Source organism: Caloenas nicobarica, chromosome 6, assembly GCF_036013445.1.
Source record: "Caloenas nicobarica isolate bCalNic1 chromosome 6, bCalNic1.hap1, whole genome shotgun sequence".
Lineage (NCBI taxonomy): Eukaryota > Metazoa > Chordata > Aves > Columbiformes > Columbidae > Caloenas > Caloenas nicobarica.
In genome coordinates, this window is record NC_088250.1 from 9277199 (window position 1) to 9796191 (window position 518993).

The 518993-nt window shown below is 39.8% G+C and overlaps 2 protein-coding genes across 2 annotated transcripts; both read right to left on the minus strand.

Annotated features, from left to right (window-relative positions):
• Positions 1 to 18915: 18915 nt before the first annotated feature.
• VWC2L (von Willebrand factor C domain containing 2 like) lies at positions 18916 to 63448 on the minus strand. Its single transcript, XM_065638214.1, has 3 exons — positions 63038 to 63448; positions 45542 to 45671; positions 18916 to 19064 (listed from the first exon to the last, which is right to left on the minus strand). Exons 1-3 carry the CDS (start codon positions 63446 to 63448, stop codon positions 18916 to 18918), a joined length of 690 nt encoding a protein of 229 aa, XP_065494286.1.
• A 2847-nt stretch (positions 63449 to 66295) lies between these two features.
• SPAG16 (sperm associated antigen 16) lies at positions 66296 to 467379 on the minus strand. The gene is made up of 17 exons (XM_065637592.1): positions 467337 to 467379; positions 463473 to 463519; positions 462981 to 463079; positions 457813 to 457940; positions 451675 to 451812; positions 445747 to 445854; positions 444162 to 444279; positions 442747 to 442816; positions 437449 to 437600; positions 407031 to 407161; positions 271296 to 271439; positions 246865 to 247050; positions 223260 to 223386; positions 190031 to 190096; positions 173895 to 174021; positions 66850 to 67045; positions 66296 to 66461 (listed from the first exon to the last, which is right to left on the minus strand). Exons 1-17 carry the CDS (start codon positions 467377 to 467379, stop codon positions 66296 to 66298), a joined length of 2046 nt encoding a protein of 681 aa, XP_065493664.1.
• Between the last annotated feature and the right edge of the window lie 51614 nt (positions 467380 to 518993).

A 518993-nucleotide genomic window follows, 5' to 3' on the forward strand; every position in this document is an offset into this window, starting at 1 on the left:
TATCAATTTAAAAACTACAGAAAGAGGTAGTATTGGCTAGGAAATGGGCAGTAGTGTCTCGGATGGAACAAATGAAGATTCAGTGGGTTTTAATAGCAGTGCAGCATGTTCTATCTTTTCAGACTTGTTTGATTTAAATTAACGGTAGTTTAACTAGTGTTAAATTGCCCTTAAAAGCAGAAGAACATTTGGTGTGTAATCAGATGGGGGAAGGGGAGGAAGGTTCCCACCTTTTTTTTTTTTTTTCCTCCTGTGGAGATGATGCATTTTCTGTGCCGCAATTTAATTCCTGGCAGGAGGTCTGGTCTGACGAAATAGCAGAGATCCGTCATCCCCCGCTGCGTGTTTGAGACGCCGGTGTCATTCACCATGCGGAGATGCGGTGACGGGACGGCCGGTACCCGCGGTTCTGTCCTGCGGCGCTGGTTGCTGTGCCTTGCTCCGATGGATGCTGGAAGCGTCGTGCTCTGCAGCCAGGAGAACTGAACCATGCAGTGCCACAGTTTAGCTGCATTATAATAATCTTCTCTGGGCGCCAAGGTGTGTTTAAGAAGCAGAGAGTTTTCTTCCCCGATGGGCACAGCAGCGCTTTCTCACGTCTGAGTTGATTTTGGGGCTGTGTCTGTTGGGCTGCAGGGCTGTGGCGTGATGAGGGGTGCGCCAGCACACGCGATGCTTTCCTGCCCGAGCCCACAGGCTGCAGAGATACGCCGTGAGAAAGGAGTTAAAAATGGGCATTAGAATGGGATGCGAAGCCACAGCTGAGCTGGATGTCTTGCTCAGCTTTCTGAACTGATAAAAACTTACTTATTTTTTCAGTTAATATGGGGCTGGGTTAGTTTCCTGCTAGTTTAGCAAAGTGTGCTGATTCTCAGAGAAGTCAAAAAGGCATCTGGTGGGGGGAGCCGGTGCGCGATGCCTGTTTTGGCAGCGATCAGCTGGGGCTCAGTTGTGATACAAGGACCTCCAAGGTGAGGTTTTCCCTTTGCCCTACACACTTGTGCAATGGCATCCCCCAGTCTCGCTGTGGAGTTTGTACTGGGTGCTACTGGCAGCCTGACCAGAGAAATGGTTCTCTCCTGCTCTGAACAGCTGAGAAATCCAGATCAGCTATAGTTTGGGTCCAGCTGGAACTCAGGTCTGTAGCAAAATTTAACATTTTTCTTCAGTGTAAAAGATCTGGAAGAACATTAGAAATATATAAATTGGGGGGCTCTTAATTGAATTAAATATTAATATGGATAATGCAATCAATGCTCTATTGATTGCGTTAGCCACAATAATATTTAATTCAATAAGTCTGCAGTGCTTGATCTTTTTCTTCCCCTGTATTTATTTTATGCTGTGCAGCAATGTAATGCCGGGCTGTGCTCTGGGCTGAACTCCTTCATGTGCCCTCAGGCTGACTGTGTAAAATCAGGGTCACTTGCATGGCTGATATAAACCTGAATTCAAAACTGCTACTCTTTGAAGCACGCATGGTTTTTAAAGCTCTGTCACAAACAATATTGCTGTTAATGTAAATATTGCCCATGACGTCTGTGTGTTCTGCTTCTGCAGCCTGGGCATGATGCAACACTTCATTCCTTCTCCCAGTAGTTGAGTCCCAGCAGCTGCGTGTGTCCAAATGGGAAGATTTTCTGCCCTAAGATCTCTAATGTGCTTCTGAAGAGGTGCCATGTTCTGGTTTCAAACTCAGCCAAGCTTGAATGACTTTATTTGTGGTTGTAGGCTGGAGATGCGTATTAAATTAAATTTAATTAATTTAATTAATTTAATTAATTTATTATTATTACTTTTTCCATTTTCTGGATGGAATTATAGTAATTATTATTATTATTATACAAATTTTATTATATATAATATATATCATTGTATATTCTTAATAATAATAATTAATTTAAATTTTAAAAAGTTAAATTAAATTCAAATTCACCATTTTGTTTAACTGAAAAATTGGAGGCAGATGTTCTCCCCAGCTCAATCCACTCACAGCACAAGTTTTGTGGTCTCTGGTTCTTTGTTTGCTGTGTACCTGTTGGACAAGGCATGGTAAAAATATCCAGGAAAAGCCTCGAATAAGCATTTGCTTTTTTTTCCAGGGAAGTCTTCTTGTGGACTCTTGAAAGAGTTTGTACGGACTATTGGCTTCTGGTTTTAGAAAAGATACTTCTTGATGAAATCAACCTTGACTCAATAATGAGAGATGGAGAAACTGCTTGCACCTGATTAGCCATTGCTGTGGTCTGTGCAGCAGCATATGTCTGTGGCTCGGAAGTGCGGTGTTCCCGGCTAGCTCAGGTCTTGTGAGCTACGGCCTCGCTCTCTCACCCCGCACAGGACACCAGGCTCGCCCGGAGAGCTGAGCCTGCCCTGCGCCCTGGCTTCACGGAGGACACTTGTCGGCAAGGCAAGCTTTCGCCAGCCCCTGCGGACACTGGGGATGCTCTCCTCCACAGGCACGGACAGCAGGGGGAGAAAAGGGGCCACGATTTGATTTGTTCTTGTGTTCCACCTGCATCTCTCAAATGCAAGGAAAATCCCATAACCTTGCTTCTCTTTCCTCCTTACAGGGCTTGTGAGTTTTAGCAAGAAGCCTTATTAATGTGCAGGGAAGCAGGTAGGTCCGAACAGTATCTGGGTGCAAAAGGGTCAGGCACAGCGAGCTCAGCTGGAGCCAGCATCAGCAGGGACCGGGTTTGAAGCAAGCCATACATTTTCATCTGTTTTTGAGAACTTGCGATTAGGTACTTTGAACCGGATTTTGACTCTAAAGACAGATTGTGAATGCAAAATGGAGCTCCAGGCTTGGAAACGGAAGGCCTCAAATTCAGGCACAAAGGAAGAAGCGATCGGATGCAGCAGCTCCTGCGTTAAGATGCCATGGTTGTGGCACACGCCATTCACAGGGCAAGTTGTACAAGATCCACAAGCCAGAAGGAGCCGCAGCTCCTGCTGAAGGTCAGGCAACGTAGAACCGGCTCTGGATCGATCTCTGGATGGCACCGTGGCGATCTGTTAAATGGGACGTGGCACCTGCACGATGGGCACGAGCAAAGGAGTGACAAAGCGTGAGCAGGAAAGTCTTCACAACCACACAAAGGTGCGAAGTCCTCGCCTCCTCCCTGCAAACAGCATGCCGTAATCCTATAAAGACAAAGCAATGTGCACCCCGGTGAGGCAGGAGGAGAACCGGCTCTGTGTTTCAGCAGACAGCGCTCAAGATAGCACAAGAGGGCTGTAGGTGGACAACAACCCCACTTAGCTTGTGCTCACCCCAGGCGCTGTGCTCTTTGGCACCCTAGAAAAAGCCCCAAGGCCAAGAGGCTGCAAAGGTGGTGTAAAGAATCTCATTCTGATCCCATTCGAGGTGCAAGCTGCCTTCGAGGTGATGGTATATGCCCCGTCGTACCTACACTTAGTCCTTTGAGGACTTAACGATGGCTGGAGGAAAGGACAGAGATGACAGCCAGAGACTTGAAGAGGTTTCATGGGGAGCTAAGAGATGAACCAAGTACTGGGAGCTCCAGCACCCGGAGAGAAAAAGTTTTTGTCCAGGTCCAAGCTCCTGTCCTGGTGGCCTTAGGGAGCCCCAGCTTGGCACTTACGGCTCCTGGCCGGCTGCAGATGCTAAATGAAACTGGGCCACGGCCTCTTCTCTTTTAGGAAGATGGCTGTTAACTGTGACTGCCAAGGAGGCTAAATCACAGTTTTCTTCCGTGCCATGCAGGTGATAAATCTTTGTACATTTTAAAATATTTGATCATGGCAGCGAAACATGCCTGAGTGCAGCAGGGAGAGAGGCTATAACCAGCCCTTGGGATGTGTTGCATATTCCCACACCTAATTAGTGCACATTAAGGTAAGTATTGAAACTGTCTTTGCGTATTAAATTATAATACTCACTTCTCCTGGTCTCATTCTTTCCCCTTTCTCTTCATATCCCTGAAAGAAAAGCACTTAAATGTTACAATTTCAAAGCAGAGCACCCAGCAAATGAAGAAATCCTCAAATGTAGGCATTTGAGGCTGTTTTGTGTCTTCAGTGTCATGGTCACCTTCCCCCCACCCCCCTCTTTTGTTCCTGCTTCGCACCGTGCCCAGGCTGCTCCCAGTATTTCTTTCATCTTCAAAATGATGATCTTAAAAAGAAAAAGATTGTTTTGTACCTGCCTGGAGAGCTGAACGGTTGATTTCTCCCAGCATCTCTTTCTGGGGTGACGCCCCCCAGAAGGATGCCTGTGTTTCACTAGGAAAAACACCTTCTTGTGGTATTTCTGCAAGCGATGAGGGGTTATTTTTCCCATGACGGGCAGGAGCTCAGGCACCCAGAACATGGAAAAAAATCATCATTTTGGTGCTGCCCAGGCCAGCACAAGAACTTGGGAAGGAGCTCATGTTGGTACGGGGTGGTGCTGTGGTGCCCATCAGCCAGGCAGCCATGGGGAAAGGATGTGTTGGAACCAGCAAAGCCGCTTTGTCTCCCTCGCCGCAGGCTCCACCAGCACGCTGGGCAATGCTTGCACAGGCAGGCAAGCGAAGGAAGACAAAGATGCAAGAAAAAGCATGTGTGTGGCAATGGAAGAGGTTCATGCAAGTGCTTCGAAGCTCTGCCCTTGGGGTGAGCAAGAAAATTCTCCTGCAAAAGGGGCAGCTGCCAAGTTCAGTTTCCAAATCTCCACCTTTCCAGCCCCTTTTTATTGCAGATTTTCTCCATCTGAAGCAAATCAGAGAGCTCTCTTTAATCATCTTGCACTTGCAACCACTTTTGCATGGGTCTCTGTCCCTGGCATGCCTGCTTCGGATTTTTACAGACTTATTGCATTATAACATTTACGCACCATGGTTCCCAGACACTTCCTTCTAATGGATTTTGCATTAGTAGCTACTATCGGGAAATCTAGTACCAAAAGGTTAATGTACATCCATTAGTCCTTTTTTTGCCCCCTTCTTCTTTATGTGCTAGTAGAAGACAACCAATTTCAGTAAATACATTAGGTCTGGAAAGGGTCTGGAAGCACTTGAAATTCTGTACGTGCAAAGCTGTGGGGCTATTAATATTGTCCTGTCTAAGCACTGCGGATAAAGTTGGATTTGCAGATGTTGAATGATACCTTTCAGGTGTTGTCCAGCCTCCACGACCTTTCTTTTCCTCAGAAAAAGAGTTGGGGTTTTTGAGACCTGCTCTTTTTGTCAAGTGGCCTTACTTGCTCTGTGTATCTTCCATCATGAAGGAAGCTGTGCTTTCACCCATGTGTTCTCTCAGCTGTAGGCAAGCTAAGGAGGAATCATGTCAGGGTAGTTCAGGCTGTTGTGTGGGCAGCTGAGCTGGATTTCACAGTTAGACTATTCCTCGACCTGCAGCAAATGGTTTTCTCCCTCCTTCCCCTGAAGCCAGCGTGACAATTTCTGTCCTGCTAATCGGAGCGAAGATGAACCCTAAGTGTATCTCACTGTGTTCTCTGACCTGCGCTTTACACAAGGTCAAGCTTTTCACTGAAAAAATCTATTACTCTAATGACCACAAATAGCAAGAAGGAGGGGTAGGCAGGGCTCCTGATGTATTTACGATTTGCAGAACTTGCCATGTTCTTTAGCTGAAACCTTATGTTTTAGCACCGCAGACCTTTGAAAATTAACAGTTTGGGTCGTGATGCGCTCATGCTGGCTGCCTTTGTGTTCAGCACTCTGTCAGCATCGGCTGAACCTCCTCGCCCTTGGAGTCACCTATCAAGACCTTAATGGTGAGGACACCATCACCCTCAGCCTTCCCATGCTCTCATGTTCACTCCAAACCAGGACTCAATCCTCAGGTCTCCAGTTTCCCCAAGGTCCTAATCTCTATGTCCACCATGTCTAACCTGTTGCTCCATGGTATCCCGCTTTCCACCCCTGGCAGATCTGGGGGGCTGGACAGCAGAGCAGACACGGTACGTGCAAGCTGAGGCATGACCAACTCACTGCTCCGTGAACCAGCAGCTCCTGATTTCTGCATCTTGTCGCTGTTATTTCCCAGTACCATGTAGTTGTTCAGACTGAGGATTTGTGTTTGGCACTAAAATCTGTGGCTCACGACGAACATCTGCACTGGTCTTACCTGAGCCCTAATCTGGACACCTCTGCGATGAGCATTACAGGCTGAGCTGCTCCACCACCACGTGTGGGGTCAGTTCTGCAACCTACAACATCCTGACTTGAAGGTATTTATGTGAAATGGGGATACACAAAGCTGAGTGCATGAGCAGCTCTGGGTATGCGAGTTCAAAATGTTGCAGAATCAAGGCCAAAAGAAAAGAAAAAAATCCCATGTGCTTTAATTTTGCTTAATGAGAAACGATTCACAGCTTTCCATTCCTGATCCGTATCTTTCCATTTCTATTCTAATGGTAATTACTGTAGCAGTTTATTAACAAAGAAATCATTTAATAGCTTTCACATATTCCCATACTTCAAGTATCTAACAACTTATTGATTCGATAGCTTGGCAGCGTTCCTGATTGAGGAGCTAGGGTTTGAATTTTTTTTTAAGCACTTTGATCAATTCACATGCAAAGGATCATTATTTTTCTGGTTGAAACAAGGGATGGATTGCAGATCGATGTAGTCTACAGTATGTTCTTGTGTGTGATCCCTGCCGCACCCATAGCTGGAGCAAGCAGTGTCTGCGTTTTCTTATGCAAGGACCTTGAAAAATTGTCTTTGGGTTGGATTTCTCGTCCCTGAGTTACTACAGTCAGCACTGAAAAGGTATGGAATGCATGTGCAGAGAGGTAATTTCAATATTTGACACCACTGAGCACGTCTTTATGAAGCATTTTTGTATTTGCAGCTGTATGCCCTGCTTTCCACAGGGCCCCAGCAAGGTGCTGCATAGAACAAGCTTTGCAATGGCATCTTCATAGCCCTCACTCCTGCTGCAGACTCGTGATGCTGCTCATCGCTTCACCACCGCTGCTTTCGCCTTCTGGATGGGTCCTCACTTCTTCCAGGTAGCTGGAGAAATTTTCCCTGACACCAGTTCATGCTGGTGCAGAAGGTCAGGACACTGCAAGTGCTCCCGGAGGGCTACGCAACACGTGATGGGTGAGTCTGCAACAGCTCATAAACCCAACTATGGTCCAGCCATGGTCCAGCCTCTCAGAGACAACCAGTAGCCAGTCTGGCACTGCGCTGGGATGGCTGGTGTGTGAGCGATGTAGAGGAGGCTTATGGGAGTGAAAAATAAGGTGATGTTTTCTGGAAACAGTGTGTGTCATAGACGGCACGTGCAGATTGTTGTCATGCTTTTTTGTGGATTTCTAGCAAAATGTTCCCAATTATTTTGGAGGTCTACATGGGAATTGTACCTGTGCTATTAAGTAACAGGGAAAGCTGCTTAGAGGCCCCAGGTACTTCAGTAAATGTCCAAATGCCTTTGGTTGCATCATGAGCTCTCTTAGAAGGAGTGAGGGAAGCAAAATGGATGAAGGTGATTTGCTGTAAGTTTTCTCACACAGGTTTGGCAAGAACAGATACATTTGACCTCTATGAGGAGAAGCTGCTACCTGTGTCCCTGCAGGCTTTTTTATGCACATGACCCTAATGGGCTTCCTGACTGGTTTGTTAATAATTCATGTACTTCTGAAATGGCCCAGTTTGTTCATGCAATGCCTAGGTGACCCTACAACCTATTGGGAATAAGGCACCGGGGGAACTTGAATTACAGGTTAGTCATTTTCCCATCTAATATATCACAGACTGAAAGCTTTATGACTTCAGAGCTTACTGTATTAATTTTATGCATGAGTGCTTTATTTTTGCCATACGAGATATATCACTGGCTTACTAGAGCAAAATATCATTAGACCTCGAAAGGGATTTGGTCACTTACACTTTGTCACCAAGGATCATTGCACATAGATTATGTAGGGCTGTACTGTGCCATTTCTCATGTGTTTATTAAGTGATTATAAATATCGAACAGTGTGCCTTTAGGGGACACTTGAGATCTGTTATTGTAGCAACATTTCATTCAGAAAGATGGCACACATGCTGTGATTTGTGCCTTGGGAGGGTCTGTCAAAGAGTTTGTCTGATGGGAAGGCAGAGGTAGCCTGTTCTGCCTTGAAGCGGCTCTCCTTCATTGTTTTCAGTCTTAGCCATTATCGTTGTGTATCTTCTCTCATCCTGGTGGCACATCCTGGTGGCTGGAGTCAAGGACAGGATCATGAGACACCCAGAGCCCAGCCTTGTGTGTGCTGGAGACCTTGACTAAATCACATCAAACTACTTCGGGTCCTTTGGGTTTTTCTTTCTCACTTCAGAATGCCAATCATGAAAATACCACAAACTTGATTTTTCAGAAGTGCTATGCCCTCAGAGTCTTTACTGTTTCAGTGATAATGAATGGGTTTTGTATATGAACGCATAAAATACACCTGTTTTCCCTGAGCATCCAATCTGCTTCTGCACAAGCCAAGGGAAAAGAGCCATTTGACGTACCAGTGGCTGAGGGACACCTGGGTCCCACCTCCTTGAGACCTTGGTGCCATTTCCCACAGCCCAAAGCCACGTAGGAGTCCACCAGGGAGCTCGTCCACTCCTCAACTACAGAGATCAAAGAGCAGCCCCATTTCCAGGCTTCGCTTCCCATTTTTTGCTGAGATTGCTGCTGAGCTGACATCTCAATTCAAGTTTTCAGAAGAGCTCTGCTCCTCTTTGGTCACTGCAGTAGGTTTGATTTTTCCACAAAAAAATAAATTGTAAAGCATCTGCAGGAGGGTTGGTGAAGGCTTGGCCTTTTTCTGGAAACTGATGCTTCTTTAGGTCTCTGCTTTTAATTTAATATTTTACATTAAAATGTTTCCTGCTGGGTATGTAAAGCACAATCTGAAGATGAAGCTGTTCTCCACTTCTGGATTTCCACTTATAACTGAACAACACAGGCCCACCTTTGATTAAGTGATCCACAGAAGAAAAAAAAACATTGCTATCTGCCTCTTAAGCGTTAATTAATGCTTCCGTGATTCATTAATTTAAAAGACCGAGATGAGAAGATGTAGGTGAGCAGCAAAGAGCCACATAAATTCACCAACAAAACTGACAGAGGTCTGCAATTGTGTTCTCAGACTGAGAACATGGGGAAATAGGGTAAAAATGATTTGTGACCAGAAAAAAAAGGGAATTTCCTTGTGTTACATGACTGCATGCTTTTATTAGTTTGATGATGTACAGCGGGACTATTTCTCTTGGAAATGGCTTTTTGGTTAACATTTCATTTTCCTTCCCAAAGTTAGCTCTTGCTAGCAGTAATATAAAACAGCTCCCTGCAATTGGCTATCCCCAAACTTTATTAATACCACTTGTTGTTGTTGTAAATGATCTATTTCAGAACAAGTAATAAAGCTCTTGTGTTGCAGGTGAGCAAGCCCTCCTTGCCCTTTATCACATGCTATTGCCACAGCAGGGGAAGAATGAAAAATTTTTTAATAAAAAAATAATAAGAATAAAACTCATAGTACATTGCATTGATAGTTATATCACTTTTATACCAGCTGCTTCTCTTTAGGAATTTGAGGCTGTGCACTAATTTAATATAACTAAATTGGTACAGTTTTTTATGAGATCTGTCCTAGTGATACTACATTTCCAGACGTTGTCACTTTGCTATTACATGGTGCATCCAAATAACAGTGTCTGGAAAACTACCAAGTCCACTTTTACCCGTGAAGGGCACAAGTTTCCAGGGTGCTGCATATTAGCTGGCATAGGATTAACATATGATTATCACTAAAAAGATATGAGAAATTTTTGCTGAGGGGCCTGTTACTCATACCCCTGGGAATAATTTCAGCACGGTGAATGGAGCTACTAATATCAGGGCTGGGGAATGGCAAGAGACTTCTGATGCTGGATGTAGCATCTTTGCCATTTTTTTTCTCCTGCATCTTCTCCAGGAGCAGCCTCTGGTCCAAATTTGTGCTTGTTTAAAGGGAATGTGGCTCAGCTGTTTTCATGTTTCCTTCTTTTCATGTTTCCTAATCTTCTTGATTTGTCATTTCTCTTTACTGGTAACAGAAAGGCGGTTGAGACCTCAAGATTTCCCTGGGACAAGGCTCCAGAACTGTTGCCAATCAGCTGCCCCTGCTCATGGAGGTATCAAAATCTTTGCTATATGTTATATTCCTACGGGTACTTATATTCTGTCTCAAAAACTAAGAGCAAATGCCACTTGTTGGGTAATACCTGCTGAAAAGCATTTGACAAAATGACAGAACAAGTCTGTGGTGCACATGCATTTCTCTAAATCTCTTCTCCACCCTGCTCAGGGTTGGTGGTGCAATGGGCCAGGCCTGGCTGGTGAAACTTTCCTTGCTCAGTAACTCCTTCAAAGGACTTGTGTCTGCTTCACTGGTCAAAAATTCAGACATGCATCCACCTAAATTTCTATTTCTACACTGACCTAGTCCTCAGGACCTTGTTTCCCACTCAGCAAATTCTTGTTTCTGCCCTTAACAGATTTTGCAGGAGGAAACTCCTGTAGTTACACTACAAGGCATCACAGTCACTGGTAGCATACAAACGTTGGACAAATTTGGCCCTGGAAATGTTGGTCTTGGTTTGTGATTCACCGTCTCAGATCCAGAGGAATGGAGCCCAGGCTGATGTTAGCAGTTTTGGTGAGAGATGGGACTACAAATTAGACACTGGTCCCCAAGCTCTGGCTGGTTGGAGACCAGCCTTGTATCTTCTCAGAAGCACCCGAGAGGAGCAGGCAAACCCCATCATCTCATGGCGTTTGTGGTATCTCCACCTCACAGGCTTTACGATATCTCTACTTTTCCCGCACTGCCCACTTCCCCAGGGAGCCTATTCCACCATGAGGGTAATCCGTAGCGGTTGCAAAGGGTTGTCTTTCCCTATGTGCCTCCTGCTCCCCGCCCAAGGCACCTGTGCCTCCTTCCATTCGTTGTTTCTCACACTGCTGACAAAACCAGTGGGATTCAGGACGTTTTAAGTAAAACCATGAGGGCTAAAATATCCCATGGGGCTTCACAGCATGATCACAAACACACTTTATTTTCCAGGCGTGTCTCCCTTCGTTTTCTTTTAATGCTGGTGGGGCGAGGACGGGCAATGCTACTACTTGTTTAGAGATGCCTGCAGTAAGCCAAGAGGATAACCTTGAATCCAGAGAAAATTAGGAAAAATGTAAAACCAGCTGCAGCTCCGATGGGTCCCTGCACACCCCTTTTGCTCGCAGTTTCTATTCATGCCGATAAAGTACCAGAAGATATGCAATACAATGGGAAATTGCTTCTTTGGGTATCGTAGCATCTTGACTTAGAAGTGCTTTAACCTTGGCCTCATGCTTCCTCCGGGACCTGTTGCCTTTGCTGCGGAAATACCGACACCAGCCAGGAACAGGCAGGATTTTCCATCTGAGTAAAATTAAAACCCGAAGCCTTTACCATCCTCTCGATGCCAGACGTGCTCTACCTGCATTAACTTGAGCTTAATGGACTGCAAAACGAGCGTTTCAGTACGTATGGGAGTGGAGTATTTGTGGGAGAGCAAGTTCCTGACGTTTCTATCTCTTCCCTTCCCCACCGTATCCCAGCTCCCCCTGGCAGTGCAGACATCCAACCATGATCAGCACAGCATGAATCCAGGACAGCTCCATTTCAGAACGTTAAGGATAATCTTTTCTGGGGAAGCTGTTTGCTGCCCCCTCAAAAAATAAATTAATTGATACATTAAAATCAACAGAGCTTTTCGTCCTTTTTAAAAAAAGGCAAATACAGCTTTAGGAACACAGCCAGGCTCCAGAAAATCCAGAAAACTGTTCGAGCAAGGCAGAGGTTGCAGCCATCAAGCCAGGTAAGTAATGGAAAGAGCAAAGATGACCGATCCCTATCTATTAAACTGAAATGATTTTTATTAAGCTAGTGCTTGAGGGTGGTGTTGAGGATGATGTAAACACTGAAGATGACACTTTTCAACAGGCCAGCGGAACACCTCACTCTGGCTTTATTACAGCTTCTTCTGAAGTCCTTTGATGTAGGACCCCAGGAGCCGAAAGCTGGAGCCCGCTGGCCCCAGCCACCCCAGCACACTGGCTGCGCTGCTGGTGGTAGGACGCTCCAAGGCATGGTCTGCAGTTTCCACCCTCATCATCATACATCATACAGAGGGACAACATAAAACCTGCTTCCTTGGAGTTCTGTCTTCCAGATTTATAGGATTTTTCCAAAACTCCCCAGGCTGGGATTTGGCTGTTTCTCCAAACATAGAGCCTAGCCCATGCTGAAATACCTGAAGGGATCATCTGTATGGTAACAGGATCATCCCTTGGGGTAACCAGGTGGGAGAGTGGCCCAATGGTTTCTCTTCAAGTTTTCATGGGTTATCACCATAAAGAGAACAGCAGCATGAAACTGTATATGTGTGTATGTTGTAATGACCAAAAATACCTTGACTAGGTCCTTCCCAGTGCCAGATGCCTTACAGTCTAAATGAGCATCTTTAATAGTGGCATTAACTAGTATCAAAATCCTGTTCTGTCCCATTGAAACAGGTCTAACAGCTCAGGCTCACTCATTCTCTCATTCCCTTCTTTCTGCAGATCTACGTCTCTTGTGCCTGAAGCAAACACCGGAAAGTCACACGGCAAAGGGTCCTTTCGCCTGACTGCTTGGGCCACCGAAGTGGGGAGACCATGGGACTCTGCGGAGCCCCGTGCTGGCCAGGTGAGCAGAAAGCACTCTGCTTTGCATGGAGAACACAACTCTGAGCATGCAGATGGGGATGGCCACGGGTGCCAGCACCAGGAATGCTGCAAGAGCCGTGGATCAGAAAGGTTGTGGTGGGAAAGATGCCCTGAAATTGTCAGATAATGTCTCTTGGTGCTACTCTATCCACCCTCTTACTGCCTTCTGTGAAAAGCCCAGTGCCAAGAAAATATCCACTGGCAGTTCCCGGGGATGCAAATAACTAATTAATTAGTGAGCTCAGGGGAATCAGCATGGTCAGAGGACACGCACCCCCTGAGAAAGAAGAGGCTTTGTCCGTCTGTTGCCAAACAGACCTTGATAACGACAACTGGCTGCCTGCCCAAAAGCTGAGGCTGTCTGTGCACAAGGGCGCAACTATCCCCAGATGGGTGCAACCATCCCCAGATGGGTGCAACCATTGCCGGTCCCCCAGCCCCGGCAGGGAGGACACCAGCTAGTGCTGGCGGGGACACGGTCTAGCTCTGCACCATCCCAGAGGAGCCCGATTTAGCTTTCTAAGTGGTTTTGTCTTTCCTACCAGTTTCCTGGTACATAATTATCTCTTCGTCTGGGCTTGCACATCCTTTATTCAGAAGCATGACATGTCTTGGGAATGGCTTAGTCTTCCCTGCCTCAGGCTGGTTATGGACATAAAGCAAAGTAAAGCCCCAAATAGTATTTTATGTGGCTTAATGTGGATCCCTTGGCTACATCAGGGCCCCTGGTTGCTGTTTACTTCTGGGATATTAGTCCTGGCCTGCCCGCTCCCCATTCATGGACTGTTGGCACCTATATCCAAGGATACAGGGAAGGGAATTGCCAAAACGAGCAATTTAGTAACTGAGGACAGTTACCTGGGTTAAGATGATATGTTGTAAGGGTTTCTGTGAATCTCAGGTGCTTTTTTTTTTTTTTCCTGTGTGGAGCTGCTGGGAAAAAACCACCAAACACCTACTCTGTGCTCCTCAGCTGTTTATTCAAATGCCAATCTGTGGCCATGGTGGCTACAGGGTTTCCAAGGCAGAGTCGGCTTTTGTCTAGGTGGCTTGGAGGGTGAACAAAGTTCATGGTTGCCCTACAAAGTTCTGTGCACTGAGAAAACCTTTAAAGAGAATTTGGAGAATCTCCATCATTTAGTATGCAAACTGGAATAGTCATGTTCACAGAGCTCTTATGTCAACAGGGAAGTACATGTCACCATGTCATGTTGAATAGAGTCCCATGTTGGGCATATTTGGATGCAAAGCTCCCACTGCAGCTGTGGCACTGGGGTGTTACTGGCTCTTCTGGGAGCACACAGAGTGCAGCTAAGTGGAGGCATGAATTGGCATCTTCTGAGGGCAGAACTCTTATAGATAGCGAAGTTAGGGTGGAAAGAAATGTTCTCTAAAAGAAATCACTTCTGAAAATGTAGAAAGTATACCTGCAAATATAAATATATACATATTGTATGAAATATATAAATACAGGCACTCTTGTCATTTCCATGTGTTCTACTCCTTGTGTATTAAAAGCTAACCTTCCATGCTGCAAACAAAGGTGGTTTTTTTGATAAATTTTTCATTTTCTGTATTGTTTTGCTATCGCAAAACCATGTAATTTTGCTGTATAAAAGGCATTCATTTGCTCTACATTCACGCGGGCCCTCTTTTCCCTCTAACGGTCACCAAAGAGAAACACATCATTGCTCATGCTGTGCTGGAAGATGAGGATTTCCTCTTTGTCTTTACATTTAGCAGAACAGGGGTTGCTGCAGCGGATCCGTCATCCCTGTTGGCTGGGACAGCCGAGTCAGGAGATGGTCACATCAGGTGGACCTTGACTCATTACGTGCCATTGAATGCTGCTGACTCAGGAGTGCCAGGGCTCAGTATCCCGGCACCCAATGGCTGGGTGGGACAGCAGGATGGAGATTACCCAAAGTCCAGTTTTTTCCCAGCCTTAGTCTGGTTTGGAGCGTGTCTTGCAGGCTCCTGGAGGAGGATGACATTGCCCAGTTGATGCTTTGCAGGTGATCTGGAGCTGAGACAGCTCTCTCTGGGGTGTGTGGGACATAATCACGTAATAAGAAAATAATCTTAGGTCACGGCATATTATATGAGGATGGGGAAAAGGTGACGCTCTCAGCATGGGTTTTTCTATTGCTTGGAGCAGGAGGGAGGCTGTACACAGCTGCTGCACTTTGGGGGTAAAAAATAGCATCAAAGTGAGATGTGGATGCGAAACACCCCAGGTCGACAGACCACCTTTGTGGATCTGGGTATGTTTTTTCTGTAAAACTCAATGTTACTTATGCTGATGGTGTTGCCTCTAAGACAGCTGCTCTCTCAGTTGTTCCTCTGCTCCAGTTCAGGAGCTTTTAGCTCCCTTTTCTATCCACATCTCCCAGGCTGTATCATTTCTATCTCCCCTCATGCTGCCATCTTTATCGCTCATCTTTCCAACCATCAACTCCACCTTCCCCTCCTTTCTGCCCTATCAAGCCCCCTGCTCTTCTCTCCAACCCTCAGCATCTTCTCCATGTCCCGCCAACGCTTCCTGCATTTTCATGAGTGTCAGCCTGGGGAGTTGGGAAGGACAGTGCCTGTGGAGGAGGTTGTGCTCCCCCATCTAATAACACATGTACCAGACACCTTTCCCTTGAGATGGCAGCCTCTGGAAGCCAAAGACGAACCTTTCAACAAGATTAAAGAGATTGTATTAATTGCTATCGATCATGGGTCAACAAATTAAATTGCTTCTGCAACTGCATCTCAGAAAGGTCTAAAAGGAAAGAGTAGTTAATGGGTCTGGCTGGCCCAGAGCAGTGATTAATTAAAGGGAGAAATGAACGAAAAAATTAAAAAAAAATAATTAAAGGCAGAAGGAAAGGAGATTGAGATAAGGTTGAAACCCTTTGGTCCAGAAGTGACATAGCACATCTGGAGAGAGCTCGACAGGATTTCAGTTCTGGATCTGCCCTTTCTGGCCTGATCTGGGCTGCTGTGAAGCAAAGCCGGTGGTGATGATTTTTGGGAGCTATGGCTCCGAGCACCCCAGCTGCTGTGGAAACACTGGCCACCCGTGACTGCCAACTCTTCCACCCCAGATAATCCGATCTGTGCCCATCACTCCTCCCTTTGACCCCAGACCTTGCCCTGCCACTGCCTTGGTGCTTGGGGAATTCTGCGAGATCCCCCAGCGGGACATGTGCCTAGTGCTGCTGGGTTCGGGTGGAACGGATCCCTTCTCCAGTCTGAGCTGGCATCTCATGGAGACCTCACAGAAATGTCTGCGATGGGATCTGCAGGGCTTCACCCAAGCGCACGCTCCAGCTCACTATATGTGGTCCTTGGGGCGTCCCCCTGCCAGCAGCTTTGTGGTTTTTTTTTTTTCCTTCTGTTTTTAGAATCAATGTCCTGGAAGGATAATGGAGAAAAAAATCGAGCATCCTTATGTCACTTAGCAGTCCTCCTCACTGTAGATACTGCTCTTCCCGCTCCCAGCCAGCCCCACAGCATCCTGGTGGGAGCCGGGAGTAAAGTACTCCTGGGTGGGAATAAGGGTGCTACCACCACCCCTTGGGAAATAATAAATTAGCACAGTATGGAGTGGAAATGGTGCTTAATTAATAATGAAGAAAATAATAATATGTGGCATGTATAGTGCTGTACTTGTTCCAAGCACTGTACAAACATTAACTACAGTAATTAAGCTGTAATTAATTAGAGTAACTACTAATCAGTGTAAATAATGATGCATCTGGAGGTACCAAATGGAATTTGTGAACTGAAAGCAAATTTCTATGTTCAGGAAAATGGCATGAAATATAAAATGGCACCAGTAAAAGGCAAAACCAGATGGAGGTTAAAGTGAGAGCCTGAGAGCTGTGTTGGTCCATGATGGCTCCCCAGAAGGGAATCCCGGTTTGGCAGGTTATCTTGTGACACAGCAAAGCTGATTTACTGATTTACTCCCTGGGCAACCCATCCCTTCCGTAGCACTTTTCACGATTCTTTCCAGGCTCCTCCTGCCTCAGCGGCATTGTTGCTGAGAGCCAGGGGCTGGCACAAGGGACGAGATGGAGAATTGGGAGCTTGCAGGGGGTGAGATCAGCAGAGGAAAATACACAACAGATAGAATTTTTCTTTTTTTTTTTTTTTTTGCTGGTTCACACACTTCATATTTAACAAAATAATTTTTTAATAATATAGTCTTTTACACATCAAATATTGTTTCTAGACACTCCCCTTCCCCCCCAGTTTTTACAGAATAGGTTGTTATTTTGTTTTGTTTTTTGTTTTTTGTTTTTTTTTTTTTCCTCACTAGTTTCAGGCACACTATTGTTTGAAAATTTTGAAACTGGATAGTCATTGACAGGCAACAGCTTACAGAGAAATGTGGCGATGACTTCTTTAATGGTACCAGTTCAACTCGCAGGAAGCCAATGCTCAGCTGAAGTACAGCAATCACTGTGCTAGTGCTCGTCCTACCCCCTGCCCTCCAGTAAAATGCAAAATCGGGGAAGAAATGAAAAATATAAAGGCAACAGTGTGCATAAACCAAGACGAATTGTGCTGATCTGCTTCGGTGAAGGATTTGCTGGCGTCGCTGTTACGAGCAGGTGCTGGACTGAAGTCTGAACAAAATAAGCACCATCGCCCTAATAGCCATGACCAAAAAGCAGCAAACCAAGCATGGACAGCGATGGGTGAAGGCTCCTGCACTCACCTGGGAAGGGCAGAGCAGGGAAATGACATTGGTGGCTTTTCTCTCACAGTATCGCTTGGAACCCGCAGCCTGAGAAAGCAAGACGAGCTGAAAAGCCCAAAGGGGACTCTTGGAGTGATGGGGGCTGCTGGCGGTGATCTCTCCTCCTGGCAGGCAGGCACGTCGCTGCTTTCTGGAGAGACCCTTCACCAGGAGCTGATTCCCATGGACGTGGCCAGCGCATCCCCAGCCCCTCGTGCACCCTGGCTTGCTTTATCCCTGGCAGTACGGATGCTCCCAGGACCCGGGCAGAGCCGGGGCACCTCCCTGGCGCTGCAGCAGGGGGTCAGACCCGCCAGCTGAGCCAGTTTAGTGGCGGCCCAGCAATGGGACATTTCTGGAAACCTCCCAAAGGGTTATGGGCAGAGGGGAGGATTGAATTATTTTAATTTTGTCTTGCAGTAGCAGACTCCCACTGTCGCTGAAGTCAATGAAACGGTGCCTTTGGCTCCAGCAAGAGCAGCCTCAGTGCCAGCAGAACACGATGGGGCTCTGCTGGAGGCAGCAGAGCTGCAGCACAGCTGGGGCACATCTGGGACCCTCTTCTCTTCCACCACTGATGCCCCAGCTGGGCATCGCACAGAGACAACCCAGGTAAGACGTTGCTTTCTTGGTGCCTTTCCAAGGCTTTCTGGCTCACTGCCCCGCCTGCCCATGCAGCGGGTCTTGGCTCTTGCTCCGATCAAGGTCACGGTGACTGTGTAGGTGTCTTTGATTTTATTGTCCCCACTCAGTGGAGAAAGTGTAACACAGATACAGCTTCTGTCTTGGGTGTCCGGTTGTATACTTGTGCATCTAATTTGGCCCTTCTGCAGGTTACATTCCAGTTGGGGTATTTTAACCCTTCTTCCCCTTGTAATTTCTACTTCCCTCCTGGCCTTACCAGCCCTCCCCTTATAGACACGATAAAAATGATCCATAGTTGTATTGCCCTGACAATCCCAGGTTAGGAAGAGGCTTTAAAAAAAATAAATCACAATAGCAAAAAAAACCTTAAATAAATAAATGTGAAAAACCCCATGATCCACACTGGAGAAAGTTAGAGCGATGAATCAATCAGCATCTTGGAGGTGTCACCAGTTCAGGAACTTGTGTGGGCCCCCTTTTTTTTTTTTTTTTTATTCCTCCCCAAATCTGACCACTGCACCCCTACCAAGCACTGATAATTACAAGAGTTGATACTGGATACATAGTGTGTAAAGTGAGAGAAAAGCAGGACATTGTGGAGTGGGAACCCCTTCCCAATGAGTAAAATCTCTGCTTGTGTGAAACCCTCGCAGGTTTTGCTGGTGACCCTGTTGAAGCTGGCGGGACATTGGTCGCGTGTGCAGTGTTGAAGCTGTTTCTTCGTCATTGTTGTCATCCTCATTGGCGGGTTGTTTGGCCGGCGGTGCCGCTGGCGGGGAGTTTTGCCGCTACAGAGCCTGCTTGCCCTGGCACTCGCGCTTGGAGCACTGCGCCGGCTTCCACCAGTCCCCGTTGTGGCAGTGGCAGATGTTGCAGTCATCCACCTTCACTTCGATGCCAGCGGGAATTATCGTGGTTCCTGCAAAGCAGTTCGGACCTGCAAAAACACACGGGAGTAATAGAAATAAATACTTTTTTTTTCTTTCTTTTTTTTTTTTTTTTTAATTGGGTGTAGTAGCTCTGCTATAAGCGCCCAGGAGCAGGCAGGTGCTCAGTCTCAGCCCCTCACTGCTCTCCAGCTGCAATGTCAGCACTGCTGAAATCAGTAGCGGCTCTCCCAGCTTTGCCCAATGTGGATCACTCGTCTCAGGCTTTTTTTCTTTTTTCTGTGCTCTCAGGCATTGAAGAAAAGAAAAAAAAGGCTTGAAACTTTCCTTCTTCTGTTGCTGTACCCAGCCACTAGTACAAATAGCACCAGTTGCATCATGGATGCACATGGCTTTTTCTACTCAGTTGCCCACTAATTTATTATCGCTTTTTCCTAAGATTTGGCTGCCAGATGGACAAGACCATGAGGACGAGCATCAGGACACAGACCAGCCTTTACTGTTCTAGCCTGGTGAGTGTGCGCTGCAGGGACCAGAGCAAATTCATCCCCCAGGACCGTAATCGAACGCCCAGTAAGCCCAGGGTTTCCCAGCAGCGTGGGGCTATTAACCAAAAATTATTTATAGTATCAAATTAACAAAAATAATTCACCTCCCAAATAAGCTTTATGATGAAATCTGGTTTTTCTCAAGGGCAATTCCTTTAATCTGCTCATTATTAGCAATATTTTTTTGGGGTTTCTTTATTGCACAATCTCAAAGCTGAGCAGCAAATCAGCAAGAATGCTATTTTCCTCTTTTTTTTGTAAAAGCCTAGTGAATACCCATTGCTCAGTGGTCCCTCTGCAAGCCCTCTCCTCCTCCCCTCTTGCTCCCACATCAGTTAGCACTGGGAATTAATGTCAGAGCCAGCAGCACATGGAAAAAAAATTGGGGCGGTGGCATTCATGGCATCAGGGAAGCGTGAAGACATTTGAAATGTGTCTCATGGCTCCAGTGCTGCTCCGAAATGTCACCCCTCGCCTGGCCACCGCTTTTAATCTATGCCTCCGGTACACAAGGTGCATTTGAAATATGAGAGCATGTACAGACATGAAATTACAAGCAAGTTGTTAGTTTTTAATATAAGACTTAAGACTGTTTGAAAGGGAAAATATGGTCCCCATGTGGCTAGAAACAGGCTGAGCTGTAGACAGAGTCTCATGTTTTATCATCTCAGAGAACTATTCACTTCATCTTGCTGATTTATTAGTGTCCTGACTTTATTAAGATGCTCCTCAGGACCCTATGTTTAAGCTTAATAGGCCACCAGTTTAGCAGGGCTTGACTTAACCAGATGTAGCCAATTCAGGTTGCTACCAAGCCAAATGGTGCCTGCATGCTGTTTGTGCTTAAGCACCCTCTCCCCTTTACTAAAGGCCTCTTCAAATGCAGCTCAGCTCTACAGCAACTTTTAACATCAGTCTTAATGAAGCTGCAGCAGAAGGGCCTGAGACAGGTGCCCCTGATGGCTCCTATACCAGTCTGGGGTGACTGGGTGTACCCCAGGGCTGCTGCTTCCTTCCACGGGCAGGACTTGGGAAGACAGGCTGTGGTGCTGGGAAGGTCTGTGTTTCTCCATGAAACAGGGATGATGCCTCCTCCTTGGTCTGGCCAGCATCTGAATCCATCAGGATGCCAGGAAGAAACAAGCTTGTGCTCCCAGCAAGGGAATCCTGCATCACTTGTTGAGCCGGAGTCGAGGCTACGCAGGTCTGCTGGCTGTTGAAGACCAGTGCGCTGGGCGTGGGGATGTTTTAAGCCTGCTTTGAGCTGGGCTTTGGGCTGGACAACCTCCAAAGGTTCCCTCCAACCTCAGTCATGCTACAGTGCAAAGAACTTCAAAGCCAGGAGTTACCAGCCAAGGACACGCAGCAATACAGAAAAGCCAAACTCTATCTATGCCCACATATATACACTATGTGCGTCTTTTCTTTACATGCATTTGGTTGAAAAAGTCATGACCCATTTTGGTCACGAGCTGAAGATTTTTGAAGGTGGCGTCCCTCTGGAAGACATGATCCTGGTTGGAAAGGCCGTGATCCCACCTGCGGTATTTCTCTGGCCACCCACTGAAGTTGTCTCTTCTTCCTACAGCTTTTGGGTCCCTGCGTGGGCCAAGCTGCTGCCTGTGCTCTGCATTGCATTCTCTACTTCATCAAGCCTGGTGGGTGTTGTGTGATGATACCCAGTGAGGACTTAGTTGTCAGGCCAGCTCATCTGCTGCTGTTAAATGTCTGGGGCTGTGATGCAATGAAAATGCCAAGCATTGTAGCTGGTCGTACTTAAAGCAGAAGTCAGCGCCTGTCAATCTGTAAGAGGATGCTCTGATTGCCTGCTGATGTCGGGGACACCCAGAATGAGCAGCCTCCACACAACAGCCTGCTCTGTGCTCCCAGAGCGAAAAAAACCCCTTTTAATTAATATTTAAACAAAAAGCTTCCTCTGGAGATCAGGGTGGCAAGGAGAGGGGAAGATTGTTTTCTCTCTTGCTGCCCTGCGGCTGCTTGTTAATCATCTCATTTGAGAAGCCAATACTGCCTCGACACCCACACACGGCTCCAGACACAGACAGTGGATTTACAGCACCGTTCAACGTGGCTGAAAACGTGCAGGAGGCCGGTGGCGAGGGGAGCCGGCGTGTTTTTCTCAGTGAGCTGGGACTGGCTGAAGGTGAACTGCAAACTGGGGAAAAGCTTGCTCTTCCTCGCGTCCCGCTTATCTGTCCATCCCACAGCTGCTCCATCACGGCCACAGCTGCCCTTCCTCCTCCTCCTGGCAGCCCTGGGTCCCTTCTCCCTCTTGAGCTTCCCTAGCGGGGGTCATTTGGGAAAAAAAATCATTAAACATCTCTCATTAATGTCCCTATCCCAGAGCTGAGAAAGCAGACACCATGATGTAAAGAGGAGGTATGTGCTAAAAGCATCGCCCGTGCCTTTGAGGTCCCCAGTGGGGAGGGGATCACTCATTTTGGGGATAGCACCAGAGCAACAACATCCCTGCCCCAGCCAAGGACATAGTGCAGGTCTGCAAAAGAGTAATTAAACACTAATCATCTGCCTCTCTGATCTCTGGCATCTATCGAGCCAGGAAGAACCTGGCAAGCGCCTTCATGACTAACGGAAAATCCTTGGGATGCAGCCATGTGCCCCACAAATAGGCTGGGTGAAGGTAAGAGGAAAAATTGCAGCTATTTTGGATAAATTGCAGTGACAAGGCTGGGAGGAACATCAGGGGGTGGCCAAACCAGCCCTTGCTGAAGCAGCACTGAGCATCTCTGGCTGGCTGAGCATCACCTGAGCACACCTAAGGAAGGAGCTGTAGAGACTGAACCAAGGCAAAAATTACAGCTAGTGGGTTTGTTTTCCTTTTCCTGGACTTTCAGCAAAATGCCTGAAACCCTGGCTTTGGGCTCTACTACATCATCTGCCCTCTTATGAGATGTTGTGCTGCTGTTTTGGGACACCCTTCTCTTGTGCCAGATTTTTAATTTAGGCAAACACTACCACGGCTCTGGACCATTTCTGCCTCGTTGCCCCCAGCACTCTCTCAAAATAGTCACTTCTGCATTCCTAGAGTGAAATGTTTTGTTTTGCACACCACAGCAAGCTTTTTTTTGTTTTGCACACCAATGCAATTTCTGCATCCTCTCTCCTCCCCCACTATCTCTACCCATATAGAAATGTGGATTTCTAACGGAAAGGAAAATTTCCACACTCCATTTCCATTAAATCAACTTAAATTCCCACTATCTGGAACCAATGAAATCCAATTTTCCAGCACAGTCACTGTCAGCCAGCTCCTTTGTTTTCCCTATCTAAACTTCTCCCACCTTGAAGAGTGGATTGTGTTGGTCCAAAATGGGATGCAGTGAGTATCACACCTGCAGCTGAGGCATGAGAAAGAAGCAGTCAGAGAGTGACACTGCACTGCTGAAAATACACTCCAGACAATTGGCATTTTCTACGCAATGGCAGAAGTCACCAGCGAGTTTTCCAGAGACCTCGGGTTTTATAGGGCCGACAGCTAATGTGTTCCTGGAGACAACATGCTGCACCTGGGGATGCTACGTGGCTTTGGGATGTGCCTCAGAGAAGCTGCAGGTTGTGAGGCCACTACCGGATCACACAGCAAGAAAAAAAGTTCTCTTTTTGCTCTGCAGCAGAGATGACTTGCCTCCTTTAAGTTCTCTGATATTTTTTTTTCCTCCCTTAGATCAGCCTCCCAACGTTTCAAAACCTGAGTGCCCTAAACCCATCCTGCTGGGAACTGTCCTGAGCTTTTCTCACTGTGGCTTTGTGCTGCACAAAGGAGCGGGCTGAGACCAGGATCTGCCAAATTGATGTAAAAAAAAAAATCACAAAGAATGGGACAGAACAGCACAGCAACAGGGTTTTATTATCATTATTCAAAGGATGACACTGCTCAGAAACACTTGATGACATGTCAAGCATATCAAGAAAGTTACGTATGATAATAGCAGTAGGAACAAGAAGCTGCTTTGAGCAAGGGCTGTTCTCCTGGTTTTTGTAAAAGCATCTTAAACCATGACTGCGATGCAAACAGGTCAGTAATCACTCTCTTTTCCTTGCTCAGAGAGACTGATGGGGGAAATTTGCTGCTCCCACAGAAAATATAATTGTGAGATTTGCTTTGCTTAACATAATTAATACTCATGAAAGACCACAGCACTCCGGGCTGTTTGCTAGAATAACAGTGAAGATTTTTATGGAGATATATTAGGGCTGATCAGATGCTGTTTTGATGGGAGAGATGTAGTGCAAAGAGAAAAATCATACCTGCTTTGTTGTCTGGGAAGAGTGATAGCAAATTTTGCAACCATACGCATAAGACCAGATCCCTGGGTGATGACCCACGTTGCGCTGCTGGTATGGAGAGGATACATCTAATCCCATGCATGGGCATTAACGTGCTCCTGCTACACCATGCAATGCCACCCAGGGGTGTGCAATTAATTCCTCCTGGGACTCAGTGGCACCGTGGTGCTTCAAAGCAACCCAAACCCCCCAGATGAGACACTACCACGCTGGAAAAAACTCACGTCCCAAACGCAAGAGGAGCAGCCATTCCAGCTCGCAAGCAAACTCCATCTGTGTGGTCCCCACCACAGGGATGTGGAGGAAAACATCTGAATTCAAGAGCACCCTGCAAGAAAGGAGCTCAACTTGTGGCTTTAATTAACAAGCTGAGAAGGGAAGAAGTCTTGGTTTTGCTGTCTGGTACCACAACTGCCTGCCGCCCCCTCTCCCCGGAGGGAGGGGAAGGCAGCGGATGAAGCTGGAGGCGAGACATAAAGAACTCAGTTGCCGATGCTGAGCTTTGCCTTACTGAAAATTAAATTTGGCGATGCTCTGCAGGCAGGGCTGAAAACCCCACCAAAATATAACATCCTTGGACTTTTTTTTTTTTTTTTTTTTTTCCGGGGGGTGTGTGTGTTAGAGGCAGAAGCCGAAGGTCTCAGCTCGAAGCACCACTGAAGCCTGAAGGTGCATCGGAAATGGGGCTGCCATGATCACGGCATGTCAGGGAGGTGAGTTCACACTCCAATAATGCCCACATCTAATCCCTGGTCTGTGACTAGTGGCAGGAGGGAAGGGAGCGCGCTGTGGCTCTGCCTCCTCCCTGCCTCTGGAGGTGATGTCCATGTCCCCCAGGCTACGCAGGACACAGCTTCATCCCACATGTTCCCAATACACACACCAGGTAAAAATACCTACCCACCTGGGCTCCCATACAGCCCAAGTTCATCACCACCCAACCTGCATGAAGGCTCCTGCAGGGCTGGAAACCAGACTGTCTCAGGTCAGTGCCCCCACCAAGATCACCAGCAAGACTTCGAAAGCCCCTTTCTGGCACATCCAATAAATGTCCCGGAGTTCCCTCTTTTGTCTAAAGTGTTGCAAAATGAGAGCCTTCTCTTTGTTTGTGGACAAGCCCCACTATCTCTGACTAAAAGCTCTCTGGAATCAACTGGTGGTATCTCCTAGACATCCAAGAGCTTTCAATCTTGCGCACCATTGCCTCAAAGAAATAATCTCCTCTGAAGCTGATTTGCAGCGCTTTGCCATCGTTCCTGCATATTTCACTCCTCACAAGATGATGCTAACAGCTCTTCTCAAGCACTGCCTGTTTACGCGAGAGATTTTTCCAGCCATAATTCACATTGCTGGGTGCCTGAAGATGCCTTAAAGTTATTTAATCTTTGCATTAAAATATAAACATATATATATCTGCAGTATCCTTCTCCAATCTATATTCAAGTTGCTCACTCTAAGCAAGCCCTACATCATTAAAAAGAGTGTATTAAAAAGGCGAGACTGAGATAAAAAGCTAAATTCAGGGCAACAGGAGCCTTTCCACTGACTATTGCCAGGGATGAAGCCAGCACAAGATGTGAGATAAAACACACCTGCAGCTCTCGGCCAGCCCAGCGCGATGGTGATGTCCTGGTGGCCCCATCTCACCTTCTGGGTCTCCTCAAATGGAGACGTTCACATCATCTGGGCTTTGCTCATCCACTGCCTTGGAGTCTAATGAATGCAGGGGACCCAGTCAAGTTCCCTAAATTATGACCTGGTTCCCAGTGACACAGACTGATTTAATCCTCCCTGCTTTGCACCATGGTTAGAAAATTACCGACAGCTCATGATCCATCTTAATCAGGAGCAACAAACAAATGAGGGACAGGGAGACATCCAGAAGGGAATACACTGCATTACTCCTCCTTATTGATAGCACAGTTACTTAATTTGATGTGGAGACATAACTTCAGGCATCACTAAATACTGGAGCAGGAATGTTTTGGTGCAAGGAAGATCTATGGGTGCAATTTAAAAGCAGTCTGTTTAGGAGCGGTGACATCTACCAGTGCCAATACAGATCTGAGCTGTGCAGACAGACTTGAGGTTATCGTTCAGCAAGTTAAATAAAGATGGCAGCTCTTGGACACTTAAAAAGCACCGGCCAAAAATTGCAGCCCCACTTCTCTCTTCATACACTGCCCTTGTCGGGTGAGCATGATGATGGGGGAACAAGCGCAAGGCTGATGCTGGTTCAGCACAAGCATCTGCAGAAGACGGATCACAAGCGGTGCCAATGATTGACAGCTGCTGCCGGCGGGTATGAGGGGATGCCGAACGGGGCAGCTCCAGGGCTAAAGCCCAGAAGGAACAGAACTTTTCCTCCAGCAGGAACAGCGTGGATTGAGATACGATAACAAACTACTAGGAGTCTCAACTGTGAGAATGAATCTTTAAAATCAGGGTTTTTTTTAACAATCAAAGACTAGTTTAGATAATCTAAGAAACATGATCCGAGCACACTAAAGAAAACAGGGTAGGCAGTACGTTTCCTACTGCTTTAGATTAAGGGTGTTTGCCTCATCGTACAGGCATTTACCCCCAGCCTGTTTCTGATCCCAAGTGAAACCAAAGCTGGGAGCATATCTGAGTGCACTTCATACTCCACTTGCCCCATTTTACTGGGTTTCTAACCCAGTGGTGGGGGGTTGTGGACTGTTGACCAGCAGTGTCAGGCATTGCTGCAGTGCAAATTAATAGGCAATAGCAAATTTATAATAATTTACCAAGGCTGGTATCATAATAATAATTATAAATATAAATAATAATTTACCAAGTAAATTTACCAATTTACTCTGGTGATGGAATCACACACCCGAATTGAGGGCAGCATTGAAGGCAAACCACCGTCACCAAAGTCAAGGAGGAGCCAACACACGGTGTGTCTCAGGATCAGCTCTCAGACAGCAAAAGAGCAAATCACAGGGCTACATACCTACCCTTAAATACAAGGTTTTTCCCCCTCCTCTTTTAATATAAAATGCAGGTTGGCATTTTCAAAGTCACCTATGGGATTTGCACACCAAATTCCTCTTCATTTTAAAAGGATCTACGTGTGCAAATACCTTAATCAGCACTGAAAAGTTTAGCTTATGGTTAAAAAAAAAAAAAAAGCACAGGCAAGGCACTCAGCTTTGCAAAAGCAGATACTCTGCATACAAAACAGCTTTTCTGAATCCCATTTTTACTGTGTACATTCAAGGTTGAAGAAGGAAAACAGTAACACCTCAAAGACAGCAATAACCACCTATTAAGTGAGAAAAGCATGTTTCAACATTTACTTGACCAAACAAAAACGATTAGCTCTTAAAAATCTCTTTGCAGACAGCATAAAGCTTCAGGAGAATACCATAGTTGTTTTTTTTTTAAAAATAGGTAGATTTTAATTGCAGGCAATGAAAGCTGTTCCTAGGTCATAATAACCTTTCAGGTAAGTAATAGGCTTTTAAAAACTTGTCTAAATAGATATTTCCCAAAATGAACTCCAACAGTGCTGAAGGTACATTAATTCTTTTAATGGTTCAAACGTGGCAAATAAGGGAGGATGGTTTTTTTGGACCAGGTATAAAATAGAACTACAATTAAAATACTGCATCGGTTAACAAAGTTACTGGTAAAATCAACAGTCTAAGGGAGGAAAAGCTGAACCTTCCAGACACTAAACCTTTAACTGAAGAAATATATATCCAAAGGGTATATATTAATATATAACATGCTGTTGCATTTCTGCTGCCTTCCCCTTGCCAGCTGGGGTCCCTTACAGCTGCTGTTTCCCAGGTGACCCCAAAAAAAGGAGCAAACTTGGCTGGACGTTCATCCTGCCCCATCAGCCTCCCAAGGCACCGTCCTCGGACACTGTCAGAGAGCAGCAGCTCCGGCAACAGCTTCGTCCATGAAGACGTGAGGGAAAACCCTTATCTAGGGAAGTGGACAAATCACTCTTGCTTGCCAAAGTACCAGGTCTTTGCTCTCTGCCTGGGTGTCTCCATTCAAAGGCAAAGGTTAACAATGAAAGAATAACAACCGGGACTTTTTCTCTGGGTCTTCTGAGCTTTTAGCCAACTTATTCACCTCTTGGTTGTACTCGGTGTGAAAATTTGATGATTTTTATGGCCCATTTAAACCTTTTAATGTCTTTTTTCTTCGGAAAAAAACCCCACATTTGGTGTAAGAATTAAAACAGTATTTCATCCTTAACTGCAATCAGAGATGATGTATGGAATAGAGCTGGCTGCATGTCAAATCAGTATAAAGCCAGAACCGAATCTCACTTGGTCACTACAGCTGCGCATGATGTTTTACGGCATGTTTTTTTTTCCATATCAGTCATAAATGAAGTGAGAACCATGACTATGCTAATTTTCTATAAAACAGGAGGAAAAAAAATGCAAACCAGGAATAAGACAAGGAACCCGGATTACTATATATTCATCTGAGTTGTGCATTTACATGCGCAGTCTACTGAAAACCCAACCCACTGTTGGACAATGAAACTGCAGTGGTTAATTCAGGGTGATGGCTGCACCACAACACACATTAGTCGTGGCAATGGTTGCCTATTGGTATGAGTAAACTTCTGTGCAAACCTCTTATCAAGGGGCAGAAGGGTTTCTTTAGCACACTCAGGATGAACTTTCATCTCCCACCCAGACCTTCATTATTACTGTGGGAATGAGTAAATTGCTAGAAAAATGCCTCTATGCCTTTCTGCCGGTTTGAGATGAAATGTGAAGCTTTGAGAGCAACAGAACAGTCCCCCTTTTTTTTTTCTCCACCTGGCGACAGCTTTTTCCTATGAGGGTTTTGAACATGGGATCATGTTAAAAATGGAACTTCAAAGCAAAGCAATAACTTTTCATGTAAGAAGAGAGCTGCTGCTGAAACCATTTCTTTCTGCTCCCAGCTCCTGTTTGAGTTGTCAGGTTTTCTGTTGCTGGCTTTGAGCAGAACCCAATTTTGACATTTTGTGTGACGCAGCAAGCCCATCTCCTGCTGTCTTCTCCATCATTCCCACCCTTCTGGCCTCCAGGGTCTTCACCTCCGTTCTACACCCTCCTGGCCTCCATGACGACGAACACAGAAATGACTGGCCACGGGCTGGCAAGACCCAAGTGAAAGGTGAATTTAATGAACATGTGCGTGGATAAAAGCTAGACATCTAAGTCAGGAACCACAGGTTCCCTTTCCAGCTAAAGGATGGACTCTTCTGGAAAGCATTTAACAGAGCCAAGTGCCATCAGCCTTTGGATTTGCCTTTTTGTCATCCTTCTAAGTCTGCTGAATGTCATCCCACCCCAACCTCCAGGCCAGGCTGCCGTAGCGGAGCTCCCACTTTCATGCAAATCCCTACAAATGATTGATTACCCGGAGAAAGGGAACAACCACAATGGCAGAAACGTCATTTCTTAATTTGTTTAGGGAATTTAATTTCCTGCCTAGGACATGGAAAAACGAAGCTCCAGAACACATCTCCCGTCTGACCCCAGCCCACGCAACTGATAAGCCTGATGTTAGAGACAAGTTGCTGTGCCAAGATCTGCAGCTCCTGGTGGAACAGGAGGAAGGGGCAGGGCAGGATGGATGGGACCTCGAAGGGACATACGGGGAGAGCAAACCACTGCAAGGACAGGCACACCTTGGGCTGATGGACAGATCGAGACACCCAGAGGTTGGTGCTTCTGGAACAAACAGGCTCCTAAACCCCCCCTTCTGCAACCTACCCTGATTTCTCCAACAGCTGCAAAAGCAGCTTTAATCCATGTTTTGTCCCCAGATTTTGGTCTTCCCAGGGCCCATTATGCTACCTGAATTTAATGGTATCCATGGCATTTGCACAATGCTTTCGGATGGCACCACGCAAAGAGTCAGGTTGCTAATAAAACTAAAATGAATGGCGCTGGTTTTGCATGTGAATAGTTGCATTTAACAAAATCATCAAATGGAAAAGGATCGTCCTTTCCTTTGCTAATAATTCTGGGTGTCACTACAAAATGCATTGCGACAATCTATGTGGGCTTTTATACTTGAGCAGGTGCCATGTGATATTATGCTGATGTGCCAGGACAGGATAGATTTTGCACTGTAAGGTAGCAGCTAGGAATGATGAAAGGCTGGGGAAAATCTGTGGTGAATAGACGTGGTTCTGCATCCCTCCCCCACAAAATTTCAGAATGCTTCGTTACCCCTCTTTCTGCCAGTCTGTTTTAATTACTTAATTACTGGATAAAGCTATTACTCTCTGATCTCGGTGGCACCACAGTATCCAAATGGCTTGCAACTGAGAGCCTGTTATCATCTCATCATTCCTGTGGGGTAGGGAAGTGCAGAGGGGAAACCGAGGCACAGAAATAGTGCCCTGCTCAAGAGGAGGTGGGTCATTAAAACTAAACCCAGCAGACAGCTATTTTTAACAAAACTTGTAGGAACATGACAGGACTGAAGCTGCAAACTGTGTCCTCGAATGTGACGGAAATTGCCTGGCTGGTTCAGACCTTATTGGCCTGGAGAAGGGACTGTGGGACCGAGCGACAAAGTGATGGACAATGACTTCCAAACAAAACACCCCATTTCTGAGCATTTCCACGCTCTCTAGCAAGTATTCCCTGCTGCCTTGTTTTTCCTGTGTTCATTTTGTCCTTTAGAATTGTTTTTAAAACCAGAAGGGGGATTTAGACATGAGAATAGCTACTGACCTGATACAAGTTAATGATTTTATAAAGCACCTAAAAAATTGCTTTACTTTAAAAGATTGATGTTTCCTATTGTATTTTTTCAATGCCAATTAATTACTTAATTCATTAGCAATGTAACACAAGAATAGTCTTTGAAAATCTGGTGCTCTGTGTAGATGCCTTTAATTATGGATAATTAAATACTGTGGAAGGACCTGATTATACCTCTGAGCATTTTCTAATCTGGAAAATGAAACAAGCTCTTGTGCTCTTGAACGCCTGTAACAAAAGCTGAGCTCAACGACTACATGCAGTAAAAAAAAAGATGGGGAAAAAAAAAAGGCACCCCAAAATCCAGACCAGCCCAAAACCCCACAACTAAAGGAGGGTAGAAATTGTGGGGGAAGCTTGAGGGCTTTGCGCACACCCTGCCTGGTTGACTTCTCCGCAGGTACACAGTCCCGGCCTCGTCAGGGATGCGAGCGGGAGCCCAACAAGCTCAACATGGAGCCGCTGCGGCCAGCAAGCAAACCGGGGCTCAGGGCAGCTCGATGATAACGCCTGCTAAAGATGGGAACAGGTTTCCAGATGCTCCTTTGTACCTACAGCTACAATAGCCAAAACTGCGACAAAGAGCAAAGCACTCTTCAAATGAAATCAGGGCTGACCTTGGAAGATGAAAACTTGCCAGCACCAGAAGTTATTTTATTAGCTTGGCTTTGCATTCCTTTACCTTCCTTTTTTTATTCCCTTTTCTCCTCTTTATTCCTCTGCAGCGATCGCAGTGAGAAAGTCAGCATCCAGAGGGCTACAATAACAAGTGTCACTGTCTCGGAAAGGGTTTTAATCTCAGAAGAAAGCCAGGGAAATGCTTGTTTTGAAGACAGCATTGCCCCAGTGCTTTCACGACAGATCCCTCCCTACCACAACTGAAATCCTGCAGTAGGCCAAAGGAGGTTTATTTTGGGATATGCTGGAAAAAAGCAGGGGGAAAGGAGGGGCATCAGTGTCTAAATAAGGTCAATTTGTGCTGTCACGCCAGGCACCCTCGCTGTGTACAACCTCCTATCCTCCTCCCTCCAGTATCTTATATACACTGTGGCCAATTCCTCCCAGCATCCCTGCCCCTCCTGTGCCCTCCCCGACCGACTGCCTTCTGCCTTAATTAAAAGCCACCAATTACGATGGTGAGTGATAAAACAAGGCCAGGGGCTTTCTGCTGCCAGCGGCCAGTCCCGCTTGGCTGGCTGGGAGCTGACTTTTGCTGCTGGGCAGCCCGGCCCAGCTCCCTAATGAATGGCAGGTTATCGATGCACCAAGCACATATGCTACAGAACGGGGCCATTAAGCACCATATCGCGGGCAGGCTATCAGCCAGCGAGACTAAAATATTTAAGTATTTAGCACAGGCCAGGGCTCGGTAAACCCCCAGTGTACGCTTTTGAGAGCAAACAGCATCTATTTATAACCCCCAGACTCTTTATTTTGCGTCCTTCTTTCCTGGGCCATGAAGCGATTGCCAAACCCAGTGAATAAACTCTGTTGTCTCTATTGAAGGTATTTCTCCACTGGAAAATTTTGGGAGAAAAGTCAGGATGGGTTCTGTGAAACATGAGGGGCAGGATGACATGAGGGTGACATATAAATGGGCTTCACGCTGACACTGATGGATCAGGAGCACCGAAAAAGAGGGAAACTGTCACCTGTAATACACGAGCTGCCTGTCTGTGTTAAAGAGTCCAAGTATCAACTGTGACTTTGTGGGTCCTCATGTCCAAGTGTGGGGTGTTCCTCTGCCCAAGAGATTTCCTCCTGGGGTGTACCACCAAAATCCTCAGCCGAGGCAGCTGATTTCATCTGAGAAATGCCGAAATTCAGCGACTGCGGGGTGAAATGCACAACTAGACGCTACAGGCTATTGGACACGTTAGCGATGCCTCCCAGGAACCCGGTGGCTATGGTCATTTGTTGGGATTTTCTGCTTGATGCTGCCAAAAAAGGCTCCCTCCTATAGACAAGGGGTCAGAGACTCGCTGCTGCCCCTCACTCAGAGGCTGCCTCCTCCCAATGTGATGACAGTGGGGGTAACGCTGAAAGACAGGGGTGCAGCAGAGCCCACTGAGACAGCAATAACGCTTCATTAAAAGGAGCCGTTAGTAAAAGGGCATTAGAAGGTGCCATGCCTGCAAACATCAGATTCACAGCCACTTTGACCTTACCCATTGGGAAAGCTTTGGACATATGAGTTTATGGCGGGGGGGGGGCCTGAATTTATTTATTTATTTCTCTATTTATCCCAAGAGATAAATGGAAAACAGAAAAGGCAATGATATGTAGCCCTTTTGCTGACCCCCTGCCTATTAATACATACAGCAAAGGAGAACTATCGAGATCGCCCCATCTTGAAGTCTATTCCCCACAAAACTGCAATTCAACCAGCGCATGCAATACTTGATTTACTGCAGACTTCACTGTGTCAACGTTTTGCGCACCAGAGCAAGCCAAGCCTAGAAAGCCCAATCCTCAGTCGGGAAGACAAAATGCACCAATTTCCTCGACGCACCTTGAGCATCACCTACACATCTGGCAGATCGTATTCCAACAAGGAAAAGCTTTCACGCCCCGCTTTGAAACTGCAAAAACCACTACTGCATGCAACAGAGGAGTAAGGGAGGGCGTGCAGACCCACCTGGCCCAGACAAGCAAGCCCCCTGCGCAGATAAATGCACCCCGGGATGATGGCTGGCTGCAACTTCATCATTCATCCTGAGGGGCAGCAGCGTCCCCTGACTCAAAGGGCACAGGGCCAGCTTACATGGGCATGGGAACTGGCCCTGGCTATTTGTTGCTCTTAACAACTTAATTATCAAGCTGCTAGGACCAATAAGAGAGGGGGGCAAATCCTCAGCTGCTCAGAAAGCACAGGTGTTGCCCTTGGAGTAAGGCAGACAGGCCAATTTACATCAGTCTTAGGAACTGCACCGCAGCGTATTTGCTCTTAGGGAGGTACGAATGCACGCATACCAAATATATCTAATTGTTACTATTGTGGACAGCTTTTGACTTTTCATCACAATTCTCTAAGTCCTTAATAATTACCATTTGACATTTCCTGTAATACATTCCTTTTTTTGTTTGACACAGCTTGAAAAGTAACCAAAAATCCTCTGGTGCTGCTTTCCCTGTAGCACGGCGAAGGTACCAGAGCCTCATACGCATCAACCGCAGTGTGTTGAACAAAAGCAAGCTAAATTCATTCATTAACAGCTGGCAGCCACTGCCCTGATCCATAACCCGGCGAGCAGGTCTGCGGGACTGCCGTGTCGCCACGAAGGGGCCGGTGCCCACGCCACCCACGCGACTGCCGGCCCCTGCGTGCCGGCAGATAAGGGATGACGCATCGGATGCTGCTGCAGACCCGGTTCAGATGAATAATCCTCATGCAGAAGGAGTCCCTTGGACGTCAGCGGTGGCCGCGATGAGTCAGAGATCAGAGAGCGAGGCTTTTCTGGAAAGAACACCCAAGATTGGCTCAGACCTCGTGAAATCAGAGCCTTTGACTTGTAATCTGAGCTGGCTCGGCACCGAAACGCAAACGCTGCGTGTCAGCTGCAGTACGTTCCTCAGCCTCTGCTCAGACGCAGCCCAAGGAGCTGATGGGGGATTATTTACTCCCCCATTTTTTGTAGTCCCTCCTGTACGCAGTGAGAGCTGAGAGGGGACGGCACAAAAGCACACTGGTATTTCAGTTCACAAGCCAGAAACCAGGCAAGCGCACTGACCTGTGCTAATGAGACTCAGGAGTACCGAAGCGATATTGAACGAGGGCTCTTCCACCCGCGCCTCCTGACATTTCCCATGCATTTCAATCAGACAAGCAAGTGCGATTCTGCAATCCAAGGTGCTATTTTGCAAACAGTAAAGCCTGCGGGCCTGATCCTGTAAGGTGTGGAGGGTTTCCAAGAAGCGCTGGGTACCAGCAGCGTTTTCCAGCCAGGAGTGGAAGGTGGTGGCCCCAAAGGCATCTAACCCCAGGGGAGTATTTTAACCCCATCCTGGGCCAGAATACTTACCCAGGGCGAGAGCTGAGCAGGAAGGACATTTCCCGTCACAGTTGGAGCGATCTCTGCTTTCCTTTCCCACTCAAAGGGGAGGAAAAGTTAAAGTCGCAAGCACTTTTTTGTTTTAATAAAAAACAGAGCAAGTAGTCTGAAGTAATTCATTGAGCAAAAACCCCCTTCATTTTTGTCTTCCCTGTCGGAAATGCTCCAAATTATCAAATAAAGATCTACATCCAAAACCACGTCAGCCCTTCCATTCTCCCAGATTTGAGTCAGTTCATTTTGAAAGCATTAAAATGGGCCCCCTGATAATTTCAAGGGTTTTTCCCAACTTTTTTTTTTTTTTTTTTTTTTTTTTTTTACATATAAACAGTGAGCTTGCTTTAACTGGCCTTTTTTTCTGGAGACGTTTCAGTGAGTCAGCATTTTCTGACCAACGCATTTCCAGCTTCTCCAAATACTCCCAACCGGCTGCAGTGAAAAAAGTCTGAGCTTTGAAAGGTCGGGGAGAACTTGGTGTCACACAGACCCATTTCTCCCAACAGGACATCAGTAATTTTTGGTAAGCCAGCTCCTGCTCTGTTTATTCTAACAAACAGGAGCTGCCTCAGCAGCACTAAACTCCTGCAACAAAATGTTTTTAACTGAGACAAAAATGTGGCTTAGTTGTTGTAATATGAGTTACACCAGTTTACATCGGTTGTGGGACTGCTTCATATTTAGGTTTTTTAATTAAATCTACTTACTGAATTCCTTGTGGCAATTACGATTTCAGAAATGGGTGCAAGAGGAATACACATGTCCTAGAGTCTACCTGAAAAGAAGAAACCTGGGGAGCCTCCATGACAGAGTGCTGACAATTGGGGTCCCATGGGTAGGTTCCCCGCCCAACCCTCTTTTATTTAGCTGTACCATTATGGCCAGAGATGTGAGGAACTGAACCACACCAACCCAAGCAGTCAAAGCAAAGAAAGCAACGTCCTCTCCTCTTTCCCACTGGGCTTTTATTTGCTGATGACCACGCCTAAGCTCTTCAGTCTCAGGTATGAATTCAGATCAACACTGCAGAAGGATTTTCTAAACAGAAACACAGCAAGAAATTACCCCCGACCGGCTAAACTCTTTGCAGCCTGTGCTGCAGGAACTGAGGCAAGAAAAGCTTCATGGTGCAGGAGCAAAGCCCTGGCGCTGAGCTCGGAGACCTGCACTGGGAGCTGAAAGCACCCGTGGAAAGCCAGAGCATGAAGACAACTAACCGAGAGGGAGACGGGTGGAAGGAACGCTGATGTTTATGGGCAGAAGAGCATCTCTGGACAATAGGGACCCGCGATATTCGATGGCAGTCCCGGCACTGCACCAGCCTCCAGCCCATCCTACAGGAACCTTCTCCAGGCAGCACAGCTCAACCACTCTCACAAGGCAGTATTTGCCACCACGTGTAAGGAATGTTCTTTCACCCTCACCTGGACGTGCTGTAACAAATTGTGAGTCCCTCTGGCAAACGGTTCCACCAAACTTGCACTTATTTTCATCCTGCGCAGGAGATGCACTCCATCAGCAAATCAGGGATAAAGAAAAACACACCTTAAAAATACTTGTTAGTCTCTCCAGACAAACTGATTGGTGAGCTGGCAAGCATAACAGGCTAGGATGATGTGCAAACATACAGTAATACCCAGAATGAGATTATTGCACTGATTTCTTTCGCAGAGGTGTGTAGGTGTAGAAGAGACGGAAGGCTGAGGCTGAAATCCAGGATCAACCAGAGAAGCAGAGAGGATGGAGACTTAGAAAAGGCAGAGGGAAGAAAAGGAAGCGGGAGGAGAAAACTCCTAAGTGCCTTTTTTAATTCTAAGTCTTCTCAGACTTGCTTAGCTCTAATCTTTAATTCATATTTTCATTACAGTCTCTTTGCTCTGTAAAGTCTGCATTTCATGTAAAAGGAGCAGCTCAAACATCAATTATTTGACATAAGTCAACCCCTTGTTAAAGTCCTCTACTCTACATATATGTAGGCTCCAATAAAAGAAGCATTAAACATTCATTAAATTAGAAATACATGAAGACAGTGTCTGCCACTCTTCGCATACAGATATGCTTAATAATCCCAGCCTTCTAGAGCATCAAAAGCAAACCCATCTCTAATCCTTTTAGAAAGCCTGACCATGCAAAACACCCCAACCTCCTGCAATTTGCCTGTGAGTCACCCAGAGATATTCACTCTTGCAGGTCAGATCCTCAGGTGGAGTAAATCAGAGTAAAACAACACTGCCGGCATTATACCAAGAGACACAGACTCTGGATTTGGCTTTAGGCTTCTCTTCCAGCAAAGTGGTTTACAGCAATGTAATTGGATAACAATGTCACTTCTGGTCTCTTAAGTTACACCAAGAATCCGATCAGGCAGGGAATCGCAACACCACACCTGCTAATTTCAGTACTGCCCAGGCTGCTTGTGTTCTGCAAAAGGAAATGTGGTTTCCAAACTTGATCCTGGGAAATTTTTCCCCCAAAAAACCCCACACCTACTCCCTCTTCTACAATACACTATCATGATGATAGTGGATTTTGAACTAACACTGCCGTAGACTTGTGCACACAAATTTCAGCAACATTTTCCCAAGGGGAAATAATCACTGATGAGCAGATGCTCCTTCATAAATATTTCTGAGTTTAAAGAGCAACACAGACCTCGTAACGTGTTTCCAACACCTCTGTGAGCTGTGTCCGCTTAATGAGAGCTTTGGAGCAAGTCCCGTCCAACAAACGGCTTCTCATAATCCTCCCCAGCCCTCCTCTTTAGGCTGTCTGTAGACATTCATTTTGAACTCTGCTGGGGTGGGAGCACGGAAAGATGGTTAGAACCTGGGGTACAAATTCAAAAGAGCGGCTTTCAGCTCCTCCCTGGCCTTAACGGTGTCTGGCAGAGTCTTCTCCTGCCTTGTTTAATATGTGAATTATCCTGTTCTTGTTTCCTGGGCAGATGAAGAGAGCACAAAGGCTCGGGAAGCATCAGCGGACCTGTAAGCGTGCAGATGAACACGTCGGGTCAAAAGGGGCTGCTGTCCCGCTGGCTCCCAACCGCAGCACTCTGTGAATGGAGCTTTTCCCGGCAGCGTCCCTGTCACTCTGACACTACACAGTTCAGCAGCCACCGCTTTGTGTGAGCACTGAGCTGTGTGATAGAGTTAATCACATTAAGCGCTGTTCAGTTCATGTCTTTTTTGTTCTCTAAAGGCTTTTCCTCTCCCTTGCCTCTTTTAGCCTCTCCTTCTTTTAAACTTCAGGAGGTGGCAGATGCAAATCAGCACGCCTTGATGCTATCCAGGGCCAGGATGGATAGTTTTGGAAGGTTTAATCTCTATATACCTTTCCAAAGCTTTTCACCATTATTAGATGACTCTTCCAACAGCCGTGTCCACAGGGAGCAAGTCATAGTCTTGAGTCAGCAGGGCATTTAAGCATCTGGATAATCCAACTGTGGGAGATTTCCAAAAGCACTGGAGGGGCTAGCCCTTGACAGATGCTTACAAGCCTAATTCTCAGCAAGTTCGGCATCTTCATGCCTTTAACCATGTGGCCCAAAGTAATGGAAGTGAACGACCTCCACTGAAAGTCAATTTCAGTGAAATGACTTCTTTTTGCAAGGAACAGTAAAGCAAGTACTGAAGTATTTTGTCAGGTCGATGACTGCCTGGCCCAAACATACCACCTTGTTTTCAGTCTTGATCTTCTACCAGCTTTTAAATCAATCCTTTTTTTCCTCTGTTGCGAATCAAATCACTCCTTTAATTGAGCTAACAGGCCACCACAGTTGACATTCCTGCTGGTAAACACAAAGAACATTAGCCGACAAACAATCAAAACCACGTCCTTTGTAGTCTCAAGAATTTACTTTTGCATTCAGTCTTCCAAAAACATTTATTTTCATAGCTGGCCATGAAGACTCAGTGCACTGGGCTCTGCCATCACAATGTTAAGGCGACTTCTACAGGTTCTTGCAAAAATGGAAGATGACTCCTGATTTGGGGCGGCATCTCTGCATCAGCACAGCGGCACTAAGGAGTTGGCTGTGAAACAACCAGCAGCCCCCAGGTGCTGGGCAAGCGCTGCCCGAAGGGGACCAGGTCCTTCCCGTGAGCCCTCAGCCTGACATCTGAATGGGGAGGTGGTGGGTGGGTCGACTGAGTACCCAACAAGCTGGCTGGCTGCCACGAATGCTTCATCCATCAAGAACGAAGGGTGATGCGGCTAACGCTACGCTATCGACTTCGGTCTCCGGGACCTATGAAGAGGATCGTGGAGTCCAGCAAAGTCCAGCATGGCGGATACATCTTCTTGGCTGGTCGCTCTCAACTTGCATCTGCACAATCAATCAGCATATTGCATAGATTTTGACTGAAGGGGTTTTAACTGCAATCTTAAAATCTGGCCATTTCAGGAATTCCTGAAATAAATTAGAAGAGGAATTTTATTTAGTAGTTCTTTTCTAAAGGAATCTCCCCATGGCTCCAAACCACTGTTTTCCATAAAATAAATGAATATGAAGTCTTCTCTCATCCTCTTGCCACATTTCCTGTGTGATCTTTACCCTGCAACAGTTGTATACAATCAAGTGGCAGATAAAACATCCTCTCCCCAAAAACCTTCCTTTTTTTCCTCAAATTTTTAGTATTTTTTTTTCCACACATCATTGATTTTTTTTTTGTCACTGATCATGTTAGCAGCAGATGCTTTCCAAAATGACCTGGAGATTCAGTGATCCACATCTTGCAGATAAATAACAAGCTACAGGTATGCAATAAAGCACAGGTAACTTGATATCCAGGCACTGGATTATTCGATATTAAAATCTTAGCTTTTTTCAAGATAGCTGATAATTTGGAACAATAGATGCCACGTGGGAAAGTTCTTTTTGTCAATATCGGTTGACAACTTGCACTGTTAACCCATTACCTTCACTTAAAATACATTTATACGAAGCCTTTTGTTTCCCAAAATCCCAAAGAATTTCGCAAAATAAACACATTGCCCCCCTAAGACAATATCTGGGCATTAATTTGCTTGTCTCCCTGACCGAGAAGAAAGAGCCTTGGTCATTGACTGTATCGCCAACACCTCTTTGGGTGGCATCTAGATTTTCCTGGGAGGCCTACACACCTGAGTGCTAATCAGTATTCACCCTGCTTAATTTATGAATGTAAACAAAGTTCCTGAACCAATTTTCACCCGGCGTGTGGCTGGGCAGGACGGGAACAGCCTGGTCTGGGGGCTGCCTGCCCATGGCCCGGCACCAACTCCCCTCATTGTCCACTGCGGAGCTTTTCCGAAGGGATGCCCCTTTGTCCCCGGGGGACTCCCAAAAAATCTCCTGCTTAGAAAAAAGGCATTTCTAGATACCGCTTGCTAGGAAAAGGCAGCCTCAAAGGTCAGCCCCCTGTGCGTTGCTCTACACAGCGGCATGCAAAATTCACTTGGGGACGAGCGCTGCGGCTGTTTGTTTGCTGAACGAAAGGCTGCCCTCGGCTGCGACGGGCTGGGGAAATCCTTGGGGGGTTTCTGGGCAAAACGTGCTATGTTACAGAAGGAACAGGCTGGGGTGCAGAATGCTTATTTCAAATTAACTCGAACTGAGAAATAACGAGCAGCAAGTTTATATTCCCAGTAAATAAAGAGAGAAACTTGGGTAAAATGTGGCTTTATATGCAAGGAAATAAATCATTATTTACTCACTTTTGTGCTCATGCCCTCAAAGATGAAGACATTTCTATGGAATTATTAATATTTATAGCATATTACAATAAATACCCATAAGAGCTTTGCCCAAATACACGCTATTTTAGCAAGGTAAAAACAGCTGAAGGTCAAAGGGACCCTTTATTTCTGTGTGGAGGGCAGGAACATGCTCTTTACTTTGGAATCTGTATCAACTGTGAGAATTTAAAACTTTAATTAAAGATTCAGTGACAGATTATCTACAAAACGTCTTCCTGCTGCCCAGTATTTCATCACGAATGTCTCCAGAAGCCCACGCTGAAGTGAGTAAGCACACTTGCCAGGAAGTATTTCACTGTGGACATGTTAGCTTTTATCTGCCTTGTTGGGTAACAAATTCTTTTGTTGAGGATTGGTGGCAACAAAAATTAAATTAAAAGCAAAACCAGACCCTAAAACAGAAATTTATAATGCTTATTCTGTTCATCTCTCAAGAAAATGAAAGTGCCAAGGCAAAGTCTATTTTAGCAATTGCATTAATGTATGTGTAAATGGGTGAAAGTGCCTTTGAAATGCTCTGAAAAGAATTTCACACTTTAGAGAGGAGAAGAAGTTAACAATTCTATTGTGGCATTTATTGGAATTTCTAAATTAATTTCCCTGACACAGCTGTGCCATAAAATCCTCCATGATGATGAATTTTTGCTAATGTCGAGATTATTTTTGGATGCCATTCTGAAGGAGTGCTAAGTAAAATCAGGAGAACACGGGTCACTGGGAGCCCTGCACTGCCCTGTCCTTGCCTCCCCTCACCTCCAGCCTTTCCCCGAGCAGCTGCGAGGTTGCTCATGGGAAATTGCAACTAGTTTTTCTCCCACAAAGCAGAAAACATGGGACGGATGCATAAATGGCATGAAGCTGAGCCCCCTTAGAGCAGCGTGTTGCTAACTCAGCACAGCGGTGGAGGAAGGATCTCCAAGGCCACCCGGGGACTCTCTGCTGGAGAACATCTACTCGCTCCCCCCGAAAGGGCATGTGGGGAGTGGGTGGTTTTGGCTCTGAACAAACAGCACCAGGCAAGGTGAAATGCAATTAATTTCTCCCTTTGCACACAGTTGAGGTGGGAGTTGTTTTGGGCTGGCAAAGAAGAGGAACCCATTTAATCCGGATCACAGATTAAATCAGGTTAACGGATGTGAGTGATGATACACTGGCAATCCCCCCTCCCATCCCTGCATCCTTGACAGACCATGTCCAAAGGCTTGCAGGAAACATAAAGAGCAACCTCACAGCGATGCGTAAGGAAGGGCTTCAAAAACCACACATCCCACCAATAATGAGGCTCAACCTGCAGCAGCGGGTGGACTTATGGGAAGGTATGGAAATGCAGAGTTCAGGGTCAGATAAGAAGACCCAGGGGAGGTCTGAGTAACACCACACAGGCATGTCTGCAGCCCTGGACATGGGACGATGAGGACCTTGGGGGCGGATTTTTGCTCAGAAAGGCTTCATCATAGCAGCATGGATGGATGTTCTTGCTGGGGGGCAGGAGGGATAGCACAGATGGTGGCAGCCACGAGCTTGATTTTAACAGTGATGGGCAAGTTTTAGATCCCACAGAGGAGAGAGTTAACAACAGCTGACACACTTTTGTCCGGAGAAGTCACAACGACTAGAAATAACAACTCGGGGCCATAATTCTGCGGTCTGTCACTACCAGGAAACGTGAAATCCAGTGACCTTTCATCTCCACAACAGAAATACTGCGTAGCACCTGGAGCCATCGCCCTTAAAATCCACTCTGACAAATTGGATGATGGGACACGAAGGAGAAAATGTCCTCTCCCCGCCTCGCCCCCAAATTTTAGCCTCCCAGTGAACTCTGCCTGCTCCGCGTGTAATGCGGCATCCCCTGCTGAGCAGAGCCAGCTTTGCGCAAGCTACACCGCATTTAGCAAAGCACAAGATAACAATTCTATTTCTTTTGACAACAAGGAATAAATCTCCAAAGCCACTTGTTCAAACTGCTCTTAAATGATGGTAGAGGGAGGGAAATTGATATTGGCTTTTTATGAATCTTCAGGTCAGGTACGTTAGAATCAACAGATTTTTGCATTAACCTCACTGCTTCACAGCACTTTTGCCCTTGGCAAGACATAATTAAGAAAGGCATGAAAATCCATCTGAATGTATTGAGAGGAAATTATTCTCCCGTTAATGGCAGCAACAGCTAAACAAGCTGCAAGCCATGCTGCTAACGGAGTGCAGCAAATGATGCAGTGCTGTGTTTTATCCTAAAATGAGGATTTTCCATACCAAAATTTTAAGGAGTAGCTTTTGAAATGAGGATTTGCACTACATGTTGTCCTGGAGATTAACTTTCCCCCTGCAACAGCTGTATCCCTCGAGCTCCTCTGTTTGCCAGTCTAAAATGATGACCACAGGGATTGAGACTAAGCTAAAATCTTTTCATCGCATGGAAACATGGCACTGTAACTGTCTTCACCACCTTGGTAGAAAGTGAAAGCTACTGGATGGAAGTAAAAAACCCTAGTAAATTAAAAAAAAAAAAAAAAAAAAGAGGGGGTTTCAGACACTCGGGGGGGTCTGTCAGCTTGTGTTATCTTCATGCATTTGTGAAACTGAGCTTTAACTGACTGGCTCCAGTGGAGAGCTGAAGGATAAAACTGGGTGTCAAGAAGAGCAAACAGCTTAAAGTGTTTTGATCCTCTTTCATTAGGATGTGTCGGAGGGATTCAGAGGGGGAAGAGACACGACAATGTCTCTTACTCTTTCACATGAAGTTCCCAAAATGTAAGAGGGAGGGAAGGGCGTGCGCCGCGCTCGGAGCCGCATCCAAGAGCAGTAACAAAATTTGCTCATCAGATTCTCTGTGACAACAGAGACTATCTTGGTGCCAACTGATTTCCATCACTGTGTGAATTATTTCATTTGCGAAGGATAAAGCCAAAACTACAATCATTGGCCAACCATTGGCTAGCCAGCCCCAGGAGCAGAAAGCCTTGCCAGCTGGGGGGTCTCACAGCTCGTCCCTACAGCCAGGCTGGGACGCGAGGAGGGGTTCGGCTCCCCTCCACAGCACCCCCATGCAGATACGCTCCTCGATCCCAAGGAACTGCCACACCACCGCACCGCCTCTCTCCTTCACCCACGGCTCAGAGCTGTGCTGCAAGCCCCGGTCTCCCTGGCCCCAAAGACCAGGATCCCCAAGGCATGCAGGCTGCTTGTAAGAGGACAGGGAGAAGCACCTCCCTGCCTAAAACGTGTTTCGGAGAACTTTACGGCTGTATCTCCAACAGATGAGCGAAGAGAGGAGTGGAGAAATTTGGCAAAACCATGAAGCCTCCTGGCTGCTAGTTGAGGGCTCCGATCAACACGCTGTGCCCTGGAGCCCCTTCAGCGGGTGGCTGATTTTCCTTCTGTCCTCATTCCCACCAGCAGGAGCTGCTTCTCTCCCTTTCCTCCTGGTTATCTGGGCACTCTGTTTTGGAAGAAAGATGCTAGCCACTCCTGGTCACCAGGGATGTTGGGGACAGCAACACAGAAAGCCACCGACCCCCAAAGTGGAGGAGTCTGGTTACTGAGGGAAACGTTCATGGTGGTGAGGGGCTGGTAGGGAAATCCAGCAGCTCCTGGACCTGTGTGAAGCCACCTTTGAGTCTGCACACTTGAGAAGCCTTGATGGGTGCTCACAGTTTGGATTCACGTGACGTGAACCAGATGGGAAGGAATCAGCAAGTGCTCCCACTGTCAGTGACGGGGATTCAGCACGGTACCCTACACGCGATGGGAACACAGAGGCCAAACACACGAGTGGCGTTTCTTTGGGTGTAAATGAGTCTGAGCTACGGTGACAGGTACGGCAATGGCCAGTGTTACCCTCCCAGTCACCAACCCAAGACATTACTCTTGTTGAGTGTGATGGGAAACCTCACACGCAAGCACAGCGGGCTGTAGGCAAAGGTGGTGCAGAGAGCTGTTTAACACACTTTTCTCTGAAGTTCATCAACAACAAACCGATGAAATTTCCTATGAATATTTTCTGCTTCTCAACAGAAACATAAAACTCCAAATGAAAACCTTTAAAAATACTTTTTTGAGTAAAAATCATGGTTTAATATAAACCTCAGGATTTCAAGTAGTATTTTTGGTATAATGTTCCAGACCAGTCTTAATGTTGCCAGTTCCTTCAGTAAAAATATTCTGCATTTCCAACTCTTTGCTTTTTCTCTGTCTTAAAGAGCAGAAAATGTATTGAAAATGTTATTTCTTTGTAAACATTTTCATTTAGATACAAAAGCAACCATTACTCTCATCCAGCAGTGGTGATGTATATAAGAGGAAATATATGTGGAAGGTGAATTCTAAACACGAGAAGATGAGTCTAAGTAGCTATTTCTTGTATGTTAAGAAAGCCATGAAGAGGTTTATGTGAAGCTAGTTTACTTTTTAATCTGTCTTCACATCTACATTAGGAGTAAGGTGCTTTTCCAGAGAGATAATGTGCATACAGGCTATGGTACAAGACTGGGGAGACCTTCTTGGAAAGAGATTTATTTGCCAAAGAGGTGCTTTCGGTCATCCCAAAAACTTTCTTGAAAGTGTTGCTGAATCCAGCTCCAATTAATGAAATAGTTCCACCAGGACAATGTGGGCCAACACTACGCACACAGACTCCAGCACACAACTGATGACATTACAGGCTTGGTGGGCGTCTTACTGGTCCCAGTGGGAGTTGCGCCATTGGTTTCGGTGAGTTTTCCCCTTGCCTTAGGCAATAACCATTGGTTTCTTAATTTAGTGATGAAGACCGTCTCTTTTCTCATATACTTGATTTCAAGTTAGACTAATTATGAGAAAAAAGCAAAGAGACACGAAACAACTATCACCGATATCAGGACTCAATCCTGTGAAGCCTTACTCAAGTCAGTGACCACATAACCTCCAGGTGAAGACACAGGAGCCTTAATTTTCACAGTTGCCACCTCATAACTGAAGCCCACACAGAAGGAAAAGCAGTAGCCCCAACACCAGCCTGTGCTGACAGAAGCAAACCTCCTGGCGATGCTTCGATAACAACACTTTAAATAAAATGTTTCCCATATATGACTTTGTTAAAGCCAATACAGTACTTTCTTACCATTTTTGCAGACAGGACAACACTGTTCTGGTTCATAGACTGGGTTGACACACTCGGGAACTGCGCAGTCTGCTACAACACAGTGAACTTCATTGCTGGGCTCGCAGCGACACCATTCGCATGGCGAGGGCTAGGAACAAATCTAAAATTAGCCCATTTCTTCCCGTAACTCACAAGTTTGCAACATTTCTATCTTGCCATAAGATAAACACATCAGCATTTAATACTTTTTGACTGCATTCATTCATTGTGGAGAATACAAATTAACCTACAGGACAAAATAGCAACACCTGAAATAGGCAACCAGAACATTAAAAAAACAATGAGCAGGATACTTGTTTTCCCAGAGAGGGTGTGGGTCTTTTTAGCTTTCATGAGACTTTAGTTCCCTTTGTCAAAAAAATCTGAGCCGAAGCCGCTAGGTCGTACCTCTGCTCTACCCATTTAAGAGCAGGATTTTTGGAAGATCACAAGTGGTGGTTCCTCCCGGGAAGGGATGGATTTGGAAGGACAGGGTGATTTTCCAGGTCATACTCATATCTCCTGCGGAACAGCACCACCAGCAAACCCCAAGCTGTCGGAAGGGTGTTGCTGGGTGGCCTGTGCATCCACTAGCCCCTTGATGAGCTTTCACTCCTGCTTTTCAGAGCAGAGGAGAACAGTGTTGCTCTTGGAAGGGCAAAACCATTCTATTCTGTGTTCGTGCAGCACCTGCATCAGGCGGCTGTGAGCGCTCCCGTAATGGAACCACTAGATCTGGTCCTGACCCCACTCCTGCCTGTTTCAACAAGGTTTGTGAGCAACTGTCTCACACAGAATATGTAAATAATTAAAAGCCTGAATAATTCTGCTGAAGTCAGGGAGTTCTGGGTTAAAGCATCCAGATAAATGGTTTTGTTTCAGCTCTGTCAATGCAAATGGGAATCTCTATCTACCTCCAAATAGTAGAGAGTTGTCACTGTCTCACCCTTTGAAAAGCTGTGGAAATCTATTGAAAAATAGGTCAGTGTTTTAAGGTTCCTGGTGTCCTTATGTGTGTGCAAGTCTGACGAAAGGATGACAACAAAGCTAAGAAAGAAGAATAAGAGGAGAATTTGAAAGGTAAATAACTTCCTTTCAGTACCTGTAGGTTCAATACATAACTCCCAATCCCTCAGCGACAGTTAAGTCCATCACTAACACTTGAACAAATAAATACGGCTATTGGAAAATATTCTGCTTTCTGTTGCATTGGTGGGAATCTGCAGCCACGGGAATTCCTCCATATTAAAAAACAAAAACAAAAAACTGAGATGCAAAGGAACAGAGGATTCATCCCCATGTGTTTCAGACCCCAGTGATGTGTCACTCATTTCTACAAGACAGATACAACCTGTGAGCCCTGGTTCTGGCAGGTAAAAAGTTTTTCAGTTCACCTCTAAGAGGCTCCATATGTCTTGAGTCAAATAATTTGTTCCCAGGAAATTCATTCCTGCCTTAAAATGCACTAATTAAAGCTTCCCCTGCTTTGTCTCAGCGTCTGCAGTCTATAATTCCCATCACCTCTCATTTGCTCAGGGCTTTGGCAATTTAGACAAAATCAGCACTCCTTGAGCAAGGGAAGAAGTCTGTGGAGGTGGAATTCCTCTCTCTAATTATCTTCCCTCATTCAACCCTGCTTTGATTTCTGTCTGAAGCACCAGGAATCTAAATCCATTTGACTGGCATTTCTTATTCAAGGCTATTTAATAAAAAGAAACAATACGAAAGAAAATAGACAGAACTATTTGCTAAGGGATCAATAAGAAAATTGCTGCTTTGTTTTACTCATTTTAATGGCTAATTATATGGAGCAGTAGAATTAGATCTTGTGATTTGTGGAGGCTTTCACTGATGTATCCTTCAGGACTTGTCTCCATCTTCACTACTCTAGTGGCTGCAATGCTAAGAAATACGTGATGCATTCCCAGGTCTGCAGCCCAATCTACTGCTTGAAGATGATCAGCACAAGTAGAAGTTGACCCTGAACGACTCTGCAACTGAGTAAATGAGACATGACATACACAGCTTTTGCTTTTGCATTGTTGGTGTAACCTGAAAATGACACTGCAATAAACCATGATGTGGTTTGACATTGAAAGCAGCTTTTCAAGAGGGAAGAACCACACATAATTAGAAGGAAAGCACACCTCGGTGGTACATGGAATGAGCAGCCAGCAAATGAAAAGGCTGCTTTGGCATGAACAACAAAACTTGTCTCAGCTGCCTCCTCTTCCCCATCTTACGAAGTTCTAGCTACTTAGTCTTGCCTCCAGGATCTTCCTCCATCTGACCATTTTGTTCACTTGCCAGTGCCCCTTACCATGGTTCTTACCCAGCTCCTCTCCTCCACAGGTGACTCTGGCCTTCCTGCCCACTTCTTTCATGAATGTCTAGGTATTTTCTCCCGTAAGATGTGCTTTGGGATCTGATTTGTAAACCTCTGCCATTTCAGAAAGGACTTTGCCCCAAGCACATTGATTGAGCATCTTTTTGCTGTTGTCCGTGAGCTCTGCATCCCAGCTATTAATTTCCCTGGAGGTACCCTTCTTGTAGAACAACTATAGGACACTGGCCAAAAAAAGTCTTCTATTTATCTACACCGGCAGTATGTAGATGAAGTGGTGAAATTAAGAATTTGGAATCAGTGAAGAAGAGGAAACTAGTGAAAGATGTCCCACAGTTTTGTTTCCTGATTCCCAGTTTAAAGATTCATCCCCCATAGAAGTGGGGTGGTTTACTCTTTTGTAGCCACTGAAGTTCAAACACCAGCTAGCACCAGTTCCTGAAAAGAAACTCTCACCCCTACTGAAAAACAAGGTTGAAAAAATACAAAGGGTTTCTGAAGTCTGAAGGAGAGTGGACACAAATCAGAGGCTGCGCCATTCCCACATGGACAGTGCAAATGCTTTATTGGTGTCCCTTAAAGTGATGCTCTGGAAAAAGTGTCAAGATTAAAGGACCATAAAAGACTTGGGCCTGAAAACGATTTATTCACTCCACCTGTCCAAGGCAGAATAATCTCTAGAAGACTCTCTAGCAAAGGATTTGTTAGGAAGGATTTCAACAGATGTTGGTGCAGAAACATTTTTCTCACCATTGTCCAAAAGGAAAGGATGTTCATGGTGCCCAGCCACAACACAGATGTACACCCACCTAAGAACCACGTGGTTCCTTACTGTTCAAGGGTACGGCCCTGTCCCACACAGCGGGGTGGCTGGAGGAAGGAGTCAGCGCTCAGCTGGTTGAGTGGCTGGAAAGCCTTAGTCTCAGGTGCTGTCAAACGGGAAACATCTGCAATCAGCAGAGTTTGTTAACAAAGAAAGAAGGAAGGAAAATTAAACAAGAGAATAGAGAATTCACATGGCTAATAAAGATTTTATGTGCATGAGCACATAATGATAAACTTGATAGATGATATAAACAAACAAATGAAAAAGACAGCAAAGGAAACAGAATGAGAAACAAGGTACACCGTAGGCAGGAGAAATGAGGAAGCCAAACCAGATGTGAATACCGTATCTTCTAACCTTCACTCTCGCTCCCGTACACACAGCAGGTCCCACTATTTTCACCCTCTCTTTGCACGTGTAGGAATTATGTTGCTAACATCATCCAGCTACTCCTCACAGTGATAAGGGGCTCCCTCTCTTGTGGGGCTGGGCAACTGGTGAGTCCTTTTTTAGGTTTCATAAACCCACAGAAATTTCACACCGCTGACAGGTCTACACTTGGAGGGCTCCAGCAGCCCCTCAAGTCATCCAGAAGGACTTGGGGATAGACAGACAGACTGTGTGATCAAACAGTTATTCAAGAAAATAGCCTGATTCTTCCCAAACTTAAAGCGGAAGTGGAGAAAAGAAAATGGAAAATTGATTTCAAACTTCAGTGTCTAAATCTACTCTTTTATGCTTTTCTACAGCTGAAAAAATCTGAATCAATCATTTTCTTAGACCAGGGCAGCCAGCACAATCACAAAAATAAGTGACACACAAAACTTGAAGTTTTTAGGCAAGATCTTGCAAGATCTTGCTTTACCGCATCTGAGACATCTCATTTAATCATAGAAATTCTCTTGTTCCAAATACCTACTGAACTTCACCTGTATTTCACGCTCTGCTCAAGCATTGTCCCCAATTACAGCACACCAAAACACCTCTCTGCTGTCCCAAACACGTGAAAGGTTTTTCTGTCACATGCAGATTGCCCTGCAAGAGCGTATTACTGAGCAGTAAGTATTCTCCTTGAGTGAATGGAGGAAGTATATATATATATATGAAACATTATACTGCAGCCCTCCTTTTCCCTGCCTGCAACAACGATTTCTCTGTCTACGTGTCTGCTTGTCAATCACTCTAAGCTGCTTCTACATAAATATCTCTAGAGAGGTGGAAAGAAAGTGATTTACCTAAGACAAACTAAAAACTTCGAAGATGACATCTGATTGATACTTTTTCTTTACCTGTTTGTTCTGTCAATCAGAAGCGTTTTTCCTCAGTGATTTCGCTCTGCTGTCACATTCGCCAGGCTAAGTGTGGTTTCCAAGGACACTCATTTCAGTGCTGAACGTGGGCTGTCACACAGCTCAGGGTAGGTCTCAGACCAAGTTTTAAGGCTGCAGTCTCCTGTGATCAGCTGTGATTAACCCCTGCTGGCTTCATTCAGCCTGGGGGTTTGCAGCTCACGCTCCTCTGGGAGCTGGGAAAACAGTGCCTGTTCTCCGAGCCACCGTCTGAGAGCAAAGTGTTATTTGGCACCTAAGTACTTCAAGAGTCAGTGAATCTTGTACCATTAGAACAGACTATACACAGACCTGTTCCTCCTTGAGACTTCCCGCTCTGTGAATTTAGATGACAGCTCCTGATTTCCTCCAGGCGTGTTTAGCACAGTCATTTCGCGAGACTTTGGATCTCTCCTTACCTTTTCAAGAAAAGACTTGGTGGTGCTTTCTTCGTACCTGGGTTTTCAGCCTCATGGAAGAAGGTTTACACCTTTGCTGGAGCTAGCGTACAGGTTTGCTCAGAGCTACTGCAGATTCTTGCAATTGCCTTCTACTCATCTGTTCTGAGATCCATTTATCAGGATTTATTTGGCTGCTCTCTTCCCCCTCCTTCCTACACTCTCCAGCTAAGACTGAAGAGGGTACTTGTGCCAAGAATATCCCATAATCTCAGACTTCATCTCATTGACTAGGTCCCATGAAGTGGTCACATAAGGACCACGTCCTCGTGCTGTCTGACTACTGCACAACAGCCCTTCGTCAATTATACACAGCTACTAGCAAACAACTACAGAGCAATACAGACTTCACAACTATTATATCACAAATACTTGACATTTCTTTTGAGGAAGGAAATAGGAAAGTTTAATCTAAGTGTTTACAACCATCTAATCATGGTACAATAGACACATACTGATCATCATGCAGGGGCTGTTCAAGCTAGCAGAAGACAATTCAGGTACTTCCACTGAATTGAATAGACCTGCTATTGGGGCTAGTGATGCTTTTCACAGACAAATAGGTGTATTTACAAAATGGGCTGAATGACTGGAAAAATCTGCTTGGTTGACTGGAATCTGAAGCGGTGCACAACCAAGAAATTAAGCCAGTGGGCTTTCTTTCTGAGCCCCACGAAACCCAAGGATCCATCACACCAGAGCAAATGCAGAGCAGATGCCAGGACTCCTGATTACCACTGCAAACCTTAATCAGGCCTGTTAGCTCCCACCTCCTTTAAACGCCGAAAAGGAAATGGTGCATAACTACATGCCCTTTCTAGATTATATTGCAAAGGGAAAAAATGCTTTTCATGGTAGTTTCACTGAATATGGAGTTGCAATGCTTTCTCCCCCTTTGAGAACATGTTAGAAAAGAGGTGCAAATGCCTTAAAAAGGAGATAAAATCATCTCCATTTCTACTGATGTCAAGGCGGCTTTGGATGCAATAGTTCCAACCTGGTACTTCTGCACACATTTGTCAGTGCCTTGCCTTAGGTTCGGCTCCATTAGCTGTACTGACATGCACCTCCTGCCTACGTGTCCCCGGGAAGGACTGGGTGTCCCATCCCCTGTAAGTGCTGGACTCCAAGGGAAGGATAGCTGAAAACCACTGCTGCTGCCAATTTCTCCATCTTTTCATTTACAAGAGACTGTGTGCCAGCACTCATATGGATAATCACATTCCGTCTCCCTCCTCAGACAGGCTCGACTGATGGCATCCTGCTCTATGCAGATAAAACAGCAGGAAAAGCAGAGCGATGTAAAGTGAAGTCTGTCAAATTGGGCACTTATATCTTAAGAGTAGCTGTAACTTTTAATGACGCTAAGGACAATGGCAATTCTGATGGAAATGATTTTTGTAGCTACAGTTTCAGGTGGTGAATTTATTGGCAGGAAGCAAGAAAGGGAAGAAAGTTAAAAAGGACCTGATGAATAAAATCAGAGGCAAAAACGGTTTCTGCATTACGGCTGAGGTGGGAAGTCATAAACCAGGGGAGACGAATAAAAAAGAAACTGGGATAGCATTCATCGAAAATACTCCTGGAGTCGAAATTAGAATAATTTTCATTGTTATTGAAATTGCCTGTGATCTCAGGCAGATTAGCAGGAGATTGCAGGAAAGCTCAGAGAAAGCTTTCAACAGAGGAATTTTGCAGGTGCCAAACTGGGGAGAGCAGGCTCGCTCGCTCGCTGGTCCCACCTAAAGGCAAGACTGAAACAATCTTCTCTTCTGGGCTGCTCACTTTGCCTTTACTAACAGCAGCCCATACATAACCATCTAAATCGTGTTAAAAGTTTGGTCAATGGCTCTTTTGTGTGTGTGCATGCATGTGTGCCAACACATGAACTTGCACAGGGCAAAAATTTTACTCATTTTTACCACTTACTTAAAAAAGTGAAACTCATCCATCCAGTTAGTGGAGACACAGTATCAACTATGACGCAGAAACCGTAATGACTTGGGTTTTCCACAGGTGAAAAGTTGCTCAAATAAACAATCTGGCAAGTGATTATAGAGGAGTACAATCACTGAAAACACCATCAGGTTGCAAATGATTTTGTGACAGGAATAAACCACTAAGTCATTAGATAATTTATTCACAGTGAAAAACTGGAGCTGTATCCTGCTTATTGGAGCACTAGCAATACAAATGAACTGTGCCATCCAAAAATTGAAAAATGCTTGCACCATACTGCAGATCAGGTAAAACAAGGAGCTGGCTTCCAAGAAGAGGCAGAAGTGGATGCTGAGATCTTGTATTTCTAAGGGAGCCCCCAACACACACACAAACATCACTAATGTAAGACTTAAATGAAACGACAAATTTTTCACTCAGCAGAAAGGACAGGAGAGACATAAATACATTACCAAAAACGTTTTCTACAAATGGTGACCCCCATCCTACACTCAAAGTAGCCCCATCACAAGGAGGTTGAAGATGACTTGCCTATTTTCTTAGCATACAGATGCTGCAGCTCTTCAACCAAAGCTCGATTTTAGTTACTCCTAAGCGCTCCTTGTCTATTCATAGCTACAAGAGTCTTTCCAGCAGGCTGGTGACCAGGCTTGGATTCTGGAGATGGAAAGGCAGAAAGATGCTGTAATCCCCCCGGGTCACGCATACCTCTCCTCCCGTCAGCCCCAGACTATGCCTATCTACACCTGGAAACAACATCAACCTTGCCACTCTTTTGTAAAAATTCCTGGGGAACTGCTACAGATCAGTAAGCCAGATGAGGGAGAGAAGCACAGAAGACATGCCTCACTGTGGGCATCCTGGGCCCACATCTGATGATTCAGGATTGCGATAGCATCAGGACATTTGTACTCATATATATGCTACGTACCATACAACTTGATGGGTTTAAAAGGCTCCTGGAACCACGTCTGGGGCTGGAGAGTGACTCCTCCATTAGCTGATGAGAGACAACCTTGAGCTGAGCCCTGGCCCTTTTTCCCCCAGGAGCCACCTATCTGCAGTCTCGTGGTTGTTGTTCTCCCCCGAGAGCAGCAGTGGAGCTTTCTGTAACAACATGACTTTGCACTTCTTCCATAAGAACACTCTCTTTGTTTTGATATATGTCTCATTATATTCCTGACAAGAGTTGCACCTCACCTACCCCCAGGCCTGAGGGGACTGGAGGTCTCTATTACTTTGGTGATAATTTTTATGACTCTATTACAATAGTTTTTTTGGTTCAGACATGCCCAGTGCACAGGGAACGGGACTCCTTTCGAAAGGTTACAGATATGACAGATGGGACTGTGGCTCCAACGTGCAACGCGCAGTCCTGTTCGCACACAGACAAAATGTTCCTGCGTGCTCCACATTTGTTAAGCTCCTTTTAATACCAACAGGGAAAACGAGCCCAGCTGGCGGCTTCCTGCTCTCCCCTCTATGTCTGCTCTTGCCTTTACCAATGAAGGAGCCACATCTAGAAGAAAGCCTCCTGGGGCAGGGAGAAAGGAACCAAGGACCTGGTCAGAGAGCTGATCCCTTTTACGTGTGCTTTCCCTACACCTGAATCTGCTGTTTCCTTCTTCATTCACGCCAAAAGATGGGAGAAAGCGGCGAGATCAGCTCTATGTACTGCCAAAACACTGAATTTGTATTAAGGAGGTAGGTATAACATAACCAGCCATCACTGCGAAGGAGATTTGGATCGTGGTCCCATTCCTGCTCCTGCAGTTTTCTTGTCTGGATCGTCATATGCACTTTCCACAGCCACAGCACAGGGCAGGTAGATTTATGCCACTGATGGATTTGGCCTCGTGACTCTTTACTTACAAGATACCCAGACGACGGGTGTTTCGCCAAACTGAATGCAATCTTTGCGGTGAGTCTGCTTTTTCTGAAGACAAGCTCCGCGTCCTCACGGAGCTCAGGCAGCTGGGAAGAATCACCGCATGGGTGACCCCTGGCTGGGTCGTGGCAGCCAAGGGAAGACGTGAGCTCCTCTTGCTGTAGCCCCCACACTGCAGATTTCAGTGCTGAAACAAAGTCTACGTCCAAGCAGTGGTAAGGAGCTGACTTGATTTTATCCTTTACATTGCTGAGGGTAAAGGAGCTCAAGGGTGCTGAGCACCCACCGCTACATCTACACGCACATCCCCTTCTCCTTCGTTGTCTCCAGGACCCGCTTCAAAGCCCTGTCCTGCCAAGCAGTGAGTTGTGGTTGTACCGGTGGGTTAACATCGTGTGTCTGCCACGGTTTGCTGTGGGTTTGGTTTCCTTTGCTCCTGGGCTTTGACACCAGTCCTGTTTTGCTTGCATGTTGAGAGGTGGGAGTGGGGCAAACACATCATATCAAATACTGACTTGTTCCTGATTGCGCCTTCTCTCTCATTCTCTACTATCTGTACTTTTCTGATAGCCTTTTTACCTTCTGGCAGCTGGCAAGGTGGATTAGGCTTCACGGGAGCTCCCTCAGGCAAATCCTTATCTCAGGTCAGCATCGTGAAAACTCCACAGAGGAGTATCTAACTGGTACTGAACTTGACATGGGTGTAACATCCCAATGGGCCATCTGTGATCCGTGGAGATGCAGCAGTTCATAGCAGCAGAGAACCTGCCCCACGGAGTAAAGCAGCTCTTTACCAGCTGGTTACTAGGGAGAAGGTGTTTTCCGAATTCTCCCTCCTGCCACTTGTATCCGGTTGCCATTGCTTAAACCCTCAGGAGAGAAGCCACCAGGGTCCGGGAGGTTTCTGACCCTTGAGGAATGTTATCACACTCAGTTATGAGCACAAGCTGGGAAGGATGTGAATGAAAATGGGCTTGAATAAGTTATCTGTGATGAGAGAACACGCTGGGGTCTGCTACCACTGGGAGCACACTGGGTCAACCCTCAGTCAGAAAGGTTTTCCTGCCTGGGATGACCACAGTTAACGAACTGAGAGATTCCCTGCTCCAAGGAGCTGCTTCAAACCCTACTGCTCCTCCAAGCACACCAATTGCATTATAATGCCCGAAGAATTACCTCTGAACTGTATCACAGAACTAAGAGTAAGAAAGCCTGATGCTACATGTATTTTTATTTTGCAACTCAACCAAGCGTTGTGACTACATAACTTACCTAATTATAGCCTTAAAAACAATAACAAGGATAATTAGCTAATTGAGCATTATTTTTAATGAACACAATTCTGCACAAAGCACATTCCAGTAGCAACAAACACACACCTGCCCTTCCCCTTGCTCTGGTAGGAAACAGTTGTCTAAAAAACTTCTTGCCAACAATCTGTCAACATTTCTACAGATGACATCCTTCTTCACAAGCTGACGACCTGAGGACCTCGCACTCACCATCCCTACAGAAACATCTTGGGTGACAGAGAAGGACATAGTGTGGGAGAGCCAAGGGATGAGCGCTTCTCTCCTTGGCCCCGCTGAGCATTGTCTGGCATGATAATAAAGCCTCAGACTTGATTTCCCCACTCTTGGAAAGAGCTAGTAACAATTGCACGCACTACACATCCCATTTTCTTAACAGCACGGCTCCGGCAGCAGTGGAGAGAAGTGCCAGAGCCTCTTCTCCGGCTGTGCAGAGATATCTCCTCTCTCTCAGTAGCTCTCTGGACAGCCCCCAAATCTGGAAGCAAGCAGAGCCAATGGGCTATTTCCTTGAGCGAATATCTGAAAGCCCAGCCACAGCTTTGGCAGAAAAAACGCTGGGCACATGTTAATTCCTGTGTCATATTCACTGAAATAACAACAACCCCTCGGGGCTTTGCACATACAGGCCAAATTTTGCACCGTGCTCCTGCACCAGTGCACTGTGATTAAAACATAGGGGCTTATGCTTAATTCCTGGTGATTTTGAAACAGGCTGATGCTTGAGTTCTGGGTCTCATCTATTTCAATGGGGAGCTTTGAAAAGGTATGTGTGTAGCGCAGCTGGTGCTGCTGAGCTCTGAGCTTTTGGGGCCTCCATCTATTACTGTGATGTGGGGAAAACAAGAGCATGGATTTTTTGTAGCCAAATTCTGATTACAGCCCATCTTCTTTCACCTATTGTAATAATATACTTGTGCATAATGTAATATATACGTTACAGAATCAGCAGCTAAGTACATAACATAATTTAAAAAATAGGTATCACTATAGATCAACATGTGACATGCCTATCTATTTTAGTATGTTTTCTCAGCACAAATTATGACAGAAATACAGTAAGTCAGTAATTTCAGATTCCTTTGCATAGACATTGTCACTGTAATTTTGCCAGGAGGGAGATAATAAATCATACTTTTCCATCTGACTGATGTTCTGTTTCCCCTGTCTGATTTCAATGGCTGTATGCTATCTTCAGAGCTGGCATTGTTCATGGCTCCTTTTATTAAAGCACAGGCACGTTATTGAAATTTCTTTTGTATTATGATTTTCTAGCCGTACGTGAAATTGCAGAACACACAAGGAAAAAAAAAAAAGCCCCATTCATTTGAATCATAGTAGGAGAAAAAACTGCTGCACATATCTTGGAGAGAAAAATGCCAATATTAAAATTGGGGCCCCATGCTGGCTTGGGTCAGTAATCAGTTTCTTGTAATTCATGGGCAAAGATCTACAAACCACTAGTGATTTGGATGACTGTTTAGTATACTACCAAACGGTTTTAATAACGCTAGTTCTTATGATGATCAGCTTGCCATGATTTGAACACTTTCCAAGATTCACCAAGAAACTGAACACTCATAGAGGAGAAGCTCAGTAAAGAACCTTCCTTTTCTCCCCACTTCGTTTTTCTTCTGGCCTAATGAAGCTCGTCAGGCTTAAGGTGTCATATCTCTGTTCTCTCACGCTGATATAAAGCCCAGCGTCCACAGCCCAAACCTGCAGCTGGACAGTTCGATCTGCCTGGGCAGGGCTGAGGGACCCTTGGAGCATCTCCCCGCACCACCCCAGGCACCGCAGGGTTGGACACGTCTCCCTCACTTTCCCTTGTGACCCAGGGCTGCAACAAACTCTTCACCTGACAGCATCATCCCGTCAGTAACGCTCCGGGAGTGTCCCAAGTGTTTCATTCATATTTGATGAGGTTGCACTCCCAGGCTGGGTAACCAGTGGTCAGAGCAAAGCTGCAGTTTGCACCACTTAATTTCTATTTCTGGCATGGTTCTGGGGGTAGGGAAACACTTTTTGCTTTCATTGTCTCCTTTTCTCCAGTGACAGAATGGACACACTGCATTTCAGGGACTGAGAGATGCTGGAATAGCGGCTGAATACACTCTCGCATGTGCTAATGCCTTTTGATGAGAAGTCTTATTTTGTTAAGTTACATTGAGATAATTGCATTAATAAAACATTTTTAAAGAGCATTAACGAAGGAGAAGGAGGTGCCACTGTTCTGAAGTAAAGGTTTCCATAATGAGCTGAGAATGAGTATATGATAATGCTATGCTTATATAGTCCCTCATTTATTTTGGATTCTGATTACACCCGAAGATCACTGGTAAAGCTGCAAGCCCCACTGTGCAAAGTGCTGCTCAAGAAGACATAAAGTCAGCAAGATACAGAAGCCCTAGCTGAAGGATTACAGATTATTTGTGGACAAAACAATGCAATAAACTTAAGATCTAGTGGCAGGAAACATGGGAATGAACAGCAATGAACTCCTGGCTATATTCAAGTGAGTGGAGATTTTGACCAAAAATAAAACGAAAATTTCTCCTTTCCTGGTTTTTTTGTTGTTGTTGTTATTCTTTGTTTGGTTTTGTTTTTTTTTTTCCCCACAGTACGAAGGCCTGCCCAGGGGCAGGGTTTGTTCTCCAATCCCTCTACACTTGTGCTTGCTGCAAGGGCCAAACATTTGGGCATCATCCAGGGACTTTTTGAGCAAGGATGGGTTTGGGATGGGAGCAGTGAAGGTGGAAGGGGAGAGAACAAGGAGGTGAAGTCACTGGAAAGGGGAGGCAGATGAAAGGCAGCAGCAGAGAGGTTAAGCCTTAACAGAGCCAATGGCTGGAAGAAATTGCAGCTCTGTGCTTGGCAGAAAGAATGGGGCCACTGAAGAGCACCCAAGAAATACCTTTGATGTTCAGAGTTATTTCCAAGCCCAAGTTCACCACTGTGGGTTGAAGCTGCTCTCCTGACATGAATATTAGCTGGAAGGCCAAGTTGTGATGCCAAAACCTCTCGTGTTCCTACCCAAAGCAGAACTCACCCAACGTCCTGCCAGGCAAATGGAGATATTTTGATGTGTGCAGCTAGAAAAATTCTGCTACTGACTTTGAGAAGGATGGGACCATGTTACCAAAAACCACGTCCCTGGGACTCACTCTCCTGCAGAGACAGGGAGCAGTTCCTGCCTACAGGGTCTAAAATGAAGAGAATTCTTCAAGCTGTCGGCTTGACGGTCTCTGTGAACCCATCGTCCATTTCCCAGCAAGGGTATTTTGCTACATATTCATATAGGTCCATGGAAGGTGGTTCTGGATATGCCTGTATTGGGTGCTGAGAGATTTGGGAAGTTCAGAAGTGGTTATGGACTTTTCAAACTGACAACCCAGTCCTCTTCAAACGGTTCTAACTGTGGCTACAAATATACCTTAACCACATTGTGGACTGCATTTCTCAAATGTGGGTAGGCACGTGCTTCTCTGTCAGCAAGTTATGCGGGAGAGTAAAAACTAATCAGCACTTCAGAAAACTGTTGTCTCACTGACATTTGCACGATTTCTCCATAAGCTGCCAAATGAACATCCATCACGCTGGCAGAACACTGTCTCCTCAAGTCTACATAAGCTGTTGTCTGGGAACATTCATTTAAAACACAACCATGTGTACTTACAGTAACTGAGACTGCTCTCCGAATTGTTATTTGCTTGTTTTCTGTCTCTGGGAAGATAGGGGAGTGGTAACCACCTCTCTGAAAGATCTCTGCTAGTACAGGCGAGCACGGAGCACTTGGGACTCAGACCTTAACCTCCAGGACTGAAATCAAAACACAGCTGATGTGTGGGAGTAAAAGCAAGCTGCTAAGTGACCCCAAGAGCCCCTGCCAGATCTCGCTGGAGAAAACAGAGAGACTGCCTGAGACTTGGAGCATTCTTCACACCTTCCCTGCAGACACCACAGCTGCCTGACACCCCACGTGTACCTCTGCAAGGGACCAGAGGAGACACCAGAGACCAGATTCAAGGCCAACAAGAAGAGAAGTGGAAAATGAAATAGGACAGAGATAGATGGATCCCAGTAAAAGCCACCAGACCTCCCCTTTTTCCTGCGTACTGCTCCACAGGAACCAAAATCCTGAACACTGGGCAGCAACCTATATATTAGACATACTTGAGTCAGATCCTGATTTGCATTAGAAAAGAACATGCTGACCTTTTCTGCAGAGGTTTCCAGGTGGAACTGCAGGCTCAGCCCAAGTTGGGGATCAGCCCCAGGCAAACCAGGCTCCGTACGGACAGCTGGGGCCTCAAACCCACAAAGATGTCCCAGAACCCATAACAGAGCTATGAAGATGCTACACAGGGTTACTGAACCATCTGTCAGGGATACAAGGTTTTACGAAGGGATACAAGAAAAACTACTAATGGGTTTAGATTTACAACTGAACTTCAGTTCGGCATTTCATTTGTACGTGTTAATTGCTGTGGGGCACAAGCATAAACATTTGGACAGCTGTCTAAGCTAGATGGCTTGTTGGCATGTTTGTATTTTGCACTTTGAGTTTAAAAAAATCAGAGATACAAGATCAGCTCACTAGAAGAAAGCTAAATATCCAATAAATGGGTCTTTAACAATTACTCCTTTCCCCTGAGATAGTCACAGTTACTGCCAGTGGTGAGAAAAAGACTAAATCACATTTGGATTACTCACCTCAAACCTAAACAGAAACCTAGAAATGAGACAGGAGAATTTCGCCAAATGGAAACCTCTCACGGATTTTGATATCCTAGAGAAAAAAATTCCCTAGAGAAAAAAAAATTCTAATTTGTGAAAGACCGGGCAGTTGAAATTTCTACAAGATGAATCGGTCCTGATAATACTAGTAGAGCAAGTATGGATCTTTGTGCACATACACTCACAGACACACTTGAAAAAGATTTTTAAATGGAGGCTAATTTCAGCTGTAACCAAGCAGTGATGAGCGCTTCTACAAATGATGATGATTTGGAACCAACATATTAGCAAAAGTAAATCAAGTGGGTAAAAAGGTTATGAGCCCATATAAAACAGTGCCTTTGTTTTCATTGAAAGCAGCCTGGTTTTGAGTCAGAACAGCTGGAGCGAGCCTCTTCCTCTGGCAAAGACAGACTTAAATGTGTGTGGAATGGACTTGAGAAAGTCTTCAGACCTTATCAGTTCAACAGGACAAGGGAAAAGCAGAGCTCAGAGCCTAGAAATCCTATGGACTGCTCCGAATTTCTTCTGTGGAGATAGCAGGCAAAACCTTCGTTAGGTCCAAGTTAACAGTAAAACGCTTGGATGATTCGATGAAGTCAAGATCTCACTTCATGGCAGCAGTTTACTGGATCCTGAAGTTGTGTTTCTCCTATAGCATTTATAAACTCATACTTATGGGTGCTCCTTTTTTTATTTCCCCTCCCCAAAACACCCCTGGAAGTGCACAGTAATCTTCTAATGCCTGAATCTCCTCCACTACTTAGAGGGGGAAAAAAAGAGTTTCACTATTTATTCTAGGCAAACACATAGATTTCAAATAAAAAAAACCAAAACTACTTTTTACTCTATTCCACAAGGTATCAAGCTCTCAGCAAAACACAGCTCCAGATCAAAAGCTTGACTGTCAACTAAATTAAGTCTGAAGGACCTCACATTAGTTCTGGACTGAAGGTTACCATGTGCGAGAGTGGCGTGCCACCATCTCCTTTGTATTTCTCAGAGGATACTGGAACTTCACCTTCTACACAACACGCCACAGTTTCTGAACACAGCAAACGATGAACCAGATTGCCTTAACTCTCTCTAATAGCCTTTCTCCCCTAAATTATGTTTCTCTATTCTTTAATCTGTTATCAGGGTGCAATTATTTCTTTCGGGAAAAGTGATTAGTACTTTTGTACTTCATTCACATGCAAAATATACTTTAATGAGAAGATCCATCTCATTATTCTCCTTCCTAAAATCACTCCAAAAAGAGTCCTTATAACTCTCACATAAGAACCTGACCATGTGTCAGAATGACATCTAGGTGGGACACTTCACCACCTCACAACACAGCACTCAAAACTGGACCTCTGAAGCGCGATTGTGGGATAAAGTTTGGCGAGGCCTTCCTAGGGCAAGAAGAAACTGTTATTTAAGCAGTTCGCAAGATCAGCATCTTCGCTGTTACTTAAGCAGTTCGCAAGATCAGCATCAGCATCATCAGCAAAGCAAGGCAGAGAACAGGCTGGTTGGGATGGCCCTCAAGGAGATGTTCCTCATGTGTTTGTTTTGCCTGGTGTCTATGACATTAAACTGAGTGATTGCAGTTACAGATGGAGAGAAAAAGATTAACATAAACACAGATAGAAGAAAGGAACTAAATACTGCAGTCACTGAAAAGCACAATATCTGGGAAAAAGGAAATTGTGATCTATGTTACTGAGAACTTGTGAAGTACGCAGACCTATATGGAAGTATTTCCATTGTTCAGAAAAGAGAATAAATTGGCAAGTGTATAATGAGATCAGGTACAGAGCCATGAAGAGTTATAGGCTTCTGTTAATTGTGGAGGTAAGAATCTCAAAGCTATGTGACCTGAGAGAATAAACTTGTGTGTACCTATTGCCTTTGCAGACTCTGTTCTTCATAGTAAAATGCTATTTTCCTTAGCAGAAGTGAAAACATACAATCAAACTCATTAGAATGAGAGATGCAGGTTGCGTAAAGGGTAATGGATTTTGAAAATCTGGTCTTACTTTTAAGATACATTCCAGAAGGATTTCTTTACAACATTCCTAATAGGAATTACAATTAAACCTCATATTTCTCATTACATGAGATGGTCATCTGCCTAGAAATTAATCTTCTGCCATTCTAGACAGCCTTATCACAGTTGAAATATAAGTATTAAATACAGCTTGCAGTCTACTTACTTGCATTCTCATACAGTCATGAGTAACAACTCTCAGTACTATGCCATCAATTTTTGCTATCCAAATTGGAAAAGGGGTTCATAAAAAGCACTCAGTATTGATTTATCAGCATTTTTACAGACACTGTTGGTAGTCTGACCTGACTGATGCTATCAGTAAAGAAGGATGTTGTCCGGAGCAGCACATTCAGAGGGCTGGCATTTCACATGCGGACTTTGGACACATCATTGGTCCTCACTGAGTGCACATAAGGGGTGAGGTGGCAGCTTTTACACGAGCCAGACCTGCATCACAGCTAAAAAGGGCTTCAGCTTTGGCATTAATTAATAGCAGTAAGCAAATACTGAGTGCCTTTGAGAGTCCCCAACAGAAATACAACTCCTATAGCATTCTAATATTAAATACTGAAGAAAGAGTTTCATACCTTAAATTCCTCCAAGATTTTGTAATTTTTCCCATGATATTCACAAAAGTTTTTCACTTCTTTGCATTCTGGACAGCATCCATTGTGTTCCACTTTTGTACACTTTGGGTGGATTTTAGGGCATTCTGGTTGGTCGCAAACAGGTCCATCCTCAGTACAGACACAGGGACAGTTGGAATGTCCCGGGAAAAAACGTTCTCCCAGTTTGTACACAAAGCCACTGTCATCCACACAGCCCTTCCCTCGATAGTCATCGAAGATCAGATTGTCATTACTGGAGGTCTGGTCCCCTTCATCAGCGGGGTAGTCTTCATGATTGATGGCAGCTGGAGTGACCAAAGCAGGGATTACAACCAGAAGTATCCAGGCTTCATGGATATGAAGAGCCATCCCCCTCCTCAGTTTCTCCATGGGATCTCAATGCCAGATAGAAACAGCTGCTTCCATAGGGAGACCAGTGTGGTAGTCTGAAAACAAATATTTTTAAGTGAGAACAAACTCAAAATTCTAGGGAATATTGGCTTACAACGGCCATACTTTCAACCAGCACCCAAGAATAAATCAGTGCTTTCAAACTGCACAGGTAACTATCACTTCATTTGAATTAAGCCTCTTCACAATTAAAGAGAATAAAGTGTATGGAATACATAAATTAGACATACGTGCCTGAAAGCATATGCCCACAAAGCATCTCTATAGAAATGGTGGTTCACAGAATCAGCTAATTTTTTACTTTCCTCATTCGTGCAGTTGAGTTTTCTGATGCACCAGAAGTTAAACTAGCTGCCTGAAAATGCATGGTGATGGGCAGTGCAGAGTGACTTGAACCCAGGTTTAAGCATGGTCTTAAGCTCTTGCTATAGCCACCATCCCTCTGTGCTATGTATGGTGAACAGCCCACTTCATTATACTGAGGTGCGAAACCTGAGTTGAAAAATGAGATAAGCATAATCTGTAGGTAGATCTGCGTCCAATACAAACAGTGGTGCTGGGTTATACTTGGTCTGTGAGAGGTGGAATAGTCCAGAAGTTTATTTACAGCATTTCTGGAGATGGAAAGGGACTACCTGGGCTACTTACACAGCCCAGCCTGCAGCAGGTCTGTATAATCCCGACAGAAGCAAAGATATAATTCACCTTCTCCATTATTCAGCATTTCAGTAATTCCCAGAGAGAATCGCAGAGAGCAGGATGTCAAATGCCTCTGTAATGCACGGAGCCGCTGAAATGGGTTTGTCTTACTAAGCTGGAGCCTTTCTAAAACTTCAGGAGCGATGTAGCACAGCCCGACCTTTGGAGAGCTCTGCTTACATGGCCGAGCCAAGGACTGACCCAGAGAGGGAGAGGAGGTTTGCAGTGCTGCCGGGGAGAGCCAGCTGCAGCCCAAGGCTCCCTGTGTGTCTTGGGCGTGCTACGGGCTGCCGGCACTGCCACACCACTGCCACCAGTGCCACCCCACTGCCACCAGTGCCACCGACACACCATCCTGCCTGCGCACCAGCCAATGGCCCGTGCAACCCCAGCAGCAAAAGGGTTTCTGGCCTCTCTTAAGAGAACTGGGCAAACTATTCCAGGAAACTTTTGAATTAGACGAAATATTAGCATTACCTGGATAGAGGAACAATGGAGGTAGTTGCCTGTTTGGATGTATGTGTCATTCCTTCTCTTGCTGTGTTCCCGGAGTGTGCATACACAGATACACACAGTGTATACAAACATGCATTAACCCCCACACAGACAAACACATACTCCCCCTCCACCCCTGTGAGGGATATTTTTTATGTATCGGGATTTTTGGTGGACTGCAGATGTTCAGCAATTAATTCTCCCTTAATCGAAGCAAAAAAGCAGGAACGGGAGAAAGCTTTAATCCTAGAGAAGCAGCTAAAGGATCCTGTTGACAAAGCAGTTTTTCCAAAGCCACAACAGAGGGGGACACCGGATATTACACAAGCTTTATCAAATTCAAAAGATATCTTCTTAATTGAAGTACTAGTTACGTTTCCATCACAAGGACTATGTAGCCTGTTACTACTATCAGCAATATCTGTTGGAATATGTGGAATCAGGTGACTCATGCAGATACAGCTACTTTATGTATTTACAGAGCAGAAAATCTTGCCCACCTAAATGCTACAGGTAGGTTGCAATATTGCAGATTAGCGAACACTTAGGAGGGAAAAAAAAGGCAGAAGCAAATTAATTCATGTCTTAGGAAATTTGACATAATCAAGAGCATTTTTTAAAGTTTGATGAGGAAGCTGTCAAAATTTTAAAAAAAAAAGTTATCTGAAGATCATAAATAAGACCACTATATTTTGCTACAGCATCTGAGATGTCCCACAGCAACTCACGAGCACTCGGCTCAGCGATGATCCTGGAAATCGGACAGACTGCAGACGTCTTGCACGGAGAGATTTCAACAAGTAAACAAATGCTGCTCAGCTCAGAATTAGTTTACAGCTGAACTTTCTCATCATTTCTCATCACAAGAGAGGCCAGGATCATAGGTAAGTCTCTAAGTAAAACATTTCTATCTGCCTTCCCTCACCCGAAGTGAATAATTCACACTTACCTAATCAGGCTTGATCTGAAAGCTGAAAGGGGTCACAGGCCAACATGGACTAAAAGGTCAGAAACAGATTAGTGAAAGCAGTTCCTCCCAATCACATTTTCAGCGTTGACTCACGGACAATCCCTTTTCCTCCACCTCCCATCGCAAAAACACGGGAAAGCAGCAGCCCAGCAAGCACAACATGAGAATTAAGCTTTAACCCAGCGTTCAGGATTCAAAGCCAGCAGCGGCGAGGCGGTCCAGAGGCAGGGATGCCGCGGAGAAACCCCGATGCCAGCAGCACAGTCATCGCGGCGAACTTGGGCTGGATTTCCTCAGGTCGTGAGGCGTGGGGGGGGGGGAAGAGAAAAAAACCCCGAACATCTCTATCCCCTCCCTATGCCCAGCGGATCTCCTGCGATTCAAGATTTGCCACGGCGGGGGAAGGAGGGGAGCGGGGGCTGGTGGCGGGCGGAGAGGGAGGGCGGGCGGGCGGCGGAGCCCCGCGGCCGGCGGGCGGGCAGCCCCCGCGGCGGGCCCGGCTCCCCTGCGGGGACTCCCCGGCCCGGGGACCGCGCATGCCTGCGCTGGGCCGCGCAGCTCCGCGCTCTCTCCTATTATTATTATAATTAATTATTGGGGGGGGGCGGGGAGGGAAGGGAAGGTGGAAATATCCAGCTGCGGAGCGCTCCGTCCCGCGGGTGTCAGCGCGGGCGCGCCATGGCGCGGAGCCGCGCGCTTTCCCCGCGGGCGGCGGCCGTTCCGCGGGGTCCCGGGCAGCGCCGCTCCCCGCCCGGCCGGGGCGGCCGGTCCCTCAGCGCCGCGCTGCCCAACTCATCCCCGCTGCCCTGGCGGCGTCCGGAGCCTTTGCTGCAGGGAAAAAATCCCCCATTGCTGCGTTATTAAAACTTCACGTCCTCGCCCAGGCTGGCGCTGGGGAAGGGGCGCCCGGCTCTGGTGTCTCGTGCTGTGTTACATTAAAAATCAATCTCCTTGCAATTCGTCTGCTCTGTCATTAGGCGTCATTGTAAAGCTATTTCTCCAGAAACCACCAAAAGAGAGATTCTTGATGTTCGGAAAAACAGTGTCAACAGAAAGAGGGAGAAAGCGGGGATTTTATTTGGATAAAATGCGGAATGATATTCTTTTAGGGAGATTATTCCCACTGCAAACATTAACTACGAAAACACTACGCTGCTATATTGTCACACCTTTTTTTTTTTTTTTTTTGAGAGAGAGAGCGCGGGATTAAGGTTACATTAAGCAGCGTGCAGGTCCTGAGGTCCAGAGACAAACCGTACCGTCGGCAGCCCCGGAGAGCAGCTGCTCTGCTTTGTGAGCGAAGAGAACGCTGCGCGCTTGGCCGCCGCGGCCCCGCAGGCTGGAGAGATGCGCAGCCTCGAGTCGCAGAACCTTAACGCGCCCATCGCCGCTCGCCAGAGCCACGATGCGACCTGGAATTCAAAGGAAAGTTACCGAGGTTTTGCAAAGGCCAAGCGAGAGAGCGGCGCTGGAAGTTCCGAGAGCGTCGCTTTAAAGACGCGCATGCATACTCCTGTTTACTGAGATAAATTAGCAGAAAGTTGGACAGGTCAGTAATAATAAAGTTGGATTTTGGAATGATTAAGTGAATCTAGAGACCCTAACATGCTACTCCGTAGGAGCACAGCTGTTTTACTTACATTTTGGATACAATTATTCAGGGCCATATTCTGACACACAGAGCAGGCACTGGAGAAGTACATGCTGTTCTGATACCTGGAGGTATCAGCATAAGACTATGCTCTTAACACTGCTTTTCTTGTACAGCTCTGTGAGAAATGAAGATGTGAGTTTTCAACTGAATTTCAAGGAGGTCAGGCATCTAACAGAACCAAGTGCCTTGCTCCCTTCTATCACTATGGAAAAAACAACCATCATTAAATTGTTAGTATAGAACTGGGTCTAACAGCAGAAAAAATAAAACCTAAAAAAGGTTCTAAGGAGTTCCCAGTTTCCATGTGTTTATTTATGAACCAAATGGACTGAGTTTTCACCACTCTCAAGGAGGCAGAATGTGTTTATAAGTTTATTATCTTCCTGCTTAAATAAAAGCAGAGGTAACAGCTGGTAAGTGATACATTTAAAGCACCTTTTACTTATTCAGACACCACATAAAAACTCTCTCCTTTTAGAAATTAACTACAATAATAATCCGTTTCATGTACCAAAAAAAAAAAAAAAAATCAATACATTCATTTCAACGCTGATGTGGTCCTCCCAACACTGGGATCATTGTAGTGCCACTCATGATCTTGGTCAAACACTTTTTTTCTATTAGGAGCAAGTTCAATATACCCTCCAAATTATTACAGCTCTTTTTGTGTGTGTCACGATTTTCTCTCTCAAAGCAGAGGCATCACCAGCAGAAGAATAATTAATATTGACACTGACAAAGTCAATCTGGCACTGAGGTCATAATTTTGGGGAAGATTATGAAAAACAGGAGATATTCTGCTATTTTTAGTCTTCTGGGTTATTTGCCAAGTAGCCAATGGGAACATATTGCCCAACAGAAGTTACTATGGAGGAATCTTTCCCAGTTTCAAGAATGTGCAAGCCATAGGGCCTTAGCTGTGCCTTTGTGATGTATAGTTTATGCAAGGAATATATTGTCCCTCCATTCAAACTATTTAATGACAATGTTCTCCACTCTGCTCATCAAGATCCAGTGGCTTCATTTGACAGCCCAGAAAGTAAACAACTGCCATTTTCTCCAATTATCACAATAACACATAGTCTAAAACATCTTATAAATGCATTGAGAATATTTAATCACAAGTTATGCTTAGCGTGGTCATGGATATTTGTGCAAGAAAGGGAACTAGAAAGTAGAGCTAACCGTGATAAATATGCCCTATTTGCAAACCTTTATAACTACCCAGCTTCTTCATCTAGAACAAAGCCTGACACAGCAAAGATCTGTAGGATGGATTAGAGTGTCCAAAGCAGCAGATGTGAATATTTATTATAAACTCTCTTCCAGCAAGTCTTTGCTGACAGAAGCATTGCATATGGATTTCACTTGCAGCCAGGCTCTCCAGGCAGTCGGTGGGATGACTTCTCCAGGAGCCAAACAAATGCCATTTTGCCTGGAGCCCTGACGCCGCAACAGCTGGGGAGGGCCTTAATGTCACTTTGAGCTTCTTAAAAACAACAACGAACCCACTCGTTACAAAGAGAGAGGGATGGGAAGGAGAAAAGATTTGGACAACTGCAGTTCACTTGCAGAAAGTAAGGGCAGGACAGACTGATACCTGAAACAACAGCTTCAATGTCGAATTCATGCCCGCCCGCCCCCCCTCCCCGGTTTGGCAGCAGGGCAGGAACAGACCCCAATGGTGCGTTTTCCAAAACTCTTTGCTAGGTAAGTCATATACCTGAAGCAAAACGATAGCACTCTCATCTGGCTAGTCCATGCCAATATTCCGACAGTATTGGGAAATGACAAAACCAATAGGAAAACAGGTACGATAAAAATCAACTAGCTAGGAGATGCAATAGTAAACTGCACGTGCCTTCATCGCTATTACTTGCTGGGGACAGGGTTTAGGTTTACGAGGCAGCCCTAGTGAAGAATGGTTCACTTCATATGAATTTTTGTGAGCCGAGTTCTGATATGTTACTATTGTTGACTGCGAGTACAGCCACTTCTTTGCTTGGCAGAAGCAGGATGCACGGGCAAATGCGTGTATGAGGGAAAGAAAGGGGAGGGGAACACACAAAATGAGAACATCTCATTTCCGTCACCCTTTATGTCAACACTGATCTACACACTCATAACAATTTGCTCATTATAATGCAAATTTACTCCCTCCTTCCTTCTGAAAGGAGATGTTTCGTTTTTGAAAGAGGGAACAAATTGTGTTTTATTGCTCTTTCAGAATGTTCTCTAATTAGGAAAGCAAACAAAAACTATTACATAATTGTCATACGAAGCTCCTTTTTAATGAAGCATACTTACTTGTGCACTAACAAAGGCGCTTTGATACAACACTCAGAGGAAGATAAAAGCCTGGAGATAAATTTTTCTCGATACCTGAGGCTGAACTGTCAGATGGGGCAGGTCTGTGCAAACTCAACTGAACTCAGCAGTTGTGCTGATTTGCATCGAAGTGAACAGTTTCTGCTTAGAAGATGGAAAGCCTCAAAGAGTCAGACCTCTAGATCTCACAGCCTCTAGATCTCCAGCTCACGAGGCTTCCAGAGAACCTGCTCGGGATCTGCAGATGGGCAACATGGGCAAGTAAAATGAAGCTTTGCTCTGGCTGGCCCCACGCTAGTCCTGAGCTCATCCTTCTTCCTCAAACAGGCAGATAGGAGTGATGACAAAGCACGCTGCTGCCACAAAGAGACCTTACAGTAACAGTCTTTGTACTAATTACAGCTAATTTGCTGCTGCCCATTGCTAGAACATAGGCACTAATTTTTCTGATGTACCCCTATTATGTCATTAGAATAACATAAGTTCTGACCACCTGGTCACTTGCTTCAAAAAAGGATGCAATGAGTTAGAAAAGGTAGAGAGAGAAAGGCAGCAAAGGCAATGAAAGGTATAAACAACTTCTGTGCAAGAAATCGCTAAGAGGGGTGATGACTTATGCCAGAAAAAAAAATTTGTACGCTAAAAGGTACTTGGGCTGATGGCGCTTTGTCCCCATGCAAACGTCAAACTTCAGTTGGCCCATGATATCACTGCTGTTTTCCCCCCTGCAACTCGCAGAGGAATCCAGAGCTGAGCCAGACCCTCAACTACCACCCAGGTGGTGTGGTTGAAACACAGAATTTCCGCCAAAACACTAGTGTGAATCCCAGCTAACCTGCGAGCTGTGAGGTTGCCGGAGAAGCTGTCAGAAGCAGCACAGCATGGGATGTGGTATTTCCGAACAGTCACTTTTCTTTTTGGATGTAACTGAATTTTCTTCTGAGCGATCAACACAACCTCAGGTCCCTTTTTCTCCCCAGCATTTGGTTAAGCTACCGCGGCAGGTTTCCAGTCCCGGCATCCTACAGAGAAAAATACTCTGTTCCTGATCTCGTGAACACAACCTGGCCGGGCTGCCATCTCTAGACTGGCAATGCTCTTGGTTTTAGGCATTGATTAATTACAAATGCAGTGCTGTTGTCTGGGCTGGAAATATATTTGTACTTAACAAAACAATAAAAATTACTCATGTTCTGCTAGAAAAACTATTCTTGATACTAAAACCAAAGTCCTACATTGTTTTGAGACCAGAACTGAACCCTAAAATCAATTAGTACCTCAAAAGATAAGATTACTTTTAAGAAATATACCCCACTTTGGAGAATGGGGTAATTAAAATCTTGTATGGAAATCTGGCCCTGTAAATCTTCCAAATGTACATAAAGTTATGGGCCTAAGAAAGGCCATAGCCATAAAGCGTCAAAAGCAAGAAACTGACAAAAAAGTAATTTTACTGGAGTCTCCACACTGACCTAAACATGTGAGCTTAAAATCAAAGTTATTGCATTCAGAGAAATTCAGTTACGTTACATATAAGTAAGCAACATGCTTTTACTCATCTGCAGGGAACTTTGCATATGTATACTGCTACATAAATGCTAACAAAACCAAAGCCACACATACGAATACAATATGAAATCCATCTCCTGATTTGAACTGGAGGATAAATTTAAAATAGTGCTGGTACGTTGAAGCAATTTAATTTGTTACTGCATCTCTTCGGAAGACAAAACTAGACAGGAGTCATTGGCTGGGTTGATAGAACTGAATTATTCAGGGTAGAGGGAACAAAACCTGTACTTGTCAAAAGACAGTTTGACAATTTATAAAATCATCATAGAATCATTTTGGTTGTAAAAGACCCTCAAGATCAGCAAGTCCAACCATAACCCAACACTGTCACTAAACCATGTCCCTAAGAACCTCATCTATGCATCTTTTAAACACCTCCAGGGATGGTGACTCCACCACTTCCCTGGGCAGCCTGAAAACCCTTTCCATGAATATTCTATAAGAGCCTAAAAGAAATCACATATTTTAAATAGTCTATAAATATTCCATAATAATAATAATCACCATCACGTATTTTAAAATATTCCATAAGATCCTAACAGAAATCACATATGAGAAATCGTAAGAGCCTAACAGAAATCACAGTCATGATTACCATCTTCTTTGTAAAATGAATTTTGAGTGAAACCTTGCCAAGACCACATTAAGTACTGCTTTACTGGTTTGTGCATTCAAACAGCTGGAAACAGTGACATCTTTGGACTGGGAGAGCCTAGAAAGCAGACCAGTTTAGGCTCAGACAGTCAGTAAATGACATTGCCCAAAGCCTTGAGATTTCACCTGAAAAGAAGTCACAACTGTAAAGGCAGCTGATTTCTCACAGGGTTGGAAACGGAGCCCTCTTCAGAGCAAACGCCCCAGCACACCCAACCTGCCCGCTCGGTCCCAGCACATCTCACCTTGCACAGACTGTCACGTACGCACAGCGCAGCGTCCAACAGCCACCGCCTGTCCTCATCGGCCAGCCCTTTATAGACACCCGAAGCGCTAAACTTCAGGAAAATTAATTTACAAAATATGTAACGTTCAATTATTGAATACTCTGAAAATTCCTGGTTTAGCAGACAAGTACTTAATGTTTCTAGAGCAGTCTAGCAGCTTAAATGTTAGTAGTATTGTAACAAAAGTCTCAAACTCCACAACTTACTGTTGCATTATTAGGCTGATAACTAGCACTGTTTGCTACCTTAGAATACTTTTAGGTTTTTTTTTTTTTCATAGACTCACCAGCTAACATTAACTCTTTTGCTTTGATGCAAGGCAGAACAAGGACAGTGAAACATCAAAAACTCTCCCGTCTGTTCCAGCAGCTCTTGTTCTCAGAATGAATGGACTAGTCGGGGTGCTGGGTTTGGACAATTGCTTCTAATAAAAGTACAGCAGTTATTTTAGACTTCCTTGTAAATAATTCAGATGTAGTAACTTTCCCAATTTAAAAATACTTGCACTGCCTAACCGTAAGCAAAGAATTAATCTTCAAAGACAAAAACCCAGTTATTTCTTGTTTCATTAAAATTATAATCTTGCATGGATTTAAAAAATTGTGTTTATCATAGCTGCATAGAGAAGCCTGAGACCATTACTGATGGCAGAGGTGAAATAACATATCAAAGAAAGAAAGGAAGAAAAGCTTTGATCAATAGGGAAATGATTTTTATACACATCAGAACCAATTTAAAGAATTCTCTAGGATCAATTTAGATAGACAGAAATGCTTCTCAGCATTTATTACCTGTGGAGGGAATATTGATCCCATTCATTGATTCTCCTATGTACATAGAGCAGCATCTGGTTTTGTTGTGTGGTGGGGGTTTTTTTTGTTTCTTTTTTTTTTTTTTTTTTTTTTTTTTTTAAAAAGATGCCCCAAAGTGTAAAGTATCAAGCAACTACTTATATTTGAAGGACTTCCATTAATGGTTCTACCAATGCCATTCCTCAGAACTTTTAAACTCTCTTCCAGAACAGGCTAAATGTAATTTAGCTTATTTTTGGCACATGATTGTTAGTCAATAAAGTATATTTTAAGATAAGGGGTTTTTTTTGAAACCTTACTTACCAAAGGCTAGTAATTCCTTACATAACACATTGCACCAAACAGATTTTCTTTCCTCTTCCCCATTTTAAAGGAATCTCTCTTCAAGATAATATTATGAATCCCACAGCCCTACTGGATTACATTCCCTCCAAATTAAGATCTTTTGTCATTATTGGAGCTGCAACCATTTGCATCATCATGACGATCATTCAACCTAGAGGGTCTCCTAGGAACAGGGCACCTCTCGGGCCACGTGTAAAAGGCAAAAATAGCCAGTTCCTGCCTTGAATCATCTGCAGCCTAATTAAAAAAACAACCAGCCACAACAAGGAATACAGCAAATAGATCAGGGAGGACAAGGCTATAGGTAATTATAAACTTAATTAGCCATGATCACGCTGCCTTGCCATAGTTAGATGTTTTATGGGCATCCTGACAGCAAGAGAGGACTTGGGGTCCGAAGTCATGTCCGTGCACTGCCCCATGTACAGGTACCAGGCGCTGCTCCCCGTACAAAGGCAGTTGAGGTACACAGAGCACATCTAGGGCAGTAGGGATGTTCTGGGGCACCCCCAGGCCAATGCCACCTGCTTTTCAGCCTGGGCATGGCATGGCATGACAGTGGTTGTATGACCTCCAGCTTCTGAGTTGGCATCACCTGCGTGGCAAAGAAACGCGAACTGGATGGGCTTGGACCTTACCTGGGAAATGGGAGGAAGGTGCTGTGTTGGTTTACAGCAGCTCGTGCTCTGGCCCACAGTTGCTACTTGGTATGAAATTAGACGAAACCTGAGTTTTGAGGAACCTTTCAGAGCGGGGTAGGAAGGCAGATGGAAAGGTTGCCAGACACTACAATCTGAGGTTCTTCATGCAAATGTTAGTGTGTTTGCCTAAATAAAAGTAAATAAAATGCTTAACAGATGCTGCAAACTATGATTGCAGTGGCTGTAGATAAAAATCTTCATTACTGTCACACCAAGCAGAATGTTATTTACCAAGAAACTGATTTCACCATATGATAGATGTTGTGCCTTTTTTTTGTTGTTGTTCTATGAAGAGATTTCAACAAATAAAGCAGTTATTTCTCGTCTTCCAAATGTACACTACATTTTGCTTAGGAACACATTTTTTGACGTTGTTGTAAGTCCTCCATTCTCAAATGTGAATAAAACATCCTAAATACTCTTGTCTTGGAAATAATGGCAACTCCCTCCTCCCTTTGCCTTCCCACTGTGTTTGTTTAGATCTTTCATGGGAGAGGGCATAGAAGAATAATCTTGAGCAGGTTGCAGTTCACTTGCAGCAATCTACTAAATATTCTCTGTAATGGAGACCAAAAGGCAAGCTGAGGAGAGGTCCAACAGTCTGCGGATAGACTTTTTTAATATATTGGTACAAAAATAAAATCCTTTTGTCATTCTCTAATGTAATGACTTTCTTTTTTTTTTTTTTTTTCCCCTTTCTCAGAAGTATTTAAATAGACAGAGATTTGGCAAAGTATATTAGGGAAAATTAGCTCATCTCAGCATGCACTTAAACTCGTGACTCACCTTATGCATGTGAAGTCATTCAATTCAGTGTAATCACATGCTTAAATGATGGCAGGATCAGGGCATCACAAACAGATTCATTATTGCTATAATGAGTTACAGCACAAGGTCTTAAAATGGACAAATTCACTTTTATTTGGCTTTTAGCAGTACACTAAAAGTTAGACCTTTAACAGAGAAAGGCAGCTGAGTAGGGGCATGTAATGCAAGTTTCCTAGACCCAAGTATTAGAAGAAGATAATAACAGCAAAGTGAGTGTAGAAAAGTTTCTTAGACAAATGGTTCAATAGACATTTACAAAGGTGTTAAGTCATTCTCCTAGAACACAGAAAAACTCAAATTACCCAGGCAGGGTGTTAATAGAAATCCAGTTATTATCTGCAAAAATCAGCATATAGAGATTTGTCCTGGGTGAGGAATGCATTTCCCTCAAAAGGGTAGAGGGTCTGCAGTAATGTTTGGCCAACAGAAAAAGAGGACTTAACTTCCAACTGTGTGGAAAATGTGACCTAGATGAAGGGGCATTTTTTCCAGAGCTTAAACAGATCTCAGAACTGAACGAATCCTTTTCAATCAAAAAATCACCAGAAAGTTACTCAGAGCAAAGAAAGCATTTATCTGATAGAAGAAAATCCATTATAAAATAAAAGAACTTAAAGCCTTTTTATAAGGATTTCTAGGCCAAGACCATTAGTGTAAAGCTACCTTTCAGCTGGACTTGAGCTTGTTTATATTTGATTTTAGCTGGCTTTTTGGCGATTTTCAAAATAGTTTCAAAACAAACCTTAAACTATTAAAGCAGAAATTTTTGGAGCAGAGTCTTCAAGATGTCAAGCCTTTCTGGACATGTTAATGAAGCACGCTTGAATATATTCAGAATATACTAAAAAATAATACATTGAGAATAAAAAAAAAAGACAATCTCCCTCTTCTAGTCAAGACTGGAGATTTTTTCATGAAAATTTCTACCAAAGATGACTATTTTTTGTGCATATAATAGAAACACATTTGCCAACCTTTCGGTGTTACCTAGAATATCTATACGTGGGCACATGTAGGTTTATGTTTCCAAGTTAATCTACCTGAAGGAAAAAAAAAAAAAAAAGGTGAGGAACAAGGCAGAGGCCATTCTGGCAAAAACCCTTGGACTGTACCGAGTGTGAGACCTTAGTCCCACTGAGCTCTTCTGAAACCTGAAACCCCAAAAGGCAGCATTTGGTTTTCATGTCACCATTAAAGGGGAATGTGTTTGGCAATGCTGCATCAACGGGGAGCTGCCCGGAGCCTCAGCAGAGCAACAACCTACTCAAGACTTACTGGCTGGGACACTCCAGAGAAGGCGACATCAGTAAGGTTGTTGCTGTAGTTGTGCTTGTGCTGCCGAGGGCAGCAAGATGACAAAAATACCAAGTTTTAAAATGCTGCATTAGGGAAAAGCAATGGAAGAAAAGAGTAAAGATCAGTATCAGCTGATGATCTTCAAAAAGAAATAAATCACCATAAAATTATCTGCAGAAGTTGCCAAGCTGGAGCTCTGCTTACAAAGAAACTTTCTGAAGGAGTTTTTAGGTGATGGCAAATGCTCCAGAGGATGGTTAGGGTTCACACTAAAATCTTATTCTGAAGAACAAGCTTTTCTCTTCTGTTAAACTTATATATTGGAAGCAGTATATCCAGTACCATACTGCATGTAATACTATCTCCATAATACATTAGCTGGTGTTTCAAGAGTTAGAGAGGAAAAAAAGTGGAACTTCTGTTAAATAAAAACTTTCAATAAGAAAAATAAAACTTACTGATTGGTTAACTTAGAAAAATTAAGTCACAGCAAAACTGCTGTCACCACAAATTGAAATTTATTCTAGTTTCTGCTACTAGTAAGGTCCCTGAATATAGATTTGGGTGCAAAAACATGCTTTCCTCTGAACTTTCTACTTCACTGCAGCTGTATGTTATTTTAGTTATCAGTATGTCTCATTTTTAAGAATTCAGTAAATTGAGCAATGTATGAAGACAGGAAAAATTCCAGGTATGCAGGAACATAGCCCTGACTAATGGAAACACCATTTTAAAAGCATTCAGAAAACAGCATATAACCTTTTTATTAATATCCTATTCTTTCTCTTTTCCTCACTCCTTATTTTCTGATGCCTGCAGTCATTCAGTTAAAGCCTTTTTGATCCTCCTTCCTTTCTCAAACACCAAGATGGATATGCTTGTGTTACGGAAGATGAGACCAAGATGTGAACGATGATTTATTTTTCCCTTGGACAGCATATGCATCATCCTTTCCATTAACTCTAAAGGAATGACCAGACGCGTAATTGTTTTTTGACACAGAGTGGGATTCATCTCATCTAACCTTGCCAGCCCGAGACGAGTAGTTAGTTCATCGGGGCTCCTTCTGCAGTGACCGGTGAGAAAAACTTGCTTTTCAAAGGAACTCACCCTGCTGCTTTCAGACAGCTGTCGCAGGTGATTGTCTGTGTGCACTGACTGCGAAGGTACTCGACACAGCTCATCTTCAGACAGCTGAGGCAGGCTCAGATTAAATCCCACTCAAAACTTGCAAACAGGCACCTCAAAGAAATTTTCAAAAGAAATTCCCTAATTTGCACTGCTGGCAGACTTGTGTATACCATGGCTTCTGAAAATGTAACTAGGCGCCTGTATGCATCTCCAAGTACTTAAATACCAGTGTAAGTCAGACTTACACAGGCAATGATCTCTACTAAACCCAAGTATTAATCATTTGGTGCAACTCTCATGCTGTGGCAACTATCCGTCATTTAAGTAGCATTTGGTAACAAAGCAAAATGTGTGCATCATCAACATCTTGTAATCCTAACAACTCTGAGGTAATGGACTTGTCTCTGCCATATTTCTGAGCTTATTGAAACAGACTTTTAAATCCAAATCTCTTGATCCCAAGAGCCAGCTCTTACACCACAGCTAATAACCCCTGCAAATGATCAAAGCCTGACATGAAGGTGGACTCGGACAAAAGGGTTTTCCCATGGTTCTGCAGACCTGGAAGCCAAACTTCAGTTTACTTCTGGAGTTCAAGCAGGAGTCATGAAAACTACTACTTCGGAGAAAAAGCACTTTTGAGGAAAGATAATATTTACCTTGCTTTACTTCACAATGTTCTGCCTAAATGTTTTATCTCCGAACATGCTCCTTGAAGAGAAGTTCAGTGTCCTTATGAGCCCAGATCAGAGCAGAAGCTCTGGGTAAACACTGTTGATTCCTAATGCTCCTTGTCCTCATCAGTCCTTTCTAGCAAATAAGATCAGGAAACGCTTCTGTTTTGTCCTTAAAGCTGGTTTTTTGTCATCATTATTATTTCAAGCTTAGAGGATGATCTAATGTATATGGATTCTGGTTTTTGTCAAGCAAAATCCTTCCCTAGGCAGCGCTCCCTGGAGAGGGAGGCTGGTGCAGAGCTGGTTCAGGCACGGCTGAGGTGGCTGGGAAAGCTGAGCCTGGCTGGGAAAGCTGAGCTTGGCTGGTGCTGCGTGTGCCTCCAGCTTTGCCTGAGGCTGCCCTCCTGACTTTGCCATGCCCAGTCTGTCATACCTGTCTGGGCATTTTCTGTCATGCCTGGAAAGAAATGAACAGAATAAAACGTGCTCAGCAGGTCCCCAACTCCCATTCACCCCAGCGGTAGCCCCATGGCTAGCTTGAACAAATTACCTCATTTTTAGGTAGCCAAATAGAAGGGTTCAATGCCATCCTTAATATTTTCAAACTTCAGCTCTCTCAACTCCTAATTTGGTTTCTTTTGACTGTTTATAAAATTTTCAAGATTAAAAAAAAGGTGATTTTTAATCCTAATCAATGCAGCCTTCAGATGCTGCCTACATTATCACGATAATTTAAGTGAAACAGAGCATTACAGAATGACTTGCACCTTCCACATTACAACTAAATAGTATTTTACCATGGTAGTAAAAACACACAGACACACAGGAAAACTCTGAAAACAAAACAAAAAAACAGAAGTAGAAAAACAGGCTTAATGAAATCTTCTCCAAGGAAAACCTTAAAGAGTCTACTTTTAACATAAGCATGTTATTGTCAACAGCAGCATCTCTATTAGGCTTTTTTCCTTACCTAAACATTCCTATTACTGTCATTTCTCAGGGCTGTCATATTCACTGCCTTGACAGCACAAACACTATGCTGTAAAATCTGTCAAAGAGGCCAGTTGATTTCCTACATCTTCTGACACTTGCAGGTCTTTAATATCAGGCTGTCAGAACACCTAAGAGAAAGGCGGGTGCTCCCCTGTTCGGTGCTGTTACTGTGACTACCATCGCACACACTTCAATCATTAGCCTTATACTACTATGAAATCCTGACTTTTATGCCCGTGCTAGAAAATGCTGCTGGCATAAATCTATCGGAGAGGTTAGCTGGCTCACCCATGGAGTTACTTTTGTAAAATGAAGCCTTATATAGCTTTTTCTGAAACTTTCTTCTGTGTTTTCTTTTGTTTGTTTGTTGTTGTTTTTTTGTTTGTTTGTTTGTTTTTGGGTTTTTTTTTTTTGAGAGGGGAGCTGTAATAGGTGTGACAATTATTCAGTGACAGGCATAGGTTAAACTCAACTGCTTAAAATAAACCTCCACCTGGACCATTCTGTCTTTAAGCATGCTAATGTAGCAGATCAGCTCGGTGGGCAGTGAGTTTTCCATAATGCAAAACTCCTTTGATTCAATATTGAAGTGAAACTGAGAGAAGAACAAATCAGACCAGAAGAATCAATGGCTTTCCATGTTCATGGCACTTACTTCACAGGTAGGAGGGTATCTGGATTCCTGCTCCTGCTCTGCTCTTGCCCCCAAGTGATGCCAAACAAACTACTTCCTGAGCCAATATAATTAACCTGGAATAGGCCTTTTTGAATCTCTTCTGTTTTGGCATTCCGTTTTGTATTAAGAAAAAAATTAAAAGCTGGGAAAAAAGATTTTAGAGCCCCCAGATCAGGGCACTGCCCTGAGATGTAGCAGTCTCTTCTATTACTAACAGTCCAATTAATCACACAGTGTGCCTGGCTTCACAGAAGCCACACAGTCGATGGATTTCAGAAGCCTCGCCTGCAAGAACTAAGAGTGTGATGAGCAAAACACATACTTTCAGGTGGTGTTAGGTAAACTGCCAGAAACCATAGGAGGATGTTTATGTAGCTTTAAGCATCTGTATTGGTGCTCCAAGAGTTGCTATTCACAGAGAAAAAGGGAAAAAAATATAGGTCTTTAGTACTTTAATTACCAAAGAACATTTGCTGTAGGAACGTAGTAACTTTTATACGCACAAATCCGTGAACACCCCGCAAGAGCATTAGTGGAGAATCAACGGAGTTGTGGCTGCAGCAGATGCAGGACAAGTTTGGAGATCAGTACCAATACCTGCCTTTGTCCCTGACCGTGCACGTCATTTAATTTCCCCATGCCCCAGCTCCCCATCTGCAATAGAAAGCGCTAACACTTATTTTGCTCAGCTTAGCTCCTCAGACTGACTGGGGCAGAAACTCTTCAGCTTGCCCAGTGGCTCCTCTAGGCATTATTAAAAAAAATCATAAATAATAACAGAAGTGTTTACTGCTGTATGTTGACAGCAGATCTCCTGGCTACGTGTGCACACAAGGCTTCAGTCGAACCACGGGAGAACCACAGTGTCACTTCCTCGGGCTGCTCCGCTCCCACCGCCTGCCAAATTACTCTCACCTCTTGTCAAATAATGGCTAAATACTGTAAGCGAATGTAGTCTGGCTGCTATTGCTTACAGTAATGAATGCTACTGTTGAGTATAACAAATGTCATATGTCATAACGGCATTTATGGCACTAATACGGAATCACTGGATAGCATCCAATAAAAATCTATGGTGAGGTAATGGGATGTAGCTAGAGCGCGTTGAAAAGGAATCCTGAGCTAATATAGTTCTTATGGTTTCAGGTATACACCAAATATCTGTAGTACTACAGCTAAGTGACAGTTAAAAACAAAATGCTCACTGTAGGATACATTAGACGTTTTGCAGATTTATGGTACTTCAAATGCAGCTCCTTGCAGTGCTCCCTGCCAAGGTTTTAAGTGGGGTTAACGCTTTTGACTGTTTTGTGGCATCTCCTATGCTTTAAGTGTCTGAAAGACAGGAAGTGTTTTTCACCTGTTGTCCTGGACTGACTGGTACATTACTGCTTTTGTTAACAGCTAAATATTTTTAATTCTTTATGGATTATTCATCCTTTGCCTGAGAAACCAGCATAGGTCAAGTCTGAATGAGTTTGTCTCAGACCCCGCAAACTGGCTGCTCTTTCAAGCCTTAGTCCATGACGTCTAACAGTTTCCAAAATGAAAATGTCCTGCTAGACCCAAGTACTCTCGTATATCAGGTTAAGATATAAAATATGCCTTGAACTGTATTCCTTTTCCTTGAACTTGCCATTTGCAATACTACTGATTGCTTAGAGATGTTAGTTGCTCTTTCCTGTGCTCGCAGAGCCAGTTACACACTAAAATTATGGAGGTAGGGCTTTGTAAGTCCAATCCATCCCTTTCCTAGGACTGCATAAGCACTGGTAGTTTAAATTATTTTCATTTAAATCCAGGTTTCCAAAGCAACCCTGTCAAATAGAGGCATCCACCTTTCATTTGCTGTATGGCTTCAGCTAATATTTAGGCTGTCATGGTCCCCAAAAGAGGGAAGACTGCAATCTTCTCCACCATTGTATTATCTTTTCTCACTGCTTTCTCTACTTTTATATTCTGGCAAACCCACAGTGATAGGAGGTAATTCTAGCTTGCAAGACCTCAGAAGAATAGAATGCATGTCCCAATGTGTATCTTTCATATCTAATTATGTAATTTTCTGCAACTTTCCTGTCTCCTTCCAGCTCACCCAGAAGCGCTCCTGGTGAATACCTCGCTGTTCTCCCTTTCTTTGGAAATACACACTGTGCTCTAACAGGTCCTTTTTCTTCTCCATCGATCATTTTCCTTCTCCTTGTACTGAAGCTCTACATCTACCTGCACGTGTTGTTCTCAGTGTATCTTTCTTGATTCTTCCATGGCCTCCTTCATTTTCTATATCAGTCCGGTTCTTTGCTCCACACTCCTTATTCTTAGTTTTCTCACCTACACTTAAACAGGTCCCCTTGCAAGCCATCGTTTCCAGTTACCCACCCATCATTTCATTCATCAGGCTAAAACATACCTTTTCCCCAAATCCAGACCCCATACAAAATCTACTCTTTTCCTGACCATTTCCCACCTGAACCATTGGCTTGCATTATTTTGCAAGTTACATGTTCTTTTGATGATTTATAAAAAAATATTTTTCATTTAGCTTTCTGACCAGCATGTTAACACAAATGGGCTTCTGTAGCCTCATGGATTACTAAATCACCTAAACGACTATTCAGATAGGATGAAAATTGATCATACGGAAAATCACTTGTAAATTCCATTGCTCCGTGCAAATTTTGAATGCTGTTTTAAATGCCTTCTATACTATTCCTAATTAGGAAGTTGTTTATTAATATTGTACTGACATATTCCTGTGTGGAACCGGAGGTATTACAGTGTCCAATTTTCATTGTCAAAACACAAGTCTTTTTCTTGCAGTGCCATGTGTTTTTGGGACAGCACACAGACCCAGGTACCGTTCCAAGCAAAGCTCAGGCTGTACGGTGGGACAGAGTTATCAGTAATGCCAAACAAAAATGCCTTTTTTCTCCATTTATATATTAGGCTTCTAAACATTCTCCCCTGGTAAACAAGAAAGAATGATCTTTGGGCAGAACTCCAGGAACACATTTTCTGTACAAGGAAACTGTGGGTTAGGTTCTGTTCCTCCACCTTGGGAGAACTTTTGTTTTAAACACTCCACTGTAGTCCCGTGATTCCATTCCCAGGGATGCAGATCTCTTTCATCTGGATTCTCCAGGTGAATAGATGATTCCATAATGCAGTTAACATTTGCTATGAACTTCTAATAACCTCTATGATTAAATTTATCTGACATTTCCATTAGATGATACTTTTATTATGACTATTCTTCCTCCCCACTGTAAGTGAGCCTTCAGATCTGCCTTACAGTTAAAGCCGCAAATTAATCTAGCTTCATGAAATTATATTTGTTCTAAAACAGTGTTCAAATCTGGTTCTAGATTTTCTCAAAAGCTTGAGATGCTCAGGATTGAGGTTTATATTGCAGCAACTACTGAAAGGAAAAAAACAGCCTCCACATTCATATCCAAACTGTCTCTGAGTCCCTTTTATATATATATTTTTATATATATATATATATATATATATATATATATATATATATGTATCTCCAAAGGTTTGATTCAGATTCAGCTCCTATTTTCCTTATAGAGTACTAATAAGTTTGCCAGGGAGTTTGTTTGGTTTTAGCAACATAACCAAAGCAACCATGCCAGGCTGCATAAATGGAATTTCAACAAGTATTTTTGAACAGAACCTCTTCCCAAAATTGTTTTTCTGTAATTGAAAAATGTCTTTCAAATGGAACCACTTAGCGTAGCTCTGAACTGTATCCAGAATGGTCATAAGCTGCTGCTCACAGGCTAAGGGCCAAGATTTTAACTTCAGATATAAATACCGTAGCAGATGCCAGTACTGCTACCACTGAAATCTGGCCTGATAAGCTTGATTTTAAAGGGTTTGTTTCTTTGTTCTCATTTCAGCTTGTAAAATCAAGGACTGTGTTTAAAGCATAGCTCAGATAAAATATTCTTTGGGAACACTCATCACGAAAACTCTATCCAACCTAGGCTTCTGGTCTGCCTCAATCTTATTATAAACCAAAGAGCTTGTACAGGAGCCTTCTCCAGACTCCCTTATTCTTTATGAGCAATAAACAGGTCAAGAGCCTGAACATTAGCTTCAATTCTTTCCATCCAAACATCCCAGCTATTTACAATTTCACCACTTCTTCCCTGATGTCTCCAGTGAAACCTCTTCAGCTCTTTTTTATCATGTTCCCCCTAAGACATCTCTCTCATTCTGCCTTCCCCACAGCAAAACCCTGCTACTGAGACCATCATTAACCATTCTCACCACACCACTTCCAATGGCCTCAACTCAGCTGCACCAATTCAAACTTCTTTCTCCAAAGACGTCTCGTTCATTTAGGGGTTTTTTCAACTCCTTCCATTCCACTTGTTTAGCTTTCAATGTCTCATTTGCCTAATTCACCCAGAAGTCTTTATGCCAAGAAGTTCCACGACTCAACTTATCGACACTTTCTTCAAAACATAGAAAACTTGATTAACATCAATTGAAGCCACTGATGTCAAATTACCTCGATCAGAAAGCTGTTCAGCAGAGTTCCTTCTGCTTCAGCAAAGGTGCCTGTTCTTTAATGTTCTTTGTGCTTTTGGCAATGGCTGTTGGGAAAACAGCCTTCCATGGGACTTACTGCAAATTCAGAAGTCTGAACAGAGGCAGACACTGTAGATGGCTTAACTGGTAGAAATGTGTCAGCAATAAACCAGGAAGGCAGAAGAGAGAGAAAAAATGCCTTTTACAATCTATCAACCTGTTTATTCATGTTTTACCCCAATGTCAGGGACACATCTCTATAGGCAGCAACCATGCCACCTCTTTCACCTTTACTCCATCCTAATTATCAGTGTTTGACAAAGGTTTTCAGAATGACTTATGGCACCAAAGACTCAGCTTGTGCTGAAAGTTATTTTGATTTGGCATCTGACCCTCAGTTATATTTCTGGTGAATACTTGTGGTGCACCAAGAAAGAACTGCCCCGATTCCATTCCAAGGGCAGTGCTTTCTCTGAAAGATGTACCACTAGCCTGCCTATAGACAACAAACAAAATAAGGACTTTGGTGCTCTGCAGCTAGTAATCACGTAGGAAAGAAGGAAAAGTTTCAAAAAGGGATGCAGCCTAAGGAAAAATCTAGTTTCTGTAACTACTGCAGCTCTTTCTGAGCTGATATGTCTGGGATAACAAGGATGAGAATTCCAGCAGACATACGATAATGACTAGAAGTAATTTGATATTATCTGTTTCTCTATCCCTACTGGTGGAATATTTTGTTCCTTGCAATTTTGGTCTTTTTGCACCACAACAAATCGTGGGAGAATTACTGATTAAATCTGAGGGACTAAAGACATCAAGTAATTGCAATAATTCATATTAGAAAATCATTTAACTCTTACAATCTACTGATTAACATATAATTAATGTGATTCTTTTAGTTGTTATAAATATAGTTTAATTTAAAGATAATCTTCTAATCCACGGTATTAAAAAGCAATTATGGCAAGAATGCATTAACTAAGAATCAGTTGCACATCCCAGAGACATAACAGATCCAGGACTTTATTAGAACACATTCATGTGGAGGTGACTGAACAACTGCGGGGGTGCATCAGTTAATCCACTTAATTATTTAATGCAATAGGATTTGATTTGCTAATGAAATTCTCAAAGTTGTTGGATACTGAGCACCAGCTACACTTCTCACAATCACAGATGCTCTTCCCCTCATTTGCAGACAGGGCGTTGCAGTGGCGAATTGGTTATGTGCAGCAGCAATATTGAGAAAGGCTTTTCAGATCACCTTTCAGTGGAATTTAGAAACGGAGATGCATGAAGAAGAAACAGCATCTGTAATCAAGGTATCCTGTGCATAACACCAACAAAGCTTCTGCAGGTGTCTCCTGGCCTCTATGAGATACACTGATACTTTCCAGGGAATCTGGAACCATTAAGCCTAAAGGTTTAAACAGAAGTGTAGAATCTTCTCTAATTTAAATAAATCAGGGAAAAAAGAGAAGCACATAGACGGAACTCCATTGTTTTGGATGTTAAAGAGAAAGTTTGCTTAAAAATTAAAATTGCATTTTCTCTTGGTACCTGAATATCCATAATTAAAATACTTTAGTCAGTGAAAACTGATGCGTATTGGATCTGAACGAACAGAAGTCAATGCCAAATTCAGGATTAAAACCTGAATCTGTTTCTCAGAACATTAAATCATGTCAGAAACCTTCCTCCTGAAATACTCTTAGCGCTACACGACTCAGTTCTCATCACATTGGCTGCCTCAATAGGACGCATGGAGTACAACTTTAATTCCTCTGAAAGGCACCAGCATATTACAAATGGTTAGCATCCTCCATCGCCTGTATACGCATTTCGTACACCCATTTGTCTTCTGCACAACTATATTTCAATCTCAGTCTCATTAGTAACTTGTACTCTATTTGGATTAATTCTTAAATGAAAAAGAATATCATTATATATGGCAAAGATGAAAAGCTTTCAAATGGGGAAGCATAATTCCCTCATTGAAGGTATTATACTAACTGCCTCTCAGAGTGTATTATCAATCCACACATGCTCAAGCACTGAAATTCTTCACCTTTATCTCAGTCAGGTAAAACAACGTCCCCCTTCAAGCTGCAAAGCTCTAGGTGGTCTAAAATCAGCATGTGGCCCCAGTAGCGTTATATTATTTATTGATACCAGCTGTATCTCACTCATCAACCCTATGGAAAGAGTGAAGCTTCCTTATTTCAAAGTCAGATTTATCTGGAGAGCTGACTTTTTGTTGCTTAAAGGCCTGGCCTAAGTTTGAAGTATGACAATAATTAAAAGAAGTCAAGTCTGAGTAGAGATTTGTTGATGTATACTAATGATTATTTCTTAAACTCCAGCTCACTGTGATTTTATAGTAAAGGCAAGCATAGAAACCTGTAACCATTTCGAATTAATCTGGTTTTATCTGAACTGCTAAATTATTTAAGTGTTTGGTATCAATTAAAAGGTATAAGTGGCTCAAATGGTTTCTGGCAGAAAAGTTCTCATTGGAGGCCACAGGCATAAAAGATGAAGAAGTATATCAAATTAAGGAAGAGGTCACTTGTGAAAGAACAAAATCCAGGCAACGTTAAAAGAAAAAACAAACTACGTTTAAGTAAGTTGAGGCTACAGAGGAGCTAGGCTCTGAACAGCAACAACGGTGCCAGGAATGAGATAGGAGAAATCCCATACTGAAAGAAATCCAAGTTAATGTTTTCTTGATTAATGCCCCATAAGATTGTGGCTATGAACACTGTTGACACCAACGGGATGAAAGAGCAGTTCAGAATTATCATTTTTATGTGGGTTAAAAGGAGATGGGATGGCAATGAGAGGCAGCTGTGAGGCACAGAGCACTGCAGAGGGGTGTGCAGATAACAGGAGCTGCCTTCTAATTGGCACTGCTGGCTGGACGTAGGTAGAAAGGCAACGTGAAGAAAAAACATCCAGAGAGACATCTATGTACAAGTGTGTTCTGAGACCACTGGTTCTACCAGAATTCAAAACTATTACCTGGTTGATACAGAGGTTTTGGAGAGCATATCGTTTGGTTAAGGGAGCAAAGACAAACTAGAGATATCTCTATTTGTGGCTGGGACATGCCACAGAGAAAGAAAGGATCTAAAAGGACAGTCAGCCAGGGTCACCCACAGGGGACAGTGGGGTGGGCTGCGTTCCCGCCAGAGACAATGGATAATTGCCACTGCATTAGATTTCTAGAGTGGAATGAGAAACCACATTTTTTCTAATTGATACTAGTCATTACAAAAGCAGCTAAGTAGAATCAGGAAAGATCAGGAAAGAGTTAGGAAAAACAGCTTCCCAAGCAAGTGCAATGATCTCCTGAGATGAACCATGAGCCGGTTTGCCCATATGTTCTTGCCATCACTTCACGATTCAGCATTCCCATTTCCCTGCCATCTATTCTGCGATTTCAAGACAAACCAAAACTAAGACAATCTTGCGAATACAAATGATTTGCTTAAAAACCAAAAGATTTTTGTTGTTGTTGATCTTGTTTGTATGTGGCTGAACTTTATAAGCTGCATTTATATTGCCTAGTTTGCACAGTCTGGGGCCAATCTGGGTGTTTTTAAGTAAGAGTTCTTCATTTAGCAGGTAAAACAGGTAATTCACTATCTGAATTGTTTAGGTAAATTCCCTGCACTATCAAAGCTTTTGCTTCTTATATGCTATGCAGCTTATCTATTACTCTTTGAAATGCAATCCTAGAATCTTTTACTGCATTCTCACAGCTAGAAAACTACAGCTGGATTCAAAAATTACGACATCAGAGGCAAAATACCAGTTTCATCAAGTCCTGAAAGTCATCTCTCTTGGTTCCCACTGCTGCTAAGCTCCAGACTTCTGATCTTAGGGACCTGATGGAGAATAAATACATGTTTTGTATTTGATTTATTTCTGTGTAATTAAATCTTGTTTATGCTTCACCCAGATACATATAACAACATGAACTTATTTCACGCCACAATGGATCATGTCATCGAAAGTCATTACTCTCACTGGAAATACTACAGTTGCTTGCAGGCTTGGGAGCATATGATATTCCCGACTCAAGATCCTGTGATGGGAATGAAATTCATAGTAAGTTGGTAATTACATCTGGTCCTATACTGTGAAGATACAGGCACTCGGAGACAAGCGTGTCAATACTCTGTGTTTGTATTTTTGCAAGATAGGAGAAATTCAATTTTATTCAGCTATCTCCCAGTGACTTTCTGCAACTATGTATCAGCAGAACTTTTTTCACTTTTTATTTTAAGGATAAATTGCTTGGTGCACTATCAAGGATACTTAGAATTTAAGAATAGAACCTATTAGTCTGTCACTCTTCCAGAGACACAGACCTTGAAGAGTCTGAAGAAGTAGTCTTCATGTGACAGCATAATAAGGATGTCAGGCCCCCTCCCTCCTCCCCCAATCTTCTTGAACGGCATTTTCCCCAGCAGGGAAAATTAATACACTTCAAAAGTTATAACGTGCCGGAAAACATATATCAGCCATCAGCATGATTTTCTCAAATGAAGCAGTGTGGAAACCACATTCTTAATCAACTTTCATAAACCATCTCTCTTCCTTTTTCTAAGAAAAAAAAAAAAAAGCAAGCTTCATAATGCTTTTACTGTGTACTATTAGATTTCCTAGTGAAGTGTGGAATATTTTTCTTCTTATGTTATTAAATTTCAAAGACAGACTCCTTAGGGCTTGTCTTAAGTCTGTCATCTGTGCTGCTCGTAAAGACTCTTAACACTTGGACAGCTCCATCCGTCCCCGTGGATCCCACCAGCACATCAACCAAAACGGCACCGCCTCCCTTTGATGGAGGCTTTCAGCAGCATGCCAGAAAATGTTTATATTTCATCACCGCTTAGCTGGCTTTTGTCATCACTTGAGAGTCGTCTGTATCACTTAGCAAGAAAGGGATGTGCACAAAGGGGTTACCTCCGTAGTGTCAGAGGAGGCACGATTACGTTATTTGATCACAGCGAAGAGAGTGGCTGGTATCTTGCGAAGGATGGGAAACAGAGAAAAGGTTAGGGAATTTAACTAAGGCAAAATAATAAGAGCAGGAAAGAAAAGGGAACAAAGAAAAAATGGAGATGAATATAAATAAGAGGAAACTGATAAAGGATTAAGGAATATGAATCAAGAAAATATTATGTCAATATGAAAAGTAAACATGCTAGAAAAAATAAGTTGACATAAAAGGAAACAATATAAAATAAAGCCAACAGATTCAACTTTAAAATAAGAAGCAAGGTATCATTATTGATGTTCTCCTCCCCGCCAGTACCTTCTATACTGTTTTCTAGGTGTGTACAGAGAGGTATATATAAATTATTGCTCACCAGTGGAATGTCTGACAACAAAAGACAAACATCAGTTCAGGGAGAAAGTAATTTTCTGACTTGCTGACAATGGGAAGCTTTACTTTCTGGTATTTCTAAGGACCTCAGAAGAAGTTCGAGCTAAGGAGCTTGACAATGTTTGTCCTTGACAATGTTTGTCCTTGACAATGATCCATGTCAACAAAAAGGGAAAATATTCAAAGCCCTTTGTGTCACTGACCTGCTCCCTGTTCAGGGAAATTCTAAGGCTCTGCATAACAAACCAATTCTCCTATTAGCATCAAGCATATGATGAAGAATGAGAAACTAATTAAGAAAACTGTGAGCAATCCACAAGTCCAGAACTATATCAGAGATTTGCCATGAAAGGGCTGAGCCCAAGTTAGGAGCCTTGCAAGTGAAATGGGAAGGTCTAGACTGGTATTAAACCAAATCGATCAAATCTGAGCTTACAGTGTTTCAGTGCCAACACAGCAGAACAGCTAAGGACTTTAAAATCCCACAGAACACAGCTCAATTAGAGTGAGTAGATTTGGAAGCATCTTTGGGGGAAAACTTAAGAATATCAAGTGGTGGATCCCACTGACCGAATGCAGAGATACGGCTTATGTGTATTTCGGAAGAACCGATCAGTCACAGGAGAAACAAACACTGGCTTTGCATGGTGTTTGAAGCTGAGAAGGCGACTGGTGGTTGGTAGCAGTTTAAAGCACTGCCAGTTTCATGATTAGCTCCCTTAAAAATAAAACAAAGAAAGATGACAGATGATGATGTCCCTATCACTGAGCAACAGTTTTTGCTACACAAATCATGTTATTTTCTGTTTAGAGGAGGCAGCATGGTTATATCATTAGAAGAATTGCTGACAGCTTCTGTTATTAACGGTCCCAAATGTGCCTCCTGCCATCTGTGATGGGCAAAAGATAGTAGCAGGCAATGATCCCCATTGAAGTTAGTTTTCCTGAGTACTACTTAATGAAAAGGCAGAATTTTTTGAAGAACAGATTTGTTTCTTAGTGGCCCTTAGGAATGCTCTTGATGTGAGTCATCTGCTTTGTAAAGTATGGTAATTTCACAGGGAAGAGACACCGTTCTAAGAATTAAAGAAAAAGTTCACCTTTATGAATGTATTTTCACTACAAGCAAGTTTGATGAGAATTGACTTTGATATCAGTACAGCAAACCAGAACTGAGAGGTTTTGCAACCTTCAGAGTAGTAGCCTGACTTTGAGGTATATTCTGTCTGCTTGCAACAGGCTACAGCCCCTGTTCATCTCAACCAAGTGTTTGTCCAGAACATGGGGCATCTGTGAATCCCCAAACAGACGCGCCAGGAAATTGTAGGGCTGCTTCCCCTCAACCTGCACTTGTCATCAAATAGCTTTTGCTATAACTACAGTTTGGGCAGTGCTGGGCTTACATGTTCTCGTTAATTTTCTTTTATTTTGCAATTTCGGTATGCTTTTTCTTCTTTCTAGAAGAATATGTTAGTCGGCCAAGTTGGGGCTAAGATGGCAGCATCAGATTTCTTGCATCAGCTGCCTAAAAATTTCAAAGAATCAACTTGAGAAATGATCAAAAAACAGAGCGAGCTGCAAAATGGCCTTTAAAAAAAAAAATAAATCAATAGAACCCAACAGACCCAGTGCTTGATGATTGCTCAGAGCATTTCTGCAAGCACAATGGGAAAGAAAAGCACGTACAGGACTGAATTTCACTGACAGGTCAAGTGCCAGAAAAGGTGGCTTTGCTGGCAGGCTAGTCAGATCTCCAATTTATCCAACATAATGAACACATATTCTCTTTCCATTCTAAACTGAAATTATAATTTATCTCTGAATAGAAAAGTTTCTCAATCCTCTAATTTACAATCCGCTAAATGCACAAAACGTATTAAGCTTTATAACGTTTGTAATGAGGTTCTAATCATGTTAAAAACTGTGTCTTTATAGAAATTTTCAGGTGCGCCATTGCAAGCTGATGACTGGATCTGCATCTGCTTTGGCTGTTCTCAGAACTAACATTAAATAAACTTGCTTTGGAATAGAAAGAGATGAATGCAAAACTTTTCTTAAATAAAAGGAAGGGCCAATTTTTTCCCCTTCTCAAGTAAACAAAGCAACTAAAAATATTTTCCACTTTTTGTTTATGATGGAAGGATAAAAATATCACTTTAGGGTCAAGTACAGTACACGAAAGTGAATTTCTTACAGTACAGGAAATCCAGCCACCAGTTGCAGCAGACTGCACTCAAAAGATGAACCTTTTATTGAATTACATTATGATATTAATTTTCAATGAAAAATTAAGGTGGTGAAACTTACTATGAAAAAAATACCTCTAAGCTGTAAACAGTTTCTGTACTGAGGTATGTGTGACCCTGGAAAGAGCACAAAATGAAGGTGGTGAGGTGTGAGGCAGGAAACACAGCATAGCTTTAAACATTGTCTTAAACAAGCGCAAGCTAACGGCTCTACTACAGCATTTGCATACCATGTTATTTTAATAATGAGTAATTACTGAGAAGAAAAAGCAACTCATGGCAGGATAAGAACTGCAATAAAGAAATCATTAAAAACATCAGGGGATCTCTATTAAGAGCAGATTTAAGAGGGTCATTCTTTTAATATTGCTAGCATAAACCATAATTCAACGCAACAGAGCTCAGCTTTTATTTAGGCAGTTATCCTAGCAGATTAATATAATGGGGGGGAAAAAAAAAAGAAAAAAAAAAAGGTCAATATTTGTTTTTTTCTAGTGCCAAATTAATTTAACAGTGCTCGTGCTGAGTCCATCTTAGGGGGGACGGATCTTTGGTTTCAGGATCTAGTCCCATGGCAGCGTGACAAGACGTCTCATATTGTACCAGAAGGATCCCTGAGCTTAGAACCTCACCTAAGGATTTCAGTGATTAAAAGATATCAGCCCATCCCACGACTATATGCAGATATGTCCAGTTCTTATATCAGTATACTTCTGCTGATTTTCAGCACCAGTGTAATACGGAGAATCAAGGCCTTATCCCTCTCTCTTATACGTGTCCCAGCTTTCATCTAGAACCTCACAGACATGAAACAGAAGGCCAAGGGTTTCCTCCCAGGAGAAAAAAGGTGAACTGCTGCTGCATAGCTAGTGCTTTGCCATTAGGTTCTCCTTACAGCCACAAGAAGTAGAGGAGATAAGAAAAAAGAAGAGATCAAACTAGAGCATATTCTCTTTCATTTACATTAAGCAACTTTGAGCATAAAGCTGGTTGCAGAATACTTGGCGAAAAAAAAAATCACTGGAAGGCAGATTTGTTCACAATTCTCATCTCATGGTCCTTTTGCATGCAAAATTCCTATTAACTTGTGCATTTGAAACACGGACAGCGTTCTACACAAATCTGCCCGGGAATCCTCGATGTATATTCATTCAGATACCAGAAAAAAACCCCAGTTGTCAGGCACTACATACTTGTCTGCAAAGACACTTCAAAAATACAATCCAAATTATCTTTTAAAGATGATATTTGAAATTTCAAGACCACATGGGGAGAACGGGAGGTTTTCCAGGCAATTTAGAACTACTGCTATTTCCAGGTAGATAGGAATCAACCCATCCAGCCATCCATCCAAATATTAAAGAACGGCCTTTGTCCGAAGCTGGGTTTCTGATAGCCGCGGATTGGAGAGGCTGTGGAAGAGCTGTCATTACCAACAGATTTATGCTCTGTAGTATCCTGGCAGCAGATGCTGCTGTTGCTGACAGGATCTACAGCACCGAGGAGGGATGAGAATGCTTTTCTGCTGTGGCACCGGAGAGACTTGTCAAGCACTCAAAAGCATCTGCAGGAAGCTGCAAGACAGAAGATCGTTTCTTATTCAAATGGGCAGGAACTCCCCACATGGAGAGAGAGAGAGAGAAAAACACGGGCTGGAAAGAGGTGTACAGGGTAAATAATTAAGAGAGAACAATGCTGGGAAAATGAAGCTTCGGCGAAAGCAACGGAAATCTGCGTGCTCGTTGGAATGAGAAATGTGACATTTAAATGACCCAGTAAGTTTCTACGAGCAGTCATGGTAGGTGTATTTTTATAGTGTTTAAGGGATTCAACCCTCATACTTCAGGACATAAGGCAGTTGCTACCTGCTTGAGGTTGGCCAGAAGCACCCCTATCCCCCTGCATGTTATTGCTGAATTATCCGTTATAGCAGTTTTAAACCATTTTCTGAAGCAGCTGGTCTTGGCTCCTGTCAAAGGCCAGACACTTTAGCAACTGCAGATGAACCATTGCTCTGATGTGTTATGACAATTTTTGTGCTCCTACAAAGGTCTAGATCAAACTCAATTTTGATTTCAGCTAAATGGTTCACTTTACAAAAACAGCTCGCAGAAATACTCAGTGGAAAAGAGAGGATAGTAACCTGTCCAGAATATTTTGCAACTATGATAATTAAAATATAGTATCAAGGGCTTTGCCTAGAAACGATTTTAATAAGAATTGTTTTGTACCGTACAATGTAATGTCAGGCAATAGGTACTCCCAGTCAACTGACAACCCATTACACTGGATTGAGGAGATTAGTTTGATGCCTATTTAGTTGCTCTGATGGTGCATTGTGACAAACCTTCTGAAAGGTTAACCTGGATTGCAACGCTTCTTGATAGTAAAGAAAACATTAACAAGAAAGCCTGCAGGAATGCTAACTTAGCAAGGCTGACAGTGCCAAAAGAGTTCCTATCAAGAACAATGAAAAATGATCCCTGGGGTTTAAGCTAAAAAAGGGCACTGAATGATTTTGGAAAAAGTGAAAACTCTTTTGATTTTAAATCCTTGTAAAGCAAAGTCAAGTTGAAGCTGTCACCATAATTTGAATGGAAGTTTCATTTCAAATCCCTCACAGCCTATAATGTTCTAATTTTAAAGGTTAAACAAGCAGTACAAATACGAGTTGATTAACTCTTTCCTTCCCCTCTCCTTAACCCCAAACCAACTAAACCTAAACTGGTTAAACTAGTTGGAGGTCAAATTTAACGTGATAACTGACAGATGGTGTCAAAATTGATAGAGGATGAGGAAGATCAAGAAACAGGAACTCTACCAAACTTGAAAATGATGTCTTTGAAGACTTCAGTCATGTTAAACTTCTTGCACCTGTCACTGCATAAAAGAGAAAGACAGAGAGGAAAGAGTGTTCTTGGAGAACTCTTTAACATACATGAACACATGAAGAAAATGTCTTGTTGCTCTTCGCTGGTCTGGTCTGTTAAAATTAACAACTCCCAATCCAAAGCAATTTCCTCTTCCTACTTTATCAAAACGCTGTCTTACAACATGCTGGATAAGATCATTTACAGATCTCTCAAGTCCTTTTTTTTTTTTTTTTCTCCCTGCAAAGCCTGCAAGATATAACAATGTTCCCTCCAGAAAAGGGAGGGAACGTTTGCTAATTAACTTCACTTATGCTAGTTAACTTCACTTCTCTTTGGGAAGGGGGAAACCTTCTGTACTGGTGTTGTCATTACAGCGTTATGAGCTCTCCTCTTCTTCACAAAGCAAGAAACACAAATAACCTTTTCTGTTTATGTGTGAATTGCCAGACAGCAGGGAGAAAGACCCACAGGTTCGGAAAGACACATAGGACATATATATAGAGAGAAGGAAATATTTCTCTGTAACATAACTAACAGTATATAAATTGTCAGTATGCGAATATTTTCACCAGCTTCAAGTGAAGAGAAGGCTTCCAAGAAGCTATCCATATGTGAACAGTTAAACATGTACCTCGCTGTACTGAGACAGATCAGAACGAATGATTACTTATTATTGCTCTGGTTCTTTTATTAATTACTTCCCTGACAGGCTGCCACTCTCTTTTATCACTGGCATACAACCTATCTCTTGATTTATGTCATCTCTAAATTTGCATCACATGCAGCTAATGACTAAGTGACAAAGTTCTGGAGATGTGATGACTTCACATCTATCATCGACTTAACCTGTTTTCCTCTTCTGCAGAGGAAAGGCCATGCAGTAAGCGGAATGACACAAAATTACCGTCTTTCCGCCCTAAGAAGGGAATGAAGCTTTTTCCAAAGAGCTTAGGTTCAACGTGGCATTAGTCCAAAGAAGATCTCCAACTCAAAGAGATTCATGGTTTTGCCATCAATAAAGGAAGACAAATTGACTTGCTCTTGTCTGAATTTTTCCCCCAGATGCTCTCCCTATTGAATACATCAGGAATCACAAGCCCCTGCTGCATAAAAATGAATGACCTCTGCAATATACCTCTAAATTTGAGCAAGAAAGTGCTGGGTGGTTACGCATGACCCAGTTTGATGCAGTTTCTTATCTAAAGCTCTAAGGACCTTCAGCGTCAAAGTCTAACAACTAATTTATTAATAACCACAGCCACAACAGAAGCGCCAACAGCATAGGAATGCTTCTCAGAAGACTTCAATACCCTCCATTCCAGCTGAGAACTATAAGAAATATTTTATTTTAAGCTGGCTAACACTGGAAAATCAAATCTGAAGGGCCAAAAGTGTCAATGCCCGATATCTCAGTAAGGTTTCAGGCTCAGAACTAAACTTCTGAGTAGATTTGCATGGGACTGGGAAACCCCATGATATATGGGACAGTTAAGCATTCCACCTTTGTTGCGGACACCCAGCAAGAGGCAAGAGACATAATTATAAACACCGTCTTGGTAATTAGGGGAAAAAAAACTCTAAAGGAATCCATGTCTTTTAAGCTCCACTAAGAATATGTTGGAAATCTCATCACATCAAGCCTTTAAGATCCTGTAGTATGTCTGTAGTTAAGCCCCGTGCTTGTCATTGGGGAAACACAGCTACAGCGTTAAAGGTTTCTTGTGTCTGTAACGATTTGTAATTAAGGAGTTTTCATATAGAAGATTTGCTGGATTTTGTAACCAAGCTGACTAGAACAGCAATGTGGGTAAGAGAAGGGAGTACAATTTCCACCAATTGAGGAGGAAGAAAAACAATGTCAACCTGAACAAAAGGAGAAATCATATGGCCGTCGAGGCAAGAAAGATGTTTCGGTGTGTATCAAGAAATCAGCCCAACTGCCCCATGAGCATGATGCCTTTGCATCTATCCAACACACTCCTCTCACATGAATCTCCTTTCAAAAAATGTCCTTCTGCCAAAGTAACTTATCTGTCACTGAGAACACACCTTCACTCTTATTGCTGAAAAAACATTTCCATTAGAAAAGCAAAGCCACCAGGCAAATGTTAAAAAAGGGCTATTTACATCACATGAAGCAATTCCACATCATTTTAAATTTTCTGTCTGCATTATGTCTTATGTCCTGCTATTAAAGCCATTAAATTAGTTTAGAATCCTGTCCATTGACTGTAGAACTACTTGTAATTTAATCTTTCTAACAACATTAAGAGTACAGTAGGATCTTCCCAAACTAAGGGTAGGATGATCTATTATCATTTCAAGTGTGTTTTCATGCAGAGTTACTGATCACAATATAAACAAATTCTATAATGTATGAGCAGTTTCAATACATTATTTACTGAAACCTGCAAATAGAACCACTGCCTCATCAAAGGTATAGTTTAGGCTTTTTAGGAGACATCTGCAGAATTTATTACAGATGAAATAAAAAGTGTTCTGTAAAAGAATAATGGTCTTCTGTAGAAATGATTCAGAAGTCCTGCTGTGGTGAGCAGAGAATACTTTTTACTCTGTGTAACTGTAAAAACAGTGAAACGGAGAATTAAGGGGCAGATACTTGGCACTGGCTCAGTGAATGTAGGATTAGTCTACCTGCTGTGGATAAGGAGCTGCAGGTTTCTGCGCATGCATTTACAAACTCCACAGAAAAATGAACAGATGTTTACCTTCCTTGCATTCATTCTGGGGTGATCTATTAAATGGAAATGGAATGAAGTATACAGAGAAGTGTTTACAGTCCAACAAAGACTACATATTGAATATCCCCGTCTCCTACTCTATCTTCAATTACTTGCCCTTTTGTGTATTCACCCCCACTACACACAAACTCTTTAAAGTATATTGTATAGGCAAATACAAACTCTTATGAACATACTTTTCTGAAATACAACTCTTCCAAAGTAAGTTTGAAGTGCTTTTTTTTGGTACACTGCTTGTAAAGATCTTGCATAAATAATAGAAACAGAACACATTTTTCTGCCTTTTAAGAGGTTTCTATGCCAGATTAACTCCAAGGGTGAAGCCACATGCATTTAAAAGGCTACTGTATGTTGGAATCACTATGCACAAGTAAATACTAAAAAATAGTGAAACTGATCCAGGAGTTAGGATGAGATATAGGTAGAAATTTCTAAATTAGTTGGGTGTAAGAGTTATGACATATCAAGAAAAAAATAGGCAGAAGAGCATAATATAGTTAGATTTGGGATAAGGACTAGAGCACAGGTTTTATTTTCATGTGGTGTCAAACACTCACATGTACTCATAAAGTACACTAAAAAGTACTAGTTACCATTTCTAATGGCCACGTCTATTTCTTGTCCCTTACAACAGAAAACATAAACCACTGTATCACTTCAAGATAGAAATTACATATGTGCAAATGTATTTTTCTATAAATGACTCCAAGCAAGTTTGAAAGAGTAAATCATCTCCTTTTTTTCATCTATTTCTATCTCCTTTTAAAGTCTTATTTAGTTATCTTAGCAATACTTTTTTTTTTTTTTTCCCCTCTTCCAAGCACAGGCTAAGAAACAGTCCAGGATTCATGAATTTAAAAAGCTTTTTTGGCTTCGCTGACAGCCCTAAGGGACCCCACTGTGGATAGCAGGAGATGAGCACGCAGTCAGGAATGATATCCCTTCTCTTATGACCTCCGGTTTTCTTGACAGACAAAACACCTCACAGAGTTGTAAGATGAAGGTCTGGGCTGATTTTTGAGGCCACAAAGATTCTGAAAGTCATTTTTATATTCTTTTTAACGGTATAAAAAAGGGACAGCAGCAATACTAGTGCTATAAATGACTTTGTGAAGAATCTCTCCTGATCGTCACACCCCAGACTCTCTGTCACAGGCACAGTCTAATGTTTTCATTCATCATCTCAGCGCAGATAAAAATGATCCATTTTTGAGGAGCCTATTGTCTTTGGATTACTTCTTCTAAACACATAACCTTATCTGTTCAAGGTGGATGCCTGGCTCAACCGTGACCTTGTCAATCTCATTAAGCCTTGAATGAATTTTCTCAAATTTTCTTATCAATCAAGGTAATTGCTTCTTGCAGGAAATCCAATCTTCTGTTAACCACATCATTACCTGGTGATCGAAGTCCTCAAACTCTGTGTAAGCTGGAATCACTCAAATCACCCAAGAGAATAGAGAAGCCTAAATTTATAAACAAATCTCCACAGGTCATTTCCATTTCAGCAGCTATTCCCTAGTTTGTCAGATACCTTGAACTATTTTTAAGAATTAAAAATACTTCAACATCATAGTTTTACATCAGGCTTTAGAGACATAAAAGATGACAGTAATCTTGCAAATGCTGTGTAAGATGAGAAGAACGTGAAAAGAAGAAAAACACCACTCTCTGGAAGAAGTGGATTTCAAGCAGGGATCTGAATAGTGTAGTAGATAAAAAACTAAGAAATAAGAAAATGCATACAGATGGGGTGACAGGTCCATTTAATCTAAATCCTTCCTGCCTGGGAAAGAGTATAAGAACGGAGCAGGAATGTAGTGATACCTCCTCAGAGTAGTTTCCTGGCTGTCAGAAACCTGCAGGTTTCCTGAGCTGGGGCAGTTTGGTTATATTGAACAGCCCACACAGGAGTTTTTTCTGTGTGGTGTTGGTTTTTTGTGTGTGTGGTGTTTGGGTTTTTTGTTTGTTTGTTTGGGGTGGGTTTTTTTTTTGGTTGGTTTGTTTGTTTGTTTTTGTTTGTGTTTTTTGTTGGGTTTTTTTGGTCGTCGTCGTTGGTTTTTTCCCCTTTTTTTGTGTGTGTGTGGGTTTTTTTGGTGATTCCATCCAGCTGATTTGAACGTACACAAGCTTTTAGCACATATAAGATCTCCATCTCTATTTTACCCATGAGTGGCTTGGATGTCATGGTAATTCAAGCCAGAGAGAAAATGCTTAACTTTTAAATACAGGAATGTAATAAAGATGATTGTGAAGAACGATTTGGAGAGGGCTGGGAGCAAGTAAGGAAACTTGCTGCTCTGTTTATACAGATCATAGTCAGATAGATTTACCAAAAGCTGCCCTACTTTCAGAGAGACTACATGTGTTCTACCAACACAGCAGCTCTCATGCTGTGGAGACAGGTGTTGTAGCTAATAATTCTAAGCGTTTCTGAATCAAAAATAATTATTTCACGCACAAAAATAAATTAGCATTTCCAATATTAATTAATACTTTTACCAACGTATAGTTCTGATGTTTATTTTCAACATTTGAGAAGAAAATGTATTAACACAGAGCTCTGCCTTATCCTCTCTCCTAAGGATCTAGGCAGAAGTCCTTGTCCCATTAACTTGGTAGGAACGCTATCACTGACTTCAGTGCAGCCAAGATTTTTGCTGCTGTTGTGTTGTAATGAAACTGGTGGGAAATCTAACCAGGTCCCTCAACAAAATCAGCAAATTCCTACTCACATACAAATCTGAGGTGACAATGCACACAAACAGGTGTGCACATTAAATAAATCCCCTAACTATTTAGCTTTGTGTATATATGGACTTCATACAAACATTAATATAAGAAAATATGGAATCCATCCAGTGAGATATCTATATGCTTTCTGATTCACCTTAACTAACAGTTACACAAATGCCGGGTCTGTTGATGTTCTCTGCAAAGGAGGGACTCCGGAGGATGACATTAAATGAACTCAAGTCAAACTCTGCTCTCTCAGGAAAATCATGTTTAAATTTTCTCTCATCTCATGTCCTGTTCCACACAACACAAGTAATCCATCATACTGCAAACCTTATTTTGCACTACGGTAAGTATTTCTCAGTCTGTTAAACTGCAGATTAATTTTCCGCCCATCTCAAGTCTGTTATGTTATTGGAATGGTTACTTTCCTTCTGTTTCCAAACTTATTAGCTTAATAGCATTGAATGCATGAGATGGAAAGATGCCTCCCAGTGGTTACAGTATCTTTGGTTAGAGTTTGATTAACACCAGCACTTCTCCTGATCACAACTAATTCATACTCATTCATAAAACTCACTGGGCAATACCAAGTTACGATGCACGACTGCAACAGCGAAAGTTCCAGAGGACGGCGTGAACTCACTGCCTTGAGCCGTCTCTGATGCTGCACAGCCAGCCAAAAGGACCAGACATTCACATGCTGAGCAAAGATATCCACAGCTTGAAGATAACATGGGGTTTTTGCTTGTTTGGAAGAATTACAACTTGAAGACTTCTGGAGAAGACTCGGGAAAGACCTAAGGCAGATCTAGGAGCTAAAACAGATCAAGGACCTAAGACAGACTCAGCTCTGTGTGAAGCAGGAAGGTGTTTCACCTCTTGGCAAGGACTATCTGGCACTTCACTTCTCAAGTGATCGTGGCCACTCCGCATCGCGGTAGGCTTTGGCACACCCAGATACAGCCCCCATGTCCATTCTGGAAACTGCCACATATCGCAAAGCTAATGATTTATAATTACAGTCAGATTTCTGTGATTTCGTTCCCCTTCCCCCACAAGAAAGCTACCACTATGACTGAAAGAGAATAATCACTTTTATGGAGGCTTTTGTAAAAAGATCACTAAGGAGAACAGAAAATATGTTATCACCAGAGAATTGCGGCTATCTGCCAGAGGACCGAAGAACAAGAAAATGACTGTGATTGTACTTTACAGTTCACCTCTTAGACAAACACAAGGAACACAACGAACCCAAGGACAAGGGCAGCACAGAAAAGGAGACGCACGAGTGAGCCACACAAAGTCACCAGCCACTTCATTTTCCCTTTTACGTGACCTAAATCTTTCCCTTTTATCTCTTGCTCTGGTCTCATAAGGAAAATAAACGCTGGATTTCCGGATAGCCTGTACTTGCACAATGACTATATTTAAGCCTGAAAAAGATTTTTGGCTGACTGCAAAATTTCCAGAGACATGTTTTGCATTTAAAATAAGACAAAGGCAACCACAAGTTTTTCATCTTTTCAGAAGTGGAATTCTCCACAGTCGATGCCCATCCAAGGCAGGAAACAGCTTTTCACTTGCAAACTCCTAGGTAGCTCTGGAGAACCTGGGGAGTCTTCAATATGCATTTCAGTACTACTAACTAGGAGGAGTCAGTCAGTAGCAATAAACTTAACCTGAGATAAACAGCAAACGGAAAAATCAGGATAAAGTAAGACCCCCAAATGTAATAAAGCAGCAGCTTCTGTTAAGTGGAACGTAAAGATGTTGTGGATGCAGTAGTGCCATGAAGAAGACTGCAGAAGATGAGTATGTCCAGACTTAAAACTATCTATCCAGAAAAATATTCACAAATTTCTATTACTTACAGAGAATATATTCACAAAATGAGCTTCAGTCTTCTCTCTCTCTCTCTCTCTCCTTTCTATAGCTGAAGGTGAAAAATTGGCCCCTCTAGAGAACACGCCAGAGAAGTCTAACCGCGGGGCTTTGAATGGCCTCCAGCAAAATCGATCTCTCTCCACCAGCCTAAAAGAGGATTGAAGGGAGTTTGTCCTTCCAAATCTGAGCTTATCTTATGTAACCTCATGCAGTGGAAGCCTAAAAAAGCTCCTTCTAGGGATGTTTAATCCATTCTGATAGGCATCTCACATACCTACAGTAATGGCAGGATCTCATGAAATGACATTATTATACAGTGAGAGCTTTATTTTATCATTTTTATTAGCCTAGTCTATGTGCTGGTATCCCCCTAGGGACCTCAATCAATGCTCAGGGCTCTATTCAGCACCAAAATGTATTCTTATATAATCAGAGTAGGCTCCCAATAAATTGTCACATCATTGCTATATGCTAAGAAGATACTGCTGACATTTAAGACTGGTAAATTAATATCTTAATTTTTTAAATGACTATAGCAATGTGTTTACAGATGCAGAATTAAGCCTTTGCTCTACTGTTCACGAACACTGTTGCTACTGATGTGAATGTTTCATGTACTAATTGAGTTTAAAGGTTATGGTGCACCCCTCCAGAGGTAGTGGCCCTTTTAATCAGCAAAACAAATAATGCAGCTCACTCATTAACAAGATTTTAGAAGTATTTTTGGACAATAGACAGAAGTCAAGCATTAAAAATATTCACTTGAAATTTCCTTTTTCTAATGCTTAATGCTCCTTCCCTATAGGTATGGAATTATCTGTAAAACTAATTCAAAGGTAAAAACAAATATAAAATTATTGCTAAATAAATGATTGCTTCTTTCTTGCTCATGCATCATATAATTAATACCATGACGCGATCTAACATGTTAAGGAAATAAGAATTTGCCATCAGCAGGCTGAAAGAAATTTGTTTATTAGTTTACTGTGATTCAATTTACGAGAATGTGCTTCATTGATCTTTGCAAAAGAACTTTAATTGGAAATGAATATCACAATCTATTTACCACACCACTAAACCCAGTCTGCTACAGTTCATTAAAACCACACCTGCTACTTAATTTTCCAATAAGAGAAAAACTTTGAATTAATACAATAAGAAGCAGTTAGAAAGTAGGCTCAGTAGACCGCTGTTTAATCAAGGTGTTCCTTGCACGCCTCTACGAAATTCTGCTAGAAGCTGATTGGGATTTTGTGTAGCGTTTACATCAGAGCTCGAATTCAGACACTGCGCATTTTGATTACTACTTTCAACATGCAAAGTCATTCCTCCTTTGCCTGAAAGATCTAAAATCTATATCCAGCCTGCAGATTCGGAAGAAATATTTGAACGCTTTGGACAATTGATGCTCCTGCCCTAAAGCAAGGGCAAAAAGACCAAAATGAACCTTTTACGTCTCTTGTGTGATCACTGGAGATTTAACCTGGGGTCAGTCCCATGTGTACCTATAGAAGTGAAATCGAGGAAGAAAAGAACAGGGTATAATACCGTCATGTTCTCCTCCCTATATTTAAGCAAGAGACAGAGCAATCCTAAAGGTGTTGGTGTCTCTAGAAACTGTATTATTTGTGGGCCTTTCCAAGGACATCTCTCACATCTGCCACCTCTATTACTAAGCAAAGGGTCCCTTTTAGCTGGCTAACTAGGGATGCAGAATCACAGGAGTCCGTGTTTTGTGCTAAAACTGTCACAGAATCCAGAATAGAGGCTCCTCCGCCAAAAGACAGAGTGAAAATAAAGCAAAACCATTACCAGGTTCAGCTGGCTTGATGCACACCACTCCTCTGGGCCACAGCACACCCTCATGGCTCAGTTCAGATTTATAAGCAGTTTGTCAGAAAGGCTAAATTCTTCGCAATGTCACATGGCAGCCAACGACTAAGGACAAAGTCAGGGCTGTTATCCTGAGCATTTAGTACAACAGGACAGCAGGAAGCATGCAGGATGAGCTGGAGGAAGAGAAAGGCTGAGCCCCGGTGACTGGGAACTGCCATAAGCAGCTGCCGCTATGACCTGCTGCAATGAGCATCCCACCTCCCTGAAGAATCCGCAGGGGCCACCGGCACGGCTTGCATCCCGTCAGGCAGCAGCGGTACCAGTTACTCCAGTGAGCACCTGCCCACGTGAAGTTACACGCTCGGACTGGGAAATTTTTCCCCCAAATAATCATCACGCTCACAAGTAGCCCCCTGCCCCCTTCTCCCCACTGGCCAGTCAATTCTGTGCTTAACTGTGGGGTCAAGATTTACCCTCAACAGTGAGCTTACTAAAAATATATAGCTCTTCCTGATGTAGTATGTTTATCCTGATTAAAAACCAAAACCACAGTGAAACACTAGTCTCCATGATAAAGCCTTTTTCATTTTACCAAAGTGTCTAATTAATAGGATTCTTTTAACATGATTACTCTTTGTGTAATATTTTAAGAGATTCTGTAATACTAATTCTTATACAGGGTATACTCAGATCGTTATAATTTTTCATTAAGGATGGTTTGCAGGGTCAACTTCTGACCCTGCATTTTGCAAAAATGGAAGGCACTAACCACTGCAGAGTTGTCATAGATTTATCACATCAAGAAAACATGGTAGTGTAAAACCTCATTGGGAACTTTGCCTTCTGGCTAGTAAGATCGTCTCTGACAGGATCATTTTTTTTCCCCTAGAAACACTGATTTGTCAAAATTGAAACTGCTCTCCTGAATGAAGAGGCTTCAGGTGATTCTACAGACCTGGAAAAATGTTGGAAAAACTTTGGTAATGACCAGAATGCCCATTCTGATGTCTCTGAGATGAGAAATCTCAAAGGGAGCTTTAGTTTAGAACTGCTTTTAATTTTGAAATTTAATTTTACATCTATTTCCAAACAGCTGAAATATAAAATGAAAAAGAATGAAGCCTGTAATTAAATATTTTGATATCAACAGCAAACATTTTTAAAATATCCAAAGTAAATATTTTCACTGGCCACATGATTTTTCCCCTGTATGTTAACGTATGAGACTGTCAGATCACTTTTTATCTCCAGTGGGAATATTCTTATAGGAAGGGATGAATGGTTGCCATCTAGGTCTGTTCTCCATCCTGTGAAGAGAAGGCTTTTCAGTGAGTATCGATGCAGAAAACGCAAGAGGAGTGCTGACAACATGGCCAGACACTTTGGAAGATCTGCTGAGGACAGAGGCAGCTCAGTGGTCCATGTGACGAGTTGTGCTAATGCTTCACCGCATCAGAGATGAAGGAAAGCCTGTTAGCAGGCACCCATTTTTTCCGAATTTCTGCATGGGCCTCTGAGTTGGACTGTTACATTAATTTTCCTGGACTTAAATTGCTCCCTACTGGCTTGTGAAAGTATGATTAATATCCTTCAGGAATCTGTTATTAATTCTTCATTACAGTGTAGTCGCAAAAAAGGCAAGGGGAATATTATGTCTGGCTTGTTGCACCTCACCAACCATTTCCATAAATATCTTAAAGAACAGAGGGTGTGCAGAGAATGAAGAGTACCGAAGACTGCTTACATTCCATGCACTGCAAAATAGATCACCGGTCTGTCTGATTTAATAATAAAATAGTACAGAGCAGAGTTAAATCATAGAGTTGGATGTTGAAAAGTACAGTACTATGAATGCGCCTTAATATATTCAGCACTGAGATGGAAATGTATTATATATGTTATTTATTTTAGCTTCACAAAGGCAAAAAGGTGGCTTTTACATGCTATACTGTTCTAATAAATATCATGGTTCCAAAACAAAATTATGAATGGTATTAAAAATGAAGTACACCCAAAACACGCGACCTGTAAATAAAGAATATCCTATGGGGGAAAAAGAGCTAAAAGAATCCACCAGTGAATAAATACAACACAACATAATTACAGGCTTTTGTGTTTTTCAGCCAGGGTACAATCATACAGTTTACTCAAAAGTCTTCTAATATCCTCTGGGTACACACTGCATTTACAAGAAAGCTTGCTACTGTGAGCTCTCTCTCTTCCCTGCCTGGCCCTCCACACTCTTTAAATGTACTTTTGGGAAAAAGTCTGCACTTGAAAATCTTTTTTTGAATTGGCTTTTTGAAGTTCTAATTTTGACTATTCTCCCTTTCTCAGATCCTCCAAAGTCCAAATTCCACTGATGTTCATAGCTATTTTTCACTTGACTCTCACTGGCTTTGGACCACATCTTTTTCTTCTAGGTCCTAAATTTATTTACTTATTATATTTTTCTGGCTATTAAAGAGAGGAAAAATATTAATAATTCATTTATGCTAAGTTATCACATTATTTTTAGTTAAGACAATTTAGCAAATAAATAATCATAAAGATACTGTACTACTGTACTACGATGGTAATCCAAGCATGTGTGATCACACATATTTAGTGCCACCTCTGCCCACTTCCCCCCATTACGTATCTCCTGGCAGCATGAAAATAGTAAAGACAGAAAGAGCCAATTTTGCAGAGTCCCAATAATTATGCAGAACTTGAAGGGAGCAATAATTCTGAAGTAACGTGACATTGCGAGCGGACTGCAGCACTATGCGTTAATGCCAACTAATTAGGGTTTCAGCTATTCTACCATCAAGTCAGATGAGATCTGGTACTGTTATTTTGTTCCCTGCAGGTCACAGATATTCAACAAAACCACTGTGAGTTTCAGGGGATATGCAAGTATTTACATATGGTACTTTGACTCCTCCTTTATTTTGAGACTTCTACAACACAGGGAAAATTCATATTGAAAATCTAGTTAAAACCAAAGCCAGAGAGTTTTTTTATAGAGATTATTTCATTTTAAAGGACCCAAATATAGCATCTTAAATCCATTTGTCATTGGTACAAATGGAATTGCCTCCTCCTTGTTTTGATCAATGGGAATTTGGTAGTTTGTGAGGGAGTTAAGCTTTCCAAAGGCAAACAAAGGCTGCTACAGGTTGTGTTTGTGGAAGTACCAACTAGCGACAATGATAAAATTTGACTCATTTGCTAAACCATGAAATAAAAGCTTGCTTTCTTCAGAGCATTAGTGCATTTTCTTTTGACTGTGTATTTATTAGAGAAGACGCACTTTAAAAAAGAAATAGAATAAAGCCATTGGGATAGAGATCACAGGGATATTGAATCAAAACCAGGTTTACTCAGTTAACTATGAACAGAAGCTTGTATGGAGATACATTTTAAAGCAGTCTTGGGATCCAAAAATAAACTGTCTAGATAGGAATCTGAATCAGCTCAAGAATGCTGCTATTATTACAGAGAAAGCCGAAGCTTTATGAATGAAGGTAGACCAGCTGATTCAAGGTACAGGACTGGATACAGCACCAGTCAGAGTGAGAAGGATAAAACCAGCTTGCTTCCCCAACACAAATTGCTTGTGTTGCAGTAGATTACAGGAGACAGATTCCAATGAGAAGTACTGCAGAGATGACAATGAGTTTTCCAAACCTCGCTCTCCAAACCTCTCCTCCTCCCAGCACCTCGGCACTCTTAAGAGCTCTCAAATCACTCCTTTCTGTTAAGTACTTGCTGTCTCATTTCCCTCCTGCTCATCATTTACCAGCTTCAGCTCCTCTTTGTTCCCTTAACAGCAGATTAAGCTTTATTTCTGCCTCCCTCAATAACTAACCTCATCTTCAAACACAACCTCCAGCCTTTGCCATCCTTGCAGTGGGAACCTTGCAAGTATAAGTACCATGTTGAGGAGTTCCACTGAAGCTTTTATTGACGCATACTTCCCAAAGCACACCACACAGTGCCCAGAGAAGCAGAAAGGCCAGATTGGACCAGGACAAGGTGAAAGTTTCTTCTAAGAAGTGACAAGACACCCTGTCATTTCCTTCCAGGTTCTTGCCTGTGGAAGGTAAAAGTTCAGGACTAAACTGTGTCAACAAGAATGCCCTGAAAGATGGACATTCATGGCATGCAAGAAACATAACCTGGTCTTTATTACGTGTCACTTTAAACAAATCTTCAATATTCATAAACACAAATGAAAAATCCTACAGTGTCACATATCAAAGGTAAGGTACATCTCACCCCACTTGGGCTATCTACATGTTATATGTCTAGATTATACTTGTGATTTATTTACACTGTTTTTGGATGAGATGAATCATCATTCAGAAAATAGCTCTTTATCTCTCCAGAGACCACAGAGGGAGCAAATCCTAGATGATTAGTCAGCTGAGCTGGAGTCTTTCACATAGAGATGAAAAAATTGTGCAAACTGGGGAGATGTAATGGAATATTTTGCTTGATTCTCAACTGAAACATGTTAATTGGCTATTATTTGCAAACTACTGACTTTGTTTAAACATATTTAAACAACAGAATCAACTTTTATTGTTACTTTGAACCACTGATGTTAATTTGGTAAATTTTGGAGAAGTCAGATATCAGTTGGAATTGCCTCTAAACATAAAATCACACCTTTAATACCACTTTCCCTCACAGGATGCATGGTTCACAGGACAAATTTCTTTCATAATCAGTAACCTGTTCAGTCTTAAATGACTGATCTTTGTACTACAAAATAATCTGTTCGTATTCAATGTAACAGCCAAACCTGGCAGAGAAAAAATATGAGGAAATGTAGTTACAGCTGACATCAAATATAAAAGAGATCCAACAACACAAAATAAGCAATAGAGCTTTGATAAAAGAGTATGGTGAACACCATTCAGAAATATTCATTCATCAGGTAGGTCTGTAGAAGTCTGCACTGACATTCTGAATTTGGATAAACTGTCTCTGGAAAGACCGAGGAATTGCCACTCAATCCAGGATATATACTAGAGAAGGCTTTTCATATAATTCCAATGAGCACATAATATAGAGAATGGACAAGAAAATTCTGATTCAAAATAAAATCTGAATAGATATAGGGACTGTGAAAATTTGGATTGATATGGCATAGTCTGGGTCTGAAAAGATGTAGCTTAAAGATTCAAAGCAACTCCAATTACAGCTAATCAACAGGAATATGTTGAATTTGTAAGGGCCAGATGCCAGTTACTTTACTTATATTGAATGAACTGTCTTCCTTTACAAAAAGCCCCTCTTAAATCAATGAGTCTGCTTTTGAAGTAACAACATCACATCCAGTGTTCCTTCTGAGTTGATATAAACAAATCACAGATGTCTGGTAAAGATAGTCCCTACTATCTGCAGCTGCACAGTACTGAGTAGTTCTCACCCTAATATTGATTATTGGTTAGATTACAGATTGCAGATTACAGATGCACGTGAGAGAGAGATTCCCACAACATGCCAAAGTGGAATTAGTTTTCTCATGCAATCAAAATAATTTAAAAACCTTTTTTTTGCTTTGGTTAAGCAAACTCCTAACACAAACAGAGATGAGTTTTAAATGAGTTGCAATCTCTTACAAAGAGATCTAGGGAGCCATCACAGACAACTCAGTAACTCACACAGCAACACTCACACCAGCAAATCAGACCACAGACTCCATGATACACGAGTTCCTATATGAAATACGTATTAAAGGGTGGCATTTCATAGTCTTAAAGGACACAATGAGGTGTGGTTGCTCTCGTTTTGAAAAGGTCATACTAGAAGCAAAGATGCCTCGAGGAAAGGCAAAGCAGTGGGCACAGGCGTGAGAGACGGTGTTCCCAATGAAAAATCACATTAGGATGAGGTGAACATGATGGAGCACACTCAGCTCCAGTCCCAGGGGAAGGACTGCAGCATGGTCCTGTTTCACCGACAGCACATTCAGCCCATGGGCATGCTGGTAGGGGCACAGACAGACAGACAACTATGGATAACCCTGTCAGAGTAAGAAACAACTGCTTCATGCAGGAAACTGGAGGCAGTTTGGCATGGAGAAAGGCGGGATATAGAAGAAACAGCATAGGGTAAGAGGTTTCCTTTGCCACATTTTGCTTGTTGGAAAATAAGATTGCTGCAAAATCCTGTTAAACTTGCAGTGCCCAATGACACTTCACCTTTCTGAATATCAGAATCCTGTTTATCAACTTCAGAGTATTTCCCAAGACTCACAACTCATTTGTTTTGCACTGACCATTACAATCCCCTACTAACGGAACCGCTATTCTCCTCGTTTTGGGGGACACAACCTTAAACACAGAAGAAATTCTCTGTAGAAACTGGGAATGGTCTACAGAGTGACACACAGCTCATCAACGGTTTCACAGCAACCCAATCCACTGATCACAGAGAGCACTCGCTGACCATGCCTGCTACTTCTCCTGCTTCCAACACGTCAGGCCCCAGAAAGTTGCATTTGATCACAGGATAAATGGGGATACGCAACACAAGCGCCCTTTTCAAAGTTCCTCATGCCGCTTCACCGGGAACACTGTTTAAACTGTAGTTTCACAGCTTAGTCTGAAGCGGGACAGCTGGCAAGCCCAAGGAGAAGATCAATGAAATGAAGAGCCTAAAAGATGTAAATGTAGCAGATCAAAAATGGGGTCTGAGTGAGGATAAGTCTGATGTGACAACGTAAGCTACAAGAGTAAATATGATGTTTTAAGTGAAAGAAAAACATACATGAAGTTAATTCAATCTGAATTAAACAAATATGAATAAATGTAACCTAGAAATGAAAATAATTAGAAATGCAAGATCCTAAAACAGTCTTACAGTAGAATTAGGGGGGAGCAAAACAAAAAAAAGCTTAAATTATTTTTAAAAAGAGCTTGAAACTTTATGTATGAGAAAGAAAACCATTCGTGATTACTACACTAAGTAAGAATGACACTACAGCATCTGTAGTTTAGGACAAAAATTGATCTTCAACAGGAGTCGAGGTGAAACCAGTACACTATACATACCTCCACAGAGTATGGAATAATGGACGACAGGAAAAGTCAGTCTGCTTCAATAAGGTAAGAAGTATACCAGCCTCTTTCACAAACTAGCTAAAAGCAGGGGTTTCCCAGTACCTCCAGTGGAATATTAAACATATAACATACATGCATCCTCTGCATTTCATTAAGTTTTTTCACTTACACATGTTTAGTTAGCTTTCAACAACTGAAAATTACACTAGGCATACCAAGATTCACTTGCCATCCAACCTTTTTAAAGGTTGCTAAGTTAATAGATCTAACATTTAGAGACATATTTTACCCTTTGTACATTCCTATTAACTTCCACAGAGCAGGAACGGGAAAGATTGCTGCAAAGTTCCCTCATGTGGTTAATTCATCTGTAGAAAGACTCAGAAAAACATGCAATACAAGAAGCATTTCAGCTTGGGAGGGAGAGGGAATGGACACAGACATTATATGCACAGAAGATGGAAAGGCAAATAGGAAGGGAAAGACTTGAAATAGTAATGTCTTGGCAATAAATGCCAGCCTACCTGAATTTGAAGGCAATGAAGAGAAAAAACAGATTAAAAAAGGTGCAAATAACAATATTTTGAATTGCTAAAGAGATTGTTTTCTCTTTGGAATAACTGTTTTATCATACATATTAAAATGTACGATTTGCTTCATTAATCACACTCATTTGCCTTCCAGAGGTACGGATATGATCACAACTTATTTTGCAGGACCAATATAAAAAAGGTTGAGCTTTTATTTTCTTTCATTTAAGTGTTCAGTCTGATTACTGTGAAAAACATTTCCAACCTGAAAAGTTTAAATGTTTTGTATCTGAATGTACTGGCTGCAATGGCCAACAGCATCTTTTGCCTACCTGTAGTTTCAATTCCAAATTCCCTTTCCTGACTCAAGAGACAGATCAGTGATTTATTTCTAAACAGGTTACCAAGAATAAAAGATCTGGTTCAGGATTTTTGGACTCGGAGAGAGCAAAACCATCTGCAGCATGAGTTACAAGGGAAAAAAAGATGAGAAAAACACGCAGGTACACAAGTACACTTTTGGAGTTACGTGGTACTTAGTTAAAACACATACTAACAGAGGGATTAATAAGGACTGAAAAGGAAACATTCTGGAGAATCTAAATGGAGCCAAACACTAATGGTTAGAAATACACAGGGAAACTACTTATTGAATCATGAAAAGAAACAAATCATGGGTCATTCTGACAAAGAAACTCAGAAAGGCAAAGTTCAGCAATACCACAGTTTAAATGCTGCCCCCCTAAGATGTATTAAATGAAATTCATTTAATATGAAGAAAGCTGCTCCTGAATTTATGGGCGGAATTTGTCTTTGTGCAGCTACCAAGGAGAAAAGGCAAGGGAGATTGCACTGAATAACAATCAGGAGAAGAAGTGGAAAATTTTCAAGACGAAATATGTCAGTGGAGGGCTGCCTGGAAAAGGGGGCTATTTTCTTCACAAAAAAAGAACTCTGGCTGAACAACAAGCATGTCTTCAAAGTATTTTTTCAGTCAATATGCTAGTCAATCTGGCCAGAACTGTTCTTCCAAAGGGAAACTAGTACACAGATATTTATCATTGAAAGTATTGTTTTAGTATGAAATTACAGAGCATTCATTAAAAAAATGCTCTTGGGCAGGTGTTTTTCCTGGAAACTGAAAGAAACCAAGAAAAATCTTTAATAAAAAAAAAAAGTAACAAATAGAAGTCAGATTCACAGCTGGTATCAACTAGCAGGAATTCTTTGTCTTCCCAGTGAGGACACGCTTGTTTGAAGCAGCTGCTCAATGAGAGCGGTGTCCTTCTCTTTTACCACCCATTCATCATTTCTACTCTTTCCCTCAGTCCTTGGTTCATTCCACTACAAAAATGAGCAGAAGAGAAAGGGAGTAAGAGGTACTTGTCCCTGTTGGGTTTTCCCATTGTTCCCTTCCCATCATGCAAAAAGTCAACGTGACTGGACTTTTTTTTTTTTAAATTTTACTTTTTCCACAAATTATATCCTGGTAGCAAAATCACCATTTTTTGACATGTGAAATGTTTGTTAAGAGCACGTGCAGGACCTGCAGTTGGGACATAACTCCCTCCTCAGTACAGGAGTTAACTCGACTTGGGCAGCTGCGAGTCACATCCTGCGTCTGCACAGAGTGGTACTGGTGTTGAATAAATATTTGTTTCTCCACATGTGCAAAAATTCATGAAACAGATCTTCAGCCATTACACAACAGCAGACATGCTTTACAGTTACACAAATGTCAAACCCCTAGCAAAGAAAATGGCCCAGAAAAACAGAGCCCAACTTTTCAGCCTGAGAATATGAGAATTAACATCTCAAAGTCAAGTGACCTCAGCTGTGCTTCTGCTTTAAATGCCTTTTTCACCTTGAAAGATCAAGTCTGCATGTACCTGAGGTCTTCAGTATCAGCTACAGCATCCCTTGGGTTAATGTCTTTAAACCTGCAAAGCAGAGGTGACAGCATCTTTGCCACTTATTTCTAGAAGTCAGATGAGCTCCCTGGTTAACTGTGAACTCTAGAGCTCCTAAATCAAGAGGAAGTGTTCATATTAACAATTGGTTGTAATGAATCTGCATCTTAGTAAACTCCAGCTGAGCTTAATATTCATTTTATTTTACCGAATTTCTTTTCTTCCCTCTGATAATATGTGTGTGTGTCTCCTTCGCTAAAAGCTCTAGATATTACATTTTTATTTGTACGCTAATTTAAATTGCTGCTAAAACAAAAAGGACAGGATTGGAATGATCACAAATGCGAACAGAGTCTACTCAAATATCTTCATCCTCTGTGCCACAATGGTATGTGTGCACTTAACGCATTTTCCTCATTAAACACAAAGTGTTGGAGCAATATAAAATGCTGCCAACATTCTTCTAATGCATCGTTGGTTTGGAATAAAGCTTTTTATTCCATTTGAGCTCAAGTGGCTAGGTTGCATGTAAATAATTTAAAAAGTACCAACAAAACAAATCTACCTATGTGCACTGGGGGGAAAAAAAAAAGTAGCAGGCGGAGGGTAAAGAGAATCATCACCATCCAATCTCAAGGCAACTCTGAGGTAGTAACTGCATCACAACAATATCAAATTGTATCTGATAACATATTATCCTGTTTGGGATAGTTCCCATCTGCATCTACGAACACACGGTGGCACTGACTGTCAGTATCTTTACCCAGCATCCCGAGGCTGCGGCAGGCTCACCTCATCGCCTTTTGTGAATTTTCATTCATTCTGCAAACATGTGATCCCATCAGCCTGAAGTAAAGCTTGTTCCCTCCATTAGAAAGAGTGTTTCTCTGTCCAGTTGGTGTTACACAATATATCGGGATGAAAGGCAGAAAACCAGCCTCAGTCCCTTCATCTCTCTCTCAAAAGCTGGTGTGTCCTCTCTACCTTTCTCTGGAACTAAATTCAGGTTCTTAAAATAGCTAAGTAATGTCTCCTGTGTTACAAGGGAAAAACACTTAAGTTCTTATGCAATATGAATAATATCCAGTAACCCAGAGTTAGAACAAATAACCTAAGACTTTTAACATAAGAATCTGAAGAGCTTTTCAGAATTCATTTTGGTGAAAAAATGGTTTTTGTCATCTAGGAATGGCCACATTGAGTTCTTATGGTCAGCATATATGAAAAGCAGTGCAAAGTCCATGGAAACCAGAAGTTCAGGAGTATTCCTGCCAGAAATACCTGTTTGTGTTGATCCATCAGATACAGAAGCCTGGGGGTCCCTGAGCCCCGAGCACCATGACCGGTCACACTCAGTTCAAACCCACACCTCTCACAGGTTTCTCTTTACTGAGAAACACACTGGGCTGAAAGAGTGGTTCTCTGAAAGAAATGAAGATATAAACTCAGAATGATAACACGGAAAAATAATCAATATTCTCTGTACCAGGCAGCCACACTAAATGCAGATGATATGCACTATATGATCCCATTTACTGACTGTGAACCGCTTGAAGGCATGGTGGATTCACTCCTCTGAATGGTCAGACATGGATTATTGTTATTGCCGCTTATTTTATGGCACACGAATAGTGAGCTAAGCACTTCAGAGAAGTGGAAAGATATAGTCCCCTTATCCCAGTAGCCGTGTTAAATTCATGGGAACCCTCCTTACTCTCCCACACATTGACCGAGTACAGCTTTCACAATTTCTAAGGCCCTCAAACTAGAGAACTGAAGAGGAATATGAAAGAATAATTCAGGTTGTTACAGCGTGAAGGCCTAAGGCAATTAATGCTTCTATCGACAGAAGAAGTACTGCATGCATTTCCCTAACAACCTGAGATATGCTAATTTAGGAACGAAAAAAAACCTCAAACACACACACAATGACTTCTAAAATTTGAACCCGAGAAGTTCAAGCGCAAAAATATTAAAACTTTTGAAATGCACATTTATTTGCAGGCACAGCAAGATGTTTGTCTCCATTTGCATACAGACGTCTAATAGAGATGGACACAGCCTACCAACTTAGATCTGGCTCTAAGATGCACCTAGCCTTTCCTAAATCGGCTTTCTCCACACAGAAGCAGAGGTGCACAATAATTTCCTGTTGCACTTCAGAGGCCAAATCATAGCTCTGGCAAGAGAGTGGCTCCTTGATGGTAGCAAGAGTTGAGGGAACTGGGGCTGTTCAGCCTGGAGAACAGGAGGCTGAGGGGAGACCTTATCGCTGTCTGCAACTGCCTGAAAGGAGGTTGGAGCATGGAGGAGGTTGGGCTCTTCTCCCAGGCAGCAAGTGATAGGATGAGAGGAAATGGCCTCAAGTTGCACCAGGGGAGGTTTAGATTGGATATTAGGAAAAAATTCTTCAGGGAGAGGGTTGTCAGGATTTGGAACCGGCTGCCCAGGGAAGTGGTGGAGTCGCCATCCCTGGAGGGGTTTAAAAGGCATTTAGACGAGGTTCTTAGGGACATGGTTTAGTGCCAGAGTTAGGTGAGGTTATGGTTGAACTCGATGATCCTGAGAGTCCCTTCGAACCAAAACGATTCTATGATATAGCTAGAGACGAGACCTTTTATCCCTTTCCACAGAGGATTTAACTTCACATTCAGGAGATCTTCCTGAAGAACAGCAGGAAGGCATCTGGAGTAACTCATATTCACCTGTCAGTTTTACTGGTTTTAACTATCTTCCTAAACATCTCTTAGGTCAGCAAGTATGTCTGAGTAAATGTACTACTTTTTTTTTCCCCATAAGTCTAGTTATTGTCTATCTGATTCTGGAAGGACTTTCTGGATGTGCAGCTTCATAGCTACCCATTTAACATCTCCTCTAGGAAAGAATATACTGTTAGACTATTAAACTAACTGAAATTATGTCTGTAGTTATCTGTGAGTGCTCGATACCAGCATCTGCTCCAACTAGCTCCAGAGCTGCACGTAGCATAAGTCTCACTTGCACCGTGTTTGCACAAAGCACAGGTTGTTAGTACTGGTAGAGCAACATCACAACAAGTTCAGATACTCATATTCCCAGATTTATTGTGCATCACATACATATCTGCAAGGCTGCTATGTGGGAATAGCATTCAGAGTCACAATGCTGAGAGTATTACCTTTAAAGAGAGTCTTTTTTTCATTTGTTGTGCAAACACACCCTTCATAATGCCAAGGGGGAATTTATGAGGGACTCTACAATGCTTCTCCAATAGATGATGTATGATCCAGACCCAGTAACTTCTCTGCTCAGTGCCAGTGGCAGGGCAACTGTCCAACTAAACACAGAAAAAAGCAAAACATGACATGCACATTCAATGCATGTCACCAGAATGAAGAAAATGTGACACTTCTGATGGGGTTTTCACATTGCAGCCACAATTTATAGCTGTGACAGAGCAGACAGAGGGTTGGCTTGACTAGCCTGATTTTGCACATGTCCTCTGTAAAATCACAGCAGCTTATCAGCTTCTCACACAAATGTCTTTGTTCCTCCTTCCTTGCAATCTGTACACACAGCACAGCCTTCCTCAATTACTTTGTTAACCACCACATTGCCTTTTTCATACTTCTTTTAGACCTACCTATTTCAAAATGACTATAAGAAAACAATTAATAGTAACATTTACAATATCAGGGAAAAAAAAAGGGATATATTTGCTTGATTTAAACCAGCATGTTTAAACAGCTGCTTTTCTGAAGAAGTAGCAGCAACACAACAGGATTTAATTTACTTGGAGTCTAGAGCTACCTGCAATACCCACAAAATAAAGACCCACCAACAGACAAATCATTTAAGGCATCTAGAAGAAGCATAAAACATAACACGCTAACAACAATATCCTGAACATATGGTTTTCTTGAGTTTCATTCCTGTGAACAGGTTATAGATGACTTTTCAGAATTAAAAGCAATAACTGAGCTTCTCAATAAATCACAATACAGAAGTTGCTAGTAAACACATTACGGCAAAGATCTATCTTGATTCCAGCAAAATAACTTCTAGTAATTCTTGCACTGAGCCTCTCTTTTATGGATATATATATATATATATAACCTCTTACTATACTTTATCCCAGTGGTATATATTAGATGGTACTTCTTCCACTGCTATACTTCACATGTCACTCATATAGGCTTATATAAAATCTTGGGGCTTATAAAAGTTCTTGGAGGAAACAAACCACGTCTACATGGATGAAGATAAGACCAGTACAATGCTATGCCAATTCTGATTACAGCCTGGAGATGTTGCTGGATGACACAAAGAGCAGCTGCCCAGCTGTGTGGGGGTACCCGGAGGAGGGACACAGCAGTTCACAGCTGCTGCGCCGCCCCTCCAAGACGCTTTCAGCTCTTGGACCGCTCTGCTCTAACCTTTGCTGGGTCTGGATCAAAACGTCCCTGCTGCCTCTGGTTAGCGCACAGATAGGCTGGAAATTAAAACTGCAGTTCTCTGTCGTCAGATCCCCTCTGAGTCAATATGAATCCAAGATTTGGATTTCTTAAATTGCGTCACTCTTCCTGAAAAACTGCCTGACTGTGGCTCTAAGAAGAAAAATGTATTTTCCACCACGCGGTGCCACATTTCTCTTCATATTAATCCCTTCTTGGTCTTAATAATACAAAAGTTAGAACATCCATACCAAAACTATAAAGAACAGCACTGTAGTGTCAGAATGCCTGACAACTTCCACAACTTTGGCATTGATGTTGCTCAGATGATGAAAGGCATGTCCGGTGGCAATGCCTGAAAGGTTCAATATATTGTATTTCCACAAATTCTGCAGACTTTGCGCAAAGCCCGCTGTCCGCGGTGTAACCAGACCTCCCGTTAAATCTCACAGACTCTTCCGATTTCTCAGGAACCACAATTTTCAGAAGTTGTCACACGTGTTTCAACGTTTAGCAGAGAATAAACTAGCCTCAATGCTTCTTTTGCTACTTTAATTAAGCTCAAGCTTCCACCTACTTACATTTTCTTTAAAAATGCAAAAAAACATGAATTAAATATATGCATCATTACTCATCAAATTGTTTATCTCTGTAGTAATTTCATATATATACACAGATTAAATATTAATGTGTTCCTTCTCCCTTTCAGAGCACAGTAACTCCTAGTTCCTTATTCTCCCAGAGCGGTGTTTCCAGTTGCATTGTATGAGTTGAACATCATTTAGGTGAAAGCATCCTTAGGGACTTCTGCCTAAAAATTCCAAATTAAATGAGTTTTTTCCTACATTAGTAGTGGAGAGCTGCCCATATGCTTACGTTAAGCCTGACAGATCTTTGATTACTCCTTAGCTTGTAGTTATGCAGCTATAATGCAGTTCAGATACATTCCATAGTTGTTAATGGCTCAACACACTGAGACCTTGAAGAATAACAACCAAGGTTATTTAGTAATGTAATGCAATAAAATAAAATAGTCTTCACCATTTATGCAAAAGTAGTAAATGCTTTGCTGATTTTAAGGCATATGTTTCTTTAAAGTTCTCAGAACATAAATGATTTAACTGCTACACACACGCACAAACACAAAGTCACAAGCCAAATTTACTGCAAACTTTGCAAGCTGCAATAAATAGGTAAAGACATAAATTGCTGGCAATTAGGAATTTACTGAAGAGGGTAGTTAGGGGAATTGCGCTGATTCAGAGAGATGAAATGCAAATAGATCGTGCTTACACGTACGGGGCCACTGCACCTGTGCCCTAGCTAAAGCACTAAATCAGCAAGCCCGATCCACCACGCAGATCCCGAGGACGCAGATCACAAGGCAGCAGTGAAATCCCAGAGATACCGTATTTCCACCCATGTGAACTGGAGCTGTGTTTGCTCGGCACCTCTGAAGACCACATCAAGGCTGTTATTTATAAAATAAAAACATACAAGCAAGCACTGATTGCCACCACCACTGTTTTCAGTTACAGACTTGAGGCATTTTGAAACTGGTAATGGCAGCGAGAGTCCGGCAGTCCTTCTCTCACTGCCGCCACGCGTCCTGCTTTTCTGTCACGCTGGAGGGAGATGGTTGTTGCCATAAGAAATCACTAGCACTGCAACAAGTGCCTGGCTATAGCCGAATTATCATTAGCAGAAGCACCATTTCAGTTCCTGGAGATTACACGGCTGAGTGAGGCTATTCATGGATAAGCATGGATCGAAATGTCTCCGCTGCCTGTGGTGAGCAAACCTCCACGTACCGAGTTACTTCTCTACTGATGTATTCGGCTTGCAACAAATCACCATGGAGCACGGAGTGTTTCAAAGAGATGGAACCGATTTGAAGCTCTTACCACTTGAAATTGGGTCCACCTTTCTGAAACACCCTGTAGTCTAAACTGTGGAAAAAGGGTTGGGGGTAGGTGAGACACCTCTCCTGGGAATACTCAGCATGGGCACGCCACCTCTATAGGGACTCCGGCAGCAGGCTGAAGCAGAGGGGTGATGATTTATAATCCAAAGGAAATAGAGGCAGGAAGGAGTGTACTTGAACCTCTACAACAGGCGGCAACTGTGCACAGACTCAGGGAAGCAAACAGCACAATGAAACAGCATTGCAGCTGTCGCCAAGCCTTGGTGGGCAGGACCGTCCCCCCCTTCCCTGCCAGCCCCTTTAGCAGTCCTGGCCCCAGGACGGGCATAACCCAAATCCCCAAACCGCTGCACAGGTGGCAGATGAACTTCCTTGCAGAAGTTGATCTTAGGTAAAATCTATGTCATGAAAACTCTCTTCTTTCCATTCCAAGTACATGGTTCAACGACCCAGGATTGCACTCAGCATCCAGTTGTTGGTGTTCACGATTGCTGGAGTCTCTGTGCTGGTACCTGCGACGTCCTCTGCCCTCAGATCGAGCAGGGTATGGCACCTGGTGGAGGCAGCTGTTGGCAGGACTAATAACTATTGTTCGGATTCAGTCTATAGCTAAAATAAGCTGTAACACAAGCCAGGCACGAGGGAAATCCATTCAATGAGCAGCCTGAACAAATCTATGTTCAATTAATGTAGCTTTTCAAACACTGTGACAGTGTTTGTGCTCTAAGAAGATGGTTAAGACATTGCTGCCACCAATCATTACGGCAGTTCTCCTTCCTCTCGGGAAGCAGTGTCAGTCCAGGAAGGGAGCACAATTAGCAGGAACAAGAGAGTATGTGGGGGAGTGTAGGATGAAAGGCAAGACCGAAATTACTATTGAGGCATTCCTTCGGAGAAAAGGAACTTATGAAGAGAGGATGAGGACACAGAGGTGAAAGATGGAAAAAGAAGGAAAGAGGAAAACTTCAGAGACAAGAACGGGTGGAGAGGGGAAAAGATAGGGGAAAAAATCTGGAGGAAAAAAATCAAACAGAACAAGGAGCTTGAAGAAGAAAAAACATTATTTTGCAATACATCATATTAATTTTGGGTAGATTTGTATCTTCTGGGTAGATTAATTTTGGTCTAACTTTGGGTAGATTTCTATCTTTTGTTGCCTCACCCCTGCCCTCCTTGCCACAATTGCCCCGTTAACCTCACCTATTCCATTTGGTCAGTGCAGACAATAAATAGCGCCAAGCTACAGAACGGATATTACTGGACAGCCATTTTCTGCCAGATGTATAAGGGCTGAACTCTCCTATATGTTCCTCCATCCGCTCCTCACAGTCTCTGTCCTCGCCCCAGTCACTCGTTTTCATGAAACTTTAGGGAGAGTTTGCCACCTCATGCCGTGCTGCCCCTCCTTCTGGTTTAGCTGCAATTAGCAAACAGGTTCCAAGTTATTAAAGGAGGATTGACAAACACGTAGAGGGCCTGACAGATGGACCAATTATATAAACCTTATTTCCTTAGGCATCCAGGCTGAAAAGAGGACAAACCATGAGGAACATGAATCATGCTGAGAGTAAAGAGAAAGTGCGTGGGTAGGCAGCTGAAGGGATGGGGGAGCAAGGGAATACAAGACAAAAGCGGTTGCTGTAAGGGCGCTGAAAGGGAAGGGAATGAGCAACAGAATGTGGTGGTGCTACTGGAAGGGGTCTGGAGTTACGTGTCAGAAAAGACAGCTGGCTTTGAGAGGACAGAGTGTGACCTGGAGCTGTAAGATGCTCTGTAATGACAGGAGTGCCCTGGAAGAGAGTTTTCTGGGACTATGATCCAGGAAGTAATACAGGGAGCACAAAAAGTTAGGGGATGAGGTGAAGGACAGAGAAGCTGTGAATAACTGTTGAAGTCTTCCAGGCATGAAGGAAAAATGAAGAATAGAATAGATCTCTCGTTTGTGCAAAGTGTAATTCACCGAATTCAAGGTAGCTATGGTGATTTACACCACCTGAGGACCCAGGTTCAACTGTTTAAGGCAATGCATATAATTATTCTTTTTATTTTCCCAAATAAGCACTTGCAGCCTCTTGCTTATATACAGTGTGTTTCATAATTCAGAATTCTGCCACAGTTTGACAGATGATTGATGTACTCCCATTACCAAAGCCAGTAGCAGTCTTAACTGGGAAGGTGCAATTAAGAAGTATGTTATGAAACAAATGCCCTCTACAACTTAAATAAAACGTATTTCTTCAGCTATTATTTAACAGATATGCACAAAAGAGAAAAGAATCAAAATTCAGTCTTCAGAGGATTTGTTTCATTTAAAAAGTAAAGAAAGGACAATAACAAAGGATTGTGTTCAAGGGTGTTACAGAGAAAGCTGTGTTATCCTGCGGAGACAGCACAGATCCAAGAATCCAGTTCAGCGTTACTACAGACTTCGCCTACAACTTTTGGCAAGTTATTTAAACCACTATGCTGCTGTTTCTCAAGCTGAATAACTGCTGGAACTAAACTTGCCCTAAGGGTGTATTTTGAGACTTCAGTAATAATTCCTAAGTGCTTTGAAAAGCGCTACATCATGTAAGTGAAGAATGTCATTATTAAAATTGTGCTTCAGAAATCATCACTAACAAGGATTTGTTCTATAGCTAAAACTGCGCCAAAAACATTATTAGCCTGCAAATCACATAGAGGAGAGAGGCACAGACGAGAGCTGTGCCTGTACTGCAAGGGTAGGATACGCACACCCAGCATCACCGCATGTTCTAACACTCAGCTGCTACTACGAGTTAACCTGGAGCAGCGCAAAGCTCACTGCAGACCCATGGGCACAGTCCCTTCTCACCTGCAGACATCCGACCGGCAGCAGATTGGCTAAGTAGTAGAAACGCTGAAGTTATATCTGCTGGCAGATGCTGCAGTCCCAGCTGCAGCACAGGGGCAGCCTAGCAAGCACAAGTCATGGCTGGGGTGAGCTGCAAAGGGGTAGATGGCCATGCTGAGGCGTCACAGGCTTGATTCCTGTTCTGGGCTCTAATGGTCACAGTTACTCTGTTCCTCAGTGGTGTTTTGAGAAGATGAATTTGTATCTGTTCAGGGTTCTACGATACCTTTGGATGGATGTTGGTTTGGTACAGATACTGGCTTCATATTGAAAAATGATAATTCAAGATAGATTTTGGAAAGAAGTCTGATTGAATAGAATATAAGGAGGGTGTGTTACTTAGGAACAGTGAGGAGCATATACAAGGTTTAACAGAAACATTAATTATTTGAAAAGCGACCTATCTCCTCACACTGCACAAAAAAATTAATAAGTTAAAGCTATTAGAAAAGCTCCTAAACGTTTTCTGGGAGAACACACTTTTCCCTGTAAACTCTTCAATCCTCTGAAATTTCAGGAAAGCTACTTGTGATTTGGAATTGCTCTACATAAGTTATTTCTCTCTAATATGCTTGTCTTGCACGTGGGACTAATGTTCATATACCCTGATATCGTTTCTTTGTAAACACCGAGATGACTGACTGATTGTGTAATACAACAAGGTTACCTGATGCTGTGACTGCCTGCTAATGTGAAAAGCTTGTTAGCTGTCTAGTGGTCTGGCAATGCTTAGCCAGCTTTGTCTATGAATTCAGATGGAAAAATTATCACCTTTCTTAAAAAAAATTCAGAAGAAGAGGCAGTGCCTTTTGCAATAGATACGTAATTATCCTCTTTCAAGATTTCATTCAAAACCCAAGTATTCTGAAGTATCCAAGGCACATTATACAAAGGTAAGCTTTTGAACGTGTTTCAGTCTCTTTCACACTTTTAAATTTCACCTTCTTTTATATCCATGTAGGGCAAAAAGAGTATTTCGGAAAATAAGAATAAAAGGAAGATTTAAAATCCTTCCTCTGGTCTGCAAGTTTCACGCAGCAAGAACAGATGCAAACAAGACTCTGTTATATTTGTAGCACACAGATTATGTATGCATGAACTGAAAGGCTTACCAAGGCGCATGACAATGCTGAGTCAACTGAAGGGTAAAAGTTAATTTTGAATCCAGATGTACTTGAAAAACCTAAGTTTTTCCACCTTCTATGAAATGGTGAGGAAAAAGGTCTTGTGAACATTCTTCAAATCAAATGTTGAAATTGTTCATTCAGCACTTTTTCTGCAATACAGCATGTGCCTGACTTCTATAGCTGGGATGCCTCCCAAGGGAGATGTGTCTCCCCAGCTGAGAACTAATGGCTTAAACCACATATTCCTGTAGATGGAAAATGGTTATATCCTTGATTTACCTGTTCCAGGACACCACCTTACACAGCTTTTTTGGAGCAAATGACAAATACTTGTCCCGTGTTCCTAAATCTTATCTAAATTAATTCCAATTGGCTACAATGGAACTAAAGAAACTGCTTCATTTAAGTGTGGCACATCAAACACAAAGTCAGGATTCGAAGCCAGTTTTGTGTTGATTTGCAAACTACTTATTTATTTGTGGTATATATAAAGATGGGACACTGTACTGGAACTCATTGCTAGTTTTGAGGTACTCACCAGCCCTTCAAGAACAAATCTACTGACTAAGGTGAAGCATAAACTAAAGAGGTAATACAGAAGGGACTGCAAACAAAGTGACTGCAATTAGATTACAGGTTTACATCGAATGCTTCCTTTCTTAAATAAGCCAGCAGCCATTCCTCATTACTGCTGCTTTTTTGGTGGTGATATCCCTTATCAAGTTGCAAAGAAGATCAACCACTTCTGCACCACCAGCAAGAACATGAATCCTGTATTTGCTTGTGTAGAGACAACCCTGGAGGCTTAGTCTGAAGAAACAAACGCAAGACTTCCTGCAGTTTTCTGGGTGTACTTTAGATAAAATATATCAATATTCAACAACTCAGAATAGCTCTTCTTACCTCACTCCAGGCCACAAGAATCACCGATGGGACTCTATCCTGCCCGGGTTCTGCACTCACATTGCTCCAGGCAGCCATCAATGCCTCCTTTGCACCTCATCTCCACTTATGTGGCACCTCCCTACATGCCCCAGCTGCTCCTCATTAGCCTTTTCAAGCAAGCACATAGCATACGGGGACATCAGCATTGGTTGGGGCTATTAATTGCTGCTCCAATATTTAATAAGAACTAATGAAGGTGAATAAATATTTGGCAAGCTTACACAAATGCTCTCCCACAGGCCCCCTTCCTAGCACCTTTCAAGATGTGATAGCACACCTTTAAAGCTGGAAAGTTTAAAAAAAAATTAATTGTTTTCTGGAAAAAAAAGGTAAACGAAAGTCACTGCAATCAATCTGAATTTCTTCCTGTTAAAATCTAACTCTGTCTTATAGCTTTGTTTTGTTATTTTTGCCAGATCCCCAGATTCAACTTGTAATAAAGTGCTCTCTCCCCAGAGACCTAGCCAGTGCCTTTCATCAGCAACAGCCTTCCAGAAGTTCCACTTAGCTCACAAAGCAAACACAGTGTTTGGCCTAATATTTCAAAAAGGTCATACTGTGCTTCCTAACTTAATGGCCATTTATGTTGCTTTAGAACATTTAAATTCACACTCTGCTATCAAGTGGAGCCATGCCATCTAAAAATAAAAGCTTAAAAGCTAAATAAAAAAAAAATGCCCCAGATACCTGCATTTGGAAATGTTTTCTGCTTATCTGAAGACGAATTCTGATGCCCTTCTTCACAAGTCCTTTAACTCAAGGGTAGGTCCACTGAAAATAGCAGGAGAAGTGCTGAGGCCATTACTCCCAGCTATTAGATAGCGCCGCAGGTTCCAAAATACCCACAATCTACCTCACATGGCCAGCAGCCCAGCATCCAAGTATCTTGAGTTTAGTATTTAGTTTTGCGCATCACCTTTGAAAGAAAGAAAGGGTATTAATCCCCCAGGACAATGATGCACAGAGAAATTCAAAGCACACGTATGCCGTGTGCTGCAGCCACAGACCTGCTCTACACACACATGAACTGGCATCAATCCAGAAGCGCGGAAACCACAGCAGCCTGATGCTGAGCCCAGCCTGGAGTCCCGCTCATAGGCATGGCCTGTGAATTTCAGCTCAGCACTCCGCTCTCCCCCTCGCTCAGCCCCTGGCTCACATCTGATTTCCGATTAGCGAAAAGGAATTTCACTACGGCTGACAGTGCCATTTCAGAACGTGGCTGCTGAAAAGTCAAGAAAGATGCATTTGCCCATAGGTAACCACTTAAACTAAAAAGCTGACCGTAACTCTTCTTTTGCTGAAACGGAAAAGTTTAAACCTACACTATTGCTTCTTTGAGGCAGTACAATCTGATTAACCAGCACAACAAAGCCTTGCCAGAATTTAAAGTAAGCACAGCTTGAAAATACAGCCACTATCATTTGAGTAAATTATCCTTTACCACTCCTATACACATCCATAAAGACATATTCTATTCATTCATACATTTAGATACACAATCGGCTGAAGGGCACAGGGCATTTATTTAATAATAAGACTTTACTACTTATTTCTACTTGGACCACGGCATCCCTACTCTTTTTACCAGCACAAGTGAAGTAGCTCTACGTGGAGCAAACTTATGTACAAGCTCTAAAGCCGCAAAGTTGAAACAGCTGGTGTCCTGCAGGTACAGGTACATGGAGCACAAACCATTAAAAACGTTGACATTTCCAACATCACAATGTTTACCTTACCTGTAGTATTTGCAGTGATTCCCTAAGCTTTGAGGGGGAATCACTGCAAATGCCACTGACCCAATTTTTGCTTTCTAATTTGCATTTGCTTGTACGTATTTCATTTTATTGTCTTTCAAGCTACACCAAATCTTCTAAAATTACAGTGTGCCAAAATTGCAGGCAATCCACACTGACAATTTCACAGGTCTGGGAATCCTCCCTCATTCATTCATTCCCACTTATTCAAACCACAGGTTTCACTCACTTGCATATCAAGATAGAGCAATGCAAGTATTTCCAATGTTCACATTCATGTTTTCCAGACTATGTTAATTAAAAAACAAACCACCTATTCTATGAAGAAGTACTATATCAAGCTATGAATTGGCACATCAATATCACAGTAGATCAGAAAAAGATATCCAAAATAAAAAGCATAACTTTGCTCTTTCTACATTACTTTTCAAGTAACTACGCTCTGTAATTCTCTGTTGTTTTAAAAATCTCCATTTCCTATCAAAAGATGACAAAGGCTAGATTAATCTGAAAAAGTGCGTTCATATTGTAATCAATAATGTCCAAATTTACTATACCATACGGTTACATCTGTGTTTCTCATCTCTTGTGAAGCCTGAATCTTGCTTATACTGATATCATGATGGATTATGTACATTGTGTCTTAAATTTAACGCATATTTTACACTGATTTCAAGTCTCCATGATTCTTCCTTTAGGATAATTATCAAATGGTGATTAAGATATGTATACAAAAGGCTATGAGAACACTTATTCTAAATCCGGATGCCGCAAAAGCCACGTATAATTTCTCAAACAGAGGTGGACTCATCAACATTATACCAAGCCCTGGCAGCTCTCTTCACCATTTTCCCCTTAGTGTCACTATTCAGAATTCCTTTAATTTCTGTTACCTTGATCTCTCCTCAAAATATGGGCTGAATTTAATGATAGCTAAATATTCCGGGTGGATTTTCATTGACTTCCAAGGACTTCAGGTGAAAAAATCAGTACGTATTTCTGTAGGTCTCACAGGCGGTAGCTCTTTCCCCACGCTACATCACTAACTTGATCCACATAGCACTGGGGTGGGAGATAAAACTGGAACTATTCTTCCTTTCCCTAGACAACAGCAGTAGAAACAACCCTCAGATTTCTCCAATAGTTGCTACATTTAGATAGAAAAGTGACAGCAGTCATCTACAACATCGCCTCCTACAGATCTAATACTCGGCAGACCTGCTGTCCTGACCTGGGTAGGATGGGAGGTGACCAAAGATGAAAGTAACACATTCCTTTCCATTTGCAGAGATTCTGGAACTGATATGGCTAGTGTCCAGTCTGCCCTAAAACCAGGAAAAGCCAGGCAACCATGAGATGAGCGAAATTCTGCCCGAAAGAGGATCTCTGCAGCTCAGGTTCCCCGAGATCACACCAAACGGCAGAGGCTGTCTGACTGACAGGACCCCTGAAGAACTGCCGCAGCCCACACAGCAGCTGCCACGGCTTAACATCGGGGTGCGCTTCGGCCTCTAACGTCTAACAGGGGCTTTTAATGCTAAGGATGTTATTTTCTAACAGCTGTTTATATCCCCACACAGCCTCACCGCTGGCTGTGCGGTTACTTGGTGATATTCCACAAGTGTATAAAGCAGGAACTCTCTGCCATGAGACACAGCAAACTAATATTTTCAAAAGAAACAACCTTTTTCTTGCTTCAAAAGAGACAAATACTACAATATTCTTATGTTAGCTGCACAAGTCAGGAAAGTAACACTTCTGGTAAATTACTTCATCTCATAAACTTTCTTCCTTTGGGCACAAACTACTTTCCATATTTACAATTTAAATAACTAAATGATATTCTTCCATAACCAAGAGAATAAACTAGAAATCAGATGCGTGGTCACCTCCCATCACATTTTTGTGGATCTATAATGAAACATTCGAGAAACGGTATATGCCGCCTCTGATCATGATTGTTCTGTTCATTAGTAACACTTTTGCAAGTAAATTTTCAGCCACAGTACCAATTAAAGCTACTTAGTGGTGTTTGGAAGTTAATTAACAGTAAATTAAAGTTCTGAATTTCATGCAAATTTTTCATCCATACATTAAATTCATCTCATGGCTAGCATTTCAGAAGAATATTTTGTCAAATTATTTTCATCTAGCAAAGAAGCTACTAAAATGGCCTTTGTGCTTCATTTCTTGGTGTCATTGAAAGACATGCTTCAGGATATTTTACCAAATATTTTCAAGGAACTCTTTCTCTTTCTTTGCATTTGTAGTAGCTGCCTATGTTGCCTATGTAGAACTTCTGTCAAAAACTGGAAAAAGAAATCCTTCAAGCTCCTAGTCAACTTCACCTTGTTCACTCACAGTCATGGGACAGTGTTACACCTTTCCAGCTAGCAGGCTACTGGGTGTGCTAAAAGGAAGCCAAATGAAATCATCTATTCATCAGATAAGTAGGCATATCTAAGACAGATTTTTGTGTGTATGTGTCACATTAAGACATATATATGGTAAAAATGAACTAAACCGGACATTCAAGTGTAGAAAAAAGCTGAAGAAGAGCTGAGGAAAAAAGAAAAAAGGGTCATAATTATTTGTCAGGCTTTCGTGCTAATTAAATGATACACAATTTGTTCCATAAGCTATCACCGTATTTTTCGCAGAGAATTAGCTAGTTCTTTCATCAGTTCACTTCTCTATATGCTATGGGCTATATAATATTTACAGTTCCAGACCAGAGTTGGGGTTCCACCCTGGCCAAGGGTCACCGAGACATCTCACGAAGGGGCACATGGTGAACCCCCTTTGCAAGAGGAAATAACTGCAGCAGGCCCAAGCTAAAGCAGCTGTTTCCTTTGCCCAGGAAAAGCAAGGATCACGCAGGACCTGTCTGCTGGGAATAGGGACAGTCCCAAGTCAGGGGCTTGGTGAAACTATAGGGAATGGTGAAAGGGACTTCCCTGACTTTATGCTGTATTGAACACCAGAGCAGTGACTGGGCTACAGACCCAAAGCATAACGATGGCAAAACAGCCTTGTTAGCTTGCTTAGCTCTGGGAATCCCTCAAGGTCAGGGCCAAATTCTGCATTGTTAATTTTTCTGCGTCAACAATATACAAGGAAGGATGACTGCAATCCTCCAGATTAAACTGGTACAGCTGTGGTGACTCTACTTGCATTAACTTTCTTGTGCATCTTGACTGGATCAAGAGTCAACAGCACAAATCTGCGTCACTGGATCTCTGGGGCCACTGACTTGAGCGGAGTTGTAGGAGACATGAAACCTCCAATGACCACAACATCCGATTCAAGACCGCAAATTGCTGTTCAGGACCCCATCACGATTGCAGAAGTCAGCAGGAAAAATAAGGAGCCACTAGAAATGGAATATAATCAATTCATTTTGATAACAGCTATTTGAAAGAACAGTTGAGGTCGGCTGTAAAATACAACTGTAATTGCACGGCTTAGCTTGTAAAATTACTCCTCGCTAATACAGCTATGCCAGCTTACACTAAGCAATCTGTGCTATGGAGCTTATGGAAACATTAAATTTGCTTAAAATTCCATTCTGTTTCAACAGGATGACACTCAGAAGGATGTCTGGAGGGAGCGTTAGTTTATACATAATGCACAGTTCTGAGTCACCAGTTATGTGATATAATTGTCTATGTAATTCTAATGGTGACCTACTGAAAATAAGCTAAAACCAGACAAGAACCATTGAATTACTAGTTATTCTGAAATAAAATGTCTTTGAAGTGCATTTGTGATGGCCAGATTCTTTCTGTATGCTCTGTATGCTCCACTGCATGTTACCATGCCATGACAAATAAAGAGAGAGCAAATCTTTGTAGTTCTGGTATCACTTTAAAATAATGCTTCATCTGACCTTCTAACTATATTTAAATTAATTAAAAGCCATTTATCACTAGAAGTTCTCTGAAGTACTTGAGGATTTGAAGTCAGTTTTTCTTGCTCTATCAAATATCCTAGTTTTCTGAGTGGCTAGGATGTGACCTATAAATTGCCATGATGAATAACTCCATGAGTAAGAACATGGGTCAGTTTTTCATTAAAATTAAAGGTCCTGATTCTCTGTTGTCAAATTATCAAGTGCTGCTGCAAAGGGAAACCAAGCGTTGTCAAAGCAGAGTGATAATATTCTACATCCAGTTTGCCCTGGTGTAAGGAACACGTCATGTTATAGGACACTGCATAGGCAGAACCATTACACTCTCTTTCAAGGACAGCAAGTAAATTCTGATTTATTCACAGAGAAGAAATTTCTTGCTGGTTGAAACTTGCTTCCATGAACACACAGGGTCAATGTACCACTTAATTCCTATATAAATCTTCTGAAGATGGACAAATTTCAAGTAGCACAATGGTGTATCTTTTCTGCCAATCTAAGGGAAAGATGGTGTTACTGGTAATTCCTTCTTCTGATCCAAGGGTTTTGAAAGTCAGAGAAATGTGAGCAGGTTGCCAAGTTATAGAGACTGCTGGTGAAAGAGAGATTTTAGCGTATTTTTTAAAATGCAGGAATGAAGCCTCCTGGCATTATTGTGCATTTTACACAGCCAGAAACTAAGAACAGCACAAGATGCAGCTGAGAATCCTTAAAGAAACAGTTGAAGGCAAACTAATAGCAAGTTCAAAAGCAGCTTGAATACTCACAGGACATGACTTTGCAACTTGAAATTATACCTTTTCTTGATGGGGACAGCAGCTCTCAAGTGAAAACCTGGCAGATGCCATGTAGAAACAGTGAAACTGCTTATAAACAAAATACTAGGTGCACCAAGGAACTTGCACAGAGAACTGAAATACATTTCTCTAAATTATCAGCATGGCCATTTGTAAGACTCAGAAAGGAGAAAAGCTCAGCTAGAAATGTGATGTTTTTCCATCAATGTGCCACCTGTTTGCTTTGCACATGACCTCGCTCTTAGCCAGTGGGAGGCACTGGATGAAACTCTACATCATATTAATGCTCAAAGGCTGACAGCTGTTTTTAGGCACAGTGAGGCTCCGCTCTTACCATTCCTGTCAAAGAAAGGAGGCACCTTTGCGTCTCCATCCAACCTGCTGCTTCTCCAAACCAGTCAATTTCCAGACGAAAAGGGAACACATCGGACAGGGCTGGCACTTCCCATCTAAGACAGGACGGGGAGGATTGGCAGAGAAACAGCAACCTCTTACCCTAACAGGAGGGTTGTCACCTACCAAATGCCTCCTGAACTCCGCAGGTACGGAGGGAACCACAGGTGAGCCTCTCTGGCTCAGCTCTGCAGTCTGTTGTGCCAAAAGATTCTTTGCAAATTTGGTGGTTATTTCCTGATTTATAACAGTGTCCTTCACAGAGATTTACAAGATTATATAAAGCAGAACAAAGAAATGCTCCAAGTATCTTATCTCAAGTGAGCAGAGAGAAGGAATTTTTAATGTTTGACCTTAAACATATCGAAAGTATAATACGGTTTCATCTGTTTTCTCAAATGAGAGAAACATCTATACCAAGAAACTGCACAGGACATAAACAGCACATGAAGTGAATTACCTGACCTGAAAAATAAGGCTTTGGGCAAAGACGTGAGCGTTAATCAGCATACAAAGTTAAGGAAGAGCCAAGGAATGAGGATTTTTCAATAGAAATAATGAAGATCTACCTTTTAATCATGATTTTGTGCTAAAAGGGAGCTAAGGAAGCTGCCTGAATAAAGATGTGAGAAAGACAGAAGGCAGAGAAGTATATTAGATATGTAATGAAACTCTGCATAGATCAAAATAGGTAATGAGCAAGACAAAAACATAATACAGAAACACTGTAAATAATAAAAAATATCACATATAAGCTCATATAAAATGCTATCTTATGTAACATACACTATGACAAAAATCATAATTGGATATGTGAAGGCAAAAATGTGAATCAATTTCCTAAAGGTTTAACTCATTTGGCTTGGAACAGGAAATTAGTTAGAAGGACGTCATCATGATTTTCTGATGTTCTTCCTGAAAACAAAACGTTCAAAACAGTATTGTCAATCACATCCCAGCTTTAGCACCCAATACGATTTACAAAGGTGCATTCTGTGTGCTGATGCGCGAGATACAGATTGACTGCCTGCCCAACCTGTCCCCAGATTGTCTCTGCATTCCCCAAGCCACTGTCTAAGGTCACACAGCATCGCTGTTTCCCCACAGTGTGGGAAAGAATCGGGACAAAACCAGCTCACCCAAGGAAAGGCAATGCTCTGCGTTACTGGAGGGAACCACTGAGCTTTAGAGAGGCTGCTGAGAAGGGGAGATGTGTTCAGACTCTGATTTATTGAAGATGGATATAGGTGTCCCTGGAGAGCCTGGCTTAAGGTATTTCCCTGAGCCAGCACGGGGGACGCATGCTAACCGGTATGAAGTACACGGCTTGGCATTTCCAGGAGCTCAGCATACGAACAAAGACAAATGAACACGTAGCTGCCTTTTTTATCTTTTAAAGAAAAAGGGAGCAACCTCGCTCATCCAGGACAGATGTCAGCCTTCTAAGTGCACAAATATCAGCTAGTTCTGTGGATTTCATTGACCTGAAATACAAGTTCTCGGAGTCGCAGTGTGAATCTTTTGAACCTGCAGGCTCAATCTTACTACAAAGATATGTTTTTAAAGAGAGGATTTTATAGTGACCAGCAAAGCATAGTAATGATTAATACCCCAATTGCCAGCGAGTGCTCTGAACAGCTCTTACTCTGCAGACACTGACATTCTCTCGCCAAAGAAAAAACACAGTGGCATTTCACGTTAAAAAAACCAATGTTCATTGAAATAGAAAAAGCACTATTTGGCACTGAGAGTAACAAATGAGAAGGTCAGCTGAACAGACACAAACAGGACAGAACATACATGCAGCATTTTCTACAAAACTGGAATTTAATTTATCCTACGCAGTCATAATTTTAGCAGTATTAATAAAGCTTACATCAGTTTAACAAAAAGGTATTACATTAGATTTTCTGATTAAATGCAATTATAACTCTTAATCAGCACCTTTTAGCAGGATTACTAATGGAAATGCATCAATTAATGCTGGACATCTATAATTTTATTCTGGTTTTAAGAGTCACTGTTATTTACAATTCTGTTATCCAGAAAAACACCTGTAATGTTCAGAAAACCCAGACAGATTTTTAGATAGATTTTTAGATAGATTTTTAGACTGTGATTTAGCAAAGGCTCATGTGCTTAAAGTCCTATTAAAAAAAATCTGAAGTAAGCACCTATTAACTCTTTTTACAGGGATGGAACAGAAAAAAAAGTATTCCTACTTTTCCTTTAACTGATGCATCTAACTATCTGAAATCAAGGAGAGTCAATACTTCCCCTGTGCACTCCCAGAGGGCTTATGGCACTCTGAAAAGGAAAGTCAAGCTCAGACTAACATATAAGGTAGCTCTAGAGCTTTGCTTAGCTTGCATGCATTCCTCTGTGTTAGGAAGCTCATCGATAAGGCAACAGTGACATGGCTCTAAATGCCAAAATCCAAATCAAAATATATAATCAACATTTGGAGCAAAAAAGACTGGGGAGGAGCAAAAACTACACATACGCAAAATTTGTGTACACAGAGGCACACATGCGCAAGAGTTTTAAGTAACGAAAAGAAGAAAAAGAATGAACAAATGAAATATTTCCTCTCGACTGGAGTATTAACCCTTAGCCACAATTCTATTTTGATGATGACCCGATAGAGATACTAGTTAAACTTGTATCAAAACAGTTACTGTTTAAACAACGCTTTTACAGTCAGGCTGTAATATCTTGTAAAGAGAATATGTAAATGACAAGAAATATGGTAGCTTGATCAAACTCCTATCATAGAATAGTTTGGGTTGGAAGGGACCTTTAAAACTCACCTAGTCCAACCCCTGCCATAAGCAGGGACACCTTCACTCAGCTCAGGTTGCTCAGAGCCCCGTCCAGCCCGGCCTTGTTCCCTACACCAAGCTCATTTTGTGTAGATAAAAAGCAGCAGCATAAAACATGAGCAATGAAATGGGAAATGCTTTGGATTCCTGTCAAATAAATGAAACTTCCAAATATTCCTCGACGTTTTGGTTTTTTAAAAGGAAAAACACTATGGGAGACACTGTCGGAGAGAACAATGATGGTATTTATGCAATAGGAATCTAACAAAGGTGTTAGTAAGATCTACAGGTTTTAAAATGACTCTCAAGAGATAAACTAAGACTGGTCAAACGCAACCCTGACTAGGAAGCAAACCCTAACACAAGTAGTATTTTTTTATTCATTGAATTTGAAAAGCTACTAGAAAAAGACATCACCAAATTTTAGAGATGGAAAAAGCAAATGAAATTTGTATATTTGATTATTTATTCTCAATGAAATAAGATCAGATAATTATAATATTTAAACAAATTCCATATTAACTGTTCCATCTTGATGCATTAACTGGATGCATCGAAGTGAAAGAATCTTGCATAACATGCAAGCTTACCAGCTGGAGTCTCATGTGTGGTACTATCAACATGATCCTGAAAGAGCAAGTCCATCCTGAACAGCAAGTGGACACTGAAGGGGTTCCTCTGATGCATCCTCCAGGTTCACAAACTGGGGTGCTGGAGTTTACACACATTGCAGAGATGCTATGAAGAAATCACTATCAGAATTTTACTAGGCATAAGCGAACACTCAATTGGAAAACAGGTAGAACAAATACAAGTGATGGTAAAGGCTTTTTCACTCTCTCCAGAGAAACACTTTAGATACAGCCACCCACCTATACAACACCTATCCCATCAGGGAATATTTTATAATACAGTGGACATTGCTGCTTCTTCTTCCTACATGTTTTTAGAGAGCCTAACGGACTGCATGGATTTTGGAAGGCTTCTGCCCTTGCAGGACTAAGCAAAGAGATCCCGTCTGCTCTAAGCAACAGTAATTGATAGCCTGCGTTAGCATGGAGCACGGACACTGGATTTCCTGACGTCTGCCCCAAGGATGCCAGCAGCCTCTGGGTCCTTGGTACACCAGCACGTCTCCCAGTGCAAAGGGAGTGAGAGAACAGCAGGTTGTAGCGTATACGTGTTTTGTTAACCTAGCCAGCACGGGTAGCAATGGCAGCCAAAAAAATAGCTCGGGCTTCAGCTCATCCAGAGGTGAAGATCACGTCTTTTGGAATGCGTGTATTCAGGACACCAGCCTCCATCATTGCTTCTTCACCAGGAGCTCTTACCATCATCACACCCGTGTTCTCCTGTGCAGATGTATTCTCAGAAACAATTCCTTGTCGCTTATATGTAAAGGATATATTAACAATTAAGGGTTTATCATAAAGAGCTTTGATACATCTTAAGGAAATCGGAATTTATCAGTATTAAATAGGTGAGACAAGCTGGTTAACACTTTCAAAAGTGTATTTGGAACAGAAAAAGTTTGTATTAAGGCCAGCGCTATCACATAATGAGGGGCTCTGCCATATTGCCATAGGAACAACAGTGAACAAAATATTTTAAAGCAGAGATTTCTGGGCTTTTTTTTTGTTTGTTAAAAAAAAAAAAAAGCACGGACCTTGGAAATAATATTTTCACCCACGTACTTGACATTACCTAAAATGAAAAATGAAGACCAATGAATTAGCCTCTCATCACACATTATATAGGTTCAAAAAAGCTGAGAAGATGCGGTACATGGAAAACTGAGCACTGTATGGAGTGGGTTTACATCACAGCAAGAGAGACTCAACCCTTTTGTGAAAAGACAATTTTTTTTTTTCATCAAAAGAAAAGTAAAAACTTCATCTGGATTCCTGTAAACTGCCAAATTAACTGCTACATGGGAAAATTATTAAGCTGAAAAATACAGGAATTAGCACCAAAACATGCTTTAAAAACACGGAGCTGAAGGGAATGAAGTAAGATGTGGTAAAAGCAAAACTATCAAAGGGGGAGTCTATTAACGCAAAACCTCCAGGATTGGTCCAGAGACTCATTTTATTTAGCATTTTAATCAGTTATCTTGGCACAAAATAGAAGAATCAAACTAATTAAACATTAATGGCACAAAGTTAGAAGTCAGTGACCATACTGATGAGGATTAAAATCATACAAGAAGAGCTGGATGACATTAAGGACTGGAGTAACAAAAATGAAATAAATGATGATAGTAAGACATGCAAGGTCTTGCCCTGGAGATTAATATGGATTTCTGCTATAAACTGAGGGCACAGGAGGAATATTGGCTGGTCACAGGAAGATGATGCTCCTGCAGAGTGATACAGCCATATGCATCAGTGGGATGCAACCTGAGGAGATATCACATTAAGGTGGAAGATGGGGTATGTTAGTGCAAGGGTCACCAGGAAACAGGAGAGACGATCCTATTAAAGAGTACTCTAAGGCCCCAGTTATCTATCTCCGCAGAACAAAGGCTGGCAGAGGGTATGATTGCTCAGTGAAATTCTGCTGAAGATTAAATACCAAGGGCCAATATGCACAGCAGAATAAAAGGGGGCTGGAACTCAGAAAAAAGTTTTTAACTCTCCGGAGAGTAAGGTTCTGAAACAGCCTTTTAAAGGCTAACAATTTTTAAGGCCAATTTTTATGAGAAAGGACTATCTGACGTGTTTGCCTGCTACTACAGAGTAAACATGCTCACCCAGGAGAGTTGCCTTTTACTTCTACAATCTCTGTTCCTAATGGCCAAAACCAGCTCAGTAAGACAGATGGAGCTTCATTTCTTCTGCCAAGCCTTGGTCTGAACCTACAGATCTCAGAGACTAAGACAGTCAGAGACAAAAAAGAATTGCAGTCCATATCCCATCCTACTGTGCTCTACTATTTCATCTCCAATAGCACTGTGGATATAACCCTCTTTGGAGACCGCTGCAATCTCTCAGCAAACTGCCTAAAATGAGGCAAATTTTTTCTATTTAATTCTGAGTTTGGCAGTTGTTTTCATGTGATTTCCCATATTATTTGAGTGAGGTTTTTTAAAACCTTCATAAAATCCAAGCATGCATTACAAGAAATGACTAAGTTTATGATCTGACATTATGTCAAATAATTACATATTAATGTAATTTTTAAAATGACTGTTTTTCTTCCGATTGCAGCAGAAATGCTGCAAATTCTGCCACACACATAAATCCAGCAATACTGTGTCTTGCTTTGGAACATACTAGTGCACGAGAGTGGATTTTTTCTGTCTGACTTTGAAAAGTGAGCACTCACTCGATATACACTGTTCTCACAGAGGCTGTTCTACATTCTGGGCAGCAGAGAGGGTTATCCCATGTCACCAGAAAACGTTACACGACATTCTGTGAGACATTTCCGACTCCACAGGTTCATCGACAGTTTAGTGACAGGAATCCAACAGTAGTTTTACTGTATGACTTGGAAAAAAATCTACTTGAGTGCAGAGCTTTTCAATGAAGATTTCAGATGCAGAGTGTTTAAAATATATATTTTGGTGGTGTAACCACTAATTTTATGTCATCTAGTTTTAGCCTCTTAAGGAGAGCTTAGTTTTCACCTTTCAGTCTTCTTGGTGTTCATAATCAAAATGCAAGACAAGGAATAGCATTTAATAATAAACATCATAACCTTAGGTTTTCTCTTCTCTCAATTTATTAGCAAGAACTTTTGCTTTACTCACCATTGGGCAAAGAGCGATCACCGATTTGTTATGGAGACAGAATTATGAAAATTGTCCTGACCTATTTTATTTCCCTACTTATGAGATTATATCCTCTAAAATTACACTAAAATACTCCAAACTCTGCTTTCATAAATCAGAAGCCTTAGAGAGCAAGGCAGCATTGAGACAAGCAAATCTTCGAAATGCTGAGCAATGCCTTTACTCTATCGATCTTTTACTCTGTCAAAATATTAGCTTTTTACTCTATACCACATTTTTGGTGCCACGTACAGCAATTACGATGTGACTGAGAAGAAAGGAAGCCTGACAGGTTATGCACTTGTGCAGTCTCCAGATTTTAATGGGGCTGACAGGTCTCAAGGACTCTCTGACTGCAGCGGAGGTGCTGTTCTGCACAGTATCTCCCGCAGCTGTGACACAATGAGATAATCAAGTTCACATATTGCTTAAAAAAAATAAAGCAGCAGCAGCAAGGAGAAAAGGTAGAAAGCTCTATATAGGTTAAGAACAAACCATGGTGTAAATCTCGCTGGATATTTTCCAGTGTTCATGTATTTGAACTGGGATGTGCTGAATCGTATAAGTGCTTCCTTAGGTACATAAGGAAACAAAATTAAAACTGTCTTGCCATTGCAGGGGAATGATGGCTATTGCAATTATACTGGGCCCGGCATTATGTCACTGAACTCAAGTACAGCTTCAGCCCTGACCTCTCCCTGTTGGGAAATGGGTCTAATGCACTGCTGGACTGTGTTCGCTTGGTGCTGGAGTTCATGCGGTAACTCTGATGTCACTCCAAGGAAAATTGATTGCAAAAGGCTTGGACAACAAGCACTGTTGCAACTGCTCGCTGATGTGAGCATAGGAGGGAAGCCTCTGCTTTTCTCACCTCGGCCTCTGCTTTTTTCTTCTTTGGAATTTTTCTATTCCTGTTCCACCCCACAAGCAGTGTTGCAACTGCAGAACTTGCAGAAATCTGTGTGCATTCAGTGTAAGACACAACTGTGTTTGGCAGCTTCTCTCTGAAAGCAGCAGCTCCAGGAGCCCTGAAGCCACCTGCAGGCCCTGCTTTAATTCTCGGCTTTCAAGAAATGCTGGCCTGGGAACACTGGACTAATGGGCTGGCCTCCTCATCCACTCCTGAGCAAACAGCATCACCCTGCACTGCGGTCATGCTTGCACCCCAAGCCAGCGCATTTTGCTTTTTCCATAATTTTGGGGAAGATGACATGAACAAGAACTGTTCATTTCAGTGGCTTCATTTGCCATTTCTTCAACAGCAAGAGAACTAATGCAGCATACTCCATCTGTTTTAATGAATTATGAGCTTCCATTAGATACGAAAGTATGAATAGTTTGGGGCCAGTCATCATTAACACAATGCAGCAGCCCTCCAGCCAGAGGTCTGGGAGCCGCTGTGGTTTACCTGCTCAAGATGTTGTTTCTATAGCTCCCAGAAATCCAGTGGGCATTTCAGAATCTCAGAAATCAGGGCTGGAGGGATGCTTAAGAGGTCATTACTCCTTCTGCCATCTCAAGGCAAGATAACTTTACCACAATTCTTTGTGATAGATCTTTGTTCTTAGAGCTGGAAAATGCTGGAGCTCTCACAGTTCTTCTCAGCACTCCATTTTTCAGCAATAGTTAAGTGACTTCCCTTACAAATTCACTTACGTGAAGAAGTTTGCACCTCGAAGACTTAAAAGAATAGGTATTTCATTCAGGGCAACACAATTACTGCAGTCAATGTTGATGAGGGGGACTTGAGCTTGAGATGTGTGGGGGCCATTACTCTCCTGACCCTTACAGCTATAATTCCCAATCTTTCTGATGGCAAAAAGCCTCATGTGGGTCTTTCATTCATGGCCTTTCTGCTTCTTAAACTCTTAGAAAGCAAGAAGGTCTCTGATAAACTCAAATCAATATCTAACATGAGAATCCCTGGAAACATTTTTCTGTATTGCAGAAGGTTACAATGCAGGCTGGAATAATTTACATTACAATTACCTGTACTATTCTTATAGAAAAGATCTGCAGAAAGCATAAGAAGGAAAACGTTTCACTCTGCTTGCTGAGTTTGAGCAACCAATAAAGTTATTCTGTGAAGACTCGGAGAGCCCAGCTACTGTAATGTGTGCAGGCACTATGCATGACCTCTAAAAAACGGGTACTGTGGAACAGGGTGGAAAAAAAGGAGAAAGCCAGCAACAAAAATTCATCCCCAAATTTTCCATTTTTTCTATCTTAGCTGAAAAGGTATCTTGTAGAAAAAAAAAAAAAACAACAAAAAACCAAGGGAAGATGTGATTTCACACCCTCAGACCCCTGACAGCAGGTGGAGTGACACCCAACTTGTTTGTTAGCTCTGTTATGGCTGTTGCCATATAACCTTGGACAAGTCACCTTTACCTGTTTCTCTGCCTGTCTTCCTTTGTATTGTCTGCTTAGATTATGCAGGTTAGATCCCTGAAGGTACTGAGGCACCTAATGCCTCTGTGGACACGTCTCTAAGTCCTCCAGGTCAGGCACTGTCTCTTACACTGTGTATATACCAGCTTTGATCTTACCTGCCATACTTCATCGCTACTGATACAAAAATTATCGTCACAGCTTAGCTCCGAGCTCTTCTGTTCTGCAATATGAACAACAACCACAATGCCCCGTGGGAGTTAACAAGTGAAAATCACTTCTTTTATATATTCGCAAAAGTCAGGAGAAGAATTCAAACAGAAGGAAAAGCATATTGAGAATCCATGTCATAAAACCACCGTATAAAATCATATCCACAATAATTACAGCTTGACTTTAACTGTAAAATTCGTACAGAAGAAAAGTATGGAAACAGCAGTTATTTTGAGAACAGAAACTTCCCCCAGTATTTGCTTCTCAGCAGACAGCTCAGGTTGACTTGGCTTTCCTGAGGTTTAGCAGCCTCGTGTGACCATGTCCAGAGCAAGGGGATCAGGGGGAGGTTACAGCAGTTTAAAACACGCTCCAACTTGGAGCAGGAGCTGGGCAGATGCAAACCCACTCAGATTCACAAAATGTTACTCTTGCTTATGAAAAAGAAGGCTGAAAGGTGACCTTACTATATGTGTGAGCTTACATGCAGCAGCCTAAGGGACTGATCACAGGGAACTGTCAGTCTTATTAGATAAAGGAATAATAAAATACATTCTCTGGAAGCTAGAGAAACTTGGTTCAAAAAAAGACGCAATCTTGTGGCAGTGTGTACTTAAATGCTGAGATGGTTGCTAAAAGTGGTGGTTCATCACTTGAATTTTTTAGATGCTTTGCAGAAGAGCTACTGTGAAAAAGCCTAGTGTCTGTATATACTAATCTGGTCAGATGTTTGTAGCCTGGGCACAAGATGCTCTGTCTCCTGACGCCTCCAGATCTCTTTCAAAATGTGAATATTTCTTATTATTTCTGTATTTCTATAGTGGCTCCTTCTGGCCTCAGAAGATGGATTTTGCCCTCGCTGAGCACTACTGTGGTGTTCTTATCCAGTCCCTGAATAGAGGCCAACGAATAACACGCCCCATTTGGCAAGTGCTTTCTCAAGTGTAAGCAAGTGCATTTTTAAAATGTCCCCCCCACCTTACAAAAATAAACCATATTCACCATTTTGACTAATAAAATGTGTACTAAAGTACTGACACAAACCAGTAATAAATAATAAAAGCCCAATTCTGCATTTTGAAAGAAGCCTTAGAACAGAAAGGGAGGTTATGACTTTAGCTCCCAGTAAGAACAGGGATAAAACTGCAGTAAAAATGTGTACTGTGTTTTAAAAAAGATCAGGAGGAAAGCCACTGTAAGATTCCAAATGATTATACGGTATAGTATATGTTCTATAGGGATAGAAATGCCCATGTCTTTTTAAACATTTAGATGCTTCAGGTAGTATTTCTATTACATGCAACAAAGTAAAAAGTACCCAGAAGTATCTTTTCCTTAAGAAACCTGATGAACAATGAATTTAAGGAAAAACAAAGCCTGTATCCTATTTTTTTATATATATACATACTGTACATATAGGAAAACCCACATCATAACAAGCTATAAATGTAGGAATTAAAAGCACATATTTGAAATAAAAAATTTGAATGCTGAACTAGTAAAAATTAATGTGCCCTGTTGGTTGATAATGTTTTAATATTTTCTATTTTTTGACTCTTTAATATTTGGCTTTTTGCCAATTTGATACATATTTTGATACTATTGAAAATTGTTTTTAAAAAATCAGGCATATCACATGCAGAGCCTTCTTTTCAATAGTAAACAACTACTAGTAGTCTACAACTACCTGAAAGGAGGTCATAGCATGGAGGGTGTTGGTCTCTTCTCCCACGTAACAAGTGATAGAACAAGACGAAATGGCCTCAGGTTGTGCCAGGGGAGGTTTAGATTGGATATTAGGAAAAAATTCTTCAGGTTGTCAGGCATTGGAACAGGCTGCCCAGGGAAGTGGTGGAGTCACCATCCCTGGAGGTGTTTAAAAGGCATTTAGATGAGGTTCTTAGGGACATGGTTTAGTGCTAGAGTTGTTTAGGTTATGGTTAAACTCAATGGTCTCTTCCAACTGAAATGATTCTATGATTCTATGAAACTGAGTAGGTGAGAGAAAGGTTACCAGGTTACTAGTCACTGCGTGATTTTTTTGAAAAACCTTATAGACCCAAACCCACATACTCAGACTGATTCAAGTTGGAAGGGACTTCAGGAAGTTATCAGTCCAAGCTTCAGGTTGAAATACTCTCTGAGTACTTTGGGAACTCCTTAGAAACAAAGTCCTTCCTAAGAACCAAAGCCCAGAACTGAACAGTCACTGAAATTCTGCCTACTGGCAGCAAAGTCATCTTACATGATCCAGGGCTGTACTACCAGCAGCATAGCTAGTTGATCCATCTGTAACTAAGCACTCATTAGACCATATCTAGATATTGCATTCAGTTTTGGGTCTCCAATACAAGAAAGACGTTGATAAACTGGAGTGAGTTCAGTGGAGGGCCACCAAGACACTCAAGGGCTGGAGTGCTTGCTCTGTGAGGTGGTGGATGGTGGGAGACTGAGAGACAACAAACATGAACCAAAACAAAAGAGGTTCGGCTTGGACAAAAGGAAACTGCCCAGAGATGTGGTGCACTCTCCATCCCTGGACGTTTTCAAGAGCAGACTGGATAAAGCCCTCAAGAAGCCCAGTCTGATATCATATCTGACTGTGCTTTGGGCAGAAGGTTGGACTAGAGACCTCCTGCAGTTCCTTACAACCTGGGTTGTCTTATGATCCTGCTTTCCCCAGGACACTTAAGGAAAGTAAACTTCAAGAAAAATGGGACAGCCACCAGAGATACGAGCTGGGAGAGGAGCAGAGAAAGCAATGAGAAATCTTTCTCTGTCCTTCTTTAAGGTTACCCTTATACACTTTCATATGTAAAATTCTGTACATTGCCTGCTGAAAAAGCAGACAACTTACAGTGTACTTGGGGGAAAAGGATGACAAAATTTCTTTCTCAAAGCAAACACCTCATATAAATATTAACAGATGCTATCATCAAAAGGGACATAGAAAGAGGTGGATGAAACTTTAGATCTCTAATCATCAGGTAAACGAGCAGACATTTTCTGGTGTTGGCCTTCTAGTGTTATCTCTGAGAAGAGCTAAACAGAAAACAAGATGCTCCAAAGCCTCAGCCACTGTATCCCAAGAGCTGTTCCAGTAAGACACTAATATCTTCCTGAGCAGGATGAAATGAATAAAGAAAACATCAAGAATTTTAAAGTGGGCTGATAGTCAAACCCTCCACAAACAGATGTGTACCATTCTGATGGTGAAGGTATTGTCCCAATGCCTTATTTGATAGAACCTATACTGTCCCCAAGAAGCTCAATTTTAGAAGGTAATCCATGTTTAATTCAGAGAATTAAACAGCACATAGAAACCTGTCCAACACACAGAGCTTTTCTTCATTTTCTGTAACTGACAGATTTGCTGATGTAGAGACAATTTATGATTCTCTTATACTTGTCTTTGAGAGCAGGGAAAACATTAAGTCAAAATGCAGCTTTGGATTCAAGAAAAAAAATTATCATCACTTGGAGAAATCTCTTCAAATTGAGGTTTCTCTAGTGTTAAGGCAGACTCCCATCTTGTACAAAACCCCACCAATAATACAAAATACTAGAGACACTGACATCAAACAGGCACAGCAAGTGAATCAATTGATGGAACTAGTCCCGCAACCACTAAAATGATGCTGTGGCTGGATCCTCTAATTACTGCAAACTGATCAGTGCAATCCTCCCATCAAAACTTCCTTTTCTCCCTCACTTCAGAGGCTTCCAAAGTCCACCAGAGCTTATGCTTTGCCCTACATATAGCATGGGCCTTCACCAGGAGGAAATCTCAGGTTCAGGCACAGAGATTTCAAAATAAATGGAAGCTTAAGAGTTCAGTATGCCCTTCCTCGTTTGGAGAAATAGCCTTTTGTGAGATATATTAAGCCACAGAAAGAGTACTCCACTCTGGGAAGATGCAGTGCTGAGAAGGACTGTGACCAATTCAGGTCTCAGGGAGAACGAATGTAGAATTTATAAAGTGGAAACGCACTAAAGCTGCGCAGTCCCCTACACAGTACAAACCTCTGGTAGTTTGGCGGTTTCCATCCCTGATGCATTCCATAATCTGCATCTGAACAATGTGTCGAAGAAGTCTGATGTATAAAAGCAGTAGCAAAGAAGAAAAAATTCTTAACACACAAAAAACCACCCCAGTCCTCTGCACTTGGTACAGAGATCACTAATACCAGCTGAGTGTGGAAAGGGGAAGCCAGATTGCAGAACAAAATCTATCTGTATTAATAAATACCTGAACGGAAGTCTGCCTTCAGGACTGTTATATAAACTTGAGGATGCAAAGCCTTATTCACAGTTCCTGAGATGATTTTCCACTTTTCTTTCTATTAAGGTACACATTTGTAGCATGCAAAATTATAGTTATGAAAGAATATAGTGGGAATTCAAAATGTATTCCAGTTTAAATAGAGAAAAATGGTTAACAGAGCATTTAAGAACCATGCTTGTATCATATTCCACAGATTAGGATTCGCCGATATCTCTAGACGAATTACATGAGGAGCCAGCATTTCTGTCAGAAATGAGAAGTCACAGAAATTATTTGCCTTCAGAGACTGATTCTGGTGTTTTTCTTATATTAAAGTCAGGTTCCTATTAAGTCTTTGGATTTACTGTGACTGTGTCCTAAATCTTAGGAAATGCCAATATTTTCCTCACTTACTTTCCCATTTACTGCAGCATACTTCTTCTCCTTCTTTCTGTCAGCCTCCATAATTGGTGGAAAGTAAGAGAAAAGCCCAGCATGGTGCTGAATCAATCTAATAGTGAGTTACAATGATTGCTGGTGGATCTGAACTCCTGGAGGGAACGGGCTGTATTTTCTCAAAAGGTAGTAATCTTTTTATTTTGCTTTCAGGTGCTTGGGAGGAACAAGTAGGCCAAGCAAATGGTGTATCACTTAGCACAGCTCAGTGCAGAACACAAGGGTGTTCAATGTCACATCCAGGGTCTACCATGACACACAAGGTAAGCGGGGTTTTTTGAGGAATTTTTCCCCCTTCCTCCTTTTTATATATAGCGGAACTTTTAATCCTTTGCTTTTAGCCAGGTAACTCCCATGTTACCTTCCCAAAAAAGGAACTACAGGCGGTAACCTGCTCAGAATAAGGTTCTGCTATGTACTGTTAATGGAGCACAGGTATAACTTTGAGCTGTAAAGAATTCTGAGAGTTCAGAGCCTGAGTCCACTCTGATGCTAGAACCAGCTTAGAGAATATTTAAACTTTTCTGGGTGCAAACATACATTAAACATCAAGGCTAAGATAAAAGAAACCATCTGAAAGGTTTCCCTTTGCAATTACTATTCAGCTACCAATAAGGATGTCTGCCTCTTTTTTTTCTCCTGTTGGTGCTCTTTTTTGTGCTTTTTTTACTAGCATTTCTCCATTTTGCTACCTATTTTTATCCATTCATATTTCAGAGGAGGAAAACTAAGCCAATTATAGAGTGAACCAAAAGAAAAAGATAACAGCTTGAGGTTTTTAGCAAGAAAGGACATAATTTCATCCAGTAAGATGCACTTAGAGTTTAAAAGCAAATTAAACCCAATTTATAGCTATATAGATATACATCAGCTAAATAAAACATAACAGTTCGGATATTCTTGCTGAATTTCAATTACCATGAGACCCCGCACATTTTAGAAATAACATTAAACAATGCTTATTAAGCCATGTGATATTCTGAAACATATCTTTGGACGTGTATTTAAACTTTTAAAGCACTTCATATAAAATTCATATTTTGATTCCCTCAGGAAAATACATTAACGATTTTTATGCTCATTTAAGATAGATTCTTTCTTCCTGATGGATTCAAGTGCTAAACAGAAAATTGTTTAGATGATTTCAAACATTATTGCTCTCTGATATTAATGCAGCAGTATACGAATAAATAAAATGAAGCAAATCCTTCCTTTGGAACTCAAACTGCAATGCTCTAAAGTCGCCCTGAATTCTGCTTAAAAAGTGGAGTGGGTTTGTTGGGGTTTTTTTTGAAGCACAGCAAAAAGTTACATATCCAAAAGATGCAAATCAACCAGGAGCCCCTGGCGGCGCCTGTATTTTCTTTCATACTTGCATGAGTATGTAATAGAAAAGTTTTGCCTTGCTCTCCCTGGTCAGCCGTTGTTGGGACGACTTGCCCTCTCCCTGTTTGTCAGAGCAAAGAGGGACCCGACTCCAGCAGTGACTGCACAGGAACTGCCGCGGGAGGCGGAGAAGCTGGTAGCTCCCCACGCACCCCATTCACTGAGCTTGAAACGATCCAACTTGACCTCCCTCGCCTGAATAAAACTAGGCTTTCCTTATTTCTAAACATAATCGGGCATTTTGCTCCAGTCACTTCTACTCCCCAAACTTTGACAACCTAAGAAAAGGGTATTGTATTTGATGACCATTTGTCAGACCGTCTACAACTCTCCCTTTCAGCAAAGAGGTCTGTGAATATAAACAGCCATTTGATGCAAAAGCCTCCCATTCAACCAAACACACAAACACATACAAGCTCATTATTTTCAGCATAAAATAAATCTATTCCCTCCACCTGGAACCAGAGAGCAGCCCACTTATGCTTTAAGAACAGAATCTGACAGGGAAGGAAGAAAAGAGCTGATGTATTATTCTTTGCTCAGTCCAAATTGGAAAGCTACACGCCCTAATGGCGTTTTGGTTTCCAAATGAGTTCTTTGAATAATATTCCCTTCCCCTCTTTCCATTAGAATCTCCAGAAATTAATAATTTAGTCTAGTCATACTGTAGGCCACACGAGTAGTAACTTTTGAATAAAACAATAACCATTCATATCCACATTTAAATTGCTGGAAGGCTTTTGCGGTTCAGCGCCAAATAACTAACCCATCTCGAGCATCTGTAGTAACTGGGACTTATGAAAAGCGGCTGCAGCTCAGTCAGCATTAAGTTCAGTTTAGCAGTTTGGTTTTAATTTGTTACGTTGATTTGCGTGGGGCTCGATATCCAGAGGGAAGGGAACGCACAGAGTTCCAGTTGCAGTAACAACATAGCTGAGCCCCCTACAGCTAAACACAGCTCCCGGGGCTGCCATTCGCCCCGGTGACTTTTTGTATTGCCAGGTTGCAGAAATAGTTTCTAGACTGGGACCCTTCTGTCGGCCTCGTATGAAGATCTATGATCATGAGGCTAATGTCAGGCAATGCAGTGGGCATGCACATAAATTGAACCTATCTCAAGCTCGCTATGTTTGGAAATTCTGCATTTCAGGAGATTCAAACCAAGTCTGTGACAGGATTCAACATTTACAAGATTACAGGGTTCACCAGTATGTCTTTTAAGTGCAATCAAGGTAGGGAGTAGGTGAAAGAAAAAAAAAATGAAAGAAAGAAAAAACATTTCTGTACCCCACATCACTGTAGAAAACTTGATCCATATATTGCCAGGTAAATCCCCTAAGTGCTGAGGTTGAAAGGTCGAAAACCGCTGTGTTTTGTCACAAGGGAGCACAATGACAATTGCAGAGGCTCGACCCGCACAACCCCGGAGGGTTTAATCCTCAGCGGTGCAGGAGCCGTGTTCCCGAGCCAGGGAAATCTGCTCAGCACTGATCGCACTCACCTCCGCCTGCAGACTCGCCTCTGCTGCCGCCTCCGTTTCTCAACATTTATAATGAATTCAATTCTCCACTTTAGCACGTTGGCTTGAAATACAGGCAGGACTTAGTGGATATAATTCCAGACTCCAACTGTGATATGAACACTGAAACACGCACAGAGCATGTTCAGAATTAAAAAGTCTCCTTCTCCCTCTTTTAAATGATGAGACAACAAGGATTCAGATGTCTCAGACACAAGTGTATCAGAAGCAGGGTCTTATGTCAGTGAGAAAGAGTCTGTTACATGCCTGTTATGTGCTTCCAGATTCTCAAAAGCATTACTTTAATTTTGCCACTTATTTCCATTATTCTCTTCCTGCTTATTCCCAAAGCCAATTAAAATGCAAACAGGAGATTTTAAAGGCTTTAGGTTGATAACAGGCAGCAAGACAAGCGAGGCATGGGACAGCACTGAAATATGGCTCTTTAATGCAAGCATATTAATAGAAATAATTGGATTTCTAAAGTCTCACAATTGCAAGCGTTACCTCTTATCGTCCATTAAATCAATTGACATCCCGCACTTGTTATTTCAAAAGTGTTGTTCTTATTTCACGAGAGTGCTAAACATATTCGGTTTGCTCTAATGAAAGTTGTGGAGTTTTCTTCTGAAGTACATACTAGCCTCATAGCATGTAATATACCCAATGGATTCATTAAAGCTAGGATGGTAAATGCTGGCCTTGGAGAAGCTAAACTCTCGATTTTGTTTTTAGTGAGGCCAGAGTTTCATCCAAAATACATAATGTTTTATTAAGCTTTTAGTAATTATAATAAAAGAGTTAAAGAATTTAATCTCAACTTTTCAAAAGAGCCTATGGGAAGTAGATGCTGGAACTCTTCTGAATTTCAATGGGAGGCTTAACCTTCAACATCCTCGGGAAAACCCTGCCTTATCCTGCTGTTGATTTCTGAATTTAACATCATCCTTGTTTTCCATTTTATATGTCCAACTCAAATTATTCCCCGGGCTATGACTGCTGTCAAGCGATACTGCTAACACAACCTTTAACCCCATCTAACAAGGCAGTGGCCAGTCCACCTCACGCCCCTCTGTTCCTGCCCTTTTTCTTACACCTCATTCATGCTAAAGAGCCAAAACCAAAGGAATACAACCACCACCCCCACACACACACTCTTTTGTTCGCAGGGTTAGTTTTCTGTAGGTTTAACTCTCTGAACTGGCTCATTCAGATGTCAGGTAAGGCCAGAAGCAGCTCAAGGAAGCGGGAGGAGAGCAAGGCAAGGGACAAGGGACAAGGAGAGACAAGCAAAGAGGAGGGCAGAATCACCTCTTATAGTTACAATTAGCCATTAAACTGGTTTCACTTTCTTGTCAGACCATATGCTGCACAGGATTAAGATTTCCCCCTGCCTCTGACGGTGTAACTTCAAGTTTATTTATCCCAGCAGCCAGCGTGTTGCTGACACAAATGGTGGTTCTGCTCTCCAGCCCACTCCCAGGAACGCATTTCTGCTCCTCTCCTTTTTGCCAGCACGAACATCCTTATGACTGTACTGTGAACTGAAGTGGGAAAGAAATACAGCTGAAAAGTAACTTCCATTTTTCGGAGTGGATTTTATGTGAAGCGGTTCCCTGCTTTGGCTCACAGGGCAGCTACACAGCACCAGTGCCAGAAGAAGGGAAGGGGAGAGAGAAGCAGCGTCCGTCCCTGCGAGCAGCACTGCGAACTTGTGCCAGAACTGTTTGTGGAGCTACAGCTGCGATCCAAGAGCTGGAAGCCAACCCTTCAAAACTGGGAAATGAAAGCGAGCCTTCTAATTTTGTTTACAGCACATACCGCAATATGTATGTAAGCTCTTGAATAGCTTAGGAGCAAAGTTCCGCTGATGTTGAAATAGAATTATGCCCCTGTTAGGTATGGTTATATGCCCACATCCAGAGTTTAAGCACCCATTTAAAACATAAATTAATATTACAAAAATCTAATTTTTTTACACTTATTCATTTTTCTATTACTTATTCCAACATGAATATTTCCCTATTTATAGCATGATAAATGATCTTCTACTTTTAAGTCTTCCTACAAGCAAGATTTCAGTTTTCCTTTCAGCTCCATATATTGTAGAGAAGTGTTTAAGTACCATGTTTTTATTACCACTAATGCAGAATAAGTCATTTTGCCAGTTGAAATTATGACAACTATGTCACAAAGAGAGAAGTAAGAGCAAAAATGTGTCTATGTTTCTCTTTTTAATGGTTAAAAAAGAAAAAGAAGGACCGATTTTGTTGTATTTCCTGGAAGAACTGTCAGCGGAAGTTGAAGAGCACTTAACATACACCTTGTGGCCTTGACCACTAATAACTTCAACATAGGGCTGATTGGAAAATTGTTTCTCACTTCGAGGTAAAAATGCTAAAATCTATGTAGGGGATTAAGGGTTTCCCCAACAGAAAACAAAGTATTTCAGTTGAAAAGTTAGGGTTTTTTGGGGGGCTTTTTTTTAAGCAAATAAAGGGAGAAAATAGTCACGTGGTTCAGTTCTAACAGTTCTGTCCTTAGTTCTGGATCTCTTTAGTCACATACCTAAACATATTGCATTGAGTATTTTACACTCAAACATGGACAAAATAATGAAATACAAAAGGTTAGAAAAAAGAAACAGCAGCAAAAATTTTCGGCCATCAAATAATGAGCAAAATAATCCATTAAGAAAAAGGCAGAGACTAAATGCACCAACATAATTCTTCTGCTTTACACCACTCCTGAGAAGTTATAAATGCAGACGGAACATCTCGCTTCCTTTGCTGAAGTGGCATCACGCAGAGAAAAAGCATCTTTAAAAATTAAACTAATTTGGGGCCACAAACAGGAAAATGCCTTAATCATAATTTTATAGCAGAATTTTATGTCAGCACATAGTTTTTTAGATGTCTTAAACTGCTAATTTCCATAAATTAACATGCCTGGGTCTCTTTTAATAGTAATCATAACTTTGCATTTCCTGCTTGTAATGCTTGGTTTTAACATAATTACAGTATGTTCCTTCTTTTCAGTCCCATACAGAATCCCCTCACTGCTCTCTCCCCAGTCAAGCTCTGCTCAACATAGTTTTGTATTAACAGAGACGCAAAATGAACCTGCAAAATTTACTCAGAGATTTATTGCACACATAACACTTGCACATGTATATGCAAACTCACATTTGCATATTCAAAATGTCTGTCTGCTGTTGCCAGCGAACATGTTTTATTTTTGCAATGCTATGGCTGTACATGCAAATTCTCTTCTTCTAGCATCAATTATCTACTCCCCCACGATCAATATGTTCCCTTTCCTAAAACAATCCGTTTCAGACCCAGTATTACTTTGCTTTCCCAGAAGCCAGTAAATGCCCCCGTGCCCCCATACGCCAATGTCTTTGCGCTATTCTTTTTACCGATTCTGCCCATTACGAGCCTGTCCCTGTTTTCCTTCCTGAATGTTCATCTTCCTCTTCTTTTGCCCAGACCCTGCTTTTGCTCACTTTGTGCAGGAGGAAGAGCAGCAGTTCCACCGCTTCAGCTGCCCTGCTTCTCTTTCTCGCCTGTCTGACACAGAGGCACCTTCTGCTCCCTTTGCTAAAGAAACAGCATCCCCAAAAGGCAGCGTTCATTAGAACCCCTGTAAGGGCCTGTGACCAGAAACACCTGCCAAGGACAGGAACGAAGCAAGTTCTGCAGAGGAAAGGGGAGATAAACGCTGCATGCATACAGCTCCTTAATGCCTACAACAAAATGCCATTTTTAAATTTTATTTTTTTAAGGGAAGCACCAGTCTCGGGAGCTAAATGTTGCAGTCTCCATAGCCACATGAATAAGGGCCAGGACAAGGCTGCTAAACGCTCTGCCCAAGCGTGCTGACAAAGGACACTCTGCCCTGTGGTTCCTCTGCATCGGGGCGACTGCATTAACCAGTTCATGATCGGAATGCACATCACCCCTGTCCCCTATCAGTCAGGGGCCAGCAGGTCCCAGCCCACCTCATTTGAAGGCTTCTGCCTGGCAACATTTCAACTAGCGGCAATTTTGCACGAACACATGTCCCACTCGTCACCTCTCTCCTGCAAAAAGCATGTCATGCGCTTGTCTTAAGATGATCTGTGCTGCCCTAATCACCACTGCACGCAGACACACAAAACCTCCATGTGAAACAACAGTGCTATGGTGAATTGCTTCCTAAAAGTTCTTTTTACTAACCCTCAACCTGCAGCTGTGTCAGCCTGCACACTGGAGTCAAAACCTGGGGGAAAAGCTGTCGGCTGGAGCCTTCGTAACAGAGAAGCTCATAACAGCTCTCTCAGCTTTACCCTCGTGGGGCTGGCTCACAGTCCTCAGCTTTGTCCTACTTACAGAGCATTTCACACCTGAATGAAGAAAAGTTTTGTTCTCTGAAAGAATCAAGTTCATTATAGTTAGAAGAACGGGGCTAGCTACACTACAAAAATGTAACTATTGATCATGACCACTAAACCACTTTAAAATATGAAAATAAATTCAAATTGGACTTGGTAGGCTAAATTTACTTTCAATTTTTTCCCATGTAGAAGGCTTATTTGCCTAATTTAATGTTTTACAGCTATCTTTAATGTGCACGTACTTTCTACAGTGAATATGCAACATAAAAAAAAAAATCAGAAACTCTCATTCTGAGGTTATGCTGTTTATTTCCTTCCTGAAAACTCAGCTGAGTGAAGTCAGGTTAATTGCCTCTAAGTCTGCACGAATAATGTTGCAAAGCCTTCCACTGACAGTCACACCATTCTTCTGCTAGTTGTGTGTCCCAGAGCTATTTCACTGTATAACCGTAATTCATTTTGGCTGCTAGATCTGCATGTAAAGATAAAAGCCAATAGCAAACTTCCGTCGTCTGCCTCCGGTTTTCATCAACTTTCTATCCAGTGGGTGTAATTTTTGAGATGTTACTTGATATAACATGCTCCAAAATAATACAAGTCTTTGCTCCCTTTAATAGATTCTCTGCACATTGTCATCATTCATGGTGGTAGCAGCAGCACGTTGGCTCATTATGTTGTACTAATCTTGCTACCCAATATTCTTTTCACCAATTAATCTGTTGATTACGGCCAGTTTAAATCTTAGCAATAAACAGGATTCTGAGATTTTTCAAAGGACAACCAAATCTGAATTAACTAGCATTCATCAGAGGAAAAACATAACAAATAGAACTGAGCACCGTAACAGCCCACAAGGACAACGTTTATGGAGCAGAGGATGGGCTTTTACACACCTGCAGTGCCCGAGAGCATCGCGGCCTCGGCTTAGCAATCAGGCTATGGAGAAGTTAATTCTCGCACAGAAATCTATTAATTACGCCTTGAAAGTCTACCAAGTTAGTCCGTTATTGACAGCAGATCTCAAACTGTTCTGATTCATAACTCATCTCTAAAACCCGCAAACATGAAGCTTCTGTCAAAGTATTTCCAGTTTACGCTTGCTATTCTAGCAACGACACATCTCACAGAGCCCAAACCCTCCCAGTCTAACATTTGCACGGATAACCAGGGGAAATTCATATTAAAAAGGGGGAAAAAAAACCCCTGTTTTCTTCAAACTAGGTTTCTAGTATGTTCCACAGTTGGCAATTTGATAATGTTACTGACATTAACAAATTCTCACAATATAATTTCTTTTCAAAGAACAGTAAAATACTTCAAAACATGGCCTTTGAAAAAGAGGTAAAAAAAAGGAGAGACATTATTTACATGGCTGGCATTTAAGGAAGTAACAAAAATCATTCTTGCTTTTATGGACAACAGTAACATTTGCAATCCAAAAAAATCATAAATGTCCTGTAACAGATGATGATAGCCTCACTGACATGACGAATAAGAGGCATTTAGTTTTTAATGGCTTTTGTAATTTTTTTTTTTCCTTATGAGAGCAGCACACTGTGTAAAATGTATTTTAGTCTTCAGTACTCGGAAGCAACTTTGCACATTATTATTCTACATTAGCTCCGTTTGTCGATTTGATGACTAAAGACCTATTGGCCAGATGCAAACGCTGCTTTCTAATCTTGATCTATAAAGCAGAACAGACGTGGGTTTGTCATTGCCCACAAAGGAGAATTAATCAGGAGAATCATTCCATAAGGTTTGGTCTAAAGATAAGCTAGATGCATTAATTACCTGACGGAAGGTCCTGCTTATTTGTGAGAAAATATTTAGTTGCATTAAAAAAAAAAAAACAACAAAAACAAACAGAAAATGAGCCCGGGTGTAAAGATAAGCCTTGTCAAAAGTGAAGTCCTTCCCAGTCAAAAGATTCTGGCACTGGCCTTGACTCTGGATGTTGCAGAGCTCTTTGCCCTTGATCAGCCACATGTGAATAGTCTAGAGAAGTCAACAGGAATTTTGATGCTTTACTGGATCCAAGCCAGGAAATCTAATGCACTTTATTTCTCATTTCCATCATACGTGCATAAGATGATATCCTCAAATTCAGACATACATAAAATAATTATCTTCTTTTATTCTTCAAGTAAGCATCAGGTGAAAATAGTGAGATGTGTTAAGCGTTTGCTAATTGATGATATATTGCCTTAAATTAATTTTCTACTATTAATGTTACTTAATGGAATTTCATATTATTTGAAAAATGAGGGTCAAAGGAAGCAATGATGAGAGACAATTACAATTACCACTTAGGACCATTAATATGTTAATATATGGGTAAGTTAAAATTGCTAATTTAAGTTGCATAGTTGCTGGATATTTTTGAAGTCAGAGCCTAATAGGTTCTGCCATTACTTGTGTCTATTTTATGCATACAATGTCAATGATTTTTATTCTTAAAATACCATGAATTCTAGCATCATATTTATTTTATTCACTGATATGGGCATTAATGTCACATTATGCCATTCAATCACTTTCTTTCTAAAAATACAACAAATTAAAAAACTGTATCACACACCATCATGCATCAGCTCCTGAGTCAATCACAAGTAGCTGGGGTAGACAAGCAGCTTTATGTACTGGGTAGATTTTTGCCCAGTGGTTTACGGTGATTTGTTTTGTTTTGTTTTTTTACTTTCCTTTGCCACATCTGATATTACAAACTTTAAAGCAGAAATATTTTTAAAAGGTCAAGGTAGAGAATGGATTTGATCCAAGGATCCCCAGCTTAGCAATCCAAAAGTCAAGAGAACTCTATCAAATGTCAAGAGAAACTGGAAAAGACTCCAACAAATTATTTCTGCAGTACTTCTCATTTATGCAATGTGTACGCACAAGAAATATTTTAACCAGTTCTAATTCAAAGATATTTTAGAAATCTCATCTTATTTCAAACATGTAAAGTATGGCTGATGAGAATTATCTCGGTTATGATTTTTTTTCATAAATTTTCCACTATTACCTAAAACTTTGAAATCAAGACTCTCCTTCAAAAAATATAATCCTAAAACATGGCCTGTATTACATGGACCATGAAAATAAAGTCAGAAATAAACCACTGCAGACCACTTATAATCCCAGCACATTCTTCATTTTAATTTAGAGTATGTGTTCTCAGAAGAATTCTGCATAGACTGTCATGCGTTCTCCTCACAGAAGTGTGAAAGAGTGATGACGGCTGTAGGAAATCTTATATGATTTTAAGAAATTTTTGAAAATACATGGGTTTTTTTTTCCTGAGATATATCTAGAGCAAATATTCAGGTGTCTCACAGTAAAAGAAAATCTTTCAGTTTCCAGAAGTGCAAGGAATTTTCAGTTCTAAGCAAATCAGATAAGATATAACCAAACTAAATTCATTAAGATCTTCTTTCTCTTTACCTTTCGTGACTTAAACTAATGCCTGATAATTTTAGGCGTAAAATCAGATCAAACACTATCACCAGGTGAAATAACTTTCTTCAGTATGTACAAAAGACATTTACATAAACTACCTCCAAGCACATCCTAAGTACAAACAAATGTGCTGTTAACTTGTTGCAACAACCTAAAAAGTATCTTGTTTTGCTTCTGCCTTCTCCATTCCACTGAAAATGGAAGCAGTGATTTGGGCCCAGGAAGAACCTTTGCTATTTGCCCTTTATGCTGTAATAAGTTTGATGTGGCCTTTCTGTAGACCAGGGGTGTCACAACAGCCTTGTGCTTGCCTTCAAAGGGACAAATGTAATTTTAGGACTGTATAAACGTAGGAGTAGCTACATTTATGCAGCCCCTGGTGAAAATGAGTGTGACACCCCTGCTGTAGGCAATTCACTCATGTCACTACAGAAGATATAAAGAATAAATCAAGCCCAATATCTGAGCCATCCGTAATAAAGTTTTAACTACTGATTCAAGAGATATTTTTCCCATAAATTGACTCACCGTACAACTGAGATTGTTCCAAGCCTTTAAGACTTTATCTGCTAACCCTTTGGAAATAGTAGATGATAAGTCCCCCATAGCCGACAGAGCCAAGTAGTTAAAAAGTGTTTTAGACAATATCTTCAAAGGCCTTGATAGAGAATCCCATAATACTCTAAATTTCTTCAGCTGTGATCTATTCTTAAATATAAACCTCTCCTTTAATCCCTGCTTTGGACTGCTGGAATCACTGGATGGATTGGGACACTTGAAGAATACTACATCCAGATTCCTCAAAAGATACAGAGATATCTATTTTAAAATAATCTAAAAAATACATTACAATAAACAAAGCAACAAAGAGGTGGATGTTATTTATGAGAAATATCTACTAAAGAAGAAGTTAATACAGTAAAAAAATAGTCAAAAACCAGCTCGAACAGCACCTACTAACACAATGATAACTCCAATACAGTCCGATGGAAAATCAGTTCTCGTAGGTTACTAAGGAAAAAAACCCAGGGCAGTCTGTGCATGGTTCACTTTTCTAAATTCACTTCTTTCTATGATTCAGATGTCATCTGCACACTCTCAGGTACCACTTACCGATGAACCAGCAACATATAGCCCACTTTATGTACAGGCAAGAAGATCTCCATGGAAAAGTGCACCGGTGGGGTCAGGGGAATCAAGGACAGTCGCTTCAAGCACCAGGAAAAACCCTTCAGCATGCTGCTGTTAGCACGAAGAAATCAAGCATGAACCCGCACTGTCTAAGGCTTGTTGTCTCCATTGCAGGGAAGAGACCCTAGATACAGCCTCTAGGTACAGAGATAAATGTCTATAAACTCACTGCTCTTAAATATCTGATCTACTTCTGTCTAACCTTTCTTTTTTGCCTTTCGTGGGGGAAAAAAAAAAAAAGAAAAAAGTATTAACACCTCCCAACCCCAAGAAGGTTTTAAATTCGAGAATCAATTGGTCCACCAATCCACTTGATCTTCCACACAAATATCAAACCCTGCAAAAACACTGGATGATGGGGCCTTTGCACACTACATCCTACGCCAAGCACTTTCACAGAGGTGGCACCAGGAACACATGCTTGAACATACTCTTCCGTCTCCAAGGCACCCAAGGCCACAAACAGGTTACAGTGGAATAATTTACTGACCTAAAACACAGTTAGCCTCCATTTACAACAGAGAGAACAAATATGAGGTAAAAAATTATTCCCCGCAAGTGATGAATAAACCCTAGCATCAACATGGCAATGAAGAATGGAAGTTCATGGAAAATCTCTGCTAGGAAAGGCTGGGGAGCACAAATGTGTACACACTGGGAAAGGACGCCAGGGCCTCCTTTCTGCAAGAGATATGTGTCATCACCCAGACCCACAAATGGGTAGCAGCAGCCTGTCAGCAAGCAGAAAGCATGGGACAGAAGAAAGACATTTCAAGAACAAGTCAATGCTCAGACAACGCTAATAAAACTGAAAGCAATAACTGATACTTTAGAGCTACAACTTACTACTATGACCTTCCTTTACGTGCTTCATTCACTTCCCACCAGAGCAAAAGGCATTTTGCTAGGAAATGCATCTGGTTCTAGACAACTTCAATTGTGCAAAAGCATTAATTAATCAGCGCAACACATTGCGCTGACCTAAGTCAGCCCAACGCCTCGGTGAGGACAGGCTGCGGGACTCCTGCTGAAGCGACGGGGCGCGATTCAAAGTGCTGCAGCTGGCAGCAAGGAACAGTCGGGTCTTCCCAAAATACACCCCTCTGAATAAAACATGGGCAGAGCACAGCGCTGCACCTCCTGCCTTCAGCGGCTGGGAAGCCCAAAATATAAGGAATATTTTGGTGGTCAGAATGGAATTACCTACCTGGGAAGACAGCGGTATTTCTGAGTTAACAACCTGCCAAGAACTGAACCACTGAAGAGGCTGGGAACTTACTCTTAGAAGTGAGATGAATTAACTTATTTCAGTTCTGCAAAAGCTGGCAAGAGAAAGCCCCACACTTATTCTAAATCTGCAATTCAAAACTTGAAATCAAGGCAAGATTTCTTTGAAGGGGCTAATTGAATTTTTGACCTGACCTCATTTTATTTTGTATTTGCTGTGTCACTGAAGTTCATGTAAAGAATTTACACTTCAATAATTAAATCAGAAGTTAGAACTCTCCGATTTTTTTTTTTTGTTCTAAGGACCCTAACAATTTACAGAAGGTTCAATAAAGTAGGAAGAAGATTAGGCCACCAAATGAAAGAAATCAAATGAGCTTCAAAAGCTGAGCTCCTCTCATCTTATCTTTGAGAATGGATAAATCCACTTTTTTGACACTAGGATTTAATAAAAACATCAAAAAAAGTCCACATGCTTATAACCGATGTTATTCAGGTAATTTTGTTGTTGAAGTAGTTCTAGGGATGAAACCTGAGCCAGGGAATGTACATCTGCTGTTTCTCAGCAGTAAAACATGAGGTCTACATTTGCAGAACTCCTATGACTGGGGGATACAGGGAAACCCAAAGTTTGGAGCTGGTGAATACCTTTTTTTTTAAAAAAAAAAAAAGAACTTTCATAATCTGTCACTGACCAGACATCATGTAAACAGCAAACAGCTTTTCCACATGATCAATTAGATATAAAATAACCTACATCTTAGGTCTAACAAGAGAAGCTCTGAGGGATTCAAGGTGAGAATAAAGAAGTGGGAGGGGAAAGGTAAATAGAAAACAAGCCTATGAGCCACTGTAAGACACAAGTATCCGTAAATGGTTTGCAACCATTTTTGTTCATTATGGAATCAGAAGATAATAAACTAATTTAATTTTGTATGCTAAGTCCAGTATTTGTCTTGCAAATGTTCCAAGAGACAGCACAGAAAACACTAAGTCTATAGTTTCTTATAAAGGAAAGAGAGAGAACAAACTGCAAGAATACTCTTGAATGATAAAATGTCTGAGGGATCTGGTGGGAATTCTTCACATAAGACGTATTCTTCTTTAGGGAACAGGCGTAGATGTAAACAGATGGGCTTATATAAGTAGAACTGGCAGCTCCATAGATAGCTGCTTTCTTTTATATATGATTTTTCAGACTCACCAGGGTATTCAGGACTACTCTGTTTAATTATTCTTAACATTTTGCCCATTTCATATGCTTGCAATATAACGGCCAAATACAAAAATAATTTAAGCAAATTGTAGTTTAAATCTCAGTGGAAGCAATACATTTTATTCAAACAAACCACTTACAAAGGAAACTGTCTGTTTTATGAATGTTAGTCCATCTGTTCACAATAGCTCCTTTGGAAGTATTTGTTTTGCTTAGAAATACCAAAACTGATTAAGTATGTGGTGGTATAATAGATGGGCTGAGGTGTGTCTGCTGCTTTTAAATCACTGAGAATATAAAGACGTTTTTACTTTTGGTCTAGCACAGCCAAAGAAAGGAAAGCATCAGAGTTGGCTGCTAATATACACAAATACGTTAAGAAAAATCTAGAATAAATGTGTGAATTCATAATTAAAAATTACAAGAACATTACGTCCGTCACAATACATGTATCCTACGGCTCAGCAGTCCCAGATGCAAACGTTCCACATCAGATGTGGAAGCTGTAGCGGGAAGGCTGTGTGTTTCTAAAGCCAGGAGCTCACTCAGTCCTGGCATCTGGAGCTGCTCAGGGAAGAAGGTGGAGGCGCCCGCTCGGCCACCACGCCGAGCCAGGCCAGCGCTGGCACAGCTCTGCCCTCCCTACTGTGACTCACAGGGTACATCTGCTTAAACGAAGCCTATTATTTTGCCGGTCCATCAGCCAATGACTCTAGGCAACTTCTTATTTTGCCAGTGCCTAAACTTAGCTTTTAAGTACAGCTAAAATATTAATAATTAATTACGGTCACTGCTATAAATGCCCATTAGACTATCAGAGACATTCCCAATGTCATTCAGGCCAACTGGCTAGGGTATGAAGTTGAAAGAAAAAAGAGTACACAACAAAAATTTAAAAAAAAACCCCAAGTACTGGACACCAAATGGAGTGGGCTAATTCCACTGACGTAAGGAAAGACCTGTTTAGCCAAATACACATAATTGTATATTAGAGTTTTAAGTAGACAGCTGTGACTGCAGTCTGGAATACAGAGAGGGATGATCCTGAATAAAAGGCTGTTCTCAACTACTCCTACAGCTCTGGCAAGGAAGCCAGGAAAGGCAATGAATTTGACAGACTATGTTTTATGTTCTGGGTTTATGGAATGCACAATGAAATTCTCAGATTCAATGAATCTTGCACTCCAAGGACAGTGTTAACAATTTAACCCCTGATCTTAACATCCAACTTTAATGTTACAATCCAACTTCAGACGTACATCCAGCTGAGAAAACAAACCACCTTATATTATATAGATAGATTTCTTTGGTTGAAGGAATTGCTGACACATTCCTTTACTGGGAATAGTCATCCATTCCTTTAAAGATGAGGTCATGCAAAGAAAACTAGGTGCCCTAAGTACCAATAGCCTAAATCCCTCTCCTCTGTGATGGATTTCAAAGCCACCTATGCATTATTTGACCATAACCAACAAGCTTCAATCACACCAGCAAGCAGAACTATTCAGTGAGCTCACTGCTTTTGTAACTCCTGAGACATACCCTGGTCAGGCTGATGGTTTTTTGGTTTGTGTTTTTTTTTTTTTTTTTTTTTTTTTTTTTTAACAGGGAACAGAAGTCCAAAATCTTAGAATAAAGTAATTAAATATTTGCCAGAATCAGAGAGTATTCAAATAGGAGTTTTAAAAAACCTTAAATATGAAATTAACTGAAATGGTTACTGAAGTACGAGACCTATTGCATAACTTGCTTCAAGGAGCAGAGGAATGGAAGGAGGCAAACACTACAGCAACTTCTGAGAAGAGCTTGAGAAATGGTAAACTGGCACATCTGATTTCTTTACAGGTCTAACAAATTCAATTGTATAATAAAGAATGGATTTAGTTGATGCATGAAGAAATGTAACACCATAGTGAAGAGTTACTATAGCTTTTATAGCAGGAAACCACAGGTCAGAAATCTGCTCCAGTTCTTTGACAGTGTTGAGAAGCACAGGAGTCAGCACATTAATAAATATTTTTTTAAAGGGTGGGAAGGTGAATACTGAGATGACATTCACTGATAGTATAAAATTATTCATGTTTTTCAAGATGACAGCACACTTCATAGACTCATTGAAGAATCCTAAGATGCTACTGGATTAAGTAATAAAGTGGCAGACGAAACTGAACTCTGAGAAACACAAAATGATTCAAATGAACAGAAATATCCTTAATTATTCAAATCCAACAACGGATCGTAAACTATCCTTTGTCATTCCAGAGAGACAGATCTCACGGCCACTGTGGATACTTCCTTGAAAACATCAGATTGACATAATGTCAAGATTTATTGGGGGGGGAGCGAACCTAGAGAACAAAACCAGAAAACCTCATTAGACCTCTATTTAAAACCATGATTTAAGGACATCATTAAAAGATCATACAGGCCTTGTCCATCTCCTCTGTTTCTAAAAGAATGCACCTGAACTAAGATTTACCGAAGGGCAACAAATGAATAAAGATGACGAATGGCTTATGCATCTGGGAGATTAAATAGACACAGACTCCTCAGCTCTGCAAAGAGAGTAGGGGATGATGTGTCAGCATGAAGAGGTTGAACGAGGAACAATTATTCAATAATCTCTGCAGTATGAGACTCAGAATTTATCATTAAGAGACTGAAAGCAAAGGCAGGGAAGTACTTTATCATAGGTACAGGATCTGTTGGAAGCTGAAATATAAAGAAGTTCCAAAGAACCAAATCAGAAAAGTTTAACAGAAGAGACATCCATGAACACCAGACAAGTCCATGAGGTCCCCAGCTCTGGGCAGTCTTAAGCCACAGGGCACTGGAGAAGAGTAACAGAGAAACCTCAGTGTTCACTCCCTCTGGTTTTATCTATTTTCCCTCAGCATCACCTCCTGCCCACTGCCAGGGATGGGATAATGCCAAAGCAGATCTTTGCTATGACCCAGAAACAATTCATTTATGCTCTTCTGTGTTTCCAGGCAGGATCACTGAGATATCCATGCATATTCATGTACAATATAAAACATGAAAAGGGAATCATGTTTGACATGAATTCAACATTAAAGATGTCTCTGTCATCACCACCACTCCCTCTTTTGTTTTATTCTTAAAAAGGATTAAGACTTTTTTTTTTCACTCAATTTAATTTAGAGAAGAAAGACTACAGATAACTTGATTTTGCCCTACTCCCCAGGACCATGTGATAGTCAGAGAGATAACAGCTCTACATAAAATATATTTTTCACAAGTTGAAAGACAGGCAAAGAAATAGAGAAAATTCACTCCAGAGGTGGGGGGGGTGGGGAAAGCCAAACAAACCATTCAAACACCCAAGTCAGGTTTTGGAGGCTGTTTATAGAATTTCTTTTCTTCTTTATTTTCCCATTCACGATCACATCTATTATTTTGCCACAGAAAGAGAAAGGGAACTAAAATACTTTATTTTGTTGCCCAAAAGTCTCAGTACAAAACCTATCTCTCTGCCCAGGAAATAGTGATGCGCTTGCTGGTGTGATGCTTTACAAAAAGATAGGCAACATTTATGAGCAGTTTGAAGGCTTCCTAAGGAAGATCCATCTGGAAAAAGCGGATATGCAAACTTCACGCTCTCCCTGACGTCAGTTATCCAATCCTAAAATTGCATCCAATTTTCTCTGAGGAACAGTTCGCCATAAGCATAAGTTAAATGCCTCAAAGGCATCTAAATCATGATTTTCTTAGTAGTGGAACGGCATTAAAAACAAATAAATGAAAATCATGCTTTCATGACAAAGGGGATTTTGTCTCAGGCCTCAAATTCATTTCAAGCCAATGGATTTGTTTTGTTGGCATGCAGGCTTGAAAAAAAGAGGCTGGCAGATACCAGGATACCAGATACCAGTAGGAGCAAATTTCTGGTCTTTTTTCCTTTTCAGGAACCACGATGCCTTTCTTTGTACATTAGACCACTGTTTTAGCCAGTTCTGACTGCGAGCAGCCATGGAATGACTGCAGAGATGCCCTGAACTTTGTCTCGCTCACCTTTTTCCACCTGGCCCATGAAAAGCGAGCGAGACTCCCAGATTGGTTCATAAAAAAATAACAAGCACTCCTAGGACATTCGTATGGAGATTATATCGTTAATCAATTTATTTTGCATAGCCCCATGGATCATTTGCTATGGATGATTATGCATTGTAGCTCCTGTGACAATCCGTCAATAAAATAAGAAAAGGCGAAGGACAACATACTTTTAATTTAAAGATGATCACTTTCTTGAAAAGTGATGCCACTCTCCAAGCTCTGGAAAGAACTAGCTCATGAATACATTTCATTTACCAAGTGGAAGAGCTGATCAAGGAATCAAAACTTTGTTGGCAACCACAATCCAGGAATACAGAGGTGAATAACCTTCTTTTAGAGTTCCATTACTCTTAAAAATGAATATTGGGAAAATAGCAAGTTTGATAAAAATGTAGGTTTTGAGTTACTGAAAGCGAGTTATTCAAACTCAAGGTAGACTGGCATAGTTTTTACTCCCCAAAAAAGTGGAAAGCTAAATACTGTTTATAGATTGTTTTAAAGACTTTTTTTGCATCAAAGCATCTGAGATTTAATTTCAAAGTTTTCATTCAAAATACAAACTTTGCTTCTTAAAAGGGAAAACAATGATGGGTAAATAGACCAAATTACCTAAATTATCCTTAAGTTGGAAATAACATCCTTGAGTTACTTAGGTTGCCACAAGCATTTCTGTTTTCTTCAAAGCACTCAATCCCAATGGACTCTGTCTCCTAAGTATTTGCTTCCCTTAAACAAAACCACTCAATTTCTTCTTTTCATAAGCTTATGTTCTACACTCTCCATGCAATTCAGGGTTGGTCCACAAAGCTACCAGCTAACTAATGACTCCTGGTTAGTTATGAAAATATATTTAATTTCAACAGTGACAATGATGCAAATCACTGTCCCATACAGATTCCCTGACCTATCTGGTCCTCGGCAGAGAACGCCATAGCTGTTTAATACATAGAAAGTACATGCAAACACTAGATCAATATAACGTCTTATTTCAAAAACCCCTTTTATTACAGAATATGAATGATGAATGCAGTATCGATTCATTTCTTTACATGCAATATAGATGCTTTACTCAAAACACAAGATCTGGAAAGCTGTCGATATTTAAGAGGAGCTTTCATGGAAGAAAGGCTGTGATGACCTTCAGAGGTCCTCACTCTGACTGTCTGCAGGAAGAAGTTAATCAGGAGATGCAGCTCTTGTATCTAAGCCAGGCTTGAGATGGAGCTGTGCAGTTTAAGTGGAAGAAAGTTCTCATTCAGTCACTGTAAATACATTCGAAGTGGGAATTTGCTAATTGCAGCACTCTGTAAACTGGAAAGAATATAAACAAAACATATAAAATAAAACACATGGACCTAGTGAAGTTGCAAAAGCAGTAAATGCTAGAGATGAGATGTTGAATACATTATTATTTTAAGACTTGCGCCTAGTTTAAATGGGAGTAGAAAAAAAACCAACCTGTTGCAAACCATTTCAATTCCGTTTGTGGAGAGCTGCTGGAGAATCAAAATTTTGATCAGTTATGCCCCACTTGGGACGCATAAACCTCCAGTTTTCAGCTTCTGTTAGTTTAATACAAGGATGGCAAAAATCATGTGGACATTCCCTTCATTTACTTTCGGAACAAACAATTTGCTCATCACCATGTTTTGGCTGACTGCCTGGACAGCTGAAACTGTTGCTCTTCCTTGAAGAATAACATTTAACCAGTCAGATAATAACCCATTCAACCTGGGGTCCTCCAAAAAACCCTAAACGGGTCAATCTATTGCTCTAATGAGGTACAATCCTGGCTTCTGGAAAATTGTTTTTATACTGGGTATGCGCAGGCAAGTGAGATGGGAATATTTAGTACTACGGTATCTACTTGAAAAAGGCTGGCTCTATTAAATAGCTGTCCATCTTCCTGCACTCCAGGGAAGGAAGCATTCCTCTCTAACAAAGATGAAGGGAATATCAATGGGGCTAACCTCTTCAAAGTGCTCAGCGCTCAAAGCAATTGCCTGCAGTAGTACACAGTCCCCACCCTCATTAACTCAGTGAAGAAAACACCCAGAGACAAAATACTATCCTGCAACCAGGGAAAAAAAGTAAAATAAGGTTTTTCCAAGCCACCTCCCTTTCCTTTCCAAAGGACAAATATTTCATACAATTTAAATCATGTGTGTACTGAAAAGAAAGCCCATATATTTTAAGAATTCCTCCTCTTTTCTTTCTAGCATATTTAAATATTGTGGTGTTTGCTCATATTGAAAAATAGTCATGACACCACAGAACAGTGTGTGGTACAACTCTTCTCCTGATCAACAAAGGGGAAAAATTAATTGCCAGCTTTTTCCCTCTTGAAAAACTGCAACAGTCGGAAATAAGGAAAGTGATAATTTCAAACCCCCATGAAACAAGGATACAAGATGATCTGTCAATCAGCTTGTATTTGTGTAAGTTCCAATCTACCCACTGCCCCTAAATTAGAGAATTTTATGGTCAGGAAAACAAATGTTGAGAACGAGAAAAATGAAATACAGCAGCACTGAGAGGAGAAGTGAGAATTACGAGGTAAGGAATTACTACTGAATAATGTAGCTCTCCAGCACATCCTTTTATTCCCATGCTGACCGTAGGAATAATTAAGGATGGTCAACAGACGTTGCAAGCACTCCTCAGAGTCCAAGGGCTGACACGGATGTGTTGCCAATCTGACTTCTAAGACTAAACAGTACGATCGGGACTAAAAAATAGGCCATTGGGTTGTGTAAACCAACTCAGACCACATGGGAATGTCTCCGGGGAGTCCACTAATGGATTCACCAGTTCCAGCATGTGGGCTGGGCAGGATACCTAGGGACAAAACATCAATATTGGTGCATTGTCTAAGGGCACACAGTTGCGGCAAGAGCATTTGCTTATTGCAAAGTTCTGCCAAAGCAGGGATTTCAGCTTGAAGGACAAAGCACAAAGCCTTTCTACTAGTGTGGGTGAGATGAACCAGCCCACGACCAATCTCTCTATCTGAGGTATAACTTTTAAAATCTTTTGCTTGTATGGAAACAGCTTTGTCAACAAAGAGCAGACCTGGAAGTTTACTTCCCACAGATCAGTTTAAAGTAGGGATGCACATTCAGACATGGAGCAAACACATATCACAGACTTTAAAAGTGTCTTTCATTTTCCCTGTAACCCTTCTCTGACTGTTGATTGATGGTTCCTTTGTTATGAAGTTTTATAAAGAGATACTCAAATGTGGAGGAATGAGAAGAAGAGAGTCGGACAAGACAAAGGAGAAGTGGAGACCCACCACTGCTTGCAACTTGCCAGTGTGAAGTAAAAGGCCTGAATTCGGTGTTTAGCCCCATCCCCTTTTGGAAGGAAGGAAGAAGAGGTTTTTTGTGACTGATTGTTGCTTGGCCCGGTTTCTGCAGAAGCGTCCCCTGTGCTGGCCTGGCAGAGGAGGCAGCACGACAGCAGCGCTCAGCAGAGTACTGACACAGCACTTGGAGATGAGCTGAAGCCAAGAAAGTGAAGACGAAATAAAAATGCTGATCACCAAATAAAGAACAGAGAACTAAGAGGTGCCAAGTGGCTGCATTTGTGCTCATCAAACAAAACTTGTAATAATGTGGATCAATTATATTTAAAAGAAAAAGAGCATGTGAATCCTTAGCTTGTCTAGCAAGAAGTGTATAAGGGTGCAGTGAAAACACACAGATCTTGCAGTGCTGAACCCATAGTGAAGAAAAGGGTTCTGATGGGACAGACATTAAACAACTCATGACGGGAGAAAGGAGAGGAACATGTGATGTTCGAGAGTGTAGCTTATGCTTTTCAAATAGACTCAACAAAAGCCTGAATGAGAAGCAAAGCAGGCTAATTCCACACATCACACCAAGTCCTAAGTGTGACGCAGAGTGGTGAGATAGGAGCATGATGAACGAAGGAAGGAAAGGAGGTGAATTAAGGGAAAAGAGGCAAAACAAGAAAGAACTAGTCTCAATTTTCTAAGTAAAGACCAAATGCTTCCAAAAAATGGGAAAGTTCTTCTAAAAGCACAGCTTGGTCACCTTGCTGCCCTGTTAGGTGGAGCTATAGCACTGTAGCAAGTCCAAACTGATTAATAACCAGAACTGGGAGTTATCTGAGCTCTGTATAAAAAAGCAAGTGCCAGGAGAAATCCAAAGAATGATACCTATATCTGTTTCAATTTATCTATATACCAAGGTCTTTTTGCATATTGGGCATCAATTTGCAGAGTTTACTACATTCATGCATGAGCGCCCAATTAATGCATGCACAAGCACCCAATTAGTTCATGCATGTACGCCCAATTATCTTATACATAAATCGCCCACCAGTTCATGCATGGGTACCCAATCAGTTTATGCATTGACACCCAATTAATTTACACTTAAATCCCCAATTAATTTACAGGAGTGCCCCATCAGTCCATGCATGGATATGCACCCACGCTGGGGCAGGGCCACCTGTGGGTGACCTACAGTGAAGCAGCGACAGCCTGGAGCAGTGGAGGAAGGAGCACGGAGGAGCAGCAAGCAGAAGCCATGACACACACAACCCCAACCTCCCACATCACCCGTTCCTGCACCAAAGGAATTGGGATGATGGAGCATAGCCCGCAGCGAAAACAAGGCAAGCAGAGACTAGGAAGGGGGGAGGACAGATGCTTGGCTTAAGCTGAGAGTGGGAAAGGGGGAGGAAAAAGCATTTACTTAAGCGCTTGTTTAATTCTTCATGTTTTCCTTTTTTCTCGATACACAGAACCAGTGATCAGAAGTTTGTGTTAATGGGTAGATACTTAAATTAAGTAAAATTTCCTAAGTTGAGACTGTATTCCCTGTGACAGCATATACATAGCTAGAATTGAGGTAGGGACTCAGGCGTTGAACCACAAGGGGCAAAGCACCCTAAGGAATCAATTGATCAAGTAATCTGCCTTGGAGATTAAAGAACACAGAGCAATAAAATGTTGTAATGAAAAAAGCTTTTTAGTCAAAAATGGAGGTCATAGGGAAAAACACACATTAATGTCAGCACATAATTGCACTATATGGACAAAATCAGATGCCACTAAAAAGATTACTGTGGTAAATTCTGCACTAGAGCATTTTTCTCCCATCAAGCATGACTTTAACTGTAAGCAAGAGAGAGAAATACAAAAAGCAAACTTCAAAAACTGCAGCAGATGTGAGATAGAGAATCAAGATCTTGTCCTGCTCCCGTTCTCTTGACACAGTCCCCTCCTGTGGCCTGAGAGGTGCAGGTGCATCCTCTGCTCTCCCCACATCCAGTCGCCAGTTGCAAAATCCACTGTACAGCTTCCCAGCAAAGGAGAGCTCCTTGCATCCTTGAAAAATCCCCCAACCTGCCAAGATGAAGCTTTATCTACTCAGTGCCACTTAAGCAGTATCAATTAAGCAAATATGCGAAGGAAAGAAGGAGAAAAGACAGACACCTGGCATCTCAATACCAGCTTGTCTTTGCAGTCAATATATCAACTGAATTTGAGGATATCAAAGATAAAACTGAGTGGGCGCTTCACTGAAAGATCAAACCTCTTAATAAATGACACTGCCATATAATAAATCAATATTATTAATGTTTCCTTTAAGAAACAGAATATACACTCAACTAGGCAGACATGAATTCAAAAATACAATTAATACTTCTGAATTTTTCCCCCCAATTAACAAGGACTATTTCTGCCAGTTCTGTTCTGAGTACAGAGATTTTCACCAGATAAGAAATCTGAAAACTGTAAATCTGGAACTTTACCTGAAGACTCAATATCAGCAGAAATTATTGGGTTCAAGGTGCCTCCAACCCTCATGAGGCTTGTACAGATCACCCATGCCTTTAATATTATCAGTAATAGCCCAAATAATGTTAAGTGCAAATACTGAAAATGCTTCAGCAGTGGTATTTCAGAAAATCCTGTTAATAATTCTGTATTGAGTGATGGGTGGGTAATATAGAGAAACAAATACTTTAGACCACTATTTCACAGCAAAACCAACTCCTGACTGAACAGCAAACAACTGTCACCTGTTGGACTAATGGTTGTCTCGTGATAAAGGTCCTGTGTAATGCCATGTGATGTATAATTAAGCAAATTAAACTTGCTTTTCAATAGCAACAATGAGAAGTTACCCTGACCCCACCATGGTTGACAGTGGTATCACTTGTTAGACTTCCTAAAACAATGTGTCTCTGGCACTCTCGGAATTCCCATCTCCTAAAACAAACCACTTCTATTACAAGGTCATCTTCATCCTGGCATTTCTCAATTTTCACATTAGTTTACAACGCTTACATTGTTTTAATATACTCTCCTGCTAAATAAAATAGGTACATTTTGCCCTTCGAGATTTTCAGAGGCATTGCAAGGCTATTTATTTGTGCTCTGGCAGAAGAATCATATGCCCTTCACACCCCTTCAACACGGACAGCACCGCTGCCCAGCTTGCATGGAAGCAGGTTAAAAGATAACACCACACTGTATTTCCAGATCTCAAAATATAGCAGTATCTTTTTCCAAATATTGTTTGGTTTCCCCTGGCCTTACTGTAGCTGGTATTGACTTTGGACTGTAGTAGTGAGGTTTGTTTGGTTTGTTTTAATATGTTATGACAATAATAAATACATCATAACATATAAAGTAGAATATTCTACAGCTTCTCTAATTTAGCTATGCAGCAGTGTGTTGTGATTAATCGTTATTACGTAAATTTTCTAAACAGCAACTGGAAACACAAAAGATGACAACAAGAGGGTGGTTAAGGGATTCAGGAATGCTACACAACAATATAAGCACATGCACATGCTGGTTAACTTGCATATGAAAAAAAAAAGTTAATGTAGTTTTTTTAAACAGTTACATTGTGGTCCATCTTGCACAGTAACCACAATTAGTGCCCTTTCTGAGACCATTCATAGCACATGGAATTCAAAGGACTTGTTCCTTTGTATTTCTGATATTAAACACAATATTGAAGATCATTTGCCCCAGTGGGCTGAGTCTCAGCCAGCTCCATCACCACCTCTCATTGCAGGACCATGAGGTAGTTTCAGGAAGACTGGGGGAAAGAAGGACATCCACATGAAGTGCAATGGCAATTAACCATGTAATTAATTTATCCTTATTTGCAAATATGCCATATTGAAAAATCCACCTCTAAGCTGAGTTAAAGGTAAGGAAGAGCATAGCTAAAGCAGAAAGATTTATAAACAACTTTTTAATTATCTTGTAAAGATCTGAGTACGGCTCTGATAAAGCAGAGAATAGCTTTATGGTCAAGCATTTATGCCATGAATAGCATTCGAATCCCTCGAGTTAGTAAGAACCATCCCCCATAAAGCCATCAGGAGAATCCCAGTAGCTTACAAACTCATTCCTGGTACTAGCTCTTTGTTAAGCAACTCCCGTTCAGTGTATGTCCTACTGACAAAAGATAGTACCACTTAAAAGCTAAGATTTGTTTGTCTGCATTGCATTTGTGATTATATTTGAAAACAATGCAAAGGAAAACCAAACTAAGATCTTCCATTAGTTGAGGCCTTATTATCTCTAATCTCAATCTCATTTGCTGATATGCCAAACTTTTCATAAACCCCTTCTATCATTATTAGCTATAATTTAAATAATTACTAAGCAGAAGAAAAGAACTGCTCAGCCATGGCTCTCTAATCTACTAATTAAATCCACCTGTAAGAGGCTGAACAATTTGTTTCCAGTGCCTATGACTATTAATGCAGTCAAGTATTTTTCGTGAGGTGGTATAACGTCACCACAGGAGACTGAGTGATAGAGCTGGAAATTAAGTCACACTTTGTTAAGGTCAGAAAAATCCATCCAAGCTTTTCCACAGGCAGAGGCCTCAAATGAGATGGATGACCAATGCCCAATAGGCTGTTAGTTAAACACACGATATTCTCCCATCACCATTTATTTTTGGAGTATTCTGGCTGTTTGATCTGTTTCAATGTGGTTATTACTTTTAGTTAACTCCACTCAAATGACTGACTGAATAGTTTAGATTGATCAAATCCACGAATTACTGTTTAGACAAACAACACAGGACCAGCCCTCTGCTATTGCAGACATGCACATCATGCAGCCTCTCTCGCTGGTCTATCAAGAGCCATTTTAAGATTACGGAGGCAGATTCTGGTTTAGCTAGCTTGGCAACTCTGGTATTAGCCAAGAAAAGCTATGACAACGTGGTGTCAGCATGAGTTAAACACCTGCAAACCCAGAGTCTTGGAGATACTCACCTCAGACTGGGTCTTGCACGGCATCGCTGGCAACAACAAAACCAGCTGCACCTAAGCCAGGCCAGGCTTGCCAAACAAGACCCCGTCAGTCCCCTGGATGCAGAGCAGAAAACACATTCCTTCCAGCCATTCATCAAGTAAATTAAATACTGCTTCATAACCAATAGGTATTAGTGTGCTTGTACTCCTACACGGTACCTATTCAGAACAGGCACTGCCCTTGCCAGGCTGCATGTGTGGACAGCGCCCAGAATTCCTCACCCCCCAGCCCCTGTTGGGCGACACCAACACCTTCTCTCACCAAACAACAGGAACTGCAACAGTGTCTTTTAACTAAATATTTTCCTATCCTCAGCTAGGTGCGCTTGCATCCTGTTGCATTTTGCCTTGTTGTGGTCATTCATCCCAATTTAATATCTCTGTTGTGTGGTTGCTCCTGCAGAGAAAACTTCAGATTTTATCCATATAGTGGAAAAATTTGACCATTTAGATCACCTGAAGCTCATAATCTTTCTACTGGAAAGCTCTCATCTGGCTACAAATAGTGCTACTGAATTTTTCAGGGATGCAATTCCTTTGCAACAGACCCAACATTATACTACAGAAACAAAAATGTAAAACTTCTTCAAATCCTCCTGAACAAAAAATGAGCTCTTATTCCAAATTACACACATAAATAGAGAATAGTGGCTAAATTCGTCTTTGGGAAGCTGTCAAAAATGGACAGGGTCAACACATTTTTTTCCCTTGGAAATGAAAATACCTTATTTAATGGCACAGCAGAGAGATCTGTGAAATCACTATACAAATAAGATAGAATTTGACGGCAAAGTTTTCTGCCAAGTCATTCGATATATTGATATTATGTGTTCCACAGTATGTGGGTCATTATGTCAAAGTATCGTACTATTGTTTTTGTTTAATGATTCCTTAATTATCTCTCCTATTCTATTAAAGCATTACTTTAATGAACATATCATGCAAATGTATACATTTTTTCAAGATACCTAAATATATTACGTTGTCTATTATTGTATCATATCATATCGTATTACCTTTGAGTAAGAATGACGTCCTAAGCTAGGACTTAATTCTGTGCTGCAACGTGAATGTTTGCCTGTGCTTTGGAATTTAGAATTCATATTGGTTTTAAAACAAAAAATATGTTTTACAACAGCCCTTCCTCAAATGAAAACGCATGTCCACTCACAATATTGCTGACATGGCAATACACGGATGATGATGAAAAATACCTGGTTACTTCAGTTCTTTGTACATAGTAAGCAGCCCTGTCAACACAAAGATCTGAGGCAATTATAAGAGGAACTAGATTGGCTATGAAATGGAGCTACAGAATTAGCAAATAAAACGACACACAGTAATGGAGAATAAACACCACTAGAACACAGGTAATCTCACTAAGTTTTTTACCCCCCTGATCAGTTCTGTATTTTATGTAATATTTTTATAATTAATAGCACTTCTTGTTGTTGCACATTTTTCATTTTATATAAATAGACCATTAGTCTAATTTGCCAATCTAGTCCATAGAAAACAAGTATATCGATCATTGGCCCAATCAACCATCTCTTCTTTAAAATTAACACATCTCTGCTGTTTCACACATGCTATCTGGCTTCAAAACCTCAGAGAGATTTGAGAGATTTCAAAATAAACCACATCTTAGGTAGAAAAAGTTGTTTCAGAGTCCTACCAGAGTGATCAAAGGTGACCTGCTTGGCAGGATGGGGGCCTGCATCTATGGATAGAATAGGGACCGACTTCCGAATGTCCCAGAGCTTCATCGTGCCAGAGGAGTCACAGGAAGCAATCGTATCACCCTGTCAATGTTGGAAACAAAACAAAGACATCACTTTTGTACTTCTGCAAAGAAGAAAGCATATGACATGGGGCTGGATGCCCACTGATGCCAGACCTAGTAACTGTATGTATTTAAATAAATGTTTTTATGTGTGAGGTTATCACAGCCTATTAATAACTACTTGACTTGAACAGCAACAATACAATATAATTTTTAAAGAGAAGAGTTCAGGAGAAACTGTAAGTAAAAAAGAGAAAACAAGTTATTTTGAATTCTAATACCAGCATCCTCTAAGAAAATGGCTTGTGATTATACCTTTACTTCTCACAGAGACACAGGAATGGCCCTTTAGTCCTGATTTTTAACTTGTCTAATTGTGTTTTCAATGTGAAACGTAAAATTAGAGCAGAACAGACACTTCTTCATTGTTGTACATTCATTAACAGCTGTGCTAAGGACTATCTCACTCATTCCAGTGACCATGCAGAGACTATCTATGCAAGCAAAGATAGCAGGACCATGTCCCACATGCCTCTCCTCAATGTTAATTAAAAACAAACAAAACAAAACTAAAAAAGTGGCAGAAGTATTTTGAATATGTAGCATATGAACAAACGCAAAAATAAAAGAAGGCAGGGTAAAGAATTCCCAAACATAACTTTGTTTAGCTACTTCCTGCCACCATAAACCCCTAGCTACCAATGTAGAAACATTTACTGTTCATTTTAACATCCTAGATGAAGATTTAAAATCCCTAAACCAGCTCAGCTGGTGTGCACTCAGAGATACCAAAGTCAATGTCTTTTCCATTTTATGCAAGAGTGTAATATTAGACTAAAGGATAATGTTTTGAAGGAGAATCACAATGGTATGGAACTGAGAATCAGGTAAAACATAGGTCAGATGCTGCATCCGTGACCTTTTTTATATTCAGTTAATTTTTACATCTTTCACGTAAAAAATACCTGCAAGAGAATGTGTGTAGTTATCTAGCAAATAGAGGAATTAAGATCTGAAAACATCCATTGCCTTCTCAAGTAGAAAGTAATGGCCTGCGAAACACTATCATGGTATAACGAGATCTTTAGGTTCATTTGGAGGAGATCTAAAATGTCAAAACTCCATTCGGGCTTATTACAGGGACTAATACAGAATAAAACACAGAAAGAAAGTAATCATTGCTTGGAGAATTCAGCCAGCAACGGGTACGCTCTGGGTAAGCTCTCAGCACTCACTGTTGTGCAAAAAAGCTCAGTATCCATAACTACATCACACCTCAGCATAGTGGCGCTGAGCATTACAGAAAAGCTATTTGTTTAACTACCTCGCCAACTGTACCTGCCTAATTCTCTTCCATTTCGTCTGGCTGCTTTCACGAGGTTCAGCCTGTAAAAATAAAAAGGTCAAGCAGGCCATTTGGGAAACAAATAATAAAATCCCCAAATACAACAGCTGTACTCCAAATTGTTGCATGGCTTGAACTGGATCTCAATAATGCAAATATTGAATGGGAAAAATACCTATCATCACTTGTATGAGACTAGAAGAGTCATCAAATCTAGTCTCCTACAATTACAAGTGATTCTTTCATATGATTGCCTTGATAAAAGCACTGAATTCCAGATGAGCAGCAGTTTCCCTATCCACCCACCGCTGCTGACCTAGAACCTGCCTGTCCTTGCATTTATACATCTTTCAGCACGTAAATACAAAGCAAGAGTTTAAAAGTTCTTGTTCATATGCAATCTATACCCTTTAGGATAAGTACAAGGGGTTTTTTGCAGAAATACTCTTCCCTTCCTCCCTGTCCCCGATGCATTTCACCTACAGTATCATTCACATGCCCCCTTGGATGATATTTTCTGGGCTAAGCAGCTGAAGCTCTTCCTTCTCTCCTCCCCACCCTTTTCAGATAGCACGGTGTCTGGATTAACTACAAATGTACCTATCACCGATTTTTATAAAGTAACTCTTGCAAAAGTGATCACTAATTTTGGAAGCCCATTCCAGGATCCCTGTAACACAACTTTCAGAGAGGGTGACGATGCCTGTCTCAGCTGTGTAGAGGTTTTGGTGAAGCTGGCACACAGCAGCTACTATGAAGTGGAAGAGTGGGACATGCATGATCAAGTGCCACATCTCTCTTCCTTAGGTCACTATCTATCACACCAGTAAGAGGAAGAACTGGGTGTGTGCATGAGGGTTGATCCCTACATTCCTCCATGTAATTACTTGGTTTCTGGACCAACTCTCCACACCTCACCATCCTCTCTCTTTTCACCTTCTTCTGCAAAGGTTGTGTCCACCATTACCAACAGTCCACTCAGGAAATCACTGGTATCCCTCATACCCATTATTTCATAATTTGTAATATGACTTTGACATATTCTTGCATTTTACTCCTGTTTTTTGTTTCTGTTTTGGTTTATGCTGTTGTTGTTTGTTTTGTTTTGTTTTAATATCCATAGAGGCATTTTAGTAAATAATACCTTTTTTGTTTTGTTTTGGTGGTTTTTGTTGTTGTTGTTTTAGAATATGCTTGTCTTCAGACTTGTTTTACATATGTCCAATGTACTTCACATCAATTCAACAAACACTCCTTAATTACAGCTTTGGTAACAGCAATTTTGAACTTATCCAGCCCATCTGGATAAGGCTGCACATAACGCAGTCAGTGTAGTTACAGAAGACATTCCAGTGGGTGCTCTGTGACCCCTCCCTATGTCATCAACCGTTGCGTCCATGGATTTTCAATATGACATTTCTCTCTCAAGTAACAGCACGGTCCAACAATAGATCATAATAGCACCAAGAATGCTTCACTGAGACAGATATTATGCAAACATTGATCAGAGACAGTCCTTGCCGCAAAGCGACTGCAACTGAAGAGCTGTCTTTGACCTTCAGACTGGCCCTGATAAAGGTATTGTTACTAGCTGCATAATTACGAGGAAAACAATCTGATCTACTTATACTACAGATTCTTCCTGCAACTAATTAATTTTGCTGCAGTAACTAGCACACCACAAGAGAAGATCCATACCCCATCCTCTTTCCATCTTGCCATCCTGTTGTCCGCCACATTAATTTTCTTTCATTTCTACTACAGGTGCCTAAGAAATACAAGGGTAAATAAACCTTCCCGCGCCCCCTCACAGGAATTCACACAGTCAAATCGTTAGTCAGTACCAGATACCTTGAACCACCCTAACTTGTTATTTAAATTCTCTTTCACAAGGTGTTTTGTGGCCACATCAGAAAGGACAAGCTCTCCTGATCCTTGCAGATGCTATTTGAACAGAAGGCATGCTGGAGAAACCTCTGGGATCACCACCCCACCACGCCAGGTGCTGTGTAAACAAGCTAGAGAAGGTGGTCCTGCTCTGAAGGGTTTACAATCTATCTCAGTAGCAAGATCAACCAGTTCTTGCTGCCAAATTCTGCAGACTTTTTAATCAATTTCCTCCCAGATGCCTGGTATAAATAAATTGTGCGTAACATGCAACACCCAGTAGCACATTTTGCCTGACTTCCATGGAAAGACAGGAGACCTCATCTGCAAACAGAAGTAAGAGAACACAGGGTTCTGACCGTAACACATCAACACGTCTTAACAGGCATTTTATCAGCCTCGCCAAACTCCTGCCCACAGACTTATTATTAAATGCATTAATTATTACTGATACCTAGGCGGCTGCTACACTACTACCATACCAAAACCATTTTGTTAATCAGCCAGATATTACATTTCACCGCTTCTTCCCTTGATGTCATCTCGATTACATATCTTTTCTAAATCAAGTGAGCTGGAGATATGGGATAACAACTTTTCAATAGGAAGTGATAAACCAGGAATGTAATCAAGCTGAAGGATAGTTTGAAGCCACATGTCATTCAAAGAAAAAGAAAAGGGATAAGTCATATGTTAAACAAACCCATTTGTCTCTGGGCATGGGTCATTTTCAAAAGCTTTAAAGTGGAATTGCTTTGAATTCTCCTGTGAGCTTTTGGCTTTTTCATTCCTTTTACAGTTATTATTTTAGTTATTCATGGAAGAGCCCTTTGCCTTGCTCTTCATTTTCTTCTTTTTGTTTTGGGCCATACTCAAGTCTTTTTTATTATGTCTTTTTGATGACATATTTTGCTGTACAGCAAGCTGGACCACCACGCATTGACTGATTTTCCTACATGTAAAAGGAGGAGACAATGAGATCCAAGGAGAAAATGTGCAAAAGCAGATTCCCATTGTACTGATTTTCATTTACACCACATTTTATGCTGTAGCAGCCACAGCTCCATTCTATTACTTCCTCTAGTCAAAGAGCAGGTAGAATGATTCATAAAACTTGTAAGACTTGCTTCCTATTCTATACAATCAAGTTGGTACTTTTTTTGTGTGTGCACGCTGAAGTAATTAAAGAATTTATACAAGGATTCAATTAGTCTGGATTCAAAGACTGGTTCTGTTCCAGGCTTCACGTAAAGGACTTTGCAAGTCCTTTAATTACCTTTGCAGCTCCACCCTCCACTCTTTACGTTCCCTGCCGACTTAATGAACATCTTTGTATTACAGACAATCTCCCATTAAAATGGGTTTGGCTCAGCCCCACATACAACTTCATCTCAATGGGAAATTGCAAACAATTGTAATACAAATAATTATAACCTCTGGAATTAACAGATTTAAATCATTTCCAGGAAATTTTAAAAATCTATTTCCTACTTTCCTTTTTTTAAAAAAAAATATACATTTTCCTTGTGAATATTAATAATGATTAACAATGGGACTAATCACCAGGCACACTTTAGGCAAGCGTTTTCTGAAAATTTCTGTTTCACACTAGCAATAAGGATAAAACTCTAAATAATTATGTCTCTTTTCTTATGAGCACACCTCTAGATTTATTGCTGAAAGATCAATAATATATGAACTGCAACAAGTGGCTTTATCTAATTTAGACTGCAATAAACTCCTCCCAGGAGTATCCTCATCGAAGTCTAATTCTGAAGGGAGGTCAGTAGTTGTTTCACGACCTTTTGCAAATATTTTAAAAATGCAAAATAGTGAGTGAACAGGCAATTCATTTTCACTATGACAAGTTCATAGTCAAATCAGTCAAGTTCACTGAAGTGCAAGTCCTTTGTTTTCAAAACAGATGTAGTAGTATGAAGTGTATATTAAGGGACTAGAGTCTTACCAATCTGGTTACCAGTCTGTGAACTAAGCAAAAGGAGTTTATTCTTTGTACAGAAAGTGTGGTAGAAGCTCCTTGCCATTAAATGCCAGCAGAGAAAGTGGCCACATGAGGAATAGCTTCAGCTACCTCAAACTGAGACAGACTCCAATAACCTGCATTTCTGAAATGCTCCTCGTGGGACACATCCCAAGTCACTTAACTCTACCACCATTTTATATGCATTAAAGTGAATATTTTTAAGAGAAGGAATCATTACCTCCCACATTTACACCATGAAGCACATCAGAAACCTGATGAGAGTTACTACCTCAGGCCTTGTTGCAACACAAAAACTAACTACACTCAGAAAAAATAAAAGGGGGCAAGAATGACAGAGAGAGTCCCATCCCTCTGCCACCTCATCCCACGGGGTGGAATTGGGCTCCTTGAGCAGCATCGAGCAAGGGCAGACGGATCTCAAGAGAATCCAAGCAGGAGTGGGTGAATCTACTGTAGTCATTACAGGGAAAAAGACTTTAATGTCCAATTAAGCCAAATGAATTATGTAAAATATGATAAAGATGGAGGAAAAAATGCAGATGTAGTCCATTATTAGACTGATGACTAATCAATCACCACCCATTTTTGAAATATCAGGCTTAAATCATCCCAGTTTCAAATTAAAATAGCATCTTCTTAGAAAGACATGGAACTACTTAGCCTGGCAAAAATACAGAGCTGTACTGATGACCATTTTGAAAGTGTAGTGGTCTATTTTTAATAATTATTTTCAGCAAGAGTTGGGGAAAGTGGGTGACTAAGGGTTATTTACAGGCAGCACCAGTGTTTTCCCACCTGCTTTTTTACTAGCTTTTTCCTTTTATAGATTCAACTTTGCATCACGATCGAAGTGACAAAGGACCATTTATGTTTCAAAGCAAATGAACACCCAGAGCTCAACCAACTGAGGTCTGGTCTTTACTCCATGTGACACTTTTTACAGCTTTGAATAGACACGAACTGGTGAGACATCAGCTCTTCTGGAGGTGAGGTGAATCCAAGATACAGATGCAGAAAGAATCATCTCTCAGAGCCTCACTGTTGGTTCCTGCAGAAGAACCCTCCAGCTTCACACGCAGCTGTCAACGAACAACTCCTAATTTTTCACTGTGTAGAATTGGTACAACTTCCTGTAAGAATTTGGCTATTTTTGCCATATCTATTTTGATTACTCCTCTGCTGTAATCCCTTGATATTATGGTTCAATGTGCAGGTTTTGGGAGTGTAATGAGTATGCATGCTCTGGGCCCAAAGTATCCTTCTCCTCTAGTCCAGCTCTATGTGCACTGCGAGCATTTGAACAATTAGACAATATAATATATCTATTACTAAAAAAAAACTTTACGGATTCAAAATTACAAGAATCCGTTCCAAACTCTCTCTTAATCCCACTTACATGGCAATATCAGCACCTACCGCACCAGCCCAAAGGAGATGTCTCAGGACAACTGATGTTTTATGCCTGTGGGAAGCAAGGATCATTCCTGTCCCGGCTCCAATCCTTTTGCCAGCTCTTTTTCCCTCAGGTGCCTCAGCAGCTGAGGTTCATAACGAATGTGGTAAGACAAAACATGCTTTACAAACGTAACGGGAATTCCGTGTCAATGCTTTCCTTTCACATGATGTTGCAGTCCAGAGCACAGACATGCCAGTCATATATTGTGAAAGAACATTAGCTCAACAGAAGTGCTGTAAAAATACAGCGTTCTTCAAATTAGCCACTCTAAATTATGGTCCAAGATAAAATACTTTGCAATCAGTGCTGGCACATGTTGGGACCCGACCAGCTTCAGGTATAACATGAGGAACAGGGCTGTGTGCAGGGACTCAGAAACAGTGTGTAGCTGGAGATGACAATTCCTGGTGGGAAATGCAAAGGAGAGAGCAGCATATGGAGAAGCTCCAGCTGAGGGGCAAGTGCTGTTAATGCAAACAACACAGCAAAGGGACACAAACACCCAGACAGTCCTCAGGAGCAGTTTGGAGCAGAAGGGAAATTTATGACAGAGCAGAGGCACACAGATGACTCTTTTATATTAGTCAGCAGTGACCAAAAGTCTATTGCTATTAGAAAATTGAGGAGAAACAAAAATATTGGAAAGTGGAAAAAAGATGTGGATGGATGCCTGTGCTGATAATTGAACAGGTATGCAGACCATTGCATACTAAGAAACTTGAAGATATCAAGATAGAATTTTTTTATGTCTTATCCTCATTTTCTCACTGATGATTTTGATCAAGATGAAGTGTATCTCAAAATGGTATTACTTCTAGGTTATTAATTTTATCCTTTCAGAGCATACAGAGACTCATAAAGAACACCCCTTGTGTCCTCCAAAGGAGGAGCTCCATTAAAAATAATCAATGGAAATGGCAGAACTTTGCTGTAGCAGAATCTCCACTTCTAGTGACTTTCAAAAATAATGATGGATCATGGCTCTCTTGTTTGTTTACATGCACTCCGCAGGCTTTCCTCTTGCTGTGTGAAACAGAGAGAATCTCTCTTCCCTTTGCCACATCAAGTAGCATGAAGTGCCTTGTGGTGTGTGAGGAGAACAACACATGCCAGGCTTGCAAAGCCCTTTGCATAAATTTGCATATGAAACCCAAGATCACTGCACTCCCTGCAGAGTCACTGCTAGCCATAGTTGACATTGCACTTGAAACAGTACTGCAAAGAGAGCAATATATTTTGCTGAGAGTTTTAAAATAATCAATTTTGTTTTCTCCTTTCTAAACCACCAAAGAAATGCCTTTAAATTCTGGGAGCTGTGCAGTGAGAGGAGGAGGTGAATGATAATTGCCATTACTGGCTTTTCTCAGTATTTTGTGAGATACCACAGCTAAAGTGCAGTTATGTGCCATCATTACCTGATTACACACTCCTGAGAGCAATAAGTGTAACAAATTCCTATGGTACACCATGTTTGTGTACAGGGATTTTAGTGTCATTCAGTGCCTTAAAGTCTAAATAAGTTTTTAAAATCTGGGTAGTATCCATTACAATAATGTTAAAATATAGATGTTGTACATACTTTCATAAATTCATAAATTAGTATTTAGTGGCAATAAATCTATTGCTGAAATGTGGAATTGTCCATTTGAAAATGCAGAACATCTAAGTCACTGAGAGAAAATAAGTATCAGTAAACTACTTTTTTTAAACAGAAGCTATCAAAGGAACATGTAAAATGAAAATGTTAAACTTAATATTTGAATCTTTATCTTGTCTTTGGGCATTTTTTAAGGGAAGCTAAATGCATAAAGAAGAAATATCAACAATATATAAAATGTACTCAAAGAAGCTTGCCCAGTTCTGAATTCTGGTAAGTGTCTGAATGTTTCTCCCAGTTTCAAAGTATTTCAGGTGAAAGAATGATCAGTTCAACAAATCTCATGCCAGTATTTCAAGAACTTTCTCACAAAAAACCAGCTAAATATCGAAATAGAATAATCTGCATTCCTATCCCTGATGGACTTCAGCTGTGCATTTTCAATTATTTTCAGATTAAATCATTCTGATATTAAAGTACCTTCTAACAGTGATATTTACCCAAACGCAGATTAATTGCACTTTCACAACAGAGAGAACTTTCCAAATTTGGCCCTAATTTCACTCTTCCACAAACTGACATTAAATTCAACTTTGTGTTATATAAAACCACATATACAGCCCTGTTTCAAGCACCCTGCTTAATTTGGCCTTGATTTGATAAGTGGCAAACAGTTCAAGAGTCCTCTTACCAAACACGAATCACTGGTCTAAACAAAACCCACCTCTCTAACCCAGACTTCATTTAAGCCCTCCTGAAGAGTTAACTTTGCACAAACATGCTTTTTGTTGGAAGAGCTGTTACCTCTTTGCTTATAACCAATGCAAACCCAAACCGATGGCATCTATTTCAACAGGTAACCTGGCTGATGTAACGCGAGCCCCCATCCACACCTGACCACAGCAAACTGGGAGTGCTGGGGGAACTGGAGATGGGCAGATCCAGCGTGAGCAGCCACATCTGGAGCCCTGGCCTCACACCTCAGCACCGAGCGTCTGCAATCATTCCCGTTCAAGTCAGCGCTAACAGCGGCACCGAGGATAAAAGTCTCACAATTCACCGAGAAAATGACCGTCACACGCGAGTGTCGCAGGACAGAAGGCAGGGATGGTATGCTGCTTTCTCATGTATTTTAAAACATAATTTCCTGTGAAATATCACATAGAGAGGTAAGTTTGACTGTACTGCAGGTGGGAAATTCACTTCTAAATAATCTGGACAGATCTTTGTATTCTGATTTTGTTTTGCAAAACAAGTTTAAAAAACAGCTGTTAAAATGAAAAATGAATTATGCTGGGGCCTGGACCCCCAGTGCACATCTGCCACAGGAAAGCCTGGCATGTTTGGCCAGGAGATGCAATTTTAAAAAATCTTTATTCCTTAGGATACATAAATTAATTCTTCTCCTCTAAGAAAGAAGGGTGAAGTCTTCAACATTGCTAGCAGTTTCACATGCTAAGCAGCACTCCCTTCGTGCCTTGTATACACACAGGGTCACATTCCCTGCAGAACACACAACTAAGCAAACAAAATCACATTAAAAGGAGATAATCTCGTCTTCTTTCAGCTATACTTATGAGCAAATGGACATAACAATCTGCTTGTATTTGTAAATATAAAGTCTGAAAACATAAAATACTGTATGGTCAGCTAAGATCAGTTTCTGCTGCGGATCTTTCAAGGGTTAGTAGGCACCACGTTAACCTGAGGTATGTCTGGCACTCTCGGCCCCGAGACCATGCAGGACTACGGGGATCCAGCAAAGAGGGGACTGAAAGGAAGGACCAGCAGGAACACAGCACCTCTGACAGAACACGAGCCCTCAAGGTGATACCTGCACTCTGGCAGATGTCCATCTTGTAAGTGCCTGGTGACAGAGAAGGCTGAAACTGATGTCTCTACCAATATCATTTTTGGGAAAATCTACATTCCCTTTTATCCGTGGCAAAGCAAGAAAAGGGAATGGGAGGCAGCAGCTTTTTCAGCAATGATCAATGTTACACTAAGATTCCATGCTTTCAAGTTCTTGACGGGTTTGAAATGTTTTCTTAGATCCGACCATCAGTAAGATGAACAAAAGAAGGTCTTCTCGAGTCTAAGCTTTTGCGTATTTGTTTGGGTGATCGTTACAGGATACTTTGTGATGTACTGAGAGTATCCTGCATGGTGACAACAAAGAGCACCAGAAGAGATTCCTGGGTTTAAAAAAAAATTCAAAAATCAACTCTGCAGTAAATGAAAGATATAAACCCTGAGGCTGGAGGACAGAGGTCCTGTGACAGAATGAGCTTTTACCTCACCTCTCATAATACAAAGTGTCAAAGGCATAAAACAAAAGGTGGATTTCCTTGACCTGTGATTATTTTCAGAGTTAGTAATGTTGACAAAGAAAGAAATTACACTGGGAGGAACAGAAAGGCTGGTTAATTCCAAGTCTCCAAAGGCAATTTGGGACTTGATTAAACAAACTGCAACACTAACAGAAAACTTTTTTTTTTTTCCCCCAGAAGAAATTGTAACTGGGAAATTGATCCAAAAATAATCCAGGAAGCCAAATGTCTTTCAAACTAAGTGAATAAACTGCATTTTGCATATTTTAGAAGTGCAGAGGCAAACTCTAGTGGCAGTCAGTGCATTTAAACATAGACACTGAAGGTTTCTCAGTCACCATCATCCACTATGCATGAAAGAAAAAGGATTTTTCTCTGTCATTGACCTACCAAGGTGTATGACACCTATTACTAAGTTTTTCTTTGCAAGTGATCTCTGATAAGAAGCAGGCAATGATGATGGGAAAGTGAATGACACAAACAAGGTGCGACGCTTAAAATCAGGCTTGGATTTTTATTCCATCCCATTGAAGTGCCTTTGCTAAGAAACTGTCTCTTTTCTCAAGGACACAGGAATACAGCACCTCAGGAGAGCCACCCCATACAACCAATGCATCACAAATTTCCTTCGCCTTCTGAACATGGTCAGGTAACTCCATAAATATTTGAGCTTCTTCACAGAAAGAGCCGGAGGAAATTTTTTTTTTTGCTTCTAAGATACCCAGCAGACATATTCTTACTTGATTATCCAGCTTGGTGTATTAAGACTCTGATATCAGAGTCGGATAGCAAGAATATTTAAACTGATCAAAATAAAGATGGATCTAACCCATTCTTCTAGAGTGCTTTCAGAATATCTTATCTGGTCTATATGCGTAGAACAGGCACACACTCGCTAAATGTAGGGGTCTGTGAATGCCAAAAGCATCAGAGATGATGAGAAGCGATTAAACAGCGTGCCTGGCCAAGGCGAGTGAGCATTCCAGGAAAATTACTTCCAAAAATAGGGAATAACATTAATATTTCAGAGAATGGATGTGGAAGTGGATTCTAGCACGGTTTTCTGAGAATTTCACTATTATCAGAGAGAGCTTTTGGCCAACAAGTGAAATGAGGGTATTTTGATGCAGATTTTGTTCTTTGCCATGACACAGAGACAGAATAAATTTATTTTTTTACTTCTAACAACGTTCGATGGCCTGAAAATGGTTAACTTACCATACTAAAGTCTGTATGTAAAATGTAATTCAGTTCTGTAATTATATTTCTTATGCATGGAGACAGAAATAAACTAGAGGAAGAACCTATTAGCCCTTTTGCATGTATAATTGAACACGTTTGATATTACTAGGTAACCTTTGTAAGTAACTGGCTTTGAGTTATGCAAAGAGGTGAACACTTTGAATACATAAATAACAATAAGAGCAGATAGGTTTTTGATTTTGTATTCTGTTCTTTTCTTGTTTGTGTCTGTAAGATGCAGTCAGACATCCCTGGCTTTCTTTGGCCATCATAGAAACATCTGAAAGATCTGACTTTTGCATCATTTGGGTGCAGTAATGAATAAGAACTGACATCAAATATCAATATTATTGGCCCAGCTAAATGGTAGCTGACATGCAACTGGACTGCTGAGGAGGTAAACAAAATTGAAATTTTGTTTTTGCTTAAAAACTGTCTGACGTTATTTGTCCTTCAGTAAATCAATGGAAGAATGACCTAAATGCTGTTTGCATTTTGGCTTGGGGATGTAAAATTGGGCGGTTGCTCTCAAGCATATTTTTGTAGTCTTTCAGGTTTTCCTAATAGAAACTGTAATTCCAAACCCACTTTTTTGTTTTAAGGAAACTTGGTAACCTCTGTAATGACTTCTTAACCTGCAGACATGATACAAACACAGCATGGCAGATACAAACACAGGTAAATGATGATCTTAATCTTATTTGCATGCGAGCGCATCTATACACACACATAAGGGAGCAAATTTCGTTCTACTTTATACTTAATTAGCATAGGTGATTTGCCAAGCAGTGAAAATGCTGTGCAAAGTATGTGCAAAACTTATTTCAAATGCTACTTAGGCCATGCTTAGATTTCCTATTACATGCCAACATTCGAGAACAGGTCACCATTCCTGGTGTGAATTCTACTGTATGAAATGGCATTGCTTTGCCCTAATTGCTGATGAAAAACATGAACTACTGGAAAAATTTTAGTGGTTTGATTTTTCATCTTTACACTAATTATGCAGATGCATAATATCTTCTCCATGATTATCCACAAGACAGAGGGAAAGGGCCAGGCTGACTTAGACAGCCCTGCCCTGATGACCAGATGGAGGCACTTTGGTTGCAATGGGGCTCCCTCCACCACTTTTTGCCCACCCCAAGCCTAGATCTGTATGGCCATTAGGAATCCAACAATTCAGCAGGGTCACCACAAATCCTGGTAACATTCAAAAACTGGGGAAAGTACTTTGCCTCTTCGGTGCAGTCTCACCTGGGTTTCCCTTGAATCTGCTTTCCCAGATGTTCACATGTATCTTTTACTGCACTCAGAGACTTTGAAGAGAATTGGAAGACACACAGTAGCCTGTAAAAAAACATCCTTACAAGCACAGGCACATGTTTTGACTTGAAAGTTTAGCTCTCAGTGGAAAAGAAACATTTGAAACATTTTTCTCTACAATGTTAGTTGTGTTATGGGGACATGGGAGTAAAAGGGCTGGTAACATTAAATTTTAGGAGGAAAGATGGATTTTTCTAAGTCTTCAGTTCAAAAGCAGCTATATGGATCTTCCTCAAACCTTCTCAAACTTCCCATAGGCAGAGAACCAATTTGGAAAACCGCACAATTTATACACTGTTGAAAGCGTTCTCTTTTAAGTCCTGACATGACCACAACTGCAGAAGTTTCTATCAGGGCAATGTGACTATCTGCCAAATTCTCCAGAGAGCTGGTGTCCCAGTACAGCAGCCTCCAACAAATGGCCACGTTTTGGGTGCCAAACTGGCAGTGATGTTCCATAGAAAAACTGCTAATCATGGCCTCTGAACTCTATCAAAATAGAGTTCTGGCTTTAAACGTTGCCCGCTTAACAAAAAACTATTAACTACAGTTTCGGAAGCATGGCATAGTAAATAACTCAGATTTAATCAGTTTCACAGAGCTTAATGAGGATTTATGCAATTTGTATAAATGTATTACTCTTTTTTTTTTTTTTTTTTTTCCCTTCTTGCTCATACAATACTCTTTCCCTAAAATACCTGTTAATTTTTGGACACACTGCCTGGACGGCTCTCTGATCTAACAGGAAAATTTGTTCTGTATTTTCTCTACACGACATTGCGTAACTGGAATTTCATGTTCTTTCAAAACTCCTTTGGGCACCAAGCAGCCTGAGACATGACTGTCACAAACCCACTGAAGTGACTTGGGAGCCTACTTGAACTGACCTATACCCTAAGCAGAAAAAGGAATGAATATCTCGGGATCTTTCACCATTACAGCACTGCACCCACAGAGTCCGACCCTATAGACAAGTCTTCTGACAAAGAATGGGATCTGCACGCCTTTGACCTTAGGACATTATGTATACATATACACATAAATAAGTATATAATCCATGTAGGATTCTGTCAGCAATCAGTCTTCCATTTGGCCATTTCAGACTTAAGAAACCAGACTTTTCCAACAAATCTTCGCCTGGCTGCAAAGCATCTCTGGCCAGGTGTAACCATCAGGCTGACTGCTGGCCACTCTGGAACTGATGTTGCACTTTTGTCCAAACACTCCATGCTCAATCTCCAAAATCTTTCCAAGGAAAATACTGTAGAGAATTCTAATGTTTCTATAAAAACCTTTCTTCCCCTCAAAAAACATGCAACTTTTAACAAAAAGATTTAACAAAAAAAATGTCACTCAAAACACCTTAATTAGCTAGCTTAGGATGGAATAGTTTCATTTCTTAGTGTGCAGACACTAAGAAAACAGTTATTTGGTGCTACATTTGGCTGAAATACAGCATTTCTTTGCCAGCCAGCCAATGTGGTAACTGTAACTTGTAGAATTCAGCACCAACTACTCAGTCTTTTCAGTAGTTTTCCAGTACATACAGGGTTAAATTATATAATTGCAATTACAGCTTCTGAAATTATATTCCTCACTCGGTTTAATCAATGCTGCACTGGATGTTTCCATTTTTACTAATTCAATCATTGAGAATGTCAACCAATTATTTTAGTCTAGAGTTTAATGCCAACTATAATACTCTTTATCAAAATAACATGCTTATCTGGAAGATTATCAGCACACAGTCTTTCAGCTTCCTGTTAATCATTATAGGTCACAATAGAGCATGAGGCTCTTTGTAAATACTCATGTAAAGACAGTGTTATAGTATTGCTATAGTATTTCCCTCACAATTCTTGTTACTGTTAAATATTCTTTGTTCTACACCACAGTGTTTCAAAATACTGAGAGGCAGGTTATGCCTGTCAAATATACAGATACACACATGTGGCTGAGAAAGAATTAGGACACCTTGAGAATTCCTGTGTTCCTCCTTGACATAAGATGGTCCCACGCTTTCTGCTACCTCAGCCTCTAGGGTTTGTCTAACGAACACACAGGAACGACATAAGCAGATGGTATAGCAGTAGCTGATACTGAACAAGAGAAGAATATTCAGGATTTCCCACAGTAAAAACTGAGACAGGGAGCAGGAACGCTGTTGAGATACTCTTTCAGGAAAGATGGAAGGAAGCTGATCCGTGAGAGAAGAGAGTGCCAGTGGTGGCAGAACCCAGCACATTCCCCACCACTTCCACACCGGTTTTCAAGAGCAGTGTGGCCAGGAGAGCTAGAGGAGCCACACATCATAAATGTTTTGATCATTTCAGGATCATTGCTATCACCTCAAAGAAATATTTTGGAAAAATTAATTCTCTTCCAAAGTTAACAGGGATTCAGATCACAGTCTGTCACCAATCCCAAACAAAATGATGCGTTTCAGACAACAACTATAAAATTAACCATCCAGGCAAAAAAACTAACAGCAAACTTCATTTAAGCAAAATAGCTAAATGATCATGACTGATGAGAATGGCTTAGATATCATGCACTGATCAAAAGAGAAAGGAGGCAGGTGCAAAGTGCAAGGTGGGCAGCTTTATTCTAACAGTGTCTGGGACTCTGCTCTGGCTGGCAGGTGTTGCCACAGTGAACTGCTCTAGAAGTCACTATTAATACTGAATTCAGCCACAGAGGTATCTGTTTCACCAAAGCGCATGACAGTATTTGCCAGAGGAAGGTACACAATGATTTAAAAAACAAACAAACAACAACAAAACAAATCAAACCCCAACAAACAAGAAAAACCCCAAACATAATTCATAGACAGAACTTACCTTCATATTGAATGTAGCATAATTACAGGAATGCAGGTGACCATAGAATGTGTAAACACGGAGACCCTATGAATTAAACATAAAAAGAGAGCAATTAAATAAGTTATAGTGATATAAATAATTCTATACCCTTGCAAACAGAAAGACCTTGATTTTATGGCTGTGGGCACACCAAGGCACTTTGTGTGCTAAAGAACGGCTCCTGGTTGCTAGAAGAGCAACACATTTCTCACAATTACTAAGGATATATATCCTTACTTCACATAAAAGCTAGCAGAAAAGCTGCATTCAAATATCACTAAAAAAGTTACTTCCCTTGCTGGAGGGTTTGAATTACTAGGTGTAATCACTGCTTCCAAAAGACTGAGCTCTTGTTCTTGGGCAGTGATTCAGTACATGTCTCTTGATCTTACACACACACAATTAAAGTCTTCCTTAAAGAATCGCAAGCATGAATGAAATCAAAATTAATTATCTTTTGTCATCTTCCACATTAGGTCCTAAGTGACCTACATAGTGCAGTAGCATATGTCAGATGTCATCACTGATATCTGACTTGTTCTCCCACTGCACCAGGCATCCAACCACAGCATCTCCTGCTATAAATAAATAAATAGATAGATAGATAAATAAATAAATGAAGTCTTCAGGATGGGAAGACAGAGGTCTTAAAAATAGATGCACTTCTCTGATTTCATAAAAAACGCTAGTTTTGTGGGTAACAATAACAAGAATACTTTCTATTAAAAGTGAAACCCAGCTTTGTACAGTGTAATCGTATCCTGAAGAACAAGTTTTCACTCTGAGAAAACATTTTATTGACACTGGAATTCAAGGACAATTTGTTGTATTTTTATGGAGAGAAGAAAAAACCCCAAACCAAGATCTGAAATTCCTCGACATATCCTAGTGGTCCTTCTTTGTGGTCTTCTTTATTTCAGCTCAAATCTGTCTCTCAGGAGAAGGCGTAACATAGCTTAATCATACCTCCATTACTCTGTTATGCTTTAGAGTTTATACCATCAGCTTAATTCCATTTTTATTTTCCCCATCCAGGAAGACGAAAAATCACTCCTCCTCTGACGTAATATATTTAAATTCTCTTTTTCACAGACAAAACCTCCTACACTTTTATCATCAGCATGCTTATCAGTATATGCTCACCATTTGCAACAAGTCCTTTTCAGGAAAGCAGTTAATGAGGTTTGACCACAAAGTAATTCTGGAGGGCTGCTACTTGATAATACTCTGTAGTTCACATTACATCTCTGAACCATTTAGGAGAACTGAGTCCAACAAAACAGCAGTTAAAGGGGATTAGATTGCTGTTGTAAATATCTCAGGGGTTAAGGGCACAGAGGGAAAAGAGCTATTGAAGCTGAAGAGCAGTGTTGACGCAGGAACATATGGGTATTCATTATCTGCAGATAAATTTCAGTTGGAAATGAGGAGTCAGTTCTCAAACAGTGAGATATGAAAACTTCCTTCCACTCCAAGTACTGGGGATAAAAAATTCTCATTAATTGTAAGATGCTGATTGAAAAGTCTCGAAATAAATTACCTTTTCCTGCATGTGATCTTTTGCCTGAACTTGGAGACCAAGAAGATTCTTTCCATTCTTGTTTATATGTCATTAAAATACAAATTTCTGATAAAGCCCAGCATTTAATGCTTCACTGAATTCCTTCTGTTTAAAATACATCACCAAAACACACAGTAGGCTACTTTGGCAAGTGCCATTCTGTATCTTATTGTATTTTTCATTTACCTGTCTGTCGTGAAGTAGTCTCTGCTTCAAGGCCACATGTACTATTTGAGATCAAACTAGGAAATTAGTATTATTCCCATGGAAGGATTGCAACACATAACCAGAAAAAAAGGCTCTGGACTATTAGAATCAATCCACTATCTTTAAAGAGCAAGCACACTTTAAGCATAAAAAGGTTGCCAGAGTGGAGTTCTTGAGTTCTCCATAGTTTTCAATATACTTATGGGGGGGAGAGTGCTAAAAAAAGCACATCCAAAAAACTTGTGTATTTACATGATTTCAAAATAATAAAACATGAACCGATAAATCCTGATAAAAAGAAAATTTAAACAATTATTATCCAATTACAAATTCAGTCTTGGAATAGAAACGTGATATTACACAAAATTCCCAAGACACTGATAGCCAAATTAAATTTGATAAAGATAAGGTAATAGGAGACAAAGATAACCAAACACATAGGAGCAGTCTAGCAAGAAAAGATTTCAAAGACATAAAATCTACCTTGTGGCCTAGCAGCAATATCAATTGTACCCACTCTATGGTAACAACGCAAATGTTGGTACATGTTTTGCATGCTAAAAACAGCCCTTGTAAAATAACTGCTGTTCCTCAGCAGGGCATAGTATTTCCTTCAGACATTTTCAAATACCAAAATATACACAGCAACCTTTCCACAAATGCAGAAAAGGCACGCTAGCACAAACAAACAAACAAAAAGAAAACCACATGGATGTTGTGCCACAAAATGAATGTGAACTTTCTGATTTCCCTTCCAAAATTCAATTCAGTATAAACCATCTGAAAAGGATTTTAATAGTAATAATAACAACAAAAGCTAGACAAAGGCAATGGTTCTGTAAAGTGTTTCTCAATACTGTTGCTGAAACTTAATTTCCAAAGAGCCACTTCATTTTTATTCAACGTACAACTAGTGTTTTCTTTACCAACAGCAGGAAATCTGAGTTTTGCAGACACAGTTGCCATAAAAAAGAAAACTGGAAAGCTTACTATTTAGCTGTAATGTCTCAGCAAAATCAAACAGTAATCAATATTCTCTGGATCAGAGTTCATGTTAAGATAGCACTAAGCTTACAGCATCAAGAGCTCAGCACTAAGGTAATGATACCCCTTTCGCACATTCATTCTGCTTTTCAGTCTTTAGTTATAAATTAATCTACTACAACACCACTAGGACTCCCGTTGCATTCAATGTGGAACTGAACCAGGTGTGAACCAGCTGCCCAAGTCCCAGGCTTCATCTCCCTTGGAGCAAAGGTTGGAGCATCTCTCTTTTGGGGGAATTTCACTGGAGCACCTTGCAAACTGGTCCTTGGCTGACTAACAGCTTCTTGTCACCCAGGACCCAGCTGCATCTGCCATTTAGACAAATTTCTTTAAGGTTCAAGATGAGCAGGTGGAAACATCTGGGACTTGTATCATGAGAAAAAGAGCAAAGGAAAAAGGAAGAGCTTGCTTTAATATTAATATTAGGGAAATTGTCAGGGAAAATCACGTTCCTTTGCTGCTGCCTTCCAAGTCTCACTGACCATTATGCACTGACAGAGATAACATTATCACAAATCCAGAGCGGGAGAAACAACAAAACACCAGAGCAGAACTCTGCAGCTGTAAAAAGGCCCATTTTCTCCACATTTAACCCACGGGGTCTATAGAGTCTCCTTGCCTATGACATCCTAGCAGTATAAAGGGCAGTAAATTATGGAGAATACGTTATTATTGTTAACTGAGTCATCAAGTCCTGATTGAAATATTAATGGAGGAAATCTCAGTTATATTCACTCCTTGAGCTATTGCCCATTTATGTTAATAATGATACATTCTCCCTCCATGGAGAATGCACATATAATAGCAACATTCAGAAAACTTTCCCAAATTTGAAGTGTCCTCTATTTGTTTTTAAAATGATCATTCACATGTGTTCGCACACATATAGATTTCCAGTTTGAAACCCAAAAATTAACATTAGAGACATTAATTGCCTGCCTTGGACCGGGGCTATCTAAAAGACCTGAGATAGAGAAAACATTTGTATTTTTAAAATGCAATCCAGTATTGCAGAAAAGCAGCCTGACCTTTGGATCTATGGATCTGTGAACAGTCATCCTGCTGCAAATTTATTTAAACAAGGAGCCTACACTCAAATGATTTTTTGTTCTTTCTTTCACAGGATAAAAGCCTAAGATTTCTGAATCAATAGTGGAATTCTGCTGTAAATTCTCCCTGTTGTGTCCATATAGATACATAAATATCAGGACAAGACAAGACAGGCTGAAGACATTCATAATTAATATACTACAGCTTCTTTGCCTCTCTAGAATTAAGTTCAACCATTAACTACATAATACAGCAGTTGAATCTTCCTATCGTTATTTTAATTATTTGTTTTACAACAACACCAACAAGCCCTGTAACCTAACATGCCATAATTCAAGTTCCTCTGGAAAAAACAAAGCACCGCCAAAACCTGTTGATCCTCATTTAAAAATTACTCATATTTTTTAAACTCTGCTGTTTTGATTATTTTTCTGGATTTTGAATGCCCTGCTACACACTGAAGTCTGACATGAACAAACTTGCTTTGCCAAGTTCAAAATTCAAGATGAATCCATTAGACCAAGCTGAGTGTAACATACCAGGTGCAATATGTAATGATCTTTAGTAGTCTGATATTACATGAGCTTTTAGATAAAATCTGAGTATGAGATTTATCTAAACAGTGTTCAGAGATTTGTTTGTATTTTCTTATTTCATTTAGAAATTAACTCAAAGAAATGTGTTCATTTAGAAGGACTGAACTAAAAAGAAGTGTTCAAACCATGAAGCACTCAACAGTGGAACTGTTAATCTCATCCTCTTTATTAGAAACAAACAAAATGCCTCAACATTTTTTCATGAAAGGTTTAATTTTATTTGGGGGAAAAACTAGTATCTTGCATGACACTTCTGAAAGTCAAAGAATCTAACGTTTAGGAAGTTCACTTTGCTAGACTTGAACATTTCCCAAAGCAGGTGTCACGTTAAGTGTACCGTGGTTACTGGTTGTTGACTCACTGGGGAAGATCCAACCTTTCTCTCAATCTCCCCTGCTGAATGTGGCCAAGGGCTTTGCTTTTTACAGCAAAGTGCAAAATTAAAAGCCTGACTCCTACTCCTTATTCACGGCACGGTCTGTTTGCTTGCTCTCCCAGCAAGGCACTAGCAGGCTCGGAAGGAAACGTGTGACACCTCCAGCAGAACCGCGGGCTCTGAAGTCGCTCCGTGCCGCGGGGGAATTGCCTGCATTGTCGCCTTGAAGCAGGTGCGCTGGAAACATCAAAAGGGCTTTGGATCTCTTTATTAGAGCACAAGCTATAACAAGGTAACTTCTAAAAGAGAGAAAAGTCTTTTTCATGGGATGTGACAGCTAATCACAAAAACTGGAGGAAAGAGTCTAAAAACACCTACTCCCCCCTCTACTTTCCACAAGACAGCTCCTGTCTCTTGCTCTCTCCTTTCAGCCCAGCTGCAGTAACTCACTTCAGCAGTTCCTGCACCACACACGGTCTGTTCGCGTCCCCGCAAGCCCAGCCCATTTGCTCCCAGCAAGAGCCACTTTCTTCTCCATCTGCCCCGTCCTCTCTCATCCAGAGGGCACCACTCAAAGCAAAGCAAAACCACATCCACCTCCCAGCTGCTCTCTTTTACGAGCACATGATGTACAGTATCTGCACAGTAAGCAGTGAACAAATTTGGAAAACAGTTTTACCATCTGTCACCACAGGTTTTATTCGATAAACTTCAAGCACGGAACCTTCAAGCACAGAGTTTGCTTCTCTCTTCCTTGCTTGGAATAAACCCTGGGGGAAAAAATCATGCGCATAAGATTGTTGCTTGTTGTTAGACCAAGGGTAAGGCCAGGGCACTACTCAGATGTTTTGTAATCCTGTATTTGGGGAACAAAATTAACTTCCAATGGTCTTTAGTGTGTGTTATTACACAAGGATTCACAGAGGCAGGTAGGCACACCAAGGCTGAAGCACATCAGCTCTTTGTTCTTACGGTGATCTCCCTTTCTCACAGATAGACTAAACCTGCTTTTATTTTTGCCTGTTTTTTTTAATTGTTAAACTTTATTAACTACATATGCCTAAAGAAATAAGAGAGAATTTTGCATTTCTGTAAAATACATGAACTTACAACAACTTCCATTCTGGGAAGCACTAAAAATTGAGAAACGGCATTTGTCTAAAGCTGGTAGGTAACAGAAACTAGAAATAGAGATCTGCCTGTCAGCTAAGCCTAACACTGTGCTTTTCATCACAGCCTTCCTTTCACTTCAGAGTTAGTAACACCTGCTAATAGAAATATGGAAAAAACTAAAGTAACCTTGCTCTGGGACTTTCCTGAATTATCTCATTTTTCTGCATCCGAACTGTCACCTGAACGTAGCATTAATATGTCTTTTGCACTGAATATGCAGTCATATTCATTTTTCTTAATTGGGAAGAAAAGTATGTTTCTAGGCCAAAACCTTGCATGCTAAATCTGTTCAAAGTGAACCTCTAAGGCTCTCCTAAAAAACACTAAAAACCAGGAGTTTACAGTAGAAATGCTGACAGCTTATGCTCTTGCCAGCATAATATAACCTGACTCTAAGATAAATGTTTCATGAATTTAAAAAGTTGAAAAAATCTTCTCTGTTCAGCTTTGTTCTTGAGATGAAAGTGAATTATCTTTTTTCTTCTACTGACACTTGGATTTCTGTACTGCAGTCTGTGGAAGCCTGTATCCACAGGCAGTATTTAAACAGACATGACCGCGTGGGATTCTCTCCTCACTAAACTCCTGTAAGAGACATCAAACTTCTAACTATATAAGGAGGAAAAAAGGTTTTATAGTAAGCAGATACCTTCCTGTATCTACTTCTGTGAAGAGAGAGAAAAGTCATTTCTGCTTGGAGAGATCACACATGAGCACAGTTCCACCTGCACGGCCGTGACCAACCATCCAGGGAGTGGGAGGGAGAAATTTATTTGCTGGACCCATCATTCCTTTAAAAGAAAATAAATAGGAAAAAAAATCCCTCAAAAATATTGAAATCCTTTCACTAAAAGCAGACCTGTATATTATTCCCCCTGTTGATATTGGCAGATGGCTTCCGTAACAGAAGCTACTGCATCTTAACAAGGATTCGTAAGGCAGGTGAACATACATCACCCTGTCAGCACCAAAAGAGCCAATTTCGGTAATTGCATTCCTCCCGTCCACCACAACTCCTGGAGTTTAAACGTTCCTGAGAGGGAAGGATCGGGGTGCAAGAGCAGGGACAACCAGGGAAATCCCGTACGCTGGAGTCCATCAACTGTGGACTTTGGAGCGGCAGATACGGCTTTGTCCCCCACAGAATTAAGTGGCCCATTTTTACCATAACTAGAGTTTACTTGAAATTAACTTGCTATTCCACTACTTTGCAAAACATAACAACCATTTTCAGGAGACTAATGTGTGAATGACAGAAACCTAGTAGGACTGTCCAACATTAAACATTATGAGCTCTATTGCTTTAATGTAAAAAAGATCAAAAAGATGAATTATAAATGAGCAGAACTTGCTGGTGGAATATAACTGGAAAAGTTATGAGTGCAGTGAAAGCAAAAAAAAAAAAAGAAATATGGGAGAATTTCTGTTGGCTTTGAAAATGAAATTACATGAACGCAGAATAAAACAATGAATATGTAATTTAATTATATATCAGAAAAAGTGAGAGGGCTACATGGGAAACCCTTCCTTCCTACTTTTAAAGGCAGAGGGTTTGGAATTTAAGTTTCATGCTTGAAAAGTTTTTACTTTTCCTCTGTTCAGAAGTGAAAAGCATCTGGCCTGCAAGAGAACTAACTCCAGAAGGCATGGGAAGTTATTCAGTTGTATATAGTTCAACTCCTACATCTGAATCTACCACTCCTGTGCATTGTCCTTAGTGTCTAGACTCAATAATTTTATTTCTGCATCTGCTAATCTGACTCTGCTCCTATAACAACAGTCTTAAGAAATTACCAACTGGGCAAAGCAACATGATGCGCTATCTTCTGATCTTATCTGGAGATGAGAAGTTGAGTATCAGTCTGAAGGATTTTAGTCCTCTTAAAACTAGAAGCTCAGCTTTGGCTCAAATGCCAAACTGCTGCCTTATGTGAATTCATACCAGAACTCCAGTTATTTTTGCTAACAAAAGAAAAAAAAAAAAGACAGTATAGAGGCAAAAGCAGGTATACGCACATCTTCTGCAATTTCAAATTCAGAATTTTGTAAGTCTTCAAAATCAAATCCACATCAATATTTTCAAAAGTGAGATAGTTTCTAGAGAAAAGAGAAAGTAAAGCAGGAAGGTCTGGGTAGCAATGGAAATGTAATAGTCATAGTTTCTAGTATGTCTGACAAACGTTTACGTTTTATTTAGCATTCAAAGCACAAATACTTAATTACTGTCTCAGTGTCCCAACAATATGATGGTTAACTTACATTATGTCTAGAAACAGGCAAACTTGGTCTCATAAACTTGCACATTTTATATGTTAGGGGCCTTACATATTTTTGGTCTCTTGTTTAGCCAAAATACTGATGTCATGAAAAGGCATCATCTTTTTTGATACTGCCTTACACTATCGTGAGGATGTATCACAAAATGAAGCAGACCTGGGGTTTACTAAAGCTAATGACAAAATTATTTCCAGTTTCACTCACAGAATGAGCGTCCGCGGTAATGTCTTTGCTAGAAAAACAACTTCCACCTGATGTCATGTTTCGTTCCATATTAAATTATCTATGCCAATAAATATGTTCATGCTCAGACCAAAAGATGTGTAAACACGTCCTTTTGACTTCCATCATATTGTACAAAGCATCCCCATTGGAAGTACCTTGTGAAGCTCAGTCTAAGGATTACCAATATTACTTTCATTACAGCACTGCTCCCAGTAGAAACCTGTATTCAGTCTTGGCGGGAAAGGAATTAAACAAAAGACCAATTCTGAAATTCCCATCTGCTTTATAGAGCTTATTGATCACTTCACAGAATAATTATTTTAATCATTTAAATCACACTCTAGTGGTTTAGCTTTGTTAAGCTTATTAATATTTCCCAATAAACTTAATGACTTAAATGAAACGGGAATAAATATTATTTTTAATCCATCAATACTGGCACTGTATCTGGTGACTGGACTTACAGTACTATAGAGTTTGCAACTATTTATGTCACCTTTAAAGAAACTGGGGTTGAAGCCAGAAAATCTTCTACTGGGAACATCCCACAACAGAACAAATGTCATAGTAAGTTATAAATACATACATATATACATAAATATATAGTTCTTCATGTGCAAGAAGATAAGTCAAATAGTAAAAACATTGGAAAAATTTATTCCAAAGCAATATAAACACTTTCCCCAAAATGCTTTTGTCTGGTGCTAACAAGGTTATTGCGGGCAGGAGGGACAAAAACATTTGGCATTTGAGAAGCAAGAGCTTTTAATCTGTTTTAGCACCATTTTCCCAAGGTGCTCACACCATGGCACAAGACCACAGCGATACTGAATCATAGAATCATTTTGGTTGGAAAGAAGTAAAATTCCTGGAAGACTTTTCAGAGACCTCTTACAACATTACAGCACAATTACATTACCTCTTAAATTAAAGCAAGTTTCTTACAAAGTTCAGCCTAACTGTCAGAGTTGCCAGGATTAGATCTGGGACCAAATGTATTATGACTAAGCTCAGTGCTGTATATATATTAGATCCATTATTCAAACAGCTCAAAGGACACCATGAGCTTGATTTTACATTGACAAAAACTCCCCATGAAATATCTTTCCTGGGATTTTTCTCTAGTAAGGCTTGTGGCATGGGCCCCTATTTGAGCGGAAAGAAAATGGAAACAGCAAGTTCCCATTAATGGAGTTATATCATGTATGTAGCTTCAGACAAAGGAATTCCAGCATTCGGGTTTTGTGAGTTATTAACAGCAGTCTGCTCTGTAATTGTCGGTGAAATAATCTCATTGACATATACAAGTTAGGAAATAGAGGTCTCATTAACAAAGCCTCTAGCCTTTATTAGATCATATAAATAACCAAGAGAGCCTGCGAAAGATCGATTACAGCCTTTAAACGTTTACAGAACCAGTGTTTAATTAAGACCATTTTAATATGCAAATCAAGCCTAATTATCATCATTTGTTAATGTTAGTCTGCCTGAGCTCTAAACAGCCTCAGCTGCAAATATGGTAACAGTATCATTTTTTTTTTTTTTTTTCCATAGGAGGAACTGCAGAGGCAACAATCAAGTTGTGCTACCAGGATGTACAAAGGCTTTCAAAACTGCATTTCCATTTACCATTGGGAGATGAAGGTCAAAAAAGTGCTCAGCCTAGCATAAAATCTAGCTGAAATGTTATGCATTTCTTCACCCACTATTTTGTAGAGTGCTTTAATTAATGTATTTCCTTCAAAGTAAGTAACCCTTCTGGGAGCTTCTTTTGATGAAAATCTGCCCTTGTTCAATGCAGCGATTGAATAGATGGGTTTCTAACACAGGCCATTGTCACTCAGAAGATGATATTGGGACTTTTTTTTCTTCCTACCTCCTCTGCCCCAGGAATGGCAACTCTCCTACACTGAGAAGCCACATTATGGCAAAACCCCCGGAAATTAAAGCGTGAAGCAAACAAGAGAAGTACACAGCCTTCAGCAACGTGATGGGAGGAGCAGCCGGTGAGGAATACAAAGCAGCACGGGAGAAAACAAATGCCCGTGTTCTGACTCCTCGAGTACTAAAATTAAAGCCTTGAGGTCCCTTTTGTTTTGGGAAAGAGGGTGGGGCAGCTGCAACACAATCCGGGTAAAAATCATTCCCTTTTCCCTCCACTGCTGCTCTCCTGCCACCATGATGAGCTGCACAGATTAAAATGAAGAAAGAGAACTGCTCACCATTGGGAGGTACTGATTAGCTGTTGAATGCTTACACATTGACAGTGGGGGAAATACAAAATGTTTCTCTTTGCAACATTTTACAACACAGAAGCTAACTTTACTTTTCTTCACCATTATATTTTCTTTCCTTACATTCCTGAGTCTTTGGACCCTGGGGCTGCCAAAGCCTCAGGTGGTTGAGGGTAAAAGAAAAGCCTTCTGCTTTTACTTATTCTATATTATACTGGGTATTTCTAAGTAATTTAAATCCTCACAGAAAAAAAAAAAAAAAAAAAAAAAGGACATGCAGTTACAACAGGCAATGAGTCTTTTAAGACAGAATGAATAAAAATGTAATAATCAGAGTAGCAATAAAATGCAGGAGACAACTTGAAAAGCTGCCAGCTGGAATGGGAGCAGAGTGACTTTCACCCAGAGTCTTGATTGAGCAGCGGATGGAAGGACTTCAGACAGAAACCCCACCTGGGTGCAGTGCGGAGACTTGGTCGCGTAAAGATCTATCAGGCGATCACTTCCCAGCTCTATGAAAGGTCCTCTCTGGAGATGGTCTTGGAGAATGGAGCATACTGAATAAAACCTGTGCGTGCTATAGCTGACAGAGCAGGTCTGCACAGAAATTGATCTAGGCTAGGGGACAAATTCAGGCGAGGGGACAAGCCCTGACAGAGCAGGAGCACCGAACACTTGTGAACCTGCAGGCAATGAAGAATCAAGCCACGGAACACGAAGGTGTTGAAGGGGCTGCCGAGAGAGCTGGCAGGTGCCGATCCTGGATTTACAGTGTGTTCCACTGAGAGCTGTGTGTAAAGGCAGGCGGGTTCTGCACAGAGTGACTGTGGGAGCTGCTACCATTTCTGAACACCTGAACCTGAGAAAACCACAAGAATTTAACCTAATGATAGACGGAAGGGAGCACCTACCAAGTCCAGTTTTCTAAAGCTCTCTGTTAAGTGTAACAAAAAATGTTGATGCTTTCTTACTAATCCTTCATTATATAAAATGCCCAGGATTTTGACAAATCCTATAGAAGCCTGAATTCCTGGGGAACTTTATATAATGCATGAAACAAGTACATTTTCAGGAAATATCTGCAAACACAAGAGCAGGGAAGAAAGACTTGAAAATAAATGGAAACTAGGGCACATCTAGTAGGCTTAGTGGTGAAATTTTGTGTTCAGATGCAGTATACACACAGTTACACCACCGAGCTCTAAGCTACACTCTCAGGACTAGGACAGAGAAGGAGAGAAGGTATGAGCACTTCAAAGAGCAGTTCATTCAGTCATTTATTACAGCATTGCAATGCTGCCTTGGCTGGTTTTGCCCAGCGGACTTTTTCCTAAAAGGAGAACTCAACGGTGCTGATTCACTTCACACAGCCAGTAAACTGACAGCAAAGTGAAATGACCAAGACAATACTAAGCTAAGGGTTCACACTCATTTTCCAGGTCACCTCCAGGCTATTTACTAACACTGGATAACAGACAGCCCTTCCTATCCCGGCTGAAACTTCCCAGACCGCGGGAACCACTCTGCCCCAGTATACCTGCTCCAGTTTTCCAGTCCAGCTGCACACAAATCCAGCTACTTCTGAGAAAGGTTCTCTTATGGAACAGGTGGTTATGCTGTCCACAAATATTATTTCGTGTTCTCAAGTCTAAACTTGCTATCCGTATTAAAAATAAATCAAACACATTTTATGTTTGACATATTGTATGGTCTCATTATGCATACAAATGTCTATTCGCTTCTGTATCCTGCTGAAGTCTTGGCCTTAGTGTCTCAAACCTGCCTGCAGCTCCGGTGATGGAAAGTTAAAAACATTCCCAAACTCCCTTCTATCTCTTTGAGTGTTGTCATGTGCACTCAACAAGATGAAAGAGTACCTGAGCCAGACAAAGATCTGATAACTTCCTAAGATATACAGCCACATCCCGGGAAGCAGATATTACCGTCAAAAAACAGGCTTTTAAAAATTAATTCAGAAAAAAAATTATCTGCATTAGACATGCACATCAACAATCCTGCTCCAAAACAATGTTCAGGCATCTACCAAATTAAATGCTACTTCTTATGTAATGATCATCTCAGTATTCAATCATTTGAACATCCAAGTTTCAAGAACATTATTATAAGAACTGTCATAAATAAAAAGTACTACCTACACAGCATTTTATACCCTGCAATAGACCGAGCCTCTGTTGAAATTTTACTCTCTAATGAGAATGGAATTAGTGCCCATTGTAAAATGTAGAAAAAAAGAAGTACAGTGGCACACATGGCTGAGAGCTGTGAGAGGAATCCTGATACCATGTTCAAGCAGAGCAAGGCAAAAGCAAATTCCATTCCATTACTCAGATACAGCGAGCACTCAGCATGACTCTTGGCCTATTATGTATGTTTTCCAGGTCGAAATTTTCAGCCACATGATTTTCATTAGTAAAGAATGAAATACAACGGAAAGGTTGTCTTTTCGGAAGACGCCATTATATTCTTTTTTAAATGAGAAAGGCTACTTTATTTTTTTTCTATGCTTTCAATGTGATTTGATTATAAAGCCCCAACAAAAATAAACCACTGTTCTATATTTTTCTCTTTCTCCTTTCCTTTCTCCTTCATCACTACGGACAGTATAAGTAGTTATTCCTAGATCTGAGAAGTAGAGCTCTTTCTTTAATTTTATTGGGTTTGTAATTTTTCAATTTAAATCAGATCTTTCACAGAATCGCAGACTGGTTGGGGTTGGAAGGGACCTCTGGAGATCATCCAGTCCAACTCACCTGCTAAAGTAGGTTCACCCAGAGCAGATCACACAGAAATGTGTCCAGGCGGGTTTGAATGTCTCCAGAGAAGGAGACTCCACAACCTCTCTGGGCAGCCTGTTCCTCTGGCACCCCAAAGTAATTAAGTTTCTCCTCATATGGAGATGGAACCTCCTGTGTTTCAGTCTGTGCCCATTGACCCTCATCCTATCGTTGCGCACCACTGAAAGGACTCTGGTCCATCCTCTTGACACCCACCCTTGAGATACAAACATTTCCTGATTGTTGAAACAGAGACACAGTAAGGGCTTTATTTTAATTAGAAAAAAATGCATTTAACAAAGAGAAAACTCAAAAGGAAAACATATGAAGTGCTTTACATGCAAACGACCTACTACTCGCATTCCATTTCTGCAAATCTTCAAACAAAATTTTTACATTTCAGCCAAAACACTTTGGCTTTGCTTTTGCAGCTAGCTCCACCGGGCTTGTGTCCTTCTCACCCTGATTCCGCGCAGGGAATGGGCAGGGAGCAGGATGCCCTGCACTCCCCCTCCAGCCAGTGGACACTCCACGGCAGCACAGGCTGGGCTGGCTTGGTCACCTCGATGTGTCAGGGCTCTGCCCTTTGTGCCAGCTGTGCTGCCGTACAACAGGGTCACCGTGATGACATGGCAGAGCTCAAGAATAAATTCATGTCCTTGCATGTCTTCAAGACACGCACAGGGCACCTCTTATCCATGGTAAGAATACATGGGCAGAATAGCCTCTCGGGTCTCGTCGGGATGTCTGTCTACCCACTGTACGAGGCAAGATGGCACAAGCAGCATTACATTTTGAGATATCATGTTATGTTCATTTTCTCTTCAGTGAACGGAACTGCAAATAAATGACTCAGAAACCAGCATGAAATGAGGACGTATCACCAACAGGGTTTGCTAAACATTATTTGTTCGAAGAAGTAACTCTCTTAACAATATATGACCTATGACTAATTTCAGAGGTCAAAGTGATCTTTGCCCTCCACTGTGTAGAGTATTATTCTTCTCTAAAGAAGTCCAGAGGTTAATGAATAAAGTGTCAGCAAAGAAATGGGACTAAGCAAGAAAATGCTTGTTCTTGGGCTCTGCTATAAATAATGCTCTCATTAAAATTCTGCCTTGGAAGAAAGGCAAGTCCATTAGTCTAGGAGCTAATTTTTACTGGCTCCTTAGATGTATGCATATTAAAAATTCAGCTTTTATAATTGCCAGCCATCAACCACCTAGTCAGTGCTGTTCTTGGAGTTTTTAATTATTTACTTCATTTGCATAGACACTCCAATTTATGATCAACCATTTAGTTATCAAGGGACAGTTTTAGTAATTCCTCTTTTACATTTTTATTTATTCCTTTTGTAGCCCCAGCAGGAGCGCTGAGAGGGCCTTGCCCAAGTTATGCTGCGGTGGGACATGCCCACGCCGGCACCAGCAGCCTGTCACCGCCACGTGTGCCCGTGCTTCCTGCATCCTCTCTGCTGGGGCCAGGGCAGCACACACGGTACGGCCACGCAGCGTCTGCTGAACGCCCATATCTCCCCTCAGAAAGCCACAGCAGGGTGGCAAGGACGGTGCTCCTACCCCATAACTTAACCTCCTCCTCCTCAGCTGCTGAAGGTCCCTGCCTGGCATCATGGCCACAAGAGAAGGGAAGAGCTCACACTCAGGAACGTGCCACCTCTTTGCTACGGGTGCTCTGGCCCAAAGCTGGTTCTCCTCTGGAGCTGTTTCCTCCTCCTCCCACAACCTTGCTCTGTTGTCTGAGGATACAGTTGCTGCAAAACCTCCTCCAGTACCATCCTTCCTCATCACAGACAGGTCCCAGCCTTTTTCTGTTCATACCTCTAAGCAGACAGTACAAATTTCTCCTCAACATCCTGTCTGCCCAGCTCTTTGGATGCACAAGAAGAAGAGAAAACATAGGAGGACGCAGGCTTTGAATAGAATGAGCTCTGTAGTGGCACGGGAGCACGCCTGACCCCCCTGCCCCGGGCAGACAGGCTGCGCTACCACCACTAACACACCCTTCAGCTGGACATCGAGTCCCTGGGCACCACCAGCCCAGAGACAGCTGCGAATCTTGAAAAGCCACCATTTTTTTTTTTTTTTGTTCGTCCTTAAAAACAACTAAATTATCGAACAAAAGATGTGTTATCTGTCTTCAGCGTTAACGACAGGCTCCAGCAACAATGGGAATGATTGATTTGTAATCCCTGGTATCATTGTGCTCCTCCCTGGGTACCACCTCTGACGGCATTTTGCAGACAGGATACCAGACAGCAAACGCGAAGGGAGCAAAGCAGCCTTGCCTGGCAGGAAGGGACTTGATTACCAATCCCTCTTTCTGCCAGGCAGAATTTCTTTGCTGCAATTCATACTTTTCAATGGGCTGTCTACAGACAGCCTCCAGATGGCTTTGGGGGGAAGTGAGGGCAATGACACTAGAGATTACAAATCAATCACTATTATAGAGCCTTTTATTTGGTAGAAGCTTCCGAGCAGAAAACAGATACCAAAAATATATAACGCATCCTGATTTTTTGTTTGCTGTTTCCTTTCCTTAAGCTTTTTTATGCCCTCTTTTCTCCTGACACCACTGCTTTCTCTTCTTTCACTGCTTTTTACTTCCACCTTCTGTGGTACATATTTCTCATTTATACTTGATTTTATCCTTCTATCATCTTTCTCACTGCTAACTTGCACCATCCATAGTTACCTGATATGGAAGTAATCCATGATCTTTCTACTCTATTCTGTTGTCTCCCCTTTCTTTCACATCCAGATCTTTCTTCTCAAAAAATGGGGCAGTAATGATGACAGAGAACAAAGCAAGGTCTACCTAATTTTTATTGTCTTGAAGCCATCTCATGTATCATTCTGACTGCTTTTGCTCATAGCAGTATGTCGGGTTTAGTATGATATGATCCACACAATAAGGAGAGAAGGTGACAACTGGGTCTGGCAAAAGATGATTGTAGCCCCTCAGCCGCAACATAAGCCACACAAAGCTCCCCATCCGTCAGGGCGCACCCACGCTGCTGGGCACTGCAGGTGACACAAGTGACGCTTCTCACCAGCGCATTAATTTTATAAGGGAGGTCACGGATGGAGTCCAATCCAGCTAGAAGAAACATATATTTATTCCAGAGCCTTCATATGAGAATAGTCCTGAACACCGAGCACACAGACCTGATTTTAATGCTTGCTTTATTGCTCTAACTCGTCCTCTTATCAACAGAAGTGTTGTCAACTGGAATAAGAGAGATAGGTATTTGACAAAACTTTTGCTGAGGGAAATAAAGACTTTTTAAACAATAAACCTGATCAAGATACAGGTCAGTTTAAATACATCAACTGACATGCATTTGGTAAAATAAGTATCAGAAGTGTTGCAAATCACCTTTTAAAAAGCTTTGGTTTACTAAGTCAAACCAAGTTTGTCAAAGTTGTCAAAGGAGAATATTTCAAAATTCTGGTGACACTACAGTTTGGTTTTTCAGAACAGATATTTTATCCATGTATTGATGCACAAAGTTTTTGAACTATTGCCTTTTCATCCTAATCCAAGCAGGAAGTTTTTTCCACAATCTAAGAAATATGTTTATTAAAAAAACACTTCCTCCCAGGACTGGTGTCCCTTTATTGTTCAGAGATCCAAAACTAGGGTAGAAAACTTGGATACAGTTCTCTCAGAAGCAGATTTTTGCCTGCATGGAACATCCACTATGAATTTTCAAGTACACCCGCTACCGCAAGCGACACTTCCGAGTTATGACGCCACTACCACAAGGTAGGATACACAAATCGGTTCACGTCCATCCTGTTCTACCACCAGACGAAATACCACAAGCAGATAGTAGCAATTTTGTAGTAAGACGAGAGCACAAAGCAGTGGGCTAAAGACTGCAGAGGAAACACTTCCCAGCGAGGGATGAGAGAACTGTGAAACCAGCACGGCTCATCCAGCTAAGAGTGAAGCTGAGATCCAATGTGTCTTGCTAAAGAAATCAATGCCCTTCACATCTCATTCAAACTCTTGAGAAACACAGTGAGATGCTGGAGGATGTGGTTTTTTACTTAAATTTGTTCCATTTTGGTATATCTCCAGTTGTACAGTATTAAGCTGAAGTCAAGTGAAAAGAAAGCAGCTCTTTTGGGGGCGCTGGCACTGAAACCCCTCTGCTCCCTGCCAGAGGATGAAGACAATGTCCACTGGGATGCTGCCTAGCATATAAGAGAAGTTTTTAAAATAAAGATGTTTCCACAGAAATATTTGGGGCAACCAGCATTTTATAATGAAATTCCCTTCCATTAGATAATTCCCAAACAACTTTAAGAGAGATTTTGTGTTTAGGTTTCTAACACATCCTTAATGTCTATCATTATTTGGAAAACTATGAACAACAGTAATTGTGTTTATTGATTCAACTCTTGGAAATCTTGAAGTTTTGACAAAATATTGCTCCTTATTATGCCATTTCTGACAGTTGAATATTGCTGAAAATAAATAGCAGGCGATTATTTTAATACACTCTTACTGCACATTACTTTAGAAGATTGTTCTAAATTGCTAAAGACAGAACTGATTTATCCAAACAGAATTATTTAATACCAGTATGGATTAGCATTATATAGTCAGGTAGGCAGAAACTATGGACAGAAACTATAACCCTTTTTCCATTGCTTGTCTTAAATTAAGAAAAAGAGGGCTGGCTCTAGAACAAGTCAACACATTGAATTTTATACCAGAAAGAACACATCCTCCTTCAAAAATCTCTGTTAATTTGGTGATTCTCATAGAGCAATTTGATGATATTCAAAAAGCTTATATTATTAGACACTATCTGAAATCTATGTCACTTGCACCTGAAGGCATGATCAGTTGTTCTAAGCTCATATACACAAGGGAAGTAGATTTACAGAAGAGGAAAACTTTTTGTGTGTGTGTGTCTGCAAATGCTGGCAGTAAGCCACTGCTTTTTGGAATCTGGAATTTTATGCCTCTATGTTAGGCAGATGTTTATCTAAATCATTTAAATCTCTGTCTTTTCTGTTTTAAACACATTTAGTATTACAGGATGCTCCCTGAGTAACATCATACATTAAAAGTTAATTAAGAGGAAGTTAAAGGAGACGGAAAGTAATTACTTTTTTCATACCCCCAACAGACATTTATTTCATTTTGGCAGGTTAAAAATGAGAAAATTTTGAATAAAGGTGTGAAAATCAGCAATACGTATTTTTAGGGAAAAGCTTTATTATACATTTCCTTGCATGCTAATTAGGAAATGCAATCCACTTGCTAATGTTGAGTGAGACTAGTAAGAAATATAAGTTGCTTCATGAATATGTTTAATAACCAAACTTTTCAAAAGTGGCATGTCTAAGTCAAACAGCAGGCAGTTATGGGCTGTCATCACAAAACCAACCCACTTCTGAACATTACACTAGAAGACACTATTTACGGTTTCTTAAGTTATTATACAATGTCAAATAATAACATCATTATCATTTTAGGTTTAATACAACTATTTATTCTTGAATACTACTTAACATGTCTGAGAAAGCAAAATATATTTAGAAAAATGCATGCACACATACTCTCCCACACTCATACACGCGCACTTGTTAACTTGCAGGTATGTATTCAACAAGTGTTTAACTCTCATTTATAGCAAAGTCCCACTGCACTGGAAGCACTAGGATCTAGATTAAAAATAAAATGTTGATATCAAGATGTGCATTTTTCCTCCAGAGAAAGAGTAGTTTCTGGATTAAAAAAATAAAAAATCTCACAAAAGGAAAAAAAACCACATCAGTCTTGGCCACAGCAAAGCTGCTCTATTTAAAGTAGGACAGTTACTCTTCTAAAATAAAGCCCTAAAGCTCCAAAGATGTTCCGTGCCCTGATGTCAGGAGTGCACGCGTGCCCTCATGCCCGGCAGCCTGATCAGCCGCGGGGTGGCCTCAGCCAGCCCAGCACGGCAGGCGCCCATGGGGGAATGTCAGCCCTGGCCACGCTCCATTGAGTCCCGCTGAACCTCATCATCACGGGTCACGTCTGCTGCTCTCGGTGGCTGGGGGGATTTGAGACACGAGGCTCCATGTTTTTCAGAGAGGAACTGACACAGGGCTGATTTTTAATAACGTGATTAAAAGGGAACAAAAAAATCAGAATACTCTGCAAATCCATGGCAGATCTCGCGAAATCAATTTTTCAGATTTGGAAAGATTTTAGATGGAACAAAATTCACAAGAAAATCTGCCCTTAAACCAAAATTATTCAAATACGTTACACAGTTTTTCCCAGGATAAAACTGCGGCTTCCTCATTTTTTTCCCCTCAAAGCATCTTGCATTTCTTGTCCTACTTCCTACGAACCTGACATTTTTTGAAATTCGGATTATACTCATTTCAAATATGACTGAAACCTAACAACACTTTAAGCGTGGAAAATAAAATACTTAGGCCCCAAGTTTCTTATGTGAAAAAATCTGACTTTAAGTTACCCCACAGCCCTTCTCTGTGATGGTGGCACTGCAGGAGAGCCACAGAGACAATCATAGAATAGTTTGGGTTGGAAGGGACCTTCAAAGCCCATCTAGTCCAACCTCTCTGCCATGAGCAGGGACATCTTCACCCAGATCAGGTTGCTGAGAGCCCCGTCCAGCCTGGCCTGGGATGTCGCCACAGATGGGGCATCCACCACCTGTCTGGACAACCTTTTCCAGTATTTCACCACCCTCGTTGTAAAAATTTTTTTCCTCATGTCTAACCGGAACCTCCCCTCTTTTAGTTTAAAACCTTTACCCTTTGTCTTGATGCAACAGGCCCCACTAAATATGGGGGGTGGTGGGAGAACATGCTTGATGAGGTATGTTCATGAGGTGTCCCAAATGCTGCAGAGCCAGCGAGAGCAGATCTTTCCATTTCTTATTCGACCATAGGAGAGAGCACGATGGCCAGGACCAACACGGTTAAGAATGTGGTTAAAATATGATGTGTGTGACTGTATGCAAATCTTCACTAAACACAGAAGGAAAACAAAAAAAACCTATAAAAGTCCGTAATTTTTGCCATTATAAAGATAAACTTCAAAATAAGTAGCAAGTAGCTTTAACACAAGGGCATTTGTCACGAGGCTGCCCATGTCCCGAGGCACGGGCTCTGAGACAAGTGGACATTCTACCTGCATTCCCAAAAATCATCGAGTCTCAGACTCAACTTCTTAGGGTTCCATCTCAACTAGTAAAACCAGTTGCAGGCCATTACTGAATGGGGCTGGAAAGGAGGGTCGGAGGGGTTGGCAGCAGGAGTGGGGTAAATCTGAGAGTGCGATGGGCAGGGGGTCACACCCGGCCTTGCTCTAGTCCTGACCGCTCCTGCTCTTTTGTGGCTTCTTGCTAAAGCCACTCTTTGTTGCTTTCGCAGAAACCAAATATAAAATAGAAGATATTTAAACAAAAGGATGACTGTGGCACAGTCTTATCAGCATACATCACCAAGTACCTCTTTTCCTTGTTCACAGTGGAAAATCGGACCATTGATATTTATTCTAGTCACTGACAAGGGATGATTATGTACAAAAGGTTTGTCACATTGCTAAATTTTGCATCTCGCCTATCAGTTTTGTCCCAGTGTTTCCAATCTGTGTGTGATAAATGTCTTCTTTTTGAAAGGCTATTGCCCTCTATAAAACATTTTTGAGGACAGAGGAAAGAAACAATCAGCTGAGTAAGGGACTGGCATGTAAAATACTATAATTTGCAAAACACTGGCCTGAAACCCACTTGGAGGCAGAGAAGCTGGGCTTGAGCCACAGAAGAGGGAAAACTGGAATGCAATAATTACATATTTATTTTTAGAGAAAATGAAAAGCTAAATAAACGATAAAAGCAGTGTTTACCAGTAAATCCTTTCTGTCCTGAAAACCAGGCTGAGCGATGCAGGAACAGTCAGTTCTCGGGGAATCAACTGGTGGTACCTTTTTGGCAGCACCTTGTTCCTCCTGTGTTGGTGCCAGGACACTTTAAGTCCTGAAACAATTAATTTTAGTAGTACTGCAGCAAACTGTTGCCAGAAATCTGAACTTGAGAGACAAGGAAGCTGCTGCTGAAGCTTGTTCTTCTGCCCGCGCTCTGAGATCACCCCACAATCAAGACGGGCTCTGAGATTGAGCTCCTGAAAAGAAGCTGATGGAACTCAGAGCCTCCAAACACAGCATTTGTGAAGGGATTAGCGCACTCACGACTGGATTTGGCATGGCAGAGTGTGCGTGACTGGGATTTATGGTAGGGATGAGGAATTGCGTGCTGACTGCTTTGATAAATGTGAATCCTTGAGGTATGGCTAATTGCTCTGAGAAAACAAAGGAGATACCATTAAACACAGGAGGAGAAAACACGCAGAGGGAATTCTGTAAGCGATGCCACGGCACTCTGAGGAGCAGCTTTGCCTCCAGATGAAGAATCTGGGCAAATGTTACAACGCAAGAAAACCTGGCTGTTAACTAGAATGACACAGCAATTCACACCACTGATTGGAACACCGTCCTGGTGTTAGGGAAGTCCAGACCAGCACGGTGGCAGAGACAGATCTCTTTTAGTCGCTTCACATAAATTACAGCATGTAATCAGCACCGCCTTGTATTTGTTGCTGCAATGAGGGGACACGTGGGGTTTTCAGGCTACCAGCACAGACTGTTCTCCTCAAAATGAGTCACTACTAGTTTTGATCATTTCACAATTACAGTGCTGTCACATTATCTCATCTGCAAGACAACAAAAGAACGTGCACTCTCCTATTTCTATAGGCAATACTAAATCCCACCAGGGCAGTCTACTGAAGCAATTTTAAGTAAAATTGTACAACACAAATTAGGTGCTGCCTCATTGCTTCTCCTTCCAATAGCCCGTGCAACGTCTCCCCATGTCCGTATCAGTAGTATACAACACCTGAAGCTCCTCAGGACAACAATTTTTCATTCCACCTCCACCATTTTAGCAACCAGGTCTATCTCTCATTTGCATCAATTTAATCCCTTCTAGCAAATAACCCAAAAGACATGAGTGGAGAAAAAGAATTCCAGAAAGAGAAAATTGAATTTGTATTTTAGGACCTCAGCTGAATCAGCTTTAGATTATTATTATAGCACACCATGAGACGGCAAGACCCTTCCTTTTTAATGTCTTCTTTTTTCACACCCTGTGCTGCAGTCTACATCAATAAGAAAGGGTAGAAGGGTAGATGGAAAAGAGGTGAATCACAGAACAGTTTGGGTTGGAAGTGACCTTTAAAGGTCATCTGGTCCACACCCCTTGCAATGAACAGGGACATCTTCAACTAGATCAGGTTGCCCAGAGCCCCATGAAGTGACATGCCTGCCACGCGTAAGCAAATTTCTGGCTGTGTGAGAAAGAAGTATCTCTCAAATTTCATATCAGTTTCATAGCAGACCAGCCATGCTGCCTCTTGAAATAACATGTCCTCAACTATTTATCATGCTTATAAATGTGGAAGCTGAATTTAATTATAATCGAAGAGCTGGATTTTGGCCTTAGATCATAAAATGTGAACAACACCTCTCTGTGCTGTTGCCTTGGGGGCATCAGAGCATAAAAGTGTTTTAAACCTGTGTCTACCTGGAAGTTCTCTGTACATTAAATATGTACTACAAAAATTCTGTCATCTGGGAAATGTTTAAAGTATGAATTACCACTGCAAACTTTCACTATCCATCAACATTGCATGAGGCATCCTTCTCAAAACCGATTTGACAGCCTGCAGCTTTTCCAGGACCCTCAACTACTTTGCAGGTGACACTCAGAATTGACTGGTTAAGCTTTCTTTAAGCAGCAAGACAATATATTTTTTTTAAGCAAATATCTTTCAAGCTCTGAAGTTCCAGTTTTTTGAACACACAGCTGAAGTCATCCCAAAGGCCTGCCTGGTTTCCAGTTCAAGCCGTTTCCCAGACAGTATCTCTCTTGCTATTACGACAAGGACGTGTGAATGCAAAGTCTGAAGAAGCCACCTGCTGAGGCTGTGGGGAACCAGAGTGGGAATAAATCTATACACAAGCAGTGACGGTTAGAAGGAAGTAATCTATACAGAGCAACAGACTGATTCATCGCCAACGTTTTGACTCAGTATTTACCAAACTGGATAGCTATTTTAAAAAAAATATATTACTTACTTCACGATGTTATTGTTAGTAGAAAGGAATGTTATTGTTAATAGAACAGAAACTGATTTGTAAGTTTTGTTTTGGTTTGTTTGTTTTTTTCTTTAACAGATGTTTTTGAGAATGCACAGCCACAGTCATCATGTCATCAGACTTCTGAAACTGAAGTTCTTACATCTATGTCTGGGAAGGGACAGTGGAATACGTGGTTTGATACATAACAGCTCATGCTTGGAGTAGAGAATCTAGTGTAATCATTGAATTTGAAAAGTAAAAACCCATCATAGCATATTCTGTGTAGACAAGTGTGTCCAGACGTCTTATTTCAACCTGACAGAACAGCAGCTCTGTACTTAGTAGCCCATGAAAACAGCTCATGGGGAATCCAGATAAAAGGCAAGATAACAAACCACCCACTCTTTTTCTTCAGCATCACATGGCAGAGCATTGTAGGCGTGCAGGTGGAAAGGCAGACATGCTAATCCACTAAGAGGACCTTTCATAAAAAGTTCACGTCTATAATCTGCTTTCCTCAATTAATATGTCAGGAAAGAAGATTCCACAATTAATTGTGAAAAGGAAAAAGAGCATTTAAGAGGCAATGCCTTTAACTTAACAGACTAAGAGATTTATCTATGTCTCACACAACCTGAACAGCACAGTAATTTTTCCCACCACTGCCTTGTCAAGAGCAGGATTTGGTTCCGAGCAAATGTGTTGAAGCAGAAGCTAACTGTAGCAAGCAAGACAATTACTATCTAGAGAAAGCGTTTAGAGTTGCTGTGCACAGTAACTATTCATGAGAGCTGAGTTCCCCAAACGTCTACAAAGCTCATAATATTAGACAACTCATAGATACGCTAGACCTGTATTTCTTTGAGGTACGTGCTTAGGTGAATTCTGTCTCCCGTGATTTAATGGATTTCCCTGTGCACAGGAACGCACATGTTCTACAAGCACAGGAGGTACTGAATACAGCAGGTGTTTTCTTAGCAAATCCCCACACCCATGCCTCAAAGTTTGGCTTAGTTTCCGATTACCTTGTGTGTACAAGCGGTAGGGTGATACTGAACTACATTTATAACGGGCTCCAGAACAGGCTGTCTTCATTCCTATGAACTATTGCACCAATGAGCTACTTTTGCAGTGATATGTAAGACAGACATTTTATACTGAAAGATCTGTGGCAGAGAGTAAAGTATTTGTAATAGAGCTTGCATCTCAAATGTGTTTCCTTCTCTGGCTTGTCAGGACATGATAGCTAAATTTCAGAGATGATGCAAAAGCTGTGACTGATTTTACTTCATATAACATTATGAGCACCTTGTAAAAGGCCCACAGTACAGAAGACAATCAGCGCGAAACTCAGTAGTTCTCCATTCAGGGGAAGGCAAACAGTGCCTGGCTGTGCACCTTGCTTATAAGTGCCTATTTTTTGCTGGTGGATTCCAAACTTTCCATCAGTTCTTAAATCCTTGAGTGTCGCCTCTCACATCTGTGCTGTCAAAAGCAACAGTGTTAAGTGGTCTTCTGGAAATTTTCTGGCAAACACCTTTGTGTTTTCCTCTCTGAGACCTTCACATCTATAAACATCCATGTACCAACTTGATTGTCCTCTAAAAATTTCCCCTTCTCATGCCTATAAAAATGCTCCTAATAAATGATCTTTGTAGTTTCTGATGTTAAACGCTAACATAATATTTTCACCGAAATTTTGCACTCTCTTTGGCTGAAGCTTCTGGCTTCTGCCTTTTTTATCAGCTGTCCGGAGCAGACGCATGCTAATGGTTATGTACCTTCTACTGCATGTCACACAATGGAAGCCTGGTCTGGGAAGAGAGGTGTTAATATAATATCAACTAAGAACATTTAGCTATTATTTTAAAGTAATTTTGGTATTGCGTGGCCAGTGGTAATCTGGTAGGAACATTATTACACACACACACACACTAAATTGCTTTTTTACTAATGACTCATTTGTTTTATTCTTTCCTCTTTCAAAAAAGCGATTAAGTTGAAAATGACTTTTCAAATATTGTACCTATGGACCGATCTTTCCATTTTTAATTACTTACTTTGCTTTAATTGTTACATTAGAAACTATTAAGAAAGCAGCCAGCTTCATAATCAATAATTTAATTAGAGTTTTAGGACCAAGAAGTCAATGCAAATGTTATTCTGCAGCCAGGCCTTTCCCAAACCCTTTGAAAGAACTTTATTCCCATTTTGTTTAAAAGTGACATTGGTGACATAAAAATTAAATTCATACTTACTGCAATATATCACGCACACACATTATAGATATACACAGGGAGCTGGTAAGAAGTTCAGATTCGGGTCAATCTATTTGCTGCCCAGACAGGAACAGAGCCTGCCTCTCTCGCTTCATTTCTAAATAATCAGCGACACAGCCAAATGCCGTTACACTGCACGCTCCGACAGAACCCACTCCTGGCACAGCACGCCAGGAGCCATGCTATCTAAGTGTTTACTGGAATCTATAGCCAGACCTTTCCTCTGGCTAGAGCTTCAACTATTTAAATTTATCTATTTATAGGTCTCTAATTACTACTAATATTCTAAGATAAGCAGCAGCAACTGAAAACCGATCCACTCTAGCTTTACAACTGCTGAAATCTGATTCAATCAGCATTGAATTAATGCCCTCCTCCATTCCGCTGCTGCCTCTCTGCCTGTCCTTGCAAGTTTACAACAGTCAGTGATACATCACAGGGAACTGTCAGCGGAGCTGTGAACTGGACGACCTGCTGCCTGGAATATGGATGTCCCTCATTTGGAATTACAGGCATGTGTTTCACATGACAACATCACTCCAAAACGCTTTGCCCAGAAGCAAACCCCTAGCTGGTAAGGCAGGCTGCAGAGGACCCTGTTCCTCGATTCGCAGGTAGCAGCTGAAATGACTGTGAACACCGCAATGAAAGGCGTTACTTTAATCTAAATAAATAACTACATCACTGCCAATATGAAGTCCTTCAAACATTTCACGTGAATCAGAAGTCAAGCTGGATATCAAGCTTTAACAAACAGAACTTTCTTGACTTCTCAAAGACCTGTCCTTGAAATGAAGAACGTAGCTTTCCTCCGTTGTTGAGACAAGGCAGAGGAAGACAACGTTGTAAAAGGTGCTGCCTTCCCACCAGCAAAAGGACTCTGAATTCCAACAAACAGGCCCAGGCATGTCAATGAACAGGAACAGCTTAATAAAACAGTAATTATAACCTCTTAAGAGTCACTAATTCACCTGGAGCTTTGCAGAACAAGGTAACTTGTCTGAACTAAAATGTTTAGAGTCTAATTTAAACCTAGTTTAACAGGGAAAAAAGCCCATGAGATCAACTGATTATACAGTTTGTTAAACTTCGGATTTAATGGTTTGATTTGTGAGCAGTCAAGAAGGCAAGAAAAAGGAGGGACAAGTCAGTACGGGTAGGCCAAATCGAAGACAGTCATAGTTCCAGCCCGAGGGTTATTCCAGGGACAGCAGCAAAACACAGTTTGAAGGGCAATACTTTTCCTACCTCCCAGGAATTAAAAACCAACCAAACAAAACCAAAAAAATGCAAGAAGACAAACCAAAACACAGCAAAACAACAACACAGGATACTTAGGATACTTTCTTGCTTGCATCTGGGTCAGCTGATCCAAATATGCAGAGTTATATGTTCGTTATTTGAAATATTTTATCTTAACCCACCTTTTCCCACAGAAGTTGTTTTGGAGAAAGTTGGAATGTAGCATTTTAAAAAATGATAGTGACCATATCAAGGTTTTTTCTCAATTATTTTTCAAGATTAGAAAGAAATCAAGACTTTTTCCTCAGCCATATTTTTGGTTTTGGAAACATTGGAAGTAAGTCTCTAGGAAAGCATCCCAAACAGATTTAACACAAAATTCTTCAAGTTTTACTTTGTCTTTCCTGATGTTACTTCTTGGAGAAAACATAATCTGTATTCACAGCTAGCAGTTCTTGATTTCACATTTTACTATGACTCAAATTCCTCTTTGTATTAGTACAGAGAGTTTTAAAATACAACCCCATTATTTACAAATATATCGAACAGACCCAGGAACACAAAATTTGTTACATTTCATGCCAGGAACTGGACTTATCCTTGCATGTCCCTTATTCAAAGTGAAATAATTCAATTACACTGGGAGATTCAAAGTTTGCTTGGAAGAGCTCTTCATCTCCAATACTGATGACTTCAATCTTTGACCTACTTTTGAAGAGGATTGACTTGAACCATAAACTGCCTGTCAAAGAATTTTTAAACGATCCATCCTGTCTGTCCACTCTGCTCTTGAATTCATTTCTCAGGAGTTCAAAAGGGTTCAAATAAAACTGACAAATCCTATGCCTCGAGGGTATTCTGACTGATAATTTTGTGTCTAAGGTGTTTACTTGGGGATAAATCAACTGGACTAGGACAAAAAATGTAAAGATAAGCAGATTGGCTTTCAAAGTAACTCCCTATGTGCCTGTCTCATATGTCTGATTCTTTAACACTCTGACATTTTTCTTGAATTTGCCTCATGAATGCCCACTCCAAATGAACATAAAATCTCCCACCACAGATAGGCAGCATCCTCATAAAGAACTGGGGGTTCCCACATACTTTAAAACTACTGACAAGAGTTCTGACAAAATCCATGTTGAAAAACAAGTAGTCTAAAAGATAATTTATATTTCACTTGAAGAAACAAAAATTAAAAAGCTTATTTTCGGGGATTACTAATTTGAAAATTACTATATTGTGACAAAATCAACACTGAAAAACAAGCAGTGTAAAAGGAAATTCCATTAGAAGAAAAAAAAAGGTCATCTAAGGAAATTACTAGTTTGGAACAATTTCACCCAATTTAATCAAGTAAAAGATAACTAGCTTTCAGGCACAATCCAGCTGTAGCAGGAACCACAGCAGGGTTGTCCCATGCCATAGACATCACCCAGTGGGGAATGATGGGCTGTACTGTGAAGGAAAAAACTGCAAGACTGGTGCTTAGATCAGCATCGTTGTAATTATTCTACATCCATATGAAAAACATAAGCAGCTAAGCTGTCATCATTAAAATGCTGCACCACAGCTGGCAACCTTAGCAGAGAGCTCAAAAACTGGTGTACGTAAGTATTTATTCTCTGATAGGACACAGTGTGAAAAGCCCTTTATATAGCAACTGTCCTTAAATGACCTGTGTGCCTTTTGCAAGACCATAAAAATGCAAATTCCACCACCCCAAATTCTTGGGTATTTACTCTGCCATTTTTTTGAACTCGCAGACAGATCACTTCAGGATCTAAAAGTCTGTGGGGTAGATCATGAAAAGCCAAAAAAGAGAAGTCCCAGGCAGTATCTTGCCCCCCCCACCTGTCACCACTCTGTAGAACGAGGGTGGTGGGGTCATTGGGGACCCCAGGAATGGCGGTGCTGGATGTCAGGGCTGAGCACCCACTGCCATTTCTCCAACCAGACGGGGCCCAGAGACCTGATCGCATGGAAACTTCAACACTATCAAACCTTGGCTAACATTCGAAAGCCATCAGCAGAAAATGATAGGCAGACACCGTGAGTACAGAAGCCTCACTGTATTAGGAAATAATGCTTTTATAAGGGCTGTACATAACACCCTTTTTATCCAATGCCACATTTAAAGAAAAAAAATCCGGCCCTAAAATTACATTCATCTGCCTCTCCTACTTTTCACTGACTACTTCTTCTTAAGACCTTTCTGCCAGTGTAATGTACCGCTGCTCTACTCTACAGTGGCTGTACCACACTCACAAGCCATTTCCAGGGCTTAAGAGAGAAGCAGTTTCTTCACACCCATGAAGAGATACCCCTGCACAAGCCTGAACAGAGGCTCTGCCTGGATTCCCACTGCCCTCCCTCGCTTTGTGGCCAGGGGGAAATTTACACTGGTCTTTGAAGGAGTCCGATGGCCACAGCCAGATTCTGGCTTGATGAGAGTAAGTTATTGCTGGGAGGTACTGGCTGCTAGTAAGGCAGGATTGTGGACAATCTCATTCTGCTTTTCCTTTTTTTCTTCAGATTGGTGTCTGCATTACTCATCAAAGACCACACTACCCCAGAGCTTCTAACTTTTGATTGTGCTCTTCAGCCCACAAATTACTGTTAAGGATAAAATTTGATGCACAGAGCTAGAATTTGCATCCGGTCGCTGTTCTGATGCACTGCCTTACCCCTATTTAAGTCATCTTTGACCCAAATAGTAATAAGCTGACATGCCTGATGCCTTCCTGTGTGGTTGTCAGGGATATGAGTTTGATAGTGGGGTGGGGATGGATCCTTTCATTTGTGTTATATGCCTGCAGTCTAAGTCAACAATATAACCTGGATAATTAAAAAATGAAACTACAAGCACTTGAATACCAGTGATCCCTAGAGACCAAAATGGACAGTTACCAAACAATATCTCGAATGTTTAGTATTTCACAAAATCAAGTAGAAAAATAGAGCATTGTATGAATCTAAGTTTTTGCAGAGCTGTGCATGTGCTCAACTTTATTGACAAGAATAGCATCAGTGATGTGAACAGGACTGCCCAGTTAAGTACACAGACAAGTCTTCCAAAATCCTTGTTGGACACATTCCTTAGGGCGTTACTAGTGAATGCTGACTTCTAAATGACAGTCACCACACAACTTTTTCAAAAAAGAAATATCCAGTTATAGAAACTGACATTTCAAAAATCAGAAAGCAGATGAGATAGTTACTAAATCAATAAATTTCAAACATGTAGAATGAAAAATGTGAGTACTTTTTTTCCCATCTATTTAATTATTTAAGTGTATAAATATTTGGCATTTTAACTGTCTGGAAAAGAGCAAAGATTCAGCTTGGCTCAAATGTTATCCAGACAAATCTGACTAGCCCCAAGAAATTACTCCTCAGAATGTGGGAGACACAGATGAGTGGCAGACCTCTTATCATGAGAAGAATTAACCCAGGGAGGTGAACTTGTACTCTTGGGGTCTCATGTTCTTTTGCACCTCTCACATTTATCATTGGACACACTTTGCAATTCATGAGTAGAGATGCTCACTCTGATGTGTCAGCAAGAAAATATTCTGGTGAAAAGCCAAAATACGCTTGTCTTTCTCTGAAACTGGCATAAAGAAAACTAAATTCTGCAGCTTATCTTGGCACGAGAGCCATCAGCTTTACTGGCAAGAAATTCCTACCAATGAATTGCAGCCTCGGTCTCATACATCTTAACTACTGGGAATCTGGCACAGTATGAGGATGGTTCCCATCCAAATCCAACACCAACTCCATATTTTCTCGGAGAATGTTTGGAAAGAGCCAAAATCATCTAAATACTATTCATCCTTCTGTGTTCTCGTTTCCCTACAGGCAACATATATCTTAGGTTTAAAATTACAGTTAATGTGCTGTAGATTTTTCTGAACCACTAGCTCTGATCCTATGTGATTCAGGGGGGAAAAAAAAAAAAAAAGGTAATAGTATATGTTTCAAAAGTCTGAAGGTTGCATTATGGCTTAGTAATTACAAAGATTTATGTTCCATTCTGCCCCAAATCCAGAGCTCATTGTCCATTCAACTTGCACCGCTTTGACTTACAGTTCTCTGCATCCATTATCTTTAACAATAAAGAGCTCACTAAATTTAATGATTGAAGAGCAAGATGTGATTAATAATATGAATCTAATTTATGAGAAAACAAACTGGAGTATGATTTTCATGTTTCATTAAAATTATCTTAAATGTACTCCTTAATGCTAATTGATCTCACAGAGGTGAGAAAATACTCTGTTCCAAATTAATGGGAGAAAATCATTCATCTTCTTTCTGGAGGGAACATTTAATATCATACAGTATTTAGAGGGAGATAGCATCTTCACAGTGATTTCACCACTTAAAGTGATGCAAGATTTCCCACTGAATAGGGAAACAATTCAACAGAATAAATATACAACAAGATGCCATACACAATGTTTTCTTTTCACAAAAGCTTTTCGTATCTTAGCAAAATTACCCGAAGCTGAAAAACAGTGCTGGTGAATGAAAATTGAGCAGGATTTTTCCATAAATTTATCAAAGAAAAACTCTTTATAATTCTGTTAATTTGCTATGAACAGGAGATTATGGAGACATTTGCAATATAAAGTTCCTTGCAGGATTTACTGAAAACAAAACAAAGAAGAAATCTGTTTTTCCACTGAGTTGCTCGCTTTGTTTCTATTTCAATATATTTTTTTCTCTTTTTGAATTATTCATACTTGGATGTCAAATATTCTTACAAACCAATGCATTTAAGAATAATGAGCCTTGACTGGCTTCATTTTAACTTGTTGTGCTCTATGCCCAGGATTATTATTAAAGGACCATCTATTCAGTCTGTTTCTATGATCCATAAATAGAAATTGCCTAATGAGCATCTCAAATATTCCACTGTCATTTTCATGTCAGTTTTTCTTATCCTACATTTGTATAGCTCTGATGACAACACCTATTAATACACAGCAATAGCTCTTTGGCTCCTTCCTCTCAAATCCCTTCCATGAATACAACCTTTGCTATTCTGGGCTGGATTCTTGTATCTTTACACTGTTTGAGAAATGCAAAATGACCATAATACCAACTGAATTAGCAAAATGAGAATTTCAAGACTTGGTCTATGAGAAATACGACAACAGAAGCAATAATTATTGAATATTCTGATGAAAGAAAAATAATCCTATTGCCTTGTTCTCATATTCTACTTGAACAGGATTTACATATTCGGTCTGCAAAGCAGCAGGGACAAATACACTCTCCAATGTACTAAATCAATTTAAACTCATACCAAAGAATGAAGGTAGAGAAGAATAAAGGAAGAGATGCAGAGTTTCTGACACTACCTGCAGTGATATATGATGGAGAAAATAATACATATTCCATGAGAAATCAGTAGCGAGTTCTGAGGGGGGCGGAGAGCAATCTCTTCTAGAGGAAGAATAAATATATTAAAGTTCTACACAGCTTGTGTTTCTCCTTTGGCATTTCCCCCATTTCCTTTGTACGTAACTTCAAGCACACATCAGCACTTAGAAAAGAAGCCCGGCAAAACTGACCTTCAGCTGCTCTATCTCTCGAACTGATACAGCGCAGTGTGCAGCAATGCCGTTTGCCAGACCCGGACCATCAGCTCCTAAAACCACCATCAGCTGCTAAAACCATCACCACCTAATAAAGTCTACCCCTTTATTCAGTGATCTTGGCACATGCCCATTTGTTGCACTGTGAGGACTCAGTCACTTCAGATGTCAAGGAAATGTTACATGGTGATATTTTTGGTCAGAAGATAATAGCTGTGTTAGTGAATATTCTATTGCCATATCAACCTCACTTTCTATTTTAATTTTACACTGGCTTTCATTTTACTCAGACCATACATGTCATCACTTTGCTTGAATTCAAGAAAGACCAAGAAAGACTGCTCACCGTTCTGGCGTCCCAGAGAGATAAAGTCTTGTCAGCAGAGCTAGTGAGAATTGTGTTGGAGAACGGAAGAAACTCAATGCTGTTGACTGAATCTTCATGGCCACACATTGAATATCTGCATGTCTCACTGCAAAAGAAAATAACAGAAATATAGCACTTGCTATTCAGGGTAGTAAGAGACAAGTTTAGGTAAATTAGTAACATATTTCATGTAGCTTTCCTAGCTACTCTTTAGAAAAAATGAACATTGACAGCTATTCATCACCCAAGCACTACACCACACAGAAAATTAAAACAAAACAAAACACAAACCAACCAAAACAGTTCGTGTTTGCTTCCCAGTAATGAAGGCTATAGCAGGCAAGTCAAAAGAAATTGAGAAGTGGATTTTAAAGGATTGAATCGTAAGGAGCAACAATGAAAGCACCACTTCACATTTCCTGGGTTCATCCTCGAATACCTTGTTGAGGTAGAATTTAAAAGGAACATGGATGAAAAGGTAGGATAGGGACAGTTTCCTTTTTAAAGATACTTTATTCCTTCTTGCTTACAAAGGATCTTAGAAATCTATAGCATCATGCCAACACGCACCCTGAAGAAAGCCAGAGTGCTGGCAGCCTGACTTTCTTCTCAAGATCTGCAGAAAGTCTTCGAGAAACTAAGTGATGTCTGGGAGATCTTCACTGAGGGTAAGACCTTGTCACAGTGGACACTTGGGAGACCTTCTCGCGAAAGAAGAGGTCTCTTACTATAGATGGGCCCCATCAGTAGCTATTATAAGCTGTAACTTCTTAGAGCAGATGTGAGGAAACGGAGGTAAACCCCAAGCACTGAGGTCTTTACCATGAACTACCCGCAGCTCAGATGGAATTACTCTGTGACATGGTTCTGGAAGTTCTTTCAAGGCTGAAGACTTCCAACTATCCCACCTTCTCCCAGATGATCAGCTATGAAGTAACACCCTCGAGGTTTTTGGTTTGCTTTCCTTTTTTTTTTCAAATTTTTTGTTTTCTTATCTTTTAAGGAGTTAATTTCTGAGACAACATTATTGAACCTTCTCAGTTCAGGGTATGAACCTGATACAGATGGAACACAAGATGGGAAGCTTTTCCTAGTGTAAGGAGTAGAGATACCAACCACTATGACACTACTGCAGAGAATTACTTCTCTCACAAAACAGCCTGAAGTTGGCTACATAGCGATGATCTTACAAAAGCTTTTTGGCTTCTGTTTTCTGCATGCACACCAGAAAAGAACGTTCCTTAAACCATAGTCCAGGAGAAGAGAAGGAACAGTACAAGCATGCCTCACCAGGACAAGACACAAGGTAACAAAAAAATCTGGGATTATTCAAACTGAACCAAACAGCAAAGGCTTGTCAAGTACGTTGAGATGGGAGACAACCAAAATGAACTGGCATTCACCACTCGTTATGGCTGTACACAGGAGCCGCCTGTGCTTCAGTCTGTGATTTCTTTAGATATATGTGAAGCTTCATTAATTAGCAGTGTTTGTGTTCTTGTATCCTGTGAAAACATACATAGGTGAGCATACTATGGAAAAACCTAATCAATGTAATTCAGTGGCAGTTCCATCCTCTTTGTTCATCTGAGTCAAAAATAGTATGAAAAAATAAAAGTCAACAAGTCATAAGAAATTATTACAGCTTTCAGTGAGAGCTCAAAATTTTATTCCCTGCTCATGTGATTCGGACAGTAGAAACACACCTCCCCTGAGCTGGCTGCTGAATATATCATTTGGACTTGCAAATTATATTACTGGGTGGCTCTTAACTGAGAAATTTCTTACAATATTTATTAAGGAAGCTGTCAGTAGGAGGAATTAAATACGGTTTGTTTTTATTTTTTTTCCTTCCTGCCTATATGTCACCAGAAGACTCTTGGAGCTGTTGCAGGCTTTGTATCAACAGCACAGGAGATCAGAATCTGCAGATCAGATACAGGCCAGAAGAGCTAATGGGTTTTGATGGACACTACCCCTGATCTAACAAAGTGACTTCTCAGACCTGTTTTAATGCCTTTCCATTTGCCAGACTGAATTGCATATACTGCGCTGAGCTAAACACCAAGCCTGTCCCCACAGAAGGGATAGCAGAAGGGAGATAAGTTGTTTCTGAGTAGAAATATTATCCAGGAAATATATTTCAAAGGAATGTTAGATTCCACTGGTATAATTTTACAGAATCTATGTTTTTCTGTTACAGATAATACATTCTACTATTCAGTATTATCTGTTATATAGACTACATGTGATATTTTATCACAAGGACTCATTTTAAATTAGTCATAAAGTATTATGGCTGTTAGAGCTCAGTGCACAAGATATCTGATATGATCACTTGTTTTACGTCAATAAAATAACTTTAATAAAATATTTTTTTTGTTTCACAGTCTCATGATGTTTTAGACCACAGAACATGCCTTTTTCATCTCAGATCACATACTTTTATTTCTGTGTAGTATGCCATTTTTTAAAAGTGAACAATGATCTCCTGCTTGCCTGTTACAATGTAAGGACTTTGAGATGCTGAGCAGTTTCTGACAAGTAAAATCCTGCTGTGTATTTTGGTGGGCATTTATTAGTTTTGAAAACATGGACAACTTTACAAAACATATGTGATGTTGTTCCACTAGAAGAAAACAGGGATATTTTCCTGAAATAACAGGATATATGTATGTCATTTTCAAAGGCAGTAGAAAAGCATCTTCAACCTGCTTGAGAGACCTTGGAGTGAAAGAACACAGGAAAAGGAAGGAAAGTAAAGAAAAAAAATTTGTTTGAGAGTCATTGACTTAAGATATGGACCATCCCATGCAGACAGGCTGCAAGAACAGGCTTGTGAGAAGTTAATTAGGTGCCAAAAGCAGGAAGGCCCATTGAGAATCCCTTAGCAAGGTGAAAATGGACTAAAGTGATGGACCATGACAGCAGCAGAAGGGAAGGAAATGATTTGTACTTTTCCATCAAGAACATAAACACCCAGACCTGATGCAGTTGTCTGTCTCTCTCCTTGCCACTTCCATATCACTGCGTACTGACGAGCGAGCTCTGGCTCTCAAGATTTAATTTACCACTCTGGTAACTGACTGATATTTCTAAGAACCTCCAACTGCTACATAAAATAAACTCATCTTTCCTTCCAACTGAGATATAATTTCAGCAAGACTGTCCTGTATACAAGCTATCTTTCGGTCAGAAAGGAGAACATTTTATTTACATGTTCTTTTTCCACAAAAAGAAAAAAAAGTAGTTGATAGGAAAGGTAGAGCAGCACCCTGTTTTTCATGGAAGCTCATATTTGTATCCAATGGTTCAAGTTTATCTACATTAGAATGAATCCGCAGCAACATTCATTATCTAATTTTTTTTTTCCTCATTATGAACACATGGCCTTACGGATATAAGTTTCACCATCTCTGAAGATTTTAGTTCAGAAGAGAGGGAGGATCATCTATGAATAGCAGGTTAGGCATTTGCAGCACTCTTGTTACTTACATCCAGAGACAGAGGTCCTGAATAAACAATGCCACTGTACAAATACTGCTCAGTAGTTCAGCATTTTGCAGATTGCATTCTAAATCTCATCGCAGACAGTGATTCCAACCATCATCCTTTACCTGTGTTATTACTACTTTTTCAATGTAAAACATCAGTTAACGTATTTTCTTGACTCATGACTAATTATCCTCAGTGTTCTCTTTTTCTCTGCAAAGTCAATTTCCCTTCCCTTAAATCCAGGAAAGGTAATGACATCCATCAATAAATCAGCCTTTATTCTACCTCACCGGGTTTCGATTTTTCTTAACAGGTTCAAATAAACATGGACAGGCTGTTACAAGAAGCACACCTATACCATGAATGTTGGCATTTACATTAATCATACCATTATCGCTATCACTAGCTCAATGGTGACGGGAAAATTTTACTTGTTCTATTCCTAGAGACTTTGAGAATCACATTCCAGAATGGTTCATTCAAATTCAAAAGGCCTTTCAGTAAATCTGCATTGAAAACAGAAGATACAAAACTTTTCCACTCACGTAACTCTTCATTGAGTATTAACAGGCTGCTGTCTCTACACTAACATACAAAAGCAGCCAAATAATGCACTAGTTAGATATTTCATCAACTGTACAATAATTAAAAAGAAAATACAGATAGTTGGGTAGATTTCTCTTACTCTGTGTACTTTCTTGTCTTCACAGATGGAGTTAAAACACAGTAAAGACAACAAGCCAGCATGCCCTGATGGGAACATTTTACAGTTGCCTGGTACATATTTATTGCTAAAGGCTATATAGGGCACAAAGCATTGGAGAACCTGCGGTGCTCCACACCAGCTTAGTACTCATTTCCAAAGACATACAGCAAACCAGAGCAACAACTGAGATTACATGTTGCCAATTCTTTTGCTATTTAAAACTGTTTTTTAAAACCTACCCCAACACACAACACATGCTTACTAGCAATCCTACAAAAACAGGACAAGCTCTGCCATCTTTCTTGATTTTTTTTTCTAAAAGCATGTGCTTTCTTTGTTCAGCCCCAGTTACCTATTTGATTGCTATGCCATATTAAATGTCATTTCAAGCATAGTAATTAAAAGCACCTATATAGCAAATCAAAATCAATAAGATTTTACACATGTACTTTTGAGACAGTGCCTCTACCAACCATCTTTTTACGTGCTTTCCAAAGGACTATATTAAATGCACACACACTCTCAGACTGCACTATCTTTCCTGATGACTACTCTCTCAAATGGAACAAACACTAAACTAAATCCTTTATCATGTCTATTGAATAATATTCTTCTATGTAACCTGCAATCACCAGCAGGTTAAACGTCAAGGTAAATGACACCAGAAAGTCACCTGCTATGAAGGTGGACACATTTGTGAGGAAGTCTTGTAAGGTCACACAACCATCAGCCTCCAATCCTGTTATAGTGGTACAATTGTAACAGTTAAAGGGAAAATACTTTTAACAAAACTAAATCCTATCACTTTCCCATTATATGGCTTTATCTGCACAATGTGTTTAAATTAGGCATAGAACTTTTCCAGCCAAAATCAATGGGCAAGTATAGCAAATGGCTTTGGCTTAAGACATTAAAATGCCAGTTTGGTTTATGCTGTTATAAATGCATCCTATCATGTCTTTACATTTTATGACCTCTATTTTATTTCTAGGTAGCTTCACATATGACATATCCAATTATTCATGTCAAGAATGTAAAACTACCAGTATTTCAGCAAAAAAGTGCCTACCATCATTTATGACAATGATATTTTTTTCCTGACCCATTATATCACTAAAAGTAACACATTTTAAAAGACATTGACATATGAGGACACTTTCTCTATAAAGTACATTTGTGTCTGAAAAGATATATGCCAGTATGATGCTGTCAATATGAACCACTTTGTTCAATTGTTACTTCTCTTCAATAAAATGAAACTCTTGAAATTGTGAACATTCATTTCTGCCCTCTTTCAAACTAGTGTTTGATGCCTTGAAAATACAGTGCTAAGGTATGTGCTCCTACTACTTTGGTGAAAATGTAAAGATTTCTTCTCTAGTATTTATAAACATTTAGAAAGAAAATATAAATTAAATCCCTCTCTGTGTAACTTATCTTCATACTCAGCACTCATGGAACGTTTTGATCTTCGTAATCTAAGTGCTCTGCAAAACAAAGAGCAATCCTCCAATTTAAAAGAAGCTGTAAGTCAGGTTTTCTATAGCAAGGGTCAGTTTGCAGAGCTACTCCTGAGTTATCAAAACACATGAAATTTCATTATATTGTTGATTTCAGATAATTTCAATTGTTAGACATTCAAATTCACAGCAAGCAGAAGCAGGATTAAGTATTAAACCTTCCTGTCATCACTCACATCAGAGGCCAGGTAAGACTGGCTGAATCAAGGAGCATGGGGTGTAAGTCCTGCTCCCACTGAAAGCACCACAAGGTTTGCCACTGATGTCAGCAGGAGCAGGATTAGATCCAGGTTTATCACCACAGGAGCCTGACAGCTCGTACTTTTGGTCTAGTGCACAGTAAATTGAGCATGTAAAACAAACCTGATCGCTGAAGCAGGATGGACTTAACCGGTAAGTTCAAGGGCGCAATTCTTTCCCCTCCTCTGTCCTTTCCCCCTTCTGCCAAAAGTAAAGCAAAGCCCTAGCAAGTAGGAAGGCTTCGCCAAGCATGAAAGAATCCCAAACATATATTTTTAAAAAATATTTTCTAGGTATATAAACAAGCATTACTCACCTGACTCAGCAAGTTTACAAGTCTGCAACAAACTACTCTTACGTCCTTTTCTTAGACCTCCTTGAGAAACAGAAGAACTTGGAAGTCATACTCTTAAAACATGGAGGTTCTGAAGTAGAACAAATTGCTTCTTTCAGTTAAAAGGACAAAAGTCAATATTAATAGTTACATTTTCACCTTGCTTGAAGTTTTGAAAGGCTGCAGCACTTTATTTTTCAGAGCGCAGATTTTGCAAAGTTCTCGTCCCCTTACTTTTCAGGAGCTGAACTGAGCACGGCAGTTTTCCTTAAACGTCAACTTAAAAAGACTCAACAAAACCATCACCAGCCCTGCTTCAGCTCCTGCTACAAGTGGGAATTGTGGTCACAATCCTCTCCTGGCCCTGCTTGCACAAGAACACCTTGCACACACAGGACTGGCTTCCCTGCTCATACAGGATGCAACTACACCTTCAGGTAAGCCTGAAGTCCAGACCGAATTTGTGTAACATGTATTGCAAGCCTTGCCCTTTAGCAAAACTCTGAGGAAAACTAAAGGCAACATCTGAGCATGACCGGCCCTTAACTTTGGATTTTGTTTTATGAGGACTGAGCACGCTGGGTGCTCCCCAGCCCAATCTACTCCCAGATATTTTGGGGTTCAATCTTGCAAGCATCATGGAAGTGTTAAAATCTACCTATAGCTTACAGAAGCTTGTCTGTAAACCTTTCCTCCAACTTAAAATACAAACATGGGCTTCTCAAATTTTGTGCTGCCACCTCCACCAGTGGTGCACAGCTTTGCTACATTTACGCATTTGTGTGCTGTTAACAAGCTACTCAGTCAACAGCAACATCCAAACAGAACAGGAAAGCTATTTTGTTGTGTTGTGTTGGAAATTTATTTCATCTCCAGGGACCTTGCCTCCTTACATATTTTGCTGTTCTAAAAATTACTTTGTCCTATTTCTGTAACTTGAAAGAGCCTCTTTGGCAATGCCCAGAGAGGGAAAATTGAACGTACCTGAGAACACAACAAACACAAAAAAGCCCATGCAGAACAGAAAAATAGGGCAATGCATCACACTAAATGAAGTCTAATAGCTTGAACTTCAGATTCAGCAACGTCTAATAGTGAGGGACATTTGGTCAAAACTCCTCTAATAAATTTATAATTAACCAGCAGAAAGCAATGCTCCGGTCAGATTTCTATTCTGCAGTGAAATTAGATAACAGCCAAATAATCAGTGTTCTATAAATGCAAGAAAAAAGGTGGCAAAACTTCATGTCTTATCTTTGGGACTAAAATGCTTATTTGTCTCAATTCCTTGTAATTTATGTAACAGAACATTACCAGCAAAGTAGCCAATTACAACACCGTATTTCTTTTCTGGAAGAGCTCTACTATATGTATTTTAGTATTAATAGAAGCTGTGTATTTATTGAGTGTGTGGAAACTTCCACTACTGGAGAGATACTGATCAGCTTACTAAGATATATCACTTAGTAAAAAATACTCTCAAAAAAAGCACACAAAGGCAAAGTTTTAAGGACACACTGGTTGCTATGGTGTTGAACACAGACTCGCCTGCCTGATGCCAGCCGGAGAAATAATAAGAACCCTTATTTTCTACCATTGATTATTGAGCATGTTTGTGCATAGAGCGCACACAGGTTGTGGTTGGTTGGCTTTTACCGAACAAAAGACTTTCACGGGTACCATGTTTGGTTACTGCGATTTAGTAAAAACAGATTTAAAAAAAAAAAGAAACATAAAACAATTACATTACATTCTTCGAGTGATTTGAATACTACTCAAAATCAGGATCTATTTTGATAAACACTGAGAATAATAAATATGATTGACAATAGCATTATATGCTTTTTATGAGTGAAAAGCGCAAATTACTGAATTAATAATGTTCCACTTAGGGTTTCACTAGAAGGTGTGAAAAACTAACAGTGTTTGCCAATAATCCATCTCCTTTTTTATTGGCTTGAAACATGAATAATGAATCTGCTCATTATTATACTGAAGATTTAGCCTCTTAAAGTCTTACACCTCTTTGAACAAGTGAAGCATTGTGTAAGAAGTATTATTATTTGTATTATTTTCTGCTTCAAGATAAAGGGGTTTTGGTGTGAAGCTTAATTTTTTAAAAAGGAAATATAAAGCAATAAGGCATAAGATATCTACTTAAGAATGGTTTAGTCTTTTCGTTCTAACTTTCCCTGTTAACAATATGATTTTGTAACAACATAATTTAACTTATATAATCACAGTGCCCATCCAAAATGTTACTGTATGAAAAAAACCCAGTATCCACAATTACGAGATCAGGCTAATTTCTAAAGCAATACAGTGATGCTGTAGAATCCTTTACAGATGCAATCTACAACACTAAGTGCATCTTAAATTTAAGTATTTTCTTAAATGTTCGCACACATCACTTTGCCCAACTTAGCCTAAAAATACCAACAGAAATAACGTACATTTTCATACCAGATTGCAATTTGTTCTTCATTACCTTTTACTATGTAGGCTCAGTTGAACTCTGTACCTTGTCAAGGTATCTTTAAAACCTCACTAGTCAACACTTAATCGCTGGCAGTGCTAAGCATTTTTCAGCTTATGGCAACAGCTGTTGCAAAACTCACTTTCCATTGAAATTGTGTCCAAATCAACTTTGACAATTTATTTCAGCTACTTTAATTTGAATAGAAGCATGTTACTTAAAATCCAATTTTTTCATAAGTAGGGTGCCTTTTTATATGCATCAACTTTGGATTATTTGCGTTTGAAAAGGGCCATATTTTCCCAAGTTTAGAATCAGGTCAATAACAATGACTCAAAAGTCATGATACAGGAACGGGATTTAGGCAATTGTACCCAAAATCTAGATCTTAATAAGCATCCTTTTCAAGGACCGTCTTGGTCATATACAGAACCTTGATCTTGCCTGCAAAAATCAGTAAGAGACCAATGTCTGGGAATGGTCCAGAGTATTTGTAGCCTGTCAATATTTAGCAATTTGTAATCTATCTCACCCCCAACTCAGTTAGAAACAATAAATTTGTTAACACTAAGAAACTCATCTGAGTAGGCATTTCCAGAGCACCTGTAACACATACCTATGGTATCTGGACCCCACATAAGCTGCATTGGTACCACTCCTAATATGATGCAGGAGCGCACACCCTAGATTCCTCGATCAGATTTCAAAATCTAGGTTCAGTTCTTCCCTCTGCCTGAGAAAAGTCAACACGCAGGTAAGAAACCATACATTCATGGCTATAACTTTCTAACTTCTTCATCGAGTGTGACTATGTGCAGAAAATAAATTCAGTCAGCTGAAGAAAAAGATTTTGGCAGAGCAATGGTCCCAGTACTCAGAGTGACAAGATCTGAAGCGGTCCCCTCCAAGGTCAGCTCTTGTGTTTCATCGTTATTGAATAAAATGCCATTTCAGTCCTTAGAACAGGAACTAGAACACAATCTTCTCTTCCTCTGAGAAGCCTGAGTCTCCCTTGCACTATACAGAAAGCATAATCATCTGTCCCATGATTATTGACATCAATCCAGGGACAAGGTGCACTTGGGTTCAGAAAGGTACATGTTGATGCTTATATCATTTTTTTACTCTAATCCTTGCTCAGCACTTTCTGCAAATCAGCCTTCCTTAAGGGATTTTTTTGTTGGACAGTTAAAAGACAGGAACACCAGAAATCACATATTGAAAACCATAGCCTTATTTTATTAAACAATTGTCTCTTATTCCCTCAAGGCATATGGGTACTAGATAATTAGATAAGCACAATCTCTGTAATAATAAAATAGATCTAAACCATTTAAGCCGACATTAAACACTGCCGAACTAGTACAAGCATGTTTTCTGCTCAGCAGTTCTGCAGCCGAATAAGCAAAGTCTCACTCCCTGGTGACAGTGGGTTATCCTCAATTACCATTCAGCTGACATCAGCACTGAACCAGTGTCCTGTTTTCACAGTCAATATGAAAGCTGCCATGGTTTTATTATTTTTGCCTTTAAAAAAAAATACAAAAACTTCACAGGTAAAACTTCTGCTTTAAGATATATCTTAATTAAACCATGAACTTGCTGCTGTTGATTTTGAAAGATAACAGCATACATGTGTTTTGATGGATCACTGTCAAGTGATTTAATTCTGTACGTGCATATATATTAATGCTTATGTTAGAACTGTTCTATTCAAACAGGTTATTGTACAGTTTTAGGCTTCTGCTGTTTAAATAAAATATTGGGCAAAAGGTCAGCCATCTAGACTCAATATTCAGATCTCCTTTCCTGTGCATTACAAGCACCTTGAAGAATTTGTCATTTCTTTAATTCTTTTCCATCTCATCATTTATTTCCCTCTTCTGCTTGATTGTGTCAGTAGATAAAGAATATGGTATTATATACACAGCTACTGACCGGTCACACATAACACAGAAAATGAGAAATGTAACAATGAAAAATAAAATTTGAAATATTTGTATATCAGAAGACCAGATTAACTATGCCGTATCAGAACACGAATTCTCTGTTCAGTCCTGGTATCTTACTGCGAGGCTGATCTGATCTATTTCTTCTGAGAAGTCACTGACAAATGTAACAAATAATTGCTTTTTATAGGGTTTTAAGTGTGTAACAGTGTATAACAGCACATTTTTTAAAAAATGCTAGTCCTGTAACCCTAAAGTTGAAAATACCTTGCCAAAGCCTACCGAGTTCATCCCCTAGAGATCTATCATACCACAGTCTCTATAACTTCGTCCATTTAGGATGAGATTTCCAAACTTGCCTGACAATGCAGAGTCTCAGATTCATACAGCTTTTAAGTGCCTAAATAATCAGTTAGACCCTTAAAGGGCTTTTCAAAAGTGACGAGGTGCCTGCTCCAACAGATTTTCAACCAACGCTTCAGGCACTTCTAAAGATGCAACTCTTCATGGATATTAAGTGAAGGGAGCCCACCCTCTAATATCTGCTTAGGTGAGAACTTTGTTACGTGACTTTACCACAATTAGGCAGAAGCTGACAAGGAGAAAACTTGTCTCACTGAAGAACAAGAAGTGACTCTCTCAGAGCTTCTATTTCTAAGACTCGACATTAAACTGCCTGAAGGATGACCTAGGTCTTCACTGTTCCTAAAACAAAATTCTTGCCTGCCTTCCAAAAAAAAAAAAAAAATCAGCTGTTGTAAAAGTATTGACAAAAGGGAAAAACTGAAAGAAGAACTATATAGGAGACCAGCAGAATAACCTAGAAAACTCAACCACATCCACAGTTTTTATAAAACTGACTTAATTCATCTGTCAGCCCTCAAAAACAAAGAAACAAAAAACCCACACCAAAAACACCACCCAAAAACCAACCAAAACCAAACCAACTAAAACCAAAAAACAAAACAACAACAAGAAATCCACAAAAACCATTAACGCACCTCAGAATCCATTTGCTTTACAGTGATGAAATTCTATATAGGATAGAGAAAGCAGTACCAACACTTCATCATTTAATTTCGCCAGTTTCTTCATATATTTTTCAATATGAGATTAGACTGACATCTCTATACCTTAATCACAACCCATAGTCAGGAAGACTCATGTAAGCAACATGGGCAATTTACAGTGTTCAGTGCACACACAAGGGGACTTCTGCAAGCTGTGCTCACTGAACTTTGCATTCAAATGCATTAGGCACCAAAACTATATGCACACCATGAATGATTCTGCCAGAACCTGTCTTACTCTTTTCTGATATATAAAAGAAAATGCCTTTATCAAAAAAGTCAGATAAAGAAAACCCTACAGTCTCAAATCCAAAAATGCAATGACAAGTGAACGTTAGAGGCCTCTCTTTATTTATTACTATATTGCAAACCGGGAACTTTACTCCTTTGCATTTTTCAAGTAAAAAACTATTTTATTAACAAAAACAAAAAAGTCAGTAACAATAGTGCAGACAACCATGACAGGCTGGGCCAGTACTTTGGTATTGTAAATTAGTATCCAGTTACACAGAATATTAATAGGTGTGTTTAATCCACAGAATGTAGATTTCCTGCATAGAAAGCAGTGTTACTCTTGTCATATTTTTGTTTTTTTTCTTCCATATTTTAAATTTACTGAAATTCCTTCAGACCTATTAAATGAGCAAATCCTTTTTGAAAACAGTACAACATGGCTGAAATGCAATAAATATAAGCACTTTAATATTTAAGTGAGGAAAATGAATTTCAGTGTGTTTTCAAATTGGTTTTCTTCAGTGCAGAGTTTCTTTATTTGTCCAAATAAAATGGATTTGAGTGGGTGGCAGCTTTAAGGAGATATGCAGCACTGTTCAATGGCTTTGCGAAACTGGGAAGACATTATGAATAATGGATTTGCTGTGCTCTTAGACACGGAGCCACAACAAAAACAATATCATTCTAGGTTCTCTAATAAGCAGCTGCTGGAGTAAGGAATCAAAAGCCTGGCCTACTGATTTCAGCTACAGGTGCTAGCATTTTTTTCAGATCGTAGCAAACTATGGGACTGGCTCCGTGTTTTCAGCAGGAAAACTACTCAAACACAGAGTGTGAAGGGCTAAATTCCCAGGGCTACCTCCTCCCACCACCCCAATTCACCGCTTTCTTCTTACAAGCCTGTTTTTATATTATACACCAGCCCCACTACCTCCAAATAGAGCTGGAAAAGGGCTGGATTTCACTCTGTCAACAGCTGAAGGAAAATGTTAACTTGAAACACATGCACAAAATAGAAGAACACTGGTTTAGCTTCCCCCTTTTACAGATCTGAACATGTATCTCTCTTCTCAACAGAAGAGAGTCCTTTGCTTTATTTAGTAATTAACTTAAAATACTTAAATTTCATCAGCAAATTACTCACTCTTAAGCATGAATGGAAACAACATCCAGTTTTCATTATAGACAGATTCGACCAAAATAAATTTGAGAAGTGTACATCTGATTCCTGAAAATAATCCGGCCTCAGTCTGATCCAAAATCAGAACAGTTTGGGACATCTCCTCCATTCCTAACAGCGTGTAAATTTTCAATGCTTGACACCACAGGACTGGAAAATGTAGCAACTTCTGTGAGAACTGGTCACTTCAGAGAAAGAGGAGGTAGGATTAGCTACATATTGAGGTGGGCTGATCTTCATTTTCTGCCCAAACTTGGAAATGCAAGAACAGTTTACACGCAAAGGCACATAAAGTAGTTCCTTATACGAGTATGTCTAAATGTGTATTGAAGAGAAGCTCGGTGATTAGGATCTCAAACTCTGCTTCCAAAAGCTCAACTGGTGTATTTGATACTTGCCAAGATTTTAATACTGGCATTGTACTTCTAAAGGTTGTGACGTCATCTTATCCTGTTGGTAAATACACCTCCAGTAAGACAGTACTAAAATCTTCAGCTGCAGATAGCAAAGTTTAGTTTATACTATTATTGTAGGTACTGAATATGTAATCAAAGTTGTCAAGTCATGAATGACATATTTAGAATTCAGTTTTTGTCAACCCACAGGGCTAGCTGCTAACTTCACAACTGCGTCCTCAAGCCTTTCTTTTCACCTTAACCCTCCAAACACAGCTCAGGTCTAGATTACTTATGAAACAAACTCTGAAAAAAAAAAAAAATCTATGAAAAGGGTTTTTTAATCATCAGAACATAACTGCAGAAGGTCATGTATTTTTTTAAAAAATTATTTTAGATTAGAGGTATAACTTCAGAGGAGAGATACAAGTATAACTTCAACTTTGTTCACACTGTGCCGCTAACCAGTATGCCCTTTATGCAACAGAAATGGCCCATGACTATCTGCTCTGTATTAAATAATTCACAAATTCTGTTGACATTTTACTGCAGTCTCAATATTATCTAGTCTCTATTATCTAGAATTTTTGTTTTTCTGACAGCAGAAATATGTCTGAAAGAGATACTAAAATATAAAGAAATTCATTGGTTTTGCATCATCTGGATAATTCCAATACATATTTAATAGGTTTCCCACAGATACACATGCCTTTGCAGGCACTGAGTTCAGTAAAAAGATGCATAAAAATTGTCTTTCAGATGGTGAAGTGCTTCCTACCTGGGAAAGATATTGGCCAGTCGAGAAAACGATTTGTCTAAATTCACATCAGAAAACTTGCTCTGAATATTCAAAGTGCAGAAAGTGCCAATATCTCTGTTTTCCTCATCCTGATCTTCACCTCCACTAAGGCAAAAACCGAAACAAAAAACCAAAACCAACAACAACAAACCCAACATATTTTCATGAGAAGCATCAGATTGGCTATGTAAACAGTTCAAAGACTTAACCACTTGTATCATGTAGATATAAACTTCACGTCTTTCAAAGTATCCTCTGAAGGTTTTGAGATCTAGCTCAAAGTATATTCTGCACATGATACCAAATAAATTGTATTATACGTATGTGGTCCTACCATTTAGGGAAATCTAAGATTCAGGACAGAACAGAGCCCCGAGGTTTTTAAAAACTGTCACTGAGAAAACAAACAAACAAACACTGCTGCTCTGAAAATAATATTCATTCACATTTTGAGAAGGTCCAAACACAATTCAATGTCTTCCAACTTCAATAGCAGACCCAGGAGTCCCTTTTTGTATGTGAGAAGTCATTGTCTCAGGATTAAGATGCGACTTGCATTCATATTGCAGGTAAAGCTAATCAAAGATGAATGCAGTTTGCTTTAACAGTACACATGTGTTAGATGACTAGAGTTGTAGCATCTGGGAGAGAAAATAATCTGGCAATGCAAGATTTTGTGTAAAGCCCGAACCCTTTTAAAATAAAAAAAAAAAGGAAGACGAAAGAAGAAAAATAAAATAAAATAAAAAGTCCCCAAAGCATCTCACACACACATCTCTGAAGACTGCCTGGAACCAGAGGCCAAGAACTCAAACAATAATTTATAAGTATAAAAGCATCCATTACCACAGACTTTCATTTTGAAATCAAATGACCAACTCATCTAATTTCAAACTAGAAGACATTATCAGCTAAAAATAGTTTAATATTCAGGCGGATATGCCTATCAAAGTACTGCTGCTTATGAATAGTAAAATGTATTCCTGTTCTTGTTAATTCACTGGAGATACAAGCAGGGAAACAATCTACTATTACTCGTGTTACGGCACATTTTGGGTAACAGTACTCCACTTTACAGGTATCACAGACTATACGTGTAATATTTGCACTAACTGGTACCAACAGGATATGGTTGTGATGATTGAAATACATCATTTTAATGAACTGTTGTCTCCACTGAATTCTGTAATAATATCTGACAGCTTTCACTGTGGTATGAATTACTCTCGGTTGGTACAATACATTTTTGTTTTGGTTGAGATACTGTGAGACAATATTTCTAGAAAAAATAGGTTAGGTAAAGAAAAGACTGCCAGTAATGAGCAAATGTAACATGAAGGAGAAAGAAAACAACGGAATAATGAGCCTGAATACATAGTGAAAAACTATTCTATGACTTAAAATGTGCTGAATGTCTGCAGTGCTGACCCTTCGCATTTGAATACTGAACGTAGGACAGTAAAAAGACTCTGTCAAGATCTGAACAGTATTTTGCAGAAGCCATAGTTATAATACCTGCACACTTGCAAATAAGACAAGGAATTCAACTTGCATTGTCAAAAAGAGAAAAACAACCAACCAACAAAAAAAAAAACCTAAACAAAGAAACAACGCACAACAAAAAAACCCAAACACCAGAGCCTACTACAGTACACACAAAGCGGACTAAGTTTTCCGGAGCTGCCAGCTGGTTTGGGTAGGATTTGATGGAAGGAAGCCTCAGTATCACCTTCATAATTCATTCTGCTCTTGAACCATCTGTCAGGGAATCTAGGAAGCATTTTGACAAGCAAGGTAAACCAAGTAGAAAGGTGTCCAACTCACACAAGATCACATTACCTTAGCAGTTCAAACTAATAAAGCATTCTGCTGTCCAACGGGAATCTCGCAGGCAACTATACATAATTTAGGAAATTTGTGCATCCCTGGGCTGACAGACAGCAACTGCAACATAAGAAACTCCAACCGCATCTAGTAAGTTTTTCAAAGCCACATTGGATGTTGAAATAATGGAAGCAAGGGAAGTGTTGAGATAAGAAAAGGATACAGCCTTTTAGACAAATGAAGCGCAACTTGCTCTCCTATCCTTCCATAAAAGAAGATGGAAATTTTACATAGGCAACTGATTGTAGAGTTCCCATAAGTCTACTACAAATATTTGCAGGGATGAGAACTCAGACGTTTCAGAAAGCAGCTCCATTTGCCACACCCTAGTTTAAAAAAAAAAAACCAACTTGATTTTCTTCCCCTCCCTCAATCAAAAACTGTGCTGTACATCTCAAGACCAGTAGCAGACAACAGAAAGCAAAGCTCTTACATTTCTGACATTTCAAAACTTCAGAAAAAAACTCCAAAATATTTTTGGTATTTAAAAAAAATACTGTCATTTTAACTAAGAAATTCAAATATACTTATGTACGAGCTAAATTGCCATAGATAGTTCCAGTAAAGAGCCCAGAGATCGTTGATTTATCTAGATCTACAGCCAACAACCACCAATACAAACATTTCAGTGGAAGGTACACAATCCTGTCATGCTTAACAGTGTAATTCCTTGGAGACATGTTTCTACTGTGTCCCAAGCGGTGATTAGTTTATGCCCAAATGTGAAAGCTGACAGCCTCTGTAATATCGCTGACAGCTTATGCTTTTAATTTCTCTGTTAGTGTGCTTTGAACATTGCTATGCAACCACAAACTGGTCCAGCATTGCTTTATCACTGCATCCTTGCGACAGAGAAGTAATAAACATATGTTTCTCATTAATCTATGTTACTGCTAAAAATCCAATTCTGCTTTTCTTTCTTCTTACCCTGTAGGAAAGTTTGAAGACAATTCATTCTGATGTCATTTTTTTTTAATGTTACCAAGGAATGGAAAGTTAGTTTTTTATGACGACTTCAGTAGTAACTCACTATATGGCCTCAACTAAAGCAGTTCACCTCTTTGCTTAGTTTCACCAAATGTAAATAATGGTATCACTTGCCCAGTTTAGGCATTCCATGGGAATTAGGTAGCAGTCATCTGTTCTTCTGGATTTGCAAATATGCAACCATATTGAACATTTTTCATTATTTATGCCTGTTGTCTTGTACTAACTTTGTAACATGATCAAGTGACGCTTCTTGATTAAGTTTTGTACTTCAAGATTCATCTTTTTCAGTATTATGAAGATTAAGCCATATTTTCCCCTTAGCTGAACAGCTATGCTTTGGATATCATTTTTTCCCTGGTAATTCACATCTTCAAATTGATTTTTACAATTGTCTCTCTGGGAATTGTAACGACTAGGTTTGAGACTTTTCTGGTCCTGAAAAATGTGTTATGGAACTCTACCATAATTATAAATTTGGAGACTTGGGCACAGGCCTCATTTTGATTTGAGGGATTAACAGCAGGTTGTCTCTCTAGTACTCCTCAGAGGATTCCAAAGGGAATTCTCCTTTATCAAAATGGCAAGTATTTCCTGATGTGCTGTCAGGACAGACATTACAAACTACCCAAAGATGGTTCTTCCACAGTTCCTCCGAGTTCTTCTACTGGTCTTCTCATTTCCTGGAGGACATTTGTCTTTTCTGAAAATAGATTAGCTTCACTTTTACTGGAATCAATTAAACATGGTATCTGGCCAGAACAGCTTGTGGCTCCTGTCCCACTGAAAAGTGAGTCAGATAAGTGTCATCTGAAAGGGGGTATTTTGACAAGGCCCGGTTCCGCACCCTCATTCTGATTCAAGATGTGAAAGTATGGCTCCATTTTGAAACTAGACAATCTTTATGAGTTTCTTCAAAGGACATTTTATAGAGTTCAGATACAGACACGCTTGGTGTCGTGAAAAATAACTACAAATCTGGCAGTAAATATTTCATTTAAAAGCTGTCCATTGCCTAAGGGAAAAGGAAGAAAAAGAAACAAGTGTATGAATGTAAAAGATGCCAGGAGAATTTAGGCAAAACTCTGTGCCTTTTCATATTGCTCTAACAGTACAAAGCAACTAGTTTGACTAGTCAACTTGACAATTTAAGCAACATTAACTAACTTCTTTATTGATACTAACGCAAAATAAAAAGCCCAACCGAAACTATAACAGGAGTTTAAAATCAACTCAGTCATGTCTTGCACTGCACCCTGCAAGGTATGTTAATAATAAAAAATGTGCAGTGTCATCATTGCATGGTGTCATTACTAGGAAAGCTTTAGTTGATTAGGGGCCTCTAATTAAACAAAATCCATCCCTGCTTAATTTCTTTAGAATGTATACTAACTCTACATTTCCTAAAATTAAAATGCTTCTTAGGAGAAGAAGTAAAACTATAATCAGCAGTTATCAAGTGTAGAGAAGTTATAACAGAAGGTAGGAATCTTCAAGTAGGCTTAAGAACCAAAGAAGGAATTATTTAAATAACTATGAATTAATTCATGTCGTATACATGTGACACTAAGTAAGGAAGTCAAAATTCTCAGACTTGTTGTAGAAAAGCAAAAGGTGTCAATTATTTTAGTGTATATTCAGAAATCAGTGAAAAAATGTATTAATACCTTAGTAACAAGATACTGTATTGGTGGTTTTATAGGATAATTAACAGTGATCATGATAGATTAGATACTCTTAATTTTCATCTGAACAAACGCACCAGAGGATACTAGTAATGACTGAGGACCGATATAAATGGGTTTTTTTAGAATTTAAAACCAAATTGATTATGGGAGAAATTTCAGGGAGCTAGAAAAAAGTTACTGTGCTAAATGAAAAGAAAAAAAAAAAAGATGGATTAAAAAAATCAGCAAACAGAGAGCAGCAATGGCTCTGACTCATAGACGTGTATTTACCCTGAGGTCTGCTGCAGGACAGTACAGAATTGCATTTCTCTGTGGCCTAATTCCAACATATTTTGCACTACTGAAAGAAACCAGACAAAAACGGAGAACTGGTCTAATGACTATATAATGAATAAACTGAAAAAAAAAACCCCTGAATGCTCTGACTTTGGCGAAAATAATTTCTCAAGTTTAAAACATAAATAACAATATTTGCATTTAACATGCAGTCTACAGCATATGTTTGCAAAACTAAATAATCATCTGTGTTTACATGAGATATATGATGTTCAGTTTGATTTGCATATCAGAGATCAAGCTGTAAATCTGTGACGATATTTACAGTCGGATAATTGAAATTAATCCTGCCAAAATGACTTCGACAGCCCTGAATTTATGGTCTGAGAAAACAATCCTGGAACTGTTTGCCAAGCTATTAACATGGCTGGCTATATATTTTCAATCTGAGCTATGCGCTGAATAAAAACCTGTTCACAAATTATAAGTCTCTTCTTTCCCCACTTTGTGTTCAGGCTGCCTTGTACAATCATTAGGAAGATGGGATAACCTTGAAGAATGGCAGATATGCATGTGTTTTATTGCCTTTTTTCTTTTTTTTTTTTTTAATTTTTCTAACCATGGCAGGTATGTTAGTTATCTTTCTCCCCCTATCCCTCCTCCAATGTTATACCATCTTCTTTTTTATTTCCTTTAAAAGCAGCCAATTGTCCCAGCAGAAAGCATCAAGAAGTTCCAAAACCAGAACTCAGACTCCCTCGGATCCTTCAGTAACTTGGATCATGGTTGTATCTCAGCATGTGTCTATGTCTTCAGAGAAGAAGAAAGGTGCTTGGATTTTTGTTTGTTTGTTTTCTATTTTGTTTTTTAAGCTCAGATCGCTTCTTTCAATAGAAGGCACATAAGTTATCAAGGAGAAGAACATTGTTAACTACAACGCCAGTTGTGGCCAAATATACAACAGAAACTTCCAACATATACAAAAGAAAAATGCTTGTGAATAAAATCCATTGCAAAAATAAATAAATTCAGCAGTAGTTTCACCTTCCAATAAACGTAAATTCAAACAATTAACAGGCTGAATTTTCATATTATTGGCAAAGAATTACATGAATTTATGAAAACTGTTGGCAACTTCTTCCTATCTAAGAGATGCTGCACCTCGTGTTCTTTAGAGTCCAATAATGGATTTGATAATTGTGAAAGTTGCATCTTGGGTTTTGGTGCTAAAAGACAACAGCCTCCCCGCTTTCTTGATACCAAGTTTTCAAACACAGAGAACTCTGTTGTAGGTATTTCAAAAGCTATGTTTATAGATAAAAAGTTCATTTCTAATACATAAAAGCAGCTTTTTGAAGTCTGGAAATAAAAACATGGCTGCCACTCGTTACAGAAATATATGTATTTATATTTGTAGCATTTATTTACAACATGTCTCTTTTAGAAGGGTGGCAGCGATAGCTTTGATATTCATCTTGCTTTCTTTCCCCCACCTCCAATATGCTGCTTTCCAGGACCATTCAATTTGAAAGCAGGCACCCATCCAAATACGTAATATTAAAGAAGAAAGACAGCTCTTATTTATAAAATGTTAATTCCTTATTAGTGGAAAGAATAAATCACTTGATTCAGCAGAATAACTGTGATCACTGATTATTATCCTACCACGAGTAAGTTATCTCGTGTGCTGTCCCTTGTTCAGAGCTTGTGTCAACCAGCAGACATCTGGGGAATGAGAAGTCTGAAGATGACAACTAGCTAAGTACATGTTCTGTGAGGATGGGAAGAAAAAAAAAAATTCTAAGCATGGAGAACCCTGCTCCACTTCCCCATTCTGCTGCACATACCCAGGCTGTAAAGGAGTCTAAAGAACATTACACTACATTATTGCAATTAGCTTGGCAATTAGTACTGCCAAGCCAAAACACACTGCAGGTTCTTTTGTGTAGCATTACTGTAGACAAACACCGGCAAATTAACAATCCAGACTGGAAAATTCCAGCCTGATTAATCTGTTAATAGCTTTCCCTTATTTCCGTATCTTGCCATATATACTGCATGGGTTGATTTTTCACTTGAATTTGTCCACATGGTCACAAAGATCAACTGCAGCTGACTGTTCTGCAGAGTTAGGTCTTCAGGCAGGAGGCTTTAAGCTTGGAACAGCCATGCCTTGTTGTCGTCAAACCCCTTTTTACAGAGGCTCTTCACGAGCATCTATTTTTTCCACTGTCTTCATTTTATCCCAAGCGCATAGACCACACACGCTTTTACAGCACATCTTACAAATTCATCTAAACAGACTTGCTAAACAGAACTCAATTGTCTTTTAGACTTAGCTAATGTAACGTAAATGAACACCTGGGCTTTTATTGTGAACAGACTGGAAGTCCACCAGTAAGGTCTCCAAATGAGGCTTTTTAATTTCATACTCTGAATTCTCCTATTATAAGCATGCTGCACCACTTTTTTGTGGCATATCCTGCTCCATTTAGCCACTGAGATTTTTGCACAACTTAAAGTTTCAATAATTATACACTGATAACTAGCCTTTCACAATGCTGTGCTCCTTATTCTTTTGTTTTTCAAATGCAAAAGCACCTGGGATACACTAGAGGTAGAAATGAGAGTTGGTAATGAGTGGGAGTGGGAGGCACGGGTTGGTGATGAGGATTTGCTTTGATTCCTCTGACTACAAAAGCTTTCTTGGTAGAGAAGGTATTTTAAAGTGTCTAAAAAAACCCTTTGTCTATGAAAATTCGAAACCATTCTGACATAAAATTAAGACTATTCTTAGTATTATTTCTTAAAGCCATGAATATGCCATAAAAATTGATCAAAGTATAAAAATCCTACAACCGGTTAAGAAAAGAGGCAACAATACAATAGATTCCAGTGTTTTCATTTCTAAGCAAAATACTGACCATTAATTCTTATTACTGATAGTAACTGTGGAAACATCATCTGTTACCAGAACTGGCTGACAATTCCTGTGATAAAACCCACTTCTCAATTGTCTTGAACTTTGCCAAACTTTAACTGCTTTGTCTATGATTTTATAAAAATTGAATATTTGATTGAAGCTTTCGTTTTAAGTGGCTGCACTCAGCTTAGGCAAAATAATTTGGAATAATTCATGAAAGGATACATTGCTTATTTTGAAAACAATGTTTTCATTATTATTTAATGCTTCCTCAATTCATGACTTGAAAGCAAGACTAAAAATCTGATACTGACAGGGTTTTAATTAGCTCTCCAAAAAATCTGGTAGAAGTACAACATTTTGAAAAATCTTAACTCATACACGCTTATCAGAGAAGTACTTCACTTTTACAAGACAACCCCTCGACACTCCTAAAATAGGTCTCTAAGTCTCCACTGCAGGGCTCGCTGCAACAGCCACAGACTGGGAATGATTGAGGCAAAAGGAACAAAAGGAGAAAGTCTCCCTCGCTTTTTCAGTGAAGCTTCTTTCCCTGCAGCGGCCAAGCTTGAAGGAACATTTTGCCTCGTTCAAATGCAAAGGAAGAAAAAGACTGAGAGGAAGTGGAAAAATCCATTAGGACTGGACAATACAGAACCAGGGAAAACATAAATGAGAGTGGACACTTGTCTGTGGACTGATGATATGCAGGTGACAAAAATCAGACCTAGTACAGTGGTGTCAGTAACACTATTCCTAAGTTATTCCAAAAATCTGGAAGGACCAGTTTGGAAAAAAAAAATCCCTTCCTTTAAGGTGTAAATTAGTCGAACTATGTCACATCAAATATAACTGAAGAAAATTGAGAAACTAATAATGAATTGGTAAGTAGAAATATAGTAATATTCTAGAAACACCTTCATAAAAATGCATTTACCTGGATAATAAAGAAAATGAAGAGGTATACATTGATTTATTAATCAAGGGTCACCTTGCCAAAACATATATAATGAATAAAATAAATTTTCGCTTCTCCAACCTTAAATTAAAGTGTGTTGTATACTCATGAGCTAGAAATACTATACAGAAAACTTACTTAAATTTTTGTTCAGTTGCTTATTTAAATTACGTACTGAAGTTCCACAAAGCTCTGACCTTAAAAAACAACAGAGTAGCAGATGCTAAATGAAAACAAATATTTTTGGGGGCACTATCTTAAATTAAGTCATTCCCAGCTTCCTATTCAGTAAAGCCTTTAGCCAGTAAATCACATCAAAGCCTGTTTTTGCACCACTCCTGTTAATTTATCTATGTTCTAAAGTGAAGTCCACGAGTTGATGCTAGACATCTCTCACTGGGCTAAAACATAAGGCAGTGGTTATTAAGTAAAGCTATAAATCAGCTAAAGAATCTCCAGTAACTCCATACCTGTTAACATCCCATATTTTGCTGGTGTTGTCCACGGAGGCAGAAGCCACGAAATCACCACACGAATGCCACGAGCAGTCCTGTACAGCGTGGGCATGTCCTTCCAAACTCAGAACGCACCCATGTTTTGAAAAGTCCCATATCCGCACGGTGGTGTCCCCACTTGAAGTGACCAGCTGGGTGCCACTGTTACGAGGAATAAAAATAAAGAGTAGCTTTTGGCAAGGATATAGGTGAACATTTTTCAAAGTACACAGCAAAATAATTTAACTATGCTGACAAAGATGGGTTAAGTAGCAATTGTTGATTCTACAGTAAAACACATCAAGAAAAAATGATGTTTCAAAACATACATCTTTTTACTCTACACAGTTTTCTGGCACATCACAGATGAAGCGGCCATGTATTAAATACGCTATCAAAAGAAAAGGAGATACGAAGTAGCTATCTTCCATGGGAAAGTAAATATGGGTTACAAAAATCACATTCTTACTTTTTGTAGTCTATTTATGAGTTTACCAGTGAAATAACTTAAGCTCAGAAAACTGCTTTCAAAATACAACAAAATCATTCAGAGAAGAATATTTTCTTATTTCGCAAATCCATACCTGTTTCTTCATCACAATTTTGTCTCTTTTGATGCAGTATAAGCACTTTAACACATTCACTATCTCTTGGGGTCATTGATATGTTATATAAACAAAAAAACCCAGAGTTTAACTCGGATATTTTTTGACCAAATATTCAGATATAATCTAGTATAGTTCTATTTCATTCAAGCATGGACATAAATCTTCAGACTAAAAGTCCATCTAGTTCAGTTACATGTTACACAACAACAACTAGTAGGAGATTCTTAATAAAAACAAAATAAGTATGCAGAGTGATTCTCCTATTAAACTCTCCCATACCCAGCCTGTGACTCAGGATTTCTTTGAGACAGAAACTTTGTGCTTAACAAGCATCCATGGAGAGTTTTTTTGCATGACTAATTAAGTTATGAACATGTGCAAACCTTTGGCACTCACATTCTCTCGTGTCAATGAATTCCAAAATTTAATTACGCATTGTGTGAAAAACTGTTTTGGGGTCTTAAATACCTTACTTCACTTCATTTGATGCTTTTAATTCTGTGACTAAAAGTAAACACGGAGTACACTTTTACCACCTCTAAACCAATTGCGATATTATAGGTCCCTATCATATATTACCCACAAAGCTGAAGATTCCTGCTCCGTTGACTCATTCATCAGATTGACATCATTCCAACTCTGATCTCATTTACCGTTTTTCTCAGCACCTTTTGAGCTGACACTGAAGAAACAGGTACCCAAAGAAGATACACAATGGCACAGTAGTGTTTTCCAGTTTATTCTGTATTGTTTTGATTAGCATTTTTGGCACTACTACAAATAAATTTTCAGAAAAGTGACCACAGTGACTCCAAGATGTCTTTCCTGAGTACTAATAACTAGTTGAGACTCATTCTTATCTATCTACAATTAGGACCATTTTTTTGTGTATGTATTACTTTGCATTCACCTGCATTGATTTTCATCTGCCACTTCACTGTCGAGTCAGCTATTGCAACTGGAATTATTTTCCTGTAATTCTTCACATGCAATCTTCATTTTTTCTGCCCTAATTAGCAAACTCATCCACCTCATTCTGTTCCTCAGTTCATCTTAATAAATCAGGTCCCAGCACAGACCCCTGTGAGAATCTAATGATACCTTCTCCATTCTGAAAGTGACATTTTATTCCTATCATTTCAGTAGTTTTTAAACTCATAAGTTTCCTTTTTATTCAGGAGAGTTTTGCTTCATTGAGGGTTTTTGTTAAATGACCTTAAGAAGAATTTACTGAAAATCCAAGTATACTGAATTTACAAATGTCCCTTGATAAAGCACTCAGCAAGCCCTTCAGAGAACTCTGACAGATTTCTGAGATTTAATTTCCAAAGCCATGCTGGCACCTCTCAATGCTTCACTATAACAAATGCATCCATGTATCCTGTGATTTTGCTTCTTAATACAATTTCCACCAGTCTTCCCAGTATAAAAGTTAGATAATTGATCTACAGTCTCTTCATCCTAAACTCCTTTAAAATATTGGAAAAAAAATTAATGCAGCCTTCCCAAATTATACCAGGAATAATGGAGGTTTTCTATTGTGTTTACTAAAACAAATAGGAAAAGTGTTTGGGGATAATACATAAAAATACAGGCCAAAAATATATTAACCCTGGAATTTAAGACCAATTCCTGATGTTATCTCAACAATATCAGTAAGAAGACCTTGCCTTTAGGTTCCAGTAAACTCTGCTTTTATTTGAATAATGGAAAATATTGTTATCACAGGTGGTAGAAAACCTTCTTCCAGATCTCTGGATATAAAACTATGGGAACTGAAAACAGCTGAAGGGTTGATCCTAAGCACTACTGTAAAACTTCATCCTAAGAATATAAGAATATACTCAAAGATATTTAGGTCACTGTTGCAGTGTTTAAAAAAAAAAAAAAAAAAAAAGGAAAAAAAGGTCTGGGAGGGGTGGTGTCAAACTTTTTAAATATTCTTCCTTTCCTCCTTTTCCAATTGAGGTCCACTAGATTGTTCTGTAAAAGTACCTACTAAGACAGCTTGAAATATGTGCATCATTTACATGATAGATCTTAAGGGGGAGCTTGCCATTATGAAATATTACCTACCTAAACTTTTGACTCTTTTTAACACTTGTGGTTTAGATTGCCATTTTTTGTGAAAATATCATTATAATCCTCATTAAGGCAGTTACACCCCCATGCCTAAAACAAAGCTTTGAGAGATTAATCTCTCAAAAATTCTAACACTGCACAGTAATAATTCTGAAGCTTTTTTTCACATAAAGCAAATCATAAAGGCTTCAAGTCTGAGTGAGGGTTCGGGGGAGACCCTAATTTTGTCAGGCTACTAGGAATAAATGTGCTTTTGTTAATGAAACACTTGTACTTTTAATAACTCAAGCTAGATCTCACTTCTGGAGGCAGATTAAATTAGCAAAATGACAAATTATCATACTCTTTTACATTTATGAAATAAGAGCTATTTTAAAACAAATTCAGAAGCAGGTAGAAAGTGAAACTGATGAAATCTATAATTGATTCAGAGGACAGCGTGCACTGCCGCTGTTGTGAGTCACAAAGAGAGATTTATTGCTTGTGCATTTTTTAATATCTAATCCCCAAAATGCTACACGAAGAACTGCTTCCTTGGGCTGAATGTTAAGAATACACCATCCAGGCAGTGATGAAAATTTTTCAGAAAACAGATATGAGCAGGAAGGTAGTTCAAATGGATTCAATTTGGCAATCTGTGGCAGGGGAAAGAGTTACAAATGAGGTTTAGCACTCCTTACAGATCAAAGGAGAAAAAAGTGGAGATGGAAAACAAAAGCGTAGCTTGTGCAGGAAAAGTTTTGAGGGACAGACTGACCATGGCAGAAAGAGCAAAAATATCAGGAGCAGATGGACTCAATGCCCCAGTCCCCTGCAACAGAAGCTCCCTAATATTCCCTGGGCATAATAAAAAAGGCATCACTTCACTGAAAAAAGGGGAGTCGCATCAGCTGAGGATCTCCAGTTATGCAGCTTAATGTCAGCATTTCTGGGAAGCACAAACTGCTCCTTACGGGAGTGACGGCTGTCAGAGCTGTTCCAGCACTGGGCCTGCACTTCAGACTCATGAAATCTTTGCCACACACTAGTATTCCATCCAGACACACACATAATGAAAAACAGTGCTATGTCAAGCATCTAAATCAAAACACTGCTCTTAGAAAACAATCCTATCTACTTAATAGCTGATCAATAATGACGTACTTTTTCTAATTTGCAGCATTTTTTGGTCGTGGGAGATAAAAGAAACACCCTTAATTCTGATGGAATGTTTTGTTACCCACAGCTTTAACTTTTTTTTTTTTTTTTTTTACTTCACTATTGCTCTATATATACAATAGAAGATAATCCAGGGGGGAAAAAAATATCAGGAAAAGCAGATGGTTTTAATGATTTAGGCTGTCAGTTTAACAGTCTATGATACCCACACAGTCCTCTACCGTATGACTGATTTTCAAACAAAATGCATACTGATTTTTATGTTAAAAACATATGGAAATATGACATCAGATGCTCAGCCTTAATCATCAGCAGCTGTATACATAATCTCCATTTGAATTAGAGACTAACTAACAGAGAAAGCTCCAAGTAAACCTGTGCAGTGTGTATACTTTTAATTCAGAGGATAATAAAACACTTTAATTCTTTTTTACCAACCAAATCAAAGAACAAGACAACAAATTAGGAGACAAGAGCAACATAAATCCTATCTTTTTCAGTCACTTGAGACACATTCACATATACACAAATAACTTTGTGAACTTTTAGAAATTTGGTGCGAGTAATATTTTCTAAAGAAAGTAGCAGTACATTTGTGGATGGTGTTATATGGACGTGATCAGTTGGGCTTATATGGTCGTCTTGATCTGTTTTGGGGGGTTTCTGTTTAGACTTTCTAGCAGACCAAAGCACTATATGGGATGAAACATGCCTGTATAGTTTAGAACAAAGTATTTGTGTAGAAAAAAAAACTTTCAAAAGTTCCAGGCAAAGGACAGTCCATGGCACCTGTAACTCCTGTATTGTCTCTATGGATAGATGTTTTTTCTTAATACTGAATATGCATACAGTTCTACCTTTATTTCAGGTATTCCTAATTAATGCTATAAACCTGCCCTTCCAAAAACAATTAGAGTTGAAAAAACCTTTGGAGATGTTAATTCCACATTCCACAAAAGCAAATGAAAAATTAACTTCTTAAGCTTTAACAAATCTTTCCTCCCTCGTATTTTAAACATACATATTTCCTTTCATTATACATTCCTCCTTCTTCAAGCTTCACTGTTCTCACTACAATATGCCTCTCCATTAATACTTACTGAGTTGTAGACATATCAATAATTAAGGGTCATACTCAGCAACAACATGAGCCTTTGGCACAGAGTTATTCTACATTTCAGGTGACTAATGACCTTTCTGGAATACCAGTCAAATGAAGACAACAGCTACACTGATAGCATTGCCCTATCAAATGTAATATCAACAGTCAAAGCAGCTTCAGATATCGCATCTTGTTCAAATATTTCTGCACGATGGACTCGGATCTGAACCTTGAGTTACCCCAGGGGAATTACTGAGGTTACCTCTGAAGATGCTGTGGAATGTAGAGTTAGCAAGTTATTCTGCTTCACATTAGCTGCCAAGCAAGACCACATATCCCATCCTTCAAAATGCACATGGGTTGTCATTTTGCATCAGCCAAAATAAATGATAAAGCCATTTGTATCATTAGATCGAGCTGCATAGGACATCCCTCCTTGGACCTCTCATATAACTGACTGGAGCAATTCCTCCTCATAACCACTGAGCACTCTTGGTCAGCTTTATTCTGAGTAGTGGTGGAGAGAGAGAACATCTTGCTCTACCGTTCATTTGGTAAATACTAGTAAGGTAGGCTTCTCTGCCCAGCATATGTCATCTTAAGAGTTAATTGCAGGAATATTATTTTTAGCAGTCACCAGGGACAGTATTGTGAATCAGACAACAATTTTATTATTGCATTCTACGTGGCATTAATTGAACATAGCAACATCTGTGCTACTAGCATTTGTATGTATTATTTATGTAGCACTGTGGACGTGCCCAGTGTTCTGCAGACAAACTAAGACACGGCTCCTTTCCTGAGACAATTACAGCCTAAATCAAGAGGCGGTGAGCAAAGCCTCAGACACAGCGCTGGCAAGTAATGGTTCTCAAAGCAATGCAGTACAGCAAACACAACTTGTGTTAAAGTTTTGTGTCCTAAGAGAGCTGCAGCAACAGCTAGCATCTGACTGGCACTTAACCGTACAACACAAACATCAGCAACTCACTGAGAAGTTTTAAATATACAGTCTAAAACATTAGAGGATTAACAGTCTTTTACCATGGCAATTGGAAACCACTTTAAAATCGATCCTAAACAATTGGAAAAATGATGTCTCTCTTATTTACCTCTATTCATGCAATTATTCTAAAGCAAAATTCTAACAGGCGCTGTACTATTTCCAGTATCAGTGCAGGTAGACCCTAAGCACAGCAAAGCCCAAGGGGAGAACTGCAAATCCTGTTAAAGATTACTTTAAATTTGCTGACATTTTATGCTAAGCCAAAGAGGGAAGTTAAAGCAAGGAAATGTCCAGCGTACAGTTGTTTCCTCCACAACTCTCGTTAGAAAAACTGACTTATTCCACAAAAAACAGAACTAATGAAGCACAAATACCTATGGAAGTATCTTTTGCCACTCTCTCCCAACATATTAGCTGTTGACTAAATACATATATTAGGAATTGATTGATCCTGTAGACTTCTGTCTTCCAGGTTTTGTCAGAATTAGGCTGCAGGTTAAAACTTACTGGAGAGCATGGGAGAGGGTGTAAGGAACACGTGCCGAAGCAGCACAGGGATGGAAGGCGGGGGATTATAGCCTTGTAAGCTTCATTTCCCCTGGAAACAAGGTTAAAAACAGTGATCCAGACAGTTACACTTCGGAAAGCGTATACCTACCAACGGGGTCTCAGGTTATGAGAGCTGTATTTAAATGCTCTCTTATCCATTTGATACTAATAACTATGTAAGGGATGGAAACACGAAACATCAGTTCAGCTGTGCAGTCATCGTAATTCTTTATTGTCTTACTTTGCCATGGTGTGTTTTTATTGTAGCCCCCTCATTTTCTTCTCACCTGAGAAGGTGAGAAAGTGAAAAGAAGGTGAGAAGGTGATATCTGAGAAGGTGAAAATCAGGCTGAATTTTAAAAAGGTTGGGGTCAACAAATTATTTTAAAAGTACCCATTAAAACAGGTGATTTTTGCCACACCAGGCAAGAGACATGCACAGTTCCTTCATAAAAGATGATGTGGATACAACTCTTTGTGGGTACAAAGGAAAATGGGACCAAGTCCTGGAAGAGGAATATATGGAAATATATGGATTATATGGAAACTGCATCTGGCTCAAGAACCTTTGAAATATTAAGTAGAGTCCAGGAGGGTACTGAGACAAAGCCTCACAAAAGCCTTTAGTATTCTCATCCGTTCCTGGGCATCCGCTGGTACTCACTGCTGGGGACGGGATGATGGTCCAGAAGAATTCAGCATGTGCAGCCGCCCTTGTGTTCTTAGTCTGTATTTAAACAAATCACTCAGTAGCAAATATTTTGTTTCTAAGAGATTTTGTAACCTTGAAACAGACTTGGAACTTCACCTTTTTTTGTTACTGGAACTCTGAGTCACATTAATTATTCACAGTGACATTTCTTATTAAAACCCCTAGGTTTTTTTTGTATCTGTGGTTTGTTTTGGGTGTTGCTTTCATTATCCTCATGGACTATGTGTCTAAGACACATCTTATGTAGTAATTGTAATATGTTTCATCCTTCAGAATAATCTTAAGACCAATTTTACTCCTGTTTTATTAATAGACATAAAATGTCATTTATACAGAAGGTGAACGCCAGAATATTCAGAAGTAGAAATATGAAAATACCTTTTCTTTTCCTCATTTATCATCAAAGTTGAGGGAAAAAAAAAAAAAATTTACATTTTTAAAATGCAAGATCAATTGTAAACTGACATTCTATAAACCAGTGAAGACGCTTCAAAGCCAGGAAGCACGGCAGTAACCAGCAGAGGCTGGACAGTACATACACACATCTTTTTTGTCTGAGAAGCAAAATACAACCATCCTGCAAAAACCCATGACACAGGGCTACCGGCTGGAAATCTTCAGAAAACTGTCAATGCGTAGTATGCCCTGTGCAAACTCAAGGTAATTTTTCATTCTACATTACCTAATTGCTAGATCTTTTTACCATTTTTCATGATTATATATTGACCCAAGACAGGGTAAGTGTGTTTTCCCCTGCCATTCTCCCTGGCTGACAGCTGGGTGTGACATCAAGAGGGAAAATATAAATCAGTCTTTTGGCACAGCACTACTTGTCAGTGCTTCTAGGTATGCCAGACACTGGGACTAGACATCATAAAAGTAGCAATCTTTTGTTTTAATGAAGTTCAACTCATTGATTAAAACCTCCTTGAGGTCACAATACACTTCAAAGTGACACTTTCGCACCTGCAGTAATTTAAGTATAACCAAAAAGAGTCCCAGTATGGTACAGGTGAATTTTCAGACAATGGGTTAAAGTCATTTATAAACAAGTTTCAACCTAACAAGTCCTCCACAGTTTAAAGCATTTTCCCTTTTTGGTCTGAGTATTGATGACAGCAGCTGGCATATCTAACCACACAAACACAGAAATCCCGTTTCCCCTGGCGTCTGTCTCACCAGCTTGTCTGCCCCAGTGCACAACCGTTCCTTTATTTCAAGGTTTTGGCCTCTTCTAAACACAGCCTACAGTTCTCCATTCAGGAGCATTATGATGATTTTTTTGTTACGTCCACAAGGTAGCAGATCGCTCCAATTCCAGTTACAATCTATACAGACCAGAGTCAGGCCTGCCACCTTCAAATCCATCAGCTTGCTAAGATTAGCTTAGTACCCCCTCCCAAAATATTGAGACTGTTACCATTTACTGCAGGCTAGTCTTTTTAAAGTATAAAAAATGAGTCAGCTGTCTTTCAATGTCACATAATTAAAAGTGGTTAAATGAGATTTTAAAATAATTTGGGCACCTGCTAGAAGGCAGTTTTTAGTACATGCAAAATTGCCTTTTAGGATCCTTTGGAAGCATGCCAGGTAGGGAATAAAAATGAAAAGACAAAAGATAAACTAGTTACAATACCAGGAGATTAGATGTAGCAAAATGCATCTAAGCAGGACAGCAGGCACTAGACAACGCGGGGCTCTATGCAAGATTTAAAGACCAATGAATATTTGCCTAACAAAAAGAAACTTTTTTTTTAAATTTAAAAATAATATCTCTTCTAAAAGCTTTCTGCCAGTGCACGTCCGGCATCCCACACCAAAATTCTATGTCTGTTTACCAAGAGGTAGGAACATTTGGACATCGTGTTTGAAGCAGGAAGCTTGCAGGAGCTAAGCCAGTGAGATCTCCAAGCGCGACTGAAGGCTGCTTATGCTGAAGGCAAACACTGGCTTTGGGTCCAGTTGTGCAGTCTTGCTTTAGGACATTGCCAAGTAATTTTTCCTCCATTAACTTCATGAGGAATGATTAATTTGCCTGATACTGAATATAACAAATAAACATTGCAAAGCTACCATGTTTTCCAGAAATGGTATCTATTCTGTACCATTCCAATATTGCCCCTCAAACAATGTCAATATAAGTTAAACTCTCCCTATACACTAGTATATTTTTAGCATAAATTAGTGTATTTAGCTTACATAAAATCATGCCTAGTAGCAATCAATATCCATAACATGCATTAAATATCATGCTAATAATGCATGATACTTCATCTCAACACCCATCCCATCCAGCATGTGTCCTCTTTCCTCCTTTGGAATGACTCCAAAACCTCAAATTTTAATGAAGGGCTGTTGAAGTGGGGAAAAATGTGGTTTGGAAGGAGTTCAGATACATGAATTCCATGTACAGAACAAATTTATGACCTATATTAACAATGATAATCCTGTGTCACAGTTCCTCTGAAACCCAAAGTTGTGGATCAGTCATTTCAAATCCATTATCACCCCCAAATGGTTGTCCAGTGATGTCTAATCTCAATCAATAGCCAGTAATGAACCACAGCCATTAATCTCATTTACATGTTTGCACAAAGCATCATTTTTAAGCTGCACATTCATAGGCACAGCGAGTTCAGTGAGTGCACAGAGATTTCACAGCCTGCAGAAAGTTCTACACAAGGATTTGAACACTTCCCAGGTACCTGGAAGAATATTTAACTCACGCTGCATAATGGTCTCGACAGTGAAACCCAAGAAAACACACAGGACAGTGCACTCACCAAGTGTTTGTATTTTGGGCAACTGATGATCTTACTGAGCCAAGCCCTGGGCATATGAGCATAATCAAAGGCAAGGAATTAGTGGAGAAAGTGATCGATAACAATTTCAAATCTGACAGTGGAGGAGGAACGGAAATGCTGAACACAAATAGAATTCCGGGTTGGTAGAAGAAAAAGCAGCATACCAGATGTAATATGATGTTTCACCCTTTCATACAAAAGCTTTCCATGAAAACTGAATTTCCATTCACGAGGCCATGCAATTTAACACCTGATAGCTCAAGAAATGGGAAGAAAAAAAACCCCAACAACAACAAACAACAAACCTCACACCCAGCAACTCTCAAGGCTGATGTGAAGTGTGGACACATAGACTGTGGCCTTCTTTCCTTCTGTTCCCCATTTACTTTATCACTACTCACACTACTCAAAGGCAAAGAACACAGTTACAAGCTAAGAATACGGTGCCACATCCATGTCCTTCAACAGCCAAACAAGTCCCGGTGCTCATTTACAGTTACTCTACTCCTCCGCTACTTGTGCCACTGCAACTGTTTAGTACCTGAAGTTCCCCAAACAACCGCAATGATACAGCTTGAGGGAAAATACATAAATACAACAAATACTTGACAATTGTACAATTCATATCTGGAGTTTGTACTCAAGACAATTTTCTTTACTTCAACCATTAAACCTTATCACATGCCAACAATGGTTTTGAAGTAATTCACAACTGAAAGCAATAACGTAACATCCAGTCCTTGAAACAAGATTCATACTATGTATCTCCATGAATCGATCCCAAAACAACCCAAAATGGTTAGGGCATAAGTTCCACACACTTTACTAAAAAAATCCCATATTAAATGCAAAAGAAACACGTTAGGAAATGCTGCAGATATACAATGGAATTTAATAGTATCCAGGACTAAACCAGCCATATTTAAATCCTTGCAAGGACGAATCTTGTATATTTGAGCTAAAGTATCTAATTAAAGGTAATGCATCACCGACCAGTAAGCACTCATCATTCCAATGTCTGCTGAACTGTGCTGGTTAGATCATTTTTGGCAAGATGAAATAAATGAAGGACACTGACGCTACCGTATGAAAGGGAAGGTCCTGACTTCAAACATGACAAACCAGTAATCAAGTTTTTCCTCCATCTAGTTCAGAACACTCCTTGTCATTGTGACTAGGATGAAGCTTCACACTGCATTCCTCAACCATGCATCTGCCTCGCTAGCATTATATTAGCAGAAAGTTAATCCTGCAGAAAAAGTGGAAAAGGAAGTTTCCTGGCAGTCAAGTTCTCCGAACTGGCTCACTGTGCACCAGAGCTGCCCAAGTCCAGGGGCTGGACGTGAGCAGGCGGATACAGACCAAGGACGAGAGGCCCAGGGTCCCCCCCTTTCACAGCAGCTCCATAGCACGGGCAGAGCAAAAACCTGCAGCATCAGGCAGCACAGGGATTTGAACCTCTGCCTAAACACCCCAAGCCAGAACGTAACCAAATAAGTCTGTTATACTGATAAAAAAAGCCCCCTCACCTTCTAAAATATTTTTTTTTAATATCAAAGTGATATTTCTATAAAATCTAAGCCTCCTACCTTGGAAATAGACATTTCAGTGCAATTGCATTTTTGTATACACTCTAAATATTTAGAGTTTATTTCCAATTCAAACACATTAGACACTGCCTCAATTGAATTGCCATTCTCTAGTCAACTCTAACACTAATGTTCGTTACTTTAACAGCGACACTTTAGGGAACACACATTTTAACAATACAACAAACACTGATATCTCCTTAGCTACTCCACTAGAACCCTTGCAGCAGACTTCAGGGAAAAAACAACAGCTTTATATTGCACAGAAGAAAACAATAATGTTAAAGGCATCAAGATTATAATTGCACATAAAGAAACATAACACTAGAGGTTCTATTAAGAGAGATGTTTTGATGTGTACAACAACTCTGAATAGAATGAGAGTGACGGGTTCAGCAGAAACACAGGATCAGACCAGCAAAACTGAGACCAACCCCAGCGCGGGGGCAGCTGGCTCTCAGTAATTCCAACTCTCCATCCTCAAAAAGGGATGCTGATGAAGCTAGAAGAAAACCTAAGCTACCCAACATTTGAAGCCAGAAGAGTGAACAACATATTTTTCTCACAACCTACATAAATTAATTGAAGATCTGCAAAACTGAACTGTTTCTAGTTACTCCCAGGCAGCAGCTGTAGCAGGACCAGCAGAGACTGAAAATCAGGGTGAAACATAGGAAAAGAAACCCAAGAACTCCTTGAAGAGCAGGAAAAATTCTGCAGAACTTCTACAGAACATATTCATCGCTTCACTGAAGCTGAACTAATAGATTTAGAAATACACCATTTTGTTGGTACACTATAAAGAGATTTCAATTCCATATTCCTCGTCCCTTCCTCTATCAAAGTGGTTATCATATAGAAATTATTTTCTTTCTTTCAAGTAAACAACAGATCTAATTACCCGCACAGCTGATCAGAAAGATTCCTCTTAATTTCTAAGAGTCAAAACAATCACATCAAAATATTACTGAATTTGAATAACTGAATAAACTTTTGTCATAAAGAGAAAGATGAAACTTGACACCTGTTTTTTATAACCAATAACCGCAACGCCTTTTCAAACAACATGATTAGATTGGTTTAATGCTCCCAATATTAAATATGGCTGTTTTCAGGTCTAAAATTCAGACAGTGAGAGAATGTAGTACACAAGACAATCATTTAAGAATAATGAGATCATTTCTATGTAAGCAAAGCATTCAGTACATTTGAAAGCTACTTAACTTATAGACAAGCATAAAATTTAAATGATAACTCATGAAGATAGCTAAATAATAATTTAAATAATACTATACAAAGACTAGCTATCTTTTTATTCCTATTAGGAGTTCAAATGTATCCAAGGTCACACACTGTGGGTATGAAGAGTGAGATATTTTTGAAAGAGGCTTTAAAAGAGATTTTTTTGTGTCTGTGAGGGGCAACAAACTAATCAGGGAAACAAATTCATCAGTAAAAATAGCATTCATTCATCTGGAGGGAAGAAAAATTGCAAATGAACAAGGTAAAATTTAGACAAAAGAAACCACAGAAGCCTTGTAAGAATTTCCTAAGAAATTCTGAGTTTGAGTTGTTCGATTTAACCAAAATAGAATCCACTATTATCATATTAAAGTTGTTTCAAAAACAAAACTAGAGTGTTGTCATACCAATCCTTTAGCATCCCTTCTCACTGTCTCAAGGAAGACTCTTCGAAACATTGTGGCTAAGGATTCAATTTCATTTGAAAGAATGTGCGTGTGCATGTAAGACTGGCCAGACTAACATCTAAGAAGGCAAAAATACCTTGGTAATTATCTAGGTCCTAAATAGAAAAGTATAGAAACATCATCCAATATAATGTATTACATAATTAAAAATAATGAGTAAAATCAAGGGGTATTACTTTGTGAGGGAAATGCAGTCCTTCCTCAAACATATAGCTCTATGAACTAACTTGTTTCAGTATAAAGTTACAGAAATGAGGGCTTCCTGTCATCACGGTTTCCATTTTTCGAGCTGCTGACATTTCAGGCTGGTGACCCACGGGCTGAGTCCTTCCCTGTGGCCCCTTGTCTCCTCCTCGGGAGCAAACCAGCGACGGGCTTTGCTGGGCAGCAGGAGCCGAGCGGCTGCCGGGGGACGCGCTGCTGCTGGCGTCACATCTGGCTGGGGAGGCGGCAGGGACAGATGTCACTGACGAGACAGCTGGGCAGGGGCCGGTGTCACTGACAGTTCTCTGGGTGTTTCTCCAGGTGTTTCGTAAGTCTGAGTAACGTCTCTTCGAAGCAGATTACCCTCAACTCTTTTCTTTGCCCTCTTACATACACTTATACTGTATTTCCTAGCAGAGTCTTCACTTTTCCTGAAAGCAAACTGCCACTCAGATAGTTTTAGCTCTCGGGAACTCGGGAAAAACATCTAATTTGGTAGTTTGCTTGGAAACAGGAGTATGCTCATATAAACACCCTGTGAAACAGGATTTACATTTCAGAAGCCACATTCCTTTCGCCCTCCACCAAGTCAAAGAGACAGGAAGTTTCTCACTATGTATCCACACAAAAGAAAACTAACATAAGGAGACAGAAAACACACCAACCAACTACACTTTTCAGTGTTTACAACTGCGACTCCTTACAATACACAAGAAACAAAAAAGAGAAAAAACAATTTGTGTAAGCATCCTATCATAAATTTATAAAATGGAATAGACCTTACTTTGTTTCAGTTAAAATAATGCCCTAAAGTCTACAGCAAAGAACTTAAAACACCACAACCAGACTCCAGACACCTTTTAACCAGCTCCCACTGTACAACAGTTTTTTTAGAAATCTGAGCCACGTGTGCTAACCAGCAGAAAATGCCTAACAAGACAATCAACAAAATGGCTGCAATATAAAATCTTTGGTCTTCAAAACAATATGTCAATATTGGAAAGGTTTCCTGCTATTTTATCAGTTTTACACAAAAACTTAAATAGGTTTTCAATCAGTGATTCTGAAATACAGTAAGCGTGTAAAGCCACCCATAAGACTAAGTACAGAGTGGTTTTGGCAAAGGGCAGCATTCTATTACAATATATTTTCTTCCTGTAATTATTTCAAATCCACATTTGAATTGCTCAATAGGAGGACCACTTCGTCTGTCAGCCAGCTGCCTCCCTTTCCCCTCTTTGACTGTCATCAGCATTTCTCCCTCCCGCTGTTTGCTGAATTATTGTAATGGAGATATTATTAGTGAATTACCTTGACTTGGAGTGGTCAATATTTCCACCAACCAAGAAATAGAAGCCAAAGATAGTTTTTCATTACAGCATGGTCATTCTGGATGAAAAGTGAAGCCTATTCAGTAACCACACTATGGAACTGCACACTGTTTGCTTTTTAAAATCAATATAATGATAGACTCTTAAGGTTCCTGATATAAAAGAAGAAAGTTGCATTTTGTCCTGCAAAGTATTTCTAGTTTAGAATAGCTTTCAAGGACAGTTCTGGTAATTGAAGGATGTATTTTAAAATAAAAAAAATTGATGCAAAGTCCAAACCTCTACAATTAAAGCAGCTGTGACTCAACTTCAAAATGCATGCAATAGTAGCCTTTTTTTGGTCTTGCTATTGATGTGGAGAGCTACTTTTTTAAAGCAGAGGTAACATCCCTGCCGAACACTAATGGTCTGATTATTAATGTTTCCAAAGTCAAATGTTCCAGATGGCCCATGGTCTGCAGACACAGCCATCTCAAAGAGAGAAGATCAGACGAAAAGCAAAGGAGACACCTGATGAGTTCGCAGCAAAGAAAATCTGCAGAATTTCAGACATCTGCTGGGTACCTTGGCCTGTGTAAGAAAACACTCCTCGGCGTGGCAGCAGTAGCAGAAAAAAAAAAAGGCAACTTCTGCACAACAGAACAGGATCTAAATGTGTAGCAAAGTTAAAATTATTATGAACCTGTATTTTCTAAAAACAATGCAGAGCTGATCCCTCTAAAGAAAAATGAGATACAAATATTGCTTTTCCCTAAAACAGATAATTGCCAATATTTAACACAATCCTCTGAAATGATATAAAATGTATTATGTATATCCTATTTTTTTTTACATATATATATATACACACATACACGCACATCCCCAAAACCCACAGAGAATAACCAAGAGTTACACGTGCCAGATGAGATTAGCATGGGTAGAAACATTTGGCTTGTGGGAGTGTGTGGAAGGGGAAAAATTTTAATCAAATCCATTACCTGGTTATTGATTTGTCTTTGCCAGACTGATCCTGTAGAATACTTATAAAGCCTCTGACATTGAGATGTTTGGCCAAAGATATTGGATTAGACTAAGCAAAAACTGAGCTTCTCATGTAATCTCTCATATTTCATTTATATGTGATTTATTTCTTTGTCCAGCAGAGGCTTTTTATTGATAAAAATAATGAGATTGAGAATCCCAAAGGAAATCTAATGCCCACCCACTCAAACATGTTTTGAAAGTAAAAATAGTAGGCTTTGTAGGCCTGGGAGAGAATGATGTTACGTGAAGATTGTTTCCTTCTTTAAGTAGTATGAAGCTTGCCAAAGATTTTGAAATAAACAGAGCTACTTCTGAAATTAAAATTTTGCTATACTTGAAAACATCAAGTACACAGTTAATACTGTACCCTTGGGAACTGACTGAAAGACTTCTGAAATAGTTTTTTCTTTGCAGAATAAATGAATGCAACTTTTTTTCTTTTGACTTCCCCTATTAGCTTAGTTTGAGAAAACATCTGAACAAGTGTCTAGTCTGCTAAATACGATGTGTCGCATAAAGCCAGTTAGATGACTGAAAATTTACTGTGCCACTCAAAAGAAGTTTCTAACCATCACCAAATTTAACATGTAATCTGGTGACCAAACACTTTGTTGAATTCTGTGAGAATCCAAGATTCTCTAAGAAATTACATCATTATGCCTTTTCAATACAAATGCTGTTCAAACGTCCTAAGTAAAATGTAGCAGACTATCTTGTACTTCTTTAATAGCTATCAATAGTAATAAAAGGATAAATAAAACCCATCTGTTTCTGCGGTGAACCCTGAATTAGGTTTTAAAGTCTCTATTTCAAGGCACAAATCAGTATAATTCTATTTCACTGATAGCCAGAGACCTTTGTGATTAACATGAGTCTCACAGCTCTCTCTTATGTTAATGCTTAAAGCAGAGTTAGTGGCTTTTAAGTCTCAGCCTTGTTTAATGCATAATGTGGAAGTCGGCATTTACGACTCAAAAACTAGCAGAAAAAGTCTTCTGAAGCTCACTGTTTATGGACCGTTTATTAACAGTAATCTCCAAGATCCTTCCACTGAGAGGACCACAAGTCTGGTTGGCTCAGTGGCCAGACAGAAAGGGTGAACACTGACATTTTTCTTCCTTCTCCCTGGCCCTCAGATGTACACAGGAGCTTGCCTGACCAGTCTTACTCTTCATTTGAACACAGACCTTCTGTTCTCTATGACCTCGGTGAAACCTCCTGGGTCAGTGAGGTCCCTTCCTCCCCCATGGGTATCGTAACCTACAAAGGCTAGTTCTGTCTTGTTTCTCTGTTGTCCATAATGAATCTAGCAGTTCCCTGAATGGGCATAACGCAGCTCTGGGATGTGCTGCAGCACGTGCTCAGCACTCCTGACTCGTCTGGAAGTAGCTGACGAACTGGAAGCATATTGCAGAGCAGTGCAGTGCCTACAGAGTGAATTATCTGGGAGCCCCAGGGCCTGCGTAGACAACTTTGGGGTTGGGCGGTAATCCTGTGAAAACACACACAACTCTAACGCCACTGGGAAAACAATCTAGAGTACAACAAACAGGAGGGTACCTGAGCACATCACAGCTGAAACCTTTCTGCAACGAAACTGAAATGGTCTCTGATGGAGCGCAACTCATCCTGTTCCTTCCTCGATACCTCAAAGAACTTCCTTCGGTCCTGAGTGAGTTAACACGTATGGTGTTACCTCAGTGTGACTGTTGACCCAGCCTGGGCAGTGGCTGTAAGGGACGGGTGGTAACAAAACAACACTTTAAAAATCACTGACTCCAAACCTTTCTTCCTGTTGGCAGAGTTTTTGAAGAGCTCCAAACATGTATGAGAAGGTCCCTAATTAGAAAGAGCCTCCAGTAGCATAGTCAAATTGCACAACAATGTTAAATTACAGCTTACATACAGACAAATGCTGCTGTATTTAGCTAAAACTAATGACCATTAGCTTGTAGCAACGTTTTGTAGATCCTGGAGTCATAAGTAGTAACTCTTTGATCTGGAAGTCGCCCTAGTTTCACCAAATAACTATAGCATCAAGACTTGAAAGTCAGTACATTAAACAAACTGGCATAATAGATAATTCCTGTTTCTTCTCATAGAAATAAAAATAAATCTAAGACTAGTATTAGGAATTATTAAGGTATGAGGAAGAATATATTTGATGTCGGTAGAATTTTTAAAATTATCCTGTTACTGTGACTAAAGAACCTAGTCATACAATATGTCAAACGCTTTTCATTTGCTGAGGCTTCATGGGCCATGTACAGTTTCAGTTATTTAAAAAATATTATTTGCAATGTGTAACCAAACAGCAGCCATTTATTTTTAGTATCAGATTGTCTGCTTGACTCTCCTTCATACCCTGCAGATGTTTCTCACCACACACTGATATGAGAGAATATTACAACTGGCAAGAAGATTGGTGTGGATTGACGCACCGGCATCTACGGGTAACGGAACCCTCCTCACCAGGGCAGTCCATAGGGAGCCAAGAGCTGTAGATGTAGGGGATGAAAAAAGCAGCAAGCTCCCTGCTTGTAACTCACCTCGATAATCAAAGCACTGTGGGCTCTCAAACTACAAAAACGTGTCCACTGTGAAACTCTGAAACTGTACATGTACCTGCCAAGCTGTCCAGTCAGATTTTTGCTCCTCAAAGTTTCCCTTCCTCTCCAAGCACAAGTCCTCTGAGACGCAGTGAGCAATGAGCAGTGTCAGATCCTGCCTGTTACCTCTCAACAACTGATCGCAGCTGCCTTGAAATCTGGCCTGCCTCTCCTTTCTGTGAACACCTTCCCACCTGAATTTTGCCCCTCTCTCCCATCACTCCTCAGAGTTTTCTCCACATCCACCCTCCATTTCTGGATTATTGTTCTGCTGTGCTTTGCAGTCTATCCTTTTTTTTTTTTTGCGTTGAAATTCATCACTGTATAGTCTCTTTACAAACCCAATGACACAATTAAAAAAAAAATCATATAAAAAATAAAACTCAGGACTTACCTGAGCAAGAACGCATTTCAGTTTCTCACTTTTTTTTCTGACTACAATTCCGCTCAGGAATTTATTTTTCTAAACCTTCAAAGTTTTTGTACAATGAGGAAATCACTTCCACTCTGACAGTCTTACTTCCACAATTTCGTATTTATCAGTCACTGCTCTTTAAAACTTCGAGCAAATATCACTAACCTGTCTGTGTTCATTCAAGATTGTCAGTAACACCTTGGACTTAGGCTCGAGAGGCCACCACGTGCTCAGTCACCCACAGCACCACAGATTTTAAGCCTGCAAGAGGTTCGGAGAATCCAACTGGATTTTCCAAATTGCATCCTGTGTTTCCCATCTTGAGCCTTAAATTGCCACTAGGGACAAGGCACAGCTAAACTCAAGAGCAGACTTCACGGCTTTTTGGCTGCTTACGTGCTGGGCAGCATCAGGTCAGCAGTGACTTTGTGCTGCTCAGCTTTACACAGCTGGAAGTGACCCCTGGCTTAGAGACAGGTGCCTAGAGCTTTCTGCAGACCGAGTGTTCATAGATGTTTCATTGCTGACAACCCATAAGCACAAGTCAGTCAGTGCGCATCAAAATCACTGCCCTCCATAGCCTGCTCTGATGTGCTACAGAATTCCGTCGGAAGCTTCTTGTGTGAATTCAAGCCCACCTGGAGCTGCTACTCCCTCCCCAGCCCCTCATCCTTCTCATCAATCCATGCATAGATTTTCATCAGGGTAACATCACCTGCTTCCGTTTTGAGACATACAACCTAGAGCTGCTTCTGTTCTTTTAGAATATGGATTGTTCTTTTAACCCAACACCTCATCTTTATCTTGCATTCCTTCACTGACATCTTTTTCTAGGATAGCAAACATTAACTACCTTTATTTTCAAAACACTTGATGCACGAATGTACTTATCCTAGCTTTCTCCCCCCTCTCCCCCCAATTACTGAGGAGACAATACCCACCTCCAGTTTTCCAATAGCAACAGAACATAAAAAAAACCCACACAGTTCAAGATAACTGCTCTGGTATTTTTCGGTATAATAAACAAATTGGTAACAGTTTTGATTTCTTTTCTCAGCAACTGTGAGAGTTGAAATAGCAACAGAAAGAATACAAGCAATTCAGCTTCTGTCTGAAGTGACCAGGACATTACAAAAGAGTTGACAATTTGACAATTTTCAGTGCAAGTTTTAAATAGCCTTAAGAACCTACAGCTGGTACTTCCTTTCAATTCAGAAATTCATTGTATTCCACAGACTCAAACAATGTTTGCATGAAAAGGGCTACAGACATTTTAGAAGAGTTGACTTGATTAATATTTATGAATATATTAAGGACATTACGTATTATGCCAGCACACACAGGGAGCAAGACTACAATATTTTACTGTTCACTGGGATTTTCTCAGACATTAACAAACACCTCTGCTATGCTGCACAGCTTGATTCTTTAGCCACCTAGGAAGGTTAGTAATAAAGATAAATAAACCTAGTACATGCCCTGAAATATCTTAGTGTAATTAGAGTATGGTTCTTAAAGGTGCAGCATTAACATCCTCAGCTTATTCTGGAAACTGGCAGAAAATGAAGATTTTTGTCTGCTAATCTAAACATTCAGGCCACCTGGTATTCACAGGTACACTACTCAGGTCTTCTCCAGCTATCCGGATTTTTAACGCAAAGCCCGTGTGGACGACTCCTGCTGGAGTCATTCTGACTCCCTCACCCCTTCACACATATAAAACATGAGTTGGAAAATATTCCTAAGTTTTTCAACAGTGACAGGAACTTGCAACAGCTAATTCATCTGCAAAGTACTATTCAGTCAGAATGGAATAAAAATAGTGTTTGTTTTTGAAGTCTGACCAGTTGTCACCTGAGCTTCAAAAAGGAAACACTGTTCTCCCTCCTTCCAGCTGCTGTACTCTGTAGATGACAGGACCTGTTTGAAGTTTTACTTTTATTTAAAACGCTTGAGGCAAAATTCTACTCTCAGATCTGTAGAGAGCATCACAGTGGAGATGTTCTGCTCTCCTCACAGGTACAGAGCTCATCTGCTCTCCTTCATCTATTGTCCTGGGAGCCACTGCCACTTGGGGAGAACACGTAAGGGACTAGTACCCTTTGTACAGACCAAAGAGCGCTGGGCGGAATGTAGAAAAATTCTACATCGCCAGACTCTGGAGCTTCAGCAAACCACACGCTCTCACCTCATTCTACTTTGCTCAGATGTGAAGGAGGTGTGTTTCTAAGCAAAAGTAATCATGGAATGAAGCACATTGTCAGTAAGGGGGAAAAGGAGACTCCTCCATCCCCACCATCTAACAGCTCTTCAGAAACTCAGCAGCCTTTGCCCCTAAGCATCAATGGCATTACGATACTTAAGGATATTGCTGCACATCACTACTGGGGAAGATTCAAATCACAATCCTCATCACCATGTACTAATCAGTGGGCAAGGTCCAGAGCCTAAAACATACCTTTACCCTTTTATTGAATACAGGCAAGTTCTTACTACCAACCCACATTCTCTCACTGCTCTTGGAGAAACTGAGGACAGCACCTTGAGCTTGAAGATTCTAGATCTTCACAGCTACCACCAAGTCTTGCAACTTTACCCCTATTTACACGGTGGTGGCACAAAGACAACCATGAGAAAGACTTTGTTCAAGTAATAGTACACTGTGAACATGTAAACATGGGTTTCTGGGATTTGAAGTCACTTGTACATGCAGAATCACCAGTTAAATTCATGTCATAGCTCTAGATTTGTTTCTACACAAATTATTAATACACTCAATGTCAGTGTGCGGATTATTCTGATGCTGTCCAAAGATGATTTGAAAGTAGACTTGTGTGTGTGACTGTGAATGCATATGTGTCCTATGGCTACACATAGAATATTTCTCGGATCAGAGGTGAAAATTGTTCTACCTCTGATTTTACAGGTGGAGAGAAGAAACACAAAGGAGAAATGATCTAACAGAGGACAAAAAGGAAAGAATGTAGAAGTGTTGGAGTTCTACCCAGATTTCTAGATCACAATTTAACAGCCCAGTGCCACAAAAATATTTTTGTTTTCAACTTTTGGATAAATGTAATTTTAAATCTTTAAAACAGGAACATAACTACAGGCCACCTACAACTGATGCCAGAAAAGTTCTATGAGAATTTTCCATTTTTATGCAATTGTTTTTAGTTCTGGAACACCTAATGTATAGAAGTTGCCTACTTAAAAAAAGTATGGTTAACTATATTCTGTCACATCATATATATTTTATCCAGTAACAGAAGACACAATTTTAACAGCACTGCTTTTGAATCACTCCATAGCATTCAGCAGGAGTCAACTTATACTGCAAGAGAATAATGATGTACCTCAACTCATTTTAATTTCAATAATTGAATGAGAAATAGGAAAGCCTATTGAAAGGACTGTATTCTGGTCAAAGACTAATGAGAAAATAGTTTTGAGCCTCTGAGTCAGCGGGTGTCATGGTAACAATGTATTATCGAAATCTGATTAGCATGCCCAGCAGCTTTATAAATGATAACATGCTATTCTAATTGTATTTCCCTTGCTTTCTCTGTGATGAGTTTTATATTCCTGACAGGTAAGGCAGCATCCTGTTTATCTGCAAGTTAGACTTAGGATGTCCACCATGCTCACAAACCCTGTGCAACCTGTCACTTAGTAACAGAAATATTTTCCTATCACCTTAAAACAAGAAGCTGAGCTTTCCATTTCTCTCCTCCTGTATTATATGTAATTAAGTCAAATATTATTGCCTTCTTTTAAATATATAAAATTATATCTAAGGTTATACATACGAAAAACAAAACACCATGTGTCACGGAGGCACCCCCAAAATCAGTTTAGGCAGACAACAGGGTCCAAAACAAACTTTATTCTGGCCGGGAAAGTACAGCCAATAAACCGACTAGAACAGGGTTTATACAATTAGTTAGCACTCCGACAATGTAAGATACAGGTTCGGATATCGGTTGAGGAGATTATTGGGGTAGAGCAAAATAAGAATAATGAGGATCCACAGCGTGCATACACGCACTCATGAGAAACAAAATCGGAGCCCTCTGCCCCGTTTTGCCCACAAGAGATAAACACTTGCCTGTTTTGGCAAGGACTTATTCAAGGATATATTCAGTAATTTATCACTCAAACGAGGAGGCGAGGCACTCCCAATCCCGGGACATTTCCTCAGACAGCGTCTCCGTCTAAGGGGAGGGCTCCCGGCTCAGCAGACCCGCTGCTCCAAGAAGACCACACAAAGGGAATCTTCGGCGGGAGCCCCATTTATAGTCTGACCAGATGTGGCTGTGGGCATTCCAGAAGCTCTTCAGCTTCTCTAGGTCCCTCCTCTGCTAACGACTCTGTCAACCGACTCGGACTCCGGGGTCCCCACAAAGAGAGCCATTAACTGCCCCATTGAAGGCCCCAATTCTGAGAGGGGGATGTGCAACTGCCACACCGTGAAACACCATCATCTTAAGAAAAAGCCTGTGTTCCATAAGAGAAAGGGATGCAAGAAAAGAGTGTGTGTTTAATTCATCCCAGAAATCACGACTCCGTCTTGCTGAGGTTTTGAAAACAGGAAGGGGATTTCCTTGTGTTTAGAGAATTGTGTGTGCGTTTGCTGACTCATTACAGCACCAGAAATCAGAAGGAACCATGAAATCAAATAGGATAGTTTTCCTTCTCATGAAGGAAAGAGATAATATTGCTTCATAAAATAAATACAATGACAAAACAAGGTTGGAGGTTTAATAACGCTCTTTTTATAAGTGAACCTCAGGTGAGCAGCCTGGCAGACCTTTACTATATTAACAGTAAAGAACTCTATTGCACCTGCAGCCTCAAATCTGATTTAAAAAACCCCACAACTTTAACATGTAGAGATTCAGTCTTAACAAATGGAGATTTTTTTTGTTTGTTTTGAGTAAAATAGCATTGTATTTTTCAACAGAACAATCAAGAAATCAAGAAATTACATTTGGCCCACTTCCATGACCCTTGTATCCTAAATATTTATCTTTTTTAAAATGTTCACTTTCATTTATTAGTTCAGCTACAAATGTGTATCAGAAAAAAAAAAAAGCAGGAAAGCTCATATTCTTTAGGTAAACTCAAGTACTCTTAATCTTATTACAAATAATGCCTAATACAAGAAATCAGCTTTTCTGTATTCTTAATAATGGAACAGTGTTTGTTATAGTGCATGAACACCAAGAAAATGAATACGGCAAGACCTAAAAAGCATATTACTCCATGTTACGTGCACTGGCACATGGACAAAGTTTAAGATGTACAAATACTAAAAGCAATCAGTCTTAAGTCAACAAACTGAAAGCCAGAGGAACACCTACCTACGTTTGGAAATTCAGCAGAGAGCGCAGGGTTACACTGAGAATAGAAAGTCATCAAAGCAGGCCAGTGCACAAAGAAAGAGCAAACATGTACTCCCCAGAAGGGATTAGTGCTTGTTCAGAGGACTGTTTGCACTAACCTTGGATGGAAGCAGCAGCCCGAAAGCTGATCAGTGTGACCTTCACCTGTCATGATGATGTTCCCATCAGGTAAAGCCCACATTTTCCAGAGGTGGTCATCACTGCCAGTGACTATAATGTTTTTTCGGGGATGTAAAGTCAAGCTACAGCAGAGAAAAAAAAAGAGAGAAAAAAAAAAGTCGTATTCTGCATCGATTCCATTTTATGTGAAATACACAGTAGTGAGATTCATTTAACTCAGGGCAACAGATACAGAGGATTCTGATTCTGGAGGGACTGCACAAGCAGTGATACTTTCTGTGCTCATAAGGATTTAAAAGATATGCTATGTAGATGAGTTTCTGCTTCTACTAAAGAAAACAAAACATTACTGACTTCTGTGAAACCAGAATTATTTCACACTCTCTTAACATTTCAGTTGATTAAAACACTCAAATATACTTTAAAATACTTTGACTTTTTTTTTTTTTTTTTTCTTACAAGCATGCAAGAGGATAAATGAACAAGCAGAACCATTGTGAATCACTTTTTTCCACACCTCAAATAACTTCAAAAGCACTGGCCTGGCAGCCTGCTGCTGATGGCTTTTTTTTCTTTCATTGTGCCCACAGGTGTAAAGTCTGCTACCTCTGAGAAATAACTCAAATGACAATTACAGTCCAGGAGCTACAGTCTTTGCCATCACTTTAGCACATGTTGACTGGGACTAGGTCAGAAAATCCATTTCAATTCTCTACTCAAAATATGTTACATGTTTTCTTTTTTTATTATGTAGCACACTAGGATGTAATGGAAATCATACACTTATCACACCCCTATATTGAAAACTCAGTTTATTTTTGATTTGGCAACTGCAGCGCATCTTAAAATGGAACCAGGGAAGAAAGTAAATTTGTTGGAAAGATAACAAATAGTGTATTTCATATGGATTTGCTTATTTGATTTAAATTGTTGTAATGCTTTACTATTTGTTGAACATCAAAAAGTATCTAAGAGTTGACTTAAGTCCCAGGAGTAGATTATTTAAGTAGATTAAATCTGGAGTTCAGAATCAAATGCAATGATGGAGAGAGGAATCAAAACTTCCGTGTGCACCTATTTCAGTTGTGCATCAGAGCCGACAGTTTGCAGAGAAAAATGCTTATTAAACCAGAATGAGAAGAGAGAGAGCAATGCAAAGCAGCCAAATGGAAAGAGAGGTCTTAGAGGGCACACTATTACAAAAAAATCTTTTTCAATAGTACCTTTTTCCTGCACTCTAATCATTTCATGAAATTCCTAAACCAGAACCATGGCTTCTACTATATTGGGAAAAATAATTCCCTCTATCAAGTTCATGCTAAAGACACATTTGTATCAACTAGATTTTAATCAGAAAACACACCTATTCAAGCAGTTTAAGGCACAGTTTAAGAAGATTCCTACAGCTTCATCAGCTGAATTCATCTATGCAACCCAGAAGCCTGGGTTTTACCCATTCTATAGTTTCTTGGAGAGGAAAAAAAAAAAAACGTTTTCTATTTTTGCCTAGAGAAAAGAAACTTCCTTTGCACTTGCAGGGAGAAAAGGAGGGAATGATGCTATTTAAATTCTCCAGAGATGCACGAAGAACAATCATATCACTTAGATTGGCCACAACAGATATCTAGAAGAGCAAGGAGGGAATAGAGATAAAAGGAGAAAATTAAATGCTGAAAGAAGGCACAGCAGTGGCCTGCAAATTACAGGATGAGAACAACTCTCCCAGGTTCCCTATACTATCAGAGACCTCTGACAGACCAAAAATCCCAACATAACATTGCTGTTCTCTCATCATGCATAGTCACGTAGCATTGTTGTTCTGGGGACTGCTAAAAAGGAGACCAGTTTCACAGAAAATGAGTGGGCTAATAACTCTAAAGACGAAGCCATCAGGGCTGGTACACACATTCTCCTCTCACCCCCAGCATGCACCTGACATGCACCACACAGAAACAAGATCGGTGCGCAAGAATCTTTTGCTGGCCAGCAAGTAAAAGCTCCTCTGGATGTAGCGAGGGAAAAATAAATAGATGTGCATTCATGAAGACTAGAGAAGGAGGAGAGGATACCCTCTGGAAAACCACTGACGGCACGTACTGCTGCAGGAAGCTTATTCTGTCTATGATACAGTTAAAAGACTGGATTTTTCTGGTTTGGGGACAACTTTATCATTGTGTTATGTGGAGGAAAAAAACCCAAGCAAACAGCGTCATATGGATACAGCTTACATTTTTCTCTTAATCAATTTCAGATACTTCAAATACCCTTCAGTGTTTCCCTCCAGATATTTCTGCTATCAACCACATGCACGTTGAGAAGACTTCCCATCAGTTCTCTCTCTCACATTCTTCCTAAATACCTGTCTTCTCAGTTTCCAAGATGTGTCACACAGTCTAACTTAAATTGCCTTCAGTCCACCATGCACTCAACAAAAAGCTGATGTCCTGGCTTCCTCCAGATCCTGACGCCCTTTCTGAGCAGTCCTTACCCTCGGCTTGGCTGCAGCTGCCTATGGACAGGAGCTGCACTGTCTTTCATCCTGCCGCAGCTCCCAGGAATGTTTTTTTCCCATCCTTAACCCTCCCCCAATGCAATTATTCCAGCCCAACTTGTAAAATGTCCAAACTTCTTCAGTGACCAGACGTTCCTAAAGAACTTCAAGACAACCCATAAAGTGATCTTCATACGGAAAAAAATGTCTTGCCATCAGCATCAAGCCTGCAAGTTTATTTTTCACAGGCTTTTCTTGTAATTGCACAGCTCTTGTAAAATACTGCTGCTGTCTACTGTTGTTTTTTTTTCTCCATGCCATTTTTACAGGCACACAGTGAACACTATTTAATTAACAGCAAATTTGTGACATAACCACTGTTGAGCTGCTTCTGAGAAAGGGAAGCCCATTCATCCAAAAGACGTTCTATATGCAACATTAATTAGGCACCCTTGTCTTCATTTCTGGCAATCCAGTATTGTATAGATTTTTGCTTCATCTCTGTTCACAGGGTCTAATTATTTCCAGCACAGAAGACTCTGGGTAGATTGGAATGGAAATCAATAACGGAACATGTGTGATAGGAACATTAGTTTTCTTCATCTCCTTCTTTGGTATAGAAGTGGGATCTGAGGAGAATCAGGCAAGTGAAAAAAAAAAAAAACCAGCGAAAACAAAACCAACACCCAAACAAACAAACAAAAACCTTACAAACAAAAAAACCCCACAACACAAAACCAGAAAAAAACACCCCCCAAAACCCAACAAAACAACCCCATAAACAAACAAAAAACCATAACCACAAAAAACACTCTCAGAGATTTGCTGCTGCTAAGTATATAAATACCCATGTTTATACAACTCATTCTGGCATTATAAGACATTCTCAGCTCTTCAGCACTTGCCAAAACAATCATTGATTATTCTAATTTATTTTGACTGAACCATAAATAAAAACATGATATCTTCACATGCAAAATACTTCCAGTCTCAGCACGTACTACGTTAGATCATTTCACACATATAAAAAAATCAAGGTTAAAAAGTGTAAAATCCAAAGCTCTCTGCATAACCTTAACTGTGTGTTTTGATACAAACCCTAAACTCCATTGCGCTGAGGCAGGGGAGATTTCAGCCAGATGCAAAGGAAAACTTTCTGGCAATAAGGTTTCTGAAACACTGGAACCAACAGCCATCTGCCACCATTAGCACACCGATCACATACTACCTCGGTAGATTACTTCCATTGAGGTTAGGAGAACGGACTGGTTGGTGTCTTGAGGTTCCTTCAGTCCTAAGGTAGCAATGTTCCTACTGAGCCCCGGTTCATTTGATGCCCAAAATAGACAGTGAAGAGCCCTTATAAAACAGTAAGAGCATTACCTCAAATCTTTTCTAAGGTGTAACAGCAGTTAAACCCAATTTCTCAGATGCAGGACAGGAAGGCATACAAAAAAACCCTTATAATTTTAAAAATAACTTTAGTGGCTAAAATATTTCACAGATTCACCAAATATTCAGCCTTTTTACTAGCTTCCTACAGAGCTCAGGAGACTGCAGGAATAGGAGTCTAGAACTAACAACCTAACATAAATAGTCTCAAAATTAGGCACTCTAAGAATGAATAACGCAAAATTAATGACCAGCTTAGAACTCTAAGTGACGTATCTAGCCCCACCCAATTGCTTTGTGGCAGAAATAACGACAAAATTCGGTTTTCTATGGTTTCACATATAGGAGTTATACAGAAAAGTATGTTCTCAAAATAGACTGAATTTAGCTGCCAAATTCTAATACAACATTGTACTGAATATCACTTGCAACACATAATTTTTAGAATCTCATGATTTGATCAAATTTATTTGCATTCGCGGATACTGGCGAAGAGGGTTGTTGTTAATGCCAATAGCTGCTTTCAGACCAGAAAGCTCTTCTGCTGCATTTCTTTCGCCAAAATATGAGAGCAGCAGAGCTCCTTGAAGATTAAATTTAAAAAAAAAATTTCAAAAAGGGGCAACCACATCTTTCTTGGTCACTGAAACATTTCAGCTAACATTTCCTTACACAGAAATTCAGCCTTAGTCAGATACCTAGCACAGAAAAATTTTGGTCTGAGTAGTTACATTTTGGAGAATTTATAAAAGACTGAAAAACTCAGTTTTATAACAGAAACAGTTGGGAAACTGCAGATATTTCTTCCTCTACCCTTCAGGCTCTCTGGGTGTGCTGGAACGGAAGAACAGAGTGGGTTTTGAAGGCAAGGACATGCCACACACTGAATTCTAGAGCATGGCTACTGAGTACAGCCTCAAATGAGAACAAGTATGTGTCTAAAATAGGACGATATCAACAGCCCTACTGAAATCAGTACCATTGTTCACATACATACACTTAATTATATTGCTGGACTCTGTCCTAAAAAAAAATCTAGAGAATCTGTAAAAACTGAAATACCATTCCAGTCCCAGCTTTGCTGGTCACTAGCCAGTCACACTAGTCATGACCCAAGTCTGGACCAAAGACAAGTAAACCAAACCATTAGGAACAGTTTCTGCAGCAATGGATGGACAAATTGCATGACCCAACCACATTTTTTGACCTCCTGTGTTTGCAACAGTTTTTGAGGCAAAACAGCCATGGCTACACAGTTAGGTCCCAGGAGTGGCAGCTCCATATGGAGGATCAGTGCCATTTCCTCACCTCTGCAACCACACTCTGAGGATCTAATTATAATTAAGGTCAATCTCTAAAATTATGACAGGTGAGGAGGTAGAAGACCACGCAAAAAAATTCAGATCAATAGAAAGGCTGATTATTACCTCACAATGGGCTGAAAGGCAATAGCTGGCAGTCATGAAAATCCCTTCAGTTTCTCTTTACAAGCAGAAAGACAGTGACAGGATAACACGCGGTTAATCCCTTTATTTGTAACACCTTTTGGCATATCTCTTATTTTTCTCCTTATCTATGTAACAGCAGCGTGGAAAGGATGATAATGAGAAAAACCAAAAGCGAACAGAAGTGTTTTGCGCAGGGCCTGAACAGGGAGGTGCTGGCCGCAGGGGGCTGTGGCATCAGGTGCTGTGAGGGGCGGTGGGGCTGCCTCACCGGGCACAGCCGGTTCCACCTGGTTCATACCGGCTCTGCCACGGACCCGCCACGGGATATGGCGTAGCCTATCAGTGACACTGGTGGCGTTTCTGGGAAAACAATCATTTTGGTTGGAAAAGATCAAGATCATTGAGTCCAACTTTTAACCTAACACTAGCACTAAACCATGGCCCTAAGAGCATTATCTACATGTCTTTTAAACACCTCCAGGGATGGTGACTTAACCACTTCCTTGGACAGCCTGTTCCACTGCTTCACAAGCCTTTCTGTGAAAAAATCTTTCCTAATATCCAATCTGAACCTTCCCTGGGACAACTTGAGGCTGTTCTTGTCCTGTCACTTGCTACTTACAGAATCATAGAATCATATCAGTTGGAAGAGACCCTCAGGGTCATCAAGTCCAACCATAACCTAACATAACTCTGGCACTAAACCATGTCCCTAAGAACCTCATCTAAATGCCTTTTAAACACCTAGGGATGGTGACTCAACCGTTTCCCTGGACAGCCTGTTCCAATGCCTGACAACTCTTTCCGTGAAGAATTTTTTCCTAATATCTAATCTGAACCTCCTCTGGTGCAACCTGAGGCCATTTCCTCTGGTCCTATCACTTGCTACCTGGGAGAAGAGACCAACACCCTCCGTGCTCCAACCTCCTTTCAGGCAGTTGTAGACAGCGATAAGGTCTCCCCTCAGCCTCCTTTTCTCCAGGCTGAACAGCCCCAGGTCCCTCAACTGCTCCTCATCAGACTTGTGCTCCAGACCCCTCACCAGCCTCGTCGCCTCCTCTGCACTCTCTCTAGTACCTCAATGTCATTCTTATGACGAGGGGCCCAAAACTGAACAGAGGATTCAAGGTGCGGTCTCACCAGTACCCAGTAGAGTGGCACAATCACTCCTCTAGTCCTGCTGGCCACGGGATACAAGCCAGGATGCTCTTGGCCTTTTTGGCCACCTGGGCACCTGCTGGCTCATGTTCAGCTGTCAATCAACACCCCCAGATCCCTTTCTGCCAGGCACTTTCCAGCCACTCTTCCCCGAGCCTGTAGCACTGCCTGGGGTTGTTGCAATCCAAGTGCAGGACCCGGCACTTGGCCTTGTTAAACCTCATACAATCAGCCTCCGCCCAATGATCCAGCCGCTCCAGATCCCTCTGCATGACCATTCTACCCTCCAGCAGATCAACACCCCCACCCAACATTGTGTCATCTGCAAAAGGACTAGGGGTGCACTCAATCCCCTCTTCCAGATCATTGATAAGGAGATTAAATAGAACTGGCCCCGATAAAGAAAGGGCAGAAAATTCTGGACAGAGGGATGAGGGAAAAACAAAACCAGTGAGAAACACCAGAGTCGGAGAAGCAGGAGCTCCATGGTGCTGGAGCCGGGTATCATCCGCAAACAACCTATGCTGGAGCAGGTTTTCCTGACAGGAATTGTGGCCCATGGGGTGCATGTGCTGGTGTAGACTTTTCCTGAAGGTCTGCAGCCCTGGGGAAAGTCCACAGCAGAGCAGGGGAAAAGTGTGAGGGGGAAGGAACAGCAGAAGGATGCTGTGGACTGGCCAAACCCCTCTGCTCCTCACGGAAGGGCCAAGGGGTCTGCAGCAAAGGAGTGAAGCTGTGGAGAGCAGGAAAGAAAAGGTGCTGCTTTCACGTTTGTCTGTGTTTCTGACTACTCAAATCTATTTTAACTGGCAATAAATTAAATTAATTCTCCCCAAGTCAAGGCTGTTTTGCCCACAATAGTAATTGGTCTTTATTTTGAGCCATGCGCTTTCTCAGCCGATTTTTTCTTCCTGTCCTGCTGAGGAGCAGGAGTGAGCGAGCAGCTGGGTGAGCATTTGGTCCTCAGCCAAGATTAACCCACCAATAAATTAAAACTAAACATCACAAAAGCCTAATCAATAATTTTCCCTGCTACAACTTTTCCTAATATGTATTCTTTGAACAACATCTCTCTAACATAGTTATTTCTACCACCTTTTTATCTTGGCTTGAGTTATCCAGTCTCACCTGCCAGCATCCTTCAGCAATAATTATAACCCTGACATTTAATTCAGGGTTTTATTATGCAAAGGTAGCATAACTGAAAAGCTTTGCATTCCTGTTTGAGGTCTTAAAATTTATCTTTTCATGACAAAATGGAAGAAGGAAAAAATGCTTTCAGAAGAGAAAGTAAGAGCTAAAACAAACAAAAAAAAGATAAAGCAAAAAAAACCCCACAAAAAGAACATAAGCAGGGGAAAATACCCATAGTGCAAAGCTCATATCTTTTGTTTCATTTATGTAAATGTCCATCTGGAAGTCAGTGATAGATCTCACTCACAGCAATGCTTAAAAATCTCTCTCCTATCTAGTGAAATTCCTGGCTGTTTCCCAAGCCCCTGTGACTCAGGATTTGGGAGGGCAAAAACTTTAAAGATCTGAACGTGCCTAAAGTTAACTGTCTAGATTATCCAGCAGATCTTTGTATACCTTTGAAAACACTTAGAAAATATTCTTCCAGAAACATATATCCATACCTCTAAAAGACCAAAAGACTTCATAATTTACAGTGCTAGCTAATTTACTTATGCTATTCACCATGCACACAAAACCTTCGGTCTTAGCTGTATAGCAGTAGCAAACACATTTGTTCTTGTGAAAAAGCAGGGTAAATTCACACACTCCCTAACTTGCCAAAACCAGCTCTTCTCTCAACAAAAAACACCTTCAGAAATTTGAACACTCGATATGACATACAATGCCTCCACAAATAACTGTATTAAACACATCATTATAATTCACAGATGTAGACAAAGTTGTAGTGATAAATTAATAAAGTCAATTTTGTGACGCTTCGTCTTTGATCACTTTCTGTTTATCCACTCTGTGTGCAATTATCAAAACACGTTAATTTGTATTAGCTGAGTGTTGTAACCTGCCTAGGTTTTACAGCATTAGGTCTGATCGTGTATGTGCTGCACCAGTCTAAAATAATTTTCTTCTTAACAACGAAGTTTGGCCCTACATCAAATCTTAGAAAAATTCAAAACTCTCCTGTTGATCTGCATGTGTTTTATTTAGGTCTCAGTCCTTTGAAGATATACGCACATTCCTGAATTATGCACTGCCAGGAGTCCAGATGATTACACAGCGTATTACCTTAAAAACATATATAATCCATTTTCAAGATAGTCCTTAATCAGATCAGAGAAGGAAGATTTTTCTAGAACCTATATAATAACATGCAAATTGTTCATGTCGTTATAATCTCATGTACTGAGAACCTCTGCAACCTAACATTAAGCCTTTTATCTAGAATGCTTGTAAATAACAACCCCCATGAATCTAAATCACTTCTTAAAGAATCTTTACTTATTCATTCCTTCCTTTTGCTTACGAGGTTGTTGATAGTTACTGTGGGCCAAAAAAAAAAAAACCAACCACCACAACAAAACAATCACTTAGTGTACCATGTCAGCGGTTACACATTACGGAAAAAGTGCATTTCTAACCTGCCTTAAACCAAAGCAGCAGGCAACTAACGGATCTCCACCTTACTCCACAGAGAAAGCCACTGATTCAGTCTGCAGAATCTATGGGCTTGTTTGTTTCAGTTTTTGTTTAAATTGTCATACAGTTTAGATGACGACAAAGCTGTGAATAAGACCACAGACAGATCAAATAGTTTGGGGTATTTTTTGTAAGGCTGAGGATGCTTTTTAAAAAAAGCAGCTAACTTGGGAGTCATGCCCTATGATTCCAGTAGCTGACAAGCTCTTATTTAACATGCATCTGAGTCAATTTTTCAAGCTTGGTCAACTTACTAGTTACCCAGCATACTTTAAGGAGAAGTGATTAAGCCAAAAAGAAAGAGAATAAAAGTAGCAACAAACAAGTAGATGCAATTAAAAAGTTAAAGCATTGACGTCCCTTCCTATTATCTTCCCTCTGGAGTGGAAGCTGTAGTTCCTCACCTGAAATGATCTATACCATGAGTCATACTGCCCACCACCATGTAACCAACCTTCTACTATCACTTCCTTTATGAAATATGCTACATCACTTGCTTTTAGGGAAAGGCAGTTCCATATGAGTATTAAATTACAGCACCCAAAATAGTATTGAAACAGGATTAGCTTAGATCTGCAGAGTCTTGAAGCCAGTTCTGAAAGAGATCACAGCTGACAGGACAACTCTAGAGTAGCAAAGAACAGGCTGCAGATTGCCAAGGTTTGTGCATGGTCTGACCCTGGTTAAGAAGCAGCCCATTTATTTTTACACAGCACCTCTGGTTGCAAACCACTTTACAGGCAGAGGAGGAAAGGGAAAGGCAGCGTAGGCAAACTTGCATAAACTCTTCCTATTCCATATATAATTGTTGCCTATTTTTCGACTTGCGCGTTAGGTACATGTTGGGTACTGAGATAATAGCTTGTCTTCCTTTGTAATGAAAGACAAAGTGCTTTTCTAAAAAGCAATTTTAGCTTGACCAACTTGAAAAGATGCAGGTTGCTTTTGCAAAAGCTTCAACCCATGGCCTGGTTTGAATTCGTTTTCATCATTACTGATAGCAATTCCCAGTCTTCTGTTGCATGGCAGCTTTTACACAGATGATTAGGAGCAGTGGTGTGGTATGTAAGAGCTTGCAATGAAAACTACTCGAAACTTGCCAGTTGGCAGATTCTGTTAAATTATCAAGGTTGATAAAAGAAAATATTTAAAAATGTAATTTGCAACTAGAGCATCAAACAGTCAATTCACATTTCTAAATTAATAAGAAACCAAAGCACTAATGTTTCAAGCCCAGTTTCCCTCCTGTGTTTCTTTCTCACTTTTGATGGCAGGGAAGGGTATTATGCTCTGTGTGTTATTTCAGAACCATTATGCTGAAGAATGCTTCTAGCAACAGAATTGATGGAAACTCTTGTGGGAAGAAAGTTACATAAATAAATAGTTTCTTTGCAGTTAGGACTGAGAGGCAAAGCTGATACCTATCAATCATGTGCTTCCTCTGATGATCTTCATACCCAGACATACATGCATGAATGAGAAACGGATTTTACGTTCAGAAAGGATAACAGTAAATCTCTCGTTCCATGATCCCTAAGCTACAGGCTGCGGACCCCAGTGGGCTGCAAAGCTCTGCGGAGTAGATTGCCCACCACAATGGCTGTGCAATTTTCCCCCCTGGAGAAGGTCATTCAATGTTTCCATGACGTTTCTAGAGAAGTTTTTCAAGCTCTTTGCTTTAATCTCACCTCCTGCACAGAATTACAGACACATGAAATGCATCATATAGTCCACCTTGTGCTAGGGAAGGATTATGTAGACTCACCCAGCATAGGTTTGTTTAACTTTTCCTCGAACAGGAGGTTCCACAACACCTCTAGGTGGCTTTTTCTGGGGTTCATACTTCAAAAAGGGTTTTCTAAAACACAACCCTCATCGCTCCGAACACAAATTACAGAGATTTCCCTTAATTCTTCTCTCAGGAATATGGAAGACAACTTCTCTCTACCTTTTGCCCTAAATCTTTTACATATCAGATGGTCGTTACTCACATTAGGCAAACTCATTTCTCTGACGTAGTTTTCTACACATTTTTAAAAGTAATGACCAAACATGGGTACAATATGTCAAGTCAGACTAACCCTTATATGGAATAATTACCCACATGATAGACACCGCATCCCTCTTCACATATTCCAGAATTACATTTACTTAGTTTGCAACAGCAATGCATTGTAGTCAATGATACCCATTTTTTCTCTTGACAGGCACTACCTATCTTGTATTTGTGTATCTGAATTATTTTTCTTAAACATTATCATATGGTACTTCACTTTATTGAATTTCATCTGGATGATTTCAGACCATCTCTCCAATTTGCCAAGTTTATTTTGAATTCTGATCTGACACGGAAAGGTATTTGCAACTCCTCACAGCTTGGTGTCATCTGCATATTTTATGAGCTATTCTGTATTCCATCACCCTCACGGCTAATGAAAATGCTGAACAGAACTGATTTCCTAAGCAAATTCTCAAGCTGAAATGCAGGCTGTGGAGTTCAACCAGAATGTTCCTGTGCCAAACCCATTAGGTTGGTTTGTACTAGAACTTACAGTTTAGAAAGGCACACAATACATATTTTAAAACCTTAAATGCAAGAAAAGACACCATTTGTTCTGCTGAATTTTTGCAATAGTTAATTATCCTCTTTCTATTTTGGCATAACTTTAAAATCAGGCCAGCTTCACTCTCCAGCTGCATAATGTACTCTGTTTACTATATCAGAGAGAGAACATCCATAGAAAAGACTAACTTATAGAATTATGATTTACTGGCTGATAGATTCTACCATATCATTCCTTAAAACTTCTATGGATTAATCTTCACAGGGAGTTTCAACTGAAGTTTAAAATTCCCAAAACGTTTTGTGAGACTTGAACAAAGTAATGCTGTTTTAGGAGAATCAAGTAATATTTTTTGCCTGCGGTTCATGGCTCTGCTATGGAATTATGTACAATCACTTGCAGAAAAATACTACCCTACTGGCTAAAGCCAAACCCTTCAGGACCATGTAATTTCCAGAATATTTGCTGTGTGGTATTTGGCAAATTGTCTCCCAGCCTCCTCCCCTCCATTTGCTGTCCATAAGCAGTATGAGGAGGAAAAGGAGAAAGCAAAGCTCTTCATTACTGGAAAACAATCTTAGAGAGATCCAGACTCACATTTCTTTATGAAAAGTAGAAATAGGTCTCAGGATTCTTACAGCATTTGCAGCAAAACAGAACTTGGGACAGAAGAAATAAGAGACTTATTCATTCTGGGACATAAACACAAACCTGAAGACATATTCCAAGTGCTGTTAGATAGAGATTTAAAAAACAAAACAAACACTACACAAACCCACCACCAACAAAAACCCAAACACCACACCAAACAACAAAACCTCTTTACAGCAGTTGGGACATTTACTCAGCCGTATAAAGCACAGACAACAGGCCAAATTATCTGATTGCTTAAACAACTACAGTTCTTCAGTGTAATAAATATCTGAAAAAATGGAATGGAATATATACATACCCTTTAAGTGGTCAGGATTCAAGTAACGTTTTGTTGACCAGAATGTATTACACCAAAGGCAACCAGGATCAAGTCTGCTGTGATGCCTGGACATGCTGTGCTGCCTCCCTGGCATGGGAAGGTTTATGGTTCCTTTCCCACCTTTCTCTCTGACGAATGCCATTTACATCACTACCATCCTAATAGTATAGTAATGAATGCAACATTTATATTTTGACAAAACCCTGAAAATATTTCTTGAAATGAACATTGACCACACACCGAATAATAAACTTCATGGTCAAACAGCCTGATTGCCACGTATTTCTCCACATCTTCTTAGAACCCAAAATTATAAAATACCAGACCCTGTAAATTCTTAAGGTGGTTCTAACCTTTATAAAGATGCATTAAAGACGACTGACAGAAGAATTTGAAATAATATAAACATATACATATTAAAAATGACTGTTGGCAAGCATGAGTCTTTCTGATACATATAGGAGCCTTAAGTTGCAGGAGCCATCTGAAATGTGTCTTTATGCTCTTAAAGTTGTGACGCTTTTCAAGACTTACTGACATCTACAAAACAAACCTCTGAAGATCCAGAGTCATGCGAGATACAAATTTTCAATTCAAAGCATATTCAGAACAAAATGCCTTTCCCCAAATGATGGGATTTCAGACTTCAGTTTTTCATTTTTCTTTGCACTCACACCATCTGTTACCATTTACAGACCTCAGCTGTCTGTTCAGAAGTGGTTCTAAGTCTAATGATGCTCCCAACAACCTAAATCTTCCACTGTGCCATGGAGTTAGCCTATTAACTAGATAGCTAGTTAATTAGCTAATCAACTAGCTGGCCATTAAACTCCTTGAACACAGCATCACACAGTACCAAGAAGACTTTCTAACCTTCCAGGTAACCATTTCGTTAGCTGTTTTTGTCTGTGGTAAACATCCAAAAGCCAGACTCCTGCCAAGACAGTGCTTAGGTAAACTGTACTGGAAGTGTAAAAATATGCACACAATTAAAATGATTACTAATTTTCAACAACCACAACTCTATAGCAACACTAACCTCAAGGATCAGCATTTATCATGTTTCCAAATGACTTTTTATGCATTTCAAACTGGGCTATAACAAAGAATAAAGATCAGTCTCAAAAGACCACTGCTGCTTTCTTCGGTGCTCACGAATGAGAAGGAATATGTACTTTTGAATTATGCTACACAGTTCTGCTTCCAAGCAGGAAAGAGAGGGAGAAAGTTGCCTGTTGTCATGCTGTGAGACTCATAAGTCATCACTCCAACGGAAAGAAACATAAGTCCATTTATAGAAAGACATATGGTTTTCCAAGTATTTGGTATCCTATGTCTGAGTCTTAAAAGAGCTAAAACCATCTCAGTTTCATTTTGCTACCACCGTTTTGTGTCAATGCATGTGCATCACATATCTGTATATGAAAGGGAAAAAAGCCCAGGTTACTAAACTTTGGTTTGCAAACCAACACTAGCCTACAGAGAGATAAGGACCTCTGAGAATCTGACCAAAGGCTACCAAAACACCCAATTTTTCTAAAATAGTTTTTTTTACACATATAAACGTTAATGTATCATTAAGATGCCAGAGCACTATGAACGAGGAGAGAGGTTTCTACTTATTTTAGACATGAGACTAGACTTGTAGGAAATGTTATTGTTGTGCTATCTAATCTAAAAAACTAATAATATCTTTAAGAAAAAGATAAACTAAGGCACTGCATCTTGCACAAGTCATTCAGAAAATCTCATGCGTATAGTTGCAAGATTTGCTTCTGATGAAAAGCACCTCAAAGACTAGTTTGCTTTTAAGAGTAAGCAGATCTGCATTGCTGCATATTTTTACCAAGATATCAGATGCTTAGTGAACAGAATCTGGCATCCTACATAAGGAAGGTTGCCAACAGCTGCTTTAGAGAACCCTTCTGGATGAAATGTTAGGATACTCATCGATGGTCAGTTCAGTCATTGATGAGCCTGAATATTTTTCAGCAGCACCTACATATATGACATCTGTACATCTCCAGAAAGATCAAAGTTGGTAGGTGGTTTTGGTTGGTTGGTTGTTGGTTTTGCATGGTGTGGTGGTGGGTTTTTTTTTTGAAATACAAACCCCAGTTCCTCTAAACTCAACATATTGGAATATTTTGTATCACTATAAGTAATCCCTTTGTACTAACTAAAAACCAGCAACCTAAAAGCCAATTCTTGATCGGCATTACAAAAATAGCTCATCAAGCATATGTATGTAGTGCTCTCACACATTCTAATTTTAGCATATGTATAATACCACTTACAGTTGATCAATACATCCTGCAAACTGAAACCCCCATCATGCCTACTGAAAGCTCAGTATTATTGTAAATTTAAGATCTGCTAAGAAGTTAAGAGTGCACCAGAACTCTATAGTCTATTTGTCATAGAAAAACACCCCATCAATATGGTAATTGCAGAAGTGCAAAATGTAGTTTAAAGACCAATGCTGGCAATTTTTTTATTCCACGTAGCAGGAAAACTAATGAGGCACATCCTAGATCAGTTTAGTGTAATCCTAAGAGCACTAAATAATGCTTCTTATATAAGTATTTAAAGTAGATTGCTTAAAGTAAAAAAAAACACAAAAGATTCCTGCTCTAATGCTACAGACACAGAAACATAACAGTTTAAATCACCATTAAATCAGAAATTACATGGACTATTTTTATTACCATTAATTACTCCCATTTGGCAAAATACTTCACATCATATTGACTTCAATTTTAATATGAATATTGTTTCATTTTCTAATTAAAAGCAATCTAACTTAAAAAAACCACACACCATAAACAAATGATAACATCCATTGGACATAAACATCAAAAAAATAAACAATAGATTTTAGGGGAGCCACTCTATATAAAGCTATAGTCATCTAAAAGGAGCCTCATCAGTTCCCCTACCATGCAGAGTGAAAAAGGAAGCAATCTGAGCATGAGTAGCTCAAACTCTCTATCCTAAAATGGCAACTGTACAGACAAAAACCTCTTACAATAGCTACAGAGAGCTGGAAGTGGAGTTTCAGTTGGTAAATGAGCTACCCTGGTACTCCAGTTCAGCTCATCAAGTGAAGGTGTCGGCACGCTGCTCTCTCCCACGTGGCCGCTCTGTATCGGATTACACAGAGCAGCGTGTTACGTGTAGTGGAATTTCATAATGCCAGCGATGGGGATGTCAAACTTTCCCCCCCCACCCCCAGTCCACACCAAAAACATGCAAAAGAACATTCATACCAAGTCCAGGGCCCGGTTTTGCAAAGTTCCATTTGTGGCTTGAAAATAAAAGTGATTATCGTAGTGCTGCGTACCACAGAGCCGTACCTGTAAAATGCAGCATCTGCCCTGAAATGGGGTATTTTCCAGGTCTGTTCATGAATTCATTTTTATCTATCAGTCTGATTACATCTTGTAAGTGGTCAGCAAGAGGTACGCTTTCAAAGTGGTGTGTGGGGCTACAGCCACAGGAATCTCTTTAACATCGAGAGACTCCTTTACACATGAAAATATTATTTTCCTTTGCGTGTAACATAGAGAGTTTTGCCGTGTTCAGGCTTGAATCCCTGTAGCCAGATACTAAAACAAACACAATCAATAGAAATCATGTATTCATTTAATGGGACTTGTACAGAGAATTGCTTAGAAGAAAAAAAAAATACCATTAAAGTTCATGGGAATTTGGACTGACTTAGTGTTTCAGCATATAGCACTGTGCAAACAGTTGCTTAATGTGCCTGATTCTCTCTCTGTAAATGCCACTGATCAGCTGTGTGTACCAAGCAGCAGTGCAAAAGGAAACAATACCCTATGTCCTATTCCATAAAATAACTGCACTTAGAGTAATAAAATAGGGATTTATAGAAACATCTACTTAAAACTGGTTTTAAAGCTTCTGAAATATATCTAGTCTAGTTTATTTTACCCCTGCAAACCTGTACAAATAAATGTACTAAGCCATTAAGGCTTTACAAGTCAGAAAATGCAGAAGGTAGCTGTACCAAAATATTTCAGTCTGTTAAACTGCAACTAAAATATCTCCTAAAAATAATAAATAAATCAGATGTTATGCGTGTACATGGCTATATAACAGCAGAGCTTTATAATGCTCTATTTAAGACATATTCCTGCACATATAATGAGCTGAATAGAGGAATTTGGGCTGTTTGTACAAATTCAAGTGTTCCAAATAAGAGTAAACTTGGAAGAACAGAGCTAATTAAGGGGGATACAGAAATGGAATGTCACTATGATATTTTAAAATATGATACTCTATTGCGCTCTAAGTTCCGATTGTAATAAACACTTAAGCTACGTGCCTAACTTTATGCATACAATTAGCTCCACAAAGTAGAGCTGAACAACAAACTACAGCAATTTATTTTGGTGTCAGAAGGATTAATTACATCCTTAACTACCGCCCCGTGTGCTTACATCACTTGTGCAGAAGAGCAGTTGATCTCAACACAGCACTATGTATGTATGAGCCCCTATTCCCAGCTCCCTTATATCCAGTGAGAAGACATCCCAGTTCTTGTCTGAACTTTTATGAACCTGAAAAATAATACATCTTGCCCTTGTTATCGTATATGTGTGTGTATATATACATATTAGCAGAGCTTGCTATTGCAGCTGGCCTTCGTATTTGTATATAATAAAGTAGAATATTGAGAACAAGTATCCATGTAATTAGCACATCAATCATGTTGTTCTTTAATATAAACGAAGTATTAATTCACTTCTCCATAAACTCCCTCACCATAACTAATGCAAATTATTAACTAGCTAACCACAAGCAAAAGAAATGCAGAAAACCACAGAAAGTACAGAGATTTCAGCCACTCAGGCAACATCCACCAGGCTTGGTTGTGTGCAGAGGCACAGAGCGCCCTGTAGACAGAAGTTTGCCAGCTTGAGCATCACGCTGGGCATCCTGGTTACCTGCCGGTGCACAGGTTGCTGTGGTGCTCTCTGCTAAACTACTGATCTCCCATCCTTCTTGTTACTGAGACCCAAATATTCCTTTCTCAAGGGAAGCGAGAAAGGTTTAACGACATGTCCTTGATATTTTTTATGAGGTCCCTGTGACAGTGTCCTGCAGGAATGCCACGCAACCATCTTCCTAAAAGGCTTTCCAAAATTCTTCCGAAGCCACTGCTGCAGAGTGTTGGGCTTATCCCCAGATAACACCACGGCTGCACCACTGCGAGATGCGGGGAGAGGTTAAGGCAAAACCAGAGCAGGAAGGGCAAGACTGGCCCAGACACACAGCACCAGTGACACACGCATGGCACGTTCCACTGATTCTGTGCTTAAATACACACAGTTCACTCACTTAAAGCTTTTATTTGTGTAGACACAGGTACTATCTTCTTCCTTCCTTCTTATTCGAACTCAAAAAAATTATTCTAAGAATTAAGATAAGGCACACCCACCCACAAAGCAAGCCTCTCCAAAATCAGATAGGAATAAAATGCAAAAAGTTGTGGTGTTAGTGTCTGTCACCCCAGTGTAATCCCTCACTGCTCTCCCAGACAACAACCTTCTAGCTCTCCTTTTACAGATATCAGTATATATTTCTAAAGACATCAACTTACTGAATCCCATTTCTCTGTTTCTTCTGGTGCGTGTTTCTCGCTACACACATGTTTTTTCACAGTGCCTCTGACAGGGGATTCGCCTTGTGTGTTTTAATGCCACACTACCCCCAAATTCAAATCTCTTTCTTCATATCTACACTGCGCACACATACTTCATATATGTATTTTTCACAAAGACTCATGGCCAGAGTAAGTAATATAAGACCATCCTTCCATTTTTTCCCCAAACTATGTATTGCCCTTGCTTAGAGGTCCTGAGAACCTCAAGAGAATTATTATACTACTGAAAACTGGATACCATGCTGAGACACATCCCTCTAAACAATACAGCACAGATATCTTTTTCCCTTAGGGACATTACAATTTTAAATGCAATTTTCTTACTTTTGTTTGCAAGAAGGACTATTTTCCTCTTTCTGTATGTGTTAGCAGCAAGGAAAAAAATTAATTTCAGGAGATGTTTTGAAAAGCTAGCTCATGAGAAAAAATGCAACTGTCCCCATTGGATCAGAGTATCATCAGCTCATCGAACTTCAGTGGTACGTGGTGTTGTGGCTGCACAGCATATCCTACAGGTTTCAAACAACAAATAGGCAGGTTTGTTTCCTCCCTGCCCCCTATATTTTTGAACCATATTTCTTTTAAATTAAACTTTTAACTCTTAAGTACTTTTTCATTTTGCTAAGGTTTTTAGCCCTTGCAAAATTTTATGCCTACATTTGTCTCAAAAGACATACTGGAAACATATTTCCTTTTCTTTTATATAATACCTGCACCCTTACTGGCTACAATCCACCAAAAAATGGCAGTGCACTGGTCATTAAGTAATTTTTATTAACTTCATTATTTTTTAAATCAAAAGGGTTTTAAGGAAGAATGTTGTCTGTTAATCACTACTGTAGATTATGGAAAATAGGGTTAAAGAATACTTTTTGAAAACCATTACGTTTATCCCAAGAAAGAAATACTGATCATTCTAGCACCCCCAGATAACTGTTACTAAAGTCATTGGACACGGATAATTGCTGAAGAGCTGCAGTGCCATCCAGTCAGCTGTACAGGGTCACGTTTCACAGAAAACCAAAAAAAAAGGAAAACTCCCCTTTACTAAGAAAGGCAATGGCATAAACACTCCATTGAGGGAAGAAAGGTGAAATTGTTTCTATTGATTTGGCCAGCTGTCCCTTCAACATGATTTAGCCAAATATCCTTTTCAAAACTTATTTACACTAGGAAGATGACAAGCTATAAAACTCTTCCCCTCAAGAAACATTCCTCTAGAACAGCTGCTAAAACCCCTGTGGCTTGGAATGTGCAGGTACAGACTGTTTGAGCACCTTGTCTGAAATCCCTTCCCTCAGCTCCTACCTGCCACAGCAGAGCCCTGCAGCTGGCTGGTGGCCCATGACACGTGTAGGTAAATTTGGGAGTGGAAGACTTTTCTAAACACAGACATCTGATCTGGTACACCCCACGTGGAAAAAACATGATCATTTTTGCCATTTTGTTCCACTTTAATTGATGCTTAATTAAACAACTGTTTCTCTGCCTGATAGATGAAGAAGTTGTCCTGAGGTTAGACTAATGCTATTTTCATAGAATCATTTTGGTTGGAAGAGACCCTTAAGATCATTAAGTCCAACCATAACCTAACTCTGGCACTAACCCATGTTGTCCCTAAGAACTTCATCTATGTGCTTTTATAAGCCCTCCAGGGATGGTGTCTCCACCACTGCCCTAGGCAGCCGGTTCCAATGCCCAACAACCCCTTCTGTGAAGTAATGTTTCCTAATGTCCAATCTGAACCTTCCCTGGTGCAACTTGAGGCCATTTCCTCTGGTCCTATCACTTGCTACTTGGGAGAAGAGACCAACACCCTCCACGCTACAGCCTCCCTTCAGATTTTGACTTGCCCGAGCTTCCTCCTCCTGAACCTTTCCCCAAAACTCAACAAAGCAGGTAAATGCAGCTGAGTACACTGAGCACATCCACGGGCACTGGAGGAATCAGCCGGCATCGTGCCATCACTGTGCTCAAATAGGACTTGTACAGCTTCTTCGCAGCACGCAGATCCCTACCGCAGGGAGGAGAGCACTACGCAAGGACAAGGGGTGCTGTTGCAGAAGCAGTGGTAAAAGGCTGGTTGGCTTAAGAGATCCTTACTGTTGTAAAGGAAAAATTAATACCGATTTTGATGCTGTGCGTTCATCAGGAATCCTATGCCGTATCAAATACTCCTGCTTACTAGAAGCAAGGTATAGTGGAGTTGCTGTGCTGGCCCAGTCTGACAACGCTGGCTGAAGGGAAGAGAAGACAACAGCAGCAGCAGCGCTGGAGCAATCCTCAGAGCACAAGGGCACCAGGAGTGGCATTTGGGTGGGCAACAAAGGAAAGAAATAATGTACGTGTAGAAAGAAAGAGGAACTGGGGAGGGAAAGGACAAGACGAAGGTAGCAAGTTTTACCTATAACAAGGCTACAAGCCACTGGATTGCAGTTTACAAACATCATAAATATACACTGGGAGCAGCAAAGAAGTAGTTGAATAATAACAACAGACTGGCAAGACTCATCCTGAGGCACCTCGCTGTCCTTGCAGTAATTGAGACTGCTGTAGGAGCACGAGGTGGCTCTGCTGACTCTAGGAATTGTGTGTCCAAAATTGATGCATTAAGTGCAGTATAATATACAAAGAAGGTCCTATCACCAGGAAAAAAATGATGACATGTAAAGAGGCAGTAGGAAATTACCTCTCAAAGGGCCAAATTTCACCAACGCAATAACCCCACACGTACATCAGCCATCACCAGATGGCAGAGTTTACCTACTAAAATGAAAACTATTCCCACACCTTTCAAAAGCAGTAAAGGAGCAAGTAAGGACACCAGTTGCTCACCTAGGGCTGTCACTAGCTAGGGACGGAGGCTGGAATGGCACTGGAGATGCAGCACTGCTATTCAGATCTGAACTCATTTTATTCCTTGAATTCCTGTTGAAACACCTATAGTTTAGTAACTTTTTTCTTCTGACCTTTCTTTTTTTTCCCTCCCTGAGGGATTCTAGATCACATTTCCACAGAAAGAGCGAGGCAGAAATATATAAAACAAACCAGCTTCCAAAATCTCCGCCCCCGCCCCCATCTACTCAGATGTGCAAACAAAGAAATCAGCAGTGAAATACTTCAGTTTTTTACCTTGGACTGGTTGCAAGAGATTCTGAAAAAAATATTAGTCTAGTTTTGCAAGTTAGGTCTCTTCTTCTGTCTGCCTTCAAATTATCAAATGATAAATGATCAAATGATGGAGGGGTTGTTTGTTTGTTTTACAACTCCCTTTGAAGTGAAATGGCTTAGCATAAAGAATTCTATGAATAAACAAATGCTGCCATTTCCATCTGCCATTTAACTTTATGGATAATGCATTTTTCACATTTTTCCATGTCCTAATGGTTGAGCGTGTAAGAAATGCTAGATACACTTTTAGACAATTTTTTTGTACCACAGCCCCAAAGGTGAGAACAAGTATTGTAAAACATCCTTCTCCCAATGACTCTCTGATGCAAAAGAAGCTACAACATATACATAGGGTAGAGGGAGAAGACAAATTACATTTCAAATAGGGAATGAAATCTGTGTGAAATCAATGCATAAAGGACACACTGACAGATACTTGAGCAGAAAGTCTCTGTAACAGAGCAGGAATGTGAAAATGGCATTTTTTCAAATAAACAAAACTGTGACAGTTTGGTTGTTTTGGTTTTTTACACGAAAGAATTGAGGGAAAGGTAGGCCTAAAAGAATAAAAATAGAAAGATGGACTCATGTTTCACAGCAAGTGACATAGCAAATAAATGATCACAAGAGGAAAAGAACTTCAGAATGAGAGACTCTGACACTGCCTTTGCAGCTAATATTTCCGATTAAAAATGTTATTTATATAAATATACATACAAGAAATGACCTATTTTCTAGCAGCCTCACGTGCATTCAAACAAACCATTACCAGAGTGCAGCAACACGGTTCAGTTTAATTCACCAACACCAGACCAAGAAAGCCCAAAGTCCAGTCCTCTTTCCATGTTAGTTCTATACTTGTTTTTACATGTCCTACGGGGTCTGGGGAAAAGGACTAGTTTTGCAATATAATCTATAGGGCAGATAATTAGCATTGCACCATTCTAAACGGAGAGATATTCTTAAATTTGAAATGTTTGTGTCAGTAAGAAAGAAAGAAAGATTTAAAAAATTTAAAATTTTGGAATCTACAATGAATTTTTTTTTCAGCAAGGCACACAAACACATACAGGTTGTTTCCAGCCCTTAAAAGTTCTGTTTGGCATTTTTTGCCCATCATTTATTGATACCTGATACATGATCACCAACGTACTTATGCCAGTGATGGACAAAGGTGCCACAGAGAGATCCAAACACACAAACTCACTCGTGCTACTTGGAGGAAACAGTGTGGCTACGCATGACATGCTAGTAGAATATTCCCTGCAGGCTGAAAAGGAGGAAGATGATGGCCTAACTCTTGTGGGATGCAGAAGGCTTTGGAACCACACAGCACAGAGGCAGCAGAACTCCGCAGGGCAGAAAAACTGATATGTCACACTAAATCTGGTACACCAAAGAGGTATGAGTAGAGAGCATCCTCATATTTCACACAAATTAGAATCGGATTCTTCTAGCCAATGCTCAGGGGTTTCTAGCGCCAGGCTTCTTCCAATTGTCTACAACAGAACAGATGGACACTATTATAAATTTCTTGTTAATTTGTAAATTTATTAAAAAAAATTCAATTGCAAGTTGGACAGGAGCCATTTAACATACAGAAATTTGTGTTTTCCAACTATTCCACAGTGCCTAGAGCTGTGGGCTGGTGTCCTAAATAGTCAATAAATATATAAAAAACTCAAGTGTTCATTTCCAGAAAACTTATTTCTGAGCTTAACGCAGTAAATTTTCATTAATTTCTTCCCCTAGGTTAATAGGAAACAAATTACATTTCAGAAAATGTTAATGGAATTTCCCTACAGTTTCTCTCTTATGTACTTGCACCTGTAAATATTTAAGTATTAGAAAAATATGTAAGTAGGGTAAGACAATGGACAATTTATTCTACTGTAAGCACAGTACTGCGTAGTATGGATTGAAAACAAATCACATCTCTAAGCCATCTGAAAGGTCTGGCAGGCTTGCTGCAGTAGCTCTATCCTTAAAAGAATTGTTAGAGTAGAGAAAGCATTAGACAGTGTCTTTCAGCATTAAAGCAGAAACGGGTGGGGATGCAAGGTTTAGTAGAGCAGAACAAATCGTAACAGGTACGGAAATAAGATCAAGGAGACAAGAGAAATAAGGTTTGGGCTGGTTCATCTGTAGCAGAATAGGCAGAGAATATCACTGACAGCAAATCAAGAAGCCCAGACGGTACCCACTACTATAAAGGCGTAACAGTACCCGATTTCATGTTACATTTAAAGAGGATATAGTTCTGTTCTTCCAAACCTTAAGGTAAATGCACTATTGAGTCACCTTTTGAAATGAGTTTTATATGTTGTGGTAATACTGTCATGTATTTTTACTTTTTCTGTTTTGACATATCCATCCACAATAATTTCTAATAGATAGCTAAAATTAAATAGCAAAGCAGCTATCCTTAAAGGTACTTTGAGCTACTCTCCAAAATTTTAAAGCTCCTCATTTTCATTTCTTGTGCACAAATGACAGTCAGAAACCGAGCTATTTCAACCAATTCACTTTTCAAGTGCAAAACTGCAGATGAAACTTTGCCTATCTATGCACCAGCATTTGGCCTACACAAGGATGTTTCCCTGCAGGAGATCAGTGTCAGAGGTTCCAGCAGCACTTCACGTGGCCAGTATCAGGAGTCTCCTGCTAAGCAGTCAAGTCCTCCATGAACATGGAATTTTGTTTTGAATGGCACCAATTTGCAGCAGCCCCTACTTTTTCCCTGGTGCTCCAAGAGGCAGAATTTCTTGTAAGGATCCCTAAGGGGCAGCACAGCTCCACAAAAGTGCAACCCTGTGTTCCAGCGACAATCACAACCTACATTTTACAGGGATCACATACCCTTCATTCCGCATCTTCACGCAGGCAGACGCTGTTACGGTTCCCAGAGACGTGGTGCAGAGCCCTCACGGGACACACACACCCCGACACTCCCAGCCCACACAATAACGTGCCACCATGCACTTTGCAGGTGGATTTGTGTTGATCCCCATGGCTTGCAGGGGCAGAAACCTCCCTTTACACCAAGCAAGGCTTGAGGGCTTCTGCATGTTGTAACAACTCTTAAGGATGGAGGAGTTACTTTATAAATTCAGCATCAACAAAGTCCTTCACAGTCAGAGACAATCAGGTATTTTGTCAGAGCCTCTGCAGATCAGGGGCAAACCTTCAGTATTATTCATATTATGTCCCTTCTCCTGCTCCCATTTCACTCGGAGTTCACCCTTCTTGGTCCCCCAGCCTTCACTGAGGGAGGGTCTCACGCTGCCAAGTGATGCACGAGATGCAAAACTATGCAAAGGGGTGTGTGTGTATCTATTAGTCAATGTTTACATACAAAGACACACACACTTTATTTTTTCAAAAACAGGATCGGTCCTGTGTACATGCAACAAAACAATGATAGAAACCAAAAAAAGGCAGAAAGCAGAATTCTCTCTGGAGATGTATTTTTCAGGGAATCTCAGTTCTGATATTCTGGTTTCTCCTAAAAGCACCCACATTTAAATAGCAAATTTAACAAAGGCAGAACATGTTATAGAATTCAAAGAGATGGGTCTGGAGCCTTGTTTCAGTTTCAGAGAAAAAAGGCACAATTAAATTGCTTGCAACAGAAAATCATTTTTACTGATGTAGAAAACAAAACTACTTTAATTTGTATTTCCTTTCTCTATAGTCTGTAAAGAGAATCCATAGAAGAGAAAGGTATTTCAAGACAGAATGAATTAACAGCATTTACAAAAGCCAATGAAACTATTGAAAAAACAGTCAGCATGCCACATTTTAAAGAAACTGTGTCAATTCAGTAAGAGAAAACTACTGGCTTATTTATAGTTAAATTCGCTTCCTTTTATGCTAGAGTATTTCCTGTCTTTCATAATACTGACACATAAATGACATGCTATTTTTTTTCCTGATCACTGGATTGTGCAACTACTGTAAAAAACTGCACTTCAGTTTGGCTCAAAAGAAAACCACATGTTTGGAAGTTTCACATCTACAAATGTTAACATTTCTTACACCAACTTCTTGAAATAAAATTATAGATTACAAATGCTAAACTCTCTTTTATTAAAGTTCAGCTAAATGCTTCCGACTTTCTGAGTTATGCCAAAATTGCAAAGAAATTATTATTGAAAGGTCATTATACCCTTTCATAATGGAGATAACTCGCAAGATTTAATTATAAAGTAGAAAATTCCAGCAAAAGAAGAATGGATGGAATATGGAAACGTACCTGTCGTCTACAAAGCAAAACAGTTCTTGACAAACAAGGAACTAACAGGCTTCTATTAGAAATTACACACTGGTGCTTAGGTTTAAAAAGACATTCCATTGCTTTCAACCATCACCCTTAGAATAGTATAGTTGAGCCTTGGCTAAATCTAAATAAAAATATTTGGCCAGAAACTTGCGAGTCTTTTCAAATCACTAAAAAGAAATGCAGCGTGTGAATTTCAGCCTCAGCTGACAACCACAGCAACAACTCCCACTGACTCCACTGAGCCAGAATTTCACTCCAATTGCGTCTGGTTAGCAACTGGATAGTTCTGATTTTTTACAACTTTGAATTAAAGCCTAATCCTCTAAGAACCTCATCCATACAGGTGATGATTTTGTTTGCAAATATTTATTAGCACAAATCTTCCTGCTCACACGGATAATCCTATCAGGTTCAAAACCAGAAAAAAATATTATGCTGTACTAAGGTTTCTACAGAGGAAAAGAAAGGTGGTCACAGATACCAACAGATGCAATGAAAACAGAGCAGAGCTTGGAGAAAAAAACAGCAGAAGCCTGAGGTGCTGAAGGAAGGTCAGGAAAGCCCCAAATCACTGAAGAATGGGTACCATAGCACCAAGAGTGGAAGAAAAGGGCAATTCTGTCAGCAATGTTTTCTTTAGACAACAAATTGGGAGGGTATGAGTGAGATGAAGGAAAGCCAGGATGAGTACTGAAGATGCCTCAACATTGCCAAGCATCTGCAAATCTTCTTCAATAAAGAGGAAAGAGAACAGTCTTAATGGAAAAGAATAAGGAGTACAGATACCAGGGCTTTGAACAAATGTGGAAGAGTAATACAAGATTTAATTAAAAAAAACCCCACAAGCTTATATTTAAGGTAACAGGGGAAAAGTGATCATTTTCCAATAGCTACAGGCTCCTTATCTGGGTCAGTGAAAATGAAAACAAACAGTGCACTTCAAAATCCAGTACCATGAAGAGAAATCTTGAACTGGTATGAGTAAAGGCATATACTGTAATTCCTACCTCAAATTTCTCTATTTTCTAACATGGTTATTAAGCCCCCTGAAATACTAGCTGACTTCTGGTGATGTGTATGACAAAGCACAAGAGAAAAATATCTATAAATCCTGTTCCAAGATCCTGAATTTCCACTAGCAGGCATTAAAAGCATGTACATGGAAGAATATAGATGTTTAAAGTCAATTATGTCATATGGACAGTATTTCAGAGGAAAACTCAGTTAAAAAAAAATAGACAGGCTCGATAAGATTCAGAATATATGACTTCCAAGAGAAATACTAAGTTATGTGTTGCAGTTCAATACACTTCAAGGAAAAGGGGAAAAATTACCAAAAGGCAACTGAACACTGCAATAGAGACTATCTGTATTTAAATCATAGTGTAATACAGATTAAAGACAACAAGGAAAGTAAGACTGTTCAATGAACATTTAAACATTGCAGTCAATCAGGTTAAAATCGGAGTCTTGTTTTTCTCTCCTGTGACTCCTAAGTATCTTGTTAGATGCAACTGGCATCCAGTTATTAACAGCCATTTAAGCAAACAACAAAATGTGGGGGTTTTTTGTTGTTGTGGTTGTTTGGTTTTGTTGTTTGGGTTTTTTTTAAAAGCATTCTTAAATAGAATCAAAAAACACAAGCCTTTTCATTATATTGTGTGCAAGCCCCATCACACACAAGTATCACAAGACAGAGGAAAAGCTGAAGTAAGATCCTGAGCCCTCTGGATGATCAGATCCTGGATCCATCTCCGGATGATCGGATCCATCCTACATCTATCCCTGCCAGCAGGGTGATACACCTGGGAAAAATTGGTCTCTGCAGGTATTCACAGATTAGCAGTCACTGAACCCACTATTCTATAGTGAAACAAGTTGATAGCTGTGATGTGTGCACAGTCATACAAGACCAAGTCCTGCCCTGTTGTACGCAATTTCTGGTATTCTCAGTCAAAAGCATCTTCCGACGAGCATCACATGCAGAAATCTGCTAATTGCATGTTTATTTTGCCAAGTATGTCAAGAATTAAAAAGGCCAAACATGTCATCTAGAGGAAGCATCAAGGTATGAGAGATCCAAGTAATATACAGCTGTTGTGGAACATGCCCAGCTGCAGTGGGCTCTGCAGTCCAGATGTCTGTTCTGCTGAGCAATACACAGGTTTCCACAGCCCTGCAGCAATAACTCTGGAAAACTATGACATGGGTGAAAAGCCATTAAGTCCCTGCATCATAAACATTCTTCTTGAAGTTATTTGGGAATAGAGGGGCCACTCCTTGATAAGGCACAATGCTCTCACCTTCCATTGCAGTACAGCTGCAGTCACAGAGCTCACGAGTGGCAAAGGGTGAGAACGAGGAGCAGCAGGATGGGAACGAGATGGGAACTGGTTGCTTAAAAAGCACAAAGTAGGTCTCAGAGCAGGAGCTGCCCATCTTCCCTGGGACACCTGAGGTTATTCAGTAAAGGGCTGCAGGGCTAGTACTGGGGCATGCGGCTTCTGCAGTGGGGCTGCTACTCGGATCCTCTGAGCTCCAGTTTCTCCTCCTGTAAAATGGTCATTGCAACTGTCTCGAGTATCCCGAGTTCCTTCAGCTCAGTGCTGGGGGCCAAGAAAGTTCAGCAAGATCCGGGTCTCAACCATGGTGTTGTGAAATATATATATATATATATATATAGGTACTTATTAAATCCTACAGTGTTTGTACCTCCTCCCTTAGAGTGTAAAGTTATTGTTGAAATTGTGCTATTCCAATTTGACTTTGCAAGTACACAATTTAACAGACAATTCTTCCTTGTATATCCACAGGGCACAAGAGATAATCTCAAAGCAAAACCTTTGAAGGAGGTTTATTAAGATTTTGCATATTCTGACTACTAATAAGTTAATGAGAAAAAAAATGTTATTTAAAGAAATTCTTTCTCTAGTAGAAATTAGCCATAAAAATGCACCAAGAAATCAACATTACATCCATCGTGATACAACAGCCGTACACTGGGATGAATATGGCTTGGAGGCTCAAGAATTTATAAGGTTGCACGTCAATTCAGAAAGGACTTCTGAACATAATCTCCTTCCCACAATATAGGCAGAGTTATAGTTTTGCTTAGAGCCAAACTGTCATAAAATAGTTTATCCTAACACATAACCATTTGGCAGCAGAATTATGGTATGTTACATACCACAGAATAACAAAAGAGCATAGTCTTCTCACCAGGAGACTAGTGAATCAATTTTAAATTTTACACCTGAAATGTCTGGATTTAATTAGAGCGTTGCAGAATCTCAAAGTTGCTACTAATATCACCAGTAAACAGATATCGATATTAAAGGGCCTGGAAAACCCTACTATTTACTGCTTCTAACAAATCACAATGCAGAGACATGTACATGCTATTTAATCAGTGTGTAAGCGGTAAGAGTTTTCACTAACTTCAAGTCAGTAATCAGTTCCTGCTCATTCATACAAAGAACATCACAGACCTGAGTCTGTTCCAAACTTTTTACTGTTTTTCTCTGAAGAGTTGAAATAAATTTGTGCTTTTCATAAAATTATCATCTCCTCATGAAATAATTATCGTCTTCGTTATCTCTTTGGTGCTTTCAGCAATATTTACTTTCTGAACTGCACGGTTTAAAAGGTGACTGGTTCTGATGGGCAACATTTCCAAAGCAGCCATCCTGAAATACCTTCAACAATTTGATCTGCAAAATCACAACTTTGAAGTCCTCTCCTATCTGTCATTGCTTCAAACCTAATATTAACCATCAGCTTTAAAAAGAAAACATTAGTGTAAACAAGCCAGTATTTTGTAAATAATTACTACGGAAAGTAATAATAGAGGGCCAACAGCAGCAGGAGCAAAGAGCCTCTGTTTATTTTTCTTAAAACCCATCCACCTTACAAGCAAAAAGTAAGTATGAATGTCATACTATTAGTGTAATAATATTTAGGCTAATATTTGTACTAAGCCTCTGAATCTGCCACTGTAAACATGGCTTTTCCTAAATCTGCAACAATCTGAATATGCTTTATGCTTTCGCAGTTAATAAATCTCCTCTCAAACCTGACTCCAGAGCTCTTATTAGGTCTCTATAACACGCTGTGGTGCATTTATTTTACTCAGGATTTAGATGAACAGAATCAACAAGAAGCCAATTGTGCCTGCCTAAAAAAAATCCAGATCAAATCTCCCCTTTCTCCAAGCATTTTTAATGTCTAAATGATTAATGCAAAAGGAATCCTTTAAAATCAGCATAATTTATTGGTATTTTTTAACACTGTCCTGATTAACTTTACTATAGCTGACACTATTAATCTGTCAATAATATAATATTAACAACACTGGAAGCCATGTAATTAAAAAGAAGAGAAGCACCTGCTGTAACATGAGAATATTGCTGGCTACACATTAGAATTTCAATGTATTCATCACACAAAGTCTATAAGGTCAATTTTATATAAGATGGGCTTCAAGTTTCTCAGCCAATCATGACAACTGCAATTAAATATTCACATAAAGCAGTCCTGAAGTTTCTCTAGGGTTTTGACCAAAGCAGCACAAACACATCCCTGTTTTGTAGACATGAACTTACCCTGAGTAACCATTAATTTTTGAACACCAAAACCAGAGATTTCCATGTTTGTTGTCTTTGTATGTGGCTGGTTTTTGTTTGTTTCTTGGGGCTTTTTTTGGTGGTGTTTGTGGGTTTTGTGTGTGTTTGTTTGCCTTTTTTTTTTCCCCCCCATCCATACACCTGGATGTCATTCTGCGTTTTTTATATGAAAAATACTACTGTAAACTACAGATTTCATTACTCCTGGCTTTGGGCTGAGAGGGAGCAAGGCCCGTTTTGTCTGTATAAGCTGCTTCTTGCCTTGTCTCACATAGAGATGATCCCACTAGAAAAGAGAGAGGAGCAGCACAAGGGAGTCAACCTCAACCTGGGGAGGCATTTGAGGAAAGTTCCTTGGGTTTTTATATAGATGTAAAGAAAAGTACATTTTTCTGTGGAAACTGTGAGTGCTTCCAAATCTAAACATGATCTACTCACCTTAAAACCTCGCTTCAGCCAACATTTACACAGTAACAGATTGGAAGCGGCAAGTAAACACAAAAATGCAAATTAAAGCTAATGTGATTTGAGTCGATGGGTAAAGCCAAAGTTGTGAAAAGTTATCTTTGTTTACCATAAAAAAATATGCTATATCCCCAAAGAATCAAATCGCACACTCCTGAAGGAAACAGATAAATAAATAGTGAAATAATACAGAAGTATTCTGAATTAATATTCCACTCAGCTCTCGCTCTTACCTAAGAGAGTCAAGATGCCTGGTTTCCAAAGGATGTCAAACAAAAAAATTCTCATGGATAACAATCAACATTTGACTTGTATTTCAGTACACAGGGAGAAAAATCAGGCTTTTTTTTGTGTTGAGAGAAAATTCTAAATTTCTTAGTGATAATGGCTGACAAATTTTAGTTAGACAAACTGTAATAACTTCCAGGGAGAACTGAAATTTGCTATGCGTTTGCACAGAAAAAAAAAAAAAAAAATCTAAATTTTGTTCCTTTAGGTCAGAAATAATAATAATTACAGTAATGTATTGCTGAATATAAAACCTTTGTACCATCTGTACTGCAACATATACTGAAATTAATATGAAACCTACCTTCACATTTCCCTTCACGTGCCCTTCTTACTTAAAAAGCAAAGATAGCGTCAGAAATCCCTCCTAATAATGACATGTTAACTATCATATCAAGAACCCCATCTTTGGTGCCAGTATCATTGACTTTGTGCAGATCACAAAATAAATTAATTCTCCCAGTTTGCAATTTTGTATCTACTGTCCTGTTCCTGTATGTATATAATTTTAATTCTCAAGACCAAATTCCACTGCGCTACTTTTGCCACAAAGACATATAAATTGAAGGAGATGGAAAGGGCAATAATTTGACTGTTGCTTAGCTGCCACCAACTCACCAGCTTGCTAGCTCTGTTTACAAATGACCATAAAATCACACATAAAAATTAGGGTAAGCTTTTGGAGATGAAAGACATTTGCTTTCTTCCTTTCTGATACACATGAAGAGAATAAACAGTATCTACAGGACCTGCCAAAATCAGTCCTCAATCCAGTCAACTAATAATTTGCTTATAGAGTATAAGCAATAGTTATAGTAGTAACATAGTAATAGTAACATAGTAATACTATTGTCATATTTCTCTTGAATTGCTAGTTGCAGGTAGTAACAACACTATCCTAGGTGGAGCAATCCTGTTCTTAGAATAAGTCCTCGGCTTTCACACAAATGAAAGTTGGATCTCCTTGATTGAATTATATAAACACCAATACCACTATATAGCTTTGAAAGGTGTTTTTTCTGTTTTCGTGCTGCTGAAGGAATGCTTCATCAGATGCTCTGAGGCATACAAATTGCTACACACTGCAGCAAATAGACCTTGTTCAAGGCAAGCAACTAAAAGAAACACCCTAAGAACAGAATAGAAAAATTTAGCTTTGATCAAAGCCTTTAACAGACATCATCTTTATTGTGGTTATCCAGGTGAGCAGAGCTTCACGTGGTGCTCATCCTAAAATTTATAGATGCATGTCCAGCACACACCTATGACCCTTGTATATTCTGTGACACCTGTCTTCCCCCCCGCCAGCTACACCTGCAAGTTCAGCCTTTTTTTTTTTTTTTTTTTTTTTTTTGAGGAAACACATTCTGCTTCTCAACCATCTTTTTCCTTTTATAGAGGAGTATTACACACGCATTACATAGTGTGGATCGGATCTTTCCCCAATGCACAGGCTACAGCAGCACTGACCAGTCAGTAGAACCCACTGGAAGCTTTTGACCTCATCTCACGCTGAGACAACCCAGTTAAGTTTTCTACTTTGTCCACTGCTTTACTTGAAAAGAAAAACATTACTGCGTAAACACGCAGTCCTTTCTTCCTTACCATAATGCTTCTCAGTTTCTATCAACTCCTTTTGGTCCTGGCATTCGTGCCAAGGAACATTTGCAGGTGTAGATACCTTTACATAAAGATTTTGTCGTCTTCTTGTTTTCTAACTATGTATAGCATTTTGGCTTTTCCACTAAGTTTCAGGAAATGCTATGTTTCTGTTCCCAGATTCCTAGTGGAACAATACAAATGTAAACTACATATATTTTTAATGATACAAAAAGTAATCCAAAACCCTCAGTGAAAAAAATCTGTCACCAAGAACAGAGGAAGCCTGTTATGTGCTGACCTTCACTGGTATCTTTTTAAAATCCCCGAATGGTTGCAGCTGCCATGGTTGCTTTTATGGGTCAACCACCTTTTTTGATTAAGTGTTAAAAGAACGGTTTCATTACTTTTGGAAGACTGTATTTCTCCAAGGTTTGTTAATTTAAATGAACATTTGAGTTTCCATCTTTTAAAGGCTGTTATTTTCTACATCCATTTTCTGAACTTAGAACAGAATATCCCTTTAACTCCTTTAATCTTCTTGTTAGCCATACCCATCTGTCCTTCAAGAATCTCACAGCAAAGTAACACAGTTGGCACTTGGAAACCAAGATGTAATCATTAGTTTCAAAGCCACATTTTAGGATCTTCAGCTTTAGAGAAAAAACAGCCTGGACTTTTGAAACTTACTTTAAGTCTAACAACACTGGAAACTGCGATTATGCTAAAAGCATTTTAAAAGTTGAAGTTATATTACTGATATGCATTAACAGAGATGCTAGTCCAAACGGAATCCTCAAATAGAAGAGGAAAGGAAGACAAGAAAATACGCAGGGAGAACACAAGGATTACATTACAAAAGCAAACCCAAACAAACAAGCAAGCACGCACGCAGTTTTCCTGTTATCTTATTGCAAACAAGAAAAAAATAAAGTGTCCTGGTACAACAGCCACTACTTAATTTACTGATGCCAACAGTTTCAGATTCATTCCTACTGACCCACAAAACTTGCTAATAAGGCACTGAAAGCCGAGCTGGCAGTGTGACTGGATCCATTGGCTTTGCTGCAGTTGAGAGTATCCTCACCTGCACTACAGTTTATCTTTTAAAAATAAAAAATGCCAGGTCTCCTTAGGTCACATAATTCACTAGGAGTAAGCAAGCTGCTGACTGATAAAAAGAAGGCAGAAAGGACAGACCAACACAGGAACTATTTGCATTTCAGACATTTGCTGTTTAAAGCAGGGCTCAAGCCAGCAAGGGTCAGTCATTTATCAGAGCGCGGACACATTAACAAATAACTAGATTTTTTTTTTTTTTTCCTCCCTAAGAGGTCTGTGATTGAGGAGGCCAAACCAAGTGAAGGATTAGTATATAATCCAGGCACTGAAACAGACATAAACCACAATTTATTAATTAAACAGCAGTTGATGCCATTTGACCTCAAGAGAGGAGGCATCTGGCACCAGGGCTGCCCCTGTCCTGGGACGACTAATGAGCCTGGTGGGGCCGGCAGAAGGACCCAGCATGGCAGTAACTTTGCAACACGCAAGGACACCCAGTTCTGCTTTCCTCTTCGGGGGCAAATACAGGCAACTAAGTATATTAAAAAACCCCAGAAATAAAATGCAAGCACAATTAGCGCATATAGCACAAGTATATAGAGCTCCTGTTTCAGTATAATAACCTTCGCCCTACTGATTTCTATACTACCAAAAAAAAAAAAGCTAGTGATGTGTTTGTCTTGATGCTTTCTTAACAAACTTATCACTAGGTGAAGTGCCCTACCGAGCTGAACCTGAGTTTAGATCATCCCAACACAGCATCAACTTGCTTGTCAGTTGACAAATTACTTATTTCTCTACCGCCTCAGAAGAATCAAGCTATCAAAGACCAAGCTTTCTGAGAATTTACAAGTTCTAAGTGAGTCAGGCAGTCAGTGGCAGTTTGGCTTACAACAAGCCAGCACAAGTATATAAACACACTTGAAAAAACTATTTAACATCACTGTGATGGTTATCTAGCAACTATTTCTCTTTCAGCCTCAGAATGAAAGTGATACTAAAACATCTTCAATGCTGCTTTTTCTTCCCCAGGATCACTCAAAAGCTGTTGAGTACATTGTATGAATTTAACAGTTAATCTTCAGTCACTTTATGCGTTAAAATAAAACAACATTAACTAAATAATAGCAACAGAAATGTGAAAATCAGATTTATAAATAATACATGCAGCTTAAGAGATTACACCAGAAAGCACTAGCTGCTTGCTAGTGTGATTCTTGGCTCTGACTACTACATCACAAATCAGACAATGCAAACACTGAGAAAAGTGAATGATGATGGTGCTACTTCAAACACCCCTATAGAGAAGTAATTCTGAAAGTAGAAATACTGATAGCACTTGTATTTGGAGAAACTTATTGGAAGCTCACACAGCTGTGTCCATTAAAAATTCTCCCTTCACAGAGATACACTGAAATATTCAGAACTGCACAAATTACATTACAAAATTAATTGAAGTACAAATGCAAATGAAGGAGACGCATGCTGATACAGTTAATAGCAATTTGCAAAGCTTCCTTTGTGAGCTATATACACAGAGGAAACACATTCTTTGCCTTATTTCTCTGATTCTTACTAAGATTTGTCTTCTATATTCACTTGTTAAATTTAATCAGTTGCCAAGTAATAAAATAGATTGCTCTAGGGTGTTTTTTTCTAGAATCATAGAAAGGTAGGAATAGAGGTCTGCAATCCAGCTCCTGCTTAAGGCAGGGCTGTCACCAACGCTAGATCAAACCAGCTTTGCACTTCTCTAGCCAGCTCTTGGAAGTCTCCAAGAATGGAGCTCCCCTCACCTCTCCCCCACCGTTTCTGGGCTGCACTATCATCCTGGTGACACAGTGTTTTGTGATGTCCAATCTGCACCTCCTAAGCTACGTCTTGTGGCCACAGTTGCATTTTATCATCTGCCACTGTCAGAAACAGTTTGGCTCCATCATCTTTGCAATCCCCTTAGAGCAGTTGTAGTTCAACTCACGTCTCCCTTCAGTCTCCTTTTTGTGGACAACTAAATAAGACAAGCTCCCTCAACTGCTCTTCCCAGGTCGTGTGCCCTATGACTCTACTAGTTTTGGTAGCCACCTGCTAAACCCTCTCTGGTTTCCCAAAATCCATTTGGACATGGAGGAGGCCCAAGTTTTTCAAGTGCGGCCACAGCTGCACCAAGTGAAGGGAGGACAATCACTTCCCTTGTGCCTGCTGGCCACGGTCCTCCCTGTATAGCCCAGTATGGTAGTTTCTTTCTCTGGGATGACCGCGCATGGCTGGCTTATCTTCAGCTAGGTCTTGTCCAGCAAGGCTGCAACTAAGCCAACTTCAGCCTGTACTGATACGTGGGGTTATTTACTCCGGGACAGAATTTCAAACTCAACAGATGCATCTCCAGTTTTTGTTGGTTTTACCCCTCACCCACATGTGGTTTTTCTCTAGCTCCCCTGTCCCATGCCATTCCTTCAACTATTATTTTCAAGAGCTTCAACTGCAAATTCACAGCTGAATAACTTTGTGCATTGGGAAAGATGTTGAAAACTCACCAAGCCAGGCAAGGAATTAGTTTACATCTTTCAGTGTCTCTGAACATCGGGTTACATGACTACATAAAACTGAGAGTTAGCATATATTCATCATATAGGTTACCTGGAAACTGTCACCGATCACTTTGGTAAATTGTTCTACCTACCTAAGGCAGCACTGAAACACTGACTGATGGGAGTCAGTGAATGCTTTTTATTGACTACAACTACTGCATATTCTTCCCGTGACCCCTAGCTCTACAGGAACTATATGGAATACAAAATTTTAATATTAAAACAGTTTATTTTGCCACTATTTTAACCGATTAAAAGATTAAGTATGTCATCCTGAAAACTCAAAAAAGATAGCTAGAAGGGTATTTAGGATACAAGGCAGAAATCTAAAAATGAGATATTAAAAAGTTTTGGATTTCTTACTTGACTGGTTTTTGGACTATTTCAGGATCCAAAATAAATAGTGCAATAAACACCTTCAAAGCCTAAGAGACTGAAGCCATCACTCTGTGGACTGAGCATAGATTTCATTTTGTAATTTCATACACGCTTTACAACTTGCTGTGGAGAGTTCCACACTATTATCAGTTCATGTTCTTAGCATAAAAGAAATAAAATCTGTCAGTTAGCTGAAATTTCCATCCCAGTATCTGGATGAAGTAATATTAAGACTGAGCTCAAGAGAAAGGTAATGAATTTTTGTAAGACACTAGATCAGTAATCACCTTCACTGCGCAAGGCGGATAGGTTAGAAACATGGGGGGCACAGAAAAAGTAGATTTTGCATTCGAGCTGTAATTCATCTTTATTAGAATTGTATGTATTTGTTGTCTGTTGGCACCAGTGTTAGGATCGCTCGTCATAATATTTAAATTCAAAAGCAGAGCATTCATTAATTAGTAGAGAAAAATAGGGGGGGGAAGGGTTTTTTAAGCCGTTCAATTCTTTTTTTAAAACATTTTAGATCTTTGGCAAATAAATTCAACTCTTTTTTGAAAGCCAGAGCTGTCAATACTGACAGGACATGGACGAAGCCCATATATCAATTCCTACCTCAGCTTTTACGCGCCTCACAGCAGATCACATCAAGAACTACACCAGTTTAGCCAGACTTTCCAAGATGACAGATAAATGAGTAGCATCATTTTAGCATCCAGCTATGGATAATTATACAAATCAATTATCCCTTCGGAATATGCCTAATCCCTCTGAGAAAAGGAATTTGAGCCATTTGATGCTGTGTAGGTTCCAGTATCCAAGTGCAATGTATTAACGGCCTTTCTAGCTGTCCATCAAGAGGAGCTGTGTGGAAGAGCAGAGCTCAAGGGAAGCAAACAGGCTGAGACCCACCTTGGTGCTGGGCAGTGTCCGTGTTCTGCAGGGGTCCTGCATTAAGTCTGACATTCAAGAATTTCAAGATTTCAAAAAGATACTGATGCCCACTTGCAAGAAGAGCATGATTTATATGGAGAACATCTGACAAGTAAGAAACATTTTAGTGATTCTCACAGCCCCAGATTGTCTGATGTTCCTTTTATCAGGAAGGTTTCCTGGTCGGCTCTCTCATGGAAATTAGCTGCAGGCAGTCATGGTAGGTTGAACTGGGTTGAGTTGCTTAGCGATAGTATCGTCTGTATCACATTTGTGCTGACTCTGGGAGTTGGTGTCTTGAGTTCAGTACAGCTCTGGCTCGCGTCAGTGTTAGATACTGTAGCATTATTATACTGTCTGAAGACATATAGATGGTATTTGCGCTCGCAGCATTGACTACAGAGCTCATTTATCAGTCTCTGTGGAAAAGTGGGATAGGTTTTGATATCTTCTACTGACACTTGAAAACCAGGTGATCTTACTACCCCTGTGAATATTGTCTGGTTAACTGAAAATTTCCTTGGATAGAAGAGCTTTCTGCTCAACTGATCTGCTGTTATGTCAGCGTTCCTCCACTAGGGATGGATACAAGAGATTGTTTGTTGAACCTGGAGCGCCCTCCATTCATGATCCTTTGTTTTTCAGCTAACAAGACTATATCTCCCCATTGATATTATATGTTGGAGGTTTTGTTTGCTTTTTTTTTTTACCAGTTTCTTTAGTGCTTCTCCTCTCTGAAGTTTTCAGAGATGTATAATCCCTTCTCACTTTGCCTCTCTCCAAACTGTAAACATTAAGCTTCTCCTGCAATAGCCACATCTTGAATATGGGTATTGATATCTGCAGTGTCAAGAAAGCTGCTTCCAGTAACAATGCCTCGTCTCAAGGCAAGAGGGATCTAAAGGAAAAGGATCAAAGGTTCCTATAATTCCTCCTTTTCTTTGGATGTAAAGATTCATTGCGATGTATTACACACGCCATTTTATAGCAAACAGCAGAATTGGGGAGGCTCATTCATTTCTGACAAAAGAAAAAGCTTACCATGCAGTCCCTGCAACCATCTGTATTGCAGGAACGGGCTGCTGGGCTAAGGAATGAGACCATCCTTCACAACATTCGGGCACCATTCCAGCTTACTTGCTCTACTCGCCGCACCAAGCCACCCATCATCTGGAGACAGATTACGCTGCTTTCCAAGAAGTCAAGCCTGCCTTTGCATTTTAAGAAAACCTGATGATGAGGCTTGTAACGTCCCCTTAAGAGGAATATTGCATACCTGTATGGTGCTATAATCTAGTCATTGCAACAAACAAAAGTAGCAACACACGTACTGCTCTTTGCCTTTCACCAAGCCATGCTTAGCAGCAGATTTCCATGCCAACAGTCGTAGTGCTAACAACAGATCACAGCAAGAAAATAAGATCAACGTGTACCTGACGTGACACATAGATCGGGAAAACTAACTAAAATGGCAAAAGAGTCTATAAATTTCATTTAACTAAGATACTGCAATTTATCGAACAACTGTTTTAAGCATCGTGGGAAAAAATTAATAACATCTTAGAAAAAAACAACAGAAAACCAGACATTTTGAACATTATACTGTCTGCAACATTCAATCTGTGATTTTGGGATTATGATAAAGCAGAAAAATACTTAAGCTTTTACTTAGTTCTTTTGGGGTGATATTGTAAACACCATAAAAGGAAGATCCAGTGAGAAATCAATTTCCGCATGCAATTTGCTGCAGTGAGATCACCAAAGCACACCACTTCCATTAAAAACTGAAAGCTATTACTGTGTTACCAATGACAAAACATTCACCATCAAAATCACCTGGGACATCTGCAGGTTTTGAAGCACGGCTTCACACAATCGAGTGACAATTTGCATTTACAGGAAATAAAGGCATCCTTTCCTTACTTTGATGTGCTAAGTGAGAAGTTAACAAGATAGTCACTTCAAAGACACCTGTTTCACTGAAGGACCTTCAATTATGCTATCAACTGGACAAGGACTCCTCTTCCCAGCAGCCTCCAGTTATTGGCTGGCACACTTTTTAAGCCATCTGTGCTCGTAAAAAACACAGAGTCCTTCGTGTAAAAAAGAAAAACATGTTGCCCATGGAAATCATCCTGTACTACATTTTTGTCCCTCCTCTATTTAATGCAGCCTTTTTGATCTCTGTGTTTCTGGAGAGAATAAAACACTTCTGACCACTGCTGCTGCAGTTTATATCAGATATGCGTACTCTAGTTAAAGCTCACAAGATACAGTAATTTGTGCCTTACAGGCTAAGAGAAAAGGATAAAAGTCATGTGCTGCTACATCTTTTATACAAGTTAATTTTCCTGTGGTCAGTGAAGCCAAGGGAGCCAACACTGTCAGTCTAAGGAGCCTTTATATATAAAGTCATAAGAAAACGCAATTCATATATGCTATTCAGCAATCTGGATAAACATAAATCCTACGGGAACTGCCATGTGGATTGGAAGTTTTAAGGAGTCTTTCCAACGAAGGAGGGTTACAATTGATTGGTTTAAATTCTTTAATCTGCATTATCATAATTCATTTTTGAGGTTAAAAGTCTTGAAATTGAAAAATTATATTTCATAACATTCAAAATAATATATGCTATACTGTGAGATCAAAGGAGTTTTATGGATTAGTGCTATTACATAATAGTCTATTACTGCTTTTCTGGTTTTAAAGTATTAACTTTACATAATCATCTCTCAATTCATTTTTTCTCATACGTGCAAGCAGCCAAACCTCAGGATGCTGTGTCATCTGAATTAACTACACTGGCAACTTCGGATTCTTCCACCCCATGGTAATCTGGTGCCTGGAGAGATCATCTTAGGCTGTAAAATGAAAAATACCCCATGGCCATGAGCACATTACATACTAATGACATTATCTGTGTCCTCAGGGAGCGGGACCACCAGCCACACACTGAGACACAATATTGGTTTATGCAGTTTATCCAACATGGCTTCATGAAATGAAAATGTATTGTTCACTCCCTGGAAACTCAAGAACAGTAGATTTATAACAACTGTAATCTGGTCAAATCAGAGAAGAAAAAACACACCAAAAAAAAAAAAAAAAAAAAAGGAGAGGGAGAATGAAGGCACCCCAAAACACCCAGCAGTTCTTGAAAATTGCAGCCATCAATACATAAACACCAGAACATCCCTTATCACTGTTCATCTGTGTTGTGGAGCCTACAACAGCGTCTATGACAATGTCCCAGGGAGTTGGACTCTTATAAGAACCTGGAGAAGCCTGGAGAATCCCAGCTGTTTTAAAGCCCTAACACACAGTCCCGGTTGCCAAGCTCCCAGTTTTATGAGGTGTCTCACAATAGTCACTTCTGTGAAAGTAAAAGCAGGGTTGTACAACTACACCCTAAGGGATAAACACAAAGAGGTGACATTAATCTCCTTTTTTAATTTGTAAAGAACACATAATTTTAAAAGCAGTCTCAAAATGGTCTTTTTAAAACAAAACAAAAACAACCAAATGCCTAGTTTGGCATGGGGAGTTTTGTTTAACACTACATGCATAATTTGAATATCTCATTAGCAAACATTTTCAGTATTCACCTCCAAAACTATGTTTCACGTAAACAGAAGCTCTGAAATTATTCAGACTAAAATGCATGTTTTCTGATGTAATTTTCTTGAGGAAACGGTATGGATAGAAAACCAGCTCTTTTCTCTAGTTCTAAATATTAATTTAAGATCCAGCCAAGCCTCACACTTGCTTTCCATTTTTCTACCTGGAACAGCTGAGAATCACACATTCCAACTTGATCATCAAAAGGGATACACATTTTACAATTTACTTGCATTAGAAGTTTCATTAAACAAATGCTGATTCTTAAAAGACAGAATTTAGCTTATACCTACTTAATAATTATTCAAAGTTAACAGATGAAAAAAGATTCATGTAAATCAAACAAAATTACTTCATTTAGATGGGGAAAAAACCACTAGATGATTATTCTGCTAGTCTTTACTCACACAAGCAATTGCAAGAACAAGAAATGTTTTGCTTTCTTATATAACAAAGGGAATTTGTTGTCATTTTTCTGAATTATTGCACACTCCAGGCTCCCCCTAAAAAAAAAAAAAAAGAAAGAAAACAACCACAAACAAAAAAATGCCTCAAACAAACATGCCCAATCTTTACAGCAATACATTTTTCCCTGAAAGTGATTTCTATATTCTTAGATACTACAATGGGAAAGGTAAAAATGTTCTTTGTTTCTTTATTTTAAAACGTCTCATTTTTCACAGAGAAAGTAAAGAAAACTTCTAAAAAAGTTTGTAAGAAAATCGGTTGTAAAAATAAAACAAATTTCACCTGTTCTGCAATGGGTTATTTTTCATTTTCAATGCTTTATACTAATGTAAATCCACATGCTGTAATTTAACTAGCAAGAAGTTTTACATCAATCTGACAGTCTTATTAGCCTCAGTAGAAAAGGAAAACATAGAGGAGGTAACTAATGTGATGCATACAAGCTTTCTGCATTTCCCTCCTATCTTTTCAGACTTCACCTTGGTATTGTGAGCACCTTAGTACTTCTAAGAAAATCTAGTTAACTCTTTATAGCTTGTTACTTGTGTCTATTTTGAGGGCATTTTTAAATTAGTTGAGTTCTTACTAAAATGTTTAACACTGCTCTGTTTGTTTTCCAAAAAAGCCAATAGAATAACCAGGATAATAGGTTCTTCTCCTCGTGTAATCTCATTTTTCTCTATTCTGTTGACTTTTGTAAGCAAACTCAAATTTAATATTACAGGTTGTTTTCTGCTAGTAGTTAAATAACTGATAAAAAAGCATTTCTATTGTTAGGAAAAAGAACCTCACCATGGGGTCACTGGTAAGCGCAAGCCTAAAAGTGAAAACCCATATAAATCCACACTCTTACGATTAGTTGATTTACCACCACCATCCAATAATCTTTAACGGGGAACAGTTTCCCCAGAATTGCTGAATGGCAAGCACTTTTTAATACAAAAAAAATTACAAAAGTCATCACTTCTAATATTCTCAGCAGACTGTTTCTCTACTCTTGTCTCTCAGTTCAATCAACTGGGAAGTCTCTTGCATATATAATATCTCTAAGGGATGCTATGCCATAGACTGGTATACCACACACCAGTCAAACCATACAGTTCGTGTTCCCAGACCTGCCTATGGAATGATGAGGATCTCCATAGCAGTTCTTCATCATACACGTTTTCACGGCCTCAATTCATTCAGGAGTTCTAACACTTATTTTTATTTTACTTCCTAAAGAAACAAACAGTATTGTTTACACATAAAAGTGGAGGAGAACTAGGCCAAAACTACAACAATCTCAGGAATTAACATAAAAAGCTATTTTCAGGCTAATAGTAACAGACTCTATGAAGTCACATTCACAAAATTTAAGTGGAAGTGCTGTCCAGCTGAAGAAGAGAAACAGAAAACAACCTTAATTCCTTTAACTGAGTGATGCAGGAAAACAAACTATAAACACAAATATACGAGCTGCCGTGAATTGTCATAGCTCTATTAATTTCCACTTTCCACCTGGAAATGTTCTTAGCCTGATGTTTAGATATGAATATGTCCTTTGTCTCTCTTCTGAATTTAAAGTAGCTGTGCTGCTAGTTCACACGTTATAGTTAATGCAAATTTACTTATTCTCATTTGATCTGTAAAAAATGAGTGTAAGCTTCCATATCACAATACCAAGCTGTTTGGGTTTGTTTGTTTGTTTTCTAAATATAACTATAATGCAACACTTTGTCAATTTCTGAGCTCTCCTTTTGTCTTACAAATAGAAAATACACCATCTGAATTAAACACCCTGCTGGAAAACCCTGAGGTCTATTATAACACACAAAACATACATCTTTCAGTCAGTGTGTTATGGAGACAATTTAGCAAAAGTGCTGAACCTTCAGCACAAGTTCATCATTAAGAAGGACTCAGATCACTTACTATGATATGCAGATTATGTCAGACAAAGTAAGATGATCAACATTACATTTATTAATAAGATCTTGTTATTGAAATGAAATGTGAAGGAGCCACGCAGTCTGCAACAAACCGAGGAAAAATATAGCAAGCTGATTGTTACTGCTTTAAAGAAAACCTGTTAGAGTGAAAAATGATACCAGCTTTCTACTCTCTCTGATGAAAATAAAATAAATTTTCCATATATTCACCATAGTGCCTTCTGTGTGCAAAGGAAAATGTGACACCCATGTAGACTCCAAAGAATAGAAAGTTAATTTTTAAAAATTACATTTCCTTTCTGGTGATAACCATGTGTATTCTTTAAATGTGGTCTTAATTAAAATACCATTGCTCATAATGCCTGGACTGGCAAAACAGCACTGAAAACCCAGCAATAGTGCTCTGATAAAAGATCCATAGAACCTTCTATCCTATTTTCTATACATGCCAAGAGTGGACACCTAGGGAAGAAAGAATAGGGAGCTGTTACCTCCCAGCCATCAGCCACTTGCAGCTCAGAGACTTCTTGAGCCACATACAAGTTCTGTGAACTCCAGAAATTTCTGTTCCATGAGCTTTGTCTAATCTCCTGTTGAGCCTCTGCAAATATCCACTATGGATGGATGCAAGGAGAACCACTCTTTTATGTTTGCTTTCAACACACCTCTTGTTGGTTTAATTTCCTGTATTCTAGTTCTTGTGTTACAAGAGACAGAAAAAACAAACAAACCACAACACAAAACAAAACCAAAGAAGCCACCGACTCCTTTCACTCTTCCCAAGTCATTCATGACTCTATAGCCACCCTCTGTTCCAGGCTGAAGAATCCTGGCTTGCGCGGTTGTTCCTGATAAAACAGCATATGAAGGACACTGTTGCTCTTCTCTGGATAGCTTGTATAACCAGTATATTGTTCCTGAGATGTGGGAGCAGAACTATACGAATTATTTTCAATTGCGGGCAAACAAATGTTTACTCATTGATACCCCCTGCTATATTCTCTATTCCTTTCTAACTAATTCTTAATATTTTATTTATTTTTTGACCACTACTAAGCACTGAGCTGATGTTCTCATACAGCCATCTGGCATAATCTCAAAAACTTATTCCCGAGCAGTAACGGTCAGCTCAGAGATCACATTTGCTACTTTAAGTTCTTAAGTACTAATGAAGTATTAAGGAACACATTATGCATCACAATTAGTAATTTAAGCTGTTTTGGCTCCAGTTCTTGAGTCAATAGGATCTGATCTTGGTGACCTCTTACTATTCCTTTTGTCCATTTACTTCATATTACATAATCCTATAATCTCCTAGAAGACATTTAGATTTGAGACAGATACTGTGCTAAATCCTCCACAAGGAAAGATTTCCCACATGGGAACTTCTCAAATTTGTTCCACAGTGAACACAGCTAAAAAGAATTACTTTAGATTCTTTACTACTTATGGTCCTTGACTACATATCTCTGTATCATATACAATACTGGCTACAGACACCTACTGTCTTTCTTCTTCTTAAGTGATCTTGCCAGGTGACCAGACAAAGGAACAGCCACTGTCTGTCTGCCAAAGGGACAAGTGCAGAGATTTGCAACTGCTTTCCATTCACACATCTCAGTGTAATTTAATTCCAGCAACTGTATTTTGTATGTAGTATACTATCATCTTCATCTTAACAATTATGCCTAAAACCCATCCAAGTGTATATGTGGAGAAAAGAAAACCTATGAAGTATTATTGATAACAATTTAAAAATCTACGGTGCCTAAATAGTATAAAAACTCACAATAAAAAAGGACAGAGTAAAAACTAAGTTGTTGGCCTTATCTTATTAAAAAGATTAGACAAATGCTGCACAGATGGAAAAAAAAGAGATACATTTATGCAAGGATATGCAAAAAAGTCTCAAAGCTACAAGATTAAGAAATTCAATTTGAAGGGAGGGTGTAGGGGTATTTGAGAAAGCATGAAAGCACAGAGATAGAAATCCTGAGAACAGAACAGTTAGAAAAACATTCTAGAGAATTAAGAGGAAATTAAGGCAGACTCCTAGCTATGTAAGAAATGTCTCAGCAGCTCTAGAGACAAAAAGAGCATGAAACCATTCACTGATAACTTGGAACAAATGCAGAAATTCTACTCCAGTGAGGTGAACTGTCTCAGATAAAGATGATCCCGGCAGGAGTGGCTAGAATGAACTAGACTGAAAATATCAATGGTAAGGAAGGCAATTAAAATAATAAAAGTGTAACTTTCGAAAATACGGAATGCCTTTTTGTCCACAGCTGAAAAAGAGAGGAAAATATTAAGAGCTGGAAAGATTCTAAACAGAAGGTTGAAGAGAAAAAAATGTCACTGGGGACACATTCTAGATGATGGATGAGATAATGGTGACGTTAAAGCCAGAGCAGAATTTATAACTGAATGGGTCAGATAACAAACATCAACTGACTGCGGATGTTAATATGATGAGAGTGGGATAAAAAGCGAGGGATGCGGGAGGGTTTTTGTAGGAGACACAGAGCTCTGTTCTGCCTTTGTTATCAGCAAGCTGTCAAGCCAGAAATGCTGAGGCTGCGAGATGAAATGCATGTCTGAACAGAGGCAAACAAACCGTGGGCCGACAAACAGCTTTGGAAATCATCTGCATAAAAAAGTAGTACCTGACCACGTATGAGAAGAGGAGGTCAGCCGGTGATAAGATTCACAGAGAGAATACAGTCAAAAGCAACACAGCATTCCTACAAACTGAAAGGAACAAGGAAAATATCTACAAAAATTGTGATGCAAGATGCGGAGAGGTAACTGCAGAGACGGAGAACTGTATAATAATGGTAGGAGTAGAAATTATGAAAGAAGGGTGAATGAGTGATCAGTGTTACTAAGAGGAGTAAAGAGATCTATGAAAAAGCCTGAAGCAAAGGCTGTGATCTTTGATGGAGAAAACATTATTTTAGGCTTGCTGAAACAGTTTGTTGTTAAAAGCAGATGAAAAATACACTAGGATGTACTCTGGAGTAAACTGAAGGAACACAACACTTTTCAGAACATATTAATATGAGCGAGAAGGCAAAAAGGAGGAGAACTCTGGACTAAGATGAAGTGATAGTGAGAAAAGAAAGTAAGCATATAGGATGAGGAGATGGATCTGAGTAGCGAGTGGCTAAACCCTAAAGAAAAGCTGTAGCAGTAGTTGTTCGGCAGAACAGATGGGAGACAGAAATGTCTTCCAGTGAGTTTTAAAAGAAAATAGATGCAGAAGCAGAGCGAGACACCAGCACTGAGCTGGATTGGGCAGTCTGATGGAAATACATAAACTGTGAATGAAGTACTTGACCGTGAGGGAAGAGTAACAAAATTGAAATGAAGGGATTGGGGAGTCTGTATATTAAGAATGCAGACTTACCTATATAGGAAAAACATAGTGGCAGTGAAAAAACAGCCCTGAAAGCAGCTGGAGATTACAAACTGGGAGTTTAGTTGAGAAGGATTATGCACTAGTAGGAAACTTGGAGAAACCAGAGTTAGCAGTATTGACTATGAAATTGTTAATTGTACCAGGCAAGGTGAGGAAGAAGGAAGTAAGAGATGCCCTGAAATGAAAAAAGATTAGTGGATCACTAAAAAATATTCATTATAAATTAGGAAGAGGAATAATTATGAAAAAAATTTAATCATTAAGAGAAATAAAAGTCTATTAGTGCAGACAGGTGAAACCAAGAGAGAATTTAGTGCATGGAAGAAATCCAAATTACCATGTCAAACTAGGAAGGGTGGAGCAAAGGGCTAAAATGTCAAGTAAATGAAGATGAGGAATTAAGGACCCATTGTGAAGCCTAAACCCCATGTGGGCCCTCAGAAGATATCCCAGATGCCCTCCTGAGATTTACATCACGATTTGTACCAGTGGCCCATGGTGCTGCTCCGTGCTACATCAGAAAAGGGAACGGCCCAAGAGCAGACACAGGTCAGTGTGGCTCTCACTTTATCAGAGTATGAGAGGCAAGATGACATGATCGATGCCACTCATTAAACAGTTTCATTTAAGAATATGCAAGAACTCATGTGCTAGACCTGGTAGATCTGCTAAAATTAGGAAAGCTATGCAGTTTACATGAGGCAATACCCAGTTCTTTGTCTCCTAACTCACTGTCCTGTGATTCTATCATTTACCTTCTCTCCCATGTCCAAACCATGTTTCCTCTCCCTGACTGTACTTGACTTCTTCCTTCTTTAGAATGAAACCTACTGTCTGTCACACACACACAAGAATTTCTGCAAATAATAATAAGCCTTTACTTCACAGGTGTTTTCCAGTCCATGCAGTCAATGTATTTGCTCATTATCAAAATAAGATTCACTACAATAGCACTTCATTACCAAGTCTTAGAAAGGGAATGTAGTGTTGCAAACAAGAAAGCCCAGAGCTTAAGATTCTTCAGGTCTACTCTTGAATGTCTTTTGTGACTCATTAATCAAAGCTCCTAAAACACACTGGCCAGACTGCATCCCTACCAAGTTATCTACAAACTTCCTTAAAGAAAAGCCCCATAAAAATCAATAATCTTGCTTACGAAGTAAGATGCTTTTCGGTGTGAAAAGAAGATAAACAGTATTGCATTACTTGTATTATTGCACTACTGCAATTCCCTCCCACCAACAGGATGTCTAATAAAGTTTAAGAACAAACAAGTTTTCAAATAACTGATCGCTTGTAACTACAAACTGAAACCCATAAAGTTAGTGATGCCTGTTCTGGATCAATTCAATGAAAACTTTCTATTACTCATTCCAAAATTAATCAAAATTCATATTGGTATTGAAAGATACAACATTTCTATCTCACTCTGCTTACTTGGTAGTAGGCAATTTCTCTTGCCATTATCTGCTAAAATTATATTAAACTAGCATCTTGGAAGCTTTGTTGTAAGGTTATATACAGAATTTATATGCTACAAGAACAAACGTCTAAAAAAACCTTTGATTTTTCTCCCACTTCACTAAATACATACAGATCATCTCTATTATGAGTTCCACAAACAGCACCGTTTAAAAGAGTGATGAGCAGCTTGATACTTTAAAGTTTTAAGTATCAAAACCCATAAGTTGTAAATTTACACTGGTGTAACGAACTTCATCAGTTGTTCCTGGAATTGTTTAAATTGCTTAGCTACGGAGTAACATCATGCTAATCTGCATTAACAAGTAGGAGAGTAATCGAGGTCTTTCTGGCTGTTTACACTGTATTTACAGTTGTTTTGCATGACTAGAGCAGTAGAAGACAACTGGCACATGCTAGTTAATCTGGCTCATTTATTTGTTCATTTATTTTGACCACTGTAATTTGTTTCACAACATTTGTGCTGTAACATAATTCTGTAGTAAATGTAATATAGAACACTCCATCAAGCCAATAAAGTCAACTGGAATATGAGCCCTCGGTACAACACCCTGCTGTTAAACCTTTGTTAAACAGCAGGAAGAGAAAGGCACATTTTCTATGTGGTAATTATACCATGAGAGGATTAGCGAGGTGTTGCTGTAACATGCAGACTAAGCTCAGCAGCTCCTGGGTGTTTGTTTCCAAATTGAAATGGTTTCATTTACTTCAAGCCATGTCTGTTTTCTCTCCAGCATCCTGTTTTTCTCCACTATCTATGGACTCCTCACTTAAATAAAAAAACACCGAGGCTCTACAAGACATTCTGGTTTTCTTTTTTTTTTTTTTTTTTGTTTTATTATGGCAGTAGTACTTAATATTTAAAAATCACTTAAGTGCTGCCTGCCTTGGGTTCACTAGGAGGATTTTCTTCCAAGCCTACTATAAAAGTCTCTGGGTAAGGCAGCTTGCTCCAATCCAAGAACGTACGGGAATAGGGTGTTTGAGCAGCACATTTCTTCTTCTCTCTTTAAAGCCCACTGGAGCAATCAGCAGCAGCTACTCATGGTTAAAACCTCTAGAATTCCTCCCTAGTGCAGTTATTCAGCATGCGGAGATGTGTGAAGAACCGTAGAGTGGTGCTGTTCAGAAAGACCACACCACAGGAATCACAGGAAAATGCAACTCAAAACTGTTTTGCAGAAAAATTGTGACTTGGGCTGACAGAAGAAAAACATCATCGATGTGCAAGACTGTTTTGCTGATTGGTATAGACTACTATGCAAAGACCTACTGATTGTAGGATCAGAGTAAAGAAGGACATGCATTGTGTTACATGTAAATGTGCAAAGGCTTTTCCTCAGTCATATAAGAACAGGACTCATATGACTTATCTGAATATTGTATTGTTACAGACTCACTTTTCCTTTTTATAGGTGACAAAGAAATTCCCTTCACATTTAAACTACATGAGGGGAAAATTATAATACCACTGCAAAAAAAAGGAATAATTCCGTAACAGTTTGGGTATTAAGTGATCAGCATGTTCAGATCAATTACTTCCATCACTTACTAAAAATGAGACGGATAACTGTTCCTTTCCCTGCCCTGCCCAAACACACACTATAGCTCTGCAAAGAAATACAGTGAAACCAGAGGGAAGCTACAAAATTAATAAATCAAATGACATACTACAATTATCTTAGTTGAAAGCTATCACACACTTCATAAGAAAAACTTCTGGCTTTCTTAATTTCAAGGATTTGGGAATTGTTTTGTTGAAATACCAGTGATCCATTTAACAATAAGTTACTAAAACATTTGGGAAACAGCTAGACTCTGCCAGAGATTTTTTTAAAGCAGATTTTATTATCGATTAATGGGCAGTTCAGCTCAAAATTGATGCTGTAAATACAGTCCTGAGAATTGACTACTGGCAAACTGATCTGCAAAGACAAGCATTTCACTGATGTGACGTCCTAATGACAGAATTAGGACCTACAACATCACCAGTTATTTTCAGCAAGAGTCTCCAATATTTCTCATGGTTGCGCAATTTACATTTTAATATTCACATTTATATTTTCATGGATTTGTATACTAATGGAACTTTTTTTCTTTTACACTTTTTTCTCCTTTTTCCCTTTCACCTCTCTTTTTAAATTCCTAGTTTTATCTTCATATATTCTAAGCAGCTTTGCAGTTGAAGTTTTATTATCATTACCAAACAGCTACTACAAATGTCTTCTGGTTTAAGTACAGCGTAAAGCCATGCAATTTCAGATGCTATCTTATGGTAAACAGTAAAAAAAAAAAAAAAAAATTAAATACACACTAGTATAAAAATGGAAATTCCAGGGAATTTGAATTGCTCTGAGGTGCTTGGCTTAGTGACCTGTACAAGCAGTGCTCTTTGGGACCAGCAGTGTATCAGATATGCAAATCCTGTGCAACAGCTGTGCTACATTTGCAGATTTTCAATAGCAACCCTACAGCAAAAAAAAAAAAAAAATAGAGGCTAGAGGCATCTATGGCCACACTTGGCAGATTGCCCATGGCAGTATCCATATGGTTCCCCATGGATCTGGTAGTATCAACTTTTCCCACACTAATATCTCCTGTACTGACTTCTCCTGCAGTTCGGCACTAAACAACGATTACAAAAACCCTCTACGGGGAACCTGACTTAAGGTAATCCAGAAGTTTGTGCGATACTTTAAATATTCCTCTTCCACCGCCACTAGGCAGTACAAGCAGCAGACTGAGCCCAGCCTGGCTGCAGCCCAGCTCAGCCGTAACCACTTGAAACACGAAATGCAATTTCTTTAGATGCCTGCTGGAAAATCAGCAATTTCTCATTTGCTTTTGTTCCAAAGACGTTTGCAGCAGGCCAGTAATTTCTTCCAAGTTAGCCTAAATGAAACTGGAACTCAAGGTAATTGAGACCCTAATCCAGAGGCTTTAATAAAACTGGTGTCTTTGAGGTCGTGCTGCCAGTAAAGCACTACCTACCAATTTAAAAGCTACAGTATCACATGGACATGATGAATCAGATTTTTGTGGGCTAGACTATCACTTGACCACTGCAAAGATTTCACTTTCAAAATATAATCATTTAGGTGTGACACCAGCACATGTTGCCCAGTAACTAAAACAAGAATTGTAAGATGAGCAAAAAATGGTACGTAATTAACAATTCACCTCCCTAAAAGAAGGGACAGGAAAGTGGAAAAGAGAAATGCCCATTATTAATAGACGCTGTAAGTATGCTAGAATAGTGAGTGGAAATTTTTGAGCAATTTTAAGTCTGCAAATGAAAAAAAAAATTCACCATCACTGTCGAGTTATGATTTTGCCCACCTGACTGCAAGTTGTGGAAGACCAGCAATAAACCACTGAAAAAGCATTTCAGCAAAGTTTAAAATCTAAAGTGGCCATATTAAACACTACTTTAAAGAGCCTTTTGGCCCCGCTTTGTTTTTAGTCCATCAAGGTTTCACAGGTTCCAGCAGACATTACAAATACATCCCTTTAATTGTACAGATCACGACATATTGGAATAATTTGGCTCTCCTCCCTGCTGCAACTTCTGTTATCTCAGTCAGCTATGACAAGAAAATTCTTATGAAACGAGCACTGGTTTTTTTATGGTTTTTTTTTCCCCCCTCTTTTTCAATAGCTTTTAAAAATTTGAAGTAGTTAAATTTTAAGAATACGCATAATATAAGTTATCTAGGTGTCAAGGTGTAACTGCAGCTTTCCAGCGTGGAATACTGGAAAGACATCAGAAAAGAATAGAACGGACAAATCCATTCTCACTGGTAGCACATGCTTTATTTAATCTGTTGCCTCCCGATGCATACTAGCAACCTTACTACAAAGACACAGCACTCTAAACTGACACTTCTGAAATTTCTTTTATATTTTTTCCAGCCTGCAGTTGCTGACAACTGTGCACATGGAGAACCTCAGTGATGACTCTGTTGGGTTGTAGAGATCAACATGGAGTCAGGAATAGGACCTTTATTGCCTTATATGAATGAAAAAGGTTAAAAAAAAATGTCAGAAAGTTATAATGCCTTTGACCTATGACATTACTACATCTGCACTCTACTCAAGACTAAATCCAGCTGGTTCTTGAAAACTTCCAAGGATAGAGACTGACAGCTTCTCCAGACCTGTCCCAATGCTTGGCTGTCTAATGATGAAAAAAGTTTCTCCTCATACCCAGTCAGACTTTAACCTCCAACACCAGAAACATCCTTCACAACCTGTATTATGGAATCCTTTCATAGAAAAGGATAAGGGCAATGCATGAAAATATTTTTCCCAGTTAACAGGCCAAAATATATCTCATTGGCTGGGACCTCAATACCCAGGTTCCAGTTATTTGCATGCACGCAGCTCTCATGGGTTTCAGAGGGGAAAGTACTTCATGCTCGAGAGCAGAATATAACTGGAAATTACTGACTCTATTTGATATTAATATCACAATTACAGTTCATGCACTGTAGCTAGTCGATTCTCTCAGCTAAATTACTTCATCTTATTTACTAATCATCTGGAGTAGGATTCAGGATTTTATGATGATGGCAAAATGGAGATACAAGGGTGTCATTAACTTTGCCTCTATTTTCGCATTATTTTGATGAAGCATACTCAAATTTGAAGAAAAAAAAAACCCAACTTGGCAACATATTTGATAAAAAAAAATCCTAGGCACTAAATTACTAAAACATTCTTTTTTTCTTAACCAAAGAAAAAAAGAGTGATTTTCAACTAAACAATTTTAAGGTCAATAGCATTTCTGTATCGAGGAGATATCATTCCCTATACTTCACAGAAAAGTTCGAGCAACTTCTACACTAAACAGACATACTGCAGATAATAGTGCACTGGACAATATACACAGAGTTACAAACATGATTTTCTTATTAACCTAAGTCCTTCTAAACACTGATGATGATAAAACAGCAAATACACTTTCTGTTCAACCACCGCTACTGGTGCTGAGGATCTGAAGATACTTCATAAATCACACAGAAAAATCTCAAAATACATGGGACAGATGAGATGTTCAAATCAGTCTTCTGCAGCCTTACAAAGAGTGTGCATCTTCAGAGCTATACACACCATGACCATAACGTAGCCAGGATGCACTGAGCAGCAGAGAGAGTGGATATATTGAAGGGCATATACCCCCTATAGTAAATATGCCCATAAACACTGCAATGATACCTTTTGTACAGATGCAAAAAATACAATACTCTGTTGCTTTCTGCCCTATTTGAACAGCAGACAGGCTGTCTTAGAAGGCCACTAAGAAACCCAAAAGGGGGAAGGATGCTATTGTCTGCCTGTTCAACTATCACATGCTGAAACCTGGGTATTGATGTGAAGCTCTAAGTCAGTAATGACATCAAGGGGAAACGATTGCTCCCGTAATAGTAATCATGTCATGCTAAGACAATGATTACATGAACCTGAACAGAACACGTTCTATGGCAAAACTATCCAGATTTCATTTACAGTCTTTGCACAGGAGCTGAAAAAGTTAAGGCTGTACTGACAACATGTCAGTAGAACACATTTACTTTGCTCAGATGGTCCCTACCAGAATGTCACGTTGCTCCCTGCAAGCGCCATCCCTGCCTCTCACACACCTGGTTTCTCCCCACTGAGCACCATCTCTGCCCTTTTCATTCCTCTATGATACATCTCCACAATTTTGCCTTTATATTGCTCCCAATTCTGTGTCAGGCTTTCATTCACTTTGAAAAACACCAAGAAAATGAGTTAAGAACGTCAATACAAATTTATGGAGGTGGCATTGCAATGTCAAATCAAGAATACGGTATCAAGATGAAATATAACAGTGTCAGAATAAATGTACCAAGATGACAGCACAAAGTCAAAATGGAGCAATGTCACTGCAGATCTACAGAAACAACATTCATCTGTCAAAACAAAATCATGTCATTACACATTAAAGAATAGCTTAAATAAACTGGAACACGTAACTATTTGTTCAGATTAGCAAATCCCACCCACACTCTCTTCCCAGCAGGGAAAAACAAAAGCATTTGGCAGATGTGGGCAAGTAAACATGGCAATGAGTCTTAATACCACACAACCAGTTAGACTCTGAGCAGAACCCACTAGTATAAAGAAACTTCCAAGTAAGGACCAAAAACCACTGGTCAGAGCACCTAAGTGATGAGCAAAGCAATGGCCAAAGAACGACCCCAAAATGAGCAGTGAATACTCACACCGGAGCGAGTTCACCCACCAACTCCTTTTCAGCTCTTCCCTCTCATACAACTCAGGTATGCTGCTTCATTCATTACACTTCACTTCCAAACATGACATTTCTTCCCTTCTTTTCCTAAATAGCATAACCCCTCGTCCTCACTTGCTATGAAGCGGACAGTGTGCAGCCCCAAGCAAAAGCTCTCTAAAAAGCCCTCACAGCCATAGAGCTGCTCTAATCCTATTTCTGGGACTAAGGTCCTCATTAAACAAAATGTGAACACTTGTTAAGAAGTTGCGGACTGAACTCAGAACTGCTAATTTTAAACTCCACGTGGCTAAACACACAGTTGTTTCTAAGAATCAGCAGGTTATTTGATGTCATATAAGCAAATAAAAAAGGAACGTTTTTAGAAAAGTTTGAAAGTTACCACAGCAGAAGCAAGGTCAGGGACAACGGAGAGGTAAGCAGATGGAGGAATTCTCCTGTAGGTCACTGAGCAGCTATGGCTTTCAGCGATGTCTGCTGTAACTTTAAATTATGAGCTACAAGCTTAATTTCTCTACACTGTTGAGCCCTTCAGCCCTGTTCAGCACAGCAATCACTACACATGGAATAAATATATCAGCTATAGCATCTCCAGTTTTCAAATCAGGAATGGCATTTGGCCTTTGCGTACAAAGCCACTTGAGATTGCAAATCTTTCTCCATACAAAATTTAGTATTAAATCAAAGAACTACCCCTTTCTTCCTTGATGATCATAATCCTGATTTTAGTATGATCCCCAAAGCTCTTGGTTATACCAGCTCTAAACTTGATCTGAAACTAAAAAAAGTCATTTTCTCAATGTTAGTAGCTGTATCGATCAACACATCATTCACGCTATTCAAAAGTGGAAATTAGATTACCAACATTAGGAGCGTAGGTACAGAAATACAACGCATTAATAAAATTATTTGAAACATGATTTCATGTCATTGCGTCTCTAGGTTCCTAGTGAATTAGAAAAGAAAAAAACCTGCAAACAAACTCAAACTCCTACAAACTCAAAACTTGCCTCCCAGAGCACACCGTATCCTAAGCTTGTTCACTGTGCCTCATTTCCAGATACCAGGGATGTCTTCATTACAACCACCATTTTGAGCTGAGGACCAATATACTCCAGTGATTCCCTAAGACACGTTACCAGACACTCCCCTAATTGGTACCAATTCTCAGACACTGAAATCTCTCATGAAACATAATTGCAGTTTTCCTCCACGCGAGGCCTACACCTCTTAGGACTGTATTTTGATATACAGCATTAGCGATATTATTATGAAACATGATAATAATAAGTTTCCAGAACCGTTGGCTCCTAAAGCTAAAGCTGCATACACATGTTAGTGCTGCAACAGATGCTAATACATTTACATTACCTAAGCTGTTACTTATTAAAATAACCTGGCCAGAAAGATTGCTTTGTATTTGCCAGTTCTAAGACACAGTACTTCCAACTAACCAACCTGCTTAAATTCAGTGCAGAGCCCTTGCAGTTTGCCTTGATATTACACTGTGAAACAGCTATTACTTTAAAATTATGTATTACTTCAGCATTTCCCACGTGGAACAAGCACACAAGGAAAGAGGCTACCACCCAGACTAAAGATGGTATTTCTAATGAAGTTCTGCTTAAACATGAAGAAAAGCTATTTCAAGCTGCTATGTCTGCTTTTTTGTTCCTATATGACAGGTGTGGATGGCCCAATTAGTATCATTGCAAGGCACTGTGTTAACAAATAAAGTGTCTGCCTCAAGAGCTCCCACCTTAAGATCATGAAAAGACACAGAAGACAAAGCAGAGGGAAGGAAGAGGCAGCAGCATGATGAACATCGTGTGCATAATAAGCAATTCCCCCAGTGCTACCAACACAGCTACTGAGAGGAATTATGACGAGCTATTCTACACATGCCAAGGGCAAAGCACTGAAAAGAAAAAGCCTGTCCTTTAAAAGTGAATTCTCACATTTCCTGAGAAAACGGTATTTTTTTCATTTTCTCCCAGCTTCTCTAGATCTAAACAGCTAATGGAAGCAATATCAATTGAGCAAAGTTCTGATGAAAGCGAGGAAAATCCTTCATGGGTTTTTAGTTTTTTCTTCCTGCCTTGCCCACTAAGTTCCTTGGTGTCCTGTCAACCCAATGAAACACTCTGGAGTCAATCTGCAAGACATGCACTTCCACAGTAGCTTAGACTATCTTTTCTTTCACAGTGAATTCCATTATCTTGGATTTCTTCAGAAAGAGTTCAATCTAAAATCCCAAAATATTGCTATCCTTCACAACCATAACTTCATTTTTCTTCTTAACTCCAAAATGTATGTTAATGTTGCCATCACACAAATCAACTTCTGAAATAGAGAGACGTGTTGCGTTTAAATTCCTGTATTGCAAATCTTCCAAATGGCTTAGCTCCAGGGAAGATCCAAACACTGTAGTCTCTTTTCCAGTGCACGTATGCATAAAAGGCATGTTTATGACATTTAAACTGAATTTTTCCAAGATAACAGCCATTCTAAGATTTATAATGGTTTGTACAACAAATACTTGTTTATATAAATACCTCAATTAACCCAAGTCAAACTAGCACTTTCCAAAATCATTTACCAACATGCCCAGCCCAAATTCATAACATTTATTTGACTTTAAATGTGGATCTTAGTACATCAAATAGTCCCCCTCTTGAAGCAGCTCCATTCTTGAAACAAACCTGAACTTCTAGACTATCACGTGCTTCCCATGAAAATGTACTGGGAAGGAAGGAGGAAAAGTACCTACGGAGAGAACCTAAGCTCTGCCTAGCAAAGCCCCAGCGATGCCGAGCACCCTAAGGGCTCCCAGGCCATGCGGGTAAGCAATGGGATGGCACCAAGGGGAGAGGAAAAGGCTTGTGTGCTGTTGCCAAGTCAAAAATCAATCGCGAAGTCAGTCCTTCCAAATGAAGCAGATAACTAACTGAATAGATCACTACCAAAGCTACTGTGAAATAAAACTGTATTTGGCTTGTACACTGAAAGAATTCTGCCACGTGCTCCCAGGGTGTCTCTGCGCCCCATTTTCCTCACGGGACCTCTGTATTAGGACTCATACAGGGCCCATGCTTATAAACAGACCAGTCTGCTTGTCAGGTTCTCAGAAATAGTGGATGGCAGCCTGAGTTTCTGGGTTTGCTGGTTTCTGAGAACGTCCAGCCAGCTGAGTCTGGCCCCTTGCTCCCGCTGAGAACAGGTGACAACCAGTTGTCCAGGCAAAGCCTCAACAGCACTGCCACTGCTGCTAAGGACACCCGCATGTCACTGGCTTACGAGGAATGAGATTAATTGCATGCTTTCCTCAGATCCAGCTCCTTTAAACCACATCCCACGGAATGCAGACCTATGCCAGTCTACTCAAGAAACAGACCTCTTTTATCATCAAGTATCATTTTATTAAATCCTAAGCTGCAAGACATTTCTCCTGAAAAATTAATACAGGTGTAATAGATGACTGGTATGCCATAAAGTCTCCTTTACAGTTAACAAACACATGAAAAATATCTTTAAGGAGGTATAAATCACAATAAATCATCTGCCAAATAGCCCATATAGCAACTGATTTTAGCTATTGATAATATGCTATCAAAAAGGCTTAAACTACATCATTTCTTTTCGTAGTACTCGATATGAGAAAAAAATTCATTGCTCTGCTCTCAATAAAGAATATCTGCACATTTTGTTGTCGTGACTGATATGAGCCCTCCATATAAAGTGTTACTGCTTCTCCTCTCATTAAGATCAAGTTCAGACCCTGCAGAACTGCCAACTCCATAAGATGCTTTACGCAAGGGAGGAAGCAAAACATGAGAGGCCAACTGTTCACAGGGTAACGTCTTCACATTGCCGTTTAGCTGTCTACAATAATTAGAAGAACTTTGATATGTGTATCACATTTGGATGATTGTTGCTTTCATTTCTGCAGTAGTGTGAACAACACCACAGATATGAAAAGTGCAGGTCAGTTATGATCATTTAAAAATGTGCTAACTTCCGTAAAGACGTAGCCTGTGGTTTATTTCTCACGTGAAGTGTTGGGGTGTTGATGTTAAAAATTACAGCCTACAGATATTAGAACTCCAGTTGAAAGCATTTTCTTCACAGGGAGATTTATCCTGGGCTAAACAGTAGTGACTCTGGACAAATATATAGTTCAAAAACCACAATGTAATATGTGCAATTACCATCACTTCAACGACATCATCCTGTACTTTCGTGCCTCCTTCAGCAAACAAAAGAAAGTTTCTTGAGAAATGCTTCAACTACCTGTGAATAGACTGTGGTTACTTTCTGCTGGGTATGCAAGAAGAAAAGAGCAGAAGGTGGCATCATTACCACCTGTGTTACAGTGCCCACCTGAGCCCAGGCAGTAGCTATTAGATGTCGCTTATCCAGGACCACTGGCAGAAGGCCATACACTCCGAGCACATTAGCTCCTATGTCCAGTTATTACAGAGCAGCTCTGTCCAAAATCTGCCACAGTACAAGACAAAACAGACAATCTGACACCAACTGTATCTTACAATTTCAATTGCAGATGCAACACAGAAGAGCGTACTAAGTCTGTACATATTCAGCGTGGTCATCAGTAGCTCAGCAATTCAGCTGAAATACCTGTGTTTGACAGTCAGAATCAAGAAAATGTAAATATACAGACAGTATGTATGTTTTTGAAAGAAACAAAGGGACAAATTTTACAGCCGACATTCCGATGTTAAAGGAGGGTTTTTATCTTATTGCTTGCTTTTCAGAAATGAGACCCAGGTAAGTAAATCACAGTAGACCTGGAAGATGCTGTTCCAAGCAACTTGGCACTTCAGTCACTGAAGTCTCTGTGCCTTCCAGAAACCCTGACAAGTATTAAATTACATTTACATATTCCACTGGAAGATCACTATAATGTAATGTCAATACAGAACTGAGACACCTTTCAATGATCATGCAAGTGATCACAAAACTCATTAATAATCTTTTAAAGTCTAAGCAAAGTCTGTATATTTTAAGTGATGAAAAAATGAGCAAGAACTTGGTTTTGCAACGCCTCTGAAATCAATTAGGTTGCAAGGAGATTATGTCAGTGATGAATATTGTAAATGTATTTACACAGCATACAGATTAACTGTGTATGTTTTTATGTAAGAATGACTATGAAATGGAACCCAAACACTATGAGAATTGTACATGAATATACCATAATACCTTATTCTGAATGCTGAAACCTACAAAGAAACAAACCTGGAAAAGTATGACAGCAGAGGCATAGTTATGTCAAAGTAAATTATGACTCTGGAGTGAAGACGGAGGTTACACGAGTTGCAAGCTGCCGAACAGTAAGTCGGCACCAGGCACAGAAGCAGCAATCAGCTCCAAGAATCCTTATTCTGGACATCGACCTCTGGAGCATCATCATTTCACAACAACACTGACGAGAACGAACCATTTTTAAATAACTTTACACTGAATTAGCAGAGGAATGGGAAGCAAAATCTATGAAAATTTAGCATTTTGAATTGATGTTTTCATTAGTTGTCCCTCATGCACACATAACCTGTTGCCACTGTCTAGCCTCCTCAGCCATACTTTATTGCCCCTTTTTGGCATAAGTGACAAGTAAAACAGGCAGAAACTGAAAAAGTGCACAGACAGTAACACACTAAAAACAGCCTGGAAAGCTTAAAAATAAAGAGGCTGAGCTAGAAATAAACAATGGCAGGAATACATAAACCCTTTGCATTGAAAATATAACAATGCTGAGGTATAGCTTCTGCAAATGTTGGTGTCAGCATCATTCGTATCTTCCACATCTCTCTGTCTGAAAGACTTGATTTATTCTCTTGTTAAGTGTACGTCTGTATCCAGATGCAACCACACTGGCACATTGACCCCAAATGGCTTGGCTTATACACAAGGCACAGCAAATTTTGTAAACTAATTCTGGGCTCTAACTGTCAGGTTTTCAAAGGAGAGGTGTTTTCCTGCTTGTGTAGAATGCCTGCTTTAATGGGGCAATGGCACCTCTCGGGGTCTTACCAGGCTTCATAACACAGACTGTTACGTTACTAAATCAATGCTGTCATGGCATTGCCATCTTGATCAAACCACTAAGAAACGTGCACGTCCTGTCAAATCAGAGAAACAACCCGTTAACGTACCAGTTACATGCTGCATACAGGTTAAATAGTAACAGGCAGTTTCAGAAGCTGCTAAATAATAGGAAATGAAAATAACAGATCCACTGCAGTTTGATAAAAGAAATAGACTGTGACATAACACCACAGATTCTTACTGTTATTTTACATCTTTATGCCCACACGGGGCTGCGTCCTTGCTTTTGCAAACACGTTACTGCTGCGACCCCAATGAAACCGCAACTCCAACCCTGGCCAAGCACAACCACTGAGCTCACTCTGTTCCTCAAGAGGCTTCTTTCTCCTCAAGTGGTCATTACAAACGAGCTGCAAGTCTGTTTTGTGCCAGTCTGTTTGCCCTAACTAATGCACAGCCGCTGTGTACTCCATTAGAAATCAAGCATGTAAAACAAGGTAACCTGAGCGGCCGAGAATCCCAGGCATGGCTGTAATCATCGTGATGAACGGCTCCAACTGTGGAGCCCTAAATATTACACTCACAATTCAGGTTTCACATTATCTAGTTTGAAGCCTTGAATTAACACAGTATGACTCCGGCGTGAGAACTGCCGCATTAATTTGCTCCTACTTATGCCGACAGCCCTCTGTGGCCCCATGCCAAATAATAGGCACAGATTAATATGTTTTATACCTGCCATGTTTTCCTGCCTAAGAAAGGGTATGAAAACCTTCCACAAACTACATCCTGAGGTCCTTAGTTTTTATTCATACCCAGTCAAAGAAATGTCAAGTAAGTCTAATAGAATTTTGACTAAGAAATTATTTTTAAAGGGGCAATTCCTGCATCGCATGCATTGTTAATTTTCACAAGCATCCTGAGTACTGAAAGGTAAAATTATTTTTAAAGCAGCTATAATAGCTACGATCATATTGAGTAAACTCTGCTTCTGGGTATGTTATGTGTACTACATACATACACAGTATGTATTCTGTGTCCCACAAAGCAACAGAAAAACAGTTGGTGCAAATAAATGTATATTTGATAAAGAGGAATTCTCCTTGACATATTAAAACAGTTAAGAATGATAACAAACCCACCAGCTCTACCATAGATACACAGCTGACAAAACCCTGGGTTATTCTTGAGCATAATTCACAGCTCTTAGGATGTTCTCAAACTGTGTTTCCAGGCTCATCTTATGCCAGAATCAGAGAGCACTTTGAGAAGACACTGCAGCCCCATCCTTAGCTTTTTCCCTTCTGTATCCTTCCTTGTGTACAAGACCTTGTTGGTGTAAGACCTGTACAACGAACCAGGGTCAGTTAACTCATCTATGTTAAAAATAACTGCACTTCATTTTACTGGGCTAATTTAAATCTGCACCAGCCTCCTGACCCAGTTCATAGCACAGCCATGTAAAACTGCCACCAGAAGCACGAGAGCAGTGAGTAGGCTGGAAAAAGCTGCTAAGAAATGAGAGGTTTGCTCCTTTTGGCAGCAACACCAGCTTATGCCTCCTCCTCTATGTGCCCCATAGCTGCAGCCCCAGGAACAGCACATCGACCTCGGCTCGCTGGATCCCAAATTCAAACACCTACAAGTGAGAGAGCCCTTCTCCTAGGCATTCAGGACTGTTTCTGATGTCCTGACTCAAAGACAAACTTATTCAGCCATGCACTGGGATCTTAATATTTTGCCTGAGGTTTTACTTGCTTGTATTTTATATTTTCATCTCAATTTGCCTATCTTGGATTTTTGAAAGATTGGTATCTTATTTTTCCCCAAAGCTTTTACTCCTATTTATGTCATTCTTCCTTTAAACAACGAAATGAAGTATACAAGAAGAGTGAACAAGAGAGAATGCTTTTCAAAAAAGAAAATATTCACAGTGCAATAGTATAACGCTGAGGTTGAGGCCATCTAACTCGCCCTACCTGCCTTCTTTCCAGATACTCATTTTTGCAGGGAGGAGAATTCGGATGGAGAACAGGCTTTCAGAAGTTTTTTTGCTACATTCGTAATTCTAAAATTTCCTCAAATAGCAAATTTGATGTACACTTTTCATGGGACATAACAGAGATACTCTTCAGACATTGTCTTCCAGAAACAAAAGTGAATAGAAAGCACTGAGAAAATAGTTTACCTCTGAGAGAGGGGCAAAAAAACCCCTCAGTGAAGACACAGTGCAATACTGAACTACTTTATCTGATCTTGTCCCATCACAACAATACAGAAGGGTAAACAGATTATTTTTGCACAATCTGTTATCTGAAAATTGCTTCCCTCCAGTTTTTGTATTATCTTTTAGCAGAACAGTTTTTAGGGGTGTGGTACTGCAAGACAGCTGGGTCTCTTAAGGTTTCTAACTTGTTCGGAGCAGGGAAATTCAGAAACAATCCTGAAAGCTGAAAAGGGGCACTTTGATCTGCAGATGTCCTGGCACTATCCGCTGCTACAAAAGGGATCACGTCTGGGACAGTGATCAGTAATTTTCCCTAACAGGTGGACCTGAAGCCTTCCTGATACAAAGCAGATTCTGTACAATCATTACTACACTGTCAAGTTATCAGGAGTAAACAAACTGTATCATGCCATATTAGGGTATTAAAATGTAGGTTAAATTCATCAGTATGGAAAAAGAAATAAAACACTTCCTATTTTCAAGTGTGATCCTGCAGAAAGCTGCTGCTTGGAAAGCGGCTTTCCAGTAAATCCACCTGTCAAAATTCAGAACTAAAGTGACTTTTTTTCAGAGAATATCTGCACCAAGACACCAATAATTCCCTTCCAGTATAAAGATATTTTCTGTCATATTGCACGCATGGAAGATGCCCTTGAATCAAAAAGGAGAGAGATCAGGTACAATGTTTGAAGCTCGCTTCACATGCTAGCTAAGGTGAATCACAGAAGATGTCTTGAAAAGAAAAATACATCATCCATGCAATAGGAAAGGACAGTCTACAACGCCAGGAATTATGGACCACGGTAAAGCTGCTTGAGACCCTAAGGGTGGTTTGGGCTTGAATAGCTTAGGGCAAAGCCATTAGAGGAAAAACAAACAAACAAACAACACGCACCACCACCACCACACAGGAAATAGGGATCTATTCCCATCCTCACAACGTGATTTCTAACGTAAGATGCGTTTAGCATGTACGGATTGAATTCAGCAAAGTACACAAACGTAGACCACAAAAATAACAAGTTATCTATAAAGACCTACACTGCCTAATAGTGAAGAATAACCCGACCGCAGCAGGGTATCTTACCCCATCCTTGGGAGCTCTGGTGCCTTTAAGGTAGTCTCGTCCTGCCGTAGAGGTAAAGCCCTGGTCTAAATGATACATACCTACAGCAAGATCTACAGCCATGATTTAACTGGGCTGCAACATTTCAATGCAGTACTAACTTGCATTAGTCACATTGTTCCAGGATATCTCTTTTGTTTCGACCTCCGTGCATCAGTAAGCTGCCAGTGTCTTCTTTCCCCATGTGCAAAGGCAAAGAGCACGAAGCTGAAGAACAAGCATCCCTCTAGTGCTGCAGGTTTACTCCTGATTTACACGCCTTCTCTCAATCACATTTTTCCTTCACTGTAGTAGAATATTAAATCCTCCTGGATTTGGCAGTAGTGCTGCGTAACTGCTATTTAATGCTTAACAAAACCACTCTTTTCCCATTCTTCATCAACAGAGAAAAATACCCACTTCCAGCCCAAAGGAAATACGACTACTGAACTATCCGCAGCAGATCATGCACCCACTGGTGCTGCTAATTAGGATGCAAACTCCTGTGCAGGCACAAGAAGGTTCTGAGAGGCTCGATTATAAACCTCCTTCCCATGCCTTTCTTACCCAGCCTAACGAGGTGAGTTGCCCACTGGACACTTCTGATCAATCTCTGTTGGGCGATGCTGCCCTGTAATCCTGGCCCTGGCAGGAGCCATGGTTTAACAAAACCTATTCCTACTACCAGGATAAGGCCTTCTCCACACTTTCTGAGATGAGATTTTTCAATCCTACAGAAGCCCTATTTTATTTATGTAGAGTATACCTATTAGCAACCAACACTACCACGGGAATTCTACCTTTTGAATGTATCATGACTTCCTGTTTCACAGAGAACACTAAAATAAGCATGGCCTTTTCTTTCAGTTAAACAACTGCCGTGGCACATCCTTCCTGTATGGTTACTTAATAGGTATAAAAGATAATGTGCCAGACACCAAACACTCCGAATATGTGATGTCTCGTCATCACGGAGCTACAGCTCCTGTTAAATATCTCCTTTCTTCCTATGAGACTTCAACCAATAATCATACTTGGCAGCTGTATACATTTTGAAAGCACTGTGTAAGCATGAACCTAATAAATCTTCTCAATTTCTCTATAAAAAAAGCTACACTGACCTAAGATTATTAATAATCATCATTCTATTTATTTGTTAAATCCTGATGGCCCTGAGCATGCAGATGAATATATCTGCCTTGAGGACTTGACAATTCAAGTTGTGAAAAATTCGTTGAAGAATTGCCAAAGGCACACCTTATGCTGACAGCAAAATACAGCCCCCAAAAAAGGTTCAGATCAAATCAAAAGCCAAAGTCAAGTTTAGGATGGAAGAAGAAAATAATTTCAACAGCAAACCAAAAGTTTTAACCCCAAAATATTCACCTGAAAATTTGTATTGGGAACAAGCACAACAGGACCACTGGTTGCTTTGTTTCACATGACATAAGAATAGTACACAAGGAACAGAGCAACTATGCAAATTAAAAAAAAAAAATCGAATCTGACTAACAGAGAGAAAAGAGGGGGGGAAGAAAAAAAAAAACCAGCCAACCAACCCCCACACCACACAGGTAGCTTATTCATGGTCCTGAATAATCAGTCATTAAAATAACCAAAGTTTTCTGATAAGTTTTATTTACATATTTGGTAGTTTGTTGTTGTTTTTTTGGGGGTTGGTTTGGTTTTGTTTCTGGTTTTTTTTTTTCTCCCTAACAAATCCTGATGCAACACACAGGGTATCTTATTAGTGCTAAAATATAACCTTCTCTTGGGTTTGGAAAAGAAACAAATACTGCATCTCTCAGCAATCTTTAATGCAGTGTTGATGCGTTTACCCTAAACTAGACACCCCATCTTCCAGAATAATCTTTTTAAAACTAGGATAAATAGTTACCAAACTTCCAGGCATCATGTAAGGCATCTATGTGTCAGAGTCAAAATTCATACTCTGCATTTTGTTTGCTAAACCTGATTAAAAAAAATCAGATTTGTGTTGCTCACACACACCCCCTGAACTGTCAAACCTCCTCTTTGTATGATGATTCTAACACCAAAGAAAAAAGAATGGGATATCCCTCTTGAAAAAGTCAACACTTAGATGCAGGTGAGGCACAGGACTGGATAAGAGATACGATTTACACATAGATGAGACACTGCACTGAGTATCAACTCTGTATTATTGCACTGCTATGAATTAAACGATCTCCAAGTAACATTCCGGTGGTTGTTCACCTGAGCATTTCAGAACAGATTCCCAGAGTTCAGAATGCAGCATAAAAAAAAATTAGGAGATACTGATAAATACTACTACTCAAAAAAAAAAAAACCAAAACCCAACCCAAAAAAACAACCACCCACCAAAACCACATCCAAAAAAACCCAAACAAAAGAAAAACAACCAAAACAAAAAACCCCCCACACAAAACAAAAAACACCCCAAAACCAAACCCACCACAAACAAACAAAAAAACCCCAAAAAACCAAAAACAACAAAAAAACCCCACACAACCAAAAAATCCCACAACTAACAAAAAAAAAAAATCTAGCTTTATTTTTTTTCTATTTGAATCTTACTTGACTTCAATTGCTAACAAAACAGAAGACACAAAGTCATTTAAATGGCATATAGCTATGTATCAGTACCATTCCCGGGAGGATTCACAATCCAACAGCAAGGTATTAATTTATGAACTGTAGTTTGTACTGCTCTAACAACTATCGCTACGACAAATGTACTCCAATATACCTCGCCTTAGGCATTTAGTGTGAACATGGCCTTGGTAAAGTAAGAAAATAGAGAACAGAAAAGGTTATGTGTAGGAAGGAGGTAAAACGAGACAACAGTAAAACCCAAAAAGTATATTTTGAGTCGCCATCCCTGGAGGTGTTTAAAAGAAGTTTAGATATGGTGCTTAGGGACATGGTTTAGAGGTGGACTTGGCAATGTTAGGTAAAAGGCTGAACTTGGTCTTAAGGGTCTTCTCCAACATAAATGATTCTACAAATCTATGATTCTGTATTTCTTGGGAGGAAAAAAAAAAAAGGCAAGTCAGACACAATTACAAAATATAATGAAAACTTCCAAATGAGATAGAGTAGCATGCTAGTGCACAGAGATCTAAGGCGCAGTCATGTTGTATCTGAAAGCAGGATTTCATTGCATCTATCACAATTTGCCATCTCTTGCAAAACACTCTATACATTTTTTCGCTATATTAAAAATGGTGAGGTACGTAACAGATTGAAAGATCTTAAATTAATATTTTTAAATTGATTATTTAATATTTCTTAATGAAATTACTCCGCTACTTTCTCTTCCAAAATGGATATTGAAAACATGACAGTACCACCTTAAACCGCAATTCACCTTAAAAAGGCAGTTGTTACTTTCCTTCATATCACAAATCAACTTTTGTAAAAACTAATTGATAGGTTCTCAGAATAGCACTTAAGAAAATAGTATGGCAGCTCTTTTACACAGAAAGTAATTTGAGCTAAGCATGGGTAACTATTGAGAAGAAAATGATAACTGTGTCTCCTTTTAGATGAATGGTTTTCCATTTCTTTCCCTTTTGTAGCTTGAATATGATGATTCACTATTTAAAAAAATAATTTAAACATTAGTACTGGATTAAAAGAATGAACCCTATGATTACTTGAGAATACAGTTAATATAGAAGTTCAAGGGATACCAATTCTTTTGTTGTATACGATTGATCACATAAACAGAACTAAACTGAAAATACTACTTCAAGTAGTTTGATTTCGATCTCAGTTAAACCAGCTTTGGCCTCAGACACGGAATCAAGTTGAGAAAACACTTCCCACCTGCAACACCAAGACCTTAATTTAGGAGCACAAAGCCTTCAAAAGTCTCAGAATATCCTGCATCAGAACTGAACTGGAAACCTCAGCCAGCACAAAGTAACTCATCACTGCAAATGAGCCATAGACCTCTCTCTTCTACGCAGTAACTCCCGTCTCTGAATACACATTGTAGAGTAATAATTAATACTTCAAACTTACACATTTTCTGCACTGTAGCTCTTACAATCACTAAGGCATCCTCCCTCTCAACACAGCAGAGGACAAATGACAGAAGGGCCGAGAAGCTTGGGTTTTGAGCAGGGAAAAAAAACGAAGGTGGCATCACAAAGTCCTTGAGGTCTTCATGACCCTTGTAAGGACATTCCTCAGTGACACCCAGCTCCAAAGGAAAAGCAAACAAAAGTCATGAGGGCTGAATAAAAATACCTCTTCAGAAGGACCCACTTCCCTAGAGACTCATGACAGGACTCAAGTCTGCAGAGGTGTGAAAACCAGATCCTCCGCTGGAATGGTTAACACTGGCTTCAAGAGAAGCACATTGATTTACATCAACTTGGAACTTACTGTCTCAGTTAAGGTCTGCTTTTCCTCTTTTTACAAAATACACATTCTCAAATATTAAAAAAAAAAAAAAAAGAGAGAGAAAAATCAGAGTTCTGCTTCTTAAACTTTAGTATACAATACATCTACTTAGATGAAGAGTCAGGGTTTTATTTCCCCAAACAATAATAAAAACATCCCAGCTCCACCAAGAAGATACATAAGAACATACTATTCATAACTTATTTTAACTTCTTCCCTACACTATTCTCTTGATATTGTTTGCTTCTCCTAACTCATTATTTCAGATCCAAAATAAAGTCGGAAACCCTTCTGAATGTGGCAAACACTCTTTGCTCCGTCTGCAAAGCACAAGACATTTGAAATACTATGTTAACAACATACATTTTTTTCTAAATACAAAGAAATCCTCAGGTTCAGAAGAGGAGGCATGTATTGATTGATCCAGGAGGCAGATTAGTAACCAAAGTCAAATCAGATTTAATTAACAGTTACTCAAACATATGTATTGATGGAAAAGATTTACTCTAAGCCTGTGCCTTGTGGTTTGGTAGCTGCCACAGAGACAGCACTGACAGAACTCTCTTTTCAGCTGTCACTTAAATATTATCAACATGACACCAAGGGAAAGCCCTGGCAGCCAGGCCGCTGACTCCAGAGCCCAGCAGCAACAGAGGTTTGACATATGCATTATTTATACCTATGTCAAATGCTATCATTCCCTTGACAGTTCGAAATAGGTAATACACAATACCATGGATGTGAATAAGCAAAGAGAATATAACTTCAGTGTTTCTTAAATTGTAACCTAAATCAGATTGCAGCTTACGTTCTTTTCCTACACCTCAGCTAAGAACTTGCATTACCACCGCTTCTCATTGTTGTAGTCAGCTACACCCAAGTAATCTCTCATGCAGAAAGAGTCACAGGTAAGTGTACGTAAACCATCTTTGAGACCAGTAGGTCTGAGGCCAACATTTTTCCATGATGAAGCAGCTGCAAAACAGGTCTGAATTAACCAGCCAGAACAGCTTCATAAATGGCTACTTGCCTGACTTTTCATCAGCAGAGGGTATTCTAGCCATACCATTTCTAATTCTACTCTCAGCCCAGGCCCCACTGATTATTTGCTGCGTTGCCACAAAAAGAGGTGACTTGGACCTGGCCTTAAAACTCTGGGTATGTAACTTTGTCACGGGAGTCCTTTAGGAGCATGTAAGGGAATCTAACCAGGACCAAGAGCTTTGATCATAAAACACAGTTTGTGTACTTAAGAATGAGAAGTAACGGAGAACAAAAACTAGCAATGGTAGATGACAGCATTAAATACACGCATTTCACCAAAAATTAGTAACAACATTAATTTTAAAACATAATGCAAAAGAGAAAAGGAATAAAACCAGAATGTCGTTTTCACAGAGCAGGAAATAAATGATGAATACTACTTTTAAAAATTCTTATTTCATGTCCAAGACTTGACCTTGGTCTGAAAGGCATCTAATTTGATTTCTTAAGTTCTAGTATTTTTCTGTGTATAGACTACATGGAAACATTTAGCTTTAAGGCCAGTGTAGACATATGACTGTAGGAATCTAAAATGTAGGTTTGCGCAACAGCTTTATCCCAGAAAAGTACTTCTGCACAGAATACAGGGACTGTTTTTTCAAGGCAGTTCTGGGAAGAGAATAAAAGCATATTTCTATTGCTGCTATATTTGGAACCACTACCACATTCAAAGAAGTAACAAAGGACATGGCATTCCTATTTTTTGTGTAGGAGCCTACCTCTCCTAGACATTTTCCAAGTATTAATATATACCCGGAGTGTGGATAGAGGCACATGAAATATAACTCCTATGACATTAAGAAATAAACAAAAAAATGATTCTAGCTTTTCTTTAGTGCATAAGACACATTTCTTGAGGGTATATATGTGAGAAAGCGCTAAGAAAATAGCTCATTCATTATTTAAATTGGGGAATGGACTCAAAGATTTTATTAATGTTCAAAGAAGTAAAAAGCCAGAATCTCCTTATGCAGACTATATCTGTCTAAATCCTGTTCACAGCACAGACATTTGACAACACTATTGAAGTTCTAAATGATTTCTACAGCGTAGCAGTACTTTGAGTAATTTTTCCTGCTTTTTTCCCTTATGTATTAAAAACAATCATGAAAATATCCTTCCAAGGTCATTTTATCCAATTTCTTGTATAAGATAAAATGACAAGTCCATAAATCATTGAAACAGTGAAGTATTGTAATGTATATCAAGTTCAGTACCACAACCTGCAGTGAATCGTCTTCAATTAGCTCATTACCTTAATTCAGCAAAATCCAATAGCTGCATTTTCCTGATTAACACTTTTTATACATCTAGAGTTCTGGTAATTATTGCTAGAAGTACCCACTGAAATTAAAGATGGATTATACATTTGTGGATACAGAATGTGAAAGCCTGTGAGACTGGTAGAAATCTCCCTTAAGTAGATAACTGATGGTTGGAGCTGTGCACGTTATGTACAAAATTAGCGTTCCCATACGGTTTGATTTATCAGGGCCTAAATGCTGTCAGCTTAGAAGCTTGCTATCAAAATTTCTAAAATACACACAGGCTGAAGTACCTACATTGGCATGTAGTCACAGTCATGATGGTTTCTGTCTGAGACAGGGCATTCCTGCGCAAAGGACTCTATGTCTCTGCTGACCCGCTCAGAAGTCTGACATCGCCCTGACACAGATCTTCTTGCAAAAACCCTGAAATTCAGCCCAAAGTGCAGCTGCCTCCACTGACTCAAGACCATTAGATGATGGGTTCTGCAAAACAAACGGATCATCTGCACACATCTTGGGATGACACAGAGATAGTGGCTCCAGCTGGAGTAACTGCTGCCCTTTTGCAGCCATTTCGATGCCAAATCCTTCTAACAGCTTCCACGTGAAAAATGCCAAGAAAGGACCTGATTGCTGCCCATTTATGGAAACAACCGGCTGTAAATACACATAAAAATGTGTGAACTGTGGAGTTGTCATATGCAGAGACAGGAGCTGGACTCAATGACCCTTGTGGGTCCCTTCCAACTCAGGACTTTCTATGATTCTATGATTAAATTCCCAAAGGAAAGGCTGATTAGGCCAGGCTGAAGATGGCACGACAGCAGCTGAAAGTATTGCAGGTGTTGAAGGCATAATTAGAATCACAGAATGTTAGAGATTGGAAGGGACCTCGAAAGCTCATCCAGTCCAATCCCCCTGCTGGAGCAGGAACACCCAGATGAGGTTACACAGGAAGGCGTCCAGGCGGGTTTTGAATGTCTCCAGAGAAGGAGACTCCACAACCCCCCTGGGCAGCCTGTTCCAGTGTTCGAGAAGGAGAGCCAGAAGCAAGATAAACATATCGAGGTGGAAATTCGTGGCAGTAGGAGAGCAGGGGCAGCTGGCAGAGAGCAGGAACAGAGTGTTCGGTGGTGACAGCGTCTGAGGATGCAGGGAGCGCACACAGAGGAGCCTGCTGTTCTCCTGCTGACAGCGCAGCCCTTGGCTTATGCTCTTCTAAAATGGATGAAAGGATTTTCTTCTGTGGACTGTGATTAAATCTCACGATACTGAAATTCAGGAAAATACCAACAGCATCTAGATAATCATTTAGCAAACTAGAAACAATAGTTCTGCCTGATGAAGCGAGCCTGGTACTATAGCTGTCTACAACTATCTGAAAGGACGTTGTAACATGGAGCATGTTGGTCCCCCAAGTAGTAAGTTATAGGACGAGAAGAAATGGCCTCAAGTTGTGCCAGGGAAAGTTTAGATTGGATATTAGGAAAAAATTCTTCATGGAAAGGGTTGTCAGGCATTGGAACAGGCTGCCCAGAGCAGTGGTGGAGTCACCATCCCTGGAGGGGTTTAAAAGGCGTTCAGACGAGGTTCTTGGGGACACGGTTAAGTGCCAGTGTTAGGTTATGTTTGGACTCGATGACACTGAGGGTCTCTTCCAACCAAAATGATTCTATGATTCTATAATACTGGGTAGCAGTCAAGAGCTGGGGTCCTGTACAAAGACTGCCCTGATGGCAGTGCTACATGAAAATGCTGGGCCAAATTTTAAACTCGATTGTACAACCAGCAATTTTGCTTCGGCAGTTTTGAGATCAGTGTAGCTGCAGTATAAAGAAATTCACGGTAGGTTACCCAAGAAAATGGGTAACAATCAAACACTTATCCCGAGCTAAGCGTCATGCTGCCAGTACTCAAGCTAACTACTTTCACACAGGTTTCCTTAACTGTACACAACACACTAATCACTAGAGGTGGTGTAGACATGTTTTTAGTTACCTTTGATTTCCAGCCATACATTTAGTTGGCAAAAGAGTAGTTATTCTAAACTATACATCAAAAATTGCTACTGACTTCTACAGTGACCACAGGGGGTGTCTTAAACAGAACTGGGACAACTCCAGCCTGTGCAACTCAGTTATTTTACCGCCAAATCAGTTCAGCATCATTAAGATTCAGAACACAGGTTGGCTTCAAGATAACATTAACATCTACATGAGCTCAAATTTACCATAAAAAAAACAAACCAGAGATTCAACCAGCAAACTTCAGTATACTACTGAAGTTAATGAGAAAGATGAAACCAAGGTTATACAGTGTACCACAAAAATTATTTTCTTCACTGTCATGCATGCAATTTTTTTCTTAGGCAAGTAACTAAGTGACTTTCAAGTAAACACAGTCTACCAAAATAAACATAATTTTTCTAATTGATTAGACTTTCAGATTTTGTACATTTTCCTACCCCCCAAAAACCTCACATTAACAAGGAAATGTACTATCAAAATAGCTATAACAATATTAATTACATGAAAATCAAGCAAATCTAACATTCTGAAGTCTTAAAATTATCTAATCTGTAACTAAAGTTGTATTACTCTGCTTTAATTAAGATATTATACACTCATTTTCCTTGGATGCTCACAATCATAATTACTGCATGCATGGGTGAGCCCTGGAATTACTTTTAATGGAATTTAGCATGTGTATTGGCTCCCCATAGGCAATAGCATACTAATAGAAAAGCCATCTCCTGTCAACAATCAAAAAAGTGAAGATGAAAGCTGCTTCTATGAGAAAAAAAAAAAAAGGCAAGCAACTCTGAAGAGAGAAGTTCAACAAAACTTTAAGCATTTTTTTCTAAGCCTCTTGGGAATATTGCCACCACAGGCCTTTTCTTATGTAGCTACCAAGATGTCTGAACTCCGCTCTTTGCAAATTACTGATGTGACAGACTGAAGTCTTTTGAGCCACTCCTTATGCTTTAAAATATATCATTTTCCCAGTTTCTGAAGAGTTTTACGTACATTCAAGCAGAGACAGCGGTATGCCAGTTGGCACTGTTGGTAAAACATGACATCAGTTTCTTTAACACCTGCAAAGCAAGTATGACAGGATCTTACAGGAATATATTATGCTGTTAAGTCTTCTGTCGAAACAGCTGCCAAGAGGAATAAGTGATTAAACAGCCATTATTCACGTTATTACTATTTTAAGGGAAAGCTAGCAAGAATTACTGTACTAAACCCCTCAGTATGATATATAATAAACTGTTATTATATATGTAAGATAGCAGTAAGTCTACCATCTATGAAGTAGTGTATATATAACATATATTCATACACATATGGAAAAACAAGGATGTAAAGAATGTGAGCGAAAGTCTCCCACTCGGCACCAGGCAATGAATTCCGCTGTCTTCAAAGGCACAGCAGCACCGACCATCCTCTCACACGAGCTGGCTGCGAGAGGATGCAGGAAAAAAAACACAGCGTTCCCTCCTGCATTTACTCGAGTTTACGAATTAACACTCCGCACAAATACCAAAGTGTTAGCTACAAAGATGATGTTTTTTAAAAGACTGTCAGGAATGTGGACTGTGAGACATATAGGAAGGCTTCCAGATCCAGCAGACTAAGACATGAAAGATTTCAGGTGCATCAACATCTGAATAGTTCTTCCACCTCTTCTACTCTTTGTTAAGTCACCTCAGTATGTGCTGAGCTGTGCACTCCATCACCTCACTGTCAGACTTTTCCTGGTTACTGCTGGTCTCTGGAAACATTTCTTGTTCCCCAGGTCTGTCTAATAACAGATTTAAGACATCCATCACACTTTTTGTGTCCTCAAGAAGTTCTTTAGGGAGCTTGGATATTTAGGTCTCAAGATCCCAATTTAAAAAAACAGGAAGTACAGCTTACTCTCAGTTTTATTCCCACATTAAAGATAAAATAAATAAATAATATATTTTAAAACCTCGTTGTTAAACATAAATAAAGACAAATAATATGCAAGAACATTGACTTAACACACCACAGTTGTAAAATGTCTCATATGGGACATAGGAACTTTGTGATACATTCAATGTCTTCATCTACAGTGCCACAAATATTTCTCAGATGGTTAAGCTGAAAATGAGTTAGTACCTTCAGCAAAAATTCGTTGTGTGAATATTGCCAATTACTTGGGAAGAATAACTTTTGGGCCACAATATTCAATGACAATCCTAAAATCCTAGACCATCTCAAACTGCATTTACTTTCATTTAGCTAAGCAAGTGGACTTGTTATTTTCAAACTTCTGGAAAAAGTTTTGAAGACTCAGGCAACCAGTAAGAAGGATGCTCCAGAATCTTTCAGGCAAAGGCATCTGAGGAAAAAAAGTGCATTTTTCTAAGTGTACCTAATGTTTCTGCCTAGAAACTTCCCCTAAGTGAAAAGAATAATCCTCCTAAGAGAACAGCACAAAGACTGTTTCCCTAAAACAAATATATGCTATTGTCTAAAGAACCACAATAACGAGCCTTTTTCACTGCCTGTCCCCATCTCCTGTATCAATCTGTCTACCAGATAAGGATCATCTTTACTTGTTTATCCAGTGTTGTTTTGTAGTTGAAGAGCAAATAACACAAAAATATAATCACAATTCCTAGACTGGAAATAGACATGCAAATTCAATTTCTGATTCCTCCACATTTTTAATTGTAGAATCATTAGTCAGTTGCATTCCCTCCTCAAATGCCTTTGTCTGAAAGAATAAAAAGGGGGGGGTGATCTACTTCTCTATTTCTTCTACTAATGTATCAATTTTATAAGATATTACCTTGATTTAGCACAACATTTAGTGAACAGCTGTCTAGTCCTTTACCTGCCAATGCTCAGCAGAGTACATCACTGCCAGACTGATGATAGCAAGGTGTGCTTCTCCAAAAGTTCTGTGCTAGTTGCACCGTCTACACTTGGTATTGCCTGACCTCCCATTCATGAAGTTGACTTGATTCACAATCGTTATTACTGATATAACTAAGAGCTCTACAATTTTAAAAATAAATCTTCATCTATTTATTGAAGCTGACTAAACAAGACTAATATTGCCAACAAGAGAATTGCAAAAGCAGAGAGAACCTCGACATGACTGCAGTGCCTAAACAGAAGGTGCATCAGTGATCCAGCTCTGTGCTGGATCCATACTCTGCACGGAAAGCAGGCTCACAGTATCCCATTCCTTGATGGTTTCAATTCAAACTTAATCATAGACACCTAGCAATATTATCCATATTGATAATAGAAACAGAAAAATAGAAATTTTCCTCCCAGTGTTCATAGTCACCTACTCAACAAAAATACCCAGTACTGTAATATTCAGTTTCTGTAAACCACAGGTAGAACAAATGAAACACAAAAACAATTTACAAAGGCATTTCCAGGCAGAGAGATCAAAGAATACACAATATCCCTAAAAGGATATGGACTGCTAACTTTCACTAATTTCTTTTCAATCCTAATACCTATGATTTCAAAATGCACTTTTAGAAAATGAGTATCTGCTAACGAAAACAGTAAGTAGAATACGTACATTGCCACAGACCTGCCCAGTGAAGAAAAGTGCTAGAACAGCTTTCCCCACCAGGAACACGAGACCATCAGCTCTTCCAACGCCAGAAGGGAGCACTAGCAGCTGAGGAAGACGGAAAAGGTTTCTCCGAAGCCAGTGCCCTTCTCGAAATACTGTCTCTCCTCAGCACTTGGATTAGCTTTTAAATTTTGCAAGTTTTATGCATCTCCATTAACTAGCTGAAAAGATTGTTTATAGACTAATGCTTGCAAGTGATGTGTCTAATTATCAAACTGAGGCTGCTTTACTAAGTGATTTTTAACTTAATAAGGCTTTTCCATAAGTAGTAATCATCTCATTATGTGACAGCAATAGCAATACTGTGCTTGACTCCCATCTAACATTGAAAGGAAGCAACTGGAATTTTCACTGTACTTAATTACACGCCTCTAAAACCTAGCTTGAAAGGGTATCATTTGTTTAGACGAAGCGGGGGGGAAAAAAGCCAACATTCCCCCGAAAAAATCTCACATTCATCATGGCAACAAAAGTGCTGACTCTCTGAAGTTTGTTTTCTTACCAAACTTATATTTTCCCATTTGAAAGACAGCTAAATAACATTTCCATTCTTTCCACTAACATGGAAAGTGAAAGGCTTTCTGATGGTTTACATTTTTGTGATTTTAGAACATACAAATTAACAAAAGTTAAAGAAAAATTAATGTGCAAGCTCCAAGAACACATCATTAATGAATTTCTCAGGTTGTTTTCAGCACTTAAAAATGTGAAATATTAGGAACTACTGCAATTTTTCTGAGCATTAGGAATCTACAGCAAGAAGACTCCTCAGCAGGAAAAGCAGTTTTATGAAAAAGTCTCTTGTGTGAGCCTCAGATTTAAAGCCTAGTAAGTGTCAAAATCCCACCAGCATTCTTGGTGCTTCCATTATTTTCAGGTTGTTAGAGAACAAATTATCATCAAAAACTGTAAACTGTAGGAGAGATGTCATGCCACAATGTTATACCTACTTTGTTGAATCAGTAATAATTTTGTATAGGGAACTAAACACACATACACAAGAACGGATACGTAAATGATGGTACCTGAAAGTTGCTTCATTAAAACTGCAGATTATAACAAAATTTCCAAGGTATTACGGACTATTATAATTTCAGCAAGGATTTTGTTGTCTAGCTTTCCACTGGACTTTGAATCACAGTAGGAAATGGGCTGCAAAGACTGAAATCAGGCAGTTCCTCCCTTTCTGAATAAAATGTCTTCCAGAAAAAAAAAAACACACAACCACAACAAAAAAACAACAAAACACAACAGAAAAATGTGGCTTATTATCTATTATTATTTATTTTTTCTTTCTTCAAGGCAAATTCTTGACGATGGTGTTCATTCTTCGAAGAGATGGCAATGGCTGGTAATTTAGAATGAGATTCCAGAGAAAGGGTCAATTAAATTGCACACCGAAACTGAAGAAACACACTACGGGTGAAAATCCTGTAACTTCCCCAGGAAAAGGAGACTCAAGTTCTGGGTTGCACAAAACCCATTAAGTCAATGAAAGAGTTGGCTGATTTGGAGGAGGCATCTGGTCCCCCATGTCCCGCCCCACCAAGTGCAGTTCTGGTTCAACCTGAAATGCTCCATTTGATCTGAATTTTTACACACAGCTTAGGTTGGATTTTTCCCGAACCAAGTCAGAAAGATCAACTTTCACACACTCTGTAGGAAATGTTTAAATGTTCAACACAGAAATACTTGTAAATAAAAAGTTCAAAAGCATCAAGCCAAGATGAGCTTTGTAGTCTGGTTACAAAAAAACCCCATGTTTATTTACTGAAAGCTATTTTTTCCCAATTTTCTTACTTATTTGAAGAATATCACAAAATATTATTTGTGGATGACCAGAACAAGTTTTTCTGGACTTATTTCAACTGTCAAACTGAAAAGAAAATTTGCAAAATTCTAAATACAGTACTATCAGCTATTAATACCAGCCATGGATCTATATTTATAAAGTAAAGCTCTTTACACGGGAAACCGGATGCCAGCTGAACAGAAGACTGAGAATTAAACAAAACTCAGCTCAGGTTTTGTGTTGAGAACACTGCTAATCTGTACAGTCGGTTCACATGTGATTTAAAAAAAAAAAAATCCAAATTCAATTTAAATGTTTCTCTTCCTTGTAAAAGACAAAAAAAAAAAAAACCCTATTCAAGAAAAAAAAAATCTATTCAAGAAAAAAAAGAATCTATTCAAGGCTCAAAGCATTGCTCATAGGAATGTAACAATCCCCTAATGTAGAAAATATTATGTTCTTATGGAAACAGATGCCCTTATGACAGGTAGGTAATAAAATTAAAGTTTTATTAATAGAAGGTCTTAAGTGAAACACAACTTTTCACAGGGCCTGAAAATCTAGTTGAGAATTATAAAGACCAGAAAAAAATCTAAGTCTCCCTGTTCTCACTTTCCTAGTAGACCATATACTCCCATTTTTCAAAATGCTTTTGAGTTAGAACTCTTTAACAGTAGCCTCCCTTAACTTCTACTGTACCATACCAGAAGAGCTTTGCAGTGTTAGGTACTGTTTTGTTATATGCAGATTAGTTTATATGTGGGTAATTTGTCATTTAATTACTCAGTAATAATTGGAAAAAGATCAAATGATTTCTCCCTTTATAGATCAGATAATTAATGGATATTCCTATGGTAATTTGTCAAGGCACAGCTGGAAGAATTAGACAACTATTCAGCTAAAGTGCACATGATCATTTTAGCATTAACAATCTCAGCAATACAACTACTTCTGCAATTACACGTAGTTCTAAGAGTCCTTACTTCATCCATTTACAAGTGACTACATATTATTTACAATACCTGGAGAGAGGGGAGGGGTTATCAGTTTATCAAAATTGAAAATAAATAAAACTAATCCTGTGATTATGATATATTACTACTACATTTGAAAACTTAAACTGCAGTTCTGCAAGTGCCAGCCAGGGAAGGACAGGCTGCAGAAGTGGTGAGCTAAGCTGGCTTAAAGTGTAACTTAGACTGCAACCTGAGATCAGTAGATCCTGTCCTGTAGGAGGGTTTTTCTTCTACCACATTTAAGTCTCCATAAGAAAGCTTTCTGACTATTCCTGGTTGTAACAAATGTATTTGGCAGAAAGATAAATTCTGAGTTTTTCCCTTGGTTCCTTTTATCTTCAATGGGCGCTTTTTTTTTTTTTTTTAGTGCATTGTCTACTTAGCAGAATAGATTTTAAAAACAAGGTGCATGAGTTTTTTCTTCTATGCCAGAGAAAAATGTTTTCAAATCCAAAAAGGTTACCGTCAGGTTAAAACTAAACTTCAATGTATTGCATATTGCATTATTTCTTTTTTCTAATTTGATTATCATGTAAGTAAACAAAAGTTTCTTTGTTTCAAAAAAATGCCTTGAACAAGTTTGCTAAAAGAGAGGTACAAAAGGAGAATATCAGGATCACGAAAAATATAAACACGAAGTGAACGCATGGTTCCAACCTAGTCACATAGCCCCAGTAAACTAAGCTAAGTTCTGTCCAGGTCAGAACCACACAGGTTAAAAACCATATGTCCAAATCCACTGTCACGCTCCTCTTCACACATACTTTTAATTCACGACTTTTCTATAGAAAGGTTCAATTAATTTTGAAACTACTTTCTAGAAAGCCGAACAACATCATTATTTTTTCTTGTGTTAGAATATTTACGGTATTCCATCGCGAACAGAGGAAAAAGGCAGCATACTCAAATTAAGTTTTTCAGTATTGTAGTTGCAGCACCAAACCTGGGAACTTGCACTTGCAGAGGTTCCAGTAAGTCCTGCAAACGATGAGCCCTTGGACTGAAACAACAACCCAGGTATGAGCATCAGATCAATTCGAGTTCCACCTAGATATATAATACTATTTATGACCTTTTACTACTGTAAGCAATGAGATACAGGATTCGCCAATAATTTCATTATCTTTGAATTGCATTTCAGTAATAAACTTCTTTTCTACCTTTCTTTGTTGTTTATTTTCAGTCAGCTCCATCTACTAAAAAGCAAATATGATGAAGAGGTTGTGTTTGTGAGCTAGACAGTGAACAAGAAAAATCTTGGTAAAACAATGTATTGCTTTTTCACTTTTACAGAGACACGGGTAAATGGTTGTAATTTGATCTTCTCTAAAAAGGGAAGAGTTATAATAATGCATTCTTTTCCAGGTTGAAGTCACTTCATACTGGCACAATATTAATATAAATCCGGCATCAATATCTTAAATCCATATATGCTCCTATACTTATGTCTATTTATCATACTATTAATTTATAATACAACAGGCCACTTATACTTCTAAAGCGTGTAAAAAAACCCACAGCTGTCAAACAAAAAATATCAAGCTAGAAACCAAAACCACTCACATTATACAATTCCTTAGGCCCTTGGCACTTGAAAACACTTTATTAAAATGATAATTACTACAACATTGCTTTCTCATGCACATTTGTGGTGTAACTATGCATTAAAGATCGCCCGAGTGCTGAATGGCAGCTGCTGTATCCACAGGAACCCCACGGCCAGCGGTTCCACCAGGAACAGACACAGGACTGCAGGCACCAACCTCCCCAGCCAGTCCCCGTTTAAACAGGATTACAGCCATTCAGCCCCATTCTGACGGACTCTTATCTAAGAGAGTACAATTAAATACACACTTAAAAGCTTTTATTAAACATTTGCCAGATGTGCTTAAATGCCACGCTGTATAAGAAACTCAAAGCAGTGTCTGCTAGTCAGAGAAATTACAATGAAACTGGATGAGAGAAGACACACACTGGGTTGTACAAGTCATTCATCTTGTAAATGAAACAGATCATCATAAGAATAATTTTTTCCTTCCTTCCCCCAGTGCCAGCTATATAAATTCTCATTCAGAGTAGAGTGTGGCACATTAAAAGAAACAAGGCTAAAAAAACCCCAAAGTAACAGATTTGCGCTCACTCTAGAATAAAAAGAGAGCTGGAAAAGAAAAGGCAAACCCATTGAGTAGAATTTAAAGTAACACTAACCTTGGTCAGTCTGACTGGAAAACAGAAACTCAGAATGGCAGCACAAATAATGTCTGCAGCTGTAGTTAAGGCAGAGAAAGCAGCTGGGCCATTTTAAAACTTGATGTGATCTTGAAAGCATGCAAAGCTTTAACATAATTTTTGCAGAAAACAACAGTCAGAATACAGAAGTACCCCCACCTGTTTTATTAACCATACGGTTCTGAACTAGTTCAGCAAGACAGCCAGTGTTCCAGGCAAAGCTTGTCAAAGATCAACTGAGGAGACAAGTCATATTTAGTATTTTCATAAGCAACTCTTACACAAATACTGGCATTCTAACGAAGGTCATCACGAGAAGATGAGACTGCTCTGTCAGTACACAGGCAAACTGGAGTACTAAAACTGGATGCCACTGTGGATCAAAGCAAGAGAAACAAGATGCAGTTCAATAGCGCAAATCAAGAGATTTTGCAACTGCCTCCAGTAATTTCTGCTAAATTCCAGAGAAGCTAACAGCTAGAAAGGTGCAACACATTTTATATGAAGAAAACTGCTTAATGTGGCCATGGAAAAGGTCTTTCACCACAATTTCATGAACAGCTGAATCCAAGTAACGGTTTGTCTTAACCCAGCTTCTGCTTTCTGTGATGCCCACTCTCCCCTCCCCAGCTCCAGGCCATACAGTCCTATCTCTTCCCCCTCACACGTGTTTCAGGTCCATCTGTGACTCAAATTGAACACACTAGTGCAGGGGCTTGCTTTTTTTTTTTTTGGTAACAAACCACAGAATCACAGACAGCTTGAGATTGGACAGGAACTTCTGGAGGTCATCTGGTCCAAACCCCCCGCTCAGGCACCACATCCACATGGCTTTGGAATATCTATAAGGACATAGACTACATAACCTCTGTGGGCTTGTGACAGTCACAATGAAAAAGCATTTTTGTGTTTCCCCCTTATCCTGTGTTAACACATGAAACGGTCTCACATAAACAAAAATCAATGGAAGGTAAGCAGAAGGAGAGATGCACGACCTTCCTCTCTCAGCAGTAGTGAGCGACTAGATTGGCTCATCCCATCTCTGAATATAAAGCCTAGAAATGTATCAGGTGAGAAGGGAAAGTATCACTTACAAAACAGCAAAACCTCTTCTGAAATGTATGTAAAATTCTGTTTAAATTCAAGAAGGATGGACCCAAATTGGAAAAGGTACAAAGGAAAAATGCTAAAATACACAAGCAAATGGATAGCTGAAGTTACAAGAGGCAACAGACTTATTTAGCTTGATAAACCAAATACTGAAGGAGATATGAATGCTTAGTGTTACCTATTTGGATTAAATTATAGAAGCAAGAACACAACATTGCAAAACCATGCATGATTAATTACTCTCATGATTAAATCTGAAAACTGAAAGATTAGTGACTAATAGACTTGAAAGGTTTTAGAAATTAATTTGATTAAAAAATTAAAAAATATAAACTCCTGTTTTAAACATGAGATGAACTGCTAAGATGCAACTTAGAAGTATTAAACTCTGTAGTTGCCTGTACCAATACTGGAACGCAACATGACCGCTTCTGTATTCCTGAACTTGCAGTATACTGTGCTAATGACACAAGAAGCGTAAGGCTGTATAAAATCAAAAACAGAATGCGAGCTAACTCCCATATCTTTACAACAGACATTTTCCAAGGACCGCTATAGTCTTGCAAAATATATTATAAAAGTTTATGCTATTGAAGCATCTATTTGTTCTCTATCCACAGACACCTGAACTACCTGTTCATGACCTCAACAGTTTGCAGAGGTTTTCCCCTCCCTTTCTGCTTTTTCTTTTGCTTTTGCTCCTTTCTCTACCTTACTGTTCCTCACCACAGAAGAGAGCGTTTCTAATCTGATTACCATTCCACAGTGAAGGCTGCAGTTCTGGGTGCCTGAAAAACTCCAGTGAAACAGTCAGATACGCGGCTCTTTCTCTGCTTGCTAAACAATTCATTCTTGATGCACTCTGGCCAGAGCAGATCACATATCTCTTCCACAAAACTCACCATCCAATTACCAAGAGGAACAAGGACTGGAGCTCAGGCTGCCCTCCAATATATTAATCTCCTTTCCAGACAACAGCAGTTGAAGGAAAAGCAGGAAGGGAAAATGCAGGGCTCTGAAGCAGTTTCTTTTCACGAAGGTAGAGAGTTGGAAATTCCTTCAGGTTGTGAACTTCATGGCTCAGTTCATCTTTTGTAAGTGGGTATATTCTGCAGTAGAATTGCAGACTTGACGTGCTGTAAAGCATGCTAAATTCTTAGGTGAGCAGAGCTACACAAATATAGAACTTTTCCATTAGCACGGTAGGCCTGTATATTGTTAGCATTTCTGGTTGAAGCTATGAGAAGATTAGGACATATGAGCAAAACCCTAAGACTTTCCAGCTCAACCTATATTAGTTTTCTCACATTTCTTTGGTGTGAATGTGATAAATATGTGCAGCACATAAAATCAACCCTTAAATTTCAGGGAATAGATTAGTGTTTGCGTAGAATACTGATCACTTGTCCACAGGCACTTGAAACTTGTCAGTTTAAGAAGATAACATGATTGTGCCAGTTTTCTTTCTGGCTGTGATCCAACTATTTTCAATAATTTAAGTAGCATCACCACAGTGAATTTCTGAAAGTATTTTTAGCTATTACGCTTGTTTAGTTTTGGACACGCACAGGAACTTATTCTCCTTCTCAAATACATCTGTTATTAAACCTTATGTATTACATTTATAAAGTTTATATAGGATTATTCAGAAGGGGATAAACAGGACCGTACCTTCTAACATGAAGAAGGCAACCATTTCATTTGCTACTCACGGTTAAGCAAAGGCTGCAACCAAAGCAGTAGCACCAAAGCACAGTAAAAGTTACTGCCGTTAATCGCAGAACCATTTTGGTTGGAAAAAACCCTCAAGATCATCAAGTGCTGCCACTAACCTAACGCTGGCACTAAACCATTTCCCTGAGAACTTCATCTACTACGTGGCAGGACAAATTCAGCTGTTCTCAAACCATGTGGAGCGCAACAGGAAAGAAAAAATGCTCCTGGAACAATCCCAGTCATTAGCTAAGTTACAAACTCTACATAAGATGCATTTGCAATCTGGAAGTTTGAGATATCTCAGATTTTTTTGTTTATGGCACACAAGCTACTTGAAATCAGGTGTCTAACTCAAGTCACAAGTAGCAGGTAGTCCAGCCAGCGGCTACATAGAACAGGCTAGTTGACTAACATAATGAAGACAGAGTTAGGGGTAGTTTGTTTTGTGTTTTTTAAATAGAATGACAGCGTAGTTTGGCCTGGAAGGGACCTTCAAAGATCATCTAGTCCAATCCCCCTGCCATGAGCAGGGCCATCTTCACCCAGATCAGGTTGCTCAGAGCCACATCCAGCCTGGCCTGGGATGTCTCCAGGGATGGGGCATCCACCACCTCTCTGGGCAACCCGTTCCAGTATTTCATCACTCTTGTAAAAAATTTCTTCCTCAAGTCTATCCTTCATCTTCCCTCCTTTCGTTTAAAACCATCACCCCTTGTCCTGTTGTAAGAGGCCCTGCTAAAAAGTCTGTCTTTCTTGCAGGCCCCTTTTAAGCACTGCAAGGTTGCAATAAGGTCTCCCCAGAGCCTCCTCTTCTCCAGGCTGAAAACCCCAACTCTCTCAGCCTGTCCCCACAGCAGAGCTGTTCCATCCCCTCTGATCATTTCTGTGGCTCCTCTGGCCCCTCTCCAACAGGTCCATGTCTTCCCTGCACTGAAGGCTCCAGAGCTTCAAGTGAGGTCTCATTTTCTAATTTTTATTTTTAATAGGTCAGTGACTCTGCTGAACACAACTGTACCTGCATGCACAGTTTTCCAATATTGCTTCAAGCAGTAGTCTTGACACAGATTTTAAAAAAAAAATCAGCTTCAAGAATACAACTATTTGTACGAACACAGAAATATTGCAGATTCAGCACCGTGTCCTAAAAAAGCTTAACTAGTACACGATAGTAACTCCATAGCATCCCCTAAAATTTTCAAAAGAAAAAAAGATTTACACAACTGATGTTGAATCCAAGTTAATTTTATCTACTACTACTGAATACAAAGAAATTTATTCCCTTTTTAAGTCAAGCCTTCAGCAACTGCTGAGACATACAAGACAGCTCACTTTCAGAAATACATACCTAATTCTTAAGAAGATATTTAATCATTATATAATATACAGTTAATGAGATAAGCCTTCCAAGGGAAGTTTCTCAGATTTATTTTACCCTGCCAATTGCCTTAAAAAAAAGGCAGGAACCAACAAATCAAGAAATATAGCACTTGCACACTTTTTGTAGTTCCTTTTGCCATAAAAGGAGAGTGAAACTCAAGTCTTTAAGATACCCTGAACACAGTAAATTTTGTGTTGGTTAGAGATTTGCACCAACAAACTTCTGCAAGTCCTTGAGACATTTTTATCAATACATTAAAGGCATTCAGAAGAGCACTCTCATCAAGCACACTGACTAGATAATGGACTTCCAAAGGCTGGTCAAGCAGAACAGATGCATCACGTAAGCCCTATTAAATCCTAACTCTATCAAGAGCTCAGACATTCAACAGCTAAAATTGTGCCTGGCTGATGCTGCAGTTTTGCACAGCTTGCTGTCATCTTCTCATCTCATTCTTACCACTGCACATGAAATATGAAGTGCTGACACACAAGAACTCTTTCAAGAAAACCTGATTCCATTCTTTTGGCAACATCCTGACAGAAGTCAGGTTCGACACACGAGTATCTATAAGCATGTGGATTTGCCTGCTGAAACAGAATTGGCATCCTTTGGAAGGTAAAAGTGCGTCAATCGCAGAATTTATGGATGATGTGCCAATCAGATCAACACGAAATTTTGATCTCTGAAACCTCCTCCCGGGGCCAAAAATAAAATAAAGATAACACATTTTTCAAGTAAAACATTTCTGAAACTGTGGTAACTTGCCAGGAAATGAATGTTTCTCGTTCAACAAGGAATGGCTTGATACCTCATTCCCAGTTAATGAACACGTATCTTCATGGAAACATTACGTAGTTATTTGCATCCGTTTAAATTCCTAATTAATTTTTCTTGTATCATTTTTAGTAAGCTTTAAAAGCATACCTGTTTGCCCACGACTGAATTTGCTGAAAATATCATGGAATAGCATACTTCTCACTTGTACAGTAAGCACTCCATATTTCATTATTATTTTTCAAAACTTTAGTCAGTAGTGACTAATTCTGTAGGACACAACATTGAATTGCAAAATTCCTCATTTCTCTAAATCTGAAGCAAAACTATCACCTGAGAACACCATCTGTGTAGCCAGTTAGCTGAAAAATGTATTTTTCATTATAATAACCCATCATTAAAACAGAGATGGAATATTTCATATAGTCCCTTCGTATCCAAAATGCATTTGCAGAACTAACCAGATGCCTCCTCATCCTGCCTAAGTTAAATGCCCATTTTCCTCCTTACTAAATCACAGCAAAAAACCACAGAAGATTGTCAAATTTCATATTAACTCAAGAGAAAGAATCAAAGTCTTAATCCTAATAAAACATTTGTTCATTGATTTCCACTTGCAGAAGAACTTCTATTTAACTTAAAATAAAGCTGTTGTTGAAGATACCTTAATGACTTCATCTGCACAGCACTTGCAAAGCAAAAAAAAGAAAAAAAGAAAAAATTAATGCCCCTCATTTTCCACTCTTCCAAAAGAGAAATGCTGTTTGGGTATTTTAGGGCAAATGCTTTCCCTTAAAGTATTTTGTGAATCCTGCTTCTAGACAGTGAAAAACTTCTTAGTTTTACTTATTTCATAACTATGAGAAATCAGGAAAATTACCAAGTTATTTAAGCTTGCATATTTTCCATGTATTAATTAGTTTTTCCGCTTGGTTTGATATTTAAAACATGAGCATGTTCCACAGCAAAAAAGTTGTGTCAAATTAGTATGTTTAAGACTTGCAGTCAGTATCAATTATAGTATAGGAGAATTAACAACATCTTTATTAATGTATTAATGTACTCTGATGCATTAATGCATTTTGATGGAAAACTATCAAAGGCCTGAACTGAACTCATGTAGTTTTGAAAGTGAGCTTGAGGCTGTATTTGAAATTTGAATAAAGATCTTGCAGAAGTGTTTCTGGACTGATGAATAATAAATTTTTATGGTAAAGTTCAAGCAGATCTTTGGTTCACAGAATGACATAACAACGAGTTTGGAAGGCGACTCTTGGGATCATCCAGCCCATGCCTCTGTTCAAAGCAGGGTTGTCTAGACAAGGTTGCTCAGGACCATTTCCCATCAGATTTGGAATATCTCCAAAGCCTGTAGAACTCTGCAGACTCTACAGGCAACCTGTTCCAATGCTTGACCACTCTCAACATAAAAAGGTTTGTTCTGATCTTTAAATTGCATGTCTTGTATTTCCATTTGCAGCCAGGTTCACAAGTCTCACTGCAATTCAATTCAGCTGCCTTTTTTAAAGATTTCTTCACAACTTGTTTCATAGCCTGTAGGTCATTTTCAATACAGTAAGATTTTTTTTTTGGTCAAAGTTTCTTCTACTGTACTTTTGAAATAAGAGTATATTGAGATCATGTTGATAAATCTTAGGTATGTACTCAGCCTAAGACTGATGGTATTTAACATCAGTGAAAGCCTAGAAACTTCCTTATCTTGGAAACACCAGTTAATTAGCAAAAAGATTACAGCTTGAAATCACGAGCAGTGTCACAGCCCATATTTCAACGTAGGTGACACACAGAAAGGTTTTTAAATGCCTACTGACATTACAAGCACTGGTTTTCCCCTCCTCAGTCTTAAAAACCTTAGAGTTTTTTCACCCTTTTCTTTGCACCTTCACAGAGCAAATGAAACAAAGAACACATGAACTTATATACACAAAATAAGAATAGTATTCATCCCTATTAATGCAATCTCTATCTAAACTTTAGTCAATTAAAATGTCTACTCAAAGAACTTAAAGATTTATGCATCTCCTCCAGCTCAGTGGGTTAGAGATGAAGCCAAAAAATTCAGAGAACTAATTTATGAATCATTACTAAAAAAAAAAGTAATCTCAAGATTTTGCCATACCTATTCTTCCCATCTGGATCAAACATATGTCCTCTTTCAGCTTCCGAACTGCAAAGTATTCAATGATATCTCTTGTTTCACGATTAAATGTTCTTATAAGTTTCCCTTGGAGACATAAAATTTTGTAGTTTACATGCAATATTTTGATAGTCACTATAAAGCATAAGGAATTGGACAAGTATCTCTAATTTTCATGAAAATTTAGACGATAACTTGGTGAATACAGCTTCCAGTGTGGTAACTAATAAAGAAGGTAGAAGCCTAATTCCTTGTATACTTTCACTGCATATTAAAAAAGCCAATCTGTCAAACAAACCACTTTTTCTTATAAATCATACTTTCAAATATTCAGCATGTTTTATATAGCAGTACAAACATCCTATGATAATAATGCATTCCTGTACCAAGCTAAGTATTTCATCAATAAAAATCACAGAACTTTATCTCAAATTCCATTACACTTAAATGTCTCAACGTATTGAATTTGTCTACAGAAATATTTTTCCAGTTTCCACTACTTGCAGTCAACTAGAAGCATTGTCCTTCAAGTGCTGACTTTCCTGCAATAAAATGAAATTTTATTTCTCCTTTACTTTGTTTCCTTGCAGTACATCAGGATGTGAGACAACAGTTATGCCTCTATAATCTGATTTTCATTTGATTCACAGCATACTTAGGTCAGATGTTGAAAGCTCAAAAGTAAGGACACATTAGAAGGTTGACAATCTTATTTTTAAACCTCTCCTGCTAGCTGTGTACTTCTCCCTAGACATACCACAGCCGACATTAAAAATAAATGTATTTTGATTGCAAAAGCAACAATCTCAGTTCTGTCGAAAACTCCTTGGTATGAGTCTTTTTTCCTGACAGGTAAATGCCTTCAAACTTTCATAAGCAAATGAAGCCAGGGCCCTGCAAAGTCTCCCTTATTGCCGATTTATGCAGAGAACAATTCAGTGTATGCATTTTGTTTGCTCACATGTTCTGTAAAGAGATCTACATTACAGTTTAATAATAAACAGAATTTGTAACTCTTTCTTGAGAGAACTGTTCTATTGTATTGACACACACTAATGGAAAGCAAAAGATTATTTTATTCCAGTTGCAATTAAGAATGCTCTGGGCAAATATCATCATGATAATACTTTTTCACTAAAAAAAAAAAAAAAAGAAATGCAACTGTATTGTGAGGTTTTCATATGGCCACACACCAACACACACCACCTTTGACTTAAAGAATATTCAACATTTGATAGCATTTTGTATCATAATACATAGCTATTGTATCCACAGTACAATGCAGGACTCAATCTCACAAAATGAAGAGATGCAGAAATTTACAAACCACATTTTGACTTGACGAAAAAGATAAACTAATCTTTCTCACACTGCAAATTACTGGGTTGTAAGGGGTTTTTTTTAAGGGTAGTAACTTGGTTTTAAATACAGACTTAAGCGTAAACATTCACACTTTAAGAAAATTATTACTACACTTAGATTAAGGTAACTTTATTAAACAGTGTATCTCAATAAAGCAGAAACATCAGAGCTTTATGCAGGATAAAGAAAATCTATTATGGGGAAATGGGACAATTAACCAAGCAGCTGACAGAAATACCTTCTCCAAATGTCTGAAGGAAAAGGAAACATGTTTCAGGGATCCTGACAATTGCTTTGTCACAAGTATGTTGCATTAAAGCAAAGCAGTCCAAGCGTTTTCTTGACTCTTACCTACTAACTCTCAACCAAATGTGCTGTTTTAAAGTGACAAATGAAGAAAGGTAAAATATAAAGACATTTAAAAAGGGAAGAAGATTCCTATTCTGCATTCTTTCCTATCCAGTAATGTCTGTCATTATATGAAGGAGAAGAGGAAATGAAGCAAGTAATGCAATAAAAAGTGCAACGTTCTGTGGCAATATTTCTGGTTCTGCTGTCTTAAAGTTATTTTATCAACTCGTTCAGCATTCTGGAAATCTGAAATCACTAAAGACCATCCGAACTTAAAAACAAAACAAACAAAAAAACCACAACACAAACAAACAAGAACACCACCACCACACCAAGCAAACAACAAAGAAAACAAATTACAAGTTAGCAAGTGTCCTGGTTTTAGCTGAGGTAGATTCACTTTTCTTCCCAGTAGCTGGCATAGTGCTGTGTTTTGTATTTAAAATGAGAATAATGTTGATAACACACTGATGTTTCAATTGTTGCTAAATATTCAAGGACATTTCAGCTTCTCACACCGTGCCAGGTGCACACGAACCTGGGAGGGCGCAGAGCCTGGAGAGCTGACCCAAACTGGCCAGAGGGATATTCCATACCATATGACATCATGCTCAGTATATATATTGGGGCAAGAAGGAAGGGAGGGACATGCGGAGCGAGGCACTTGCCTTCCCAAGTAACCATTACGCGTGATGGAGCCCTGTGTTCCCGAAGATGGCTGAGCACCTGCCTGGGAAGTAGTGAATAAATCCCGTATTTTGCTTTGCTTACATGTGCGGCTTTTGCTTTAGTTATGAGTTTTCTTGCTTTTATTCTTCTGATTCTCTCCCCCATCCCACTGGGGGGAAAGCGGAGGCAGGTGGGAGGGTGACCGAGCAGCTGCGTGGTACTTAGTTGCTGGCTGAGGTTAAACCACAACATCAAGGCAGCTGCCTGAAACCTCGTACATACAATAGATGAATAATACAGTAATACAGCCAACAAAGACAATTTCTCCTTGCCTGGAGGCTTCCAGCCTAATACCTTGCGTATTTTGTAAGTTGTACTGGGAAATAAGGCTCCTTTGTGACAATTACTCCCTGCAGAGAGTTACTGAAACAGAACAGTGTTTGAGAGGCTTAGTTGTCAAGTAACAACAGTTATATTTATATTGCACATTGATCACTTTGCAAAACTGATGTACTTCAGCTGGTGAGAAGCACTACCACTGAAGACATAAAATGATACAACAAAGCCTAAAATAACTATTTTTCTTCATCCTTACTACACAGAACAGATACAAAATAAAGTGTAAAATACTGTAGGAAGTGATTATATTTTTAAATCATTGACACAATCACTAATATCAGACATACATGAGTAACTGTTTTCCCATTAGGAAAGATACGCAGAAACAGAGGTGAGGAAATAATATCCAATTATTCAAAAAAACCTCCATACTTAAGGTGGTGAGAATTTAATCAGGTGAACTGCACAGTATGACTATAAACCATCAATAAAGCTGAGTCTCACTAGTCAGAGGTACTTAATGAAAACATCTATTACCCTGTCTGTCCCTAACTGGATTACGTGAAAGGTGGCAGAGCTGCTCTTATTCTATCCTGCATGTGCCTGGACACAAACTGGAAAAAAGGCCAGAAGATTAAATACCTTCTAAATGCTACTCAGAAAGTCTGTTCAGTTCTAAAGTCACAGTTATATAATTAAAGCTGATAAGAGCATTGTCCTCATCACTGAGCATGTTTTTCCTTTTTAATTTTTTCCTACCCAAAGAGATCTGCATTTTGTAGCAAATGAAAAATAGCATTAATGTTTATGATCTTGGGCAGACAGAGAAAGAAACTTAAAAAAAAAAAAAAAAAAAAGGAGAGAGAGGGATTTTCCTTACGTTAGCTTTTAAATAAGATCCTACTCCCACTATAAGCACATTGGCATTTTCTTTCTTATTTAAAAAATGTAATTGACTAGGAAGAAACCACCAGCAATCTCATAAAGCAATAATAACATCCTGTGGAAAAAGCAAGCTGTTTGTAAATGTACTTCAGTTCACACAGTTATATAAAACATTAACCATATTGTAGCTAAGTAGCATCAAGACTACCCTAAACTATATCTGGATATATGCACGTATGGGTGCATGCCCACATCGTAATCCTACTTTCTTCTAAAAGAAAGTCTGCCCAGCTGGGAGTCTTCTATTAATTAGGGAGTCTGATTTCACATCAGAAAATAAGCACCTCTTCATCAACACCACCAGTTACCTTCAATTTTATTAAATTAGTAACTTTCTGGGGTTTTTTTCCCCAAATTATTAAACATATACAATAATCTAGAATGCTCAACGTAAACTACATACTAATTTCTTAATTTTCTTTCATCAGAATAACCACTGCCAAATTAGAAGTCAATATCCAAACTTCCTCTTTTCAGAACTTCTCAGTCAAAATAACACAAGTTTATTACTCTAAGTTCACATGACAGTAAGCAATTGTATGCATTTATAGTTCTTACACATAGTACACGCAGGCATTAATAACAAAATTTTCCATTAAGGTAACTTTATACTGCTAACTATGCAGGGAATTACTAAATGCACTAAGAAATCAATAGTCATTTGTATTTTGCAGACAGAAATAGTGTAACACAGGACTTTCATCTTGAAATACCTTAACAGATATGGCTCTCAGCAGAAAGTTCAGTTCAGTCAAAACTACTGACCAATAAGCAAATTCTAAAAGTACTCAGAAAAGTTTATAATTTAAGTATGATTCCAGTAACATAATATGACTAGAATATTTGTTATAGAAGAGCTACATCACCATGGCTATTCAACTTTGTACAATGTATTAAAAAATTACGGGATCCGCAACGTCCCTTCATTATTTCACAATATTGTTTAAGTGCTCTATTTCAAATTTGCCCCAGTATGAACATTTGCAGTTAAGAAATGATCAACGAATTAACTACAGAGAGGTGAATTTTGGACAAGGAGTTGAGGAAACTATTAGCTGAACAGAATGCATTCTTCAAATTTAAAAAAGTAAAAGAAAAAAGTTGTTAAATGACTAAATACAGTTAGTACGTATATATTTTAAGTAGAAAGCATTTCATTTGTTAAAGTCAAATCAAAGTCAATGAAAGCACTGATTCCTGCTGATATTTAAATCTTATTAATTATTAATGCATCTTTAATAAAGATTTTAGAAGCCTGAGAAAAGGAAAAGCTATCTGGCAATCTTTTGTGGTCTAGGAAACCAGAAGTACCATCCCCTAGTGCAGGGGGATGGGGAAGCTCACGTCTTATTCCCAATTTAGATGCAAACTTTAGAATGGATCTGTGGATCTTTTTCTAATTGGGTGTTTGTTTTGGTTTTGGTTTTTTTGTGTGTTGTTTTTTTTTTTTTTTAAGCCAGAAACGATCATTCTGGGTATCTATGAGGAAATAATGATAAACTTATCAGATGTCTGCAAAAACAGTCATATATATGTTGAATATATACAGTATACATATATACATTATGTTTAATTCCTATATCTGTCACCAATCTAAACACTTTGTATCCTGAAAATAAAACACTGACACCTTACCTTGTTAAACATAAAAAAGCTGTTGTAGACATTATACTTCTTGCAGCAAAGCCTGCCACATTTCATTAAACAATATAATACTGTGATGTGGTTAGTAATAAAAAAGCAATAAAATTTCATATTCAAATTTCTTCTGGGGAAGACACTCGTGATTTATGGGGCCTTTCCTACATAAAGTGACGTCTAATGGAGCACATGATTGATATACATCGAGAAGGCCAAATTGTTTTGTTTTAAGAACGAGGAAGAACAGCTTATTTGTGTAAGGATGTATCTTTAAATCATCCAAGAATTACAAAAGGTTAAACATCGTCTATTTTTTTGTTTTTTGCAAATAAACTATATCATCTATCTTAAATATAAATCTTGACATTCTTTGAAAGATTTGTTGACAAGTTTTGCTAGTGGTTCAAGCTTTTGTTTCTTTTTCAGTAATGCTCCATTTAACAACTTAATAGACATGAAAAAGTTGAATACACAAATATGGTTTGACTCTTACTTACATACTTACTTACATACAGCACAAAATATAAACACACTAGATCCACAATAATCCCTACTGTCGAGCAACACCTGCATTACTCGTGTCTTTCATACTTTTCTGCATAATAATTAGTATGTGCCTATCATTTTTAAAAGCATTCTTCGAGTACTGGATTCCTAAACTATAATCCCAAATATAGAGCTATGTCTGACCAAATACCTTGCTAGAAAAAAAATCCTCTTAAAAAGGTCAAAGTGGATTTAAAATCTAACCATTTTTTTAAAAGCTGAGTAATTTCAGACAGCAAATATCCAACTAGTTTTTGTTTCTTACGAACATTTCTTCTCTGTTGAAAAAGAAAAAAAGATGGAGTAGAATGGGAAAACCCAACACAAAAGGAAAAAAAGGTAAATTAATCCTTTTTGTCCTTGTCCACTTATCTTCTCTACTCCATCAGGATTGTAACTTGCTTTATGCCCTGTCCTGTGTGGGAGGCAGCAGGGCTGCTGAAAAGCAGACTGTGTAATTCCTGCGTTGTACAGCTTGTGTCCTCAAGAGGGAAACCATTTCGCAGATTGTTCTTCTAGTTAACCACCTTGAAAGCAATTTCAGTCTGCCTTTCAAATTCAGCTGGAACTGACCTCTGAATTCAGTGGTTATGGGAAGAGAAGGAGGACGGTCAGTGCTGACCAAGTGTAACATCACCTAAGCCTTATCTCCAAAGGCTGAAGATCTGTAAAGCTCACCCACACTTTTTCATAGTGTTCTGAAAAAGTAGAAAACCACTGAGAGTGCAAATTTACACAGAAGGTCTTATTCTGCTCTCTTAACAAGTGCAAAACAATAGATGGTCAAGCCTTATTGTGCAACCTCATAAAAAAAAAAATCTGGTGTAATTCCATAAATAAAAGTCCAAATTAGCACTTACTGCTCTCCCCCCACACTTTTTAAGAAGCCTGCACTCACTCCCAGCCTTTTTGCTTTCAACTAGCATTAAAATATTTCGCTAAAACTTTGAGAAATATTAGCTTAAAAGCATCTGTAAGTTTCAGTTAAGTAACTTCCATGTATTTTATTCATTATTGCTGTTACGATCTCATCCTAGCTTTCTGGATAGCTCTTTGAACAGAACACATTAAACACCCGTTTATATGAGATACAGATGCCTTCTATTTAAAAGGCATTTCAGCGAAGGACAGGAACAACCTTTAGAAATCTTTCTGAAAGAAATTTTTTTTTCCCAGGTTTTTTTTTGAGAGCAGTAAAATGTTGAAAAATATATTGGTGAAAGAATTGTACTGGTGTGATAAACTCGCTTTATTATTACGACAGATTTGGTATCTCGGTCTGTATCGATTTTACTGAATTTCTCAGCCTTTAAGGTGTCAGAAACTTTAAAATGTGAAACACGGATAAGTTCAAACTACAGAGTATGAACAGAAGTGCAAGAATAATCCTTAAACTTTTGTTAATGTGGCTAGGAAAACAGTAGCAGTATTTTCACCTGTTTGTTAAATGGGTTATATAAAGATGTAGCTAAAAAAGTGCATAAGCAAAAAGATGATAAAATGCTCCATCAGAAGAGACACACAGCATAATCTCTTTATACTTTTGACAGATAAATTATTTTTGCCAAATCCCCCCCCAAACCAAATCATTTTTAGTAGGTGGCTGCGAATTCAGATAGTTGATGCATCACCCAGAGCCATTGATATGAGGAGAAAAATCAGCAACCCAAATATATCAATAAATGCCACGGATCAGTAGCTACAATTACAGCAGTTACTTTGAGCCGTCCGGTGCACCTCTGAACCACTCACTGTACCCTTTAAATAATTTGGAAGTGTGTTATGCAGGAACACTTACAACTAAATCAGTTTGGTCGCACAGGCTGTGCATGGGTATTTTTGCCTAAAGATGTTATGGTATCACCGCCCTTACACATCCACACCCGCAGCAGCCTGGGACACGGCTGCCTGGATACTGAGGTTCATAAAGGAATTTTAGAAACATTTACATTGGCAACAGAGTGAGTATCAAAACATGAACACACAGCTACAGCAATACATGGGCTGTCACTAGTGTATTTTTATATAGTGCAGAGAATGAAATGTCAAGGGATAGTTTGTGCAGAGGCTAGTCATCACTGACAGCAGCAACGCTCTTTGACATTGAACACATACTATCTTGATACTGTATCAAAAAGTCATCAAGATCTAAGCAAAAAAAAACCAAAACAAAACCAATCTTTAGCAAAGAATCCTGTTAAATAGCTGTTGAGCCAACATACATCTGTCAAATAATACATAACTGTTCTCTGCTAGTTTTTAAACTCTCGTTTTCTAATGCCTTGTCATTGTCCTGTGAAATCTAGAAGCAGAGTCAAGATTCATATTCCAAAGTGCAAAGAAAAATGAAAATTGAACTCAAACCAATCCTGAATTGAAATTAAAGTGGCAAAATTGAGCATCAAAAGCTAAATGTGCCCACAACCGTCTTTCAAGCTGTATGTATGAGAGCTTTCAACAATATGACCACATGGTTCTTCAAGGCAGACTTTGCTCAATAATTGAGCAGTTCATCAGTATTTCACCTGTGGCCTTATGCTAAAAGGCATACAAGTTACTATTAGTGGTAATAGCAGTATTATGCCATATTTGTAGCCTCCAGTGGCATCTTCTAGTGAAGACAAAATTAATGTCTTCAGTTGTGGTTTTGTTTTTTGGGGGGTTTCTTTTACAGGGCTTTTTACTGACAGGATTTAAATCCTTCAAAACCAATAATCATGTCAGCCCAATCACAGACACAAAACTATTTACATTTTGAAGAGCTGGAAAAAGGTTTAAAAGTGTCTAAGTGAGGCACCACAGAAGATTCAAACGCAGCTCCAGCTGACATCCACTGCCGCTGAGAGGCACGTCATGGTCTTAAAACTGGCATCAGCTAAACGTAAAGCACATATTTTAAAGCAAGTGAAATAGTTTGCCTTGCACAAGAACTACCAAAAGCTAATTCCCGCAGAAAGGCCACACACGGAAAATCTTTGGTCCTGACTCTTTTTAATAGTCCAAAAGAAAGGAATCACAAATGTTCTCATTTCTGTGCATTCATGTGATATTACTGTAACCAAGTATTAAAGAGAAACTTTGATTGGGTTGCTCTTAATCATAAGAAAAACAGTGAAAGTAACAGGCTGTTAAGAGCAGTACTAGATAACAAAGATGAATTTCAACACTGGGAAGTTTAACATTTGCTTGTCATACAGCTATTGAGATGAAAATGAGGGTTTTTCCGATGAGGTACTCTGGACAGTACACAACTACCAGAGTTTAGTACATACACACCTTAACCATACTATATGAAAAAACAAATCAATATGAAAATAAAAGCATATCTACTACTGCATGCTTTTGGAGCCCAGACATCCCTCCCTTAGTGCAATCCTAAAGCTAAGTAATGCTAAAAAAAAAAATAATACAAATCCTTATCAGGACAGACATCAATTTCATCAGTTCTTTCAGATTTTAGCTCCACTGACACCTCTGCTGGGTTAAATTATTTTGTTTGCTATTCATCCCGGTACATATTAATACAAGACAGCCAGCATTTTATACTCCAATGAAGTTAACATCTCACAGTCCCTATTGCTTCCTAGTCAGTGCCACTTCACTTGACATACTATTAATAAACATTAATTTTGTCACTAAAATATGTTTAGAACTATTCAGTGAGCAAAAATAAAATGTTGTCAGCTGCCAGTGTGCCCTTTTGGAAAGCGATATTTGATAGTGATTATTTTCATATTTTGTACTGAGAATTATCTCAACTTACAGATGATATAATGACAGTTGTCAGAACTCCATAGGAAAGAATCTGTGGTTTCTTACTCTACCAATTTCACACACCACACATTCAAAAATCAAGCAAATTATGGGACAAAGAAAAGCCACTGAAGACTGAACTTACAATTGGCAGCAGCACAAGACCACAGAGAAGTCGCACTGATTTCAAGTCTATTTCTTGCCTAAGTATGAATGCAAAAAGCACAGCAGTTAATTCTGTCCAGAAACTTAACTCCTCCCTTAAATGCACACAACATCTGCCCCATGAGCAAGAGACAAATGAACCTTCATGATTCCTGGCTGTTGTGTACACTGGACAACTCAAAAATGCCTGGAAATCACCCTAATTAATGCCAAATTGTATACTACACAGCCCAACTTTACTTTACCCTTCCTCCATAAACACATGTCAGACCTCCACTACCATTAGAGGAAAAAGTGGAAATAAATCACATGTGCTACTATCTGTGCGGTGGTTAAGAGCTCCTGCCTGCAGACGTACCCCCATCTGAACAAACCTTCAGTGACACGAGGTATTCGCACTTCATGCTGAAACACACTGTAGGGTGCCTGCCCTGTGCCAAAACAGCTGGCTTTGGTTTTCTTCGGTTTGGAATTACTTTAAAAGACGCAATCTCAAAAGCGCAGTAGCTTTATTCTCCTAAGAGTACTAACCACTACTAAATGACAACCAATCCTCAAGAATTCATACACCTAGCCAGTGATTAACAGCAGAATATCAGCAACTCCTTGGACATGATTTCCATTTAGCAGTAATGCTTACTGCTGGAATGAGAGATTCAGAAAGACTTGGGATGTCAAATATCACCTCCAACTTTTCACCTCTCTCCCTAGAAACAGGTATCTTGACGAAATTAATCATTTAAGTATTCTTAGTATATTGCCTTTCCAAAATAAAATGAACACTTTTTTTTTTTTAACTAGTAATAAACCCACCATTTTCCTAAGAATGTAGGCATCTATCTAAACATAGACAATTAAATAGGTGAGGAGCACCATTCACAGGGATGTGCCATTCTGGATACTACTGACAAGAGCCCATCATGAGCTATTTTAGTTAACGGTTCCCTTGATACACATTCCACTGCTTTACCTTGGGTCCATCAGCATGTCTACCTGCAGGTCTCCACCACTGTTAAATTAGTATTAATTTTCACCAAAGACACCATTCAGATGAATGGCATCTCCCTCTCCTACACACCCACAACCACTACTGAGAAACCATGCCACCCGATTTCACATTGAAAACATTACATCCTTCACACCAGGCTGGCTTCTTTCCAGAATCTTCTCTCCCTTTGAAGAGGTGCAGTTGCTCACCGTCACTGTTGCCAATCCAAGAAGGGCATGGTATATGTTCTACCCCATTCCATACATAAGCGGAGCTTATATAAAATGTTGAAGGAACAGAACCATATTTTTATTTCTCTCAACATTGCTATACTAGCCACCATGCTGTAGCCATCAATAAAGCAATAGCTCCCTTGTTACTTTTCAGACTATAACCAAACACTGCTATTAAACGGCTATCATTTAGCTTAATCAGTCTGCTATGAGCCAAAAGAATGAAGAAATGATGAAAATAATTTCCAGTTATTTTCTAATCTGGCAGTGAATAGCAAACCAATGCATCTTGTGGAGATTGACACCTGATGATCATTTAGTTCCCACCAATTACTATTTAATGAAGCACAAAACCACAATGAAACAACACAAGGGTAATTGCTGAGTACCTTTTCAGTATCATATTATTGAATAATTAATGTTAAGATAACTTGCAGTACGATTTTAGCATGAGGGAATAAAGGTAACTGGGACTTGCGATAACACAATGCCTGCTTGTGGCATAATAATGACGGATTGGTTTTGCTCCAGCGATCAGAGCTTAACCCGCACTCCTCATCCGCCAGTAACTCAAACATGCTTCACTGGGAAGTTCTGATTGTCAAGGGATGCACTGACATGTATGCTGACATTATTTAGCTCTCACAGATATGAAATTAAAACCATACTAACACACTATTTAACAGTATATAGTTCAAAGCCCTGTTAGAGGACTAACAGAAAAAACAGTTAATGCAAAAATAATACACTTGTTCAAACCTTTCACCAAATATTAATGGAGATTTCAGTTTTTCCTTCAATTTCTAGCTTTCTTGGGTTGCCAAAGATATTTATCTTTACAGCAAGAAACAACCAGTAGCTCCCATTAAGTCACAATCGTTGTCCTCCACAACTACCTCTTTATTCCATTAGTCAAACTTCTGACAGTATCCACATACAAAGTTCTTAAAGTGAACCCCAAAAGTGAATAAAATGTCAGGTTTGATGTATTTAAAAAGTAAAACTGCATTTCTTTTTAAGTCAGTTGACAGTAAACAAACTTGCCTATCTGTCTTTGTCTCACTTTTTCCAGCTGGATAAACCGAATTGCTATTAAAGTTGACAAAAGACAACGGTATTATTAATGAAAGCAGCTACATGATGTTAGACTTTTCATTACAGACTCCTAGTGAGCTTCAATTAATTGCATGCTTGCTGTGCCTAAAAAGGCTGTAGAAGAAATGAAGGATTGCTGGCGGGGGGAAGTAGGTATTTTTAACTTTTTGCTTTAAGGGAGGTGTTCAATCCATCATTTTCCTCCTCAATTGCAAATAAGATACTGCTTCAGAAAACCCCTTTTTACATTAACCATGTTTCCTTCTTCTAAGCACAACCAATATCAAATTACACATCTGTATTTGCCAACTGTTTAGACACCTTCTGGTACAACAATGGTTTATAACCTGTCTTCAATGATGTTTTATTTGGTCAACAGATTCCATTTTATACAAAGCACTTCTGAATAGAACAGAGAAATAACGAAGCTGTCACACCCCACCATGAGCTTAGGGAGCCCTTCTCCTGTCCTGTGGTTTCCAGGATGCTCTCTCTGATCACCCAAAGGCATCTCCTCCACACAAACCTTCAGCTTCGCAGCTTTCAAGACCAGCCTGTGCAGCTCAGGTGAAACACCTCCCAGTACTCGCCAGGAATATGCTCCCTCCTGGTGGCTTTCTGACCATCTTCTCTCCATCTGAAACTCAAATGCCTTGTTAGCAGTTGAGATGCAAATGAGAGCTGCGCTTGACTGAGCTGTTCATAAATCATTAATAATTTGAATTTTAAGTCCTCTTCCTCACCCAGGAAGGCACCATGGATACCTCCCTATGAATGCTTTCCAGACACTGAGCTTTGTGCTTCCTATAAACATCTACACTAGCAATTCATACAGAATTAATTGTTGCACTTCTCTAAAGACTCTTCATTACTGACACACTCAAACTCAACTACACTTCAAAATGCCTGGCCTTCTAGCTTAGCTTTGAGACTTATCAAATACCTAAGAGATACCACAGATTTGTCCAACACAAGGTGATATTCCTTTATAAGCAGTTCCTGACACCTAATATCCTGCTCTCAGCACAAATTTGGGTAAAGGCTGAAGAAAATTTTTAAAAAAAAGTTATTTCTTAGACCATGCACTCCATTGTTTCTAACAAGCATTTCAGTTACCCTGTCCCATTTGCACAAAAATTTAATCCAATTGTCTCTTAATTAAAGCAGTGAAGCTTCGATAGCCTCTCAGAGCACTATTCCTTCCTTCACCTAACCTTACTTGTAGTTTTTCCTAATTCAGAAAACTTCACTTGAATTTTGCTTTTTCTGCTAGTGTGATCTCATCCATTATGATCTTGCAATGACCTCAGACCATCTTCTGTTTTGTACAACTAGGTGACTTTTACTTCAATATTACCTTTTACTGAGTGTTTCAGGCCCTCAACAGTTTATTGGAACAGAAGCTGTGTGTTTATCAAACAACTTCTGTGAGCAAATCATTAACTCTCGCTTTGTTTGTCCATACCTTTTAATATTCATCCCACTTTGACAAGGCCTTTTCTCCTTTATACTGATTTTCATTATGGTGTTGCTGAAAAGAGGGTATTGCAAGCATCTTCAAATGTAAATTTCTGTTCTCTCTTGGGTCTCCTACTTAACTCATTTACTGTTCTCTCCTCTCCATCCTTCATTTTTATTGATCCTATCTATTTTTCATGAACGGGTACGAAGCAGTATTTCAGAGTTCTGTACAATTCTTTTCCCATTATATGCATTTATGCAGTTGCATTAATTACTGTGCCTTGGGTAGTCCATAGCTAATCTCAATTAGTTTTAGTTAACCTTGCAAAAAGCAACGTCAGTGAAAGGTTTCGGTGGTTAATGCTCAAACTGGCAACTCTGCCTCCACAAACCATCAGTAGCCGGTTGATCCTGCATTAAGGTAAAGAGATTTCAGACTGAAGCCTTCGTAAGTTCTTAAAAAGAAAATTCCAAAAATGCCTTAAAATCCTTAACGCATTAAAATATTTAAACCATGGATGGAGTCTGGAAGAAGAAAGGTCTCTGTGAATACTTTTAGAGTCCCATAGGAACACTCACATGTGCACGGGTTACATGAGCAGCACTTAGTGAAGAAATGGAGTGCACGTTCAATCAGTAAATGCCAAGAGCTGCTTACTGCTGCTATATGTGAGCCTCAGCTTTCACACATCAATTCAGGAAAGTCATCTAATGGTGTCTCAACTTCACATCTCCAAAAGTAATGCTTTCATTCTCAGTCAATGCTTGCCAAATCTCCCACAAAAAGACACCACTGAGTATTTTTGTAACCTTGCAGAAGTTAGCAGGATTGACCACAAGAAATTACATGGACCAGAATCTCTTATTTTGATGAAATGATACGAAACTTCAGAAAACCATTTTTTTTATTTTTACTTCAATGTCTTCCTAATTGTCTTTTGAATAAATCATTTATGGCAGAAATATGATGCTGATCAGACAGGAAGCAAAACTCCAAGGCAAACAGGAACTCAAAAGGGACAGTGATCTTCTCTCACTCATTTCATTATTTCCTGCAAACAGAGCTGTAAATAATGTAGTTAACAATATCTTCCAGAAGGGGGTTTCTGCACATGCTACCCAGTCAGGACTCCCACAGTCTCCATGCTCTTAAACTTTTCATTAAGAAACAGTGAATTACAGTGTACACATGGCAAGCAGGTAATGTTTAGAAAAATGCCAAGACAAAAAAAAAATTATGCTTTTAAATAGTATTTTGAATTTGTGGTTCCATAAGAAGTTCCAAATTCTTCCTTGAACTCTGCTATCTTGGACTTCCCACAGAATGGCAGTTCTAATTTTGGACAGTTTTAGCCAACCTGCATCTTTCTGAGCAACCTAAAGTGGAGAGCAATGGTCCATCATAGTAACCATTCCACTGCTTTTCCATTAAACAAATAGTGTCCTTTTGATAGTGCAGTTTTTGACATCAATGTCATCTATGAAGAATTTTAAAAAAGTGTATTTCATTACCACAGTGGAAAGGTGAAATGTTCTGAAGGAGGACAGCTCCACAGCTGAGTAATTTCTGCTCTTCTGATATTATTGGCCTCTGCTCACCATAAATCCGGCTGTTTCAGAGGGCAAAGATGAGGCACCCACCCACCTGCCATATTCTTGGGTAAGAGAATAGAAACCTACGGAAATCTAGCACTGGAGAAAGCAACCCCTACTGGAAATGGAACAAGCAATTGTTTCAATGTGCTTTTAATATTTACTCATATTAAATACTACAATACTTACACTTCCTGATCACTAATCTTGACTTCAATATGTCAGAGCTCATTCTTAAGTCCTCCTATATGCATTTTGTAAAGAACGAGACTAAGCAATCTGATTTAACTTTAAAACTAGATCTTCTAGAACAGGTTGGACTGAACACCACCTTACAGTCCTTTCTAGTCTAAATTATTCTGTGACTCAATAACATCATCCTGGCCAGAACAGAGGACCTTGTGATAGCAATAAATGTGTCTACTACCTAAACTGGATGAAATGGAAGATTATAAACTTTGTTATTTTCTTACACAGGTAAGCATTATTAATTTTATTGCAGGCGCATCTGTTCTTTTATTATTTCTCTGTGGTTTCTTAAAACAGGCTATTTACTTAATGGACTAAAACAACATTAAAAGCACCACAAAATAAAATATTTCATTCTAGTGATCAAGAACAACAAAATCTTTCCAAACCACAATTCTGCAGCTGTTACAGCTTAAAATTCAGACATACATTCAATTGTAAACTTTACCATCTTTTTAGCAAAGCTGTAATACATGAAACGCTTAAGTAGGGTATCACATACTGCCCTCAAATTTTATTAGTTTTAGGTAATACAAATTTTAAATATTTGCATGAAGAAGTGCTAGACATTAAATAAAGCACATATATTATCTCCTTACAGAGTCACGGAGCACTTCCAGAAAGCTTCAAAAAGAAAAGAGTGTTCTGCACTGAATCTACATACAGTGCGAGGTAAATCCCTCTTGCTACCTTGTCCATGTTACTGTGGTCCAATAAAAGCAGAACTTAGACTCAGTTCTCCTCATTTGTGCTTTCAGAAACCAAGACCTAACAGTTACCTGCAGGCTCCTCACATTTGCAGGTGCCAGTTTGTAGAAGGGTAACAGGAACAGCCAGTTTGGGAACACAAGAGACATCTCTTGCACCCACTATAATTAAGTACTGCTGTATTAGCAAGACCACCACCTGTCCGTAAGTGAAACAAGGATGGTAACACACCTACCACCGCTGTCTGTTACCATGTTCGCCTCTTTAACAGCCCCCAAAATTCAGCCATTCGAATTTACCAGGTTTTCTACCCAAATGTGAAAATCGGTGAGGTTCTCATGCACATAATGTTCAGCCACATAACTTATATTCCTATTACTCCTTGCATAATAAAAGTACTTTTGATAATAAGCTTTGTGATGAGTGATTCTGTCTGCTTAACTGTTCAAAGGGAATACAGGAGAGCATTACCACAATGTCATCTTTTCGCACTTCTGAATTTTATTATATAAAGCCTTCACGAATGTTGGATGAGGACAGCACATCTCTGCAAAAATAACATTAAAAGCTTTCAAACTGTCCAAATAGCAGAGTTAATAAATGTTAGCATAGGTCTACATTTTGATAGGTTACATTCAATTTCCTGTTAAACAAGCATTATATTACTATGAGGAAGCCATCCTTTTGATAGTAAGTAGTGGAAGACACGTAAATGGCCTATTAAAGGATAAAAAGAGGAAATGAAATAACTGAAGGTCTTTTAAGTCACTTGTGTGCCATTTTGATGCATTCAGTGCAGTACTTATTTTAAACTCTTTATTTCATAAAGTACACGAAGTTCAAGATTTAAAACAAAATTCCCAAGGGACTGATTTGCTCCTTTTCTTCCGACCCATTTCACAATTAAAAGCAGCAAAGCTGCAGGATCATAAAAGGACAAGTTACCCGAAACTTGCTACCTTTGCATATAATCTACATTAAATGACTTCATTAGTGAAATTTCTATTCACAATCACAAATATACTTTGCTTAACAGTTTTAATGATTGCAGGACTGAATGAATGGATTTTAAAAGTTGGCAAAAAATCAAAATACTAAGTGATCCCTAAGGTCTATAACATGACTGAACATGAATTTATTTAAAAAGTACTCAATAAGAAATATAATATATTCTATAGGCAAATTGCTAATCTGCTTACAATTGCATGCATATGTAGTTATAAGTTCACAAAAGATCAGTCTTTCATTCTTGCTTTGTGGAGTTTTATTTTCAGAAAAGAAGTAATAAGAAAACATCTTTCCTGCCACTATGGCACTTCACCTTATGATTAGTGGAAATCAAACCTATGCAAGAATACTTAAACTAATTTATTGAGTTGTAAAAACATTTTACTTATCTGAGGCCATGCTTTCATTATTTCAGATTTAATGACATTATAATCAGAACATCATCCTTTCCAAAGTTGGCCACAGTACTCTCTAACAATAAAACTTCCGCAATTAATCCTCCATAAAACTTTGAAATATACTTTTAAAGAAAATACAATTATTTGATCCAGTTACTAAAGTAGTTACTTAAAAGAGACTCTTTTAAAAACGTGCTCAGGCTCATGAGAGCCCATTCAGATGCAATTCTAAGGGGAACTTTGAGAAGCAGCATTTAAGCCCACGTCCCACCTTTCAGTCACACATCCTGAATTGTGTTAGTATTTAGAGTACAACACGGCTCCACATCATTGAACTTTATATTCCACTCATGAGAAAAACCCCACAAAAATAAGAAACAGAATAGCCCTACCTATCTCTTGGAAAAGACAGATGCAAAAACAGCTCCAGGAAATAGAGTGGGGAAAAATCTCAGCCTTCGACCCAGCAGAGAATTATGATTATTCAATGCCTCAATAGTGTTTTCTAGGGGTTTTTTTATTGCCCTCAAACTCACATAAGCAGTATGAGTTATTATTGCCAGTATGTCACTCTAACATTCCTCTGTTTCCATTACGCTTTCCTTAACTGTTTCCTGAGCCCAAAATATCACTTGTAAAAAGACCAACTTTATTTTAAAATGTATACTTTTACTATGCTCTCAGAATTTTCTGTACATCTTCGATTAAGTCATCTTACTTTCAAGATAAAATCTGTAGGTTTGTTTTGGTTTTGTTTGGTTTGTTTTAAAATAATATTGAAGTTAGAGGAGAAAATACTGAGTCCTGAAGTGTAAATTAAATTGATTCTCGGACTAACGGATTCAAGACTAATGGCAAATCAGTGTCAAGGATGAAAACAGAACCAACTCCAACTTGCACTTGCTCGCTTAAGGCCAAAACATTATGCATGAGTGTTTGCTGCCCTTTTATTGTCTACCCTTTGCTACTATGTCATAATATAATGCTTGCAAAATATCCAATGCTGAATTGTTGCTAATAACTACAGGTTACTAGTAGCTACATATTAGTTGCATAAAGGTAAATGTATCTCATTTTCATGTTTGTGGTTTTTTTTTTTTTTTAAATTTGAAACTCTGAAAGTGTTCCTTTAATTGAAATGAAATATCTTCTGCTACAGCAGAAAGATTTATAATAGGTGGGACTAATACAAGCCAAATGCACAAGCCTAGGATTCATTTTAATGTTAAAATTATTTCAAGAGTGTGTAATTGTTTATACCTTTATATAAAAATCTTGAGCTGCTGCATACATCAAATTCTTGCTATTTAGCTGAAAATATGACAAACGTGGATTTAAACCAAAAAAATACACTTCAAAGGAAAGACTAATTATCTTCTCAGTGCCAAATTAAACCTATAAGTCATGGTCACTACAAACACCTTTTAGTCAACTACAGCATTTCTCAGGCTTTATAGCATTTTCTATTCTCAATTCAGACACTTGTGCAAGGGCTAGTAGGAAATAATTTAATTTTACAATTTAAAATTAAGTTAAAAAGAGCAAATATTTGAAAAGTTACTCAGATCTGATGATACCGAACTGTACATTTACTAAAAACTGCCAAGCTTCTAAGCTGAAAGAATTGATACTGACAAGTGGGTAACAGTAACAGCATGATAAAAATGCTTGCTCCTGGACATGACAGCAAATTCAGAAGTTCCCCTAAAATACAGCAAAAAACGCAAGTTGTATGAACCAAATTATTTCTGTCTTGTCCTGCCTTGCCTCTCTCTCTTCCCCCAACATTACATCTCCTGCTACTCTTAGTCTTGGACTCCAGATTTTGAAGGTAAAAAAAAGTCTTGCAACCTGGGTTATGAACAAGAAAAGTTTGCCAGCATTAATGAAAATTTAAAAAATTTTAAAAAACAAGAAAAAAAAAGAAAGGGGAGGGGAAGGGATGCTGCTGGAAGTGAAACTATAGGATCGGTATACAAGCCATTTTCTTACCATGAAAGTATTATAAATGCAGCCGCTACTCTGTCAGGATTTAGAGCTGATCAATAAACAATTCGGATTTTGCAAGCCAACCTGTGAGCAGGTCCTGCACCTGCATCTCCCGCACTCCTACAGGTGCAGACTTTGCTGTGTGCCATGTACACCCGTCATGGCACCGTACTTTGAAATCACAGATCTCACCTGCTATCACTTGCTTATTAGACGGAATGGCAATGAAAAGAAAAAAGAAACTGGCCTAACTGAATAAAACACATGAAGAAAACTCAAAATGTGATAACACCATTTCAGAATCCAAGAGAATTCAATTCATACATGGTCATTTAACCCAGAAAAGATGAGCTACAGAAGAGGGGATACAGTAGATATAGATGGCATTTAAAGCAGGACAAAGAGACGATTTTTAAACCATAACTGTTTGTAGGGTAGTCTATCACCAATGACAGCACAAAGTAACAAACCTAGATTTGAAGTGAGCTTTGCCATATAAAAAACTTAGCTCCCTGGCCCCATTTTTAAGGTCAGAAACACATTGGTGATGGAGAAATGGAAAAAGACTATGCAGCTGTACTACTGTAAAGAGAAAAAAAAAATCCTTGATGCTAGTTTCTAAGGAGAAACTCTCCTCTATACTCCTATTTTTCTTCTGTGAGAAAGCAACAAAATCCCCATGGAGAATAACTACTGTTAAAAATCATTTTCATCAGTTAAGTTTTACAACACAATTTACATAAAACAGCTGTTGAAACTGTAGGCGTAGATTTGTGCAATGATAACAGTGACATGCACCGCTACTGCTACAATTGCAACTCTAACTGAAGCAAAAGCCATCTCGGCCCAGCCAAACTCTACTTCTTTTCTTCCAGCCAAACTCTATTTTTGCTCTCCCAGGCCAGAAGGGGCAGAGCAGTTGCAGACACCGGCTGCTGTGTCTACACGCACACCCTTGCTGCTCCCCACGGTCCGCTTGGTTCTGCACCAGGCAGGAGATGGAGACACCACTTCAAACCATTGTCTATTACCCCAGAAATCCTCACATTTCTGGATTTTGGCTACAGTTGCCATTCAGAGGGCAAACTCTTCCAAATTGCATGCATGAGTCTGTCCCACTGTAACATTTACCATTGCCACAAAGGCATCATTGTGCTACGTGATCCAGTACACCACCTAGTTTTGTTGCACAAAGCATCATTCCGAAGCTGCATAAAAATAATTAAAGATTCTAATTGTTTTTCTGTCAATAGAGAACAGCCTAAATGTTCTGTACTGAGTTAAGGTCATTGTCCTTTTGTCAAAAATTACTCTGAAGAATGGTAATTTTCTCATAATTATCACACACAGAGTTACAAAATTCAATTTAGTGCACTGGCATTCTCAACACAGGGTTGAACACAAGACACTTTTTTTTTCCTTTAAACAAGTGTTCTATAAACAAGCCTTTACTTAAAATTAGTTGAATCACCACACAAAAAATAGCCAATGCATTTCACACAGTCTCCAGCAGGCCTGTTTCATGGAACTGACCAACAATACTGGTTGAAATCCTGCCAAGTACTGAAAACACCAAGTATATGAACTTACCTTTCTTCCTATGAGAAGTCACTGCTGACCTCAACCACACTGCCCAAAATCTCGGTTCACACATTTAAATAACAAAAGACACTTGACTTATAGCAGTTACATAAAAGAATAATTCTGGCATGATTTGCATGAGCTAAATTTGTTATTGGCATGGCATAATAATAAGATAACTTCCATCTACAAAACAGCTGTTTTTTCTTCAGCATGCACTGGAGCATTGACAGACTTCGCTCATTGCTGGACAAAACCTTTATCACGGACAGAACTTTGTGTCCAGAGATGTCAGGGGGCCTTTCTGGACAGAAACACATGCACACGCGTGTTTGCACTTCATGCAAGAGCCTGCACATCTATCCCACCACAAGAAGGAACAGAACAGGAACTGTGGGTGGAGACGTGGGCATCGGGCTGGCTCAGAAATGCCATACGTGAAGCTCGTCTCAAGGGACAGGATGGCCCATTTGTCCATTTAACGCTCTCTAGCCTTCTCCTGGGCAGACTGTCAATTTAAAGACATTGAAAAGACAGAAACAATGTTATTTCATTTATTCAGAAATACCTGTCCCCTACAGCCATTAGCAGCAGTACCATTATGAGCAAACTAACAGACTTGAGTAGACTTATCCCAGGGCTTTGTAGCAACAACAAAAACTCCCGGAAGGAGGGCAGTTGGTTGTTATGCAGAATTTGTCACTGTGCTTCATTTTTACCAGGAAGAAGCTGCTCACAAACTGCTCCCATGTTGCTGGAGCAACACTACTAAACCACAGTTCGCATACTCCCTAAATGCAGTTATCAAGAGAAATGTTCAGCGGACCTAGGTGGTCTAGTGTTTTAGAGCATATAGCCACCTAAGCACATCCCTAATTTTCCCACTACCGTGCCAAAGTGAGTGATATAAACATGTTAAGAAACAGTTACCTATAGTATCTCTTAAACATTCACTTGGGTAAAATGGAAGAACACACAGGATCTATCACTGCCTGATTCATGCACTATGACAAAAATCCTATAACACGATGACTCAGGGCTTCTGCAAAACACATCTCATCCTAAAATACCAGTAGCCCAAAGGCAAAATACCAAATGACTGCATGTTGCACCTAATTCATGCGATATTTGAACCATCTTGCCAATAATGTCAAAAATCTTAGTATAATGAAAACCATACTGAAAGAAAACTACACAATGCTACTTTAGGACTCCAGGAGTGACTCTACAAGTCTACACAGAAAGGTTCTTGAAAATGTTTTAATTTACAAACATAGCATGAAAGAAACAAAATACTAAGAGTTAAAAGTAAATATTTCAGCAGCGTGGTTACAGTAACTATTGAATTGCAACTCAACAGAAAAATCCCCTCTGGACAGAAATCTACTGCCTTTGGCTTTCCCACTAGGCCAAAAAGCTACATTCCTCATGCTATGTTCTTCACACGTACTGAAGAAAGCCACTGTTTCAAGATGACGCTCCACTCCTTGGAGTAATTTTGCAGGTACTTGGGCTTTTTAACTATAAAGTTGGACAAGTGTTACATCAGCTCAGCAAAACCAACATTTACTTTCACTCCAAAAATAAATTCCCCAGCTGGACTTCAGAACTTGCGCTCACCATGACCAGTGACTCTGAAGTTATCACTTAGGCCACGTTGGAGCTACGTACACCTTGCCTCACTGGTTCTCATGTCCAAATGAGCAAGTGAAAAAAAAAAAAAAAGTCAGTTTGCTGATGAGCAAAAGAATTTCTAAAGTGATGTTTCAAAACCTACTTTAACCATCTAAGTAACATTAAAGCACAAATATATGTTTTAACACATTAAGGGTTACTTTTTCACGAGTTAGCCTTTAGTCTTGAAGAAATATTTGCATACAATGCCAGATTCCCACGTACCTTTGTGTCTGTAATTTTTATCACCTGATCTATACAATTGTAACAGGAGATTAACATTCAGATATAACTCAGCTGAATCTTCTAGATACAAAAATAGTGACACTGAAAATTTCAGTGTCTGACAGATTAAATAGCCTGAACAGACATATTATTGTAAACAAAAAAGGCTGCCTTAAACATCCACAGAAAGCAACCAAGAATCCACATGAACAAATAAAAAACCCCACCCAAAAAACTTAAAGGCTTCTGAACATCAGCTGTCATACACAAAGTGAGTGGTAAGAGGAAAGATTAAAGCTTATTCCTCCACCTCCCTGGAGAACCAAGTTTCAGTCTGAGAACAAAATCATCTTAAAGATATTTTGTTAACCAGCCATCTCCCAGCATCTTATTATCCTACAGCATATACCTGACTTTGCCACCTTTATGTCTCAGAGATCTTGAAATGCTTCAGATACAGAGCTGGGTTTGGAGTAAGATCAGTGACTTTTGTAGAGTTATTACCAATTAATATGCCTATTTCTAAGGAATGTTCATGTTCTCTTCTTTAATTGGTGTCTTTTTGGTCAGAACATTTAATCTCTGGCACTTCAGAGTCACTGTCCATGGCTTTATCATCCACTGTTAAATAATTACATTCCATGCACTTTCCACACTTTGAATTGTTCAAAACCAGAAATTTAATCTTTTATGTGACCTTAGCAGATGTGGTTTGGTCATTATTCCCTTATACCTTTGAATGTAAAGCACACTTAGACTCATTTTCATCATTCATCTTTGCAGCAGCTGAAGCCGCAGTCTGCTCTTTTAGTCCCACAAAAGGCCTTTTTTAATGGCTTTTATATACAAATTCTATGCCACCGAACATATTAGACAAGATTCATGAAAGGACCAGATCTACAGTACCCACAATATACTCTTCCTGTCACGTGTGAGCTTGTCAGCCTGCTGCACTGGTTGCCAGTGCCCGTGACGGGGCAGCCCTGCACTGGGGACACTTCTAGAACATGTTTCGTGCCTCATGTCTCTTACGTACCCTCAATTTTAGCATACAAATTTTTTCTTCCCTGGCTCACTCTTACCAGAAGACTGTTAAATGGCTAACAGATTGAAGAATTAATTAGCTTTGGCTTTGTTTTGTTTAAAACAAAATCAACTAGTTCAAATTCCCTAAAGGCAGATGAAAATAATTACATCTAGCAGCTGAAAAGAAAACCACCAAGTTACCAGAATTCATTTTTATTAAACAAAATGCTAGTGGCATAGATACTACATTTATTTATGTTACAGCACAATGACATATGAAAACCATCAAATACATCTTTATAAGTTTCAGCATACATTGTTCCTGCAGTTTCTACCTATTGCATAGAATATAAAGATATTACATAATGTGCAGGTATGAAAAGGAAACTACATCACTTCCATAAGTGAATGCACCTAACTCCAAAACATACCCATTTCAACAGTTATGAGATATAAAATACAAGCTTCAGAAAATTCTAGTTACAGTCCCTGAAGTAAATGGAAATTAGATTAGTTGAACATGCAAGAAACAGCATGGTACTGAAACATGCAGAGTCTCTCATTCCTTGTTTGCACATTCATAACTGAAATCATGTAAGGATGAAGAAGGTATCCAAAATACAATCACACGTACTTGTAGATTTTTAGTCTGTGACTTTGAATAATTCTTGATCCTAGACACGAGACCCTAAAGGGAACCATACAGGATTATTTTCTAAGTCTGAAAACTAAACTTCCATGAGGTATTATTGGAATTGACTAATACAGCAACATTTTCTTGTAGCACAGGAAACAGAAATACCTGATTTTTAAAAAAATAACCCTGAGACGGCCAACCTGGCTTGTTCTGCTGAAAATCTAAAAAGCCAACATGACAAGCTTTTCATCAAAATACATCAATGGATGCATACACAGGTACAGGCGAGCAACTGTTAAGGTTCTTCAAGGCAGGTCACCTTTACTTGCTGAATTTTAGTAAATTGTTTCCCTTCTTTTACTTTAAAGTTCTACATCAAAAAGAAGGCTTGTAAGAACTCCAGTATTTGGAAAATAGACATGCAATTATTTACAGACTTCACTAAGAATACAGTACATATGAAAACAAAAGCATTTTTAGGAGCAAAGGAGTTTACAAAGTCCCATTCCCTACAAATATCAATCTCATCACTGACTGGAAACTGACTCCAGTTCCTTCCAACTTTTCTTGCATTAATAAAATCTCTTAATCACACAGACTCTCTAGCATCAGTAAATGTGGGATCACAGAACAATCTCTCCCCATATGTGCACTTCACATGATCTCTCTAATCTCATTTTTATGTGGCCACTGATTTCTAGAGTGCATTAACAGACAGACATATGTACTCTTACACACATCAAATACTTGCAAAAATCTCCTTTCCCTCAGGAAATGAAAGTATGAATATCGCCACCAGAATCATGCTGCTACACAAGTTTATTTCACCTTCCCTCCCCATTTCTTCCCTCCTCTGCTTGCTTACTCTCGCAAACTCTCACTCAGAAGAAAAATGAAGCCCTAATTCAATTGTAAAGAAAAAAAACCAACCACAACCCTTCTAATGACAGCTCATTAATCCCAGTAATTTAACATCTGACCAAATAAATTTTGTCATGTGGGTACGCTGCTCTATTAGCAGAAAGGACGCAGGACACTGCCCTCTTTTGAACAGTGGCCTTAAACCAGACGGGATGGCAGAGATGATCCGTCCAGTCTGTCCATAGACTCAAAATAAGATTTTGCCCTGGGTACAGTTGCAGTATCAAGGTTTCACTTTGCTGCCCATGTTAATCACAGATGGTAACCCACTGAAAGTAAGGTCACACTGCAGAGTAGTAGATCTTCTAATCAAGCCCCATTCCCCAAGAATAAGAGAAACAGAGGAGCTCACACTTCATCACTAAGGAAAGCATTGTGAATTAAGTCAGGACTGACTTTATTTTAATGTAATTACTTGTTAATTTAATATCCCTGAATCATTATTGCTCTAGGGCTTTTGCCTGTAACTCTATTAATTCTCATTTTATTGTGCTTGCAGTGCACTGAACTATACCATGCTAATGGAGAAGTTGCAATTATTTATTTTGTGCATTTCCTGCTGAGGTTATTCCACCATGCAAGAAATGTCAGTGTGTTAGAGTAAAATACTGATAATGGCACAACATAAAGCAAGAAGAGACTGCAGTTCCATCATTTGTCATGGAGTTTTTGCCTTTCGGGTAAGCAGAAAGGCAGTAAGTTGTTAAGTGAAAGCATGGCATTATGGAAAGCCTATCTTCAGTTTTCAACAATAATTAGATTATTCTTCCATTAGTGAAGTATTCCAAATTCCATTTAATTTACTTAACTATGAAATGCATACAGTCATGTTCTTGCTGTTTAATCCAGCAACAACTAAAACACTTACTATAAACATGTTCAAAAACTTGGATGCATGGAGGTTTATAATAGAGACGGAAAATTAAGCAACTTTTCTGTAAAAACCTAAACTAAATTGTTTCATTTTGTACTACTAGGTTATTAAAAAATCAATAATATTAATATAAAGAATAATTAATGAAGGAAAAGGTCACACTGCCAACTTATAAGGGACATCTATCCAAGTTCTATAAAGGCAGGGGCTTTCAATTAAAAAAAAAAAAAAAGAGAGTTAAAAGTGAAATAAGTTTTCATGTGTCCACTTATTAGCATATGACAATTCATCATACCATATGACATTTTACTCAAGCCAAATGAAACCTGAGCTAACACTGCAGCGATACAGCCTGGGGACTGGATTGCTTTCTGAGAAGTCACAGGGTCAACAACATACCAACGTCCTGGTAATCTCATCCAAATTGTAATTAAACTGACTTCTGTAGTGCTAAGGAAGACTGCAGTACTTTCTATTCAATGGCCTTTATGAAACATATCAATACACCAACATAACCTCACAAAACTCAAAAGCCTCCAACTTAGAGAAGGATTAAAAAAAAAAAAAACAACAACACAGCCAAACAACTCACCTCAAAATCTCACTTAGATTAAAATATAACGTGAATTAATAAGAAAGCAAAAAATATTCACTTATGTGGAGGGAAAAGAAGAAATACATAAAACTCTTAAAGGAATCAAGAGAATTAAAAAAGCAAAAGTCAAATATGTCATCAAAACATGAGAGACTTCTAAACTGGAAAACATAGAAGGGAAGAGTCCTTAGCTCAAGTGAATTGCTGGCAGAAATGCTATCTGGTTCTATAATCATTAAGTCGCAATTACAATAATAGACTTTTTTTAAGCAAACAGGGAAAAATCCTATTCCCCTAGTTTTGAATTGCTCTCCACAACAGCTTTCTTTTATTGGTTATGTGTTGGGTTTGCATGTGTTTGGTTTTTGTTTGTTTGGGGAGTTTTGTTTTGTTTTAATTAGAGGGACGTATTCTCATGTATTCAGTCACACAAAATAAGACTTAAACCAACAACAACAAAAAAGCCAATCCCATTAAACTTGTCATATAATAAGATTCACCAACACTAGAATTGGCTTACTACATATAACCTCTGATGTTTAAAGAAACCATAGACAAATAGGAGAACAACTGATTTACGGCTGCATATTCCCTACTCACACTACTGAAAGAACAAACTATTCTTCTTAAAGCCACTGTCACCATTTCAAAAGCAACAGATCTCTTTCATCTGCAAGTCTCCAGATATGAGTTTGGAGGACTTTCATTTCAACAAAATTAAATCAAGCAGAACTTACATATTAATAAGCATTACAATGCCTTTATCAAACATTCTTCCCCTTCAAACAAACATCCCTATTATACGGGCAACATACTCCTTACAGAAAATTTGTACAAATCTTCAGAAAGCAAAAACTAAAGTCTATATAACCTAAACTACCCTGTTAACAGATACTTTATCACCTGAATTTTGTAAGCTTTTCCATTTTCTCAGGATAAGAAGCTGAGATTTCTCAACTTATGTACCTTTTGTGCCATTTAATTCACAGAAGCTCCTAAATGCCTTGAACATCCTATTTTTATAATGAAAGAGCTTTCATTTATCATCCAATTACCTTCCACTAACACTATTCTATTACTTTCAAATGCAATGAGAAGTATAAAACACTCTGTGGGGCTTATAGCAGCATGGAATGAGAACTGTGTTACAGCTGGTGCCTCTTGACACAGAAAAAAGTATTATACTCCCTGATCACACCTTTCACTGGAGTAAGAACTGTCAGTCACTTTGCTGGCAAAAGAGCAAATCACTTGGGAAGCAGCAGGTATTTAGGACTTGCAAAAGGTTTGGAAATATGTGAATTTCACAGCAAATTAACATCTTAAATCAAGCTTAAAACTAGGTTCATTATTTTTAAATCCTTCACTCAAATGAAAGGTACTGCCAACGGTACAGGTGGGTCACAAAATCAAAGCTAACACAAAAATTAAATTCTAAATTTGGTGATAAAAGTTTAACCACAGTTCTAAATTAAAAGAGTACGAAACTTACAGATAACACCTGAGAAAAGAGCCTCCTATGACTTGATTTCAGCAGATGTGGCACAGCTCAGCAAAGGGCTATCTTTTATCTAGAAAAGATGGCTTTCAAACTGATAAGCATCCATCAATGTGTGCTCCAAAGCATACAAAAAAAAAAAAATTCAAAGGTAGAAAGGACAGCAAAGATCAGCTCCCAGTGCAAAATTAATGCTGAGGTGCTCAAAAAGCCTACAAACCTGACTCTGGTCTTAATAAGGTGCTTAAACTTGTTCCAGACGTATGTATTAGTGCTTCTTGTTCTTCTCTGCAGGACAGCCTGATGCTGTCTCAGAACCAGCCTGACCTCAGCAAGAGACAGGAAAGCGAAGAGGCATAAAGGAAGGACCCGTAAATGAAACTGTTCAAGTTTCTTAATTTATCTGTTCAACTGTAGCTTCCCCAAACAGGGCAGAACCAATTCAAAGAACCCAAAACAAACAAACAAACAAACAAAAGGGCCATAAAGTCACAAAGAGGTTTTGTGCAACAAAAAAGTCATTAACAGGTAAAAAGGCTAAAAGAAGAGACATTAGTGTTTCCAAACTTCATTCTAAATTAGACTAGAATAAATTAAAGTGCTTGACATGTATTCCATAGGAAAACTTGAGTCATCAAAAATGAAAACCAAACCACTTTTGCAGACCACCACATAGCACAATTCAGCTAAAAACTTCAAAATTATACACAAAGTATAAGACCAGAAGAGCTGATACACAAGACTTCTACAATAAAGAGCAAAAGTAAAGGATATAAACTCTGAAAGATGTTGAAAGATATGCCTCCAAGCATTGTTAAGGTATTCTCTGTACATCACAAAAAAATGACATTACGCTATACCACACAGTTTTTCCAAAGACAACAGCAATGACTGATTGGAAGTGATGAGAGCACAGATCAAGGCATGATTACAGTAATGTGCATGAATTTAAAGATCACATCAACAATTCACAGTCTATTTAATAGTAAATTAAGGATTGGAAGACTGCTTAGTTCACCACTGGTAAAGAATACTAATCTGTGCTAGGGTTCAAAGTGGTGATCTTCCTGCAGAGATGCTCATTCCATGCGGAGGTCAAAGAAGTCTAGATCACTAAATTTCCGGAAAGTGAGAAAAACAGTTCTCCCAAGTTAGGACAGGCCCAGTTTCTGCTCAAACTGCCTCCCGTATTGCTCAGCCTGCTCAAGACTGGTGCAGATTCAATCCCCGTATCTAAGCTATGAATAACTAAGTGGTAGGACAACCCTCCAAGTAATGTACAGAGCACTTCTCATTTCAGGTGAGTTGTTCCTCTTAGGCTTTATTTTGAAGCTTCTAGGCTTTATTTTGTTTCCCTCCCACTTAGTTACTTCTAAATCTTAATGTTATCTAAAAATTCCTTCATTTATATATTTTATGTAGATAGGGAAAATATAAATGAGTATAACTGGGTGGTTTATCTTTACCATCCCTCTTGTGAATTTCTGTCCTTCTTCCATCAACAGATAATGTTTAATCTAGTAAACTTTGGCATAATTTAAAATAGTGCTAGTCTCAAAAGTCTTGCAGATCTCTAGCATTTGGAATGTTATTCTTCAGGGTACCTATTAAACTTCACAAAAAGGTCTCAAAGGGCTGTATTAATTAACAGATCCAAGTAATCTACAAAAACTGAAATACTGCCAAACCACTCTGCACATACTCACAGCTCATTAAAAATACCAAAATCCTCAGTATAGCATTAAATAATTCCCAAAGGACTTTCAAAAAAAGCTTACACAGTATGATATTTAAAATTTGTTTTAAATGCAAGGAAAATTTACTATGATTTATTATCACAATTACACATAATAAGCCTTTCAGAGCTATGGTTCTAACATAAGTTATAACTGCTACTTTATGATAACGTGCTTCATTGGTATGTCCTTTCCATGTGGATTTTGTGCTCCCACTCCCCCTTGATTTTTGTAAAGGATTTTACTCAACCTGCTCCAGAGAAAGGGATTGACAAAGAATGGCAAAAAAGTAGAAAAAAGTAATTTCCCCTGAACTTGAACTTCAGTAGCTACCAGACCCACTACTTGCACTCTAACCAAGATTTCCTTTTAATATTTGTGATACTAAGGGAGTCATAGGGTATCTGTTATTAAACAGTTACAGTTACGTGGAAAATGACATCAGAGAAAAACCTCAATGACCCTTTCTGTTGCTGATCCTTCTCTCAGCACAACCTTTACTAATCAATAGCCACAATTATACCAAATTTCACAAATATACTTGGAAAGGTCTCAGTTATTTTACTTGAGGTTTTTAATCTTCATCTGATCCTTATTCATCACCAAAAATAAAGGTATACAGTAGGTAGTTATAATTTCCAGGGCAAAAAAGATAAAAATTCAACTTTCCCCTCATCAATCCAATCACAAAAAATATTCATAAAATCACTATGGAAACAGATTCAACCTTATACCACGATTGATATGATGTCTAAAGAGGATGAAAAGGTTCAGAAGTGATACTGGAATATGACAGGAACCAATCCTGAAGAGATGAGAAAGCAAACAAGGCCAAGCGTGATACGATTTAAGCATAAAAGTGGGTTGAAGAGCACACCCACGACTTAGAAATTATTTTAACATCCTCAGCACCTACTGTTTAATTTAGATGGCTCTTGAGAACTCATTAAAATGCACTCGGAAAATTTCAATAACTATTCAAGTTAAGCCACCATAGTCCCAACCTTATCCTATTCAAACTATACCAACTGCTGTATCTTCGTTTGTCTTCTCCTTCCACCCACACCTCCCAGCACGACTGTGCACAACCCAGTTTCACTGATGTCCAAAGTTCCCAACTGCAAGGTCACGCAACTCTACCCTCATTAAAAAATGCAGGCATTAAATTAAGCCGTTTTTCTTTATAATCTGTTTAAAGACAAAATGTGTCTTTTCAAGAAAAATAATGCACAAAACAGAAGGCTTTAAAACCTTGTCTATACCCATCATCTCTTGCTTTCAAGTTTTCTACTTCTTGGACCCTGTCTTTACTCTCTTAAGACGACATCATAACAGCACTTCTTTGTCTGCATTTTGGTACAAGGTCTTTGGGTCCTTTCTGCAAATACGCACTTGTATAATGGAATTATAAATAACTGCCATAGTACAGACTTTCTCACAGATCTTCACATGAAAAGCACATTCAAGCTCTCTGTCACACAGTAAGTTTAAAGTGCACAAAACATCACATATGTTGAAGTGCACCATTACATCAGGTTACGACATTGCACTATAAGGTATAGAACACTAGAAATACCTGAAATATACACTGCAGTATTTTGCTTTATACTATCATGGAACACAAAATGGAGTTGAAGGACATTCCAGTATCAAAGGTACCAATTGTCATATAAGCGGTGTGAATCCATATGTCATTACATAGCTAGTGAATAAAAATCAGTCCCCCAAAACTACTACATCAAGCATTACTGCTCCATTTTCTGAGGCACACTGGGTTCCATGCATGTTTAACTGCTTGCCCGTACATCAGGATACAGCATTAAAACAACACTTTTTTTTCTTTTTTTTTCTGACCATTCAGTAACTCAGGGAAGTTATTTTTAGACAAAAAAACTCTCACTGATCTCAGTGGCCATCAATCTTTCTTCATTTGCTGTTGTCTTGTTTGTCCTTTCCCTGCCACTATCTGCCTTCTGAGACGTAACCGATCCATTTGAACACTGTTCAAAGCACAGAAAAAGTTTCCTTGCCTCTCTAACTCCCCCTGAAGCCACCCAGTAACATTGCAGTTAATATTGTATTTGGCAATAAAGGATGCTACATAAAGTAGTTTGACGAACTACATGGAACTGCACCAGAAATATTTCTGATGGGGTGCTACTTGAGCTACTCATTTCCTGGATGATGGTATCTCTGCTTTTGAAAGCAGCTATGTAAATATACACATATTTTACTAAGACAGACATCTTTATAAGGAGGAGTACATTAAAAGCACAGTGCTTGAGAAAGCACTATAGTATTTGGCAGCCATCGATTCCTGTAAAATTTTACTGACCACCATAAAGATGTCTTAAAAGTTGATTTAGAGTCGTTTAGACAGCAGAATTATGAGGTTTGGTTTCCCAATACTTTCAAACCATAACTCTGAAACATACGGAAAAAAACCCCAGAAGTATGGGGACATTATTGATGTCAAGTTTACTCTACAATGAGACCAGAAAGTTACTCTGAAGGAGCTGATCTGCTGTGCCCACCCCAGGGACACCCCACAGCTGCACCGGAGGAGCAGCAGCCACTCGCCTCAGACCCCCCTAGTCTTCAGAAGCTACAGAAACGACTCCTGTTACCTCCGTGGTCTTGAGGTTTGGTTTGCTCACCAAGCACTTGGCATCAGAGCACTTCACTAAAATACTAGGTAAAATAGTGGACTGCTGAGGTAAGTAACTAGTACAGCAAACCACAAAGTACACAAGGGCATACTAACAATGATGCACCATTTAACAGCATTTCAATGATATTAAGATCTAGCAATGACACAATTAACACCAAAACAACAAAAGCAACATGCAGACCCTAACCCACATTACCCAAACGCCAAGAACAAAGGAGAAAAGTTCATCAGGGACCAAAATATCAGTTACTAACTAGAAGCTGGTGTTAGAAAACAATCAGCATTCATCTGCTGAAGAAAACAATTTATCAAGTAAAAACTAAAGCGTTCTTACCTCACTAACTGCGCCGAAATGTAGTAAACTAATATGTTTGGTTTGTGGAGAACTTTCCATTGTTTTTTCCCCGGTCTGTCTGAAGACACCGGAGACTGGAGCATCACCTGGCATCACTTCCCCGCCCGCTCTTCCTGCCCCGGGGCTAATTAGTTAATTGATCTTGAATGAAAAGGGGCGGGGAAGCTTGGAAAAGTAATTAATTAAACAGATACACCTGCCCCAGGCCCCTCCAAACCCACTGGGCTGTTCGGGCAGGATTCTTGGCCAACCGGGAGACAGAGAGGAAGGAAAAAAAAAAAAAAAGCCAACAAACCCCCACATTACTAAACCAAGGCTTATTTTCTGTTTCAGAAAGTCGTTTTAGGTGCATATTTTCCTTCGCACCAAAACACAAATTTGCTCTTTTCAATACAAGAAACTAATAAAAAAAATTTTAAATGAGCACTGTTTCTGAACTAACTTTTAAATCAAAATATAAAACCAAAGCAGACCAAAAAGACCTGTCTGCAGATCCATGGCCAACTGTTAAGCTATACATTTTCATAAAGCAAACTTGTTTTGTTTTGGACAGCCTCTGCCTAAAACATCAACATTCCACTGCATATACAGATGGTTTTATTTCTGAGGGGAAAAACAAACAAACAAACCCCCTCCCAAAAAAACCCCACACAACCACACACAACACACACCACCAACCAAAAAATCCCCCATGACAGTACAGAAGCTCGGTCTGGAAATAGCCCTGATAAACATAGAAACTTTGGTTTCCAGTGTTGCAGTCCATTAAATTTCATGACTATGAACACCCACAAGGAAACAAGGGTGGTTATAGCCTTAGACCTTCACTCTGTTTACATTTTTATTTTCAAATGTAAATGTGTATGTCCCCGGGACTGGAAACTGAAGTCTCCATCAACTTTGTTTTGATTATAAGTCATAGTTATAAGTCTAATTGGTTTTGGAACAGAAAAGAAAGATACAAGATAATCTGGCAAGTACTGTTCTGGCATTTAGTATCAATTCATGTAAAATGAAAATCAAGATCTTGTTTTGTCTGGTTTGACAGAAGCAGTTTCTTACTTGCTTTACCTCAGTAGACACTCTGTTCTACACCGATAACTGACAAATCTTAACACGGGTTTAATAATGTAGTTTAAGAATGAACAAAAAACTCCATAGATTTTCAAATTTCAGCAATATCTACAACTGGGATGAGATTTTCAGAATATGCTAAGCATCCCCAAGGAAATCTAGTCATTTTGTCCAAGCCTCTACCTGGGAATTGATCTCTTCTGAAATATGGATGCTTGTTTATACACCTGTGTAGTAGCTGCTGAAAGCTGGATCTGAATGATAATTTGAGCACTGAAATGATGTATCAAGTCTGTCTCTGAAGCTGAGCACCGCCCCTGAAAATTTCCACATGAGTGAAAATACTTAAGTGAGATTATGACTGTCAGACATCTGCTCCATATCCCTAGTGAGGGATCCCTTACTCCTCAGCTGATCTGCACCCAACAGAGCACAGGCAAGAAACACAAACTAACCTGATCCATTACGATATGCTCAAGACATATTCTAGTTTTATGTCAGCCCTAATTAATTATAACAGCAGCGATTAAAGTCTATTCAGTAAATAAACTGACAGCCATAACTCATCGCTGTCACGCATCTTTCACCTGTTTCAATATCAGGCCACACAGCCGGGAGAAATGAAACAAGAGCACCCACTACAGACAGTGCACAGCCCCTTGTGTTCATAGCCCTGAACTCCTGGCAGTGCTATATTGTTCCAAGCTCTGTTAATTATAGCAAGAAATATCTAAACTCTTGGCCTAAAATACTGCTATAAAAATTGGAATCAGATACAGAAGCGAAATGACTTAGAGGTTGGTTGGATTTGGGGTTTGGTTTTGGTTTTTTGGTTGGTTGGTTTGGGGTTTTTTGGTTGTTGGGTTTTTGTTGATGTTTTGTGCGTATGTTTTTGTTTTGTTTGTAAAAGGTAAACTTTGGTAACGCACTCCAAATTTAAAGGATTCTCTATCACCTGATTTTCTGATGAATTGTATTTGGACATTTTTTTAATACCATGCTGGAAATTCTCCAGGGAGATAGTTCAGAAAGATTAAGAATGGAAATCAAAAGTAAAGGAACAAGGAAGGAGTTGTGTTGAGAACAGGTCAACAGGTGAAACAAACTTTTAAAAGCCACTTCCAGGATTTCAAGTCATAAACCCAGGGGAATTTACTCTCCTCCCATAGGACTTGAACATGTTTTTCAACATTTTTAAAACTTCACCTTTCAAACTGTGTACAACTCTTGGTTTTCTACTAATCTTATCAACAGTTGCATAGCTCAAAGTCTGTCGATACTGATATTTTCAGAATTTACCATGAAGAAAACACTGAAATTGAAATGGACTAGAAAGAAAATAATCAGGAATGGAAAAATATACAATTTTGTGAGAAGAGTCAATATGTACACTTTTGTAAATGAAAAAGATGAAATGTAAAGATACACAGGTACATCTGCAGATGGGACAGCAGAGGAAGTGTACAGTAATTCCCATAATCTGATTTATAAGGAAATCAAAACATCATCATTTAGTAATCATACCAGACATTTCCAAAATAGAGTTTGTTAAATTTCATTTTATTAGAATTCTGTCTTGAAAGTACAGCTCTGTAATACAGTGTATTTTCAAGTGGCAATTGTTCAAGAATGCAGAGGTGAAGATACTGAAGCTGTAACTTAGAGGTGCTTTTTCACCTTCTCTCTTGGGCGAGCACACCTGATAAATGTAAAGAAAAGGCAACGACCTCCCCCCATCATTATTTTAAGCACAGAACTTTGTTCTGTGTCCTGTCTCGTGTTCGTGCAGAACATACAAAATCAGCTAAGACCATTTTTTACACTTTCTTTTCCAATGTCCGGGACAAAAATCTAGAATTGTGTGTCTTTGTGGAATAATCCCAACCATTTTGTGATAGTTTAAAGGTTATTTCATGACATACAAAAGGGAGTATCTGGAAAGACTCTATAATGTATTTTAAAAGTTAAGCTTTATCTTAGCCATATTGAAGCACAAATTACGTAAATGTCCTGAGGGAACACTTCGTATCATTCTTGGAGTGACTTCACCAGTTCCGTTTTCACAGATATTTCTCCTTACTGCTCTTTTGTACTTACAAGCTTTCATTCAACAATGCAGCAAGTTTGGCCACAATCCAATATTTTTTTTTTTGGTCTGCTGGATATTTACTCACTCAAACAGAAAAGCAAACACACCTATTTTCTTCTTTAAATTTCTTATATTCATCATCTTTTTCTTCAGAGACACTGCAGCTACTACAGTTCAAGTACTACATTCATTTTAATAATTGAAAACCTCCTTTAAAAATATTTAGATAGTGAAAAAAACAGCTGAAGATTTAAAAAAAAAAAATTTGATATTAACATCCCACCAAACAAAACACCACTATGAGATTTTCCAAGCTGAAGGGATTAGGAGATAGAGTTATGCTAATAGAAACTGCCGTCTTTATATACCTGTGTGTTAGTGTTGTAACTCCCAATCATCGCAACCATAAATATCCACAATCTTCTGTGATTTTATATTCAGGTTATGAAACTGGTATACAAATTAAGGGGATGTGATTTCAGTTTCTGTTATCTCAGCCAATAAAAAACCTAATCGTTAGTACAATAAGTTTCTAATACACAAACACCTTTTCATAGGTCAGACTAAGAATAAGGATCAGTAGCATTAACAGATCAATTCACAATTTCTACAAAATAGTATCAAATGGAGTAAAAAGTCCTTTATGGTATTAACTGCAATGCACTAAATGTTTTGGCAAATAGAATTCCTCATAAAACACAGCATGTGCAACCTCTCACACTATTTCAGAGTAGCAACTGATTTTTGTACATTATGCGTCATTCTTGTATTCACTTGTAGTCACTTCTATCTGTTTAGAATATATAAATTTACATTTGGCATTATATTTCTATTATGTTCCACTTTGCTTTTCTCCTTCCCAATATATTACGCATGGAACACACTGTTTCTCGGACACATCACTCAGCAATACTTCTTTTTTTCCCAGAAAACAACCCGTTTACCTATAGGCTAGTTGTATATCTGTTGCTGGCTCTAGTATTTATAAAGTTCTAATGTGGTTGTCTAAAAACTTTAGGTTTTTTTAAAAATTACTTTTTTTCTAAGATGTATTTCTTTACATGGAGAAATTAATTGCAAACACAAGAAAACTTAAAAACTGACATGCAATCAAATCAAAGTTCTTCAATAAACACTTCCTACCACGTTTCTTGACAAAGAGTAGTTCTGAATCAGCGCTAAAAATACAGTAAATATAGTACTATGCATTAATGGAGGATCTTTTTGCAGACAACTAATAGAATTGTATCAAAGTCAGTGATGTGTCAAGATAGATATTAGTCACCTTTCAGAAATCCTGGAGTTTGGCATTTTTCTATTCTAAAATAGATTGAACGCACACACACACAAAATAATACCAAAACAAAAAAAACACAAACAAAAACCCCAGAAACAACACCACATTTCCAGAATGTGAATTCCCTCATGCAAATTAACATCTTTAAGCTCACCAAAATATTTCATTGTAATAAAATCTCAACATCTTGTTTACACTTTATAAATGCACTTATGAATAAATTCATTTTCAAAATAACTTTCTTTAAAGTTAGCACTTCATCCCATATGACAAGTGTCAAAACAATTTCTTTTTTATAAATTACATTTGTTCAAAATAGGTACACGTCAATTTAATACTTAGTTATTAGTGTATTTGATATTGAGAATACCTGGATCACCACAGACTGTGTTCTGTTAAACAGTTATTGGAACTTTACTAACCCAATCTATTAAACCCCTTCCTTGTCCACAGACTATTGGGAATAAAAAGAAAAATCAACCAAATTTAGAGCTGACAGTTACCAGGCATCATACTTTTCAGTCTATGGAGAATATGCAAGAGCCTTAATAAAGTTAAGACAGTATCTTTTTACAATCATGTTTTTATAAACAAGGACTTCCAGGTTTCTCTGCAAAGTCTGCTTCAAAAAGTACAAAGGCAAGTAGTAAAAGAAAATAAACACTATGTTTTCCCTCTTTTGACCCTTCTCTGAAGATTTTGTTTCCTGATAAAGATGCTTGTTCACTAACAAAATCACTGAGGTACCCAGCTCATTTCATGTGCGCACCATAAAAGAACACAATATGCCTTCAAATTATTCCTGCCACGGTTTGAAGCTGCCCATTAAAGTGATGGCCAATGCCTTCCCACAGGAGTAAGCACTTGTGGCCAACGTTGCAGACAAAGCTAATGAGAAATAAAGAGACTTCTTAAGCCTATGATAGCCAAAAGCTTACAGAGACTAACGGGAAGGAACATTTACTGGGGAAAAAGAGGGGGGGGGGAAGAGGTAAATGTGGAGCTAAGGGAACCATTTACTTCTTTTTTTATTACTGTGTTAGGTAGGAAAAACCTACAAATGAGGTTGAACGGGTCATAGCCAGGAGCTGCACATTCATCCCGCCACTGCAGCAAGCCCTCACAGAGCTTATCAAAGTGCGATCCACACGGTTCTCACTGATTATTCACAGAGAGCTCACTTCTTCTCCTTATTAAACTGCGTTACAGGGAGCTAAACTACATTAGACATTTTCCTACGAGTACTACTTCCACATAAACTCCATTAAAGCTGTTACAGAGACTGTACGATAATGAGCAGACTGAAGTCCATGAAATAATCTCTCCATTACCATGTGGGCCTTAATGCAGAAAGAAAATCAGAACTTCATTTCTATAGGAAACAGTGATACTCTGAAATCGAAGGTTAAAGCACTGAACTGTGACTCAGAAGACATTAATTTAATTTCTGGATCTTCCACTTAGGTAATCTTGCAGGAATTATTTCATGCGAGGATAATACCACCTCATAGGACTGTTGAGGAGACAAGTGTGTGTGTGTGTGAGGTCTCAGCTAACAGGATGCTCAGAGCCATACAAGCACATACACAGATATACGTGTCTGCTATGTCTTTACTGTGCATTAGATCTAAATTAAATCTGCGTTGCCCACTGCAGCCTGGCACTCCTCACTCCCTGACTCAGCTTCCGAGTTTCCATACGGGCATTCACGTCTCTGAGAGCTGCTCAAGCCTGGGCTGCTGTGCACATCTCATCCAGCTGTGCCTGCGATGGCACCAGGGACCCTGGCAAAAGGACCCTGGTGCCAGCCTGTGTGCCCCATGGCAGCCACATGTGTTTCCACAAGGACAGAGGCAGCGAGGGCAATAAGCCAGACACGGCATATCCTTTCCATCCCACTGGAGGTGTTGTTAGCTGTACCCACTTACATTTCTTATATTATAAAAATAGATTTAACCAATTTATTATTAACATTAATTTAAAGCTAAAACCCATCCTTGTCAAGTATCTATGCTAACAGTTCAAAGCCCATCCCCCCCAAAAAAAACCAAACCCACAACCAAACAAAACACAAACAAAACCAACCAAATGAAAAACACCACCTTGCTGCAACTGTACAGACTGATCTGTCCAGAGTCACCCGGGCAGAGCTGCTCTTGTTTCTCCCTCATGTCAAGAAGATGCACTGAGTGACTCCTGTTAATTCTACATTTAATAGCCTCCTGTTAATTCTACATTTAATTGCCTCTTGCATTAGCTCCCACAAACACATTCAAAGCTTATTAAAATGAAGAGAGGGGAAATAAAATAGGAGAAATAGGGATTTCTTTCCTTATATAGAAGGAGATAAGAACCAACCCAAGCTTCCACTCGTATTTCTTCCATTTTTGAAAAAAGGCAGAATTTGAATATATCAAAAGAGGCAGAACTGAGTATTTGAATATTTTAGCACACACAAAAATCCAGTCCTGTGACTACACTGGTTAGGCTTATTCAGAGGACATTAAAATTAAGAGCTCATACATCTAAAAGTGTTACTAAGTATATATAATTTATACATGTCTACATATGTGTTTATGTGCATTTCTATATATAACTAAATCACAGAATGCTTGAGGTAGGAAAGGATCACTGGAGGTCATCTGGTCCAACCCCCTGCTCAAGCAGAGCTACATAAAGCCAGTTGCCCAGGACCATGTCCAGACAGCTTTGAGTATCTTCAAGGATGACTGGAAGATTCCAACTCTCTCTGGGCAATTTCTGCCAGTGCTCCTCACCCTCACTGTGAAAACGCATTTCCCGATGTTCAGATGGAACCTTCTGTGCTTCAATTTGTGCCCATTGCCTCTGGTCCTGCCACTGGGCACCACTGAAAAGAGCCTGGCTCCATTGTCTTTGCACCCTCCCTTCAGATATTTGCATGCATTGATTGAGGAAATCTGCCCCTGAACTTTCTCCACTCCAGGCTGGACAGCCCCAGCTCCCTCAGCCTTTCCTCATACGAGAGATGCTCCAGTCCCCCCATCATTTTCATAGCCCTGTGCTGGACTCTCTCCAGTATGTCCATGTCTTGCACTGGGGAGCCCAGAGCTGGATGCAGCACTTCTTATGGGGGCTCACCAGTGCTGAGTAGAGGGGAAGGATCATCTCCCTCGACCTGATGGAAATGCTCCTCCCAATGCAGCCCCAGATAACATTCATCCTCTTTGCCAAAAGGGCCTGCGGGTCTTTTTCTGACAACTGACAAGTCGCTTTCCAGTTGGATCTCCAGCATATACTGGTACATAGAGTTACTCCTCCCCACATGCAGGACTTTACAATTCTCCTTGTTGAACTTCATGAAGTTCCTGCCCATTTCTCCAGCCTGTTGAGATCCCTCTGGATGGCAGCATGACCATCCGGTGTGTCAACCACTCCTCCCAGCCTGATGTCACCTGCAAACTTGCTGAGGGTACCCTCTGCCCCATTACCCAGACCATTAATGAAGAGGTTCAGCAGGACGGGACCCAGTATTGACCCCTGGGATACACTGCTAGTTAGTGGCCACCACCTGGACTTTGTGCCACTGCTCACCACCACCCTCTGCAACTGGCCATTCAGCCAGTTTTCAATCCACCTTGCAGTCTGTAAATAAAAATCATATCTAGATAGTAGGGGACTGAGTATTTTTATATGCAGGCGAGACTCGCTTTCTTCATCTTTGACCTCAGTATTTTATTTATATATATATATATAAGAAATAATTAAAGCTTTGGCTTTTGAAGAACAATAACAGAAAAGGGATACCTGCAGTTCTAATAAAAGCAGTTAGTTCCTTATATAAGTCTTTGAAAGGTTCAGTATTATAAATTGGTTGTTTACTGAATTACAAGGACATAAGTTGGTTTTAATGAAATGTCTAAGATCTGAAAACGAGGGCCTTCTTGCCTAAAGATATTTTTAGAAACGTGCTCTTCTGTCTCAGCCAAATTATATAAATGTTTTGAAAGTGAAAGATCACATGCTGGCATTGTTAGTTCCATGGAAATATACATGCCTCCAGGTTCCAGAAGAGTTTGATAATGAAAACAAATTCCATTCTGGAGTTAAGTCTTAGCTGTCAGAGATACAGCTTTGAAATCCACCCTTTAAAAACCTCCAGATTTCCTTTTAACAGTCATGGGCTTGAGTCTGAAGCACACAATGGAAATGAGAATGAGTAAGATAAAAACCAAAGTGAACACTAAAAAAACAGGTGGCTTCTGAATCACAGACGTTGGAAGGTAAGGAGTGTCATACTGTCACAGCAACCCATGGAAGACATGCTCCAAAAAGCTTCCAAATCTGCTATGCTGGAGCTAAACTGATCCAAATAGCTACAGCATGAGAGGTCTGGATATGCAGTAGCTACTTTGCATATCACACTCCTTTAAAAACAGGTGTAATTTCCATAGGAAAATTAAGCAGCAGCTAATGTTGCTAATGCAGATCTCCAATTCACTGTAGCTACTCATGCAAGAAATCAGCACCTGATGGCACAATTAAAAAGTTCTACTGTTAATGGAAAAATGTAGTATAATAATACGAAAAATCTTTTCTAATGCCCAAGGGAGACAAAAAGAGGGCTTAAATAATTAATAAGGATTTTTCTACCTCCTGAAGTTTTTCTTCTTCAACACAAAATATCACTATATGAATTTTGGAGTTTGAATCCTGTTTTTGAGCTTGCATTATACAAGGACACAATATGATCCATGCGACTGATCACCTCTTGATAGATGGAACCTCTTTTACTTGGCGTCATTCAGACATGGAACAAAGTGACATCACTTCACCATCTCTAAGACAGAGAGATGGAAACAAATGGGCAGAACACAGGAAAAAAGGGAGACAACATTCGTCAGAACGACAGGCAGCAGTCTCAGCAAAACATCAGGATAACTGTTGTCAAAACTCCACAGGCATCACAATGAAGAAGAATATCAAGGAGTGACAGTAAAGACTATGAGAAAGTTGCTTTGAGATGTTCTACAGAGCTTTTTCCAAATGGGAGAGGCAACAGGAAAAAAAACTACCAACATGTTTGCTTAAAAATAATCTCCACTACTTCTGTTACCTTGTTGATACACAACACAGTCTTAATGGCCTGCACTTTCCATAAGCGACTCTGTGAAAACAAAAGTTTGAGAATGAAATAGAAAACGGGGAGGTATGTCTAAAAGGGACTAAGGCAGAGTACAGCCCAGATAGCAAAGCTTGACTGACAGAACAAAATGCATCATTCTTCACATCACTGCCAAGTTCTCTCTGCCTCACCACCTGACTATATAAATGGAAAACTTTAAACTCTGAAGAAACAACGCAGATCTGTATAATCTCATTTTACAACAAACTGTATTATTATATAACAAACTATATTTTACAGCAGACTATAATCTATTTCAAAAGTTCCTCATGTTAACACTCACTAAGAACTATATTTCCTGCAAAGATTATTACCCTGCATGCATGTGCATCTGTGTGTACATATGTATTTATAGGTTAAGAAGGAGAAAAAGTAGTAGAGGGGAAAGAGTACAGGGTTTTGAATAAATTTCTGTGCAGTCTTTTGTGCATACCTCTGCACAAGGCACTGCAACACTAACTTTAATTTCAATTTGTGAATAAATCTTGTATAATCACCTACACAATTTTATGCTGCAAGTCAATTTGCACTGTTACCAAGGAGATAAGTTATTTGTTTTTTGGTTTTTGGTTGTTTGGTTGTTTTGGTTTTTTTTTAATCTCCTCTGGAATCCACAGATAAAAATTGGGGGAAAATACTATAGTAAGATATAATAATGAATTAGTCCCTATAGAAAAGTTATCTTTTACTGAACCCATCAGGAAAGCCTAGATAATCACTAAACATTTTGTATTTGCTTTTCTTTATTATCTCCAGCTTCATATTTTTACTGTGCCTAGGCAGAGCATTTGCGATTCTATATCTTTTTCTTTTACAAAATATTGAACAAGGATAAAGGATTTGGGAACATCAGGTTACATGTACGCAAGAATAATATATGCTACACTTTCTATTTATGCAGGTATACTTACTAGGTAAAGAATAAATTCAGAATATTAGGCCATATATGAATTCACTGCACAATCAGAAGTGGCATTTTTACAGCAATTACTATAACATGATAAACATCAAATAAGCTTTGAATAGAGAATTGTAACCTCTGTGTGTGAGGCATGGGAGGGAAGGAGGAGAACAAGACAATACCATCTTAAATTTTTAAAAAGGCAAGGAGATGGAGCCTTCACTTATTCTTTTTTGAGTTAAGGGGTATTCTAAAAGGTCATAATTAAACTGCAAATAACCAGTATTTTCACAACACTAGTTTTCTGATCTGAGATTTAAACAAGAGAAATAGAACTATTCTCTATCTACAAAATACATTAAATTATATGCTAAATATAGTATTGTACTAACCTAAAACTCTCACACATTACTGCTAATTTTTTCAGCTGCATCTTAGATAAGCATCTCTCCAAAATAATACATGACACTTTCCTATTTTCCAACACTGTACTAACCATTAAAAATGCACTGACTAATGTTTGCATGGGCATCTTCATTTTCCCAAGTGAAGACAATATAAACCATGACAGATGTAGTGTTGCACATGGTGACTGCAGAAGTTCCTTCCATGGAAAGACACGCAAAGCCCTTGGGGTCACGGGAAAGATGCAGACAGCAGGTGACGAGAAGCAAACAGTAAGCAACATTGGGAAGATCATTTAGGCATTATAGATCTTACAGTGGTTCTTGTAGTCACAATAAGATTTACCAGGATAGTTAAAAGGATACTAGAGAAATGTGAGCTTAATGCAGAAGAGCAATGCCTTTGTGATGATTTGCAAAGTGGGAAACATTCAGCTTCGCACAACATAAACATGGTTTCCCGAGAAATTTTCACCCACCCCTCCCATGCAAATATGAGTTTCGATGAATACTGATTAAGGTCTAAAGAATTAATCTACATCAGCTTTAAGACATGTGAAAACTCTGCATTTGGGTCTGCAGGTGCTCCAAGTTCTAGAGAAATGTAAAGGAATCCAGTAATATACATACACAAACCAGATTCTGTTCTATAATATCTTTTTGACACATTGGTCTCCTAAGTCAATAGAATATTTTCCATCTATCTTACAAATGACAAAAAAGAATTTTCATATAGTGGGTACCGATTTACTCATTCTGTCTGTAAAATCAAATAGACAATCATCAGTACTATAAATACATTTAGTGAAAGTTCAGAATTTCTTTAACTGGGCCATTTTTATTTAATTCCCTATACAGAGAATTTAATCTAAGTCATTGTTCTCTGAAAAATCTTGATTTATGCATTTAATAACCTCTTGGACTTTCAAGTCAGGACTGAATAGCTGCTGTGTCAAACTAAAAATGATAACGCAAGCTCTATGTGCATTAGCTGTGTACCTTGAGATTGGATTCTACAGCATCTAATTGGATATGAGCTCCATTCGAAGCTCTTCCCCCCAAAATAGAGTATTTGCAACTTCTGTCCCCACTTTGAATTCTTAGCCACCCACAGCCAACAGGGTTCTAAAAGTGACCCTTTCTTCACCACAGAGATCTGTTTTCTTGAAACACATGGAAACCTTGGTACCTTTGAGTGTTATTCCTCTGTCAAATTTCTTTGAAATTGGGCAGGGTGTTAAAATTAAAAAACACACTGTAGGACATGCTGTCAAAAAAAGGCCTACCTTTAGCAAACCAGGCTACAATACAGCCTTTAGCATTAACATGAGAAACAAGACAGTTTGTCCTTTCAGTCACTTAAAAAGAATGATTTTTAAGTAGTGGCATTCAGATGGGAAAAACTCTTTGTTAATTGAAATGACCACAAATTTTAAATGCTTTTTTTTCAGTCATGGTTAATCACGTAGAACCAACGATCCACCATGTACATGCAGATTTTTAAGTAAATGAAAAGTCCAATTACATCATCTACAGATTTTCAAGAACACTTCAGAATTTTTCTTTTGTTCTTTACTTGCTTTTATATTTTTACATTTTTTAAAGTAAGCATTTCAGTTAATTTTAGAGCACTATCCCAGGCTCTCACTTTCTTTAAAGCATTATCTTTGCAAGAAAGTCAACATCATATTACCAGTATATGAAATTAAAAACATTCTCACTGGTTTTTTTCTCTTTTCACAGCACTGTTTTTTTTGTTGTTATTTTTAGCAAGTCAGTCAATTGTCAAACTCTTGATCTGCATGAGAATTACATTGCTCAAGTTTTTTGACTTCTAAAACATAACCACACAGGATTGTTTTCTTGGATGCAACAAGAAATTAAGCTTCTGAAATCAAGCATAGGAATAGAGTTTTTCTTCAAGGAGATATTGTACTCAAGCTGCTTCAGAAAGTAAGAACAGCATCAAGCTAGATAAACTTTATTTGAATGACAAAAGCACTGTTTTAAAAATTAATTTAAAACTATAGTCATATCTAGACAATGTATCAAAATTATCTGAACTTTGCGACTAGCTCTAACTTTTTTGTTTGGTTGGGTTTAAGATTTATGTTTATTCTTCCTCAGCCTGCAGCTAGCAAGCCCTGAAAAGTCATTGCTTACAGGCTGTTTACATGCTCAAGCTCAGCTAAGTTTAAACTCTTCAGAATGTTTGAACCAAGGGAATAAACAGCAATCAAATACGAATTGCAAAAATATTCAGCATTATAATTCAGTTTCCTGGAACCTGAGCTTCTAAGTCATCTCTGGTTGCCATTTTTGTATCTACTAACCAAATCCCACTCTTTACACCAAAGATGAATCTCAATCTGTAAATATTTCTGCCCAGGTATTTTACTCTATTTACGTTCCCACTAAATTTCATGATCGTTTTTCCACTTTTGCATTCTTCAGAGAGAATGTGCCCCTGACTGCTACTAGTGGTTTTTTGCAAATTTACTTAGAGCAAATGCCTCTCAATGACCTGTTGAAGAATAAATCTTAACACTTATATAAGAATAAAATTAATGTACTGTTAGTGGTTCCTACCAGCTCACTGCTAAGTTGTGCACTTTGAAAATGTTGCTCAGTTCATACTCTCCAGATTTCAGGGGTTGAGTACATTGTTTAGCACACACAAGGTATGGGTTCGCTTGAGTATCAACAGGGAACTCTGAATCCTGGAGAAAAAAAATAAAATCAGTAATTCTCAGAGGTACTGCATAATTTCATACAACATACTACTTACTATGTTACTATGTTGGAAATACAATTTTGTCTTATTTTTCCACTCTACTTTTCTCCTCTGTTCAATTTTCATCCATTTTTTAAATCACTGTTGTCCTGACTTTACTTCTGACACATATTGTTAAAGGTGAATGCAGGCATACCTGGAAGACTGAGGTCTGCAGTGAACAACTGAATACTATGAGATTTATCAACTTGTTCTTTTAAAACTATATTCTGATGAGTTAACTTCTGGACAGTTATACCAATGTAGCATTGCTCTAGAAAGAGAGCAGCCAGCACTACTGATCATTATCTGCCAAACATAAATTCACTGTTTATACCAGGAGCCCCCTTCTCCCCCAAAACAGAAAAAAAACATTCACAACACAAAAAAAAGCTAACAAAAAAATAACAAACCACAGCAAAACAAAACAACAAAACCAAAAAAAACCCCACAAATAAAATTTTGCTGTCATTTATACTCATAACAAAGTTTGTGTATTGATGTGGGTAGAAGTGATAAAAACTTGGCCTGAAACTTTTATCGTTACTGTCATTTATGTACCTGGTACTGGAAGAAGCTGTGATATTTAAAAAAGAAGGATGTTAAACTGTTAGTATAAAATCTCTTATGTTCAATTCAGGACGAACTCTGGTTTTAGTAAGCATTTTGTGGAAGACAGCCAAACTTCAGGTAAACTAATTATTTTCCCTTAAACAGAAAAAAATGTTTTAAAACGGTTAAACAGTAAGTTTAAAATTACCAATTTAAGACGCAGTGATCTACCCTGCCCTAGACCATCTCATGATTACAAGAAGTTAGCTTCCGGAAACCTTCCAATTTCATCAACTGGCAGCCAGAAAGCTCCTCAATTTGGAACGGAAGAACTACTCTCATTGTCCGAGTCACTCCATTTACATTTTATCTCCTTTTCTTTAATTTTCTTATGCATACCTCCCATAGTGGAGATGAAAAGAATTAAGCTCAGTCCTACAATCAAGCTCAGCACAGCATGAGCTGTGGTGTGATGACTTATTTATGAGCTAAATGAAACAGTTTCTACTATGATTATAAATGGAAAAATCATACAAACACAAAGAGAGGAGGGCTGTGTACACACAGATAAACAATACAATGCAAAAGAGAGCAGCTACGGGTAAATAACCTTTTTTCTCCTTTCACTTCATGTATATATGTAGATCTAGACTGTAACTCCAGGTATTATTTCCCAAAGATCACCATTACTTGGACAACTTGGATAAGAAAATGCTTTTGTCTACTTGAATAAAGACTGAAGGACCAGTTTCACATGTGCCACGTGATCCCCAACAAAATTCACCCACACAGTAACACTTGTTGAAGAGGAACCTGGAACTCCAGGCTGCAGTTCAGAGGAGACATTTTCCAACTCAGCTGCTGATGCTGTTCCATAGCACTGATTACCCAACAGGCAGATGCAGATTTGCAACTTTTTCACAGCCTCTCCAAAGCAACAAACCCAGGGAGACAGCAACTGCCTTTAAAAATTCAGTTACAGACCTGAAGCAAGGTCCTTTCTTCTTGTTTGCTCATCATAAAAGGACAAAGACAGACCTAACATTCAGAAGGTCTCAGTCCTGGAAGTCTATGGCTTCAAGAACAAACAGGAAAGCCAGTTTTGTAATTCAGGCAAAACTAATTATACATTAGACATGATTTCAGGATCAACTCTGAAGGTAACTTCAGCTATGTAGAATCGGACATCTTTAGAGTATGCTACACGGACTTCTCTCATTTGGTAGAAGCAACAATCGTCTAGAAAAACATCCTCCTCATCAGTTAACGGACAGCAAAAAAAAAAAAAAATCAGATGTTGATTGAAATGGATTGCTCAAAGATTCATAGATAACATGCTTAAGATCCACTGCAGGAACAGATTCCCAAAAAGGTCCAAACCTGTCACATACATATACTGAGCAGAAAGAAGAACACAAAAATTACTCAACACTAACAGAACACTGTTTCCCAGTTTTCTTCAGCTCCAGCAGAACCTCGAGGGATAAGAACCACAGAATTATCACTGGACTGTACCAGCTTAGGAGCAGAAAATCTGGTCCCCTGGACACAGCAGTAATGTTCTTGCTATTAATCAATAACCTTACTGTAGACTTGACAGACCTGATGGCATTCATGCCATGAGATAGAGGGAGCTGAGGTTTCCACAATAAACTTTCCCAAACTGTCTTTGAGTCAGACATGAGCAGACTTGACTTTTCAGGCTCTTCATCAAAAAGAACATTTCCTGGAGCCAGGACTGGCTTTGCCAGGTAAAGGGCAGAAAGGATTGCAGCACAGGAGGGAACACACACATCAGCTTTCTCAAACAGAGAACTAGGAAATTATTCAGCACGGGCCCCAGAAAGAAACTGACCCTAAATTAGAGAGAACAGCCCTTCATACACACATTCAGGTCTAAGAAAAAGACTTCAGAGTATGTTCAAATAGGTCTTTGGACGCCATAATCTGCACTTATCGTTTACAATCAGCTTTAAATAACTGTCCAAGATTTTAGGCAGGTAAATGGTATATAGTGGTATTCAAAACTCATTACTTCAAAAATATCAGTTCTGCTGAGGAGAGTTTATATTACTTCTTGATACAGAATATAGTTTGTTTGGTTGGTTTTTTGCCAGTATCTGCATGTGAGGGTATTAAATACAATTGACCATTGAGTTATTATTAATGGTTAACTGTGTGCTTTAAAATAATGAATGGATTCTCAAGACCAAAAGAAAAACACTCTTACTACGGAACTGGGTGACAGAGCTAAACTGACAGAATTACATGCACGTATTTTTTTAGTATTAGACACAAAGTCTGACCCATCACAGGTCACTGTGCAGTCCCATCAGAAGCACATGTCTGATGTCATGACTATACAGTTCTCTTCGTCTTATGCACAACTGATGTCTCAGAGAAAGAATTGTAGAAGTATGATGAAGTAGTGTTAAGCTGAGAATGTCTGTGAGTCTAAGCGTTCTAAGTTCCACGAGTGAATTACATTTGCTTAGTACAATGTAGTAGAATGTACAGGTTTAGGTGGGATTAACAATGATCCACTTTGACCTGAGACTTCAGAAGCTGAGGACGAGGTCAAAGCAGCTTCCATGTACACCAGGCAGTGAAGCTGTATCACAATGTGGGGCTGAATCGTAGAGCAAAAAGCTTCAATGGTTGCAAGCAGCCTAAGAAGGCTCTTAAAAAAAAAAAAAAAAAAAAAGAGACCGGACAAGATAAACGTGATACTACTGACATAAAACACTAGACTAGAACAGGTGATGGTGGTTTACATCAGCCTCCCCCTAAGAAATCACTGGCATGGGCTAATCTTCATTTTTTCATGGCCCATTTTTTCCACCACTATTTTCCAAGAAGGTGAGCTCTATGACTTGCATCAAGAGATCAAGAGGCAGATCTTCTGTATACTTCAAAATACTTTTCTTGCAAGCACAATGCTGATAAAATGTCTAAATACATTTTTTATATATATATATATATATATATATATATATATATAAAATCTTGCAGCCTCAGTTTCAGTGTGGTCTAAGATATTTTCTAAGATTAGTGGGCAAACTAGGACATTTATTATTAACTCTAATTAACCAAGCTAAATGGCTTTATTAAAAATAGATTGTCATTAAAGAATGTAAGGAGGGTAACTGCCCACAATATATTTTAAGGACTACACTAGTCATTACAAAACCACTTAAAAGACTATGCAGTTTTCTCACACCTGAGCTGATCATTCATATTTGCAACATTTTCAGGACACCTTGCTGTGAGAAGCTTTAAAGGAAAGACTGAAATTACCATATTCTTTAAAACTCCCATCAACCACTAAGATAAAGAATGGAATAAAAATCAATGTATTTTAATCTGAAAATGTACACACACAGTGGGGAAAACCACTAACTTTTTTTTAAGAATTTGTATTTAACTTGATGGTAGCCATTCTGTTAATTTGTGGGATCGAGCATACAGCAAATTTTGGAAGTACATACTATCAAAAGTCTCTACACTGCATGTTCTACGAGGATGCTATTAACCTGAGCCAAACTTTTAAAATGATTATGAAAATAATTAAGCTAATGACTTAATGATCAGTGCAAGTACATCTGTTACAGACTCAAAGCCTAGAAGATATTTTTCAGAAGACTGTGGCTTCAATCACATACGTAGCCTCAGAAAACCACACCAAAATTTAGTTTTTCTTTTTTGTTGGTGTTGTTTTGTTTTGTACTTGATTATAAGAAATGTAAGACTGGATCTGACAGAAACCATAGATATTCACTGTGAAGTTTTGTTCCATTTAAACCATATTTATGTTTCCTCTTTGAAACTAAAATCTACATATAGAGTTCTGTTTGCAGAAAAACTTCCTAATATTATCCTATGCAATTCTTTTGTAAGCTTTTATAGATGGGAAAAACTTTAGCTTCTTAAACTAGCCATTTCACGTAGATTAGCCATCTGTTTAAATACAGTATTACACACAGCTTAAAGAACAAAGTAAAGAGTTTAACTAGAAGTGAGTATAATCCCAGTGTATGCCACTGCCTTCATGCAAGTCTTAGGAGTTTTATGTGCTTATTGTATTAGAAAGTTTTACCTTTCCAGAATCACAAATTCAAACAACTAGAATTGTAACATAAAAAATGTATACAATCGACATGCTTTTTGTAAACTGTGTCTCATTCACTTTCTGGAACAAGAACAATTACTCATTTCAGAGTGGAACGGTTCTAAGAAAGTCTAAAGACTCTGAACAGAAGTTACTGGAAGCCTTGCATTTTTCAGAAGGAAAAAAAAAAACACAAAAAAACAACACAAAAAAAGTAACCAACCATCCCCAGATACTACTTCAGGAGACACTGCTGTAAATTACTATTGTAAAGTTCACAAATATAGTAAAAAGAAAGTAACATTAAAAAAATTAGTATTTCTATCATTCCTTACTGAATTTCATAAGTATTTCTGAAATTGTAGTTTTTAGACCTCCTTTGCTGTGATAATCCTTTATTGTACTAGAACATGAGGTTCAGGCTCAATTGTTCAGGTAATTCATCCCCATGGTTCATACTTCAGGGTCTGAATGGCACAAACAGTGGTACCACTTGTCACGGCCAGTGAAGTGTTGATTTCAGTAGCTCCCCAGTACACAGCAGGTGGAAGCCACACTTTAAACATATCAGTTCTGTTGCTGAGTTGATTGCCTGCCTGAGAAAGCTACCAAGGAGTTTAGAAGCAATACGAGCTTAAGGTGATCTCTCACAGCATTTCCAAAATATATTATTACTGTATTGATTTATAAGCAGAGATTCAATTTACGTGAGGCATGTAGGTTCTGAGCTCCTCAAAAGGAACACAAACAAGCGACCTATGAAATAGGCCAATATAGATTTTTTTTCCCCTCTAGATACGAATATCTGTTACAGTGAAATAAAAGTATTTTTGTTCTAAAAACTTCCTACAATAAAAATGCTCAAGAATGCTAATATAAAGATGGCTCCCATCCTAAAAAAAATTTGGCAATGAAGTGTCATTATTTAATCCCTATTCTATTATTTTCAGTTGCTAAATCCTAAGGGTAAGAGAGAATCCATTGCAGAAGTTGAGACCTTGTGTAACAAGGCTTTGTGAATCATATTTATTATAAACATTGATTGCAAAGCCTGATCCTACTTCAGCATCAGCACCAGTAATGTGCATGTTGAAATCCAACAAACATACATTCTGAGTGCTAAGGCACCAAAGCAATATATTCTGGTTTTGTTCATTCTAGTATATGTAATGTACTACATGTTTGTACTATGATGAAAGAGAAAAGCTATTGAGCTTTTTTCTCTAACAGACAAAATAATGCATTTCCTGCCTGTGAAATTAAACATCCTATTACTTTATCATCAAAGGCAAGGAACATTACACTCCAAACAGTGCTCTAGAAAGAATTTCTGTGAACCATAACCATTGTGAATGCATGCCTTCAGTCACTGGCAATGCTAAAAGCAAATGGTGCATTGTATCTGCCCAAACTGTCATTTAGAATCTACACTATCATGGTTATCTAACATTACAGGTGTAACGTACTCCCAGCCACTCATAAGTTAGCTATGACTCTTAGCTCATTTACATGTAGTATTTCCAGAGCTCTCAAAAAATATTAACAGAAGGCAGTAAGTATCATGATCTTCATGTGTTTCACAGGGTAGATACCTAAACAGGAGATGCTTTAGCAAAGGTAATAACGCAAACCCATCTACACTCCCAGGAGATAAAAGGATCTGCTACATATTCTTACGATTTACCGAGAGAGCCCTATAGAACCCGGGATTCCATGAACTCATAAAAGCATTCCATGCCCTAAGGCCTCACATGTTCATACACAAAAACAAACCAGAAGAGGTATAGCTTTTTGTTTGTTTGGTTTTTTTTAAATTAAGAACCTGAACCATGACAGGATTTAGTGATTTATCCCAGATCAAGCTGAAGTTCTCTAGGAGAACTTGTAAACCAAAGTCAAAGAGTCTCAGACCATTGCTTAGTTCTCCCTAATAAGATAAAAATCATTATGCAATTAAGACAATTTACCCTTAAAGCTCTTGGCAATCTTTTCTTTCCTGTCCTGAATGCTTATAGAAAAAGACTGCATTTTCACTTCTAGTAGTGGAGCTCTTCAGAGCAAGTCTACAGCTTTCATTTTCCTCGAGGAAGATGCAAGAGACTCATTTGTCATAACATAGAGAAGGCAATGAATAGGTAAGTGGAACTGATCTAAATCAGCCCACAGCTAAGAAAAATGTCATATAGTTTAATACAAAACAGAAAGCATCCAAATCGGTTTATCTAAATCACAGCTTGACCTTGTCTATCATCATTACACATATTTCTAAGTTTCTCTTTACTCAGATGTTAAAAATTGAAGCCAAAAAGAACTGTTATGCTGGTGCAAAAGTAATTGCAGTTTTTGTCTTGTTGAAATTTGCCATTTGATATTGGATACATTCTTAAATGTGGTTATGTTATACATCATTTTAATGCACTTTTCTCACTTTATTTTGCTACTGACTTAATGCTTGCTGTTTATTTTATACGTATTTTAGACTATGGAAATGGTGTTAGACAAAAAGCAAATCTGAGCAATTTTCTTATTCAAGTTTTGAAAAGGAAATGAGAGCCTTGAAGATGAGGAGCATAGTGGCTGGCCATTGGAGGTTGACAATGACCAATTGAGAGTAATCATGGAAAATGATCCTTTTACAACTACACGAGAAGTTGCTGAAGAACTCAACTTCAACCATTCTACAGTAGTTTGGCATTTGAAGCAAACTGGAAAGGTGAAAAAAGCCCAATAAGCGGGTGCCTCATGAGCTGACTGCATTTTTTTTTTTTAAATCGCCATTTTGAAGTGTTATCTTCTCTTATTCTACACAACAACAAGCCATTTGTCAATTGGATTGTGACATGGAATGAAAAGTGGATTTTATATGACAACCAGCAATGACCAGCTCAACAGTTGGACCAAGAAGAACCTCCAAAGCACTTCCCAAAGCCAAACCTGCACCAAAAAAAGGTCACAGTCACTGACTGGTGCTCTGCTGTTGGTCTGATCCACTGCGGCTTTCTGAATCCCAGTGAAACCATTTCACCTGAGAAGTCTGCTCAGCAAATCCATGAGATGCACCGAAAACTCCCAATGCCTGCAGCTGGCGTTGGTCAACAGAAAGGGCCCAATTCTTCTCCAGGACAATGCCTGACCGCATATCACACAACCAACACTTCAAAAGTTGAACTAACTGGGCTACAAAGTTTTGCCTCATCCATCATTTTCACCTGACCTCTCATCAAACTACCACTTGTTCAAGCACTCAACTTTTTGCAGGGAAAATGCGTCCACAACCACCAGGATGCTAAAAATGCTTTCCAAGAGTTTGTCGAATCCTGAAGCACAGATATTTATCCAACAGGAACAAACTTATTTCTTGTTGGCAAAAGTGTTGATTGTAATGGTTCCTATTTTGATCAATAAAGATGTGTTTGAGTCTAGTTATAGTGATTTAAAATTCACAGTCCAAAACTGCAATTACTTTTGCACCAACCTAATAGCTTCACTATGCAATTGCAAGCAAGATCAAACCTTGTTATTTTATTTAAAAAAAAAAAAAAGCTTAACTGAGGCAAAGACCAACAGACAGTAATTTGCTGATTCAAAATCCTTTGGTAAGGGAAGAGGAGGAGATTCAACCCTCCTACCCCCCAAAATTGATGATTATCATCATCAATAGTTCCAGTTTGAAAATTATCAAGGTCATTCTAAGACTGCAGTCAAGACACACACAAGGGGCACAACTGGAGTCACACATGCTACTGTATCCACATATTCAACTTCAAAAGCAAATACTATTTTGTTCAGAAAGGACAAAGTCATGAAATTAAATTCTTCTTAGGCCATAGATACTGTCTATGTCCAAGATTCAGCAAGATGTCCTGACTTGTGACACTAAATACTTGCAAGGAAATATTCTATTCTCAATCCTCACCCCAAAATTGGGATTCTCTCTGCTCCTCTGTACCTGGAGAAGTACTGCACTAATCACTGATAGCTACACTTATATACCATTGAAATTATATTTTTACACAAAGTTAAAGTTGGGGAAAAAAAGAATTTTAATAATTGTTTTCTTAGTTTTCCTGAAAAATCTGATATGCTTATATTATGGGAGGATATATTTTATATTTGTTGTTTTATTTTAGATTAAACATGTCAATATATTGAAATTTCCATATTGTAGTTCTAAAATATCAAAGCAGTCCCAAGGAAATCAGTAGTCTGACTCAAACTACTTATTAAATGTACAGTTTTCACAATATGACTTAGGTTTTATACTGTATGTCAGTTTTCGTCCAAACTATCACAGCTTTCAAAACGACCTAAGGACAAAAACAAAAGGACAAAACAAGCCATACATTCAAGTAGTGGAAATAACAACAAAAAAAATTAAAAATAGAAGTATATAAATACAAACAAAAATAGTCTTGGCTGTAATTGCTCACAATGAATGAATCCTTCAAACTATCAAAAAACACATAAAAAAGCTAAAACATTTAAAAAGTCAAACGATAGTATAATATTTTCAAATCCCATTTTACTTTTCCTTAAGTTTTAGTTTTTACAAGAATCAGACAATTCCTGAGGAAACATGTGAATAATGGCCCCCATTAAGATGATGTAAAACTACTCAAAGTTATTTTAAGGTTCAAGGTAAGTTAAGAGACATTCAAATCTGTTCCCATTTCCCTCTCTCCCGTGATGAAAATCCTGATACTCTGTCCTCTGCGCAGTTTATTTTTGGTGCAATGGAGATGGCTTCAAAGGGAACCAGATACTAACCAGGAAACTACTGAATATTAAGTGCTTTGCTGCAAGAGTGACAGAAAATTAATATGAAATATAGTAGCCAAGCATTATTATATCTTTTTCATGTTTTCTGTAAGTGAAGCACTGAAATATTCTTTTCTAACAGTATGAAAGAAATGAAGATTCAGTGCACCCACTGAACAGAATGCAGCCAGCAAAGTATTCAGTAGCCAATGTTGTATGATTCTTAACACTGAAACAACTCGATTTCAACATGTTCCAGTGTCTATAGTAACTGTACTACAAGACATTTGCAATTTATTTTACTATTTTAATCATGACCACAATTATTTTATAAACATCTGAAATGTAAGGAAAGCAAGTTGACAGCAATAGCAGGAGAGCATAGTAAAACTTTTATTGCCTACTACATCTTGCTTGGCTTGCTAATAAAAAACATAAACCTCACCTACAAAGGTTTTTGCCACATAAATCCTCTTTATTCAGTTTATAACACTGACAATTTTTCCTTTTTCCAATAAAATAAACATGAAGATAATATGTAATAGGTAGTAAAAGTCGATTAATTAAAAACAGTAAAACTCTTCGGTCTTCATGTTCAGAACTCGGGTATTCATGCAGCTCTTCAGACGGCTTGTGAACTGGTGCTAAAAGTAAATTTGAACTTGAAGCTGCTCCTGACAATGTCAGTTTTAAGGATCTGTCAAATGAAGTCTTCCTACAGCCGCTGCCTGCACAATGAAGAAAAGAGAAAGCAGTACTACTATAAATGTGTAACTATACCACAGACACTTGATACCTTTTTGACTAGAGCTCTCATTAGTACTCACCGATAAATTTACAGAAATTCTTTGTCTACAATAAAAAGGCCAAATTTGAAGATTGAAAGCTGCTGCACTTGCCTAGTGTTTTGTTTCTTTCATTGTGGCTATTAAAACCATATTTCTCAATGATTAATAATCTGAGAGATTTGAAGCATAAGAGGAAGCTAACAATTATAAAATTATCCATCACTGAAATGCAATAAATTCCCATTTTTAGCACTACAGTTTGTTTGACTTTATTGCTATTATTTCAGAAAGTAAATGTATAAAAGAAAAAACTATATGCAAAACATATTGCCCAACTGTACAGAAAAACAACTGCAGCTTTTTCTGCTGAAACTTAAATTCTCAGTAAACACATTAGTAAAACGCTTATCAACTTAAAGCAACATCATTGTGGATGATGCTGTTAAGGATAAACATGCCAGTCAAATGTGGGGACTGTAACATAATTTATAGCCTAGAGACAAATGCCCACAGAGTGGCAGAGTTGCTTCGAGGACTGAGAGCTTGGAGTCTCAGGGCCAAGAGCTGAGAACCACAGAATGCGCTTGCTCAGGACTGACTACAGAACAATTAGTAGATTTAAGATACTCTGCACCCACACTGAATGGAAAACCAATACTTAAGCTTTATAAAGATGAACAAATTATTTTTCCAGAGAAGGAACAGTCCTCAAAATAAACTATTCAGTGAAGACCTGTTCTATCTTAGAAAGGATCTATGCTGTGCAGAAATACTACAGGCAGCTTCTTCCATCATTTCTACCATCCCAGCTGTCTCAAATGTATTTTAATCCCTTCTTTTGATTTACCTAGTCTGTTACAGGATATAGCATGACTAACAATCTCTGAGTCAATAAAGTGAGGAGTCAGTGAAATTATTTTAAGTACATGAACATACTAATAATTGAGCGATGAGTTCAGTTACAGTCTCAACATGAAATAACGGTCATCCAGCTTTTAATCTACTACTCCTTGATGGTGGAAATTTAACTTAATACAAAATTAATTTCTTAATTTAAAATTATGCAATTCAGTACTACAACTGTAAGATACAAAGTCTACACGGTACTGGTATGCCTGGATTTAAAATACCTACTTCCAATAACCATTAACAGGAACTACGAATATAAAATCATAACACCTGAAAGAACAAACTTTGTACCATTTTATTGATAACAATTCTGAATGTGTTGACCTCATTCTTGTCACCATAGCACTGCCACATCCTAACAATAGAATATGTCCCTGTTTGTTTTTCAAAATAGTATTATCTATCATACAGATAATCCAACTTTCACAAGCACAAAACAATATCTATGTTCATACAATATAGATGTACAGCACGACTACACATAACTGAATCTTGCATAAACAAGTGAAAATACTGTTACAAAACTCAGCTTGATCATTTGCCAAGGAGAAGTAAAATAACATTAATGAAAATGCTGCAATAAATTATGATGCAAGGCATGCATTTGGTTGCCTGGACTTTCATAGTCCATAGCAGTTTCATAAGTCACAAATAACCACGTGCTATTCTCAGAGATGTTCCCTATCCCTTCCTTTAAAAGGCCTGTACTTGAAAAAGCTACTATATTTATGATCAATGCTAAAATAAACAGTAGTGCAATAAAATACAGAAAATTCTACCAATGCTTTTAGTTTCTAAATTTAAATTTTTATTACAGTGCAATTAAACTTCAGCAATATCTTAAGGTACAGCAGCACATGCTGCATACGCCATACAAAGAAATTAGGCATGTTGAAGAGGTAACACTGACAATATGATAGACACCAAGATCCTTCCATTTTCTGACATACAAGTAGCTATCACATCCATAAACCATCTTTGGGGAGAAAACTTCTGGCCTAAATTTTGCCTTAATGATTTTTAATCACACTATGTGCTTCTAAACAGGTTTAAAACCACTTAGCTTGCATCTACTTCTATCTTCTGTTTAAAGACAAAATTACTATTTTTGCACAGTATAATTGTCAGTATTACATTTCTGTGGAATTACCAGGTTAGTTCTTCCATGTTATCTTTCCACTCAAATATTTCATTTTCTTAAGTTAATCCTGACTGTCACCAGCTCTGGGTTGGCTGGTTTTTTTTTGGTTAGTTAGTTTGGTTTTGTTTGTTTTTCTCCTTTTCTATCCATTGAGGAATATACAAGACCTCTAAATACCTGATAATATAAAATCTACCTCCATATGTACAGAATCCCAACGCACATTAGAAAAACACTGTAATTGCACAGTAGGCTGGGAAGATGAGAAGTTTATGTAGGCAAACATGGGCTCTTTAAATATAGTACGACTGCACTAAAATATCTCCGAATGTGGTTTACAGAAATAGGCTTGTTTATTTTAACAGTAGGACTAAAGCATTGCTCTATAATAAATATCAAATATTTTAATTATATCACAGCTATTTATATATAAGACTATGTATTTAATAGATACAGAATATATACATTTTATACACATGTATGTGTCCATACATAAAACCAACGTGCAAGAGGAAGAATCATAATTTACCAGTTTTAAATATTAGTGCATGTAGTGGATGTTTTTCTTCAAGCTGAAAAACCAAAAATAATTTTTCTTTAAAAAAAAACAACACAACATTGCTATCTGACCTAGTGTTGATTAAAAGAAAGTGAAAAGACTGCTGCCCATACAGGCCCTGTCATGCTTAAGGCTGCTATGTCAAATGCTGATTTATAATTACTAAATAACTTACAATATTTTCCCAATGCAGGCTCGTTAAGTCACTATGAAGTTTAGTCCACAGCATATGTAAAATGAACATCAGTTTTATCAGCTATCAAAATGTTTCGATGCTACAAAATACTGCCAAATGTTTCTTCACTAATCCCTTCCTCCAGCACACGTGGTGTGTCTTTCGTAAGAAGTACCTTCCCGTTGATCAGGATGGCAATATTATAATCCTAAGAGTGCTGAAATAACACTAAGATCAATTTTCTTTGCATTAAGCTATTGGATGGATTTGCCACGAAACTCAAACCCCATGCAGACAAAAATTGCTACATTTTTCTACTTTATAGGCAGGGTTTTTTTAGGGATATCAGCAATTTTAGACAGAATTTTTACGTAGACTATTTAAGCTAAGCAGCAGCAATTACACGTGGTTAGAGTCCCAGAACTATGAGTACTGTTCTTACAAATTCCGTGCAAAATATGAGAAGATGAAAAAGTGCCAGCAACTCCTCCCCCCGCAAAACATCAAGTGCAAGTGGAAAACTCCAGGAAAACAGCAGGGCCAAAACAGAGGACAAAATTCCTTTGAAGCTAGTACAAGATCATACATTCATTTACAGATGTTCCAAAGTATGGTTCATCTGAATTTATTTTTATTTTATTTCTAACACATGCACTGTAAAAAAAGTGTGGAAAAACATTTTTTGGATGACTTATTTTGACATGATCTTATCCTGAACATTAAGAGAAAAATGTATCTTCTAAAGGTTCTCCTGCCAGCTAGTAATATTCATACGTATTGATGACAGACGTTCAAATAAGTTTTAAATTTTGCCATTCTTTTATTAACTTTCCCAAGACTAACAAAGGAGTTTCATTTTTCCTGAAATTAATACTCCACTTTAAAGGAATTATCAAGAACCTCAAAAATTCTGTTTATATTCTCAGTATCTAGTATACACTTATTTTTCAGATGACTAAAGTACATATTGTAATCATCTCAATAGCTGGTATAAGGCACATAGGGTTTACAAGGGTCCATATATCACTACAATGAACTAGTAAACACATTCAGGGACCGTTAGTTACTGATTTATTTGCAATTATCCTGTGCAGATGCTGTCCATATTAGTCCCCTTTGCACTTACTCATACTGATTCCGTTTCAGGACAGGTAGTAACCATTATTCCAACCTTCACATAATGATAAATAATGACAACAAAGCTATAAGAGTACATTGACACGTGGGTACAGAGCACTCAACTTGCCAATACTGGAGAGTAATGGATTCTTTACAATAAAAAGCTAATTAATTGATTACAATAGCTGTTAGCAATAAGTACTATATCAATTAGTGATAACACTGATTATCTATCACTGTAAATCAGCATAAATATTTTCAGCACTGCAGGAAGTGGATACTACAGAAGATGCAAGTGAGCTGCTGCCAGACTGGCTTCCAAACGTGCCAGCACTGAAACTGATACTGCTAAAAACTGCCTTTAGGTGCAAGGAAGTCCATCTGTTCCAGATTCATCAAGACATATTATAAAGCCAGACCTGACAACGTCTGTAATTTATTTTGGACCACATAAAACCCAGGCTATTGCACTTTCTTCAATTAATTTCTACTGGAGCTAGACATAGCTTTAAAAAGCCATTTAGAAATTGCTAGCATTTTCAAGATTGAAGAACTTACTGTAACTGCCCATACATTTGTGAAATGCCTAACTACATTCTCGGTTAAAACCCAACACTTTATTTCTAACCCACAATGTCCTTAGATTCGATTTTCATTTACTGAATCCTATTCTACTTTTGTCTGCTAAATAAACAATCCTATTAGGAAGATATTTCATTCCCCTTGTAGATAATCACAGCCAATGATGAAGACACTCCTTAAGTTTTTGAAACTAAACAGACTGGATAATGAAACATATTTTTCAATTTTTTTGCTAGCCTCATATTTTCTACCTTAATCATACAGCTATCATACACAGAAATAATACCATTTTCCTATCTTTCCTCAATATTGCTTGCCTTAGACCTCTTAGCACTGCATCACTGTCTTCAGCAAAGCCCCACGTACAGACCTCTTGTTCAACCATTTACAACATCCATCTGTCTTCACTCCTTTCCAGTAATGACATCTGCTCCATATGAATGTTTCTAGGTAACTTGACAAGACGCTTCGGTAAAAAAGTAGATTTTTATTTCTGTTTAGTTTACCAAGTGATCCAGATTTGTTCTAATCTCCCTGGTCTCTCCATGAAATAAGAGATCTCCAGCATGTCATCTATTCACTTTAGCAGTAGCTCTGAATCAAACCCTAATCAACTTTGAGATCTCCCTCCCCCCACCCCCCAAGTCACATATAAAAATGCTAAATAGCTTATGAGGAAACAAAAAGCATATCTGAAAACATTTGATGATTCTCCATTTAAGGCTTCATGTCAGACTTCACCATATCAGTACTATTATTTATGTTGATTTGTACAATTGTTTAATGTTTAATATACTAATCATACACTTTTTAGTTCTCTGTATTATTCCAGCTCTCCATTTCACGAGTCACTTTTACATCTGATAGTTTCAGAAGTATCCACAGATTTCTGGTACAATCTCACTGAGGTGGTTTCTTAGCACAGAAGGAGATGAAAGAATGGAATTAGGGTTTTTTAGCACCTGACTCCTAAGCTACAAAACTGAAATACAGCTCTTTCATATGGGATATAAAAGAACTGCAAGATTTTATTTAATTCTTGAAACCTAGTCTGAGTACTCTCAATATAAAAGTAATTTGTTTATGGGAGTTAGGACAGGTGGCATGGGGACCTAAACCGAGTTTTATTCTGAAAACCAGCAATGGTTTACCCAATAGATCTGGGGGGTTTTGTAATCGAAATCATATATCCTCAGTAAGAATGCAAGTAACAATTTGTATTGGTTTTTATTACCATTAGCCCCTGAAAACCAACTCAGTTTTGAAACCGAACTGGATTCTATTTGTCTTTTTCCGTCTCCCTCTTCAAAATGTAGAGCCACCCCTTCAGACACAGCAGCTTTCTGTTCCACCCACTCTGACAGTCAGAGGGAATATCTGACAACTGTTCCCCACAAGTGCTCATCCACAGACAACTTGCAATTTCATTCTAAATCTAGGCACTTGGGAACTGACTTAACAGTTTCAGAGCTTTTATTGGAGATGTCAAATTTCATTCATCAGCAGGTACAGCAAAGGATGAGCATGAAGAATGTGGGCATTAGCTTTATTAATTTTTCAGAGTGTTATATATCAAGATACCTCTGTAGGCTCAGAGAGTAGTGCTATGGCCAGTTATGAGATACAAGTGTGTAAAAGCCCACAGAATTCACTGGCCATAGTTTTGACTCTAATGCTTAAAGAATCTATAATGGAGAAAAACATAAAACCCAACACTACTCAGAAAAATTAAAAATTTATCTGATCACAAGTTGCACCAGCCTGTTATAATTCACAGGACATTTCTAGAGAGGAACTCTGGATAAAAAGAGTTTTAGAAAAACTAACATTTCTAATTATTCTGATTATCCCTTATAGCTTAAACTATTGCCTTTACTTCCTCCATCCACTCCCCAAGCAAATGCTTTTTCTGGTAATTTCCCCAATTCTTGAGAACCTGCAGCGGTTCAAACTCTCCCTTGAGGCCCAATTCACTGATCACAAGGTTATGTCTGAGCAGGTATGACTCTCCCTTATGCATAGTAACAACCCATACAAAAATGTAATTAATCGATTCTAAAACTGAATTTTGCTCTCACTTGTATTATGGAATAATCCGGTTTAATATATGTCCATCTTCTTGGCATCTTTCTCTATGACTTCAGTAAAAGCTTTAGGAGAGCAATCCACCTTAACACATTCCCCTTTACAGTAAACCCAAGTGTATAGGAGTAGGGAAATTAGATTTCCTTTGCCAATATCCTACCTGTATCAGAAGTCCCCTCTCATTCTCTGTTGATTTCACAACATTAAAATTCTACTGCACCTTTCCACACACCAATATAACTAACTTTTTTGCTCTACTTTATTATGATTCAGAATTTCAAAGGACAAATCTTCTGTCCCCTTATTTTTTATCATCTATAATGTCTATCATTGTCTCATTCTTTGTTTACTTGAAGATCATAGTCATCTGCCATGTTCCACACTTTTCACTCTTTTTTTCTAGTTTCCATGTATTCCTAGGTACTTACACGGCATGTGGAAAATGATGCAGAACGCAATTATTCCAGTTATGCAGAAAGAGAGAGACCTGCACTGCCACCTTTCCAAGTCCTACTTCAGTTGGCAGGTATTTCCAAGTGTTCTTATAGTGCAAACAACAACATAAGGACAGGAGTAGTTTCAGCAAAATGGCATTTCTGGAAAATGCCTTTAGATCTGGGTATAAAAAAAAAATCTGTTTCTGAGTTTCTCATTTCTGATCTAGAGTGCATGACTGCAAACTTGTCCACTTGTTAGTATTCAAGCAAATATAGAATTGTAACAGCTTGCTTTTCATCTGCAACACAAGATCCACAAACACCTGTTCTCCTCTATGCTTCTCCAAGCTTACATTAATTTCTGCATTACATTGTAAACTGCCTTTTTATTTCAAACCCCACAAAGATCCAGCCATCCTGCTCACAGAACTGCCTTGTCTTCCTCACCTGTTATGTCATTCTTTTATCTTTCATTTCTACTCTCAGCTGTAACACCAACACCTTAAACCATTTCAAGTTTTGTTGTGCTTCTGCCTTCAGTCTGAAGGCACTGAAGTCAGTATTTGGCAAGAGCTTTCACACAGTAAAACCAGAAAAAACCCAATACCATTTTTTACTCAAAGGAACTGCAGTTACTACAGGCATTTAATACATTTTTAAAGATCTTTTCTATGTGATCACAGCCATTGCTGCACATCTGATAAAAGGCCTGTGATGTTTCAGCCATAAAATGTACCTCTGGACCTCTTTCATATTTGCCCTGAAGGAAATCCTAATAAAGTCTCCAAATTCCAGCCCCTAACTGATGAAATTCTGTAATACTCTGCCTCCAGATCAGACTCAGAAATTTACTGCAATCGCACTGGTGATTTTTTAAGGTACTGCAGAGACCATTTTTTCTACTATGGAGAACAACAAAGGCTACATTCAGAATTACAGATCAACTACTTACTAAAACAAACATAATTCCTCTCTCAGTTTCTGTCATTCCCACAATTAAATGCATACTTATCCTTTTTCTGGAGTTGAAAAAAACCCTTCTGTTAAATACATACACTGCATAACAGACACAGGAATAAACCAGCACAGAAGTACCTAGATGTTCCCTGGGGGTTGTGGGTACAACCCAAAAAAAAGAAAACCAGCAGCCTTTAAAGTAACAGCCAAGAGCAGCCGTTCAAATACCTATAGAAAAGGCACTGAACAGAAAGTCTCACTATATAACCAATATGGGTTTTGCACTGGTATTTACGGTCTCCATATCTGTACCTTGTATGCACACTTTAATAGACAGGTAAAATGCAATGATTCATACAGTAGCAAGCCTTTATCATAAAGCTCAAATTTCAGCTTTCTCAAAGCAAAAAAACTCAAACAAGGTAAACCTGACTGTATTATTTGAAAAGGACCAGAGAGAACATGTAACACTCTGAAGAAAATTATAGAAGCAGCGTACAGGTGTGAAGGTCTCTTTACAACTAGACCAACTCTCACCATTGGTTCAATCGGCTTACACGTTCCTCAACAACTTCAGCAGAATTCTGTCTCAGATGTAGAAAGGCTGTAAGGATTCTGTAGGAATCATCACAAACTTAAATTCCCCCCAAAACTGTCACCTATTATACCATGAACAGGAAACAAAAATGAGATTTCTTGTAACAAACTGATCTGACAGTCAGCAGCCAGAGACCATCCCGTGTCCTCACACAACCAACCCAGCTTCACCTCCCCTGGCACTGAATGGCATTGCTGTGATCCCGGGGTGAACCCGTTCACCTACCTAAACTGGCAGAAAACCACAAGAAACACAGATTTTTGTTTGCAAAGAGTTAAAGGAGAAAGCAGAAATGAGAAAAGAAAACAGGGGCAGAAAATCAGAACCTTGTTAGTGGCAACATACTATTAGATCTGTTTAACTGAATATTAAGATACTAGATTACCAGAAAATTATATAATGATATAATGATAGCTGGCTTTGAACAGAAGCTGGATGTTTAACTTTCTTTAGCGTGCTTAGAAAAATTATTACACAATAATATCAACCCAGTCTCAGCATATGAGCCTTCAATTTTCAAAAGCACTTAGGCATCTACTCTTACTATCTTCTGTGACAACCTACACACCTTTGCAGAACTTTAAATACTAACTGCTGCTAAATGTATAGATGCTATTTTGAGAAGAAAAAATTGGAAACCTGAAAACCCATTGGTAAATGGCTTACATGTATGGGGTGTGCAGCTAAAGTACATTAAGATGATAAACTACAAGTAGATCAACTATCATTAGTTAAACAGTGGCACATACTTGTGTAGCTAAAACTGACAAATTAGAGTTGATGCAGACTCAAAAAAGATAGCACTAATAAAATCAGATCTCAGCTGTGTCATTAATATATTGACTAGAACGATCCAATGACAATACCTAGATCATACTCAAATACATTTGGCTGGGAAGATAAACAAAAAAGTTACCCTTCTCATGTTTCCTCTCATTAGTTTTATTACAGTAACTTCTGGCATGAATTTCATGATGAATGAATTCAATTAGTAAAAAAAATTTTTTTTAAGTAATAAAAACAGGATTTGTAATATTAGAAACAATATTTATAGCTCCAAATCTCCAGTTTAAAAGCCTTTCTGACATTCATAAATTATTTAAGAAAACAAACTTTGTATTCTAAAGAAATAGAGAAGGATTGTTTCAGAAGGTATAAAATTTAAGACAATCTAAAGCATCGCTGAGTAGCTGATTTAGCTGAATAGAAGAGTCTCCTGCACGGGTGTTGGCACGTTTGGGCCAAGCTCCTCAGACCAGCTCTGGCACGTACGGCCCGTTTCGCTGCCACTGCGGCTGCCTGATCAGACATCACCAGATGGTGGCTGGAAGCTTACGGTGTGTGTATCCTGATGAAAATGGAAATAAACTACACACGGACCATAAAGAGCTCCTTGCTATGATTCTCAGACCAAAAATCAGTTAACGTAGCACCAAGGTTAAAAATACATTAAAGTAAATTTGTTTGGTTGCGTTTTTAGAAAGAATACAGGAATTATAGAATACAACACAGGATGTATCCAATTAACCTTAAATGTTTTCCGAATACTGTCAGCCTGCCCCTCTCATTCTTTTTGTTTACACAGTTCCTAAAATACTTTATTAGTACATAATAGGCTGTCTTCCATTAAAATAAAACAAAGCTCAATAAATAATTGTGCCAACAAAGCCTTTTCAGCTTCGCTTCATTGTTATTTCCGAAACTATTTTAGCCTGGGTGGATTTTTGAGATCAAAGGAAGTCTGTGCACAATGGTTGTCCAAAGCTTTGGTGGCAGGCAAAAAATTTGCCATACACTATGATTTTGCAAAAGAGAAGAGACGCTGGAGAGTTCAGATCAGAACAGAGGAAGTTTAGTCAACAGAACAGGAGCAGCAGAAGAAAAAGCTGCCAAAGCCTTACATCCTGGGACTCAGGAGAACATCTCTTTCAAATTACTATTTGTTTGGACAAAACCAATCATTTAACAATTGACTGTATATCAAAAACTCCAAGTGAGCATCCAAACTCAAAATGAGGATACTTTATTCCAAAGGATAATCTTTAAAAGTAAAAATATCTCCTATTTCATCTCTGTCTTCATTACCATTTTTCATGTTTGTAATAAAGCAAAACCAAGGATAATATAATGTCTTTACATTCACCCACTCTGTGATCTATGCTGAAACACATAATTGGGGTATTTTCACTAACTATGACATTAGCATGGAGATGTACTGCTCTTTTTCTAATTATTTTACCACTGAGTTCAGGCCAGGGCATGTATACCATATAGCACACCAACAATTTTTGCATGGAGAGTGAAGAAGGAGTATTTTGAATATCTTCACTATTACAAACATCCTTTTATGGCCATTTTCTTAGGCCATGAACATGAAAAATGTATATATAAACAGCCAAGACAGATACCATAGCTATATGCATTGTTCCTAAATCAGCTACAAGAGCTAAGAATTCAAACCAAAAGCAAAAAATCAGTATACATGCGAAGTGTGGAAATATCCTGTACACAAAGAATACACACATTCACAAATACCAATGGTACATGTGACTAAATTTTTAAAAACATCATGAATAGGGATTTTTCCTTATTTATTCTTTTAGCCTTTAACCTATCAAAATTTGTGGAAATTGATCGACAGATTTAAATCGCAGCAACCAATGTCAAGTTTTGCTGTATTGCTTTATGAAAAAATTTCTTTACAGGTGCCACAGAAACAGATGGTAGAAAGCAAAACCTACCCAAAGTGAAACATTCCTGCGAAAATAAAAGCAGCTTCAGATGTGTAGTAAATTAAGCATCTGATTGGCTGGTCTGCTTTGGATGATTTGCAATATATAGCACACTATTTGAACTGTATATACACAAGATGGTAACTTGTAAACATAAATACAGAAAAGTGTTAAAGTATACAAGAGACATGAAAACTGAAGCCACCTGCCGAGTATATTGTAATACAGCTATCGCTGGCCTGTTTTGAGTAAAAGAATTCTATACTAGACTTTCAAACTTGTGTAAGTAACTTTTCAATTCAGCACCTTAGTTGAAAGAATTTAGAGTACTTACTAAAAGAGAAGTAGGAAAGAGAAGAGTAGCTGTTACAGAGAAGAAAGGAGGAGTGAAAGGAACCAGGAAAAAAGCATTATTTTAGGTGAGATGTGAAACCATTGCAATACAAACAAAAAAACAACCCCACACAAACCACCACATGGCACATTTTACCCCCAAGAACAAAGCTCTGAAAGATCACGGCCAAACTCCACAGTAAGACATTACACTGCACTTATGTAAAACCAAATACTTTTGCAATATAATACAAAAGCATCCACAAAATTATATCCTGTTGTTCAAGGTATGTTGTTGGGCAGTTGTGCTTTATGCAACTGGTTGCATTTAGCAACAGCAGATTTGATCCACCTTTATTGTCTGAACATCAGTCTGTGAAATTCTCTGTTCCACTGGCATAAAAAAAAAAAATCCATGTATATATACATCGTTACAGGTTAGTTTCCAGAAGAAATCTTTCACTAAGGAACCCATCCTCAGGAAAGCAAAACTCTTACTTGACAGGAGTGAAGATGTTACCATTTGACAATTGTTCAGTGATCTGTATAAAATGAGCCAGTGTTAAGGACAAAGAAAGCATGAACGGAGGTGGAGGGCGACAATCTCAGAGGATCTTTCTTGGATAACACAGAAAGGCCATTAACAGCTTCTCTGCATCCCTGTGGTGTTTCTCCTGAAGATTATAAATCTTCAGCACTCTGTCAGACCTCAGCCTCCCTGCTGACAGATTTCACTATGGTCATTGCATGTAAGAGAAGATCAAGAAATCCATGATTATACAACTAGGTTAAATCATGATCAAACCTATCAGGCCTGGATTTAAACTGGAAATCCAATTATGAAATGTTCTGTGACCCATCAACATTATCTTCATAGTATGTGACACTAATGAAAAGTAATTACATTTTCTGGAGGAAACAGTCTGATTATTAATTCATAAACTGTTTGAAATAAAGCCTTAGCATTTCATTTCATTGTATTCACACAGAAACAATTAAGACAGTACTTTCTACTGAAGCAGTTTGAATATACAAGACAAACAACCCTGCACATGGTAAGGAGGTGCATGTTCCTGCCAGAGTACTTCTGGTATGTTACAGAGATTCGTTACCATGAAAACTAAATGCTAATGTTGAATGCCATTTTCCTTAAAAGTGATGTTTGCATATGCAAAGGCTTTGTTTAAATATTGGAAAAAAGACTAACACTAAAATCCATAATTTAATACTGAATAGTTAATTTAAAATATAAATATCACAGTTAGTGAGCACCTGAGCCCTTCCTTCCAGATTTTAGGGGTCTAAATGCTTATTTCATATTTCAATCACATTTCAGTAACTTGAAAGGGATCCAGTTTCATACATGAGTAATTTAAGCCAAACTACATTAAAATATAAAACCAACAAACAATTAGTATGGTTAACTTTGGCCTCATTCAATCTATTATTTCTCATTTAAGATGATGCAGTAGTTCCTTTTAACCTCATCCCTGAACACCAATGTAAGTCAGCTGCTGGATTTTGTATTGCAAATATTTCTTCTGGAAGAATAGTTCTTTAAAAATACAGTGGTGATTGTTCCCCCAATTCAGATACGTTTGTCATTCTGGACACTTCAATTTGCAATTGTATATCAATTAAAATTAATTAACATTTTATATGTATTTTATCAATACCCCAAAATACCAAACTTGATCATTCCCTTGTTGTATTGGAAACCAAAACTATGTATATAGCGTTCGAAAATTATTATGCAACTCTTCCCAACTCTTGCATTACAAAATTTTTATTATGAAACTGACCTTAAATAACAGAAGAATTATAATTGGATATAGACTTCTGTGGAATTTAGTTTTTCAAGTGTAATGAACTTTGCAACCATGACATCACAACCAAGGTACCCAGGCAAGCATGCACTGCCATATGTCTTGTGCAGCAATTTCTCTTTCCTTTAACAGAGGAGACACCTTGGTAAGAGGTACCGTTCAAAACAGCAGTACAATTGCACAGAGAGACGTTTTGCCAGCAGAATCCCATCTGGTGGTATTTCACCCAGCATGTTTCAAAAATAATGCGCTGTAAGCACTGTATACATTTGCCAGTGAAAGCATAAGCACAACTAAAGCATTCGCCTCCTTGAGCCCTCTGAAATTCCCAAATAATCTCCAAGAGAAACTTCAAGGTTTTGATGCTTTAATTAAAGGGAAAACAAAGCATTATTCTAGAGTTAATGAAATTACTCAATTATGGTCTCAAAGGCCAAACAAAGCGGACATTACTGATAGTTGTACAAGCATTATTTCACCACCTGCTGTGCGTGCTTTTTATGGAAGCTTTTGTTCTGTTGTCGAGCTCCCTTTTAAACCATGCAAAGTCAAATCCTATCATAAAGCCCCAAGTGAATGAGAGAAAGCACTGCAGGAACTCCTGGCGGGGGTAAAGCAAACCCTTACGCACAACGCAATTCCCAACTCTCCCCATTTGACAGGGCTGCCTGTCCTGAGGAAGACAGCAACGGCAACCACTATCAAGAAAAATAAACCCCAAAATTTTAAAGTATTTAGATTTTTCTTAATATAATTTTTTTTATTATCTCAGCAACATTCAAAGTTTTTTAAATTAAACATAATTTCACTAGGTCCCTTTTTCCAGGAAATTGAAGTTTTATTATCAGCAATTTTTGCAAACGATTATAGCAAGAGTGAGATTCACAGTCTCACAGAAGACCGGCTATTATTCTAGAATCTGTCACTATTTATATGCGACTACAGAACGAAATATATGATTAGTGCATCTCACTTTCCACCACTCTTCCATATTTGTTTTCAGTCTTGGGGGCCTGTTATTTTATTACTCTTAGCAGCATGTAATGACTCAAAATAAGCAAAATTCTTTAGCACACAGACACCCTCTGGATGCTCTGCAAGGTAATTTTATCAAGGACTAATGGCTTAAAAAAATCAAACTATCTATTTCTAGAAATGCACAGCTTTGGGTACCTTGATTTAACAAAGCTGCAATGATGGATGGAAAACTGTATCTATGTTGTCTTTATACATCTGTAAAAAAGGTATATAAAATATTGTGATATACAGCTTTATTTGTAGCTAACATTCTTAAACACTTATTTTCTCCATGTAGGCCTGTCATTTAAAAACACATTTAGACAACACCTAAAACTAAAGCCATCATCACATTATCTATTACATACAGAGTATAATGCACAAATTTAAAACAAAAGCATGGATTTCATCTGGAAAAAAAAAGTTTGTTTTTACCATTTTCAAGTCTATAGAGTTTTAAAAAAGTATGCCTAACAAAATATCTAATCCCTTTAAACTGAAGTCCATCGAAATCAACTAAACACTTTTTAGCTTGCATCCAGTTAATCTTGGATCATATTCTTAAATGTTCTGTGAGTCAAATGCATAAGCAGAAGTAAATAATCCTGTTCTCCCCTTAGTGTTTTGTGGTGTATTTTTTTTCTGTAGACTATGCAATTTCTCTTTTCACCTTTTCTTTGACAGTTATGTTTCACAGACTTCTAATGGTTCTTATTGCTCTATTGTAGATGCTCCACTTGTCACCTGAAGTGCTGTGATCAAACTGAACACAACAATGCAGCTGAAGCTACATGCCAACTGAAAAAAGCAAAAGGAATATTCCACATTCTCCACAATATTCCTGAGTTACGCTGCAGTATGGTATTCAGCTAATTTGCAGTATCATGTCATTGTTGACACACGCTAAGCTTGTTTTATACAAACCCTAGAGCCTATTCTAAAAGCTATTTGATCAACTGTTTCTTTTCTTGTTCTGTATTTGCACATTCGGACATTTTTTAAGGTAGAGTTTCATACCTTTTCTTACATTGTATGTTATTTCTTTAGATCAATTCTCCAATAGGTCAAGTTTTGAGCTGCACTCCTGTTCTCAGTTGCACTTGCAGTTCTACTCTCACCAAACCCAGTTCACTTGGTCTGCAAGTTTCATCAGCATAATTTCTGTTCCATTTTCCACATCATTAATGACAACATACCCCAGCAAAAGCCTATTCAATGGATCTGCATGTTTCCAGTCTGTGTTCCAGTAATTTAGGAAAAGTTTCTGTCCGGCCAGATTTCCACAGCTGCAAATAGGAATGACCTGTGAGCCAGTATCCAAAGCCTCATTAAAAACATAAGAGCTCCTGTATCTTAAGAATAAGACAAAGTTACAACATTCACTGCTCTTCTTCTATCCATGAGCCTTCTTATCCTGATATACATATAATTTAGACTGGATTAAAACACTTTTTTCCTTGCAGATCCTTTTTCACTGTTACTTCTTTCCCTGGTTTCTTCTGGATGTTTGGTAAAATTTCATTTATTCATTACAAATTAATTTGGTAACATAAGTTACATTGTCTACTCTATAATTTCTTAGTTTTTACTTTTTATCTCATTTGAAATACAGGCATTGTATCTTCTTTTCCCTTCTCTAGATTGTGATATTATAATAGCGGCTGAAAAGATACTCTCAGCTATCTGTCTGGAGTTTTCCTGTACCACTGAAGGTCTGTAGAAATACGTATTTCTTGTATTACCTGGGATGATGTCAGTCATCTTCTCTCTATTGAATATCTAATCAGTGCATTCTTAGTAACCTCACTACAAACACACAATGATTACCTATTTCATTTGTGACCCTGCCTAACGATTTTGGGACCTCATCTTTCCAATTCCATCCCAAAATGCCTCAATAATCTGATTAAGTAATCATTTGGTTTCAGCTTCCTTTCTATTCAAGAGCACAGAACCAGTAGTTCTTCTAAATTTTGTATGCTTTCTTCCATAGAACTGAGGAGGAACTTGAGTTTTACACACATTTACATATGATATTTTTACCCCAAGTATTAATAATTAAAGCTATTACATGTTTGTGTGATCATTGGATTTCACTTTTGGGTTAGCTATTTTTTTGGTTTTGTTTGTTTGTTTTTCCCTTTTTTGGTTTGTTTTTGTTTTGTGGTTGTTTTTTTTTAATATAGCATTGGCCATAATTTCCAAATCTGTTTCACATAAACATGTAACACCTCAACTCCAGAAATGGCCAATAGACCTTTTAATAAAATTTTACACCAAATAAAAATTCAGAAAATAAAATGGTGCTGTAATACATATTTGGAAGTAGAATTTACCAAACGTAAAGAAGCTGCAATCACCCTGCTAATAACTAATAAAAGCAATCAAACATCGCGTGTACTCTCTGAGGAACTCGAGAGAATAAAAATATAAAAATTGGAAAAGTATATTTCAACAGGATAATGAAAAAAATCATATTATGAAAGGTTCTCTATAATTTTAATGACCTGTGAGTGCATTTTAATTAATTTAAATGTTTAAAGCAGTTATCTATGCACATTCTTACTCTAACAATATTTATGCTATTGATAGTGGCATATTAAGGACTACCTATGTAAACAGTTTAGCCTAATTGCCTGTTACTGTGTAATTTAATTGAGTCTTGTAACAAAGATTTTAAAATCAGGAGAATACATTCTCTCTCAGAAAAATTCCAGCTGCTTTTTCACTGTGTCAGTGATAAACTTCATATCAAAGGGACCTTAGTTTTTAAATTAAGTGTCAGCTTTTATAGGATATTACAGTAACACAATGTATGTCTGTCCTTCAAGTAAATGTTCTAGTTCAGCTATGAGTCATATTTGCATCCACTTAAAACTAAGCACAAGCATTTGTTAGATCACTATTTAGCTACAAGACAGAAAAGATTTAAAATCATTTTCATCCCCATAGTTCATGCCTATGTAACAGTACAGTTAATATTAACATCTATAATTTTGTCTCAAGGATACAATTTCATGACAAAATATATTTCCTTTTTACTAAATGTGATATAATCCAAATGCCTAAAGTTTAAAATTGGATAAACTGTTCACTGAACTTTTGTAAGCTTTAAATGTTGACTTACGTTTACTCAAAAGAGCTAAACAATATTTCAAAGTTTTACCTAGACTTCCTATATTGTCAGATTTTTTTTCTCTATTTTGTCATAAATGCACTGTTTAGATACAGGATTTAATTTTATTTGTTTCTTCTATGTTTTCCTTACATGAACTCCAGCAACTGACCAATTTATGGTCTGACTCTTAATTCCTCTGTGGTATAAAGAGAATTTAAATGAAGTGTAGTGTTAATCTGAATAGGTGTAAGTCAATTTTAACCCCCCCCAAAAAAACCCCCCCACACACAATAACCCACACCACACCCCAATAAACACAAGCATTTAAAGTGTTATTTTACTTATTGTAAATGAGAATATTCTTTTCAGCACGCTCTTCACTAAAGACATTGCCATGTTGAATCATTGTAAGAATAAGTCACAGAAGACACAGCAAAATTGAAAAGATTGTTTGATATATATCAAAAGATTTGAGGCACCATACAGGAGTTTGATTCCAAATATCACCTAAAATGATCTAAGGAAGGCAAGGCACTCATGTATACCTAATCCTTTTGACTGGAACAAATACAACTAAACTGTTGAATAAGGATGCACTGTTTTAAGTAAAAAAGTAACTTAGAACTGTAGTTCAATAAACATGCACTACAGGAGAGGATTCCGTGAGTATCTTTGTTTTAAACAATTTTAAGTCACCCCTTTACACCCTACAGACACATCATTCCCTCTGCCATTTATTTCCAACAGTCTAAGAAATAAGACAATTCACATGCAGTATCAAAGGGAGCATCCTTTGTTAGCGGAAAGAAATTATTTAGAAATAATACATCCAGGAAATTTGAAGTGAAAAAAGGCATTGTTCCGTTGTTGTAAAACATGTTAGACTCTCACCTAAAGTTTTAGGTTATTGCTTAGCCCGGGTAAAGTCTAATACATCCAAACACACCCATATTTTCTAATGTCTTAATTCTGGAGTTGCTCCAGTTTTCTAATCCATTGATTAAATAAAGACATCAGGGCCTCTGGTAGGAGTCATTTGGGAAATGCAAGATCTGCAGAAACACAGCTGCTGGCCAGAACCAGGCAACTAACAGTGCTCATGAATTCCAAAGAACAGGAAAGAGCCAGACAGGCATACTACCTGTGTAGAGTTTATATATTCTGAAGTTTACTATAAAAATTCCAATTATTTCAGTAGACACAGGAACAGCAACAAAAAAATTTTTTTCATTGGCCAAGAAATTCTCATCTGTTCACAAGTCAAAATAAAAAGAATACCTAAGAGTCTGAGATAGAAGTTTCTAACCCCTGAATGAAGAACTCAGAAAGTGGAGATGGATTGACTGGCACGTGCCTCAGTAATAGTCAGATACTAATAGGTAGGTAGACAGTACAGAGAATTATTTCAAATATGTGGTTAAAAGTGTTTCAGAAAGCAACAGAATATATATATATTTTTTATTTGGAGGTTCAGCAGAATGAAAATCGATGAAAATAGAAATAAAACACTATGTTTATCAGAGGAGAAGTGCACTGCCAGAAGACATGCCCTTGCAAACAACAGATAGAAACATATAAAAAATAAATCATCTCTGATAAATTCTGTGGAGACGGGGAAAGGGAAGACTGAAGCTGATTCCAACCACATCAACGTAAATGAAAGCTTTTTTTCTTCTCAAAAAACACAGTTTAAACTCTGTGGCTCTCAAAGATAGGCCAGTTTTGTAACAGTAACAGTTTTAAGAGCGTAAGAAATTTTAGATATTAGAATGTCTACCTTGATTTGCATAAATAAAAAGCACTGTTATATAGTCCCAAAATGTAATCTCAATAAACAAACCAAGCAGAATAACTCATTTTGAAAATTAATTAAAAAAAAATCAAGTGCAATTTTGATTTTACACAACTTCCAAACCGAAACAGCAACACAGCTATAGTATATCGAAGTTTAGAAACGTTCAATGACTATTAAGAAATAACTGATTTTGCACAAATAACCTTTTTTTTTTGCCCTTAGTCTCCCAGATGTTATACCTTTTAGACCCACCTGAACCAGACAGATTGAAATGCTTGAAGCGTTTGCAAGCACTTCGGAATAGGTCACAATCTTGCCAGTAAAAAAGAAACTTAACAGAGCAACGAGCATTTAATAGCCAGTGCTCTTCCTCTGCAGCGTGATTACATCACTCTCAAAAAGTAGCTTGCCAGCTCCAACTAATCAAAGTTCCAATTACTCCCTGAAAAATTAGTTGCAATAGAAACTCATTAAGAATAAAAACCCCATTACCCACCTGTCCTGTTTACTTTTACTAAGCGTTTGTCACTACAAATGACAGAGTTCTTTCAGTCTTCTTGTACAGGTATCCTTCACCACAGCTTAGGAAAAGTTTAAAGTGTACTTTGGATGAGATATTGAGCAACTGGAAAGAATGCTGCATACCTTTGGATATCTCTTGCCTCTCTTCTTGTCTGCATTTTTGCCTGGATCGCATGAAGAGCTTTCAGCATCAAGGATTTTTTGCTGCCTGGCTTCCCGAAGTGCTTTCTGGGTGGGACCCTCCGATCCTTTCTTCCTTTGATATTCATGGCCTGCTATAAAATAAAACCAAAAATATAATCAGAATGCATTTTTTACTTACTCTTCTGGAATATGCCTCTTTACTCAATATTAGCTAGATATGTGAAATTCTAAAAGAAACACCGCTTTTAATTTAAAGATATTCAGGTTACTGTGCCATAAATATAAATTACATAACTCCGCTCCACAAATTATTTTGGTATGACCTATTCCAGCTTACCTAATGGTACCCTAGATTTTGCCCCCAACATGCAGCAATGATTTTGAATCTTGCAGTACAAGAGAGTCACAGTAAAATGGATGTAATTCTTCTTCTCCCTCAGAGCCAGAAGAACCATTGTCTTACTACATCCTATCCAATATCTACCACTGATACATTATTCCAATTTACAGCCTGCATTCCCTTTTACTTCCCTGCACTTTCTCCCAACCCATCTTTCAAACAAGGAATTACTTATGGATAGTTAATTCAAAGAAATCCTAAGCAGGTAACATAGCTGTAAATAGTCAGAAGAGTCTGAAAGGAACACAGGGAACAGTATCGCACGTGGACTGTTGTCCAACACATCTGCCATCATCTGGCTGGTAGAAAGGATACTTTCTCCAACAGTCTTTGTATTGGCAGCTCACACACACATGAACACAGTCTCTTGCAATTCCTGCATCTCATTGCAATGCACTGTACACGGGCCTACAGGAAAAAGAATGGAATACTGAATTCCAACAGGATTTGGGCACTTCCATCCCTCCAGTTCTTTGAAAAAACCCTTAGATTATACAGCTAAAATCCAGACTGAAATGAGTGTACTCCACACTACGTATTTCTAAATGCTTGTTCTTGAAAAACAGTTTTAAGACCTTGACACCAAAATGCAAACTTCCTGACTTAAAAGGGAAAAACACCACTTTCATTCTTGAGGCAAAAAAAGCAGATCAAGCAAACAAAAACTTCCTGTATACTCAACCTGAGTAAAACTGTGATTAAAAGAACTGTGCCTGGTCTAACAAAATGTCTGTATTCTAGTTAAAGTTACTGTCACAGATATCATGAATAATAGCTTCCTCTCAGAAATGGTATCAAGCAAATCTGGTTATTTGTCAAACACTTTCTACTCGGTAACGGCCACCCACCAGCGTGTTGCTCACAGAGTATTTCATTTGTTGGGGCTTTTAAAATCAACGTACTTAAAAACTAACAGAGTTATGACAGTTGAAGGGCTTAAGTAGTTAGTAAACATTAAAAAACAAAAGAACAAATTCTAAAGACCTGTTGCAATTGCACCAGGATGTCAAAAGCCTGTGTTTACAGATTCTGTTCTGATTGTATTGTAGATGGAAAAGGGACAATTGGATTTAAGTACTTTTACTGACACTTTCAAATATCTCTTTGCATGACCTTCTAACAGCAATTACATCAGATCAAGGAAAGGAAAAGCACCGTTAACAGGCTTACCAATGAGTTAATTCAACCGTGAGTAAAGAAACTCATCAAGTTCAGCTTTTAAATATAATTGAGTAATAAATAAGCAGCTGCTGTCTTTAGAAAATACAAGAAGTGTACTGAGCAAGTAACAGTTTTATAACATGTTTTTAGAACCAGCTGTTACAGCAGCATTCACTTAGGTTTATAAGCAAGCCACAATCAACATTGCTTAATTCCTTCAGGCAAAAGTGGTCTTTTTTCAGAGCACCACTTAACACTGTGTCTTGATCCATAAATAAGGGTGCGAGTGCTCTCAACATACACCAATAACCTAAATTAAAAAAAACAACACAACACAGTTATTTCCCCTTGATAATTAGATCTTGTTACCACATCCAGGAGGAACAGATTAAAAACAAAAGCAGTTTTTAATGCAAGTCTTCTTCCACAAAACATCCGATCCTTTTGAAAAATAATCTGAATTCAAAACACAACTTTTCTTTCAGAGAAGGCTTCTGAGTGAGCATAGCAGGGAGAGTGCAACAGTCTACAAGATGACTAAGACCTAATCCTAACTGTTAACTATAATAGTTCCTCTCCAACTATTAAATATCCTTCATATCAACTTCAAACAAGCAAGGTAAGTAAATAGAAAACAAAAACTTAAACTTTAATATTTTTTAAGATACCTAAAAACCCACCAAAACCAAAATCAACCCTTCTCTTGAAGGATTTATGTACAAAGCACTCTTTGCAAAGCTAAACAGCAGTCTGGCAGTGGGACAGCAGAAAACCCATGTAAATACATTACATGTTCTGCATTGTGTATGTTATCATCTTAAGTTGTTTGAAATTCATCAGAATGAAAGCTGCTACATCAAATGCCTAAGTGAAAAAGTCCAGAATAGTTGTCCTAAAATTAACATGAACTACTGTTAATCTTTTTTTATTTACCTAGCCACCAGATATAAATTTACAATGCAAACTCAGTGTGAATACTATGAAGTTTCCCTCTGTCCTTCTTTATGCACTATATGACTCAAAAAAACCCCCCACAAACGCAAACCACACACACCACAAACCCACAATGGACTGGATGTGCAGGACCTCATTGTCACTATTCAAAACCCCAAACAATCCAGCAAACCCCAAACTAATTAATATAAGAGCCACTCCCAGGGGCCACGAGCCAAAGCCAGCATTCTGTTCTACGGCCACGTCACGTTGTGGGACAGAAGCAGCATGAGGAGCAGCAATGGGAATCCGCTGCTGCCAGGAAGAGCCGTTCTCCTTCCTTCGTGCTCTGCGCTCCAGTGAAAGCAGCAGTCGACCAGAAAAGGCATCTTACCTCAGCAAGCGAGAACTTGCCAATCTGAACATTCACTACCTTCTAACTAAAACATAACAATTTACTAATGCATAAAAGCCAGCCCTGAAGAGATGGCAACTGAAAAAAAAATGCAGCTGTAGGTCTCCTTACAGCAGAGATTTGCACATCCAACAGCACTGGCTCCTTCTAAACTAAGAAATTTAGAGAAAAATGCAGCAAACATTTCTCCAGTACCTACGTACTGCTTCCTTTCCAAGGTCACATTTATTATTGTCTTGGGAATCAGAATTCAAGAGGCAACAGAACATGACCATCTTTCAAGAGGTGGCAGAAAGTATTTGAGTAAGAGACAATATCACCTACTGAGACATGAGTATCATCTACAGAGGGGAATAAAAATTATGTAGTATTAGAGAACAAAGCACTGGAAAGAAATCAACTGAAATATTGCTTAATTTATGATACACAGGTTATGAAGCAAATTAAGCTTGTACAAGCACGTGGGTGGCTGATGAGCTTAATTTGTGTTGGAGACTAAGTGGTTTTTTTTTTTAATATTATTTATGAAGTGCTCCCCTGCTTGTTACTTTCTGGTATTATACATTTCTCTCAAGATTTTTGGAGAATAAACAAGTACTGTGAACAGCCAGAGAGTGGTTTTTAGAATTGCTCAAAGAACAAATGAAATTATGCAAAATACAAAAAGAGACAAAGGGGGCATCTATAGTATAAGACACTAGCATGGGGGAACAACCCACACTATATATCCTCAAGACCGAGTATAATGAAGAGTTGAATGTTAAATGCCCTAAACTAACAAAATAAAAAGCCTGTTGTGTGTCTTCCTATCTGAAGTGGGATGAAAATGAGCACTGTGCTTTTTAGTGGGGCAGAGGTTTATACTTTTAGTTGCAACAAGATGTGAAGGCCACAGCAGAACATATCCAGTACATACAACCACAGAAAGGTATTTTGGTGGCTTCAAATGTGCTTTGCTAAGGAGTATGATACCAATTCATACCAAAAAAAAAAAAGGCATCAGAATCCAAAAATCAGAAAGATGCTATGAACACTGAAGAAACTTGCTGCCAGGACATAAGATTTAAAGGAAAAAATTACGCTGCTTGTAATAGGCAGGCAGTGGCAAAGATCTGGATAGCAGGTGAAGTGTCTGCATTAATAGTAAATAGGCCATTTTAGTAGCCAAGGAAATGCTTCCCATCCTCTTCACTCAACTACAAATCCAAAAAGAAACCAAAAAAGTTTGTCACTACTATTCTTCTCAGCCTTGTCTTTTCTAGAGGAATTGTGTACAATGGAATTAACTCCTTGAATGTGGGAACTATTGAAGCTTGATTGTCAAAGGCTGCGGTGAGTCAGTACCTTTTTACCTGGGGTATATTACCAGTGAAAAGAGAAGTTTAGGCCTTTAACAGACCAAAAAAAACCCGCAAAAACACAACCAGCCAACCTACAACCCATCACACACACACCACAAAAGAAACAGAAGAAAAAAGTGTCCTAATTGCAACAGATGCTTCACTTTGAAGTTGTATAATACCTGATACCCATCATATGTGGCTGATAAATGTGAAGTTCTCTAATGTCAAATAAACTGCAATATCTGATTGGAGTTCTGCTCATGACTATGGCAGATGCAACATCCCTTTTCATGGGAATACTCTTGCCAAAGAGGGTAGAACTCACTGTTTCCCTTTTTCATTATCTCATCTATTTTCACAAGCCTTTCAGAAATTTGGTTTATTTGAGACTTATCTCACTGTCAAATGTAGCTGAAATTGGAATATAGGTTCAAAATTATTAGTGGGAGTAAAGCTCACAAATAATGTGACAGCATAGCCTTCCTTTGCTTAGGAAACCAGAGGGGCTAGGTTTTTTTCTGATGGAGTTAGAAAAAGAATTTAATAATTATGCCTTTATTCAGAACACGAGGGAAGAGGTGTACTACCATACAGATAAAGATATTACTCCAGCAGGTACATAACCTTTGCAACTTCCTGTAAAAATAAGAAATACTAAGATAAGAGGCTGAATTTCATAACACTGGTATTTTAAAATGTTTCCAGACCATCATATTATAGCTGCTTAGAGCAAGTTGAAAAAGAACACTCATGTGAAAAATAAAATCAGGCAAAGTAGATTTCTAGGACAAAGTCCTTCCATAGTGACTCACATATTCCATATTGCCATGAGCAGTCTGACCGTCCTTAGTGGATACATTTTAGACTATATATTGAAATGATAAAATTGCTGCTCTGTCACCAAGAGAGCTGATAAAATGTCTATAGTGCAAGTATTTTTGATTTAGTATTACGCTAGATTTTGAAATGCATCACAACAACCAACACCCATAACCAGTCTGAGCTTGGTGATAGGAATATTTTACCTTTTGTCACAGGAATCCGAATACCACAACCAGACTCTAAATTTTGCAATGTGACTTGCAAATCTGTAACCTAATTTTAAAAAGAGGAAATATGAAAACATTGCTTTTGAACTGTTTGTTCACAACACACAGTATTTATACCTGCATATTTAAGTAATAAATTCCATCTATAATTTGAATTCTCATTGTCTTGAAGTTATTACTCCTAATTCCAGATTTTTTTTGAAGGCCCAGTGAAACAATGTGATAAAATACAAGCCATACAGAATATCTCAAAATACTTTTACAGCTCTATTAAAGCAAGGCAGACACATTATAGAATACTAGGGTCCTTACTGCACCATCAGCTTTTACCCACTATCACTGCACTGATCTTTAACTTAACAGTACACTGAGACATACAACTTTGTCTTGAGAAAATGCCACAAAATATGGTTTTATCTGTTATAAAAAAGCCATCACTTCAGATGGGGCCCTACATATGTTCCTGAAATTCCTCAGCATTGGACTATTCTATGTTTTGCATTCCTGTTTCAGCATAACTGTATATGTACGGTAACATTTCTTTTTCTAGAGGACATTTTCTTTTATTTATTGAAATTCAAACATATAAACCTCAGCCTTTAAAAAGTAAGCTCTCAGGTGACCTGAGAAAAATTGGAGGCAGGACAGGAAGAAATAAGAGATGAGTACTATTATAAGGAAGTGCAAATATGGTCCATTCTTTTCCTGTTACCCACATATAACTGAGACTACTGCTGAAATGCAATGCCTTTTGGGAGGGTTTTTTTGTCTTTTTTTCCCTCCACTTTCTTTTTTTTTTGAGCAAAGAACCTGCTGGTTAAACACATGCAAGATAATTTCCTGTTCTTCATCCATCCTGTCTGTGCTTATAGTACTTCCTGCTAAAGGGGCAGAATGTTATGGATAGCAGCCTATACATCAGATGAGATTATAGAAGTAAAATGCTACTCTATTATTCCACCCACAAGACAGAAAACCTGCTTCTGATATCTTACTGAATTTTTTCCTAAACTAGTAGGTAATTGCTGGATTTATTAGGGAAAAATAAAATAATAAATAGTAATTAAGTTAAAATAAGAGATTTCTAAAGGCATAGATGGAAACGTATAAATCCGTGGAAACACCACACCTTTCCTCAAGCTGTCGACACAGAGTATAACACGGTCTGCACCTTGCTGACTTGCATAGAGCAACACTGAGCAAGTACAGACTGAGAACTACTACACTGTGGCACTAAGTTTCACATACTTTCCGTAGTAACACTTCACCAAATAACTCACCAAAATATTCTGCTTCTAACTACTGCATAAGTGAGTTGCAGAAATACAGTTAGCCAAGTAAAAAACAAAAGCATTCCTTACAGCTTTCAAGTGGTGTTCACGATATTTTACCTGCTCAGCCACTCTGTCTCTCTCCAAACTAGTTAACATTTTCTGTCTCAGTGTAGTCTGGTATTTTTCAGCCAACTGCTTCAGCACTGGTTCATAGGATGCATAATGTGCCTTCAGTCTGTGAACAAGAGCAAAAATGATTCCTTAAAGATGAGTTAAATCAAAGATTTATGTCTGTATAACTTTTTCCTCCACAAATAAAAGAATAAAAGTGCCAAAAGGTCAGCACAGACGAGACAGAAAATGCATTTAGTATGTAACCACCCAACCGGAATACCACAAGAAAAACAAACATAAGAAGTCAGATCAATAAGAGTTGTCATAGTTTTGTCGTATCTTTTAAAACAATCCATCCAGTTTTGACCTGTTCTTAATCCTTAATAGACATACTGCACATTAATTTTTGTTAATTTGTCTTCCTGCAGATAGATGATATTCCATTGGAAGAAAGAGAATTACAGCTTTTATTTGACTACCAACTAAGTTCCTAATCTACACAAAACAGGACTAACATGCTTACCGTTCCTTTCTTCACTCCACATTACATCTAGAATACTTAACCGCTTCAATTTTTCAGAACGACCACAAGAAAGATACATAATATCTCAAGAGAAACACAAGACACTAAGCCTCAAAAATACTGCATTTTACAAAAAGCTGACAGAGAGGATAAGTCAGTGAACAGTGCTCCTCTTGGATTTAGTACATATGGTTAAAGATGTAGAAAATTTAGTTGCTATTACATGCATTTATTGATAAGAATATTGACAACCCAAATTTCTGTGACTTGTTTGGAGCTGCATATGTAAGCAACCCCCCAGTGTTTGGGTTTTGGTGAGTGTGTTTTGGTTTGGTTTTTTTGAGTGTGTGTGTTTTGGTTTTGTTTGTTTGTTTTGGTGGGGGTTTTGTGTGTGGTTTTTGTGTGTGGTTTTTGTGTTTGTTTTTGTTTGTTTTTAAAGTGTTGGCACAAACATGTGCAAGGAAGTGATTCTAAACTCAACTCTTCACCTGGCCCAGTGATCCTCAAATGGACAATATGGAAGTTCTACTCGTGGAGGGAAAGAAGTGCAACAGTGAACAGAACTTACAGAATTCCAGAATGACAAAATTATGGAATTAAATACTTAAAATTATTTCAACTCAGTACCAATGGAATAGTTTGGGCTTATTTGTAACCAAAGCAAGTTAGCAAATTTCATATTAAAAGTTCAAGATGCAAAAGGACAGAAAATACCAGCTATGGGAATCATGAATGCAAAGGTTCTGAACTCAATGCAACACCGTTACCCTTAAAACACACAAAGGATCTAAACCCATAAATCACTATCTATTTTCCAAGGCTAGAAATAGTATGCATTTATTAATACCACAACACGCTATGGAAAGTATATATTAAAAAAAATCAGAAAGTGTTTCAGAGACATGGCAGAATGGTCAGAGGGAACTGCTGTTTACCAGGACACTAACTCAACACAGCCACCTTTACTTTAGCACTTCAGATTCCACAATGTTTTCTCATCATCAGGCAACAATTGAAGACATCATCTTTCATGTTACATGTACAGTAATTAAAATCACTTTTTACCTTTTAATGTCACAAATAAGCCTGTTTTTCTCCTGGCCCACTCGCTTATGATGCATTCGATGGAAGTCACGTTCTTTCTGCATTTTTAGGAAAGCCTCCTTTGCTTTGCTACATGTAAACAAACAAACAAAAGTGTAAGAAAGAAGCATTATTCTCCTCCTATTAAATGCTCATCAGGGTATGTTGAATACACATAGAAGTGTTTTCAGACATGCACATGCCTACTGTATCCAAGTTGGAAACTTTGCCCTATGGTGGAACACTTGTACTTCTCAAGTCTTTTTGCTTCCAGCTGGTGTACAAAACCATGGGTACTCTGCACCATTACCTCTCCTCTGTTCCTTCAGATAGAATACATAGGGATTCTGGCATTATGAATCTCAGATATCAACCTTACCTTAAGACCAAGGGGCCTTCTGGAAATACACAGTCAAATTACAGGGGATTAGAAAACAATACTCTGGGGGTTTAAAACTCTACATGAAAACCTATTGAAATACTGATTTTACCAACATCCAGAGTGTATCTGGAGCCAAGCAATATGGTACATGCTAGAAGGACACACAGAAGGATAACTGTATCCTTGCCTTGCAAATACATGCATTGAGAGAGCTGCTGGAAAAAGAATTTTCTAGAAAAGTTCTCAGCTCTGATCAATCATGTTTGCATCCTGTGTCCCCTGTATGTAACAGCAGGAAGGAAAAAGAATTCAATTCAAAACTAATTGCAAACACACTGATAATCTTTTATTCTCTAAGCACATTTTACACACACACACAGACACCCTGAGGTAATCTGTTCCATTAACACAAAATACTCTCTATATATATTCCATACACTTTTTCCTTGCCTTTACTGATATGGGTTCGGCAAGAAAGATTAGCCTATGAATTGTTTAATTGCAAAAGATGCCTGCGATTACCTTGCACAGAAATATGATACTTGTTCTTTGCAAAAATAAAGCTCATTTCCTCTCCAATGGGAGTCAAAGAGTTTGGAAAACTGTGGCAGTGGAATATGCCAAAAATCACAGGTCCAGTAAAAAGACCCATAACTGCCAGTGCATTATATTGAATTGTACAAGTAATTTATGTTTACTACATATGCATTTGCTATATTTATTACCTATACAAGCTACCATATTTATATATGTACATTTATATATGAATTGTTGCTTGTAACAGGAACAGTTAGAAAGACCTGGAGAACAGGACAGTGATTTAATCCCACTATATATCAGTCAAAGTTGAAAAAAAGCTGGCAGCAAAATAAAAACAGGCAGGGCTGCCTCTGCAGTAACACTGTGAAAAGCTCAAAGGAGCTGTGGGCATCCACATTTGTGTGTGCGCATGTGCACAAATACCAGAACTTGTGAAACAGAATAAGTCAGGATGCTGCGATGGGATACAAAGTACAGATTAACGATTCTGCTCAGACTCCTGTGAACAGGGAAACATTTGAGAGGTAAATGAATCAGCAGTCTCAGGATAGTTCCGTGGAACAACTCCATCGTGACACCACTCACAAAATCTGACTTGCCATAACATCTTGAATACAAAACCTGCCCCTTCAGAGCTAAACAGATGACTTGTTTTAAGAGTCAAAGATGTTGCTACAGCCATAGTAAAGCCAATATCCATTTATTTCAGTTAAGATATATGTCAAAGACTGCAGGTCTCTCCATTTAAACATTTCTCAAGCAAGTAGTTTCATAAAAATAGCAGAAGAGGACAGGGTCCAATAAATCCAAGTAGGGATTTTCAAAAGGTGAGTTACATGCCCTGTTCCCACTGAATTTACGTGAGACTTCATTTTCCAAGATGCTGCAAGTTGCAGCCCTAAAACTTTAATAAAAATAAAGATAGTTTTATAAAACACACTCTCATGCTTTTACTCTATCTAGTTTTATAGCATTTTAGCAGCAAGTATGTTAAATATACCAGGTAATTAAACAGATGCATTTGAATATGGTGCACAATACAAAAACTGTACACTTTTTTCATGGTTTAAGTGGAGAAATACGTGCAGGAATAGTTACATTTTGGTGTAGAAGATCAGCTGAGGCTTTTATTGCTGGTGATAGCTGTAACAGTAATAATAAATATGATCTCCAGGATTGCTTTATATTTTGACTGTTACTGTGGCTGTAAACTGGGTATATATTTGTGAGCATGCTTCCAAAAATCAGGACGGAAGGATACCTTCAAATGTTTAAACTTCCTAAGTGATGTTTGCGAACTCAGTTGTGAAGCTCAGACAAAAGCTGTACAAAACTTTCATTCTATCTACCTAATAAATTCTTAAGTGTTTATATAACCTACAAATATCACAGTTCACAGTCTGTGATTAACACAAACTTAAACCTGAAATACCATTACTTTGTTTACCTACATGTTTAAAAACAAAGGCAATACAAAAGGTCTGGCCAGATGAAAAAAATCAAAATATATGGGATTCGAGCTATTTAAAAAAAACCCAGACAGGCAGAGTTCAATATTGCTTTGAAATTACAAACTGTTATTCAATTCATAAGCAGATATTACTAGAATATTAAATGTTTGAATGACACAAATCATCACTGAAGACAAAGAATTAAAATTAACCAGTCTCTTGTCAGAGTTAACAATTTTCAGAGATATTGTTTTCAAATTTTTCTTGCACAGTGGAAAGAAAGTGCACACTGGAAAGAAAAATCTAAGCTTCCATTTGAGAAACATTGCAGTAGATAACATCCCTTACCATTTAATCAGGGCTCAACTGTAGCCTTCAAAATAAAAGAAAGGGAGCACACTTAAGGTTCACTTTAACTACCACCACCACATAGCAAACCAGTGTAAAATTAGTTTTGATTTCTACTACAAGGTCTGCCTTCAGAAACAGTTCAAATCAAGATTAGTAGTGTAACTAAACTTTAAGGTAATAACTATCACTAGTTTTGGAGTAAAATAATCACGGTGGTTTTTGTTTCTTTTAATATATGCATTCAGGGATTTTGTTACATTTTAAGATGCCTTCAGACATTGGACAACGTATTAAAAAATACAGACATAGTATACAGGAAGCGAGGCTGATTGTGATTTTCTCTTTAAATAATGAAACACCACAGTGAAGTGGAACCAACAGCTTGCAATCTACCCTACTTGCCCACCTGCTTGCCATACAATCCTGTAGATACTGTATTAAAATACAACTACAGTTAGCTTCTAGACATTGAATCTCTTCTACCAATTGCTAAACAACATTAAAGCAGGAGGTAATAGGTTTGTATCATTTATCCTGGGCCCCCATACTGCCTAAGTCCCAAATAACATTTCTGCAAGATGGCTGTCAAGAGCATCAAGCTCAGAAATACCAAATGTAATTAAAAGCTTTCTTCAAATACACATCACAGCACTGTATCTCACAAGACCTGAAAGTCTTCTGATTAATCCACAGAGCAAAACAGAAACACTGTTTGCTCACAAATCCTTCATTTCTAACCAGTCAAATCAAGATTTCTTCGGTGCTCTTAGGCATTCCATTTTCAGTGTAAACTGGTGAATTCTCTCTCACAATACTTGAAAACTCAGATTGTCCTGCAGATAACTTTAACTCTTGCTGGAATATTTGCTTTATCACAGCAAGGGTACTGACTCCTGTTAACAGTCACTACGGTAAATGGATTTAGATTATTATGATCTGGGTTTATCCAAAAGACACAAAGAAACAGTCAACTCACAGTATGTACAGCAGAAATGCTCAATTTTACCCATTATTCCAGAAACAGTACTGTTTTAATTCATAAATTATTCAAAATGAGTAAAATTAATTTCACAGAAGGGCTGAACATTTAACAGTGGCATCACTGAAAACTTTGAAAGTAATTTGAAATAAAAAGGTAGAAAAATGAAGTGGTGACCATTAAAACAAACTGATTTTCACATCTACCTATACTCCACTCTGATATTAGCAGAAAATCTATGAAAATAAAGCTCTCTACAAGTGGAGAAAGGAGGACTAAAGTAATAGCGTTTTAACAAGGCACATGCAGAATAGGTGCAGTATTTAACAATAAATGTAAATGAACAGAATTTAGCCACTTTTAATTTGTGTCATGTACAACTCCCCTATATCTCACTGCCCTCTCTGGAACACTGAGCAGGTGATCAATCATAACACCATTGCTATTTTAGGTTTCGTAAAACACTAGAACGTGAAAAAGCAGGGCACAGGTTCAGTTCAGGGATTTAATTTCTTTGCAAAGTTCACTTGATGAGCGTCGGGAGTTTTATTTAACAGACAGCCTGTAGGAACCCAGCATATTGCAATGTCTCTTCTGCTTTCTGCCTCTTACACATTATTGTCTTTCAGTCTTTCAACTAGGCATTTGTTATAAAACATTTTCTGGTACCCTTTAGACTATATAGATATTCTTATGGGGGAAAACCCAACTCATTCACAACCATAGTGAAATGGTTTTGAGCCTTACATTTGCCACAAGCCCAAGACAACTCCAGTGGCATGGCACACCATGCCTGGCCCTACAACAATCACCCAGTCACTGCCTGACCACTTCTGGGCTGACCAGCCCTGCTGCCAGCTTTGTTGCCCTCCTCTGGATGCATTCAAGGACCGTCACATCCTTCTTCGGTTGTGGGGCCCAGAACGGCACACAGCACTCAAGGTGAAGCCGCACCAACAGCGAATTTGATGGGACATAAAATCAAGTCATAATTTGTTCAGATTGCCTTCTTATAGCACGTTCTGCTTCACACAGTGGAAAAAAATTGAAAGAAAAAGAGGTGGAAAAAAAAAAGCAAAGCCTGTTAAAACTGCTACTGTCAATAATAAATTTCAGGAGGGCCAGATTGTCCTTTTACTATGCATTACTGCATCTTACTCTCTCACTCAAGAGGGAGATACAATCCCTAACTGTCCATTGCCCAAAGAAGCTGCAAATGAAAATAAAGGTGTGTTTTCTATATGGCCCATCTCCCAAAGCAACCGTATATTTAGACTGTACAATATTTGACTTGATTATTAAAGCTGTTTACATAACTATTATGCTATCCCAAATTAATTCAAAATGTAATAAATCATTATAATTGAAAATATAGTAATTATTAGCAGCAATTATTACTTAAGATCTGAGTAGCTATTTTTCATACAAAGGAACAATCTAAATGAAAATTAGTATCTTGAGCAACCTTGAAGAAAATCAAAGAGAGAGAGTTTACATTTTTTACAGCTCCATATTTTAAAACTAAGCACTTGCAAAATCAAAGTGAGTGCATGATTAGGTATCAAGGTAAATTCTCAATGAATGCATATATGTGCAGACAAAGCATTCTTCAGAAAAGGTTACATTGCATGTAGTTCATTATTGCATCTCTCCATTGCATAGGCTAAATATTGTAACTCTCCTGAACAAAGTACAACCAACTTGTAAAATCAGCTGCTACAATGTACATACAAGTATAACCAATGATGGTAATTTACACTGACATACCATTTACCACTGGAGCGAGTGATAGATTTTTTGCAATTCAAAAAGTTAAGGGTAAGTGTGTACCGATTTTTTTCCTATGTTGATGTTTTGTGGTATCTGTAATTTATAGTACTGTATTTTAACACAAAAGGCACAAAGCCATTTATTTTCTAGTTCTACATATTATAATCTCATGATTCTTTGTAGTAATTTGTTGTGATTACTGGATATTGAAAGCTATTTTCTATAGTCCAGTAAATACAAATAAAAGAAATTAAGATTTAAGTTTCTCATAAAGCTCAGAGAAAATTGAGATTTAATTACAAACGTCACCTAGAAGCAAAAATATGCACAGCCAGGATAACAAACAGGAACTTATTATTTCTATTAAGTACTTGCATTTACTTTATATGGCCATTTACTACCACATATCAAAGTTTCATTAAAAACAAATAACATACTTTGCAGCAAGTTTATAGTTTTCCAGATCTTTCTTCAAAAGCATATTCTCAGCCTCAAGTTGCTGGTTGCAGGTATACACAGTTGGAACCAATTCGATATCTTTAGCTGTGAACACACCTCTCTGTATGAGTTCATACCTAGTAGAAAATAAACAAATATTTTATTCAATGATTCCTTTATCTCACCTCACTGAAGTCTCCCTTCTCATGTTAACATTTACCTAAACTGGAATCACAAAGGTATTTATAATCTCATTAGCAATTAACAGTACTATCCTGACACACTCTGTTCTATTTTACTGCTTTTTATTCTAAAGTGTATTATTGTTCATAATATTCAAAAGGCATGTCCTGTGTAACATGGTACTTCAATTTAAACAATTGTTCTTTTCCTAACTTTCTTACAAATAGCTTAAATGAGAGATAACAAAATATTCTTGTTCAAACAACATTGGTATATACAGTCCTTTTTATCTCATATGCTCAAATATACACAAGATTATTTTTTTCAGGACTCAAATAAGACGACAAAGCTGTGGATAACCTGAATGAATAATTCTATGAGCTATCTTCAGCATGGAATACAGAGCTCATCTAGGGAAATTTCCTCATTCCTTCCTGTTTACTTTTGTTGCCCTCTCCATATTTAATTATATTTACCAATATTTACTTCTTTTACCGGGCCCCAACAAAACACGATTCCATGATGTAGAAGCCTGAATGCTTCTTTAGTTAAACACACAAACTGACTTGCGTTTTGCGAAGTAAAAGGGAATCTGGAGCATCATGTAATGCTGTGTAGCAACCTAGACAATAAAATCTATTCAGTCTCCTATCTTTGAGGACTATCCGTCTTTTGGTAGGTTGGCAATAAAAGCTAAGAATACTCTAACAGGCAGTTAAAAGGACATAGGCATTGACACTATTCATTTTAGCCTTAATTTAAAGGCATTTATATACAGAGCAACTTAAAGTACCTAAGTATCTCCTATACAATAAAAGAGTGTGGTGATATTTCAAGGGATTCAGAAAAGCTAAATTTGATCAAAAAAGTGTGACTGTCACCATACAAAATAAATGCTTCTGCAGAATCATGGTTGTTCAGGGAACAATTGTAAGTTACCGGTATTTGTTGAAGTATCTCAAAGAACACTGAGATCCAAGTCTACATATACAAGTGTAAGATGCTTCAGTGCAAACAGACATTGCAGAGGTGATTCCAGAATCCAGAACATGTTTGTATAAAACATCTATTTCTCCATTTGCTTCTGTCCCAGAAGACAGAAAAGCAAGATCTTCAGTTGGTACAAACTTTTATAGACCCACTGAAGACAAGTACATTGCACACTACTGTAGCCATATCAGTTCAACATAGCTTCAGTGGAGCTATAAATAATTTCTGTCACATAAAGACTACAGGCCCACAATCTTCTTCCCTGCTGATCTTAACTGCAGCTGGAAGATGTTCTGGGTGTGAACTCATTAGAAGGAATAATATGAACATTATTTGCCTTTTCAATAGAAAAATACATTGAATCTGTGCATTTTTTTTCCAAACAGTAACGAAGCATGAGAAGAACGGCAGAGATAAAAATTATACTATTTCCTGCACTTGGACACAAGCAGCAGATTTGAAAGCTGAAGACAGTAAGCACAGCATTCCTAGATCAATAGAACACGTTGCAGAAACAAAAACTGTTTTTAGAGTAAGTGGTTCGTAGTTGAGAAGCAACTATTACTTAACATTGTCCAAAAAATTAAGGGGAAACATTAGAAATTCTTATGTTCAAATGACTTCCTATGGGCAGCTACTACTCTGCATTCTGTGAATACTTCTAGTAATTCTCACCTCTACAAATTAAGCTGTCGCTCACACTCACCACCAGCAGATTAAAGGTTTTTGCAAACTGAACATGTCCAAAGCAAAATTTATTCTACCATTGCTTCATTTTTTTAAGCAAATGAGAGTTGCAACAAGCTTTAATACCAAGAAAGAAGCTTAGTCTTTTTTTTTTTTTTTCTTCACACCCTCCCCCTCAAATAAACATTGGCTGACAAGCAGGTACAATTCCTACTGGAAATATAGAAAACAAGGGCACTTCTCATTGCAAGTGATCACAACTCCACATACTCCTTTATTCGCCAACAAAATTTCTCCACTAAATGCCTTAACTGCACCTCATGAAAACCATCAAATTTCTGCAGAGACACAGACATGGATAACTGATGAACTCCAGCAGAGCTAAGAACTCTGAAAGACAATTTTAATGGAACACAATTAATGCCAATAAATTCACTATGCCCTTGTCTAAGAACACTTAAAAAATGAAGTCTTTTGTGCATGTAGTAGAAATGGAAAAGAAAACCACAAAACAAAATTGCATTGTGAAATCCCATTATCTTTCACCAGCCTAGTCCCGGAAAACTTATAGAAGTCCTGCATACCTAGCTGACTGCCAAGTAGCTATTGTTCTCACTTCTTTCCATTATAGAAGGGAACTGCAATGCAAATTAAATTATTTAGTTCCATGCCACACACAAGCATTTTGCTAAGCTTTTCAGAACAACCACATTATTCCTGAATCACTATTTAAAATTAACCAAGAATCTGAAAACCTAAGGAACAGATGGTCAGCTATGATTTTATGATCAAAGCCCAGTGCAGACTGACTAAAAGTTGTACATTATTACTATTACACTGAATTCAGGTTTCTAAGAGTTCTAAAGGAATAGGTTGCAGGGAGGCCCTCCAATAAACTGACATGCAGCTCAGGATAATCCTTTACCAGGAGATAAATCACCTAGAGATGCGTTCAGGGATTAAAATTTCAAGTTCTAGCTTTTAGAAGAAATTCTTCCTGAAAACTATCGTTCCAATTGATAACATCTTCAACAGTTTCAGCAGAAGGCTGAGACAGACATGAGCCCAGAAAAATAAAGCACCTTTTTGCCCTAGTGTACTCCTCCAATCTATTACGGCACATAAGTAGAAAACTTACGTTACCATGTTATGCTGGTTATGCAGGCAAGAAAGTAGGTACGTCCACATGGCTTTTTGCAAATCAAACTTGATGTTACTTCACTTGTGTTCTGAGCCAGTTCTAATCCCCAAACCGAATCTGTTTTAGTGTGATGCTGTCCTGGAACTGCTAACCCCCATTTCTCTCAGGATTTATGGATGCAGAAGTACAACGTACATTAACGTGACCACATAATTCCCAGACCAAACAGGACACACAAAAGCAGAGGAAACTTAGGTCTGCTTGAAATAAGCAGACTGTTTCCACTGTCTTCAGGGAGTTGTGACATGGAGGTTCACAACCTACATCCATTTTCTTCATTCTGCAAGGAGGAATTTTTTTTGTAATGAGTCCACCCTTATGCTCAGAGCAGACATTGTAGGTTTGTTCCATGTGCTGTTATGCACAACCCAAGTAATGTTTGCAAGGCATACACAAGACAGACATAGCTTTTAACCTTGCTTGGTCACACGAGTTCATTCATCATTTTAACCACAAACAGAAAAGAATTTTCAAATCATGTTTCCACAATTAGTCTGCCGCTCTCCTTCTCACAAGCTGAAACACTGCCAGGTCTCTAGGAACACTTGGAGATTACCAGCCCAACAAGTGCACTAACTAATCACAGCAATAGCTCCATGTGTATCCGTGAACGGCAAATGATTTATCTGCTCATCAGGCTGGCAATGTGCTGCCAGCAGCAGTGAGCTCGCCGGGATTAGAAGGTATAGGCTGTCAGATGCATGACTTTACGGCTGATCAGCCCTTGCACTTCATACTCCAAAGCTGTCAATCCAATGTCTTTAAAAAGCAACAAAAGCCCTATAAAGTCCTCTATATCAAAGGAATAGAAAATGTAATGGTAAATTAGATATTCTAAAAATAATTTAAGCCTAATTTTAAATTCCTTAAAGTACAAGAGGAAGAAAAAGTGTAAGTGCAAAGAATCTACACGAATTAAAAAATCACTACAGGTGTGATAAAATTATTCATTACATTATAGAAAAATAGTGGGTTTGGCTTGAAATAAAACAATCAAATCATGACATTTTATACAGCTGGATAGAACAACAGAATGTTTTCTCAAACTCTGAAATAAACACAGATAATTTGGTCCAATTTAAGTGACCTTTAGATCTCAGACAGACAATTATTTCAAAGCAAGCCTTTTGATAAATTCTCAACATTAATTAATTTCTCATTTTAAATTCCATTAGTACTTGATCACCACAGCATGAGAGCGAGTGTCATCCCAATACATAATGAGGAACCTGAGTACACTAATCTGCTCCCACTTTCATTAATATTGTAAATTATCTATTTCAAGCCACCATGAAACATTTTGAAATAAGGTATTAACGCAGAAAAAGTCTCAATACAGTCAGATTACATCCTGACATGCTGAGCTCATTTGTAATGTTACTGAAATTAAAATATTACTTATAGAGAAAAAAAAATATATGTATAGCTAAGGATTTACAAGATAGGGCCTGCTAATACCCCTTCTTGTTCCGTTAAAGAGCAATTTGAATCTTGCCATTGATATAAATTCAGACTAAGTGCTTCAAAGAAAGCTGCAGTGTCATAAAAAGGTCGCTATTTATATCTGTCTAGTATTCATTATCTTTTTCCATAAAGGCTGCTAAACTCCTTCAAACTTAATGCTATTCATACAAGTTCTTTTGCTGAAAAAGAATACACAACTATAGTGCTCCTTCTCTAACAAATCAGTTAAGTCACATTGTTATGCTATCAAAAACCAGATCATTATTAATCACAAAGGCAACAGCTGACTGGTGAGCTCAATGCTAATAAGACCACAGCCTTGCAAACAACAGCAACAATTTCTTCATTAGAGAGTATTTCCAATAAAATTTAAAAGCTTCAAGGCTTTTGGAGGAAAAAAACAAGATGTTTCTAACTTTTCAAATTTACTTATTTTCAAATTAAACCATTTCAAAAGACCTTATTAATAATTCTGAGAACCTCTGATGTGTGAAGACTGACTACAGGATAATTCAGAGAGGTGCTTCCACTTCTCAGAATCTTTCCAATGTAACCTGCAGATCCAAAGCAACTTTTAAGTGGAAGTATTTCAATAAAGCTTTATGACAAGCAGTCTTGCTCCAAAATAATTAAGCTCTCCTCTCCAGCTTTTCAGCACTCCCAGCACATAATTCTCAATCAGTATTAAAAGTAGCCACCCTGCAGCATTTCATGTATGAAAAGAGGAATGGAGGAAGTGGAATATTTATATAAAGCTGCATTTTTAAACTTCCGCGAGAAGTATGGACCAGATCTCCGCAGTTTTTAAAAGCTGGGGGGAAGAAGATAACAACAGCTCAAGAGTTTGCTCATCTGATTACTAAATAAAATTTTAAAAAGAAAAAACTAACCAACCATATTATTTTGACTGATGTACTGAAAATTACCAAGTGTCAAAAATCATGACTATTCTACTTCAAAACACAAGATATCTATGTAAAATGCCCCAAAATACGCAAATAAGTAAGGTGAAAATACTATACCATACTACAAAACATGTAGTTTTTAAGCAGGCACCTGGGTTCTGGAAAGAAAGAAAATAAAAAAGCCACATGATTTCTCAGCACTGCTGAAATGAAATGCTGGTCACTTTGCACTGGACTTGTTTGATCTAATGACGACTTCTGCACTGCAGCTGGTTTCTAGTTTTCATTGGTAGCCAGTGGAGAGCAAAATACTTGAAAAAATATAACGGAATTAATTTCATCCTAAAGAAGATGGAATGAGTTGCATCCTGAAAAGGAGTATTTCTCTTCATTGGTCACATAAGAGGCCACAGATGACTACTTCAGGCTTGTAAATGTCTAGAGAGGTGAAACGCATACAGTCCTTTCAAATGTACCTGTTTTGGAGATCCCCAAAGTCAGCTTTCTTGAAAGTCTGTCCTTAAAACAATAATTTACATCCTCATTCTCAACATGAATATATTTTTTTGGTAAAACACTACGTATTTACAAATGGCTTTTACTCAGAAGAGTTTTCTGGAAATATATCCTGAAATACTGGAAATATTTGAATCCTAAGCATCTATTTCCTAATTCTAAAAGTAGCATTGTCACTTAAAATATTTTACCATTCAGTTTGGAAGCAGTCAAGGGTTCTGGACATTCCCATTCTGACCAGGAAATTGCAGAAGAAGTCATCCATTGCTTCAGGTATTTCAGACACTGATTTGTCAGAAGTCAGAACTGATTGCAAAGCCTGAAATTAAAATTTGACAATTGTTATTAAACCTGCAAGAGAAATATAATTATCATATCTTCTGTTTCTGAAGTCTAAGTCACAGATCTACCTGAGTACAGCTGAATGTTTCCCTTGCCTCTACTGCTGGCTGTGTAATCACTGATCCTTCTAATGTCAAGTTCTGTGAAAGTGTATAGAGAAATAACTCAAAAATTATCTGATTTAAGCAAGTATTCTGAACCTGATGTAATCTAATATGACTTGAAACTATTTAAACTGATGGATGATCTTCTGTCACTGACCAGAGAGAAAGTGTTACTTCTCATACTCCTGCACCTTTCAGCAACCTTCAAAACTACTGATGAGAAAAATCAGTACTTCAACTAATGAAAAAGGCAAAAGTCCAAGGTGATAGTAAAAAGGCTTTTATTCTTTTTCTAATGATGCACACAATGGAGAGACTGACAGAACTGCATCTCCATCGTTAGATCTCTTAGGAAGTCTCACAAAGATCAGTTCTCTCTTTTCTTCTCAACATCTATATGCAGACACTGAGTGAAGCTGCCAGACAAGTGTTAGCAGAAGGCAGATGGTGCACTGAGGCTTCCTTCGCAGCTCCTCCAGTGCCATCCAGATAGACAGCTATGCAGATAAGATCAGCTCATGGGTCAGGCACAGTTGCCAAAAGCAGAATCAAAACAAATCAGAGCAATCTAACAACAAATGAAAAAAACCAAAACCACCTTTCACAGCTTTCTGTTGCAATGCAAATTTCTCACCTTCGCCCAACTCCACTCAGCCCCCTCAGCGCACAGCTCAACATTATGCTCTCCTAGAGAGATTGCAAGATGCGAGGAGATACAAAAAAAGCAGAATATGACCCGGTCTGAGACTACTCTGCTGCAAAATGCATTTGAAGATAACCAGATGAGAGACCGCCACGATTTGGCAGCCAAGGAGATGGCCTTAATTCATTCAGACTTCAAACAGATTACAGTGGCTTGACATAGCTAAACGTGAAGCTCTCAGCATTTGGGAACTCCACTACAACAAGGTACTGCACGTGCCTCTCCTCCTGGTGAGAGGACTACAGTACAAATCTGGGCTTGACAAGTACCGCATAGTGTGCTCTTGAAAGAAACTCGGATTCTATGATAATGTGAGCTACATATTATTAAAAAAAAATACCACTGTAGAGAAGTGAAGCAGCTTACATACATGCCTACATTCTTCATTTCAATACTAGCAAGACTGAAAAAAACTCCGGTGAGATATTCATCAAGACACACTAAAGCCTTTGACTGCAAATTATTTCCGCCATCAATTTAAAAAAGAATCTATAGGCCAGGAATTTTTGATAACTCCATCCATTTATGGCTTATTCATGTCCTTAGAGGGAACTCTGTCAACATAACTGCATAAATTACCTGGAGATAAAGGCATTTCTCTTGCTAAAATAAAAACATGCAGCATTCCCTACACCGGAAAAAAATCCCATAGCCATTTTGTATTATACAGAAAATGTTGTGTTTAATCCAAGCAACCCAGAAAGAATTGTACACGTACAATCAGGGCCATGTAACACTGTATTATGAATAATACAATATACCAAGTGCAATGCAATATTTAGCACATTTTCCTTACTAGAGAATACAGTACATCAGACAGGTCTATTTTCTAATTGTGGTAATAAAAGAACCAAAGAGTACATCTGCAGACATGCAGCTGCATCCCTTGCTTCTTTTCTCTCTTTATTCTAAGTGAGGCAAATGTCTAATACGGCTTGTAGTTTCCCAAACACATTGATAAAGGCAGTCTTCAGAAGACATGACACTGCTTGATTCCCTTCATAAATGGAAATATGATAGGAATTCATTTCACCCAAGCAGAAGATAATTTATTAGCTAGATACTAGCACTGAGAATCATTTCAGGAAACAAAGCTCGAGCAGGGAACAATATAGGACAAAATGAACGCAGTCTAACAGGCACAGGATTGGAACAAAGCCTCAGGAAACCAGAATTAAATTTCTCTCTCTTCTGCAGACTGAATGACACTAGGCTAACAACCTTCTTCAATTTAGTCTTATCTTTGGATGACTACTCATAGAATGGTATAACACTAATTTTTTGTATCTATTTACCTATTTAGAAATGAGACTAGACAATCCATTCATGTGGTGCAAACAGACACCCTATAGAAGCTATACAGACAAAAACATCTGACCATGACATCGAAACAAACGAAATATTTGCTTTGTTGAATATTTGCCAAATATTTCTTTAGTTACAATCTCTAAAACTTCTGAGTGCAAGGAATGTAAATATGGCCAGTAAAATAAAATAATTGCTATGAGCTTAACCTTAAGGACTTCCACAACTCATAAAAATGTCTGTCCAATGAAGGAAGATTAATGCTAAACTAAAAAAGGACAAAAAGGGAATGCAAAGATTTTTAACATGATCAAACAAATTAAAAAAAAAATAAAATCAAACCTACATAAAATATAAGGTCAATGAAGGGCATTATTACTTCAGAGTATCATTTAGGATATTACTAAAATAAAGATTCTGGAATGGAAACGTAATAGCTGTTACTAGTGAAGAAAGTATATCAGTCAGCTTTCTTTTGTGTGTTTGGCTCTCCAGAAATACTGTATCCTGTTACTTGTGTTTAAAAATAATTCATATTGCTTTACCATGTCTCAAAACAAGGAAAACAGAAAAAAAATCATGAGTAGTGACTGAAAAGGACAAGCGATGACCAGAACAGGAACAGCAGGCTGAATCACTTATCCAAAGCATGTGCTGCCCAGCTGACTAGTGGGCAACAGCATTTAGAGATTAGACCTCCACCACTCTCCTTTCCCTGTTAGGATCCAAACAAAAACATGAACTGTAACTGTTGAGTGAGCTTCAAACTCCTTAAAGACCAGCAGTTTCACTGGACATATGGAGAGATCCAGAAGCAAATAAAACATGTCTCAATATCCCCTGTAGAAGCAATCTTAATTCCTACACACCAATTGTTTTTAAAGGTGAATCTCATTTGCTTATGTTTACTTTGCTTTGTTTAGTAATTAGTGCTAATTACTTTGGAAGGAAGTTTGACAGCAAGCATTTTTCTTAGACTTTCCTAGTTTTACTTGACATTTTTAACGGAGCATAAAAATCTGTAGTTACTCAGTTTAGAAACTGTGGATATTTGTGGTATCTACATTTGACAAATCATTTAAATATTTTTGGGTACTCACTATCTGTGCCTTCTCTATATAATTTCTTTTCCTTAACAAAAAGATTTGCATCTTGTATTGAAATGCAGTCTTTAATACATGATTAGGTATACAAGCTACTATGAACAGCAAATATATAAAATCATTGAAAACAGCTTAGCACAGAGTAGCTATTCAGGATATGGTTGTTACCTAATTTAACCTATTTTAGCCAAGATTAGAAGCTAATAATTGAAAAAGTATACCACTTATTTATCGAGTGAAGATAGCCTTCTACTGTGCTGAGAGTTTGGATATTGATTCAATATTAATTCACAGGAAACAGTGCTTCTAACTTAAGTCACCAAAAGCATTCATGGCAGCACTTGTTTTTTCCAGCGAATTAACATCAAACAATCTCATTGCTGAGCCTTGCAAAACGTACAGTAAATTGTTATGAAAGCTGTCTAGGAACTAGCAAGTGTATTAAAACAGTTTTCTACTCATGTCTTCCAGCCCAAAGCCTGAAAATATTATTTCAGTCACAAAATTATTGAAAAAAATGAAGCCTCCAAATAATAAGTCCGGAAGCAAGAAGGCAGGCATCTATTAGCACAAGCACAAAATCAAAAAGAATGTGTGTTTAAGCACACATGTTCTTTTGTTGTAAGGCAAGGTAACACCTTCTTCAGTTTGGTTAAATGGAATAGATATTAGCATGTTTCCTACCACCCAAAGTTCAACCAACAAAGAGGTAAAAGATTATTTAATTATAGCACTCAAAAGATCAATAGACTCAAACTATGCTTCCTTGGTTTACTTATTATTTGAATGTCAAGTTACACAGTAAAATGGACATAACTTCAGTTACCCCTAAAGAACATTAAGAATTTCCACTGCTTGGTTAACATTAAGCATGTTCAGTCCTAAAAACTTCTGCCATCTTTCTCTTAATTTTCAGGCATATTCAGTTTCAGAACATGTAAGACTGCGGTATTGTCAGTTTTCATTCAAAGTTTGATCTAAAATACAAAAGTGATCTGCTGATATGCACTAACGCAGAAGAAATGGCACACTTCCTCCGTTTTCATGTTAAGAATCATTCACATAATTTTATCTTTTCATTATTAATCATTTGGTTTTGCAAAACAGAGACTACAATGATGCTATAAGATAGTGGTGATATAAGAAACAGCAGGAAAAGCACTTTCCATTAGGTTGTTACAAGCAAGTAAATTTAGGTAAATCATATTTTGGAAAATGCAATATAACAATCCCATTGTGTAATTCTGAACTATTACATTACTGTTTTGAAATCAAACTGTAAATGTAAGAAGTGTCAAAAACTAATAAAAACTAAGAGCGAGATTTATAATTTCATTAATATTTTGATTTAACGTAGTGTAACATCCCACTCTATTTTCAATATATGAATACTCTTTTTTAGCAAAGTATTCAATCCCAAGCTTCTGCGAGTACGCAGCTTCTTTCCTGTGTCAGGGATCACACTCTTATTCAATCTACTCAGATAAAGAAACCCTGAAATACTGATACATTTTAAAAACAATATATTTGAGAGACTCTATCTATATATTTGTTACAGTTATTTGCAGTATCAGCTTGTTTATGGAATATAAAATGAACAAGATTTAAAGCAAGATGAAAACCAGGAAATGTAAGTTGCCTTTTCCTCTGTGGCTTGTATTTACCCCTATAAACTTCTAAAAAACAAGAGAGAGTTTTCTGCACAAATATTTCATAACTAAAATAAATTATGAAGCGTAGCTTTTATGCCAGTAATGCCAACTGAACTACAGACAGTCTTAGAATGTTTAGGAAGTTCTTACTAAAATTCGGGCATCTTCAGCCTGCTCTTGAATAGTCTGCAAAGCCTTTGCCAGATCCTCATCATCTTCCTGAAGACTAAATTCATCATCTGCTGGAACCTAAATGAAATGATTTAAAGTTAGGTATCGGCATATTTTATACATCTTTCCGCTCCCAGGACAACTGCCGAAAATAAGCCCATTCTTGTTAAAATAGTATTTTGCCATATTTAAGTAGAACTTCTATTACTGAAATATTAATTATAAATAAGCTGAAACATCTAAATAAAACATCTGTATCTTTAAAAAAGTATTTAACATTCAAATAAAAGTAAAATGCAACAAATCAACAGGCACTAAAACTTCTATTGAAACCATGCATAGCATCATCACACTTTAGAAGAGGAGATTTGTGTCATTTCTCCTGGGACATTTCTGTGTCTGATAAAGTAAAAGAATGAAACATGAATATTCTACCACATATACCATAAGATTATCAATTTAGTAAATTACCTCTTCATACTGATAATCATCTTTAGAGTCATCTGTTATGGTAAGTTCTGCAGATTTTGCTAAGTCTGAAACAGCTGATGCATGTAATGAGTTCCAACTTTAAGAAGTATCATAAAACAACTACCTATACATCTGTTGCCACCGCCTTCACCCTTGCTCTTTATGACAAGAATTTACACTTCCAAGGCTTCTTTCAGCCTTCAGGTGAAAAAACTGTACACAGATTCAGAGTTCTCACAGCACCATTAAAATTTACCTCGGACCTGTCAAAGCTCAAAGTCAAGCACTGTTCTGAATTAAGCAGTAACTAAATTCTGCTCTCACTCAATCATCAGTTTTCAAAGGGGTCCTACTGTACCAAGACTTCCACCGACTTTATGCTTCTAAGCATAACTTCATGCTCTCAGAGAATTGCATTTTTTATTAAATTCAGAGGTACAAGTTCAAACACAAACATCTAAGATCAAACAGAACACCAGAGGACCATTTACCAAAACTGATACAAGTGCCTTAATAATTACAACACAGCTACAATAAAAAGGAACTTTCAACATGTAAAGAATTCATTTGGAAATTATCTACAGTTGCTTGAAATAATCTACAAACTTTTCATTAAAAACAACTGCCAATGGTGTAAAATGAAACCCAAATAAACATTTTTTTCATGCTCTAGCCTCACAGCCCATTAAAGTATAACCAAAGTGTTTTCAGCAAGATGCTTTGTTGACAATTTCCCTAGGAAACCAGTTAGCCTACAAATGACCCATGTAAACAAGCCAGAAATTAACATCTGAAGAAAAGAAACACTGGCAATTCAGTACTCCACACACACCAGATTTAAAGAAAAATACATTATTTTCAAGCTTTACATGAAGTTTACCAAATCTGAATTATCCTCCTAAAAAACGGGCCTTTTGCTGCAGTTCTCACAATACAATATATATGTAAAACTATCATCTGCATTCAAGACCCCAGCATCACATCAAGAAAGCTATCGGTTCAATTGCTACCATCTAGAAAGCTAACAGCTGAAGATCATGTCTCAAAAAAGGATCACCACCATTTGTTTTTACATAGCTGTGAGGTCTGAAATAAAAGTTGGAGACATGTCATTTTCTCTTCTAAACAAGAACAAAAAACCACACTCCCACCCCTCAAAAAAGAGGGAAGTCTGAGTGAACAAAGGCATAATTTTCAGTAACCAAGTCAAAGCATGACTATGTACCTTCAACTTCCCTGCTACACTACAACCTACTATTAAAATTGTATACGTAAATAGGAAACAGACATGAGCACTTCTTAAGAATCCCCCATCTAGGCTTAGCACATAAAAGCAAAAGCCTGCCATACACACACACACACAAATTTACTTTCCGAATTACGACATCACAGCCTGCAGGTGTGGAACACAGGACTAGAATTTAAGTGACCACCACTGCATCACAAGTTTTGCTCTCTGCAAAAGCTTGATTTTCTATTCTTACCAATTCTGGAACATAGAATTCCAACACCTGACCTATGTAGAAAGTCACCTCCAAAAAAAAATTTACTATGCTTTCTTTCATAAGGAAGGGAAAAAAAAAAAGGAAGGAACAACCAAACTATTAGATTTAACAGGCCTAAACCTGCTCTCTGTCATAGCAGAATAAATCTGGTTTAACTCCTCTAACTTTAACACAAGGGCAAAGAACTTGTGAGGTTCAATGAATGCACCTGTTCTCAGCAGGGCACTCTAAGACCATATGTGGGTCCACCAAGGTAAGCAAGGAGAACAGAGACGAAAATAGCTCACGTTGAGACATGACTTTCAGGAGCTGACCCAACAGATTTGAGATAACAATTGGGCATTGGACTGGTGTTCAACCATATAGCAGGACACTTTTAGTCCTTGCATCAGTCTCTCACCACGTCCTAATAAATCAGTTCTTAATTACTGGACTTTGTTCCTTCAGCTGAGATAAAAGTTCATCTGAACTGCCGATAACATTAAAAAAAAGGGAACAACAGCAAGGCGCAAGTGCAAAGCAGGAGAAATAGGATTCCTTATTGTTTGAAAAAGCAAGAAGGATGCTTGCAGCAGGCAGGTCAAGAGAAGAGACACAGTAATGCTGACTAGTTACAGTAGCTGACTACACATGCTCTCTTTAAAGAATGAGACTTGAAAAAGAGTGATCATGTTTGTATAGCATGAATACTTGGGTGTAACATTTTTGGTATGAAGCAAGGGATGGTTTTCTTATCTATATATATATAGTATGTACATACAAACTAAACATCTGCATACTTCTCTGGAACCCCTAAGCCTCTTCATTACTTTATTGCACAGTATTTATCAACTTAAAATTAAAGCATATTGAAATACTCTAGCCAGCAATTTTTCACACGTTTAGTGATCTGACCAGCAACTATTTTTTCTAAAGCTATCTTTTGTATAATCCTTCCCCACCATCTCAACTACTTCTTTCTGCATTTATCAAACCTTTCAATGCAAATACAAGCATCACAGCAGTATACCCTTGATCAGTAAAACACTTGAAAACACTTTTTCCTGAATTTTCTACTGACCTGACTATCCTTGCAATCTGGTCTAAACTAATGTGTCATTGTAAACACTGTCCACGGATTAAAACATTACTGTGTTTTGTTTGTTTGTTTTTCCAGTTGGTTTTGGTTTGGTTTTTTTCCAAAAACCACAGACAGGTGCCCAATGAAAGAAAGGAATTCAATTTTAAAACTACTGTATTTTTGCAACAAACACTGTGTCAACTACTGTAATACATGTCCTGAAGCAGTACTCGGTTCTAAGCACACCACAGTGTGAACACGGCTGTGCAGTTTCAAGAAGGTAGAAACTGAGGCACAAGCTCACTGAGGAAAATATTTCACTTTTTTTAATATTGCTTTTATAGCAGTAATATAGCAAGGCAAGAAAAACTAAGGTACTGGCATGGCCTAACACTTAAGATGTGATTATTTAGCCTCTAAAACAAAGCTTGCAAGATCTTGATTTGGCAGCTCACAGCTACAAAAGACAACAGATAGAGCTGTTCTGACCTAGTGACAAAACAGAATTCCGCTCATCTGACCAAAAATTATGCATTTAAAAGCCATAAACTAACATCATTTGCTACAGCTCAATCGTGAAAACAATCAACTCTTCGTTTGTTTTCATCTCTGAAAGCCACAGCAAATAAAACTACGTCTAGGTTATTTTCTCATAAACTCAGTACTAAAACCCAGGAATATCTGGCCAGTTACTCTGTGTGACAGGCACCAGGAAACTGAAGGAGCATCTTTTACAGCAGTACATTGGACCGCAACTCTTAATAACAAGTCTTGTCACTCCTCTGTAGATAATTTGTAAGAGATATTTTGCATTTACTGATAGACAACTAACACAAGAGAGGTGACAAAGAGTCTTTCATGTCAGAATTTTGACTCTTGCCTAGGCTGCCCCATCAGCAGGGGAGGGTAAAAATCACCCGGCTTTTCCTAAGGGCCACTCAGGGGCTGTTACCATCAGCAATGAAAACAAGCATCGCGTTCAAGTGAGCAAGACCCTACCGTCCCTGTGGGGAAAAAAATTACAAGAAAAACAAATCTCGCATAAAGGCCCTTTTTAGGCTCCCGGGGCAATAACGCACAGAAAGCACGAACAAGGTGGTGGACTTTTTTTGGCTTTTCTCCTCTTGCGAGTGAAAACACTTCGCAAGCGGCGGGTCTCCCGCCGGGTCGGTGCTGCCCCGGCCCCAGGCAGCGCCGCCCGGGCAGGACCGGGGTCCCCCCACCCGGGGAAGGAGCAGCACCCCAGGGCGTGCCCGCAGCCCCCGCCTCAGGCCAGGAGGAGGCAAAAGGGAAGGATACTGTGCAGGTAGCCGGACGCCTCCGAGCCCGCCGCGTCCTCCATGGCCGGTGCCTCCCGCCGTTGCCAGGGGCGGCCCCTCGCGAGGAGCAGCGCCCGCCCCGCTCCCCGCCGAGCGGCTGCCGTGGGAACAGGCGCTTTAATTCGGTTTAGCCTAATTTAGCGTTACTCACACTTCAGTTTCTTCCCCCCGGAGCCCCCGGCGGGTGCTGCCTGTAGGTCGAGGCGAAGCTTCTCACGCATTTTGGCAGCGAGGGGGCGGCCCCGGCCGGGGCCGTTGGGGGCGCGAGGGGGTTTCTGGAGGTTCCCAGGGCGGGCGGTGGCGAAGCCTCCGTGTCCCCGCAGGGTCCCCCCGCTGCCTCCCGCGACCCTCCCGAGCAGGGTACATCGGCTTTCCTTAAACGGAAGAAAAACATCAGGACAGAAGCAGAAAAAAAAACCCCCCACAAACAACAAAACAAACCACCTGCTTCAGTCTCACAAGAAGGGATTAATTCCTGGAACAGGTGTTTGCGGGATCACCTGAGCTCCGCCCTGTGGGACTGGTTGCTTTAATTAAGTTCCTGCAGCATGTTCCAATGTTCCAGTTTCACGAACAGCAGGAGTTTTCCCAGGCAAAAGTTTGGGAGATAAGCATACCATACCCTGTACATTTGTGGAGAGTATGTGTTATGGCTCTTACGAGTTTGAGATAAGGAGCAGAAATTTTTCTGTTGAATCCTGAAGTCTCTTTTTTTTAATTTTTAAATAAGCCTAGAGATACCAGCGCTAGATTTCCATTGAGTTACTAGGCTTTGCACGCAATAAGAGTTCAGAATCAGTGCTTGAATTCATGTAAAGTAACTGAAAATAAATGCCCAAAGTCTATGGGAAAAGAAAAAACAAAAATCTAAAAAAGGTGCTAATAGCTGGTCTGAAAGGAGAGGCACCAGTTTTGCTTGAAAGCTTAAACCCCACCCCCCCAAAAAAAAACCAAACTAACAATTGAAATACAGTCTGAAGATCAGATAAAAGTGGGTGAAATTGAATTACATAATTCAGTTCAGACTTTGGCCTGAAAAAACAAAATGCAGTCCTGCAAGAGGGCCTGTTACTTTGTGAAACTATTATTTTAGCATTTTCTTTCCAGAGATTGTCACACAGTATTGCCATTCCTCTCCCATTGTAGACACATTGAGAAACTCTGAGTACTTTGGCACTGTCAAAATCTCCAAATTGTAATAGAAGAGCAATATTTTGGCATCAGATCATCACAACACTGCTGAGGCAACAAGAACTGTTGTATTCCTTCATAGATTCTCTACTGCCAGCTTCACCACTCAACACATCAGGGCTTGAGCTCATCTGGGTTCAACAGATGGAGAGCAAATATGGACATATCTATCTTTTTGTCTTACAGGGTTGCTTCCTCCCTTCAGAGGAAAGTGATGTGACCAGAACAATGTTCTTTCATCCATATCCAACCCAATAGACCAGTCCTGAACTCTAGCAGAGCATCTCAAAAAATAATGAAAAATAAGCACAAGTGACATCACAAAGTGCAACATCCAGGAGTCAGTACTTCCAAATCTGGGAGATTTTTAAAAGTCACAATGCAGCTGGGAGGGCTTCAAATGAAGTCCTTATTCTCGTAGCGAAGTTCCCAATTCCACCAGAAATCAGAGTAAGCATAGCTGCACTTATATCATACAGGCAAGCACAGCTGATTACCATCATAATGCTTCTCTCAGCAACAGGTTTGCTGTTAGCCTTTTACACAGAGCTGAACAAACAAAATTCTAAGCAGTACTCTCGTCTCCCTTCTCCACTGAGTTTTCTCTGTGTCTACAGGCCTAACTTTGCCGTTTGATTTTTTCAGAAAACTTCTCTATCTCACTAGAATTTGGAAATGTATGTTATCCACAATCAAAGTCTGATGAAAGCTTAAAAAGGCCTCAGAGGAGTGATTTAGGGAAGATTAAGATTGAAAAACAGTAATGAAGGACAAGAGGATCCCAGTCTTCTTGGTTTGTTATAGTTAATAGCTTAACCAAAGTGCACAGGTAGTAGATTTGTTTAGAAAAGCCTACACAAATATACATGTCCAATTATGTCAAGAATTAAAAATAAATTACAACTGAAAGAGCAAATTTTAAACAAGTAACTGACTTCCAAGTATAGCGACAACTGTTCCTGCAGAATTTTAACAATGAACGAGTTCTTCATAAAGTTTAGGTTCTACATTCAGTCACCAGCTAGTTCAGGACGTCCCATGCTTTGTGTTTTCAAAAAGGTCAGATACAGTCATTGCAATGACACTTTCTGTGAAACAAAGTTTAAATGAGAAAATAACCAGTTCTGCCCTCTGTGGAGATTTGCTAATATCCTAAGACTCTCAGAGTTTGTTTGCTTTTAAAGAAGAATCACTGATTGTTATTTTCCAAAGCTTTAAACCTTTGTTTGGAAACAGTGTTTGGCAACTTCTAAGCTGTTTATGTCATCCCATAATGACTCTATAAATGACCTGATAGTACAATATTTTTCCTTCAAAAGGCATAACAAGCCAACTTGTTTCTCTCCACCTTATTGAGAGCCACCTACTATAAATACATTACATTTAGTTATTGCTAAGCCAAATTCTGAACACCCAATTCACCCTGCTTTATAGCCTCATAAGAGTCTGAGTTATAAATGATTATCCTCTCCCAAATGGCAATAACCAATGTTGTTACTGCATCCCATAACTTCTCATGAAAGAGACACAGAAGCAGCATCTGCTGCAGCTTGAGCATTTCATGAGACAGTTTACTTTTCTCACGCAAAGGCTAAGCCAGGCACCTTAGCCAGACAAGTTAGAGTATCTGAAAAGCTCAATCATGAAAACTGGGTGAACTAGAATGCTCCAGAAGTGTTGTTCATGCTCCCGAGCCCTAAGGGCCAGATACTCTTCCAGCTTCCTACCACCGACTGAAGGATTGTGAGACTATCCTCTCATTCTGAGCAACATACCCCCTCCCTACTGAATTCAACAAGCAAACTGACTTCAATTCTGCCAAGCTGAGTTAAAAACACAAACCATCCATCCAAGCTACTTTCAGTTATTTTCCCTCCCCTGCAGGAAGGCATCCAAAAGGTCCAGTTTATGCACCTCATCACAACAGAGAAGCAGCCAGTAAAGAATTATCTGCCCCACTGACTTTTACACACCCGTTTCTGATAGTTCTTCAGTGCAGCTTTTGGGGAGAACGGTCAAGGGAATGTCTTCACTTCAGCCTTTTGAATGAGCGCACAGTGTGGCCAGAAGGACTTTAAAGGCATTATCACAGAGACAGTCAAGAGGCTATTGCCCGCGTGGTCATGGTGGAGCATGGGACCACAGCTGGAAGCCAGAATGAGTTGGCAAACATCTTGTTCCAGGTTCTGCTGTGCCATCTGGCTTCCAGTTAGGTGACTGACGTTAAATGTCTTTTCTCCATATTACCATCTGGCAGCTGCTTGTTCAACAACAGAGTAACATGCAGAATTTTGGCTAACAATTATCCTAAGAATCATATCAAAGATACTTGCAAGACCGACTCTGAAATAAAAACAAAACAAACAACACCACAACTTACAAGGGAAGTTTCTTTAACTGACAGCATTACATGCAAGACTAAAGCAATCGATTAATACAGTCTCAAAAAGGTGGCACTTTAACAAAAGTGTCATCTAAAAATCTAAGGATTGCCAAATGCAGTAACTACAGTATGAAGCACAGTGTAATAGCTGTAATGCCAGGTCTTCATATTTATAAAGGTCACATTTGCAAAGCTTAGGGGCCATAGTAACCTTGCTGGGCCTTAACTATGACAGTATGGGGTGCTTTAAAAAATGGAGTAGGATTTTCAATAAATATGATCCCATCACAATCCCATTAAATCAAGACATTTTCTATGCTGCCTCCTGCTGTGCATTCCTGCCTCTTTCCTTGCTCCTGTCCTGGTGCTCAGGAGACCCTCAAATAATTACAACCTAACACACACTAGTGCAGATTACCAAAACAAAAAAAAAAGTGGGCTGTTTTTCGTTTGGGTGGGATTTTTTTTTTTTCCCTCTGAATACTAGAGGTTTGGCTTTCAGAGTTAAGCTGAAGTTATTAAATGTAGTACTATTTTGTCTCTACTCTGCAGAAGAACATTCCATGTAAAAGCTTCTGCTGAGTCTCCAGATATTTCTCTAGATTACATCTAGGACATACTAAGTATCTGAAAGGAAGAGTTTGAGTTGAGATTGTATGAGAACAAGAATGCATCAGCACTTTTGCTGGTGTTCATTTTCCTGAGCATTTTATTAAAAGCATCACTAGCATTAGCTGGAATACTAGTTATACTATTGAATCACCTAATCCAAAAGCAGTTTTTCTTTGATAAACTTCTAAAATTTAGTCTGGCTTCAATTTCACACAGCTCTTTCACAGGAAAAAATGAGACAGTGCTCTGCTCAAAACCCAGTGACGTGAGTGCAAACAGAAGTATGAAGGTTTGACTGCACTTACAGAAGTAAGTCAAGTATTTGTCAATAATGCAGAGTGATCACACAGCACAGGTTTTACAGGGCGCAGCACTGTGAAGTGCAGGCTTCCCACTGGAACTGTAATGTATATGGTCTCATCTGTATGCTGGAATGTGTAATAAAAGTTACTCTGTCCACGCTGATGCTGCTGTCCCCAAGAAGCCTCCACATCTTTTGGTGTTGTTGCCTTTGAAAATCCTCAGGAGCACTGGACAGATAGTACATTTTGGGTCTCCCTATACTATACTGGGGAATATTTCTGCATCACAAACAAGATTGAATTGCACTAAGAGAAGAGAGCTGGCATACAGTAATTTTTTATTTTAGCAGTCTAAATGACCTGTGTTCTCCCTAAACTCCAGTTTTACGGACACAAAGTTATTTATGCTGTTTATAGGAACTAATGATCATCTGTTCCTGATAATTAGAGGCTTTTCATTTGATATGTTCTCCTCTTTGAAATTAAGTTTAGTTAATATGCTCTTCAAATTTAGGTAAATTTTACTATAAAGCAACTAATACACTCATACTACAAGCTAAAAAAAATTATAACTATATGTAACAGTTGTATAAAGGAAAGCCACCACCCTTAACACAAAAGACCAGAGAAAAAGTGGTATGTTGTCCTAATATGTGCTTAGTAATAGAGGCAAAAATTGAGATGCCATTGTGTCAGAAACCACACAAACTAAAGGGCAAGCAACAGAAAAGCTAACAAATTATTACTTTTTTTTTATTTTACCATGCTTCCAACAACCCACTACTTGTTACCCAGGTAATGCATCCTCACATTGGAAGTCTGAATCTCATACTAATTAGCAAATGCCAGAATAATTGTAGCTGGTTTCCTTTTTTGGTTTTTTTTTTTTTTGAGAGAGAATGTATGTGTGCACATTAAGACCTACACAATCAAATTTTCTGTCAAAATCAGATTAAAAGTATACATAGAGGAATATATCTAGCAAAACCCAAATTATTCTAAACTGTTGGGTGCTTTTCCTCCCTGCACCCAGTCCTTTCTGTATCTTAATCAAATACAGCACAGAAAACTTCACTTGTTTTCACTCTTGTTGCCCTAAAACGTGTTTGCCTGCTCTCTGTTGCTTTCCTTCCTTGGACTCATTGCTTCCTTCTTGCTTAGGTTTTTCCTGTTCTGATCAATCTCCTTTGAAATCTGACAATTTCCATTTGTGTTTTTAGCAAATCTGACAATCCATGGGTATTTCTTCAACAGGTTTATTTTCAGAGATACAACTAGAATATGTTGCGCATTCCTGTTCCAAGAAAACAGTCAGAAAATTATAAAAAGAAATTGGTCTGAGAGGTCACAGAATTTGATGCAAGATGGGCAAGAACTGGCAGGGGGATTTGTAGCCAAACCAACTTTTGCCACCAGAGTATTTAGCCAAGCCTGTCACCAACGGCTTAGAGCCAGTTGCATTGATTGAGACTGAGCATGGAATTTTAACTTCGTTTCTATTATTTTGTTTGATTTTTAGTGCAGCCTCATTTTCTCACGCACAGAATGTGAAGACAAGTAATTAGAAGTCAAGTCATCCACATCTAATCTGTCTTAACTCAGCTGAGGGTGGCAGTGTACACTAGTTTCTGTATGTTAGTATGTAATGGAGACTGTGCAATCTTTATGTCCATCCTTTTCTATATTATTAACAGATATAGGACTTGAGGCAACAATTCTGTAAAATTCCAACACTTTGGATAAAAGATTATTTTTTTTTAAGTCTTTTATATCCAATACTGATTGCAATTTGTGATGTGAATCAAGGATTTCATGGTTTTGATTTTCATGTATCTCTGATGAAAGCAACAGTACAATATTGACACCCTATACTTAAATGTCAAAGCTTTGCATTGTGGGTTTTGTAATATTTTGTTTAAATACTGAAGTGCCACAAAAATGAAGTCTGAAAATGCTATATTTAAGTTCATTACTTTTACCTTTATTGCTTATAGCACAGCCGTAACTTCTGCTATCAGCCCATTTGCTCATTTTGTTATAGAATAGAATGAGCAAATATTGGTAATTCAGCTTCTCTTAAACTATACCTAAACCCTGGGCACTCTGCATTGCGTTTGAAGATGCCCGAATGGGTTTAAAATGTGCTAGTTCACAAACTAGAAGCCTAATTTTTTTTTTTTTTAAATTAACTCTTACTACGATTCATGACGCTTTATACTTCACCAACATTCCCAGTAATTTAGAGCTAAATCCCCAAGATAAGCTGAGAATCTAGAGAGGCCTAAAGGGATCCAAGCACCTGAAACAAGAGGAGAATCCTCTAGGTTTCCACTCACTGTGAATCCTTAAAATTGGCCCTGCCAGCTTTGTCTCTTTTCTGAAAAGAGCAATTGCAGTGCTGGTGTCCAGGAGATGTTTTGCTCTATATGGGCCCCGCTCTTCTCCAGTCCCCTCCCTGCTGTCAGGGATGAGGTACTGTCCTGGTTTTGTTAAAAAACAAGTTTCTCTTTTAGTGAATTCCCCTGTCAGCTAAAGCCTTCTAAATAACTGCAGTTTTCCTGAGAGCTAGATACATGTTTTGGTAGACATAGTAATGGAATGCGAGGTCATCGATAAGGATGGATGCACATCTCGCAAGAGCAGTGAACTGAAACAGGTGACCAAAAAGCTGACCAACTAAATATTCCATCCCATTCACGTGATACTTCATATAAAAGTGGGGGATCACAAGGATCTCGTCCTTGTCCTTATGGCCGACATTGGGAGAGGACCTCGCGAGTTGTCCCTGCGAACTGAGACCTAGTGACAGACTGATCCAGCTCCGGTTGGCTGCAGAGTCCAGTCCAGGACTTCGGGTGCCGGCCCCACATCTGCCGGAGCAGCTGCCGGGACTTTCCAGATTGGTTTTGTATATTTTGTATTATTTTCTCTATTTTTATTGGTAGCATTAGTAAAACATTTTTAATGTTTGCAACTCTCTTCTCTCAGTCCTTCTTTCCCTCCCAATCACCTGTCCTTAGTGGGAAGCGGGGAGAGGGAGGGGCTGAAAGCAGAAGGGGGAGAAGAGGAGGTTAACAATACATCTGCCACGGTTTTATTGTCACCCCGCAATCAAACCTCAACAGGTACCAAGCCCAGGAGAAGGATGTCACTTCAGATACAGCTCTCGCCAGTGCTGTGTTGTGACCAGATAAGACAGTTCCTGGCGCTGTGTGTCGATCACCGCACCACTATCCCCGGGCAGCCAGCTGTCAAAACGTGGTTACAAGACAGTCTGGGGCTGCTGATGCCTCGCTGCTGCTCAGGAAGAGAGAAATGTAGCCTTACTTTTAACAGTAGTTTGTTCTAGTGGAAGTTAAGTTGATATAGTTATTTAAGGACAACAAAAATTATCTATTAAATTTTGCCAGGTTTTAACAAATACTTTAAAGGCACTTTTCAGACTCTTCAAAAAATACAGCTGGTTCAGAAGAGAAGAATCAGAATTCACTCACTTAAATTCACCTCTAGTAACTTATGAACACATATTAGTATTTTCCTGGGACATAATCCCCATATCTTCACTGCCAGCGTGACCACCTGTCTGCCCATCCTCTCCCTCACAGAAGTTCCACAACTCACCTTGCTACACTTCATAGAGCTGATCGCTCTTGAAGTGGTTCTGCCCAGGAATGGCTGTTCAATGCCAGCTCGGCAATGCACAGTTCCATATCTACTGCCCTTTCCCATAGCCAGAATCAGTCCAAACCCCACATCACAGCATTGCTCCTTACGGTCTGTTCCATATGATGGGGGAAACAAAATATGAAAAGAAAAGGAAAATGGGCTGCATAGCCCACATGTATCCCTTTTGACATTTCCATCACAGATGTGCAATTTTCACTTTCTGCATTTCTTTATAAAAGTCTTTAAAGCAGAAGGAAACATTTCAGTTTTCACAAGCGAGGGAGTACAAATCAGTGGTTTTGAACATATGACAAGTGACTACAGTTGTAATTCCCACTCATGCTAAAGGCAAGGTCACTTGCTCAAAAAAAAAAAATTACAACTTTATGGACAAAAACATCTTTACATATGAAGTTGGGTTCTGAGTGAGGTGGAGTTTGTTCAGGAGTACATATCTGTCCAGATGCAAATTACTCCTCTGTTCAGGAGACACATGCATATATAGCGCAATGCAAACTATGTCTGTCTTCAGCTGCCCTGATAGACTTCACATGTCAGACCCCTGGTGCCCCATCAGCTAGAACACTTCTAAACCTGGACAGCCTTCCTTTTGCACTCCACTTGGCAAAGCAGAGCATCTTGCCAAGTCTTCGCCCCCCACTTAGCCCATGCTGGGCAATTTCACAGTGAGCCAACAATTACTCAGACTGGCATGTGGTCAGGTCACGTGCCAAAGACATTTATCTCATTTACAAGCAGAAGATTCCCCAATTAAAAATTCAGAAAGAAATAATTGCCTTCATGGTCCATTTTTCCAACACAAGGCCCTTACTCTAACAAGCACCCACTGAACCTAGTAAGACATGTTGACTACAAAATTAACAATTTAAAAATCGCTGTGTATACCACACGTGCAGACATCACCCAGTGATTTTACTTACCACTAAACGCAAAAAGCAACCTGTTGGCCTGACCCTCAGATGAGGTTTTCCTACCAGCTTAAGATGGAGCTGGACTGGATCTAACAAACTGAACCCATAATGTCTATCATGCACAGGCTCTCATCACAAGTTAAACTACTGGCTTTTTGGAAGCTACTCGTTATTTCCTTTTCAACAGCCACAGGGCACACTGATCTGCACAAAGCTTATAAAAATGGCTGTAGCTTCGATATGATATTGCCCAGCAAATTTAAGGCTAAGGCAGGCAAACTTGATATCAGCAATGTTTTCTTCATCACTCCATTTTTTAAATGAGATTTGCCATACTTCATAAACACACAGCTAAGTCTATTTTCTCCTAATTTGTGCATGAATCTCTATTATAAATATATTAAGACAGCACAAAGAATTTGTTTCTTACATCTGTGTAGTATCCCATGGGCTACCTTACTTTCTGCAAACAAAACAGCTGAAGTTTTGGCAATTAGATTACACAGGAAAAATGTAATTTGTGTTAAATAGCAACTCAGATGAAAAAGTGTAAAAACTTAACCTATTTCCTCCAGATTTTTTTTTCATACTAAGAAGGGCCAGCAAGATCAATATAACTGTGATGTCTATCCCAAATCCTCTTAGATTTGAAGGAGGATGGGTAGGACCAAAAGCAAGTCCATTTTCTTTTTCTAACTACATCAGCTAGTCTAACTCAAAAATATTGTGATTCCTCCCAAAACTCAGCTGTTCCCGATACCCTCCAGTGAAGATGGCAGCCTGTATAAGTGTTGTGACTGTTATCCCCATTAAGACACCTTGCCTGTTTCGTCATCACACTGAACACAATGCCTTAAATGACATTTGGTTAACAAGTAACAACTGTCTAAATATTGGGAAGATGTTGACTGAATTGGTGCCCATGTCTGGCTGTGACAGCAGTGCCGATACACACAGAGCAAAAGCTTCACTCTGAAAACCCAGTCTGAACTGGTGCTGAAAGCTGGAAACCAGCTCTGGGTCTAGGTTTCACAGATGGACTTTCTAAAAGTCAGCCAAAACCTCCATGCCTGAACATTTATTCTTGCACATGCCTGTAAACCTAGATCACAGCTTTGCAGCTTAGTCCACCTTGGAGTTATTGAGCACGATGATATTTCATTGCAAATGCAGTTCCATAGAGCCACCGGTTGTTAGGATACAGCTTTGTTCCCCACAGTTAAGCATACCATCTCAATTCATCATGCACCCACTGTACCAGAAATCTGTTAATTAAAGAGAGACTCATCTTCTGCTACAGTATTTTTGTAACAGCCTCCCTCCTCTGCACATATTCAGTTATGTTTCTTCCGCTGGACTGTATCAGCTTTATGTTTCTACTGGTCACAGCTAATTAGGACTGAGTGAGCTATGCTATTGTAAAACCAAAATGGTGATGTTCTGAAGCAGCTCATACCCATCTCCTGCCCACATCCCCGACCTGGAAGGGTGAGAGGAACCTCCTGAAGAAGCAGGACCCTCCATTGCAGTCTTCCTGCTCTCCTGGCCATAGCTGCTGCTTTCTGCAGCCCCCTTAAAGCTGTCCAGGAAGAAAGACCAAGCAAAACTTGGATCAGACTCGGTTGATTTCAACACCAAAGCTTGTATCCAGCTGCTGTGAAGAGCAGCCCGCATCCAGTGGATCAGATCTGAAAAAACTAGTACAGCAGAGGGTCTCCATATGTGAACACTTATAGAAGAACCATTCGACTTGGTCACCATTAAGCCATGTGCTTTATCAATGCTGAGAGCCTGTATGAGAACTGTTGGCTTTCCCCATAAGAGTCGTCTGTTTTTCTGCAATTATATCAGTGAAAATGAGTGCCCTTAACGGGGATATTTATAACCTTAGGCTGAACCATCCTCTTTACTCCTTAGCCATTACTGCATGAAGATCTTTACTTCTGCACAGAGAATTTATATTTTAATTGTGTCAGTTACTCTAATAGTGTATCAGCTATTCCTTTATTAGAGGGAAAAAATCAAGATCTGTTAAAATAGAGGAAAATATCCCATGGGGTGAATGGTTGTTGGATTAGGTCCTCATGGAAGCTTTTTTCCTTCTGACAAAGCAGAGTAAGTCTCCACAGAACAAGCATTATTGAGGCAAACCATTAATAGCAATTAAAAACAAACAAAAAGCCAACAACAACAAAAAATGAAACAAAAAAAAAGCACAAACATTTTCAGTTTTCTTTCCTTCTTATCTTCCCAGGTGTTATCACTTCAGCTTGTCTCCTGTAACAGTGATAAACCATGGCCATGAAGGACACATGCATTGTCTATAACCAAAGGAGAGACAGTGAATCTCTAACAGAACACTCTTTTCCTCCAAATCAAATGCAAGCTGCACATAGTAAACACCTACATGGTAGTTAAATTGTGAGTTAAGGCACACAGTGTCCTCCTCTCCCTGCAGCACCTTACACAAAAAAGCATGGCTGGCAGAGCCAGGATCCCTGCCAGGCAGACCCACACAGTCCAAGGACGGCTTCTATTCCCGTTTCTTGTCTGTCCCAGGGAGCTGTCAGGGTGGTTACCATACAACTATATAAAGCAGTATTTTACTAGTGCCTTGTCAACATAGGTAAAGGGTCCCAAAATGCTTTTCCTGAACAGCCTGCAGATCCTCATACTCTGAGTACTTTCTCTAAGCATAGACAGACCTAAAAATCCCTTTTCCTTACCTCAGCTTTCAGTGCACCAGCTCACATAATAAGATCTTTTCAAAACTTCTCCACACATTACAGATTGTCCTTCCATTTAAAAAAAAAAAATATTTTTTTGTGTTTAAAAAAAGTAAGGCACTTTTAAATTATCAGGTATTTGGGTCCTAAGCGTGAGGCTATTTTGTAGATCACGCTTTGAATTCATTGTGTTATTTCCCCAAGGATGTTGCACTACCCAGTTTCTCTCCCAACCAGCAACTTTACAAATTGACAAACTATAAGAAGGGCTTCTGCTACAGAATGAAGAATCAATAGCTGTCTACTTGGATAGCCTCAAAAAGTGCTTAACTTTTAATTGAACGCTAGAAAAGAAATTGCAAAGCACAAGAGCTCAAAACAGCATGAAGCCTGCATAATTATCTCTCTCCTTGCAGTTCCTTATGCAGACTGGAGACTAATTAAACACATGTGCAGGCTAGAAAATGATTTGCAAAGATACATCTTTTGTCAGCTTGCAAGAGGACCTAACCAGAAGGAAAGTACAAGCAAGGAGCAGGAGCCACTGCCAGCTGCTTTGTACTGTCATTTTCACTAGTACCTTGGCTTTTAATATCATCTACAGCAAAGACAAATTAGGTTTTGCATCTGCTTTGCAATGAGATGGACGAAGTTTGGGACGATGGTAAACTCAGGCTCTAAGAGTAATAGAAGCACACGCATAAGGCTTTTAAAGCATTTTGGTTCTGACTTCATACACTACACAAATATATTTCTCATTGTAAAGCTACCTAGCCTAACATGACTCATTTATAACATAGAAGCAAATGAAAATAAGCTTTTTCCTTCCTTGTATTGCAGAAAGGCAAAACCAAGTAAAGCCTCCAATCTTAAAAATCTATTCTTTAATGTTTATCATGCTAACAAAAGGGCCTAAAACAGCCATTAAAAAACACATTTAGCAAAACATTTCTCTAACAAACAATCACTACCTACCTCTTCTCCCCCCTTTCCAGGAGAAAAAACATGCCAGCCTATTCACCAGGGCCTTAAATCATGTATCTTTTCACATCCAGAGTGAAAGCACCTGCTCAGTCTGGCTCTCAGCTGGCAAGATTGAATTAAAGCCCGACAACCATTGCCCTAATAGAAAGCAATATTATTAACTTTAATTCATTCACATCAGCATTGATCACAAGCAGTTACTGAGCATCAAGAAGACATCGGGATGTCAGTACATGGCGTTCAAGGCCAGTGTAATTACCGCAGAAGGACGCTGTGATCAGTCCAAACAATCGTATGTAATTATAATGGAAAATTCTGATCTTCTGTGGTTTTTATCCTGCATGCACCATCTGAAGACTCACGTCATTCAAAGGGCTGTGGTTCCTGGGAGTCTGGAGTCCAAAAAAAAAGCGTCAGCTGCTCCAAAAACTGTAGCTGGCAAGTACATTTTTAAGGTAATGATGACAATCTTCACATGATATTTCCCACCAGTGAACCACTGTAGGGCAAGAGAAAGACTGTACTGCTCATAAACGGTGCTGCTCCAGGCTTTCAAACCCCTGTGCAAGTTAAAATGAAATTTTAATATGTTATGGCACTACATGGTCCTGGCAGAGTAGCTCAATGCCACTTTGGGATCCCAAGAGGCCCGGTGGAGTAGAACTTTGCATGTGTTAGTCGCTCCAATAAAGCATTAGTTTTAGATATCCAAAAGCCTGAAATGCCACATGCAGAGGGATGCTTTCCAGAAAACACATTTTCCGTGTGAAGGGCTGTGTTAGAAGTTGGGAGAAGAGAAATCTTGTAAGATTGGTGATCCTCTCTCAGCAATTGCACTCCATCACCACTTTAAAACCTCCCGCGTAAATATCCTGCCTTGGGTTCTCCTCCATTTCCCCAGCTCCTCTCCTCCTGCCCGGGACCCGCTTTGTCCCTCCGCACCTGGGGAAGCACAGGAAGCGTTTTGGGGACGCAGCATTGGTGACAACCGGTCTCCTTTGTTCTCACTCAAGTGCTCTCCAGATGAAGTCTCTGTCATTAGCATCACTGCCCCCCACCCCAGCGGGAACTTTCTGGCCCCAAACTCCACCTGTCCTCTTTCCAAAATGCTGAAAGCAAGAGGGGACAGTGGGGACAAGAAAGCTGGTTACTCACTTGTGTCCTCACTGTGGCAAATATCACACTCAGATTCAGCTCAGTGAACACCACCTGGCCACGCATGGGCTGCCTGGGGCCACAGAACATCCCAGAGCTGTCAGAGATCAACGCTTCTAATTTCAGTGTGGTGAAACATCAGCTCTGGAGGAGCTTCGCAGGGGCTGGTGGTGTGTGCACAGCCCTTGTAGCTCAGCACCTATAGCTCCTGCGGGATGCACAGCGCCTGCCAGCACAGCCGGAGCTGCCGCAAGTCCCCGTTGCGCGGCCGATGCTGCCACCCAAATGCAAAGCAAAGAACAGATCTGCAGCAGGCGGAGAGACGTCGTCCCCATCCCTGCACCCCACAGCCCTGCCGCCTTCCTGCAGAGCCCATCAGGGACCCCAGCGGGGGGCATGGGGCTGGGGGATGTTTTATCTGCTGATTTTCAGAGACTGGAGAATAGGCACAATCAGCCTCCCGCAAGGCACGGGAGTTTATCAGCAAGCTGGTAAAACAGATGTACAGCACTAGAGGTGCGGCCCTTGCTGATGGAGAGCGGGGAGAAGAGAGCCCACTTGCCCTCCTCACACCCCGTGTGGTCAAATGAAAAAATAATTGCTTATGTGCTCTTTCTCACAGTCATATGATGTGAAAACATTAAAAGGGTATCTGGCAGAGCATTAAACTGATAGAAAAAGACTTAGTGCTGTCATTTTTATCCATCTTAAGACATTAGGTAACATGAATATTTTAACAAAGCCTAGAAATATGAAGAATAGCTAAAATAAATGCTCTTGCCTATTAGTTTAATATTTTCTCTATGAGAATATTTCACTAATTTCTTCCCCAATGAAAATTTCCTCCCAAAAAATGGCAATGCTGACATCTACTGTCAGCAGCAGAGAACCCGCAGATGGGTTATCCCTGGGCCAGGTTTGACAAATAACAGCTCTGGCTGAGGGCAAACACAAGTATCAATAAACTAAGGAAATGTAACCAATGCCTTGATGTTACAGCCCCAGAGAATGATCTGAAATGCAAATATTTATGGAAGGGTGTATTGCACTAATCTCATTTTTGTTATGGGCTAAGGTACCTTCATAATGTACGTAGTGCGGGTAAACATTTGCTTTCTTTAGGAGACCCACAGGACTTACATGCATTAATTCTCTCCTCCTTCTAGATTTATTTTCTCTATTAAGTTTTATACTGTTCCGTTCATCCAATTAGTCCTAAAAATTTCTTTTTTTTTTTTTTTCCATCACTGCAGATAGGAAACTTCTTATTTCCTGCAGCAAGAAAGAATAAACTGCCAAAAAAAAAAAGTCTTAAAGATTACAAATGAAGCTTATAAGTGTTTGTGCCTCCTGTAGTGTTTAAATGCTGCACCTCTAATAACATTTAAGTGACATTCAGGAGCCGCTTTTTGTGTACATTATCGGAACCATCAATGGGAGGAGGAATATACCTTGAAGCTGCAAAGCAATGCAACACTGAGAGACACCAGCAATTAATAGAAACAGAGAAATTCTGTATGGCTGTGCATACATTAGAGGGGATAAGCAAAACCCACCATCTGCATGCACAGCAAAGCAATCAAACTGGCTTTCAGTTGTGCATCAAAAAGTGGCAAAAGTTTATTGTAAGGTGAGTGATTCCTAATGACATTTTTAAGAGTGCCCTTATTGGAGCGTTCCCAATTATAAGCATTTTTTTTTTATAAACTGGTACTACAGCTATTCCTGCTAGTATCTCCTCAACACACCATGCACAAGAAGCAGCTATTGGTGCAAAGTACGACAGACTTCTGAAATGATCCTGCCATTTCTGATGTATCTCATCAAAAGTCACTTGAAAATAACAGAAGCTTGGTGCTTGTTTTTTCCTCTCACACCTTTATCAATATTCAGAGCTAGTATGCATGAGGCCCAGCTGTGGTGCATTGGCACAAAACTATGTAAGATCAACACCTGATGAGCATTTTAACTATAATACAAGGTGTATTTAAGCAGGGGTGATGGGTTTAGAGAGACTCTTGGGAGGAAGACAGCAGGTGGGCTGGTCAGAAATTGTCTGATGAAAGACTTCAGGAAGAGAAAGTCATCTGATAAGTTGGTAATGGTGGGGCTTTCTGGTATGCTGGAGAACATGAGCCAAGCCCTTCTGTTGCTCAATTCAGGCTCATATTTTCTTTCTGTTTTCTTTAGTGATGGCTAGTCTGGAGCACCAATGTTTCTTCCCCCCCCACTTCTTCAGCAATGTTACGTTCTTCTCTATCAGAAAGAGAGAACCTCAAAAAACCCACTTCTCTGCAAGATTAAAAAAAATGGTATCTCACTGAGTTGTTCTCTCTCCTGTAATAATATTTACCTTGCAACACCATCTGCCTCTTGCAACATGTTTGTGGTAAATATGTACCACAAAGAGCTGTTTGCTGGGTGGATGGATGCAGGAAGACCAGTGGGGTCATAGTGCTATCCCAGTTGTCTCCTTGTGACTAGTTCTGATTTTCCCCTTGGAGGAGCTTACATGCCCCTCCTGCACCAGAGTGCAATGTCTCCTGTGATGATGTGTATTTGTATTCAGAAAACATTTGCAGACCCACCCTAAGGTGGGGGGCTTCATGCTCTGGGCACTGAGCACAGAAGAGGTCCCAGTTGAGCATCAGGAAAAAATATGGAGGAGAAAGGGCTGCATGAGCCAACAAGGGGGGTGGTGGGAGTCTGTGGAATTTTGGTGGCCGCAGACCACCCCCTTGCCACCACTCAGCATGGGGACCTGAGCTAACACACTGTCATCTTGGCTGTCATCTTTGCTCTTACCTTGAGCAAAGAAGAGGGTTGGACATTTTCAGGAACCTCCAGCCTGTTCCCTGCAGTATGGGAGGTCTTGCTTGCAACCTCCTAAATTGGGGGAGATAATGGCATATACAGAAAAGCTGCTTTGAGTTAGATGTGGTGCTTTCCAACAGAATAATGAAATAAAACCAGTTGGTGCATCAGCAGAGTAGAGACAAGGTGGTGCTGGATCAGAGCTGGCTTCTCTGATTTATCTCCTTGGGTTTTGGGGCTGCCTGCAACTGGTACTTTCCAGCTTAGGGAAATGTGGGGGAAAGTATTTTGAAGCAGTGATATAATTCCACTTCTTTTTCAGTGGATGAGGTAATGAGTATCGTTAGTGCTTATAGGTGCTGTGTGGAGCTGTAGGGCATGTGTGAATGCCAGTGTTTTATTGAAGGGGTGGTTTTACTGCCAGCAGACTTTAAAAAAAAAAAAAAAAAGAAATCCCTGCAGTTTATATTAATAAGACTGGATGTTATTGCGTGTCAGGAGTTATTGTGATTTATAAAGTACTTTTTACTTGGTGTGTAATGAAAACACTTGTCTCTCAGTCCCAGTCACTAATGGGAGATGATAGTAGCTTTATCTGCAATAGCCAACTTGACCTGGAACCTTCTATCATTTTTAATGATATTTTAGTGCTGCCTTTTGCTTTCACCTGAGCTTAGGGTAGCCTCAACTTTCCCAATGTGAATAAATAATAAAATCCTTTTATTAAAAGTAGGGAAATGAAGAAAAAAGGGAGAAAACCACACTGCTTGGTATTAATGCCCCAAACAGCCCTGCTCCGTGAGTGCAGGTCCCCGTTGTGCAATGTTGCAGAGTTGGTCCTTTAATAACATGCCCTGCTTGCTGTTCCCAAGCCTCTCATTCAGGACTATTATTCTTCTGTTGAGAATTTGACACATATTAAAGATGCCAAAAATATATCAAGGGGAAAGGGGTGGAGATGGGTGTAAGTAGATGGATGGGTCCAGGGCTAAATAATTGTTCCCAAGCGTGCTTCTTTGAAAAAACACCCTGTATTTAACACCAACAGTGTGTTACTGTGAAATAACTGTGAACAGGGAAAAGAGACTTTCAGAAGGGGGCTCCTCGGGACCATGCTGGATTATTTGTTGCCCCAAAACCAAATATATGCATTTAAAAACAACTCCCCACACACAAAAACCCAACAGAGCTGACATGCACAAGGCTACCTTTGCTATCGCCCTGTTCAGCTGTTCTTTAAATGAATTGGTAAAGTAAGGGTACAGCTTGATAACTGGGGATCACTAGCCCAGCAAAAGTAGGGCTGGCTCCTAAGATAATGCCTTTCTGTTTCCTGTTATGAGAATACAATCCAGTATAAATCTTTTCACCTGTGAATCATCTCTGCGTGAACTGTTTACTACAGTCCTATGGCATCCCTTGGGTGAGAATAAGTGGGGGATTACTGCGACAGCAAAGCAAACTCCTTGTGTGGAGAAAGGTGTCTAGCTGCAGGGAAAGTTTTATTAAAAAAAGAAAAAAAAATTAAAAATAAGTAACTAATGCATCCTGCTGGTCCAAATGCAATGAAGCTTCTGCCTTCCCCTGGCCAACTGTGCCTGTCCCGCTGTGCCCGAGATTGGCTGCACGAAACCTGGACCACCTGGCAGGGAGCCACCAAAAAGCTTCACGCTTGCACTGCTTGTGAGCTGGCTGATGGAATCAAGTATTAATACAATAGAACTATTTTTTTAGGGGTAGGGAAAAGTTCCCACCTGGGGAGGGGCTGAAAAAAATTCATAAATACCCAGAAATGTGCTCATTTTTTGGCAGAGAAGATGGGTGATGTCACCTGGTCTGCTTTGGACCTCTTGTCTCTGGTGCCATCCAGCCCCACTTGGCATGGAAAAAGCTTCCACCAGCCTGTCACTGAATTTCTACACTTGTAAAATCCCATGAGCTATTTCACTAGCAGCTGGGACTTGTGATGTGGCCAAATCAAGAAGCTGGAAAAACCTGGTTAAAAGGAATTGCTACTAGATGTATTAGGTTGGCAATACAATCTTTTAGTTCATGCTTATTTTATAACTAAATGTGAGACCAGGTCCAAGGTGGAAATACAATGTAAAAGGAGAATAAAGATAAAATACACTGGACTTCTTTAGGTGATTAATGCTGTCCTCCTTTGAGATAGAAAGGTACATCAGGAAAATGGCAAGGAATAGTCTTAAAAAGAATTATTGTAGCAGCCCTGAGAGCCAGGTACAGGAGACAGTACAATTACCTTAGAGAATGGCAAATATTTTACAGGCAGTGTTCCTCTGAAATGTGGGTGGAGAATGACCACAGATGCTTACAGGAGACTTAATTGTCCTTGCCAGCAAGGCTCATTATCCATATATAAACATATGTGCTGCTTCTTAACAGCAAAGTGCATTTTTTTCAAGAGAATATTTTAAATATGAACTTACTGAGTGTCAAATTAGTTGAGTTTGGCTTCATTTTAATTACACCAGCCACTGGATTGTGCAGGAGGATGAGGGATGTGCTACTTTTGTAGGCAGAAGAAGGTATGTTTGCAAAACTACAACCTATAAAATACTGCTCTGTCATTCAGCATTGCCACAGAAGCAATGTCAGAGGTCAGTGGTGAGTCTTAATGCCTGATTCAGTGGGGTTTTGCTCAGGGCCTCAGCCAGGGTTACCTTTTTAAGAGGTTTCTGCCTCTTGTTGATTGAAACCATGTAAAGTGAGAGCTGCACCTTGGGTCTGTTACCCTACACCTCCTGCAGTCCCTTATACCAGAGCAGGCAGGTGGAAAACACAGCCAGGTTAGACTAATAACTTTTAAAATCCTCGCTCTGCATTTGTATAAGGCACTGGTGAGCTGGACCCCAGGGAAATAGGCAATTTCCTGCAGGAATTTAACAAGGTGTGGCAGGAAAATGAGGAGAGGGCAGTGGCTTTGGAGGCAGAATTGCCAACAGAGCTCTTTTCTCTCCTCGGCCTCCATTTATAACCACCTTGCTGGTGATGTTGAGCCCCCGGGGTACTTCAAAGCATGTATAATGTTGGGAGCGGGCTCAGAAAGAGCAGCCTTTGAAGTGTGGATTGAGGAGTTGGGTGTGAGGCAAGAGGGGTGAGCATCCTGACAAGTGGAACAGGTTGGATGAGAGGAAGGAGGGGATTTTTCACGCCCCCCCCGCCCCGCTTAGCTATTGTATCAATATTAACCAGGAGACCTGTTCACATCTCTTCAGCTTTGCCAGATTTTTCAAATAATAGTGAACTGTGGCAGTCATCAGACTGCTGGATATTCTAGTGGGTGAAGTATAATTGAAACCTCCCAGCACGCAGCTGCTGTCAGGTGGGGCTCAATCAGCAAAAGGGTTGTCATGAGCTGGTATTCACTGCCCACTTTCATGGCCATCAGTGAAGAAAACAAACACAACCTATTCCAGCAAGTGAGCTGGGCTTGGCTGGAGCACGATACTCCAAGCTTGCAGAGCTCAGGCAATCCTGTGCTTCACCAGAAATGAAATAAAATCACCAGGGTTATTTTGCATGTACCTTGACCCCAGGTGAAGTGCCTCTGGGGTCCCAACACCGCAGCTCAGCAGTGCAAAGGGACACTGTTAACACACAACCTCTGCCGTCTTCCCGCAGCCTAAGCATGCTGTTTCTAAAGCACAATTTGTGATTTTATTTATTTTTATTTCCTAGGACTGAAAAAGGTGCCCAGGGCAACACAGAAGCCTGTCAATGCAAGATGCACCCTTGCATGGGTTCCTCCTACAAACAGGATGGCAGATTTTCTAAGTGTGCTGTTGGGGGTGTCTTTTTCTAATAGCCAACTCATTACATTTGAATGTGGATTTTGGGGGCTGATGAAAGCCAAAATTACAGTGCTAAAAGCCTTTAAAAAGTGCATCTGTCCTTGCGCTGTAAATGTAGCAGGAAAAGCTCTGAGTGTGCAGGAATAGAAATCTGATGCGTGCAACAAGTCTCTCTCTGCTCATACCATTTGTGAATAAAGGTTAATAGCATTTGAAACTCTTAAAACTCAGAGTTCAGTCTACCATCCTTAGGCAAAAAAACAAGCAAAAAACTCCACAAAAAGCAAACAAAACCCCCAAACAAACAAGCAAAAACCAACCAAACAACAAAACCAACACCCAAACCCTTGAAGAATTAATTCAGGATTTCCCTTGTCAGAGCAAGGCCATGAACTGGGGTTCTGCAGGCTCCTGAGTGCTGCTTCTGGAATCTCAAGCCACTTGGTACTCCTTGCATCCAAATCAGGAGGGGAAATATATGAGTGATGGCTGTTCCTTCTGAACTAGCACTGTGTACTTGTAACCAATAGCAGCACTACCAACATGATGTGTTATTTGCTGAGTGGTTCAGGCTATAGCCAGTGTCAGACTTTATGCACAGAGGGAAAACAAGTTGTATGTTTTGTCTCTTACACAAGTGAAAACCAAAACCAAACAAACCCCACACAACAAAGCTAAAGTGTAGCTTACCAAGCAGCAAGAGATTAGAAACCAGAAAAAGACACTACAGTCTATCATCTCTCTCTTATTGTAAATGTTTCAGCTTTATGGCTTGCATTCTCGCTTTTCCCAGCTGAAGATCCTCAGCTTTCACTTTTTCCTATCTCCCCTACTACTATAAGCTTTTACTCATAAAAAAGGGAGATTTCTAACTCCAGTGGGACATCTAGAAAACAAGGTGATGTCCCAAGGCTGAGGCTGAAGTCACAAGTGATGCTAACACATTGAATAAAACAGCAACAAAACAGAACGGACAATTAGAAGAACACCCAATGTGCTTATATTTCCCGTCTCATTGGTAAGACCCAAAAAAGGCACAAATCCACAAAAGAAAATATCTGCGCCCTGCTGGCTATTCCTGCTGCTGTGGAGGGAGTGATAACTGCAGCCCCACAGCATGGCTGGTGCTTGTGGGGGGACACAGGACTGGGGGAGTACCTGAGGATTGCGGGTGCTGCTGAAATCTTGCCCTTGTTTGGATTCCAAATGCCCCAGTAATTTGGCTTTTCCCATGTATTCAAAGATTATCAGCCAAATCCTGCAGAAACTATTTTTTTTAAAAAAAAAAGCATCCCAAACCAGGATTTTTCATTGATCTGTTGTTTGCTTGCTTGCTGGGTTTTTGAGCCCATTAAGTGTCACTGAATCAAGGGTTTCCCTAGCCATGAGAGCTACATACTTGCCTCTGAAAAACTGTGAAATCACTTGAGGTACTGACAAAAAGTCTGGTGATGGAGCAGCTTTGGGATTCGGCTACAGCTGAAGGTGGTCACATTGGCAGCTTTTAATTACCATCAGCTACAGTCTGAGCTCTGTGGCTTGTTAAGGGAGGAGTATTTTTGGCTTAAAAGCCCCCTGCACCTCACTGAGGACTGCCCTGAGTGAAGGAGGGTGAAGTCTGAGTTCTTGAGAATATGTGGTTGTGAAGTTGCTTGGTGAGTCCTGTTGCATTTGTCCTCTTGGGGAGTTTGGAGGTCTGTTCTCTGGTGTGTCCTTTGTACCTGTGATGGTTTTGTGAGCTTGGTCCTGGGTGTAGCTGGCGGCTGCTGCCCACAGCATATGGGGTCTCTTACAGTGTGGCCTGAGTCCTAACTTGGTCCGCCAGGAGTGAGCAGAGTATAAATAAGGACAATAATATTATTGTTTGTGCTAGTTTGGCTTTTTGTCTTACCTTGCTTGCAGAGAGACAACTTTCCCCACGTGCTCAGCTTTCTGCAGCAGAGCACTTGTGGACCTCAATCTCAGAACAGTCATAATCTGGGTAGAAAAGCCTCACTTGTACTAACAAGGTCATAAACCTTCTGTAGTCCCACCCTGGGCTGATCGTTTTCCAAGGAGTTTGCTCAGAGCCTCTGAGATCACTGGAGTCTCCCACTGTGCACAGATCAAAGGGAGCAGCTCTCTGTGATAAAGGTACGAGCTATCAGGACATCAACAAATAAATTGGATTTCTGGCCAAACAGTCAGAGCTTGCAACTGAATGCAGGGTGGGTGATAGCCAGGCACTATTATTATTACAGAAAATATCTGAGATTATATCCCCCGGCCCTGTTCTCTCAGGGTCTGGCTTGAAGATCTTCCATTTTGAGCCGGTTTCTGTGGGGAGGAAGGGGATTGCTCCAGGTTACACAACAGCTTGGGGCAGAGCTAAGGATAAAAGTGGGCTTTACCAGTTGTCCTAGTGAAGCTTGCATGTAACTCTTGCAACAGGAGCGGGCTGTCAGCTCCCGTATTGCCTGTGCAGGGACATCTTGTAAAAATAACCAACGGTTTCTCTTTTTTACTTATTCTTGCTCACTTTCCTATTTCCCAGGAGACTTTTCCTGAAAAATATCAATGCTGTGATGTTTGTGCATGTGCTGCAGGGTTCCTCTAACATTTGGTGTCATGCCACCGAACCCATCTCGCGTGTCGGCTGCTTCCCCTGCTCCCCTCCTGCGCGCCTTCCCGGGGAGCGCAGGCTGCGGCCGCCTCCAGGTGTGCTGCCTGAAAGGGCCTTGCCAAAGTTTTGCCTACAAATTTGCTGCCGTCAAGGTTTTCTTTGCTTTCCCTTAACTGAACTATTGTGAAAACTTATATTTAGTAAGGGAAGAGCCTCAAAAGTGTCAGTTTCTGTGCTTAGGGAGAGAGAGTGCTGCTTTTTTTAAGGTTTTCCTAAAGAGTGCATGCTGCAGAAGGAAAACCTGTGCAACCGAGTCAAGCAGCTGGCGAAGCAGCCGCCTGCTTGGTTCCTCTCTTTGCCGTTTTCAGGATGCTCAGGTGCTGTTTTGAAACACAGCAATAAGCTTCCACTGCCAATGAGCCTGCAAAGAGAGGCTGCTCTGTGTGGGTGATTATTTTATTTTCTTTCTTTTTTTTCCTTTCCCCTGCCCCAGTCAGATCCTTGGCACAATTTCTGGCTCTCCTACGTTGCCACCTGACTGCAGCGGGTGCTTTGCATGGTGCTTGGCACCTGCAGACGGGTGTCTGGGCATGGCTTTTGGGGAGAAACTGGGAAGTCTGCACCGTAGTAGGGATGCGGTGTGGCAGGCTGCAGTCAGCTCTGGGTTCACACGTATGATGTCCCTCCGGGGCTCTTTTCCCTAATGCTCTAATGGGGAGTTCATCTCTGCAGAGGAGAGAGCAGGCAAAAGAAAACCACAATTCAGGCATCGTTTTACCTCTTACTTATTTTTGAAACCAGGCAAAACGCCTTCTTTATTTGTCATTGCAATTGCATAATGTGCATCACTTCCCTTCCTTAAAGTTGCTTAAAAAAAATCACTCTTTTTTTTTTTTTTTTCTTCCAACTAATGGCAAAAGAGTCTCTACTGAAACATACTTGTTGGTTAACTGTATGCATGTGTATTTCTGAATTTGCTCAGAGGGCTGTGAGAATCACCAAACATGCAGCAAAAGCCAACCTGGTCTCCCCATCCTCCCTCCTGTGGGCAGCTTGTGGCAGCCTGAAGTTTAAATGGCTGGAAGCACTCGGGGATGGGCCATTAGCGCATTTAAATGTTTCTCTTAAACGCTAGGAAAGGCCTCAGTAGGGGAAAAAATAATTAAGATGCTCAATTAACTGATCAAGATAGTTAATACATGCCCAACTTCAGGCCTGCAGGGAGGGTACCAGAGTCAATGGGAAGAGCCCTGTGGGGTCTGGCAGACATTAACCCTGCGCATCGCCTGCTGAATTAGTCCTGGGATGAGGATGTGCGTGGGGTGCTGTTGCGATTGAGACGGACAAACGACGTAGACCAAGTTCTTCCAGGATGAAAGTAATAGATGCCATTTATTGCCACAAGTGCGTTTTTATACAGTTTTACCAATTCATGTGTCTCTTCACTATTGGTTACAAGTTACAGCAGTAACGTCTCATTGGCTAATTTTGCTGTCTTCAATGTTACTCTTCTACTCTCTTCTCTCTCACGGGTACGTCCCTTCTCTCTCACGGGTACACCTTAATATCTCCGGATCCTCCTTTACTCCCATCTTTCTCATGGGTAGGCCTTAATATCTTCAAGGCTGATCTCTGTTCCCATGCCCTCTGTCAGGGAGTCCATGGACCCACCGTAGTCCTCCACAGGGTGCAAAGCCCTGGCTAAGGGATCTTGCAGGCTTGGGGGAGACTGATTTTGTTTAATGGCCAAATGTCTGTGGCCCATGGACCCAGCTGTTAAATAAATTTTAATGGTAAAGCTATGCTCTGCTCCATCAGTGAGGTTATGAGAAGTGTAGTGGACTAATGTCTTTTGTAGCTGAAATATTAGTATATCCTGGCTCTTTTAGAGCATCAGGGCTTAGGGGACTTTCTGCTCCTGGGCAGAAGAGGCTTCCTGCACAGGGCAGAAATTGTTCCTGCCTGGCCCTGGCATCCCTGGAGCAATGGACGGGGATGCTGAGCTTCTCCAGGTGCCTTTGGAGAAAATGCTGCCAGGCTTGGGATCTGCCAAGCCTTCCTTGTGGGTAGACCGGAGGTGAAAAACAAGCGTGTTTGTTCCACACTGAACATGCCCACGTCTTGTCACACAAATGTGTAGCACAGATAAAAACAAAAAACAAGCTACAGATGGACACTGGAAACCTGTCGCTAAGCACAAGCCTCTAAATTCAAAATAAACATAATGCAGCAGCTAGCATCTTCTGAATGAGATCTGCCGAATTTCCATCGTGGATATTGTGGTGTCCTGATAGTTGTTCATGACTGGGACTTAATTTCAACTCTAATTTCATCAGCATGTAAAATAAATTCCTGGATGGGTCATAAATTCTTATATTGATTATTGGTGCTGCAGGGGCATGTCTGAGTTCCAGTGAGGTATAAAGGCCCTGGGAATTGCAGCAAGCTTGGCCAGAAAAGACTCCTAAAGATGACTAGATCTGTTCTGAGACCTGCCGGTGCTGCTTAGGTCACCCCTGAGAAGTATCCCCGATCTCAGAAAACACCAGAAACAAAGACACCACAACCTCCAGGGGCAATTCATCTCTTCCCATGCCTGTGTCCCCCTGCCATTAGGAAGTTTTTCCTTGATGCTTCTCCTGGCTCACCTTGGCTGCAGGTGGCACCTCCTGCTTGCCCTGTCCTGCACTGAACAAGCCCAGCAGAGGAGGCAGCTCTCCCCAGGAGGTCTGGCAGGCTGCACACAACAGAGAAATAGCCAAAGGATACCGTGCAAACATTATTCTCAGCGTATATCAAACTCTCCTGGCTAAAGGGGGATGTTTCTGGAGGGCAGGAGCTGAGGGCAGCCCAAGGCAAAGGTATTTCTCTAGAGCTGCAGCTCCTCTGGGCTGGCTCCCACGCAAAACTTTTTCTGGAGGAACTTAAGAGGCTTTAATTCAAGCTGCTCGCCGCTGCCAAGGCTTTCTTCTCCTACCCAAGGAGATAAGAGCAGAGCAGCTGCGCTTGGCCAGACCTGAGTGCACTCTCGCCTAGAATTTTGTCTTTGGCTGAGATCAGAGGTGGCTGTGAGGAGGGGAAGGCAGGCGCCTTCCCTCATCTAACCTCTCCACCGGCTCCACATCACCTGGCCATGGCTCCTGGAGCCCCAAAAACCTCAGTGCTCACCTCTCCCTGGAAGGAGGTCCCAAGAGGACATGAGGAAATCAAGGGTCAAACTGGGGAGAAAAGGTTTTTATTAGCTGTGGTGGAGTCCTTGTGAAGTTCACTGTGCTCCGAGTAATTAATCATGAAGCACATGGATTTGTGTGTGTGTCCAGAGCAATTAAGTGAAACACATGTATTTCCAATCTTACGTGCTGTGGTTAAGACAGAAATGAAGATGACCACCAGATCGAATTATTTCTTTATTAGTAAGGCTCAGGGACATCTCTACAGCTACGTAATTAATTTTAATTGTGCATCTGAGTGACTCCTATCAGGGTTTCAAGTGAGATACTGTATCTGTATCCCATGAGGAAGACCATGACTATTAGCGTATAGGAAGGTATATGGAGAGTACAGACTCGGTGACCTGTTTTCCTTTCATGTTTGAAAATTTTCAAGCGGACAAAAATAGAGAAGCTGTTCCTGAGAATGTCCCTCTTCACCAACAGACTGAAGAAGGGATCTCTGCTTATGTTTTATGCTTGAATTTCCACAAAAAGAGACTGAAAACACAATGGTTGCTCTGGTCCTGCAAGTATTTTCTCAAGTGCCGTGACTGACACCAGCTACTCCATTATGAGCGTCTGTGAGGTCCTCACATCTCACTCCTACTCACGTCCACCTAAATTTGATTAGTTGGGGTTTATTACCCAATACCTGCTTCTTTAGGTTGTGTGTAGCTTCCAGGTATGTCAAGGAGTTTCCTGAGTACATGGATGTACATGTGGAGAGCATATGACAGCACAGGCAGGAGAAGAGGCCATAGAAGGACTTTATTCTGTTATTTTGTCATTAAGTTGTTGAAAAACCTGGATGAAAACAGCAGCAGCTTGACAGTTTTCCATACCATTAAAAGATGCGTCATTCCTGGGTCTCTATGGCGTCATGGAGGGAAGCTCCAAGGTCTTCTTTGGACAAAGGTGGCTGTGGTTAAGTTGGTGGAGGGGATGCACACCTGAGTGCAACATCATTATAGATGGGGCCAGGGAATGCTGAAATGGGAAACGCGGGCAGAGCAGGGAAAGTCCTCTGCTCATCTTCCTGTGTCCTGAAGCAGGTATAACCTGCCTGTGTGACACCCTGTTTTTAGTTATCTGCATAGTAATTTAACTTAAAATGTTTTTCAAAGGGCTTAGTGTTAAAGCACAAAGCAGAGTTACCAAGTGTAACCTTTATCATTATCATTGTGGAGAAAATATTTATGCTGTCTTAGCTCTCGTTTGCTGATGAAATACCGTCTAGTGGTATTGGGGAAAAAAATCAAACCAACAAACCTCAAACTATGCTACGTTTTAATTGCAGCCTGGCTTTTGATCAGATGTGTATTTCAGAGAAGGGGCGGGGGAGGGGGGGCGAAGAGGAGAGAGAGAAATGTGGCTTTGTGTGTATTCTGTGTTACATTATTATTCAGTAAGTCCTAAACCACAAAAGCTCCTACGGGAAGATTCATTACCGCATTAAGCACGAGATAGGGAGGGGATGCCTTGCTGGCAGTCGAGACAATATGTTGCTGTTTTACTTTGTTTGGGTTGGTCCCCCCTCCCCTATGGGGGCCGCGTGCTCTAGAGAAACAGTTTAAAACGTAGTTGGATGGAAAAAAAAAAAAAAAGGGGGGGGGAGGGGAGTGGGGAGGTGGCAGAGAGAGGCAAGTGACCGCAGTGGAAAGCTCTGTTTCGGCAGGCTGGGGGTTTCTAACGGCTCCCCTCCGACTTCACACGCCTCCCCAGCCTGCAGGCAGCCCCGCCGTGCGGCTCTGCAGCCCGATAAGCATCGCCAGCCAGAGATGCTGTGGTACCCGGCCTCAGCCCACCGGCATCTCCTCGTCCCCCCGTGGGCTCCCCAGCCCTGCGCCGGGGATCTCCACCCTCTTTACTCCTCTGTGATGTTGGGTTTTCTCCCCTGATCTTTTATTCGCCTGCCTTCTGAAAGCTTTTCTTGCTTTCCCCGGGGAGCTGGGTGCTGTAGGGTGATGGGGAAGGTGATGGCCCAGGTCTGTCAGGGAAAGGACCTTCTGGAAATAACCAAAAGTATTTGCAGAACACCCAGACTTCTGTGTTGCAAGTAACAGGGAAAATAAAGTGTTTTCTTCCCTAAATTGCTGATTTACAGTGGCTTAGCTTGTGGATGACTAATCAGAGCCAGCCGAGGTTTTGGAAAATGCTCAACACCTGTCTTCTGACAGGACACAGGTTTCAGGTGCATCATACGGGATGCTCAGTAATGAATAGCCTGGCAAGCAAGTTTGTTTGTTTGTTTGTTTGTTTTAAAAAAAGTGGGCCATGTTCTCAAAGTGGTGATACCCAAAAAAAAAAAAAAGAAAGAAATTAAATCCCATTTATTTGCTTTTAAAACGAAAATCCATGCAACAGAGGCCCTGCCTGGATTGTTCTTTTGGTTACAAAACCTCCATTCCTCCTGCGAGGGAATTCCGCAGTTTCAAGACTGACTGGTTCCCTAATTTGTGTCTTTAAAAAAGAAAAAAAAAAATACATCACTTGCACATTACATTTTATTGATGTTACTGTAAAATACATATTTGCTTGCATTCCTAATTGGGGAAGCACAGATGGCAGTGGCTTCTGCTAGAGTGATATGCTTTTTAAAATATCTGGTAACATTACAACAAAGTACAGTCATTAAAATGAGTGTCTGCATGTGCCGCAGGAGTTTCATTCTCAGGAGCAAGGCACTCTCCTCTTTTAAGGAGGAAGGTCTTGGTTTAACCCTTACCTGGGCTGGTAACCAGAATGGAGGGATAAATCTGGAATGACGGGATAAATCCAGTGCAGTTACATTAATGTGGTGCTGCCGGAACCTCTTGCTTGAGGACAAATTTATCTGTTCTGCATGGAGGTGTTCACAAGGGGGTGATGTACCTGCAGGGTCCAGAGCTGGCAGAAGTCATAGATAAATTTATTTTGGTGTTGCGTTCCCTGCACACAGTGTGGTGCAATAAGAGGGGAGCTAAGGAGCAGCAACTGCTTCCCGGAAAATGCATCGGTGCTTACGGTGTCTGGAGGACTTGGCCCTTGGAAGGATAGCACTGCTTTGAGAGAGGGGGAAAAAAAAAAAATGTAGTATTGGATGCAGGTCATTCATCTTCTTCAGAAGACTGTTTTAATTCTCTCTTCTTATCCAAATCAAGCTGTCATGAGCAACCGCAGAGCAAGTGAGCAGCATTTTCCAGAGCGCTTGCAATGTGTTGGCAGCAAGCGGGGAGGGAGGGGAAAGCTCCTTCAGTCATTTCATGTTTAAAAGCAGTTTTGCGATGAAACCGCCGCTGTCGGGTTCCCTGTGCTCTCTGAAATGCTCCTCTCCCCCGCTGCAGCTCCTGCCCAGAAACCTGGCTGTGACCAGGGCATTTCAGCGCTGACACCTCAGCCCCTCCGGTTTGCGCACAACTCTGCCTTTAACAGTGCCCTTATGCCTTCCTTCCAGTTAGGAGGGTTAAAATACTAACAGCTCGTCAGGAGCTGGAGTTTCATTAACTTTCTGTTTTAAAAGGCTCCCTTCCAGCCACACGTTTGCGTGTGTACCTGGTGTTACTAGTTTTGCGGTCTCTGGCGAGTTAATTGTGTGCATGGCTTCTCGCAGTGTTTTTGGGAGCCTTTCCCCTGTGTGGGTCAGGGGGGACAGCCAGGTTGCCAGCAGGCGCTATGGGACACTTGGAGCCATCAACTCCTTTGGTTTTATTAATAATTAGAAGCCTTAACTATCCAGCTAGCAGAGCTGTGTGGTTATGAGGGCCTTCGTGTCATAGAATCATTTTGGTTGGAAAAGACCATTAAGATCAGTGAGTCCAACTGTTAACCTAACACTGCCAAGTCCACCTCTAAACCAGCTCCCTGGGCACCACATCTCATGTCTCTCAAACCCCTCCAGGGATGGTGACTCCACCACTTCCCTGGGCAGCCTGTTCCAATGCCTGACAACCCTTTCCATGAAGAAATTTTTCCTGATATCCAATCTAAACCTCCTCTGCTGTAACTTGAGGCCATTTTTTCTCATTTTCTTACTTCTTACTTGGGAGAAGAGACCAACACCCTCCACGCTATAATGTCCTTTCAGGCAGTTGTAGACAGCGATAAGGTCTCCCCTCAGCCTCCTGTTCTCCAGGCTGAACAGCCCCAGTTCCCTCAGCCGCTCCTCACAAGGCTTGTGCTCTAGAAACTTCAGTATCATGGTTTGCTGTGGAAATTAAAGTTGGCTGGTAAAAATCCTGGCCTTTGGTGCAAGAGGGAGCGAGCAGCATGATGGCAAGGTATGGAAACTGTGTAGCACCTACGCACCCCTGCCTGCTCTGCCCCCCTTTGCTGGAGTGGAAAACATTGCAATAGGGTGGTATATGATGACTATAGGGTCATTATACACCCTCTAGTGGCAAGTTTGCCCTTCGTTTGGTGGTAGCAGGACTGAATGAGCCATAGCGCTGGTGCCTTGCTGGAAGGACGGGACGCTTTGGGGGAGCGCTCCAGCAGCGGCTAACCCTGTGTTCTGTGCAGAGCAGGTAAGAAGCTGTAGTCGCACACACAGCCCTGGTTTTGTCTAAGGTATCAATACGCCTCCAGCCAGGAGGGTGCGGGGGGAGGAGGGCAGGAGAGAGGGGGCGAGGTACCAGCTGCATTATTAAGCCTGATCCCAAGCCCTTTGAAGTCAATAGAAAAATTATCCTTGACTTTGGTACACTTTGGATTTGGCCTTTTAAGTCACGTGAAAGACATTCGTGTTATTAAAACAGCAGTGGCAGAACACTGTCGGTTACATCTGCTTTTATTTTTTAATGGCAATGGTAGGTTTAGCCTTGGGCACTATCTGAGACTCATAAATAACCCATGTCAAGTGTAACACGCCTACTGAACAGCCACAGAAGACAGAGGACTTGGCTGTTTATCTCCCTGCATTTTTCAGTAACGAGCCACTTGTACATTAGGAGGGGTAGATGTCCTCTAGCATTCATTAATAAAGCATCCTTAAACAGCCAGGCTTCTCCTTGATCATGCAGGGCTAATGCGATAAATATCTTCTTTCCACACTCTCCTGACAACTGAAAGACAGGAATGCAGTCTAACTTACAACGTCAGTTGTGCAAGAATATTACAGGACTTATTTCTTGTATGGCTAGGTACGGCACCCGCTTGCTGCTGGGATAATGAAAGCAGACCTGGGAGGCTTTCTGAAAAAGCATTCCCAGTGCAGCGCTGGAGTCACCCCCCATGGTTACAGGATAGCGTGAAACCCCATGGGAAACCCAGGATCACATCTAAAAATGATTCCATAGGTGCCCAGATGGACATGCTGTGCCAGTACCAGCCTGCTCTGTCAGCGAGGTGCAGCCAGCAAAGGTCAAATGCCACCACCAAAATCCTTCAGGGACAACCAATTGCTCTTGGGAGTCAAAGCGGGCCTAAACCATCTCAATCTGTTAATCGCTGCTTCCATCCGGTGTTTTGGTTTCTTTTTCCCAATAGTTCATTCCAGCAGGAAGGCCCTATGTCAATATATATCACTGTCTGCTCTGATAAGGTGTAGATGCCAGCCATGCAGCCATTGACCTACAGCACCAGCGTGTCCCACAACAGCTGTGGAGAAGCATCTGTTTAATTCGGGCAGCACAGAATCGCACCGGAGACGCAGTTTAGACCATCACATCGGTTGCAAACCACCGGTTCTTGAAAACTCTGTGTGTGGGGGCTTGCGTTTTGGTTTTTTGTTTTGCTTAACTGATGCGTTTGTTTTATTTCCACCTCTTTCCAAACAGGCAGGTGTCTTGTCTGAGCCCTCCTGTTTTCAGAGAGAAGAAGGGGGGAGGCTCAGCTGCCATGAGTGCTGTGCATAGATATTTGGTTTCTCCTTTTTTTTTTTTTTTTTTTTTTTACCCCTGTGTTGTTACTCATCTCTCTTCCCACCTCTGCCACCTGCTAATGACAGAGGAGGTCTATACTGTTACTGAATGCACCAGCAGCTCCAGGGCTGACATTGCTTGGATAATGTTGTCTCTCCCCATTTTATTGTTGATTTACCAGTGACGCAAAGCCAGGGCTTCCTGCTCAGGAAGTTTGAGATGTTTGGTGGGGAACAGGTCTGCAACGAGCTGTGTTTGCAGTTAAAACAGCAGGATTGCTGGGGACACCTGGTCTAGAGCAGCATGAAACACTGATCCAAAGAGGGTTTGTTTCTAAGCTATTTAACCCCTTAAAAGAAAAATAATGAGGTCAATCATGCAGCTCATATATAAATATTTGCTCCTGCTCCCAAGTGCCTGATTCCTCTAGTTTCTCTTGCTCAAGAGGAATACCCATGGGACACTCAAGTTTAAAAATGTTTCTGTTTCCAAAGCTTTTTACGGACCTTATGTCTATACAGTCTTTATTGCTCTGGAGCAGGGAGATGGTCCAGAAGGGACCTGCAGATGCAGAAGGAGCTCTTCAACACGTCCCCTCCTCCCTGGGTAGGGGTGCAGAGCAGGCCCTCCTCCCTCCAAAAAGTTTTTACCTTTTTCCTTCCCCTCCCTGCACCCTGACCTGGCAGCAAGTCGAGGTCCGTAAGGGGTTTTTTTCCCCCCCTCTGCTTTGGGAGCAGACCTACCCTATCCTCAGGGCAGCAAAATTCACAGAGGAGTGCAGTGAAATGGCACCTCTGGAGCTGTGAGAGTAATTCCAGACCTCTCCTGCTGCAGAATGGGCAAGTTGAAGATCGGAGCTTGGGCTCCAGCTCTTTGCGTGGGTATGAACTGGGCTGCAGGAGCCGAGAGCAGGCAGGGCTCCAGGCAGGAGGCTGCTTTAGGGGCTTGTGAATTAATCCCCCTCCTTAGCCCCTGTTTGAATGGTCACAGGCTGGACGGGATTTTAAAAGAAGCTAAAAGGCAGGCACTTTGCTGCCTTATCCCTATGGCTTTGGATTTTCAAAGGAATTTGAGTATGCAGAAAGATTTTTTTACTCCACGAAGGCAATATGTTCTCAGCGGTCTCCTTTTCTTATGCTGTCTTTTCATCTGCCTGATCCCTTTCTCCTCATTGCTGAGCCATGTGTCTTTCCTGAAACCAAAGCCTACATTAAAAATAAAGACAGTTTGAGTATTCAACCTGTGTTTTCCTCACTAAGATTTGGATGTGCAAGTGACAGTCCCTTTCAGCAGAAACCTTAGAGACGAAGTGTTAATTGCTGAAGATTTGAGGTTTGGTTTTGCTAAACCACAAGTGCAAGTGGAAACAGTCTCATAGGATACAGTTGCGCCAAAAGCTGGCAGGTGTTAAATAGCACACCCAGGGCTTCAGCATCCTTCAGCTCTGCAGCTTTGTGGTGGTTTCTGACTAATAGGCACCAATTTCATTTTTTACCTTTGAGGAGCCTTGGCAGGCACTCACTGAACTCCCCTGGGGCTCAAGCCACACTAAGTTAAAATCTTAGTTAAACCCTCAGAGGCATACTCCTTCCCACAAACCAATGTATCAAATGGGGCTGCTCCAACAACATCTTAAAAGCAGCTTTCCACTCTTGCATGTGGGCAGAAACCCTGAATCCTAATGACATGTACATGAAACTGCCTCTTTCATGTTGAGCAGTTTCCATCCAAGACATTGAACTGAAATTTTATTTTGACGTACGAAGTGTACCTGAGGTTAGTTTCTTACAGGGCAGGAGGTGGTTGCTCCAGCCATCGAGAAGCAACCATGAGATGGTTGCTTCCACTTTCAGAAAACAGATCTTACCTAAAGGCCATTTAAGAACCTCCCCTGTCCCAACAACCTCCTCTTTCCACCTCCTGATGTTTTCCACAGGTAGGAACAAAAGTTTGTTTGCTGACTTGCTGTATTTCTAGCAGCAGATGCTTTGCCTTCACGAACCTGGGCTGTTGGCTGTAGCACACACACATGATCCTGTGTCTAGACTTTACATATTTATCATCCTGTGTGTGCAACAGGCCTTTTTTAGCACAAGAAGTTGGTTATTGGGCCTTTTAAGATGAAGAATGCTCTAAGTTTCCCTTTTAACTTTAAAAAAAAAAAAAAAGTAGGGTGGACAGCTGGGAAGCTCCTGATTTTACCCAATCTCACAGCATTTCTGCTTATATCAAGAGAGTTTAAAAGAGAGGTTTCTCTAGCCCTCGTGCTTCCAGCTGAACAGCTGAGCATGGGACCTGCGTGTGTGCTGAAATCCCAAACCAGACTGGCAGCAAGGACCAGCTCCACAAACTGAAGATGCATTTTCAGGTGGGTGAAGGGAGAACATCTGGTGATGCAGAGCACTGATAGTCCAAATGCAATCAAACCAGCATTAAATCTAGGACACGTATAATGAGTAGAGGTCATCTGTTCCCCCTGGCATGTTGCAGAGGAGAGGTGGCCGAGGGTCTCCAAGCCGAGGCAATGCCAGCACACAGATTGTGGTGCCATGAGTAAGGAAGGGGCTGTGTGCTTCTGCTTGTCTCAGGTACAAAAATGGCTCCTTAAATGCAGCTTTTCCCATCCAGTGCCTCATACTGTCCCGTATCTCTCATCTCCTCACCCTTCCTCCTGCACACCTGCCTCTCTCTTCACTTGCTGGGCTGCTTTCCTCTGCCCATGGGACATCATCTCCCGCTCCTTGTCCCCACCAGCTCCCAATCCCCTGCGTGCCTCTGGCAGCATTCTGGCCATGTTTGATGCAGGGGTAACCGCCATCAGAACAAGCAGCACACCCAGTTTTCATGACTCTGAGCAGGTGGGGAGAGGAGGAACACCCAGCTTTCTACCAGCACATCTGGAGCCTACAGCTGGCAAGCTGGGCCACAGCTTGCTCTGCCCTCAGGGGTGGCTCTTCCACACAGAGAAAACTTTTTTTGTGGGGGGGGGAAAAAGTGAGAAATGAAGGAAGCACATGAAATACATGAAGGTGGCGATCAGGGGTGGTATAGCCGGAGCAAGGCAGCTGGGGAAGCCACCACCCCCTGTGTCTTTTCAACCCTTTGCATTCAGGCTGCTTACTCCAAGCTCGGGGGTGACTGTTAGTTTGCCCAGCCCTCTGCTTTTGCAGAACCCTTTGAGACCAGTTTTTCACACCGTGTCCAATATGTTCCTCTGAGACCGGTCTCGGGCAAACCTTCTGCAGAAGGTTTCCTTGCAGAAACCTTTCCCAAATCCTGACAGCATGACTCCCTCCTGCCTGCTTGCCCTCAGGTGTGCCCCTGTGATTTCACAGTGCTTGGACCCTTGCGGAGGATCAGAGCCCAAACCCTGCTGGCATTTTGGGCTGTGCATCTTGGACCTCACCATGGCCTCCCCATGACCATGGGGACACGCGGTACCTCTTGGGGCTGCCTGTATCTGAGTCCAGCAATTGGTGATTAAGCATCCTGACTGCATGGCCCAGCCAAATTAATCCTCTAAACAAAGCCAGACTTAAAATGCTGTAAGAGGAGAAGAGGCGAGTACTTTGTGGGGGCTGTCAGTATGACATTTTTGTGTTGTAGTAGTTTTTCTTTTTTATAAAAAACTTGAAACTGAGGACTGGATTTCATCAAAATGTCCCTTGCACACATGGTAAGAGGGAGGGAAAGATGGGGTTTTGTTGGGTTTGTTTGTTTGTTTTAACCTGCAGAACATAAAGGAACTAAAACATCTCTGCAGATCTTAAAATCCTTATTACTCCTGTGTTCACTCAGAAGCCAAAGATGAGTAGAGTTTAATTTTAAAGCCCTCATTCTATGTCTTTGAAACAAACACTCTTTTCCTTCTGATAAATGATAAAAGTACTAGCAATTTATTTTTAAAGGAAAAGATCACAGGAATTTCTGAGCTGCACACCTTGACTCAGGTATAAATTTGTCCTTGCTGAGGTGATACTCCTGTCCTTTAACTATCATATACTTCCCACCCTAGTAATACAGGGAGCAAAATGGTGTTGCCTTGAATTAATATGTGCAGTGACAAAGAAATTGTGGTTTTACTAAAGTTTTCCTTATATGCTTGATATACCAATTTCCACTAGTGACTTCGTGACATTGAATCCAGCAACAGTGAATTTGGCTTTTCAGGTTGTGGTGTGGGCTTGGTTTGGTTTTGGTGTTTTTGTGTGTGTGCTTTGGCTTTTAAAAAAGTTACTACAACCAATGTTATGGACAAACTTGAAGGTGTAAGGTTTTATTCTTCCTCTGCTACCACAGATAATGAAGTTTTATCAACTCCCTTTTATTATAGTAATCTAAAACTGTATCATGTAATAGGGTCATAAACATTTAATGAAACTCAACACTCTATGAATAAAAAAAAGAGAGAAAGAGAGGGTCCAGGGTGGACAAATCGAGAACAAAAGAGAATTCAAGTAGCCCAGGTGTCTCTAGTCCAGAGCCTCTGCAAATGATTCACCTCCATCCTCATCTCCATGCTGGTGTGTAGCCTGGGCACTCTTCCTTAATTCCCTTTAGTGGGATTTTGCCCTGAGTTTAACTTTACCATACTTGAAGTGAGGTGTTGAAATGCAGCCCTGATCTTCGTGATTTTTTTTTTTCCCCCCTACTATTTAAACCCTTTCTGGGGTGTTCTGTGGGGACTTTTAATGTATTGTTTCATCACATACTTAAAACGAAGAGGATGTTAATTACTCTGACACCATGAAAAGCATAAATACTGCCTAACTGACATTCACCGGTGCATTTCAAAGAGCAGATGTATATTACTATACCATGGCAGTTACATTAACTGTGCACAATGACAATAGGAAAAACTGATAATAAACATCAAACTCATCTTCCTTTTACCACAGGAAAAAAGAAAGTTCAAGTGTGGTGGAAAGTTTTGGGTGTTGGTTTGTAAATTACCCCTCACTTTCCTGCTCTAAAACCTTTTGCTGGGTAAAGTGTTCAGACTGGAGAAGACAGACAGCAAGTGGCCCACACGCTCCCTGATTCTGGTTTTGGGAGAGATGCTCATGATGCTGCCCTCCTCTTGTGCGGAGGGCTTTATCCGGGTGCCCTTGTGAGGATGGCAAAGAGCTCAGAAAGGATGGGAATGAGGGATCGATAATGTCCCACACAGATGGATCTGGAGAGCACTGGGAGCTGTGTTAGTGGAAAGATCAGGAGTGTGTTTTGCTCTGGAAGGGACATTTGAAGACATTCCCTGCAAACGCGTGGAACTTCAAGGCAGCTTCTGTGGTGACATGTTTTATCATCTCAGTCCTTCACAAATGCAAGCCTAAAAATATCTGTCATTAATTTTGGGTAGCCAGCCTACTGTGAATGATAAGGTATATTCCCTCGCTGAGAAGTAGCTGATATTAAACAGAGGTTGACAACGTGGCCTGTTATCAAAATACGATAACATGGCCTTTGCCGTGCCAAAATGAGCTTATAGTGCCCTGAACCAAATAGGCGTAGGTAGGGGTAGGATATTAGATAGCGCTTTTGTTTTCTTACTGGCAAGCATAAAAATGGCCAGAAATATTATAGTTCCTTTCGTGTAAGGGCTGTTTGTTGGGAACTGCTCATGCTCAGCAACATCAGCCTCAGTTGGGGGGGTGGGTGTTAAAATACACAGAAAAAATGATCCGGAAATCTGGAACACCCTGGTATTTGTGACTGTGGCCTTGGTTTCATTTCTCAAATTTGGTGGCAAGAAGACATTGTATATCGGGGCCTGTTAACACTGAACAAGGCACTTGATGAGAATCAGGCAAATAGTATTATTCCTTAATTATTCTCAGTGTATTTTTCCTTTCACTGAGGCTTTGCTGGGGGCTTCTCCCTGTTTCTTTCCTGTTTTCAGACTGTTGCCTTGCCTGCAGCTATGGACTAAACACAAGAAGAAAGATTAATCAATCTGGAAAACTTTCTATCTTTTTTTTTTTTAACAGAAAATTTTAATTTTAACTAAAAAAAAAAAAAGACCGTAAAATCATTTTCATTCAGCATGCTGTCTTTTTTCCTTAAGAAAGCTGAAGACCCCAAATCCAGAAATACCTGTTCAACAGTAGAAAACTTAAAATTGGAGTGGGCTTTTTTTCAAGTTTGGCAGAAAATAAAATGGAAAACCAAAACAAAAAACGGTTTGGGTTTTTGATGGAAAATGTTCCATCAAACTACACATTTTCCTGTGTGTTGAGCTAAATTGTAAGGGATGGGTCTCCAGGTATTACACAATAAACTTGCGTAGGTTATTTTATTTCCTATTCTGAACTAATGATATTGACAAGTTTATAGTAATTTGTACTAAATTCTACCTTTCCCCTATTTTTTTGATCTTACTATGTACGATGTAGGTTGTGGCTCAAAAGAACGAATGTGATATTGAGAACAATGTGGTGGAAATTTTATTCTTCATCTACACAGGTTTCCCTTTGGGTATATCAGAGGTGGGCTTTCCCTCTCCCCCTCCTGCCTCTTTGTTTTAGTGAAAATGGGGAATATCGTTGTGAAAAGGGAAGCTTTAAAAATAACTTCAAAAATAACTCATGATGTGGAAGCGTGAGTGCATAAATTATCAGAGCCAACTCTGGAAACATGCATTTGGAAGTGTTACAATCAGACACGTTTCTGAAAGTAAACTGTAGTAGTTGTAAGATAAATGGCTCCCCAGAGGAAAGCAATAAATAGTACAGCCACACGCTTACTATGCCTCGGCTGTGTATTTCCATTACTTCTGAAAAGGTAGAAAGCAAGCCGCAATTCCAGAAAACGCTGTGATCTGTCTATTTATTTTTCAAATACTTTAAAAAAGAATATTAAAAAGCCCCAAACAGAAGAGTCATTGAAAGGCTGGAAATTTGCTATGGTTTTAAAATATGCATGAAGGGAAGAAGTTGGGATGACTACAGAATTTTCCTTGAAATCTCTCCCTGATATCCATGATTCTGCAAAAAAATATTGTACCGCTGGAAACCAATTCCAGTGCACATTATGTTGCCCTTTCTTTCTCTGTCCTTGCTTTTTGTATATGCAGATTATAACATCTTTGAGCCATTTTGTTCTGTGATGGCCATGAGAGACTCTTACAGAAAATACTAAGTACTGTTACTATTAGTGTTTGGAGGGGGGTTGTAATTTAGGTTGGAAGAGACACCTTTGAAGCTCATCTAATTCAATCTCCTAATGAGAGTACTTCAAATGAAGATATTGGTTTAAGTGCTTTGTTGGATTGAGACTTAAACCTGAACGTTCAAAGGAAAAAGTCTGTGTGTTTCACACAGCTGAAAGGAAGGCTGAAAGACCAAGGAAAAAAACCCAAAACAACAACAAAAGCAACCAAACAAAAACCAACCACATTTGCAATTCTTTCTTATCAAAGTAAAAAACAAGCAGTTGTCTCATGACAGAAACATAGCTGGTAAAATCACAGAAATACTGGTTATGAGTCTGTAAACAAGTTTGCGTTGAAAACACAGTTACAGCTGGCTCTTGGGATTTCCTCCCTGAATTCACATCACTTCTAGAAAGTGTCTGGATTGTACGTCTAGGCTGGATGTCTGGATCTCTGTATAGATTTTGAGGCATCTCAATAAAGGTACGGGATGTCAGAAGGGATGTTGGCCCTTCACTTTTTTCAGGGTTGCAGTGTCTTGAAGTTCTCGTTTTATACTGGACCATCAGCCAACAAGTAAACACATGGTAATGTATGGGGTATGTGATTAGTCTTTTCCCAGCAGCACAAACTTGCTGGGTACATTTGTATCCCAGTGAAATATATTCATAGATGACTGTGAATGGTCTCCACGTCATCTCTCTCTGAGGGGCTTCTCAGCATCCACACCTTTGAATGTGTCAGTGTCAGTTTGCAAAGGGCTCCTGTGTGCATTTCAGAGGTGTCCTCGAATCATTTGTTGCTATGTAGAGAAGACTGCTGCTTCCATTGCTGCAGATACACCGTTTGGCGTTAATATGAGCAGATGGAAATATGGGTAGTAAGATATAACCTCACAGTTTATGGCACAGTGAAGAGGTCTCAATAGGATGCAGCAGAGTGGATGTGATGTCTAGTTTTAAAAAGCAAAATATTAATAAGATCAGGGTTGTACATACACTTAATATGGACTTGAGAATTTGCAAAGCAGAGGCACCCCGCTATAACTTGCATCCAAACAGGTCTGGGGTTTCTGAACAATGACCTGGTCACATGGGAGAGTTCAGGGACTTGGTGTTCAAATTTGTCCTCAAAATTGCATGACCAAGATGAGTCCTGTGCCTCTGCAAACATACAGCCTCTTCTTGTGCCTCCATGGTAAGAGCTGGAGCAAATTATCCCTCTTTGCAGACCTTGAATAAGCAAATACTCAGGAGGGGGATGGGGTGGGTCCTTTTTCAGAAATTGCTTTGAAAAATGAAATTTGAAAGCTAAACGATGCAAGGTTCATCTATATAAACAATTCTCTCCCCTAGGAATTTCACTATGTAGAGACAAATCTAGTCTGAATAAGAATATTCAAATGGAAGCCGGCAGAGAAAGCATATCATTTGTGTGGGTGTGAACAGAGATAGGGACTTACCCATATCCTCACAACCCTACGATTACCTAAGGCATAGCCTGAAAATTCCAGGGCTCTTTATTGAACATCTTTTTTTCCTCCTCTTTTTAACACAAAAAGCAATTTACTGACAAATCATTCTGATGTAATGGATTTTTGCATGCCTGAAATCACGGCTAAGCTTTAAGCAATGAAAATCAATAAATGATATGTAGCCGTCAGCCATGTATACGGCAGCTTAGTATTATTTTAATAATGTTATCGCTGCAGAAAGAAAGCTGGGAAGAAGTATCTGCTGCTTCACTCCAGTGTTGAGCATGACCGCCTTTCTGTAGGGAAGGCTCAGGGAGCCCAGTTCCCCGCAGTGAGGCCACAGGGTGTCCCCTCTGTCCTACCAATGGCCACCGCCTCTGGGAGATGGTGACATCTGGGGATGAACATGCTCCATTTTCTCCAAGTAACCACTTCATCCTCTGGCGATGAGGCTGTGCATTGTAGTTTTGGAGAAACTGAACTTCAGGCAAGACAAGAAACCAAAGTGAGATGCAATAAAGAATATTTTTACTGAGATGGAGAGGTTCCCGGTTGGCACTTTCTGTAATAACTCTGATGAAGCTGTCGACCCTGGGCTTGGAAAGTCAAGGTGGGATCTTCCTCCCTTGTGATATTGACGCTGGGTATGTGGCAATGAGTGGCCCTAAAATCTTTAGCCAGTTCCCACTGACAGCACTGACAGACCCCCCTGCCTGGGATACAGCCTGTCCTGAAGTCAGGCTGTGGGCATGAGGAATTCATTGAGGCTGAAGTGGATATAAATAGCGTCAGGGAAATACAGAGCAACACTATGGCCTCTAGTCATCTTAGACAGGCTCCTGTCACATGTTGCCTTCAACTCATTAACCAGTTATTAAACATCATCAAATAATTTCCAAATTTCATCAAGTTCATCTAAAGCAATGCATGGTGATGTTTTGCTCACATGGAGAAGTTAAAAGCAAAAAGGAGAACTGTAAAATGAAGTCAGACTTTAATTTCTGTTGCCTCCAAAAATCACTTACTTAAAATATTAGAGTAGCTTGCCTATTCTTGAAAACCCTTGTGAATCTGAATGTATGAGTGTTCAGAAACGGGGAGCAGAGTTGACGCCGGTTTCCTTCTTCCCTTGAGCTGAGCCAGCCCAGGCAGTGGCACAGGCAAGGAAAGCATGTGTGGACGAAGCTGTCCAGTGTTAAAAAAAATTCTTCCCCATTTAATAATGTAAGTTACTCTCCACTGCCTGGAAACTGTGATAAGAAACAGGACAGTGCTTTAGAGATACCACGCTTTAAATTTCGAATAATGTACTACCGGGATGTTTAAAATAGCTAAAGTGCAAACTGATCACGCAGGCATAAAAGGGCATGCTGGTTACATAAAATATAATAAGGTACCCTTCAGCAAAGTGACATCTTCCATGTAGAGTATAATGTACTATATAAAATCAGTAACATACAAGAGAGTGGAGAAGAGTTTCAAAGACCAGACGGGAGCAAGGAAAAATACCAGAGAGTAGAACATGATGATACATGACATGTGGAGGAAATAACAGAATTAGATTGAATCTCGGGGAAGATTGAGCTTCTCCATGAGGAGATAAATATAATCTAAGCCAAAGATATTTGGAAGGAAGGAGCTACTTATAAGGCAATTGTGTTGGAAGTGCCAAAGCAGATAGCAAATCAGACATGAGCATGCAATGTGATTGAAAAATAAATGTATAAATGCCAATGTAATTCTGGCCTGTGCTGTGACAGAGTGGCAGAAAGGGACACTTCTTTGCATGACACACAGGCAACAGTACTTGGTAGGAAACATTATCTTTGGGAGCCTTGATAATAAAGCTCCAGCGATCAGAGGTGACAGCGTGATGAGGATCGAGGATACTGCAAAGATGTGTGGGACACAGAAGAGATGGATTTCTGCTGGAGCAGAATTGAGTAAGGCTGGCTGAGGGGCAACCAGAGCATGGATGGCTGCTTGCAAATACCTGACGAAGGGGAGTGTGGTGGACCATGGGTGCAGCAAGCCTGAGATTGATCAAATGAAATGTCTTCTTGAATTTCAGGGGGAAAAATGGTCAGTAAAGCTGGTCCATCTTCTTACAGAAAGGGATAGGAGCCCTGTCGTTTGTCTTGTAAAAGGAGTTTATGTGACCAGTTCCCTAAGGAGCAAAGGGGAGCCTGAGCATCACGTCATGCATCCTCCCACTCTGTGGCAGTGCAGAGTTTGGGGCTCCCACTGACAAAGTCAAGGCCACGTGCTGTAAGGAAGAAGAGCTGAGACCAGCTAGAAGGTTGTTCAACCTCTGTTGCTCCTGCTCTGCCCTGAAGCAATGGTTGCTCAATAGCTCAAAATGTTTCAAGTACTGGGGGTGGCCAGTGGGTGTCAGTTTTGCTCTATGAAGCAGCTGATGGAGGTTCCCTTATCTAAAGTAAGAAACTGCCTCTTAAAGGAGGCACTGGGAAAAAGCATTCCCATGGAGAAATTCGGGGTCAGCCCCACAGTTTGGCATTTTGGTTTTTTTCGCAGCTCTGTCTACTTTAAGAGCAGTCACAGATAGTAATTCTTACAGAAGTTGTCATCTTAGTTTTTCCTCTTTCAGTGTCTCTGATTTTAGGGAGATGACAACTAAGCGAGGGTTTTCAACAGAGCTCTTTTCTCTTACAAAAGAAGCAGCCACCATCTACAGCCAGACAAACACCTCATTTCAAAGGGTCATATGTGCAAATGTGCAAAAGTCTTGCATGAGCCATCTAGGATAACATCGCTGGAGGGTCGTGATTTTGTTGCCAGCCAATTAAGACAACTCAATATAGCTTGGTAATCAACTTTAGGACCAAGTCAATGCTAAAGACCTGTAGCTACTTTGGATACAACTTCCATGGAAAACATCTTCATGTTTTAAGGATCATTTTCAATAGCTATTTTTAACCAAACTTCAGAGCTGAATGTAAAATTATACCCTTGTTGAATTAAAAACCATCCCAACAAACCCAAATCGGCAGCAAGCCACTATGAAAACCATTTGCCTTTCTAATGCACTGAGTAAGCTGAGACCTGGGACTGCTATAGGGCTTCATAATAAACTCTGTGAGTGTTTCGCATGAGGAAAGTTTTGTTATGAGAAGAACACTCTTCAGCAGTGTATGGATGCAATAAACCAGCAAAAGCAACTCAGAAAGGAGTTTTTAAGACAAAGATGATGATAATATCTGCAAAGGTTTTTCTCTTTATGTCCTCATTCATAATGCTATAAAATTTGAATCTTTATTTTTCACTTTTGTAGATTTTACATGGGCTCTTTCCAGCTGAAGCCAATAGTAGAATTTATGTTGATATTAGTGGCATAAACTCAGGCCTGCGTAGGGAAGAAAAGATACCTGATAAAATGACATCTTTAGCTATCATTCTGCCACCCAAAATCTTAATTGTTGCTAATAAGCAGAAAGTAACATTTGTTCTTCCAGATCACAGAAAAAAAGGCAGTGTATTGGCAGTAGCCGGGAGTAAAAGATTGTGTCTTTAATATAGAAATTGAATGATGTCTTCATTGATTTATATCCCCAAAGGAGAACTAAAAAATGGAAACGCCTCCCTCCTAAAAACAAAAAAATAAACAGGAAAAAGGAGGCATTTTCAAACCACAAGAATGAAGTTATATTTTCTTTGCTTGCACAGTTATATGTGGGTAATGTAGAGAAATGTTATTCTTTTCCTGGAGTAAAATAAGAATAATAAACACAACTCTAAAAAATTAAGAAATCCGCTACCACTAAACGAAATCAGTCTCCTAAAAAAAGGCCATGGAGTGAGGCAGAGGAATGCTTCACAATAAAAATTAACATGCAGCTTTTAAAGGCTGTGGTCAAACAGTTCATGTAACACTGAGAGCAGCATAAAACGATGCTTATGTTTTATTTTTATGATCTGAATTGTTGCTTGTGGTTAATCAAAGTTAACCTGGCTCCACTTCAAAACTGATTATGCGGCCAGTTAAAGTGACCATATTTTCACAATCAAACATGAGGACACTTGATGATGACACTTTGCTTGTGGGCACAAGAGAGGCACACATTCCCCCCAATTTTTTAAATGTCTCTCTCTTGCACCTTCGCACGGCCTCCGTCACAGCCGTACCCAAGCCCCTGCCCCTCTCGCTGAGGTGATCCTCATTCTCCACTCAGGTGACAAAGGAGAGGAAATACTATCAGCTTTATTTTCTAGGTGAAGAGCAGAAGTATAAATTAGTATATTCACCAACTGTAGGTAACTAATTTAGCCAGCTGAATATCTCCAGCTTCCCTGTATAGTCACCAGAGAAAGAAATGCTCTACCAGAGAGGGACTACAAGCCAGAGTCTAATTTTGGTGCTTGGACTTGCAATGTGGACACATCAGCTATTTCAATGCACTCCAGAAGCAGCTGAGGAATAGGAGGCTAAACAAGGTGCATATAGCAGAATATCCCGTGTGAATGGAGGGAGAAATGAATGTCCTCCTCCAAAGCAAGGCACTGAAAGCAAGTCGTCCACAACCCAGACTCAGGCTTAGTCCCCAGGCTGTCCTTCACCTCTGAGATGAGTGTCAGCCTGTGGCTCAGCTGTGCCATTTCTGGAGGTGGAGGGCTGGGCGTTTTTGTTTTCTCTGACAATTTTACATTCTGACTTCATTACTCATGAGACTCTGACGACATGCTCTTTCTGCAACGATCAGAAGACTGGTTCGGATGGCAGCTTTTCACCCCCAGTGCTCACTGCAGAGATGGTACTTCACACTGAACTGCTCACCCTGAGACCACACATTGTGCCACAGAGGGGACTAACCTCTGGCCTGGGACCACCGTGCTTGTCCTCTGGTTTAGGCCGTGTTACAGAGCCCCACACCAGCAGGAGCTGCTGTCAGGCTGAAAGATGTTTTTGCTGTTTAGTCCCTGACCACTGCCTCTCCCCAGCTCCCTACAGGCACCAGCATGATGCTGGAAAAGCAGTTAAGGAAGAGGGACAAGGACTAATAATGGTAAAGTACATGCCAGTAAATCTGTGCTGACTTTTTTTGTAGTGATGTGTGGCAAACGGAGGTGGTGTCACTTTTGGAAATGTGGCAAGTGAGGAGTGAAATGAATAAACGGGACATCCTTCAGGTGTTTTGAAGAGAGGCCCTGCCACCCCGAGCGAAATCACACAACCACCCAGGTAGAATCAGGGAAAACAGCCTGTGTAACTTCCAGGGAGATCTGCAAGCTCCTGCAAAGGAAGGTGAGACCTGAGCTTAATACATACCAGTTACTCCCCTCCTGCACAGCATCACTCTTCAGCAAAGGAGGAGGGGATGCCAAACAGCTCCTGCTGAGCCAGAGCCTGCACAGTCAATTAGACTATCTGACTTCATGATAAGGTCAGCTATTTGTTCCCTTGTTTGAAAACACCTACCCAGAGCTGGTCAGAGTTGAAGCTGGGTTGGTTGGCAGCGTGAGGAACCTGAAGGCACTGACAGATCTTAGTGACCCTCATCAGCCTCAGCTGGGGCCTCCACCAAAACTCCTGCTATCGGGCCAGGAGCCCATTTAAGCTCAGCCCGATGCTTTGCTCTTCGTTTGGGTGGTGGTTTTGGAGTGCTCGTCTTTTTCTTGGCCATAGTTGTGCCCCTGCTTAGCCAGGGACCTTGTTGATCCTGACCTGCAGATTGACTTCTTGCCTTGACCTCAGACTTGCCTGAAGATCAGGGTTCTTGGTTAGACCTGGCCACTGTCTCTAGCCTGCCCCACTCCCTGACTGGGGGTTGTGGGGTGGACCCTGGCTGGTGAAGTTCCTGCTGTGCTGGCCTGGGGCACCCCTGGGGCTCCTGGCCCCCAGGGAGACACTGGCTGCTGCTGTGCACTTACAGGTAGGTTGGATTCAAAGAGAAAATGTCCTCATTCCTCAATTCTTTAGCAAACCTCAGAGAGCTGTGGTGCAAACTCTTTTGAAGTTCAGAAATGTAGGCATAGGGTGGCCTTATCTATTCTATGTTTCACCCAGGATGAGAACTATGAATACAGCAGTAATATATCAGGTTGAACCGGGAAGGTGTCAGAAGCCTTACAAGACCTGCTCCCATGATGTTTGCAGCCTAGTTTGGTAGAAGTCATCTGTATTGTAGAAGCCCCTTCAAACCCAAGTGGCAACTTTTGACCTTTTGAGATTCAGCCTTCATGTTAATATTGTCATAGAGAAATGGAAGAACTCCATTCCCACCGAACTGGTGCAAAGCCATGAGCCTGGTCATCTGTCACTGAATGTTCCCTGGTACTCAGCATAATTGACACCTATAATTTTGCCAAATTTCAGCTCAGGTAACAACTGTCTCTCTACCTAAATGTCTCCAGTAGTTCCAGTAATTTAAATAGATCCAGCACACTTTTGTACCTGCTGCTTCATGCACTTCCTAATTCTGTGGTTTTCATTGTTTGGTATTGGATGTACGTAATTCTGTTCTTATTGTGGTTTCTGGCCATAAGCACAGCAAGAGTTAATTCTTATTTTTGTTCAAGTACTAAGTGGGAAGCTAGGTCATGCATAAATCCTCACTGTGCTAGGTGCTGTACAAGCAAAGAATAAAAATGATCCCAGGCTCAAGGCTTCTCTGTTAGTAGCTTGTGTCATAATTAAATTTTGTTAGAACACTTTAGAATTTCTCTTCCTCATAAGTGATATATCCATATACGTTTATATTTCCATAATAAAAGAGAAAACCTGTACACTTTTATTATTGATAATAAACCAAAAAATATAATACTATTTTCCGAGTAACTTGGATATAGTTATTGGAACACATTGGGGTGAGGGAAAGGATCTTTGTTGCTTGTATCCTTTGGGGTTATATACACCTAAAGTCCACTTCATAGAAGAAGGAAAATCGTCTCACATGGAGTGCACTGAATTCAGGTGGAGAGTACAGGGCAGGAGTTGGTGCCTCTTTAAGAATCAAATATTGTGTCTTCATGAATAAAGCTCATAGTAAAGATAAGAGAAGAAAACACAGCAACCATGTGATATATTAGCAGAATGTTTTACAAAGTCCCCCACAAAGCATCCGCTGCTCTTGAAAAGCCTAACCAGCCCAAGTGAGAAACTATTCACAAATTTAGTATTCAGATTACATACTCTGCCTTTTCAACTGCTCTCTGTACAATGAATGCCTGTACAACTACAGTAACAGACACAGATCTACAGTTTCTGTGGCCTTTGAGCTATTATGAGTATTGTGCCTCTCCATAAATTACATCTGCATGTCCTGAAAATACCAACTGTTTTAACAGGAATTAATCTATAGGCTTTTATCCTGGTGAAATACAAGGGGTACAGTATGTTGTGTTCCTTTTAAAATTAACAGGGTATGCTCTGAAGATATTCAAGGATGTTCATTATTTTCTTTATAGGTCTCTTCATTGATGCATATAAGCATAAAACAGTGCTTTATTGTGGTAAAGAGGAGGAGATGGAATAATGAATAGATTAGTCCTTATATAGTTTTTAGATTGCCCAACGCACAGTTAAGTAAAGAAAGGTCTACGTTTGTCCTCTTCAAAGTATGTTGGGATTTGATCCAGTTTGTCTTCAAAGTGCCCCTTCTGCGAGTAGAGAAGAGAGGGTTCAGTCTAGAGGCAAGGAAGCTGATGCAGGGGTCTGCTGCTCTGTGGTGCTCACGGCTGTTGAAGGCAACAGCGTGTCAGATGTGTCTCTTTTAATTTGCTAAGAATAAATAAATCTGGAACTTACGCTGTGATGAGCTACTGTTTATGTGAATACCTAATACAAGCTCCTTGGGAGTGAGCTCCTAGAATACCTTGACCTTATACACGCATTAAAAATATATATATATAATTAGATAATTTAAACCAGAATTTATATAAAAAGCACGATGGTTGTTTTGTATAATAATTCTCACATGCATGTTCATATGCACACATATATAGGGGTTAAATTTCACTAAAAACAGGCTGAGCCCCTCACTGACCTATTGAAGCATGTTACCGAGGAGCCACGAGGAACTGAATTCTCCTCCCAGGGTCCCTGTGAGATGGGGGAACTCCAGCACACAGGAAGAGAACTGAGGCCCATGGAGACAAAGCGAATGCCTGGAGGGACATCACTGGTGTCAACAGCAGGTGGCTGTTGGCACATCCTGTGGTCTCTGGGGTAACTGGGCTTGTGGGGCAGGACGGTGTCCAAGGGCAGGCAGGGCGGTGTGAAGGCTGCTTAGGTCTCATCAATGGAAAGGGAAGGGAAAGAGGCTGCTCCAGAGATGGCTCTGTCAGAGGTGTGCTGAAGTGACCTCTATAATGTGACAGACATCCATGGCAAAGCTGAGATTTGCTCCTGAGGCATTGTTCAGCACAAGAAAAACTCTCACTGCATTAATCAGTGCATTTTAGAAATGGAGAACTGAAACACGAAGAAATAATGACTTGGCTGAAATGGCGTGGAGGGCCTCTGGCCATGGCTGGATGTGAACCCTGGGCTCCTGATCCCCAAACCATCACTTGGTCTTCAAGATCATCGCAGCTGCTCTGCCAAGTATCATTTGGGGGCAGGCGTGTAGTTGATGTTAATCACCGTGGTGCTCTTGCTGCAGCCCCCAAGCTGAGTTTTGCATTGAAACCAGTGATTCACCCCCGTGTTGCTGTAGTGAAGATGCGCTCATCTCTGCAGTCCTTGGAATTAACAAGACTATTTTTAAAGGCAAACCCTTTCACTTCATTCCCTGTCCCTTTTCCTTTGGTCACTCTTCCTTGTTTTCACAGCTTCATTTGGTTTTGAAAGTTTATGGAGCAGCAGGATTAAAAAATCAGAAATAATTAATGTAGAGGATGGGTCTGGCTTTTCCCATCAGCTTCCACAGCTCAAGCAGGTTCCAGCAGCTTTGAGAGAAAAGCTGTTAGCTATTAAATTATTACCTGTAAGGAGAGCCAGCTGGAAGCTTTCAGATTTCAACATTTTGATGAAAAGCACCATAAAAATCTTGACAACAAGACTTGTAGCATTTCAGTGACATGTTTTGCATTTGTCCTTGCCTTCCAATGGCCTGTAAAAGTGATCGAAGGCTTCAAAATGCTGCTGAGACCCACATCTTGGGAATTCCGACCCCTCAAAATGCAAAGATGAAAAAAAAAAAAGAGAGACAAAACCCGAAGTGCGTACTGTTGAGTGAATTCATTTGGACAGCTTTCGGGAAGTCACTTTCCATCTGGAGGAGAATGTCCGCAAGGAGCGTTATTCCGGCATAAACCGTTATGGTATAATTACACAGCTATAGCTGTGCCAGTCTATTTTCTGATGTAGGCAAGCCAAGTCTAGTTGTTGAAACGTAGGCGTGGGAAACAAGAAGTCTTGCTTTCTAGGCTCAGCTCTGAGTGCTCTTTGTGGCCTTGGGCCAGTCCCCTAACCTTCCTGCCTCCTTCCTATGCAAAATGAGAAGAGTTAAATCAACCCACTTCACAGATGTGGTGTAATGACTAATTGGCTAAAATTTGTAGCGCTGGGGAGAAAGCTGTCTATTAACTTCAGTGTCTTTAGCTGGCTGAATAATTTAGTGTACTTTTAAAAGTGGAGTTCGTCTCCCGCTCTCAGGATAGGGCAGCTCTGCCCCAACAAAGCAGAATGTCATTTCACGTGAAGTGGCTGAGCTAATAAAATCTGGGTTTTACTGCCTCTAACAACTGTTATACTCATGCGTAGATGGAGCATGAGTTAAGGCTGTAGTTAAAGATGTTGCTTGAAAGAAAAACTTACAGGTATCTAGAGCCTTTGCAGGCTCAATACACAAAGAACATGGGTATGTAGTGATGAAGGTACCCTCATCAGCACATGTATGAAACACACTGGCAAAGGATGTGTGTGATTGGGACCAGTTGCAATAAAGGATAACTCCATTATTCCTGTCGGCTGTTCTGTTGGGTGAAAAGGCTCAAGTGCACATGGGAAGCCTGAATTCCGATGCTTCCTCGTGTTTGTGTGCTTGTCTTCGCAACTTAATAATATCTGTGTATATAACGCATGACATACACAACCAGAGCTCCTTAATGGACTGTTAACTCTGGTGCCTAATGATGGCGTCACCATGGTCACCAGTGCCCAGCCGTTCAGCTTCAACGTAGAGATGCTCGAAGGAAAAAGGATGACGCTGTTGCACCTGATCTACGACCTGTTGAAGGCAAGGGAAAGCTCCTGCGAGAAAGTGCACGAGGCACTCACCATTGGCACTGAAGATGCGGGGCATGTGCCAGGCGTCCGTGCCGGATTTGGGCCAGGCCCTAGGGTGGGACCGTGGCATTCCGTGGTGTCCCTTCAGCCTCAGCTGTGAGAAGCGCGAGAGTTTTCCTCGGGAGAATAACGCTGGATCGTCCCCTTTCCCCATCGCACCGGCTTCTCAGGAGATGGGAAGAACAGCCTGCAAAGGGTTTTATTTTAACCGGGCTTCCTCTCTCTTACAAAAAAAAAAAAAATTGAAATTACCTCATGTTTACTTTGAATGCTCGGTGCGATAACCAGCACAGCAGCTCTGACCCCTTCCCCTCCGCCTGCCCCCCCGGGGCGCAGCCGACCCGGGCGGGCGCAGTGGCGGGACGGGCCGCGGCCCGGGCCGGGCGGGCGCTGCGCACCCGCGGCCGCCCGCCCGTTATAAATAGAAGTGCTGAATCATGACTCCGCCGGCAACTTCACCCGCCCGGCGGCGGCCCAGCGGCTGCGGCTCCCGAGGGGCGGGGAGGCGGGGGGGGAGACACGGGGGTGCGGGGCGG

Bases quoted from the DNA above. Each gene is read 5' to 3' on its own strand.
- SPAG16 (XM_065637592.1), bottom strand. From the start codon at position 467,379: ATGGAGGACGCGGCGGGCTCGGAGGCGTCCGGCTACCTGCACA. The intron at 223,387-246,864 runs GTATGGAGTTAC...TTTCTTTTGCAG, and splicing joins AAAATATGGGATGTTAACAG to TGAGACATGCAGATATTCAA. The intron at 67,046-173,894 runs GTAGGACTCTGA...TTTGAATTCCAG, and splicing joins GGTCACCTTTGATCACTCTG to GTCGCATCGTGGCTCTGGCG.
- VWC2L (XM_065638214.1), bottom strand. From the start codon at position 63,448: ATGGAGAAACTGAGGAGGGGGATGGCTCTTCATATCCATGAAGCCTGG. The intron at 45,672-63,037 runs GTATGAAACTCT...ATTTGTTCCTAG, and splicing joins AAATCTTGGAGGAATTTAAG to CCCTCGCCATGCGAATGGTG. The intron at 19,065-45,541 runs GTAAGAAAGTAC...GTGTTTTTGCAG, and splicing joins TTGTCCTGTCTGCAAAAATG to GTCCGAACTGCTTTGCAGGA.